The sequence below is a fragment of the Oryzias latipes genome, chromosome 20 (assembly GCF_002234675.1).
Source record: "Oryzias latipes chromosome 20, ASM223467v1".
In the NCBI taxonomy this organism is placed as follows: domain Eukaryota; kingdom Metazoa; phylum Chordata; class Actinopteri; order Beloniformes; family Adrianichthyidae; genus Oryzias; species Oryzias latipes.
Genome location: NC_019878.2, coordinates 21,211,774 through 21,787,201, shown reverse-complemented (window position 1 = coordinate 21,787,201; position 575,428 = coordinate 21,211,774). Strand labels below are relative to the sequence as shown.

The 575,428-nt window shown below is 41.7% G+C and overlaps 16 protein-coding genes and 2 long non-coding RNA genes across 68 annotated transcripts; 6 read left to right on the top strand and 12 right to left on the bottom strand.

Moving 5' to 3' along the window:
- Positions 1-48,786: 48,786 nt before the first annotated feature.
- Positions 48,787-91,173, bottom strand: tmx3 (thioredoxin related transmembrane protein 3). 2 transcript variants are annotated; one of them, XM_004081160.4, is made up of 16 exons: positions 91,066-91,173; positions 90,793-90,850; positions 90,452-90,491; positions 88,855-88,978; positions 88,464-88,509; positions 85,540-85,620; positions 85,076-85,175; positions 84,920-84,997; positions 84,654-84,720; positions 74,109-74,207; positions 67,716-67,773; positions 67,461-67,514; positions 62,542-62,598; positions 59,854-59,983; positions 57,835-57,903; positions 48,787-50,302 (listed from the first exon to the last, which is right to left on the bottom strand). In XM_004081160.4, the coding sequence occupies exons 1-16, from the start codon at positions 91,154-91,156 to the stop codon at positions 50,021-50,023; spliced, it is 1,434 nt and encodes a 477-aa protein (XP_004081208.2). In that variant the 5' UTR covers positions 91,157-91,173; the 3' UTR covers positions 48,787-50,020. The 2 variants fall into 2 exon arrangements, with proteins under 2 accessions (XP_004081208.2, XP_023805735.1); XM_023949967.1 differs by lacking the exon at positions 62,542-62,598.
- Positions 91,174-93,875: 2,702 nt separating this feature from the next.
- On the bottom strand, positions 93,876-107,191 carry pxdc1 (PX domain containing 1). The gene is made up of 5 exons (XM_004081159.4): positions 106,259-107,191; positions 98,226-98,317; positions 97,233-97,350; positions 97,043-97,154; positions 93,876-96,655 (listed from the first exon to the last, which is right to left on the bottom strand). Exons 1-5 carry the CDS (start codon positions 106,512-106,514, stop codon positions 96,529-96,531), a joined length of 705 nt encoding a protein of 234 aa, XP_004081207.1. The 5' UTR covers positions 106,515-107,191; the 3' UTR covers positions 93,876-96,528.
- Positions 107,192-117,371: 10,180 nt separating this feature from the next.
- prpf4b (pre-mRNA processing factor 4B) lies at positions 117,372-129,431 on the top strand. 3 transcript variants are annotated; one of them, XM_011489066.3, is made up of 16 exons: positions 117,372-117,496; positions 118,827-118,905; positions 120,562-121,676; positions 121,831-122,004; positions 122,081-122,242; positions 122,599-122,680; positions 122,779-122,980; positions 124,025-124,098; positions 124,182-124,272; positions 126,699-126,846; positions 126,926-127,063; positions 127,139-127,292; positions 127,373-127,487; positions 127,552-127,703; positions 127,775-127,861; positions 127,937-129,431. In XM_011489066.3, exons 1-16 carry the CDS (start codon positions 117,438-117,440, stop codon positions 128,138-128,140), a joined length of 3,036 nt encoding a protein of 1,011 aa, XP_011487368.1. In that variant the 5' UTR covers positions 117,372-117,437; the 3' UTR covers positions 128,141-129,431. The 3 variants fall into 3 exon arrangements, with proteins under 3 accessions (XP_011487368.1, XP_011487367.1, XP_020568135.1); XM_011489065.3 differs by having other exon boundaries at positions 121,828-122,004; XM_020712476.2 differs by lacking the exon at positions 117,372-117,496 and adding an exon at positions 118,335-118,354 and having other exon boundaries at positions 121,828-122,004.
- A 515-nt stretch (positions 129,432-129,946) lies between these two features.
- Positions 129,947-238,381, bottom strand: gli3 (GLI family zinc finger 3). Of its 3 annotated transcripts, none has more exons than XM_023950287.1 (15): positions 237,951-238,381; positions 220,324-220,497; positions 195,174-195,416; positions 176,563-176,668; positions 157,047-157,252; positions 154,092-154,247; positions 149,560-149,761; positions 145,706-145,925; positions 144,744-144,845; positions 143,992-144,132; positions 136,296-136,445; positions 136,054-136,218; positions 135,681-135,971; positions 133,975-134,356; positions 129,947-133,582 (listed from the first exon to the last, which is right to left on the bottom strand). In XM_023950287.1, the coding sequence occupies exons 2-15, from the start codon at positions 220,454-220,456 to the stop codon at positions 131,340-131,342; spliced, it is 4,740 nt and encodes a 1,579-aa protein (XP_023806055.1). In that variant the 5' UTR covers positions 220,457-220,497; positions 237,951-238,381; the 3' UTR covers positions 129,947-131,339. The 3 variants fall into 3 exon arrangements, with proteins under 3 accessions (XP_023806055.1, XP_023806057.1, XP_023806056.1); XM_023950289.1 differs by having other exon boundaries at positions 176,602-176,668; XM_023950288.1 differs by having other exon boundaries at positions 195,174-195,413.
- On the top strand, positions 209,426-210,859 carry LOC110017255. The gene is made up of 2 exons (XR_002292596.2): positions 209,426-209,525; positions 209,903-210,859. It is a non-coding gene; the product is annotated as an uncharacterized LOC110017255 (long non-coding RNA).
- A 15,795-nt stretch (positions 238,382-254,176) lies between the features above and the next one.
- Positions 254,177-256,796, bottom strand: LOC101166911 (C-C chemokine receptor type 9). The gene is made up of 3 exons (XM_011489064.3): positions 256,335-256,796; positions 256,176-256,231; positions 254,177-255,459 (listed from the first exon to the last, which is right to left on the bottom strand). The coding sequence occupies exons 2-3, from the start codon at positions 256,224-256,226 to the stop codon at positions 254,416-254,418; spliced, it is 1,095 nt and encodes a 364-aa protein (XP_011487366.1). The 5' UTR covers positions 256,227-256,231; positions 256,335-256,796; the 3' UTR covers positions 254,177-254,415.
- Positions 256,797-262,697: 5,901 nt separating this feature from the next.
- Positions 262,698-269,716, bottom strand: lztfl1 (leucine zipper transcription factor like 1). Of its 2 annotated transcripts, none has more exons than XM_004081158.4 (10): positions 269,460-269,716; positions 269,056-269,180; positions 268,394-268,588; positions 266,057-266,114; positions 265,846-265,917; positions 265,695-265,760; positions 265,543-265,620; positions 265,103-265,279; positions 263,516-263,619; positions 262,698-263,419 (listed from the first exon to the last, which is right to left on the bottom strand). In XM_004081158.4, the coding sequence occupies exons 1-10, from the start codon at positions 269,460-269,462 to the stop codon at positions 263,401-263,403; spliced, it is 897 nt and encodes a 298-aa protein (XP_004081206.1). In that variant the 5' UTR covers positions 269,463-269,716; the 3' UTR covers positions 262,698-263,400. The 2 variants fall into 2 exon arrangements, with proteins under 2 accessions (XP_004081206.1, XP_011487364.1); XM_011489062.1 differs by having other exon boundaries at positions 265,103-265,261; positions 269,460-269,695.
- A 1,476-nt stretch (positions 269,717-271,192) lies between these two features.
- On the top strand, positions 271,193-311,026 carry dnajc13 (DnaJ heat shock protein family (Hsp40) member C13). Of its 5 annotated transcripts, none has more exons than XM_020712540.1 (57): positions 271,193-271,233; positions 275,148-275,228; positions 282,334-282,409; positions 283,080-283,229; positions 284,460-284,501; positions 284,585-284,785; positions 284,880-285,086; positions 286,734-286,829; positions 286,944-287,035; positions 287,170-287,336; positions 289,801-289,880; positions 289,975-290,144; positions 290,252-290,284; positions 290,912-291,011; positions 291,106-291,213; positions 291,324-291,479; positions 291,564-291,620; positions 293,125-293,246; positions 294,805-294,880; positions 295,012-295,107; positions 295,196-295,336; positions 295,930-295,947; positions 297,073-297,155; positions 297,295-297,448; positions 297,542-297,645; positions 297,731-297,890; positions 297,971-298,033; positions 298,123-298,224; positions 298,402-298,506; positions 299,751-299,953; positions 300,029-300,113; positions 300,198-300,352; positions 300,426-300,471; positions 300,558-300,712; positions 300,830-301,031; positions 301,116-301,231; positions 301,318-301,396; positions 301,492-301,627; positions 301,700-301,884; positions 301,991-302,065; positions 302,158-302,277; positions 303,153-303,539; positions 303,616-303,729; positions 303,801-303,917; positions 304,917-305,094; positions 305,169-305,260; positions 305,331-305,430; positions 305,503-305,577; positions 305,665-305,777; positions 305,860-306,029; positions 306,102-306,144; positions 306,225-306,398; positions 306,485-306,664; positions 307,970-308,110; positions 308,189-308,332; positions 308,422-308,521; positions 310,028-311,026. In XM_020712540.1, exons 1-57 carry the CDS (start codon positions 271,208-271,210, stop codon positions 310,123-310,125), a joined length of 6,849 nt encoding a protein of 2,282 aa, XP_020568199.1. In that variant the 5' UTR covers positions 271,193-271,207; the 3' UTR covers positions 310,126-311,026. The 5 variants fall into 5 exon arrangements, with proteins under 5 accessions (XP_020568199.1, XP_023806145.1, XP_023806144.1 ...); XM_011489058.3 differs by lacking the exon at positions 271,193-271,233 and adding an exon at positions 272,100-272,256; XM_023950377.1 differs by lacking the exon at positions 290,252-290,284.
- Positions 311,027-311,640: 614 nt separating this feature from the next.
- On the top strand, positions 311,641-327,378 carry topbp1 (DNA topoisomerase II binding protein 1). 3 transcript variants are annotated; one of them, XM_023950380.1, is made up of 28 exons: positions 311,641-311,706; positions 312,556-312,649; positions 312,754-312,888; positions 312,965-313,108; positions 313,511-313,692; positions 314,215-314,408; positions 315,251-315,427; positions 315,524-315,681; positions 315,779-315,942; positions 316,859-317,097; positions 317,195-317,532; positions 317,621-317,793; positions 318,195-318,406; positions 318,481-318,785; positions 318,863-319,048; positions 319,611-319,729; positions 319,985-320,108; positions 320,342-320,491; positions 320,581-320,671; positions 320,755-320,947; positions 321,041-321,270; positions 322,162-322,310; positions 322,396-322,489; positions 322,683-322,846; positions 324,807-324,935; positions 325,023-325,112; positions 326,493-326,654; positions 327,146-327,378. In XM_023950380.1, the coding sequence occupies exons 2-28, from the start codon at positions 312,563-312,565 to the stop codon at positions 327,266-327,268; spliced, it is 4,512 nt and encodes a 1,503-aa protein (XP_023806148.1). In that variant the 5' UTR covers positions 311,641-311,706; positions 312,556-312,562; the 3' UTR covers positions 327,269-327,378. The 3 variants fall into 3 exon arrangements, with proteins under 3 accessions (XP_023806148.1, XP_023806149.1, XP_023806147.1); XM_023950381.1 differs by lacking the exon at positions 311,641-311,706 and adding an exon at positions 311,713-312,057 and having other exon boundaries at positions 319,614-319,729; XM_023950379.1 differs by lacking the exon at positions 311,641-311,706 and adding an exon at positions 311,713-312,057.
- Positions 327,379-328,702: 1,324 nt separating this feature from the next.
- Positions 328,703-374,427, top strand: tmem108 (transmembrane protein 108). 7 transcript variants are annotated; one of them, XM_020712438.2, is made up of 6 exons: positions 328,703-329,152; positions 357,578-357,661; positions 368,030-369,115; positions 371,173-371,324; positions 373,642-373,693; positions 374,174-374,259. In XM_020712438.2, exons 2-5 carry the CDS (start codon positions 357,622-357,624, stop codon positions 373,684-373,686), a joined length of 1,323 nt encoding a protein of 440 aa, XP_020568097.1. In that variant the 5' UTR covers positions 328,703-329,152; positions 357,578-357,621; the 3' UTR covers positions 373,687-373,693; positions 374,174-374,259. The 7 variants fall into 7 exon arrangements, with proteins under 7 accessions (XP_020568097.1, XP_020568093.1, XP_020568094.1 ...); XM_020712435.2 differs by lacking the exon at positions 373,642-373,693 and adding an exon at positions 353,177-353,296 and having other exon boundaries at positions 328,736-329,152; positions 374,174-374,427; XM_011489054.3 differs by lacking the exon at positions 373,642-373,693 and adding an exon at positions 329,281-329,354 and having other exon boundaries at positions 328,736-329,152; positions 374,174-374,427.
- A 4,758-nt stretch (positions 374,428-379,185) lies between these two features.
- Positions 379,186-386,713, top strand: cdv3 (CDV3 homolog). The gene is made up of 6 exons (XM_023950140.1): positions 379,186-379,251; positions 379,454-379,654; positions 380,285-380,361; positions 384,938-385,077; positions 385,152-385,317; positions 385,396-386,713. The coding sequence occupies exons 2-6, from the start codon at positions 379,481-379,483 to the stop codon at positions 385,520-385,522; spliced, it is 684 nt and encodes a 227-aa protein (XP_023805908.1). The 5' UTR covers positions 379,186-379,251; positions 379,454-379,480; the 3' UTR covers positions 385,523-386,713.
- LOC111946619 lies at positions 386,015-389,263 on the bottom strand. Its single transcript, XR_002872349.1, has 2 exons — positions 388,200-389,263; positions 386,015-387,295 (listed from the first exon to the last, which is right to left on the bottom strand). It is a non-coding gene; the product is annotated as an uncharacterized LOC111946619 (long non-coding RNA).
- A 2,083-nt stretch (positions 389,264-391,346) lies between these two features.
- Positions 391,347-471,313, bottom strand: scrib (scribbled planar cell polarity protein). 23 transcript variants are annotated; one of them, XM_023950146.1, is made up of 50 exons: positions 470,385-471,313; positions 447,638-447,755; positions 446,506-446,584; positions 445,334-445,423; positions 443,842-443,898; positions 443,562-443,625; positions 442,875-442,949; positions 442,644-442,788; positions 442,376-442,494; positions 442,103-442,302; positions 441,269-441,435; positions 440,923-441,077; positions 440,727-440,849; positions 440,456-440,629; positions 439,983-440,363; positions 437,794-437,856; positions 436,070-436,159; positions 435,922-435,999; positions 435,528-435,845; positions 434,854-434,934; positions 432,578-432,820; positions 432,181-432,291; positions 431,817-432,110; positions 431,525-431,713; positions 430,820-430,939; positions 430,659-430,715; positions 430,214-430,270; positions 429,077-429,157; positions 426,551-426,901; positions 426,214-426,285; positions 426,050-426,103; positions 424,239-424,286; positions 423,982-424,104; positions 423,492-423,602; positions 423,160-423,210; positions 422,849-422,980; positions 422,431-422,590; positions 422,138-422,360; positions 421,976-422,065; positions 421,240-421,422; positions 420,906-421,037; positions 420,281-420,420; positions 418,476-418,513; positions 418,100-418,174; positions 405,825-405,876; positions 403,221-405,361; positions 402,998-403,057; positions 392,615-392,674; positions 391,577-391,633; positions 391,347-391,458 (listed from the first exon to the last, which is right to left on the bottom strand). In XM_023950146.1, the coding sequence occupies exons 1-46, from the start codon at positions 470,541-470,543 to the stop codon at positions 405,225-405,227; spliced, it is 6,060 nt and encodes a 2,019-aa protein (XP_023805914.1). In that variant the 5' UTR covers positions 470,544-471,313; the 3' UTR covers positions 391,347-391,458; positions 391,577-391,633; positions 392,615-392,674; positions 402,998-403,057; positions 403,221-405,224. The 23 variants fall into 23 exon arrangements, with proteins under 23 accessions (XP_023805914.1, XP_023805913.1, XP_023805922.1 ...); XM_023950145.1 differs by having other exon boundaries at positions 391,352-391,458; positions 391,577-391,636; XM_023950154.1 differs by lacking the exons at positions 391,347-391,458; positions 391,577-391,633; positions 392,615-392,674 and adding exons at positions 400,853-401,196; positions 402,282-402,341; positions 405,726-405,752.
- Positions 471,314-472,274: 961 nt separating this feature from the next.
- On the bottom strand, positions 472,275-478,967 carry puf60 (poly(U) binding splicing factor 60). Of its 6 annotated transcripts, XM_023950245.1 has the most exons (12): positions 478,872-478,967; positions 478,249-478,352; positions 477,977-478,072; positions 477,655-477,744; positions 477,115-477,165; positions 475,892-476,053; positions 475,726-475,818; positions 474,799-475,012; positions 474,491-474,723; positions 473,930-474,044; positions 473,058-473,305; positions 472,275-472,983 (listed from the first exon to the last, which is right to left on the bottom strand). In XM_023950245.1, the coding sequence occupies exons 3-12, from the start codon at positions 478,052-478,054 to the stop codon at positions 472,684-472,686; spliced, it is 1,584 nt and encodes a 527-aa protein (XP_023806013.1). In that variant the 5' UTR covers positions 478,055-478,072; positions 478,249-478,352; positions 478,872-478,967; the 3' UTR covers positions 472,275-472,683. The 6 variants fall into 6 exon arrangements, with proteins under 6 accessions (XP_023806013.1, XP_023806016.1, XP_023806012.1 ...); XM_023950248.1 differs by lacking the exon at positions 477,115-477,165; XM_023950244.1 differs by lacking the exon at positions 478,249-478,352 and having other exon boundaries at positions 478,872-478,950.
- Positions 478,968-479,137: 170 nt separating this feature from the next.
- nrbp2 (nuclear receptor binding protein 2) lies at positions 479,138-519,971 on the bottom strand. 2 transcript variants are annotated; one of them, XM_011489046.3, is made up of 18 exons: positions 519,345-519,971; positions 490,966-491,088; positions 490,624-490,725; positions 490,450-490,539; positions 490,153-490,193; positions 489,965-490,059; positions 489,838-489,861; positions 489,429-489,515; positions 486,044-486,099; positions 485,875-485,970; positions 485,510-485,642; positions 484,623-484,725; positions 484,485-484,535; positions 484,282-484,417; positions 484,006-484,080; positions 483,852-483,915; positions 483,445-483,500; positions 479,138-481,795 (listed from the first exon to the last, which is right to left on the bottom strand). In XM_011489046.3, exons 1-18 carry the CDS (start codon positions 519,462-519,464, stop codon positions 481,709-481,711), a joined length of 1,539 nt encoding a protein of 512 aa, XP_011487348.1. In that variant the 5' UTR covers positions 519,465-519,971; the 3' UTR covers positions 479,138-481,708. The 2 variants fall into 2 exon arrangements, with proteins under 2 accessions (XP_011487348.1, XP_004081202.2); XM_004081154.4 differs by having other exon boundaries at positions 479,140-481,795; positions 484,027-484,080; positions 519,345-519,970.
- A 4,376-nt stretch (positions 519,972-524,347) lies between these two features.
- Positions 524,348-526,650, bottom strand: LOC101163284. The gene is made up of 4 exons (XM_004081152.4): positions 526,355-526,650; positions 525,720-525,824; positions 525,547-525,648; positions 524,348-525,076 (listed from the first exon to the last, which is right to left on the bottom strand). The coding sequence occupies exons 1-4, from the start codon at positions 526,544-526,546 to the stop codon at positions 524,990-524,992; spliced, it is 486 nt and encodes a 161-aa protein (XP_004081200.1). The 5' UTR covers positions 526,547-526,650; the 3' UTR covers positions 524,348-524,989.
- Positions 526,651-528,733: 2,083 nt separating this feature from the next.
- Positions 528,734-529,989, bottom strand: LOC101165676. The gene is made up of 4 exons (XM_011489045.3): positions 529,743-529,989; positions 529,563-529,667; positions 529,373-529,474; positions 528,734-529,261 (listed from the first exon to the last, which is right to left on the bottom strand). Exons 1-4 carry the CDS (start codon positions 529,932-529,934, stop codon positions 529,163-529,165), a joined length of 498 nt encoding a protein of 165 aa, XP_011487347.1. The 5' UTR covers positions 529,935-529,989; the 3' UTR covers positions 528,734-529,162.
- Positions 529,990-531,685: 1,696 nt separating this feature from the next.
- On the bottom strand, positions 531,686-575,223 carry LOC101165429 (anion exchange protein 2). 5 transcript variants are annotated; one of them, XM_023949975.1, is made up of 25 exons: positions 575,136-575,223; positions 574,900-575,047; positions 567,803-567,872; positions 562,339-562,492; positions 551,169-551,337; positions 550,865-551,088; positions 549,726-549,844; positions 548,987-549,207; positions 545,828-545,964; positions 543,720-543,900; positions 543,507-543,642; positions 542,300-542,501; positions 542,112-542,217; positions 541,847-542,031; positions 540,286-540,502; positions 540,006-540,212; positions 539,774-539,922; positions 539,489-539,683; positions 538,236-538,463; positions 537,620-537,709; positions 537,381-537,547; positions 537,051-537,304; positions 536,803-536,972; positions 536,550-536,723; positions 531,686-535,282 (listed from the first exon to the last, which is right to left on the bottom strand). In XM_023949975.1, the coding sequence occupies exons 4-25, from the start codon at positions 562,387-562,389 to the stop codon at positions 535,202-535,204; spliced, it is 3,663 nt and encodes a 1,220-aa protein (XP_023805743.1). In that variant the 5' UTR covers positions 562,390-562,492; positions 567,803-567,872; positions 574,900-575,047; positions 575,136-575,223; the 3' UTR covers positions 531,686-535,201. The 5 variants fall into 5 exon arrangements, with proteins under 5 accessions (XP_023805743.1, XP_023805745.1, XP_023805744.1 ...); XM_023949977.1 differs by lacking the exon at positions 567,803-567,872; XM_023949976.1 differs by lacking the exons at positions 574,900-575,047; positions 575,136-575,223 and adding an exon at positions 568,312-568,381.
- Positions 575,224-575,428: the final 205 nt, after the last annotated feature.

Genomic DNA, 575,428 nt, shown 5'->3' with positions numbered 1-575,428 from the left:
TTCTCATCCTCCCTCTTTTCTGTGCATATGTTTTCTGCTGAGCAGGCCTCAGACTTATCTTCACTTTAGCCTTGGAGCTTCTCTCCACCAGTAACCTGTGGGCGTGATTTTCACACGAGTTCCATCAGACAATCTTCTGAATATACAAATGCAGGGTTTTTATACCAACCCCATCCCTGAACTCGTTGGTTCGGACTTTGAATGCACCATGTTCATCTGTCTTCATCGTGTTTGTGCGAAGTAAAACCTCCACAAAAGATAAGTAACTGTCTCTGAGTCGTTATTCACTTATTTCTGTGTGCAAGAAACTGACGGGTACGAACCTAAAATTTAATACAGTCCTTTCTAGAGAATCCAGTTTCTTCACAGATTCAGTCTTAGATATAATGAAATCATACTTTTGTAACGCATGCTCATCCCGTACATGAGGTATGTTACGGTTTCAGTTTCTTTGCCTTTGTGTTATGGTTCTCTGTTTTAAATTTGTTTCCTGTTTTATTTTGAAAGTCTCCCTATTATGTTGTTGTTTCGAGTTTTACTTTTGGTCCCCATCTGCCCTCATTGTTTCCACCTGTGTCTCGTCTGTTCTGTATGTTTTTAAGTCCTGTCTTTCCCTTCCTCCTGTGCTGCTCCATAGGTTAATGTTCCCCTGTTTCCAGTGTGTTTAAGATTTTGAGTTTTGAGTTTGCATGCCTGATGCAGTGGTTTGGTTTTGTTTTGGACTTTTTGTTATCAAAGCCCCTGTTTCCCTGAAACCTTCTGCCTCCTCCTCCTCCACTCTGCGCCTGGGTGCTTCCCTCATTCCCTGTTCGTAACAAGGTATTTGCATGCAGTCTGAAAGAAGCCGGTACTCGCACCTTCCTAACGACTTGAGGGACACGTAAGGACATCGCACAACATCATCACAAGTGTGTGTTACTTCCATTAGCCATACAAATACTTTACGATACACCTGATGCGTTCCATTTTTATGACGTCCCTTGAGGAGGCTCATTTGGCCTCAAGGGAACTTCAAGACACACCCGTGCTCACTTTAAGGTGCAGCCGCTCCTCTCTACGACCCTACACGGACCAGGACAACACAAAAACCCACAGCACCGGTACAGATAAATTAAAACCTTCATGATAGTAAATGTTATGATAATTTGAAACCAAGTTATCAGCTTTATCGTCCCTATCATCTTCCAGCGATGTCATGGGCTTTTACCAATTCAACGTGACTTATCACCTTGTTCCATGATTATTCCTCATTCCAACTATTTTGTAAGTATACGACGGAACACTTAATATTGTTTAAATGGGGTTTAGACACCTCCTTACATGACAAACCAGAGTTCTCCAGCAAGGTAAGCAGCTGACATTTCCCATCCATTGATTCGCATCATTGCTTCAACCTTTTGGAGGGCTTTGGTCTGACCCACACAGGCTCCACGGGAAGGCATAGTGCCACTGAGACTCCTGCAAAGCGGCCCGCTATCGATCAGCTCAAGCCTAAAAATAAAAGTCAGGGCCCAGCAATGACAGAGCGTCAAGCGAAAGGCCTGTGTCTGCTGATCAATGCTGACCTGGAATTTTAAGACAGGAATCGATACATCTTGCTTTTCTCGCATGATCTAATGATCGTTTGAATGTCTGACACTCCTGAGAAGTGCGGAGACAAAATGTCAGGCGGGAAATTAGTGTCAATTCTTGTTATAGTTTTGTCACTTTTCTGGAGAACTTCTTCGTTTCTTCACCACTAAAACCAGGGGCCTAATGACGAATGTGGCCATAATAAGACCTGTAAAGGTTTAGAGAATTATTAAGTTAATTTTATGAACTTCATAGCATATTTGCAGTTCAATTTGACCTTTCTGAGTGAAGTGAACTTTAGCAAAGTTGAACTTGAAGGTAGCAGGTGTTGATTGCCCACTGGTCATTCTGTGACCCAGTCCCCCTGTGCCCGTCTTCAATAAATCTTTTCATATTCCTTCTAACTCATCTTTTGCAGTCACTCCCAATCTTTTTCTCCCTCCCTTTTCTCTCTATCTTGCAGCAGGAGTCCTGCTTGCTTTAGGCAAAGAGTTATCTTCCTGTATTTCTCTCTGCTGAATATTTCATCTGGCATTTCAAGTACTATTTTCATAGAAAAGGAGAGCATGTATGTGCTGGGGATTTGACAGCACTCTCTTCTTCATGAATTATCTGTGGTTTAACAAGACAACAACCCACATTAACCAGCCATATTATTAGGTACTGCTGTTTAGCTGCTTGTTTATAACAAGTCAGTCACAGGGCAGCAAATCGGTGGAAAGGTGGAAAAAGAGTTGCTAAAGTTGAATCTAGGCATCATATTGTAAAAAAAAAAAACATGTTTAGGTGACTTTGAAAAATATGGTTTGTAGTTTTAGAAACTGCTGATCTACTCAGTTTTTCACACACAGGTTTATGTGTATATCTGGAAAAGTAAGGAAATATCTGGTGAGAAGTAGGACAAAAATGTCTTGTTGATATAGGGGTCAAACGAGAATGGACAGACTGGTTTAAAATGATAGAATGACAACAGTAACTCACATTGTCAAGCTCCTTACTTTCTCCATCCAAGCCTCCCTTGAATGAACAGCTGGTTTTAGTAAAGGACACTAGGAAGAACTTGTTCAATGTACTTCAAATGTTTATCCATTTGAAAGGTACCTTGATAACCTTTGAAAAAGAAAAGAACATTTGCGATGTGTGATGTTAACAATTTGTAATCAAGATAAATACCAGTAGTCTCAAAAGTCTTTGTTTGAGCCAGAGTGTTTTTGCATCATGCCAAAATCACAGGTGTTCACAGCTCTTACCAAGGGGGGGTGTTTAACTGGGGTGTGACATCATCATTCTTTTTTTAACGCCACATCTCTCACTTTATCTCCTGGTTTGTGAAACCAAGAGGGTCTCATGTTACATCCATTGGTTGGTACACCATTGTTCTTCAACTGGTTGGCCCACAATGCCCCTGTGAAGATCTGTGGCAGGAATCCTTTTTGCACCCACCTATCACTTGGATTTGTTCTTCAAGATCAGGAAAGAATTGCAGGGAAATGTTTTGACAGTCACATCCCTGACAATCCCTTTCTGGTTGCTGTTTACTTTGACTACTCTGCCAAGTCTATATTGGCCTGTCAAACCATTTGAATCTGCTAGCCAGATAAAACCTCCGACAGACAGATTTTGTGTTTTTATTGCTCCCAATAAAAAAGTTTAGTGACAGAAATTTGGCTCAATTTTTTCTAGAACATTTTCATATCCGCTTGGAGGGGTTACAGTCCCTTGAATGGGTGGCCTGTGAAGTCATAACTGCACAAGTCACCTTTTAAACCAGCTCTTCCTAGTGGTAAGGAGTTTAGAGGGAAATACTTAGGTCATTTTTTTTAATCTTCATGTTAGTTCGAGCAACTAGTCTGTTTGGTGGGGGGCCTTCTAATGCAACCCTTTCTTGAGTACCATGGAGAACATCTCTGAGAGTATCTTCATAGTCTTCAACAATAAGGGTGAGTCTCTGAACTGCTTTTCCGTCTTTTCCCCCGCAAAGGGTCTTTGATTTGGCTTGTATTTATGTTTCTCCCTTTTTTTTTTTTCTACCTTTCATATCCATATCCATGCAATTGCTCAGGGTAATGGTTTTAAACTGCTGATTTTTGTCACATCAAACAGTTGCTTGACTGCCAAGCCGGCTGGAGGTTTTCAGACATGATCGGTGCCGACTTTGGGTTCACAAGAAGTCTCTCTGAGATTTTTTTATTAACCCCCAACCCCCCAAACCTAACTCCAATCCAGAACTATTTTTTTTAGACCAAAACAAGCAAAATACGATTTCTAAACACTAAACATGTCAAGCACTAAAACAAGTGGGATAAAAGTAAGACAAAAATAATCATTTTCAGCTAAACAATTGAAATACGTTGGCTGAGCTGACAAGTCTTGAGTTTATCTTCAACGTTTTGAATCATCAAGTTAGAGACTATACATAACATTCATCAGATTATTTTCTTATTACCTTTTTTCAAGTGGGTGAAATGGGAGTTCCAGCCAGAAGATTCAGGACTGAATGTGGGTAGCATTTGGAATAAAACCCGTTAAAAAAAACAGTTTGAAAGAAGCTACACAACCCAGAGAGCTACAGCCCCCTTTTGCTTTATCCCTTGTGCTATCCTAGGCACTATTGCATTGGGAGTTGGGTCATCTAGACCCACTAGACAGTGCTCTGAACCTTTTTTCTTCAATGATTTGTGATCTTCACTGGTGTCCATGGATTACATGAAATTTTTTCACCTTTATCCACCTTTGTCATTGTAGGAAGAAAACGTCAAAGTAAGGGTGGGGTCATCTAAGAGAGCACAAGGGTTATAGTGCTGGTAGTATAATTGTATGGGAATACTTTTTAACACATCTTTGGGTCCTTACTATAAACAAAGCAGCCCACTTCATTCTTGCAGCTGTCCATCACTTAGAACACAATGTACTTAAATTCTGACAATTACTTCTAATGCATGAAGCTGAATTCAAATCTGACCAAACAGGCTTCTTTAACATAAGAATTAATTTACTTAACTCAGTTCTCCCGAATACGAAATCTGATGACTGTGAACAGAACGGGAGATAGAACTAATGGATGGTGCGGCCAACAAATCAGTAGCAGCTGGCTGATGTTAAACATACATACATTTTACATGATTATTACGCAAATCGTATGCAATTGACTTTTGTGGGATGCATACGCAAATGTGTGCTCTTCCATGACCGTTCCACGTAGGTCTAACAGACTTTTCACGCATGTTCCACCGATGTATAACTTTTACATCACACATACAGTACGCATATGTTAAAATTACGTTATTAGAATTGCATATAAACAGCATAATAATCACTAATAATGATAATTCACATGTTCTTCTGGTGGTTTATTTGTACTTCTTCTGTGGTTTTAACATAGTTCATTTGTAATACCTCTGTGAAAATTTCACATAAAGACCACAACTTTTGTCACTCTTTCTCAAGTATGTACACATTTGAACAATTGTCATCCATGAATCCATGTGCTACATATACGTATTAGTCTTAAAGTAAGTTTACACCCATTCTGGTATAGATAAACCGTATAAAGCGCGCTGTGGGTCTTTGGAGAAAATCCCATTTTTATCAGAGGGGGCTTTTAAACGCATAAAGCCCAACTATGCTGGACTCAGTAAGGGAAAAACATGTGTATCTGTCTTTGTAGAGATGCAGACAAAATAAATACTTGTTAGGCTCTCTATTTTTTTGTTATTGTTGTTGTTGTTCCCTCCATTTTCCTCTGAGCATTTTGCCCCGAGTCGCAAAGTGAGTCAAGCTCCCAAAGATCATAAACCCCCAAGTCTTGACATTTGGGATCAGCATATCTCTGTTGTTTGCATTTGACCAATCTATATCCTCAGGCTGTTATTCCTGAATGCCTAGTGATAAAAGTCCAATTAATTTTCCTTAGATACTAAAGGGGGTAGCTATGGGATGGAGAAATATGTCTGTCAGTAAACAAAACTGAACAAAATCTCAAGAACCAATTCAGGTTATTGGTATAAATTGATTGAAAAGTTTTTTTTTCACGCTTTTTATTTATTGGTCATATTGTTAACAGAGTAGAGAAATAAATATAAATTGCTGTTGATTCTCAGCATTGTATTTGTAGTTTCTTTTCCCCACAAACTCAGGGTATTTGAACATATGTTAAAGATGAGAAAAGCAACTGCTAAACAATCCCAGAAACTGACTGATCTCAAGTGTTTACTGGGATCACATAAGGCAACTCAGACTGTACTGTAAAAGATTCTTGGTGTTACAGTTATCAGTCAGACTTGACCTCTAAAAAGACAAGAGGAAGAAACAAAAGGCTGTAACAGAAGCAGTTACCATTAATCTTTCAGCTTCCCCCACAAATGGATATTCAGCATTCTTGTAGAGTGGAAAGCCAAGACACTAGATCTGGGCCGGGATTCAACAGAGACAAAATCTGGGTTAGAAAGTGCTTTCAAAAATGCTGAAACCCCTGAAAATGGGCCTTTAATAGAATCAGGTGTTCAGCACTTACGGTTGGAAACTCAGATCCGCACACTGCCTTGAGATAAATTGAGGAGTCTGAAAATGAGACAAAAATATCATTTGTTTTCATTTATACGCTGCAGCAATGATGCTTCCTGGCTGAAAACGTCTGCATTCATTAATCTTTGTGTTTTGGTGCTGACTTCCCTATGGTTTGGTGCCCTAAATATGTTCGCAATAAACCGATGCGAAGTCTGTAAGAATATGTGGGGCTTCAGAGCTTCAAAGTCTTCATTACTACAATTAGTGTAGACACAGAAAAACAGTCCCTGATGATGCATGCCAAAAAACAGTCATTACTTTTCAAGAAGCAGTATTTTCTTGCCAAAAATTAAAATAAAAATGAAAGAAAGCCAAAAAAGATTTTCACCCCAAATAAGGGGAAAAAATGATCTAGAGCAGGCATGTCCAAAGTCCGGCCCATGAGGTAAATGTGGTCTGTACGGTGGCCGAGAGGTACAAGACACGCTTACATTTAGGATACAAAAACAAAAAATTCCAGTAAAAATACACAAATACTGAAACACAACAGCAAATTACAGAGTCCTAAAACGCAAAAGCACAGAATCACAAAAAAAACAACCCCTTTACAAATGACCAAATCCAGAAACACAACAACGAAAGCAGAGAAACGGCTTCTAACAGACAGGGACGCAATTTAAAACCAATCGTGTTGGATTTTTTAAAGTTATGTATTACTGTTTTGTTTATGTGGACATTATAAATGCATGAAACAATCCAAAAGCATGTTTTTATTGTATTTCTACAATAAAAATTATTAAGTATTAAGGTATTCCTTTTCCGTTAAGCAGCCGGCCGGCAAAACACGACAGCAGAAGATGGAGGAAAAATTAAAGGAAGCGAGCAGTTGCTAACAGAACAGGGAATTGTCAAATATTTTTTTCTAAGTTCATAAAGTCAATAATATGTGGCCCCTGGTACTTTCTACGATTTCTTGATTGTGATTGGCTAATTTATGTAAACCTGTGGCAACAACCTGTGGCTGCTTGACCATCAGAACCTTAAAGGTCAGATGAGAATTTTTTTTTTATTTCTGAGATCATAACCACTGAATTATTAGATCTGAATAAAATAACTATTTGTCGCTGTAAAATTTGGAATTTTACTGTGAACAATAGCATTTCATGTGAACCCAGAGTTGATGTTGACAAAAAGTTTTTTTTCCAAACAGAATTTTTCTTTTCATCGTTGTTATTTTTGGTCTTCAAATTTGAAATTATTAGTAATTCAGTTAAAAAATGCTGCAAATTTTTTACTAAATTACTTTGAATATGGTTGTAATTTACAGTCATTTAGTAAGAAATCCATAGTAATTTAGGTGAAGTTTAGTTAAAATTGTATTTAGATATAAATATTCTTTACATATTTCTTGGTAGCTATTCCGTATGAAGAAATTAAAAAAAATAATTTCAAACAAATTTCCATTAAATTGTTAATTTGCCAAAAGTTTGGAAGTCCTGATCCAGAGCTTTTGTTGAAATGTAAACATGTAAATGTAAACTTTGATTTATGAGGTTTAAACAGAAAATGTGAATCTGATGCTGAAAAAATTCACACTTGAAAATATATATATTAATTTAAAACAAAATTATCCAAGTTTGTTTATTTAGGGACCAAATAAAATAATTGTCTATGATCTTATCCTCATAAAAAGGCATTTTCATTGTGTTTTTACTGAAAACAATGTGCATTTTTTTGTCTTTTTTGTTTAATTCAATGTTGTTTTTTATCAGCTGAGTGTTAGGTCAGACAACAATGGCTGTTTTTGATATTTCTTCATTGTTTTAAATGTTTGTCTCTCCATTTGCAGATGTTGTTCAGGGTAACTTATGAAACATGAAACTATGGAGCTGCTTCCTTAAAGACTTTACCAGAACTTGCAAAAACTTGTTTTTATGCCAAACATTTTCACAACTTGTTGGGTATGGGGGCGCTATAGAGTAGAGGTGTTGCACTTTTACTCTGTCAAATCTAAACAGTTTATCAACATCATTATACACCTAAATTAAACTGTTTTTTTAATGCAATAACTCTGATTGAGTTTTTGAAAAATTATCGTTTTGAGCTAAAAAAAAACCTTCGGAGCAAAAAATTATTATTAGTTTGGCAAGTTTGATGATTTTCTGTGCAAACATTCCCAAACTAGCTGTCCTGCACCGAGGAGCAGACCTGCTGTCATGCTGTCAGCCCTCCTATTTAGTTTTGTTATGTGAATGGAAGTCTTCAGTCGCATCCAATCATGCAGTACATGATAACTGCTGACGCTGTGAAAACCATCAGGACACACAAAGATTACAGCTGATATCTGCTGAAACCTGCTGCTCGACTTGACACAAATCCAATCTGTGGACAGTTCTGTAACTGTGAGCACAACTGAAGTCAAGAAGCCAGCTGGCAGGCCGGCCGGCCCACGCCTGACGTTCCCTGTGCACAGCGCGGAACTGGAGTGACCACTGATGACAGATGGGCCGCCCAGATACCGGAGACCTGTGAGGCAGTCTCTCTCCCCCCACAGACAAAAATGAACCACCCACAAAGACTGGGGAGGACAAGAGTGTGGAAGAAGAATGATGAGTAGAAGATGCAGTGCCAGCCACCAGGCTCATGATTCACTCAGGAGTATCAATCACAGAAATCTCAGACAGAAGTGCTGGCGAGGACGGCAGAAACATGACGTGCATGACAAATGTTTGATTTGGTCTTCATCCATAATAATCAAGAGTAACCCCCTTCAGTTTCGGCAGAAACGATTTCCTCTGAAAACGTATGGTTGGAAACAACCAAATCATTAACAGATTCCAATGATGAATGCAGATGTTTTAATTTAAGTCTTAATTCTTTTCAAACGCAGAAAACATCCCATTTTTTAGAAAACCTCTGACATTTAGTGGGGATTTCTACTATAATGTGCAGCAAAAATCAGGTAAACAAGCTGTTGATTGCAGCAACTCTTCATCTAAAAACAATAAGCCATCAGTCTTTTAAATCTAAGAATGCTGTGGCATGAAATTACATTCTTTTCCTCCACGCATACATTTTTTGGATTTATTTATGTACATTTTGGGCAGACATTGACTGTTAACTGGGCCAGCTCATTAAATGATCCTGATTTGTATTGACCATACTTTTGTTGTGCACTGAAATAGGTGATTACAATGATGTAATTTTGTGTACAGTCAACATTTGTGGTAAAACCTTTTTAGAAATATGATTAGACAGACATCTGCATTGGTCATTTTTGAAAGACCAAATAAGGAAATTATCTTATTAGATCTAAATAAAAACAAATCAACATGTATCATGGTAATACTGTTGTTAGTCTGTAAGTGGGCAGCCAACCAACGACATAAGAACAGGAAAAAAAACCAATACTGTGTACACTTCTTGGGAGATTTGGGGTCAAATTGGTTTAATATAGTCACGGGTTTTAGGATTGTGTGTCCTGACGGTAAACATCTATGCAGACGATCGATTCTTGTTCAATTGTTCAAGAGCCAAGCAGAAAATGAACAGAAGTTTATGTTAGTTCTGTTTGTATCCATCCAATATTTTTTTTTGGTCTTTATTTCTCACCTGCCAACATTTACAATATAAATATAGCATATAAATCTGTGTTTTAAAGCATTAGTCTAGTTGTTTTGTTATATTTACAAGATGCGCTTTGGGCAACCTAACAAATCCTGTCAAGGTTTCTCCGTTTAACCCTTGTGCTATCCTAGGCCCTGTAACCCTTGTGCTATCTTAGATGACCTCACCCTTACATTGACGTGTTCTCCCTACCATGACAAAGGTGGATAAAGGTGGAAAGATTTCATGTAATCCATGGACACCAGTGAAGATCACAAATCATTGAAGAAAAAAGGTTCAGAGCACTGTCTAGTGGGTCTAGATGACCCAACTCCCAATGTTCAAATTCAACTTCAAATTCAACTTTATTTATATAGCGCTTTTCATGCTTCATAGCATCTCAAAGTGCTTACCAAAGGAAAAAATAAAAAATAAAATAAAATATAAAACAAATAAGATAAAAAAATATATATTTTAGTTAAAATAATAAACAAAGTAAAAAGAATGTAATAATAATAAAAATAAAAATAAATGCAAATAATAATAAAATAAATGAATTAATAAAAACACACAAAAACCCAACACATACACATCCCTCCTTTAAAATAAAAACAAATAAAATTAGCTGTTAAAATTTTATAAAATCAAATAAAAACATGTGGACAAGTAAAAACTATGTAAAAGCTTTACTAAAAAGATATGTCTTAAGTTTTTTCTTAAAAACCTCCACAGTGGCTGAAGCCCTCACGTCCTCAGGCAGGCTGTTCCACAGGCGAGGTCCACAGTGTTGAAAAGAGGCCTCGCCGTGGGTTTTAGTTCTGACCTTTGGGACCACTAGCAGACCTGCACCTGTGGACCTGAGGGCTCTGGGAGGGTCATAGACTAAAAGTAAATCTGATAAAAATGAGGTTCCAGTTCCATGTAAACTTTTATAAACTAATAAAAGAACCTTAAAATCGTTAAATGGTTAAAAGGCGTGCAGCTGAGTTTTGAACAAGCTGCAGCCGGTTTACAGTATTTCTCTTAGCACCAGAAAGAAGAGCATTACAATAGTCTATCCTAGATGTTATAAAAGCATGGATTAATATTTCAGCACTGGCTTGTGAGAGAAAGGGTCTCACTCGGGCAATATTTCTAAGATGATAAAATGCAGTCTTTGTAACTTGGTTTGCGTGTGCTTCAAAGTTAAGATCTGCATCTAAAATCACACCGAGGTTTTTTACTTTATTGCACACATTCAGATTAAAAGTTGATAAATAGGATTGGACCCTTTCTCTCTCAGCTTCAGGACCAACAATTAAAATGTCAGTTTTGTCTTGATTGAGCTTTAAGAAGTTCTCTCCCATCCATGTTTCAATATCTAAAACACAACTTAAAAGGTCATCAATGGGTCCCATGTCATCAGGAGACACAGCCACATATAACTGGGTGTCATCAGCATAACTATGAAAGTTTATGCCATGTCTCCTGATGACATCACCTAGCGGTAGCATGTAGAGGTTAAAAAGTGTGGGGCCAAGGACCGAACCTTGTGGCACACCACATGTCAGTCCGTGCCTCCCAGATGATGCATCATTTACACTGACAATAAAATCTCAGTGTCTAGGATAGCACAAGGGTTAATGTTAGGAGTTGGGTCATTTGGGTCATATTACCATAGTAGCTGATTCTCTTAGCTCCCATCAAACTAACCGTCAAATACAAAACTATCTTTAAATACAATGTTTTAAAAAAACTCCACTTAAAATGTTTTCAACGTTTTTTTTGTTGTTGTTTTTTTTCTTGTTTGTTTTGGGGATTCATGTCACGCCTCAAACCTTGCCTCTGTATTTCAAACACCGCACAACTGCCGGGAATACCACAGTACCCTGGAGTATTTTTCTATGTTAGGTATATGCAGTCTCACTAATTACTAGAAGGTATTTGCTCCTGCTTTGCATGCCTGAACGCTGAGTTTGTGCATAAAATTAACAGCAGCATGAAGGCCGCAGAAGTCCCTTTAATTCATCATTGTCTTTTCAACAGCTAGCTGCATCGTAGCCTGTAATGGCAGACGCATTGATCACAGTCAGACTCTGCATAACCTTAGAAAATGTCAACATTATTTACTTTAAATGTTAGCATTCTGCTAATGACTTGCGTCTGCGATAATCGTGAAGTTAAATAGTCAGAATTGCTCAATTGGGACGAGGAAACTCTTCCGACTTGACTAAAAAGGTCAGTATTTACAATTTCCTGTGTAATTCTACCCTGACAAATGGACAGAAAGAGAGGTCGAAGCATAAATCAGGTCAAACGTTTTATATTTGCTGCATCAAGCCACCAATCTGTATAATAAGTTAGCGATGATGCATTTTAATGACGATGATTGAACATCTTTCATAAATGTTGAATGCTTTTGCTGCAATATAATAAAAAATATATGTAAAAAGTTGTCAGGGTATGTATGAAAATGGAATTAAATATAAGTTAATAACAGCACACTGTGCAAAGGCATCCATAGATGCCTTTGGGGTTTAATGAAAGTGTCCACAGCCTCTGAAGAAATACACATTTAGATGAATGAGAGCGGGGAGAAAAGCTCAGTGCATCCTAACTCTGCTGTGGCAGCTTTCCCCGTTCCTGAGCGTCAGCATATTCGCGCCTCTAACTCTATCAGTGTGTTTTATTGCAATAAAAGCTGAAACAGATCTGTGATAGCTCATCATTACATCCTTTGAATGATTTCACAGACCGCAGGTTCATTTGGTTCAGTGAATAACGCTCTGGTTTTTGCAGTGTAATGCCAATAAAATTCCTGCTGAGGCGCACGGTGTGACATCAGCGGAGCAGACAAAGCAGAAACACAAGTCACAGCGATGCACCGCATCATCTCAGAGCTTGTAATCGTGTGGATGGGGGAGAAAAACCATAAGTGGGGGGAGTCGGGAGCGTCGTGGCTTGTAAAGAGTGCGGAAGTGTCATGGCATGATGAACCGTTATTCACATTAGGAGCCAACGCACAGCCTGATGATGGTGTGCAGCTGCAGATCCAAGACTCATGACTGAGCTGAACACTGCTTGTTAGCCAAGACAGAAACATTTCATTATTGCTGCTTCAGACCAGAGCTGAGGCGGCGTCTAAAATTCATGAGGCACGTTCCTCTGACACTGATGTTTGCTTTGAGGGCAGCAAACACCATTTTAATAATAGTTTGTCCATCCGTGTTTGCTCATAAGCCTAAAGCGTCCGTCCTTTAGCCTGCAAACAACCCAAAACGGTATGCCGACGGAAACAGGAAGAAAAGCTCCAAAGAACTGGATTTAACGGGGACTTTGGTGGTTCCTGTGGATGTTTTACTTTATGTCGATACAAAAAATGTTTCAATAAACACGAGAGTTTACCTGAATAGGAGGTTCAACTAGAAATCTATTAAAAAGACCATAGAAATAACCCAATCCAAACTCTTTTTAGATTTGATCTTCTCCAGTAATGGTCGGCTTCTTTTTGCAGGTGTGGACCAAACCGACAAACTCTGGTCTTCTCAGGTGGAAAGATTTCATGTAATCCATGGACACCAGTGAAGATCACAAATCATTGAAGATAAAAGGTTCAGAGCACTGTCTAGTGGGTCTAGATCAGTGTTTTTCAACCTTTTTTGAGCCACGGCACACTTTAACCTTGACAAAAATCCCGCGGCACACCAGCATCCAAAAAAATAAATAAATAAGCAGAAATTCATGGTCTCTATTGATCGACAGCCCCCCCCCCCCCCCCCCCGCAATCTCACGTGCATTTTGTGATAATTGTGGCCAAAAAAGCAGGAAGTTGCGGCTGTTTTTTCTAAGAGATGAAATAAAAGTTAAATTAGAAAATTTAGAAACTGTTTGTTTGTCCGTTGAGGTTTCTAGACATTTCACGCGTACTCATTGTGCGCTGGGACACTGGCCCTTTAAGCCAATGCATCATGGGAGATGTAGTGTGAAAACTGCCAAAAAAGGGCAGAAAGACTCGCGTCTGTGAGCTTCATTGTTTTGTTCACGGTCTGACACGGTCTGACACCGGACTCTGTGGAAAGCTACACCGCTAAAGACGAGCTTTAGCTGGTATTTTTGTTGGAACTGAGAGAATTTATGAGCAGAATTAAGAACAAGGAAGTGAAGACTTTAACCACTTCTGATTGGTCAGACTGATGACATGTGATTAAGCCTTCAACAATGATTGGCGGAGACAGGTAAAGGGGCGGGACTTTCCCGCAAACCGCTATAGCTGCAGGTAAATACCGTCATTCTTATAAAAATGTCTTTAATAGAATCAAATAAACACAAAGAAAAAGTAATTTTAAGATCTTTTATATTCCTCACTACCCAGTGTTTTATCAGGGCCTGTTTGGATGAACAAAGAGCTGATTTCCTGGAGATGGAAAATGTTTTTAGATCAGTGAATGATTAATGAGGGTAATTTCCCACAGCACACTTGACCATCTCCCACGGCACACTAGTGTGCCGCGGCACACTGGTTGAAAAACACTGGTCTAGATGACCCAACTCCCAATGTTAAAGTGCCTAGGATAGCACAAGGGTTACACATATCAGTGAAACTGTTTGCCATTTCTTTTCACATATTCATTTAATTTATTTTTTAGTCTGGCTGTGCCAGCACCTTTCTGTAGTCAGTCACTAGTTTTAATGCCTTTTACAAGCTAAGATCTTCAAAGACCATCTGGTGATATTTGAACATCCTGTTTCTCAGCAGCACATTTTGACTTTATGGTCAGAAAGTATCTGCAGCAGACTGGGTCACTCATTCTCATGCAGCATTACTGAGGGCTGAAATATGAAACATCTTTTCAGCTGCTCAGAGCCACACAGAGACATAAAGAGGATGTCAGAAAGCAAAATGCATTCCGTTCTCTGGTTCATGGAGGGTAAAACAGAAATAAAAGGACAGCAAATGTTCCATGTCATTAAAAGGCCAACATCATACTCTGTTTGTAAAGCCAGCCATGCACCCATCATTTCACAGTAAGCTGATTTTAGACGGGTTGAGTGGCTAAAAGTGTCTGAAAACGAGCAGGATCAAAGGACTTTCATTGTTTCAGAATGCAAAAAGACATAATGAAGAGAAACCACAAAAGAAGAACAACATCTGATGCTTAAAAAAAGATTTTTTTTCAGCCATACACACATACAAAAGTGTGGTTTACTTGTCAAAATTGCACCAGAGAATTAAAAACTCGTGTAACAATATATACAGTCGTTAAAGTTCCATGTTTAACCTTATACAATCATTCACATTGTATTTAGTAAATGTACTTCTGAGTCCCCTATCTCATTAGTATGAGCCAAAGTTCCTGAAAAACCCATTGGATAGAACTTGGTCCATGTTGTCTGCCCTGCGCTTCATCATCATTCCACTAGGGGCAGTAGAAGGGCTTTTCCTGCTTTTTTCAAAATGTCTGCTTCCATGTGTTGTTTCCCTTTCGGCTTTTCCCATCAGGGGTCGCCACAGCGAACGAGTCGCACGGTAAACTTGGCAATGTTTTACGCCGGATGCCCTTCCTGACGCAACCCTCTCAAAGCAACCGGGCTTGGGACCGGCACAGAAGTAGAGAAGGGAACAGGGAGCAGCCCGGAGTCGAACCCTGGTTTCACGGACGGAAGGCACCGCAAACCAGCACGAGCTAAACCGGCCCAAAATGTCTGCTTCCATGTAATCTCAAAAAATTGGCGGGATAAGTTTAGCTAGTTTTCAAAACCTTATGTTGAGAAAAACTCATCTATTGCTATTCTTTTTTTTTAATTACTATTTGATTTTTTTGAAGGAATGTAAAATTTTCTGAAGATAAATTAAATATATCAGTTACACCATGTTAAAAATGTGTGAATCAGATTTGAGACAGAGGGTGAATTAAGTGCTTTTATCCTGAACACTCGTAATTGTATAATGACATTATATTTATATAATAATCATTATATACATAAATATATATAAAATAATATTTTTGCATCCTAAAGTTACATCGTTGCGAGCAAAAACTTAACAAACTTATCATAACCAATACTATCTATATCTCTTTTTTTTTAATCATTATTTTTATGGATTTCATCAAAGGGTTTAACCTTTGTGCTATCCTAGGCACTTGGGTTTGGTCATCTAGACCCACTAGACCAGTGTTTTTCAACCAGTGTGCCGCGGCACACTAGTGTGCCGTGGGAGATGGTCAAGTGTGCCGTGGAAAATTGCCCTCATTCACTGATCTCAAAACAATTACCATCTCCAGGAAATCAGCTCTTTGTTCATCCAAACAGGTCCTGATAAAACACTGAGTAGTTAGGAATATAAAAGATCATAAAATACTTTTTTCTTTGTGTTTATTTGATTTTATTAAAGACATTTTGATAAGAATGACGGTAACGCGATTTAGCTGCAGCTATAACTGTTTTCTGAAAAGTCCCGCAGCTTTTACTGTCTCCACGACTCCACCAATCATTCATGAAGGCTTAATCACATGTCATCAGTCTGACCAATCAGAAGTGTTTGAAGTCTTCACTTCCTTGTTCCAATTTAGCTCATAACTCTCTCAGTTCCAACAAAAACACCAGCTAAAGCTCGTCTTTAGCGGTGTAGCTTTCCACAGAATCCGGTATCAGACCGTGGAACAAGTGAACAAAACCATGAAGCTCAGAGACGCTAGTCTTGCCGTTTTTTGGCAGTTTTCGCACTACATCTCCCATGATGCATTGGCTTGAAAGGGACAGCGCCTCAGCGTACAGTGAGTCGTCCTTGTTACACGTCTTGAAAACACAACGAACATACAGTTTGTATGTAACTTAACTTTTATTACATCTTTGCACCGCACTAGACAGTGCGCTGAACTTTTTTCTTCAATGATTTGTGATCTTCACTGGTGTCCATGGATTACATGAAATCCTCTCCACCTTTATTCACCTTTGTCATGGTAGGGAGAACACGTCATTGTAAGGGTGGGGTCATCTAAGATAGCACAAGGGGTAAAAACATCTTTATTCCCAAAAATTTGAAATATCTGTCAATTCATTGATGCAGTGGGCTTTGCTAGGTTAATTTACCTTAAATAAATGCTAAGTAGATTCATGAATCGGATGAATATTTTCTATTTTTAAAAACAAAAATCTGATCTCTGGAAAAAAAAGGTTTTGAATGGAAGCAAATCATTACTGTGGCTCAAGAACCATTGAAACTAGGAATGGGTGATTTATCTGTTCCAGGATAAGTATCGTCTGATATTTGCATAATTTGAGTTTATCAGTATCCGCCCCATAAAATATCTACCGATATTCTTTTGACTGTTTTCAGAAAATCTTTTATTTTTTAAATGTATACTTGTTTCTAATTAGATTGGGGAACTTATGTTTACAGTCATAGTGAGTATTTGATTGTTTTCAAGTGAATGTTATTTTTGAAAGGGATACATGTTGTTCCTAATAAATCAATGGGGAGCTTATGGTTTACAGTTATGTCCAATATTCAATAAATGGTCTGAATGCGTTCAGATATTTTTATTCGAAAGTTTTAAAGTGGAACTTGTTCCATTGAGATCCTTTGCTGTATGTTAAAAAGGTCAAGTACGATGTGATTGTCCAGTAAAAGAAAAGTTGTGCATTTGTAATTATGAAACAAAAGGAAAATCTAAACTTTGTGTTACTGTAGACACTTAAGTATCAGTATTGCAAATATCGGCTACCCGCCACAGATGTTATCGGTTATCGGTATTGTCAAAAAAATACATTAGCCAAAAAACGATCTGTGGTAAATATTTTATGTGTTGGTCTGTTTTGATTCTGAAGTCACAGGCGCCCATACGGGAGGGATGACCCTTACAAGTGTAGCAGGTCATCCAAAAGGTCATGGAAAGGAGTGAACATATATTAAGAGGAGCACAGATGTGTCCCTGAGTTCTCTTGAGGCTTTTACGGCCACCTCAAGAGACGTCATAAAAATGGAATGTACCATTGTCATACGTGTGGTAAGTGTATCATGAAGTATTTTTAAGGATAATGTAAGTTGTATGCACTTATAAAATAAGTCGTACGGTTGTTGTTAAGGTGCGAGTACTGGCCCCATACTGACCGCGTGCAAATGTGCAGACACAGGGTAGGCATGTGATATGAAAGGGTCACAGGACGGTAGGAGGTTCTCCACACCCTCTGATTGACGAAATTCTTAGTTATGTCTGGATCAGGTGTGTTTAGCCAATAATGAGCTTCAAAGGCAGGTTGGTTGGAAAACATGTTGGACACCGGCCCTCTAGGCCTGACTTCTGACAGCTCTGCTCTACAGGTTCACTGAGTGGTCTACGATCTTGATATTCCGTATGGGCCACCTACATGCCTGTACAGGTTTGCCCATTTTTCACCCACAGAGAGTCCACATCCACCTGTAAGGGTAGTTCTGACTAAGGCTTTATACCAGGGATGGGCAACTCCAGGCCCTTTTTGAGGGCCGCATTCCTGTATGTTTTCCAACATACCCTGCTCTGACATGTTCTAATTGGCTGGACACACCTGAATTAGATAATTAGTAAAGAGTAGGGCTTGGAGGCCTGGAGTTGCCCATCCCTGCTTTGGACTGAGAGAAGAACAGGGTCGGATCTTAAACAGGTGAAGTTTGTAATTAGTTCAATTGACGAAGCACCAATTCACAATCAGGGCTGGTTCAAAGAACTAAGAATGGGACAAACTACTAAAACCTGTAAAGAAAATATTTCATTGTAATCTCAATTTACAATTTCATCCAAGCTGTTTTCCATATTTCTATAAAATATATCCAGGCCTTTAAAAACACTTCAGGTCACATAGTGGTGCGTCCTTTCCAATCTGCAATAATGAAAAAAAAATGGCTTCTGGATGAAGGTTGTTGGGGATTTGGTGGTACAAAGGTCATTTTCTATGTGATGGATCTGTAGTTTGATCCCTGACTGCCTCACGTCACCCTATCTGCGGAGAAGATAATAAACCCCGCATAACCCCTCTAGTCTAATGACAGCATCACATCTTTGGCAAATTTGCAAAACCCATCATCTATGCAAGGATGAAGACTGGTCTCCTAGACAACCAACCAGGCGTGATCGTCTGACAGACTAAAATGAGCTCCTAAAACACTTCAGGGGAGGAAAACATCTGGACAAAATATGATTCTCCACCATATAATGAGGAGACATGAACCGAAACCATGGTGATTGTGAGCCCTTTTGAAATGCACCAGTAGGAACCACGTTCATTCTATAAGGGAGGCTGTGCATGCACACCACAGAGGTTGCATCCCTGCATCGTGCCACATCATAAACTCTAAAGGACATCCTATGTTTAAGGACCCACTCCAATGAAAATCATGTTTTCGTAGTACTTTTCTCACGATGGAAGACTTGGATAAAGAAAATTAAGCTTAAAATTGTATTTCTGGGTATTTCTTTATTTGAATAATTGTGAATCGGGAGCAGAAAAAATGCAGTTTGAAAAATCTTGTAGCTGTAACAAAAAACCTTCTATTGGAGGGCCACAAACTCCCTGCTCTGCTCCATTCTGATGCATCCACTGTCAGACATGAACGTCTTTGTTTTCCTCGTCTGAGCTGGATTCTGGTTCAAGACAGTACAGCTGTAAAGGTCTGATATTGCTCGCCATTTTGGTCGCACCACTGGTGTTAGGCCGGGGGTATCGGAGGCTGTAAGCTAGCGGGAGGGGATGATGGGAAGCGTTGGCAGGCTTACACCTCACCAATGATCCGGCCCACAACTCAAAGGTGAATTTCTGATGAACTACTGCAGCTCTGCAGAAACTATGTCCCAGAAAACGACACAGGTTGTTTGATTTAGGCTAAAAGCGGCATAATTATTATTAAAAGACCACTGGTAACATTTTAGAGCAGATGAATGATGATCGGAGTGGGATTTTAAAATAAAGCTGTTATATCTGATGCTCTGTGAATGAGAATGGGTAGATTTTTATCAGATTAGACTTCATTCCTTTACACTCTGTACCTTTAAAGCAAGGCCAGGCAAAACAATGATTCCAGGTACTTCCAATTACTATTTCCATTCATGTTTTGTCAAAAGGTTTTGATGCCACTTCGCCACAGTCCGAGTTGCATTAGCAAGGAATAAACAGGCGCTTCTGTCTGTCTAATTAGAAATAACTAAAACCGCTCTCACGTTGGAGGCTGACAACAACAAAGCGTGATAAGCAGGAAAGAAGTTGTTTCACACTTGCAAAAATCCTGTTAGGCTCTTTTTTTCTTTCTTTCCAGGCACCGTTTCCCACATCTCCATGCTCTGCTTACACATCATATTCTTCATTTATTTCGCGTGAATTAACACCACTGCTGCAGCTCGTTCTGCCTCAGTTCCTCTTTTGTTTGCAGCTTTTCAAGCACCAACCATTGTCCCCGTGGAAATAAACTGCATACTCGTCAGTACAGCATAATAGCGTACACTGTATTAATGTCTTTATGAATGTTTTATCATGTATAGCAGCTTTACACTTCAGTAAATGTCATAAAACATGCATGCTGAAGTGGCGTGTTTCTGAACTGGCCTGGCAACTGAAAACACGGCAACAATCCCATGTTTTGATGTCCGTCTCCTTCATATCAACGTGACCAGGACGTGACCGTCTTTGACGGACCGTCAGGTGAAACGGAGGCAGTCCTGTTCGTCACAACTTTGGCAGGTAGTATGCTCTACCCTGCAGCACTTCAGCAGAAGGGAAATGTGCTTACAGCACAAGCGGTTAGTTCCAGGTCATCAGTTCGAGCTTCTCGCCGGGTCTCAGCACCGCCTGCGTGGCCTCGGGTCCCGGGACTGAAGTTAACCGAGGATTATTCTAATGTGTTTCCCTCCACTCTACATGACAGCAGAAGCTGCCGGTCTTCAGGTTGCAGCTGTAATTTGATAACAGTTTATTCTCATGCAAAACGGCGCCGTCTCCGCTGCATGCTAATCAGCAAAGAAGCTCGATTAATTCTGATACCGCACAATGTTGACAAGAGCAAAAGACAGAAGGAGGAGAATAAATTAGGCGGACAGCGAGCAAGTTAGTGTGTGTTTGCACCTGCGACGTGAATCTGCAGCGACTTCACAATCCGTGTCAAGCTCTTTTGGAGAAACGAAGCAGACAAGGTTGACACTTGTGGCCGATAACAAGTATTAAGGAATATGAGCCTCTGCAGGACCGTATAGAGTAATTTGCCAAAAACAAATAAGAAGTCTCGCTTGCTCAGTTTGATTGCACCCCTGTGAGCACGGACATAAAGATGCTTTCTGATACCTGCACCGAGCATGAAAATGGACAATTTTGTTTATGCCAGCTCTGTTTTGGGAAGTCATAAATCACATTTATCGTTACACGTTTGGTGGCCGACTTCACTGCTCACCTTCGAGTACAATAGAAAAAAAACACACTAGATATTTAAGAAGGGATTATTGTGCTGAAAAAATCCGCTTTGACCACAAAAAAACCAGGATGAAAATGATTAGATGAAGAATTTAGACACTGTTGTTAAATATCACTTACACAGCATGTGATAGAACAGAAAACAATTGACTGTAATATAGTTTTTTAGTTTCCAATAAAAATATCAAAAAATAATGTAGAAAGTACAGTTTAAACAGCTAATGCAGCATGAACAAGTAATAAGTCATTAAGTAGCTTTTACATTATAACTAAATTTAATGTTTGTCCAGAAAGAAAGAGTGAAGAAAAGTGAAGTTTGAAGACAGACATAAAGCCCCAAAACTAGGATTGTGGACTTCAAAGCACAGTTCGTTCACACCACTAACTCAAAAAAGCTTGTAGCTTGTAGCTGAGATTGTGAAAAATGTTAAACCTTTGTCCCCACCCCCACAAATCCAAAGGAACCCATAAGTCCTGTTCATGCGATGAGAGCGCGTTCCTTGCTTGCAGCCTGACTGTTAGAAAATAGACAATCGGTGTAGCGGAAGGCCACCATAGGATAGCACTCACATGTCATGAGTTCCATCATCCATACAAATACGTCACAATACCTTTGCTACATGCACGACAATGGTACTTTCCATAATCATGACGTCCCTGATTGAGCCTCAATGGAACTGCAGGACAAATCTGTGCTCCCCTTATGATGCGGCGGCTCCCTTTTTACGACCCCCCACGAGCTCGGACAACCCCAAAACACCTGAGTGAAAGGCTTCACCAATGACACTCTGATCTAAACTGTTTGGAGTTGGACTAAACTCCTTTCTAAGAGCCGTGACACACAGCTGCTTTGTACATTTTGTGCATTTTCCATGGATGAAACTTTGGTCTTTCACGATACCTGCATGACATTCATAAATGTTTCTTGCGTTCGTCCAGATTTGTGATCTTCAAACTAATCTCAGCTCAGTTATTTGGCAATTATCGCTCCTAACAAGCCTTGCTACACAAAATATTGTTTTTAAAAATATTTTTTAGTAAAAGCAGCTTACAGATCTTCAAATCCCTCCGGCATAAGGGGCTTATTTTTATCAAAAATATCTCATTTTATGAATCATGAGACCCTTTTCTATGCAAATTTTGATTTTCCATGGGGAAATGAGTAACCTGTGCAGTGTGACCTTGCAGAAGAATTGAATTTATGGAAAGAAAGGAAAAAAAATGTTTAAACGAAATTCTGTCCTAAGAATTAAAAACATGAAAAATGCACAGAAAAAACTGCCTGATGATCTTCCTCTCCTTCTTCTCCTCTACAAGACTAATTGAAAGGTAAAAAACCAAACAGAATAAAACCTTTGAACTAAAATCTGGTTGAACATGTTTTATTAGTCTGTGCACGGATTCCTTAACAGTCTATGCTGGGATTAAAACTTTCGTCCTGAATGTGGAATGCCCCACTGCCGACACAAGTCGCCTTCAGCATCACGCTGCTTTTCAAATGTGCATCATGCTGCCTCCTCCTCCAAAGGTAAACATTTGCAAACACTAACGTGGAAAGGGATGAATCACTCTCCCGATTTTGTCAAAGGAAGCATCCGTCCCGCCGTTTTTTCGCGGCTGTATGGATGACATGCAGTTAAACATCTGCAGAAACAGCTACTGGTGCATCGATCATTCCTGCAGCTTCTGGAAGCAAATCGACAAAACGGTCTGTTTTTTTGAAACCCCCTCATCTCGCCTTCGCAGGTTGTCCCTCCTCAAATTTACCCTAATCCGTGCACTGCCTATTTGTCCGGCAGTCGAGCCGTCCACTTCCATTGATGCCTAATACATCCCCGGAAACCCAACATGCTTTGAACTCTCACTTCGCCGCACAGAAAACCCGATTCCTTCAGTGTGTCTTTAGCCAGACCTCCCTGCAGTTGCTCAGTGCCAAAAAGTAATATTAAGTAGTTCATGTACACAACTTCTTAAATCTGGAACACTCCTTGATAAATTATTCACACAGAGTGGATCTCGCTGGGTTTTAGCTTTGGCACAGAGTCACACGGGCTAGCTGAGGACATTTTGGAAAGGAGAAAGCAGCTGCTGTTTACTGTGCTTCATTTGAGAAATAACAGAATCTGATCTATACGTCACTGTTGTCATGGTAACCGCATCACTCTGGGTTGAGCTAGAGAGGAGTACTTGACCAGAGGAGGACCAACAAGATTGATGAGAGTTGCCCGTCCCAAGGTTTCAGCTTTTTTTGCTTTTAATCAAAAAGATGAATGACCTCATTGCAGCATTAAACTTAAAGACCCACTCTGACGAAAACTGTATTTTTAGTTTTTTATAACATGCTCTCGTGGTATTTTTCTGATTATGGAGAACATATATAAATACAAAAGTTAAGCTCAAAATTGCATTCTGGGAATTTCTTTATTCAAATTGACGTGAATCAGGAGCCGACGAATAAATGTCTTTGTATTTGTGACGTAGAAAATTCGCTGGGCGGGGCCACAAGCTCCCTGCTCCGCTCCATTCCAACACTTGCAGATCCATGTACATCATTGTTTTCCTCGTCTGAGCTGGAACTGTACGTCTGGATAGCTCCAATATTGCTCGCCGTTTTTGCTTCACCGCTAATGTCAGGTCGTGGGTGTAAGGGGGCTGTAAGCTAGTGGGAGAGGCATAAACAGATGGGGGTGGCGATAACGTTCACGCCCACAACTCGGATGCGCTCTGCAGAAACTATGTCCTAAAAAAAAAACAGACAACCTTTTTTGGGGGTCTAAAACCAACATAATCCTATTTAAAAGACCTCTGGGAAAGCTTTTCTAAAATAGATTAATAGATGATTGGAGTGGGATTTTAGTAGAAATTAGTTGAATGAAGGTAAACTGCTTATTCTGTGGGCAAAAGATGATTTAAGTTCCAAAACACCAAACCTGCTTGACTAACCCACTCCGAGGTTTGCAGCTCCGCAGTTCCACCCTCTGCTTTAGACTTTTATGTCTTTTTTTTGTAACGTGAATAAAATATCAGAATAAAGTGAAGATTTAAGAAACAAAGCAGTTATTACAGATGTCGAATCTAGCTTTTATTGCTCCATTAATATTCTGGTTTTAACTTTTCTCCAGTGAGCTGTAAAGTTAAGCTGCACTTTGAAAAACTTGTAATTGCTGCCCTCAAATTTTATTAGCTCATTAAGGAGCTCTTTGTGATTTAATAGCATCCATTTTTTTTTTAAATAAAATGATGATTTCTTCTTAAATATTTAAAGACATTTCGAGATGAAACTTCGCATGGCTGCGTTGTGGAAAGCAGGCAGCCGGTCTCAAGCCGTTTCCTTCATTTTTGCTGATGTCCCATGTTCTGACGGCACAGACAGCTGGCATCTGTTCTATTGGTTTTATGTCAATCTCACTGAAAGCTGACTGATACCAAAAGAAACCAATACAGTTGAAGCAGAAGAGGCTGCCAGTCGGCGCCGGCTGCCTGCTTCGTGTTCAGAGCTTGTGACAAACGTAGCCTCTGAGTGGCTGAGGCAGCCTGTGATCCTGCCGGATCCTTCATGTTGCGCGAGCGTTAAATTTCTTCATGAACTCCAGGTGCTCCGTTCCATCTTCTCTGGCTGCTCTGTCATCGTCAGCCAGAACGGACCACACCTCCTGCACTTTACGCTCTGTTTAAATCCGTCCCACACAGGCAGAAACATACGACAGACCGTCCCCTGCTGCGTGCAGCCCTACCACTGGCACATCCGAGCTGAAACCACACAGGAAAAACCCCAAACAGGGCCGAGGGCCAGCGCTGAATCCGCCTGTGGCTGTCCTTGAAGAACCTTCTCTGGGCTGAATTGTCCTGGGTGGTCTGAGCACCGTGGAGCGCTGAGGCGATTTATCTGGATGGTTGACAACTTCTGCATGACTTACCCGGCTGCTATTGGTTTGCTCTGTTTTGCAGCTTCTTCGAAACATCTTTTGATCTATTTTACCGAGCGTTCCCAGTGGACTCTAAATTATGAACAAAATTTAAAAAAACCTGCGTCATTTTCTAGGACCTAGTATCTCTGAGTTGTGGGCAGGACTGTTGGCAAACCTGCCCCCCTTCCCGTCACCCATCTGTTTACACGCTCTTCTGCCAGTTTACAGCCCCCTCACCCCCTTAACCTAACATTACCACTGCAACAAAAATGACGACCAATGTTGGAGCCGTTTTAAAGTCAACTCGGACGAGGAAAACTAAGACGTGTGTGGATCTAGTTGTCTACAACCAGAATGGAGCGAAGCAGTGTATTTTCGGTGTCACAAATACAACCTTTTCACAACTGCATTTTTTCGTCTGCTCCTAATTCACAATGACTTAAATAAAGAAATAGTCAAAAAATGCTATCTTAAATTTATTTATGTCTTCCATCATCAGAAAAATGCCACAAGAACACGTTAAAAACACCAAAATCACCATTTTCATCGGAGCGAGTCTTTAACTCAACAGTTTGTTCTCCAAACCATACAAGAATCTGCAGGAAATTCTGACCATGTGCTTCAGAAACTCGCGTTAAAGGTGGGAAAACAAGCCGTCCAAATAAAAAACAAAACGTTTCCGTAATATTCCTCATATGGTTTAGTTTTTATATGTTTTCAATCAAATTGATCAGGACTGGTGAAGAACACTGCAATTCCCTGCAGGGAAAGCTGCATCCATGCAGCCGTCAATGCAAACCAACTGGGGTTGCAAATCCTTCTGATTTGCAGTAAAGCAGCGTGCAGAAGAAGGCATCTGTTCAGTTCAATAATTACTGTCACGTGGAGTCTGTCACCAGCGAGGCAAACGCGCTGCCAGGCTCCTAAAGAGCCCACTGCAGCTCCAACATGGCATCCTGCAGCTGAGCCAATGTCCCCAACAGAGAAACGGTTTGAACTTTGTGCGCTCGGTGAAGCATCGCACAACGAGGCGCCTTTCCACGCTTTAGCGTGTCAATCTTTTGGCCCAGTCTCTCTATAACAAGCATCAAATTCAAAAGAGTCCTGCAGTTAAGGAAGGAAAATTGCAATACTTTAACTTTAAAATATGGGGATGTAAAGTCTCCATCTAAAGAGCATTGCAACCTCTGAGCGCTGCTTTGAGGAAAAAAGCCTCCTGGGGTTTTGCATTGACTAAATAATTAATGGATTGAGCAGCTGTGACGGCAGCCAGCGCTAAACAGCTGGTTTAAAGCCATGATTGCTTTTTTCTGCAACCTCCACTTTTACCTTCCGGAGCCATAATTGACTATATCTGGAGCTTATTGGACAAAAACATGTTTTTTACAGGTTTTATACCAAGTGGCTATTGGGAAATGTGTGGATATGTTCGTCAAAATAGATATTTTTAAGGGTATTTGCAGGAGTAATAGCAGGTAATTTTCCATCTGCATCAGACAAACTTATTTTATTTTGCACTGCCTTTGTGTGACACATTTTTATTGTTAATTACAATTTCAAATAAGTGACTTGAAAGTTGATTGATTCTTGTCTTAGAAACTTTTTTCTTAAATGTGTTAATTCTCAATGCCGAGTATGGAAGGTGCACAAATATGGTTTAGGGTAGAAATGTAAATCTTGTCCATCAATCTCTTCCACTGTAAAATTGGAACCATCTGGAGAGGAAAACGTAGCAGCAGCAATAGTCTCCTGATTCAAAGTTATGGATACTGTGGAGGTAAAGAAACCAAAAACTCAGTTCAAAAACATCAAAACACGGATGAAGATTAAACCCATTTCACAGGTTTGGTCAGATATGTACAAAGTTCTCATCAAAGGACCCACAAAACACGGAAACCTCCATCAAATATCTAAATCGTGGCTATAGCTATAGATATAAGTTATGCACTCAACAGGCATCATTACATAGGGGTCCATTGCACCGTTAGACCCTTTAGAGACAACTATCCCACAACTATTAGATAACAATAGATGTCTATTAATTATCTAATAGACATCCTGTGCCATCCTGGGTTATGGTTATTAGGAGCAGATGCTGCTCTTCATAATGACACAAATAAAACAACACAACTAAACTGTCAGACAGTTTATTGTTGACTACATGAGTAACGTGGAAGCCATTCTTTCAAGAGTGCACTTCAGCAGCCTTCAAACCCGGTAGGAGTCTCAGGGTTGTCTGTTTTATTCATCACCATTTGTCTACAAAAGTGTACCTAAGCCTGTGGGAAGCAGGTGAGAAGTTGTTTTATCTGACTAACCAAAGCCTGGTGCAGCAGCAAAGACATTTGAAAACTTTAAAAACAAGGAGAAGCAGAAAGGAAGCAGACAAACAAACTGGGAAAATTAAACTGCAAGGAAGGCAAAGATGAGGGGAAAGCAAAGGAAACCAGGCAGCCCATGAACAGAGAAGGAAGAGCAGAAATGAGGAAGGACGGATGTGTTCTGCCTCCACAATCAGTGGTTTTGATTCATGAGTTCACGCTTTCTATCAATTCATGATTTAACATGAATTTCAGCAACAAACTGTTACACAAAGTGTCATGAGTGCCATGAGACTTTAGTAACTTTCAAAATATTTTCTGCAATTTAAACTAGTCTGCATTATTGTGACCCCTTGTGCAATTCATTGTTGTTTCCTTTCTCTGTAAAATTTAATACATTTTTTTTTAACGGTACATACTTATCCTGCTTTATTATTTCCATCTGTAAAGGTGCAACATTGAAATTTACCCATTGAGCCACAAATAAAGGCTTTGTTTTATAGAGATCCAATATTTGTTTATTTTCCACCGAAAACACTATTTAAGAAAAACTGCTTTCACAGGAAAAGTCAACAAAATTAACATTTCATCAATGGTAGAAAGAATTCTTATGCTAAAACTTGCGGGGGGTTTTTTGTAGTAGCATAATACAAAAATACTACGTAGTTTTAGGGCCAGTTTACAAACTTTTCAATTTTTATTACAACTCTAAAGTCGTGATAAAGCCTTTTGGCGACTCAAGATCAGATTATTGTTAATTTAGCCGGCTTTCCAGGGTTCAGTGTTGGAGAAGCAGAGTTTCATAATAAGCTTTGAATCTCGTAGTTGTCCTTTTTTTTTTTTTGGCGGCCCTAAACTTCGTTATGTTTTGATTAATCTAAGTATTTTTTATGTGAGGCTCAATCATCAGTTGTTGTTTCTTTTTTAATTCCAACCACCAGAAAGCAAAAGTAAACACAGCATGGTTAAAAAAAACACACACTTTTGCTAATTTACTTTGAAACAACTGGAAAAGCCCCATTTTTGCTTTATTATGTTTCTTTGATCTCACATTTATGAAACTTTTGGTAAAAAGTAAAAGCATTTCTGAGAATTTTCCTTTTCTTGAGTTCTCACAACCCAGTCAGATGCAACAACAGTTGCATTCCTCTAATAAAAGTGTTTTTTTTTCCCCGCTCATGTGGAGCCATTTGTTATTAAAGACCTTACCTGCTCTCATGTAGGGGCAATAACTCAGCTGTGGCCCCCTGATGCCCTGAGGTGTCTGTTACTTGTTGGTCATTACAAACAGAAGCCTCATTATTGCCGCCTCTGTTTCTACAGGAATGTGTATTTTGGGGTATTTATTTGTAGCCCTGAAGTCATTTTTAACCAATAGCTGTGTACATTAATGTTCTCCTGATTATTCCATGATTGGATTATTAGTCTCTCTTGCCGTGCAGCAAACCCAACCGGTTCTGCGGGCTTTAACAGGACAGAGGCGAGCGTGTCACTGAAAGCAATTAGAAAGCCGTCACATAAAGCTGAAAGGGAAACATTTCCCATTACGTTGTAAAGTTTAGCCACTGTCCGGAGCCTAATGTGGCTGCAGGGCTCCGAGGCGTTATTAGTCTCTGCAGGTGTTGTGTTGTTATTCTTCCGAGGGGCTGGATGCTGGAGTTGACTGAGTAATAACCGCTAACTGCAACCGCCGCCGCTGCACGTAAGAAGGGGGGCTCACCTGGACTCAACTCGTCAATATTCACACAGTCTGATCGCGTTCTGGCAACTTCAAACCCCCTTTTAGTCAGCAAGTGTTGAACTGAACTGAATCTGGAGCAACGTCTGCTTTCTGTAAACTTCTTACTGATCAAACACCCAAACATTCTTCATTCCAGCATTTTCAGGTTTGTTTGCTTGACCACAGAGACTTTGCTAAAGTCTGATTCATTTTTTTTTCAACAAACTAAAGGAGAAATGGCTTCAAAATATGAAAACTTATTTTAAAAAAGGTTGGTACAAATAAATCCTCAAAGTGGAATAGTTGTCCAAAAATGTTTTACACTTCAACGTTGTTCTGCCTATGCTTAATTATAAATATTCAAAACAGGAAAAATGATTTTTTTTTTATATGTTTGGACAGAAATAAAGTCAGATTTCATATCTTCTGTTTTAATTTTAAATTATTCAGCATCAATGTCTGCATGTTTGCTAAACTAAAGCCTCTTTTCCGCTGAGCGATCGAGTCGGGTATTTTGAGCGTTTCCGTTAAGCCAGACTGAACCGTAATCATTTTTGGCCCCCAGTTGGTTGTAGGTCCGTGGAAAAATGGAACGGACCGGTTAAGGCGGAGCTACAGTTGAAACCCATTGATTGGCAGAAGGTCAGATTTCACTTGCCTTAATCCTGAAAAACGTGTCGATGATCTTAAAAAAAATCATCAAAGGAATCAAATCCCAGATAGTCCATATTGTGTAGTTTAGCCTTCTAGTAGCAGACATGTAGTATAATAAAGTCATGTATTATGTGGGCCAAATATTGAAACAGAAAACTGTCATCTAGTTAAAATCAGGACTTATCAGTGTAAATTTCAGACGTATAGAATTATAGGATTAATTGCATCCATACTTCCATTTTTCTTTGTCTTCCTTGGTTGGGATGAGAGAGATTTGAACTCGTCTGTTGCACAGGCCAGCCCCCTTTACTCCATTAACTGACCCAACAACGGGCAAACCCCGTTTTCACAGGCTGTCCTTTGAATATCACATTGGCTACGTTGCGGCCTAACTAAGGAGATTCATTTTTAACTGTAGTATACGTCATGTTTCCTTCTAAAGGTCTCGTGTTATTCTTCTCGCAGCGTGGAGGACATCTGAAATGTTTACCTTGTCTCCAAATTCCATCTCTCTGTGCTCTAGTAATATTCCCTGCGGATCCCGACCAATAACAAAAACTCCTCCAAGAACAAAGCCTTCTCCCAAGACGTTTCCCAGGAGGCTCTTACCATGTTTGCCGTCCAATGACGCCTCGACCTTTAACCCAGTGCATACGCAGTCGTATTTGTGAACTGGTCTATTTGAATTTGTGTCGTGATAAAGTACTAATTCCAAGCTAAGGTTGCATAAAGTTAGCCACCTTAACCCTTGTGCTATCCTAGGCACTGTAACATTTGGGAGTTGGGTCATCTAGACCCACTAGACAGTTAACAAAACAGGAAAGATCAAAGCAAACGAAAAGAAATCAAATTTTCATCATTCTGTTTAACCCAAAAGAAATTAAAATGAAAGAGAATTAGATGCAGATGCCTTTTGATGTTTCTTTATGTTAGAGTTTTTTAGAATGAAAATGTGTCAAAGTTTCTTTTTTTTTATTTAAAAAAATTGGATGAAACGGATGAAATCCTATAACACAGAGACAAAAAAGCTGCTAATAAACACAGATAGCTTGCAAATGTTGCAAAAAAAATGTGTGTTAGATATTTAGTAAATTATTAAAGCCCGATTAAATTTAAAATGAACGTCTAATAAATGATTCTAGCTCTATTTTTATTTACTGGAAATCTCCATTAATATTGCAGGCTTTTGTTTTATGTAAAGGCTAAATATTAGCTTTTGCAAACCGAGAGCGTCCTCCGCTCTTTGATCTGAAGGACATACTAAACAAAGCTTGGTGTTCTTGAAGGGATTTCATCAAACGAATGTGAGACGGCTTAAAATCTGTCAAAAGCTCTGAATGTTCCGGCTCTGCTCGTGACCAGATTACAGCGCCGAGGCGCTTCACTTTGAAAAAACAAACCCTCTTTCTCCTCCGAGTGCGGCTCTTGTGCCCCCTCCCTGCCTCCGTTTTCCATGCTCCTACACCCTCCCAGTTTGTTGGCTAAGCTGCCAAAAGTGGTTGCATCGCGTATGTGTGTTTATAAGTATTGTTGACCATCATTAACACCCGCCTGGCTGCAGTCCTGCTTGGAAATAAGCTCTGGAGCCAGCAGGCGTAGCATCCCTGAACGAGGTTGTCAAGAGGCTGAGGCTCAGATTAAACACTGGCCAAGTTGGCTTTAACAGTCGTCCTCACCTGCGTGATGACCAACCTGTTTTGTTCCATTACTGCAAAGGCTGATTTCAAAGCCCTTCCAAGGCTCCCAGGATAATCGGGACGGATAGGAGGGAAGAGGCCTTGGCCAGAGTTAAATATGGGCTCAGTCCACCTCCTCCAATCCCCGCTGGGGCTTGGGCATTGTGTGTCAGCCTGACTGCCCTGGGGGGACAGGTTCCCTCCGTAAATGATCACAACCTGGTAACATCATTAGGCCGCTGCTGTGTGGCAGCAGCTCCATGGTGGAGAGATGAGCAGAATTCCTCCACTGGGAAAATGCTCCTGTCTTTAAGGTGACAGGGACAACAGGGCCACACTCCTGGACTCCTGCAGACCTGGAGGTCAACGCCCAGATTTTTGGGGGGTTTTAAAGTATATTTTTGCAAGTAAATCATTTAGGTGTGATGAGGTAAATTAGAAAATATATTATTTGCTTAATTTACAGCTAGTTATTTTAACTAATAAACATAGTAAAAAAACAATAAAATTCTATTTGTTTAATTAATCTATGAGGGCCACCAGTCATTAAAAACAAGAATAATCCATACAGAGTTTTAAAATTGTAAAAAATAAATAAATGAATAACAATACAAGACAAATACTGACAAGGGAGTTTTAAAAACATTTTTCTTGTTTTATGCTCATGGAAAACAAACAGGAAAAACTTTAAACCTTTTGAAACTCTCAGAGTTTCACCTTGACCTATTTCTATGTTTATGTTATCAGTATTTAAGCGTTAATCAATTTTTGAGCCCTCATTTGCTATTTCTGCTCTTTTTTGTAACCCTTGCGCTATCCTAGGCACTTTAACATTGGGAGTTGGGTCATCTAGACCCACTAGACCAGTGTTTTTCAACCTTTTTTGAGCCACGGCACGCTTTAACCTTGACAAAAATCCCGCGGCACACCAGCATCCCAAAAAAAAAAAAAAAGCAGAAACTCATAGTCTGTTATGATCTACAGCCCCCCCCCCCCCCCCCCCCCGGCAATCTGACGTGCATTTTTGTGATAATTGTGGCAGAAAAAGCAGGAAGTTGCAGATGTTTTTCTAAAAGATGTAATAAAAGTTAAGTTACATACAAACTGTATGTTCGTTGTGTTTTCACGACGCTGTCCCTTTAAGCCAATGCATCATGGGAGATGTAGTGTGAAAACTGCGAGAAAACGGCAGAAAGACTCGCGTCTCTGAGCTTCATGGTTTTGTTCACTTGTTCCACGGTCTGATACCGGATTCTGTGGAAAGCTACACCGCTAAAGACGAGCTTTAGCTGGTGTTTTTGTCGGAACTGACTGAGTTATGAGCTAAATTGGAACAAGGAAGTGGAGACTTTTACCACTTCTGATTGGTCAGACTGATGACGTGTGATTAAGCCTTCAAGAATGATTGGTGGAGTCGTGGAGACAGTAAAAGCTGCGGGACTTTTCCTTACACAGTTATAGCTGCAGCTATTTCGCGTTACTGTCATTCTTATCAAAATGTCTTTAATAGAATCAAATAAACACAAAGAAAAAAGTATTTTATGATCGTTTATATTCCTAACTACTCAGTGTTTTATCAGGACCTGTTTGGATGAACAAAGAGCTGATTTCCTGGAGATGGGTCCTGGGAAATGCTTTTAGATCAGTTAATGAGGGCAATTTTCCACGGCACACTTGACCATCTCCCACGGCACACTAGTGTGCCGCGGCACACTGGTTGAAAAACACTGCACTAGACAGTGATCTGAACCTTTTTTCTTCAATGATTTGTGATCTTCACTGGTGTCCATGGATTACATGAAATCTTTCCACCTTTATCCACCTTTGTCATGGTAGGGAGAACACGTTAATGGAAGGGTGGGGTCATAGGATAACACAAGGGTTAATTAACAATTTATGTTCATGTATTGAGACTAAATCAAAAGCAAATTTCTGTTTAAAATGAATTCATCGCTTCAATAATTTGGTCTTTTCCGTTTAATTTTTTACGGATTTTTTACATTATTTAAATTATTTCATCTAAATTTTCATTTAAATTTTACTTTTTGTTCAGCTTATTGTACATCAAAGTGCTTTAAAGCAAACCAGACTTCCTTTTGAAACAAGTAAGTCAATAAATAAATGGAAAAAATAAAATTTCAAAACTAGCAAATAATTAAATACTACCATAAACATTTGTCTGTATTTAAGATCCTGGTTAAAATAGCTGTTGTTGCTCAGTTAGTATATTTTAGTATATCTTAACATTTTCTGGTTTATTATTGAAGGAAATGCAGTTTTCCTACTTTGATGTTCGAATGTCAGTTGGCTCCTTCATTGTTCTCATAGCTTTAATTTTACATGGAGATTGCTGCTATTTATCAATTCTTTTCAGAACACATGGTTGGAAACTCCCATCGTACCTGCTGGAATGTTCTAAGGTTCCACCGTAGAACCAATAAGGATGGAATAATAATCTGCTGTTCTCTCCTCTTTGGTTCTACGGTGGAGAATGGGACCAACCATTCAAATTCAAGAGGAAAAAAGAGCGTGCTGTGTGAGAAACAGACGAGGCCAGTCAGGACAGTGAAGATGAACACGATGATGACGATTTCTACAAGTAAAAACTCTGTTAAGCTCTAAAAAAGCTGTTCTTTATATCAGTTGGTTTTTCCAAAGGCAGCTCTATTTTATATATACCGTCTGTTTGTTTTTTTTATGGATTTTTTTTTAAGATCAGACCTTTAGTTGTTTACCTTTTTTCAGTTGGAAATAAAATACGTGTTGAATTTTTAATGCATTACATAATTTTGTTCCTATGGTGAGGCGGTATACGAATAAAAAAGTGTTCCTCCCTTTTTTTTTATATAGTAGAAAGAATCTGAAGATCTCTAAAAGTAGGTAAGAAGATTTGTCCTCAACAATCGATTTCCTGATGTTTGGGTGGATTTGTTTCTATCTTCTAATTTGACAGAAAAACGTCAAACTTCCTGAAGGATGAAACAAACGTGGGATTGGATGATGGACAGGAACCACAATCAAACCAGAAAACATTCTTGAAAGTTCGGGCTCAGTCACACTGAACTCTGGGAGTCGCGGCTAAAGCTGGTTTATGTGGGGGAGATGAAAGGGTCATCGTTCTCTGAAGCAACTCGTCATCAAAGTTGAGTGGAAGCATCGTGTTATATGGGAGCAAAAGTTGCATAAACTTCATCGGGGACCAACTTCAAAGACGTACCACCAGAAGGAAGCAGAGGAATTTTTTTCTCACATGTTGGACGACACAAAATACAAGACATTTCTGTGTTTCTTTTTCTTTTATTTAACTCAGGAAAGGCTTTTTTAGCAGCTGTTTGGAGAAAAAAGACAGAGAAAAATGAAGGGGTTGTCATTTATGCAGTTCAGAAACTGCTCATCAGATCAATGTTATTTCTTTTATATCAAAGAGTTAAGGTTCTCCTTTCCTGTTTGACTTCCTTGACAAAAATAAAGCATCCACAGTTTTTATCTACCGTACTTGTCATGCGGACCTCCATCTGATGAATTCTGAAACCCATCATCATTTTTGCCTCTGAGGTTTTTATGCTCAGAATTACTGCAGAAACATGGATGCTTCTTCCCTGATGAGTGATTTCCTTATCTTAGTCTCGTCACGAACACACAGATTAACCTCTGATTTGGAGATAAAAAATAATAATCCCAATTTTTTAAACCCCAATTTGATTTGCAGAAATCAAGTGTTTGTGAATAAAATTTAAACAGGTTCTGAGGCCACAAACGGAGCCCTAATCATTGTACCCCACCACCATGCTTGACTAAGAAGCTTACGTGTTTAGAGGAATTTACCCTGTTTTTTAACAAAAATCTTGCTTTTTATTTTGTTTTTTTTTTAACTTGTCCTGTCCAACAGCTGGGCAGGCAGATGAGAGCTGAGGGCCTCTTTAGTTGGACATATTTTACTTTAACAACAGGGGTTATGAATCTTCTGACAAACCAGAGGTATGTCTGATTAAACCCCTTTTGTAATCGAGGCCAAACTATATTCTTTTTAATTAAGTTTGAAAATCTCTTGTGTTGTGTTGGACCGGACGGAAAAGGAAAGGAGGGAAGAAGAGAGAGGGATGTTAGAGAGGGGGGGGGGGGGGTAGGAGGGTGATTATAGAAAGAGGGGGGTTAAAACCATGAAGCAGCAGAAAGCAACATGTTACTGGATGGTTATAATCGTTGTGGTCAGGTTCAGATGTAATAGAAGTCTATAAGGGCGGGGCCTGTCCACACACACCAATTGTTATAAACATACCTGTTGGCTCCAAATATGTCCACATGTCAACATGTATACAATACAAATAATGTTCACTCACTCCTTCAAACCAACTAGTGTGAAATATTTCATCAATCACGCAAACTATTAGTGCAAAGGTGAGCTAACACCTGTGCTCAAGTGAGTGTTTATGTTCTTCTAAAATGGATGGTGGAATGTGAAAAGAAGGAGGGAGAGTGTCCAGCCATCCCCACCCCAAGACCCCCACCACAGCAGCAGCAGCAGCAGCCAGAACCCTCCCAACACCCGCACGGCAGCAGATAGAGAACAACCGCCCCCCGGGCAATCGGATCCGCCAACCAGGCTAGGGCCAGCAGGACCGCCACAGGGGCCCCCAAAGCCAGAGAGCAGGGAGGCATAAGGGGGACAGAGAGTGCAAGCTCCAGTCCAGCCAGGACAGCAGCCCCCACCACCGTGCAGGGGGGGGGGGGACGCGGGACCCCGCCCCAGAATAGCGCCCACAGCCCCAGACGAGCACCTCATCACCACCCAGGAGTTCTGGGCACCCCCCCCACCCCAACTCCAAGTACGAGCCAGGACCCCCCCAAGGGAGACCCGCCCCTTCCTTTTTATGAATGAAAACAATTATTCAGAAAGTAGAGTGAACAAAAAGCCGGCGAAGCTGGAGCAACTTTTTTGGTGCTGTACTGTGTAACTTTGAATTAGTGCTTCCCAAATATGTGACTAAATTCATTTAAGGTTCACAATCTTAAATGTTCCATACGAAGTTGCAAACAAAGTTTGATTGCATTGTCAGATTATTGATCTCCAGTTGGGTCATCTTGACCCACTAGACAGTGCGCTAAACCGTTTTTCTGTCCAGATGACCCCACTCCCAATAAATCTGTGTGATTTGGCATTGTATTGTCTACAATTAATGATTGAAATAAACCAGATCAATCAATAAATCAATCGCTACAACATGTCGTCCTTAGCATGCCTGTAGAAAAACTATTAATTTATTTATTTAATTTTTTCCGAAATTTAGAAAAAATTAGGTACAGCCTGCAGGGAAGGGAAGGGACATTTTTCAATGTCTGGTCCACCTTTATTAATGATTTCGCAAAAAACAGTTATATTTTTTTAATTCTTTTTTTTCTTCCTCTTTTTCTTTCCACAAATTGTTCTTGTAATCTGTTATTGTTGTCTTTTTTGAAAATATGTTAAAAACACAATGAAAAGACATTTTTGAAAAAAAGAAAGGTGGAGGAGAACCTGTTCCGAAGCATGAAGACCCTCCGAATTTTCCTGAAAGATTGAACGATGTGGACATTTTTATAGAACCACACACTAGAATCAATCATTAAAACCTACGAAAACCTTTAAAAGGTTCGATTGATGTATTTTTAGCCGAATGGAACAGCGGTGAGCTCTTAAAAAGAGGCTTTCATGTGCTTCTGACATGTAGTGAAAACGTTAATATCACATATATCTGCTTAATTATAGGCTAAATGTCCTTTATTGTGCAAAATTTACCGGTGATCTTCTGATGACGAGTATTTTTATGGATCTGTTTTTGCATGTGAGTCTATAGATTGCTGCCTTGCATTTTAATCAGACGTGTAAGAGCAGAAAAACGTCTAAAACAAGACAATGACATTTGAGGACCCCCACCCCCACCCCCCCATCCCGCCACCACAACTGAAAAGATAACAGCGGCACACCAAGGATTATAGAGAGATGCTGATGACAGATTGGAGGTTTGAAAAATAGAAAAAGATTGTTGCCCGTTCCACGTCGAGCTGCATTCTGAGACACTTCATATTTTTCTAAACCCTTTTATCTGCGATTATAGTTTTGAGATCCGTAAAAGCCTCAACCATATCCGAAAATATCATCTTGGTCTTAGTGATAATATCTCCAATAACCCCAAACACATGAACTGCATCTGTAACAACCTTTCCCAGGAAACCGTGGTAGACGTCTGCAATATAAACTCCAATCGTTGCTGTTTGACTCTGTTATACTTCTGATAAGTATAAGGATTCCATGCTTAGAGGAAGTTCCTTTTGCTTGTTGCATTTCTGATTTTTTTGCGTTTGTGTGGCATGATGGGGCGGCCACATTGACTGGAGCTAACACCTTCATGATGTTTTACAAAAGGCTGATGGGCCGGGACAAAGTACAGTAGAAGTTTATTGGAGTTCACCCCTCTTTACCCCACCTTTACATATGAGGAGACTTGGAGACTCGCTAAGCCACTCCAGGACCTTGAAACACTTCTTACAAAGCCACTTCTTCGTCATCTGCTCAGTGTGTTTGGGATCGTTGTCATGCTGAAAGATCTAGCCACGTTTCATCTTCAATCATCTTGCTGATGGAAGGAGCTTTCCACTCAAAATCTGACCATACACGACGCCATTCATTCTTTCCTTTACACAGATCAGTCGTCCTGGTCCCTTTGAAAAAAAAACAGTCTTAAACCATGATGCTTCCACTCCCATGTTTTACAGTAGGTATGGTGTTCTTTGATACAACTCAGCATTCTCCAAACACGAAAGCTTTCGTAAAACTCATGGACACCTCGTTGGGCATTATCACTTACATATTTGGAGACAGTAGCCGTCCAGCCAGGCTCAAAATTAACAAAGCCTCAAACACTGTTGAGGCTCCAGAGTCTGAGAATTCTGAAGTTTTTTTGCTTCCATCTTGACTTTTTCTCTCTATGAGTTCCCAAGGTCTTTTGCACAACCCGTGAAAGTTACACCTTCCAACAAGCTCCCTCCTAATTGGTCAGAGTGGTTACCAAAGAAACGCTGATTCAAACCGACTCGGACCAATCACTGCTTACTGCTCCAACATAGCGGTGTCTGTATCATGAAAAATGTTGACTGAATTGACTTGATTTGATTGGAACAGGAAGTAAACCATTTTCTATTGGTGACATCAAACTAAATCGGTCCAGTTCTTACATGCAAACAATGGTCGGGGCTCTTCTTTTTCAAAGAAACTCGTAGTCAAAGCAGTGTTAGAAACAATTTTGCAATGAGCTTATGGTTAATCTTCAAATCTAACATGTAACTAACAAGATCAAAATTACTTGAGACAATCTTTTTAATATTTTAAATGAAACATAAAGTTACAACTGACTGACTAAAGTTCCTGAAACTCCACATTTCTCCAGCAGAATCCTTCTCCTGGCATCTTTTCTTCGCTTCATATGTGTTGTTTTTGGACAATTGTTCCACTTTTGCACCATTTCATTCATGAAATACATGTCACCAGCAGACACTCACTCATAGTTAAACGCCTCGGGGGCTGCAGTGGATGTCTTCAAATCAATTTATAGATGTCAAAAGAAAAGCCCCTTTTAGTTTATACAATTTGGTTTACAGTGTTTGTGTAGAAATATTCTTTTTTTTTGAGTGACACGTTGTTCTTTTTCCAACCCACAATTACTACCCACAGCCAGAAATGTGTCTGCTTGATGACTTCTGATGCAGAAGGTGATTTTCACAGCCATCTTTGCAACTTTGTCAAATTTTTATCACGGACAGGGCAGAAAAAAAAAAAAGTTTGCTGAAATGTTAGGCGGCTCAGAGGAAAACAGCAACTCCGTCAACTGACAGGCTGACAGCCAGCTATTATGTCGAGTTGAAGTACTGAGGTGAAGTCGCTTCACTAAAAATACTTGGACAGGGTTAGAAGAAATGGTTGATTATGCTGAAACAAACAAAAAAAATAGATATTTACCTAAAAATGGTTTGCCAGGTTCTCAACATTTTCTTGTGTATTTTTCCTGCTGTTGTGGCAAATAAATGCATTTCAGCAGATACAGTCGTCCATGAAGCATGACAAGAAAGCTCCACAATTACACAAAGAAGAGGTGGATGGTTTCCGCGGTGGACCCGAATTCCCCCAAATACAGAAGAAGTAACCATCTGTCCCCTAACCTTGATCCTGCTCGCCAAAATAAACACCGAAACATCTCCTACGGGACTTTGAAATGAGCTCATAACCACCTCCTCCTTAACTCGCCATTTCAGCCCAAGATAGATGTCAAAGTGAGCTGCGGAGAGTAATTGCCCTTGTCTGGTGCAAAGGACCGTTGGTATTCTAAAGAAAAGAGACAGCAGGCCCCTTTCATTTGCCTCAAGATGAAGCTCATTCTCTGAATATGTGGTGGGGTAATTGAGCGATGAATTACTTTTTGCATCAGCTCCACTCCATGACACTGATTCAGAGGTAGTAATATATTATCTCCCCCTTTGTGGCAATTGATCCCCAGAATGACACCCAGTAGAAAATAAACATTCTCCTGGTTTGAAGCAGCCAAAGTTTTGAAAAAGCAACACAACTCCTCATGTTTCTCTCAGGTTGAGTGAGTTGGGGGGGGGGGGGGGGGGACAGGCGACACTGTGGTTTTTCATTATGTTAAGTCACGTCTCTGAATTCCATTTGTAATTGCCGTCATTCCCTAAAGAAAAGGAATAAATGAGTTTTGAATCTAGCAATCCAATCGCCGGTGGTGGAACCGACTTCTCCAAAAATATGATTATATCCGCCATAATTGAGTGGACACCTCCACCTAGAATTACACCGGCAGGGAGACGCAACGTTGATGATAACTGAACTCTGATGGAGAAATGGATGTCCAAATGGAAGACAGCCAAGCAATTAACAAAACAAGGGAGACAGATCAGAGGATTCACACAATTACATTTGGTACAGTGGATTATTTAGTAATTATGGAGAAGTAGATTTCCTGACATCAATAGTGAATATAAATTATACTTGTGTATCATCTCTTTTTCTCTTTTGGCCACCTACTGTAATGGGGTCGCCACTGTCTGGTTTTTTTTCCCCCACAAGGATTAGACAGAGGGGGTTTTTATTTCATTTTTCGGAGCCGTAAAGATGGTCGTGAAGTTCTTGTCTTTTCTTTTTTTTTTTTTGAGAACATTTATTGGACAATCCACGGGGTTTTTTTTAATACTGTTTTTCAGTCAAATTCATCACAGAAAAGGTAAACAATGACTCACCTTCATACTGCGAGAAGTCTTGTTTTCTACACGTTTAACCCTTGTGCTAGCCTAGGCACTTTAACGTTGGGAGTTGGGTCATCTAGACCAGTGTTTTTCAACCAGTGTGCCGCGGCACACTAGTGTGCCATGGGAGATGGTCAAGTGCGCCGTGGGAAATTGCTCTCATTCACTGATCTAAAAACAATTCCCATCTCCAGGAAATCAGCTCTTTGTTCATCCAAACAGGTCCTGATAAAACACTGATTAGTTAGGAATATAAAAGATCTTAAAATTACTTTTTCTTTGTGTTTATTTAATTCTATTAAAGACATTTTGATAAGAATCACGGTACCGCGATTTAGCTGCAGCTATAACTGTGTAAGGAAAAGTCCCGCCCCTTCAACTGTCTCTGCCAATCATTCTTGAAGGCTTAATCACTGTCATCAGTCTGACCAATCAGAAGTGCTTAAAGTCTTCACTTCCTTGTTCTTAATTCTGCTGATAAAGTCGCTCAGTTCTAACATAAATACCAGCTAAAGCTCGTCTTTAACGGTGTAGCTTTCCACAGAGTCCGGTGTCAGACCGTGGAACAAGTGAACAACACAATGAAGCTCAGAGACGCTAGTCTTTCTGCCCTTTTTCGGCAGTTTTTACACTACATCTCCCATGTTGCATTGGCTTAAAGGGACAGCGCACAATGAGTCGTCCTTGTGAAACGTCTTGAAACCACAACAAACAAACAAACAGTTTCTAAATTTTTCTAATTTAGCTTTTATTTCATCTCTTAGAAAAAAACAGCCGCAACCTCCTGCTTTTTCTGCCACAATTATCACAAAAATCCACGTGAGATTGCGGGGGGGGGCTGTCGATCAATACAGACCATGAATTTCTGCTTTTTTTTTTTTTTGGATGCTGGTGTGCCGCGGGATTTTTGTCAAGGTTAAAGTGTGCCGTGGCTCAAAAAAGGTTGAAAAACACTGATCTAGACCCACTAGACAGTGCTCTGAACCTTTTTTCTTCAATGATTTGTGATCTTCACTGGTGTCCATGGATTACATGAAATCTTTCCACCTTCATCCACCTTTGTCATGGTAGAGAGAACACGTCAATGTAAGGGTGGGGTCATCTAAGATAGAAAGAGGCTCACACTTTCTTTAAAATTCTAGGAGTCCGATACCAATGTGAGAAGTTGCACGTGGACAGATGGGATGCCTAATATTGAATTTTTAAATACGTGTCCCATGTGCTGATTATTTTTTCAGACCAGCGTTTACCCAATAGTGATATTAGCACTACTTTATTAAAGAAAATATAACTTTTTGAGGAAAAAAAAATTCTACTTGGAGGTTCATCAAAGCAGTGTAACCCTTGTGCTATCCTAGGCACTTTACCATTGGGAGTTGGGTCATCTAGACCCACTAGACAGTGCTCTGAACCTTTTTTCTTCAATGATTTGTGATCTTCACTGGTGTCCATGGATTACATGAAATCTATCCACCTTTATCCACCTTCTTCATGGTAGGGAGAACACGTCAATGTAAGGGGGGGTCATCAACGATAGCACAAGGGTTGAAGAAATGCGAAGGTAGATTCAGTTCAAGTCAATCCCCCCAAATTAAAAAAAGCTGCTGTTGAGACAGTTTCTTTTTTTTTTTTTTTTGTACCCCAGCTTTCCATGTCTTGGTGCTCGGTAACTCTCGTTAAAAGTGGCTGTTATCTCTGTCAAATCCGTTTTTGTTTTTTTTGTCTTTTCAGTGCTAATCAGCAGGTGTTTTGGCTCATCATCTCCTGGCAGGCAGAACTGCAGAACACCAGGAGCTGTGATGAACGTCGGCGCCGTGGAGGTTCTATCTTAATGGCGCAAACGTCTGTCACAGGTTTGGCGATGCATTTATGGTCATGGTGGCCGCGTAAAGCAGAACTCTAGCAGCTACACTTAGCAGCAGCATCTAATTGGCCAATATACCAATATGGTGGCAATATTATCTAACAGAACCTTTACCTTTAGCTGAAGAGTTTGAGATTAATTAAAAAATATAATAAATTTGATTTAAAAAAAATCTAAATTCATAGAATTAATCACAACCCTTTCTTACGTTTATACTTCTGAAAAGCAAATCTGATGTTTGATTTTTAGAAAAATATATCTCCCTGATGAAGAACAAACATTTCAGTGAATAAAAATCCTTGAAAATCAAAAATATAATTAAAAAAAGGTGATTCAGAAAAATCAGAAAAAAAATCAGAAAGCCTTTATTGTCATTGTTACACAAGAAACTTGTGACAATGAAATTTCCGGTGCTCTCCAGCTGCTTAAACAATATAAATAAGTAATCTTCTAAAGAACGATAAAAAGAATTGTGTTTAACTGAAAAATATACATATGTATAAGCTACATAACTTTTTTATATTGCACTATATTGCACATGGGAATTGATAATATTGCACATTGGCTTCAAATATTGATTAAAACATAATACAAATAATACGCACTAACTTAAACAAGAAATTAGTTGTTATGGCAAAGTTTGGTTAAAAATATCTATTTTCCTGTCAAACTGATTAAGATTTTTCTTTGAACCACTAGCTTTTCTGTTTATCCTGATAGTAAACTAATTTTTTTTGTGTTTGAAAATAAAAGGAAATCAAATCAATTCAAACAATTCAGGGTTGGAATATGGCCTAACATTTTATTTCTAATTTTAATTTAAATTTTTCTCCCTTCCTTTCTCTTATTAGCAAAAAAAGAAGATAATGGTTTTCAGTAAATATAGTTGTGAGGAAGAATCATACATTTAGGTATACAGGTTGTTGTTTGTGTAGGTGAAGGTTTATATGAATGTGTTGCTGTGTTGTACTGTTTATTATTGGTGAAGGTGACAGGGGTTGGGTTTTGAGGTCCCAGTGGAAAGAATTCTGGACGGACAGGGAAAGTATACGAATGGTAAATCTGGTATGTCTGTAAACATGTGCATGTTTGTGTGTAGATCTTTGTGTGTAATGAAAGGCGTAGTGATGTAGATTATTCTGTGCAAATTTAAATGTTATTGTTAGGGATAGGATTAAAAAGGTTTTAACTTCTTCCTACTCCGTTTTGGTGATGTCATTTATTTTAATTTATAATCTATTTAAAATGTTCCTTTTTCTTTTGCTGTTTTCTATGTATAGTTCGAAATAAATGTACAAATTCTTCTTAAACGGCAAAATTGAAATATTTGATAAAACCTATTAATCGTCCAGCCCTAATTGAGACAACTGAAAATCTCATTTTTAACCCTTTTTTCTTCTTAAAAATAAAATTAAGTGGGATTTACCGCAGACCAAATGGACCACAGAACACATTTCCTATTTTATTCTGTTCCACTGATGTCACTGTGTTCTTATGGGTCTTTGATTCATTTGGGCGCCGTGGCTGAAGCACATCCACACATCCTCCCCGCCGCTATCATAAAGGTAAATCTGTTTTTGGCAGCTCTTCATTTTTTTTTTAGCATAACACCTAAGGAGGTTATTATTTCCTACAAATGAGTTCATTCACTTGATAATTTATCACCCCATTTTTCAAATTCCCCTCCATTTTTACTGCAACATTTATCAATTTCCCCGGGCTCTTTTATCGCCTCCATCTTCATCACTTGGTTTTTCACTCCTCATTGGGAAGGTGTTACCAAAAAAAAAAAAAAAAAAGGTCTCAGATGAACTCCGGCCAGGGCCGGCCCTGGTCTTCCGGGGGCCCTAAGCAAAATTTAATTTGTGGGCCCTCTAACTGATCAGCAGCACCAACAAACTGTAATGAGTTTTTTTCTCGGTAATGTTAGAGAGCAGATTGTCTTGATTTTTAATGCCCCAGCCGTAGAACGGCGTTGTGACGTTCCCCTCGCTGAGTGGAGGGTGAATTGTTACAAAGCAATGCACGGAACTGACGGTGGTTCATTTCCATCAGCCACCTGCTTAGAACGCTGCCCTGCTGGTAGAAACGTGTGTCGCAGGCTATGAATGTTGACATTTAATATTTATTCTACACATTCTTACAGCGTTGGAAAACGTTAAGAATGTTTGTGTCTTGTTTTTCCTCCTACATAAACCATATTAAAACAAAAAATATATTTCTCTCCCCCATCTTTTTACATTTTCAAACATTTTTGAAAATGCTCCAGGGAGCCACTAGGGCAGCGCTAAAGAGCCGCATGCGGTTCCTAAACCGCAGGTTGTCGACCCCCGCACTAACCCATTAGGGGACAGCGCATCATGTGTACCAGGGACGTCCATTTTCTATTAACACAATTTTTAGAGAACATTCTAAAAATCGTTTTTGTCTTCCAGTTATTTATGACACAAGTCTCCAACTTGAACAAAAATTTAAGAGCTTCAGGGAGGGGCTGCTAGGTCGTCCACACAGTCTGGGCCTCAGGGGTTCATCCTCTATTCTTTGTGTGAATTAAACAAAACCCTTGTTGGTTTGTGAGGAAACTAAAAATTGTTTCTCTTTTAATACAACTGTTTTTGCCTGTAATTTTCATATCCTTATAAATTCTTCTGTTTTTATTTTTACTTATGGTTCAGCAAACTTTGCATATTATGTACATACATCTCAAATAAAATTGGGAAAAAAAGGAGTTGTTTGGAATGTCATTTAATGCAAATACCAGCAAATAAAAAAACAAACTTTGAACGGAAGTAAAATTTAAGTGTTTTATTTGAGAACAACTGGATACTAAAATGTTTTTTAAACTGCTTTCAGTATGAAATATATACAGTTAACCTCCCAAAACTGTTTTGGAGTGTTTCATTATGATATTTGTGAGTAGAATAGCGAAAACAATTTACATTTTGACATGTAAAGCTGGTGTTGCTGCCTGAAATCCGTGCAAACCCTCAGAACTTTTCCAAGATGGGATATCTGTTTCCTTGGAATGCTGCTCGTGCATCCCAAATATACCATGACAGAAGGTAAATAAATAAGTATATATCCTGAATAATAGACAAAAACAATGCATTCATCCCTTAATGCTTATAAATATGCATCGAAAATAAATGTGCATTCTTTGGCTCCAAAATGACCCACATTTAGCATCAACATGAAAGCAAAAACATAAAGGGAGGTTTTTTTCGTGGCGTATCCTGCCTTTGCCCAAAAACAGCTGAGATAGGCTCCAGCAACTATGTGGCCCTGAAAAGGATTCAGTTGGTTCTGAAGATGGATAGACACTAAATTCATAAAAGCTTTCGACATTTTGTCATGCCTTAAATGTTTTGAAATTTTTACAAAGTAAGTTTATAAGGGCATTTTTATAGCTAAAGCAGAAATAAAGCATTAGAAGAATGTTCTGTGTAATGATGAAATCTCTTTGACTTTGTTTTATTTTAAGTGTGACGTTACAAACGGATAAAAGGATGTACCAGTAAGTTTAACAACTGTCATGTAGGAATAAATCCAAATTAGTTTAAAAACTGAAAAAGGACATTTTTTTGGACCTGAGTGGTGCTTTAAATAGTGCAGTGGGAGTGACTGGTTCAATTCCCGACTCGTTAACAAACCGTCGCTATAAAAGCTGACTCTGCGTGAAGATCCTTCATGGACCAGAATCCCTGTTCTGATGCAGATAGAGTAGTGTGGTGGCAGTGTCTCTGTGCTTCCAGTGAGAATGTGCTGGTTCAATTCCCAGTTAGAATAAGGGTCCTTAGGAAGTAGATGGCATAGTCTGTGTCTTTAAACCTGATTGTTGATTTTTGAAACATGTGGAGCGTGTTCAGCTCAAAGGAACAAAGCAAGACGGTTCTGCTGTAGACAGATTAGCCCAGTGGGAGTGTTTCTGTCCTTGAAGCAGAAGAGTGCAGGTTCAAGTCCTGGATCACAACTCATGCTTGGGGTGAGGAAGAGTCAGGGATGCTGAGAAGGGGGGTGGCTTCATCTTTAGTCTGGTAGGAGATCAACGACTTCTGTGCTATAAGATAGGTCATGAAGGTTGATATTAGAGCTACAGCTAACTGGTAGTGAGACAGGTAACTAGAAGACTAGAACTGACAGGTAGGGCTAAACCAACTAGACTAACTATTAACAGGAGGGGGGGGTGTAGCTTTATTCTAATGCAACTAGATCATGATAGTACCTTCATGGTACAAACACTAAATTATGGTACTATACTTACTAAATCTTGTCTTTCTAACTAAGTTAAAAGTTGATAATGTGGCATTATTAATAATTTGTAGAAATATACAAACCTAAAAATGTTGTTAATTAAATTAATAGTCTAAATTCCACCACCATGATCCCTCGCCTGCCCCCCACCTCCAGGTGTTGCTCTACCTGTATTGCATCTACGGTACACAGACCCTCCACACATCCAAGCTGCATTCTGCATGGATCTATCTAAATGCACATCTTCTTCTGGGATCCTCTTCTCCTGGTCCTCCTTCCTCATGGAGGGGGGGCAAAGATGGAGCCCCCTTTTCCCGACGTCCTGACTCCTCCTAGCCGCAGCTTGAATTGTGAAGCGACTGAACACCTCGATGTCCCTGACTGGGACTTGAACCTGCGCTCTCCCGCTTCAAGGACAGAAACACTCCCACTGTGCTAATCTGTCTACAGCAGGACTGTGTTGCTTTGTTCCTTTGAGCTGATGACTGTCAAGGAGCGGCAAAAACCGAAAACAACAAAACTGAGACGGGGAATTGAACCAGCGCTTCTCTGCTTTGGAGATCAAGTCAGTTCCATCGCACTATTCTGGACATCAGTCAGCACTTTGTCGATCACCATTTTTCCTCCATCTGGTGCTTTCTGGGATTTGAACCAGCACCTTCTTGCTCTACTGTCTCCTTTCATCTCCATCAGTGGAACCTTGAAGCTGAAGTTTGATTGACAGTTGACGACCTCACATCACCAGTTGCTGCTGCTTCACCGGAAGTGTTTTAATTATCAGCCACCGTTGTCATTATTTGCTTTTCTCTGCTCTCCTCCGTTTTGGAAGGTCATGTCTGACCTCATCTTGGAAACTTGGGTATCAGAATTATTTTCAAGTTTTCCATTGGTAATTACGACAAACGGGATAGTTTTGTGCAATCTTCACCTCGGATTGATTAGTATTTTACGTAAATCGCGCAGCTGCACAAAAAGGCAGGAGAAGAATACAACATCCTCCAAACTTACCTTGTGACTGATGTTTAAATTCTTCATCTTTTTTCAGCTCCTGATGGATAAAGTCTTTTTGGCATAAAGTTCTCTTGTTGTCGCGTTGATCAATGTGATTCGCTCGTTTTGTTTTTCTTTTTCCAGACTTTATTGAAACAAAATGCGTAAATGTACACTGTGCCAGGCTCAGATGAAATGATGTTGACCAATCGTTGCTAAGAGTGGCGTAACGTCATCATTTGGGTTGCCAGATTAGTTCAGGTGTGTTGAAGGGAGCGATCAGTAAAATGCAGCCAACTTTCTTTTGCACAACATTCAGAGCGCACGTTGGTACGGACGCGCTATGAAATGGGTTGCCAGATTTGGCTCTTTTTTATTTATTTCGCCACTTCGGGGCCCTGGTGGTGGCGGGGGCCCTACGCGGCTGCGTATTTCGCGTATAGGGAGGGCCGGCCATGGGTTAACCTCAAAAACCACCTTGAAACTGTGAAGAAGAAAACACAGCAACAAAAAACTACAATTTAGCTCAAATTCTTTCAATTTCTGCCATTTCAGATTTGATCATTAATAAAACTAGAGTTCTATTGAAAAAAGGTCTAACATTTTTAATTGCATATTACAAATTTGTCATGTTTTTTTTTACTGCATTTCTACAAAATAACTAATGTTAATATTTTTAAATTCATTTTGTGCTTTAGAAGAAATAAAAACGTAATTTAAGATTCTAAAAAGCTGATTAAACCACTTATGACTGGTTTTCATCCATAAACTTAACTTCATCTATAATAAAGCTGCTGGAGCCTATCCTGCCTTTTTACAACCTGAACAGATCACCTGTTCGCAGAAGGTTACTACACAAAGACAAACAAGGACATTTTAAAAGTCATGCAACTTAACAAATTACAAATTAAAATACAAACAAATCATTTATGGTTTATCATGGAAAAGCGTATGAAAAGAAAGACCTTAAAAGCTGGACAAACATTTCACTCAGAAGAAAATAATGAGATCACCAAAATAACGAAGACAGTCTTTATTTTCATGTTTTCAAACCTGTAACAATGATCTGATTAAAACCTAACGAGGAGCCGAGGGCGGAGCTACAAGGACCAAAAGGCGAGGCGAGGGTTAGCGACCTGCTAAAAACACCTGTGCTTCTCCTGAGGAGCCCAACTTTGTGGCGTTTCTGGATCTGAAGTACAAACTCCATAAGTTAAACCGTACTGTGCTTAGAACAGAGTGCCCTCCGGAGGGGGCGGTAAGAGAGTACAACATTCCAGGTTTTTGCTCCTTCGTGAGCTTTAGTCACATGGAAAAGCAGGACAGTGGTTTAAGCCAGTAGAGCTTTCAGTAGGAGCCTGTTTGAACAACAAGTCCTAATATTCTTTGCATCACATTCCTTCCTTCTACCTGCCAGGAGAATCCAATATGGCGACTGGTGATGGAAGACCGACTGAAACACGGACGATTCTGTCTGAAGAACGCCACCCCGTCAAACCCCCGTCACATCATGGCTCAAACTGCTTCTTAGCAGGTAGTATTTTGGATTTAAAAGAACGTTTCTGTACTCCAGAGTGATTCAAATCAGTTTCAGCTAACTTTATCCTCTTTTCGATGCCAATGGGAAAGTGGCTGACAGGAAAATGAGTCAAAATATACGACCGTTTCGGCACTTTGCAACCCCCCCCCTTAAAGAACAAGAGGAGGCGCTTTCAGGCAGTAAGAAAAAAGCACATTTCACTTTATGGCAGGCGTTCCTTTTGGGCACTTCCTGTAGCACTACGCAACAATATTTACAGTTTTTGGGGTAAAAAAAAAGCAATTTTCAATAGTAAAGGCAGAATGGAGTCGTTTTTCCCCCTTTTGTGGGACATAAAGAGAATAGGTTGCGATATGACAGGGGGAGATAAAGCAGGGGGGGTTCTACTTGGAAGTGGTTTCACAACGTTAATGTATCAGATGAGAGTGTAACATCACAGACAGCGTCTATATTGGAGTTGGTATCTGGGGGTTCGTAGCCATCCTTTTATCTGGTGGAAAGCCGTTTACACTCTTCCGTGGAAACGCTTTTTTAATTCAGACGAGCAGCCGACCTCGCAAACCCCCAAAACTCAAAGATGGAAGAACAGTCCGGGGGCTTACCAGGCAGTGAGAAGAAAAACAAAGAGGAGTACAACACAGAAATGTCTTTGAGTTTCATGTCACTGCATTTGACTAGGCCCATCATCTTCTATCCGGCAGGCACGCCTGTGTTAATCAGTTTTCTTCTCTTCGGGGTCTTTCTCTCCTTCTTCCTCCTCCTCCTCTTCTTCGTCTTCTTCTTCTTCTTCGGGGGCCTCCAGCTCAGCAGTGTCTTGCCTCTCCTCCTCCTCTTCCTCCTCCTCATCAGTGAGGCCCTCCCTTTTCAGCGCGTCTATGTCATCCGAACCGTCATCCGACTCGGCTGTGCAGATGCCGTAGCACATCAGGCTAATTACACCCAGCGGTAGGCCGAACAGGAAGCAGCCCAGCAGTGGAGAGCTGCGAAACACAGACTGACGGAGGATGGGAGATGAAAGGAAACAAAAAAAAAAGAGGAGGGGAGGAAAGGATTGAGGAAAATTGAGATAATAGAATGGATAAAGAATCGATTTTGTTCACTTGAAACTTTTTTCCAAAGGTTCTCTGTCAAAATCTATTATCAATACCCAAATGATCCCATAATAACGGTGCTTAGTGGATAGCATCCATCATCATCCACGTTTTAATAAATGTGTGTTCCTGTGCAACAACATCAACATCCACTTTTTAAATCTCTCAAAAATACAAAATCTACTTGTTTTGTTGCCGGAAATCCACTTTTTTTGGTGGCATTTATACCATGATTCCCTTTCTTATACACAACAGCATCTGTTCCAGTTTTTAGCCCAAACAAATAGAGGATAAACTGGACCCAAACACACCGATACATACCAACCCAGGGGCATCAGAAACATCAGACCCCTTCTATGCCAGGGCCTCCAACCGTCTGTGGATAATTCCTCGTTTTTGGTAGAGCCTCGCTACGTCATTGGCTGAAGACCACTGTCAATCAATCTACTGCATGCCAATTCTCTTTTACAAAATGCGATCAGCTTGACAAATCTTTGATCACAAACAGATCTTTATTTTCAATATTTTATATATATATCGTATCGTGATGTATATCGGGGTATTGTAGACTCTTGTGTACACAGCTCTATTATATGGTGCACTAAGTAGTGACTGAATTCAGACATGTCATCAAGTAGTGAGTTCCATTTAGTTTTATGTGGTGATGCAGGTGATGAACTTGTACAAATCATTAGGGATGGTTACTGAGCCCCGTATTGAACGAGCCCCGGGGCAACATTCTTCAAGACCGCAGTATCGTTAAGATCTGACCTCAACGGTTCTGCTATCGGTACTGGAGAAAACGCATTTTTTTGTGTCCCATGTTATCTGTCATATTTAACTCACCAAGTCAGTCAATTGTCCGTTAATGATGATATTCATTTCGCTATTCTCACTGAAGAGGAGAGGTCTGTCTGGTTATTTGTGTGCACATGGGGCGGGGTTATTGTTCCGACAGTACGTGGCGCGCGCGTAAAATTAATTAAATCTGCGCTAGAGCGCCCCGACTATCGTGTCAACCTGCTGCTATGATGACCGTATTTTGCACTCTCTGTATAGAATACAGTGGGGGGGGTCGCGAGAAAAAAACGACGTACTGCTGCAGAGGATGTGAACAGGTGAACAGGTAGAGAGGAAATGCAGGTAGAGAGGCAGGGGGAGGGGCTTTGGCTTTAAAGAGATGGAAACACGGGCGTCAGATTTAGACGCAGTTTTCACTGCGGGAGTTGAAGCAGAGACTTTCTCTGGGATGATCTTATGACCTCAAACATTTATTTAATTTGTTTTATATTTACATCATGACAGCAATATGTCAAAACATTGCTGTTTATTTTTCTTTAAATAACTTCTTTTTTCATGGATTTTACTTTTCCAGTTGGAAAAATGTATAAAGTAAAATGTTTTGTTAAAAAAACATTGTTGCATAATGAGGAAATAAACACTTTATGTTCTTAATTTGTTTTTTTTGTCCTCAAAAAGTATCGATAAGAGTATCGTTAAAATACCGGATCGATAAGCAGTATCAATAGGGGTAGTAGTACCGTTAAAACCTTAACGATACCCATCCCTATAAATTAATGTTCATTAACAGTTCAAAGAGTTTCCTTTTTGTGATGATTTGCCTTTTTACATACAGGAAGTGTTTTTTTTTTTGTGTACCTCTGCCTTCAAAACCTCCCAACTTTTTACTCAAATGGAGTTAAAGCAGCTTTATCCGGTTTTAATCCGTAGAAAGTCCACAGAAAACTCTCCGGAGACTGCTTAGGACAAAACTGCCAATGTGGACACAATGTCAGAGTGAATCAGGGGTAGAAAAACAGACCGTCATCTTTATGCGCTGATGCGTCTGCCACCATCATGGTGTGTGGGCTCCTGCGCCAAATATAACGGCGGCGCATGACGTGTGCATTCTCCATGATAGGTGGTTAATGCCCAGACACATCATTAAACACAGAGAGAAAATAAGGGTCAAAGGGGCCCCCCACTGTTCAGTTTTATCTCCTGGTGGGCCAATCCAATGCTGCCCTCCAGTCTCAACCCCTCACATAGAAAGATAAGCATAAGCAGCGATAATTTATCTGTTTAGTGTCGACATAGACTGAGTCACTGTTTAATAAAAACATGGCGTCTCGCTCAACAGCTAGTGTTTGCAGATCACAAATTTTAAAAAGCATAAGTGTTGAGATGACGATGCTTTTATTTTTTCAAGGTAAAGCACAAAATGTAATTTATTCATTTATTCCTTCATTTGCATGAATCGTGTCAATAAGCTTTGAGAGCCAGCAGACTGCACAGGCTTTAATATTTCAGCATTAATTGCACGTCTGTCATGTAATTTTATGATAATCGTACTACGTTATGCTATTTGTATCCTCTGCTGTGCTGTTTGTTTTGTTAAAACACTTAAGACTATAATGGGATTTTGCTCTTTAACAGGACTCCTTTGGGTCTGTGGTTTATTGCTTCGCAAACCGATCCGCGCTCAATAATTGAATTCATTTTCAGCTTCAAACGGTGAAAGTTGACCTCCGTGTGCTCATCTTTGGGAAGCCGCGCTGCACCCACACACATTTGTTAACGGCCCATTATGTCCTGACCACCCACGACCAGAATCTCCAAGAGGGCCGGCGACATGAATGAAAATGACTTCAAATCTACAGACCTGACAGTCTCGTCTATTGCTGAGACAAATCAGGAAATATGTTACAAACCAAGGATGACACAATCCTCAGTTTAAAAACACACCACTGAACCAAATTGGGGGGTAAGTAAATAGTTCCATCCTTTCCAGACCTGTGTATCGATATCGCAATATAATCTTGTGCAATACCTGCATGGTAAAAGACGTTGGTTTTGGCCACTATGTCTGTCTATTATTTGTCTATCATTTGTCTACCACTAAAGGTAGTCAAATATTCGATAACTTAACAATTTAGCGATTAAATTGTTGAACCATATATATTCCTAAGATCCAACCAAAACAATCTGTCTGAGGCAAGTTGTTAATCGAATCGACTTATACCAAAATAGAATCGATTCAAAATAAAATGAATTCATTTTATCGCTACCGAAAAATAATCGGATCGTTCAAAATGAACAACTATAAATCATATCAGAGACCACAAATTATGATATGAAGCGAATTGTTCAAATGAATCATTACAGCCCCACTTGCAGTGTATTTTATGTGGACTTTAATTAAAATACAACTGTTGTTGCTGTATATGTTGCTGAGCCGGTTTAGCTCGGAGCCGGTTTAGCTCGTGCTGGTTTGCGGCGCCTTCCGTCCGTGCAACCAGGGTTCGACTCCGGGCTGCTCCCTATTCCCTTCTCCACCTCCGTGCCGGTTCCAAGCCCGGTTTGAGAAGGTTGCGTCAGGAAGGGCATCCGGCGTAAAACATTGCCAAGTTTACCATGCGACTTGTTCGCTGTGGCGACCCCTGATGGGAGAAGCCGAAAGAGGAAGAATTAAAATACAACTGTTGCAGTGAAATGGAAGTGATGTATTAGTTTTTGTTTTGGTATGTTTCGCAAATCTTATTGTCATCGCAATATTGATCACCAATATCACACATCGCTAGTTTTCCTCATATCGTGGCGCCCTAATCTCCACTGCATACAGTGTGTTAACACTGAAAGTATTAAACATAAGTTTTGATAAATTTAAGGATTTATTATTTACACCAGGCATAGAAAGGGTCAAGGGTCAGAGAAAGTCATAGTATGAGCCAACTGAGAACTTTTTCTCTATCCTAATAGCAAATACAGTTTTTTTTGTCACAAATTGTATATATCGAACCAAAACAAAACCATGACCAAGAAATTAATGCATCTCTATTAGAAACATTTCCATAGGGTTTTTTTTCTGAGAGAACTTCTACTTTATTTTATTTTCTTTTACCATATTTTTTTGGTCAAATATTTTTTGTAAAATATTTGGCACATAGTCAAACTAATATCGATCTACAGCTCATAGATCACAGTACATGGAGGGACCTTCTAGCTGCTCTAGAGAGAGACTTACTCGTCTCTGATTGGGGCAGCTTTCCTTCCAGATTTATATTCCTCACTTTGATAGATTTTTCTAATATTTCCCACAGCACTCCAGTGAAATATCAAATCCCTCACCTCCTGTGGGAACAACAATGCACCCATCAACTGAAGAGGCAGGCTCTGGAAGCCCCTCTTTCAATGTGCGGGTGACAAATGCGTCATTGGGAGGTAATATACCAAGACACATCGGGCAAAAAGCAGAAGAGAGAGCGTTCATTCGTCAGCCGCTCAGCGCACCAGAAGAGAAATGGTCAGGTTCCCGTCAGTCATCTCCAACGGAGGAGGCCTGGTAATTGCTGATGCTGTGTGATGCTAGATGAGGTAAGGACAGGAACGCTACGCTAACACAGCTGGCTATGACTCATTGGGTCTAATGCCGCTGCTTCCTCATGCTGCTGTCTCTTCAGAGGACGGTTGCTGCCAGATTTCTACCATTTCCGCCAACTTGTACTTTGGTATAGGCAGTCGTTGGCGGGCCAACTTTAATTTCTTTCACAAGCCTAACTCAATCCCCTTCACACAAAGCTCCTGCACCACATACTCGCATATTATTTTTGAAAGTTCAGCTTTAAAGCGTAGAATCTGTGGTTTTCCTTAATCACCCACAGAGGAGCATCGCAGCGCGGCTGCATGTACATTCCTATCACGCCCCTTGGTCAAATAAACACCATTTCTCCCAAAAGAACCAACTACTTAGAGCAAAAAAATGGGAGACCAGACGAGTTCAGCCTACTGGACTTCCCCTCCCTCATCCACCCACTTCTACCAGCTCTGCTGCTCCTTTCCTTTTCCCCATGCTGTCATTACTCGCCTGCATTGCATATTCTCCACTCTGCAGCCAATCTCGTCCTCCAAGTGCGGTTTTTCTCAAAGAGGAAAGGGCCCCGGCACTTGGTTGTTTGTTTATCGTTCTAACAGGCGGAACTTCAGAGTATTAGCCCTGCTAACACAGATCCTCTCCAGGTGAAGCGTTATGTGCAGGAGTGTTTGTCTTTGTCTTTGTTGTCTTTGGGACAACAATCCTGCCTGCTTTAATTGTAGAGTTCAGGAGCAAAACTGGCTTAAAACTAATTAAAAATTATTATTTTTCAGTTAAATTGTAAATTTAGAATCTAAAATCTAGGCTGTAGCTGTTTCTCAAACAACAGTTCTCAAATTGATTAGATTTGGTTATTTTTTACATTTCTATAGGTCAGGTGTCTGCAACCTTCAGCACCTAAAGAGCCATTTGGGTCGATTTCTCACCACAAAATCTTTTTTTACTCCTTTAGAAAAATAAGACACTGATTTGTATTTATGATATAGTTAAAATTATGATAAATGTAAATGACTTTTTGCTCTCTGGAATTTAGAAAACAAAGTAAAAAAAATAGTTTTTGCATTTTTGAAATAGTTCATAACTTTTGGCAGAGGTTCAGATGACTTCTGTCCAGAATAAGAGACGCCGTGTCTTGAGGGATCATCGTTTTGTTGCAGAAAATTAGTAGCAGATAGTGAAATGTCAAGGATGCTAAGAAAAAAACATTTTCTGGGGAATCTTAGCCAGAAATTCTTAAACCTAACCAAATACGTTAAATCAGAGTTAATGAAGTGACCTCTGCTGTTCTTTGTTTATAAGGCAAACTTTAAATCCTAGACTATTTTGAAAAATAGCACCTTAAAAACCGATGAACCTTAAGTAAGAACTCTTCTTATGTTTAATGACCACCTTTGGTAAACTACAAAGGATTGATGGACTGTTGGAGCATTATGGGTAATGTAGTCAGGAACTTGTGGAGTGATGTGTACTGCCTTTTAACTGTTTGTGAGCGAGTTGAGTAAAGTTTAGAGAGTTATTTTACTTTACTTTTTTTTCTTTTTTAACTTTCCTGCTTGCTTGTTTTTTACTTTATAGTTATGTCACAATGGAGGGGTAATAGACCCACATGTGGCTCCAGCTATACGCATTCTAATTTACTTTTCAACAATAAGTCATTTAAATAATCTAAAGATACTATAGATTAGATAGATAAAGATCAAATTTGCTCAATTAAACCATGAATCTGTAAAAGAAAAACAAACAAGAGTCCTATTGTTTGAATTGTGCATGAACTTTGAGTGTGATCTGTAAAGTGCTCTGGTTCTTCAAAAAAATAATGTAAACTTCTTTCTAGCACTGATCATTTCCTCATTTTATACAGTTTTATATTTTGAAAGCTCAATGAAGCTGCTGTTGTCATGAGATCCAGCTGTCATTAGCAATCATATTGTCAGTGAGCAGAATTGTTGCAGCAAGGCTTCATTTCATTTGCAGGAAGAGGAAAAAACAGAAACTGTGAAACTGACAGACACTTAGATGCACCTGCGGTCATTTTTCTCCGCCTAAATGCTCAAAAGCTCCCAGGTGAGCAGCATGGCAGCATCTGCAATTACCTGGTTATTTCCCCTCTGTTCAGCGTGTGTGTGCCTATCAAAATAACGGTTAGATGGATAAATAAATGCAAAAAGAAAGTATATAAAGCAAATCTATCAGCTGCAGCCTGTTTATTCTAGATGTTGCCAAGCAACTGTAAAGTCAGGGAGTTTTAAAGCCATTTTTGCTTGCAGATCTGAACAAGTAATTAAAAAAAGAAGGTTCGATTTTTTTAAATTAAAAAATAAAGAAATGTACATGTAAACCATAGCATTGTATCAGCCATGCTGATGGACAGGGTGACAGCTTTCCTTCTGGTCACTACTATAAAATCATACTGATGATTATGCGATTTAGCAGATTATTATTACGTATTAAGGCCCTTTAGTGACAGTGGATCTCCCTCCTGTGGTAGTTTCCTGTTGGGCCAATTTTAACCAAACACTGACTTCTGATTCTGTGATCCCTTAAGGTCGAGGCATTAACTGTATCTGAGAACTGGACTGAGTGAGAGAGTGTGACGTCATCCATAGAAAATGGCCCTGGGCTGCATTTGTAGGCTGCTTACGTCACAGCGACGCGACAGAGTGCTGTCCAAATTCAACGACTCCTTCAAATGCGGCCGAGGAATAAAGACTGGTCTGCCGTGACCTTCTATGCTGTCCATATCCCAAGATAGAGTGTGGCCAAACTCAGAGATTTGCTGATAAAAATGGCGGACTGTGAAGCGGGTCCCGGAAATGGAAATAACTACACCTTTTTATAATTACACCTCCAAGATTAAAAGTTGTACCAAATAAGCCAGGAACATTTTGACTGTTTATTTCTCTATAGAAAGCTTCTTGGAGCCAGCGGGTACCTCCTGAGGGGCCACTCATTCCAGTTCTCTAATACAGTCAATGTCACCAGAAGGAGTTTCTTAAATGTACCCAACACCTCAGCTCTAGTTCTAGTCTGTGACGTCATGTAACGGATATTTCCCCAACTTACCATAATGGTGGACCTGGCATCAAACGCCACCCGTTTGATCCTCTGAATGAAGCCATCGCCTCCATAAGCCTGGAGGACCAAAAATCACAAGAATGGAGAATGAAACTCATACTCATTAGCTGTGCTCAAGATCTGAAACTGGTCTTTAGGAAAGCCCCTCACTCCTGGATTTAAACCTAATTCAGACACATGTTCCCAAAGTAAAACCTAATAAATATGAAGATTTTCAGAAGACAATTTATGGATTCACACTGTTATGATGAGTTAAAACGTGGATAACTTGTAAAAACATAAATGTAAATGCATTTTTTGCAGACTTTTGTGGTTTATGTTGTTGTGGACTTTAAGCCCCTCTAAGAAAATATTCACAGCAAAAAGGGTTTGAAGTGACAAAGCATTAAGAACTAATGCAATGTGATCTTGAGAGATCATTGATGCTTGGCTGGAATTATTCGACACCAAGATGGAAATTTATGGGAACAGAGCCATGAAAATAAAAAGCCCGAAGAAGAGTTTTCGGGATTTGCACCGCTTTGACTTTTCACATCAAGCTTTATCCCACTGGAGGTGGCCGACAAATGCTAGTAAACAGTAAATAAACAAAAGAAGAAGAATCCCACTCCCTGCCTGCTCCCTGCTTGTATGGTGTGAACACTACCGGCTGAATACGCGTCCACGAAACTGCGTATAGTGTGTTCTTGAACACGTGCCCGGTGTGAAGGTGGCATCTTAGTAGGGAGTAGCAAGGGAATCTGGAGGCAGCCTACGATACCAAGTCTTTAAATGGTTTTATCCAATCCAGTTCCATCAAACTGGTCTGTGGGGAATTTTGAATTAATCCCATCAAAGCTACTTTGAACATTGGGAGTTTTGCAACAATCTAGCAGAGATTATATGTAAAAACGTTCAGGTCAAAGTATCATCGGACTCCAAATGCTTCCAGTCTCTTGGGGTACGCGGTCATTGGTTCATTACTTTTATTGTAAATGATCTTTATCTGCTTCCGTGCACAAAATGACTAAATGTACTGGAGTCTAGTTTGTGCACGCTTCAGTGGCTCTGCTTCATCTGAGCTCATTTGCAGGCAAAAACCACCTGGGCAGCCAATGAGCGAGCTGTCCTGATGCTAATTCGTCAGGATGTCCAATTACCAAAGTCTGCCTGAAAGGGACGTCTGCTAACAAGGTGAGGGGGATCTGTCCGCGAGCAGCTGTTTCACACCGCGCATAAACATCCGGAGAGCTGCAGGAGAAGTCTCAAACTACCTTTTAAGACGTTATTTTTGCCTTCATTGAGAAGAAAGAGAATACGAAGGACCGGGAAAGGAAAGCTTGAAAGCATCTCAGCGTCTGCCTTCTTTAGACCGCCTCGTGCTTCACACATTTTCCTGCTCTCTTTGAAAAGCAAAGAGAGATTCGGGCTTATTTCATGTATGGAAAATAAAACCAAACTATTCTTGAATTCCACAGTAGCTTTCCTGTGTTTTGTCTGCAGCATTATTCAGCGTCCTGCTGCAGCCTTAAAGGTGCCGGTGCCAGACATTACCATCATGACGTGAAAAGGCTAAAACGGGCCGTGCTTTGGCGCCAAGCGGACAGCAGGAATGTGTGGGCTGCTGCAGTTTATTTAATGGGAGGTGGTTTGCTTTACTCGCAGAAAATAGACCAGACCTTTTCTGACTGTTTGCTTAGGGTTTTGCACATCCACTGACTTCAATGTAGAGCATAAAGACAAAAAAAGACAGAATAATAAGACACTAATATGCTAATCTGTGAGGATAAAAACAGGATTCCTGAAATTAATCTGTCCAAATGCAACGACCACAGCAAAAAACCCAAACATGCAGAAGGAGATTTAACAAAAAAGAAAAATCTTTTTGGTGTGAATATTCTCTTAAGAGGGGCTTAAAGTCCACGACAACACACTGATTAGAATGCTGTGATTGAACCAGAACAAACGGAAATGGAAATGTCCTGAAAGCATTACGAGGAAAAACAAGAAACGGATGGAGGCTCTGACCTGTGCAGAACCGTTCAAAACATCGCTGATGAACTGGACCAGCTGCTCCATGGTCTCAATCGGCTCACTGGACAGGAAGTACTGCTCGTTGGACGTGTTGAGGATGATTACGGAGGGCACTTTTACCTCACTGAAGAAAAAAAAAGAGAAAAAAAAAGCAGAAAACACGCCGTTTAATCTTCTTAACCTCCACGCCGTGAAGCGCCATTATCATCTGATGGGAACAAATTGTAGCTTCCTGAAGAACAAATTGCAAAACAGAAAATGTAATATCTGGATAAACAAACCCTTTCTACTGAGGATGAATAAATGTTTTTAATCCTTTACACTGTCTTTTCAAATAAGCAGAGCAATCTTGAATATTTTCTTCTGGTTTCTAAAACAGGAAGTTTTAATGGTCTGTGACGTGTTTATCAGTAAAAAACACGGAGAACTAAGGTGCACATAATCAGCTGCAGTACACAACTGTACACACGTGACCTCAAATCGTTCCACAAATTGGCAAAAGTATCATAAATCCCACTGAAATACAGAACAAGGTCATAAAAACAAACAGTCCCACTTCCACACGTCTTGCTGAGGTGAGCTACACCAGAGATGCACACAAACACAAACACAGCATGCCCACAAAACCCAGCAACACACACACAAACACACAAATCCATCAGTGTCCTAACCCACACGGCCGCAGAGCGCAGGACTGTAGAGTCATCAACGCCCGACTCCTCTGTCCAGCTGTGATCTGCGGTCACGTGAACACACACACAAACACACACCCACACATAATGAATGTGACTCCCAGCCCACTCCAACAGATGGCACCCATTTAAAGTGAATACGGATTATCCTTTATGCCTGTGGGGGGGGGCAGTGGAGGGTTCGCCTCCGGATTACGCCTCTGATGGAATCAAGAAACTCCCCTTCAACTGACAATTCATTTAGAGAGATTTTTCATTAGGTGATGTCATTAAGAAACATCCAGTTTGTTATTAAGCTTCAAGGTTCGGATCATTCTCTGTGTTCAGGTGGTTCTCTACGGTGGCCCTGAAGTGCCAATCCCATCAACAAATGACTCCAAAAACATATTCAAGACAATTAAGAAACAAAACAATTAATGAAACAACATTACATTTTGGAAGTCAAAGCAAAACTCCAAAAAAAAAAAAACTTTTCCCAAAACAAAGTTAATTTTATAAAAATGAAGAGTTAATTGAGCAATGACCAATCGTTTGCAGTGGGTGTGGCCAGAAGTTTAATCCCTTTTACCTAAGTGTTTACATTCTTTGTTTTACCGTAACTCTTCAACCGGGGACACAATTAACATAATTGCAGCCGATTCTGAAGCCTCGAGTGTAAATAAGAACTGGACTGAGTGACTCCTCCCCCCTGGCGTTCCAAACAGGAAGTGCCCAGTGTGAGTACAAACAGTGGTTTTGTTTCTTAATTGTCTTTCATATGTTTTTGCAGTCATTTGTTGATAGGATTGGCACTTCAGAAGCCAAAATCCCATAGACTTCTACTGAAAATAAACAGTTATTTGTCAGAATAACCATTCTACTACCTTTTCTAACAAGGCTCTTGCTAATCCTAATTATTATTTTTTTTGTTAACTGTAGTTCTTAACTCATTTAGGAGGCTCGCACTCATTTCAGATTGCAAAAAAAAGTTGTTTAAAGGATGTTAGTCGTGTGGTGAGAGCAGAGTTCAGCCCTTGAGCTGCCAGAACACTGTAATCATGCCAATGGCACAAAGATGGATGAAATGCCATCAGATTTATTTCCATGCTTTTCATTTTGGAGGGGATTAGGAGTCATCGACAGGCCAGACTTTGATTCCTCAAAAGAGGCCAATTAATCCAGCACTTCAATGGCCAAATTCGGCTCCATAAAAGCCCAGCAAAATACATACAGTACGTATAAAATTAGGAGTGCTAATCACCTCTTTTATCCTTTAATACATGCCGGCTGTGTCATTTCAAGCCCGTACCGGGACAGTCGTATTTCAAATCCGACTTCTGCTACGCTCGCTGACACAGTGACTTAATTACACAGGACTTGCGAGACTGTGTCTGCTATAATCTCTCTGGTACAAACAATAACATGCTCAAATTAAAATAGCATCACGCGGCGGAGCCATTACGCTCGCAGATTCTCACACGAAATTACACGCATAATGAGATGCTGTGGGTTTCTGCACACAAAAAACAGCCGCGGCCAGAGCTGCAGCCAGGCGGGCCCGCGCCACTAGTGAGCTCCTGTCTAATTAAAAGTGTCGGCTGGAAGGTCTCTCTGAGGCTCGACACAAAGTTGGCCTCAGAACGGGCACAAAGCGGCTGCGGCGGGGTTTTTACGGCATCATTAGCACGGCTCTGCGGCCGTCCACCGAAAAACAGAACCGCTAAAGGTCCATGCCCAGCCTCATCTGTAGATGTTCTTCCATCACATGCAGATTGGCAGGGGCCTCTGATTCTTTGGGGTTAAAGTTGCCAACAGCACTAAAAACAGAAATGACAGCCCAGTTGCTGTAATTGACTTCTACACAAGTGAGCCTCCCTTAATGGCAAAGGCTGGCTTGACAACGCAGCACAGACCTTGATAAGAGGCTGACGGGATGTAACATGAGGGAGGAGAAGAAGAAAAAAAGGCAGATGATGGCATGAGAGGAGGAGGCTGGATGTGAGGCACTCACCCCATAATGAGGCTGTTAATGTAGTCGCTGCCATCCATGTGGCCAAACTGGAAAACTCTGGGGGGGGGGGGGGGAAAGAAGAAACAAGGTGTTAGAAACAGTAGTTTGTCTCGTCTGTGTGGACTGTAAACCATTAGCATGAACTGGGATCATCTCAGTTCAATGAGCAGCAGCAGCACAAATATGAAACGCGTCAGCATTCGGTGTCTTCGCTGCTGAAAAGCCGAGATATCACTTTTGTTACTGCAGAGGAGGTAAATCTCCCCAGAGCCCGCCATGCGCCGGCTCCCGTTTCTCCTCCTTTTCCTCCACAGAAAGGTGATTTATCTAAACGATAAGAAAGGGGGAATTCAATTTTTATTTCATTGTACTGGACTGTACCTAAGCAGAGAGTATTGTGGGTAAAAAAATAAAAAAGGGGGGACAGGCAGCTGCACAAGTTGAAGGACTGATTACAAAAAGCCTGTGCATACAAATTATATTTATAACGTATCACAGCTAAATGTTGGACGTTTATCCCGAAAGCGCTGAACAATCCCGCCAGCGAACGACGCCATTATGAAGAGAACCGACTGCATCATAAATCCTGCGGATGCGATTTATTTAAAAATCTGTAAAGGTATAATCTTGTAGACTGGGAATACAGCTCATCACGGTGTGAGTGGAGATACGGATCAGAGCAGGTAGGAAAATAATCCACGGCTCCGAGATTGACAGGGGGGGGAGCGCGGGAATACGAGAGCGAGTCAAACATAATGTGAAGCTTTCCATTTTTACTTTGGCGTTCGCACTTTGCCTCGCTGTAACTTTAATATTTACAGATCTGTTCGTGTCCATCTTCACTCTGACACTTTCTGGCACGTCCAGTCAGAAAGCTCGCCAAAGGGTGGAGGAGGAGGAGGAGGAGGAGGAGGAGGTGGCATGCGGAAAAGATGAAGGCTATAAAGTGCAAGAAAGTTTTGTGGATAAGTGCTGGTCTATAAAAGACGGACTTTGTGTTTTTCTAAAACCGTTGGAGGCTTGATGTGGAAAACTTCACAGGCTTTATCTGTCATGTTGTGGTTCTCTGAAACAGAAAGCCACACAGCGGCCCAAATACATTTTAAACACGCCGTTTTAGAAGTATGCATCCGAGTTTGGCCGTGCCAAAACCACATAGCTGGGATTGAACAGGAACAGGCTACCTTTACTTTTATTTCAAGGTTAAACAAAAAAAAAAAAGTTTCTTTTTTGGTAACATCAGAATTCAGCTTTCATGCCGTCAGTGTGAGAAGCACAGTGGGTGGGGGCATCCTCGTTCCACCTCACAGAGTCAAATTGACAAATGTGTGAACAGGAGAGCCGGCATGGTGGAACACGCCACAACAGACAGAGATGCTGGCGTGTGACATGTCATGCTACTGATTCTGCCATGCTGTCAGACTGTCAGAGAGGACGAATCGGGATGGTTCTGCACCCGGAATGAGGTGAGGTGAACCTCCACTGCGTGGGGAAGGGGCCACGGGCCTTTTGCTTGGTGTCAAAGTGGTTTCAGTGTGAAAATGGCTTCAAGCTTCATATTGCCACTTTGAAAGCACACTGTATAAGACATCTGCATAAACAGACAACAAACATTATCTTGAAATGATTTATTGTATTTTTTTAGTGGTATAGGTCTGCATAGCTAGCCAGGGGTGCAATTTATATGCGATTTTTAAAAAGTATTTATTGGCTCGTAAATTCTTTATATTCCCACTAAAACCAGTAGAGGGCACTGTAGGTGTGAGTGTGAGTATTTGCTACTGATGGCAGCGTGAAAGGAGAAGCGCCGTCCAAAACCAACAAGGAGGACTTTACAACTTTATGATATATGGAACAGGGTCATCAAACTGGGTCACAGAGAGACGGAAGTACCGCTGAAAGCGTCCACCAGGCAAGAGATGCAAATTTGATGTGTGAATCGCATCTGTTGTGAACGCAACATTATGCTTCAAAGCATTGCACGTTCTCCCAAAAGTACATCTTATCCTCCAGTGTGACTTATATAGGATTATTTCTTCTTTATAATGCTTTATTTTCCTTTTTTTTTGGCTGCTGCGACTTATACGAAAAATACCGCAAGTATTAACACTGTAGCTCAATATTATACTCCGGACATCAGTACTGATGGTTAATCTTTACTCAAGTCTTTATTTTATTTTATTTTATTTTTTAACCTTAAAATAGAAAATTAAAGCCCAGCATCAGGGGTTGACATAGCCCAGAAATTTGCACTGGCCCACAGGGCCAGTAGTTTTTGAAAGTTACTGGCCCGACACCGCGCACAGCGAGACCCGCTGCTCCGCAGGTGCTTGTAACTTTAGGGGGGTCCGGGGGCATGCCCCCTGAAAATTTTAATATGGTGCAATTTGGTGCATTCTGGTGACATCTAACACTAATTTATACACTTTTCAATGACTGAAAATAAAGCATATCAAACTTAAATCTGCTCTAGTCTGTTTCAGATGTTTTGAAGAGAGCACTGGAGTGAAGTAGTTAACACTAGTTAAGAAGTTTTCATGCTGCTTCTAATCACTGCTATTTCACATTTGTTCCTAATCAATAGTTAAGAAGTTTTATTGACTTTTTTGCTCTGACTGCCTTAAGGTTCTGCTTTTTGTTACTGTTGCAAAGTTACATTTACTTTTTAGTTACTTTAGTTGCTTAATTAAATTAAATAATTGAAAAATTAAATAAAATTAAATTACTGAGATCATTCAGCTAACTAGAAATACTTATTGCTTACAGTGTTGTAAAGAAAACCAAAATGAAGTAGTTTGACATTATACTGCATTTGAGTCTGAGATTCAGGTATTTGGAGTTGCCTTTGATTCTTTAAAATTCAGCTTAAAGCTTAGTGCATACGGTTTCATCTTCAATGCATTCATTAAATATCTTGCTGTCCATACTACTAATTCCACCCATTACTCCATCTAACATATTCCTATCTATTCCTGCCATGTCTTCCACATCTCTGACATGCTTCAGTCTCTCTTCAGTGACGGTGTCGGATTTCTGATCATCGCGGTGAAAAACCACCAGGGGGCGCGCTGATATGTGTGTCAGTTTAAATATATCTGCATAAAATGTAATAATAACCCACTGGCTTGTTCCTTCGTTGTTGCTGTTTAACATTGTTTAGTATTGAATTGTTACATTCAATAAAGTTTGAAAAAAAAATTGATTGAGCACGTGCCGCGTGGTGCTCGGCAGTGACAGCCGCGCGCGCAGGCGGGAGAGGAGGAGAAGAGTGATAAAAGGTTTCCCATAGAAACCCTTGAAGTGTGAACACAGGACTAGCAGAAAAAGTGAATTATTAACACGAGGTAAATCTACACGTTTTCGCAAAATATACTTTATTGAAAAAGGTGAAAAATGTATTAATTGTTAGATATTTTAGTGGCCCGAGCGGACAAGTAAAAAATGAAGTCTTGTGGTCCGTACTGCTCGAAAAACAGGACCGGGCCAGCGGACAAATGGCTATGTCGAGCCCTGCAGCATGGAACTGGGGTTTCAGGTTATGGACTTTAACCTATAACAACCCAACCAAGACAGTCTTTGAAGAGGAGCCGTGACATCTGAACTTCAAATCTTTAATCCGTTTTGCCACTTACCCAATTGGTTTCATCACCTGAACAAATTAGAACCTTCAACAACGACCTAATGAAAAAAATGTAAAAAAAAATCTGAAATCTGAAACATTTACTTTTGGCTTAACTGCTATAAAAAACTGATCTCTGGAGTTCAAAAGTTCACTCAGATGAAACGCAAAGTTGAGTTTTTAAACTACAAACATGTAAAACCATGAGAAAACAATAAGAGAACCCAAAAGTTACAGTTTAGCTCAGACTAAAAAAAAAAAAAAAAATACTAAGAAACAGTAAATCAGGCGTTCCCGTCAGGGGTGTGCCCCCCTCTCCCCTCTGTACACATTCATGGTGGGAAAGCTGAGCACCACAACATCGATTACTGCATCAAACAGCATCAGCTCCTTCAAATGTCAGCCCTCTCCTGTGATCCGTCGACTCCGTGTGCTGCCCCCGCCCACCACCGGGGGCGACACTCCAGTTGGTGACTTGTAATTACAAGCTGTGTTTAGGTGTGCCAGAACGCTGCAGGCAACTCTGATCTCAGTGGGGATTTTGAACTCGGGAGTCTTAAAATAAACAGCGGCGGGTAGCGTGGCACACGGCGCTGTAACTGATGACAGGGATTCCTGTAACTCAATCAGCGCTAATGGGAATGCCTGGGGAGGCGGGAACACTTTGATTATGGGGGTCTGAGACGCGCCGCTTCATTCCCAAGCTGCCGTGACACCAACAGCCGTCTTCAGTCCGCGTGATAACCCAACGGTTCTCCTTCAAACAGCCACTGGTCAGGCTTTCACGAGCATTTGATCCATGTCAACTAAACCTCAAAGTCTCAGATTCACATTTTATAATATGGCCAGTTTCAGTTCTTTCCATTTAAATGAAGGCCCCTTTTGGTTTGAAGTGCAGGATCCAGCCTTCTCTCCGCTCTTTGGAGCAAAAAATAATAGCTGTGAGGAAACGGCGGTTCCCCCTGCCACACAGGAACAGGTGGAACAACACAATTTGTAACATAAATATCTCAACCCAGCAGTTACTGCACAATTGGAGCCGCAGAAAACAGAAAATGATGCATTAATACAAGCCGACTTGACTTGCTGATTGACAGCTGAAAAGAACACCTATATTTGGAGGCTGACATTTTGCATAATTACCTTTCTACTGAAGCGCTACAAAAGCCAGACGTGCCCTGACAAAGGCATAAACTTGCTTGTGAATAGACAGGCAGCGTTCCCCAGTGAGCGCACCATCCCAGAATAAATGCAGAAATTGGATTTTCATCTCTGGCCTCATTGTGTTTCCGTGCCTTACCTGTTAAAATGTTCTCTGTATTCCTTCGCCACCCTCTGCATCAAGGTCTTTAATCTAAAAGTAAATGAGAAGAGAGTGAAATGCCACATGATTCAGACTCTATGCTTTTTTTTAGCCTCTGGCTTCAGTTTATTGGGAGCTCCAAACAATAACAGCAATTCTCATCTTTATTTGAACGCTGCACACTTAAGCACAGCTTGTGTGACGAGCAATTTAAAAAGAGCCGGGCTTTTTTAATTTCAGTGTTGTTTGTACCTGCCGCTCTCCTCCGTGGCGTCCTTCTCATCGATGACTGCAATCGCCACGAGTTTTCCTAAGGTGGCGGAGATAGATTACAAGTCACAATGTGGCACGCACACACAATTGGAGGCTCTGCCAGAGATGCTTTACCCCCTTAAACAGGGGATGGAAAAGGCGGCGGCGCCGGCAGCATGGTGACTGTTTTACTCATTCGTTCTCTACCTCTAGTTTTCAGCTCGGTTGGACAAGGAAACAAGTGATCATTTCTGGTCGCAAAGCTATTTCAGAGCCCATTCAAGAGCCAAACTCATGACACGACAAAGAGGTCCACTTATGAAAACTGTTACACAACTTAAAAGGCTTCTCATTCAAACTGGGTTTGGTTTGAGGCTAAAAGTGTCCTGACATTTGGACGAGAGTGCCCCCTGCTGGTCATTAAGGCACAGAGGTTACAGTACTGGGAGAGAAAACGCTGCTTTTACATGGGAGCAGTGGCAGCCTTTGCATGTTTATCATATTCACCTCAACGTTTACCCAAAATAGCTTCACATGTAGGGGAACCTCAGGGCAAAAAGTTGTTAATTTATGGTTGACTTTGTTAGTACGTTTTTTTTCTACAGCAAGGCCTTGTGGGAGTTCCACCCTTGGGACAGAGAATAATGATCTTTGCACCGTCTTTGAGCACACACAGGCGGCACAGGATCGATGCTTTCAGCAGCTGTGGGAACATTTGCATAGAAAATTCATCTATAAAAGGAGATCCTGCAGTTTACAGGTAGCAGATGAGTCTTAACGTGTGGTTAGAAATGAAATGCACGCTGCACGTTCTCACTATCAATTACAGTGGGCTTTCAGGGCGTCGCCAGTCACTTGCATGATTTACTTGAGCTTCATCGATCGCTGAAAACAGTAGACGAGGCGTTTTAAGCCTTTTTTAATGCCTAATAATTTCAGTTAAAAATGTTATTTTCATTGAAAGTTGCAGCTCGAGTTAGTCGTTAAAAAAAAAAGAAAAAAAGAGTCGGAGGTGTTTTTCTTCACGGGAAATGTGACAGGAAGGCACAATTATGAATGAGAGTGTAAACGCCGCAGTAATTAGCAGAAGATTCTTCAGGTTAATTATGCCGTCAGGTGATGTGGAAGGAAGCAGGTGGCTCGTGAACGGCTTTTGGCTTAAAGCCGTGAAAAAGACGAGTGTCAAAACTGGTGACCGATACGTAAAGGATTCAATTTGTCTTTTTTTGGTTCATATAGTTTGCAGCGATGAGCCTTGTAACAAAAAAACAAAAAAAATCTTTAAATCGTGAAAGCTGTCCCAACACTGAACATAATCCTTGCAGCTTTTGTTCCTTTCACTTTAATTAAAAGGACTGGTTTGAGCTTCTTTTTGTTTCACTGGATAGACTTCCTCAAGTGTATCTCTGAAAAATCTCATTAAAAGGATCTTCGCTGGTTTTCTCAGCCCGCTACCCTCTGGCTTCGAGTCTCCCTCTGTGAAATTCAGTGTTATTTGTGACCCACAGATGAACCGCAGGAATGATAAAAACCAGCCTGTTGTTCGCCACACCGAGCAGCCGGCTCCAGTCCTTGGATTTCCGCGTCACCCTTCACGCTGCGGTTCAACTCCAGGTTTGCACTGTTGGATGTTTTATGTCCTACAGCTTTTCAGAATCTATGGTAGTTGTGCAGGAAATAATTCAGCCTTAATTAAAGAGGTGATTTCAAAGAGAATGGACCGAACCTGGTCTGTTTGGATTTTCTGTAATCTTTTCAAAAGTCAGTGCAAGTTGTGAGGCGAGTTTGTATCTCAGACAATAAAAAGTGGGAACCTTGTACAGTTAATCATCTCAGTAAAGATGCACTTTCAACTGAGTCAAATATGCCAACTAGCTACGCATTAAATAGCCAGAAATGCAACTTAGCTAAACAAACCGACTTCGTTTAGCAACACACACAGTTCCCCATCTTGTGTTTAAAGTTTCCGTACCGACTTATACTCAGGTGCAACTTAAATGTATTTATGTTCCTACTAGCAACCCCTAGAGGGCACTGAAGGTGTGTGTTTATCACTGTTTTCTACTGACAGCAACACAGAGGAAGAAGAAGAAGCGCCGGGGGAGTTGTTCAAAAGCAACAGAGGATAAAGTATTCAGTGGATTTTGTGATTTAACGTGATATAAGTGTTAAGTTGACTTATGAACATGTTCTTTATGCTATAGCTATATAAATATTTGTTTATATGTTGCACTAATTTGCTAGATTCCTCCTGTGTTTCATAGGAAGCGTATCACTTGTGAATAGATTTGCCGTTTGTTTCTGTTTTTTGTACACATATTTAATTCACACTTGACTGTCTTGAGGAAATAGAAGGAATGTGGAAAACTTTCCCTGCATTGATCAGTACCAGGTATTTATCTCTTTGGCTAAACACGTCCTGGATCAACCTTAGATCACTGAATCGGTTCAAATCTGATCTTTTGGACCGAAATCGAAAGTCAGTCGAATCTGCAACCACAAAAAAAAAAAAAAAAAATCAATGAATAAAAAACTAAGCATCCGTGTGTTACGGCAGTGAGGTGTGCATTAGGGCTGAAACGATTCCTCGAGTTACTCGAGTTACTCGATTAAAAAAATTCCTCGAGGCAAAAACTCTGCCTCGAAGCCTCGTTAAATTCCTATGACGCGCACTATACGCGCGGCGCAGGGATTTGATTGTGTCACACGGACCGTTTATTCACGCGGACGTTTTGAATTTAGTTGGCGCAATGGCAGAGAATAGATCTATAAATAAACGGCAGAAATTGTCTAAAGTGTGGGATCATTACACACTTAATAAAGAAGAGAACAAGGTGCAGTGTCTGTACTGCAAAATAGAGCTGGCATACCCGCGCGTGCCGCCGGCAGCGAGCGAGTGGCGGCGTCAGCCGCTCCGCGCCCTCTCCGCGGCGACCAGCGCGGGCCGCCTCGGCGGGCGGCGAGAGCCCCTAGCTGCGGTATTCAGGCGACCGGGCCTGCTTTGAACACTCTAATTTTTTCAAAGTAAACGCTTTGGACCCCGCGGGACACTCAGCTAAGAGCATCGAGGGGGCGCCGAGAGGCAGGGGCTGGGACAGGCGGTAGCTCGCCTTTCGGCGAACTGCGAGGCTTCTTAAGCATTGCAAAAATAACAAAAGCATTATTTTTACACGAAATATAAACAATGATAATGATCAAATATGTTTTTCTGATTCTTTTATTTTTAATGGCCTTCCATTTTGGTGTTGTGCCATCCTTTCAAAGTCTTCTGCCCCCCCCCCCCCCCCCCCCCATACAAAATGTTCTAGCTACGCCACTTCTCAAGACCAACTTAAAAACACCAAAAGTAACATTTGCATCAGAGCGGATCTTTAAAATCAAATGCTTGTTCATTTTACAACCACATCATTTTTGTTATGCATTATTTGTTTTGGTTGTTCAAAAACACACAAGTCGTTTTATCCGATTACTCGATTAATCGATCGATTAAGAGCTAGATTAATCGATTACAAAAAGAATCGATAGCTGCAGCCCTAGTGTGCATATATTCAGACTATAGTTGTTAACACGATTTTCCTTTCAAGAGGAAATTTCTCGTTGTTTTCCCGTGTTTTGCAAATTTCAATTTCTTCCAAAAGTGCGACTTATTTATGATGTTTTTTAATTTATTTTGCATTTTTTTGGCATCAGCAACTTACCCTCCGGAGAGACTTTCAGACCAAAACTAGAAAGGTTAAACGTCACTTCTTATTAGCCTCTAACATAAAGATAAATAATCAAAGCATATTGTGCAAAGCTAACATTGATACCAGTAGAATTAATTGAAATTTCTTAACTCTTTTCATCATCATCAGATTTAAGGGGGGGGAATAATCCAGAATTTCCATCATTCTGACGGATTCTTTCTAATAGATAGAAATACTGAAAATTGCATCTTAGTGCCAGGCTCAGTCTGAAACTGCTTTTTATATTTCTATAAACTTAAGGCCCGTACACACCGGGACGAATATTCGCCAGCGTTTTTCGCCACGTTTTTTGTGTTCACACCCAGGCGATTTTCGCTGACGGTGAGCCGAGCGAACATGCAATTTCATTCCCTGACATTAGATGGCGCTTAATGTAAACAGAAATACTCCCGTACACAAGGTGGCGCTGCGCAACTTTACGCTTCTTAAAGTCGCTTTTCACTCAGAAGAAGAGAGCAAGTATTTACGCACTTGTCAGAATAATACAAAGAAAACATGAATATTTCAAGCACCAGTAGCTCCAACTGGTACTTGGTAAGGGGATATTTAAGAATGTCCGTCATTATTTCTTTGCGGCAGTGTAGACGCTACTTGGCGTCTATCTTCTTCGCTGGTATGTGTGCTCAGCAAGGCAGTTTTGTGTTTGAGCGCCCCCAAGTTGTGTTTTACTGTAACTTCAGAAGCTCCAGACACGTGTGCAAAAGCGGCATTCTCATTAAAAAAAAACGAACCCGAGGCGTTTTTTTTTTTTTTGACGCTTTGGCGCGTGGCGTTTTTTCGCGTCGGTGTGCACACTCTCATTGGTGCCCTTTGTTTAGTCACGAGGCGTTAAACGTCGGCAAAAATCGCCGGCGAAATTCGTCCCGGTGTGAACAGGCCTTAAGGCAAAGGAGACTCATTTATTAAATGTTACCTTTCTCAACTAAAATCTTTGAGGTTCATCGTTTTTTACAGACTAGATTGAATCAGGACAGAGGCCGACAAATTCCTTTCTTTTAATTATGGTTTCTGTAGAATTGATCATATATGTCACCAAATATCAGAGCTTCTTATCTGTTCACAGAATTGTCCTTAGCAGCTCCAACATCATTAAATGTGTTTTTTTTTAACATCATGTTCATTCTGAGATCAAAACAAGTTCATTTCAGGTCAAATAAGAAGAACTTCTGGATCTATTTCCAAATATTCCAGCAACTCCAACCAAAGAAGAAGAGTTTGCTCGGTTTCAAAGAGATTCCAACACCTTTATGAGGTTTGGAGCTGCTCTGGGATCAGGTTGTCATTAGTGTGAGCTTTCATATCCCTTCAAAGCCTTCAGCGCACATCTGCTGACTGTTTGGCTAAATGCTTTACAGCGTACATTTTTCTGATCTGATTTTCTTCCTCTGCTGTATTCTCACTTCAAACAAAAACTATTTGCTTTCCTGCAGCAAAAGTAATCTCTGATAATACACCCGTCTGAGAACACACAGTGTACTTTCGGGGTTTTCATTAACTAATCCAGCTGACTTTCTAATCCACTGGTTTGGAGCCGTCGTGTTTACACAGCTGATATTTACCGTCGAGCCAAAATCCAGGATTATTAAAAGGCTTATTTGCCCTCCCTTTATACAGAAATATTTTTTTAAAAAGCAGAAAACAAAAACTAATGTGTAAAAATGAATGTTGGATGACTAAAAGTGTTGTATTTCATGCAGCCAATTCTGCGTTTATGCCGCTGAACTGGGCCGGCTCTGAATTACAGTTTTTTTGGGGGGGTTTTCATCGACTTTAGTTGTGTTGGCATTTCGGTCAGGTAGCAAATTTCATGTCAGTATGACTTATGATATACGGGCTTATGGGGGGCTGTGGGGTGGGGTATAAAAATGTCGTCTCAGCCGCTCCAACGAAGCCAAAGTGCGTGAAATCTGATCTTAGGTTGAAAGATTTTTACAGAGCTTTTTATCACACATCCTCATCAACCTGTAAAGTCTTCCCCCAGTCGAAGACTTTCACCTTTTTTTTTTTTTACAAGTCGGATTTCTAAGCAACTCCTGGTTGGGAAAAAACCGATGAGCGTCGCTGTGCAGAAACATCGCTCCTCTGTGTCTAATTTTAGACGGCTTTCTCAGCACAAAGCCTCAACTTGCTGCCGTTTAGACGGCAGTTTGTGTTTCACTCTGCCTTTTGAAGTGTGTTTGAACGAGATGAGCGGCGTAGGTCATTTCTGAAAGGTAAGGAGCCTCTTTCCAACAGGCATGGGTGAGGTTTTTAATCTCTACGGATAAGGAATATATATTTGAGGGTGGGGCTGCAAAACATCAGGGGCTTTGTTCCCTAAATATTCTGCTGATCTACTTGATGTATTGCTGGTACTTAGCAGACCATTTGAAAAATGCTTACAAGTAACTTTGGTTCATAAAGAGCACATTGTAGTTTGAATAATTTTTGCACATAAATCTGGGTTTTTAACTGTGAACATTTATATTTCTCCTTTTTTTTGTTTCTAGATACGTTGAGTAGGATTTTATGGAAAATCTTTCTCATTTTCAGACTGAAAGTGAATGAATTTTTTGAAAAATAAGGAACTCATGTTTGTATGCAGTTGATGGCACTCATAGTATTCATAGGGGCTGTGGAATTTATGTATGAAAAGTGCATACGCCACCTGTTTCTCCGAGTTCATACAACGTAAAGCCATCAATCTGGAGGTATCCTTGGAAGCGCTCCCTGTTCACCCACGATGACAGGCTGCCGTCCTCGTACTCTGCAACAAGGAGACAAAATCTTTCAGCAGCTCATCGGCAGTCAGGGCACAAAGCGTCTGCATCCAAACGCCAGGCAGAGCTCTCAGCTGATGGCGGCGTTGTCAAAGTATCACGGTTTGGCACAAGCAAGCGCTCCTGGAAGTGAAGTGCGGGGGGGGCACAGGCTCGGGGGTCAGATAAACAACCATCAGACATCGTTCAGGGAGAAGGGTGCCTCAGCCCGAATGCAATGCTCCCAGTCGGAGAGAGAAGATTGGGAATCAATGCAGACACAAACAAACATAAGTAACGGGTTCAAAGACGTGACGGGCTAGATGGTCCAGCCCTGCTTATTTCACTAAAGACCCACTGATTTATTTTAAGTGTTTTTGGTGTTTTGACATGTTTTTGTGGCATTTTTCTAATGATGGAGGACATATAGAAAACAAGTATTTGTTTATTCAAATTGCTGTGAATCAGGAACAGATGAAAAAAATGCTGTTGCGAAAAGGATTGTGTTTGTGGCGGGTCATAAGCTCCCTGCTCCACTCCATTCCGATGCATCCACTGTCAAACAGATCCATGTACGTCTTTGTTTGCCTCGTCTGAGCTGGAATCTGGATCTTAAAAAAAAAATAGCTCCCATAATGCTCACCATTTTTGTTGCAGCGCTAATGTTAGGTTGGCGGGTGTGAAGAGTGTAAATAAGGGGATGACGGGAAGAGGAGACGGGCTTACTCTGCGCCAACGGTTCCACCTACAACTCTGAAGCAAATTTGTAATCAAATCATGCTGCTCTGAAGAAACAATGTCTTAGAAAATATTTGGTTTTTTGACCCACATGAGTTGTACATAAGAAAAGCCTTGAAACAAACACAAAAGGAGGCTTGTTGCCGGGGTAACACCTGGAGGCGACATGCATACGGCTGCTGGAGGTTACACCGAACGTGGACCCAGGCTTCCTGAAACACAGCTGAGAGAGAAAGGCGCATAATTGATGTCAAGTGTAGTAAAGACCTTATTATGGCCCGTTAATAAGTTAACATGGCCTTTCCGCTTCTGTTATAAGTAATTACAAGAGCGCTGACGACTTTTAACATCGTTCCTCGAAGGAGCTGGGAGCAAAATACTGAACATGACAACTCAAAACCCGGAACGTGCTTCTAAAACCCACAAGGTCGTAGTGTGCAGCAGTGATACAATGTGTGAACGCTCAGGAGCCCGCTGAGTCAGTCAATCTGGCAGACATACCAAAGACTTCTTTCCACAGATGTTTGGGCTTTATAGACAGCAGGCTGCTGCTCAACTTCTCCCCCAAAAGCAGCAGAGAGAATTGCAAGGGGAGGGGGGGGACCCTGCTCTGAGATTCCTGATGGACTGAACCTGCTTCACCTTGAAACAAATTGGATGTGCTTTCTTTAGGAGCGGGAGCCTCACAAACTGGGAGCGGTCCTACAGGAGCCTGTCAGGCCCCCAGTCCTCTCAGCAGGAGACAAGGCAGAAAGATGAGAAACAGACAGGGGGGGTATCGAAACAGACGGTGGGTGGAGTGGCGTGATCCGGCGTCAAGAACTGGAAACAGAGGGAGGAGGAAGCTCCGACACATCTCGAGGATCAAGGTTAACGGCACAGAGGACCTCCAAGAATATGCAAATGGCGGAGGAAGAAGATGAACTAAAGGGAAAGGCGCCAAAGAGTGGGGAGGAGGGCCGAACCATCAGAGATAAATCTACTGGGAAAGATAAAGGAAGAAGCTGAGGATAAAAAGATCGATGACCATAAACGGAACAGAAGGCGGTATGATAATGAGGCAGCGAGGGGAAAAAAACACATTTCTGTGAACTCCTGACTGCAGTTGGTGGAAATCCATTTGTTTTAGGGAAAAGGTGACAAAAGAGAAGCTCTGGCCGAAGCCAAAAGTAGACTATGGTTTAAGAATTTACTTAGAAAATGCAGCAACTCAAAAACTTCTATGTGAAAAATATCTTGATGTTCTGATGGCCCCCCTTCAAATCTAAGCTGACCTCGTTCCTGGCAAGAGCTTCAAAAATTCACACTTCTTCAGACTGTTTTGAACTTTTACTAGCCAAGTGAAGCTTGCAGTGTCTGAGATGCAGCTCCTGAGGCTTCGGCAGCGTTTCAGAGAGGCACAGTGGAGCAGCGCTGCCTCGCCCTGGTTTCCCAACTATCGCTGCTCCTCCAACTCCTCAACGCCATGGCCAAAAACCTTTGCGAATGTTTTATTTTTCGTTTTGCACAACTGAATTCACACATCCACAACCCTCACACTATGATTCTGCATCAAAGCACAGTTTTTGTTTAATCATTTGGTAACCTCACCTGCTCTTTTAAGGCTGCATCTCCATTATTTCAAGGCCTGCCACATAAGAGAGTCCCATTTATTACATTTAGATCCAACAGTGGGCGTAACTTTTTCTACACACGGGTCTAAATTAGACGTGCCAGTTCGCAGAAACAACAATGATGTGATCTCATGGGCAGATGTAAATCTGGAGTCATTGTGTTGTTTTTCCAGAGCGCAGTGTGACCTGCGGCCAATCATCTGCATCGGAGGCTCGCTCGCCCACAACAACAAGCTTCATCAATGAGGAAATACAGCCGACGCCATCAACCAATAATGAAGCCCAAACTTTGAGAGCATCAAATCCTGTTTACTGTCAAAGTAACCCCCCATGGGTAAAGCCCCCAGAGAACTGTGCACACACACATCTGCCACCAAAGGAGACCTCGTCGTTTATGCCCCTCATTATGGAACGGCAAGTGCTTTAAAAGCACTTCTAGCAGTGACAAATTCCCAAATTCCATATTTGAATATAAAAATAATGATCTTTAATTCACCTTAAGAAAAGGTTTCAATGTTTATCACTTCAAAAGAAGTTATGTTAAGTTGAAAACAAAGCAGAAAAAACATCTAAAATAGATGTAGAAGTAAACAAGTTTAAACCAGCGGCCTGCAACCTTTCACAATAAAAGAGCCATTTGACCAAAACCCAACCAGAGCTGCAAAGTCTGACCTCATCATACAGAAAAATCCAACTCCGATCATCTTTTGATCTATTTTCAAAGCGTTTCCAGAGGTCGTTTGATAACAATCATGCAGTTTTTAGCCAAAGTAAAAGCATTCCTGTGTTGTTTTCCAGTTCATCAGAAATTCCCCTCTGATTGTGTGGGTGGAACGGTGGACGCAGAGAAAGACCGTTCTTCACTTCATGCATCTATACAGATGCTCTCATGCTAGCTAACAGCTCCTCACACCCCCCAACCACAGCGAGCAATGTTGGAGCCGTACAGTTTAGATCCAGATTCCAGCTCAAGGCCCGTACACACCGGGACGAATATTCGCCAGGCGTTATTCGCTAGCGTTTTTCGCCACGGTTTTTGTGTTCACACCCAGCCGATTTTCAAGCATCAGTAGCTCCAACTGGTGCTTGTTTCGGGGATATTTTAGAATGTCCGTCATTATTTCTTCGCGGCAGTGTAGATGCAACTCGGCGTCTATCTTCTTCGCTGGTATGTGTGCTCAGCAAGGCAGTTTTGTGTTTGAGCGCCCCCAAGTTGTGTTTTACTGTAACTTCAGACGCTCCAGACACGTGTGCAAAAGCGCAATTCTCATTGGTCAAATAGATTTCGACGCGAGGCGTCAAAAAAAAAAAACGAACCCGAGGCGTTTTTTTTTTTTGACGCTTTGACACATGGCGTTTTTTCGCGTCGGTGTGCACACTCTCATTGGTGCCCTTTGTTTAGTCACGAGGCGTTAAACGTCGGCGAAAATCTCGCCGGCGAAATTCGTCCCGATGTGAACGGGCCTTCAGACTAGGAAAACCAAGACCTGCATGGACCTTTTCGTAGCCCTTACGTCACCGCTAAAAGCTTTTTTCAAACTGCATTTTCACAACCTGATTCACAGCGAGTTGAATAAAGAAATACTCTTAAATGCAATTCTAAGCTTATGGGTAATTTTCTAAATACATCCTCAAAAAAACGCCTTAAAGGCCCGTACACATCGGGACGAATTTCGCGCGCGATTTTCGCCGGCGTTTAACGCCTCTCGACTAAACAAAGGGCACCAATGAGAGTGTGCACACCGACGCGAAAAAACGCCACGCGTCAAAAAAAAAAAACGCCTCGGTTTCGTTTGTTTTTTTGACGTGTCGCGTCGAAATCTATTCGACCAATGAGAATGGCGCTTTTGCACACGTGTCTGGAGCCTCTGAAGTTACAGTAAAACATAACTTGGGGGCGCTCAAACACAAAACTGCCTTGCTGAGCACATATACCAGCGAAGAAGATAGACGCCGAGTAGCGTCTACACTGCCGCGAAGAAATAATGACGGACATTCTAAAATATCCCCGAAACAAGCACCAGTTGGAGCTACTGGTGCTTGAAATATTCATGTTTTCTTTGTATGATTCTGACAAGCGCGTAAATACTTGCTCTCTTCTTCTGAGTGAAAAGCGACTTTAAGAAGCGTAAAGTTGCGCAGCGCCACCTTGTGTACAGGAGTATTTCTGTTTTACATTAAGCGCCATCTAATGTCAGGGAATGAAATTGCATGTTCGCTCGGCTCATCGTCAGCGAAAATCGCCTGGGTGTGAACACAAAAACCGTGGCGAAAAACGCTGGCGAATAACGCCTGGCGAATATTCGTCCCGGTGTGTACGGGCCTTTAGAAGAAGTTAAAAACACCATTTTCTTTAGAGTGTGACTTTATAGATATTTTTATAAATTTGACATACATGATAAAATGGCCTAGAGATTAGTGACACTGAGGCAGTAATCTGATTACCATTACTCTTATGTATTCGTTGAAATTCTACTTGATTTTAGAGGCAAATGTTTGGTGTCATTCAAACAACCACATGTTTCAGACTGTGGGAAGAGGTGACAAGGCGTGTGCAAAGCAGGTTTCCTGCATGACAACAGAGTGAAAGGTGTAGAAAGAAGACCGTGGTGAGAGCAGCCATGTTGTTGGCTTGGAGAGGCCGCCGCAGAGACGGGAAGCAGAGCTTGAGGCAGCAGAGATGAAGATGCCGAGGTTCTCTTAGTGAGTGACCAAGAATGAATCCATCAGAGGAACAGATCATGTTTTGGAGATAAATGCAGGGAAGCAGTTGGAGTTGGTTGAACATGTTGAGAGTGATGATGTTGATGTTGGTAAAATGATGCTGGGGTTGGAGCTACCAGGTAAGAAGAAAAGACCTGGATGTAGAGGGGGAGGACATGAGGAGGTGAACGGTATGGGAGAGAAAAGAGTTAGAAGGAGGCGGGTAATTCACATTGGCGCCCCCTGAAGGGAGCCGCAGTAAGGCGCAGAAGATGACATCACTCAAACGCCGTAATTCCAGGCTTGGTAAAACACGTTCAAGCAACCACTTCAATAAATAAATAAATATCAATGAAAACGCGTTCAAAAGTCTTGCATTCACACGTCACTACAAAGGTTTTTAAGACAATTTCTTAGGTTAAGAGAAGCACAGCCATTGAACGCGTGTCTGGAGTTAAATCACTTCAACTGGGGTGGCCGTGGTGCAGCGGTAGGGCGGTCGACCCATGATCGTAAGGTTGCAGGTCCGATTCCCGAGTCGAAGTGTCCTTGGGCAAGACACTGAACCCCACCTTGCCTCTGGTGGTAGGCGGACGCCTGTGTTTGGCAGCGGAGCGGCCACCAGTGTGTGAATGAGTGTGTGTGTGACTGGGTAAATAGGTCTGTGACTGTAAAGCACTTTGTCCTTGTAGGAAGAAAGGCGCTATACAAGTATACGCCATTTACCATCTTTGACCAATCGGGGACTCTGATTTGGTAGTGATGTATGGATGGCGTCCCTTTTAATTCACAGAAGTGCCAATCGTTTGAAAATTGCTCATGAAGGAGAAATGAATAATTGCTGTTCCTGCCCGACCAGAATTCTGTGACACCAAGTCACTTATAGTTCGCAATAGGCTCCGTGCACGAAAGTAAGGAGTTCTACTTCCGCCGCCTTGAGTGTGAGGCCGACCATTTCCGGCTTGCGACTTCTATAGCAGCGACACGGCAGATTTTGATTGCGAAAGATGGTATATTTCGCCCGTTTTCTACAAGGTCTCTCGAAAATCGACGTGAACGACATCTACAGGATTGTCGACCAGTGCGTGGTTACATGGGCAAAATATCGTGTCTAAAATATATAGTGTCGAAAATACCGAAAGGAAATGTGTTCCGTTGTAAACAAACCTGTGCTGTCACATATTATGCAGCAGCTCGGTAACATACGAGGCGATCTTCCAAACGTGCTTTTATTAATTTTATGAATATTATGAAGTGCCTGTTCGCTCATCATTTTATATTTAATCCTTGTGGTCAGTGCTTTTTTTGTGGAAGAAGAACAGAACTGAAGAACACCCCAGTGTTAGCCAGTGTTGTTAGCCTCTCCTAACAACATCAGCCTTTATTTGTCGGGGCACAATTAGAAACACAATTCCATGTGTCGTGATTTTTTGAACAGTTTCTAAGGACTGAGCGGCATTTCTGCTCTGAAAAGCTCACACACACTGTGTGCTCTGCTCTGTCCTCGCGAGTCCGGCAGCCGCTAACCCAGAGCGGCGGCTCGGCTCGCAGTTCGAATTCTCACACATAACAAAACGCACACGTAACAAAGCACCCTCCCCTCAAACACATTAATAAATCCGGCTGCTCTGCTCAGAGAGGTTCACTCGGTCCACTGGCACCGGAGCCCGAACGCAGAGCTCGGATGCCGGGTCCAGACGTCAGTGAGCACGCATCCCCCCCGCATCTCCCTCGTGAGGGGTGAAAGAGAGGGGAGACCCAGCGGGGCGAGAGCGGAGCGGGGCTTTACGCGGGGCGTCCGCAGAGCCGCTGATCGGTCCCGTATGAGCTCACAAGCTTTCTCTCAGCGAAACACCGTCTATGCATGACGTAACCCAGAGCAACAGTGACACACGATCGGAATGACCGTTTACATGCTCCACGATCGGATAAACGATCGGTATACCCAGCTATCTCGATCGGAAAGAAATTTTGATCCGAACGAGTCTGACCGGGGCAAAGTATTCTGATCGGCGTGTTTACATGACGCATTTTCTTTCCGATTGCTGCAAATACGAAACACGACTCGTCTTGCTTGGGGTAAAGTCCTCCCGCCGTGTTCACCATCCATTCGGCTCTCACCGACACATCTACTGGAAAGCTATGAAAGCTTATATTAGTACTGTTGTACTTTGACAAATTCGCACACGGGTATACACAACAATGTTGTGATGTCTTTGTCACGCGTTGAAACACCAAACGCCTTTCTTTTACCCGAAATCCGCTCCTATTTACTCAAAACTAGCAACTCAACAAAACTCCCCACAACAATAACACGACCAACAGGAAGTTGTCGGCCTCACACTCGAAACACGGAAGTTAACCGGAAGTTCTTTCGTGCACGTAGTCTATAGAGCTGTGAAAGTACGCCTGTACAATATATCGCATATTTATCGTTAGCGCGGTATCAAGCTGTGCAATACGAATTTCGTGAAATACGACGAAAATTGCTATATACGGTCACCTTAAATGTGCTAAAACAATCTTATGGCAGCTTGAAGTATTTGAAGGATCAAAAGAATCCATTTATGCATTTGACCAATCGGATGGAGCCTTTTTACCTTAGATGTTTACCTCCTTTGTGGACTAGGGTCATTTGGAGTATAATTGAATTTGCTATTTGTTCATGTATCGTCATCGAATTATTGATCAATTATTATCGCGTATTGCTCATACCGCGCAGTCCTATGAGAAAGTAAAGGTCTGGGCCAAGATGCTCTCTAGTATGTTCAGCATGTTCTTGAACTCGCATCACATGCCCGGTGTGCACGTCTGTGTATGAGAGTGATCTCAGGTAGTCATGTTTGCAGTGAAAACCTGCAGTTTTACAAACAATGGAGACACTGACCACTGAAGCAATGTAAGATCAACTTTGAAGTAGAGCCAAGTATGAAATGAGTTTATGTGTGAATTAAGCAGCAACAGGTGAATACTCAACAAATATTCCCGTTAAATGAGTCTGTTTTCATTTCTACACAAACATGACAGACACAGTCTTTATCTTCAAAACACACAGTGATCAAACCTGCTCAGCGCTTAAGGCACGACAACAGAGCGGACCTGCATGTGTCCCCGTACAGAACAGAAGATTAGGGTAATTAAATATGTATGAGCTGTTCTGCAGGACCACATTCTTATGCTTCACTTCAAAAGGGACGCCGCCGTTTGTGATGCGCACCACAGCTATCAAAGCCCAACAACAATATGTCGAATATAACTTTACACAAAGCAAGAGGTTGCGTTCGGGCGGAGTGGCTCTGCTCAGTGGGAGCTCTTCCTGAGAAACAAAAACAGAAGAGCAGCAGGAGTGCAGTTAATGTCTAATGACTATTTTGAATCTGCTTCTTCTCAAGCTACGTGACAAAAAAGAAAAAACTCAAATGCCAAGGGAAGAGCAGGATGAAAGACATTTGCATCTTCTGGGAAGTGTCACCCTTTTAAAGCCTGTAGATTAAAACAATACTCGCTCGCGAAAAATAGAATATGCAAGTCCTGCAATATAATATCCCAGCACGCACTGGGTGCCTATGCAAATATCTCTTTGGAGGTTTAGCCAAATAACATTTGATAAAAAGTTTGAGACAGATCATCATGCAAAGGGAGGGTAATAGAAAACCGCATCAGGTGGCCGCCACTCATTTATTTTCTTATCCAGCATTCAGCCGGAGCAATTTCAGGGAGGCCAGTGTGGAGAGAGATGTGCCGCTGCAGACAGAAAGGAGATGCTGGAGACTACAGGTGATTAAAAACAAGAGAAGGGACAGGAAACTGCATTTTTGGGATTCAGGGGGGAGGAGGGGGAGGAGCAGCCTGTCCCTGTAAGTAATGCTTTATGCTGAAAGAAATACAGTTTGTTTTGATCCACGTTCTCACTGCCTTGTTCTCTCTATGAAAGGAAAGCAGGACAGAATCCAGGTCGATGCGCCAACCATGGCGATGCACGGAATCCACAACACCCTCCAGATCAGGGTCATGGAGGAATCTGCGGCCAGCGGCGTTTTCGTCGTCAGCATCCTGTGCGGAGAGCCCCTGCTGCTGCATTTCTGGGTCAGGAAGCCCGCTTTCCGCAACGGCCAGGTGGAGCAGACGCACGTGACCCCGAAGACGGCAGCCGAGGTGACGTTTGTCTTACGGGTGACCCACCGCGCACCCAACCTTCCCAACTGCCACTACTGGAGCCCGTTCGTGCTGGCGCTGTGCCTGGACGCCCTGTACTACCGCTTTCGCCTGCCGGCTCACATTCAGTGCGTGCTCCACATCCAGGAGATCCTTCAGGCACGAGGAGAGCTCACACTGACGCGCTGAAGCCTGAGCAAGATGAGACAAGCGGCGTGTGACGCCTCTACCGTTTGCACGTTCTGCAACTCAAACAGCTTCCACACTTCCAGAAAGCTTTAGGACCGTTTCCGTGGAAATATGGACCTTTTGGATCTCTTTCCAGCACATCAGAAGGCATGGGGCTGGGAATTGAGGATGGGAAACTCCTTCATGCTTCTTTTTTGGCATTTTACAAGTCCTATTCACTAGGATTGTGTTTCTTTCCCTCTCACATGATGCTCATCTCAATATATGAGTTCATAATAAAACCATACGATACAGGCTATTTCTTTAACCTAAGCGGATACAATCTAGATCTATATTATTCATTTAGCATGTAAAACTATCAAATGACTTAACTAAGAAACTTTTTTATTGTTAACCAACCAACATAACAGCATAACAGCTTTAAACAGTAAAACCAGCATTATGGATCCGAGTGATTATTTTGATCTTTTAGTCTGCATGTTTTGTTTTTTGTGGCATATTAATTTATTCCACAATTAAGTTTAAAGTATCTACCGTGAGCCTTACTCTGCTTTGTGACTTCTCATCATAACACTTTGACTTTTCATTTTCCTTTCTTCTAACTTCCCATTTGTCCGTGAATTATCCGAAAAACAATACGCCTAAAACTGAAGAATTTTGTCTGGAAATGAACCTGGTGTGGCCACACGTTTGACTTTAACACCCGTTTGGTTTAGTTTTATTTGAGATTCACTAAGCTGTTGGCCTGCAAACATAACACAAACTCTGCACAAGTTTCTTTTTTTGAACTGTGGTCTCTCCCACTCAGGACGGCAGTCCGTGCACAGAGGCCCGCTATGTACGTACGCCCAGAGACAAGCGACCACAACATCACTGGCCTGACCACACACATATAATCGTGGCAGAACCCTGGGTGCTTCATGATGGGCCCGGCACACCGAGTCAAGTCAGTGCGGTGAGGAAGATGAAAGGAGGGAAGCGGGAACGGAAAACTAGAGGAACGCAGTTCAAGGTACCAGAGGACGAGGAGTTTAAGAAAAGTGGCAAAACACTCACCATCGTAGGTAAAATAATCTCCGTCCTTAAAGACCACAACCGCAGGAAGCTCCGGCATGGAGATGGACTGAAAAATAATAAAATAACAAAGGGCTTTGAGTAAAAATAATGAATGTCTTTAGATCTTATCAATAAATTATCAATTGAGATCTGAAAGAGAACACAATGTATACGAAATATCCCAAATTTCTGTTTACATTTGACAACATAAATCAGAATATGAGTTTAATTTATTTGTTATATTTAAAAATAATTGAAGTTTGTACCTCTGGCACGGCATCCTCTGAAGCCGAGAAGAAGTATGTATAGACGATGAGCTCAGAGGCTGCATCGTTGTATTTCTCCTGCAACACAGAAGCTCTCATCAGACCTTTTTCACCTGACGGACACACTTTTAAAGGGTCGACGCAAACAGCGCTTACTTTCAGGGGAGAGTCCCCGCCAACGTACACGAAGAGGACGTCGTGCCGTTTCATCATGTGCTCAAACATCTGCGTGCTGGGAAGCGCCCGCACGGCCGGTCTGCGGGAAACCAACAGAGATCAGCTCGTTGGATGCAGCCTCCAATCCAACACTTCCTGAGGTTTCCAGTCCGGTTTCTGAGGCAACAGCACCACCTGGTGGACAATCAAAACTCTGCAGCCCTGGATGAAACTCGGGGCCAAGCTTTTGATCAAGCCCACTGTCACGGATCAAGCCCGGTTCCCCCTCAAGGCAGGGAAGCTGTCGGGCTCAGGCGATACAGAGGTTTAAAGTGGAGCATTGAGCTAGGAAACAAACATGGCCTGGAATGATAAGCCCGCTTGGACAGCTCTCATTAGTGCAGCACTTTTTCCTTTGAAATAAGCGAAGTTGTGCTCCGTTTTGTTTGAAGCCTGCGACTTACCCTGCCACCCTGTTGGCAAACTCCACGATATCATCTTTCGTTCTTGGTCCTTTGTAATTGTATGCGAGATCTGCCTTTAGCCTAAAAACAAAAAGGCAAAGACAAAGCAGAAGTGAAAAGTGATCCATTGTTTCTGCTCTTCCGCTGACAAATAGATTTATGCTTAAATGCAAGAGCAACGTTTGTCTGTGTTTTTTATCTAAAAAACAAAAAAGGGTGAAACAATAAAACAGTTGCTGCATAACAGTGTTGAGTTTGATTTAGAGCCAATTTCAGGAGTGACATTTGTATTTGTTATCATGAAGCAAAGAGCAGGGCGTCTTAAGGTCAAAGAGGCTCTTGGTGAAAGTTAAAAAGGCCGAAACAACCAAAGTAATCCATCAGACGGAGCGCAGAAGGATTAGGAATGGGGGGAAAGAAAAAGAAAAAGCAATGCATGGGTTCAGAAACACTAAAAGAACAAACCATTGTGCTATTTTGTGGGGTCCAGATGACCCCACTCCCAACGTTAACGTGCCTCCGAGGCAAATGAAACTCCTAAACTGACTACATTCAAATGCCTGGATGACAACAGTCACAGAATCTTCAATGTGGCAGATAATCATTTTCCGCCAAACGTTTTCCAGGGGGAAGGTATGTCTTTACAAACAGATCAACCAATGAGGGGAACATTTGATCGGAGCAAAAAAAAAACCCTTCAGCCGAAAAGCAGAAAAGATAAGGAAGCGTTCTGTGAAAAGAAATAAAACCAAACCAACAACACTAAAGAGTCTCGTGACTCCACTTAAGCCTTGGTCATAACCGCCCATTCCGGGGAATCCTGCGGGCAAAAATGAAATGTACGCAGTTGAAATATCACGGTTGTAGACCAGTCGGTGAACCCGTAGAGCAAAGATATTCATGCTGCATGGGCATGCTGTGAGCAACAGGTCAAAGCAGACACTTATACAACACGTAAGGGTGAAATAGGTCAAATGCAGGAAAAATCGTTGTACAGATTTTTCCTATTATTTTTTTATAAACCACCCCCAAATCCAACGGAACTGCCAAGGAGCCCATTTAGTGCTGGTCATGTGATAAGTGTGCGCTCCTATCATGTAACCTGAATATAAGACACGGGGAGCGTAGACAGTGTGGTTTGTGCGGGCATCCCTACTAATGTTATCACGTGCACGGCCGTTAGGTACAATAAGGAGCCAGTACTCGCACCGTACTAACGACAGCATCGCCCAGAAGTGCTCAAATCCCCATACGGGTGCAATAAGGCTTTATGATTTTAAGTGAGATTAAATATCTGGAAAATACTTGTCTATTTAAATGTTGTATGATTTTAGATACAAAAATACCCCCAATGGGTCTATTATTCTTCTACTTTTGATGAATCTTTGTTGACTGAGTAGATGCCATATGGCAGCTATGAGAGGATTTTTTTTATATGTATATTTTTTAGACTACTTCTAAGAAAGAAAGAAAGAAAAACAGAAATTGCTGCTGTGTGATGCATTCTTGGGGAAATGGTTGTTATTCCAGCCACCTGACGAGCATAATGTGGCCAAAAGAGTGTTCTGATGAATCTGCAGCAATCCAAAGATGCTCTTTCCGCCGCAAAGGTCAACTTAATCTAAGTCACAGCATCTCTGATGGGGTAAAAAACACACACAAGAAACTCTTTTTCCAAGAGCTTTTTCTAATTAATCTTCCTGTGTCAAGGTGCTCCAACAAGCAGGGTGCATTAACGATTGCTAAGGTTACAGCAGCCCACAGAGTTTAATGAACTCAAGGGGAAACCAACTCTAAATCAAGTCGTCCTCTGTCATCAAGGGAGATGGCTCATGTTTCATCACACGCCGTGAACTTGTGGCAGTTTCCCAAATGAGCTTGATGAAACTGAACGGGGAGCCCATTACCGGGACCTGCTGATAAATGAATCCCTTTCAGATATGTGAAGAAACCTCTTCTCGTTTATCTCATGTCAACATGAGCTCGGCTATCAAGCAGCTGGTGTCTACCTAAAGTCATGCCTTGTGATGTGCTACGCCGGCCAAAAAAAAACAAAAAAAAACAAAAGCAGCAGGAAATGTCGCCTCTCTTGTTAAGCTGATCTCCAGAGGTGCAGTTAAAGATCTTTAAAAAAAAAGAATGATTATCCAGGCTAAACTGAGGAGCTACATTTACTACGACGTATCCCCAAAAGAAAAGCATTTTTAATAACCAAATGGAATCAAACCTGCGTTTAAAATGTGCGAAAGACATCAGTCACTTACCGACGCCTTGAGGGAAAACACGCAACAACACCTGATTCCCTCCAGACTCGAGTTTGTTCTCTAAAAGCGTCTCCACAACTAAACAGAGGCGACGGAGACGCAGCTAAGGTCAGGGGAAACGATCCGAGATACGAGAGGGACTCCTCCTGAAGCCATCTTTGTTTTTTAAAAGCAAACAATATAAATATCCTCTAACTGATATATCATCATACTTAGGAAATATGCTGTACAGGGAAACATAGGACAAGATAAAGAAATAAAAAAAAAATTAAAAACAAGAAATATCCAAAAGCCAGCAAGAAGAAGTAAAAGCCTTATTAAACCGAATTTATTAGCAAACCCAGTGCTCCTACCATCTATTATAATATAAATAAATATACATATAGAAACATCTGACACTCATTTGTCACGTATAAACACACATTCTCCGTGTGTAATCCATTTACCTTTTTCCCTGAGATTTTATTTTTCCTCTCTTTTGATGGATAACTTTTTGGCAATAATTTTGTTTCTGCTTTGAATGTTATTGTTAGTGAGATCAAAGTAACTTACTTATGAAATTGGATCAAATAAATACACTTAGGAATCAATACATCCAAACTAAAGGGTGAAAACAAACCATCCGTCTAACTGCTCGACTGTCAGAAAAGAGAGACTTACAGTTTTATGGTGGGGTAACCACGAACGCCGAACTCCGACGCCATTCCTATGACAAAAACGTTCAAAATGTAAAAACTCTTCTTATTTATTTACTGAAAAATGACTCTTTAAAGATGTAATATTGTGAAAAATTAACCAAGAGATGAGAATTTAGTATGAATATTTCCAAGTACCAATTAATAATCTGTTTATCATCTTAAATCCTTCAAATAATCTACAACAATTATTTAATCAAGCATAATAAAATCCAATTAACTTTTCCTTGAAATTATTTAAATATTTACTATTAAAATTAAAGCATTTTTCGCAGAACAAAAATAATAAAAAAATCACTTAAATACTTTTGAGTGAAACATCTGTGCACAGTTGTAAAATATGGTCATTTCCTCACCTGAGTAGGCAGTTGCATCCATCTTTCCGACACGCACTGGCGAGCCGGAGCTCCTAAGCTCCGCCCCCACTTCATCCCAGATGGGTTCTAGTTTTTTACAGTAACCGCACCATGGAGCATAAAACTGCAGGACAATGATAGAAAAACTTATCATTACAACTGAGAGCATCACGTCAAAAAAATCAATTTAATTTCATTTTATGTTCAATAAAACATATTTCAGATTATTCCCTGTAGGTTTACATGAATTAGATTTTTGTAAAGAAAAAATATTGAACTGTCAAATAATGTACTGATTCATTGTAAACCATTTTTCACTGCTTTAAGTGCATTTTTGTTTAGACCCTAAACCCCTAGGTTCCAGATTGGAGGTGATTTAAAAACGAAATATTAAAGCAGCAAAGTTCATAAAAGCCTCATTACTCAACCGAGTTAGTCACTCTGATTGGAATCATGATCAGTCAGTACAACAACTTGAGTGTCTTTTAACATCAGTAAAGCTTGTTAGTCCGCTATTTGTCCTTTTGAATAAAAACCAGAGTTTGGTGATGTCATATCCTGCTAAGATGACAACCACAGGGTTATAATAACTAACTTTATATCAATTAGAAAGAGTCCAAGAGGTCACATGACCACAACTTAAGTCCATCTATTTTATCAAACTAAAATAAAATTAATGTGAATGTGCATTAAAGTCCCACTCTGGTGATTTTATGATGTATTTCCAAAGCGTTCCCAGAGGTCTTTTACTTATGATTATGCAATTTTTAGCCGAAATTCAAGGGCACAGTTTCTGCAGGAGTTTGTTAGACATTTGCCTCCAAGTTGTGGGTGTGACAGTTGACAAGCAACCCCGCCCCCCTTCCCACTGCTTACAGGGAGCTTGTGACCCGCCACCCGCATTTTCTACATCACAGATAAGCTTTTTTTTTTTCATTTACTTTAAATTCAAAACGATTTGAATACTCAGAAATTCCAATTTAAGCCTAATTTTCTTCATATACGTCCTCCATCATCAGAAAAATGCCACATAAACATGTTAAAAATACAAAAGAACACTATTTTGATTGGAGTGGGTCTTTAAAACGATGATAAATATTATTAGAACCTTTTGAAAATTAGACATTTGAGGAGATTTATACATTAAAAGTACAATAAAAAGTCAACGAAATTTCTTTACCATGAACGAGGCTAATGCTGAATATATTTATCAATTGATTATGTATTTATTTTAATTAAAAAACTATTTTCTCTATGCCTGATGAAATGAATGTATACAAAATGCAAAAAATAGATATAACTGTAAAGGCAACAAGCCCCGCTAGTTCTTTAAGTCAAAATGTCCCAGCATTGACCACAAACTTGACCACAAAACGTCACCATTAAACAACACAGGCTTTCCAACATAAAGCCCCCAGCCTTTGCCCAGCATGCATGGTTTGTCTTTCACTAATCGCACAGACACAGAGGGAGGTGTGCCCCCCTCCCTGATCACATCTGACCGGTGCCATCACAGCGGGATGATGCTCCAGACAGCAGAGGACCAAACTAAACCACCGCTCAATGGGCCCAGATTAGTGTGTCATTTCAGACTCACATCAACCAGCCAGATGTCGTTCACTCTGGTGTCTTTAAACCTATTAAAAAAAAAAAAAGGGTCACATTTAAATAACTTTAAACAAAAAAAATCTTAACCAAAAATGCTTATTCAATTAAAAAAAAACACACTAGCAGGAAGAAAAAAAAGATACAAACAGAACTGTGACGTGAGGTTACGACAGTTGAATCGATTTACGGAACTTTCATTTCCCAAAGTCTTGTGTTGATTTCGAAACCCAATTTACATAAAGTTACAGATATTCAAATTCAAAGACTACCATTTGAACGAGAGACACAAACAAAAACAACAACAAAAAAACGAGGGAGTGGATTACTTACGTGCTATCTAGATCTTCAACAAAGCCGAGCACCGTGGTAATGCAAACGGCCGCTATCACTGCGGATGACAGGAAGAAGCAGCAGAAAGGAAAGGTCGCGTTTGTCAATCAGGGTCCTCCTCATGACTGAAGCATCCTCGGCTAAAGCTGCCGCTTCAGCTAACCGTGCCCGCTTGGCGCCCGAAATCAGCTTTTAAGGGCCGTTTGGAGCTGATTTTACGATGCATGCCCACAGTTGAATGTTAGGAGTGCGTGAAACAAAAAGCGAACGTACCTCTAAGGATCACAGAAGCTTTCTCTTGTGCCATTGCTTCGTGTGGGAAGAAGCAGGAAATACAGCCGCTGCACTTCTTCTCTCTGCGCATGCGCAGGTTGACGCAGCGTTCAGAAGACGTTCACGAGGACAAGAGCTAAATTTAAAAAAAATCTAAATACCATAAACGCTTTTTAATTCTTTTTTTTTTTTTTTAAATAGCTCAGATTCTTTTTAAATATTCCAAATATTTTTGTAATTGTTCATATGTGCTTGACAGGTTGCCTACTAAAACTTTGTAATTATCTATCTATTTTCTTTTTTTTTAAACAATTATAGAAAAATGTTTTTGAAAGGATACAGGTAAATCAGAAGACTGAACATTAAAACAGTTAAACTTAGAACAACATTTAAAAGAGTTTGCATGACGCAAACCTAGTAAAACCGTAGATTTGTGGATAAAAGCAATGTCCAAACATTTGTCAGTTTAAAAAATAAATACAAAATAATTATTTTTAATCTTTACTTAAAATCACTCAATAGATAATAGCTATGTGGTCAACGATTGTTGTTGGTATCTGAGCCAAATGATGATTGAAATGAATGCCTGGGTATTTATTCATTATTATTTATTATGATGTGATATGCTGACGACTGTCTAATCTTCATACGGATAATAATATTAACGAAATATTGTGTATTTTCTTTTTTTTTTCTTTTTTTTCTTTTTTTTTTTACTTGTCCTGTCCAACAGCTAGGCAGGCAGATGAGAGCTGAGGGCCTCTTGTGTTGGACATATTTTACTTTAACAAGAGGGGTTATTAATCTTCAGACAAACCAAAGGTATGACTGAATAAACCCCTTTTGTGATTGAGGCCAAACTTTATTAATTTCAACCATGATTGAAAATCTTTGGTGTTGGACCGGACGGAAAAGGAAAGAAGGGAAGAAGAGGGAGGGATGTTAGAGAGGGGGGGGGGTGATAGTGAGAGGGGGGGGGGGTAAGAACATGAAGCAGCATAGAGCAGACAGGTTTACTGGTTGTTTATCATTACGGTATGGTTCAAATGTAGTACAAAAAGGGCGGGGCCTGTTCACACACACTCAAATACTTTTAACACACTTGCTAGCTGCAAAAAATGTTCACATGTCAACATGTACACAAAACAGATAGTGTTCACGAACGCATACCTATGCCTTTAAACCAACTAGTGTGAAATCTTTCATTCATTCAATCATGCAAACTATAAGTACAAAGGTGAGCTAACACATATACACAATATTGTGTATTTTCGTTTTTTGTTAGTTTTTTGGTGACAAAGTTGAATGGACATTAAAGGAGTGGGTTTAAAGAAGCTACAGCTTCTGCCTATCTCATTTTCAAACATGCTTATATCTATATTGGTCTTAAGTTCTTAAGTTGAATGACTCAATGACTATTGTTGTCAGCGAGTGTATACATTTATCTATTGTTGTTTTTTTGTCAGAAGTCAGAGCTCTGTCTCGCCCTCTGGTCACCGGCGGGACAGAGCTCCAAAGTAATGAGTGCACTACATCTCCCAGCAACGCCAGCGCACACTTCCTGGATGCCACACTCCTGACTCGTTTGCAATCTCTCACAGTAGACTTAAGCATTTCACTGAGCCTCACTCAGTGTTTGTGCCACTCTGCCTGCATTACCAATGATTTCCTTCTGATTCTGCCTGTTCTTGTGACATTTTTATAAGACGTTTGAATTAAATAAATGGAAAAAACATTATGGATTGATGTTTGAGCATTGGTTTAATAGCATATTTACTTGTAAGCAAAGATTCAAAAACATATACAGACCTTAAAAAAAAAGGTCTAGTGTTTTTGTTTTTACATTGAAATGGAAAAATAGCAAAATCTTACTTTTACAAAACAGCATATATATTTTAGGATTCTATAAATGCATTTTCTCTCTAACATTATACCATAACACACGAACGCATTCATATGTCATTTTTTTATCATTTGTTATGGGTTTGCAGTACATTTAAATACTGTAGAGGTATATTTCATTTTTGAGGTTTCTTTGAAACATGTAAAAGAATTATAATTCACATTAATTTTGACATAAAGAAAAGCAAAAGCTGTGTACTGTCCATAAACAGTACATAGTAATATCATTAGATACATATCCAATAAATACTGTAAATTTGTCATTCTAGAATACATTTCTGACTTTTAGTTCTATCAATATTCTCCTTACAACATAACAAAATTCTTTTCAAAGTTCTTGAGTTTATAATCTAATCTAATTTCACATATAAAACATTTTCTGAACCTGCTTTTTCCCATTTGGTTTCAAGGGTTGCTGGAGCCTATCCAGTGAAAGTGGGGTGCACCCTTCACCCATCCATTAAAGGGTCCCACAGACAGTCTACCACACATTCACATTCAAACCTAAGAGACAACTGAGAGTCACAAATGAACCTATGAAGGATGTTTTTGGGGGAAGTCAGGGGACTTCCTCTCGTGTTAAACAACAATATTGACCACAAGGTGTCACTCTTAAACAAAACTCCACATCCAGCTTGGTAAACTGGTCCAAGTTACTACTGTAAATGTTTTACTCAACATAATCTGACTGGAATTAAATGTAGTTTTAGAAAAATCCTATTTAACTTTGCCAGAATATTAGTGAGAAGTGTGTAAAAAAATATTCCTCCAATAAAGTTCTAATATTCATACATATTATTATTAGATATATAATATATTCAACAGATTCCAACATTTGACCAAAGTCTCATATTTTTGTTCTGTTTTTCTGAAATTGTACATCTCTAGATAAAACATCTGAAACACACTTTTTATTGCAAAACAAATCGTTTATTTTATGAAGCATCACCTTGCATCAAACACTCCTTCATTTTTGCCATCAGCTAATCCTCACTTATACAAAGCAATAAACATTTTTAAAGACTTGACAGTTAAAATGACAAATAAAACGTTACTCAAATATTATTTTCTATTATGTCAGGCTTTCTGTGCTCTTGAGAGCCTCAAAGCGCTGCAGCTGGCACAATAGGGCATCTATTGATATGTACTATACATTTAACAACGAACTGGTTAAGTACCAGAATGAATATAATTTACAGACATGTAGTTAAATAAATCCAACAGTTCATAAAAGAGGTGTAAGACAGACAAGGGTCTACAAGATCCAACTGTTTCTTATGTTTTGTTTTTTAATAAAAATAAGGTTTATAAGCAGATTTACAATTAAATCATTGGTTTTAATTCTGAGGAGCTACTTTTCCACAAGATTTTGTGCTCAAAAGTCTTTTTTATTATTATAGTTTGCTGAATGACAGAATAAAATCTAGTTTTTTCTCATAATTCTTTATTCATTTTCACCAACAAAATATAAACAAAATACGTCTAACTGACCCAAAAAAAAAGAGTGAAAGAGCGGGACTTTCTCACGGTGTGCATAGTGATCATGACTGTGCTGCTAAATAGACCCATTTGGAGGCGCGCCGAAGGCTCACAGGCCAAGTTTGTGAAGCACTGAATGCCTTTTTATCCAGCGGAGTAGGGACCTGGACTCAAGCTGTTAGCCTACATTTGAAAGACCTTCTGAGAAGACAAAACTCACCCAACAACAACAGTCAGCCCTACACAAACATGTGTTTCAAACACTTGCATTGCATACATGCAGGCCTTCATTTCAAATCAAGCGTTTGCTTTTTTTCAGGCAATTTAGTAGTACAGCAAAGTCATTTGTCTTTTTCAGATAAAGAGGGGATTTGTTGCTCTGATCCCACTCATGACATCTTTTTGGACCAGAATGACCTCAGCACAAACATAAAACAGAGCTTTTCATTCCACATTTTGTCACTCCTCAGCTGGAAATGGTTTCAACCCTATTATTTATCAAGAGGGTTGTTACAGTTAGATTAGAATCAAATCTAACTTAACTTTAATCTATGGCATTAAGTTATAAAACTTAAAAGCATTGTTTCATTCATCTGGAAAAACAAGCGGTATATTTGTTCAAATAACCAAGTGAGGCAGAAAGACCATAAACGACATAAATAATACTCTAGTTAGCGTAAAAAACTACAGCTTATATATTAAATATAGGTTATTTTTTTACGTTTAAAGATGGTTTTGTTCACCACATGTGTTGTAAAAGTTCCCATTAGTTTCACAGCAAAAGTTCTCAATTATATTAAACAAAATTTCTAACTAATAATATGATTGCTTTGGAAGATTTTCTTTTTGCTAATTACAAATAAAAAGTTAAACTTAATGTTAAAAAAACACATATAACCCCAGTAAGATCCTTTCCATTATCTCATTGTGTCAAAAACAAATTTTTTGATTGTAAATCAGACACGTTTACTTGATAAAATGTGGTTTTTGTAGCATTTACATGCCAAATACAAAGAATTTAAACCCACTGTGTTTTTGGTGTTTTTAACAGGTTCCTGCAGCATTTTGCCAATGATGGAGGACATATATTAAGAAAAATAAGCGTAAATATGCATTTATGAGTATATTTTATTCAAATTGTTGAATGCCATTGAAAAAAGAGCTTAGTTGTGATGTAAAAAACATGCTAGGTGGGCCACAAGTTACTGATGCATCCATTGCAGATAAATAGATCCATGAATTTCTTCGCTTTCCTCATCTGAGCTGGAATCTGGCTCCATCTGTACGGATGGAAAGCGCTGATATTGCTCGCAATTTTTGTTGCACCACTAAAGTTAGGTTGGGGGTGTGAGGGGCTGTAAGATAGCAGGAAAGAGTGTAAACAAAGGGATGAAGGAAAATGAGACTTAAGACTCTGAGTTGTCCTGCCCACAACTCAGAGGTGAATTTCTAAAGAACTGCTGCCACTTTGAAGAAATTATGTCTTCGAAAACGACACAGGTTTTTGGATTTTTGCTAAAAACGGCATCATCATAAGTAAAAAACCACTAGAAACACTTTGAAAATAGATCAATAAATGGACAAAGTGGGACTTTAAGGCTGGTACACAGTCTGAAACTGAATGCTGGTATAAAGTGCACCACAAAGTCGGAAGACAAACACGTTTTTTTCTGCAGGGAGGGAAACAGTTCAGGATGTGGTCTGCAGAAGCAACTCAGCAAACACATCCGTAATCAGCCCAAAAAAAAAAAGAAACACTTGATCAAAAAAGGGTTAATCATGTGATGCTAAAGTGATGGTCCAATAACTGAAACTTGTCTCTAAAAGCGCAGCTGATGAGTCCTCCTTCCCTCGTCTGGAGCGATTCTCCTAACCACAGGTTCCCAAGGAATTCCTGGCAAACTCACCGAATAAAAAAGTCTTTGGTGAAAACACAGAGTAAATGAAGAGATGGTATTATTGCATTCCATTGTTGTTTTGGTGCACATAAAAAAAAAACCTTAGGAGGCTGCAAGAAAAAGCAGCAGCAGCATCGCATAGTTCCGTCCGTTCGAGCAGATTTCCTTAAGTCTTTTCCAGCTTTCACTCCAGGATGTCGGTCTCAAAGGGGACCAGGTGGTAGTAGGACAGGTTGGTGACATACGCTTCTGTGTCCTCATTGACCAATTCTTCTTCATCTAACGGCAAAAGCTCTGTGCCGTCTTCATACCTGAAAAAATAAATCAAGATTAACATCGATGCTAGACTGTAGAGCTGTGCTGACAAAAGCTGGAGTCCCATGAAAGGAATGTCAAATGTTTTCTGTCTGAAGGATCAGGAGGAAGGGGTTCCTCTTTTCCTTCCTACACACAGCAGAGGAAGGAAGAGGTCCACGGACATGCTTCCTGTGCTTTATGCTGGAAATGGAGGGTCTCACTTAAGGACCGTTTCACTTAGTAACTCTCCAGCTAAGAAGGAAATCCTCTGATTTCCAGAAGAAAGGCCCTAAACTTGCTTTGCTTGCAATTTACTTCCCAGTCTTATTTTCTGAGTTAAACAAGAACATGACAACCTTCATGACTGAGACCAGAGGCAGATCAAACTTCGTCATACGTACGTGTGTTCTACAGAGTCTGTGGATGACGGTCTTTCTTTCTCATCAGGGACGCTGTGATCAAATACTATCGTTTCGGTGTTGGCCAGACAAAAGCCGTTGGAGCGCATGATTTCTGCAAAGTGCACAGTCACGTTTTGGTAAAGTCATCGAGAACAGGAAGTCCATCTGTTTGCTACACAAGAACAAGTACCTGATATCTTGATGGGACTCTGAAAGCAGGGCTGGATTCTGTGGACTTTGTCATTCCTCAGCACCTGGTCCAGCGGCGATCGTTCAAAGAAAGTCAGCATCACCTCTGACCTGGAATACTGTAGTAGATAGAAAGGCTTTAGAGTACATATCACTACTTTTCTTCCACATGTGCCTGTAAACACAGATGCTGCTAAACGTTTACGACATGCAATCTAACCAGACTTTCTTCTGTTTTTTGTGCATTTTTGCTCTAAATAAAAGCCTTTAAAAAAAATGTTTGAAACGTGTTAATAATTGGAGAAAAATGTATAAAATGCAAACTTATTGATGATAACAATAATAACTACAACAACAATAAGAATAAAACAACAATACAAAACATGTTTGAAAAGGAGAAGGCAGAAGCTTAGTATATTACAACAACAACAACAAGGAAAATAACAATAATATTAAAAAAAAGAACAGTGATAATGATGAATAAAATAAATCAAGGTTGAGAGAAAAAACAGAAAGCTACGATTTTGTGATTTTACATTGATATGTAATAATAGTTATATTTATATTGAACAATGAAAATCATTATATATATAAATATATATATAGACGGACAGACAGACAGACAGACAGACAGACAGACAGACAGACAGACAGACAGACAGACAGACAGACAGACAGACAGACAGACAGACAGACAGACAGACAGACAGACAGACAGACAGACAGACAGACAGACAGACAGACAGACAGATAGATAGATAGATAGATAGATAGATAGATAGATAGATAGATAGATAGATAGATAGATAGATAGATAGATAGATAGATAGATAGATAGATAGATAGATAGATAGATACAGCATATATACATATATATATATATATATATATATATATATATATAGTTGGTCCATTAAAGAAGTTTTACATATACATGTATATTTATTTATGTGTATGTTCCTGCTGTGATGAAGTTTTGATTAAATCAAGTCACCTTGCACGGCATATTGATGGCGTTCTTCAGCAGTCTCTCCACCTCATTCAGCTTTTCCTCAATGTCGTGTGCTTCTTTGATTTTGACTAGCCCTGCAAATAAATCAAAAATATTTACACTTTGAAAAACTTAAGGTAAACAAGACAGGATTTTATCAAATCAACCAATTTTCCAACTCCTAATTGTTTTCGGAATCTTGTGACGGTCAAACTAGTTAACATTTAAGAGATATTTACATCAAGTCTTTTATCCAAAATGCATTTTGTGTTGTTTTAGCACAAATTTAACAACATTTGGTACTTATGACAAAGGAAATGTTTTTACCCACTTCGAAGTAAAAAAATAAGACGAGTATGTAACTGAGAGAACAGAGGATAACAAATCAGGGATTCTGGCATCAACGGGGTGGCTGGTGTTGCCAGCAGTTGGCTGCTTCTCAGGGGGGAGTTGCTGTAAACACATTGATTTAGAGCGAGGCAGGGCAGCATTTTTTCTGGGTGCTGTATTGTCTTCGCAAAAGTCATAATAATGTTCTTTTTTTAAACAATTGTTGTTTTGATGAATTAAACACAGTTTGCGGTGTAGATGTGGGGGTTGATACACATTCTTAGAAACACTTAGAGCTTTAAACAATAAAAATCGTGAGATTGGCTTCTCAAAAGAACTTCAACTTTTTGGTGTCATGTATGAAGTTGGATCACACATCCTCCTCAATTTCAAAACGTAATATTTAACATCTACGTACCTTTGAGGACTCAGAGGGTTTTTGGTTAAATGTGATTTTTCTCAAATTCTCCTTATATATTCATCATACACATGTCGTTGTAATGATCTAATGGTTCCTATAGTTACGCGGAATCAATGCACTTTTGCATCCCAAAGGCTAAAGTCACACATTCTGCTTCATAGGTAGACAAAGCTGCTGTAAGCTGGTCCTTGGTTAGTCCTAGGAGCTAAGGATGTACTCAGACTGGAAAAGTCTGTTGGTCCAATCCGATTCCGCTTAACTTGGTCCGGATCGAGCCATGAACCTACTTTTGTCTGTATTCAGACTGGCTTCAGCGGGACATTTCTGCTCTGAACCAAAGCTTGTAAACAAAACTGTGTGATTAAAGATCTCTTCCGCAATTGGCCAGGAATTGCAAGGGTGGGGCAAAGGAATGATAGAAAGAATAATGGAAGTCCTGAGCTTTGCAATCCTTGACGGGATAGTTCACTTACCGTATTCAAACTTTAAATTTCATTTGACCGTCTGTATAAACCTCAGGTACAACACTTTTTACTTTAGTACGGTGGACGCATCCTGCAAGGCGGTTACTGAGGAGACACTGATAAATGTTTGTAGCATATAGATTGTCGGGAAAACAGTGTGAGAAGCAATGTGTATCACGTTTAAAGTTTTTTTAATAAACGTGCATTCATCTGACCACATTTCAATGAGTTGCCGTATCTCATCGTCCCAGTTGCTTCTTTCCTTCTCTATTTACATTGTAATGCCTGGCTACGGTGGCCATTTTGGTCCAGTTGTTCCACTCCGAGCATGGAGTCTATTCAGAAGGAGGAATCTAAGCGCAAACTGGAGCTCAGTCCGATTGGAAAAAAAACTGAGACAACCTCAAAAGATGGGTCAGAGAGGGATTGGGTGTGTTCAGACTGAAAATTTGTTCTGGATTATTGGGGGAAACAAATACTGGTTCCCTTTAAGCAAACCTAATGTGATCAGTCTGAAAACCCCATAAATGTTTTATTAAGGCTCACACAAAACCTCCCAGAGCTGCATCTGTAGGTAGAGTCACCTGTCCAGTCTGCATCACTATGGACTACTGGACTGAGCTTCTCACTGTTGTTTCTCCTAAAACACAGTTGCAGTTCTTCTGAGATGTCTTAACCTCTGTTGAACCACAGGGCTTTTGCTGACTTACATAAATATTGTGATTATCTGGTTACCACAAAACTTAGGTCCGGTCGAGTACACGTCATCAGATAGATAAGGCTTCCTACAGCCTCTCCGTACATCTTTACATCTTTCATTTTAGCATCTTCTGTATAACCCAATTTCAGATCACACCGAGTGTACATTACAATTTTTAACTGTAATGTACAATGTATTTAGAGTAGATCATTGATTCAAACTAAGCCCCACAACCTTAACATCTCTAAGCAATTTGACTTGTAAGAGCAACAAGCCAACCCAAATAAAGAAAACACATGTGGACACATCAAGCAGAAAATAATAGGAATCAAACTATGAGTGCCTGCTAGCAGTTGCCACACACAATGTAACAGGTAAGACCTTGAACAGTTTTAAAACTATGGAAAAGTATTGAAATGTGCATTCTGTGCATGTTTCAGAGGACTTGTTAGCTTCGAGTGTTTCCCTCAGGGTGACAACTCCCTGGACAGTAAAGTTGGCGGAATTTTGACGTCACATGAGAGTACTGACTCAGTTAAAAGCTTTGGACAGGAAAAAAAGAAAAAGTAGAGGATGCTATCACTTCCTAAACAAAACCAAAAAACAGCACACTTTAATAAACCATAGTCATAACTGCCCTTACGGGTGAATACTTATAGGTCTGCAATCTAAAAAAAGGGCAAACTTGCACTGGGCATGCAGGTGGCCCGCATGCAATATTAAGGTCAAAGACTGTTCATTAAAAATGTTTCTGCAAATTTGTTTCTACGGATATTGTGACACTTACTTAAACATGAGGGTAAGTAAGAGTAAGATAGGTGAGGCACATGTGTCCAGATGTTTCCTCCCCCCAAACCCTGTCAACTGCGCAAGGAGCCTGTAAGTGTTGTTTGTGTGATAAGTAGGCACCTGTAGCCCTACAGGCGCCCTACAGGCACTTCTATAGCACTGTGCACAAATGCCACACCTCATTTGTGCTCGGTCAGTAAGGAGTCAGTACTCACACCGTACTATCGACTAGAGTGTGGTGTAAGATCAATGAACGACAACATCACCCGTGTGTCATAAGTGTGTGCAACTTCCATTTTTCTTAAGAACCCTTCATGATACACTTGCCACTCACGCAACAAAGGTACATTCCATTTTTCATGGCGTCCCTTAAGGTGGACTGCAAGACAAACCTGGACTCACTTTAAGATATGGCCACGCCAATCTACGACCCTCCACGGGCCCAGGCAACCCAAATACCCGCAGTACCAGTATGGGTCAACCCCCTTACTGGTGCACATGACTAAGGCTTAAGCATCCAGAAATCTTTTTATGACAATGCATCCATTTTCTTGTAAAAGTACATATCTGGAGTAGACGCATTTTTCTCCTGCCGTCATGTAGTATTGATCATGAAACACCCTTAAAGGTTTTTATGTTCGTTTTTGAGTGTGAACCAGTCTGTTTTAAAATACTTTTTCCTGTCCTCTTAACTATCTTCAAGAAAAAATTACACTCTGTCTAGGATTTAAACAGGAGAAGATTTTCCAATACAGATGATACCAACAAATTACCAATTACCATCGTGTCTCTGAGGTTCTCCATTACCTGACGAGTAAACAACGAGTTAAACGGGGCTCTGTGTTCCTCAAACTCCAAATCTAAAACAATGTTGCAAGAGCTACTTTTCACTGCCGTCTTCTGCATTAATCTGATAAGCTAAAGGCGGCCGCATGTCACGGAATCTCTCAACAACTGACACGCCGCAATTTTGGCTAATATGCATCTAAGCTGCTGTACATCTGCTGTGTCATCACCATAACCACCAAGTCATCGTAAAACTGCCTCTTTTTTGTCTATGAAAACAATTTGGGCCTCAAGTTATAGCTTTGGAAAATTGATCCTGTCCTACGCTGTCCAGATATGTGAACGACTGCAAATGATTCCTGTACAGATCCTGTCGCGCAACTGATATGGACATTGAGCTACAGTTATGCCAAATAGTTTTGTTTATCATGACACAAAACCTCCTAAAATCCGAAATCTACAACCTTAGTTGTGAACAGTAGCACAGATTCAACTATTTTCTCAACAGCTATATCCATCTCAAGGTCACGGGGTTACCAGAGCCTGTCCTGGCTACTGTTGGGCGAAGGCGGGGAACACCCTGGACAGGCCGCCAGTCGGTCACAGCATACATAGGTCACTTTAATGAACAGACAGGTCGTAGTTTCTATCTAAAAGGCTAAACTCCCAATAGACTGAACTTTTCCTGTTACATCCCAACACTCAGAGGTATATCAAATGAAAAGCTTATATAAAGAATAAGTTAATTGTAGTGCGTAGGTTGATGGGAAGAGGTCTGCCTGCATTCCTTGATGATATCGTGCTTACGTGAACAATTACAACCAGGCTGCATGTACTCTGGGATCACATGGAAGATGAGTGTTATGAGGCTTTCACAGACCAGTGAAGCTAAATATGGAAAGTCCACCCGCCTCCAAGTCACCCTCTGACTCTCTTTCTCATCATGACATCAGTCCTAAATGCCCCGTATGTCTTTGTTGTTGCCTAGGAGCAGCACAGCAACAGGAGATTGGAGTTAAGACACTGAAGCAAAAAACGCTAGAAGACTTTTTCCCGTCAGTATAAGGAACTATTATTAGTATGAATGCTTATGATCTGTCAGCTAAAAGGTTAAAGTGTCTGCAGGAGCTGTAAAGTCTGCTTCGCCCACTTTTCAGTACGCTTGCGCCGCTTACCCAGGCAGAATAAAGAAGTGAAAAGTCAGTCATGAGATCTGAAAAGTCTCTTCCCAGCGCACCACGCTGGCAGAGAGCTGTCAACAACTCTGACAGCTATTTCTGGGCCTACAGAGGAAGTAAAGCTTTCCAACCACCACAAAAGGGATGTCTCCATTTGTACAGACAAAAGGAAAGCAAGGAGGAAACTTTGGGACAAACTGGGAGCTCTTCCAAATCTTTGGATATGCCAAGACACAGAGAAACAAAGCTGTGAAAAACCCTCCTGTTCACTCGTCCTGATGTCACTAACCAACTATGTGACAAGATCCAAACACATGAGATCTGTAATGAACAGCTCTTTTAGGACATAACCTCCATTTAAACGGACAAGTGAGAAATAATTTGATCCTTAATAAGGCCCAATGGTCTCATGGGTTCCGGTTTGTATGACTGAAAATGACACTATAAAAAGTGTCTTGTGTTTAGACACTAAACAAATATTTATGTTTAGAAAAAAACACATGAATTTATGTTGTAGAAGCTTTTTTATACAATTATATTTGGATTTTTTAAAAACATATTTTTACTTTTCCTTGATGTATTTGATCTTTTTTATCAAACATTTGCTTATAAACCAACAAACACAGGTGATAACCCTGTGGTTTTGCTGGTTTAATGTAAATATTTACAGGAAACCTGTTATTTTTTTAAATACAAATCCATATTTGTTTGAGAAATACAACCTCACTTTCACATGCAAGCATCTTCAAAATCTCAAATACTTGTGTTCTCCTTTATACTGTATCTTTATTTGTTTCTTGAACTGGTTACCATTTAAATTTGCCCTTTAACACTGTCAACCTTTAGTTAACAAAAACATTCTTCTTGTTTAATTTGTAGTTTCTCAAACAAACAATGTAGATTTGAATTTGAGCTCAAAAAACTTGTCCTTTAACCAAGCAAAATCATATTTTTCCACTGTCAATATGATGTAAAAAATGGCATTTTACCTAATACTGGTGTAATTTCCTAAAAATCCCAGTTAAATAGATGACTTCAGTCCCATCGTCCTCATATCTATGAAAACCATCGACAATAATTTCAATGAGGAGATGATATCGTCAGTGCTCAAACACTTAGACCCCCTACAGTTTGCATATTCAAACCATAAAACAATTTTTTTTTTTTTGATAAAATATATAAAAATGAAGAAAAACTAAAATTATAAGCAAGACTTTTAATTGCAGATTTGCCCTTGGGGGACTGATAATGTCATTCTATGTATCCATTTAAAAATCTTATGAGAAACAAGAACATAATTTAATATTTACTAATAAAATTGCTATTTTAACCCTTAATTTTTAAATCCAACATTTAAAAAAATCCCACCATGTTTCTTTATTGCCAACATTTTCCAATGAAACCAATTCTGCATTTGGGTGAACTGTTCCTTTCAGCTGTTTCCCAGTGATTGTCATGCTTATCTGGAACACCTGGTTTCAGGTAATCACCTCAGCTGCTCCCAATTGACTCGTTTTCTTGGTCAGTATAAAATCAAGTGTTTTTTCAGTTTCTACTGATTCTGCCATGTCTCTCTGTTATTTTCTGTGGTTTGCAGCGTTTGATGGGATTAGGTTATTTGATGCTGCTCATGAACTCCTAATTTTATTTATTTTTAATTAAAGTATGTTTCTGTCCACCTGAATGCCACAAATGGATGATTCTACCTGCTGCTTTTTATTTATTTATTTAAAACCACTAATGACATGATCCCTCTAGGCCACTTTCAATAAATTATGTGACGTTAATGGAAAAGTGAGCAAATATCTAAGTTACAAGGAGAAAAAACATTTTACCAGATGTATTAAACCATGAATTTTCCCATCAAAAAATCTTTTACATTAAAACAATCTGGTCTCAAAGTGGTTTTCCATTTCTTGGTGATTTTCAAGAGAACTACTTTCCGTACATCTGGACTATGACCTCCTTAAGAAGTTTAAGGAAAGGGCAAACTAACATCCATTTGGTGAATGAATTGATGAAATGATTCATTGATTCATGAATGAATGAATGAATTGGAAAAGTATTGACAGTTGAACCATCATGTCATCGCCTCATGACCAGCAGATGTGCGACGGCCCTGCTGATGTGACATCCCAAAGGGCATTTTGTGAATTATTGACTTGTTTGAACAAACTGTGATCCAGAGTTCAGTCTCATTGATTTTGCTTATTTGTTTTCCCCATAAGATGTTTCCCTTGTTCTACTAGATTAAAAAAAAAATACAATAAAATCCTGAGTAAAAAATGAAGCAGTTCCTTTGAATGCAGCAATCGCATTTTTGTGTTTTTGTTTTATTTTGCTGGCGGAAAAATCTAAAATACTCGGGAATAAACTGCAACCACAGTTTTATAGGAGTTTTATTATTTTTTCTAAAAAATTTTCATTGTACTTTTTAAAAGTTTGGAAAGTTAAGTATAAAATGTGACAACAACATGGTTTTACTTTCCTCTCTTAAATATTCTGATATTAGCTTTCATTCACTAAAATTACCTAACATTAATCCAGGTATAGGCATTTTTAAATTGGTTGCTTTCAATGTGATGTATTTTTCATTTCATTTCATTTATTTATTTGTTCCTTTCATGAAAATTGATGTTCAAATGTTTACATATTTCTCTTAAATATTGAACATTTTCATGATCAGAAGGGAGCAGAATTGAAGAACACAATTCTTATAATTATCTGCTCCCTTTTAAACATATTAAATGTATGATTTAATATAATTGAGTTATCACAGCAAACATGTAAAGATGAACAGAATCCAAGTCAAACTCGCGCATATTGATTGTGCACATTAATGTATAGAAACTTTGGAGGGAGTTTGCAGACAGGCATCTGAAAATGTCGTTTCATTCTGACAGAAGCCACAAACCGCTGAATCAATGTTTCATCTTTTTTTTTTACTACATTTGATGCAACTTTTTATGATCAACATGCTTAAGTGTTTATGTATTTTTTTTTTTTTTTTTTTTTGCTCATTAGGTTACTGCTTTTACTGCTTTAACTACCATTATTGATTCGAGTACAGGCTATAGAACTATACTGTTATATAAAGTAAGTACTGATGCTGGTATCTCAGCCCCTCCCACACAGTTCTGCTGATTCCTCTTTTCAGTGGTCCATTTGTCCTGAATCCTTGTGCCATTGCAGTTTACTTTAAATTATAACAGAATATTTTTTGCATTACAAAGAAAATGTAATGTAATTTTAAAGTGGCCCTTTCATCCATGAGCGCAGCTACGACCCTGACAGATGGGAAAAGTCCCTCCAAAATATTGTTGGTGATCTGTGGAGTCATCTTTTCCTGTCAGAGTCACAAAACCGACCTTCTATCAGCGGGCTTCTGGACAGCTCCCCTCCGTCCTCGGGGAAGGACTCCAGCAGCCTCCGGAACAGCCGCCCCAGGTCAGCGTAACTGCGATGCAAGTATAGGATGTTCCTGTCCGACCACTCGGTCCTGATCTCGAAGAAGTCCTCTTCCTCCCCGCGCTGGCTGATGATGAGTCTGCGGATGCCGTTCACCCAGCAGTCCCGCACGAACATGTTGACCAGCGACGTGCCCTCAAACACCGCCGATGCCATTCCTCCGGCGTCGGCCGCGCATGCCGGGGTGGGCCGGCGGGGCTTCGCGGGGCACGGAGGCAGCCAAGGCCGCGGGAAACACGACTGACACAGAACAAGAGACAAGACACGGGAAAGTTTCGGAAGTTTGCAGTTTGGCCTGCTGTCAGGCTGACGGCTGCGGGGGACTGCGAGGAGGAGGAGGATGGCTGAGGTCAGCCCGTCACATGCGTAATCTCAAACGAACGTGGCATGAAAAAAAAAACTTTAAAGAGGAAAAAACGCCCCTTAAGAACAAAACAAAAAAATCTGACGGCATCAACACAATACTTGTTTGTTTACTAACAAACAAAAATGGTTACAGGAAAATAGAAATGTGTTCAGATTTGAAAGCGTAATCATGCTTCCTCCCTTTTGTCTGTTAACTTTACGCAGTCTGGATCTGCAGCCGCTCCTCTGTCAGCGCAGTTTCCTCCCCTTTCCTTCCTTCCTCCCTCCTTCACAACAATTATGCAAAGAATGCAGCTGGCTGCAACAAAGTCCAGGTCTTTATTTCATTCATATAAGGACAAACATCTTGTATCTTAAGCGGATAGACTTATAATAACAAAATTTAGCCAAACCTACAATGTATTTTCATTAAAATCTGTTTTCACTCAGATTTTATTATACTTTATTTGCAGTTACACTAAATTGAAACACCTACTCCAATGAAAATGATTAGTTATTTGTGCTTTAACATGTTCTTGTGGCATTTTTCTGATGATAGACACATAGAAAATTGTGTCTTCATTCAAATCATTGTGAATCAGGAGCAGACCAAAAAATGCAGCTTTGAAATAGTTAGTTGTGAGATTGAAAAAAAGGAACCTCCCTGCTCTGCTCCATTCCGATGCATCCACTTGCAGACAAATAGATCCATGTGCGTCTCAGATGGAATCTGGATATAAACTGTACAGCTGGATGTTATTAATACCAATACTATGATATTGCTCATCATTTTTGATGTACTGCTAATTTTACTTTTGGGGTCTGAGGAGCTGTAAGCTAGTGGGAGAGCATGATGGATGCTCAATGGACTCAATGTCAGCAGTTGTTTCAATGGACGAAGCCCATTGAGACGACTATTGTTGTGAATGGGCTATAAAGATAAAATTGAATTGAATTGATGGATGACAGGAAGTGAGAGCAGGCTTGCTCCACCCAAATAGTCCCAATTAAAACCTAGAGGTGATATACTTAAATGCTTTCGGTTACTTCTTTATTGTAAATAAGATACCTGGTTTGAAGGAATTATAAAATATATTTTGCCATTACATCATCAGCGTTTCCGTTGACTATAGCGATGTGATCGCTACGCCGGGCGGCTGTCTGGATGACAGATGGAGGCCACTGCGGGATGAGGAAGCATCCAGCTAGGACCGCCTAAATCTTATGATATTTCACGTGTTATCAATGAGACAATAATGAATAGATCCCCTAGTTTGATTCTTGGTTTTATTTTTCCCCTCTTGAATTAATGAGGGTCACAGAGACACGGAATTATCAGCTTTAGCGGCAGGACGGAGAGCATACCAGGATGTGAATGAACCCAGACATGGAGACGTGATTACCGATGCTTTTGAAGAGCTTTTAAAAATAAATAACTCCAATCTCGTGTCTTCAATGCATTGTAATGAGATATACACAGACAGAAATGTGAAGGTATCCGCCTTTAAATGCAAGCATTGCTCATATCCGTGTTTTTGAATGACTTATCACGTGAATTAATATTTCGTAGGAAAAACATTTTTTCTATCCATGTCAGGTCAGGGGCTCCGTAGACATCAGTATGTCGCTCTGCAGAAACTCTTAGACTACAACTTTTTTTTAGCCAATTAGCCAAGATAGGCTAAAAACTGAGTAATCCTAATAAAAAGACCATTGGGAACGCTTAGAGTGGGACTTTAACTCGCTCCAACAAATAGCCACTATAGATGTGCAGACGAATATTTATATCCAACGTAATAATACGCCCACATCATTTTGTGTAAATGCTGTTTACTTATATAACGCTTTTCTAGCTTCTTGAAGGCCAAAAGCGCTTTACAGTCACAGTCCCATTCATCTGTGCACACATGCATTCACATACTGGTGCCAACCTGTAACCAACAGGAGCAACATGAGGTTCAGTGCCTTGCCCAAAGGCATTTTGGCACATTGTTAGACAAGGCAGGAACCAAGCCTGTGATATTCCTGTCAATGGTTGACCACTCCACTGCAGTCGTTTGTTTGTTTTTTTTATCTTATTTCAGTGGTTTAAATCATTACAATCACCTGCTCAGTTTGCAAACTTGTCTAAACTTTTTAAAGAGGGGCCATGAATGCATCTAAAAGTGGAGACATTATAAATTCTGAGACATCATTAAAATGTTCAAAATGATCAACCTGCTCACACCGGGCAGTGTTTACAGTGACCACTGGGTCCGGTTTGGAAATCAGAGCAACAACAGCCGCTGTGCTGTGTCATTAAAGAGCTGAAATGACACGGCGGGAAAAACCGCCTCTAATAACAGCCTGGTACTGGATCACAAACAGATTTAGAGATGGGTTTGTTGCAAAAGAATCCCAAAAATAAAACATACTTTTGTTTTCTTTTTTTGTTTATTTTTCTCATATAAAATAATGCCAAATTTGACTTTAAAGCCGATAATGATCTCTGCTGATTTTTTTTTTTTATGATTTCAAAGTAAAACCAAAAAAATGATTAAATATTTCAAATGTCTTTGTGCAAAGATGCTGCAGTGAAATCATTCAGCTGCAGCATCTATGCTAGAACAGAATCAGTCTACCAGGCCTGTCTGTGGTTTCACCACATTTACAGAGTCAGCACTTTCTGCCCTGTACATTGCTGAAATCCATTTCCTCTGAGTTTTTTAGATGGAAAAATAAACTCTAGCCTTCCATTTTTTTGTCTCTTCTTACTTTTGGCTTCTCTAAATCATGTCAGTCTCTTAAGGGGGAATTTTGGCAAAAAAACGTTTTTCCAAATGTCCTCATGTGTGCTCAGCATTCTTCTTAATTTTGTGGAATTAGGAGTCAGGCTGGAGGGAAAATTCTGCTGACAGAAAAACACATCACAGAATCATAATGAGGGATTTCCTGCAGCTGAAGGTCTTTGTCTTCCTTCCCTCTCCTCACCATGGGGCAGGATGTTCCACAGATGTTTGGAATCCTTTTTAACTTCTTTACCCATTTCTCACCGTTTTTGGAGGATTGCTCATATATGCTTTGTTGATGGAACATTTTAAAGGGAAAACAGAGTTGTCCATGCTGCTCTTAATCAAACTAATCTTGGGTTTTAGTGCAGCTCTACGATTAAAACCCCGTTGATTCCTATTTACTTGCACAAATCTTAAATTTCATTTCCACGGTTGTTTACTCTGTCCCTTTTAGAGCACTTGGTGTCCCTCCTCTGCTAAGAAGAGGTCAGGGGTCATTTCCTGTCAAAAAACATGTGCAGCAGAAAGTTCTGGGGCCTCATTTATAAACGTTGCGTACGCACAAAAGAAGGCGTACGCCACTCTCTACGCAATAATTGAGATTTATAAAAAGCAAACTTGACGGGAAAATGTGCGGTCCTTCACGCAAGCTCTGACCCAGGCGTACGCACAAAAACGGGTGAAATGAGAAACGGCGACACCGTCGGCAGATGGTAGAAACACGTGAAAGTGAAAATGACAATACTGCCTCTCATAAATAACATGAAGACTTCACAAAGCAAGTCTTACAATTAACAGCCTACACCAACACCCGTTTGATCGATCAGCAGTGAAACAAACAAAAAAATCAAATGAAAATTATAACAGAAATTCAAATGAACACTTATGTGCAGAAATAATATGAAATATGTTCTGCAATATTGGCATATTGTGCAATTCATCCTCATAAATAATATAGTTAACAGAACGAAATAATGTACAAAACTGATATTCTCGTTAATGTGTCCGTCTGGCGGAGCAGATATAGGTGCAATTAGACAGACAGACAGACGGACATATTAATTGTCCACTGGGGAAAGTTGTTTTCATAGTAAAACATTTCTTCATAAGCTATGGAATTATGGTATCCATGCATATGCCTTTAGTATGTTTTATTTTTGATAAAACAATGTATGGCGTATGTCTCAACCATTCACAAAGCAACAAGAAATTACATTTGCGCTGAACAATTTCCCATTTCCACGTCGATTATTCCCGACATCTGTAGCTTGTCAGATGTAATTAAATGGAGGGAAATAAAATGCCCCATCACAATGCGTAATGACGCACAATGGCTGATCTTGCGCTCTTAGAAGATGTGGCAAATGGAAGAATTCGGAGTGAACGCATCTTTAGACAGCAAGAAGACTTGCTGGCAAACGAGGACGAGTGGCTTATGAGCCGGTTCCGACTTCCTCGAGCCGTCCTGTTGGACCTCTGCGGGGTTTTGGGGGGGTGTCACCCGGTGCATCTGGCGCGTCGGTGTCCCCCTGCGCCTCAGTCACCACTCCACTAAGGGATTACCCAATTATTGCCGCCAGTCTCTCATCAAGAGGGGTCAGCTCCGGTGTCCCCCCACCCGTGGCAGACACACTCTGGCGATGCAGCGCCAGACGTTTTTTCGCCTCGACTTTGATGTCGGACCATTTCTTTTTTATTTCGGCCACGCTCCAAGGTTGTGAGGCTACAGCATTTACGGCGTCTGCCACCGTTTGCCACTCACGTGCCTTTTTGGCATTAGTAATGCCCACACTGTGCCCTCCAAACAACACTTTTCTCCTCTATTCCACCTCGCCAACGATAACTTCTACTTCACATTGAGTGAAGTTACGTTTTTTTGATTTCCCCTCTGTGTTTGCCATGATTTCGCAATCAATGAATATTCATTTGTGGGCGTTTCACGGACTATTTATGGGCAACTATGGGCGTGTCATGAAGCCGCAAAAGCTGCGCTGCATTTAGAATCGGTTCTGATTTATTAAGGGAAAGATGCGTAGGATGTGCGTGCGCACGGTTTTATAAATCCCAATATTTCTGTGCGTACGCACGTCCTATGTTTCATCCGTACGCCACTTCTGACGCAAATCCTACGCAAAGTTTTATAAATGAGGCCCCTGGTCCTCACTTTTAAGTCCCTGGTATAGGTACAGCATCTTCTTACCTGATCAGTCTGCTTTTAAGATACTACCACCTAAAGTCCTAACGTTCCACTGACCAGCTTGTGTTAACGGTTCCCAGAACCAAACGTGACGTTCGGGGGGGGGCTGTGCGTTTGCTGTGGTGGCTCCTAAACTATGGAATCAGTTGCACCGGCAATTGGAGAGGCGACGCTCTTGCAGAGTTTTAAAAAGAATTGTTGCTCCATTTTAGCATCAGCCTAGCCCTGGTTTGAATCTATTGCTTTTATGCTTTTTATTTTTTGTATTTATGTCTCTACGATGCTAAATTTGGTTTTATGCTTTGAATTGTTTTAAGTTTTGTTCTCCATGTGTACAGAACTTTGGGCCTCCTTGGCTGGTGGTGGAAGGTGCTTTATAAATAAATAAATGATGATGAGGATGATGAAGATGAACGTTATTCCATAGGATTATAGTCAAACCTGCATAACCAGTGGATTCTTTATCAGAGGTGCCATCACTGTATTCAGGTTGTTTGGGGTCATCTCAGGTATGGGGAGTGTCCAACTTTGCTCCTTCAAAGATTCTTGATTTGTAGTTATCCCTGTACTGCCTCCAGCTGATCACCTGGATCAGGTATTTTCCACTGAGTGGACTTTAGGAGACGTTGCACAAACCAGCCTCAATGCCCACAGCACAGAGGTGGAGCAATGTCAGCAACTTCAAATTCCTCTGTGTACCTATCACTGAGGTTTTGTCGTAAAGAAAGCCCGACAAAGACTCTGCTTCCTGAAAAAGCTGAAGAGGTTCTGTATGAACACTGACATCATTAGGAACTTCTGCAGAAGCACCATCGAGGGCCTTCCAGCGAGCTGAATCACAACCAAAGAACCACAAAGGAATTATTCCAAGATCCAATTAGAAGAAGCTGGTGATTTATGAGCAGAGGTAAACAATCCTGCCCAAGCGAGGATGATGGTCTGCGGTGAAATGTGCAGGAATGAAGTTTGGTATTAAATTTGTATATTTGCTAAATAGACGATGAAGCTCAAAGCTGATGTTCTCTCAGTAAGTGGTTCCAGAATTTCAGAAGAAATGATCTGCTAGTGTGGGAAATGTCAACTTTAAACTTGGGCTGACGTTATTTATTACAATAAATTTATAGACAAAAAAATATTTAACCTTAAAAATATTACTTCATTACAGTTATTGGAAACACCCTAAGAAAGATCCAAATTCAAGTTTCTTTTTTTTGTTTTTGTTTATCAAAGTTCAGACCATAAGTTTAGGTTCTCCTCTCAAGCCAAGTTCTTCAGACTTATAAATTATTGCCTATAAATTAAATGGCAAGGAAAAGCTTCTGCAGAAACGAGCGGGGATGGACACATCTGTGACCGAACAGAGAACATCTGCGTTTGTGGAAGCAGGCGTTCCCGTTAAAAAGAAGTGACACAGCTTTACCAGGACGAAAGCCTTCTGAGCCATAACTCCATCATCATCCTCAGCAGCAGACAATACCCAGAGAAGGGTGTATGGACTGAGGTGAAAGGGGGTTAGCCAACTCTTTAAGAGGCTCCATAATGGACTGGAATTGTCTTTGGTGAGCATCTGTTGGACTCCATGTTTTATGGCCTTGTCCTTATTGTGTCTCCAGTCAAGCTTGGAAAATGGAGACCTGATGAGCCGAGGCAGACTGAAGGTCTGCGCCTCTCACTTTCTCTGAATGGAAACACAAATTTTCCGCAAAAGTTGTAAATTTTAAACAAAAACTTGCTGCATTTGGAGATTTCTGTTCCTGGCATTGGATCAAATGAAGAGTGTAAAAACTTCATGATGATTTTCTGTTGCAGCAATGAAACTCGTGACAATTTTAACACAAATAACTGCACTGCAAAAAAAGTCTTTTTTATTATTTTTATGAAAATGGATTATTAAAAATGTAAACTCCACATAAAAGTTCATTTTTAAAGTTAATCTTGGAGAAAATTTCAAAAACGAGCAAGGATTACATGTGTGAAATTGACATTTTCATCGTTTTTCTTACAATTTGTGAATGAAAATGACTGAACTCTGCAAACGTTTGTATCCCTGAACCTCTAACTGTAGAAGATCTCTAGTGATTTACCAAAAAAGAAGGAAATTGAGATGCAACAAAGTTTTTGAGTAGAAAATTAAAAATCCAATCATTTCAAAGTAACGGAAGTGTATTGCATTCAACTTAAGACAATCAGTTTTTAATGGGTGATCTTTGTTCAAATGTTTTCTGTGATTTTTGTTCAAATATTTTTTTTTACGAACATGACACACTTCCATAAAATTAAGTAAATCACATTAAAAATAATCTCAGTTGGGTCTGTTTCAATGTATTTTTAAAATATTTTTCATTTTAAGGCAAAAAACTTCAGGAAATTTGAGCACTTAAACTCAATATTTTCATATTTTATGCTTTTTGAGTTAGTTTTTTTAACTCACGTTCCAGTCTTGGTGAACGTAACTCATAAAATAATAATGAAGGACTCAACTACTTTGGTTTATGGGACTGACTTAGGCAATTACACCTTATGAGTACAACTTGAATTTTCACATTTTAATGACCAAAAATGCTTTTTCATCCCAAAGAAATTTATGTTATTTTTCTATAGTGCAGTGTTCCGCCTCCAAATTACAGAGGACCTATAGAGAAAAAGAATAATCCATTTATGGAAAGTAGGAAAATCGTCTATCAAACATTTTATGACTTAAAACTAATGTTCAAGAATCTCTGGATAAAGTTTCAGGTTAAATGCCCCAAACTGCATCAAGATTTTGCTTCTAGTGGTTTTTTTCACCAGTCATTTTCATATTGTGTCCTCCCATTATTTGCTTGCACACAGTGACGAACGTTTCATTTACTAAAAAGTGAGAGGCCTTCATCGGTTTGAAACCTGAGGCTCCATCAATCTGAGATTCTGTGAACGGCAGAGGGCCTAGCAGCCAGTTTCCGCTCAGCACAGTCAGAAAACGGGATTCGTTCCACACTTCCAACAAACACTGATAATGGAAACAAACTGTGGATCCATCTGCGGGCTTGTCTGCATTAATGCTGCTGCATCGTCACGCCTCTCAGCTTTCTTAGCTCTGTGCAAAGCAACAACAGGTGCTTCACAGTCACACATGCTTCCCATTAAACTGGCAAGAGAGGATAATAGCAGCTGCCGAACGATTTCTGGATCTGATGTCAATTCGACTGTACAGGGCTGACTAACTACATCAACATCATCATATTTTGAATTTTCATCTTCTTCGTTTGACATTTGAAAACATGTTTGCCTTTTCAGATGGGATTTCACATCAAGCAAGCGTGCTTGAACTGAGAGTTTATTTATCCGATCTGATAACTGTAAGAAGCCGCCGTCACGAGCGTTCAAGAAATGCTGCTTCATTTTTCTCATTTCAGAATAAAGTCTAAGATTTCCTTCAAAAAAAGTACAAATTTACTTAGACTACTTAAACTAAACCATGTTTGCTCATAAACAAGTGTTTGCTGGTCAACGATTCTGCAAGTTGGTCCACTTAAAGACCCGTTCTGATGAAAAATTGTGGTGTTTTTCAACAGTTTTTGTGGCAGTTTTTTCATATATAAAGATAATTAGGATTTAAATTTAGCTTCTGAGTACTTTTTCCCCACAAATTGTTGTGAATCAAGAGTAGACAAGCAAATGCGTTTCCTATCGCTCTAAGCAATAGGAAGGGGCGGGGTGTGAGGTGGGTCCGCCCACAGCCAATGAACACCTGTCGTCTCTGCAGAAACTATGTCATAGAAAACGACCAGGGTTAGGATGAAAAGTATTGAGGTGAACTTTTGTTATATTTTCTTCTCCAATATATACATCAATTCTTAAAAAAATAAAATCAAAAAATGTTGTTTCCTGGATTGTTCATACTATTTTTTTTCTTTTATTTTTTTTACCATTGCCTTTAAAACAACCTATACATTCATTAAGAAGTATTTTCATGGTTGCATAAAACTAAAAATGGCTAAATGAGAAGGAAGAAAGCTGTTTCTTTTGCTTTTAGCACCACAGTGATTCTTTAATGTTGAAAACTGAACTTTAACTGGTTATTTGTCCAACTCTCCTGCTGTACATACCAGCGGCTTGCACCAAGAAACCCAACCACAGGGTGCATGAGGGGCCTTCAGCAACCACACCATCCACTAATTGACCCTTAGGGCCATCCTGAGGTACCAGCAAACTCCATAACCTCTCTGTGTATGCCTTGTTTTGTTTTCGTAGCCTTGTGGGTTGTGTCCCAAAAGTTTCACCTTAAACTCCTGCAGTTTTTTCAGGGTCAGCCATGCTTGATGTTCACAGGAAGTTGAAGCCTTTTTTATTTTATTTTCTGAAGACTCCATGGATTTGTGCAGTAACTCATAAATGAGTGGCATCAGTTCAGCTAAATTCCTCACTAGTGTGGAGATGGATCGGTATATTTATTCTTTATCAACACATGGTGAAAGTCAAGATGACCAGAGGACATGAAATGAAAAACGTGGAGAAGATGAGGACGACGTGGATAACATAAGAATTGAATTCTCCAGAACGACTACGTACTTCTGTAACACACAGCTGCTCAATGAAGTAATGTTTGTACATCTAAAAAGATGTACAAACAAAAGACTTGGAGGTATTTGCAACAAAAAATACTTTTAAAAGGATTTTGATCATGCGTTGCTTTGTAATTTGTGTAAATTTTGTATAGTTTGGAGATTTTTGTAGCATTGGAGGATGTGTTGAATGAACTATTTATGGTCGTATATGAAGTGTTATCATCAAAGGAATAAAAATTAAAATCTCCATTGGTCCACATGGGGGATGGCTCACGTTTTGAGCTTACTTTGCAGTTGACGACACAACAAACTTCTGCAAAAACACAATCTTCTAACCTAACGAAGCTCAAAATGGTAAAAAATATAGGGGCAAATTTGTCTGGGGTGAATTTTCTCCAGTAGTGGGTCACATAAGGCAGAGTGTCTTTTGGAAAAAAGCTATTTCACCTTTTTGTTCCTTGTTGAAGAACTGTCTCCATCTTAGATCCAGGAAAGGTGCACCATTCCTAGTCTCAGGTCCTTACAAATATTTTGTAAAGTATATTTGCAAGCGTAGACCGGGAACCATGCCTGATTATTGGGCCGTTTATATGCAATTCACTACCAATTCATGTGTCAGTTACGTGATTTGAACGGGGTACAAGGCTATACATCTGTGGTACGTGCGTGAAAAGTCTGTTAAACATACGTGGAAAAGTTGTGGAAAGTCACAAATTTGTGCATGCATCTATAGCAAATATTACGGCGTTGGATTCATGTATTAATTACAAATAAACCCCACAAAATACACAGAAAACCGCATAATTATAAAGCGGACCAAAAATTAGAACAAAACCTCCTTCACATTGGCCAAAACCCTTTACAAACATCTGCATACATGATCGAGGAACACACAAAACACTCATGGATCACCAAAGACCGAATTTTCATATGTGAAAAATGCCCAAACTAGTATGTATTGGCTGTGTGACACTGTCTTTAATTTCCTAATTGTGTTTTATTGCATTTAGAAAATAAACAAAAAATGAGAGAAGTCTAAATTTAAATCTCTCAAGTCTAATTTGTAGAAAAAAAATCTAAAAAATAATTTTTAATTTAAAAAACGAAAGGAAAAAAAAAAATCACGATTTTATTTCCGCTGCAGTGCTTCGCCAGAACACCGGGGGGCGCGCTACAACATTCGCATCACCCATGAAGAAAAAACTCCTCAGTGAGGAAAATGGCTGACGTAGAGATGGACATAACGTCCAGAAGAATGAATAATGGAAATGAACACGTGTAAGTAATTCAATGGAATATGCTCCAACATGATCGCAGAACGGTGACAAAGCTCACCGGAACCGAATCCGGACCGGAACCAAATAGTCCGGCGAAACTGTTGGTTGTGAAAGCTCGGCCCAGCTAAATGACATGCTGACGTTCGGCTAACCGGCTAATACGCGTTAGCGGTGCTAACTTAAAAGTTTTTTTAAATACGGAGGACACAGAAGTAGATTTTAAATCGTATCCACGTTTTATCACAGTTAAAATATCCAGATTTTATATAATATAGTTGTGAGATTGTCGCTTTGTAAGTTCTTGCAGACGGTGTAGCTTGAAGGTTTGCTAACGACGGCTAGCATGTTTTTAGGTTAATATTTCCTAATGCCAAACAAGTAAAATGTACTTGGCGAGTAGTTTTCCTGTAGATATAAATTCTTCTTTGCAAACCCGAGTAATTATATTTCCCTATTTCATTTCGTGATTATTTTTTAACGTTACGTAATCGCTCTTTTAAACATTAAACTAGCAAGATGCTGCGATCAGGTGAAAAATAACCGAATTCCCGAAGAAGATCTGCGCGCTTCATAAACATACCGGAACCTCGCTTTTTAAAACGGATTGTACCAAATCAAATATGTTTCTCATTTAAGAAAGCATCGTGTGTTTTTACTTGGAGGTAAAAAGCAGCTGGAGCATCAGTTTGATACTAAAGAGCGGATCACCTCCACCATAGTTGTTATATTGGGCTTTGGACGCTGCGGGTCTTGTGTTGTGGCAACTGTTGCCAGGACCATCCGTCCCGGTTCAGGTTGATCTCAGTCTGTCTTCACGCTTTGGGTTGCTGTCAAAACCACTTCCATCCGCTTTAATGGGGTAAAAATCCATGAAAAAGGGCGGATTTCTGTGTTGGTTTTGTGACTAGTCGATCTGGCAAATTAGAATTGTTTGTTTTTTGGTATTCCTTGTTTTAGAGTTGGAATTGGATTTATTTGAAGGTAACTCTAATAAAACATCCTTATTCTTGTCAAATCCAAAGTATGATCTGCTGAGGCCACAATATAGTTGAGATGTTTAATTTGAGTTTTTATAAATCCCTTTACGTCTCAAATATAATGAATTTTTCTATTTAAGTTTTCTAATGTTTTGGTTACAGTTATAGTGAAATCGCAATGGGAATATAGGTATTCAAGATACTGACATACGTTTCTTTTTTAAAATGTAAATTTACAAATGTTTCAAAAATGAATTATTTTCCAAAGAATTTCATCCATTGAAACGAGTCAAACTAAACACGATTCCTTTTATTTTCTATGCACAAATTCTTACATTTTTCTTTATTAAACAGTAAACAAGACCTGGAGAGCCATGAAAGGAGCGGCAATGAAGACAGTGGAGACGTGTCTGAGGAAGAAGAGGAGGAAGAGGTTGGTTTATTATGCAAGACGGTAACATTTTAAATTGGATATTAGTTGGAAACCATAATGTTGTTTTTTCTGTGAAATGTCATTTAATATTTTCGAAAATGTCGAATTTTCTGTCCCATCTGGATTCATAACTGTTTTCTTTTAAATTCAAAAAAGGATCAATGTGACTAAAACATAAAGATATTTTCCTGTTCTAACATATTCCGTGTATTAAAGCCAAGCATTGTAAGATTGTTTATTTATTGTTTATTAAAAAACTGAAATTTTAGTTATTGGTCCTGAAGCCAAGAGGGAGAAACAGTTTCTGAAGCTACAGGAACTTTCCTTAAGTCATTCGGAAGCAGTCAGAAACCTGGGTGTTATTTTTGACTCTAAGCTAACTTTTATCCCCCATATAAAACAGGTGGTTAAAACTGGTTTTTATCATCTCAAAAATCTGGCTAGAGTCCGCCCCCTACTCTCTCTTGCTAATATGGAGATGCTAATGCATGCTTTTATCATGAGTAAAATTGATTACTGTAACGCCCTGCTTGCTGGTCTTCCAAAAACAAATATTAGGAACCTTCAGCTTCTCCAGAATTCTGCTGCACGAGTTCTTACAAAGACCAGGAGGCGGGCTCACATCACCCCAATTTTAAAATCCCTGCATTGGCTCCCCATATGCTTCAGGATTGATTTTAAGATACTTTTAACAGTTTTTAAATGTCTTAACGGTCTTGCGCCTTCTTATTTATCAGATCTTTTAGTAAGATATGAACCCTCGCGGAGCCTGAGATCCTCTGGCACTGGTCTGTTAACCATTCCAACTGTAAAAACTAAAACCTATGGAGAAGCTGCATTTCAGCACTATGGTCCCCGCTTATGGAACAGTCTGCCAGAGGGCCTGAGAGCCGCAGAGAGCATTGATACTTTTAAGAAAAGGCTCAAGACCCATCTTTTTAACCTGGCTTTTAGCTAATTTTTATTTATTATTTATTTATTTTACTACTTTTATTTATTTATTGTTATTTATCTATATGTATTTTCTATTTTTATTTTATTTCTTTATCCATTTTATCTTGTTTTATGAACTTGAACCTGATTTTTAACGTGTTATTTTAATTTACCTTATTTCAATGTTTTATCGTTTTTATCAATATGTTTACTTTTTGATTCTCAATTTTTATTCATTTTTATTTCCGGTGCTTCCTCAGCTGGAACCTCTCCCTCTTGGACGGCTGCTGTTCAGCCGCTGCGGCTCTGGGTGGGGACCTGCATCACCGCTTAGCTGTGGTGGAGCGGTCCCCGCCTGTGATGTTGCATTTGGCCGTCTATGCGGCTGTTCACAGGGGGGGAGGTTCCAATTATTAGCGTTTCCCGCATCATGTTTTTGTGCTCAGCATATGTTTTACAGCCTATTTTTCATTGTCATTTTCCATCAGTTAGAGAGTGGGAGGTGTGAAAGGCGTGGGGGGCTAGGTACGGGGAGGGGGGCCCTATTATTTATTTATTTATTTATTAATGCTTGCTTGTTTTTATATTTTGTTGTTTTAATGTAAAGCACTTTGTGTTATATTTTTATATGAAAAGTGCTTTATAAATAAAGTTTGATTTGATTTGATTTGTCTACAGCTTCAGTGAAATGTTAACAACCTGCTTTTGTGTTTGTAACGACAGGGAACAGCCGAAGCGAACGGCGAGAAGGCAGAGGGATCCAAACATCACAGCGGCAGCGGCAAACACAAGCGGAAGAAACACAAGCATCGCAGCAAGCATAAAAAGCACAAGCATGCGGCGAACGAGGACAAGGAGCGAAAACGCAAGCATCGCCACAAACACCGGAAACACAAGCGCAAAGAGGGCTCGCCTGCCCCAGGCCCCGCCCTCTTTGACCCCTCCAAGAAAGTGGAATCGTCTCCGTCCTCCGGGATTCCCAGTCTGGACGACAGAGCTTTGCTGGAGGACTTGGAGAAGCAGAGGGCCATGATCAAAGCCGAGCTGGACAGCCAGTTGATGGAGGGCAAGGTCCAGTCCGGGATGGGCCTGATCCTCCAGGGCTACAACTCTGGTTCTGAAGAGGATGGAGATGCAAGGATGAGGAACGGGGAGCAGCGTCCAAGGGGCAGCTCAGGGAAACCAATATCTCCCAGGGGCGGCAAAACTGGGAAATCTAGACGGGACTCGACCGAGGCCAGTAAATCCAACGCCAAGCGCCGCAGTCGGAGTAAGTCTGCAGAGAAGTCTGCCAGGGAGTCGAAACCGGACAAGGGGACCAAGAGCTCAAAGGAGGCAGTTGTTAGAGACAGAGGTCGCGGCAGGAGCCGGTCAAAAGACCGGAAGCGGTCAGACAGCAAGGACAGGAAAAAGTCCAACTCCCCCCCGAGCCTCCGAGGCGAGCAGAAGGCCAGTCGCACTGAAAAACGTCCGTCTCCACAGCGAGACGACAAAACCAACCAGGAAAGACCAAGCCGGCGGTCCAGGTCACCCGCACGAGAACGGCCGAGGCGCTCTGATGCCGATAGGGACAAACGGCCGGCCAAGTCCCCGTCCAAGGACACTTCCTTAGGTAAAGAGAACCGCTCGCCGCACAGGCGGGGGCCCCACAGTCCCACCAGGAAACGCAGCGCTTCTCCTCGCCACAGAGACGCCCATCACAAGTTGGCCGGTGCCCCGGAGAAGGCGGCGAAACAGAACCACTCTCCGACCAGAACACGGTCCCCCCCCAGGAGAGGACGCAGCCGCTCCGCGGACGTCAGGAGGAGGGAGGCTGACCGGCAGGAGTCCCCGCCAAGGTCAGTGCCCACTTTGACCTCTGCTCACATGAGCGGGGTGAAGACGATGCTCCTGAGTGGGTGTGGGGGTTCTAAAACGATATTTGATGATGAACGAATGAAACCTTGTGATGAGGATGATGATGAAGGCGGTTTGTCTTCTTCGCTCCAGCAGAAAGCGCTCTCGGGCAGACGTAGGACCAGCCAGGAACAGATCCCGGGACAAGAGTCCCAGGTCGGTCTCCCGACGCCGAGTGAGTCGCTCTCCTCTCAGGAGGAGGTCCCCATCGCCACGGCGACGCTCGCGCTCACCCCCCCGCAGGCGAAGCAGGTCTCCCCTGGGGCACAGGTGATGGCGTCTCGCATGTCGTCCCGCCTCCTTCACGGCGCGTCTCTGGTACTTAATGTCGGCGTGACCTTTGCAGGTCCGGGGAGCGGGACCGGTACGGCAGACTCCGGCAGTACCGACGCTCCACCTCCCGGGATCGGGACAGGAGGAGGAGGAGGCGCAGCAGAGATGAAGACAAGTTTAAAGGGAGCCTCTCGGAGGGGATGAAGCTGGACCAGGAATCCTCAGAGGATGAAGTGTGAGTGAAACAGGAAGAGATGCTTTCTTATCGCTAAGCTTCATATAAAACAGTGAAAAAAGGTAAACCTCATTGAAACTCCAGTTTATTCATGTTTATAAAACCGTTTCTGTAACCCTGTCCTCAGTGGGGGGGGGGGGCTCTGACCATATTGGTGGATAATTTGTTATTGAAATGAGTTCTTCCAAACAAAAACAGTTGTTTAAACAGTTTGGACTCATTTGCAGTCCAACAGCGTTGCTGTAGATTTACAAACGGAGAAATATGATCAACTACATTTGGATTAAAAAGCTCAAAGTGTCTGGAAGTGTTTTTCGTGATCTGGGTCTTAAACGGCAGGAATTTTGGTTTTGCAGGTTGGATGAGTTTGAAAGCGAGGAGATCGATGAAGAAGCTCTCATAGAACAGAGGCGCCAGCAGCGCTTGGCCATCGTCCAGGTCTGCTTACGTCTCGTTTTATTACGTTATCGTTTTATTTTGAAAATCTTTACCGGCATTTTACGTCCCTTAAACGTTTGCTACCTTCCATGAAACAGAAATACAAGGCGGTGAACGAAGAGAGCAACATGGTGTCGGAGCCCAGCAGCCCGCAGAGCAGCACGCGCAGCCGCTCGCCGTCACCCGACGACATTCTGGAGCGCGTGGCCGCCGACGTCAAGGAGTACGAGCGGGAGAATCTCAACACCTTTGAGGCCAACATCAAAGCCAAGCACAACTTGATCGCGCAGGAGAAAGACGGTAATTTCCCTTAAACGCTCCGGGATCTGTTGGTGTGACTGAATGAACCTCGTTACAGTTGGCGTTCCACCTGGATCACTGCCGGGGTCCAGCCGTCTTTACAACTCATTCTGATTCTATGCTTAAATGAGGTATTTCAGTTCAGATACACTTGGTTTGTTTTCTGAAACGATGGAGAAAACAAACTCCTGAAGGAATTTTTTCCATCTGAACAATACGAAACAAGAAAACTGAGATGACGAAACTGTTGCTAAGCAGCAATCCTAGAAAAACAAGTGTCACTCTGCAAGTTTTCTTTCATAGAAAACAACTAAAACTCTAGAAAACCAGAGGATTTTTAGTCTTCGACTTACAGTTTCTCGCAACGGAGCGTAAAATCAACTACAAAATCCCTCATTTCTTCTCATTTTTAAGTATTTTTTTCTTTTTTATTGCTGAGGAAATCAAAACACTTGTAGCTTCGAGTCTCTCAATGACTCTTTGTCTTAAAGAAAACAGCTAAATCTTCTTGTTCCATGCCAATATTTCTTGAAGCTCTTTCAAAATAAAACGTCTCCATTGAAAGAAACGGTTAGAATTTGTCATTTTGAGGACAAAATGAACCTAAATCCAAAAAGTAACGGAGGAAACAATGTTTTCCATCTGGTAGTTAGTTGGAGTCTTTTTAAAAAATAACAAATTATTTCTGTCACTCCTCTTTTGGTTTATGACTAAATAAAAAGGAAAGATGCAAATATGAAGGTGCAGGTCAGACTTTTGTCTCTGTCCTGCCTTCTATTTCCACTTGTAAACGTTGGTTCTGCAGAGGTCAGTTAGGTCAACATCTGTGTGAAATGCACTGAATTTTGTTTCTTTCTGTCATGTGTTCATTCAGTTGCTGGCTTGTAATCCAAAGCCTGGTTGTGTCTGCCCCCTGCAGCATGTTTTGATCTCTGCAGAGTATGTCAATCGAACGCATGTTCCAGATTTACCGCCGTACAGCGCTCCACGCCAGCCCAAGCACTCAGCCGGCGCCGCGGCCGGACCGTCTGCTTTCTGTTGCAGGAGCCAACCCAAAGAAGCCCTCCGCCCCGGACATGTTTACCGAGTCGGATGACCTGTTTGCCGCCGACTTTGATGTGAGTTTCCACTGAAGAGGCCGCCAAGCGTGACGCCGGAAAAATCAAGTCCCGTTTTAACATCTTTTGTGCCGCTTCTGCAGAGCGCCAGGATGAGAGCTGCAGGTCTGGGCAAGGACTTCAAGGAGAACCCCAACCTCAGAGACAATTGGACCGACGCCGAGGGTTACTACCGTGAGTTCTCGCTGCCCCAGAGCTCTGTGATTGAACTGATTGCAGGACACTCGTCCAAAAAGGAGTTCATACACCTGACACTCCTAATGCGGGTTCTAGCCTCACCGCCACGTGAAAGACATGGCTGATGTGGCGAGATCAGGCTTATTTCTTTTAAAGAGCTCCACAAAATAATTCATGACATCATCAGAGATCCTCTCAGTACGGTGAGCGTCACCATCGACCGAACGTCGGCGGCTTTTCAGCGCCACGCCGGTCTCTGTGACCCGGTTTGAAGACCTGCTGTCCTCAAGTTAGTCCGAAAAAGATTCAAATCAGAGGAACTTTTATTGTCTTCATACAAATAAGAACAATAAAAGAATCAATCGGATTGTTCAGGTGGCGAAACCTTTATCGACTTAACATTGAAACTGGGCGTTTCCAATCGTCTTCGCTGTGAACACAGATTGAGCAGCCTTCGCACGGACATGAAAAACCGGGAAACGTTTCTGCCAGGTCCTCGAAAGGTTTGTGGAAAACTAAATCTTCTGTCACACTTTGGAAAAGTCAACAAATGTTGTTACTTTGGAGCCAAAAACGAAAATATTCTAAAATGAGATTGGGATTTAAATTGTGGCAGACGTTCGTGGCATCGGTGATGGGAGTTTACGTTGCCGTAAAGCAGCTTGACTTTCACCGTGAAACACGACCAAATGCCAGGAAATGGCTTTTTGGAGTGGCTTTTCGAGGGGAGGTTGCAAGTGTGGCTACTGAAAGACCCTGAAACGCATTTTGCCCCAGAAACCTGCAAAAGGCAGACTTTGCTCCGAGTCCGTCTGCATCAGCAGCACGAGGGAAGCGGGGCTGGTGACAAACGCTGCAGAAACGCTGCACAAAGCGTTCGCTCAGGGAACCTTTTAATAAAGCAGGGAATGATGGCGTTACTCTGGAAACGCATTGCATTCAATTAAAAAAAAAAAAGGGTTATCCTCCTGAAAAACAAACACACACGGGTGATCTTTGCTCAAATCTTTTCCTGATTTTCGTTCTATTTTTACAAAAGCAAAGAACTGATTCCACCCATTGTTTTCCTGTTTCTCTTTCTTTATTCTAGTATCTTCACCATTTTTTGCTGCTTAACTCCAACAATTTTCATGCTATTTCAACCACTCAAATGTTTAGCTCTTTCAGCTTTTCCCAAATTTTCTTCAAATCCTTGAACTTTTCAAGATATTCCAGGATTTTTGCCTCCATGGAAAAAATCACAGGGAATCCTTGGTGCCTTTCTTTTGTTATTGTGCTGTTTTCACCTTATTTATGGTCAACTTTGATCATTTCTTTCTTTCTTTTATTTTATTTTTTGCCAATTATTACCCTTGAAGTTTCATTTTCATTCAGCAATATAGCATCAACCCTGGACGGATTGACTCGTAACTATGTTAGATCTACAGGAATTGTGAATCCTGGTGTTATGTTTTAGCCTAGACATTTCCCTTTTTAGGATATATTTTCCCACTAATATGACTAGTGAGTCGCTGTCCTCTGTTATTTCCCGTCTTTGACATTAGTTCATAATAGTCACCAGCATTGAAAAACATGCACAATGAATATCATGAAGGAAATGGAACAGATTCAGATCAGATCGCCGTTTGTCGGCGGCAGTGTCACGGTCTTGCTTCCTCCTGAGACCGAATGTTTGAAGGTTGCCGTTAATTAGGGCTGCACGATACGAGGAAAACTCGCGATATGCGATATTGGTGATTAATATTGCGATAACGATATAATTTGCGGTATGTAAACAAACAGCAAAACAACCAAAAACATAATTTCCATTTCACTGCAACAGTTTAAAAACTCTACTCCAAATGACCGTTGTCGACGTAGGAGGCAAACATCAAACATTAAAGGGCTCATCTGATTGATCAACAACGTAAACGGGTCCTTCTGATTGGTTAAATGCATAAAGGGATTTATTTCATTTGTTCAATATTTCAAGCTGCCATGAGATTGTTTTAGCACATTTAAGGTAACCATTTATTGCGATATTCGCCGTCTTTTGCGGTATGCATATTGCACAGCTTAATGTCGCGATAACGATAAATTTGCGGTATATTGTGCAGGCCTACTGTTAATAAAGTTTTTCAAATGGTGGATTCATGTTTATTATATGTAGAAAATTCCATTTTAGTGACTTTATTCATTTTAATTATCCGCCGCACCGTAAACGGTGAAGTTGGCGTCTGATTATTTTACTTCCACTGTGACAGAGATGAAGGGAATCCAGATCACATCTATTGTATAGATGAAGTTTAGACAGCTACAGGTATTTTACAGAGGAAGCAGATTAACTTCACGCTCAAAAGCTCCAAGAAACGGGAGGCAAAAACGTCCGGGCCGGTCCGTGAGCAGATCCGGTCCTAAAGGTTGTTGATCACCTCTCTGTTCAGGAGTGAACATCGGAGAGATTCTGGACAAGCGCTATGACGTGTACGGGTACACGGGTCAGGGCGTCTTCAGCAACGTGGTCAGAGCCCGGGACGCCGCCAGAGCCGGCCAGGACGTGGCGGTCAAGATCATCAGGAACAACGAGCTCATGTGAGTCGCCGCTCTGTTCTCTCTGTCCCCTCCATACGTGAAGATGTTCTGTCCAAACGCACCCGGTTCTGGTGTTCAGGCAGAAGACGGGCCTGAAGGAGTTGGAGTTCCTCAAGAAGCTGAACGACGCCGATCCGGACGACAAGTTCCACTGCCTCCGTCTGTTCCGGCACTTCTACCACAAGCAGCACCTGTGTCTGGTGTTTGAGCCTCTGAGGTAAAGACGCGCTCTCCAGCTGGCTCCGCCTCCTCCTCCGCCGTGTTCAGGTGCTGACCGCTCTCCTCCTTGCAGCATGAACCTTCGGGAGGTTCTGAAGAAGTACGGCAAAGACGTGGGGCTCCACATCAAAGCGGTGCGGTCCTACAGCCAGCAGCTGTTCCTGGCGCTCAAGCTGCTGAAGCGCTGCAACATCCTCCACGCTGACATCAAACCCGACAACATCCTGGTACCTTCAGAGCGCCGCCACAGTCAGAAATGTTCCCTCAGGGTTCCCGCTTTGCAGATTTTGTCTTTTGCCTTCCTCAGGTGAACGAGTCAAAAACCATCCTGAAGCTCTGTGATTTTGGCTCCGCCTCTCATGTGGCAGACAATGACATCACGCCGTACCTGGTCAGCAGGTTCTACAGAGCGCCTGAAATCAGTAAGTCCTCCTGTCTGCCACCGTTTGTGTTGATTTGCCGCTGTGCTGACGGCGTCCGCCTCAGTCATAGGAAAGCCTTACGACTACGGCATCGACATGTGGTCCGTGGGCTGCACGCTGTACGAGCTGTACACCGGCAAGATCCTGCTGCCGGGATCCTCCAACAACCACATGCTCAAGCTGGCCATGGACCTCAAGGGCAAAATGCCCAACAAGGTAAGGCTGCGTCCCGCCTGAGGCCTGGAGCACGCCGCCGCCGACAGCTGACGCCACTCTGTGGGTTTCAGATGATCCGGAAAGGCTTCTTCAAAGACCAGCACTTCGACCAGAACCTGAACTTCCTGTACATCGAGGTGGACAAAGTGACAGAAAGGGTGAGGCGTTGTTCCTTCCTCCCGTCTGACGGGAGCCTCTCCTGAAGGTCTAAAACGTTTCTGCTCCGCCCGCAGGAGAAAGTGACGGTGATGAGCACCATCAACCCCACCAAAGACCTGCTGGCAGACCTGATAGGCGGCCAGCGGCTGCCCGAGGACCAGAGGAAGAAGGTGATGCAGCTGAAGGACCTGCTGGAAGGCACGCTGATGCTGGACCCGGCCAAACGCGTCAGCATCAACCAGGCGCTCCAGCACCCCTTCATCCAGGAGAAGATCTGACCCCGAAGGCCAGGCGGGACGGGCGGAGGCCGCACGCCACCGCGTCCTCACCTTTAGTTCTTCCCCCGACTTTCTGTTCCAGGATGGTGTTTTATTGTAAATAGATCATTCAAACCGTAGCCATTCTCAAACATTTTTTGCGACTTCTCGTTGTAAATCTCCCACCGCCCCGCAGAACCAATATGAACTTTTTTTTTTTTAATTTAACTTTGGAGCAAAAAAAAAGAAAAACAATAGCTGTAAATATTTCCCGCCTGCTGCATTAACGATCCAGCGGCAGGCGGGCGGCTGGATACTTTTTCCAGGTTGCAGACGTCGTTTTTCTGGAACAACCTAACGGTGAGGCGATGCATGCTCTTGAATGTGCTGCAGGCGTGGGTCCGTTTCATCGTGTCACCCCTCCCCTCACTGTTGTCCCCTCAGGCCCACTTGAAGGAATTGATATTTTGCATTTATTTGGTCCATCTTTCTCTTTTTTTTCCAAAGCAAAAGTCTTTGTTTTATCTCTTTTAAAAGTCCGTTCCCTCCCTCCCTGCAGCGCTTCGGCCCGGTCCCGGCTCCGAAAGGCTCTCACATTCAAGTGCCTCCTGTTTGAGCCTCGTGTGAAACACCAAACCGAAGAAGCCTCCGCTGTAACCCCCCCTCACCCCGCCCCGAATGTTGTATATAGTCCGTAGTTCCTGTCCTTTTTATGTACGCTCATTTGGTTTCTTTTCATTACGTGGTTATCTTGTGATTTCAATAAAGAGTAGTCGTGGAAACGCTACTGAAAGAGCTGCTTCAGTACGACGGCTTGTTTTCTAGTAATAAAATGCTTCATGTACAAACTCCCACCGTACTTGATTCAAACGCTGGAACACGGCGTCCCTTCTGCCGCCACCGCCACATTCAGGGCCAGAAATGGTCTCTGAACTTTGCAGAGGACTGCTGATTTTCAAAGGACTCCTGCTTCTTTGACGCCACGGCACTTCTCTCAAAGCACCGAACAGACGCAGGAACTCGCCAAGAAAGCATCTAATGGGCTCTTCTGATTGAAGCTGCAGAAGGGCGTAGTGTGGGGGTTGTGATCCTAATGCACATCGACAATGATGGGGCTGCATTTGACATGAAGATGTGACCAAACAAATCAGTCATTCAAAGCACATTTGGCCTGCACTTCCTTTATGTGACCAGAAGAGGGCGGCAGATACCACACATTTTTAAGCAGCCGTTTAAAACTGGGTGGTTCTGAGAAAACTGCAAAATTCCCTTCATGTAATTTTCCTAAATAAAGAAATAAATAGAATTCTTACATGTAGATGTTTGACTTTTTTTTTTTAGTGCTCTATTAAAAATATGTTCCTGGACAAATGTTCGATCTATTTTAAATCGTGCCCAGTGGTCTTTTACTTAAGATTGTGCCGTTTTTACCCAAAGTTTAAAAACCTGTCGATTATTAGGGCATAGTTTCAGCAGAGCGGCAGTATTTATTCACCCTCCCCGCTGCCGAGAGCTCTCTGTTTACGGGATTTTTCGCTAACCTATCCTTCAGGTGAAGCAAAAACAACGAGCCATACTGGAGCGATCCGCTTCTGATCCAGATCCTGATCCAGAGGAGGAAAACCAAGACGGGCACTGAGAGCAGGAAACATGACCCCCGCCCAGCGTGGGTTTTTTTCCGTCACCAATACGGTCTTTTTCAAACGGCTGCTCCTGATTCACAGCGATTGGAAAAAAAGAAGTTCCTCCATCATGAGACCCCCCCCCCCCAAACATGTTAAAAAACACCTTTTTCATCAACCAAAAATAAAGAGAAGAGACTTCCAATATGATTTCATTTTTTTCTTTTTTTTTATTAAAACCATACAAACATTTGTCAGTTATAAAAGAGCGAGCAGCTCTTCTTGTGGGGCTGGGGGTGCAGCAGTGGGGGCTTGGAGCTCCCATCTGCCTGGCCTGCACCCCGGGCCTGGGAAACCCTGCTTTCAAAGTCCCAGGATACTTCCACATTTCCTTTCCTAAACCTACAGGAGGGAGTAAGTACTGTATTTACATTTTTATATATATATTTATATATAAAAGCACAATAAATGTGAAAAAAGTAGAATGCATTTCGCAAATCTTTTCTGATATTCCTTTTTCATATATAAATTTTCCGTTTTTATCTTTTTTTCGGGTTTCAGGTGACACTTTACACGGTTGGTTGTCTTTGTTATTCACAATGGAAGATTGGCAGTGATCATCTCTCTGTACCAACTGGCAGATATGTTCAAGGCACGAACCTTTGTTCAAAGGAAATGGTTTCTACTTCTTTGAAAAACAAAAAAACGTCACACGGCTACAAAAACGACAAAAGTACCAAAGAGCACAAAATGTTCTCCTGACGATGAAAAAACAAAACCAAAAAAATACAGGTAAACTACTCGGTGTTCTGTGTGCAGTCGCAGAAGACCGCAAGGCAATGCTAACACTGTCCACGACGTCGCTGCAATACTCCACGGCAGTACACATTCGCAATTTGAAGAGCTTTGAACAGGTGATTTCCTATCGAACACAACACAGACGCCGACGGCACTTCCGTGTGCCGCTCGCCTCCTGTGTTGTTGGTCATGGAGACGGATAAAAGTATCAAAAGCACCAGACGTCCGTCTACACGTCAGCTTCCGAAATCTAACGTCCCAACATCTGAGCACGAAGGACAGAAAAGCAGCTATACACAGTGGTGGTACCGTACCAGACTCAACGAAACCATTTAGATACCAAGCAGAGGACAGGAAACGGGGAGTGGGGCCCATTTTCATTGGGACGAAAACACCACGGAAACATTTACAGCTTCACAGAAGTGAACAGAATGACAGAAATGTATATATAAACCTACTGTTTTATATATACTTGTCTCCTCGGCCCCTCGGTCAGGAAAAGATTGTTGGCGTGAGTACATGCACGTTTACGGGTCAGAACAGCAACGATACACAGAATACTGTTTCACAGAGGGGTTGCTGCTTCACGTCACGTCGTTATCGTACAAAAAAGGAGTTATTCAACTGTACATGTTTCCCAAACGTCCTCAGTCTGCACAAAATACAAAGGCTGCGTTCGGCTAAACACTTTATCATAAAAAAATGTTGTTATTGTTTTAAATCTTCACATGCACCAAAGCTGGTTTCCTCCATTTTCCTTTTTGTTTCCTATTGGGCGGGGAGAAGCCAGAGGGGAGGAGCTACTGCATGACGGCCAGGAACTTGCTCTCCTCGGCGAGGCTGGTGAGGAGGGAACTCATGTCGCCGATGGCCATGTTTAGGCCGGGGGCCACACTGAGGAGGGGAGCCGACGCCCGAGGAGTGGTGAGGCGCGACGACGTCCTGGAGAGGCCTTGAAACATGGAGGGGCTCAGCACCCCCGAGACCAGACTGTTCTGGTCGTACCCGTCCTCCAGCATGGCCACCAGGTCCAGGTTTGCCCCCTCGTCTAAAGCGCTGAGAACATGGCCGTCCACGGTGCTGGTCACTTGGTCTGTTCCGGGTGAAGGAAGCGCCCCTGAGCTCTCCATGGCGCCACAAAATCCTCCAGACTCAGCAATGGAGTCCAGCAAGCTCTGCTCCTCCAGAACCGGGATTGGGGAGGCCTTGCAATCGGGGAGGCAGTCTGCAAAGTTCTCCTCCAGGTATCCGTGGTCTGAGTTCTCCAGTTTCAGCCCAGAAACCTGACACGCAAGAAAGCACTGGTCGGCGCCTCCCTGCACCTGAAGCTGGCTGAAGCCCGGCTGAATTTCGCCGGAACCGTCAGGACCGTGGTACTGCTGGGGCCTCCCCAAGTTTCTAGAACTATTGCCGGGTGGATGGGGGGCAAACGGCAGCCTGTTGTGACAAGAAGCGTTGCCTTGGGGGATGCTGTTCATGGGGGCCCTGCTGAGGATCAGGTTGTTTCCAACCTGCCAGGAGGTGTTGGCGTTCTGCTTCTGAGGCGGTTTCAGGACCTGGGGAGGAGGCCCGCCGGTGACCTGCAGGAAGCTGGACCTCCCAAAGGGGTTAGAAGTGTTGCCGGCAGCACCTCTCATCTCCATGCAGGGGCTGGGGGGCGTCTCCAGCTTGACTGCGGGGTTGATGCCGCAGGCGTCTGAAGGTCGATCCGCCTGGACGTAACTGTTCTGGAAACCCGCCAATCCCGGCTGCTGCACCACCATGTTCCCAAACCGGCCAAAGGGCGCAGAAGGGGATCCGTGCTCTGTACTGGGCCACCTTCCACACTGTGGGAGGGGGTTTCTCTCCCTCTGAGGCGATCGGTCAGCACTTCCTGAACTCACTTCATTCCACTGGATGGGGAGCTTCCCAGGGCTCTTCCTCTCAGTCGATCCTTGGAGGTTCTGAGATCCGGGGAAGGCCCCGCCCATCCCTGAGTGTTGGCCCGCCTCCCTGACCGCATGGTCTCCGTTGTGATTGTAGGAAACGTTGTCCATCTGAGCCTGGGAATGAAGATACTGCACCAGGTCGTCGGGCAGCATGTCTTCATCGTCCAGCAGGAGGCCCGCCCCCCCCTCGCCCTCCATGGCCAGAGCTTCCAAAGCGGCGTGCTCAGCGATGCTGGACGTGTAGTCCTGCAGGCCCAACTCAAAGAAAGCGTCTGAGCGCGTGTGCTTCTGCAGGCCGAAGTTACGAGGCTCAGAGTGGTGAGCCAGGGGGGGCAGGGGGTGGAGGTTGTTCAGGCTGTTGAAGCGTTGCACCGGGGGCAAACTGCACGCTTCAGGAGCCTGCGTCTTGACCGGGTCGCTGGCCCTCCGATTGCCGTTCAGGGGTCCCTCACCCGGGTACAGGACCCTCCTCCTGTAGCCGGCGTGACCCACGCAGCCGCTGTTGGTGCCATCCCCACAGGGGGGCAGCCTCACTGGAGGGGGCAAACAGCGGTTGTTGCCCCCTTCGTCCATCATAGCCATGCGAGACTTCAGACTCATGTGCTCCATGTTGGGCAGTGGGGTGGGAGGGGGGCCACCGGTGGCAGCTGCGTACTTGGCCTTTAGGTGGTAGTGCTGAGCGGGTGTCAAACTGAGCATCCCCCGCGACCCCCCTCCGACACCCACTCCCCCGAGGCAACTCCCACCTGAGAGGAGGCCCCCACCACCTCCCCCCGCCCCGCCTCCGTGCTGGCTGGCCTCGCTGGAGCGGCGGGAGGCGTCCGTGGAGATGGGGTCGTAGGAGTCGGTGGAGCTGAGGTTGTGGAGGCGGCGGTGGTGCGCGGCCGCCGCGTTGCCCTCGCTCTGGGACGCCTGGCTGGAACGGCGGCTGGAGAAGCACGGCGAGATGCCCGAGGAGCGGCGGCTGCTGCTCAGGTAGGCGGAGCTGGTGCCGCTGCCGCTGCTGTCGCGCCGGTCTCGGAGCAAACCCAGCACCGTCAGCTCCGTGCTCCCCAGGTCGGCGTGAGCGGAGGGCTGAGGAGCAGACACCCCCCACTGCCTGCCCAGACAGGATCCTGGAGAGAAAAACAGAACCTCTTTAAATGACCAGCAGAACCGAGGAGCTTTCCACGCCGCTCTGTGGTGGGTTTGACAAATTAAGTGATCTAAACAAAAACACAAATTCTTACATTAAAAATAAACCTAAAGCCGTTTTTTTTGTTTTGTTTTTTTGACAAAAAAAGGATCTTAAAGGCAAAATGATTTATGGATTTGGTGAAATATGATTAGTTTTTAAACCATTATAATTCACGAAACAATCCCCAAAGTAAATGATTTTGACGGGCGGCATACTGGCGCAGTGGTTCACACCCTCGCCAGGTGGTGTGGAGTGTCCATGCTGTCCTCCCACAGCCCAAAAACCCCAAAACATGCTTCATACTGATGGTTTTAGGAATGCTAAGCTTACCTTTTCCCAAGATGTTCAGCACTGCAGAACCCTTGGGGGGCGGCGTGGGGGACAGGGGCCCCAGTCTGGGCAGTGCTCCATTCACCTGCTTCAGCCTCTCCATCTTCATGTGTTCCATCCAGCGCAGCGGGCGGCCGATGCTCCGCCTGGCCTGCAGGGTCATCATGGCCGCAGTCGCTGTGGAGACCGTGGAGTCCATGATGGGGGCTGGCTCACCCTCCGCCTCCTCTTCGTTGCCCTCCGCCCGCTCGTCCTCCTCCAGCCCCTCCCCTGGCGAGCGTCCAGCGCTCACAGCAAGCTGGACTCCACCGCTGGGATCGGCGCTGACGGGGGACTGGTCACTGCTGCATGTAGACTGACTGCCAGGGCTTGGCTGAGACGTCTGGGCGGCAGACAAACACCGGTCAGGGTTGAAGCAAAGGGCGGGGCAGACGGCACAGACAATGAAACGATGACAACCAGAGGATCCAAACACATCTCCAACTCCCTGTAGTCCGTAAAGACCAACTCCATCAACATCTATTTTCAAAGCGTTCCCAGTTGTTTTTTAATTATGATTATTTTCAGCCAAAATCTAAAAATCTATCGTTTTCTAGGACATTTGTTTCTGCAGAGCGCCAGGATTTCATTAGAAATTCGCCTCTATGGGCAAAACCATTGGCGAGAAGCAATCCTGCCCCTTAACCCTTATTGCTGCTGAGAGCTTTCTGTCTACAAGCGCTCCCACTAGCTTAGTTTATCGGTGAATCAAAAATATTGGAGCTATCCAGCTGTACAATTTGGATCCAGATTCCGGTCATGGATCTATTTGTCTGCAAGGGAAAGCATCGGAATGGAGCAGAGCAGGGAGCGTGTGGCCCCGCCCCACTTATTTTCTACGTCACAAATACGATCTTTCTTTTTCTGCTCCTGGTTCACAACAATTTGAATAAAGGAATACTAAGGAATGCAATTTTAATCTGAATTTTCTTCATAAATGTCCTCCATCATGAGAAAAATGCAACAGGAGCATTTTATCCAGCGGATCCCTTTAGGAATAGGAACTGCATTGAAAATGTGGCCTAAATCCACCTTTTTTCTTTACTGGCTCCCTGATTATCAATGCACCTTTTAAGTTTCATTTTAAAGTTTTGCTTGTGTTAAAACTTCACTTTGTATGTACAGGTCAGTTGTAGTAATCCATAAATGGACTGGGTTTTTTTTTTGGCTTTTAGGGGAGAATAAAATGAGTAATTTGGTGCCAAATTTCTAAAATGGTTAAAACTTGGACTTCAGATAGCTTCAGATTGGAGAAAAGCATCATCTGTGGCATTCAATCCCCAGGAGATGACACGATAAGAAAGTCTTTTTTATGGAAACGGAGAATGAGAGACACAACAAGAACAGCGTGGTCGTGTTTAGGTGGGATGAGAAAGTCCAACGTGGCGTGAGGCGATGAGGACAAATTAGACATGAAGGGAATATTTAGCAAACATATATGGTTCCTATCTCACCTGATTACCCACTGTCCTTAGAAAGGGACGGAGAGAAATGCCGAAGCATCGGATAAAGGAGAAGATGAGCTCGTTAGAAGTGTTAAACGTGCAAGGAGACCATTTAAACGTGCATGCTTATTAGTCAGACAGTTCAGCAGTAAGAATGTCAGCAACGTTCAAAGAAAGCAGCAGAAGTGGAGTTAAAGCCCCGCCCCCCCGAATGAGTCTCACCATGGGCTTCTCTGTCTTTATGGACTTGACCTGCAGACATTCGTCCTGCTTGGAGGTAGCGTGGTTGTACTCCCTTTGGTCCGCGTACCCACCCAGGGGCAGCTGCCCCGGTGAGCGACCCTGGCTGTTGCCCCCAGGCTCCCTGGGCTGGGGTGGGGGGCGGGGGTAATCCCCACGCTGCTTCTTGGTGACGTGCGCCTCGGGTCCGTGCACCGTCTTCACGTGCTTGCGTAAGGAGCTGGGGTCCGTGTAGCGTTTGGTGCAGCCGGGGATCTTGCAGACGTACGGTTTCTGAAGGGGGAGGAGGGCAGAAGTCGGTTAAAAACCACAACGCCAGGCGCGCCCGGCTGAGCTGAAGGGGAGCTCGCTGTACCTCGTTGGAGTGTGTGCGGTTCTGGTGTTTTGCTCGGTCGGAGGCGTTGGAAAACGCCTTGTTGCAGCCCTCGTGTTCGCACACATACGGTTTCTCTCCAGTGTGGGAACGCAGGTGAGTTTTCAGGTTTTCCAGACGGGAGTAGGCCTTGGTGCAGCCTTCAAACTGCAGGAGGGAACGGAAAACTTCCATCACTGCATTCCAAAAGCCGAGTTTTGGTCCGAAAACCTGCAGATCCTCACCGTGCACTTGTGGGGCTTTTCCCCGGTGTGTCTACGCATGTGGACCACCAGCATGTACTGGGCCTTGAAGGGCTTCTGCTCTCGAGAGCATTCCTCCCAGCGACACACAAACTCTTTCTTCTCCCCGTGGATGTGGTCATTGTTGATGTGCTGAAACAGAGGAACACACTGATCAATTCACTGTCACGGTTTTAGGTTTTTCTGCTGTTCCAGTTGTTTTTTGTTCTGTGATGTTTTGAGTTTAACTTCCTGTTTAATTTTGTAGGGTTTCCTGTTTCGCTGTTGTAGTGAGTTTTACTTTGGTTAGCCTGCTTAGCAGTGGTTTTTGGTTTGTTATTAAAAGCCCTTGTTCCTGGAACTCCTGCCTCCTCTCCTCTCTGCGCCTGGGTGCTTCAATCTTCCCACGTAACATTCACAGGCTCAGGATAGAGGGTTCAACCCGGAAGTAACCTGCTGATTACTAAAATGCATTGAAGTGTCTGGATTGAAATCATTTCAACCAAAATGAATTATAAACATCTCTCCAAAATGAAAAATTGAAATAATTTTTTTCTGTAACCAGATATTTTTTTAACTGAATTTTACTCGTCTTCGTGCTGGAAGGTGAAGGTGTCCCGTCTCAAACAGGTTTTATTTCCTTCTGGTAGATTAAAGTCCGAATTCTTTTTTTTTCCCCTCAAGGGATACATATCATGCACCTGATTGGGTGACGGTGAAAGGCGGCTGATTGGTTGATTCATGGAAAAGGAAAAAAGAACTCATAACTTGGGTTTTGTCCTTGTAGATTAATGCTCGTCTGACGTTTCTAACAAGTACAAAATCTTTTTACAGACGGACAGTTTCCTTCCTACGGATACGAAACATTTTTTTACGAAAAGAACAAACAACAATTTTGCAACAAATCTAGCTTCATAGTGCTCCTCTGCTGAAAAAGCAGGAGAGAGAAAAAGAGGGGACAGAAATGAAGAGGATGGGGGTTTTCAGGCATTTTATCTGAGCTCCCGTCTTTTTCTCTACATGTTTATTTACTGAAAAACTTCCAAAAAATGGATGTTTCAGGGAAATGAAGAGAGCCTGGGGTGTAGAGTCAACATCATGGCATCTGAAATGCTCTTCGAGGGCAGTTTAAACCCAGAAAGATGCACAATATCCTGAGCGGGATCAAGCCGTCATTATGACTTTCCCCCGCAGCAGAACGGCCTTCGTGACCTCTGGGGTGACCACGGTGGGTCGGGTGGAGAAGGAGGAGATAAAGCCGGACTTGAACTCTCTTAGATTTTATGAGGAATGTGTTCTGTGTGAGCGGTTCTTCCCCACAGGGTGACTTCCCCCGGCAGGCGTGACCTTAACATCCAGCAGGCCTTAACCTCCCGTTCCAGCTGACAGATGAGTTGGGGAGGAACAGCGGTGTGAAAGTAAATTGACGTTAATCTATCAGCAAACAACCGCCACCAGTCTCGCGCGACATTTTTCGTATTTTAACGCGACAAAACTCATTCTGGGACCATGATTAGGGACCACAGACGGCCAGGAACTTCCTGGAGATCGATCTGCTCCGGAGCATCATCAAAGCCTCGGAAAGTGCGGCTCTTCCTTCCTCTCCCCTCTGTGAGGGAATCTCTGCCGCGAGCGATCCGTCTGCTGTGACCGGCGCTCAATAACTCCTGGCTGAGAGCGATGGGAGAGAGCCGCGGTGTTGGATCATGGTGGCAGCTGGCACAACACGCCGCTCGCACCCCCCCCCCCCCACCCCCACCCCCGTTTCTGCAAATGGAGGAGGCCATCGACGGCGGTGATGCATTAGCCGGTGAGCTGACAGAGAGGAGGACAGACAGCGCCGGGGAGAGGGGGCCGCCAAACCTTAATGGCATGATCTAATGGCAATTCTTATTGAATCAATAATCTCCATGCTGAGCAGACAGGTCCCGCTGGCCGGCTAAATCGACAAACAGGTGCTGATAGCGGCGGCGCGGCAGGTTATTCATCTTCCCTCTGCCAGCTTATCGGCCAACAACTGTAAAAACGCCACCAAGATGGATTTAGGAGGGAGCGCGGGGACACGGGCACAGGGGAGCGGGGCGCCGCCAGCTGCAGGAAGTGCCTCGCTGCTGTGGACCCCTGCCGCTGCGGCACAACAACCCCACCTGATTCTGCCTCAAAGACACACTTTTCTAGAAAACAATAGCGCACATTTTTTTTTGAGATTTTTCTGACAATGGAGAACATAGATTAGGAAAATTAAGCTGAAAATTGCAAATGAATTGTGAATCAGGAGCAGATGAAAAAATGCCGTTTGGAAAAGAAGATAAATGTGACGTAGAAAATACGCTGAGCCGGCCGCCACCCACTTATACGACTAGATTCATGTCTACAGGTCACTCCAAAGTTTAAGTCACAGACACCAAAAAATGCAAAATTACCAAAAAAATAGATGTACGTCACACTCTTGGAAGGCATTTATTAAACATTTATCCATCTTTTAATCTATGCAGTGCTTCCTCAATTTTCTTTATTGTTGTTGCTTTTAATCTAATGTGTCTTTTGACTTTTTATGGTTTTAACCAACATTTTTTTTGTTTTGTTTAGAACCTTATGCTTGACATGTCAATGAAAAACGTGCTTTATTGATAAAGCGATTGACTGATAATACGGGACCAAAAACAGTCATTTCACCTTCACCTTCACTTTCAAGAGAAATCTAGCGAATCAGTGCAGCAAAAGAACAATTATTCCGATAACTATAGCATAAAGAACCTGCTATCAGGTCATTTAAACTTTTATGTCACTTAAAATCACTAAATCGATGAGAAATTCTTTATCTTCTGTGTCACTTTTGGCAGCAAGTACTGATACACACACATATAGCGCCCTCTAGTGGTCATTGGCAGGAAAATAGCTAACACACAAGTCTATTTTTTTTAATCACGCAAGTCGCAACTGAGTATAAGTCCCGCCCCCCGCCAAACTATTCAAAAAAACTGCGACTTATATCCCGAAAAGTAGGGGGCGTCTTTGTTTTCCTTGTCTGAGCTGGAATCTGGCTCCTAACTGTACGGCTGGACAGCTCCAATGTGAGCTAGTGGGAGAGCCTGTGAACAGAGAGCTCTCAGCAACAATGAGGGGAAGGGGAGCCAACAGTCCCTTCCCGGAACTCAGTGGTAATTTTCCTGCCGCTTTGCAGAAACTATGTCCTGGAAAAACGGCACAGTTTTTGGGATTTTGGCTAAAAACAGCATCATCATAAATAAAAGACCACTGGGAACACTTTGATCAAAAGATGACTGGAGTGGGACTTTAATAAAAAACAAGTCTTTTCTTCACTTGTAGTGGGAATATGTTTGGCTTTTTCTGCCGCGTTCATATCCGCCTCCTTATCGAGCGCTCTCTGGGACGCAGCCTTCAGGCATTAGGATGCAAGAAAAGAGGCCCCTGTTTACAAGGCAATTTCACTAAGCGGTGGGACCCGCAACACCGTTTGGCTTTATCAAACACCGCCTAATAAATCATAGGCTCTTTTGTGATGTCAGCTGCTGAAGTGCTTTGTGCAAAAAAAAAAAAGAGGAAGAGAGGGCAGGGAAGGAGGGAGGAAGAGGGAAGATGGGAGAGAGAACGAGGATCAGGGGGCAGGGAGCTGGAAGTGGCATGTGTAATTCAGCTCACTCTTTTCATCTTAGAGTACGATACTCTGCACAGATAAGGAACCTAATCCTTCTCCTGATCAAAAAAAAAAAAAAAAAATCTGCATTTTACCAATTAAAGGCTACTGCCAGCAGCCAGAAAGGGAGTGGGGGGGGGTTTAAACTGCGCCGGCGTTTATCTAATTTTAACAGCGCCTCGTCACGGGAGGCTGTCTCCGTCTGACGACAGGAAACTCTGCAAGGTGGAGAAGATCTGCTGCGTGGGGAGGACACACACATGCAGACCACCGAGTCCTCCCCTTCTTCTTCTTCTTCTAAAATCACTCCGGCATTCCTGCTCCTCGTCCATGTCGTCAAAGGTTTTTGCCACTTTTTAACTGATCTTCCTCCACTATAGTGTGGCAGACGCTGCAGACAGTCCCTCTCAGTTTGCAGAAACAAGAAAAAACGGTGCAAAGGGCAGAATATTTGATTTTAGACGCCAAAACCAGCTCAAACTTTTCAATCTGTTTAAAAAAAAAAAACCAGCATAAATGATTTGAGCTTTTTAAGTGACAAACTAAGGATTTTCCAGACTCACAGCACTCAAACGAAAGGAGCTTAAGGACCAAGTCCTTCCAGAACCTTAGGCTCATCTGTCATTAAACGAGAAATCGCTTTTTTTGAGATTAAATCTAGATGCTGAAATTAGTTTCCTTTTTAGATCGGAGATATGTTTTTGATGCAGAGATTGCTCCATGTTCCATGAGGAACTTCCATTTTTACTTTGTCTTTGCCATTTTTAGCTATCGTCTTACCAGATCGGTTCGTTTTTGTTCTCGTCCTGTTTGGGAATCCCAGAACCGACATAAATCGAATAGGTTCTCCAATTTTTTTTAGCTGCTGAGAGCTTCTCCTGTCGATGCTTTTGTCTTTCAAGGTTTACTGTCAAAAAAAGCTAGAAACGACTATTATTATCTTTTTTTAAATTTTTCTTTTAGTAAAAATAACAATTTTGTGGGTTAATCAATAAAAAGAATGTTTTGACTGAATCTATTATGAATCTCATGGATTTTATAAAAGCAAAAGGAAAATATTTTCAGTTGGTTGCTATCAACAAATCTGACACTAGGTGTCGCTAAAACCCACAATCGGCTCCTTTTCGAGATTTCCTAAAGAAAGCTCACCAACAGACTGGCAGAGATTTTGTTTCAATTTATATATTTGATGTATTTTGAATGACATAAAAGTACTAAATGGTTTTGCAAAATGACAGAAAAATGTCCTTTTTTTTGGTCCCAAGGCTTCCTTGGAGATTTGTTTCAATAGTAAGACAAAAACCTACAATACAAATAAAATTGTTAAGCAAAGCCATATTAAGGACATATTAGAGTGTGGGGGTGGCTTCAGAAAAAAAAAAAAGCTCATTTCAAGAGAGACATTAAAGGAGCCACCATGCCTTATCTCAAAAGTCCCCCCTTCAAGGAGAAAGAGAGGAAGGAAAGGAGAAAAGGATGAAGGCCCAAAAAAAAGAAAGAAAGAAAAGAAAAGAGCTGAGAGACGGAGATGAAGAAGGAAGGAAAGCAAAATTGCAATAGATGAAATAAGAAAACAGCAAACTGGAATTGACACCCGCTTGGCTTTTGCTGACTGAGTGCGGCAGATAAGTGAGCCAAATTGTGTAGATCTGATGTTTATCTTATCGGCTGCACCGAGAGCGCTTAAGCATAGGCGATAACGGAGCGGCGCCGCGGTGAGAGCGTGTTGGAGGGGGGGAAAAATATGCATCAACAGCACGAGAAGAGCGCTTTTGAACAAGGTGGAAAGCAATGAGGGTGGTGTGAAAGGCTTGATTCCAAAATGAGGCCAACCACAAAGAAATAAAGTTTTTTGTTTTTAATCTCTTCTGATGCAAAAAACAAAAAAATGTTTTGAACAAATTCAACCAAAGAGAATTCTGGGTTTTTCTGTGGTCGTCTCCTCAAAGTCATTTCAGGAGACACTGGAAAAGGGCTCTCCATTGTCTGGTTCTGTGGACCCCCCCCCCTTGCCTGTGGTCCAAATACTGTACTTATCCTATTACTAGGGGGGGGAATGCGCAGATAAGAGCACTTTCCCATCCGCTCTGCTGAATTAGAGGAGCGGTCTCAGACTTTTAATGGCGTCTTTGCCACCAGGATTGAAACATCAGAAATAGGGGCGGAGTTTGCGGATGAAATACTTTGGACTGCTGGGTCGTGTGTTTGAAGTGCCCCTTTGATCATCTTCAGATCTTTTTTGAAAGCGTTCCCAGTTGTCTTTTAACTGTAATTTTGCTGTTTTTATGTCATTTTCGAGGACATAGTTCCTGCAGAGCAGCAGCCGTTTGTTTTTTTTAGAAATTCGCCTCTGAGATTAGGGTGAAATCATTTGAGTGACCCCGCTCCCTCTTCCCATCACCCATCTGTTTATATGCTCTCCTGAAAACGGATTTAAGAACATGTGTCGCGACGCGTGAAGCTGAGAGTCGTGACCGCCGAAGCACGGATCGCGTGTTTACTTAGGCTTTTCAGTAGAAGCGGTTGCTCGAATGCACGTTTCCAAACATAGCCTTACATTACAGGTGCAACAAAAATGGCGAGCCACATTGGAGTACCCAACCGTACAGTTTAGATCCAGATTCAAGCTCAAGAAAGACGAGCACGGATCTATTTGTCTGCATGTGGATGCATCAGAATGGGGCGGAGCGGGAAGCTTGTGGCCCCGCCCAGCGTACTTTCTACATCACTTAATCGATCTTTTTAAAGAAAAATGTTTTTTGTCTGCTCCTGATTTACAGCGATTCCCAAAAGAAATCCCCAGAAATGCAATTTTAATCTGAATTTTCTTTTTAAATGTCCCATCCCCAGGAAAACGCCACGAGAACTCCATTTTCATCGTCTTAAAAGAACTGACAAAACATTCCTGTTAGTGACATAAGCGATGAGGAGGGGGTGTGAGGAAGCTTTTTTTCTCCATTAAGAAGCTCCTCTCCCAACGCTTTAGCTCATCCCACCTCCTGAAACGGGCAAGAAGTTGTCAAGATTCTCCACCTCTGAGCTGAGCCCTTCAAACAGGGGAGGCAGCCCATTCCACGCTGAGGATATCAATTATAGATAGGGGATTGCCATGTCAAGGCGGCGAATAGACAGCTGTGGAGAGCGGAGGATCTTTCTATCAGATGTGTGTTTTTATTGTCAGCGTCCACACACACACACATGTGAACACTGCTGAGCGGCCTGCAGCCCAGCAGAAGAGCTGAAAGCATCTGTTGCCACGGCGGAGGCGACACGACGTTATTAGCGTTTAGCTTCGCGGCGGCGGATGATGACAGCGCTCCACCGCCAGGGTGCCGAGTGAGAGTTTTGATAACAGAAGAAGAGCTCTGGCGGGCTTAACCCGCCTCCGTCCAGCTGTGAGATGAGCTCTCCAGCTCCTGAGCCCATTACCGCCGTCCCCGGATCAGGACCGGTCAGCGCCTGCAGGCTGCCAGACGGAAGTTAGGAGGAGGCGTCCAGAAACCAGACCCGCAGTCCGTCTGAACGCCAACTGGATTCGTTTTGTGTGTATTTGTGTGTATGTGTGAGTTTTCAGCTCCTCTTGCAGAGCTGACAGTGTTAGCTGCTAGTGTGTCTGATTCTTTGAGGGTTTTCTTTTGTTTTTGTGCAAATCGGCTGTTTCTAGTGACATAGGAATGACGCAAACCCGCCGTTAGTTTCCTTTTTCACACGTAAGTCGTGTTTTTTTTTCTTCTCTTCAGCCCGGTACGGGGTCTTATGTTAGGTTTCTAAACCTTTGGTTATGTTCTTTCAATCGTCTTTTATTTAACAAATTATTAACAAAAAGTGGACTATTTGTTATGTGGTGCGGCGCCCCTTTGTCGGCTCAGCAATATGCATGCAGATGGTCACGATGAGTTAAATCAAGCATCAGTCTAGAGGGAAAGTTCACCTCTAACCGCTTGTTTTTGTCCAGATGATGAAGCTAAAGCTTGTTTTAAAGGAGCCGGCGCAGTGATATAGAACATTTCAGCTAGGTGACTAGGTTACTTGTTCACTCACTTGTACGAGCTGCTCCTGGGTATCGAACTCTCGACAGCAGTTCTCCCAGTGGCAGTTAGTCTCATAGACCACCTCGGGCTCCTGTTTGCCCTCGTCCTTGTCTCCTTCCTCCTTCACCAGAGTCATCCCCTCAGGATGGTCCTGAAAACACCAAACAGTCCAATCAAAGGTTGAGCGAGTCGTTTCCGGTTGTAGGTTTGACCTCATCTCACTGCTTTTTTTTATTTAGGATGTTTTATGAACTTCAGGAGAGTAGAAACCCATCTGCTGTGGTGCCAAATCAGGGCCAAAAGTTTACAAAACCCAAATACAAAAACTTGAAACTGAAAGCTGAAAAACTGGTGTTGAAACTCTAAAGAAGTAAAACCAAATGCCGACTAGAGACGGTTGATTCACTGTGGCGAGCCCAGAGAAGGGGTCGAATGACAACTGTTCTCTGTTTTAGTTTTTATTTAGAGTTTTTAACAAATTATACCGTACAAACTTAAGGTATATTGTTAGGGGTAGGATTAAAAAACTTCTTCATACTCCATTACAAACCATATATTGATGTATAATATTTTCCTTTGTTTTTTTCTATGTCTTGTTTGAAATAAACAAAATTCCAAAAAAAAATATATATATATATATATATATACGCATATTGAGGATGGTAAACTGGAAAAGCATTTATGTGAAATTCCCTCTGGGATTAAAGATGGAAGTTCTGAGAAAGAGCTGACTGATCCCCAGAGCCATGGCTGTCCGCTCACCGCGCCCGGGCTCGGCAGCTCCTCCTCGGGTTTCAGTTTGGACCTTTTGTGGTGCATGGGGTCGCCCGTGCTGCTCACGGCGGATTCACTGGTGGGTTTGGTCTGGAGAGAGAGGGAGAGAGAGAAACAGAGGCTTCTCATCATTTTGAGCTTGGACAGATTGTTTTAACCTTCGTGACACCATTAAATATGCATGTGGTGCTTGAGCCGCCGCTCCATCTTTGACCTAATCAACCAAACAAAACAATGCTTTAACTGACCTAATGACAAAATGTTTCCATTCAGTGTTTCCCATTAGCGACTCTAATCATTCCAATTAAAACAAACTCGTGAACCAATTCAACCAATGGATGACGGGGCTTTGGTCCTGGCTTTAATACATACATAAAACTTAGAAAAGTGGGAAAAGGAAATTAATTGAGTGGGTTTTTCTGGTTTGGAGAGTGTTTGAGATTTGCACCGCACTCATCCAACATGTCGCACATTTGCCGTTATCTCAAATTCATCTGCAGGCCCCAAAGCAATATTCTGTTTATTCGGGGGAAAGGGAAAAGGCAATTTTGCCATGCCCAATTAGAATGCGGCCTTCGTTGTGATAAGGTGAAATTCACAGCAACGTGAAGGATTGGCGAAAAAAGGCAAATTCTCTCCTCAGTGTGAGTCTGTTGGATTTGAGAGGGAAAAAGGCCCTTTGGATCCATCCATCCACGTCAATGCCCCCTCTCTATATCTTTGTTCTCGCTGTAGTGATTAATGGAGTCCGCGGTGGGATTCTATGCTAACAAGCCCCTGGTTGTTTGCTGCTGCGTGTTCAGAGCTGCGCTGAACGCCGGAGACACCGGCAGGAGGAAACTCCCCGGAGAGGAGCGTGCAGATGGGCCGTGGCTGCATTTCTGCGCACACGCGGCTGCGGCGTGCTGTCTGTTACACCTGATGATGAATCGCGGAGGCGCCGCTCTCACCTGTGCGGACTCGCTGGAGATGGCTGAGCGCTCGCTGGCGTTGAGCCCAGATGGGGGGATGCCTGGCACGGGTCGCTGGCTGGCAAAGGCCGGGGTGGGGTGCACCAGGGGGGGGCTGTGACCGAAGGCGGAGCTCACGATGCTCGGCTGCCGGCCAATTACGTGCTGATGCACATGCAAAGCCACCGGGGTGGGAGGGTAGGCGAAGTTCAGCGCCGGGCTAAATAGAACAGGAGATGTTAACATGGTGCTAAGATGACTCTAACACACAACTTCATTTAAAACTCATGCAGGCGTGTGAAACGATTGTGCGTAAATGGATTGTTCTGGATGGCTCCTCTTCCCCGAGGACAATCTGACAGTAGCTGGTGTGGTAATACTGGAAGCACAGGACTCAATGTTCAGCTTGTTAACAGTGTGTCCTTCCTCCACAGATAAATAACCACAGCTTTGTAAATAACGGCGGATTCCACCCACTAGGGCGGTTTCCTCTGCAGCTTCTTTGGGACTTAGTCACATGGACCCAAACAGGGGGTCGACCCGTACGGATGTTACAGGTTTTAGGCTTGTCCAGTGGACCCTCCACAGTTTTGCAGTTCCTTTGAGGCTCATACACCCACCTCACGGAAATGGAACGTACCATTGTTGTGCAAGTGTTTCGTGAAGTATTAATAACAGAGGTGTAACGATTAAACAATTTATATTACTTCAACCCAACCATAGCGATCCGTCTGAGACAAGTTGTTGATCCAAAATGAGTTATGTAGATTAAAAAGTATTGGAAAATACCATTTGGACTGAGGCACAGTAGGTTTATTTAACTATACAGTGTGCTAGAATGTTCTAATAATGTTCAATTTGGATTATTTGGATGTGGAAAAACAACAGTGGACTGAACTTTAGGAAACTAAAATGGAAATGTTTTGGACAATAATTCTTGTTTACTTGTTTGTTTGGACACATATCTCATTTACACTTTGAATATCTTGCAAGAAATCTGGAAAACTTCACCTGTTCAGTAGCAGGTATTTCTCTGAGTCACACTGGTTGAAGTTTTGGGCGAAAGATGTCCTGGATGGATCTTAACATTAGTGAATCGGATCGTTCAAAATGAACCGATATCGACTATGAATCGTATCAGCGACCACCAATGACGATACAAACCAAATCATTGATTAAATGAATTTTTACAAACCTAATTCATGAGGATAATGTAAATGCAATGCCTGCGACGTACAGGTGTTGCTGTCGTACGTCACACTCTAGTCGTTAGGAAGGTGCGAGGACAAATGGTGCACATAAGTCTTTGTAGGACACCCGTAGGATGTCCACACAAACTCGGCTCTGACTGTTTCATTTTAACAGTCAGGCCTACCTTTGGGTGCTGTATAAGTGTTCGCTATGACCTCTCACCTGCAGCATGGCCGTAGCAAAAAAAGAACACTTTCACTCTACGGGCTCATCAAATGAACTCGTTCCAATACCAGGTTTGCCCATTTTTTTGTCTCCAGACACATAGCCATCTATAAGGCCAGTTGTGACTAAGGCCTTACTCTGGATCTCCAAAATCCCAGAAATCTCCGGGTATTCGCTGGCGATCCGGCAGCCTCCCTCCATTCATCCTGACAGCATGCTTCCGCTGCGACCCATACGTCTGCTGATCTTATTACGAGTGGAAATCGATGGGCCGAGACGCATTTGGGGGCCCATCCGCCTGTCATATCACTCATCAGTCTGTTGGCTTTGGCTATTCGGGTCTTGTCACTTGGACAGCGGCGAAGTGTTCACCGTGATTGATCAAGCTCTTTCTTACAGATGGCTGATCAATGGCTGTGGGTGGGGCGATGGATCTTTCCCTTTTCTCCTCTCTTTGTTTTTTTTCCTTTTCCCCTTTGCTTGCATCAGGTACGGGAGCGTGTTCCACGCCGTTTCTACAGCCGATGACTGACACAACCCGCCAGGGAGGCCGGCAGAAAGGGAGATCCACGGCGTTTGACGTGGATAGACACACATGCACTCATCTGCGCCACACACCCGTCTTTTCCTGACTGCAACTCAATGATGCCGTCCCGAAGGAATCTCATTTTAAAGATCTGAAACTTGTTTGTCACAACAAAAAACAGAACTTTAGTTCCCATCCACCCCCTAAGATCAAGAGTCGTCTTAAATGGTATGAAATCATTTATCCTGCAATTCTCATTATGCTACAGGGCAACGGTTTTTTTGAGGCATTAAGAAAGACTCGCTCCGATGAAAATGGTGTTTTTGTAGCACTTATAAAGAAAATTATCAAAGTAAATTAGTCTTAAAACTGCACTTAATCAAATCAGTGTGAATCGGGAGCAGACATATTTGTTACGTAGACAACACGCTGGGCGGGCCACACGCTCCCTGCTTCTAGCTCTTAGCAGCAGGGAGGGGAAGGGGGGCGGGGTTGCTCTGAGCCAACAGTCCCGCCCACAACTCAAAGGTGAATTTCTTATAAACTACTGCCGCTCTGCAGAAACTATGTCCAAGAAAATGACATCGGTTTATAATTTTGTATAAAAACAACATAATCATACTTAAAATACCTCTGGGAACGCTTTGAAAATAGATCAAAAGATGATCGGAGTGGGACTTAAGCCAATTTAAAAAACATAAATGCAGGTGTAATTCAATAAGTAACCACATGGGGCTTGTCTATTCAGTCCCACCCTAACTCAGTAGGGGTGGGATTATATAAATTTGCTTCTTCCCGCTCCTTTCAAGCAATAAATCAAGCTTTACTTAACTTTAGTTAATGATCGCTGTATTTAATTAAGCGAATGTGATTTAAGTTAGTTTTTTGTTATGTTTTATTTCTTTTTAAACTATGCATTTAATCATTTCTGTAATGATAAATATGTGTAACGCTTGAAATAGATCAATAAATCAAGTCCTATGTATAATAAATAATAAAACAAACAGGGGGTGAGGAAAAGCTACTTTAAAAAATGAATCTCCAGTTGTGCAGCCTTCAGATTTGACAGAAAAGCATCAAAACGTCTTCTCTGTGACGACCAAGAGTCAGAGCTCTTATTTTAAGAGGTCTCCTATTCCAAGCCTCGAGGGCCCCCGCTGTCATCCTCGGTTTCGAAAAATCGCTGCCCCCAATATGCCGATCACCTGGATCGGGTGATCTCCACCAGTGATAAAGAGTAAAAGGTGGATGGAACACAAGAAGGACAAACCTGAAAACCAATACTTATTTTAGCAACAGGTAAGACTTGGACATGAGGTCCCAGAAACAAAGGAACCCGAAACATGGAAAAGCTTTTCAAAATAAAATCCTTTTAAAATCCCACTGAAGTATAACTTAATAATAATATAATTGTGGAAAATAAAATCAAACTATGTCTAAAACTTAAACTAAGTTTACTTAAAGTTACTGATAAAGGTACACATTTAGTTTTAAACTTAAACATTGTTTGGAATAAGATTAAACTCTGATAATTTAGGAATCAAACATCTGTTACTGATGATGTTGGAACCTACGCATAGTTTTGTTCCTCTTAAAAGCTAAACTCAAGTAAACATCACCACTGCAGATGTTTTGTTGAATTCAACGGTAAAGAACGTATAACGGCCTCCTGGCTAACAGAAATGCACATTTGTTGTTTGTGGAGGACATTTCTAAACCGGAATAGCTCACAAACACTACATACTACTGAATAAACTTCCTTTAGGACCCACAGAGCACATTTGGGCCTTTCAATGATGACCAAATGTAAAGAGGTGGAGCTCTGGGAATTGTAGTTTTTGGTGGGTTTTCACCAGCAAATGATTGTTTTCTGGTAGTCAGGAGGATATGGATAAATAGTCAATGATGCCACCTGATGGCTCCGGCAGACAGGTGACCGTAGGAGCCGCTGGTGGAGGAGCTGGAGCGGGAGTTGTTGAGCAGCGTGTTGACGATGGCGGTGGGGGAGTTGCGGATCATCTGCAGGTCAAAGCTGTGCTCGGAGAGCGGCGAGATGGGCAGGGGTCGCTTCCGGCTGGGTCGGCCGGTGAGCCTCGGACTGGAGAAGCGGGAATCTTGGGAATGAGGAGACAGAAGTTAGCGCACCACAGTCGGCTTTTGAAACTTAGGCACTCTTCATGTGTGTTTTAACCTAAAGTCACCCTAACAGATGACACTTTTGTCAATCATCAGACAAAAGGCTCATCTGAGTGAATGTTCAGCTGTCACTTGATGCACTGCTTACATTTCATCCGTGAGAAAACATGCCTTTTATGTTGGAGAAATGCTCTGCCTGTGTATGGTAATATTTAATCAAGTCCAATTTGACGATTCAAACGCAGTCAGTGTTGACTGGAAATACTGAAAAAAGGGGGTTTTGAAAAGGTAAAAGGCGGAAAACAGCGCAGCCATTCTTTCTGCGCACACAATGAGCCGCGGCGTGAGATTAAAACACGAGTTTTGTTTGTCTTTTCACATTGAGATGTCACAAACAAGAGAGGGAAACGTGGGGGGGTGGAGGGGGGGGAGAAGAAGGCACTGAGGGGATGTCGGGCTTTGTGCGTGAACTGACACAATGACTTTGTGACTCAAGACTTAGAAATAAAAATGTTTTTCAGTTGTTGTTTTTTTTCCCAAAAGGCAAACAAAACCAGCCCCGATAACCCCCCACCCTCTGTATCTTCGCCCCCCTCCCCCCTAATCCATCCATCTCACAAAAACGAAAATGCTCCGTCTCTCGTTTGACACATCCAGCGATTACGGAGCGCTCCATTCACATGGTAATCACTGTGTGTGTGCGTTTGTGTTGTGTGCCAAAAGGTGGCTGCTGTGATGTTCTGGCACATGAAGGCCTGAGCAGCAGGAAGCTGCAGAAAAAAGAGCAACGGCGTCGCTGCGCTTCTTCAGACCAAGAACGTTCCATCACACCTTTTCATTTTCCACGAAACCAACAGTTTAAAGTTCTTTCTTTGGTCTATCTTCTCAGCATTTCATGTTATAATTGTGCTGTCTGTAGCCAAAATCATAAAAATCAGGGTCATTTTGTAGGACGTAGTTTCTGAAGAGCGGCAGGAGTTCATTAGAAAGTCACCTCTGTTGGGTCACTCCACGCCAACAGTCCCGCCCACCTCCCCCCGATGCTGAGAGTTCAGAGCTTGTGGCGCATTTTTTGTGTCGCAAAACGTAATTTTTTCCGTCCGCTCCTGACTCGCAACGATTTGAATAAAGAAATACTCAGAAATGCAATTTTAAGCTTATTTTTTTATTTTTTCTGTCCCGAGAACATGTAAAAAAAAACACCATTTTCATTGGAGTGGGTCTTTTTCCAAAAGACAAATTTCAACCCTCCTGTGGCCTAAACGCAACGCTTCCGTCACCTTTAGCCGAGCTGCGTGACAGCCCCGCGGCACGACATCCGCCGTTGGAAGCGCCTGCTGGTTAGTGGCGGTTAGTCAGGGAGAAGGAAAGGGGCCTGTGTGGCACCGCTGCAAAGCCTCATGGGAGCGGTGTTTATTAATGCACCTCTCAAATGATAAATCGGCCGACCGGGGAGCCACGGAGAGGAGCGTCCAGGCTCGTAGCGGGACTGTCCCTCTAATTTCCTCTTGATTTATGGACAGGATGGCTGGTTGCCCGCCGTGTCATTAATTCTGAGGGCCGGGCAGGGCTCGGACCGACCAGACTGACGGCGGAGGGAATAAAAGTTGGTTCTGAAACGGAGGTCGAACTCTCAGCGACACACCTGAGGGGGCCACCTGAGAGGAACTCGGGATAAAAGACTATTTTCTCCTGATAGAATAGAATAGAAAAGAATAGATGCCTCTAATGTCTCTCTCCACATATTCAATGAGATAAAAAGCTATCATCATAAAAGAGAAAAAAACATAATGTAATATAAACATGAATTAAAAATAGTACATTTCAGATAAAAGAGTGATTAAGAAGCTCCACATTTCTTTAAAAAATTGAATTTCTAAATAAATCCTTCCCAGTTTGAGTTATTTTTTGTTTGTGCCCCTATAGATAAAAAACACATCCTTGTTGTAACACAAAGTGTCCTAAATCATCAAAGCATTGTGTTCACATTGTCAACACATACAATTAAACCCACACTTGTGTTTTATATCGATGTATTAAATGTTTATATTGCTTGAAAGTAAACAAAAGTGTAATAAGATGAACAAATACTGCTTTTAATTAGTTTAACGAAGCAGCGTGCGTGCTCCGGTTGGTTCACTGAAAGCAAACAACTGACTCTGGAGGAAAAAAATAGCTCTGAGATTAGCTAATAACGACGGCAGATAGACAATAGTTTAGAAGAGAATTTAGTTCCCGTGATCTTTGAGAGCTATGGTGCTAATTAGGCTGTACTAACGAAGACAATAGGCCATTAAAGCCCAAATAGGCAGGACAGGCCCATTGTTTCATTAGCAGAAGTCTGTCTGAATGTAATTACACAGATTTAAAAATAGCGTCAGTGACGCTCAGATTATCAGTGAACGCCTCTGGATAGCCTATTTTCCGTTTTTTATCCAAATCCTTGAAGGGTTCCTTTTTGTTTTTATCCTAATGGTGCAGGAACGTGTGTCATTAGAACCCAGTTATTGTCGCCAACGATCACAGGTGAATTTTTTTCTTTTTTTTAAGTGGGGCCCATCTCCCACTTAAATTTGCTCCTAATTGTTTTGTTTCAGTCTATTCATCTTTAAAAAAAAAAAAAGCAGCACAGAAGAAATGATTTCCTCAGTGATGAATGGCGGGACATTCCAATTCCCACTTAAGAGCAATTAATTTTCTGATACCAGCACAAGTTTGGCTAGTTTTAATTAGTTTGTTCTGAGGGACATGGGGGGTGGAGAGGGGGGGGGGTTCACCTCGGATTTCCATGATCGTCTGCTTGACTAAATACATTCTCATCAAAGGGAGAAGGGTGAGGCTGTCCGACCTCTAAGATTCAGCGTTCGTTTAATTTCCTATTTACACTTTAAAATAACTCATTAGCATAAGTCCTGAGCTGCACACATGACGATTGCAGCTCATTTAAATCATGTCAAAGCAAAGCTGCAGAAGCTGTGGCGGTGGCGTGGTCTCATCTATATATAGGAGGAGGTAGGTGCATTGTAAAGAGCACTTTCATGGGCTGGATTCCCACTGGGCCCACCCACAGCTTCCTGTGCAGGTTTCCCCTCAGTCACAACTGGGTGGATATGGGTTGTCTGCGGGTGAAAAACGTGGCCCGAACGAAACTTTAGGAATTATAGACCGCTCGGCAAGGCCGTAGAGGAAAAAAGTTCATTTAGTCCTACGGGCCTGCTGCTGCAACAGGTCATGGCAAACACTTCACGCGTAAGGGTGAAGGAGGCGAGTTTTCATTCTTTCAATCCCACTGAAACCTGCAGACTGATCAAAGAACCCATTATTGCTAGTCGCGTGTCGCACAGCCTGACAGCTTTGCTACGTTCACACCGGAAATGTGACGGACCTTCCAGAACGCGTCAAACGCATATTCTTGTACTTTCAGCATTCGGAGGCCGTCGCTACCCGATACTAGTGCAGCGCCGCAGCCTACGGCTGGAAGTAGTTTAGTGCAAAAATGTCAAAGCCGTGCAAATCTGGTGAATCTTTCTCCAGCTCTATTCCGATAGAAAAGCGGTCTCCTCCATTTTGAAACTGTTGGCACTTTTGCAACTTAAAAGGGACAATATCCATACGTCACTAGTCCCTGATTGGTCAAAGCTCCACCTGCTTTAACTTACAACGCATGTAGAACGGTGTTTTGTACCTAAATCCCCAAAATGCTCTTAAAAATGTATGCAGCGATGCGTGAGCGGAAGCCCGAAATGAGCATTTACATAGACTTATCATTAGAAGAGGTCACTTGAACCCAAAAACCACCATAAATGTTGCAGCAACAGAAAGATTCCCCGTTTAAGTCTTCCAAAGGATTTCTTGACGCTCATGTGGAGAATCATCCCCAATCATGGGGGATAATTTTGTCTTTTTTATGTTTAATTTTGTTTGTTTTTTTAGTTTGAAAAAAGAAAGTTTTGGTTTTTTTTGCAACTTCAGACGAGTTAGATCCCCGCAGATGTCCAGATCATCATCAAATCAGATGAAAGTATTAAAATAAAGACAACTTATAGAAAAAGTCAGAAAATTCTGAACTTTCACTTCAAAAGTGCAAATTATTGGAAAATGCAACGACCTTTTATCTTACAGCACCTTATTCCAGGTAAATTATGCTTAGTCCATGTTGTCATTCAACTCACAAATGTGCAGGAAACAAGGATCGGATCAAACAAAAATGTGTTTTTAAAGTTAAAAAAGGAGAAATTTATCCTAAAGCTACAAAATAAAAGCAAACATCTAGATGGTCGTTATCCTAAAATCTCTTTGCAGACTTACTTTCCATGGCCTGCAGATACTCCATGTGCAGGGCGCTGCTGGCCCCCGCGGTGGACGCCACAGACGGGAGGAGGTCACTGGTGTACGGGCTGCGGTGCCCCGCCAGCAGCGCCATCTGGTGGTAGTAGTCGGCCGTCGTCAGACCAGCGTGTGATGCTGCAGAAGGTGAGAAAGAGGGAAAATGGCACAAGCAGAGGGGCACCTGTTGAATTACCAGTTAAACAAATAAACACATGTATTAGGCACAGCGGGGGGCACCTGCGCTGCTCCGAACGCTCGCTCTCATCTACGTTAGATGACAATCAGCTCAGCGGAACAGTAATGAACGCATTAGCAACTCCATCAAGGAGCTGTACAGGGAGCGTCACCTGAAGTGGAGAGCCTCGCTGGGGATTACAGGATGCTTGCTCAGAGATTACAGCCAGTCAGCATCGGGGTTTGATCGATGCATTCATGTCAAGAGCAGCAGAACTGATCATCTTACAATACTCCCCTTAAACAGGCTTTCCTCTGATCTCACCGGGTCTTTGATCAGGGTGCACATATATGCGCGCACATGCGTGTGGTAAGAGTATGTGGGCTAATGCCTCTTTTTTTTTTGCCACAGATGGTGCCTGAGTGTTTCAAACACACACACACACACACACACCAGGCTGCAGTTTGCAGATATGCAACCTGCTCCTTTAAACTCTGCAGGAAAACAAAAGGAGCAAATCGGCCCAGATAAATGAGCGAGCACAAAAGACGCCGTTCTGCCTCCACTTCACTTTCTTTTTTCTCTTTTTCTTTCTTTCTGCATCTCTCTTCCAAATCATCCCTCACTCATAGAGTGCTGTAAGTCCTTGAACTGCAGCCTAAAATAAGCATCTGGTGGTGGGTTTCCATATGCAAATGTTATGAGAAAAGAGTATGGAATCAGCTCAGACTTCTGCAAACCCCCCCCCCAAAATAAAACCCAGGAGAAATGAGGAAGAAAATAAATAAAGAAACGCAGATTTCCTCTTAAGTCTGGCCTGTTTGCAGCAATATGCATCCATGATTGGTTGAATGAAAGCAAGAAAAATTGTAAATTAATTCGATCTGCCTTTTTATGTCTTCAGTGGAAGTGGGGAGGGGGGGTTTCTTAATTGTCCCCAGTGTTCCGCCTCAGCTTTGCTTCTGCATTCAAGCATAATGTGTCCCTTTCAGTATCCGTGCGCCGAAAAAGCGCTTTGCGTCGTTTCTAAATCAGAAATGTTGGCATGTGACTGCCTTCCTGGGGGCAAAAAAAAAAAGGGGGGGGTGGGGGGAGGCTACGAGTGTGGCACTCTGCGTGGAGAAGACGCCTCAGGCCTCGGCGAGCCACCGGGTGCTCCTTCAGCACAACAATGGGATCAGTGGAAAAGCTTACCTCTGAACCGGGGCAGAAATACAGGGAGGGGGGAGGAGAAGAAAAAAAAAAGTGAAACCAAATGTGTGGCAGCAAGAGGGTGGCACTAAATCCCACCCACTTTAAATCTCCATTAGATTCTGTTAATTAATTCATCATTATTCAAATGTACTTTTTACTGGAAAAAATCATTGCATATTGAAGGAGGCTCTCTGTTAGAGCAGCGATATACTAAGCACAAAAGCTGATGGGTTCATTAATCACCGCTTTGATTAAAGGAGTAATTAGGTGCCTCATTCGTGATTCACAGCATTAAGAAGTGAAATGGGATCATGTGGTGGGTTAGGGAAGCGGTTTGGATTTAGGCCGATCGGAGGCTGGTGGAAGAGCGCGCGCCGCGCAGCCACGTTGAGGCGAGGAAGAGGAGAACTTGGCTTTTAACGGACCCGGAGGAGGTGAAGAGGAGTGCACAGGTGTTGGGGAAATGACAGCGCTATCCGTCATTTCGGAGGGACACTCCAACGCCGCGCTGAGAGCTAAAGAGGAAGTCGGCGGGGAAAGAGCTGAGAGATGGAAGGCCCATAACGGGCTATTAGGCCGTTTCAAGGTGTGGATGTTTGTCAGATGGAGTCTTCAGGATTTATCAGAGTTGACCAAAAATTGAGCTTTTCCAAGAAACGTTATATGATTTTGGTCAAATTTGACACCAGCATTAAAATCTTTTTATTTTGACCTAAATTACATAAACACACAATAAAATCTGTAGCTCTAATTTGAGACGAGCAGGTAAAGAATCTCTAACAATAAAAAGCTTAATAATAAAAAACAAAAGTTGAATAAAAAGCATTATTTACTTTACATTTAATCTCCTTTTTCTTTTCTATTGCTCCTTGTGATGACGTTTTTTTTAAATTTAAACTACGAAATTGTAAAAAGCACAATAAAAGCTGAGGCTCACCTTGAAATGTTGACACAAATATTCATCTAAATAATAAAAATGTGTTTTTATTATTTTTTGTCAGCTGGTGTTGATATAAATGTTTCTATGGCAGCTGACATTGTTGCTTTAGTCTGGAATAATCTCCAGAACCTCATGCTGCTTCCAGGAGCCCCGGATCAGCAGGACCTCCGGTCCTCAGAACCCCTGAATCTGGATCTGGCCCCCCCTCGGGGCCGTCGGTGTAACTGTATGTAACCCTGCCGCTCAGCGATGCATCCTCAGAGGCCCCCGACATGACTCGCAGATCAAAAGGATTAGCCTTCCTCCAACCTGAGCCCCCACCCACCCACCCACTCACCCAGAAAGCAAAGCGCCGCACTCGTAATGCTCCCATCCGGCGGCCCCCTCGCTCAGATAACCGACCCCTGGGTCTTAATAGAGATGGATCTGGTTTCCTCTCACCTGACCTCCTCTGATCTCCAACAGGAATTAAACTGATACACTGAGCTGAGATTACTCTTAGCAGCAGCCTCACTGATCAATTTCAGCAATTATATTTAAAGGTCTATTGCTGACTGCTGGTGCTCCGCTGGGGTGGGGTGCGGACGAGTGCGTGTGTGTCGGGCTTGGGTGTAGGCGTACTCACCATCTGCAGGGCTGAGGGCTCGGGTGGCTGACAGAACAGAGATGGAGGGGCTGCTGTGGAGGGAGCGGATGTAGTCCATGTACGGGTGGATGTAGGGGTGTGGATGGTGGAAGGGCGACTCCGCCCCCACAGAGGGGTTCCGCTGGGGTGAGATCCGAATGAGGGGGATGTCGGAGAAAGTCGGACTCGGCCCCAACGTCGGACCCCTGCAAAAGCACGCAGAGGGGAGAACAGCTGTGACAGATGTGACTCCACCGCAGGAAAAACGTCGACTGGTGGGAAAGAAGGGACGGATTTGGAGGAAACCTTTTCTGATGCTTATAAAAACACTTTATTACTTAACGTAGTTTAGTAATTGTTGCTGTGAAACTCACGGTTTGAGCAGTTACAACAGAAATTTGACTCTTGCTTCATGAGTTCCACAATAGCAGAAGGTAAACTCTAAGGTTTGCAAAACTTTGACTTCCGAAGTGAAGCTGTTGTGGGGAAAAGATAAAGTCGCTTTTGTTTTCTCACATACATTTCTTCTGATCAAATTTGATCAGAACAGACCACTGAGTTGGTGCAGTAAAAGTGAACGGCACATGGTGCAATCCATCAAGCTTGGTGGATTATTACAATGATTCTGTTTAGCATGGGTCAAGCGTGGATTTGGACCGGCAACCTTTTAGGTTTCAGGGCAGACACTCTTCTACTAGGCCCAGAGTTAGTAAAAGTGACAGGCACAACGTGTAATTCATCAAGTAACCACTTGGTGGCTTCCTACAGTCATTCTGATTAGTATGAATCAACCTTGGATTTAAACCCACAACCTAAGGGCAGACACTCTACCACTAGACCACTTAGTAGATGTAGTAAAAGTGACTGGTGAAATTCATCAATGGACCTTTTGGTGGCTTTTCACAGAAAATCCAGTTCGTGTAAATTTAAACCCACAACCTTCCAATCTCTGGGTGGACACTCTACCACTAGGCCGCTTAGCTGATGTGACTGGCACAAAATGTAACTTGTCGAGAAACTACTCGGTGGCTTATTAAATGACATAACGATTCAATTTTAAAACAAGATTAACATAAATAAATTTAAAGGCAAATCCATTTTTTTAACCTCCTCTCCCTTTTTTACCCACATCTTTGTGCACAAAGATCAGAAGTGTTCTTTTGACGGCCTGTTTGCCAATTTTTAGATAGACCAGGAAGAAGTGATGTCATATCCTGCCGAGATGGCAACAAGAAGAGCTCAAAAACAGGACTATGTCCAAATTCCCTCACCACTCCCTAACACCTAAAGGACGAGATAGTGCGGGAACATCCATCGCTCTGGATCTTAACATCATTCAGGCGCATTGGTTTTTTCCTTAGCAACAAACATGACGTCGCTCATTCACCAAAGTAAAAACCTAATGAATATGAACATTATAAGAGTTGGAGGATTAATGGGGGAAAAAATACTTTTTTTTAAAAAAATCAGTCAGACATAATGCATTGTGGTCTATAATCTAGTGGGCATCGATTAATACTAAAATTTCTCAAAAAATTCTGGAAAAAATTTCTAGCGCAGTGGATTTTGAAATCGTAGATTTGGACACCCGACAAAATGGCGAGCGCCCTAAATGGTGCACTATGTAGTGAGGGAATTCGCTAGTTCAGCTGTAACCAGTGGATCACATGACCACCGCTTTTATCCATCATTTCAGTCCATCGCGAGGTAAAGCGCTAAGTTGTAAGAAAAATGTACATTTATTTCTATAAGTGTGCTGGAATATCCTAAATCCTGTTTGGACTGGAGATCAACGGATGAAACAGAAAATTTGATCAATTGATTGATTGATTTGGCTCATTTTAGGCAATTTAAACAATAAAAAAAAATAAAAAGGAAACACGAAATATACATAGATTTATCAAGATATCAATTCATAAATTGATTAGAAAATAAAGCAAAATTATATCTTTTTAAGATTAAGATTGCTCCTAATCATAAATAGACTTGTATGTCTTTGACACATTGAATCCATTAAATACAATGATTTTCAAGTAGGGTTTGATTATTTGCTCTAAAGGAAGTAGAAAGAGGAAAACTTGTAAGGTGTTTTACTTATTTAACTTATTATTTTTTTAATAGCTACCGTCTATTTAAAGTTATTAATACTATTTTCAGTCCAAAAAAGAAAATATGAATCAGACTGTTTTCACACTAGTTTCCCAAACTACTAACGGTTCATAAATGGATTAAATGTTTGGTAAAAGATGGAATTAAATGATATTGTGTGCTGGAATTGAATCAAAATTCCACTTGACAAGTTCATTACTTCTCTAGATAAATAAAAAGAGCATCTTTTTCCCCTCTTGAGTCAGCAGAGTTGTGCAAAAATAAACATGAATAATTCCGTTTTTCAACCAGTGAGAGAGCATGCTCATTTCATTAGGCCTGGACACGACCTAACTGCCGCGCAGGAGCTGCCGGTGGCAGGGCCGGAGAAACAGACACTTGCTCTCTCTGCGCTCCTTCAATCTGCGAGGCGGAGAGGAGAACGCTGCATTCCAACTGCTCCCCACGCAGACATTTCCTCAGATCAAAGGCAGCTTTCACCGCCGCGTCTTAATCAGAGGGAAACGTCGGACCGAGCTCACCGCCGGCCAGAGCCAGACAGGCGAGGCTGCACCGCAGCGCTCCGAGCTGCACACAGTGATCTAAAACCCATCTGCAAGCTTCACACAGGAATGAGCACTATCAGGCCGTCCTTTATCCAAAGGCTTATTTCTGAATTGTCCCCTTTCAAATGACGTGTGAAATAAAGTTGGGAACAATCAGGAGAACTTCTTAGAGCCAAGTTTTAGAAGAACTAATTTGTCTGCCTATTTATAATTGGTTAGGAGGGCCTGGAAACTCCATAATGATGGCCTTTACCACAAAGGCCTTCCCCAGAGGATGTGGAGAAATCCACATATCAGCCAGACATTAACGGGCTCAAAGATTAGACTGAATTAGCCCCTCGGTGGCTCCCCAGTGGACTGGTCTTCAGTGACAAAGGACCCCGGGAGAAGGAGAGGAGAGAGAGGAAAAGTGTGGGTTGAAGAGGGAAGGAGAGAAGGGGAAGGAGCGAAAGGCCTGGCCCCTCGGCTTGTCTCACACTGTGACCTTGAGCGAGGCCGGGGGGAGCGGAACAACCCAATTACAACCTCCGCCCTGTCCCCTGATTCCCCCAACCGGCCCTTTCGCTTCTCCATTTCCCGCCTAATGAAAGAGCTCAGGCCAGGGTCAGTAATGAGCACCGAGGAGTCAAAGCAACCGGCGCGGGATGAGATGTGAGCGCAGGCTCCCGCACAAACAAACTTTGTCCTGACGCTCCATAATTAGGCCAAAAGGGTCTAAAGAGCGATAGAAAAGCCGTTCAGGTGTGTGAGGCCGCCTCAGCCACGGTCTCGGGCTCATATCTCCCATTTTGACCCAACGTTCTTGGAAATTTCTTCACCTCCGCTTGATTGGTGTGTTTTTGCACGTCAGCTGTCAAAGAGCTCATGATGGATGTGATGTTTCCTTCACTACGAGCTGGGCAACTTCAAAACAGGTGTGTGTGTGTGTTCGTGTGTGTGTGGAAGACTACGTGTTAACAGTGGGTGAGTCATGTGCCCTCATCATACCGTTCATACACGCCTCATTAACACTGATCACAACACAGTTGTCACACACAGGGGAGGATGCAAACGAGAAAATAAACTCCAAAAACCTGCTTTGCCACGACTCCAGGGGAGCAAACGTGACAAAAGTTAGTCCCGTCCCTCAAACGGCGTCTTTATTGTGACGCACGAAGCCGAGACGAAGGCTTGTAAATATTTTGCTCCTGCTTGAGGGGAGCTGTATTCTGTTTACCGTTCTGGCTGTTGTAAAACGGATTGACCCTGTCACGCATTGAGTGCTTCTCCTCAGCCCAGTGCCTCTGTTTATCTGGCATTTCCACTTAACTTAAAAAGGAGTCCTCCTGGCAAAAAAAACCTAAATACTGAAGCAGGAAAAAGCAAGTTACAAATCACTGATGCAGATTTGAAGGGGAAGGGCGAAGCATGAAGATGCAACAAACAAACCCAGTTCAAAGGAAATAGTAAAACATCAGGTGGAAGAGGTCATGATGCCAGATGGAGGACGAAAAAACAAAGATAAAGAAGACTTGCGACAGAAAAAAGGGGTAAACGAAGGTGTCTTGAGGGTCTGAAGCCAGGCGGGAGGAGATTTCAGATGACGTCTCGTCTCTGGAAGAACGCAGCCGACTCCTTGGAGTTTGGATCTTCTCTGCACGATCACTTTAGCATCCGCACTAATAGGGTTTGTTACACCCAATTTGCCAGCTCAACTTAATTGTAATGTGCAAACATTACTCCACTGCATGTGTTTAAGATTCTTTTGTGTTCTGGTTGTCAATGGTGGTGTTGGTTTTGGTTGTTCACCATTGTGGTTGTGATGGTTGTGTAGTGGGTTCCTCGCAGAAGTGAGGTCGCACTGCCAATCTCCTTCATTTCTTCACAAATGCATTCTATGGACCTATGGTAACATCCACTGACTTCGCCATGGACCGAAGTCAGTGGATGACTGACTTTACAAATATAGTAGGGTTGTTTCTTGGTCATCATGTTCTAGCAATGCCAAAAAAAAATCACATTGCACCAACATATTTACATTTAGATTTTCTGTTTTTTGTGAAGTGTATTGCTCTATTAACACAATTGCTTTGGGTGGAAATACTTTGGATTTTCTTCCATGTATTTCCCAGGGGTGCGACTTATCATCATTATTTTCCCTTGGGTGGCTGTTTCAAACTAACAACCACTAGGGTGTGTATCAGTTATAGCTACTGACAGCACCGCAGAAGAAGAAGTCCCATCCAAAACAAACATGGAGCAGAACCATGATCAAATGGACCCAGACATGGTTTGTGAGATCATTAAACCCAGACATGGAGACGTGTTCACTGATGCTTTTGTAGAGCTCTTTAAAAGAAATAAACCCTGCCGATGTCATTCTGTGCATTGTAAATTAGATGTACAGCCAATGCACGCATGTAGCCATGAGGCTATTGACTTGACGGTAGCTCCTCCCTCACGTGACAGGAGTATCTAGTTTATGAAGACGTATTTAGACGTGCATTGAGCATTGAATTTGACATTCATTGAAAAAGAGGCAGCAGACGCGAATTAGACGCATGAATCTTAATTCCGTTCTTGGCGGCTTTGCTCAGAAAGATTGCACTTTTCTCCACACAGAGAAAACTTTACTCGTCTTCTCTTTCATTGGTCCATGAGCTCCATTAGCTCTCACAGAGTTAAAAAAAAAAAAGTTCCTGAGCTTTTTTACATATGGAAACCATTTCCCTTCACATGGCCTTGCTCAAACCAGCAAGCACCTCTTTTAAGGCACAGAGTGTTTACACTGTGGCGGTCAGTGGATTTTAAGCTGTCAGCTTATTTCATTGAAAGAATATACACTTGTCAAGCGTAAATGTGCCCCCAAAAGACTTGAGGTTTCACGGCGGGTTGTACTTTAGTGTAAACAGGCCTTGAACCTTTGTTTGGAGCAGAGTTGTCTCAACACTAATAATTTTTCGCTGCAAAAGGAAACACTGTTGCGGTGAAAGTTGTCGACTTCATTCAAGCGCAGGCGGTATCATTGTGGGACAGCAGTTAGACCTGTTGGTGTTGACACAGCGGTTTTGCTAAAAACAGGAGCTGCAGTTTTCGGAGAACCTCCAGCTCAAGCATAACACGGCTGGGCATGAAAAATATTTCCTGATAGGTGCTTTGCAGTGGGAGCAGCAAATAGGCTGGTCAAAATCCAATTGGCTAACAACCACAACCACAGAGCGATAGTCCTTCATTGAGAAAGAAAATGGGAGGTTTGAAACTGAGGGGAAGACTAGAAAAGACTATCAAGAGACAAGATCTCTAACAACTAAAACATGTCACACAAACTAAGTAAATGCATATTGGAACAATCATTGACTGTGAATGAGAACTGGAATGATTGAGTGTGATGTCACTCATAGAAAATGGTTTTACTTCTGGCTCCGACAAAGGAAGTCCATTTATGTGTGATACAGGCGCCGCCATGCTGTAACCAGACAACGTCAGTAAGTAGTAATTGGTCTGAGTTGGTTTGAGTCAACGTATCTATGGCAACCACTCTCATAAAATCAGAAGTGGGCTTGACGGAAGTATCTGATTGGCCATTTTATAATTGAATTAGTTTGCACCACAGAAAACATATAAAAAAGCACTAAGATTAACTATAATGTTTATTGTGAAAGATAGAATGACTGACTGAGTAACAGCTGTTTATTTCTCACTAGAGGTCTGCGAGATTTTGGCTTCATGGAGCCAGTGGTAACTTCCTGTTTGGAATGCCAGTGGGGAGGAGCCACTCAGTCCAGTACTCATTTACAGTCAATGAGAACAACCACGTTAAAACAAATATAATAATGGATATTCTCTAATGTCACCAATTGGATCCTTTAATGCTAATACCAAAAGCCTAAAGTGATAGCACCTCAACAAAGCTCCGAAAACAACAAAAAAAGTTTTTCTACTCATGGTTACACAAACCAGCAGCGCATAAAATCCTACGATGAGTGCAAACTTAATCTCTATTACATAGTAACTACTCAACTTCCTTTAAAATGTGTGTAAACAGTATAGAAACAATGAAAGTTTGAATTCTTAACAAGCAGCCAGGGAGAGTTTTCAAAACCAAACATTGGACTGTAGGCCTGCTCCAACCTGCTCCCAAACCCATCAAGGAGATCATCTTACATGTTGGTTGTTGGACAGCTGCTGCATTTTATGGTGGCAGACCAAACACCCACAGCTCAAATGAGCATAAACCAGTTAAAAACAAATCTCTAAAGAGTAATTGTTTGCTAAAATGTTGAAACATTTTGCCGTACACCACAGTGAAGACGTGGTGTGCATCTCAGCTGTGGCCTCCAGAGGCTGACTGGAATGGAGAATGGGCAGCTGTTTCAGCCATTTTTATCATTACTGAATGGAGTTGACATCAGTCCCAGTCCCCTGACCCAGGTGGAGAAAAGAAAAAAAATCCCACTGCTGTTTTTTCCCCAACTTCACCAACATCTCAGCAGCGGGTAAAGACCCGCACCCCCACATCCACTCCAAACAGCCTAACCCACAACACTGCTGCCACCGCTATGAAAGCCTAAACCAGAAAGGAGGAAAAGCGGGGCTCCTGACAGCGGAAACAGAGGCACTTTAAAGCTCCAAACCCTTTCACTGAGATCAAAGGGCCGCAGGAACAGAGCCAGCTGAGTCCCAAGGAGAGAGGAAAGGGAGCGGAGACAAGAGAAGACAGGCAGACTGAGACACACAAACCTAGGAAGGTGGATATTCTGTATTCCAGCTTCTCGGTTCAATGGAGAAGTCTTCATTACAACTAACGCACACAGCAGGTTCACCAATGAATTCACATTTCCCACCCATTTCTGGGTACAAGTGAGGAAAAAAAAGAGAAAAACTAACAATACTTTGTAAGTGTCACAGAAAACTGGGAAGTTTCCACAAAGACAGGTTCATATGCAAAAATTCCTGGATCTATTTAGTCAACTTTACAAGTTTATCTACAATTCAGTATTGATTAAATGTCGATTCAATTTTACATTTCAAAGCCAACCTTGTTTGGTTACAAAAAATGTTTTCATAGAGGTAGATTTAAACTGAACACTTAATAGTCTTTGCTAAGACTTGATTGTGGATTCAAACCCATTATTTTCCAGTCTCAGAGGGGGACACTCCACCACTTAGTCACCGAGTCATACCTGGAATACAGGTTTAAAACACATAAAAACAAAAAAAGCAAATGTAATTAAAAAAAATCACACACATCCAACACAAAACACAAATAAATAATCTGCATGTAGGGTTTGATGCCTCATACCAGTAGCGTGTGTCCGGCTGAAGGGCGCTTTCACATTAGGGCATTCTTGTAGATTCTGTTTCCCTAAAATTTCGTTTCTGGATGACCCATACGGGCATTGGTTTTTTTTTGGGTTGTCCGCAAACGGTTGTAGAGAAGAGCATCCTGAAGGAAGCACAGGTGTGTCTTGCGGTTCTCTTGAGGCTCGTACGACCACCTCAAGGAGCGTCATAAAAATGGAACGTACCATTGTGAGGTACCAGTGTGAGGTTAATGTATCGTAAAGTATCGGTTAGGCTAATAGAAGTTGGACCGACAGATGACGCACAGGTGATGCTGTGGTATGGTGTCCTGACGTCACACTCTAATCGTTAGTCGGTGCGAGTGCTGGCTAATTACCAACTGATTGTGCAAACACGTAGGATGTACACAAAACTACACTCTGATTGTCTAGTTTCCTAATTGTTAACAGTCAGGCTGCCCATAAGAAATCCACACTTATCACATGAACAGCACTAACTGTCTCCCTGTGCAGTGTGTACAACACGTCTGCGTCTCACCTGCTTCACCTACATGAAGTCGGTGTAAATGTGTGTAAATGCATGTTTCATGCTTCCGCGTTCAAACTCATGCAAGTCTAATTTCTAGCTCAATGTTTAAAATGCGCAGCAGCGTTAAACCGGGTGAGCTTTGACCAATCCGCCACTCGGATTCGGTAAGGACGTATAGGTAGTGTCCTTTTGAAAGCGTTTGAGAATTGATCATAGAGGACAAACTTATAATTGCGGTTTGTGCCCAGCCGGAATTATGTGACACCAAGTCTTTTATATATTGGAATAGATAAGAAAATGTCTTGAGGAAGAGTCACGAGATTTGCACTGCATCGACATTTCGCACCAACCCAAATCCAACTGTGAGTACATCGGCTAGTATTGGGTAGCGACAGTCCGGTGTGAACGCCAGATGCTAAAAGCACGTTCATGAACGCAACAGCTGCCCAGTGTGAACGTAGCTTAAGTGTGAAGTGTTTTAGCTATGACCTGTCTCCTACAGCATGCTCCTTGAATGAACATTTTCTCTCTGAGGGCTCTCCAAGCAGTTTACCAACATGACATTTGGTCTGGGCCATCCATCCAGTTTCCTTTTTGGGATTTCTTCATACTTATGTTTTGTGATGTTTTTCTCTGTACTTGTAATGAACGCTGCTCCTTTTGGTTCCCTTCTACTCTTTGGTTAAGTCTGTTGGCTGTCTTTATGTTACTAAACCTCACCAGGGTTCACTTGCAAGAAAACTGAAACCTTCATTTTTTAGACAAACCAGGTTCCGTTTGATTTCAAATCAAAACAAAGCACACTATTCAAGAAAACTAGAAGCCCAGCGTGAATACAGTCGCAAACAATCCACCTGAATTAATAAAACCCTAAAGTTTTTCTTAAGCACTATTTATATATTGGAGGTGGATAATTGAGTAGACTCGCAGCAGCCTCTGGCAGGTTATGAAGGGGTTGCCAGGCATTCAGAGTAACCATGCCCACCACTCCCAGAAGACTCCATGTGACCCTTTGACATCAAAGGTCTGGGTGGGTCCAGGGGGTGGGGAAGGCTTTCTATTCAGGGTCACACCAAGCAGGATTCCCTCTCGTTGGGATGCATCTGGAGACGTGCCAGACATTCCCGCACACTGCAGAGTCAGCCCTCACACACAAACACGCTACGTCCAGCTCAACGCCCCCCTCAGGTTCAGCCCCACTGTGACAGCAAACCACCAGCGTGTCCGCAGACTTCCTGCCTTCACCGCTTCCATACATCACCGCGGCGTCACTGGGCTGATAATATGTATTTATGAACAGGATTCAGGGAGTGTGACAGCTGAAGTCATAACAGAAGGGTGTCACATGCTCATCCTCAAAGTGGCGCCGCCTTGAACTCGGCAGAAACCTGCTCAGACGAGGTCACACGTGAAAAATGCTTCTTGTTTTAAATAAGGGCTGCGTGTCTACAAAGGAAAAGGATTACGCTTTATCAGAAAAGGCAGAATTACATCTTCTCACTTTCCCAAAACGTTGTTCCAGAAAAAAAACACCATGTTTGGCTTTGCCACGCAGCAGGGTTTTTTTTTTTTTCTTTTCTTGGCTGTTTTGGAAAACCATTTTTCCACACTGCAATTAAACATAATTTCAGCCATTGAGATAAGAATGTCTACCAAAACGAATCAAGCGAGTGTGCAGCAGGAAAACATGAAAGTGAAATTACACAAAATGAGCCGGCCCTTTTTTCCTGTAATTTCAAGAGGGGGGGGCTGGAGTTTTACAAGGAGAAGGGGGGAAATGTTCACATGTGATGGAAAAAAAAAAAAAAAGAAAGAAAAGTAAGGATTTTTGTGATTCTCTTCATGCTTGACTTTATTTTAGCTCACTAAAAACACTCTTTTCTGCCAAAGCAGGACAAGGTAGAATTAGCTCTCAGTGATTCCTCTGAGTTCCTCTGGCATGCCTCAGGCCAGAGAAGAAGACAGAAGGGGACTTCTGGGTGTTTGAGTGCTAAACAGAGAGGAAGCCCATCCATCTTTCTTTTTTTTTTTTTATTTCTCTCAAGCATCGCCTCGATGGCCTCTGTGCCTTTGCACAAACATTCAGTTGCCGCCTCCAGCCATACAGAGCTCAGGTTCCACACCCCATCGCCCTTGCAACCTGGTAATGAGCATGGGGTGGGACGGTGCAGCCAACAGGTGAGGAGGATGAGTGTGGCCCAGGACTGGGAGACAACCCTCCCAATTCTCCACGTCACACTGGGCTGCAGAAATGAGCAGCTGCACGGACGGGCCTGAGCAAATCACAAACAATGCACGGCGCTACAAGACAGCGGAGACGCGCTGCTGGAGACGGTTAATCCTTCAGACAGAGACGCAGCGGAAACCAAAAAAAAAAAATTGGGAGGAAAAGGAGGGGCGGGAACCTAGAGGGAGCGGAACAGGAGCATCAGGTACTAGACACCGAAATATATGTTCTGAAAATCTCCGTTTCAGTGTAAAATCCATCATGTTCTCCGAACACGTACTTCTTCTTCTTCTTCTACTTCTGGACAGAAGAAAGGCACTCGCTGGTGGGAAAGTGAACAGACACAGCCTACTTTATTCTGGCCATTTCATCCATCTTGTTGGGCTAATAAAACGTCAAATGTTGTTCCTTGATATTTAATCATGAAGGGGCTGAACGCGCGGCGGTGCCACGCTCTGGCTTGATGAAGCTTTGGGAGGCTTAAACACAGACCTGAAATGTTAGACGGAGGATGTTTCCCAAAGCTCCTTCGTAAGTGAAGACAAACTGAAATGGATGGGAGGGAATTCCTAATAAGGCCCTACTTTTGAGAAACATTCTTTTTTTTTTTCTCACTCTCAAAGCTGGGATCTTCTGTTTCTAGATCTGTAAAAATGAGAGGCCAGTGAAAAGGTCGCAGAGGTGACGGACACACAGAAGATGCTCACCCTGCGGCTGCGCACAGGTCTCTGCATATCTGACCCTTCAGAAGCTGACGTCCTCGAAGAGAATCATGGGAGACGAAAAAAGCAAGGGGACCCGTTTGCGACCTGCTCTTCAAACAGCATCATTAGACCCGACCAGTCCCTATCTGATGTAATGGACGCCACATCTGATAAGCGTGATAAGCGAGGGCTGAGAGGGAAAAAAAAATCGCTTTATGTGATATGAATGAATTTGCACTGGTGAGGAGGGGAGAAAGGAGTGAAATTTTTCCTGATGTGGAAGATAAACAAACAGAAGAAACAGAGGGGAGGGTGGGAAGAAGGGAAATAAACTCATTTCCTCTCACATTAGCACAGACTTAGCCTCGTTAAAAGCATCCCATAACAAACGCGCGGTGATTTGTCATGTTGTTCGGTGCCGGTCGCCTTCAATCAAAGCAGAAGCAAAAAGAAGGCAGGGGAGTGGATGGAAAAGTCGGAGAGGATTTATGACACGACTCCCTCGCTCTTGTTACTTTGCTATAACTGGCCCCCGGAGTGGGACGGCAAGATCTGGAGCCCGAGATCAGAGTAATGGAAATTCCACATTTCTGAGCGGCGACAGGGCACAGGTTGTATGAAAACAGCTGAAGGCGGACTGGCTCACACTGATCATTCTGCATTAGAGGAGAAGCAACCTCTCTATCTAGACTCCTCCATTCATCCTTTGGAGGAAAAGCCCATTTAAGCTGCTGCTGCTGCTGCTTCTACTGGGAGGCTCTTTTTGACACTGCAGCTCCAGGTGGAGGAGGCGACGTCTTTGACGCCTTCAGCTGCTTTCTAATAGGCCCTTACCGACGGAGGGGGAGGAGCTTTTCCAGGCCCAATTAGGGATCTAATAAAGCTGACAGTTCACCACCGCCACACAATAACTGGTAAATGATTTGATGGCTGTGTTAGCTGATTGGGTTGTGACGCTAACTTGAATGCATCCCTGGAATTGATCACACAAAATTTATTTAAAGTTTGATATTCTAGCTCCCTGTTAAATTAGCACTTACAGCACAGAAAATGTGATTTTGAAAATATCAGTTTAAAAAAAATATGTTTTTCTTCAATAATCTTTTATTTTGTTTTATTTAAACATTATACTTAAACATCCATTTTCTTGACACATATAGCCAGGACTCCCTTGAAAAAGAGATTCTTAATCTCAACGAGACAATTCCTGGGTAAATAAAGGTTAAATAAATAAAAAAAATGGTACTTAAACATATATTAACTGGAATTTTAATTGCATCTGTGGACATTATTTTATAGATTTTAAAATCAAAATTAACTGCAAATTTAAAATAAATATATTTTAATGTGAAGGCAAAACTAAAAATAGAATTAGTACATGAATGCACAAAAGAAAAAGCAAAAAAGTGGTGGTTTGAAATGGTTTGTACGCGGCTGCAGAGGCGCAGAGCTGTTGGCACCTGCCTGTTATCTCTTCCCCTCAGACCTGCTTCTCCATTGTGCTCCTTGGGAGAGCTACAAATTGAGATCTCAAACATGAAGAGGGGCCAAATGACTCGTGTATAGGAAATCAAATCCACTAATGGCCTACATGTGCGAAATCTCAGGACTCCCATTACAGATGAATGAGCTCGTCTTTTACCTTTTTTTTTTTAAATCTGAGCCTTAAATTAAATTCAAGCGAGTAGAAACACCAAAAAAGGAAATATTTGTTGTCAGGTGGTGGGGGAATTGATTAGCATAAAAACGAAAGAAAGATGAAAAAAGAAGGTATGAAAAATCCACATGAACCCGGGAGAAATCCAAGCACAGAGGCGGGAAATCCTATCCGGCTAAGTGGAGTTTTTGAACGTGCCTTAACAGATCCGCACTGGTAATGTCTCCACCTTAAAACCTTTATAGACCTTGTCCCATATCTGTTGTGCCACTCTTTCCCTTTAACCTGTTGGATCCATCATTTTCAAAACACAGAGCTGGCTCCAATTACCACGGTGCTGTGCACAGGCTGGAGGGGACAGACACTGCACTGCCTACTTAAGCTTCAGAAACTGGTGTATCACAAAAAAAAAAGAAAAAAGATATACTGTAACTTCAATCTGCCCGTATTTCTGCTTAGGCATTTATCTCCTTACTTTCTAAATCCTGAAATTGCCTCAGAAAAAAAAAGAAAAAATAGGGGGGGAGAGGATGGTTTCCCCTACAGAGTGCCGCACAACTTTCTTTCTTCCCTCTTTTTTTTCTCCCCTCCTGTGAAAATTGAAGAGGCTTTATGTCAAATGCGGCTAAAGTCAGCCTCTCCATATCAAACAACGCAGCGCGAAAATTACTGTGGCGATGATAAGGCTGCCAGATAGAGAGGGAGAGGGGGGCAAGGGGTTGAGAGGGAAAAAAAACTGAAAGGAAGTGACTTTACTCAATTATATTGCAAAATTGGTATGACTGAATATTTTTCATTCAGGTGACTGATAGTATCAGTGAAACTGCAATGCAGATAAATAAAGGAGCCTTCTGTCAAGAATAAACACCATTAATCATAAAGCGGCGACTGCGTGACCGCCTGTCCCCCTGACTTACTCCATAGAGAAAGTATTAAAGAGGGAGGGGGGAGAGGAAGGAGAGAGTGTGCTGGAGGGGTGACCTATGAAGTCACGAAGAATGGGTTTTGGACAGTCGGAGAGGAAGATGAAAAAGTGGCCTTCGCCTCTCTACCGCTGCCTTTTTGGTGACAGCAGGACAAAGATAATCAGATACGATGAAGGGGGGGGGAATCGTTAACTCTTTTGTAATTTATGGCTCCTTTAGTGTCGATAGTTGAGGATATTTTCTTTTATTAACCTTTAATCGCTAAAGACCCCCTCCAGTGAACGTTTTTAACAAGTCTTTGTGGCATTTTTCTGACGTTGAAGGACATATTTAAAGAAAATTTAGTATTTCTTCATTCCAATAGTTGGGAATCAGGAGCAGACGACAAAAAAGAGTTTGAGAGATCCTTATTTGTGACGTAGAAAATACGCTCCATTCTAATACATGTACTTGTAGACGACTAGATCCGCGTACGTCTTTGTTTTCCTCGCCTGAGCTGGAATCTGGATCAAAACTGTTTGTCTAGAAAGCTCCAATTATTACTCATCATTCTTTTTTGCACAGGTAATATTAAGTTGGGGATGTGAGGAGCTTTAAGCTAGCGGGAGAGCCTGTAAACAGAGATCTCTCAGCAAAAGGGATGGGAGTTGGTCCCGCCCACAACTTAGAGGTGAATTACTGATGAACTCCTGTTTCTATGTAAAAACTGTCCTAGAAAACAACATTTTTGAAGAAAAAAAAATTGTTGGCTAAAAAGACCACTGGGAACTAAGGGTTAGGTTTAAAACCGAACCGTATGTTACGCCGTAAAACCAAATTGTTGGGAAAAGGATTGTTGCATCCCTTCTGCATACAACGGTATGTTTTCATTGAAAGGGTCAAGCACGTGTGTTGTGCTAAATGTAAGAATAATTTATTATTTATCGTTTTATTCCGTTACACCAGGCTTAGAATAAGCCATCTGAAAAGGTTCTCTTCATTCTTATTATTCTGAATTTTTAGCTTTTTAATGTCGTTTTGTAAACATAAATCACAAATCGAACCCAAACAAAACCCAGAAATCCACGTTTGAGCCGAAAATCAATGCATATCTTTCGGGAACGCTTTGAAATTTGGGGACTTTAAAATAATTGTCATGGATGTTAATTAAAAAAAAGGTGACGGGAGGTGACGAACAGGCCAAAACCTGACAAATTAATTAGCAGATGAGGCCATGAACAAGCAAAGTCGACCATAAATAAGCAGTGATGAAACTGCGCCTTGAAAAAAATTCACCCTGCAGCTGCAATAAAAGCTAAACCAGCTCCTTTTGTCCTCCTATTGTTTTGCAGCATGCCCGTACTTGTGTGTGTGTGTGTGTGTGTGTGTGCTGCAATGCTCGACCTCGTCCCATCTGGAAGGAGCTGTGGAGATAACACAGTGTTCTTTATGCTAAGCATCACGCCGCTCAGGTTTTTGCAGAGCAACCGAAGAGGCCTGCGTGCATACTGAAACCTCTCAAGATTTATGCACCCAAACTGGGTGGAACGACGATGAACTCAGCTCAGAAAAAGAGTGAGAAAGTGATCAAGCATCCATTAATTCTGCGCCGAGGCCGCGATGCGATGACATGCAGCAGCTCTCCCATGGCACCTCGAGCATACTTTCCAGTCGGGCGGGCTTGCAGCTGAACAAACAAGCTCCTGAAGGAAATAACTGCAACATGGAAACACACCAACCTGTATTTAAGCTTTTACGAGTTTCTTTTTTTCTAAAAATGTTAAAAAAGTAACTTTGTTTTGGCTTCTAAGTCTGTATAAAAAAACTGAATAAAGTTTTGCAGCATCACAGACTCCTAAATGGACTCCTTGCCTTAACCCTTTTGTAAGTTCACATACGGTAAGTGATCAAAAGGTTGTGAGTCAATTGCTTATCCCATAAGAATGTTTTGTTGTCTCAGTGTTCCCATTGAAAGCACGAGGGCCCGGGTCTGCAGAGTACACTCGGCTGCTGATAATTGACTTGTGGCAAATGCCTCTGTTTGTTCGGAGCCGTCTCCGGGTGACCGGGAGTCAGGGCTGAGCGGCATGTGAGGGCTCGTTTTGTTTTGCTGTGTATCGCGGTCGGGCCATAAAGCCTCAATGAAAAGACCGGTCCTGACTCACCACCCCTCCCCAAAAAAACTCCCATTAAGCCATGGAGCACAATAGTGCTGGTGGAGGGGGACCAGAGCTCCCATGGAGAGCCTGCTCTTCTCTGATCAATGTTTTACTCCAGCAGGAAGTGTCTTCTTTTGGGCACTTTTTGTCTTTGATGGTGCTGAAGGTTGGGCTGTTTTCAGACCAAAGTCAAAGAGCCGCTCTGATGAAAATTGTGTTTTTAACAAGTTTTTGTGGCTTTTTTTCTGATGATAAGATTAAAACTGCATTTCTGAGTATTTTGTGGTGAATAAGAAGCAGATGAAAAATGCCGTTTGAAAAAGATCTGTATTTGTGACGTAGAAAATACGCTGGGCGGGGCCACAAGCTCCCTGCTCCGCTCCATTCTGATGCATCCACTTCCAGACAAACAAATCTATGAATGTCTTTGTTTTCCCCGCCTGAGCAGGAATCTAAACTGTACGACCAGATACCTACGATATTGCTCGCCACTTTTGTTGCACCGCTATTGTTAGGTTGGGGGTGTAAAGGATAAACAGATGAGAGATGGGAAGTGGGGGCGGTCTTGTCAGAGGTGTGAGGTAACCCGGCTGCAGACATCAACGGCCACAATTGGAAGTCTTTGACGGTAACCGGAAGCCTCCCAAATCATTAAAAAAACCTTATTTTTGACTAGCAGCCCTGAGAGTTATGTTTTTTCGTGTTTTTTTACAATTGGCAGGCTTTTGGGAAACGGTCAGTTTTATCATTTCCGCTTCCTGACGATGATTTCAGGCGCCATCTTGTCTGCAGCCAGGTTATGGGTGACGGGAAGTGGAGGTGTGGTTGCTTGGTGCTGACGGTCCAGGCAAATCTCTAATGAACAACTGCCGCTCTGCAGAAACTATGTCCAAGAAAACAACTTTTATCACTTTTTTACTTTTAATTTTTGCAAAAAACAACACAATCATAATTAAACGACCACTGGGAACACTGGTTTTGTGCGAGAGCGTCGCTTTTGGCTCCAGAAAAACTTGTCGTGGAGATAAACAACATCTGTTCAAACACAAAAACACAGGAACCCCCTCCCCCCTTCGTCGTCTGACCTCGAGGCTTTAATATAGAATGGCACATTGGTACCTTCTCCACAAGAATTCATAAACTAAACGATTAGCTTTTGTCTGTAATTGCGCTCTCCATGCCTAATAGGGTAGGTGAGGTGAAAGAAAAAAAAAAACAAAGGACAGTTAATTTGTGATTTCCTTTGCTCATTTGAAGGCAAATTAAGTGTCAAACAGCTAATACAGAGCATATTTCATTTTGCGAGCTCTTAATTTAATTCCACCGCCTCATATCGCCGGAGCCCGTTAGCTGTGCTGCTAACGGCGGCTCCTCGTCTGAGAACCGAGCCATAAATAAACATGTTTCAATTAGGCCCTTCGCGGTAATAGGATATGATTCTGTTCATTTGCCGCTTTGGGTCGGATGGTGGATGTGTCGTCATGGCGAGGAGGAAACAAGCCGCCGTGGTGCTCTTTCTTTTCTTTTCTTTCGGATGCCCGACGGTGGCTGGTTGGTGCGTGCGCGGGGGGGGGGGGGGGGGGGGGGCCGGCTGGATTGATGAAACTGCCGCAGGGCCAACCCAACTGTAATTACAGGCCGTAATGAGAGGTTGCATGGGGAAGTACTGCAATAATAGTCCCTGTGTACTTAGGCATATCTTTGCGAGGGCTAATAACGATTAATTCTGCACACAGAGGAGAACTTGTCCTAAAACAATTCAATATTTCTCCATAAGCCGGCTTCTGTCCCTTCCCCGAAGCGACAGCTATATGTTTCTGCCTCCATTTGCTGGGCTTGCCTACGATCAACAACGCCAAGCAGAATGCATCACTTAACTCCGGGCAGGGACCTCACTTCCTGGCCTCAGTTTTGCGCTCGCAAAGTTCAGCCGGAGCCAAAAGTTGCACGAAACCCGGGTGTGTCATTAATTCCAATTAGCTATCAGGTGGTTGCTGTTGTAGTTGTGCAATGAGAGGCTTGTTTTTTTTTTTTTTATTATCTCACAGAGGAATTTGGTGGTGCTTTTTAATCGAGCACGGGACGATGCTCCAAGGCTCAAAGGCACTCGGAGATGTTTGACAGTGAGCTCACAGAATTGATTTAAATACATACGACCGCTCAACAGCTGTCTTATAATCATGACAAATAGTTTCCCTGAACGCAGCATGTCATTTGAAACGGTGCGTTGCTTAATGGTTTGGATAAACAGGCCTTAAGTAGCAGAACATGGCCGTGACTCCTGTGACAGCAAACCAAGCGTGGAGATAACTTCTGTCTGGATGGAGTGACTGAAGACGCTGCTGACTTGTCCCTCCTTAATTTTATTCCCTGGCTCAGCGCTGCCCCCCCCCCCCCCTCCTCATTTTTCTCCTCCCCCCCCTTCCCTGACCCGTGCTCCACGTCGTACCCCGGCTCTCCTGACGGATAACAAGCCCGGCTGTTTGTTTGAGCCTGCGTGTTTGCCCCATTATCTGCGCATAAGCTAAATGCTAAATTATATTTGCCATTTTGTTTGCCGTGACAAGGAACATCAATCAACTCCCCTTTTCCCCTTTTTTATTTCCTCCCTTTCTTTTCCAGCGCTGCAGCCCCTGAGCTGGAGACGGGAGGTTGAGAGGTGGGGTGGGCCGGAGATGGAGGGTTGGGGACATAAAAAATTCATTACGCTTAGCGGCACATCAGCAAGGGAGAGATATGACTCCTGGAGGAGGAGAGGGGGGAAGTTGATAATGATGAAGAATATCAAACATAATATGGCCCAAGTAGCTGCCCCATCCAATTTGTCCTCGTCGCGCGTTGATCGCTTCCTCGGTGTCTGCCGGTAGGAAACAAGGACGATGGAGCGTCTTTGTGCATCTAGCAGCTCAATGCAAATAATACAAATGATGGAGGAGGAAGGAGAGTAAAAGAGGCTGAGCAAACAGGAGCTGAGGGATGCCAGTGCTTACAAGCTCTCTGTCATGGACCCTCTGGTGTGGTGAGAGTGACCCTGCCTTTACCGTCTGTCCGTCCATCAGAGATGAATGGATGTCAGCAAAAGCATTGCTTCCCTTCCCTGACAGGGCTTGATCACTGCTCTTATGAGAATTGTGCACTCCCAGGCTCCCGTTGCCCCGCTCTCATTTTCATGTCTCTGACACATGTTCATTTGCGTGTCTCTGACATGCGGATCATGTTGCGGCGCACATGGGGCTGCGGCCTTTGATCCTGAAAGGCAAAGAATGGCGCCCGCGAGGAGGATGCTCGACGCCCACGGGGAGGGCATGGAAGTTTCAGGCCTCCGTTTGTGACGGCAAACGCCGTTCTGATCAGCAACATTTCAGTCTGGAGTGCGTGCGACCAATTTGAGAGACTTACACGTGAAGAGGGGCCACGGGGGAGTGCTCGTAGACGTACCGTCCCTGGGTATGTCTGTCATCTATCGGCACAGGAGGATGGAAGGAAGGGAAGAACTGTGGCGGAGCTGTGAGAACAGAAACAGAGGCAAAAACCTTAGACATGCTTTTTTAAACCGTGTGAATTCACCCCCAACTCGGTTCAATCTCAATAGCAGTTACATGGAAAGGCAGTGGTTGATGGTTATCTTTCAGCAGACCCACCCAAATGAGACCTCATTAAATGCACTGAGCTAAGATCTGCATTGCTGTGCAATGTTTGCTGAGGAAGTCTGTGAAATATCTCAGAACTCAAAATAAACGGCGATAAACCAAAAGAAAAGCAGCCAAATGGCACATTTCTTACTGTGCCAAGCATAATGTGGTCCCTCACAGAGAATAACAGTTAAGTACAACCAATGGAATGAAAAAAAAAAAAACAGAACAAAAACATCCTTTTCCGTTTCACTGTTTTGTCACAAATGCCACAGAGAATCCAGAAGCTTATTTTTCCCCCTCCAGATAAAGCATCAAACCATTTGCATAATACTTGCTTGGAAGCTTTCGTCTATCTTTACCACAGAGGATGAAACTGTTGCTTCGCCTCAACAATAAATTTGTTCGAGTACGAACTCATCGTTTCACCTCAAATTTGGTTCAAACCAAACGGGAAGGCTACAATTTAATGTTGGAAAAGTTTAAAACAAGCAAACAATGAGTGTGGATTTCGCTGCGTGCCCACAATAAGAACCTAAAAGGAGAAAAATGGGAATTGCACACATTCACATGTCGCTGCTGGAACACGTGTCGGTTTATTGCAGATTTCTGAAGCCGCTGCCAAGTTGTGTCTCAGCACCCCGAGGGGAAGCATGTTTCAACATCTGCATAACTTCACGCAGCAAGGCCGCGGCTCCTCGCTATGTGTTTTTACTTTGGCTTGTAAACATTTGAGCCAGGAGGGCAGATGGTCACGCTGCGGAGCGCCAAACGGCTCCACAAGTGTCGGGCCGTGACAAATGCAGCTGCAGCACAGGGCGGCACAGCAGGTGTCAATGCAGGTCGGATTCTTACCTCATCCTGTATTTGTTCTTGGGGAACTCTGACAAAGACAGACATCTACAATTAAGAGGCGATCTCCTCATTTCTGGGCTTGATTGTCCAAAACGAGCTCTGCTATGAGACGGATCTGTGATACCGCAATCAACTCACATTTGATTCCAAATCATGCGGAAGCATGTGACTAAGGCTTAATTTGCTTCATTTTGGTTGGTTTTGCCTCCCCATGCAGCAGTCCAAGTAGACTTTTCACCAGGTGTCCAAACTGAGCTTTGTGTCATTCTGTTAAGACAGATCCATCGCCAGGAGTTCATTTCCATTAGCTGCAACCGGGATCTTTTTTGTTAGTGTATTGTTTTGCGATAGGAACATCTACCAATCAACCATACTAAAGCCCCATCCTTTTCCTTCACTTATGAATTAAACACTGAGATACCTGAGGGGCTCTTTACTCTGGACATTTTCACACAGTGAAATAAAAAGAACCACATCATCTGCAAAAAGCATGACGGGACTCTACGGCTTCCATAATCAAATCTCTCCTCCACTTGCATCATTAAGATATTTTGCCTAAAAGTTACCTACAGAATCAGAGACATTAAAAACAAGACTTATTTTTTTTCCAATAATGATGAAATAGCCCCAGCAGAGTGCTATGTAATTTACTTTTACAGTGGAATCAGTTTATGAAGTCAACAACTTTCTAAAAAAATTCCAACAACTTACAATTGACTATAAGCCATGTAAGGGTGCACAACATTTCGGATTGGTCTCAGTAACATATTAAATCAATGTGATATAAAATTGATCAGGTTTCTACTAATGTTGATGTTTTTGTGAAAATAGATGAATCAGAATAAAAACCCGTCTTTTATTATGAAGTCAATGGTAGCGGACACTCCTGATCATCCACTTTGTGTGATGCAACTCAAAGAAAAATTGCCTCTGTTAACATCTTGCCTTTCAACCCCCCCCCAATTTTGCATCTCCTAGCACTTAAATACACCTGGATGATGCAACCTTTGACGATATCTGAAAGTTGTACTGAGAATAACAGACAGAATTGAGGCAGCTACTGTTTTCTCAGAAGCTGGAGTAATCCCCTGGAGAGTCTTCATTTGGCTCTGACATGATAAATTGCTGGATTTTGGGGGGTATTATGTGACGCACAGCAAGACAACGCTTGTTGCTACCCTAGAAACAACTGACTGGCATTTTAAATATAACCCATAACACATTTGGAAAGTTCAGCAAGTGAAAGTCAAATTTGTAGAAAACATGCAAGAGTTTTTATCCTGAGCTCACAGTAACAGAGATAAGTGGTAAAAGCCTCCCCCATAAAGCTCTGGCAAGCATCTGACCACTCTGACTCTGTCTGTTTGATAGTTTTCTCCTGATGACTGTTTTTTTGGCTCGGCTTAAGCTGGCAGATTCCAGAGCTGCTGACGGAGGGAGGGATAAGGGGATGCTGGGACGGCGGAAGGGCTGGTGGTGGTAGGGAAACGGATCTGTCTACTCTCCACATCTCACTCCTGCACGAGTAAACGGCTCAGAGCTGTCAGACTTGGAAATGAACCGTCGGGTATACAAGAGCTGTAGGTGTTGTGCACCAAGAAAAGGCATCTTTTTTTTAAACCCACATACTTTTACACTAACCTCTGTTTTATTGAGGGATTAGGAACGACTACAGAAATTCCAAGTCTTGAAATCATCTCAAAGACAAAGTCATACACCATCCTTTCCACGTCAACCCTCTCCTCATTGAATTACCCAGATCCCCCTTTTGTTTATGTCTCTGGAGCTGCTCAGTCAGCGCGGGCCTGTGCACAGACTGGACCTTTTTTCTCACTCCATCATCACTCCCTGTTACCCATGACTTAGCTCCCTTCCAATGAAGTTTGTTTAACCCAATTAAAAGTTTACTTTACCACAGTCCTGTCTAAATAGAGCCGGCTGCCTCTTTCACACCGGCACGCTTCTCCACTAGCAAGGCAAACTGCCTCTTGCGACTACAGGGAGTACAGTCACAAACAGCACAGAGCAAAGGAAAGTGGAGGACAACCTCTGTGCAGCAATCCATCTCCCCTGTTTCCTGTATAGACTCTTACTGTTTACTCCCAAGGCTAAATCGCTGCCTCTACCCTTAATAATCGGCAGATCTTTGTCCTTTAGTGCAGAAAAATGCCGGAGTGCTTCCGGATTTGACAGCAGAAGCAGTGATGTGATCAAATTGGTTACTTTCAAACTGATTGGTATAAAAGAAATACAGACAAAATCAAGAATCAAACCAGGAAGTACAGTTCAACAATGTCCAACAATGGATATGAGTGCTTAAAGACTCTGATCATCTTTAGAGCAATTTTAAAAGCATTCTCAGTGGTGTTTTAATCATGATTACTGTATCTCGCACACTATAAGCGGCACTTAAAAGCCTTAATTTTTTCCAGAAAACGACAGTCCACCTTATAATTAATCTATTGTGTCTAATATGTGGATTAATTCAGGTCATGTTTACTGATGTCCAAGCAATTTTGAGAGCTAGAAGGCGCTCTTTCTGAAAGTCAGTCTGTTTTTCTTTTACGAGTTCCAAACAAGTTTGAGTATTATTGTAAATACGGTAACGCAGCTAGCGTGTAGCAGGGTTGGATTGTGTTTTTTTTTTTATTTACATGTTACTGACAAGGTTGGGAGTTAGCATGACACTTGTTTTGGCAGTGTCAGACTACTTTTTTACATTTTGCAAAGAAGGTCGGGGGCTACAGGTGTTGTGAAGAATGCTACATGTTAACCACATCTTTAACGTGGCTAACATGTAGCGTGTAACATGGAGCATGTTATAAAAAAGTTCTAGGGATACTGTTAATACAGTTAATAAAGTCAGACATATTTACCTACTTATTTTTCATTTTTTTTGTCTTGCTTAACAGACCTTATAGTTTGGTGCACCTTTTTTTTAAAAAAATTAAACACTTGTAACGTTTCCCTCTCCCTACCACTGAGAGCTCCCTGTTTACACTCTCTCCCACTAGATTACAGCCCCATCACACCCCCCAACTTAACATTACGGATGCAACAAAAAAGATGAGCTACATTGGAGCAATCCTGATGTACAGTTCTGATCCAGATTCCAGCTCAGACAAGGAAAACAAAGACCTTCGTGGATCTATTTGTCTGCAAGTGGATGCGTCAGAATGGAGCGGAGCAGAGAGCTTGTGGCCCCGCCCAGCGTATTTTCTACCTCATCAATACCATCCTTTTTCCAACTGAGTTTTTTTCGTCTGCTCCTGACTCACAACAATTTTAATAAATAACTACTGTGTTAAAAATGCCAAAAACACAATTTTCGTCAGAGGGAGTCTTTAAAAAACACATTTTATAGATTTTTTTTTCAGTCTGACAGCTTCAGAAAGTTGAAACATTTAACCAACCTCAGTTCAACGTGTTACAGCTTCAGTGTTGGGTCTTTTTTCGCTTTTGATCATTTAAGAAATGGCACGGAAGCAATTGAGACCTGATAACAAATGGGTCTTAATGAAAGGGCAATTAGAAGCAAACTTTGACCAAGCTCATTAATTCTGCTTCAACGCAAACTCTGTGAGCTCAGGTCCAAAAGCCAGCCTCCGCTTCGTTAAAACAGGATGGTAATTGCCTTGTCCTTTATTTGACGCTTGAGTCCTTTCCAAAGAAAGGGAGGGAAAAAAAACTCTAACGCACATCAACCGCTGTGTCCTTTCTGGTTAGTCTCTGCTCATAATACAAGTGATCCCATAAATGGTGTTTGCTCGGCTTTGGAAGGCATGCCATGTGATTTCTGCAGAAAATTTAAGATGTCACTCGCAATCCTGATTTGAGTTTCAATAATAAAAACAATTTCTCTTCTTTGTTTTTTGTTGTCAAGTCAGCACTGTGAGTCTATTGTCTTGATGGCTTAGAGCTGGATTCCTCCTCTCTTCTGGTGAGGGTTCGCTGCCTCCGCTCTAACCAAGTGTCGCATGCAGCCAAGGACGAAACTCCCCTCCATAAAGGCTGCACTTCCCATCCATGCACAAAGAGCCCCTGACAGACTGTCAAAAGTGACTAAGTCAGAGCGAGAAAAGGCCTGCTCCAGAGGTTTGTGAACTGCTAACGTGGAACATATGAAGCCCGTGCAGAAGCAGAGCATGCCAGATTGCGTTATGCCATCTTTTTCCTCGCTCATGATCTCACAGCTTAGGCATGCTCGTCTGCAGAGAGGCTGACGAATCACGCCGCTACTTTATAGCACTTTACATCTAAAATACACTTCATGCATTTGCATTTCTAAACAACGTGGAGCTCGTCGCTCCGTGCTAAACGCGAAGAGTTTTCCAACTTCATTATACAAAACTAAGACGATCCGATGAGAGAAACTTCTGTTCAGTGCTTGTCCCAGATTTGTCTTCAGCTCTAAGCTTTATTCCTGCATTTATTTTTCCTTTCAATTAAATTACATTTGTTTAAGAAAGAAGGGAATGTGGTTATACTGCAAAACACACAGAATAAAAGCCATTCTGGCCAAAGATCAGAGAAATATGGGACATGGTCTGCAGCTATAGTTGTGTATGCATGGATAATAAAATTGGAACATTTATGCATCTGTGTGTATAAGCACAAATGCTGCCTACACCTTACTCTATGCTTTTGTATCTGCACCTTTTATAGAAAAGGAAACACAACTGGATACTGGAACCAGGTCAAATAGCCAGGTGGCATTTTAGACAAGCAGTTTATTTCCTTTATTTTTGTATAACATACATATATATATATATATATATATATATACATATATATATATATATATATATATATATATATATATATATATATATATATATATATATATATATATATATATATATATATATATATATATATATATATATATATACACACATACATATATATATATATATATATATACATATATATATATATACATATATACATATATATATATATACATATATACATATATATATGCATTTTTACATCAAATAAAATGTAAAATTACATGTTTTCACGGAGACTGCAAAGCCTTTTTCAACATCTATGTTTCAAATATCAATGTTTTTGATGGAAATTTTTTAAAAACTTCATCCTTTTTCATAATCAAGTTTAAAAACGAGCACAAACAGGTTCTTTGTGAGGATTGAGAGCTTCAGTTGAGTTTTTCTGTTGTTCTTTGTTTTTGCTCTGTTTGCTGTTGTCAGTCACACCTGGTTTGGGTCTCCAATTACCCACAGCTGTCTTGATTTGTGTTAATGATCCTCAGTGTATTTAGGTGTCTGGTTGTCAGCTCCTTTGCTTTGTCATGTTTTTGTTGCACCCTTGGTTTCAAGTTTATTTGACAAATGTTTTAGTTTCTGCTAAGGAGCCCAGTCTCCTGCATTTTGTGTCCTTTATTGCTGTTTGATGACAGTATTTTGATTGACAGATTTGGTGTACAATAGACTGGTCCGATAATTTACATCAATAGAATGGAGTGAATGACGATAAAGTTAAAAATGTTGTAGAAAAATAAATCCAGTGTTAAAATAACAAAAACCTGATTGTGATGGGTTTTTCTTTTTTGTGAATTATGCAAACTGAACACATTTCAGTCATATTTGACTGTTATAAATCTCTTTAACATAAACCTTTACCTAAAATTTGAGGTGTAATTTAAAAAGAAAAGAGCCAATGTTTGCCACAACCACAAACGACTCCAGTTGTGCAGAAATAACTCTGGTCAAATGTCAAATGTACATGGCAAGCTCCTGAATCTAAGCTGGAATGATCAAATTCAAACTATATTTCTTTAAAAAAAATAAACTTTTCATACAGCTGTAACACAAAGAGTTTTACAGGTTTAAAAAGACCAAAAATAAATTTTAAAATGCACAGTATGCCCTACAACCCTCCCGACCACAGGAGGAGCACCAGACAAACTGAGACACATGAATGTAGCAGTTCCTAAAGTGACCACTAGAGGCTGGTTTTAGAAGAGTGATTCCAAATGTTAAAAAAAAACATTGTGAATCCCTGCCGAAGCGTTAGAGGTAGCCAGGGCCCCCCGACACCGGCATGGCATAGCAGATAGAGCGATCCGCCCGCCGGGCAATCCAGCCAGGCGCCCAGACCAGGAAGGTACAGGAGCACAGAGAGTGCAGGCCCCAGCCCTGCCAGGAAGATAGCCCTTTGCCCCGCCAGGGGGTCCAGCCCGGGACCACAGCCCCAGTCTCTCCAGCCCAGGGGCTCTTTCGTAATGTTTAACGTCTGGCACGCAGGACTGTGAGGCGTTGCTATGAACTGTATGACAACATCGCGCCATTGATCCTCGGATCACTGTCAGGCTGGCAGGACGGGAGCATGAAGAGGCTCTTAACAGACTATCACTTCAAGTAGTTTGGAGGCGGTCTCCTCTATGGCGGCTAAAGTTTCCCCCTGTGATCAATCCCCTTCCCCAAGCCGCCTTTCCCCGTGTTTACTTACGGTGAGACCTCAAGCTGTTTGAACATGTAAATAACACTTTCCGAGACTGTTTAGCTAAGCTCAATGGGAGTTGCTGTTGACTTTTGGAGTGCTTTGCTTAATTACAGGTCCCAGATTGTTTCAGGTCTAATGGCCTAATTACCGCTGTATAAATTAGCCCTAATGTTCATGCTGTGCAGGGCATTTTCTACTGCATTGCAACGCAGAAAGATTAAAGCGAAGCTTTTATTCAGCAAAGATGCAGTGGCGAGGAAAGCGAGAGGGGAGGTTAAATAACAGGAACATTGTCATGGATTCGCCCGCTGCTCAGGCTGCCATTCATCAAACGAGGCAGGCTGGCAGGTCCCACTCCGTCCTTTTCCTCTGTAAATCAATAGATTTCTTTCCGTTTTATCCCTTTCTTGCTCAGTTGCGCTCACGCCCTTTTAACGCATACGGCCTCTCGATGGGTAAAAGTAATTAACATGGAGCAAAAGAAAAGCAGGGCACCAAAGGGGAGACGAGGAGCGGTGGAAAGAGGAAGGATAACAGGCTTTCGCTCTCAAATGTACATTCCAACGCTACTCGCTGTCACGAGTAATTTGTTTGTCAGGGCTTAGCAAGACAGTCGGTGCCCCGTCTTTGTGGTTGTGCAAGTCTATACATATTTGCTGTGGGAGTTGTTGTTCACTCAGGTTATCTCCGCATGCCACTGCTGACAATTTTACCAACATGTTCGTTCACCGCAGAACACAGGATTTCGCCCGAAACTTATGAATGTCTCTTCAAAATGTTAAAGCCCGTTCATTCGGGAACCGGTGAGATTTGCCTCTGCAGGACAAGCAGATGCTTCACGGCGTTGAAGCATCTGCAAAACATTTACAGAGTCAGTCTTAACAAATTGCACACCAGCTTAAGGATTTCTTGCTTAAGAGGGGGAGCGAAGCACGCACAAGGTACTTCCAGGGGGCCTCCAGCTCAATCCAACCCCAAGCTATGCTCTGTTTTTCTTCTCTTTCCTTGTACCAGATGGATCAGGGAGTGAAGGTTATTTCAGAGGGCCTCCACGGAGTGCCAATCTATCTCCAACGTTTGCAGAATTTCCCCCAGATTGGGGTGAACTGGGGAGCAGAACAAAGAGCTATGGGCTGACCCTCTCCCTTCCCTCTAGTAGCTTCACTGCCCCCCACTTTACTTAAACCAGATGAGGAAACCGGCAGCAGTATAGCGGTTCTTTACTCCCTCCTTGCTCCCATCTTTGTTTTGCATCTATCTACTTTTAAGCAAAATATCATCTCTCCAGAGATTAATTGTCAGGTTGATACACGCCATTACATTTCTTCATCTGCTCCATTTGCTCCAGGAAAACGCTGATCCAAGAGTTTCTTTCATGTCTTTCTTTACATATTCATCTAAAAACTAACAGCTAAAATAAAAAGTCCAATTTTTTTCCACCGATTTATCCTTTGAACATGTTTTCTCCAACATCTGAAGCAGGTGAAACTGCTGAGCAACACTCATCGGCTCTGCAAAAGCACACAGCCTGGACAGAAGGTCACAGGCCCGCGATTTTGTATACTAAATTGCATTTCAACTTCCCCTTTGGTTTCTTCGTCTTTATTATAAGAACTAATCTGTCACACCGAGCATTTCGTCATCTGTACGTTTTTTTGTTTTGATGCTGCATTACTGCTCAAAATTGTGCTTGAAGACGCTTAGCACTCTTATTTTGCGTGTGTCGCAGGAAAACCTAGCATAAAAACAAGAGTTTAAAAAAAGCAGCATGATGCTTTTTAAAGCTACCTTCACAACGCCCTTGGTAAACTGCGTTCAAGAAACTACTTCCAATGACAAGTCGATGTAAATGTGTTATTTAAAATCATTCTCCAGTGGCTACATAGGTTTATGACCGTTTTCGGGCTCGTTCAAAATGCGCTGCCATTGAGCGCTAGATGAAAGTTAAACCAGTTGAACTTTGTCCAATCAGAGACTCGGATTCAGTAGTTATGTAAGGGTAGCATCCCTTTTCTTTCACAGAGGTGTCAACTATTCAAATATTGGTCGTGGAGAAGAAATTAATAACAGTTTTGTTGTTTTTTTGCCTGGACGGAATTATACACAAAGTCTTTCATATATCAGAATAGAGGTGTGAAAGAAAAAGCCTGGAGCAAGATTCATGAGATTTGCGCCGCTTCAACAATTCGCCCCAAGACTAGGACTCTTCCAACTGGTGGCAGACATGCGCTAGTAAACAGTAGAAAAAAGAAGAGACGTAGCCCCTCCCTGCTTGTCCAATGTGAACACAACGGGCTAAAAGCGGGTTCAAGAACCCGTGTTTAGCGCATTATTGCACACAAGTCACATGGCTGGTGTGCCATAATGACTTGCACCGTACGGTTGATCCGTTACTTGGGTTGTCCGGACCCAGAGAGGGTCGTAAAGTGGAGTGGTTGCATCTTAAGGGGCTCTCAGGTGTGTCTTGCAGTCCCTAGAGGCTCGTACGACCACTTCAAGGGACGTCATGATAATGGAATACACAATTGTCGTACACGTGGTAAGTGTATCGTAATATTTTCGCAAGGCTAATGTAAATTGTATGCACTTTGATACATTGATGATGCTGTCATGGTGTGTTCTTATGCCACACTCTAATCACTAGTGAAGTGCAAGTACTGGCTTCTTGCTGACCGCGAACGAATGCTGTATGCGCAAGGTGTGCCGGTTGATACCCAAGTGCCTGTAGGATTCTAGTAGGAAGTCTACACAAACTACTCTGATTGTCTAATTTTCTCATTTCTAACTGACAGGAGTGTGCACTTATCATGTTGGGGGCTTATAGAAAGAGAAAATCGATACAACACGCCTGTGTCTCACTTACTTTAGTTACCCTTATGTGTTGTTTACGTTCACTACGACCTGACACCTGCAGCATGCCAATTTGAATACTTTGTTGAAAGCTGTGAAAGCCTGTAGCTACAGGGTGGGAAATAAATCCTTAAGAAACTGTCTTGCATTTGTAATTTTCGTTTTAATGCTTCAAAACCGCCAGTGAAGTCTTTTTGTGTGTTTTACCACTGCCTCTATGTCTTTCCCCCTCTATTTTTTCCGTTTGCCTTGTTCCAGCGAGTCTGCTCAGACCTCAGGGGAAAAGTGGCCATTATTTGGGCTAACGGAGGAAACCATGTATCACAGAGTAAAGACCAGTGTCACAGCAATCAAACAAATGACTGCCGGCCTCTGCTGGACCAGATGCAGGGCTGATGCCCTTTGGACCAATTAAGATCTTTTGAGAGCCTCGACATCTGGAACTCTCTGATGCTCCCCTTTTTCCTCCTTACATTGACGTACGGAGCAAATACCCTCTATTTTACCCTCTTTCTCACTCTTGCACGGTCCTCCTAATTCTTTCGGTTAATCCTGCTCTATCTGCCTCTCCCTGCCGCTCTCATTATTCAAAGCCTGATCTCTCCCCTTTCCCTCCTCACAGAATTCCAAAACAAGGACAAAGTTGTAATCCATTTACTGCACCCCTGTCAACAAATTCCTCCCAAATAATCCTAAAAGACTTACAACCAAGCCTAGGTACTATCAAGGGAGGAGGACGAGGCAAAAAGAGGCGCATAAAGGCACAGAAGGATGGGGAAGAGTGTGAGGAGTGTAGCAAAGCAGGCGGATGGAACTTGTGTTACAGCAATTTGAGCCTTTGTCACGCAGGTGGTGCCCAGGGGTTCCCTCCGTCTGGGCAAAGAGACAAACTGAAGCCCATGTAAACTTTAAAGAGGATTAACCCCGCCGCAGAGCTTTAATGAGACCTGAAAGTGTCGGGCACCGGAGAGCCCCGGCAGACTCAGCCGCAATCCCGTCGAATCCCAACGGCCCGGCCCGGCGCTGCTGCGGCCCTAGAGCTTCCAGCTGCCCTGCTTGCAGCGAGCCACATCAAAGCGGCACGTCAGGGAGAGTCCTCCAGATTGGGAGGGGGGGAACATGTGAGAACTGAGGATGCAGGAGTCAGACAGAAAAGCATGCCTGGATGGTGGAATCCCTTATCTCCTCCTGAGAGGATGCTGCTCTGTGGTGCGAGATTGTCTGGAGCTGCCACCTGTCCCAGGCATCTTTGAAGGCAACACTAAAGCCTGTGATGGGCCTGACCTCCTTGAGTTACCATTCTTTTATGTCTTTATTCATTTTCTGCTTTGTTACGCCTCCCCTTCGTCTCTTTTGCTCTTCTAAGGCTCACCCCTCAGTCTGTGTAACACCCACAGCCACGGACCCAGTTCTCCTCCCTCCAGAGATATCTCCCTTTTTCGTCAGGCTGCTTGAAACATTTTAATTAGACTGTGTTCATCAGCCTCCTCTCTGTGTAGAACAATACGCACTTGTGACCCTCCCCTGACAAGAGCCAGATATAGGTTGTTGGCTGTAGACATGAGGTGTTTATCTTTACCACGATGTACAGTATGTGAGGGAAACGCTAATGCAGGAGGAGGGACGAGAAGGTTAAGATTCAAAGAAACAAACATGTAGCAAGGCATGGTGATTACCCTGCTACAGGGTGAGTAAAAGAAGGCAGAAAGAGCTGTAGATGTGGAGGTTTTACACCCCAATGGCGACGCAGAAGCTCCTACGAGCCTTCCTGTTTTGGTGCTTCATGTTCCTGCTGCCAGCAGGGTTTACTGCGGTTCTCCTTTTTGGAAGGACAAGACGCAACAAATCTTTGTCTCAAGCCTTTTCGCAACAACAAAGTGCCATTGTTCCGACTTGCTTCTGCGACTCGACTGATTAACCAATCACATTTGCAAAGAAGTTAAAGGCAGTGACAGATGTGGCCGCGTCGATAGTAAGAAACGCTGAGTATTCCTTCTGAGCGTCTTCAGATCTCCCCAAATTCTTCTTAATTCTTCTAAGCCCCTTCACATTTAATCTTGTCATTGTTAATGAGGACTGCCATTATGTCCAGATATTCAGTTCACACTGGTAAGCCTTGTGGTAATAGCAGCACATGACTTTAAGATGGTATGAAAGTGCATTCTTGAGGCACTTCAAACTCTGCTTAACCCTCTTAAATCATCGAGCACTACAAAGAGGGCACAAGCATGTGAGAATATTTTCTATCTTACAGCATGAGATGCCTCTAATAAGCTGAATAAAAGGGGATCATCTGATTATCCCTGGTGCGCTGGACCAAGGGGGCCGCAGCAGAGCGCCGGCCCGTGTCGTTCTTTCTTGATGAAAGGAGGTGGATGGAGGAGATCCCTCTCCATTGCCTGCAGTGTGCCCCAGGCTCCTCCATGCCGACGCACCGCTGGGGGACTCCGCCGAGCCACCGCGCTCAAAAAGCCAATATTGAAACAATCACAAAGACAACACTTACCCTTGAAAGCGGCACGCGTCCTCTCACCCCGGGCTTTGCTCTCAACTCCCCACTTTCAGGGGAGGGGGTGTTTTGAACCTGCTTTCCAGACAGTTGTCACATTTACACCAACAAGAGACCATCAAGTTTGTTCTTTGAATTCCAATTCAGCAACCCCCCCACACCACCACCGCCACCAAAAACCTCTGTCACTTCTCCTCCACTAACCAAAGAGTGCAGAATCTACCATTAAACTGCAGAAATAAAACATTTCACAAAGTATTTGTGTCCCGGTTCTACTCTTAATATTTTACTACCTCTGATTTAAGACAAAACCAACTTTCTACTGACTTTTTAGGAAGATGTAATAACAATAAATCTTGAATTTCTTGCTGAGTCGTTTGATTGTAACAAACGTTTTATTGTAATCTCTAATGAAAGAAGCTGTTTTTTTACTTTACATAATGTTTTAAAGCTTTATTTTTATGGCGAGCGTTGCTCGATTAATAAAAACTAGAAAGTTTTATTTGACTCCTAAAATGTGCAATTCTATGATTACGGCAGAAAAAAGGGAAAGTTGGACTGCTGTAGGGCTTAAAAAACGATATATATTTAGGCAAAAGGTGTATAGTGTCTTTTGTTTTTAAAGAAACATTTATTTTAATATTTCCAATTTAACGGTTAGCTTTTTTTTAGCCTATTTTTCCCTTTTTGAATGGTTGGTTGTAACTCCTTGTTTCTAGATTTTAATATCTCTAAATTTTTATTTTTTTTTTGCTACATGGACAGATTATTTTACTACTTTTAGTCTTTTCTTTTTTTAAGATGAACGTTCTTATCCTGTTTTTTAGGTTTGTTCAGCCAACTTTGACGGCTGCTTACTTTTCGGTGTGGCGCCTGAGATCATTCAAGGTCAGGAGGGCTTTAGTGTTAAAGCTTCAGCTGCTAAGATATGGGTTAGAGCTGTAACGGGGCTAAATGTGTACAGCCATGGCAAGTAACCCTCTAAACTTATTAGGAACAACTGTATGTCTTTTCCATTCTTCCCTTTTACTCCTCTTTGGTGTTCCAGTGTGGCTTTTAATCGCTATTGTCGGGAAAAAGCTTGGCAGGAAAAGATGCTTGGCGTGGAGATGCCAGAAAGTGGGCTCACCGTTACTGCAGGACCACTGACCACCGCACAATGCAAACACATGTCAGCACTGTGCCTCCCATTCACTCTTTTAAACAATTAAGGCGTTTTAAAAAAAAAGCCTTCTTCCTCATTAATCCTCAGCTCAATCCTTCCTTCTCATCCTCCAGCAAAGCCCCGTGTCTTAGAGTTTTGGTAAGGAGGATATGGACTCTTATCCAGTGTTTGCCCAAGAAAAGAAGCTAAGACGCTGGCATCGCCACGATTAGCAAGTCCTAACAATGGGGGTAATGTTTCTGTGGTGCCTCTTCTTTTCCGCGCTGAAGTGGGTGTAAAAAGCAGAGTAAACACAGTCTGAGGCCAAGGACGTAAGAGAAGAGGGAGATCACAAGTCTGGGAGAATAGCAGAGATTTACCCCGAGGATAAACACCCCCCCCCCCTTAGGGCCATTCTCATTTCTCAACTCCCACATCTATCCGGGATTCGAGCTAACGACCCGCGGGCCAGGTGTGGGGAGGCTGCAGGTGCCGTTGCATTTAGGCACATTAAACACTGACACCCAACGGTGCGAGGAGTAATCTGATTTACCTGGTTGTCTGCCGCGTGGCACGCCATTCTGTGCAAGCGCAGCACAAAGGCTTACTGCCCCCTCTCCATCACACACACGCACCTGGAATGAATTTAGATGGCGACAAAGGCCTCATAGAGAGCGGATAGCGGAGTCAAAGCTGTGTGTGTGTGTTTGTGTGTGTGCTCAATTGTGTACAGAACCAGAAATGACAACAGCAGCCACTGGCTTCTTCCACCTTGTGGTGCAGGGGTGGTGACAGATGCTACAGGCTTCTGGTTCAAAGCTGCTGAAGGACGCGGGGGGCTCAGGTTTAAGGGGACCCCCTTTCGTTCCGCTGACCCTTAGACGGCCAAAGCTCATGGGGGAATGAGCTCTGGTACTGGGTTCAATCAGACAGAATGGACACGTCGTCTTCGGGGACACCCCACATCCTCAACACCTGAGGCCAGAAGGAGGTGTTTTACGCTGCAGTGCTTTCATCATAGAAAGTCTCTCAGAGTGCCGGACGGATCACACAGACCACAGAGGAACATCTATAACCAAATTACATATTGGCAAGTTTTATTTTGTACAAATCAAAAAGTTTTTTGATTTAATTGGCCTCAAGGGTAATTGTTTTGGGTCCCCCAGACATTTTATGGCGAGAAAATGTTTGGATGTCACAATTTTTTTCCCTGAAACCTTAAAGAGTCCATTTAAGTCAATAGCTATTTGCGATAATAAAGTCGTATCATGGAAATATGACAATTTCGAAAAAATGTTTTTTCGCTTGGAGGGGGAGGTTTTTGAGGCGAATCGAAACTGTGTTATTTCACAAAAGTGCAATGAAAACCCTTTTTTCCCCAATTTAATAAGTCACATGACCAACAACCGGATGGCAATGCACTTCCTGGTAGGAACTGGCGGCCTCGGGCAATGCACAACGGGCGCCACAGGAAGTCCCACAGCGTCACACCGCTCATCAAAAGTTGAGCGTGTCATGGGGAAGTGTTGGATCCACAGCTCCTTATGGAAAATCACCAACCACCATGTCCCAAAATGGCTTCATCTGTGGCCGCTCCCACGTGGAAGGAGCTCGCCGCTCCTTGACCCAAACAAGACGCCGACGTCTCCTTTGATAAATGATGATGAGCGCTAGTGCCGTGGCAGAAATGTGAATGTATCTGCTGTCAATCATTATTTACATCCATCGCCATGTTTTTCAATGACTTATCGCATGAGTTGATTTGTGTTTATTTGCATGATTATGACTTGATCGAAACGGTGTACGAAAATTGCAAAATCGTGTTGTTGTTTTTTTTTCGACATTTCTAGAATTTCAATAGTTTTGCGCACGTGTGTGATGGAAACGCAGCTATTCCTAATTAAGTTTTGATAGATCATTTTTTGGTCTTTTTTTCAAAGTGTGGCCAGTTAGACTTCTATTCTTCCACCATCTTTGCGTCAATCTTCCAAGCTAGAGCTGGAGGACTGCAGGAAAAACCCACCAAATGACTTTCAAAATAAAAGTTTTCTAAAAGCCTGACTGTGCAGTAAAAGTCGCACTACAGTCTTTGGCGGAGGTTGCAGCATAGATGACGATAGGGTAATTCTTAAAGTGGAGGAATTGAAAATACTTTACAACATTTATTTTAAAAAGAGAAGTCACAAGGAAGAACTTTGGGTAGAAACAAAGCAGAGGACGCACCAACGCACCTGTCTGAATGCAGCTTTCATCTGACGCTTTCAAATAAAAGTGCGTTAAACAACCTGCTGCTATAATGACAAGAATCTATGAAAGTCTTCAGCAGAGTTTATATTTTATCTATTATTGCAAGCTGGAGATTTCCAAATGGTTGTGGAGACCACTTTTCAGAAATAATGACAACTAAATCACTGATTGTGAGAGAATATTAGCAGTTTCCAGGATTCAACAGGCGCTCCAAATCTGATCATAATGGATGAATTTACTACTATTTCTAGAGTTTTCATCTCTTTTTTACAGGAGAAATTGGATATTTAAAGGTGTCAAAATGAAACTGTTAAGATCCAAATCAAGAGCATTCATGGAAGGCCAATGGAAGCCGTTCTCAGAACGCCTATAAAGAAATAGTCAAAAAAGCCCTTTAGAGTCTAAAATCCAAGTATGAGATTACATTATTCAAAGTCTCTTTTCCCGTTGGCTTTTGGAAAATTGGAAATGAAAAAACATAAAGTTCACCAAATCATTTCCAAACAAACATTTTAGTAAATGAAGAAAGTTAAGCGGTCCTTCGTTTGTCGCAGAAGTTGCAAAAAAATAATCTGCAATAGATGAGACACCCAAAGTATTAATTTTTATTTTTCTTCGATTATTCTAGATGTTTTAAGGCTGTAAAACTCCTCACTACACCCTTTAAAAACATTTTATACACTTTTCTCTCTTGTTCAGACCCTAAAAGTTCAAATTTTAGTAGTCAGGATGCAAAACACCATTAAAAAAAAAAGGGTAAAAGGTTAACCGTGTAATAGCAAGGGACCACACTATTGGACCAATTCAGTGGCCTTGTGGCGGAGTGTGTGCCCTGAGACTGGAAGGTCATGAATTCAAAGCCATGGCCGAGTTATACCAAAGACTCTAAAAATGGGGCCCAGGGGTTGGATTTAGGGGTTAAACCCTCTGGTTCAGGATGAACCAGATGCAGATAACAACTTTCATACAACCAGGTGTGTGACAACTAAAGGGACTTGAACTTTAAACAAAGCATTTTGGTTTCTCCAGAATTTCTCAGATTCTTTTAATCAAAAAGGTTGAGTGCCAAACCCCAAAAAATCCAAAAAACTGATAACCATATTTTTCTGAATGAACAAACTACGTGTTGTAGATCTACAGCAGAAGTACGACTGCGTTGTGTGATTGCTGTTTCCAGCGTCCTGCGTCTCACACATGAAAAGGCCCCTCGGAGCCGACAGGCCTTTTGACTTTTCCTGCTGTTTCTGAACTCTCCATTTCAGGCTGTGACTTTTCCGCATGACCCCCAAGCCTCCCGGTGACCCCTGCCCCCCCTTCGCCACTGTTCCTGCCCCTCGGCTCCAGCGGTCTGGAACCGCCGGCCCTCCTTCACACACCCACTCGCACACACTGAAATGAAAAGTGGCAGTGTTGCTGAGCTGGGTCGGGATGTAATGGGCAGTAATGTTCTGGCCTCCGGGTTCCTGTCCACAGCAGCGTAGCCTGGTTTTAAGTAACCTTTTCCTTAAAGAGGCACCTTGGTTACTTTCAGGCACCGGGGAGAGCTGGGTAATGAAGTGGCTGAATAAATGGAGTTACGACACGAGGCCGGGCTCCACTGGAGTTTTCATTAGCGCCACTGCACTAAAACTCTCCTGTCCGACTCTGTCTGCCGCAATTCGGTGGCAATATAACCAAACTAAACAAGCCATCACATCAAATCCTTGTCTGGACACAAAGTCCGGGGTGGGGTGCCACCAAATTAACCTCCAATCAACCCCGATTTCTTTCACACCTTCCCTCTTTTTTTTTAAACTACTACTGTTTATCTCAGTTTGATTTCAAATGATTTTAAGTATCTCAACCACGCCACGGCTCTTTCCTCACCTCATTCTCCAGGGCTTTATCCCTGTTAGTCTCCTTCCCTTTCTCTCACACTGTCTCCAGGTCCCAGGGTGAGAGAGAGGGAGGCAGAGTAGGGGGCGGTGAGGTTTGACTTGGCGCTGCTTTTGGGGCTTTGAAGTGTGTGTTGATGAGAGAAAGTGGAGTGCTGCGTTCAGACAGGCCCCTAATGAGGGAATTAAGAAGCTGCGCTGGCCGTTCCCCATACTAAACTTCCCAGGCACAACACAAGACAGGCGAGTGTGCAGCGTTCTCAAGAGTGCGCACAGGCAAGTCTTAGAGAAGGGCTAATCTGTCAGACTTGATCAAGCCTCTGAAAACGCGCTTCTCACCTACAGTACAAGAAGCAAAGCTGGCCTCAGCATTTGGGCTGTTGCAAGCGTGTCCTTGAGCTTTCCAACTTCCCAACCCCTTTGAAACTTACGATAGTGCGAGTCTAAGTAGCCATTTCGGGGGTCCATGGCAAACAGCGGGCCTCTGTACAGCTGGGCATGGTCCGCCAGATGGGGCAGGGAGCTAGGGAGCTCCTTCTTGAGGAGGGACGGCCGCTCCTCCGTGGACGTGGAGGGTTCCTCGTTTACGCTCCTGTCGGTGGCGCCGGGCGTTTGGGAGCTGATGGCATTGCGCCTCTCACGGTGGTACGGTGCGCCTGAACTCTCCTCCTCTGCTGGGATACAAAAAAAAAGAGAGCATTTCACATCAAAGCTGCATCTATTTAAGAACGTATTGCTGAAAACCTTGGAGGAAATTGTATCACGCAGAGAAATAAGTTGAAGGAAGGAGCAGGAGTTCAGCTTTGCATGCTATGGGAACTATAAAAAAAAAAAGAACTACACAGGATTGCCTTTCTCTACACCAGATGTGGGAGTTCAGAGGCAAAGTGTGTTTAAGCAAATGGACACCATAAATAAAAAAAATCCCAACTTCTTAAATCCACACAGCTGAGGGAAGGCATGCTTTCAGATTCAGCTCTGTCCAGTCTTTTTAGAAATGGATTCCCATGGAAGAGGCAGGCTTTCAGCTCACATTCCAAGCTGCCCCCTTAACAAGCGTCACCCTCCTTCATTCTTCCTCGGCCCCCTCATCCCACTCCCCCAGTTCTCAAACTAAATCTTTTTCCCTGTCTCCCTCTCCTCCAAGGGGGGGAGGAGTGGGCCCTCTGGAGAGGGCTTCTTGGCGTGTTGTGTGTAAGGGGGATGAAGGTGGAGTCGGGTTCAAGGGCTGAGCTCCACAAGAAAGGAGCAACCTTTGACCCTTCGCATAGCCTCTGAACTGACATATATAGGGGTCAGGCAGCCTCATGACCCGGTATTAGTCTTTTCTGTAGTTTGATAGCATTGCGACTGACTGAGAGAGTGGCACAGCATGTCTGGTATTTCCTTCATATTCATATTCAAAGGATAACTAAGAGGAGGTCATCCTCTGCAGGCCATCTGTTTCCTGTTTCGTGTGACTTACCAAACTGCTAAGTTTATGTAAACTCTTTTAAAACCCAGTTGGTTTAAAAAAAAAAAAAAAGAGAATCACAAAAAAAAATGTTTCCCCGACTAAACCTTAAACCAAACAACGCAAAAAATTTACTAAAGCAAAAGCACAAAACAAACGCTGATTCTGGCCCAAGTTTGTATTTTGTTCTATGGTAACTATTTCTGTTATGAAGTTGTCCAAATCCAAAATTTGAACATAATGTTTATTTTCTATAAAGTCCCACTTCAATCATCTTTTGATCTATTTTCAAAGTGATGATGCCGCTTTGAGCCAAATTCAGAAAACCTGCGTCGTTTTCTAGGACATAGTTCCTGCAGAGCAACAGGAGTTTATTAGAATTTCACCTGAGTTGTGGGTGGGGCTGTTGTCGTGGAGCAACCCCGCCCCCCTTCCCCTACCTGTTGATGAGAGCTCAGAGCGTGTTTTCTACGTCAAAAATACGATATTTTTCTTACTGCATTTTTTCATCTGCTCCCGATTCCCAATGATTTAAATATAAAATACACAGAAATGCAGATTTAAGCCTAAATTATTTTATATTTGTCCTCCATCATGAGAAAAATGCCAAAAGAACATGTGAAAAATATCCATTTTAATCACCATTTTCATTGGAGCGGTTAACCACTGTTAAATAAAAAAGTAGTTTATGGTTTGGGTACAAAATAGATGCCAAAGAAAGCAGCACGCTAAGGATTCTAGTTTTGTGTCGTCCAGTAAATCTACGACACAAGCAAACCAGGTAATCCGTTAATGACCAGTTTTTTAGAGCAAATGTCACAAAAAAAACTACATCTGTTGATAAAAAGTACCTACAGGAAACATAAGCAAATGTGTTGAATGATGTTTTTGTTTCACTTTAGTGTCACAACTGACTGCAAAGAATATGAACAAAATTTGGGGCACTGATTTCTATAGGTAATCTGAAGACTTTTAACCCTTTCATGGCTGAATTTTTCTCCAATTCAAGAAAAGATATAAAGTTCTTCTGTGTTTTTTCCTTCAAGGTGATGCTTTACTGAGTGTCCGAGTTAAATGCTCCGCTGCAACTGAACATACAGCGTAGAAGAGTCAAATATGACGGCAACTTTGTCATTTACTTCATGACCCATTCATGTGCAAATTCAAGGTCAAGAAAACCTTTAAGAAATCAGAGCAGATCATATAAATAATAAAAACTAGAATAAAAACTCCAGCCACAAAGACAAAGTAGGTGTTTTGAACCAACTTGGAATGGGGTTCATTGTTATTCCGTCACCATGATTGGCCTTTCAAAATGAAATCTCAGTTCTTGTTCACGTATTTTGTTAAGTTTCTCCTAAAAGTTCAAATGATGTATAATTTGTTTTCTTCTTTATGCATTATTTGGCTGCTGCGACTTATACTCCAGTGCGACATATAGTCTAAATAATATGGCAGTTACTGTCAAAGCAGATGTTATTTTGTTGCCACCGACATCATAAAGTTAATTTATCTCGAATGATTTACCGCTGCACACAGCGATTCAATGATTAAATAAATGATGTAGGACAAAAGTAAACGTCTCACTTATAGAAGAAATGATGAACTAATGAAATCAAATCACCTTCAACTCGTTAGAAAAGTACAACTACAAGGATCCATGTTGCTTAATTCTAGGCATACAAAGTTAGAATTAAAACACAAAATTACTGGTTTATTCTAATCTGAATACTTTGTTGTAAAACACACACATACCCCATATGCTATATTGTAGAAGTGTATATATACATATATAAATGTTAAGATACAGTTTCTTTTTGATTTTTTTTATTACATCTATCTTATATCTGTTTAGGAATGTAAAGTATTTATATATAATAACTTGTGAAAGATCCCTCGTTTTTGTTATTTTGTGGGGAAGAAGATTAAATAAAAGTTGAAAAATGCGCCTTTTCTTGATACATAAATACATCATAAGGACCTTTTGTTGCCTTAGTTACATTTCTTCCACTGAGGCCTCCACCTTACCTCCAGCATTAAGGGCCTGATCCTCATGTTCAGCCGAGGACAATAATGTAAATATGACTCCACCGCCATGCTGGCCGTCAGTGCGCCTAAATGCTCTTTTTTGCATTTATGTCCCTGGCTGAAAACCTGGCAAACCGCCGCTAAGCTGGCGCCAGAGGTTCAGCAGCATTAGCAGGCTGGCAGTGCGAGCGCCTCCCCCCCACTCCTGCGACCCACCAGCATCCGACGGCCAATTACAAACAGAGCAGAGGGCCAGATTAAAGACCACTACCTTAAGCACAGAAGAGCGCCACCATAGCGCGTCGCCCCTTTTCAGAAGGATCAGAAATGAGGAGATTGAAGGAAGGAGCAGCTTGAGGGTCCCACTTTGATACCCCTCATTCTCCCACATCCATTACCTGCGTCCGGGGCCAGAAGTGCCGTGGCAAAAAAGACTCAAGGATTCCTAATGCGGAACTGACAGCGAGACGCAAGTCGTTCTCATCCGCAGGAAATGACACTCTCCGTTATGATATAAGTATTTAATCCTATACTGCACAGCCAGTGATCTTATTAAGGGAATAATGCAACTTATACGGGTAAAGCTGGATTAATAGGCCTGCACTTGCAAAGCTCAATATTAACATAAAGGGATTTCAGAATTGGGTTCATCGTCTGACATGGATTGAGGAAGTCATGACTGTAAACTATGCAGAGAGCAAGCTCTGCCATGGAGCTGCACAGAGAAGCCTCCTGCTGTGTACTGTCAGCTGTTACACATCCACAAAATGTAGCACTACAGCTAAGAAAGTAAACTGGGTACATATTTATGAGATTTCTTTTTTGTTCTTACACATACAGTTAATGTTTTATAAACTGTTTCATCACAGGGGATTTGAGGAAGTTAGTTTACAAAGAGAGAGTTTGTGCTTTAAAGAAGCATAACTTTGCTCTGGTGGCGTGGAACTTTCTGGCCCTTTCATACCTTTTTCTTGTGACCTCCTGCTGTTGCGTAGACCAAGACGATGTCCGAATTCCCTGCCTACTCCCTAACTACTAAAAAACTGTGTGGGACTATGTAATCCCTGGAGTTTAAAAGCAATTCAGACCCAAAGATCACCCTTTTTTTATTTTAAACGCCAAACATAAATACACTGTGCTCTGAAGAAGAAGAAAACTTGGATGGTTTATAAAAAAGTCCCACTCGATCATCTTTAGATCTATTTTCAACGCATTCTCAATGGGATTTTAATCATGATTAAGTTGTTTTTAGCCAAAATCATGTTTTTTTCTAGAGGTTTCTGTAGAACAGCAGTAGTTCTTCAGCGGGACTGTTGGTGCCTTCTCTAACTACCCATGATCCTTTTGTTTACACTCCCTCCCGTTAGCTTACAGCCCCTAACAACCCCTACCCTAAAGTTAATGCTTATGGATCTATGTGTCTGCAGGTGGATGCATGGGAATGAAGCAGAGCAGGGAGCTCGTATTCCGCTGACGGTAGCAGCTGCGTCACCGCTAAAGGCTTTTTTTTTCTCAGTCTGCTCCTGATTCACAACAATTTGAATTAAGAAATCCTCAGAAATACAGTTTTGATCTAAATTTTCTTAAAATTCGTCCTCCATCATGAGAAAAATGCCACTAAACACCAAAAACACATTTTCATTGATTCCTTAAATACACTTTTTTCACGTGAAAACTCATTAAAGCACAATGCATTGTGGTCTATAGTCACCAATCTAGTGAGCATGGATACACACTGCTTTTTTGCAGACTTGTAGCGCTACAAAATGGTGAACGCACAATATATTGCACTCAGCAGTAAGTAGTGAAGGAACTCGGACACAACTCATGTCTTTCTTCCACTGACATATACAGAGATGGACGAGGCGCCGGTGACATCACCCATAGAGAACTCCGTTCCTCATGTTCCAGCAAAAGGAAGTCAATGGAGTCGCCATGTTTCCGAAGTATGGACTTCGCTATTTTGGAACCAGATGACATTAGCGAGCAGCGATGGGTCCGTGTCGGTCTTACCGGTAGTCAAAATTTCGATGGCAACCACTCTCGTTAATCAGGAGTGCCCTTGTTGAAAAGACGCCACACCCTTTCCACGGAAAGCTGACTCGGGGGAATCTGTCGTTTGAGGAAAGCGGGCACAACATGATTTTACTGAGGCATGTTAAAAAGAGGTACCAAAAGCAAGAACGGTTCTTCTGACCATGGAATGACTGAGTTACAGCTGTTTATTTCTCTATAGAAGTCTATGGGATTCTGGCTTCTTGGAGCCAGCGGGTACTTCCTGTTTGGACCGCTGGGGGGGAGGGGACGATGTGTCCAGACAGTCTATGCTTTCTTCTAAGTGAGGTCAATCGACAAATGGTTCAATCACAATGACACAACCCCCCCTCGAGTACCTCCCCAGAGAAAGGGGCTTCATCGTTCTACCATAAACCAACTATGGGGCTTCATTCCTTCAGCTCGTGGGACTGGAAATGGTTAATCAAACCCCCCTCCAGAACAAGGGTCAATTGACTTCTTGGTGGAGCAAAGCTGCTCTCCAGAAGTTTTCTCTTTTGGCTGCTGGTGGAAACTTTCTGCGTCAGGATAACATGGAAGCATCTGTCAAAAAAAAAAAAAAAAAATGAAGCGAGGTAAACACATGAAACTTTGAAAAGTTCAACCCAACAACACTTTTCCTGACATCTAACCGTCTACCCAACAGACCTTCTCCCTTCTGCCCTTCCTCATCTTTCATTCTTCATCTATTTCCCACTCTTTTCCCATGGTTTCTGCATCCAGGCCTCTGCCAGTCTACAGGTCTACTCAGCCCACAACACAAAAGCAGCAAGCAGAGGTCCTCTGTGGACCTGAGGAAAGCAAAAAAAAAAAAAAGAACTATCCCGCTCTCTCTATGGTGATTGAATTTCTTAACATCTTTTCAAAAAGCGCTTAAATGCCTGGAGGCAAGAGGAAGAAACAAGCTAATGGTGGATGGGGAGCACTGAACAAATTTCAGAGCCCTTTCCTGCTCGCGTTTGAGGTTGAAAGCGAGCTCCTGCCTTTCAAGTTTCAAAGTCCTCCTTCCTCCCGCAGTGTCACTGAAGGATTTGAAAAGAAGGTAATTGTGCTCACTGCCGTCCTGATCAGAGCACACGCCCCAGCTCTAGTATTTCAGGAGCTTTCTCTGCCACTATAATGGTACCTAGTGCTCCATTCCGGCATTCTTCCTCTTCTTTTCGACCTCTCTACAAACACACTCTCTGCAGCTCTTCACTCACTTGCTTTCTATCCATCGTTCAACCCCGACAAGCCACTTATTAAATCCTAAAATCCAGGGTTTTCTTTTTTTTTCAGACCCTATTGTAAGGTTTGGGTTCAAATATCTTTTGACAAAATGCATCGCATGCATATGCAACATTGGGATTGAAGGAAAGTGCAGAAAATGTGGAAGAGATAATGAGATATGGAGTGGGGCCAATACCCCCAAAGAGTTGGGCTCTAGGGACAAGAGAGGGGGCTAAAGTTAAGGGTGCCCAGACCATTCAAAGGAACAGAAAGTGGAAAAAAACTCTTTACGACGCTGTTTTGAAGATATTTTCTAGAGGCTTGGGTTAAGAAGATGAATTGTTGTTCTCCCACTTAACTCAAGTATCCGGCTGATGAAGAGCGTGTTTCAGGCGGGAACGAGACTCAGGAGAGGTGTTGTTGTACTCCGAAGCTAAAGGCAGATATTTGCTGTGTTCCACCGCCTAAGTTTTGTGGCACAGACGGGTTTTGGCCGGGGTGTGCATTGAGAGGGGGGACAGAAAAAGAGTGGAGGATATACGGCGAAATCACAAAACACTTCTTCAAAGCTCCTCTCCTCCTGTGCAATAATCTCTTGCTCCTTTTTTTCTTTCTCTTGCAAATCGACTCCAGGGAAAGACTCAAGACTCCCCAATTAACAATGAGAGGGGGAAGAAAAATTCCAGCAGCTGGCTAGAGTTTAATAAGAGCACCTCTCCAAGCGGCTTAGGCTTATGTACCTGATTCACCGGCCCTGGCACCGACGCTAAAGACAGAGGGAATCGCTCATGATTAGCACCAGCTGAAATATGAAGGGCTCAAGCGAACCGAACAACAAGAGCACAGGGGATTAGCGCAATTGTGTGAGACATTCTCCCCATCAGGATGCCTTCACAAAAAGTTTATTGCTTTTCCAACAACAGAGTTCGGTATTGAATTATGCGGGGCTAACCTGGACTTAATGGGGAAAGTTGTTTTTTTTTTTTGGACCATCGACCAAATCGAATGCTAGTTTTGTCTTTACAGTCCATGATGGCCCATGAATAAACCATCAGAATGTGACTGGTATTTAGGCAAATCGAGAAAAAGTGGTCGTGACTTTGTGTCTCACATTAGCCGCATTTCCCCACGCGACACTCCCGAAACATCCTCCTCAATATTCATCCAGGCAAATCTCACCACTCCCACATCTCAATTTGGCACCTCACATCCCAATTCCCCCTCACTGGCAGCGAAATCCGCAGTCCCGGCCTGTTCTCTCTGCCGCCGGGGGTCTTTGGGGACACACCCTGAGTTCAGCATCTCGCGGTCCTAGCCACCAAGCCCCAGGGCAGGGGAGGAGCAAATCAAAGCCTCCTTGACTCCCTCCATCCTCCCTGTGCTCACCTCAAATCAGCCTCACAGCGGGGTTGTGTCGGGCCCGTGCCTCCGCCTGCTTCTCATTCACCCATCAGGGGCGAAGGCCCACCATGGAGCGGACCGAAACCCCGCGACCATTTCATCAGGGCCACATTGTGAGGGAGCAATGAGCATTGCAGAGAGAAGGCTGAAAGCTCTGACTCTATAATGCGCACTGATGTGTTTTTTAACCATGGATAGTTGCAGCTTTTAAGGGTTTTTCACTCAAAGGGCATCTCGGCCGCCATTCTTTGAAGAATCAAACGCTAAGAGATGCATTTGATCAAAGCTTCAAAGCCAAAGATGCCACTCAGCTCTCTGATTGGCTTATGGATTATATTAGCATTGCTTCAGATGGTCACAAGTCGGCTATCATCTACCATAACCTGCAAGTCATCCGTAATGACTACTGCAACAATGTCAAATGATGATGTGCGAGGGCACAGTTATGTCCATTTGGGATAGTGGCTCTTTCAGGGAAAATCTGGGAAGGCTGCCCTCCAGACCAAAGCCAGCCAGCCAGCCAGCTTCCTACTGCACTGGAATCCCACTTCTGACACCAGAGTGATCCGGACCGAGCCTGTGGCACTGAGATTAGGAAGGTCTCGCCAAGAGAGGCTGTCCGGCCAAAGCAGAAAGAGGACGGAGCCAAAGTTAGGAGGGAAACAAACGAACCCAGTTCTCTGAAGCACATGGACACGAGGAGCCAAAAGGAGAGAGAGGATCTGAATGTGTACTTTCTGCGCTCATCATTCCGCTTGGTTTTGTGCAACACATTAAGATTGGTTTGCCTCCACTAAGTGGGAGTCAGATAATTAGACACTTCAAAGGCACCTGCCCTCCCTCCCAGAGGAGGCAGGAATCACCGCCCCTCGCTCCGTTTAAAAGCATGTTAACTCATATCGGAGGCTAGCAGGCTAATTTAACTTTTGACATTTGATATCGGAGGAATGAGGGGGATCAGCCATTTAGCTGGAACAGGATTACTCTCCCGCGTATCCTCTCCTCCCCCCATCCCTTCCCTTCACAAACCAACCCCTCCTCATCTCTACCAGTCAGGCCGGATTCATTAATTTTCCTGCTGCTAAGCACTTTATCAATGACTGGTGAGCATCTCAGTCCGGAGTGGACGCTCTCCCTTTCTGATTAAGCCGGAGGATGTTTGGATCTGTCGGCATAATTTACTGCCGGCTTTGGTGCTGCTCATCATTTCTTCACCTGTTTGAGCAGCGCAGCGCTTGCAGGACAAGTCCAGTCATTCAAGCTGAACTCCCCTTAAATAGACATGTATTTATGTACAAAATACAACAAGAAAAGAGTGCAAAATATAGATAATATTGTTTAAAAAAAAAGCTCTAAAAGGGCACATAAATAGGGCGCTTTGGATGTAAAAACATCTGTAGCTATGCTACAATGTCGCCAAAAATATTCAAACAGGTACGCAAGAAACCTTTTTTTCAAGAAAATTCTTTTTTTAAAGAATTTTGATACTTCTGTTTGTTCATTGGACGTTTTTTGATAGCTTTCGATTTTGTCTCGTTGACAAGATAAAGTGCAGCTTATTTACATCATCTGGGTCCAGCTTAAGCCATATTGCTTTTAAAATATGTCATATAAAATCTACTTTACCATTTGAATGGATCCTAAAGTCACAAAAGAAACACATTAGACTAGAAGTGACTGAATAAAATAAGCTGAAAGAAACAATTAAATTTAAGACGCACCAATGAAAATGGGGTTTTTGGTGTTTTTAACACGTTCTTGGGCCTTCTTTAAATGACGGAGACCATTTATTAAGGAAATTAAGATAAAAAAAAAGCTTTTTTGACTACTTATTTATTCAAATTGTTGTGAATCAGAAGCAAACAAAAAACGCAGTTGTAAAAAGAGCATATTTTGTTAGGTATAAAATACACTGGGCGGGGCCACGAGCTCTCTGCTCTGCCCCATTCTGATGCCTCCACTTGCAGACAAATAGATTCAGGTCCGGCTTTGTTTTCTTCGTCTGAACTGGAATCTGGATCTAAACTGTTCGGCTGGATAGTTCCAACATTCCTCACCATTGTTGTAACACCGCTAAGGGCGTGAAGGGCTGTAAGCTAGCGGGAGAGAGTGTAAACAAAGGATAATGGGAAATGGGGGCAGGCTTACTCCTCACCAACAGTCCAGCCCACAACTCGGAGGCGAAATTCTAATGAACACCTGCCGCTCTACAGAAAGTATGTCTTAGAGAAGGACGGAGGTTTATTTGATTTTGGCTCGACATGGCAGACCAGACTTTGACAATAAACCAAAAGATGATCGGAGCGGGACTAGAACGCAAAATCTGAACCTACTTTAGCCGTTATACGATATTAATGTCAGTTAATCACTATTGAAGTATCACAAATAGATTGGTAACAGCTAACTAAATTCCAGAATTAGTCAGACTCCTTCTTTTCAGTTTCATTTTCCCCCCACATACATATAAATTAGAACGTAATAAAGATGGTTGCAATAAATGGCTCTTAATTGTAATTCAACATTAGGCTAAACCCTTAAAGTGAGCCAAACCCCCACGGGCTATTTGTACATTTTATTTGCAGGAACTTTGCTTCTCGTTGTAAATCAGTGTTCTTCCCTTTTTTTGTGCCAAACGCATTTAAATTTAGCCCGAGCTCTTTGACATCTCACAGGTAGAGAGGTGTTGGGAGTTAACTCACCTCCATAAATCTGCATTAGTCCCAGTCTAATGCCTTCTGCTGAATGTCTACATTACAGGTTGAATCGGGGGCTACACATGTGTGTGACGGATTTGGGTTAAATGAACAGCCTGCCTGGAGCTTTGATGCTGCAGCTGCTAATGATTACGGTTTCTAACCCGTCACATTTGGACATAAGGCCTTTTTACTAGAGAGCATGACAACCAGAATTCCAAACTACAAGCCAAATTCCATAAAAATAGCAAAACACAACGGACTCACTCACTCCGCTCCCACAGTGAGGGGCTGTTTGTGTAGATGTTGAGTCACACCAAGCGGAAAAAAATAACCTTAAAGTGCAGTTTTTTAACCTCAACAGCTTGACACATTAAATACAAACAATAACTTTGGCCCCTTGTTTTGATTTTACACCTTAAAGTGCCAGAAATCTCTTCAAAAACTATAAAAAATGTTCAAACTATTACACTGTGTGACATTAAAAATGTGTTATATTAGGGGGGGGAAAAGTAGCTGGCAGTGTGTGGAGCAGTTGGTTAAGGTTTTGCAGCAGGCAGGCAGGAAAATCTCTGCAGATGAGATGAACGGCTCTTTTGGCTAAACAGACGTAAGCACTGTTTGCCGGGGGGGGGGGGGCTGAGGCTTGGCGCAAAGACACGAGGACGCATGAGAGAAACGCCTCTGTGCACGTTTCAGGCCTGCACATTTTATAAAGCAGCGCCCCTTCAACCGGTTTGATGTCAGACATTCGTTTCATAGACGAGGCGACTGAAGTCGGCGACTGAATTGTGTTTTATTTTCCCAACCGACTTTGGAGGGGAACGTTTATCTATTTAAAATACCTGCAGCTGCTTTAAACTTTATTTGTACACTAGATTTTGTGTGTAACTGTGAGATCGTTTTTATGGGATATAGGTGACGTTTAGAGTGGAAGCTAAAAATTCAAACGCCAACTTCAGCCTCGTCCCATTTTTAAAGTGCAACGGAACTTTAAAATGGAATTTTTGAAAACTAGTATTTTTATACAACAACAGACATTTGAACAACTTTATCAGCAGCATCTTCATAACATTAGACAGCCGGTTGCTGAATATTCTGCACTATTACTATTATGGTCTGCAGGAACAACTGATACGACAAATCTATAAGAAATAAAGACTCCTAGTTTGTGTCTGTTAAATGCAGATTTCTCAAAAGCTCTTCTGCTGTTTCCTCTCTGCCTGTTTTCTACATCAGAAAAACTTCCCAAATACGTTTGTTAATTTTGCTAGCTCGGGGTTTCAATTTAAAAATAAATGGGACGTGGCTGAGAGAATCCAGTAGTTGCCAAAATAAAATGTGGAAATGCACTGGCCAGGTCACCAACTCGCTGCTGCGCCCTATTCTGAAGCATCCACTGGAAGACGACTAGATCCAAGGATACGTCTTTGTTTTCCTCGTCTGAGCTGGATAGCTCCAATGTTCGCTCGCCATTTTTGTTGCATCAGTAACGTTAGGTTAGGGCTGTAAGCTAGTGGGAGAGCATGTAAACGCAGAGCTCTCGGAAACCGGGGAGGAGAAGGGGTGGGGTTTCTCACAAACTACTTCTGCTCTGCAGAAACTGTGTCCCTAAATAACCGTTTTTGTTGTTGTTATTTTTCCGAAAAATATCATGATCAAAATTAAAAGACCACTGGGAACGCTTCAAAAATAGACCCAAAGATGACTAGAGTGAGACTTTAGGACAACCAGAAAAGGAGCAATTTGACTTTTGTTAAAGTAACTTTTTAAAGGTTTTTGATAAAAATTGGCCTATATATGCAGATTTATTCACTTTAGAAAGTACAGATATAAAAAAAGGAAGGAAGGTTGTATTTCTGTTCATAGAAAATGAAAAATGTTGTTAAAAAATGTACTAGCTATTCTTTAAAGTAGAAAAAGAAATCCCCCTTTTGTTGGCTAACAGAAATCAGTCGGATTTTATGTTTTTTCAGCCTGAACAAAGTATAATAAGAACGCTGAAACGCTCTGCAAATTAAAATGTGCCTAAAGTGGAACCCTAAAACGCGAAGCGAAGCAGTGAAGCTTCATCACAAACTGGGTTTTGGTTGTTTTTGGCATTTAATCTTTTCCAGTGTGAGTGTGGACTGATGCAACAGCTCTGCACAAATATTTAGCAGCACAGATCATTTCACGCCGAGCACATTTTCAGTGAAGCAAACAAGCTGTGCTTCTTCAGTCCCGCAGTAGGACTCGGTGAACGCTGCGAAGCAGAATGCACTCAATGCTCTGAGGTCAAATTTAAACATTTCAAAGTAAAAGCTTCAATGCAAACGCCTTGATGAAAGATGCATAGCTGATTTTTTTTTTTACTGTATTACCGAATTAGAGTGATTGGAGGAGGTTTGTAATGAAAGAAAAAAACTAAACATCTGAATTACTTTACATCACATGCACAAAATGTGCACAACCTCAGAAACTGTGCCCCCCCCTCCCCGTGCGATGAATTCCTCAGTTTGACCTCCTATAATACCGCTTTCTACCTAACGCTCTCTCTGGCTAACCTTTTCATCCCTCTCTTTCACTTAGCCAACCTCCTGCTTCAACACCCCCCTCCTGTTGCTGTCCCCTCTCAGTAACAAGCCCCCCCTCCTGTATGACCTCTGCTGTCACTCCGGCGGGTGGAATCTGCTTCCCCAGCGCCGCGCGCCTCCCCTTCTAATCTCTGCATTACTCTTTCATGAATCTTGCATTCAGCACCAGGATAGACGAGAGTTTCTTTAACAGTGCAAGCATTTTATTTTTTATTTTTATCTTTAGAATCATATCTGCCACATTTACTTCCACATACTTCCTTGCTGCTCTTTGTTGACGCCTTTCATGTTTTTATTTTGATTTTGATTATGTTGTTTTTTTTTGGCAAACTCAATAAACTCGTGACGTTTTCTTATGTTGGAGCGTCAGGAGCTCATTAGAAATTCAACTTTGTGTTGTGGGCGTGACCACTGACATAGAGTAAGCCTTGCCTCACTTCCCATCATCCGACGCTCCCTCAGCTGGCTAGGTGGAGCAGAGCGTGGAGCTTTTAGCCAACGCCACTGCAACAATCTTTCACTTTTGTTTCACAACAGTTTGAAAAGAAATGCTACTTTTAGCTAAATGTTCTTTCTTTATGAGAAAAATGCCACAAAAACATGTTAAAAACCCCATTTTAACTGGAGTGGCTCTATACTTTTTATTTTCTAGTCGTCATTTCTTTCCCAATCTCCTCTTTCCATCTCCCCTTATCCAGCTCCTTTACTGTCTCCATCAACTACCTCCCTAAATCCAACAGCGCTCCCTCCCCCTTGAGCCGCAGTGGGACTGTTGGACTCACGCAGCTCCATGCTGAGCCGCTCCAGAGCCAAGCCAGAACAAAGAGCCCATTGAGCCGAGCAGAGACATTATGTGGGCCCGCCTCTGACAGCGCTGGCGATGAAGTCATGAGGTCCCTAAACAATTAATAGCAAGGGCCCATCCTGCAGCTGCACAAAGTTTGAGAGCAATTTGCTGCTGTTAGGCAAAAGTGAGAAAAAATGAGCGCATTGGAACGCATGCATGCATGCATGACCGAGAGTCTACGGACTGTAGCGCGTGTGTGCATATCTTGGAGCATGTGGATGGATAAAAAAGCTTTTAAGAGCGTAATGAGATACTCCACGACACTCAAAAATGCGCTCAATCACTTTGTAATTACCGCAGAGGAAAAACAAAACCGTTTGGAGAATTGCACTTTTGGTTCTGGCTTCACTCCAGCTGTGATGAAGAACGCCCAGCCCACTCCACTGCCGCCCCCCCCCCCCCCTTTTTTTTCCTTATTGGAGTCTGTCTGGTTTAAAGTCTGACATGAGGCACGTCTCCCCGGGACTGGAGCTGTCGCTGCGAGGCCCACACTCCGAACATCATTAGACGCACAGCTCCAGGTGAGATCAGGTAGTGACGGCTGGAAGAGGCGGTTCAGACACCAGGAAGATTCAGTTAGGCGCTAATCTTTATGCCGCTGAGTGGCCGCAGCCCATTAAAATGCCTTTACGGGACCTCTGGCTAGTCAAGAGGCCTCAGGGAGGAACTCTGCTTGGGACAGGAGGAGTGGGGGGGGGGGACGGTGAAAGACAACTGTGCCATTGATTAACATTAGAAGGACTTGCTGAAGTTCGGCGTGCCACAGGCCCGACGCTGTAAGCAACAGACGCTCGTTTCCCGCGAGTAGAATGCAAACACATCTGAGTTCAATTCCCTGCATGCCCCCCCCCACTCTGAAAATCAATTCTTCCTCCTCTCCTCTGCTCTTTTCCTCCAGGTCTGTGCACAGACCAGGACGAGGGGATTACGCTGTCCCGCCCCAGATCCGAGCAAGACAACAAATGGTTCTTATCTCCTGACACCACCACCCCCACCCCCCCTCCACCCTGCCATCCAAAAGAAGGGGCAGGAAAGCGGGCCGGGCCGCTCTGGCACGGAGATGTTTTCTGCCAATCGCGGCAGCTCTTTTCACACTTGAAGCCGGAGCTACTTCCGAGAGCCCCGGGAGAAGACGCGCTCTGGATCAGCGGAGGGTGGGAAGAACGGACGGAGAGGGCGGCGGCTTCAACCTCTGCTTCCAATCAATCACCAGAAATCACTGCCACGGCTTCTGGCCTTTGATCTTAGCTCCTCTTTGGCGCTGCGAGGGGGAGCGCCGTGCAGCCAGAGGAGTGGGGGAGCATGGAGAAGGGTTGAAAAGGTCAGGCTCCGAAGATTAGGGGGGTGTAGGCCATGTTGCTCTCCCACATATGAAGGCATGTCCGTGGTTTTCCAAGATAGAAAACATATTTCAAATTCAGAAAAACCTGGACAATTGTGAGAGATTTTCAGCTTTAATGACACAAGCCTGTATCCGGTTGTAGATCAGTTTGCTGCATGTCAAGCTTAGAAACGTTTACCGTATAAAAACAAAGAATTGTACTCAAATGGAGAACAATAACCGTATATTTACTCTCTGATTTAGCCACCAAAACTACATCCTTTCAGCGTTCTACACAGACAGCTCTGTAGTTCAGATTAATGACAAACAGATTTCTGTGACGGATGCTTTTTCCCCCCGCCTTAAATTAGCTGGGTTAGGCTCCAGCAACCCCCGTGACCCTGAACAGGACCGTGCAGGGAAAGGAAAGTGGATGGATGGCAAAAAAACAGACTTTGTTCTTTTTTTTAAAAATTAAATTAAGTGAACAAAGCTTTAAAAACATGAATAAATACGGGTTCTTCCCTGCTTCTATGCTGTGCTTCAGTTTTACTTCCCATGCTCTTCCGTAAAAACCACCATGATGGATGAAGCTTTAATTGATTCAAGCAAATGATTTGATTGGAAAAATACATGACACGCCCCCAAATTCAAACCAAAAAAAACAAACAAACATGATGGATTTAACGAAGTATAACGAACGTATGTGCAGTTAAAGAAACGGTTGGTGACCAAAAGCAGAATTCTAAGGGTGATTCAGACCGGAAAAGTCGGTTGGTCCTGAAACATTTGGTCCGGATCAAGTCCTGAACCTTGGGTTTAGTCTGTATTCATACAGCCGTCTACCGGACATTTTTGTTACGAACCAAAGTAAGACCATGTAACTAAAAACCTCTTAAGTCAATCATTCAAGTTGCCGAAAATCAGAAGTCGCCAAAAAAAATGCAGTTTGAAGAAGGTCGTATTTGTGACGTCGAAAATACGCTGGGCGGGGCCACAAGCTCCCTGCTCTGCTCCATTCCGATGCATCCACTTGAAGACATACAGATCCACTGACGTCTCTGTTTTCCTGGTCTGAGCTGGAATCTGGATCTGAACTTTATGGCTGGATAGCTACAATACTGCTCAGTTATGGGTGACGGTAAGTGGGGGTGGGGTTACAATACGCAAGTTATTTTTATTTATTTATTTTTTTGCCAAAGGCAACATAATCATGACTAAATGACTGCTGGGAACCACATGAAAACAGATCAAAAGATGATTGGAGAGAGGCTCTTTTAGTCCTCGCATGTTTAATAATGGTAACTAGGGCTCCACGATATGAGGAAAATTCACGATTTGCAATATTAGTAATCAATGTTCCGATGGCCATTTACTTGCAGTACATGTACAAACAGCTAAACAACCAAAAAAATAATTTCCAGCAACAGTTTAATTTAAATAGGAATCAACATAACAAATGACACTCCAAATGACCCTAAAGGAGGCGAGCATCCAATGTAAAAGGGCTCCATCTGATTGGTCAACAACGTGAAGGGGTCCATCCAATTGGTCAAATGCATAAAGGGATTAATTTGATATGTTAAATACTTCAAGCTGCCATAAGATTGTTTAAGCACATCTAAGGTTACTATTTATTGCAATTGTCGCGTCTTTTGCGATACGCGTATTGCACAGCTTGATAAATAACGATAACGATGATTGTTTGCGATTCATTGTGCAGTTTTCAGGAAGAATTAAACAGTTGATTAAAATGTGATCACTTTAGGTCACATTAGTGTCTAAATCTTATTTTTCTCTACTCCTTTGCAAGGAGCTGTGTGTTTTAGGAGGGAATCCAACCCAACATTTGTAAAGTACACATGAAGCTAAGCTAGAAAGACAGAATGGTCTATAAATCATTCAGGCACTTTTATGGTGTTAGAACTGTGAATGTGGGAGAAGTGAAGAGATTTCAGCTTGTTTCTGGCTGATAGAGACTGAGGGAACTGAGGAGTTTTTCATCAAATAAGAAGAAGCACTTGTAAACTTAGCAAAGCTCTACAGGACTGGAGCAGAGTCCTTTTGAGGAGAGGAGTCATGCCGGGGTAACAGGCAGAAAAATTCAAGACTTTTAAACTCTGGCTGGTGGTGCAAAAGTGGAATTATGATGAGCTGAAGTTCCAGAGAGTTTTCATAAATAATCTAAACCCCTCATTTCTTTTAAAATGTTGTCATTCTGAGATGGAAATGCACGTTTTATTAGGGTTTTGAACCCCCAATTATGGTAAAAAAAAAAGGTAACAGAAGATTTTTCCCACCTCCTTTTCCTCTACCTCCTCCGTTTTCAATCTAAAATCAATAAGGATGCACATAATTTGGTTCTTGGTTGCTGCATCATCCTCTAAATGACAGCAGCGGTGAAGAGCAGAGGATGAATAGAAGAACACGCCACGATAAATCCTTCACGCAGGGTCAGAGTCTCCTGCTTTGTGCCTCCTGGCAGGAGGGAGGCCTCTGGTGACGGCCGACAAACAGACACAACGGCAGAATAATCCACTACTGTTTCTCTACTCTGTTGGTTTACGAGCTAACGGGCCGCCTCTGTGTTTGTAGGACCGAGATCCAGCAGATTAGAAGGCAGCGGAAGCTCCACAAGGACTTCTCCCAGGAAAAGAGGCTGGTCACTTGCTTCTAACCTCTGTCTCTCGGGCCTTTCTGGATCCCAGCATGTCAGTGATAAAAAAAAAAAAAAAAACCTCTTTGTTGAAACCAGTGTGATCTCTCAGCATATTGCATTTAAAATTTCCATGACTCAGAGGACAACTTTAGGTCAACAGACTCGAGAAAACAGCTGAAATCATTTTCAGCAGACCGTTGAGCTGCCATACTCGCTTGGAATGAACATCCAACGGTTTCGAGGCGGATTTCCTCATTCAAATGAACCTTTCTGCAGTTGTACATCCCACTTTTCGTGAGCACTAAGCGAAATGACTGACTTCACATGTGGTTTAAATAAGTTCACCTAACCACTGCTTCTTTAGAAACTTGTTCATGGACTGAGTTCGCTTTTCTTGCCAGGGCTGAGCTCATTAAGGCAGCATCTTTGCAATTTCAACCACAATAAAATTCGAAAAATCTCCTCATAAAAGCCCCTGCACTGTAATAAACGGGAGTTTGGATTCGTGAAGTTCCCTAAAGCTCGAACACGTGCTACAAGAAGGATGAGCCCCGCCAAAAAAGAAAAGGAGCAAAGATGTAATTTCGCTGCAGCTGAGCTCTGTCGGCATCTCTAGCGTCTGCAAAAGTCTTCAGGCTGTGGCTTAAGTGCCTCTTCCAGTGGTGAAGGAGCAGCAGGGCCCCGGCGGGCGGAAGTGTGCCAGACAAGAGAGGCTAGGAAGGGCTGGGGAGGGCCTGGGCAGCTGAGGTTACCCTCCACCCTGTGCAGCGGCGAGGCTGGGGTAATCCTTTGCTCCGGGCCAGTGTGAGGTGGCTCTGCCAAAGTCTGTCCTCCTGCTGCTGCAGGAAATTGCCTTCAGTGCAGAGGCCCGTGAAATGCCTACAGCTCAACAAACCTACAGTTAATTTAAGCAATCAAATTCTGTTCAAATTGGAATCCTCTTTTACAAATTCCTCCTTACATAATGCGTTTTTCTGCGTTTCTTTGTGTTATGCATGTGCCACATTACGCTCTTTTGACACTAAAAGCCAGTTTTCTTCTGTGAGGTTATGTGTCAGACTCCATAACGCCTCCTCCATTGTGCTGTTTGACCCACGGGCCAGCCGGAGCTCCCATAAGGTCCCTTATCCCTCCCCCCATCGCTCCTCTCTCATTAGCCCCTACAGGCAGAGTGGGGTAACACCGAGGGGCCCCTGCTTCCTTCTCTGCTCCCCATGAAATAAATACAGCAAAAAACCCAGATGACCTTTAGCAGCTGTGACCTACTATAACACCCCCCCCCCCCCAAAAAAAAACACTGTTTAAAGACCCACTCCAATGAAAATGGTGTTTTTATCTTCTTGTGATGGAGGACAAATTTAGAATAAGGCCGAATCCCAATTGTTTCCCTACCCCTCTGGCTCCTCCCCATTGCTCCAAATGTAGGGGCAGTTGGGGCTGTAGTGGTGTCCAAGAGTTTCTTTGTAGAGGAGGAACCTTAACCACTTAAGGCTGGCTATCTCTCTGCCAGTAAGATGATCTGTGTTATGCTTGTGGCGTGAAGGAGAAACATATCAATTCAGAAATCATTTAACTGTTGTTTTATTCAAGCTATAAAACCGATGTTATGTATTTTCCGAGCATTGCCAGCTACGCGCTAACGTAAATGACGTCATCAAGCGGTAGCAACGTCCAAATTTGAAGACACTTGTTTTTATCCATAACTCTCCCCTTGGAGGGATAAATGCAGGGGTAGAAAAGCAAAATGGAGATTCAGCCTAAAACAATATATCGTTGTAAATCAGGAGAGGATGAGAAAAATGCCTTTTGAAAAAGCCTGTAACTGTGACGTAGGTGCTACAAGTTCTCTGCTCCGCTCCATTCCGATGCATCCACTTGTAGACGACTGGATCCAGGTACGTTTTCGTTTTCCTAGTCCAAGCCGGTATCTGGGTTAAAACTGTACGGGTGGGTTAAGTTGAGATTGTGATGGCCTGTAAGGCAGCGAGAGAGAAAGAGCGTAAGCAAAGGGATGATGGGAAATGAGGGGAGGCTTACTCTGCACCAACAGTCCCGTCCACAACTCTGAGAGAAACTGTGTCCTTGGGCTAAAACCAGCATAATCCTATTTAAAAGACCACTGGGAACGCTTTAAAAAGTGATCAAAAGATGATCAGAGTGGGATTTTAAGAGAAAGAAATTGGTTCAGGTGTTCTTCATATGCAGCATTTTCTCCGTGATTACATTGTGGTTTTTCTTTTTAGGTATTTGTGCAGGCGGTTTGACAGAGAGGGCTGAAAAGTGGAAAGCAGATGTGGCAGCATGATGGGGGGGGGGGGGGGGGGGGGGGGATTGGGCAGGACACAGTGCAGAAACAGTTGATTATGAGTCCCATCAAGTGATCAATGATTTCATTAATAAGACGGATCGTGTGGCTGTCATAGCCGTGACACGGGCTGAGGGATGATCCGCTCCCATTGCCCCTCTCCCCTCCCTCCCGTCCCCACCGCCACCCTACCAAAAGCCCCCCCCCCCCCCCCCCCCGCCTACCTTCCTTCCTTCCTTGCTTCTCCCTCTCTGTGTCCTTCCAATATCGCCAACGACAAGGGAATGCCAAGGGAACAGAGAAACGAGAAACGGAGGGGGGGGGGGGGGGCAGTCAGGAGTTGGAGGGGAAAGGGGGTTAGTCATGAAAATGGAGTGGGGGGGGGAGAAAAGTGAAAATCCATTTTGAAACCCATTTTCAATTAGGGGTCCACAAGCTGTTATCACAGGTGTCCCAGAATGGGGGCCCGTAAGTGAAAATGTCTCCTATCCGTTTCTGAAATGAAACCTTATCTGGGAGGCACAAAGATGGCGGGGACAGCGTATCTGTAAATGACTTTCCATCCCCGCTGTAACTGGAACTTTATTTCTGTCGGATGACATTCCCCTCTATTTACTGTTGATCATTTAAATGGCTGCCTAAGAAGGTGGTGGTCTCCCTCCTTTGGCTCTACACCCACCCCCACCGCCTGCCCCTCTCGCATCCCTCTTCCTTCACCGCCCATCAGAAAGGCTTTTTTCAGGGTATTCAAGTCTTTTTTTTTCTCCTTTAAACACTTTAGTCATGCTTATCCCTTTGCTTACGGATTCATCTGGCAACCTCCCCTACAGACTACCATTCGTTGGCCTTTTAAGGCTTAACTTGTTTGCCTTTTTCAGCTTCAGAAAAGGTCCCAGTTTCCCAACTTCATAATTCACTTTACACAAGATATGTTGCTTGAGTTCAGATTCTTAGATCTAACTCCAAAAACTTTTCTTCACCACAAATAACCAACTCCTTTAGCCCCACCCTGCTGCTTGAAGACTGCTTTCGATTTTTTTTTATTAGCAAATCATCCCCGGATGACTTCTCCATCCTTTAGAGAATCTCATTTTAATGGCGGGACTCAAGAGGATTGTGGTCCGAATGCTAAGAATAAACATCTTCCCTGTTCAGCCCCAAACCTCCACCCATCACAGCACTGTTGTGGTCCAGTCCCCATAGAGGAGAGGCCACTGTTTAACTTCCTAACAAGGCTTCAGTTACTCACAAATATGGGGCTAGTTTCAGTTTTTCTAAGCCTTTAACACCGGATAACACACGCTCTCTGACCCACTTTGACCATTTGGCGATCGACATAAATCAGCCGATTCTGATGCGGAGAAAAATTGGGTTTGCCCTAAGTGTAAATCAGCTGATCTACGTGGTTTTCATTTTACTACTTTAAAGTGTTGCACATTAAATTTAATGTATTTTAAAATTTTCCCACTGATTATGACTGTCGCTTATAGCCAAAATCATTTTCTAGGACACAGAGGCATATTTTTGTTGCTCTGCAGAAACTAAGTTGTGGGTGGGGCCATAGGCGTAGAGCAGGCTGCCCAATCCTGGTCCTTCAGAGCCAAAACCCTGCCTGTCTTCCAGTCTTCCTTGCTGCTGGTTAGCTGACTCCAGTGATTCACTATCCGGATTGACTGAACACACCTGATTCAGATAGTCAGCATCAGGGAGTCCAGGGAGCGCTGGAAAACAGGCAGGGTTGTGGATCTTGAGGGCCAGGGTTGGCCTGCCCCGGTGTAGACCAACCCCTGACCCCCTTTCCCTCCACACTGCTGAGCTCTCTGTTTACATGCTCTTCCCACTAGCTTACAGCCCCTCACAACCCCAACCTTACATTATCGGTGCAACAAAAATGGTGAGAAATATTGGACATATCGAGCCGTGCAGTTTTAAACCATGTCCTCGGACAAGGAAAATGAAGATGTTCATGTCTACAAGTGGATGTATCAGAATTGAGTGAAGCAAGGAGCTTGTGGCCCGCCCAGAGTATTTGTCTACGACACAAATTTGGTTTCAAACGGAATTATTTTCGTTTGCTCCTGATTCACAACGATTTGAATAAATAAAAACTCAGAAACACATTTTTAAGCTTAAATTTCTGTCTGTGTGTCCACCATCATCAGAAAAATGCCACAGGAAGATGTTAAAAACCCCATTTTCATCAGAGTGGCTCTTTCCATGCACCTCTGATTCATTTCCCCTTTTCGTAGTTCCCCCCTAAAGGGTATTTTTTTGGTTTAGGGGTTGAAATCAAGGGGCCTGGGATGTATTCTGCCAGTCAAATGAGTTGCTGGGGATCCAGAGCTGCTTACAATTACCTTTTGTTTGGATAGATGCAGCAGGGCTTGGGCTCTGAGGGTTAAAGTTGAGGTAAGTGTAGGGTTTCACCTGATAAGAGGTTATGAGTTCTGGAGGCGAATTGGGAATGTGGTGTAATTATAACCACACAAAGAATGTGTAAGCAATCTTATAATTCCTAGACACAGATTAGCATCAAAAAGAGTCCTTTATACGTTGATACGTATCATCCTTCCCCTTGTCAAGTGCATTGTGGGACGACTGTAGTTTTGGACATTGTCTTCTGACATCTCTCTGAGTTGGCGTAATCTACCCCCCGGCAAGGTTTTCGCGACAAACAGCGAGCTCTTTCTGAGCCCTAATTACTGGGACATTACTAAGAAAAATCCACAATCACAGAGCCAAATTACATCCATGCTTTTTCCGCAACTAACTTTCCTTCCTGGCTGGCCCTTTAATGAATAAACCAGCGCTGGCCATCTGGGAATGAGTAAGAGCGAGAGCGTTCTCAAGATGCTTCAGGATCCATTACCTTACCCACTTCCCGTGATAACCCCCATATGGAGGCTGACACAAAGCAACTTATTTACCCTTTCTTTGACTTTTTTTTCCCCAGTGGAGGCTTGGAATAATTTTGTTTAACATCAGTAAAGTCAAGAAACGCTCCATCAAGCCGCCAGTTTCGTCTCCTACGGCCAAGTCTGGATATCCAAATCCTCCGACAGCTAATGAGCACAGCTGCAGTTTAGACTGTGCTGATCTCAACTCAGCTTTTGTTATGACTTTAGCTTTGTGCTCCAAGGCTTTCTGGTATAAAAATCTAATATTTCTCATTCCAGCAATAGAATTGAGAATGAAAGGCTGACTGATGACGAGCTTAATGAGCTGCAAGCTCGGCATCCCTTTTAGAAGCAGTCATGCTTAGAAAACTTGCCAAAGTTGAGGCCATTGAGTGTCGTTCGAGGGCCATGATGAACCAAGAGATCAGAGGAAAAAGATTTTGAGCATTTTATTAGGCACTCCGACCCGTCCAGGGTGTACCTGGCCTTTGTCCAACAGTGACTGGGATAGGCTCCAGCAACCCCATGTTCACGAAAGGGATTCAGCAGGTTTTGAAAATCCTGACCCTTTATTTATATAAAGTTGTCCCTCATTTATCGCAGGAGCTACGTTCTAAAATAACCCACACAATCGACTGTAAAATAGACCCCAAAAAAAATAAAAAATCTCCGAAACAGTGAAAGATGAACCGGGTTATAGTGAGGGACCATTGTATATAAATAGACACATCGCTGTTGATAAAAAACTGCCGGTGTTGTATTAAACAATATTTCATGTAATCATGAAACTCAAAGTATGAAACTAAAAGGCATCTCAACCTATTTCAAGTTGTATTTCCAGAACAAAAACAAAAGCAACTGATTGCATCTTTGTACTAAACCGACACCTTTAATTAGAGGCTCCATCAAATTACATTACAGTCCCACTCCGGTCATCTTTTGATTTGTTTTCAAACCCATTCCCAGTGGTCCTTTAATAAAGATGATGCCGTTTTAGCCAAAATCCAAACACGTTGTTTTTCTAAGACATAATTTCTGCAGAGCAGCAGGAGTTCATCAGAAAATTCCCCTCTGAGTTTTGGGTGGTACTGTTGGCGAGGAGTAAGCCTGCCCTAATTTCCCATCATCCCTTTGTATGGAGCAGAGCAGGGAACCTGTGGCCCAACAGTTGTAGTTTGTAACTAAAACCTTTTTTTAAATGGCTTTTTTTCCAGATTCCCAACAATTTGAATAAAGAAATACTCAGAAATGCAGTTTTAATCTTAATTTTCTTTATACATGTCTCCCATCCTGAGAAATATGCTGAAGGGAGATGTTTAAAACATAATTTTCATGGGAGTGGGTCTTTCACTAAATCATCCACTGCTTTTGTCTTTAGAAAGAAATCCTGCCTAACTGTGCCAGCTCTTCTGTAACTGTTAGGGCCATGTGTTTTAGACATATTCAGTGTCCAAGTCCTTTTTTTAAACAGACATTTTTATAATGAGTCTAAGCTCCATTGTTTTGGCAGATATGATGTGAAAAGATTATGAGCTGCATGAAAGGAGCAACATACCACACTATCGCAAGTAAGTTTAAGCAGATGTGAACCACAGGCAATCCAAAAGACCGGAATGGAAACTGGTCACAAAGGAGGTCTTACAGGCCGGCGAGGGCATGACAAGAACCAGTTACAACTCACAATGGTGCTTTTATCAGAAAAACATGATAATCAAACACTAGAAAGCTGCTCCAAAGGATGTGTAAACAACTGAGAACAATGGAAACCAGATAGGGTTTTATACATCCTAGAGAAGCAATCATAAGAACACAACCAGGTGTGGATGGTACAAACACAAGGCATCCATATAACATGAAACACGTGTGGAGGAATCGATTCACACAATGTATAGACATTACAATATGAACAATGTTTCCATTTTTGTCTTACCTGTTATTTTTACCAGCTGTAAAGCACTATTTCAACAACATTACTTATTATCTAACTATTAATTGAGTAAAAATAGTAAGACTAGCCTCAACAGGTGGGCTGACTCATGAGGCAAAGTTTCCAAAATGAAGTACAACCCATAATCTTCCTGTCTCGCTAATGACGGCCAACCACTGAGTTCCAGTCTGCAGTTGAGCCAACATTTACCGTTTGAGGTGGTGCTGGAGGCCACCGCCTTCTCGCTGATGTCACAGCGTGCTGATGAGCCCTTAGCAGCCACAATGGTCTCCACCCTCTTCTTCTTCTCAGCTGCTGAACTGGCCTGGGACTGGGTTTCCATGGCGATTGTTCATTCCTTAAGACCTCATGGAGATCGGATAACTGTCGGAGAGGAGTCAGATGATGAAAATTCATTAAAATATCACAACAGGAGTTCCTTAAGACTTGTATGAATTTGTGATGAATGAATGGAAAACATTTTTAATTGAAATCAGTTTTCACACCTACTTCTGTTGCAAACAGACAGTAACGAGGCAGGAATTGAAAAAAAAATTGGGGAAAAAAAGCTTTTTTCTGGCACCAACCCACCTGGAAACATCACGCAGTTACCACAACTACTCATTTGGAGGCAGTACAGACCATTGACTGTATATGAGAACTGGAGTGAGTGTGACGTCACCCATTGCCAATGGTTTACTTCCGGCTCCAACAAAATGAAGTCAAGTCAGTTGCCATTTTTTCCTGATAATAATTGTTCTGAATAGATCTGAGTCAACATTTCTATGGCAACCACCCTCGCCAATCAAGAGGGAACATGTTGGAAGTCCTCACCCCTACCACTTGAAAGCGGGCTCTGGAGAATCTGTCAGTCAAATGCTTCAAACGTTCCACGTGAGACCACATACTTTCTCAGGCATCTGATTCATTCATTTATTCATTCATCTTCTTCCGTTTGTCCCTTTCGGGGTCATGGGGCTGCTGGAGCCTATCCCGGCCACTTATGGACGAAGGCAGGGGACACCCTGGACATGTCGCCAGTCTGTCCCAGGCATCTGATTGGTCAATTTATAATTTTAATAACTGTACTCTATTGTGAAAGTGTTTCCTGTGGTCTTTGAATCATGTTTATGCCGTTTTTAGCCAAAATTAAAAACCTGTGTCATTTTCTAAGACAAAGTTTGTCCAGGAGTTCATTGGAAATTCACCTCCGAGTTGTAGGGGCGGAACTATTGGTGTCTAAGTAAGCCTCCGCCTATTTCGCGTCATGTTGTTTACACTCTCCCCCACTAGCTTACAGCCCCTTACATCCCCAAGTTAACATTATCAGTACATCAGAATTGGCCAGCAATATTGGAGCTATCCAGCCGTACAGTTTTGAGCCAGATGCCAGCTTGGATGAGGAAAACAAAGATGTTCATGGATCTGCGTGTCTGCAAATGGATCAGAATGGAGCAGAGCAGGGGGACTTTGGCCCGCCCATTTCAGTTGCTTCATGCTTTTTCAAATGATGTTTTTTCATCTTTTCTTGATTCAATTTGAATACCGGCTCAGAAATGCAGCTTTAATCATATATTCTATTATTATGTCCTCCATCATGAGAAAAATGCAACAAAAACATGTTAAAAACACCATTTTCAGTGGCGTGGGTCTTTAATGATTTGACTTGTTATTTCGTATGCATAGTTTTAGACTGCAAACATTGTAGTCGCACATGTGACCAAAGGTTCTCAAAGGTTTCAAATAACTATCTCAGGTAACACTAGTGCACCCAGCCCTTCGAGGTATACAAAAATATATATATCCAGGTCTCCCTGTGTTTTAACAAGACTCACATTGAGCCCCTATTGTGGTCTACACCAATCAGTTTGTAAAAGGCACAAGCCACCCTCTGATTGGCCAGGGTCCTGATGGTTCAGTCTCAAATGATGAGACCAAATTCAAAGAAAGGAAGGACGATGGCTGGTAACAATGCCTTTGTGACTGGTTCTTTTGAGTAGAAACATTGGAGCAGCTTGATGGATCTATCCACCCGTCCACTTTTTTTGACCCAGCTGATGAAACCCTTTTGGGGGTCACAGGGCTGCTGGAGCCTATCCCAGCTACTGTTGGTCGAAGGCAGGGCGAACCCATCTGACACATTTCATGTGATAAATTACCTGCCCCAATGTTTCCTCTGGTATGGGCCAACATTCACAAAACAAAGTGTGACCCCGACAAAGTGGTTGAGAATATGAACGCACCTACCAGTAATTAAAAAAAACAAAGTTAGACCCATCTGTGGGTTGATGGACTGCACCAAAATACCAGGACCCTCAGTTCAGGTGGACCAGGATTGTGTTCTTTGGTCCTAAACAGAGTTAAATTCCTCTTTTGGTCACACTTTTATTCAAATTTATTGAAATGTGTCTTTTCAGGAAGTACCTGTTGCCATTTTTCAACTATGATTTGTACCATATTGCACCACTATTAATGTTCATCAATATTTCTGCTTTTTTTCAGCAAAACACAAGCTTCATCTGTCAAGCTTGCTCATCAGTTCCGGGGCTGCTCCCATTTTTAAGCCGCAAATTCTTAAATAAACTTGACATCCCACTTCTGACAACGCAGGAATTTCTTTGAAAGCATGGAATATATTCTATTTTTTCAGTAATGGATCTCTTGACAAACTCAATATGAATTGGGCACTTTTTCTGCTCTGCGAAATTCCAAGAAAAACATCAGATCCAAGTCTCCCTTTCTCAGTCGGGACTATCTCACAGTGATTAATTTGAGCTCAAACCTGCACAGCTCTTAAATGCTTGTCTCAAACTTCCTCGCGCTTTAACAACCAAACCTCATTTTAACCAAAACTTTTGACTTCTTGTCAAAAAACAAAAAACAGCAGCTCAATAAAAGAGTAAAACGGGACACCCTGATAAAGTTTGATACCTCCGAATAGACGTGAAAGCAGCTTGTGGATGTACTGATAATCCTTCTCCAGCGGTCTTTCCAGAGAGAAAGCAGAAACCTTAAGGGGATCCCACAGAGAGAGAAACATTCACGGCCCTGAAAAAAACAAGGCTTGTTTGAAGGCCCTTTTGGGAGTATCATGGTGCCGGGCAATTTTTCTTTCAAAGAATAAAGGTGGTTCAAGTTAATACTGTCTGTGGGTTTAGAAGGGGTTCAGCCAACAGTCTGGCAGACACGCTGCTCAGTTCAGCACCTTAGAGGCCGTCTACAAGCTAAACTCTATCTAGGTCACGGAGGTCCTCTGATTATGGATGTTGATACACCAGAGCTACTCATTTATACAAAGTACAGGACAGCTTCTTCTGGTCCAATACAAAGCCTTTATTTCAGCCCCATAATTTATGGAAAACTCCTGGAAATATTTAGTCTGACAAACATTTTCTTTCCAGTAAAGAACAGCTAATTACCCAGATGTACTTTTTAATCGTCTTCCACGCCATAAACATGTTTGTATCCAAAGACAGCTAGGATGCAAAAAACGGTAGAGTTGCAGAGACTGGAAGAATAAGGGGGTGTGTTTTTTTTTTTTTTAACCAACTCCCCAAGGAAGGAAGGCAAGGGGGAAGTGTTGAGGGGTAAGCTTCAGACAAACACAGTGTGCTTTGTTTGTTTTTTCCCAACCCCCTGAAAAACCACAGTCTGTCATCTGTTCTGACCCGACAACAACATCTGTAAGTCATTTCTGGCTTACAAAAAAGAAAAAGCGAAAGAGCAAGGGGGGGGGGGGACAATGCAATTACACCCCTACCAATCAAAAGGGAATTAAACAAGAGCTTGTCCTCTAATCACTCCCACATGAATACAAGAGCAGGAGTCGTCTCCGACCAAAGGCACGGTCGTCCTGCTCCACAGATATCATCTGAATTCTCTTCAGCTTACGTTTGATGGACTTGCTGCGCAGCCTTTTGTTGAAGTAAAAAGAAAAAGTCTAGATGTTCCAGTTCCTCCATTCTAATGACCCAATCTGAAAAACTCCAGACGCTCGGCTTTCTATCAAGCCCAGGTAAGTGGGATCCCAGAGAGAAGAACACGGAGTCCCATAAATTTCAGGGGTTGGGACTATGAACGAAGGAGGGGGACGAGGAGAAAGCGGGGCATTCCACTATTCGGGGCAAACATTCACAAGTCCGAGCCACTGAAGCGTGTCTGACGCGCCTTTTGTGTTTGGTAAGGCAGGCCACAGTTCCAAAGCAGCAATTAAAAGCAGGACCTTTTCACCCATAATCCCCCTGACCTGGTCGCCCACACCCAGTCCTGCAGATGTTCCCGTCTCTGCTTTTGGCTGGGCTATTGCTCATTTTTGTCCCAAAAAAAAACAAAAAAAAAGTTCAAATCTTCCGCCACATGTGCGTTCATTGGGCCTGAGCTTTGCAGGACGGAGGATTCTGCTCCTCCCACTTTCAGGTGCATTTTCATTCGGCCCTTTGACCTGTTGCCATCGAGATCAAACGCCAGCCACGAGCCGTTGACTCGAGGCTGTGCGTCAAAGAGACCTGGAGTGGACCGCTCACGAGAAGCAGATTTTACCCCGAAATGAAAAAAAAAAAAAAAGAGTATTAGTCTGTCCTACACCCAATTAGAGGAGGGAGAAAGAGGGTGTATCTTTATTTGTGTTCAGCTGTAATCCTTCACACAGAAAAGGGGAGGCGATTAAACGGGTTTAAAACACCACAATTTCCTCTGAAAAAAAAAAGAAAAAAAAATTATAAGCACATTAACCAAATCAATTTTACATAAATTATACGCCTTGGTGACAAAGACGCTAAGTTGAAAGTCATCTACAAAATTGTACAGATCAAAGTGAAACACAAAATAAAACTTGTGCCTTTGATTGAACAAAAAAAAAAGCAGTTTTCCTTTTCTTTATGCCGGCTTCAACGAGCACTAATGGTATAAAACAAAATCACAGCTTCTAGTTGTTTGAAGACGCTTTTACCAGCTTCATTTGATGCCACACATCCACACGCGCACTGCAAAGTGGCGGACATTTATATATAAACTCTTGAAGTGTCTTCTTAGATTTGGCACCCCCCCCTCACAGACAGGGTACTGTATTTGTGTTCATTTCATTAGGCCGACTGTTCAGTGTCGAAGGCCCCCCGAGGGGGAGGCTGGCAGCACCGCAGCATTCATCATCATTACATCAGCGACCACCGAGATCTGCTATCTTAGGCTTATCAACGGCACACAAACGCACCGCGGCGCAGCGACGGCGAGGGGAGGGGAGAGATGGGAGATGCAGACGATGGAGCGAGATTGTGTGAGAAAAAAATAAAAGTAAGCGGGAGAAAATGAATGGAGGGAGGGAGGAGCGTGTTTGCACGTGTGTTTAGGTATGCGTGCACACACACACACACGCATGCACTCAGCCCCCTGCATGCCTGCACATGTTTTCTCATGTGTCCAATATGTGTTTTGCACATTTCGCAGCTCTGCCAACAATATTAAGGGGCTCCGTCCCAGCTGGAAAACTGAAGAGGAGGCAGGGCCCGAGCTCTTTAGCGACATTTGCTGAATGTGCATGCGACGCTTGGTTCTGGGTGAATCGACCCAGAGGGGAGGAGCCTCTTTCAGGAGACAGGGGAAGTGCTTAGAGGGCTTGGGTTCAAGCTCCCCACCCAGGAGGTGTTCCCAAACCCAAGAGCTCATTGAGGAAACCACACACACTTAGGTTTCCATGCTGTGTTCAACACTTATAGCTCGAAGGGCAAAGAGAAGGAGGGGGTATTGGATTTTGGTGGCTGTGGTTCCCATTCAACAACAAAACTTTGCCCAGATGGCGCTAAATTTGGGTTAGACCAGCCTCTTGTACATTTAAAGACCCTCTCCAATGAAAAATTGTGTTTTTAACATCTTCTTGTGGCTTTTTTCTCATGATGGTTTGAAGAAAAGTCTGCTTAAATTTGCATTTCTGAGTATTTTTTAATTCAAATTGTTGTAAATCAGGAACAGACAAAAAAATACGGTTGATAAATGTTTGTAACTGTTGTGTCCAAACTACAATCGGAAGGCCGCAAGCTCCCTGCTCTGCTCCATTCTGATGCATCCACTTGCAGACAGACGGATCCTTTCGGTTTCCTCGCTGAAGCTGGCCCCTGGCTCCAATGTGGTTTGCCATTTTTGTTGTGTGTTCGGTTCGGAGTGTGAGGGGCTGTAAGCTAGCGGGGGAGCATGTAAACAGATCGATAATTGGGAAGGGGGTGGGTCTACTCAACCACAGTCCCGCCCATAACCCAGAGGACAATGTCTTGTGAACTCCTGCCGCTCTGCAGAAACTATGTCCTAAACACGATAGTTTGGGGTTTTTTTCTTTCAAATTTGAATCATAATTTTAAAAAAAAAACAGTTGGAACACTTTGGAAAGAGATCAAAAGATGACCAAAGCTGGACTTGAAAGTTCATGAATCTGAGAACTATCTAATAAATTCTAGCATGAACCTTTAAGGGTTTTTTATTTCTATTTGGAGGGGTGAATAATCTTAATAGCCTCCCATTATTCAAAAATGCTATCCACAAACTCTGAAAGCCTGCTCCTATCAGGAGCGCTTTTTTTCTCCCAAGGACAAACAGTTCAACAACAGAGCCCATCACTGGCTTTCAGCGCCGCTAATAAGATTATCCTCGCATGCGTCCTGGTCCCTCAGACCCCTCCACTTCATATGGAGGGCTGGTGAGGGACCCTGAGCGCCGCTCAGCAGAATGAGCTGAGAGCATCTTACATTCCCACGTAACAAACCCACACGATGTAATCATAATGCTTACACGATGCCTCTTTGGCTCTCCCTACCCAGCAGACGGGGCAAATAAAGCCCGCGCCACAATGGAGGCCGGGCTCACAGCCCCCTTGCTTATTATCTTGTTTATTTATTTATTTCAAATTGAGCAACTTGTTTTATTGCAGCTGGGGCTGCGACGGCTGAGACGGTGGATAACGCCGGCAGCTTTGTGGCGCAGTGCTGGTTTTCCCCTGCTTCCACTTTTTTTTCCGTGTTTGATCAAACACTTTTCCTTTTTTTTTGTGTGTGTGTTTGTACAAAATAATCCTTCACGGTTGTAACAATTCATTTCATATCGTAATTTGCGATCGCTCAGCCGATTCGGTCGATTTTGGTTCTTTTTGGACCATCCGATTCACTGACCTAAACTGGATCCAGGACATCTTTAGCCAAAAATTCAACTAGAATTAAACTACCCGTTTTTTCCGGACTATAAGTCGCTCCGGAGTATAAGTGGCACCAGCCCAAAAATGCATTATAAAGTAGAAAAAACACAGATAAGTCGCATAAGTCGCTTTTTGACGGGAAATTTATTTGACAAAATCTGGGACCAAGAACTAATAACTTTCACAACCTCATATGACACAATCATAGCAGACTGTTTATCTCATAATTTCACAGTAATTCTTTCTCATACTTATTTATTTATTCTTTTCATGAAGCATCATTGGCCAACTAATACTCTGTTTTCATCCTGTATTTTTAGAAACAGTTGTCATTTTTATTGCATTTCTGAATCTATGAAATCATTGGAAAATAAAATATTATGTTGTTAGCCTTCAAGATTTTACTGTAAAAAAATGTTTGCTGATTCTCTGAGTCACTTAACATACTCTTAACACTTAACATACCTCATACATCACATTGACCCAGGAAGATCATCTCTGTTCCTCACAAATGAACATAACAGGAGGGTTAACAATGTATTTATTTCAATTTATTTCTAATATAAGTCGCTGCGGAGTATAAGTCGCACCCCTTGCCAAACTATGAAAAAAAGGGCGACTTATAGTCCGGAAAATACGGTAGAATGAATGGCAAATCCATTCACATTTTTAGTTTCCTAAAGTCCAGCCCACTGTGGCACATTCAAGGAACATTCTCCCACACAGTATGGTCGCCTCTTTGCTAGATTAATGGCTTGATCATTTCTGGCTTCCAAATAGTATTTTCCAACAGCAATATAGTCGATTTGATGCATTTGGAAATGATTTCATAATGTTATATATAGGACCATTTGATTCACAGCTTGCCTCAGACAGATTAATCTGGTTGGATTGCAAGAATATAAATCAATTCATCAATTAAGTTGATTAATCGTAACACGCCTACTTTTGTATCTTTAAAAGTTTACTTCGTAGAGTTTAAAGATGACAAAAAAAACGGTTGCATCCCTCAGCAACTACCTGACGTTTTGCTCAGGTCGCCCTTGCACATGGCAGATAACACAAAGCCAACAGGATCTGCATGCAGTCAGAGCTGCAGTGGGAAAAAAACACTCTTCACGCTAGTCTACAGAGAAACCTTCTCGACGCCACAAGCAGAGCACGACAACAACATCCTTCGCCGTGCTCCGGCACCAAAAGAGTACATGTTACACGGCGGGCTGCCACGCTTGAAAGCGTGACTCGTGTGTGTGTGTGTGTGGGAACGTGTGTGCATGAGCAGATGCAGCAGCTGCCGCTTTCCACATGCAAGTGCAACCCAAGGTAAATAAGGCAGGGGACCCGAGGGAGCGGATGAGTGCAGGGAAGACGCATTCCTGTAGTGATGAAAAACTCTTTCTCTGCCTCCTCTTCACACGCACAGAGGGACGCATTCTGCACTTTAGACAGGAGTATACAAGAAAGGCTGCACCGCTACAAGTTCTAGAGTGAAGCTGGCCCGCTAACTTTTCTGCTTTTTGTGAATGATCTCTCCTCCCTGCCTCCTGCAGTCTCCCTTTCCTCTGCTGCGGCGTGTCACTGGAATGAGGGCTGAAGCAGAATGAGTCAGTGCTGCTTTGTGATTAATGACGGGCTCCGGCGTCTCCGGGGCCGAACACTCAAAACAGCCAGGGGGCAGCGTGATAATGCACAATAATAAAGCCCGCAGACAATCAGCCAGGCAAAGCAAAGGCCTATTAGCTAGCCCCATCAGGACGGCTAAGTGAGAAATTAGCCCTTCCCGAGCTCCGCCACAATTCATCAAGTGCTGCCCCTGAATCCCCCTGCAAGAAGTCATAATGTTTACTTAAAGACTGGCCTTGATGCCCCAGCGGGGGGCTTTATTGGCTCTTATTAATTCCCGGCCCAGCCCTTGCAGCCATGTCATTTAAAGCGAATTAAAGGGTGAAAATTGGATGAGATGAAGTTGTCTCGGTGTCGGGCTCCCGCCTGGTAAAACCGGACCCGAACGACGGAAGACGTGGAAAAACGAGGGTGAACAAATCTGGATGTTGGAATGTTGAATGAAGCTGTCCTAAAATGAGCCTCAGTCGGTCCGAGGAATGCAGAGAGAAATAAAAGCTTGTGGGGGGGGTAGACAACTTTAACACTAGACTTCCTGTGTGGATGAGGACAGATTTGGAAAGGGCACCTCTGGGTCACACATTCCACGGAAAAGAAGGACTTTTATTTAGCATATATGATGACCTGAAACTTTCAGAAAAGCTGACCTGTCAACACTTTTATCAGTCAGTACCTGAACTAGCTTTGAACAAACTTGTCAAAATGGTAACAAAAAATCAATACATTTCGAAAAAGGGAATTGATTCCAAAGTTGTTATCTCCTTTCAAAAGCAGCCTCACATCAGAGCTCAATGGCCGGCCTGCGAGTGAACAAGGAAGGAGCCTGTGTTGCGGGATTGACAGCAGGTGAGTGTGCTCCATGGAGCAGTATGGAGTCTGCGGCGGCGCCGGAATGAGATCAAAGACAGCGAGAGCTCTGAGGGAGTCCCAGAGACTTCCATCTCCCTGACGGCTCTCCCCACGGCGGCGTGGGGAGACAACTCTCTCCCTTCACTTTCATATCAGCCGCAGAGCCCCCCCACCCCTCCGCTCGGGCTCGTAGGCTTTGCACACAGTCTCCGAGGACGAGGAAGTGCTGCCAAACCTGCATCCCACCTACAGCAACACTCCTACTCGTCGACGCACGCAGCATCGCTTATGAGAGACGGATGAATTTTTTCGGGTTTTTTTGAAGAGTTTGGGAGAAACTCCACACAAAAGCACTGCAATGAGACAGAACCTGACAGACCGAAACAAAAGTTCCCACAAACTCCAGAGTCATAAAATGGCCCCATAAAAATCCCTGGCGTGAATAACACTGTTATTAGACAGGCAGCCGCCCCAGGCGAGACGATGCGACTGCGAGGAAAACAAACATCTGGGTGCGTTCGGCTGTTAGCAGCACCGCCTCAACCGCATCTGGGAGCTGTCCGGCAAAGCAAACGCGTCCAAAGCATCGACTGTATCAGAGAACTGGACTGAGCGGGTCTGACGTCACCCGTTATAAAATGCTTTACTTGCAGCTACAAAAAAGGAAGTCAATTCAGGCGCCATGTTGGAGCTGGACAGTTAGCAGTGCTTCATCCGAGTCTGTCTGAATTTCCATGGCAACCACTCTCCAATCAGGAGTGAGCTTGTTGGACGTCCACACCCCTACCAAATAAAGCCAGGCTCTGCATTGGATGTGTGTAGTTCAATGGAACTGGTTCCGTTTTGGAACTCCAGACTCGGAGCAAACCACATGATGCAAAATCTGTCTGAAGGTGTTGATACCAAAAGTGGGAGAACCATGAATTAGCAAGCTAGCGGTAGCTCCCAAAACACCGGCCGCAATGGTTTACAAACATTTTTACCGCTTAAATTTAGATGCTCTTTGTGTTTAGGCCAACTTCCAAAGGACATGTTAGAATAAAACAGTTTTAGTGAAATATATTCTGTCATTTGGATTTATTGGTCAAGAAAGTAAAGGAAGGAAGAAAACTTTTGATTAAAATCGGAAATTGAATTTCATGTGAAAAACTCTGAGATACTTTTTTTTTTGGCCATGTCAACCAGTCCCAGTGAGACCGTCTGATATTACCAATCATCTGATTGGACAGTTAAAACTTCAATAAATGGCAACAAAAAACAATAAAATGGGGGGAAAAAAGAGGATTTAAATGCTATTTCTCCATGGAAGTCTACGGGATTTTGGCTTTTTGGAGCCAGCAGGTACTTCCTGTTTGGAACGTGGGGGGTGGGGGTCACTCAGTCCAGTTCTCCTATACAGTCAACGCATGCACGCTCACCTCTGCATGCCACCAAAGCCAAATGAACTCACAGGGAGGAGGAGAGGCCCATAATTGGAGCATCTGACGGGTGCCGGGGGTTAATTGGGAAGCAGCTGGTTTCGCGGTGGAGGTTCAGCCTTTCCAGCAGAGACAGTTAGTGATGATTCAGATCAGAGGAACGGTGTACTGTAATCATCCGCGCATCTCCCCTCCTCCACCTCGCACGGCTGACAAGCCGAGACAACCTGGCTTCCAGCAATGCAATCTGGCACCTATCAAACAGGACCGCCGGTCGCAGGGAGGGGGATCGGCCAGCTCATGCTTCACGGGCGCTTGACATCCTCCAACCCTGCTAATCACTCACAATAACTCCTACCTCTAGGATACGAAACCTAGTTCATCAGTTCTCTGGTGGAAGTATGTAAATCTGCCCAACAGAGTGTGCTCTAATGGCTTATTAGTGCACACAAACTGGTTTGCATTGATCCCAATGCCAGAGGAAGATGAGAAACTTTGTTTCTCGGTCGCTATAATCGCATTCCCGCTTGTTTCAATAAAAGACAAACATTAGCATCTAAAGCACACTATAACCTTCCTTCCGTGGAAGGAAAAAAGAAGGGAAAAAAACCTCCCCGGATTACAGGGTAATCAGAGCCAGATGGGACGGGCCGCGGCGCGACTTTGCACACCTCTCCGAACCGTATCTGTCCGCTCGGATACTGCCGGTCCAAATGGGAAAACCACTTTTCAAGAGGGACAAACTGTGCAGCCCGTTGATAGAGAAGAAAGTGAGTGTGGTGGCGGCAGAGGGTTTAGATGTAACCCCTTCCTGCAGGAAGGAGCATTTGAGGGCTGAGCGAAGCCCAGGTAGAGTCGTAGGCAGTAATGGGAGGAGACAGGGACTTAGGGCGCCACACAAAAGCCAGGCTTTATAAATAATTCCAAAAGCTAACAGGATCTGGTGTATGTGAGAATCTGTGAAATACATTCACACATGGATGCACACACACCCGCACAGCGCCACCAGAGGGAATCGTTTATTCGCAGCGCCCCCAGAGGGGCTGGCGCGGGTCTGACCTGCCCAGATTGGTAACATTGAGTGAAAAATCTTTCCGGCGTGGGTGATGTAAAGTGCAGAAAGGTCCGTTTTTGCAAGTGGCACATACACGTCTCTCCACCCTCGTAATGAAGGGGCTGCAGAGCACACCGAAGACCTGTCTTGTAAATCTCTTTGTGAAAGCAGCTTTGGGGGGGTAGACAGGGGCTTACACACTGAGCCCTGAGGTAGAGCTCCAGACTCCACTCCCTCTAAACCCCCTCCGCAGTCTTCCTCCCTCTCCCACACACATACTCCGCACCCTCCTCTTCACTTTTCTCTCGCTTTCCCCTTCCCTTTTTCTCGGCCTGCCCTCACCTTTTCATTGGCGCCCTCCCTCCCCTGTCCGGCCCGGGCTCCGGAGAGCGCCGGTCCTCAGCCCCTCGGGCTCCCGCCGAGTCGCGGTGACTAATGTCCTGCCTTCGCTCAGACAATGAGTTTAAGGCTGAGCCGAGAAAGTGTTGAGAAGGGGAAAAAGACTCTAGCACCTTTGACAAATGGAACCCTTCCAACTCCCGCGTCCACGGAGGGAGGCTTTACAACGCTGCGCTCCACGCTCCACGTCCTCCGAGGGACGGCTGCGGCCCACAAAGCCGCATCTGGGGGAATATAATGAATTCTTTAGGAAGTCTAACCCGCCTTTTCTTCATGAATAAGATATATTTCCAAAGCATGTCTACCACTCTTAATAAACACACCAGCCTGGCAGGAATAGCTAGAGCCGTTTTAGGCCCCCGTCTACACCTTAATATTTCTGTTTCTCTATAAATTTCCACAGGCCCACGCTTTTTTCCGGGACTGTCACGGCGAGGCCGGACCTGCATTTTTTTTTTCCCCGGGAAGCTAAAGGACCCCCACCCACACCCCAATGACAAACTGTCAACAGAAACGGGCCCGGGTCCCTCTCTTTCAAGAAACTCCTGGATGTTCCACCATCCGCTCCCTACCCCCCACCCAACCCTAAAAGGAACTGGGGCTTTGTGAAAGGAGCAAAGGGGAGAGGAATCCCCCCCCCCTCCCTCTCTCCTGCCCAAACCCCAGTACCTCACTCCCTGCAGAGTTTTGTTAAAGCGCAGCCCCCCTCTTCCTCCCCCCTCGTGGCCCGGGCTCTTAAAACAGCATGCTTTGCATGAGAAAAAACGATTAGTCTTCAAATGCTGCGCTGTCAAAGGAGGGTCCTCTCAGGTTGGGGCCGAAATTTGCTCAGATAGTGGAGTCGGGGGCTTTTGTTTTTCCAAGATGAGGCATTATTACTGTTAGCATTCATTACAGAGAAGCACACCATGGAGGGGGTTCATACGGGACACCGGGCCTCCCCCTCCAGGGTGCTCCAGGACCACAGAGGAAGGAGATGAGGAGCATCCCAAGCATGTTCAGGGGGCAGAGGACAGGTTTAGGCCAGTGGTATTCAGCACCTTATCGGCCGGGTTTTCAACATTTTCTTACGATAGAGGAAATATATTTAAAAAAAATTCAGCCAAAAAATAACATTTCTGAGCGTTTCAGTGCAAATCAGGAGCAGATAATCCCGGCTCTGCTCCATTCTGATGCACTGTACCACCGGATGGCTCCGATATTATTTACTGCTCATGTTCGCTTGGCGGGATAGTGTAAACAAAGGGATGATGGGAAATCAGGGGAGGATTCGCCCACAGAAACTCCTGTCTCTCTGCAGAAACTATGTCCTAGAAAACGACAGATTCTTTGCTAAAATCTGCATAATCGTAATAAAAAGACCACTGGAAAGGCTCTTTTCTTTTTTAAATAGATGGACGTGGGACTTGAAGGTGCAAAGAGTGGAGGTTATTATGAGAGCAGCACAGTACTTTTTCATTTGAGATCTTTTACAAAAAAGTATGTTTGCAGGCTTGACACCTCAGGGAGAAGAAGGACAGATCCTTGCTCACAGCGAGCGGCGGGTTCACGTGTCCTCACAGACCTCCTCACGGACGCCACAAAGCTGACGCATCTGCAGCCACGGACCCGGCAAACCGCTTCCCCGGCTTTACGCTCGGGCCTCAAAGCCAAAGCCCTTCGCCTCTCGCGGCTACACTTCACACCGCAGACCTAAAGACATTTTAACAGCAGCCAAAGCAAACAGAGAAGGGGATGAGTGGCGGCCACATGCAAGCGTGACTTGTCCTGTTTTCTCCTCAAGTGGCTGAGAAAAAGCAAACGCTTGCAGGCACTCTGCACGCTGGCACACAGGCGTACTTATTAGCATTAAAATTTACCATGACCTACAACGGCTCTTTATGCTAATCTGTCAAGCACACTTGTGATTTTAAACCACTTGCTTCATGCAAAGCGGTTTTGTTTGGGAAAACTTGATGATATTAAAAAAAATGTCATATTTTGAGCTCCTACTTTTGTATCTTTGTCCTTATTTTATGCTAACAGTTTCTACTAAATGAAGGTTAAAAAAAAGGAAACTTGTGCTTGAGTAACCGTTGATCTGCAGCAGGAAGTGCATGCATGCATCTCTGCTGTGATGAGACTGCAACGGCCAGCGTGCATACAGAGAAACTAAAGGAAAAACTCCTGCATGCAGCTAATATACATATCTAAAATTGCAGTTTGCTATCTGGAGTCTCATCCCGTTCTCATCCCTACTTTTCCCCTTATCCAAAGACATCACCCAGCTTGAAAGGTGCCTTTAGCAGGCTCCTTGAAACGGCGAGCGAGGGTCCCGCTCAGGGACAATGATGGTTGAGGTGGAGGGGAGCCGGGGGGAGGGGGAACACATAGCATATTAAATCTGCTGGCGGAGCTGGCTCATCGGCGAGGAGAGCCAGAGAGTCAGATCTGAGGGATGCCCTGAAGGGATGGCTGGGCCTGGGGATTAGGAGGCCAAGAAGAAGCCCCTCTCACGCCCAAAGACCCCGTCTTGTCTCTCCTCGCCACGCAAATGCGTCCAGACGTTTTGACGCTCCTCAGGTTTAGCCCAAGTTCTCACACACACACACATTCTCACCACTCTTGTGCACCCCCCCCCCCTCTCAATCACAACCTCTCTCTGACTTGTCCTCTTTCTTTCCCCACTGTGCCTGTTTCATTTGATGTCAACATATCAAAGTACCAAATCATCAAAGTGGGGGCCTTTCGGTTTTTTTGGGGGGCCATCAAACTCCACTATATGCCAGGGGACGGAACGGCTAATCACGCCAAACTTTCACCAGCCAAGCGTTTACGTCGCTATAAAACCACTAAACATTTGATGGTTTTTCTGTCGCCTTTAAACCAATAAGGTCCTTTTTTTTTTTCTCCGGCCTCATTATCTCAGGGATAATCAACTTCCCTCTCGTTAGCCTGGTTTTAACTTCTTTGACAGCCTCAGGTTGCGGCATTAGCACAACAACACAACTCATTAGTGTCTCCGGCATCCAAACCTGATAGCAGGTATTTCCTCTGGTAAAAGTGGAAGCTGTGAGAAAAAAACAAAAAAGAGGTCACAAGCCCTCAAAAAAGTAATAGCATGTCATCCCTCTGCATTAACTCCACAGCCCCTATTCTGCCAGGTCACTGGGTCACAGGTGTTTGTATTCATGCATTATACTGCAGGAATGAAGCGCTTAAAAGTTGAGATAAAACGGCGAGCTGCTGCTATCAGACGGATTGATTCCTGCGGAGGGAAACGCTATCCGCCCTCTCGCTCCTCACGTGTGAACTTGAAGTGGCGGAGCGGCAGTGATGCATCTCTCCTGGCTACAGCAGGTGAGGAAGTTGTGCATTTCATTCCAGTAGATTAGCATCTTATTGCATTTATTACTGCACTAAATAACGTTTTTCCTTTTTTTTTTTTTGGTCAGAAAGCACCGAAAGTGATGGATGGTTCCTTCAATTCTACCTTAAGTGCAGAATGTTATTATTATGGCATTTTTCATCGTCTTGTAAACTTTTTTTTTCTGCCAACATCAAACAAAAATTAAGATGCAAAGATCAATATTATAGTTTTCAATTAAAAAAAGTATTTTAATTTATACATTTTTATCACTTTAAAGCAAAAACACTAAATCAAAAGCATAAAGTGAGCAGAAAAATCACATTTTGTTGTCAAACCAAAAAAATGTTTTTATGATTTAATCATTTTTCTGCTGTGAACATATTATTATTAAGGCCTAATCATTTTTATATAATCAAAAAATGAATTATTACAACATTATTATCATTTTTGAATGATATCCTTTTTAAAAAAAATACAAATTTGACCAAGAATTAAAAAAAAATCTTCCTAAATAATACTAAGAGTTCCACCAATCTCATTTAATTGTAGAATTCACCACAGATTTCACCACACGCCAGTCACAACTTCATCATTCGCCGTGTGTAGAAAGTAAAGAAAAAAGGTGGATTTGAGCTGCAGCGCCTGACCGAGCCCCTCGGACCCTCGTCGTTTAGTATGAAACCCGAGAGCAGGCAAGCAGATAAAATGTGGAACAGCTGGCGAGGACAGGAGGGAAAGTTTTAAACAAATATCTGCACATGTGGAGGCTCGGGAGCACACAAACATTTTTATGTCCAACAACAGACTTCTGTTCACGCATTTGATCCTTTTTTTTTGCATCTATTTTTAAAAGCCCACATAAAGTTTAATTATTTCTGCATTTACTTCAAAATATTTTTGGTGTAACCTTTGAACGATCGCTTTATAAACAAAGAAATCAACTGTGAGGAAGTAAAATATGGCGGATTGACACATTTTTCTATTTTAGGTGGCCCCCATGAAAAGTCCCCCACATGGACCCCTGCAGGGACGCAGACCCCACAGTGGTGAGCTTGAATTTCTCTGAGCACACAAAAGCTCAAACGCTGTGATGCGTCCTCTTTAGCCTTTTTACCGGCTTGGTTTGAAAATACAAATTGTCAGCAGCATTACTGAGCATGCTGGGAAGTGACTTTTGGGGACAAAATCCTGTTAATTATAAAAAATAAAGCAATTAAAAAAAAGAGAGGATTCATTTTCAATGAAGTTTTTTTAATACTTTAGTGCCAAAAAGATTTAAATATTTTTGCAATAAAAATGTTTTTTATTTTTTCCATTTGAAAAATATATATTTTAACCTGTTATGTATTATTTTAAAAATCATATAAATGTAAAATGTAGGAGTTGCTATTGGATAATTTCAAAATAATGGTTCTTGAGCAAACATTTTAGTTTTTTTCCTCCAGCTTAGTGCTTCTATAAGTTTGCCCCCCTTTCTTTTTTTAACTCAAACTAATCAATACCAGGCGCTGAAATATGAACACACATGCGCATATGCGGGTCCCCACACCGCAGCACACCCACGCGTTTTTTTTTCTTCACTTCAATAAAGTTTTGATCCTGAACGCCCTACGGAGTTTTAGATAAACTGTTTGTTTGGTGACATAGTACACGCGGGGTGGGGGGTGGGGGGGGGGGCACACAACTAATTTACAAGTTACAGAAGTTTACAGAACTTTGAAGAAGTTCTAAAGTACACACGGCGCCGCTGGAAGCACGCGGGGCTATGAGCGGTGCGTTCACGGCGCATCCAGGACACTTTTTTTTCTAATCACCGCTTGGAAAGCGGAGTCGCTCTAAACTATTAGAAAAAACTTTAACTTCTACATAAAACACCGATATGTAGCTCATTTTGAATGTTTGACATAAAAGCGAAAAGGTTTTTAACTTTTTATCGCCATGTTTTAATCGCTTTTCTATCTAATTACTTACTTTTCTCCGCTTATGACTCCTTCAGTTGTTCTGTTCTTCCTTCTTCTTGTCTTCAAAGGGTAAAAACAGTAAGCCTTCTTTTCTTCTGAAGTTGCAGATGTGTCTCTGAAGTTTCTTGGGACTTTTTTTCTTTCTTTCTTTCTTTTTTCTCTCTCTCTGTTTTTTTACGCAGCCACTCCAACTCCAAAACGGCGCAGCCAGACTTTTCCCTCCTCTTGTCTGTCTTTCTCCTCCGTTTTCAGCCAAACTACCAGCATCAGCGCGCGGACAGAAGTGCCGAGAGCGGCGCGCAGATGTGCGTGAAACACAGAGAAACGCGTGGCCAGTCGTTATTACATTTAGTGCGTTTTTTCGAGAGGAGAGAGAAGCGAAGTGTGGGACTCCAGCTGCTCCTTCCCTCACTTGACTCCTCCCTTCGGATTGCTCCCTCCTTTACTATCAGCCTCCCTCTTTTTTTTTCTTTTTTTTTTGAATCACGCACCTCTTTCTTTCTTTCTTTCTTTCTTTCTTTCTTTCTTTTTGGTTAAAAAAAGTCAAACTAAACTGTTATTTTTTATGTATTTATCTCTTTTTTACTTTTGCGCAAAAAGCAAAAACTTCAATAACATTTTGGAAAAAAGTTATTATGGCTAAACTTATTTTTTTAAATAAAGTGTTTTAAAGACGGACTCCGATGAAAATGCAGTTTTTAACATTCTTGAGGCATTTTTTCAAGAATATTAAAATTGTTTATTCATTTCTCTGTTAATGTATTCAAAGTCTTGTGAATTAGAAGCAAAAAAAAGGGGGTAAAAAAATGCTGGGCGGGGCCACAAGCTCCCTGCTCTGCTCCATTCTGATGCATCCACTTGCAGACAAATAGTTCCATCAGCGTCTTTGTTTTCCTCGTCTGAGCTGGAAGCTGGATCTAAACTGTTTTTTGTTACGAATTGTTAGGTTGGCATTGTGAGGGGCTGTAAGCTAGTGGGAGGGATGATGGGCAACGAGGGCGGGCTAACTCTGCACCACAGCTCAGAGGAGTATTTCTAATCCACTCCTGCCGCTCTGCAGAAACTATGTCCTGAAAAAGGGACACAGCCATGGTGCAGAGGTAAAGAGGTCGCAGGTCTGATTACATTTGGTGTATAAAACTGAGACAACAAACAAACAATTGGCGTGCTATATTTGGGGAGACATTTCTTGGCATTCTCCATCATTTGGAATGTGAAAATACCCTGAAACACACAAACACATCTTTTACCTTAAACATAACTGCCCTTACAGGTGGATACGGGGTATCTGCGGGTGAAAAATTGGCAAACCTGTATAAGGCAAGTGGCTTATGCAAATCAACAGCTGCTTAACTGGGGGAGGGGGGGGCGCTGTGACACAAAGCCTGAAAAGAAAAAAAGCACAGATAACAACATTGGCCCTATCGCTACCCAGTCTGTCCCAGAAATCCGATTGGTACCCCACATGGGCAAATCATACGTCACTCCCTGTTGTTGCCAACATTGCGACAGTTAAGCAAATGGAATTAGACTAGCTCCCTGGAATATTCCCTGACAGGTTTGCCTAATGTATGGCTGTCCCAACAATTTAAGCAATGAATACCTTTGTGTTCACGCAAATGCGTATGCTTTACTCAACATCGGAGAGCTTCGGAGAGAGTGTTGCCTAAATGCAACACTGTATAACCATTTATGGTTGTCATTATAGACAATGACATTCTCTATAGTGTGTGATATCACGAAACCATACGGGATGGAGCCATTCTTCTCTGTGTTTGATTGTTTTTATTTTTATGGGAAAGTGGAGAACTGAGGGCAGTTTACTCTGAGGAGATGCCCCTGGGGCTATTGCATCCTTTTTTTTACTGCCAAATTAACTGTTAATAAAGTGTTAACTGAGTTAACAGTATGTCCGTTAAGTGATGGTATCATCGTACGTTGGGGATAAACTGCCGTTAAACGAAACAGAAGAAGAAGAAAACATTCCACATCCGCGGTATAGATTGGGTTGACCTAGCCTCGAGGTCCGACTTTGCACATGCGCAATAAGGATTGTCCCTAATTTTCAGACAGATCACACATTTCCTGTTTGACTCTTGTCAATTGCTGAGCAATAAACCATCTAGAGAAAAGAACTCTGATGTAGATCAATCAGTGTTGAAAGCATTTGCAGTAAAAAAAATCTATCGTCGTCAAAATTAAAATCCATCATTGATTGAGGCAGTTGTTCTCCTACTTTGCAAAATGTTGATTTCTGAAAGCTTAAATCATCTCCTGAGCTTTCTTTAAGGTGATACTAAATGCTGCTGTGAAGCACAGGGAGTGTGCTCTCTTAGCGCAAGGTGCAATCGATATACATAATCAATATACAGGGAAATTATGTGATAAGAGAGGTCTTTAGGGTACACTTTTAATCAATGAAGAGGTGTGAGTTTAGGAAGGAAAATCGCCAGTTAATCATTTAACTAGGATATTTAGCGTGTGCGTGTGGCCAAAAGGTCAAGTCCATCTAGATGCAGTTAGTCTATTTATCCTTGCAGTGACATATCACCCATCAGATGCATAGGAGACTGCATAAACTTGTGGGATTTATTGTAAAGGAGGCTTTGTACCTTATTTTTGAGGTACGTTACATTGATAAAGTCAACACCAGCTAATTATGACTTTAATCAATGAGAAACTGAGATTTTCCATCAACAACTTTACTGTCGTTAATTACGTCTGATGCGGAGTTCCTTGTGTTGTTGCGTTGGATTCCTGTTTGAGCCGGTTGACAAAACCATCACGGCTGCAAATAATTTTTAGTAGCCGAAGGAAATTAAAAATATTAGGGAAGGTCTATTTTCTGCATGAAATGCTTTTGTATTGAATTTCCGAAGGGACAAAGGCTTGTGTGATGATAGAACCGACATCAGTAAAGTGGAAGCGGTTGAGTTGAAGACTACAGGAAGTCAGGATGAGAGAAGGAGACAGACAGAGGTGTTCTGTAAGACTCAGCTAATACCCCTGTCAGTTTGTCAGGCAGAGCTCATCTGGCCCGGACTACACAGAGATAAAGTCCTTGTTATGAATCTCTCAAAGAGAATCCAAGGAACGTGGTATAGTGGAAGTGGAGGGGGGGGGGGGGGGGGGTGGAGAAGAACAAGAGGGTAAAGGAGGAGGGAGGAGGCGCACATGGACATCAGTAGGGTTAGCAGCTCCCGAAAGTATTTCATCAAAGAGGGCCAGGATCCTGGGGATTGAGATTCTGCCTGGAGGCAAGTAACCAATGGTCTCCCAAGAACATATTCCAAAGTAGGACTCACAGAGCCAAAGCACACATCAAAAGCACCTCTGCAGCCAAAGCGATTCTGGAGGAGAAAGAAAGGGGTTCAGGTCCCTTCTTGGCCCTCTTTAAGCCCCAGATCTCACCCCAATTAAGAAGGAACTACTGTTTGTTCCAGACCCTGGGATCTGCAGGCAGGGAGGTGCGCTCGCCGAAGTTGCACACAAACAAACACCAAAAAAAAAGCCTGAGCAGATCTCCATCGTGCCCACACTCTCTCACCAGAATCGAGCATCAGCAAACCCTTTGCTTTGTGTCAAATTTACATGCGGCGGCCAACTGACAGAGCGTGTTTCCAGTTTCAGATGATCTGACTGAAGCTGAATGCCGCGCCAGCTTCATCCACGGAGTAACAGTAAATCAAAACTTGGCAGAATGTTGTGTAGGCATTTTCCTTCAATTCTCGCCGTTGGACAGATGTCACAGCGAAATGGATACAACAGAAAGATCACATTATGTCTGGACAGATGTGACCCCCACAAATGCACTGACTGCAGAACCGAGCAACGGCCGGCTGTTGCAACATTCACAGATTTCTGAAGGATTGTCCGTCAATAAACACTAACATCCATTTTTTTGAATGTTGAGACAACATAAGAACATAAAAAGGTCTTGTTTTTTTGTTATTTTGTTTTTTGGTTGCATGAGCATTGCTCCTCTATTGGTAATAACAAAGTTCCCACAGCAAAACTACATCCAAAATCCGTTTTGGAACCATTGAGGTCTAGCGCACAACCTCACAACAACGATCATGTGAGGGTTTGTCAAGGAACATTTGATCTTTGATTACACTAAACTTACAGACCATGTGCAGTACAGAGCAAAAGTTTGGACACACCTTCCCATTCATTTGAATGAGAAGGTGTGTCCAAACTTTTGCTCTGTACTGTACGTCATGTATCATAGAGTACTCCCGTCTCTTGCTCCATTAAGCCGAGTAAGAGGGGTGATCTGTACGGGTGCCACAGGTTTGTGGGTTTTGTGGAGGGTCATAGAGAAGAGTGGCTGCTTCCTTAAGGCAACGCAGTTCCCTTTAGGTTCATGCGGCCACCTGGGACATGGGTCATGAGAATGAAATGTACCATTGTCATGTGGTCAGTGTGTCGCAAACGACTCATGAAGCCAATAGAAGTTGCATAAGAACAAATGTGAAACTGTCGTACAGTGTCTTTATGCCACACCTTATTAACCCCATGTGAAAACATCAGTGCTTGTCCCGTTGGACGCCCCATAGGATTACCACACAAATCACACTCTGATTGTGTAATTTCCCAATTTGTAACAGTCAAAGAGTGAACAATTATCACTCGAATTGCACAAGTGCAATATTTGGGGGTAGTTGAACAAATAAAAAATCTGTAGGACATCTCACCTTCACCCTTACTTACCCTCGTGTGTTGTGGGATGTCAACGACCTGTTGATCCCAATATGCTTGTAGACAAAAATGCGTTGCTCTACAGCTTCACGAAGGAGTATACAACCTTGATATTTTGTGTGGGCCTTTTTTTTTTACCCCCAGGCAGCCCGTATCCAACTGTAAGGGCGGTAACTATAACTAGTTCTTAAAGAAAAGTTCCCAACAAATTGTGTATCATCAAACCATAAAGTCAAATCCATCCACAATTTCACATAGTGTCTTGTCACATTGTGTCACGGTGTACGTTGTCATACTCTGTTGCATTGTATCGCATTAAACTGCATTTCTTTTCCCTGTAAAGATGAACAAATATGTGATCAAAGTAATTTGGTTAAAGTGTTTTCTCTAAAAGCGGTGTTAAATGACAGCTGGTGACTCGAAACATTACCAGTTTCCACGATACAAACCCTGTATATAATTTAGTTACACCATGTGACATGAAGAACACTAGTTTAAAGGGATTTATTGCACTTACTGTGTTTACATTTTTTCACCGTTGCAAAAAACCATTTGATCCAATGCTAACTAAATTGCTGCTAACTCCAGTGTTGCATGTGGAGCTGAACATATGGACATCCAGATTAAGTTTGGTTTTATTCCGATTATACTGCAACACAAAACCGCAGCAGCCTTGGAAATCATCTGCTTGAAACCGCCAGCTACAGTTAATTGCAGCTCAGCACAGGTTGTACATGCTGCTTGTCAAAGGGTGTTTTTACCCTTCCATGAACTGCATTTTCCATTTATTTCTCTTAAAATATAAAATAATAAAATGTGGCAAATATGGAATCGAAAAAAAGGAATTTTTTGTGAGTTTTTGCCTTTTTTTTCTCACCTTTATGTCTTATTTATGATTTCTGTCCGTGTTTTCTTTTTTTTATATAATAATAAACAGCATACTTAACAACTAAAAAAAGTAAAATCTTTCTTTCTTTTTACCAAGAACTTGCAAAGAAATGTAAAAAGAAAACTGAATTTATAGATGCATAAATACATCTAGAATAGAAAAGTAGTTTAGTTTATTTGTTTAATACATATGATAAAAACATCAACAATAAAATAAATCAATTCACTGACCAATAATCATTCAGTCATTCAATAGAATCTGAGAACAAAACAAAAAAAATAATAAATATATATATATATATATAATTCTAAGGATAATAAAACCTGAAATAAAGTGGATTATCTGAACCTTTAGGATTCAGTTGTTAGATGAGTTCCAGAATTTGGTTTATGTATAATAAAATATATTGAACAATAAAAATGTTACTTGACTTAATGTGTCATTTAGCCCGTGATGTGAATGTGGTGTCACTCAAAGAGATTAGCTTGCAGGTCTCCCCTCAGTGTTTGCTCTGCGTATCCTGAAAACCACCTCCAAAGGATTTAGCCAAAGTGTTTGCTTTCTCCTAATCTTATGGCTACAAATCTGTTGAACACACACGACTACAAGAGGCTGACATTTCAGCTTGTTTGCAAGGAGCGCAGGATTTAGAGGGCAAACAAACCTAGCATGAGGGCCAGCTTCTGAGGCCCTGTAATCGACTGTCGGGAGTGTGGTTTCCATCCCTAATAGTCTCCAAAAAATTTCCTCCCGCCGTGTCTGTCTCCTCACAGTATTATTGTTATTTCCTTGCCCTCACGTCCGCCTGAGCATGTGCGTTCAGGACCCTCACATCTTACCTTTTCCCCTGCCGGAGGTGGCGGGTGGCTTGAGTGGGCCATTAGTGTGAATGACTGATAAGACCTCTACCTCCCCCCCAACAACCAGGGGGGAGAAGAAGAAAAAAAAGCAACTTTTGCAGCTATTTTGAATCTGTCAGGAAAAATAAACGTAAAACTAAATCCACTTGGGCTACTTAAGCAATTTTCCTGTGATATTGTCCCGCAGGGAATTCATGTGGACTCCAAATGACGACATAATAAGACCCCGACGCCCGCGCCTTCTTATCAGACTGGATTAAAAGGGAATAATGAAACAGAGAGGGTTTAGAGCCTTGTGTGGTATGAATATGATTATTTAATGGACTCCAATGGAAAGGCATGTTAATTCGACTTTAATGCAAGACCTTTCGCAGAGGATCTGCTGCCCCTGGCTTCTCCCAAGACCCCTCCTTTCGCCCGTTTTTTTTTTGCCTCTTCCTTCAAGTTAAAATAATCACTCTGCCTTCTCCTCAGAAGTCATTATGCACGCCGTCTATCTGTGTGTGGACGTGAGCATGGGAGAGTGATAAATCCTCCCCTCGTTTTCCTCACTCTTTGTCTGATTGGAGCATGTTGGCCTCTTAACTTTCAGACAAAAGCACTCAAGGCCATTTATCACCATTCATTCCTTTTTTTTTTACCCCCTTCATTTCTACAGACACTAGTGTTGCAGAGGAAATGTGGGTCATGCCAACTTTCTCAGGGGCTCACTTTGCTTCGGATTTTCTGAATTTGAAATCGTGGTCACAACAAATCACAAATGAAGATTTTCTGTTGAAAAAGGCCGAAAAACCAAGTCCAAAAACTTCAAAATGCAATTAATAAAGTAAACAGTGTTGAAGCGGTTTTAGCTTGTTCTTCCAAGCAGAATAAAGATTTAAGCAGCTGCTGTCAGAATTCTTTCAAGATGGACTATATATATCGCTTTTGTGTGCTTTCTGGAATGGATTCTGACTGATTAAAAATAGTATTTCTTTTGATCAACAGCAAAAGTCCCTGACTAGCTCAGGGGGTCATCATTAGCTCAGTTAGGGCCGATAACTCTCCGTGAGCGGCGTTGTCCAGCCCATTCTTATCTGGCGAAGCACGAAGCAGCGTTGTGGATCCGCACACACATCCTGAGAGAAAACTGAGCTCCCGAAGGACTCAGTTAAAAAAAAAAAAGCATCAATATTTCATCAAACTACTCTCTTTCTGGTCCAGATCAAAGCCTCGACTCCCACAGTCCTACAGGTAGAGATGGCTCTTTTGTTTTTGCTCCTCAGGTAGAGCAGCAGTCAGACTGCTCGCTTTGGAAAGCCTCACAACGCTCAGCCCATCCATCTCTCGGCTCACAGCCTCGCTTTTGAGACGGGGAGGTAAAAGAGAAGGGTAGAGACTGAGAGGGTAAAAACATGATCCAGAGATGTCCACGGAGTGCACCTTTCGGCTTTGCAGTGCCGCCTCATTTCCTGTTTTTCCCCAAGTCGAAGAACAGCAAGAACAATGCCACAAACACTGTATTTGAAAGGTTCTGTAGCAGGATTTATGGGCTGCACAATGCTTTCAGCTTCAAGCAGGGGCCATGCGGCTGCTTTTCGTCTAACACAGTAATCAGGAATACAGTCATTTGCCACACTAATAGCAAAGTTTTTTTAAATGAAAAATTAAAAGGGAATCTCTCTAAAAAGAACGCTAAATAGTGACAATAACTCAAACTACCTTTTTTTCACACAATTTCAGTCTAATTTTCTGCCTTTACAGAAAAAGCTACACCCCTGTTTTCACAAAAACATGTAAAGATTGTGTATACTTTTGCAGCAGTCCTCCCCCCTTTAGTCGAAAACTTTTCATTTTGCCTCCTGCCTTCCCAATCTGCCCCCTTGTTGAGAAACCAGGTGCTCCTGCTGTACCACACAAACTCGGCCCATACCGCCGTATTGTTGTCCACAGTGCATTTTTTGGCGCATCATGCAATGTAAACTTTCATGCTGCTAAAAGACGTTTTGTTATTGCACCCCCACCACACTCTAGGTGACAGTACAGATCCTTTTTTCTGGTGTCGTAGTTGCAGAGCTGACCTTTCTTGTCTTTTCTTCTAAGATGCAACGATCCTATGACCTATAGCTAAATGCAAATTAAAAGCAAAAAAAAAAAGGATTTGTTCTGCCAAAAAGAAGTCTGCTCCCATTCACTTTAAGGAGCCACTATTTTTAACATGTTCTTGTGGCATTTTTCTGATGATGGAGAACCTTTATATGAAAATTTAAGCATAAAATTGCATTTCTGAGTATTTCTTCATTCAAATCGTGATCAAACAGAAACAAGTGTGACCAAGATGTTGTGGCCAAGAAAATATGCTGGGCGGAGCACAAGCTCCCTGCTCCGCTCCATTCCGATGCATCCACTTGCAGAAAAATAGATCCATGAACATCTTTGTTTTCCTCGTCTGAGCTGGAATCTGGATCACAACTGGACGACCGGATAGCTCTGATATTGCTCGTCATTTTTGTTGCACTGCTAATGTCAGATTAAGGAGTGTGAGGGGCTGTAAGCTAGTAGGAGAGTGTGTAGATAGAGGCGGGTTTACTCTGAGCGAACAATTTCTAATGAATACCTGCTGCTCTACAGAAACGGTGTCCTAGAAAAACAATGCATTTTTGGGGGGGGCTAAAAACTGAATAATCATTATCAAAAGACCATTAGAAACATTTTTAAAATAGATAATTTCTGTGGGCCTATAATGCAAAATTGTCCAACAGAATCGAAGGACTTTCTATGATATTTAAAAATGACATCAACTCATCAACATTCTCACAATACAGTTTAGTCTTTCATTGAATGTTGACTCTTGGTCTAGAATTGCTTTTTTGAGCGCATCAACATTAAAGAAAAAATCATCGTAATTGGGTTAGTTTGAACAAATGCTGCCCTTTTTACCCATGACTCCTTTGAGCAGGTGACTGAAACAGATCTGTTCATGTTCCTGTTCATGTCCAGGACAGCTGCAAACCGAAAACGGCACCAAGAGCCTCATAGCTCTTTAAAAATGATGCTGGAGATGCTGCAGCTGTGAGCCTGTGGAGTGAAAAACAATGAAAACAATGCTGTCAGGTAGAGAAAGGAGCGGTAGTTTTTTAATATTTCCAATGTGGTGACCTGTGGTTAGGCAGAAATTGGTCTATAAAGGCCTCTATATTGGAATGCAAACGCATAACAAAAAAAGGAGAGAATTTGGCTGTACCTTTTTCACTGTTGCTTAACACTAATAATCAACAATGCATTTATAATTCAGAAATATCATAATTATTGTTTTTATTTGTTGTAGCTTCAAAAATAAGTCTGTTTATTGATTTTTATACTCAAATAAGGCAAATATGATAAGAAAAGAAAAATTGTTACTCAACATTAAGTTATGAAAGAATGTTAAATATATGATAAGTAGAGGATCCATTATACGATAAACTGTTGAATTTGTGCAGTTTTTCTTAAAATATTTATTATTTTGTGTGGCAAAATTTGATTTAAGACATTAAACATTATAAAATTTACTCTGGTGGAAAATTTGCAAAAGAACATTTTTGGCTCATGAGCTCAATCTAAACATGATATCATATTAAAAATTCTGCTTTTTTTTAAAATAAACAGCAAACAAAAACAGGCCGCAGCCGTTCTGTGAAGCATTTCTGAGCTGAGAATCGTTTTCCTGAACACAGGAAGCCTCTCCTCATCCCTCTTCCTCCTCCTTTCATCATCAGCGTCAATCTGTGGCTGTCACTCGGCGCCGGACAGTGAAGAACGACGCCCGCAGTCAGTCAAACACTTATCACCGCACAGGTAACACACAGGCCTGGAAATGACTGACATGAAATGGAAACGTCTCTCATTCTGTGGGCCGGGGAGCTGAAGTGAAATATTAGTTGTGGGAGAGATGGCGGACGATAAGGAGCTGGAATTGTGGAGGTCCGAGCTCGGTTTCTCTTTCTGGAGAGGCGGACGTGGAGCATTTTATATGAGGGGGCGGGAGGGGGTCAGAAGAGTATGGACGGGTTGCAAACAGACCAATAGAAATGACAGCATCAAAAATACATACCAAAGTTTTATTTTTGCTTTAAGAAGCTTCCTAATGCTTGTCAAAAATGGTACTATTATTGAACAGGGCGGGCAGACACCCCCTGTCCCCCTGTAGCTCCGCCCCTGCTTGCATGGCGTTTTCATCTCCTCTGCGGTTTTACTCAAAGCGTGGCAACAATCAGCCCAAACTTGCAGTGTGACATTCATGTGACTTCCTGCTCAACTTCCCTAGAGTTCTTCCAAAGTGCGCGGGCGCTTGTCCCCGAGGCCTTTTATTGTCCAAAGGATCCGGGCCGGTCCAAACCAGACCGCAGCCTGCTCAGTGTCAGCGGGTCACACAGGCTCACTGGATCCCTCCCATTAGTCACTGCCTGTGCCGTCCCTCCCTGCACATTTCTTTCCCGCGTGAACACACACACAAACACACACACAGGTAATTCCCCCTGTGCAAAAAGATAAATGGGATGTTCCCAAACCACAGGTGCTGCTCCACTTGTCTTTTACATTCTTCCTTCACTACATAAACCAGACAGCTTCACTTTTTTTGTTACTTTTTGCTGATTTCCCCAGTGGTGATTACCTCCACACCCCGGGACCGTGGAGTAATGCACCGGACATTAGTAAAACTATCAATCTTTGGCACGGGTTTATTTTTACAGGAACAGAACTCCCAAACTTTCCCAAGGAGCCGCTCTCTGCCAGACTCCAGCCTGAAAGGCCACTAGATGGGGTCAGTGTCATTTCTCATTTGACTGAGACAAACGGGACCATAAAAGGGGAATTTCTGTTGTGCAGACTGTGCCATCTTGTGGTAGAAATCATGTTAAAACCATAGAAAACACCAAAAACCGTGGATTTACCTGTTTACAAATAAGTATTTTATAAACAATTTGTGTCTACATTCAGATTCCTGAAGATTATAATCTGTATTTCACCATTGACAGATGTAATTTATCACTTCTGGGGTAAAAATGGTATAATTTACAAATATAAGATTGTTAGTCTAAGAGTCAAATAAAACATTTATGGTTAGGAAATATAACACTGATATACTATTGTAAATATCACAAGTTGAGTGTATTTTTCTAAAAAATAACGTGGGAGTTTGTGGCTCTAGCTGGGTTTCAGTCCCTAAGAAACTGACCTAAATGGCTCTTTTAATGGTATAGGTTGCAGACCCCTGGACTAAACATAATCAAATAAATCATTGCAAAGCTATTTTACTCATTGTGTTTGTTTTAATTGCTTAGCAAGGTAAGATTATTTCTTTCTGGATCATAATTTAAATTTTAATATTTTTTATCTTCCTGTCATTAGTTGGTGAAGATCTTCCTTTATGCATGTTTTCCAGTGTCTTGAGGTTGAGTCATCTTCTTCGCTGAAACGTTTCGCTGCTCGTCCGTCCAGGTCATCAGCAAACATCGATAACGCTGATTTGTCTGTCTGCTTTGCTTTGTTAGACAGACTAAATCTCTGGATTGTTGCTTTGGTTAAACATTGACAGGTTTAACCAAACCATGTTACATCTCTAAAATACGCTGAATTGCCTAAATTGGGCGCCTCATACCAGGACATTTCAACAAAGTCACATTTAAAGCATAGATTTTGGATTTTGTGTAACTTTGTAGTTATATTTTGGCTGTTTGCAATATGCAAAAGCACTTAGTCGCATCAATTTTTCTTTTTTTTTTCATTTATTATGTAATTTTTTTAAATATCAATTAATTAAGTAATAGTTTTCCTGAGGGGGGTTAAGGGGATGACAAATAAAATGGAAACTTTTGTATTTCTAATGCAAATGTTTCAATGAGTTAGTTACTGATTACATTACTTTAATTTGATCATCCCACTCCAGGGAAGTTATACTTTTTCACATGACAGAACTATAACATCTTGAACTGTGATCGTTGGTTCTTTGGTTCAAATCTTTTTACCGTCTTGTAAATATGTTCAAACTCTACATGTCAACTACCCAACAAAGACAAAATCAATTTAAAAAAAACAAAAACGTTTTTTTCTGCTGCTTATTGTCTTGGTGGAGTAATACAATCAAAGCTATTTAAAAACTTGTTTTTTTACTATTTCATACGTTTGGTGCAGCAGGTAGTCGCAGAGTTAAAAAATATGGAACAAGCTCCGCCCACCATGCAGAAATAAATGTTTTTATCTTTTTTTTTTTACCTGTTCAATAAAAATGATCTAAAAATCCTGATTCTAGAATTGTGGAGGAAGTTCTGAACATCTAAAGGGAATTTTCTACTGTCATGTGCCAAGCGGACCACAGGGGGCGTTACAGAGCACAGCAGGGTTGGTTCAGTCTCCTAAATGTCTGCTCTGTTGTAAAACCACAACTTGGAAGTACAAAGATGATCAATAAATTCTTGGTTTTGGCTGCGACACATGGCATGGTTGTTCTTAAAAGATAATGACACCAGGCAGCAGTGGATGCAGTTTATTTAGCTGTTTGGACATCAAACTTTTCTTTTTTCTTTACTTGTTTCCCTCAAATGAATATCTACATCAGTTTTTTGGGTGGTTTGCGTGTAAAAGATCTGAGTATAAAAGTATACCAAACAATGTTGTAAATCTTTTATGGACCAGTCCACTCCAGAACAATTCCAGTGTGAAAGCAACCAGTAAGCTACGTGGCTTCCAGTTTGAGCTGAAAGGAAACTTACTTGGAGATAAATTCCTCTGACGCTTCAGTCACAACTGCTCTTACGGGTGGATGGAATTTTAGGATTGTAGACCGTTCGGTGAGCCTGTAAACAGAAAACTTTCACACACATCTTTTCCTCCGGTATGGTATGTTCCATGTCGCTTAAAGCCCCCCTCCGATGAAAGTCATGTTTTTTGAGTTTCTGACATGTACATGTGGCATTTTTCTTATGAAAGCGAACAAATGTCCTAAAAAATCCTTTCATTTTTCCATTTCTGAGTATTTCTCCTTTTAAATCGCTGTCAATCAAACTGTGGCAAAGAAACTGGGTTTGAATTAATGAGCTGTTATGATGTCACAATGGCCCAGGAGCGCATGCGCACACTAGGGAACCTCACTGACCTTCCCCATCCAGTGTGCACATCAGCTCAGGTGCGACAGAAGAGAAAATGGCACTTTGCTGTGTTGCCCGCACGTATTTTAAGTGCATCCAAGGCTGAATATTGTTGGACGAATGTATTTAAAATTAAACTTAAAGTTCCAAATGTCTTCCCTGCATTTGTGTTCTCTCTCTGACAGAGTTTGAAGGCTTTCTATTCAGTATTAACCAGGGAGGGTACAAATAAAAACAAGAAAAAAACAGAGGGACCTATTTTTATTATTTCCTTGATTAATAGAAGAAAAATAGCATAACGTTCAGTAGGCCCGAGCTGGCTGGCTCCCCATCCCGCAGCGGTTCTCTGTCTGGCCTCCAGCTCGCCTCCCGGCAGCCAGCATAGTAGTCGCCATCGCCGCTCCAGCTCCATTCGCCCTGCGACAGACTGTGCAGGGTGAACCAAATGGCCCAGCTGTAGCCGGGAAGAGGCCATTGGGTTCAGACAGTTACCAAATTGCACTGCGCTGCTGCATGACCTTTGCACCGCGCCCGCTCAAACCGCGCCGCAGGACCTCAGAGCGCATCTCTGAGGTGGACTTAACATAGACTCAACATTGAAACTGTCGCGAAAATCAGGTTTTCAGCTTAACACGGGCGGCCGTGGTGCAGGTTCAATTCCCGCCTTGCACGCCCATGAGTCGATGTGTGCTTGGGCAAGACACTGAACCCCACCTTGCCTCTGGTGGTAGGCAGGTGCCTGTGTTTGGCAGCGGAGCCGCCACCAGTGTGTGAATGTGTGTGTGACTGGGTCTGTGACTGTGTAGGACTTTGGGCCTTGTAGGTAGAAAAGTGCTATATAAGTATATGCCATTTAACCCTAAACTGTAATCCTAAACGTGACCCTTTAGGGTTAAGGGTCGTTCCACACATTGTTCAAAAAGTGTCGATTTGGAACCAAAAATGTCACTTTTCATCGTTTCTTTATTGTTAAAGATCGACTTTTGAGAATAGAGACCGTCAGTTGGTATCGTTTGTCCCCCCCCAAGAAAAAAAAACTTCCTGGTTGAATGAACGTCAAAATGAAAACGAACTTGACACAAGTTCATCTAGAAAGTCTCCACGAGGATTTATTTCATGGATCATTTTCATCATTTTTGTCTGTTGTATGTTGTTGACATCTCTGCTCGCTTCCTGTCGTGCGAATGAAGACATAATAGTCTGTGGTCTACCCTAAACTCGGCAGGTGGGGTCCAACCTCAGCAGCCACAAGAACACCTCACTTCTTTTTACTCTGCACATAACATGTACTTTTCTGTCTTTTTGCCTCTCACCTGTTTCCTCCTGATTTTTTTTTCTTCTTTTGATTGATTTTTATTCAAACTTGAATAAGGTTTACTGAAACGCTTAAGGGCTCACTTTGTTGTTTTGGTCATTGTACGATTGCTTACAACAACAACGGGAGCTCTCCTAGTGGTGCAAAAGTATAAATATGACTAAAATAAATCAACTTTAATTTATTTGACAATGAATCTTATATGTTTTATATAAATTTTATATTTATTTATAAGTTTTCTTAAAATCCCTATTTGTATGAAAAGTGGCTCAGGCAGTAGAGCAGGTCGTCCAGCAACTGAAGGGTTGGTGGTTCAATCCCTGCTAACTACTCCCCTAGGGGATGTGTCAAATGCGGAGAACAACTTCCCCATTGTGGGATAAATAAAGTGAACTTTCATTTTCTTTCATTTCATTTAAAAGAAAATGGAGTTTCTACCATGTTTTGTGGCATTTTTCTCACGATGAAGGATATAAATGAATAAGTTTAAGATTAAAATGTCTTCATTTAAAATGTTTTGAATCAGGAGCAAACAAAAAAGGGTGGTAGCAGTGATGTGGACGCTACAACTGGGGGCCACAAGCTCCCTGCTCCGCTCCATTCCGATGCCTCCACTTGCAGACAAATAGATCCATGACCGGCTTTGTTTTCGTTGTCTGAGCTGGAATCTGGATTCAAACCGTACGGCTGGATAGCTACGATATTGCTCACCATTTCTGGTGCACCGCTAATGTTAGCTAGAGGTTGTGAGGGGCTGTAAGCTAGCGGGAGAGCATGTAAACAAAGATGGGAAAACATTCTTCTGCACAAACAGTTTCTCCCACAACTCAGAGGTGAATTTCAAATAAACTACTGCTCTGCAGAAACTATGTCCTAGAAAAACAACACAGGTTTTTGGCTAAAAATCCTAACTTAAAAACCAGTGGGAACGCTTTGAAAATAAATCAAAAGACGATCGGAGTGCGTTTTCAATCAGGTGTAGTTGTGTGCGAAGTGGCATTAGAGGCCTGAATCTCCGCTTTTCGGAGCCGCAGACATTCGGAGGTCATCGTGCGGAGAACCTTTCTCTACGCCTTTCGAAATTTCCTCAGTCATCAGATTAAAGAATTGAGTGAGTCAGCACCAACCATGGCACAGACTGGTGACGGAGTGGATGTCTAGTCAGATCGAAAAAAAAGTTTGTGTACTCAACCGACCACAATCAAGCTGGTTTCCCACCACACCGAGTGAGTACAACTAGTGAAAGCAGACGGTTTCCTCCGTGTAAACGGTTGAGTTCACCTCCTGCAGTCATGCATGTTCTGCAGGATCTCCTTCCCTCTTGCTTTCTTCTGCTGCAGAGGGAGCAGAAGTACACAGACTGCAGCAGTTTTCTCTGTTTGTTTAATGCTCACTATGATGTACAGCAGCACACACAATGAAAAACTGGAAATACAAAACACGTAAAAAAAACATCATTTACAGGAATTTACAGTTTTTACAGAAGCGTCGGAATAAAAATGAAATAACTGTAAACTGGCGAGAAATCTTTGGTGTGATGATAACCTGCTGGTTTGGAGATGAAGATGATGAATAGGGCTGGACTCAACTCTGAAGTTGAGACTCTAAATGGAAAGAGCAGGAGTGGTATCGGTATCTGACATGCCAGAGGGCCGTGACTGGACTGCTGGCGTCTTGCTGATCCCACTTTTGCCCAAGCCGCCAACCCGCGCTCTAACCATCTTGAACAGGTCCTCCCTGAACCGAACGCCGATGAAGACGTAGAGAAACGGGTTGAGGCAGGCGTGGGTGAACGCCAGGCTCCTCGTCACCTGTCCAGCGATGTCGAAATGGGTGACAGTCGCGCAGTCTGTGATGTTGGGGTTAGCGGCCTGCACCGCCTCCATGATCAGCGTGGTGTTATAGGGCAGCTGGGAGAGGATGAACACAAACACCACAGCAAAGATGACGCGCAGGGCTTTGTGCTTCTCAAAGTTCCTGGCCTGCAGGAGGTTGCGGATGATGACGGAGTAGCAGGAGAACATGATCAGAAGGGGGAAACAAAAACCCATGCAAATCTGCATGGAGAGCACCAGGATCTTGGTGCGGTTGAACGCATTATCCCAGTAGACCAGTGCACAATTTGACAGGTTTCCATCCGTCTTCACCTGAGCAAAGATGAACTCGGGGAGGGCCAGCAGAGTGGAGAAAAGCCAGACGCCGATGCATGCAAGCTTGCTATAAAACAGCCTCTTCTTCTTCAGGTTCTGAGCTTTGGTGACCTGCACAATGGCGATGTATCGGTCTATACTAATGCAGGTGAGAAGGAGCATGCTGCTGAAGAAGTTGATCTTATAGACAGCAGAGACTATTTTACACAGAGGAAGGCCAAAGTGCCAGCCCTTTATAGCATCGACGGCCCAAAAGGGCAGCATGCAGAGGAAGAGGAGGTCGGCCACGGCCAGGTTCAGCAGGTACACGTCAGTCATTGTCTTCAGACGGTTGCGTACAGTCGTGTAAATCCAGACCACCATTATGTTACCCACTGCACCCAGGATGAAGATGATCCAGAACAGAGGGGGCTCGTAGTGGCCTCGAAAGTCCCTGACCCAGCTCTTCTGGCACATGCCCGTGTCTCCGGTGTAGTCGTAGTCACCAGGGGTGGTTTCCTGCAAACCGAGACACGCCGGTAATTGGAGTTATTAAACGCTGTTGCGTGCAACGTCTGTCGTTTGTTTCACACAGCTTTCATTTCCTGTCACACGTTGTTTTTTTTAACCCCTGATTTTGCTGCACAACATCAAAGGATGGATGGGGGGGGGGGGGGGTAGCGTAACTCTCTTCTTGTGGGAATACAGTGAATTTACATCAAACGCTGTCTGTGACGCGCGAGCTAACCAGAGCGAGCAGCCAGGTGCAGGTGTTATCTGAGTGCAGGAGAAACCACAGAACTGCACTGTTTCCTGCAGCTTTCCAAGCCTGGGGGGGGCAGACAATCCTGAGGGGCTCTAGAAGGGTTGTTGGGGGGGGGGGGGTGCATGGCACAACTCTGTACCCCTAAAACATGAGGTTTATATGTAGGGCAGAGATAAAATCAGCAAACAATGGAAAGTTCGACGGCAGCTGTGACGATTTCAAACCTGACTGATGTCTGCTGCGGATAAATTCCCTCACGCTCGTTCCTTCGTCCCTTTGAAGTGTCACTTTCAACGGTTGATTTAAAGGTTTAAATAACACAAACTGACACGTAACACGTGTTTACGAATGCTTGAAAATAATTGATCTCCCGCTCATCGTTTTTAATCTGTATTTGTGGATCCAAGCTAACAAAAGACAGAAAAAAAAACCGTTGGCATTGGACTGCAGTATTAAAGGCAATACTCACACTTTCATATGGATATTCCGATGTTGACATGAAGGTGGTTGACTCATCCATTTTGTCTAAAAAACAAGTAAAAGATGTGACTTATTAAAAGTTTTAAGGCTGAGTAAAAGCTTGAACGTAAAGGAACAATTTCGGGAGAAAATATTGTAAAATGTTTACCTTTTTTTCTGGTCTAGAGGTAAAGGAGCAACCTTGCAGTCACCAAGCTGTTTCTTTGGCTTGTCTGAGCCCCATCACCGACTTATACAGTTCCCCTTCAACCACAAAGTCACGTGTGGCCATCAAGCCCTTCTTCTGCATGTCAGGGGTGAATGTCATCATTCCTATCAGGCTTTTTTTTGCATCATTTATGTAGTCACTAAACGTTGAGTATTTAGCTCTGAACTGAAACCAAACTGCTTGAAACCTTTTTTGATTGTTTTCAAGGTACCGATTATCTTTTTACTGCCGAACCACAACCATCTGCGTGGAACCAAAGTGAGTTTCATCGAGCATTTTCTCGGCTCGAACGAGCTGAAAGCCACAGATGATTTTAAAAAATGTAGCTGAAAACCATAACTGTGATTAAAGCCCCCAAAATAGAGACAGAACACAGAGGTTGAGAGCTATTCAACAGATGCTTCCTGAACAGACTGATAATCATCGTGAGAAAAAGACGACAAAAGGATCATCGTTGGGTTTTATTGGGTCCTTCAAAAACACATTTCTTGCGTGATGCTGCTGAAGTAAACAGGCGGTCATGAGGCAGGTCTTGTGGGTAAAAACAAAAAAAAACTAAAAAAAAAAGGAAGTATCAGTAGACTATTTTGTAAATTTTGGGAAAAAAGGGAAATTCATAGCAAGAAAAAGTCCTATTGTTGACGACACGTAGAGACAGTCACACCAACTGAGACAAACAAAGATTGAAAACTCATCCTGTGGTGAGAAATTTTAATCAAGTATTGATATGAGTTTTCTGGCCTCGTCTCCTCATGAGCAGATGCTCCGCTGTGGCGGTTTTGGCCCCCCTCGAGGACCTCTCCGAATGGTGCGAGTGGGTTTGTTTTCTCACAGTTTCATTTCCCAGCGCCTCCCCCATCTCACTTTCTCAATCCTTGCGTGTTTTTTTGCCGGTGAGACGAAGCATCACCTTCTCAAAATCGAGTGGCCGGGTGCGGTTTTTTTTTTCTTTTCGGTTTTGATCTTCATCAGCATCATGGGAGCAAACGTTTGAAGGATTGTCATTTGCTGTTGACAAACTGCCAGTGACTGTTTGATGGCGTCCGTGGGAAAGTAAGACACCAGAGCATGAGCAGAAAAGTAGAAAATATATGTTGTCTTCATTGCGTTCTGATACATGGTGTAACAGCTGATCAGGGAGATCTGAAACCACAGAACTTTCCTGGACTACATCCTAAAATGTTGCTTTATTTGGATCACCAGGGAGAAGAAAAGTCACATTTCTAGATCCAGTTTCCCCTCTGGGATCAATAAAGCCTTTTTAAAGGGAAATGCTTTTGATGTTTTAGAGCATTGGTTCTCTTGGGGTTGTTGTTTCGCATCAAGGCCCTGTTTTCCTTTACCATGGAAGGAGTTGTACAAGCATGACACCGTCCTTGCAAAAAGAAAGGCCATCAGCACCCCCCACTCAGAGTCTGATGGCAGTCATGGTTCCAGATTCTCACAAAGCAGAGGAACCTTTGCTTTATGGTCTGTCTCCATCCACCTCGGTCAACGTCCAGTTTTTTTAGGCACCTCTGTTCCTCAGCAGAAGCCAGAGTCTTTGGGTTGTTCATCTGGAGCCTCCTAAGGGCGTCCTCTGACTCCATCAGTGAAAATCCTGTTTTCAGAAACCCTCATGACCCCTGAGGTCAGATTTAGGGCCTCCGCACAGGAGGGTCATCTGCTGGTTCCCGCCGTCAGACCAGGAGCACTGAGCCTGCCTGCAGAGGTCAGCCGCAGCAAAACGTCCTGGAGTCCAGAAACCACCATGAAACATGACAAAATGCCACATGATGTCAGTCATAGAACAACATATCACCATCACCTATGACCTATCGGTTTTCCATGTTGGCAAAACAGAGAAATCCAACTATTCAGAACACTTTCTATCATGATCTGATGCTACTTTTGTTTTTACAGTAACTTACATTTAACTCCAACCTTCTTGGCTAATTTAACATTTTTAATGTGACATTTTAGCAAAGATTTCAACTAATTCATGAATTTCTCTGTCTTCTTTCATGACTAATCATCCTAAGTTTGATATTTCTGTGTGTAGACAGCTTTTCTGTTGTTTGTTTTGATTGCTTCAAATGAACCAATTCCATTTACCATGGAAGTGAGCAGTGAACAGCTTCAGCTGTCCACGTTACCACAAGCTTTTTGCTGAAAACGTATTCTAGTAGCTGTAAAATGTAAAATTTTTCCAAACGTTCAGTGCATTATAAAAAGGAAAAGACTGAAACAAAATATAATGACCTATCTTGGTTTCTGAAATAAAAAGCAGATCCTGCGGTTTTTTAAAAATCCTGGCAAGTGTGACAAACGATCAGAAGTGACCCAAGGGTCAAGACCCAGGCCAAACTTAGGCTGTGGTATGTGTTTTACGGGCCACATTTGGCGCTGACACATGTCAGGGCAGGTGTGGTGACGGTCAGGTCCAGAGAAGAAGCAGCTATAGCCAACGTCTCCGTCTGAGTCAACAATCCGAGTCAACGTTGAATATTTGTTATAAAGCCTGCAGATGCGGTTCACACAAACCCTTTAACCACTTTTTACTGAATCACAGAATGCAGAAACCTCTGCAGCAGCAAACTGTGGAGTGGAGATCCTCCAGATGTACTGTTCACTGTCTGCAGAGGTTCAGTTTGACCTCAAAATTACCTTCCGTGTGTTTTGCAAAAGCGCGTTGAAAAATTATCAGATGGTGAGATTTCTCACAGTTACCAGGCTGAGCTAGTATTCTCTAAAGCACTTCCTGAAAAAACATCAGTTTGTGATTAAATAGGAGCTCTTAAACCGTATATATATGTTTAAATCTCATTTGCTTCAGTTCCACATCCACACTGACATCCTGGAGGGACAAAGGGGAAAGTTTCAAACAGGGATTTAGTCAAAAGAAATCAGATTTATCTTCATTTATCTCACAAACTGTGGAGATGTTTCAGTCACCAACCCCAGAGCTGTGTCTTTGGACTCCCCTTGAGAGTTTTGAAAACCTTTGTAGGCTGCTCACCCATTGATGTTTTAGGGGATAACCAAACTGTTTTTTGCATCACGTTAAAAACAAAAAGAGAAACACATGTGCAAGCAGAAACTATCAATTTAAATGAGTGTTGAGTCGTTTTTGACTTCTTGTTATTTCCTAGAAGAATAGAAAACGAAGCAGAAAAAAAGAATCATGACCTCAGCAATGATGGCTAGAACGAGCAGAAGGGATTTCCTAAAAACAATGAATCTTTTTCTCACTTAAAAAGGGGTTAATTTTAATAGATCTGGTAATGTCAGTCATTGAGAGAGGAAAAATGATACGTGAGGAGTTTTTAGGGCAACAAAAATGGAACCGACTGTAAGATAAATGAAATGTGGCTTTTAAATCTCCTCTCTGATCAGAAATATAATCATTTTTAACACTAAACAAAGGAGTCTAAGTTTGCACACAATCATGACCCTTTCACAGACAAAAGCATAAAGCAGTAACCCACCACCTTTTCTATTGTTTTTCTCCTTTTGTGTTTTCAAAAAATCCCCCAGGATATCACATCAGTTCTGAAACCAGTGAAATCTCACAAGCACACACGTGCATTGCAACTCCGTGGTGTAAAAAAAAAAAGAAAAAAAGAAACAGACACAGAAGGGCTTTGGTCTTGCAAGTGAAACCAAGAAAACCTCTTTGATGCCTCCTGGGTGAGCTAAAAGCTGTTGGCTCCACGGACATGGATTAACTGCTGGCCCGTGTTTGTGGGAAAGTACGGCTGCAGCTCTCAGCAGCGTCACAGATGGAGCACTGAAACGGTAGCCACCACTTCCTGTACCTCGCTGTGATTTATTTGCATTGAGACTCACACCTTGCATCTTTTCTGAAGAGTCTCTGCTCATCACACCTGAGATTTCTGCCTTCTCCAACTATGTTGTAGGTGTAGAATTACAATCACACCTGGTTACAACCTTTAACTAACCAAATAAAAAACAACAATTTAAGCACAGAATCATTGTGTTTTCTAAATTTTGCTCTACCGTTTTGGTCGAGCTGAAGGAGTAAAGGGTCTATCAAACTGTGGGAAACAATTGAGACAATTGTAAATCATGCAGGCAACTCCTCCACAATGTGCAAAAGAGAGTATGTGTGAGTCAGGGCATTGTGGCTTCAGAAGTTTCATTGAAAACAAGTCATTGGCGGTTAGCCGGGGACCCTCGTGTGTCAAACTCGGCCACCAAGATGTTTTTACAGGAGCACAATCAAAGGGTTAATGCACTCAATTCAAGCTTTAGGTCAAAAACGATGCTGTTGAGTTTCAAACCTTTTGAGCTTTTAGATTGTCTTAAACATGTACTAAACTTAAACTGTACTTAAATCAGCAACAGATAAACGGTTTGAATCTCATATTTACTTTGAAAATATCAATTACATGCAGTTTTACAGGTGTCTCTGTGCCCGTTTGTGATTTGCGGTAAATCTCAGGCATGTTCTGATTGGCTTTACCCTCTGACGTCATTAAGAAGCAAAACTGTGAATATTTAATAAACACACAAATATGAAGATTATAATCTGCTGAAATACTTTGATAATGATGCAACAAGTTCAGCTGGTTATGAGGTTTTTGTGGTCTGGTGGTGTAGCGCCATCTTGTGGAACCAAATAGATAAAATATGAAATACAACAACTAAGATTTTCCTTTTTTGGAACTTGTTTAAAGACAAACTCCAATGAAAATTGCGTTTTTAACATGTTCTTGAATTATTTTTCCGATGACGGAGAAAAATAAAAAGATTAGGCTTAAAACTGCATTTCTAAGTATTTCTTTATTTAAGTATTTGTGAATCAGGAGCAGAAGAAAAAAGTCGTACTTGTGATGTACAAAACACGCTGGGCAGGTCCTTAAGTTCCCCCTCCGCTTTATTCTGATGCATCCACTTGTAGAAATAGATCCTTGGGCGTCCTCATTTTCCTCATCCATTTGGTACCTGGCTCAAAACTGTACGGCTGAAAGCTCCAATATTTTTGTTAGGTCGGGGTTGTGAAGGACTATAAGCTAGCAGGAGAGCGTGTAAGCAGATGGATGATGGGAAGTGAGGGTAGGCTTGCTCCAACACCAACAGCCCCTGCCCAAAACTCAGAGGTGAATTTGTCATTTTTAATTAACTCTGCAGAAACTATGTCCTAGAAAACGACACAGGTTTTATAATTTTGGTTAAAAATGCCATGATCATAATTAAAAAACCACTGGGGTAGCTTTGAAAATGGATCAGAAGATAGTTTTGATTCTAACCCCTAACTACTAAAAAACGATTTAGTGGGGCACTAGGTAGTGCCCTGAATTTTAAAGGCAATTCGGACACCATGTCTTTATTTTTTTTTAACTATGAATATGATGTCATAAATTTCACAAAGTGAAAATCTAATCGAAATGAGCGTTTTGCAACAATTTTTTTTGAGTCCACTGTCTTCTAAAGATAAAAATGTTGATGGTTTAATCAAAAAAACATTTAAATACATTTTTTTGGCAAAAACCTTTCCGACACAATGCATTGTGCTCTATGTTCTAGTGAGCATCGATGCACACTGGTTTTTTTGCAGAGACTTCTGGGAAATTTCCAGGGCACTGGATTTTGTAATTGTAGATTCGGACAGCACTACAAATTGGCGAAAGCCCTATATAGTTCACTATGTAGTAAGTAGTGAAGGAATTGATTCCAAAACTAAAACATGACTAATTAAGATCAATCAAGCCAAATCATATTTTAAATACTATTGTAATAGTGAACAACATTTTTGGAGAAACAGAAAAAAAGGTTAAATATATATATATATATATATATATATATATATATATATATATATATATATATATATATAATATAATATATAAATAATATATAATATATATATATATATAATATATAAATAATATATATAAAAGAATTAAGTAAAAGTTTAGCCTGAAATACAAAAGGAGTTTATACAAATATACACCTCGTGTCAGAAGATTCACAGCCCCCTATTGTAACCGCAAAATATGTCCAATACAATACAGCTCTCATCTGTTTGCTCAGCTGTTGGACAGCATAAGACAAGATATAATACAAAAACTTACAACTTTTACGTTCCTGCTCTTCTCAGTTTCCACATTCAAAACGTTTAGTGTGTTTATCTGTAATCTTACACGAACGTTTTCCATCATATTGTGTTTCCAGCCTGGATTGTGACAAAATCACAGCCCAATTCTTGGTTTAACAATCCATTCTTCATAGTTTCGTAACACACAATCATTTCTTTATTCTATCTAAGCTGATTTTATTACATAAAATTAAAAGCACACATATTTTGTGATGTCTTTTATTACCCCGTTGGCTGCACAGTTTGGACAAATTCAGATTCTGGGTGGATGTTTCTCACTCTACAAGAGCATTTCTCCGTGAACATAATGTGCACACATGTTCGGACACTCCACCCACAGAGGTGTCCACTCAAAAACTTTCTGTTCCATCGGGAATTTAAGAGGACAACACGTATGGAGGAACAAAAACATGTAATAATGTTTTTGACATGATCTCAGAAAATGTGCTAGTTAGTGTTTATGTTGGTCAAGTAGGGTTCACTTTAAAGGGTTAAGAAGCTTTTGTAGAAGATAATTAGTCATTTGTACCAGATACATTTGGTTTAAAAGGGAAGCTGCTAAAATTAAAACATAAAGTGAGTTTTCCTACAGCTGTATGAGCGGAGTAAGACGTCTGAACAGTTCAGTGAGCGGACAAGGCCTCTTCAAATTCAAACGGGGACACTTCTGTGCTTTCGTAGCACCGATGGGGGGTCTGCTAGCCACTGTAAGTAAGCTCCAAAATAAGATAGAGAGGAAAAAAACAGCTGTGGTCATTTCTTTTTGGTGTCAGCCTGGCAGATTTTCCCTAACGCTGGCATGAACCGAAGATGTCAATAAACAACAGCTGTGTTCTGTCTCATTGTGTTGCAGAGGAACTAATGGTTTCCTGTCGTCACCACACTTTGACTTCTTTATTTCTCCCTTCATTCGTTTGGCTCATATCTGAAAAAGACACAAAAAAAAGAAACAATACCGTAATGCACAAGCCCCTGAAAAACATCTCCAGCGTTGCTGTGAAACTGTCTCTCCAAGGCCGACCTTTGCAATCGTTTTCTAATTTCTTTGATTTGTTCGTTCTTCTTGGTGAGAATCTCTTTCATGTTGCGGTAGGCTGCGGTTTGCTGGAACTTCTTCTCCAGTTCCTGAACAACAACACAGAAACAGTCAGAGGAGAAGGGGGAAAAAAGAGAATTGCAGATTGCTTTTGGAAACACATGAACAGCGTAGCTTGAGACGCTTTGATTTAGCAGAATCAGGCCTGAAAACGGTAAAAAACAAAGAACAGCTGGATGATGAAGAACACTTAGTACTCTGTCCTGCAGCAGTCCTGGACTGCAAGGACCAGAACCCCCACCACAAACTCAAAAGACTCACACCTAGCCCCCCGGTGAAAATGAACATTAGACATAGTGAACGATGACATCACAGCGGGAGAAACAGTCAGAAACACAAATGGGGCCATAATCTCTAATGGAACCCAAAGAAAAGGCAGAATCATCCAACAAAATCAAAACCTACGTGTCAGGGATGTCCAAAGGAAGTTTAAAAATTATTATGGGATGGCCAAGATTTACAACTTGGTGGCCATTTTGTGGCAAAGTGTAAAGTTTATATGCCACCAGGCTAAGACTACGACCACAACCGAAGCTTCATTGACCTTTGACCTCAAGAAGAGGCTGCCATCTTGAATTTCTTCACAAAGAAATACTCTTTAATACCTTCTACCCTCACCTCCCAACTCCTTGAGCATCATTGGGAGGCTACTTGGGAAAAAGAATAAGTTGGTTTTGATGTTTGGACGTGTTGAACACCATTTACGTGGCGAGCTGGGTTAACTGGTGTTCCCCTGTTGGTCACATATTTTTTGTGCAGGAATATTGTGAAATTGTAATACATGAAACGTTGGCTCAAGCTGAAGGAAACGATATTGCATACGGTATATTTCCTTGGTATGGCCAAGGAAAACCAAAAGTTTACTTTTGCAGATTATTCTAAAAATTACATAAAACTGTTAGTCACCCCCAAGAAACCAAAAAAACAAAATGGTTGCTATGGAGATAAAACCAACAGAAATCTTTTAGAGTGGGTGGAAGAGTTAAAGGGTGTAGCAGGTGCTCAGGCAGCGAGGGTGGGGGCAGGTAACACGCCACTTTGGCGCTCTTTGACACTTTGGATGCTTTCAACGAAATCTGTTGTTTGTCTGACTTTTATTTTGAAAATCCCTCCTTTGGAAACGCCAGTCTGTTGTGAGAACTAAAGTATGTCGGTTCCCGCTTCTTTGATAGATACAAATATGGATTTAATTTGAAGAGTTACAAATGATGAATGTTTTTTTTGTGTGAAAAGTAAAGTTTTGTCTTCTGTGTGATGCAGATGAGGACTTTTACAATAAAAAACTGCAGAAAAAAACCTTTGGTGAGGACAGTTTCTGTAAGAAAATAAATACATAAATAGAGAAATATTTTTTAGTTGCTACCACAGAGATTCTCCAAAAGGAAAATACATCAAATTCAAAACCAGAACAGTTTCAACGTTATCTACCAAGCCTCAAATGAACTCTGGGATTTAAAAAAACAAAAAAAAAAAGCTTTCTTCTGTCATACGAACCTTTGAACCGTGACTCACCTTCTCTGCTAACGCCAGCTGCTCCTGGACTCGGAGAAGCTCATGTTTAGAAGAGATCAGGTTCTCCTGCAAGTCCTTCTGGGAAGCAGCGTTAGCACTAAGGGACCTTTCGTAGTCGTCTTTCAGAGCGGCCACCGTGTCTTCCAGACTGCTGATTTCCTTGGATTGAGCAGCCACCTTATAGGAACAAAGATCCCACGTTGAGATTAGAGGAGAGGAAACTACACAATCTGTTTAGTGTCTACCTAACAGCAACACAAAGCCAACACTTACATACGAGGACAAAAACCCATTTAGGTCCGTGTTTGCAGGTAGAAGCAAATAAAAAGTGAGCGTTTACTGAGAAACATGTTGTAAAACATATAGAGATTGCGGTGAAAATGAAACAGAAACGGCGGCGGTGTGGGCGGAGTGACTGCGAAGCGGAGTTGGAGCCGTACCTGCTGCTCTCCTTGCATCTTCTGAAGGTCTTTCAGAGCTCTCTCTGCCTTGGTTTTCTCGTCTAGCGCACTCATGGCCTGCCAAACATTAGAAAAATGAAGAACACAGCTGCCGTGTGACCTTATGAGAAAGAGGAGGTCACTTTTGACACCTGAGATTCTAAAGCCCGGAGTCTGCTTTTCAGTTTGTCGTTCTCCTCCTGTAGTCTTGCTATCTCCTGGAAAAACAGAGACGTTTTGCTCTTGAATGTGGCAACACCACCAGAACTTTCCTTTCCATCGGTGGAAACATTTGAACTCAACCTTGTTGAGTAGTTCCGACACCCCAGCCTCATTCAGTGGAGCCAGCTTGGGTTTGCTGCTTTCCTGGTTTAACTGGAATTGAAATGAAGCAAAACGTAAAGTTCTCGCGCGTGCAATCGAACCCACAACCGGGCAGACTAGCAGATTATTGCATTACAATGTGGGTCAGAAGAAGATGTAGGAAGTGGAGCGAGAAGCGGGTTTCGCTCACCTTACTAGCAGTTTTAAAGTCAGTCTTCTCAAATTCAGCCACTTGTTCTAACATCTCCCTATAGGGGTGGGAAAAAAAAGAAAAGGACAAGTTATCAGCAGTAAAATGAGAAAGTGCTTCTGTTTGAAATCAGGCCTCAACTGTTGTGCAACCGCAATGTTGACATGGAGGTTTTCTAGCAATACAATGTGGCGCCCGTGAGTGTTCGGCGAGCACAGCTAACACCCTTTTTTCCCTGATGGCAGTTTGACACTTATGATAGAAGAAAGATGCCTGTGGTTCTGTGAGGAGCTCATGTGTGGTTTTTAAAAAGCAGCTGAAGGCACGTCGCCTGCGCCGCGGGGCGTATTCCCAGCTTGCCAGTCACGTAGAGTTGAGGCCTTCAAAAAGAAAAAGGAGGTCTATGGGTTGCATTTCCACCCACCGTGTGCGTGTTACAAAACAAAGAGCGTTCTCCAAAAACAGTCTTACAACCGGGTGAAAAGGTTGCAGAAGTCAAGAGTTCAATGAAGATCATCCCTAAAGGCAGAACACTAAGCTCTTCTCTGTTGGTTTTCTATAGTTAAGTAGACAAACGGGAGGATTTTTGGTGGTAAAAACTCACTAAACAGTCTTCTGCTGGCGTCACATGACTCTTTCCAATGTGAGGAACTTCCTAACATGTGGTTTTTGTGTAAAATAACAATTAACATCTGCAAAAGAACCCCAACAAAGCTCCAGCTCATGTTACACAATCCTTACAATTTTATTTCAATTTGTTCTCAAAATTCACAGATTTTTCTTCCAAAGTGACTCACCTAAAATAAGACTAAAACCAAACCTTTGTTGTGATTTATAAATCGTTTTTAAGCAGAATCCAGGTCTGGGGCAAACTGATGCGTGATGTTCCTGCGTTTTTGTAGCTTCCCAGCGGCGACCGGTTTACCTGACAAAGAAAACGTCCCCTGAAGATCTGAATCTAAATGATATTACAGTGAGGACGGGAGCTACAACATAAAACGGGAAGAGTTAGATGCTTTTGCTCTGCATTTTTTTCACAAATGGAAACTTTCAAACGATTGCAACCAGCATTCCTGAACATTTTGAGATTTTACTAAATGTCAAAAGAATGAAAAGAGAGTTTTCAATCACACAAATCCTTGTTTTTTTGTTGTTGTTTTTTTACCCACAGACTCAGATAGCACAAAAGTTTTGATTGGGAATTTTAAAATCTAAAAAACTTTATTGCAAAATATTAGCTAATTTAGAATTTCTTGTCAGTCTTAAAATAGCAACTCCTAGTTTGGTCATTGAGGTTATGAACTTTTTGGGGGTTTTGGTTTCATTCCTGCCTGATCTAGACTTCCTGCTTCTGCATTATGGTCAGTTTTGATGCATTTTCTTCCTGAAATTTGGCTTGAAAAAAGCTGTTCTTGAAAACTTTCATGTTAATCCTCCTCCCCCCCCCCCCCTCCATAGCATGAGAAACACTGTGAAGGTCCAACAAGAATTCGGACTCATGGGACTACAAAATGGGACACGTCTTTGGCATTTTGGGGCTGGGATTTCTGGAAGCATTTCTTGATCATTTGAGAATGTCAGAAGTCAGAACTCTGACACTACACCTCCCAGCAACCCCAGCGTGCACTTCCTGGATGCCGCACACCTGACTCTCGTTCACTCAATCAATCACAGCATACTTAAGCACAGCACTGAGCTCAGTGTTAAGTATTGTCTGTGCAATGCCGTCCGTCCGTCCGTCCGTCCGTCCGTCCGTCCGTCCGTCCGTCCGTCCGTCCGTCCGTCCGTCCGTCCGTCCGTCCGTCCGTCCGTCCGTCCGTCCGTCCGTCCCACGCGGTTTGCTTGCCCCAACTCTCGTCTGGATCCTGACTGCCCTGTCTCTCCTCTGATGATCTCATGCCTTTTATTGGCTCCTGCCTACCTGACCCAGATTTAACTTTGTGGACTCTTAGCTGGGCTCATAAACCTGCTGCATTTGGATCCAACCGTCTGCCTGTTCTTGTGACAGTTGCTGACACAAGCTTAAGTTTCTTTTGTCGTTTATTTGTTACCCCATCTGAATTATTTTAAACCTGTATTGGACATGATATTAAAATACATGTTCAGTGTAAAATTTCTCAGTTTAAAGGTTTTTCAATGGATCTTTGTGCTGTTGTGAGCAAAATACTAGTTTGTGGTTTGAATGTCTTATAGTTTTCATTCTATTTAAACACTCAAATGTAAAAAAAAAAAAAAAAAAAAAAAAACCTCCCAGATTTTCTGGAGTTGGAGTTGCAGTACATATTGAAGCATCCTTTAGATTTTAAAAAATGAGAGTACAGCTTCTGTGTAGCTCACCTATTTTCCAGCTCAGAAATGTCAGTCTGGAGTCGAAGGTAAAACTTCTCAGCCTGTGAGAAGAGCTGCCTCAGCAGCAGCACGTTGGTATGAGCGGAGTTGATGAGCTCCACCTCCACCTCCCCGCGCACCACCACCTGCAGCCCGTCCAGCATCTCCTTCACCTCGTCCACTGTGAAGGTTTCTTCTACCAGCCTTCAGGGGGACAGAAGCATTTACAGCTGTTGAGCTCTGCGGCTTTAGGAGGAAGCAACTTGTGTCATCAGGGTCAGAAACGTCATCAAAGAATCGATTTATCAACAATTCAGTGTCTTAAATCTGTCTGAGGCAAGTTATGAATCTAATCGACCGTACATGTGATCATACTGTTAGCGTGGTAGAATGCTCTAATGTGTAAAATATCAGGGGGCTGAACTTTATGAAACTAAAATATGAATAGAATTGTTAACTTGTTTGTTTGAACACCAATTTAATTTACACTTGATTGTCTTGGAAGAAATACAAGGAATCTAGAAAAAATCACCTGCGCTGTTCAATACCCAGGTATTTATCTCAAAAGGCTAGAGATGTCCTAGAACGATTTTAAGGTCATCGAATCGGACCGTTCAAACGCAGATCTGAATCAAATCATTGCTAAAATGGATCAGAAACACTTTAGTCACCTGCTTTCTTTGAGGTCCTCGAAACAAGAGTCGATAGTCTTCAGCCTCAGGACCCTCTTAGAACGAGCAAACCTCATGTAATTGATCATTTCATTCTGATGGTGCTCATTAAATCCCAAGTCAGCCTGGAAAGAAAATCACAATCAATCAAAGTAATAAATATACTCCAATAAAGACACATCCGAAGGCAACAGATGTCATAACATTCATAATTAGCTTATAAGCTAACAAGAAGCGGATTTTCTCCTGTATCAGGGCCTGAGTCTCCCTGCTAGCTCTTCATTGAGATGCATGCTAACAGACAGTCAGTAGCTTCCCACTAAACTCCACATGATCGCAGCTCTAACATCGAAAGACGTTTGAGATTCTGGGCTTGAAAACGCAAACAGGTGGTCAACACTTACCATGGTGGCTGCAGCTAATGCTAACGTCAATACTAATCTAAACGATGGGGAAATTTTGATCCGAATTTGAGCTACGATGAAATCAAAGTGAAGCCAGGCGGGATAGAAAATGCAGTTGTTGTTTTTCTGTGTATTTGTTTTGGAAACAAGCTAAACAAAAGTTATACAAGAAGAAAAGATTATCTTCTAGATCTGTTAGCTTAGCTTTCTAGCTACCAGTGTTTGCCTTAAGAATGCCTTGGTAACGGAATACAGCGTCATCACCTTGGTTACGACTGATGCATTCACGGACAGTATGTGCAGAAGAGAGAATCAGCAAAGCAGCTACAAATTCCATCCGACCATTTTCTAGTCTGGTACAGGGTCACGGAGATTCATTCAGTCATACCCCAGCTACTTCTGGGTTAAGGTAAGGTTTTCCCCGGACTGTAATTGGAAAGAGTGCCCGGGGAAAAAAACGCATACACAAAGAAGACGCAAACCCCAAACACAGAAAACACACAACGGGGATTTGAAACTACAAAATCCCCACATACTTTATGTAAAAACAGCACGAATTTCTTCTTCTTACTTTAATTACTAAAAGGGCGAAACATGTTCTTCCATTATTACCGCTGAATGTCATTTCTTTTGAGTTCCTTTTTTGTGAATTTTGGTTTGTCCGCCCGTCTTTGAATGCGTCATTTTCACCAGGGGTTGGCTTAGAAAGGCGGGTTTCCCCTTTCAAAAATGTTTTTTATTGTACTGTATTTTTAAATAAATTATTAAATAAAAAGACAGGACAAAAAACACATCTCAAAAATATATTTAAGACAAAATTATTTACATTTACTTTGCAAAGGAAAAGATCAATAAGAAAGGTACAATGAATGAAGAATAACACACAACATTGATAGAAGTGTGGTTTCTGTAAGTAGCCCTAAACATTTACAGATGTGTGTTTTTAACCTTTAGGCTTTTTCAACTGAAGATTTTTTCCAAATATTTCTGAAGTTCCATTTTAAGTAAGTGTTCAGTCTTTTTTGCTTTTGTAATATTAAATTTTGTCCAAAATAAAAACGTATAATATATAGTCAACATTTTTACGTTGTTATTTATAAATATTAAAAACACACAACAAAAAATAAAGATGACATGGTTTCAAATTGATTCATTCATGTGTGTGCTATACAACAGCAGATGGCAGTGTGGCCCAAGAAAAACAAATTGTTTAAAACATGTTAGTTTTTGAAAAGACATGTCCAGGATTCATACAGTTTAAGCATTAAGACATTGAGAAACATTGAGTAATTCTCCAATATTCGTCCCAGCACCGCTCTTCCATTAAAGTTCCATTCATCTTGTTGATTTAGGAAAATTCCGATTACTTATGGCAACACTTTTCTGCATTTTGGTCTAGATTTAAGGATGTTTATTACTCCAATTCTTGCTTTCTAAGTTGAATACCTATTGAGACTCATTGCAGATTTGTGGGTTGAACCACTTAACATCATGTGAGTCAAATCAAGTCTTAACAGAGAACCTGTGAGGCAGCCTTCTCATCCTCGGTCTCTGCAGCCCCGAATCCTTTACGTTCTGTCCAGTTAGTGGAGAGTTCAAGCAGGAAAAGAGGAGGAAACTCTTCTTTTCCTCATTTTTCTGCAGCTGTAATTAAATTAGACTAACGGGCAGCGCATGTCTTATAACGTGATCTTAGGGCTCTGCTCCTCAAGTTCAGAGAACAACTTCAGTGAGTACAAGAAGCCAAGATGTTTCCTCTTTACCTTCAGTCGAGGTGAGTCCTTCACAATTTCAAAGAAGGCGTTTAAAGCGTTGAAAATTATGGCCTAAATGGGGGACAATTGGTTTGAGGTGCTTTCCATTCAATTGGGAGACTTTTCGTCATCATATCAACAAAATAACTTCAACCTGCTGCACCAAACTGACAAAAACGTGTTCAAATTTTACTTTAGAAGAGGACTGGACACCGTTAGACATATGTGAAGGTGAAAAAACATTTCAGAGGTTTGACTGTTTTAAAGAAATGTTTGTAAGTCACTTTTGTTGAGGACAGTTTTGCTCCAATGTTTTTATCTGTATCAATTATTAATCTATCAAGATTGCAAATTGATAATTTAACAGGATTCCATAAATACTATTTATCCCTGTAAGTGAGATGTTTCTGCACTAATGGGTGCTGGTCTCTAGATGGCATTAGAGACACTGTTTAGCTATTTCTTTTTTTATGTCAGAATATTCATTGGATAATTAAAAAAATAAAAAAAGCCATAGACAGCACATAAATAAACAAAAATGTTTTAAAATATTTTTCTTAGTTGTAGTTGGTTTGTACTTATGTTGCTTAAAGGTGACCTTGCTGTCTAATTATTGTCTATTTTCTGTTTTATGTCTTTAAATAATCATATTTTCCCTCATAACTTTCTTTGTATCTGACTGTTTTCCTTCCATTTAGTATTAACAGAAGCTTTTATTTTAATTGGACGTCTACAGCTATTCTGAGATCGGCTTTAGCAGATAAAAAAAGGTGTAAACCCTTAAAAAACTGGTTCCAGAGCAGATATCTTCATAATTCCGCGTCCATACAAACCAATCAGCTGACAGCCGCATGACAGCCAAATCGGACGCATGCGCAGTACGACGCGCTCGGCATCGGAACATGGCAGCGTCCTGAGGCTTGTTGTCGGGGGGGGGGACGGCGCACCTTCAGCATCAAGAGTGGGGGAAAAACAGGAGCACTGGCCTCACTCACAGGAGGGTGTGGGGGGCCGATGATTGAAACGCATTACTGATTTGAAAGGTAAACGCGCCACTTCTGCCTTCTCCCTGTTTCCCCCCCGACAGAACTCCGCCGCTAACGCGGCTAGCTAGCTCCCCCCATAGAAACGTATCGATCTGTCAGTTAGCCGCTAGCGACTTTGTGGCCAAGGCTCGTTATTTTTCGATTAGCGCCGAATAGGCGCACAAACGGCGCTGACTAACGTGTTTGCGTGACGGTGGTGGGCCTGGTTAGATGGAGCGCTGAGGTCGACAAGCAAACGGAGTGTGATTTTGTGTTTGTCGTGTGTTTGTGCGCGTGTGGCTTTAGCTAGTCGCGAAGGCCTCCTGCCATGAAGCAGATTTGGGCCAGCTTCTCTAGAGCCAGGTAACGTTATGCTGCTTGTCATGGATTTGCCAGGCACTTTCAAAATAAGACGTAGGAAGTTGGACTTCAAGCTGACCACGTTTGCCGGAGTTTGCAAGTTATGAATGACATTTTTTTCCCTCCCCATTTATGTTGACAGTTGAAGTGGTTCCTCTGTCCACAAGGTTCCTTTTCTTAGTCAGAATATATTGCTTCATTGAATTGGCAAATAGTTGCTGCAACCTGTTCAGAAACAAGGAAACTCAAACTCATGTCTATTGATACTCTCTTGTTTTTTTTATTTGTCATCTATATAACATTGTTTCCATACTTATAAAGTATTTTTCTGTGCTTTTATATCCAGTTGGTGATTTTTCTTTTCTTTGTGTGCAGCAAAAACTCTTACAGCAATAAGTTGAGGTAGTGTCACATGACAGCGTGACCCTTGTCCTTAAGGTTTATGGTGGAGCGGCTCAAGGTGGTGTTTTTGGAATTCTTCCCCCCAAAAAAAGCACTGATTTTAAAGGAAAGAAACACAAAATCTTTTGCAGATGAGTAAAACTTCAGTTGTTGTGGATGTGCTTATAGTTGTCACGGTGTGGAGAAGAAGCTGCTTTACATTCTTTACGTTCTAAAGCCCAATATTCCAGCCACCATGCAGGATGACCTTTAAAGGCTTTTTGTGTTTTTTGCATACTTTCCTGTTAGTTTTTTCTAAAGACGTCCTTCTTCTCTGTTTTGGCAAAGAGGTAACGGTTAATCTGCATTCATGCTGGAGGAACTGGGAGGGGAAATCACATGACTGGTCTCACTTATTGGCTTTTAAAAACAAAAAAAAAACTCTTATCAGAGCAAAACTATTGCAGTAACACAATAAAAAGGGCACAACACTGTGCTAACTTTCAGCAGCATTTGCCGTCAGCTCCTGCCTTCTATCCGTTTATGCACTTCTGCATTTTAGAATAGACGCTCTCCATTTAAAATACCCAAATTATTTTTGGTAAATCTGTTCTGAAAATGTTAAACGTGTAGGCTTTTGAGGTTTCCTTTTTTTTTTTGTAAAAAGTGTGTTATTGGCTTATTACTGCTGCCTTTGCACACTTGGATGGAAAGGAAGGAAAACGCTGGTGGGATTCTTCCAGGATCCTGGCAGAGTGCTGACACAGGTTCCTCTTGTCAGGCTGTAGCTGTTTGCAAATCACTGTTCTGGACTGTGGGGACGGCACTTTTCTCCTCCTTCTGCTCTGTTTTCCACTGCTTTTGAAGGACCAACTATGTACTCATCTCAACGGTTGCTAACAGACCCGCTCCAATGAAAATTGGGTTTTTGAAAGGTTATCGTGGCGTTTTTCGGATGGAGGACAAATGTGAAGAAAATTGCATTTCTGACTCTTTCTTTATTCAAATTTTTGTGAATCAGGAAAAAATGCAGTATAAAAAAAGATATTTGTGACTTAGAAAATACACTGGGCGGGGCCACAAGCTCCCTGCTCCAGGCCAATCTGATGCATCCGCCTGCAGACAAATAGATCCATGAACGTCTTTGTTTACTGCTGCTCTGCAGAGACTATGTCCAAGAAAATGACTGGTTTTTGATTTCTGTATAACCAAAATGAAAAAGACCACTGGGAGCATTTTGAATAATGGGTCAAACGAAGGTGGCTGGCGGTTGGTGCTCTTGCAAGACGGCCCCTGGTTGGGGGGGACCTGAACCAGTACACCAATGGGGGGCCTTTCTGTGTGGAGTTTGCATGTTCTTCTGTTCATGCGTGGGTTCTCTCTGGCTTCCTCCCACCGTCCAAAACCATGCTTCATAGGTTCATTGGTTACTCTAAATTGCCCCCTAGGTGTGAATTTGAGAGTGCATGGGTGTGTGATTGTGGCCCTGCGGCAGACTGGCGACCTGTCCAGGGTGTCCCAAGCCCACAAGTGGCCCGGATAAGCTCCGGCAGCCCCGTGACCCCGAAAGGGAACAACGGTTTAGAAGATGAATGAATGAAAAAACGTCCAAAGTAGTTTGGAGTGGATTTAAGCAAAATACATTACTCAAAGCATTAGATTTCCCTAATTTTTACCATTTTATTTAATCTGACCAAACATCAAGACATCTTCTTACATCTTTATCTGCAGAGAATCACTTATAATGTCTGATGAACAATCACTGATTTGATCTTTGACACCGGATTGTTCTCAGCTTCGTCTCATTTTCCCTCAGCAGGTTTGTTCGTTTTTCCCCATAAATATGTCTACAAACTGCGACTCCATCGCTGCGATCTCTGTAGGTGAAATCAGCCGGTCCCAGAGTCCAGGTTCTCGCTGTAGTGGGACAATAATAGGTGTTTACATCGATCTGTGGTATCAGACTTCAGCCTCCCTCTGAGCAGAAGCATGTAGACCGACTGTGTGAAGCGTGTGTGGTAAATAAACATGATATAGTCGTCTTGTCATGTCATGTCACACCTGCTCTCAAGAAAGGCTTTAATTAAACTCTTAACTCTTCCTGTTTGCCAAAAAACATTTGTGCCGTTTTTCCACCTAATTGTGAGAACTCCTCTTTTGTCTTGTAGGTCCTGTGAAAAGATGAATGTCGTCAAAGAGAACAAAGACCTGGCCTGTTTCTACACAACAAAACACTCCTGGAGAGGAAAGTACGACAACTTTTTTTTGTTTTCACACCACAGTTGACCTTTTAAGGGAGATTTTTTTATCCTACATGTTTGATCTTGCATGAACTTAAACTTCATTTTAACATTTGGTTAGGAAGATTTGAGGAAAATCCTGAACCCCTGACTGAGTGTTATTGTGTCGACGTCTTTATCTTGACGATAGCAGTTGGACCCCTGTCAGCAGCTATGAGATCAGTTCATTTAAAGTCCCAGTCCAACCATGTTTTTTTTTTCTACTTTCAAAGCTTTCCCAGCTGTCTTCTCATTAGGATTATGGAGTTTTTAGCCAAAATCCAAAAACGTGTCGTTTTGAAGACAGATTTTCTGCAGAGGGGCAGGAGCTTCTTAGAAATTCCTTTCTGTTCAGACTGGACACATTTGGTCCTCTTAAAGTGAAGCATCGTTCGTTTCCCCCGATAATCCGGAACGTGGAAAATGCGCTGGGCGGGGCCACAAGCTTCCTGCTCCGCTCCATTCTGATGCATCCACTAACAGATACATAGATCCATGAACGTCTTTGTTTTCCTTGTCTAAGCTGGAATCTGGATCTAAACTGTACGTCTGCAAAGCTCCACAATTGAGAGCGGTTCCTCAGTCTGAATACACTTGGGTGTATTCAGACTGAGGAACCGCTCTCTGACCCACCTTTTGGAGGTGGTCTCGGTTCGTTACGGCTCCGAGGTTCCTCTGTCTTAATACAATCCGTCCTCGGAGCGGAGCGACTGAACCAAAACGGCCACCGTAGCCGAGGTAAACAGAGTAGGAATGTAGCAACATCTGAGCCGCGGACAAATGTAAAGCAACGTGTTATCAAACAGGATAAAGGCTCCAACTGTTTACTGGTTAGAACGTTTATTTTAACACCGCTGAAAACGCTTCTTATACGCTTTTCTGTGTCTGGTTATGCGGCACGCAGCGCTGTGACGTCATCCTAAAAGCTATCTTTTAGTTCCTCACTGGAATTCTCTTAAAAACAACGCCACAAGGATGAGACACAGGGACTCCCTGAAATGGGATTGGATGAATTCAAACTCATCCAAACAATTTTTAACGTGACCCACATTGCTTCTCACTCTGTTTTCCCGATAATCTATATGTCAAAAACCTGCCGTCTCCTCATCACTGTAGTTGCTAGCATCCTCTGAGTTTCAGCACACACGGCACGCCTTCCTGCCACTAACCGCCTCCGCTGAACTAAAGTAACAAGAAAAAAGTGTTGCTCCCGACTTTCAAAACTGCTAATCGACATATGAATTTTTAATAAGTTAACTGTTCTGATCAGGACTTTAAAGCGCAGCTCGTCCGTCTCTCTCTTATCCTGAACCGCCTCTGTAGTTTTTGGCCAATCCGGAACAAAGGGTTGTCCCAGTCTGAAAACGCCTTAAGTTGTGGACGGGACTGTTGGTGCAGAAGTTGGCCTTTGGTTTATTTCCCATCAACCTTTTGTTGACACGCTCTCCCTCTAGCTTACAGCCCCTTATACCCCCAAGCCAACATTAGTGGTGCAACAAAAATGATCAATTATGGAGCTTTGCAGACGTACAGTTTAGATCCAGATTCCAGCTCAGACGAGGAAAACAAAGACGTTCATGGATCTATGTGTCTGCTAACTAGTGGATGCATCAGAATGGAGCGGAGCAGGAAGCTTGTGGCCCCGCCCAGCGCATTTCCCACGTCACAAATACAATCTTTTTCAAATGACATGTCCTTCACACCTAGGGACAAACTCTCTAATGCAGTTTTAAACACGTTTTATAGCTTTTTCATCAGAAAAAATGCTATAAAGACATATTAAAAACAGCAAAGACACCGTTGTGATGCGAGCGGGTCTTTGGTTTGCTAATACTCACCTCCAAAGAGCAGCTCGCTCATGCCGCACAGGATTAGTCCTCTGTAGGATGATCTCAAGCATTTCATTAACTCTGTGTCATGTTGATAGTGCAGAGATTAGACAAAATGCAACACAAAGGAAGCTTGTATGAACAGAATACACTATAAAGTATCTTCTATGAATGCACAGATGCTGTTCAGAGTTTGTGCATGGCATCACATTACTACTTAGATGTCTTTGACCCATCAGGGCCTTCCATTGACCTGCTGAAATTCATCACCACTTCATCCACTTAATGTGCCGTGATGTGTCCGGCACAAATGCATAGTGCTTGTCAGAGGGTGGGGGTTCTTTGGTAGCTGTACATGCTTCTCTTTTGATCTGAGTTTTGTGGTTTTTGCGATGACCGGCTTTGGGGAATAGATGTTTCTACCACCCTTTTTAAAGCGTGGGGAAGCCTGAAACACCCCCAGATGACACAGAAGCTTCTGGAAAACATCCTTGTAGTCTGGCTGAGACCTGGAACTGCTGCCACAGCTTGAATCAGATAAATGTTGGTCATTTAGGTTTCAAGAAACCTGCATGAAGAAGCCAAACGCACGTTGACGGGCCGCTAAAATGACTTTGAGTAGCAGCCAGAAAACAAAGGATTGGAATTTCCTATTTTTGAACACAAGACAAATGCAGTCGATTAGCTTTGCTTGTCAATTGGAACAAAACACTGTCTTCTTTTGTTATTGTAGTTTTTTGTTATAACAGTTTATAACGACTTGATCCAATTTTCAGTGAGTCCTTAAGATTAGCTGTTCAGAAAGTGATCTGTGCCTGACGTCCTGATGATAAAAACAATATACATAGAAGTGTAGGTAAAAGTGTGAGCTGCACAGTGGTGTAGTGGTCAGCACTCTGGTCTCACAGCAAGAAGGCCCTGGTTTGAATCCCGGCTGGGTCCTTTCTATGTGGAACATGCATGTGGGCTTCCTCCCACAGTCCAAAAGCACGGGTTATAGGTTAACTGTTGTCCCTAAATGGTCCCTTAGGTGTGCATGTGTTTGGTCCTGCAACAGACTGGCGACCCGTTCAGGGTGTACAGTCGCTGGGTTGGCTCCAGCAGCCCCACGACCCCAAAGGGGATACAGCGAGTTCAGAAATGGATGAATGGAATAAAAATGGAATGGAATAAAAAAGTGGTTTCAATCACATCCCTCTCTACGTTTTTTTTTTTTTTAACAAAAAGACTTTGTTAAGGGAAAAAAATGATGAACCATAAGTCTTCCAGGGTTTCAGAGTGAGGGAGATAGTTGTTATATTTCTTTTATCAATTTTTTGGGTCTTAAAATACAGTAATGTAACATTAGCAATCTCCTTCTCTGTCTTTGGTTTATTAAATGTTAAAGTCCCGCTTCGACCGTCTTTTGAACTATTTTCAAAGCTTCCCATTGGGTTTTTTTAAATTATTATTGTGCCGTTTTTAGCCAAAATCAAAAAATCTGTGTTGTTTTCTAGGACTTGATTTCTGCAGAGCAGCAGCAGTTCATTCTGAGGGAGCATTGGTGCAGAGCAACGCTGCCCCCCTTCCCCTCGCCTTGTGGCCCACCCTGTGTATTTTTAAAAGCGTTATTTCCTCTGCTCCTGATTCACAATGATCTAAAAACACAGAAACACATTTTCAGCTCAATTTTCTTTTTGTCCCACGTCATGAGAAAATGGCAGAAGAACATGTTACAAATACCAAAAACGCCATTTCCATGGAAATGGGTTTCAATGTTGTCTGAATATCAGAACTCACCTGTAGGAAGATTCTTTTATATTTTGTAACATGTTGTACCTCCAACCGGTTTTTCCTTCCCAAAATAAGCTTTGTGGGGGCTCTTGTGCTAAATGCTTGGAAAAATCGTATTTGTCAGTGGCTCGGTGGTAAAGTAGTTAATCTTTGTTTTTGTTTTTAAAATGCAAATTTTCCTGCTTTGAATCCTCTTTGAGTGCCACATATGAGCAGAATCTGCTGCAGACAAGTTTAATTAAACTATTTATACTCATTTTGTACACTCTATTCATATCAGTCTTAGTTATCAAGTGTCAAATGTCTCACAGAGAATATTCCTTTTTGTCCGTATGATGCATTGATGCACTCAGAATGTGCAGCTCAGCGATCTTTGGTTGGGGAGGCGGCTGTGGGGATTCCTGTTCAGACGACAGGAAGTTGCTTAAAATCATGAATGATGAAACCTCCGGAGGACACAAGAGTTTTAAGCCACAGTGAGCTCTTCTATCAATGAAAAGTAACTGGAAACCAGTCTTTTACTGGAACTTGGAGGCTTTTCTGTGCGACCGCACATACAACGGGGCATTTGAAGTAGATAACGTTAGGTTATCTTGCAAAAAAAAGTTGTGTGTTTGGCGGCAAAACTCATTGCCGGTTTTCAACCTGCGTTTTGATGCCAGTTCATCTAATTCTCAGAGTTTTGCATTTTCCCTGAAACCCATGGTTTCTAAAGTATCAGCCGCACAATCTCTCCTGCAGGGGACGTTTTCATTACACCTGTGCTTTTAAAGGAATTAAACAAAGTCAGCTTTCAGTAAATGAATAATTAACCAAGTTTGTGCTGACACTCAATTTAAACCCTTGCACCAAGGTCAGGCCCTGTACACAGGCAGCACCCAGAGGATGGCAGTCATTATTAAATATTTCATAAGTTCAATCGTTTGGAGAGAGATGACGAGCGGAGCCCATGTGTGTGTTTTTCTGTGTTTCATTTATGTAAGAGTTGTGAGCTTGTAGTTTTGGACTGGCTCGAGGAATCTGTGCACACAAAAACCTGATTTCTGAAAGCCATACCTCCCAGTCGTTTGCTGTGCAAAGGAGCTGGTGCTGCATCCAGTTAGCTTTAAGTGAAGGGCGACAAGCGGAACAGGATAGGACATTGGAGCGAGGGTTACCAACATAAAAGTATGACTGAGAGCTCAGGCCGAGCGTCATAGTCCACTGCCGCCTCAGGCCGCTGTCCGTCTGTGTTCGTCATCTGTGTTGTACACAAGTCCAACTGCATTATTCCTCTATTCTGCTTCTATAAAGGAAATAAAGGGAGCATTTCTCCAAACGGGTTACCACCCGGGCCTCAGAACAGAAAGGAGCTGAGTCGGCATGCTCACTAGGCAGGAATGTACATACCGTGTGCAGGACTTTGAAAGGTTCAATTCAATTTTCTTTATTTCAAACACAAGAGTTTAAAACAGACAGATAAAACAAGACAGTGGGTTGAAGAGAAATCTTGTCTGAAGATCTGTGTATTTCTATTTACAATTTTGTTCATTACATTCTGCACAGCACCCATGCAGAAGTGACATTTTTGTTGTTATTTATCATTTCTAGCCTTGTAGTGTCCCATCAGTGACATCTTGTAGGTTTTTTTTGAATGCATGTAAACTTTTGGTTTGTTTAAAGCCTTCGTACGATCCGTTCCATAAATCCACACCACAAATCGATGAGCAGATTTTCTTTTTTGTGGTACGAATGCTCTGCTTCTGCTGCTTGATTTCTTCAATTGTAACCCCCATCTCTGTCCTTGAAGATTTGTTGTATGTTTATTGGTAGCAAGCTATTTCTGGCTTCAGTGTCACTAGTTCAGGTGAACAAACTTCCTGCAAACGTTATTCAAAACAAATCCTTGAAATGTTTTTAAGCATTCTTTGAAGAATGTTGAAACTCTTGCCAAACCCCAACCGACCACACATGGACAAACCTGTCTCACTGTTCCTTCCTTCCTGGAGTGTCAAAGCTCCAATCCGAAACCGAGAGAATAAAGCGGCTATTTGAAACGGCAGATAATGAAACACAGCGAGAAAGTGCTGCAAAAGTTTGTCTCAATGCCCTTATTAGGTCGTCTACCGGCGAAAAACAGGCAAACCAATATCAAGGTCGTCGACTGCTCGGTGAACCTCTACAGCCAAAATGTTCATACACATTGTTTTGTATTGGTAGTGAATACTTAAACAACATGCATGGGTACATTAGAGGTGTAGTAGGTAAGATCCAGGGGTGGCGTACAGATTTTTCTTACTCCTTCTTGCATGCTGCCTGACTGTGTGGAATGAGGAAATTGGGCTGTGTGGTCTGTGTGAGGATCTTATCACGTGCACACTCCCCCGTGCGCGCAGCGGTCAGTAAGGAGCGAGCACTTACGCCCCTCTAACAACTAGACTGTGGTGAGAGGGCACTGCAACAGCACCACCGTTCATCAGAAGTGCGTCCAACTTACATTAGCCCTGCGAAAACGTCCCCATACACCGACACGCACTGCAATGGTACGGTCCATTTTCACGACGCCCCTTGAAGTGGCCGTATGAGCCTCACGAAAACTGACCTTCCAAAAACCTGCAGCACCTATGCGGGTCAAAATGTGACGACGCCCTTTGACGAAAGATTGTTGAAACGCTGGGGGAAAAAACAAACAAACTTCCTGTTGAACAATACAACCACAAAAATATTAATTATAGAATGGCTGACGGCAAAGAGGTACACAAACTGACACAAGAAAAAGTGGAAACCTGCAGGAAAATGGTAATGGAATAAGATCATTTTAAATTAAAAGCAAATACTCGAGGCACAAAAAATTAATAAAATTAACAAAATACGAGGCCTGCACAATATATCGCAGATTTATCGTTTTGCAATACGCATATCGCAAAAGACGGCAAAAATTTCTATAAATGGTTACAATAAATGTGCCAAAACAATCAGATTAAAGTATTTAACCGATTGGATGGACCCCTTGACGTTGTTGACTAATCAGATGGAGCCGTTTTATGTTAAATGTTCGCCTCCTTTGTAGACGATGGTCATTTGGACTATCATTTTTAAACTGTTGAAGGTTATATTAATTTATACTGAAATTAGACAAATATTTTAGCATAATGCTAATTTAAAGGATCAATGTTAAATCAACTACAATAATAGCCAATAGATGTGTAAAATCTAAATTTGCTTAACAAAACTATTGGAATGTAAAATTAGGTTGAAAACCTACTATAATAATAGTAATAATAATTGAAAAGCATTTTTGTAAACAAGTGAATTTAAAACTGTCTGTGTCATGGTTACATGTGGTATCCATGTAATGGGAAGACCACCAACGCATCTCCGGGATGACGTCAGCTTGGAGTCTTCAGGCATTAATGATGTTTCCCACACGGACTGATGATGCGGTGGGTGTTACCGTCCTGTTCTGTGTCTGAATCGGCCCGTCTGTGTTGCAGATATAAGCGCGTCTTCTCGGTGGGGAGCCACGGCATCACCACGTACAACCCGACCACGCTAGAAGTGACCAATCAGGTTTGTGTGACCGACACAAACCTACTCTGTGCTGCTGGGTGGTTTGTGAAAATCAATTTAAAGCTTGTTTGCTGAAAGACAAAGTGGACTTTGAACATCTTAAGGTTCATCTCCTGAAAATGCTGCGAGGCGAAAAAAAGAGTTAAGACGAGATAAAAGACGAGATTTATCAATAAAAAAGGCGGATCATTACCCGTTATGTGGGGTCAAACCAGGATCAGCTTAAAGTGAATGAAAAGCCAGATTGTAAATTAAATCAAAAAGTATTTTCATTTAGTAACAGTTTTAGGCTTTTTTTCCCAAAAAGTTTATGTATTTATTTAAATTCAAAATGCATTTTTTTCTAAATGTCTTTGAAGTTTACAGTTTCCAATTCAAAACTATTTTTCACATTTTTTTTAATTCAAATTTACGATCTGTTTTTTTAATTCAGTTTAAGCTGACCTGATTTGACCCCATAACATTGACCTTTGAGGTGATCTCTGTATTATTTTTGATTTTTTTTTTTTTTTTTTGTGTTTGATTACATTTTTGTGGGTTGTTCTTTTAGTTGGACTAAAACAGATGCATGACAATATAAAAAAGTTCTGCCCTAATGTAGCTTCTAGTATTTCATTAATGCTTTATGACTGACAAATTATCCATGTTTTGCGTTTTCTTCTGCTGCTAGTGGCCTTACGGAGACATCTGCGGCATCGGTCCTGTAGGAAAAGGTCAGGGCACAGAGTTCAGCCTCACCTTCCGCAAAGGCAGCGGCAAGAAGTCCGAAACTTTGAAGTTCTCCACAGAGCATCGAACAGATCTCCTCACAGAAGCGCTGGTATGTAGGACTGACTCGCGGGTTCTCGTGGCGCCAGCGGGTCTTGATATGCAGAACATTTCCGAGAAGCTTTTTGATGTGGCTTTAGTAGTTTTTTTTTTTTGTTTTTTTTTTAAGCTTTCTCGTATTTAAAGGCCTCCTCCAGTCATCTTTTGAGTTATTTCAAAAACATGATTATGCTGTATTTTAACCAGAATGTAAAAACTTGTCGGTTTCTAGGACATAGTTTCTGTAGAGCAGCAGGAGTTCATTAGGAATTCAACTCTGAGTTGTGGGCAGAACTGGTGGTGTGAAGCAACCCCGCCCCCTTTCTAAACGCCTTTTTTTCTCTGCTCCTGATTCACAAAGATATGAATAAAGAAATGTTTACTTTTTGGGCCTGATGTACAACTTGGATGTAATTTAAAAGAAAAAGAAAGGCTCATATGTTTATTTTCCTACTAACAACCGCAGAAGAAGCAGCGCAGAAGTGACGAATTTAATGGTTTCAATGATTTCAAGTGATCTAATCAGTTTATTATTATTATTATTTGTTCATATGATGCACTAGGTTCCTCCTATGTTTCATGAAGGTCTGTACGGTTATGAACCGTCTAAATATTCAGTTTATTATTGTAATTATTGTCATCATTATTAAACATCTGTTTTGCTCTCGTATTTTGTTGAATACATTTCTCCCAAAAGTACAACTTTATATAATTCTTTTATTCTTTAATATGCATTTATTATTTATTATTCAGAAATTAAATTTTGAGCTGAACTTTCTTTATATATGTCTTCCACTGTCAGAAAAATGCCAGAAGAACATGTTAAAAACACAATTTAAATCTTTAAAAAAAAAAAACGGAAAAAAAAACAAGTTAATATATAGACCCAATCTTTAAAATAGTTTCTTGCATTTTTTGGCAAACATCTATGTTCAGTTAATTTATTATGTAAGAATTAAGAATTTTGTAAATTGGATTTCACTGCAGTTTGTGGGAAAAGTGGGTTTGTAGCCGAAAAAGTCATAATTTCCAGCCCTACCTGACTGTGCAGTGAGACGTCACTGCACACGGTTTTAGTGGCGTTAAATTCCGATTCAGCGTATTGATCGTGAAGAATTGATGTCAGTTAGGCAGTGGTTCATATTAGGAAGTAAACTCAGATTTTTTTTTTTGTTTTAGTTGTGTGAGTCAGCGGGCTGCTGTGTCCACTCACACACGTTTTTGTTCTCGTTTCTATTTGCAGAGATTCAGAACAGAGTTTTCAGAAGGGAAGATAACTGGCAGGGTAAGTAGTGACCGGAAAAAAGATTCCATCCTCCTAGATGAAGGAGCAGGCCTGTGTGCTGACTGAAAGACGCTTTTCCACAGCGGTACAACTGCTACAAGCACCACTGGAGCGACACAAGGAAACCTGTCAGCTTAGAGGTCACCCCCGGAGGCATCGACCAAATCGACCCCCACACCAACAGAGTGGTGTGCTCTTATGACTATAGAAATGTCGAGGGCTTTGTGGAGGTTTCCGACTACCAGGGAGGATTTTGCATCCTTTATGGGGGCTTCAGCAGGCTGGTATGTATTGGCAGTGGAAAACATGGCTTTTTCTTCAGAGAGTTTATTCTCAAGATTTGATTTGCTTTTTTCTATTTTTTTTCCCCCCCGTCAGCACCTCTTTGCCTCGGAGCAGCGAGATGACATCATCCGCAGTGCCATAGAACACGCCGCAAACTTTATCGGCATCATGCTGCGTCTACGGAAGGAGGCCCTGACTTTTGAAGGTTTCGTCACGGACCGGTTGGGGAAGTACAGCTCAGATGAGAGCATCACTTCTCTGGCTGAGTTTGTGGTACAAAAGATCTCCCCTCGACACCCGGTGAGGAGAGCTGGCTTTTTTATAAACACATGATAGTTCTCCGACAATAAATAATATTGAAGCTTTTTCTGTGACTTTAAGGTGTTCAAATAGTTTTGTTTTCTTCCTCGCCGCTGCATCGGAACGTAACAAACCCCCCAAGTTTGCTATTTGATCTTATAGTAGCCCTGCGACTGGATAAAGAATATCCCTACATAGATATGACATCACAAAACGCAGGAGAAACTGTTGTTGGACATCAGTAAGGCTCACTTGAGTATACATTTGATCAATAAAACTTAAGCTGTTCAAAATGATCGCCAGCAGAGACATGGAGGTGATAAAGGGGGTTTAAAACCACACTGCAGTATGTGAAGAAAGTCAAACAAAATTCAGTGTAATGTGTTCTGCGTCCTGATTGGCTGTCGAGCAATGCCAATCCATCTCCATGCTGTGTTTCCTTCAGAATGCATCCAGTTTGCTAAATTTACCCAAATGTTCTCTGGCGAGCAGATCTTTGGTTTATTCTAAATGCCAAACTTATTTTTCTACAAAGGTTTGAGCTTTAAGAGTTGAAATAAGAAAGAAAAGGGTCAAAAAATGTTCATGTCTGTCTAAGAAAAGTGTATAAAGTGTGTCCTGAGGAGCTTTAAAACATCTGTAATTATCCTAAAAACTAAGGAGTAATACATTGTGGATTTTAATTTATTACAGATTACTTTTGGAGTGTAAATTTTGAGGGAACACTGATTTATTTTTTCTGTTTATCAATAAGGGGACATTTTACAATGGAGACATTGTGTCATGAGTGGTTATTTGGTAAACTAATCCGTCTCCAGTTATTTTTGCCTGTAAACCTTTCACAAACAGAGAGTCTAAGTGTGGCCCCTCATTCATTTTTACACTTTCTTCTCGTAAAATTTGGTTTTACATCCTTGAAGCGTTTTTTAACTGCAATCCCCCCCCCCCCCCCTGTTTTTTTCATAATCAGGATTATCACCTTATTTATTTTTTTACCTTTGTACTTATGCAGAGTCCAAATCGATTCAGCACAACAACAGTTTTCAAAATCAAAGCCTGCTGGAGTTTCTACAGTTTTTTTAGTTTAAATCCTTTTTCTTTAGTTGAGCTTCTATAATAGGGGACTTCCTGAGACCAGTAAAAAAAAAACCTTCCTAGAAGTTAATAAGCAGCCATTAAATGCAAGCATAAGATAGATACTTCATATTTTATTGGTTGCAGTCACATTTAACTACTTTTAAAAAGTGCCCTTTGGTCAGTGTGTCATTCGTTCATTAAAGCAAGAATTTACAATAATAAAAGTGTTAAAGTTGTTTAAACAACAGTAGAAATCCCCCCAAAAAAACCTCTACTGACAAGTTTAACGCTAGAGAACCCACAGAGTGAAATTTGGCCGCTGTTTTTCTTTTTCTCTTATTTATATTATCAATTTTTTTATTTTTTGCATTTCTTTGGCGGTTGTTAATGACTACTACCAAAATGGATAAAGATAAATAGTCAAACTAACTTTAAAAGTCCAGAAGATAATTAAAACCATACCATACTGCATTCAATGTCTTTTTGTGATGTTTAATGTATTCATGCAGATGATTTTAATAAACGTATTCTTCTTAAACGATGTTCTTCATGAGGATTTTCCTCTTTCAGGAACCAGTGAAGCGCATCCTCGCCCTGACAGAGACGTGTCTGGTGGAGAGAGACCCAGCGTCATACAACATCGTCACCGTTAAACCCTTCGGGGAGGTGAGCGTCCTTCTGCGCCCTCGGCGCCAGCGGCACCGTTCTGAGCGTACAGCTCAAGAGCTCCTGATCCTGGAACCTCCTGCCATCATTCAGCTCTGTCTCATCTGATTTCAGGTGTTTGCACTCATCTGTGATGCAGACAACCCTCAAGTGTTTACAGCTGAATTCATCAGAGGTCAGATCAGGAAGTACTCCTCCACTGAAAGGTATGCAGATGTGATGTTGACACAGAATGCTGGTAATTCCCCCTTTTTATTAAGCTTTTCTGCAAAACCCCGGACAGGGTTTCGTAGAGTCGTCCTGCGTTCCTCACCACCCGTCTGTGTCTATCGTCTTGCAGAGATTCCTTGTTAGCCAGCCTGCTCGATGGAGTCAGAGCGTCGGGCAACAGGGATGTGTGCGTCAAGATGGCCCCCACGCAGAGAGGACAAAGATGGGGTCTGCTGAGCATGCCTGTGGATGAGGAGGTGGAGAGCTTGCATCTCCGATTCCTGGCAGCACCTCCGAGTGAGCCGTCCTCTGATCGTATTTCGCTTATTTAGACAAAGTCTGTGTGAGAGAAACAACAGAAAGTATCTGTTTGTGGGAACAGTTGACTGGAACAGCAAAGAATTGTCAGACAATGAAATCCACAGTAAAAGCTCAAATTAATATTAATTCTAAGAATACAATTAGAGGAAGTTTTTATTGTTGTCTCGATGCAAATAGGAAAAATATCAAGAAGTTCACTAGAAGAACAATGGGTTTTGGTTTTGGGCTCCATCTGTTGATCATGTCACTGAACGCATCATGGGCCAAACCTCCTGATTGGTTGACGCAACTCCTCTTCTTCACCAAAATTCAGATTGAACTCTGGACACGATGCTGCGCCCAAAATCGTGCCGCAATGCTGCCAGTCCGACACAACGCATCCAACTCGGACCTCAGATGGCGTCTGCACATCAGCTTAACATAAAAACCGGACGCCTCTGCTGCGTGATTCATGTTCGTTGTGATTGCAGCGTGACAGTTCGGGTTCACAGAAACCAGTTAGACTCTCCTAATCAACCTGTCACTACAATTGAAGACAACTGTTTGAACTAATCACCTGTAGAAAAGACACCTGTCCACAGAATCCGTCCACCGGATTCCAAACTCTCCAACATGGGAAAGACTAAAGAGCTTTCAGTGGTTTTAAGGGAGAAGATTGAAGACCTGCACAAGACCAGAATGGACTACAAAATACAAGAATGTGTCCATCAATCCACCTGTAGGTCTGGAGCTCCTAACACGATCTGACCTGGTGGGGTTTCCACAATCATGAGAACAGTGAGAATTTGGCCTAAAACAACAAGGCAGGAGTTGATCTCAAAAAAGCTGGAACCACAGTCACCAAGAAAACCATGGGGAATACTTGGCGGCGCAGTAGTTTAACATCTTGCTGCTTAAAGAGGCACTAGTGCAGGCCCGCCTGAAGCTTGTCACCTTCATGATTTAGAGAGTGATTGGTAGAAGGAGCTGTGGTCAGATGAGACCAACATGGTGCTGTTTGGCATCAAGTCAACCCATCGTGTTTGGAGGAAAGAAATGCTGCCAATGATCCAAAGAACACCATCCCCACTGTCAAGCATGGAAGTGGAAGCATTATGCTTCTTAAGGAACCACCAGGGGGCGTAAAACGGGTCTTGGATGGGTCTTCCAACAGGGTCACCACCCAAAATATAGAGCCAAGACAACCAAGGAGTAGCTGAAGAAGAAGCATATCAAGGTCATGGAGCGGTCCACCCGGTCTCTGGATGTGCAGAAACCTGCTCATCAACTGAAAGAAGCACCTGACCTCTGTGATTGATAAGGGTTTTACCACAAAGTAGGGGGTTCAAATACTTATTACCCTCAATTTAATGCAAGTACAGTTGCATAAAAGGGGTTTTTGTAGTTTTCTATTTCTCACTTTTAAAGGAATCTACCATAAGGATGAAAGATTTTTTATTTGAAGGGAGCAAACCAACAAAATCAGCGAGGGATCAAAAACGTATTTCCTCCACTGTAACTTCAGTGCCTCTGACTTTGCTTTCAGTGTCATTGGAAAAAGATTTCTAAAGCTGAAGTCCTAACATTATAAAGGCATCGGCTTTCAGATGGGTTCATGAGTAATCCCATTAGGATTGACCGCTGTGTTTCCAGCTCCACTTTCTTTCTTCCATGTCTGATTTTGTTCCAAACACAAAATTCTTTGCAAGGATTTTTTAAAATAAAAATGAACCTCTTTAGAATCTTATGCAGTACTTAGCTGCCTAAGTAAGACTGCGGCGGATGTGTCTCTCCACACTCATTAGTGCACAGGATGGTTGACATTTGCTGCCTTGTCCAGGTCACATGGCCTTATGTCAACATTCATGGCGGCTTCTTGGTGTCAGTGGAGTCACCTGCAAAAGTAGTCTGTCCTTCCAGTCAAAGCCGTGGAGTCGACTGGTTTGGTTGGAAACCCTGGTACCCCTCACATCTGGTGAACAGGCCTGCATATGTGCGGCGTTTGCTAAACCCCGTCTGAGTGCAGAGGTCCCTCGGTTCTGGTCATAGTAGTGGTCTGTCACTGCTGGGTCTGTCCAACTCTGCCAATAGTTCTGGGTCTTGATGTCAATTCTACTGATGACACTATGAGACTCACCAAGTTCACTGTCTCTGACTGTCTCCTACCAACCTGAAGGCCCTCTATGACTAGGTGGCGCTGCTCGTCTGTTCAGCCACGTCATGTGTTCATGGCTGTTTGAATGATGACCTTGGACTGAAATCAGCTTTTTATACCCACAGAATATTGAAGAAAATAAAATAAAAAAATTTGGGTCTGATTTTGTTCCAAACACAAAATTCTCTGCAAGGATTTTTTAAAATAAAAATGAACATCTTTAGAATCACCTCAAAAGATTTTCCAGCTGTTTGCTTTCAGCTAACCTTCCTTCTGATTGATTGTTACCTGTCTTGCTTTTCTCAGATGGGAACTTTGCGGACGCAGTGTTCAGATTCAACGCCAACATTTCCTACAGCGGCGTGCTGCATGCAGTCACCCAGGATGTGAGCGCGCTCCGTTTCTGCGGGATTACGTTTCCATCGACTCAAGCCCGACCCACTGTAAACTCATCGTACTTTTGTTTTTTTTCCTCTCCAGGGTCTGTTCTCTGAGAACAAAGAGAAGCTCATCAACAACGCCATTCTGGCTCTTCTGTCTCAGGAGGTGGAGCTGCCGACTCTCAACGCGGAGCTGGAAAGTCAATTTCAGGCCATCCGCCGCTTGGTGGCCTCCAAGGCTGGCTTCCAGGCTTTCACCCAGCTGCCTAAGTAAGACTGCGGCGGATGTGTCTCTCCACGCGCCTCCTTCTCTTACTTTTAATGAAAAACCCTTTTTTGCTGAGCTGCTTGTAACAGGCATGCTCTGTCATTCCAAGGTCTGGTCAAGGGTCTGGACTCACAGATGCAACGTAAATATGAATCCATACATCTCAGTCTGCCTTTCTCCCTGTGCTTGATCTCCTCCTTGATCCTCTGCGGCGTATTTCCCAGCCGTTTTATCTTTGCCCGCTTTCATCTGCAGCTTTAGGACAGGCACATCAGAAGAGAGGTCATGCCGCTCCATATTTTTCAGTTGAGCCGTCTCCTTTCATCCATCTTCTCCCGTCAGCATTTTATCTGTCCGTTCGTGTGTCGTCTTCTCATCTGCTGCTTTTGGCCCCCCTCCTTCTACTCTCCGCATTGATCTGGTTTATTCAGTCCCCTCCTCCTGGGTCACTGAGATGTATGCGAGGATCTTTATTTACCGCTTATTCCCCATTTGTTGTCAACTAAACGGGCCAAATTTGGTTTGCCTGCAAAGATTCATTGCATACGTCTCTTGCTGTTTCTCAAACAGTATCTTCAGTGCTGCGGATGCACAAAGACACCTTTGTTGTGTCATATTCCTCTGGTTGATAAGCAAAGGAAACAACAAGCCACTTGGAAGCAATGGACTCTTTATCTCTCCAACCCTCAGACCGTTACGTTTTTGTGTTTTTTATCGGATGCAGAGAACCGGTCTGCCAAATAAAGCTTTCCCTCTCCGTGTTTTGCAGGTTCAGAGAAAAGTTGGGCGTAAAGACGGTCAAAGCTTTAAAGAGGAACAACAACGGTGTGACTCACGCTGCTATAGACATGCTCTGTGCGCTCATGTGTGTAAGTGTCGCCCATAAAAAGTGGACATCAACCGAGAACGTATTGATTTTTTTTTTCTCCCATCTCTGAGACGTCTTCCTGTCTGTTTCCGTAGCCGATGCACGATGATTATGACCTGAGGCAGGAGCAGCTGAACAAGGCTTCACTGTTGTCCTCTAAGAAGTTTTTGGAAAACCTCCTTGAGAAATTCATCACCAATGTGGTAAATGTCTTTTTGTGATTGACAGGAAGCTTCAACTGTTGTTGGTTAGGAAATGCAGTACCTGACTGTACAGGAAAATAAAAGCAAGTGATTTCTGGTTGTTTCCTCAGGACCATGGGACCGGAGCTTTGGTCATCAGCTCCTTACTGGACTTCTTAACGTTTGCACTTTGCGCTCCGTACAGTGAAACCACAGAGGGGCAGCAGTTCGACATGCTACTTGAGATGGTTGCCACCAATGGAAGAACATTATTTAAACTCTTCCAGGTGCGCAATTTAATGTCGCCATAATGAGTTAAGTCTGAACCGATTTAGCTTCCAACGCTTTGATCTTTGTCGTCTTCTTCTCAGCATCCCTCCATGGCGATAGTGAAGGGAGCAGACTTGGTCATGAAAGCCATTATTGAGGTAACTTCCTCTGCAGACTTAATGCTTTTACACTACTCACATTAAGTTAGGGATACTGTTCTTTTCCTGAGTGCTTCTCCGTTTTGGTCAGAATTGTAATGATAGTTTTCTTTGGTATTACTAATTTTAATCAGTTTGATATTTATCACCACCAAAATTAAAACAATAATACGAAAGATAGCCCTCAAATAACAAACATTGACCGTCTCAACAGCAGGTGTTTCCACCATTTGCCGCCATGACAGTTTGAAAGCAATGTCTTCTGCCCCTCATCAGCCTCTTGATGTTGTTCTGAGGCCTTCCACTCTTCCACAAGTGCTACATGCTGTTCTGCCAGGTCACTTGGGGGTCTGATCATCCAGTCTCTGCTTGAGCTGGTCCTAGACATGCTCTATATGCTGGTCATACCATATGAGGCCACTCCCACTCCCTGAAGTCCAGCGGTGACATCTCTGGCACCATGCGGTGAAACATTTTCATCCATGAACAGAAAGTTGTGGGTGTTCTGGTGGAATTGGGAGATGTTGATAAAAGAACATCCAATAGCTGGGCTCATGTACAAAAACTAAGTTGGTTTTGTGCTGACTGGTGGTGCCTGCTTAGACTGTTGCACCTTCTTCACCAAAGCCAACCCTGGGGATCGTAGGTTGGCTTTGCCTTGACGTATCGCTGACCACGCCTACTCCAGCAACTCTGACGGCCATCAATTCTGTGCAAGGTGACCCGACAGTCATCAGTGCACAGGATGGTTGACCATTGCTGCATTGTCCAGGTCATATGGACTTATGTCAACATTCATGGCGGTTTCTTGGTGTCAGTGGAATCACCTGCAGCGGTCGTCTGTCATTCCAGTCAAAGCCGTGGACTGGTTTGGCTGGAAACCCTGGTACCCTTCACATCTGGTGAACGGGCCTGCATATGTGCGGCGTTTGCTAAACCCCGTCTGAGTGCAGAGGTCCTTCGGTTCTGATCATGGTAGTGGTCTGTCACTGCTGGGTCTGTCCAACTCTGCCAATAGTTCTGGGTCTTGATGTCAATTCTGCTGATGACACTATGAGACTCACCAAGTTCACCTGCAACATCTGACTGTTCCCTACCAACCTGAAGGCCCTCTATGACCAGGTGGCGCTGCTCGTCTGTTCAGCCACGTCATGTGTTCATGGCTGTTTGAATGATGACCTTGGAATGAAATCAGCTTTTTATACCCACAGAATATTGACAATGAAGAAAATTAAAAAAGAAATTTGGGTCTTGGCCCCAATAAGTAAGACACACTAAACACAATGAGACCATTATGTGGAAAACACATGTTTGTCACCTCAATACAAATACCTCCCGTCCTGAAAATCTGTGAAACTAACACTAAACAACATCCACTGAGTTTTTTACAACATCCCAAACTTAGTGTGAGTACTGTAAGTTCTGTGAATCTGTGAAGAACTCCATCATACTTTGCAGCGCAAGATCTCCGATAAATAATCAAGCTTTTCTTTCTTTTATTCAGGAGGGAGACAAGGAAATAGCCACTAAAATGCAAGAGCTGGCCTTGAGTGAAGGAGCCCTGCCGAGGCATCTGCACACGTCTTTGTTCACCATCAGCTCAGACCAACGGATGCTCACCAACAGGTCCACACTGACACTTAGTGTTCGCTCATATAGACAGGATAACACTGGAAATAGGATTAAAAACAGCTATTTGCCTCGGGTCCTCTTCTTCTTTTGGACCACTCCTGCCATGATTCAGATTCCAAAAGAAAGCCACGTTTGCCTGAAGGTTAGCTCCATGACAAAATCATGGGAAGCAACGACAGCGTGAAACAGCTGGACATAGTGAGAGGAACGGAGCTGGAGGCTGAAATCAGAAGTCTGGTGTTGTCAGGCCAGACTGAGCCTCTCCTAATGAGGATTCAAGGAGATTTATTGTCACATGCACAGACATTTTGTTCCAGTACAACCCGAACAAGATCAGACATACAACAGAAATACACACATACAGTTTAAAGTTGGCCGAGGCGCAGCCATGGCAGGCAGGCCCTGCTTAGCACAGGTGTAGATGGTTTACAATATGGGTGGAGGGGCAAAAAAGCTGTAGATACACTTGCCCCATGGATCATTGGTGTATCCAGCCGCATGGGTTGGATCTGAAACTTGGTCAATCACTCAAGCTAAGCATCTAAAAAAAAAAAAAAAGTCCAAGTCATAAGAGGTCTAAGGGTGCACTGGCGCCGCCAACAACAGACTCTGTTCTGGACCGGAAATGAGATCACCACAACTTTTAGCAATCATGTTCCGGTAGCCAATAGGCTCCGAGTCCCGCCCTCATGTCAAAGTCGGGTCAACTCCAACAACACAAAGTCTAAAAGCAAAATGGAAGACAAAAATACAAATGAAAATACAAAATAGCAGCTGTTACAAAAAATTTTTCTTTTTCATTTACAACAATTTTTGGTTTATAGTGTTTTGAGTTTTCAGTTTTTCATTTTACAATTTTTTGGTATCAAATGTATTTATTTTTCAAATGTACATTTCTTTTTCTACATTTCGTTTTTTTTCTAAATTTCATTTTTTATTTAATTCCTTTTTTCAATTTTCCTTTTACTATAATTTTCCCCCCAAATTTTCAGTATTTTGTTAAAGTTTACAAAGTGAACTTTCAAGTTAAAAACTTTTTTTAATTGACTTTTTTGTTTTCCTTTATTTTCTTCAAGATTTCCCGTTGTTCTTTCAAATGTACCAATTCTTTCCCCATTTTTCAATTTTTTTCATGTAATTCTTTTTCCCATGTTTACTTTTTTTATTAAAAAAGGAAAAATCTGTATTTCATTAAAGTTCTAAAAGTGAACTTTCAAGTTTAAAAAAATATATATTTTTTTTCATACTGACAAAAAAAATTTGTTTACTTTTTCAAATTTACCAATTTTCCCCCATTTTTCATTCTTTTAAAATCTAATTCTTTCTTCCCACTTTCACTTCTTTTTAATTAAATACTAAAACTCCTGTATTTCATTTAAGTTTACAAAGTGAACTTTCAAGCTTAACAAACAATTTTCAATTTTACAACCCAGTTGTTGATTCTCTTTAATTGGATTTGCTGGGACTCTGATCTTTTTAACATGATGCTGTTTAACATAACCGAGTGGAAGTTGTTGAAAAATCCGGTTGACATCAGCTTTTCGCCGTACAGACAGCTGAGCCGTCACCTGGTGGGACTGTGGACCGCAGAGAACCCTGTAGCCATGAACCTCCTCAAGAGGATCCTGGTAAGCTTCCGGATCAGCTGGGATGCGACTTTGAAGCTTCTCTGCTGCCGCCCAACAGCCGAAGCTCAAACGGAACCTGCTTTTGTTAGCCGTTAATGTGTCGTCTGTCTCACTTCGCTCTGTGTTTGCAGCCGACGGGTTTGTTGGCGTACCTGGACAGTAGCGACTCTGTCCCGGAGAAAGATGTGGACAGAATGCACATCCGTGATAACCTGAAACTCGCCACGGTATCAAACACGCATCGCAGCAGTTTCGCTTTAAGGAAAAAAACAGTAAATATTTAGTTTTTTTGTTGTTTTTTTTTGCTTTCCATAGGACCAGTTAAATCGTAACAAGGTGCCCGAGTGGCAGCGGATCGCCGGCAAAGCCGCCAAAGAGGTGGAGAAGTTTGCCAAAGAAAAGGCTGATGTGGTTCTGATGCACTGGAGAGACAAGATGGGCATTGCCCAGAAGGAGGTGAGCCTTTCTGTCTCCCATTTAGAGCGCTGGCTTGCATGGGACCTCCAGATGATGAGGCTGCCAATTACGGCTCAGGTGTCTGCAGGTGTTTAATTTACTCATTTAGTTATTTTTGCAGAAGCCAAACTTAACAAAACAGTTCAGTCAGTCGCACAAAGCGCATGTGTCCATGTAATCAAAGCTGCTTCTGCACATTCTCAGTTGGTTAAAATGGATTAAAAAATAAAGATTTTGTTGGAGACGAGGTTTGTTTGAAGGTGGGGTCGCTCTTCCCTCTGCTTTTGCACCTTTGCCACTCAGATCTGTTGCATGTTCAGGTTTTTTTCTCCAGTGCCCCTGCTGATGCTTTGCACAATAAGTCTGATCCTCTTACCTGTTAAGAAAAATCAGTTTTCCTTTTTTATGTCCTAATCTTTCAGCAAATGACGAGCTTTGGAAAAGCACAAGTGATGATAATCAAGTGTCTTTGTATTCGTAGTGCATCAAACTGTAACCCTTGTTCTGATTTTGATCTGAGAAACATTAACTTCTCTGTGTCTCCACCCCACCTCCTGTTGTCTTTTCTGATGTCTCTGCTGTCAAACATACAGCAGGACAGAAATAACCTGGTAAGTTGGACTAACGAATGGGACTTTTTTTTTTTTTTTTTTTTTTCCAATCATCCTTTCTCCTGACCGTTGATTCCCCATCTTCACGTCTCAGCCAGCTTTCCTACTTCCCATTCAGTCAGACTACAGACGATAACACCCGCTGAGGATTTCCACAAACCTTAACGAGAACATACAGAAATACTCCTCCTGCTTTCCTCAGAGGTTATTTCCAGGAAGAGGTGCATTCAGATGCTGCTGGAAGGCTTTCGGGTCATTAATAAATAATGACTGCATTCAATGTCTGACAGTAGCACAGTTACTTGAAGCAGGAAGATCTCTGCAGAGATGTCTGTTCTTTTGTTTGAAGCTCTGCTTTCAGTGTTTTCTCTACCCTTCTGGCTCTGAGGTTTGCCCTTTAACAGGCAGATTCAGTGCTTTTTCAGTTTGTGTTACCTTCAAAGTCTGTTTAAAACTCCACAACAGCAGCAACTCCTGTGTGTTAATCAACTCAGTATTACTGTCAAATCTAAGCTCTATTTTAGGCTTCACAAACACAATGAAACAGTTCAACAACATTTTGTCTTTTTTTCCCATTTTGGTTTAAAGATGATAATATTGGTGGTTTTCTATTTTTCTCACAATAACCATTTAGTGTCATGTTCTCTCGAAATGACATTTTAGTTTTCATCTGTTTTGTCTTTATTTATCCCAGACTTTGTCATTTTTCTTTTAAAGACCCACTCTGATGAAAATTGTGTCTTTACCATGTTCCTGTGGCATTAAAAAAAAAAAACATTAAGCTCAAAATTGCATTTCTGAGTATTTTTTGATTCAACTTGTTGTGAATCAGGAGCAGATGGAAAAATGTCGTTCAAAAAAAGATCTTAATTGTGACGTGGAAAATTCGCTGGGAGAGCTCTCAGCAGCAGGGAGGGGAAAGGGTTGCTGTTTTTTTATTTTTTATTTTGGCTAAAAACGTCATCATAATGAAATGAATACTGGGAAAGCTTTGAAAATAGTTCAAAAGATGCTCAGAGTGGGTCTTTAACTTCACGATTCAACCTAAGTCTGACTGAACGATTTGAAAGGACAAACTACGGACAAATGATGCGTTAAAGGACCTTCTTTTTCCCTGGATTTTAGAATCCAAACCAGAAGCCTGTGATCCTGAGGAAGAGAAGACAAAGAATCAAGATTGAAGCAAACTGGGAACTTTTCTACTACAGGTAAAAATGTTCTTCCTACTTAGATCTGATGTCAAACTGATGAAAAGACGTCCAAATATGATCCTATCAGTAGGACCTGTTTGTAACTCCTGCTAGAATGAGAGCATTTATCAAGTCTGCTTTTGCTTCCTGATGGAAGATTCCAGCTTGACCATGCACGCTCCAACCTCATCTGGAACCTCAAAACGAGGGAGGAGCTGAGGGACGCGCTGGAAGGTGAAATGCGTGCTTTCGGGGTGGACCGCGAGCTCGGCAACGCCACGGTCATCTCCTGGAACCATCAGGAGTTTGAGGTCAGTGCTCCTGCTGCACGGTCCTCGTTCTTTCTCCTGCAGGATCGCTGCTGTGAGAACGTACGCTCATTTGGAAGCATGCGTGGTTGACAGGTGAAGTACGAGTGCCTTTCCGACGAGATTAAAATCGGGGATTATTATCTGCGTCTGCTGCTGGAGGAGGACGAAAATGAAGAGTCGAATGCCATCAAGAGATCGTAAGATTTCAAAGCTGCCACAGTGTGGATTGGTCACAAATACGCAGTCCAGCAACCTGATTCCGTCCTCATCTTCTGCTGGTAGATACGAGTTCTTCAACGAGCTCTACCACCGCTTTCTGCTGACGCCCAAAGTTACGATGAAGTGCCTGTGCCTGCAGGCGCTCGCAATAGTCTATGGCAGGTGTTTTGAGGAGATCGGCCCCTTCGCAGACACAAAATACATCGTGGGAATGCTGGACCGGGTCAGTGCAACATAAAAATACTCACACTTGTCTGTGTCTGTCCATAAGGTCTCTGTTTTATGTCTTTTTTTTTTTTTCAGTGTACCGATAAATTGGAAAGGGACAGACTCATCCTATTCCTGAACAAGCTCATTCTTAATAAGGTAGGTCATACATCAAAGGAACTTTCATACCATCCTAAAAACACAAGTTTTTCACCTATTTTAATTATAATATTGAATTTGTTTTGTAGAAAAACGTGAAAGATGTGATGGATTCGAATGGAGTTCGCATCTTGGTGGATCTGCTTACTTTAGCCCATCTGCACACCAGCCGAGCCACTGTCCCTCTTCAGGTACAAACCCGACCCCCCCTCCAGGGATTTTAGGAATTTAATCAACATTAATCAGCCACCAGATGGTACAACTCTGCTGGAGCTCCAGGGAAAACAAATGAGCTCAACACTGACCTATATGTGAGCATCTTTAAGAGGCGAGTCTGCAGCGTCTAAAGGAAGTCCTCCTCTCCACAGAGCAACGTGCTGGAAGCGGCGCCCGACATGAAGAGGGAGAGCGAGAAGGAGTGGTATTTTGGAAATGCAGACAAAGAAAGGAGAGGACCTTTCAGCTTTGAAGAAGTACGTCAATATTCCCCAGAATGTTTGGAATTTGCTGTTTTTCTCAGAAGATGGAGATGAACATGTTTTCTATCAACACCGTACTAAAATGAAACACAATCTAAAGGGTAATAACTGTTTGAAATAGTTCAGCCACTTTAATGGAACTGAACTTCAGTTGACCTTTATTCAAACCAATTTAAAATGTTTTTTTTTAAGAGTTGATCATGAAAACACAAAATAATTGAAGATAAAATCCGAGTGGCATTACATGGCCGCGACGCTTTCTGCCCCCTCCTGACTCGCTGAGGGCTGTTACACACCCCTTACTTTGCCCCTCTGCCCCATGCCACCCTGTTTAGAACTGTACATAAAAATAAAAATAAATGTTTAAAATGGCTGCTTAAAGCGTTTGCTTTATCTCCATATTATTGTCTACAGGTTCATGTAATCTGTAGAAGAATCTGCGATTATTCGATTACTTTGGCAATGGAGGTTTTTTGTTTTTTGTTAACCACGCCCACATTTCTAATATGGTCATATCTTAGTTTAAACTTGTAGAAGGCACTAAGTGTTTTTTTGATTGATTTATTCAAGATGGCCTCCTGAGGGGAAAAGGTCAACAAAATGTCAGTTGTGTCATGGAGATTGTCGAAACAAAAAATGTTGGAAAATGTAAAATTTGCCAAATCTTACACTACGGTTGTGTCCGAATTCCTTCCCTACTCACCATATAGGGCATTCGCCGTTTTCTACTGCGGTCCAAATCTACAATTCCAAAATCGAGGGCCTTAGAAATTTCCCAGAAGTCTCTTCGGAAAACCATTGCTCACTAGATCGGCAAAAATAGACCACAATGCATTGCGTCAGAAAAATTTTTAACAAAGAAAATGTATTTAAATGTATTTTTTTTAATAAACCATCAACGTTTTTATCTTCAGAAGACAGTGGACTCATAAATAATCGTTGCAAAATGCTCCTATCAATTAGATTTTAACTTTGTGAAATCGATGAAGAAAAAAAAAAAAAGGGGGGGGGGGGGGAGTGAGCATGGTGTCCAAATTGCTGGGAGTTGTTATTGTTTACTATGCCCAAAATTGAGTATGTGGCAGGGGTGACATTTTTGCTGGTAGATGGTGTTGCGTACAAATAACATCTTATTTTAACTCATTTTTAGGTGTAATTTTTTTTGGACTCTTTTTTTTTTTTTTTTTTTTTTTTTTAATCACAACTTTCTTTTGCGTTTATTCCCTCCCTAAATCCAGATGCAGGAATTTTGGAACACAGGCATCCTTACCGCCAAAACTCGCTGCTGGGCTCAAGGGATGGACGGTTGGCGCCCCCTACAGGCCATTCCCCAGCTGAAGTGGTGCCTGCTGGCCACAGGGCAGGCTGTGATGAACGAGTCAGACCTGGCAACGCTGATCCTCAACATGCTCATCACCATGTGCTCCTACTACCCCAGCAGGTGGGGGACCCTGCTTTGGTTGCTCACATTCCTCTGGATTGTTTGGTGCAGATCTAACACACGTTTTGTTTCCAGGGACCAAGACAATGCCATCATCCGTCCTTTACCAAAGATCAAGAGGATGATCAGTGACAACGCTTGTCTCCCACACATCGTTCAAGTAACACTTAAGTTCTTCGTGGTTGTTTTTTTTTTTTTTGCTGATCTTCGCATTCTGATTCTTTTTTTTTTTTGTCTGTTCTAGCTGCTGTTGACGTTTGACCCCATCCTGGTGGAAAAGGTTGCAAACCTCCTGTACTTGGTGATGCAGGACAACCCCAACCTGCAGCGCCTTTACCTGACGGGGATCTTCTTCTTTATCATGATGTACACCGGCTCAAACGTTCTTCCCGTGGCGAGGTAAAACCTCTTTAGGCTTCCACCAACATCACAGCTTACCAGAATTGTAAAAGTTGTGTTTGGAATTCTTTAGGTTCCTGAAGTACACTCACTTGAAGCAGGCCTTCAAATCAGAGGAGGTAAAAGAGGATCTGGATCTTCTGCGAGGTCTTGACGACCCTGTGTTCTCCTCATAGTGGAAATGTTCTGCTGTGCTGCTCCACAGGCGAAGGGTCAGGACATTGTGCAGCGAAGCGTCCTGGGACCGGTCTTACCCGAGGCCATGGTCTGTTATCTGGAGAACTACGAACCTGAACGCTTCTCTGAGATATTCCTCGGGGAATTTGACACACCTGAAGCCATCTGGAGCAGTGAAATGAGGTTAAAAAAAGTGTCTTTTTTTTATTTTTTGGGATTATTTTCCAGTTTTGGTGGAATTTCAGCAATCAGAAAAGAAGCGGTTAAGCTTCCTGAGTTTACTTTTGATCTGTGTTTCAGGCGGATGATGATAGAGAAGATCGCCGCCCATATAGCTGACTTCAGCCCCAGACTGCAGAGTAACACAAGAGCCCTGTATCAGTACTGCCCGATTCCTGTGATCAGCTTCCCTCAGCTGGACAATGAGCTCTTCTGCAACATCTACTACCTCCGACATCTGTGCGACACCACCCGCTTCCCCAACTGGCCAATTCGAGATCCGGTATGAGCTTTTTGCTCCTCTTTCTGACCTTTTTTTTGGGATCTATCTGTAGATACTTCTAGATTTGCTGCTTTTAATTTACAGGTCAAGCTGCTGAAAGACACTCTTGAAGCCTGGAAGAGAGAAGTAGAGAAGAAGCCCCCTTCCATGTCCGTGGACGACGCCTATGAAGTCCTCAACCTCCCCAAAGGACAGGGCCAGTGAGTGCAAGAATTTCCCTTTTTGAGCTTTTTCTTTGAGCCCGAAAGTTTCACTGCAGGCAAATATTTTGTTTTTCTGTTTGCAGACATGAAGAAAGTAAAATCAGGAAAGCCTATTTCCGATTGGCACAGAAGTACCACCCTGACAAAAATCCAGAAGGAAGGGTGTGTACGACGGCTACGGCAGCTGAGACATGAGCCAGTTAAAGCTGAACCCATTTGTGGATTTGACTTCAGAAACTTGACCTTTATCTTTGCAGGACATGTTTGAGAAAGTGAACAAAGCCTACGAGTTTCTCTGCACCAAGTCTGCTCGAATCGTGGACGGCCCCGACCCAGAGAACATCATCCTCATCCTGAAAACTCAGAGCATTCTGTTCAATCTGCATAAAAAAGGTGAATAATAAGAGTTAATAAGAGTTTATGTGGGGATACTTTGCCTAAGCTGTCGCTCCCTCCCACCCACAGAACTGGAGCCGTACAAATATGCCGGTTACCCCATGCTCATCAAAACCATCACCATGGAGACGGAGGACGAGCAGCTTTTCTCTAAAACGTCGCCTCTCCTGCCGGCCTCCACTGAGCTGGCCTTCCACACTGTGAGCTGCTCGGCTCTGAACGCGGAAGAGCTGCGCCGCGAGAACGGCATCGAGGTATCGGCACCGCGACCTCCGCTTTCATCTCAGTGCCTTCAGATGACGACGCTCTTTCACCACGGGGAGCTAAATAAACGCTTGTATAATAACTGTGTGCACTCAGATCTTGTTGGAGGCGCTTTCCCGCTGTGTTGCTGTTCTGACCGCATCCAGCAAACCGGAAGACATGGCTGTGCAGGTAAAGCGGCGGCCTCACGCGAATCACCCGGAAAGGTGCATTTCCTCACAGAGATGGCGTGTTGTGGTAACTGCTAAGGTGTCTCGCCACAGGTGTGCGGGCATACCTGTAGGTGCTACAGCGTTGCAGCCCAGTTTGAAGAGTGCAGAGAAAAGATCATCGAACAGCCCAACATCATCCGTGACCTCTGTCACATCCTGTACTACGGAAAGGTAAGAGCGATGCCTTCGTGCATCTACAGGAAAAAGTCTTCATATTATGACTTAGACACTAGAGAAACCATCTTTAAAGAGGATGTTTTAGCTTTTTATAAACACTATTTTGCCAAAAATCATACTTTTATTGAAGATGTGAGGGTTACGTTTTAAAAATTAGTGAAATCTGTGAAGAATTATAGACGCCAAAAGGCTGTAAAACGAAACACTTCTTACTCTTTTCCCTGACAGACATGAATATTTTCACACTCTTATCTCTTGTTTACACACTCAAAGAATAACACTTTGCAGAAAAGCAAGTAAAGTTTTTTTTAAATGAAGACAAAAATCAGATATTTATGTAAATTTGTCAAACTGAGCGCATTCTGTCCAGGAGACATTATACAGATTGGCGAGGTCTACGGCCAATCCGAATGCAGAACACAGTGCGCTATAAAAAAAAAAAAATTAGAAGAACATGCAACATTGCACTGAAATCCCTGAGACGGCAAAACAGGAAGAGATGAAGTGCAAAGCAGCGAAGGAACACTTTACAAAGCTGGAGGTCTTATTGTTACAATATGATCATATAAAAATGTACAAACTAAAATAGAAACGTTAGAGGACATCAATAAAATAAGCCTTTCTTTATTACATTATTACTTTTGACCTTTAGGTTTTTGCCAAAGTTTTAACCTTTTTTCATTTTTTAGGTCAATAATATTTGAAATAATCTAATAATTTGATTAGATGAGTTCAAATAATTCTGTGTATTGAAACGGTGGCAGAGGGCTCTAATTTAATATTTTCCTTCTTTGAAGGTGCCAGATCTTCTATGAAGATGCTAAATGTTGTCCACTTAAAAGTCATTTCCTGTTCTTCTTCCCCCCCAGACTCTCCCAAAGACTGCAGCTCTGGCAGTTCAGTGCGTCAGCTCCTTTGCGGTGGATTTCTTCCTGCAAACCCATCTCTTCCACGCCGGCGTGCTCTGGCACCTTCTAGGCTACTTGTTCGGCTACGACTACACCCTGGAGGAGAGTGGCGTTCAGGCCAACCAGGACACAAACCAGCAGGAGGTGGCCAACAACTTAGCCAAGCTCAGCCTGGTAGCTCTCAGCCGTCTTGGAGGCTTCGCCCACACGCCAGACGGCAACAACCCAGTTGCAGAGACCAACGGCGTGGAGGGCGCCCCTCCCGAGAACCCCACCATCCGCAAGAGCTTAGCTGCCATGCTCACTCCGTACATCTCAAGGAAACTGGGAACGGGAACTCCCGCTGAGGTCATTTGAACAAGAAGACCGCAACCACTTCTGTAAAGAGAAAAACGGCTTTTAGCACTTATTTCTGTCTGTTCAGGTCTTGAAGCTGCTGAACAGCAACTCCGAAAACCCCCACCTGATCTGGAACAACGGAACTCGAGCCGAGCTGCTGGAGTTCCTGGAGGCACAACAGGAGGGGAACATCAAGAGGGTAAGACTCAATGCTCACACGGGCATTTACAGTCTCGGGTCGTCTTTTTCAGAAGTCCGTTTCCTTCACAGGGAGAAAATGATAAAAGCTTCGGTGCAGACTTTGTGTTCAGCGATCACAGCAAGGAGCTCATAGTGGGGGAGATCTTTGTGCGAGTCTACAACGAGCAGCCCACCTTCCCCCTGGAGGTAAGTCGGCTTCTGTTCATCTTTGGCTTTTGTCGTGGAATGATCAGAAAAACGCACACAGTGACATCAAAAATAACATTTTGGGTTCATCGAATATTATATTTTGGTTTACCTTTTTTTTTTTTACTAGAAGTAGCTCAGGAGTATAAGTCACTGGAGCAAAAATTGACGTAATAAAGAAGAAAAAAGTCATATATGAGTCGCACTGAAATATAAGTTGCACTTTTGGGAGAAAAATGAGATGCTTCTAAACAACACCGCCAAGCCCGGCATAATGCTGAATTCACACCAAGCATGATGTACGCAAGAAATTCACATCAGCTGCCTCTCTTTCGACGTGCGTCGAATTTTCTGCTCAACACTTCTCCATAAACATGTTCATAAACTAGACACTTGCGTTGTGTTTGTGTGTGTGTGTGTGTGTGGGAGGAGCTACCATCAAGCGTATTTCGCCTCACTGCTACATGGAAGGCTTGACATGATACGGATGATGTCCAGAGATTTCAGTTTTATTTAGAAAAGCGCCACAAAGGCATCGGTAAGGGGTGGATGAGATCATTCAGAGACTCTCCCAGCATGCTGAGGTTATGCAGCAGAAGCTGCGTCTGAATGACGGACGCTCTCAGCGGCACTTCCGTGTCTCTGTAACCGCGTTTAATGACTTTCCGAGGAAAGAAAAGATGAAAACAAGAATGAAAATGACTCGAAACAAGAATATAAAGTTCAGGAGGAGAATGATCAGATTCCTCTCATGTTTGATTTGGACGGCGCTTCTTCTTCTTCTGCATTGCTGTCAGTAGTGAACACTGATACACTGACCTGCAGTGCCCTCTACTGGTTGTTAGTATGAAAGTTGCAAAGATATGAGCCTATAAATTCCAACCTCACACCTCAGTATGAGTCACTCCCCTGGCTAAACTTTACTGAAAAATGTGACTTGTACTCTGGAAAACACGGTAATAGGCATGATGAATAATGTACATTTTGGTCTGTATTTAGTATCCCAAAGCGTTTGCTGCCAGTCTGCTGGACTACGTTGGCTCCCAGGCCCAGTACCTCCACACGCTGCTGGCCATGAGCCACAGCAACAAGGTGGAGTCCCAGCAGCACGCCGAGAGGCTTCGCTTCGCTGAGATGGCTTTAGAAGCTCTCCGCAACGTCATCAAGAACAATCCTGGTAGGGAAGACGACACCAGAGTGCGGTGGTCCACAGAGGAATCCTGACTCTCTGTCATCTCTTTCTACGCACAGGTTCAGAGACCGAGTGCATCGGCCATTTCAAGCTTCTCTTCTCTTTGCTGCGCGTCCATGGAGCTGGCAGAGTGCAGCAGCTGGTTCTGGAGGTGCGTTTTATGTCCTCTCGATGCGTCTGTGTATCCCAGCAGATTGTAACGGTTTTGGTGTCCCGTTAAGGTCGTCAGTACTGTGACGTCAAACCAGGAATGTGTGGGGAACATTGCAGAGTCCATGGTGTTGTCCAACTTGTTGCTGCTGCTGCATTCTCTCCCCTCCAGTAAGAAACTTCACGGTTTTATCGTCTTTTAGGGTTTATAGTTTAACTTACTGACTTTGTTGCATCCTTCAGGCAGGCAGTTGGTGTTGGAAACCCTTCACGCATTGACGTCAAACACAAAAATTGTGAAAGAGGCTATGGCCAAAGGTCATTGCAGACGTTATTCATGTCTTCTGAAATGTTTTGAGTCTGAATTTTTGCAAGGAGACTTATGCGAGTTCTCTGGTCCCGCAGGTGCTCTCATCTATTTACTGGACCTCTTCTGTAACTGCACACACCCTCAGGTTCGCACTCAAACTGCAGAACTCTTCTCCAAGATGACCTCGGACAAGCTGGTTGGACCAAAGGTCCGTCTGGACAAACGAAGCTCGTCGCTCTTGTAAAGATCTTCATCCCGCTCAACGTTTCCATCTTCCCGTTCCCTGCTAGGTGCGCCTGACACTAATGCGTTTCCTTCCGGGCGTTTTCATGGACGCCATGCGAGACAACGCAGAGGCAGCGGTTCACATATTTGAGGGAACCCACGAGAACCCGGAGCTCATCTGGAATGACAGCTCCAGGGAGAAAGTCTCCACCACTGTGCGGGAGATGATGCTGGAGTACGTCTGACTTTTGATTCTCTTTCATTTGCAGTTTGTCCCTGTCTAAGTGTAACTTGTGCTTTTTTTCAGTCACTTTAAACAGCAGAAGGATAATCCTGACGTGAACTGGAAAGTAAGGATTTGATTATTGTCTGGGCTGGTTTCAGTTTTTGCAGTAGATAGATAAACGTGCGTTCTTGTGTGCGTGTTCAGCTGCCAGATGATTTCACTGTGGCGTACGGCGCCGGACAGGGTGAGCTGGAGGTCGGCGGAGTGTTTCTGCGCATCTTTATCGCTCAGCCCGGCTGGGTGCTACGCAAGCCGCGAGAATTTCTGGTTTCTCTTCTTGAAACGTTGACCGAACTGTTGGAGAAAAACAACCCAAACGTGAGCTCCTTCACCGCACCGACTTGTCTTTTTGAGGGAAAATGCATCCAGAGATTTCTCACTGTCACGTCATGTCACCCTTCTAGGGTGAGGCCCTAGAGACGGTTACCACGGCAGCCGTCTGCCTGTTCAGCACGCAGAGCCAGCTGGCTGACCAGGTTCCACCCCTGGGTCACCTTCCTCGCATCATAGCAGCGCTCAACCACAAGAACAACGCCATCCCCAAGAGCTCCATCCGCGTCATCCACGTCTTATCGGATAACGAGGCGAGAAATGAGTCAAACGTCACGTGTTTACTTTTATCAACAAGTAATCTAGCTAATGACTTCAAAGGTAACACCATTTCTGTCATCACCACCGCCTTGGTGGCAGCAAATTCTAATGATCGACTGATGGAAGCAAACAGGGGAAAGCCACAAACACAGCATGAGCAAGTCCCCTTTCTACAAAGGTTTTTAATTTAGGACTTCAAAAATGACAAAACGGCAAGAATGGACATGTGAAAGATGCACTTTGTACAAAAATAACCCGTTTTATTCATGAAGTGGAAGTTTACAACCAGATTTTTCTTAAGGCGCAACACAAAAAGCAAATAACAACCAAACAAGATAGTTACGGATACAGATCATTCAAGGATAGAAAAAAATGGGTTTATGTATTACCCCTGAATGTGAATGATAGAATAATCTCAGTACATGACAGGATAAATAATACTCATTATTAAAAACAGTCACTTTTATCCACTTTACTCCTAATTTTTTATCCAAAATAATCTAAGCTAATTTTTTTTCATTTTGTCTGTCCATCAATAGTTTTTCTTCCTCCTGTGTTTATCAACAAAAAACATAAATCTTTTCCCAAAGCTTATTATTACGAAACCAGTTAACCGTTTAAATTTTGAGATCTTCAAATAAACGTTTGAATTTGAACATCGGTGTATCATCTGCTAAAAGGATGACTTTCAGTACAGCTGAAGCTGAAACATAGTTTGAAGTGAATTTGTACACAGCGAAAACTGAATCTTCAAGTTAAAAGACCCTTGTTGACCTTTGCAAGAAAAATAATCGTATCTAGAAACATTTTCAGTATGGAAATAATCTTAGTTTGAGAGAACATCTCTGACTAGAATGAAAATGAAAATTATTGTTAAGACCATTTTTCTTTCCCCATTGGCAGATTTTTTTGCCAATCTAAAGAACATTAAATTATATCTGCAAAAAAATACCAACTACTGTTATCTTTTATTCTTGTATTGTGTATAAAAGAGCCTGAAGGCTGTTCCTTCTGTTTCTTTTTTCTCCAACCTTTTAAGCATCCATTAGTTTGTTGACAACAAGTAGGAAGTAATAAAAACAACTTACAAAACTATCATTTTAAATTTGTTTCACTATGATTATTATGTTTGTCCAATATTTGCCCCTCTGAACCAAACTCCCCAAATGTGGCCTAAAGCAGTCGAGTATCTTCATGTAGACATGCAAAACTGAGATTCAAATATGTAGAATCAAGTGTCATTGGAGCATTCTTTTCTCCTGAAAATGCAATTAAAAGGGAACGCTTGCTTCCTGCAGCTCTGCGTGCGCTCCATGGCGTCTCTGGAGACAATCGGTCCTCTGATGGCTGCGATGAAAGTGCGGGCAGACATGGCGGGCGTGGCCTGTGAAGCTCTGAACCGCATGTTTCAAAAGGAGCAGACGGATCTGGTGGCTCAGGTATTCTTTCTTCTTCTCCCCCCCACTACTACGTTGACTTTTATTTTGAAAGCTTTCTAACAGAATTGATGTAAACAGGCTCTGAGGGTGGATTTAGTTCCGTACCTCCTGAAATTACTGGAAGGAGTTGGTCTGGAGACGATAGAAAACCCCTCAGCTACCAAGGCCCAGATAGTTAAAGCTCTCAAGTCTATGACTCGCAGTCTGCAGTACGGAGAGCAGGTATGACGAAATCTTTTAGACTAATATTTGTTGGCCTTCTTGGTTCCATGATTGTTCATGTAACTGTGAACCCTTTTCTAATTTTGCAGGTTAATGAAATTCTTTCCAAGTCCTCAGTGTGGAGTGCCTTCAAAGACCAGAAACACGATCTTTTCATCTCAGACTCTCAGACAGCCGGCTACCTTACAGGTGAAGGGATTTTTATTTTACTCTTTTTACATTTCTGATTTACAATTTAACCTGCAACTTCTCTAACGTGATCAATTTCCTAAAAAGGTAAGTAATATCTGTAGTCTGACCCCTTGATGCTCTGCTTTACCCCTTAATAAAAACCACCTGGCTAATTCCTGACTTTATGCTCAAACCCAGCGACCCTTTTTCTCTCCTGTGACTTCCTGGTTCTTCCCTTCCTGTCCTCTTTTTCTGCCACTTGCGTTTCCTTCTTAGGGGTTTCCACTCCTTCTCTCCTGGCTGCCAGCAGCCCACTGCGAGGTGGGCTCTAGACTCCAGAACTTGGCCCTCCTCTTGCTTGCTCTGATGCAGGTAGACTCCAACCTGGCTCCCAATCTGCATTCATTTCCTGTTCCCTGTCTATCCTTATTCATCTAACAACTCTGTCGCACTCTGAGTCGTTTTTCGCCCCTCCACCTTAGATCTGCTCTTTAGTGAATCCACCCGAACTGCGTCTCTACTGTCTAGTTTGACAAAGATTCTTAAAATCGGAAAATCCATGAGGCCGATTTGCGGCTTCTATGTTTGCTTTTTCCAGTAACTAATTGACATCAAGTCATTTTAATTCAAAATGTCCAAAACTTGAAAAGTGCAGTTATTAAGGTGATCTTAAATTAATAAATGTAAAAAATAATTAAAAAAAGATGGCATCACAATGGGAGAAACCATCAAAAAATGAATGGGGTCAAAAAAAATAAAAATAAAGGACGTGTCTGGGATGTCCAAAGGAAGTTTAAAAACTGTTATAGAATGGCCACAGGACTAACTGTTTGATTTGGAAAAATGTTGGTTTTAATGTTTGTAGATTTTGAACACGAGCATTCCCCTTTTACTCGCACAGTTTTTACCAGAATATTGTGAAAGTTTTATACATGGATTGTCGGTTCTGGCTGAACAAAATGATATTACATACAGAATAAGCATATTAGGAATGTGCTTGACAAAAAAAAAAAAAAAACCTCTGTTGCCAAGGAAATCTGAAAATTTACTTTTGCAGATTCTTTTAGAAATTACTTAAATCAGTTCGTCACCTCCAGGCAGCCAAAACATGAAATGGTTGCTATGGAGATAAACTAACAGAAAAGCCACCATTTTGAAAAAGTTTTTTTTCTTTGTTTTTTCATGAGTTTTTGGCACAGGGTGACGGGGGCAGAATGGGAGAGTAAGGGGTGTGTAGAAGCTGCTCAGCTAGCCAAGGCGGGTAAAATTGGGGGCAGGTATCGCCTGCAGCCCATACAACGCCAATATCGGCTTTAATCTTTTACTAGGGTCCGGAAAATTTCACAACTGACAGTGAAGATTTGCATTGTCTAATAAGCTTTATCCCAAAAAATTCTCTAAATCATCTAAAGCCAGTTAAATGTAGAGAAGCTTAAGAGGTTTTCTAATAACTCCTGTTAAAAAAAAAAAAAATGTAAAAAAAGAACTCCCATCCATCATTTCTCGTGTTACTTTTATCTGCAGGTCCAGGAGTGGCGGGTTACCTAACAGCAGGAACTGGCACCACAGTTTTATCCAGTGTCCCACCCCCTGTGGACAATGACGTTGGAGACCTAGGCTGAGGAAGCGGCGTGCAGTCACGCTCAGACACTCGGACTGCCCCGCAGCCTCACCAACGGACTGTCTGGTCAGCAGAAAAAGGTCGGGGAGAGGGAAAACAGAAGAGCGGGCCCTCACCTTTTGTCACAAAATCTTTCAGACATCAATCTCCCTTCTTTCAAAAGAGAAAAAAAAATTATGCACTCAAGTCTTCATAAACCTTTTGTTTTTTAGTGACCACATTTGTTTTGTTTCTATTAATTTTTTCTTGTTTCTTTCAACAACAGAAAAAGTTTACTTTTGTATGAATATATTTTTTACTCTAGATTTTTTTCTAGGCAAACCAAGGCTTGTTATTTAGGGAATGTTTTTCTTCCTCTGATGCGTTAAACTGAAATTATTCCGACGGGATTTATTTGCCTCCATGGTGTCTGGACCTTTTCACCTCTCACATGACATGTAATTCACAAAACTGTCTTTAAAAATACACCAGTAATGGGGAAAAAAATGACTTTTTCTGTTCGGTTTGCGCAAATGAACAACTCTAGATCAAACCTTCGACCTGCATACGTTTTTGGGATCATTACACGAATCTGCTCCCCTTTATTTTCCAGCCTTCGACTCTTCATCATTGATTCTGTTTTCTTTAGTTTAATCTTCTTCCATGACTCATTTTAAGTAATTCTCCTCCCAGAAAGCAAAAAGCACTAGAATATTTATAAATGGAAAAATAACCACCGGAATGAGCTTCTGCTGACCTGAGTGACTGATTAAGAATATTTGTGAAAGACTAGTGCAATTTGTGAAATGTTCCATGTAATATTGCGTATATAAAATTTCTACATGAATGTACATTTAAAAATAAAAAATCTGTCACACTTGTACATAAAATTTTAAGAATAAAAGGGAACCCACAGTGTTGTTCTTTGTATGTCTATTTCTGTTTGTCTAATAATCAAATCTAGTAATCATACTATTGTCAAATATATATTTTTAATTGCTTAACATTCAGTTAAGATTATCTATATTTTTTATGAAAAGGTATCAATATTTCCACTACCTACTGAGTCTAAGTCTTCTTTACAATTTTAGGGTAATTTGGGTATTTCTGTAACTGATTAAATAAACAATCTTTAATATTATTGTATATTTATTCTTACAGAAGACGTATTTGTAGTCTGAATGACAGTTGGCTTTGATACAGATTTTTACAACAAATGTTTTGATGAATTTCTGTCATATAGGGAAAATGATTGTGTGGGAATGTATGGCCCAAAATAATTATTTGGGGGGGGATAGTGAAAACCAAATTGTAGATAAATTACTATTGACGTCACATGCCGGGCATGACTTTGAAGTTGTACATGCAGACATGTAGCTTTTTTAATTTAATTTTAACCAAATACATTTAGGGTGATTAATGGTATATGTTTCAAACTACTATTTTACTAGGACAGTGAGTTACATATGGACACTCTGACGGATATATATTTTTAAAGTTTTATGCTAAATGCGTGCCGTCCCGGCCAAGAAGAAAGATCTCCGATTCCACTCGGACACATTACGGAGTAACACCGGAAGTTACGCCGAAAGGCGCGAACAATGTAAACAAATAACTGCATTTCATTTGGCTGAGCCTGAGGACTTTTTAAAATTACTATTATTAGAATAAACTTGTATTTTTATGTCAATTTATTTATTCATTTTGGCAAAATAGAATGTTGAACACCAACTTACTTTACTTAAGTATTCTTTCGTTTTTGACAATTTGAATGTTAGCTAACCCGATTGGACGTTTTCTGTAAGCTAGTAGTAGTTTTGATCTAAATGAAAGTATAAACGTAGCGACTCCTTGAATTAAAAAAAAAAAAAAAGCATTGTACGCATTACACCAGACTATTGATTACATGCTGTCTGTATTGCGGCCTAAAGGACTGGTCTAAACGGATTTATAGGTAAGTACTTTCCAGTTTAAATATATTCATGATGATGTACTCCTTCTTGAGTCGTTCCATGGTCTGTAACATTTAGTTATGATGACAAGTTGTATTCTTTTGGCACATTTTAAACGTCTTCCCAATTCGGCGTCTTTTTACAGAATAAAATTCGCTAAATAAAAAAAAAAACTTCAAGTTAAAAGTCTAGCTAGCGTTCAGTGCTAACATTGAATGTTAGCTGACTCTGCCGTCCCATCATGTCCAGCAGTTAAACCTATTTCAGCTGTTATGCTGCACCCAGATTTTAGCAGCTTCCAATCCAAACAAACTCAAATGCTCCCCGGCTGTGTTTATAATTTTAATGATTTTTTTTTAAATCCTTAAATTACTGCTCCATCAAATGTACTTTTTAAATTCATTTTGTTTGATTTTTATTGCATGCTGATATAAACATGGCATCAAAAGTTGGGCACGTAAAGAAGATGTTCTCTAACTTTTATTTTGACTCTTGTGTAGACTCAACATGTCCAAAGTGGAAAAGGAGCGCTTTATTGTGAAGTTTGTGGAGAGTAAAGGATCTAATGCTGAATATGCTGTTAAAGCGTATGAGGTAAACACAACTGCACAGTCCTTTCTGCAGACGTTTTTTTCTGGATGTTCATCGATGTATATTTATTTAGTATTTATTATATAATTTTCATCCTATTCTAACAGGCCATTTTGGAGCTGCAGTCTGAAAAATATTTAAAGAAGGTTAAAGAGGAAGAGGTTTTACAGATGGAAGAGAAGGACAAGTCTCTGTTTGTGTTCAGCAGTTTTACCTCTCCTGCCTTTCTGCACTGCAAGAAGGTTTGTCGCCTTAGTGAAAGCAAAATTCCTGGCAGGATTTTTAGGAATGAACGCTTCGTTGCTCTGTGTTGTGCAGCATGGCTGTAGAATCGTGAGCCCCTTGGTGGTTTTGTACTGCCTGCAGCAGCAACGCTGCGTCCCAAAAGCAGAGAAGCCGGTCTACAACATGGCCATGGCTGATGTCACTATTTCCTGCACCAGCCTGGAAAAAGCCGCACGGGTGAGTTCTGGTCTGTCTTTGAAAAATGCTGAGACTGTTGCACCATTTCATTGCAGTTGTGTTATTTGCATGTATTGCACTGATAATGTTTTGAAAACTAGTTAATTAAATCTGTGCATCATTTCGTTTAATGCAGATTCTTGCATTTTTAGGCACAAATATCTCTGCTGTTAGTTTTTGATATAGAGAATAAAAGAAACAGTTTTTTTTACATGAAACCAGAATAGAAACTTTATAATTAGTTGTTGTTTTTTTAGGTTAAATGAAAACCCAAATGTGACCTCATGAATTGACACTAAATCACTTTTATGCTTTCACGGGCCACATAAAGTGACATGGCGGGCCACATTTGGCCTTCGGGCCTTGAGTTTGTTCATGTTTATGTTTTGTCTCACTCTGCAGGTGGATGTGATGGATCTGGTGCAGCTCATGGGTGGACGTGCCTGCCTTGATCTTAATGTGTCCGTCACACATTTAATTGCTGGGGAGGTTGGAAGCAAAAAGTATCTGGTGGCTGCCAACTTGGGTAAACCCATCCTTCTACCCTCATGGGTCAAAGCCTGCTGGGAAAAATCTCAGAATAGGTATGAACTGATTATTTTTGTTTTACATATTTGCTCCTGGGTGGCGCAGTGGTTAGCGGTCTTGCCTCATGGCAAGAAGACCCCTGGTTCAAGTCCCGGCTGGGGGACCTGAAATGGAACATCAAAAGGGGGTCTTTCTGTGTGAAGTTTACATGTTCTCCCCCGTGCATACGTGGGTTTTCTCTGGGGACTCCGGCTTCCTCCCACCGCCCAAAAACATGAGAGTGAGAGTGAATGGGTGTGTGATTGTGGACAGTCTACCCTGTGACAGACTGGCCAGGGTGTCCTTCCCCCACAAGTGGCCGGGATATGCTCTGGCAGCCCCGTGACTCCGAAAGGGACAAAATGAAAGATGAATGAATGAATCAATGAATATTTGCTCCTTTGTGGTCTTTATTATAAGTGCTAATAGTGTATTGTTATTTTTACTCTTTACACTTCATCACCCTAGTTTCCATAGATTACCGCTGATTCATAAAACTAAGTTTCTGTAGAGTTATATATTTTTTATTCTCTCTTCAGCCTTTTTAGATACACAGACTTGCCTATGGATGAATATCTGTGCCCCGTGCTGCTCGGATGCACCGTTTGTGTGACAGGCCTGTCCAGCACAGAACGCAAAGAGGTGCAGCGCCTCTGTGAACAGCACGGCGCCAAGTACAGCGGCCAGCTTAAAATGAACGAGTGCACGCACCTCATTGTCAGTGAACCAGCAGGTGAGACACTAAAATATAGAACAAAACTGGACTATAATAGGAATACCCGATACGTCCTCATTTTCATGAACATTCACTAACACAGTTACGAACTGTTTCATATTGTAATGAGTTTCTCTTCTTTTGTGTCATATTTTACTGTTACTAATAAAGCTTTGATAAAAAATGTACATTTTTTTACTCTACCACCCATCACTGCTGCTTTACAAGCATATTAGTTTGTGTTTCCATAATATACTGTCATGATGAAAGACGTTTGCTCTCACTACAATCACCTGATAAGTCAAAGCAGATTTAGATTCAAACAAACTTATCAATATCATTTTCATGCAGCTGTCTGCCTGCAATCATGGTGTGCCTGATGCTGTTGTGTAATCCTTTAGGGATGCAACAATTCCCTTTGGTTGAGGCTTCAATTTTTGTGTCACCGTTTTGTTTTTGTTTGATATATGATTTGTGTATTACAAAACGTCAACAACAAAAACAACAAAAACAATATGGAGAATTATTTTTTAAATTTGCTTTTAAGCAAGTAGCAATTAGTGTAATGTAATAAAATAATGTTACATATATTAAGTTTAGCACAACGCATGTGTTTGATGCTTACGGTGTAAACGTATTCAAATGTATCCACTTTGTGTCACCCCTCTTAGAATGAACCTATTAGTTTGTTGTTTTCCTGTAAAACTCTTCCAAAAGTGTAAAAAATCTGGAATTGTAAAGGTGATTGTTTTTAGAAAAAGTTTCTCATTATCAAAAAAAAAAAACAACAACAGCGATTTAGTAATGAAGTTAACACAACTGGTGGTGTTTTTGTTCTGAAGGTTTATGTTTTGTTGCAGGTCAGAAGTACGAGTGTGCTCGCAAATGGAATGTGTATTGCGTATCTCTGCATTGGCTATTTGACAGCATAGAGAAAGGTTTCTGTCAGGATGAGAGCAGGTACGCCGTGGAGCGCCGCGCGTCAAATACCAGCCGACCTCACACCTCAACCCCCACAGGCAACGGCAGGAAGGAAGGCGAGGAACAAAAAGGCTCAGAATTCACCTTTTAGACCTTAAAAAACGAAACATCTTTAACGTGTTGTCTTGTGAAACAACATTTGCCTCCTTTAGATGGTCCTTCGCTTTTGGGCTTGAGCAACATTTCTGTGAGTGGCAGTATGGCGATCAACGACACGGCCCTCACCATCAGCCGCCTGGAAACGGCCGATCCCATAGATGGTTTGGATCTCACCGTTTGTCCTGCTGATGACTTACTGGATGGCTGTAAGGTAAATCACTGACAAATTCCATTTTACTGTCGATGCTTGTTTGAAAGTGAAGTGCAGGATTTGAAGGCAGGACTCTTCTGCGCTCGCTACTTCACAGCTGTATTTGTGCGGCCTTCCACTGAAGAAGCTGGAGAAGCTGCGGCGTCTTGTCAACAATGCAGGAGGTCTACGTTTCAACCAACCAAGCGAGGAACTCACACATGTGGTGATGGGAGAGCCGGACCAGGAACTCACAAAGTTTCTTTCCAAAGCAGCTTACAGGTTTGATAAAATCCCTGAAATTCTGTGTCTAAATATTTAATGTTTTTTTTCCCTTAAACTGACTCTAAGCTTGTGCCGCTTGGATTGAGTTAAACGTCAATTTAAGTATTTAAGTTCTGAGTTAATAATTTCTAATTTTTTGTGATCAAGCTGCATCCAAATATTTAAAGAAATTGCAGATAAACTTGAATTATTCGGATGTAAAATAAATAAATAAAGTAGGATTTTTTTTTTAGACATTTAAATGGAATTAATATTAAATTTAGTTTGCCATTTAAGTCACAAATTTTTACATTTCTCAGATTTTTGATGCCTTTTTTAGAAACTGTAGATGTGATGTCAATCATGTAAAATTAGGATCAAATTAAAAAAACAGAAAAAAGTGTAAATTGAGGAATGAAAGTAAAAAGGGAGAGAAAATAACAGCAGCTGTTATAAATAAACATTTTCTTTTCATTTGGTAACAATTTAAGGTTTATAGTTTTCAGTCCTTCCGATTTAAAATGAACATTGTTTAAATTTACAGTGTTTACTATCAAGTTTAAAAAACATTTGAATTTTCTTTTTTTTTAAATTTACAATCCAATTTTTTGATTAACTTTAAGCTGAACCTGATTGTAACCCTTTATTTTACAGAACTGTTTGAACAGACCGAAATTCATTTATGACCATTAAAAGGCTTCGATTTAACCACAACTGAAAGCAGAAAGCGATTGTCAATCACACAGAAAACTCTCTGTTTCATTTAAACATTTAAAGCAGATTAAGCATAAAATGTAAATGGATTTATGGATTGGCCATAACGTATCCAACATCATCTTTCTTGTAATATTTAGTAAGGATCAAGAAATAAGTGTGTTTTTGAATGTTGAGAGGCAGGAAGCAGTTTCGACGTTTGCTGTGGTCTTCCTCACAGGCCTCATGTAGTCACGGTGCAGTGGCTGCTGGACAGTTACTCCAGAGGCAGGCTCCTTCCAGAAGCTGAGTATTTGCACCCCGACTGCCTGCCTCCCGATTCTGCATCCGTGCCCGCCGGTCACGTGGTGAAGCCCCGCCTTTCGGCCGGTCCACCTGTTGCCAGCCCCAGCACCCCCAGACAAAACAGACTGGAGGAGGATCTGCTCTCTCAGTATATGGACGATGATCCCACAGTGGGTAAGAATCTGTTTGTTTGTTTTTAAGACTCTGGAAGAAATTGGTTCAAGTTCAGTGGATCTGAGAGCCAATGCTTCTCCCCGCGTTCATCCTCCAGTTGATATGCCACCACCAGCTGCAGAGAACAGCGGCAGAAGGTCGATCAGTGCGGCTGCAGAGCCTCAGTCGAAGCCCCAGGCTCCCAGCCTCACCAGGGGACCAGAGCAGGACTCCGCTTTGCAGGAATTCAGCGAGACGGGCCTGTTTTCTGGGAAGTCTTTTCTTTTCGTGGGCTTTGGTGTTGAGGCGGAGGCACAGCTCTCCACGCTGGTGATTGAACATGGAGGAAAGGTGCTGGCTGGCCGCTGTCGCGCGGTGGCAGACTATGCCGTGGTTCCTCTGCTGGGATGCTCGGTCGAGGCCACAGTTGACGAGGTGGTCACGGATACGTGGCTGGTAAGAACAAAACCCATCATTTTTGCCCGGATTTTCTGCAAATCCCGGCTTTCTCATATTTGTCTTTTCTTTGGCGTTTCCCTGCCAGGCCATGTGTGTGGAGAAGGAGTGTGTTCTCCTGCTGTCGTCCAACCCGCTGTTCACTCCTGTGGCTGTGAGGGAGGGCTGCTTCCCTCTGGAGGGCTGCGTTCTCTCAGTCAGCCAGTTCATCGGAGCAGAGAGGGAGTCTTTGATCCAGCTGGCCAAGCATGTCGGAGCCGAGTACGATGAGCTTCCGTGACCTTTTTTAGAACGGCTGCAGGGGTCTGAATATTCCATAAACTCCTGAAGACCCACTCCGATTAGTGGCATTTTTTATGATGACGGAGGACATATATAAACATAATTAAGCGTAAAGTTGCGTTTCTAATTATTTATTTGTTCTAGCCGTTGTGAATCAGGAGCAGACAAAAAATGCTGTTGCTCTGGAGAAACTATGTCATAGAAAAAGACACAGTTTTTTAAGTTTTGGCTAAAAATGGCATTATCCTAATTAAAGACCTCTGAAAACACTTTCAAAATAGATCAAAAGATGACTGGAGTGGGACTTTAGTGGTTTCTGTTCATTCTAAATATGATACCTGATTTAAGTTATCCTAATCCTCATCTTCTGCCTGCTGCAGTGTCCAGGATTACTTTGTGCGCTTTGCTATTAAGAAGAAGGGCATGGTGGCCAGCACTCATCTGGTTTTGCAGAGTCCAGACGGCACAAAGTTCCAGGCAGCAAAGAAGTGGGGCCTCCCTGCTGTGAGCATGCACTGGATTCTGGAGTCGGCTCGAACAGGACAGAAAGCAGCAGAGGAGATGTTCCTGGTTGATCTACCTCCTTCACCAGGTTAAAGTCCAGCATTTGCGCGTCTGTGGTGATTCATTGTTGGCATCATCTTTTAATGTTCTCCTCCTCTACAGAGAGGGACGATGAGAGCTTCGTCGGCGGCTCCCAGAAACCGGCTCAAGCTCGTAACTCTCCAGAAATCCCCCTGCTGGGCCCGCAGAGCGGTAAAGCTGTCACCCCTCTGGATTTAGGTCGCTTTCAAAGCAAAGTGTTTCACTCTGTTCTGGATGAGATGAAGCCCAAAGACGGCCTCAGCACTCCCAAACAAAACCCGGATGGCAGCAGAAGACACGCCCACAGGGAGGCGTCGCTGCAGCTGGACACTCCCTCCCGTTTCCTCAGCAGAGATCAGCTCTTCCGTCCGTCCTTCAACGTCAAGGTTGTGATTCACTGAAAGCAAAAGAGGGCAGACTTTTCCTTTATTGACCTGAAACCTTTGTGGGTTTTGCTCTCCAGGATGCTCTTGGAGCTTTGGAGACTCCAGGGGGAAGGTTGAAGCCAGGCGAGAAGGTGGAGACTCCACTTACTGATGTCATCAACAGGAATCTGAAAGTAGCTTTAGCCAATAGCTCGCGGAATAATGTCTCAGAAATGCAGGCGGCTTCTGGAAGCCCTGAACTGGGAAAATCCACTGAGAAGGAGGTAAAAATGAAAGAACTACACAACATCTCCTGTCTGCAGTTTTCACAAGTTTGTGGTTTAGTTCCTTATGTGTTTAAAGACTCACTTCAGTCATCCTTTGGTCCAGTTTTAAAGTCTTCTAGTGGTCTTTTAATTAGGACTATGATGAAGTAGTTTCTGCAGAACAGCAGTTGTTATCGGGACCGTCGGCACGGAGCAACCCCGCCCCCTCTCCCTGTCACCACTCTGTTTTAGGGATCTCCAGCTAGCTTACAGCCCCTCCCACCCCCGACCTAACATTAGCAGTGCGGCAATATTGGAGCCGTACAGTTTTGATGCAGATTCCAGCTCAGACGAGGAAAACAAAGACGTGCATGAATCTGTTTGCATCAGAATGGAGCGGAGCAGGGAGCTCCTGATCAGAACAAAGAAAAGACTCAGAAATGCAACTTCCAGTTTAGATTGTTATTTATATATGTTCTCCGTCATCAGAAAAATGCAGGAAGAGCATTTTAAAAACACCAAAATGCTATTTTTATTGGAGTGGGTCTTTAAAATGAAACTGTGTTTGTGTTTTGCACAGAAGGACCCGCAGAAAGAAGCCGGACCGCTGGCTGGAGTTGTGGTCTGTGTGGGAAAGAAGTTGAGCAAAATGCAGACTGAACTAAACGCCGTCGCTGCCTCACTGGGAGCAGACTTCAGGTTTTCCACTCTTCCTCACTCAAATCCGTTTGTACTTCTGTGTTCTGTCACTTTGCCTCTTCTTCCGCCTTCAGCACCAGGCTTTCATGGCCGGTAAACAAAGTGTTACGCCCCTTTTAACCCTCCATACAAAATATAACAAATAACTAAAAGTGAATCAAAAAGGCTTCAGGGAAGGCCGGTTGCAAAACAGCACCAATTGTGAAGAAATATTTTACATTGAATGAAAATGATGTCTCTTCTTCTCTTTTGCAGGTGGGCTTATGACGACACGGTGACACACTACATCTACCAGGGCCGGGTTGGGGACAACAGCCGTGAATACAAAGGAGTGAAGGAGAGGGGGGTGCATGTGGTCTCCCAGTACTGGCTGCAGGCCGTATGTTTCCCTCTAACTTTGATTTTAGCTTCATTTATGACAAAGTTGGGTTTTAGTCCCAAATGTGTTAGTTTTCTTTTTTAAATTTCATATAATGTTTTTACGTAAATACTTTTAAAATGAAATGTCGAGTTAATTTGGCCAAAAATGATATTAAATTGTAATGGTTGAACGACACTGAGAGGCTGGTCGTGTCCACAGTTTTTGTCTGAAACAAACCTCCTCTGGTTTAGTGCGCTGATGAGCAGAAACGGGTTCCAGAGTCCCTGTTTCCTTTCACCTACAACCCTAAGATGAGCCTCAACCTGAGCCAGGTGCCCAGCAGCTCCCAGAGATCTCCACCTTTGACACGGACACAGCGGAGAGACGCCGCTGCAGCCAAGGTGGGTGGAAACATGGCCGTCATTTATCACAAAGCCCTGGTTTTTAGAGCTTCTCATGTCGTCTTAAATGAGTTTTCTTTGTTGTTTAGCTCAGTTTTTCCGAAGAAGAAGCTCCAGCTCTGCGCCGTGCGAGTGATGGAAGCGCGGACCAGGAAGATCTTGATCACACAGAGAGAACAGGTGGGTTTTTTTTTCCTCCACAAGCCAGTCCTGGTTGGTAAGCGAAGAAAGAACATCGAAACTGACGTGGGTTTGATGATTAGATACTCTGGAAATGAGGGAGAACCTGCAGAAACAGCTGCAGGAGATCATGTCAGCCACCAAACTGACGACCGGCAGACGCACTTCAGTCAGGCTGGCAAAGATGGGGTCCGGTGGGGCCGACTCAGGCCCTCATACACCTGAAGGGAGCCGAATGGGACGGAGTGGAAGCAGAAGAACCCTGGAAGCTTTGAGGTAAACAAACAAAAGACCCTTCCCAGCTGGGATCAGGAGGAATTTGATGGTAAAAAGGTTGTTGGATGATTCCTCAAACGTCTGTGTCCCCAGAGTTTCCAGAGAAGCAGCGCTGGATGTGAACACGGAGCCCTCGCAGAGCGAACAGATCGTCTGGGACGACCCGACGGCAAGAGAGGAGAGGGCCAAGCTGGCCGATAACCTGCAGTGGCCCGGCAGCCCCTCGCAGCACTCAGACCCCATCGTGGCCGCTCCACCCCCCACAGCAGAACCAGCACCACAGATGAAGGACTCCATGACCGACTCCGAGCTGGTGGAGATGGGTTTGTGTCGTTTTCAAAACCTCTCAGCAAAAATGAGCGTCTGTGACCTCATTAAAGTCCCACTCCGATCATCTTTTGATCTATTTTCAAAGCGTTCCCGGTTAATTATAATTATGCCGTTTGTAGCCAATATCTAGGATATATTTTCTGCAGAGCTGCAACGGTTCATCAGAAATTCACCTCTGAGTTATTAGGCGGGACTGTTGGCGGGGAGCGACTCCGCCCCCTTTTCATCTGTTTACAATCTCACCTGCTAGCTTACAGCCACAACCAAACATTATCAGTGCAACACAAATATCCGAGCTATCCGGTCGTACAGTTCAGATCCTGATTCCAGCGTTTTTTTTCTTACCGTCACTAATACAATCTTTCTCAAACTGAATTTTTTCATCTGCTCCTGATTCACAACAATTTCAATTGAATTCTCAAATATGCATTTTTAAGCTAAATTTTCTCAACATATGTTCTTCTTCGTAAGAAAAATGCCCCAAGATGTTAAAAAGCGCATTTTTCATCGAAGTGGATCTTTAAGAATAAAATTTAGAATAAAAAGCAAAGAAAATTCTGTTAGTTAAAACCTTAAATCAAATACGTTTTAACTTCAACCTAATTTTTTGTGTCTTACTTAAAATGAAAAAATTATACAACAATATTATAAGTTTAAAAACACTTTTTAACACACCAATCCCCATAAAGCAGCTTTATTGTTTTGTAGAAGCTGTTTTCTGAACGTCTTTTCCTATAGTACATGACTGATAGTATATTGATGTATATGAAGTATTCTGTTGAAGCAGAGGTAGTAGGTTTATGGGAGGAAGTCGGATTTACTGGGATGACTCTGTAGATGGTTTGAAACTTCATGGCTGAAGTGCGTTTCCTGGTCTCCAACAGCTGCCTGTGACGTTATTGACCAGCACCTGGGGCAGAAGCTGATAACTCCCCCATCAGAGGAGGCAGAAGATGATATTCTCACGCCCAAAGCCCCCTGCATCGCTTTTCCTCTCACCAAACCCACAGCAGCCCCCGAGCCTCTGAGAGAGGTTCGCATTTAACCAGAAGAATAGGTTTTCCTAAAATAAAGGGGACTTTTTTCTTTTTAATATAATGTTCTTCTATTTCTCCCAGGAGGAGAAAAAAGAAAAACAGCCCCCCAGGTTTCAGATGTCCTCCCTCAGCCCTCAGGAGCGCATCGATTACAGCCACGTCATCGAGGATCTGGGTGAGTCTCATCGGGATTCAGAAACGGAAACTAAGAAGCTGAGATTTACTGACGGGAGCTGTGAATATTTTCTTTTCTTGAGCGTTTTTCTTCATTCTTTTTATTTTGTCAGAAATATTTGAACGAACATCTTCTTCCACGGACTGGAAAAGAACACGAAAACCACAAACGTGTGTGTTTCTGTCTGCTGTAGGGGGTGTCGTTTTGGAAAAGCAGTCGTTTGACCCGAGCTGCTCCCACATCATCGTTGGGAGTCCTCTGCGTAACGAGAAGTATCTGGCAGCGATGGCGGCCGGGAAGTGGATCTTGCACCGCTCCTACCTGGAGGTCTGTCGCGGCGTGGGCAGGTTCATTCAGGTGAGGAGCTTCTTACCCAGCCCACCATGTTTACATGTCTGTTCAGTGCATGATCCCGCTTATACCATGGTCACTTACAGAGGAAATAAAGATTCAATCAATTATTAGCACTTTATTCTTGTATATTTTAAAGTTTAAACCGTCTTCCAGAAGAAGCAAACCATTTGATTTGCGTTGTTGTGCCACAGAACCGCCCTCATGCCTCTGCTGCTGTAGGAGGGCTAACCAGCGGAGGAATGGGGTATATCGGTTAAATGTCATGTTAGGCGATACAAAGCATCATTTCAGAGGGAAGGTTCACCTCTTACTGCTTGTTTTTGACCAGATGATGAAGAAAAAGTTTGTTTCAAACAAATAAAGTCCACAAGCAGTTTTCAGATCAAAGATTTATCCACTCCGATCATTAAATATGGATCAACAAACAATTTCTTTCATCAATTAATAATACAATTACTTATAAACTTATGTTCCAAGTTTCTGTTGTTCCAGCTACCAACTGGTGTTTAGGCCAATCCAATACTATAGGACATTTGGGTTGAGTGACCAGAACTTATTGTTTAGGTGTCCACTATCACTTTTTCTGCAGCCAATCAGAAAAGAGGATTCTGATGATATAATTAATGATAATTTTCCTTGGTCATAGCGTTTTAGTTTGTTTTTCTTTTTTCTCACAAGTAATGATTACCCGATTATTGTTTAAGACCCACAAAATAGTATTTTTAAGAGGTTTTGTTTGATGATTAAGGACATACATAGACAAAATGAAGCTTAAAATTGTAAACAAGTATCCTTCAAGTCATCCAAACCAGAATTCCCATTAAAGGCTGCACACTTTCAGCTTTATGTCCTCCACGGTTTGTCTAAGCGAAGTAAAGAAATCCTCTCACCAAAGGTTGATTGTTCGGGTAAATCCAAGCTAAAGAGAGTTGAGTTGATCCTCCTCTGTCATTTAGCTGAAGCCTAATTGACATGCTGCCGTACGGGGGTCGACCCATACGGGTACTGCGGGTTTTTAACATGTTCGGTATTCTGAGTATTTCTTTATTCAGATTGTTGTGAATCAGGAGCGGAGGACAAAATGCCGTTCTTGTAATCTTGTAATATTTCTGAACTAACTTCAATCGGCGAGCTGCTCCGCTCCATTCTGATGCATCCTCTTGCAGACAAACAGATCCATGAACGTCTTAGTTTTCCTCGTCTGAGCAGGAATCTAAACTGTATGGCCTGACAGCTCCGATATTGCTCGCCGTTTTTGTTGCGCAGGTAATGTTAGGTTGGGAGTGTGAGGGGCTGTAAGCTAGCAGGAGAGCACGTAAACACAGAAGCAAGATGGGGGAGTCGCCAGCGGTCCCGCCCATAAGTCAGAGGGTGAATTTAGACTGAACTGCTGTCGCTCTTCAGAATCTATTTTTTTTTTATTTTGGCTAAAAACACATAATCATAATTAACCCTCGAATACTTTCACAATAAATAGTTACACCATTACTTTTGCCGGGTAATTTTTACCCAATATTACATTCCCAACAAAAAGTACTAATAAAAAATAGATCAAAACACGGCAACACATGATAGATTAGAGTAGTTTTCTTTTATTTTTCTACAAAATGAAAAAAACAGAGAAGAACATGCAAAAACATGCTGAAAAATTAGGAATTTGAGAAGAAAAAAATTCCTACAAAATAATCAAATTATACTAGAAACTTGGTCTTTTTGTCCACCCGTTCCTGGGACACGTGAGACGTCCCTGGTGGAAGCGCAGACTCTTTGACAAGCGAAATATTAAAATTCATGTCAATAGTTTTGCTCGGATGAAAATCACCCGGCGTTAGTACTCCAAGGCTAAAGACCACCGGAAACGGTTTGAAAATAGATCTAAAGACGATCCGTGTGGGTCTCTAAAAGTGTTTTTTCATCTTAAGGGTGAATGTTTGAGTGAGATGTGCCTGTTTTCTTGGGTCAGGAGGATGACTTTGAATGGGGCAGCAGCTGCATCCTGGACGCGCTGCCCTCCATCACTTTGCAGCAACGCAGGCTGGCAACCGCCGCTATGCGCTGGAGAAAAGCCCTGCAGGGAAGTAGAGAACGTGAGGTAGGAAGATGCTCACAATCCGTTCACATCCACTGTTCACTCGCTGTCATTCTTTTGTTGGTGACATGAACGTTTTGGGTTCTTTAGGGAGCCTTCAGCGGATGGACGGTCATGCTAAACATCGATCAGAGCAGAGAATCGGGCTTCAGACGGTTACTGCAGTCAGGCGGAGCGAAGGTCTCTCGCTTCTTTACTTCTGAAAGTTCTTTCTTTTCACTCGTCTTTTTTTATTGCAGCATGAAGTCATTGAGGTCCAACCTTATGAGTCAAAACATTGTCAATGTTTGTGTTTTTTGTGACATAATGATGAAAAATTAACCCTTCTTCATCAAACTTTATCAAACAAAAACTATTCATTTGTGGAACATCAGGGTGGATGATTTAAAATGACCAATGTCAGGAGGACACTTTTTGAAAAGTTTCATCTGCTGCATATTTTACGAAATGTTGTTTTCAGTTTTGTGTTGTGAAGTTCATATTCTTTAGTTTATTATCTCTAGGAAATCATGGTGGAAGGTTTGCAGGATGCTATTTTGCTTCTTCTATGCTAATTGGCAAATGTTTTGAATGGAAACGACAGGCTGGTTGAAGTGGTAACTTTTGATTAAACCTCTCCGCTTCTGTAAAGCCAGAGCTCCGCTCGCCGCTTCTGAAGTAAAGTGACTGCGGCGGCTCAAGCTGACGCTGGAAGTGAAATGTAAAGGTCAGCGGGTCAGGCTGAGCATGATTGTGGCAGTGGTGCGGGACCGATCTGCTACCGAGGAGCTCATCGGGATGCGACGTTGACCCGTTCCACCTCCTGCAGAGAAATCTAAAATTTGCCTTTTGAAGAAAAATGTGCTCAGTGAAGCGTTTCCCTCGTCTAAGGTCACATCTCCGGCGTGTTTCCTTTTTCCTACATGACCTTGATGGGGTTCAGCAGAAGACTGACATTTACAAAAAGAAGCAAGGTTATCCTGAGCTGGAAAATCTGTTAGAAAATATCACAAAAACATTCCAACTTTAATGTATTTCTAAGGTGTGAAGTTGACCTCTAAACTCATCCTGACAGGTTATTCATCATCTCGTTAATAATTTGCATTTTTTAATTGGAAATCTGCTTCCCTTGATCGTCACTGTTAGAGCTTTTTTATGTCACTTTGCAAGTCCTCAGTTCACATTTCCAGTGGCCATCCCATAATAATTTCAAAACTACCTTCGGATGCTTGCGTTTTGGTTTCGTTGGAGGCTTTTGAAATCATTTGCTGAGCCCCATAAGAGATTGTGGTCCCAGTTATTTTTGGACGGTTTCTCCATTTGTGATGTCATCTTTTTTTTCTTTTTAAGTCAAAAGTTAAATTTCACCGGCTATCAAGTGTTGATGGGGGTGACGTTTTTGCTTAGAGGTGCAGGAGGAAAGAAGAAATGTGGAAACAATATAATGAAGTATCAACTTAATAAAAGATTAACATAAAAATGTCAACAAACCAGTTTACTTCAAAACATTTGAACATTTTAAGGAAAGAGAATCAACATTTGACTAATTAGTTCGATGTTTAACTGGAGGTTTTCCTGCAGGTCCTTCCCGGTCCGTCACCTTCCTTGTACCGAGAGGCGACTCACCTGTTTGCAGATTTCAGTCGGCTAAAACCCGACGATTTCAAAGTGGACGTATCGCAGGCCAGGTCGCTCGGGGTGAAGTGTCTGAAGCCAGAGTACATCGCAGATTATCTCATGCAGGTGTGTTTTACACACATTTTTTTATTTTTAAATGTGCAACAACTATTTAACCCTTTTATTTTGAAAGGAAAAGATCTATGAGGGCAGAAGAATCTCATAATTCAGAAATGCCCACAGTCTGTGTCACAACTGTAATTTTATGCGTCACCGCAGGGATTTCTCTCACAAATGAGGGGGGGGGGTTGTAAATGCACATTCTGCAATTTGCATGATCTGTGAGTGTACCTAATAATCATTTTTGTGAAGCACCCATTGTGCATTTCTGAAACATTTATTGTGTTTTTGTGAAACACAGCGTGCACATTTGTGAGAAACACATATGTGTGAAACATTTCTAGAGCATTAGTCAAACACAACGTGTGCATTTCCAAAATTTATGTTGCACGTTAGCATAAAAGTACAGTTGTGAATTGGGGCGTGTGCATTTTTGAATTATGATACAGATCATCCATGACTCTTCTTAAACATGTGCACCTGTATTCTTCCCTAAGGTGCCAACCCCTCCTGTGGAGCTGTACTTCCTGCCTGCAGCTGAGGACGCTCCTGACACGCCGTCACGTAAACGTAAAGCAGAAGCGGACGTTTCCCGGCTGAAAAAGAGCCGCCTGACCTGAAAATATCCCGTCCTAATCCCCACATCAATATCATTTCAACTGCATAAAATTTAATGTAAATAAACGTTTTTTTAAAATGAACTAAAAGACAATAAAGTAAATGTAGCAGATGTTTTTGTTCTTGTGCATCTTCCACGAGAAACACTGCGGCTGAGCTGTGAGAGTGTGGATGTGATGGATTATTCCGTCAGTCTGCAGAAAGTGTTGAGTCACGGATAAGAGCTGATGCAGTGATGCGCATGCGCCTGTAGGGGGCAGTAGGGCGCCATCAGGCCTCCACAGGATGGCCACATCTATTTTCTTTATAAAAGAAAGGTGAACCTATTTTGACATTTAGGTCATACTTGAACTAAATTTCAACTAAAATTACTCAAATATTTGACTATAAAAATGAAAACTGACTTTATTATCTTTTATGTAAAAAGGGAAGATTTTTGCCATTTTTATGTTCTTCCTGCTGGATGTTTACTTCTCTCCAGCAACCTCAGAACTCGCTAATGCAAGGTAATAGACAGTTTAGCAATTAACTGTTCCCTTCCAGGGATTAGTGGTTTACCTTTCTCCTCTGACAGATGCAGCCGCTGACAGAACTAGGGCCGACCTGTTTCAGGATTACAGGAAGAAGAGCTGACCTGTCCAGGAGTTAAAGTAGACGTGACTCAGGGCTTCAGGTGCATGTGAGGGCCCCGCTCAGGCTGAGCCTATTAGCTTGGTTTGCCCTGAAATAACCTAGTGTCACTCTGATCATCTAATGATCTATTTTCAAAGCATCCCCAGTAGTCTTTTTTTTTTTTTATATGTATTGTTGTTAGCTAAAATTAAATAATCTGCGTTTCTTCCCATCATGTGCTCTCCTATGTTCACAGCTTTCATCAAGTGGGACTTTAAACTCCTATGTTTGTATATTTTGGAGTTTTTAATTTAGTTATTAAAAGTGGAAATCCTGTTGTCATGGATAATTTGATGCTAGTTTGACGTAAATTCCCATAAAAGTTGGGAATGTTTAGAAAAATCCCCAAAGTTCACAGCCTCGGTTAGCATTTTATGAATATTAAAAGTCCTTAATGGATGCAGCTGTTTTATTTGACATCTAAACTAATGGAACGAACGGTGCTAAACGTCAGTTTCAGCATGGTGGTGGTAGTGTGATGAGCGGGGCTTGTTTTGCAGCTATTTTCAGCCACATGGGATCCACATTTATCTGAAAATACCTCATTTGTGGATTTCTTCTGAGACCCTCAAAGGGCTGAGGACGTTCAGTAAATCCCTGAGATTGATTATGGCAAAAACCCAAACCAGTTACTTTAAAATTGGTTTAGCTGCACGCGCCTTAATTGACTTGAGTCCAAAGGGGGGCATCCCAATCATTTCTGATCAACAGGTGTCTTGTAGAGGAGGAGGAGGGGTCTCTTTGCGGACATGGCAACCCCCCCCCCCCCACCCCCCCACTGAGAGGATTGTTAGCCCGGGATTTCGTGGAGGAGGCTCATTAAAATTCCCCGTCCGTCCGCACGCGCGCTAAAGCCTCTCTTTTGGAGGGTGGCACCGGTGTCCTGCGCGCCTCCTCACTGCGCACCGAGCGCTCAGGACCGGATCGTCGTCGTTGCATCGGCAGGCGGCCGCGAGATCGCGCCGTCCCGGGAGTTGCTCTGTCATCTAAAGGTGGGCTCACATGCCCGGAGGTCCGGGGAGGGGTGGCGCCCCGCGCGTGATCCAGCCCTGCAGACACTAAGTGTTGCGGCTCGGCGGGGATCCTCCGCAGCGCAGCCGTGCGTGACATTTCTCCCGACATGTGCGCCGGCGTGGACCTGAAGTGACACAGCGGGTTTGGCTCGCGCTCCTCCGGGATTCGCCAAACACCTGACGTTGCGTTGTGTGACAAAGGTAAGCGCTCCGGATCTCCTGCAGATCCTCCGAGTGGGGGGGTTTCCAGTGAATTCTGGGGATCTGAGCAGCCTGTGCTGCAGAGAAGATCGCCAGCTGAGACCTTCACAGCCATTCTGTCCACGCAGAGGCAGAAAGCTGGACCCAAAGTTCAGGTGGAGCCAGGCCCGGATTCAACCAGCGCCACTGCGGGGTGCAGCAGGTAGAACAGCAGGAGTGTGCTGAGATTGTTCTGTGGCGTCACATCCCTCCTCCTAGTCCCTAAAATGCTTAGAAAACCATGCCATTAATTTATCTGTGCGTCCATCATCCTCTTTGATCTATTTGAAAAGTTTTGTGTGGAATGCTCTTCCTGACACTTTTGACGCATTTGCCGGGCTTTGGACAGGCACAAGTAGAAGACTGGTTTGGGTCCTGATGAGGCTTGTAAATTACCATCCTTCCGTTTTTTGTCTTTTATTTTATTTATTTTTAGTTTTTGTGTGTGTGTGGGGGGGGGGTCATTTTATTTATTTATTTATTTATTTAGGAATTTAAATCAATTCATCGATGAATCATTACCCCCTCTTTCAAAGGGTTCCTAAACTGACAGATATGGATTTTTTTTTTCAATCTCATAAATAAGTTACCAGATTTTCAAGGATAAAATGTTCATTTTTCTCCGATTACTGTCAGTATTTTGAGTTTTTCTTTCCAAATACTTTGAGCAGCCGGGGGGGTCCTGCACCTTTCCAATGCTTTACTGTCCAAACAACATGGCAGCTCCAGGAGCAGACAAAAGGACAACATGTTGCTTTCTTTTGGTTTGAAGGACTAATTGAACCTGCGTTGTGTCAGGAATGTCAGAAACCCCCCACTCCTTTGTTCTGGGAGGGGGGCACAATCCTCTAGTACTGGAGGACCCGGAGTGGGGTCATTCGGGGGGGGGGATTGACTGTAACTGACAGCTTCCTCAGCTTCCACGAGCTGTTGTGAAACCATGACTTGGTTGGGGAACATGTGATCGGGTTTACTCCTGAGTTTTTGTGCCATCGTTTAAGGAGGAATGTTCTTTTAAAAACACTTAAGGTGGAACTTTTAACAGAACGATGATGAAGATCCTGCATGGTGGTGGCTTGAACACCTCTCAGTCTGAACCCAACAGCTGCTCTCTTATCACCACGACCAGGAAAAGTCCACATAAACAATGGAAAAACACCCGGAAAATCTCAGTCACCCCCCACCCCCCATCCCAGCCTTATCTGGGAGTTTGCAGGAAAAGGGAAGCTGTGGTTTCTGACTCCTGCAGTCGCAGCTGATGGGACCACGTTTGGTGCTGTTCTAAGTAAGCGTCCCTTATGACTGGTGGAGAGTGGTACATGAAGACCTGGAATGTGGCCCCCGTGCCCCCCCCCACAGCTCCGCAGTGTGTGGACTTTGCACTTTTCTTCAGCCTGACCAAACAGTAGGTGGACAAAACAGGATTTTTACCCAAACTAAGGGAGAAAAACCAAATTCTGCCTCCTTTCATGGCCCCGTCCCTGATTTCTTTGAGTGCTGCACCCCCTCCACCCCCCAGCTGCTTTTTAAATTATTTGTACTTTGGCCTAAAGGGGGTTTATACATCGGGTGGGGGGGGTGAAAACTATTTTTTAACGAGAACAAAAAGCATGTTTCCAGTTTCAGCTTTATCAGAGTGAATTCAGACAAATGTAACTGTATAATGCTTTTATTTTGGAAAGCCCCTTTACATATTTATGTCAGAATACACAGGAAGTGTCATAGGAGATCAAGCAGAAGTAGCAGCATTTCCCTCCACCTGTAGGCGCCAATCAGAGGCATGTAGAGAAAGTCGGGAATGAACAACCAGCGGTTCAAATGAGTAAAGAGATTGACGCTGGAGATCGGTCGGAACATGAGGCGCGTTTAGAGGAATTTCTCACATTCCTCGGCTGCGGTCATGCCACTCCGATCTGCACCTCCACCCGCTGACGGTTGCCCTCCGTGCCCCGCGTGACCTGAGGGGCTGAAAGGGCAAACGGGGGTCTTTGCAGAAAGGTAACGCTAACGAATCATGTGAGGGGATTTCTCATTAAGTGAGCCTTCCAGTAGGACTGAATAGATCCCAGTAAAAAAGGACAAAAAGTTTGTAAATTCAAGAAAGATCATAGAGTTATGTCAATTCAGCAAAAAATGATCTTTTAGTGACAATTTTTACATTTAAAAACGGCCTCCCTTTTGAGGCCTTTTGAGTATTTGTAGCTACTTTTGGAGTGTTTTAGTTCAACAATCTATCAGAATGTGGTCATACACTCCACTTCCCTTTCACTTTAAACACATTTCCGACTGTAATGGTTAGTTTTAGATCTCTTTTGTTTCATGTCTAAATTGCATAGTTTGCTTTGGTTGGTAATTATTAGAGTTTGCCTGAACTCTGGTGCAAATTTAATACGTAGTTTGCTTGCAAGTGAATCTTGATGTGGTGTGGCAACAGTGTTGACTGCAGATGGACGATCTACCAAAGAGCAGACGCGTAAAGCCACTTTTCTGCATGTCAGAATCAGCTGATTCGTTGTGTAAACTTTTTATTTAGGTGTCACCGATGACACATCTGGTGTACAGTGCTCCTGCTCCTACACTAGGCCGTGGACCCTGCCTCTGGCTCGTGTCGAGCCCCCAGCCGTCCCCCAACTCCATCTGGATGAAGTTCATCTGCTGGACTATATAAACATGTAGTTGTAGAGTTAGATAAGCTAATTCTTCTCTAAGAGTTCTGGTACATCGCCTGTTGTTCCTGGGGGAGGATCCCTCCTTTCCATGGACACCCCTGAGGTCTCTTTTATTTATTTATTTATTTATTTATTTATTTATTTATTTATCCAGAATCCAAGTTTTTCCTTAGCAAGTAGAAATATCTAAGGGCAGGGATGCCCAGTTTATTTTAGTTTGGTTTTTAGCCACTACCTGTTGAATTCTATGACATCGTGTCCTTTATGATTTCATGTTTATTGTACAATTACCAGTATGAAGCCCATTGAGACGACTATTGTTGCAATATAGGGCTATATAAACAAAATTGAATTGAATTAAATGAAAGGTTAAAGGACTAAAAGGGCTTTTTCATTTTTATCAAAACTGTATTTCCTTTAAAAGAGTAGGCGTGAGAAGAAATTTGGTATTTTTTTATAACAATGAACTAATTTTTTTGAACAGATTTGCTGATTTCTTGATGTTTTATCTACCTGGTGAATTCAGATTTTCTTGTCGATCGCAGAATTCCAGGACAGAGTTCAGACGAGCGTTGTGGTTCTCCTCAGCTTCTGTCCTCTGGGCAGCGTTTCTGTTGTTAATGTAAAGAGATTATAGGAATTGCAGCGGGAGGAGGGGGGGGGGACAAAATCTTTGGGGGAGCCACACATCACCCCTGTGAGTGTGGTGGCCGGGTGGGGAGGAGGCGTCAGTCCAGTAATCGGAGGATCTGAGTCGGGGCTCATCTTTGAGGATTAGTCAGAGTCTGCGGTGGGTGTCGTCGGGCTCGGCCGACAAAGAGGTAAATCGCCCCCCCCCCCCCCCCCCCCCCCGAAAAGTTCAGTCCTGTCAGGCTTTTATAAGAGAAAGAAAGGAAGAGGCTCAGTGGTTTCCATGGCAACGTCTGTTGGAGTATTTGTCCTGTCATCAGCGCTTAGCCTCTGTCATCCGCCGAAAAGCAGAACGAGAGTGGAGACACGTGGAAGTGTTGCAGTTTGCAGACACACACACACAACACACACACACACTGCAGCTTATTATGGGCGACTTATGTCACCGTCAGCAGCTAATTACTCTGTTATATTGGGGTGAGAAGAGGCAGCAGCTCCCAGACTTTGTCTTTAAATGCTGACTCATCTTTCCTGGTTTCTCTACACTCACAGTTTAGATCCACAGCAGGAAGAGGAGACGGGAAAATCTGACCACGTCACCTTTGACCCGCGTCAACAGCTGCTGGACAAGTGGATGCTGTTTGGCAAAAAGAAGGGTGGACTCTTTAGGGAAAAAGAAAGGCACATTTTCAAAAGTCCCGTCTGTAAAAAAGGAATAGATTTGAGAAGAAGCTGTCGTCACAAATCACTCGACGCTAAAACATATGAAAGATCACAACGGCAATTAAAAAAGCAAAACAGTTGATCAAACAGCAACATTACATTTTAGAGAAAAAACATTGCAAAATTCCAGAAACCAAAACACAATTCCAAAAAAATTGGAAAAGTAAATTCCAGATTTCAAAATGAAAGGTTAAAATTCAAAACAACAAAAACCCAGAAAGTGTAAGTGCCATAGAAGATCACTGATTGGAGGATGATTTTAAGTACTTTAGCATGAAGCGCTTTTGGAAATCCTCCGTACTAATCGTTACTTTCAGTATTATGCAGACATTGAAGACGCATTTAAAAAAAAAACAACCTCAAATGTCACCCTTCTATCTCTGATGTCCCATAGTACCATTGACTGTATATGAGAATCGGACTGAGTGACCCCTCTCCCCTTTGCGTTCCAAACAGGAAGTACCTGCTGGCTCCAAGAGGCCCACATCCCATAGACTTCTATAGAAATAAATAAAAATAAAACAGCTGTTACTCAGTCATTCTAATGATCAGAATAATGTAATGTAATTTTTAACATGGGTATTCCTCAACTATGAGAGACAAAATGAGGAAAAAAAATCTAGAAATTCAATTTTTTTGGTAAATTATATTGGAAAAATAAATATTTGGTCAATAACAAAAGTTCAACTCCAAACTTTGATATATACCCTTTGTTGGCAATAACAGCAGTCAAATGTTTTCTGTAATTCTTCTCAAGGTTTTCACAAACTGTTGCTGGTATTTTGGCCCATTCCTCCATGCAGATCTCCTCTAGAGCAGTGATATTTTGTGGCTGTCGCTGGTCATTTCCATGTTGGCGGAGCAAGCTCTGGTCCACTTTCATTTTTGCCCACATCAGAGGATCTGTCCAGTGTATTTACATTTATGTTTTTGTTTTTTCCTGTTTTCTGAAAGTCCAGGCATCAATCATTCTGAAGGTTGAACGGAAGAAGAAAAAAATGATTCATGTTGGCTGACAATCACTGGTTTCAGTGTTTAGTGAGACTTTTTCTCAAATGTTTTTGTTTTTTTACGCTTTTAAAAACAAGAACGCATTGTGATGATCAGGTCAAACAGAAACTGAGCTCAAACGAGGCTTCAGATTTCCTAGAAACTCCTCAGCGGCAGCATTTATATTTAGATGTATTTCTGTTGGTTTTATTATATCAGTTGACATTTGATTGTAATTATTGCCAAACCCATAAATGGAGTCATGAGCTCTTTTCAGTCCCAATGAAAAAGCAGCATTCGATTTCCCCCCGTGGAGGTGGTGGTGGTGGGGGGGGGTCTGGGCTGTTTAGTGATCTTAGACAGCCGCATGCTTGAATTAATTTTTATACCCAGTGCAGCAGGAGAGGCGGAGGACCGGGAATGACACAGCGGGACACAGTTCTGCTGATTTTGTGTGTTGCTGGAAGTGGTTGCGGGGATTGGGGGGGGGGGGCAGCTGCATCGCCATGGAAACAAGTTGTAATACCCAATGACGTGAACAACGTGGTGCCAGGTTTGGCTGGAAATAAGGAGTAACGATGCAAAAATCAAATTCCTGATCTATAATCTTTACATCATTTCAAATATATGGATGAAAAAAATGATGTTTTCCTTCTCCTCCCTTCATAGAAAGGAGGTTTCTTCAGACATTGAGATCTTTTTTTTAAAAAAACATCTTTTTTTTGCGTTGTGGTGTATATTTTTGTGCTTTATGACTTTGTCTTTACTTGATAACAGAAGCTTTTGCACTAAAAGATGCTTCTGTTGCCTCCTCAGTTCACTAGTGCTGTTTACAACTTATTTGTTCAATGATTCACCTGAAAACGGTGGTTTTTAATCTTAAATAGCATTTTTTTTAACCTAAAAACTATGGCTTCTATTTTAACCTTAAAACAGCTGAATTTGATCTGGAAAAAGCATTTTTAATCTAGAAACTGTGTGTTTTTTTTCCTGTTTTTCCACCTGGAAAAAAATGTTTTACCCTGGAAATTGTGGTTTGTTTTCTGGAAACTGCAGTTTTTAACTTGGAAACAGATTTTTGATCTAGAAATGTTGGTTTTGACCCTTGAAAAATATTGTTTTTTAACTTCTAAATGGCCCTTTTTTGACCCTAAACAGCTGTTTTCACTTCGGCAATTACATTTTTATTCTGGAAACTGTGGTTTTTTAAGTCTGGAAACAGAGCTTTTTCATCTGAAAACTGTTTTTAACCTGGAAACGGAAGTTTTAACCTCACATTAGTGGTCTTTTTTCCCCTGATATAGAATTATCAGTTTTCTGTCTTCAATTAGTTTTAAGTGTTTAAAATTAGGTTGTAACTGATTTGTTTAATTAATATTTGAGGCCATTCGTTTTTAATTCTGTGTCATTTTGATAAGATTTAAAACTTATTTCATTTGTTGTTACTTAATGATCCAAATGAGCTAAAGTGGGACATAATGCATGAATTTTGTTGTATTTCCTTGCATGGTTCTGATTTGCGTTGTTGAACCTGCCTTTCATCAAACCCTGGTGCTTTGATGGCGCGTGTGTTCGTCTGCATGTGCGCTCCCACCCCACAATGCTGAGTCTGGATTGTTCCTTTACTTTTAATCCAGTAATTAATTCAACCATGAGTGAGGATCCAGAGCTGCTCCTCCCTCTGCAATCACACGTCTGTCGGGGGGGGGGGCATTTTTCTCCCGTGAGGCGTGTTGCCTGCAGACCTGAAAGCGTCCTGGCTGGCGTTGGTAATTACTGCGCCAGTGGCTGCACTGATTGCTTCATTATTTTTCTGAAAGCCATCTGTAAGAGATATTTGATGGATGTTGCGTTTGCGATGAATCCGTCCAAGAGCCGCTTCCTTACCTAACGCCAACATGAGCTGAGGTCTCTTCTCTACATCGTTTGCATCACACACATCACAACCATCCCCGCAGCTTCATTTCTCCAGGATTCTTTTCAAGATGTTAAAGAAGATCTGAGTCGTTCACAACTTTTTGTGCTGCGAGTCTCTTTTAAATGGAGAGCTATAAAAGTTCTGTTTTGTCCAAAAGAGCTGTTAAAAGTATCGTAAATGTAGCCAAAAGGAATTTCTGAAGATGGTAAATAAGTCTTTAGAGACTTATTTCTTTCTGAAGTTTCTTGTGTTAACTTGATAAATAAGTTTGACAATTTCTTGGTTTTTCTCTACATTTTTAAATGGTTTGATGTTCAATGATGTAACGTGGAGCTTTTATTACACATAAAAAAGTCAAATAACTTTCTAATTTGCAAAGAAACATAAAAGCCGACAATTTGGAATCACCTAATTTAAGTTTAGTCTAAAATCTTCTGCTTTTCTTTTCGGCTTTTTCTTTTTTACGGTTCGCTGCAGCAACTCGGCATTATAGGACTGGTTGGCATATTTGCTTTCATGCCGGATGCCCTTCCTGACAAAACCCTCTGTATTTATTCGGGCTTGGGACCGGCGCAGTGATGCCGCGGCTTTGGCCCCTCGTGGCTACATTTAAGTTTTGTCTATAATATTGACACTAAATTAACTGCTGAAAGAACATTTGCCAAAAGCGTCGGCATTTACTGGTTGAAGTCTCACTCTGATCATCTGTTGATCTATTTTCAGTGGTCTTTTATTTTTGATGATGCCGTTTTTTTTAGCCAAAATAAACTAAAAAAAAAAACCCTGTGTAGCTTCTGCAGAGCGGCAGTAGTTAATTAGAAATTCACCTCTGCGTTGGTGCAGAGTAACTCCGCCTCCATTTCCCAATATTCATCTGTTCACAAGCTCTCCTACTAGCTTACAGCCCCTCACATCCCCAACCTAATGATGTGAGCAGTATCAGAGCTATCCAGTTGTACGGTTTGGAGCCAGATTCCCGCTCAGACGAAGAAAACAAAGAGGATCTAGTCGTCTGCAGGAGGATGCATTGGAAAAACGGAGCTTGTGGTTTGCCGTTGCAGCTTGTACATCACACCTACAAGCTTTTCCATCTGCTCCAGAGTCAAAACGATTTGAATAAATACTGAGAAATGCAAATGTAATCCCAGTTTTCTTTATATATATCCTCCATCTTCTGAAAAATGCCACAAGAACGTGTTAAAAACGCGATTTTCAACAAAGTGGGTCTTAAAGCAAACACAGTTAGGTCGATTTTTCTCATTAGGAACCGTGTGTACATGTTCTTGACCGCCACTCATCTCTGCGGTTACTTCCTAGAGTCCCATCGGACCGGACTCGCTTCTAAATGTCAGCGCCGTCGTGTCCCCCACGCCCTCATATCTCCTGTCATCTCCAGATAAACATGAGAGAAACTCATTACAGCCTGGGCTGCTGGGACGGCCTTTTAATTAAAGTCAAAACATGAAATCGATGATTTTCTCTGGGGTTGGTTAAAGCTCCATCAGGGAGACACATCATCACCTTTTTTGCTCCACTGTTTTGGTGGAATTTCCATCCGCTTATATTTAGGGACGTTTCTGTTTTTTTCTGTTGTCTCTTCAGTCCACCTGATTAACCAGGGAAAGGCTGACTCGTCGAGTAAAACAGCGACCAGACGCAGTCAGAACGGGCGTCTTTTAATCCGTCTCGGGGGGGTGATGGCGGGAGGGGGGTCAGGGGGGCTGGCACAATGCAGCGTCTTTGCCTCATTTGCTCGTCGGGACTCCTGGGAATCACCTGGCGGGAAATCCTGGAAATTCAGCGCTTCTCTTTCACTCGTGTTTGCTGGCTCCCAGAAGCCCCTGCTGCTCTGCTTAAGGAAAACAAGGTACATTACACCCCCCGGGCCCCCCCTGCCTCTGACCAACATATTTCCACTGTCTTTTGTTCCTGCCATTGTGACCAGACAAGAGGCCGCGTCAGGAGGTTAGTGGAGGATGTGTGTAGAGTAAGAAGCAGGTTCGAGGGTTTCGGTGTTTTTGCAGGCCAGAAACTGAGGCAGGAAGTGTTGTGACACAAAGAAAAACAATATGCGTTTTCCTCCTTTGCTTTGCAAATACTTTGGTAGAGCACGGGCGTGCTGCGTCCGCCTCACGGATGTTTCTGGACGTGACAAAGGGCCGCGTTTCCGGCCGCGGTGTAGCCTCAGAGTGTGTTACAGAAAGGAAGGATGGAAGGAATTCCAGAGCCGACAGCCAAATATTTGTTCAATTACATCTTTAAATTCCATAATTGTGGCATTGGTTCAGATCCGCAGGGAGAGCTTCAAACTTTTCCCTATTGTCTTGTAAGAACAACCATGACAGTTACTATTGTTTTGTCATTGTGAATCATTGACTGTGTATGAGAACTGGACTGAGTGACCCCTCCCCCCTGGTGTTGCAAACAGGAAATACCTGCAGGTACCAAGGAGCCAAAATTCCATAGAAATCTATAGAGAAAAAAACAGCTGTTACTCAGTCGTTCTATAACCGTTCTTGCTCTGAAACCATTTTTTGGAAAAAAAAATCACGAGCTCATTCCTGATTGAAGAGAAGTGGATGCTAAGGCTGCACAATATGAGGAAAAACTCGCGATTTGCGATATTAGTGATCAATATTGCGATGGCCTTATAACTTACGATACATGAACAAATAGCAAAACAACCTAAAACATAATTTCCATTTCACTGCAACAGTTGAATTTAAATAAGCGTCAAGACGATTTAAATTATAGACCAAAGGACCCTCGTCTACAAAAGGGACGAGCATATTACCTAAATGGGGTCCATCCGATTGGTCAAATGCACACAATTTATTTGATCCCCTAAATATTACAAGCTATATAAGAATGTTTTGGCACATTTAAGGTAACAATTCATAGCAGTTTACTGCGTCTTTTGCGATCTGTGAATTGCACAGCTTGATGTCGCGATAGCAATAAATTTGCAATTTACTGTGCCCAATGGTTGCCATAGAAACAAGGATTCAGACCATTGACTGTATCTGAGAACTGGAGCGAGCGACTGTGACATCATCCAGAGAAAATAGTTTACTTTAGGCTCCAACCAAATAAAGTCAATTCAGTGGCTATTTTGGTTTTGATACTGCCGCCGCCATGTCAGAGCTAGGCGTCTTTAGTAAGCTATGATAGGTCAGTCCGATTCGTCAATTCTATGGCAACTGCCTATCAGAACTGAGTCCACACCCCTACCACTTCACAAAACATTCACGAAATCTGTTGGTCAAATGTTTCAGATTTGACCGACAGCAGGCGCCACCTTCTTTTATTAAGGCTTCTAATTGGTCAGTTTATAAACTGAATAACTTGCACAACAGGAAAAAAAGAGGATGATTAAACATTAGAACATGATTAAAAAAGGTATCAGAGCAAGAATGGTTATTCCAACCAATGTAATTTTTTGTTTATTACTCTATAGAAGTCTATGGGATTTGGGCTTCTTGGAGTCAGCGGGAACTTCCTGTTTGGGAGGGGGAGGGGCCACCCATTCCAGTTCTCATATACAGTCATTGAGTCAGACTGGCTTGGATCAATCACTGCTTACTGGCAACGTCTGGTTCCAACATGGTGGCGTCCTAATTGCAAAGAAATGGCGACTGAATGGACTTGGAAGCCGGAACGAAACCATTTTCCATGGATGACGTCACACTCCCTCACTCCAGTCCTCAAATACAGTCAATGTTGTTCACTGAACTGTCCCTTAAATATTTCATGGCTTCAGATGTGTTTATGACCAATTTGTTGGAAGAGAAGATCAAATGACGCCAGGCTGTTGTTTCTTCAGAACTACTTTTATTTTGTTAAATTTCTAAGGAAATCCCAGAGCAAAAGAAAAACACGATTTTTTTTTTTTACTTTAAACAAAGGACATTTTTTTTTGTTTATTTGCATTTATTAAGCCCTTGAAGTGCACAGACTCGATCTCCTAATGCAATCAAAGCATTATTTATTGAAACAATGCAGCAGTCCTAGAATGAACTTTTGATGTTCGTTCAGCTCCTTCTGTCAGTTACCTGCACTTGGAAGTATTTCCGCACTTTAAAGTTGGCGCCGCAGACGTGCTTTTATTTCCATCACGCCAAAGGTTTGCATCGTTGTGCTTCTTTAAAGATTTACCTGCTCGGAGCGAGCGGCCTTGCAGTCACCCAGGTGCCTGCTGGGAAGCCGGTATTGCTGTGCAGCAGCTCAGCTTTTTTCTGTTCTGCTGTTTGCTTCTCTGCTTGAAGTCTCTGGTGGAAAATCTGCTTTTGCTAAATCACAATTAAAGCACTTTTTTAATTTAGCAATGAAAAGAGAAAAACAGAGCAAACGATGATGTTGGAGAAAATGTGAAAATAAATTGTTTTGGCTTTTTTCTTGTTTGTGCCGAAATTATATGCTTAGAAAATGCGGTAAACATGTTTTTCACAAAGTGTTTTCTTTCTTTTGATATTTGAACGTGGGTGTACAATCAAGCATAAAGGTCTGTGCATAAATTCATATTAATGCCCCGCTCAGATGCTCCTCTAAAATGTAGCAAATTGAGTATTCAATCCTTTGTGAGCCAAAAAAAAACACGACAAACACAAAAAAACATGACTTGACTCACGTTGAGAATTCTGATTAAGCACTCAAACTCCTGCTGAGTCATTCTACTTCTGCAGGTGGAACTCCCTGAAAGGCATTTAGGCCACCAGCATGTCTGCCAGCACCTCCACGGACAAACACCGAGGTGTAATAGCTTTTCAAATGTCTCCTGATATGCTGCCATACCAGAAAGAAAAAAAAACACAACACCCCTTTTATCGGTATCTCAGAGGACGTCCACGTCTTTCCTGAATTCTGCTTCTGTTTTATTGTATTCACTCTCTTCAAATACCAAACATGGCTCCAAATTGCTTCAGTGTCAAAAGGAACTGAATGTCAAAAGAACTTGGCAAACATTTTGTTCTTGAGTCAGTTCTAACAAACACTCCAGGGATTCTGGATCTCTATGTTTTTTGTTGGTACAGCTGTCGGGTCTCGGTGGTCTGAAGTCCTCACTGGAATCTCTCCTGATAAGATGAACCTCTGATGAGCTGAAATGAAAAGTGGAGGAAATGAAACAATTTATAGTCAGGCATGGTAGTGGCAGCATCATGCTGTGGGAACAAAAAAAAGCATTTTAATTAAGAGCTGCGAGCGGCGTTGTATGGCCCAAAGGCGCTATCCGCCCTTTACGTCCCCTTTTGACCCTGCTACGCACTCCTCACTCCACCCTTCTGCCCCCGATACCCTGTTCAGACCATGTTCATTAAAAGAAAAAAACAAGACTTCTTTCAACATGGCAGTATTTCTGATGGTTTTATCTCCATAGCAACCATTCTATTTGTTGTTCGCCTTGGGGTGACGAACAGGTGTACGCCATTTTTAAAAGGATCGGCCAAAGGACCGTTTGGAATCTTCTTGGCAACGAGGGTTTTTTGTTATTATTGTTATTGTTATTCATATTGAATGCCATATCATTTCGTTTAGCTTGAGGCAGGGAATCGTGTATTACATTTTTAAAATTTTCTGGTAAAAAACAAACAAAACAGAAACAGCAACAGAAGAACGCCCCTTTTGTGAGCACGCCACAGTAAGGTCGTTCTAAATCCACATCTTCTCATTCCAACAATTGTCTTTCCAAAAAGCTTCCCAACGAGGCTTGAGGAGTTAGAAGGCGAGAGATTGAAATTCCTAGGAGTTATACTTTGTTTGTTTATAACTTTATCAGACAGAATTAAGAATCCTTAAGTATCAATAAATCACATGACAAAGATGAAGTACTTGAATTATTATGTAAAAATTAGACATAACTATTTTAGAAATCACCATGGAAAATGCAGGTCAGTTATCTAAATTATATGCAGATTATGTTAATTACAAAAATCATGTATATGATTAAAAGTAATACTGTATCAGTAAAATAGACATAACACTGTTTCAAAAATGTTCCTAGCATAAATTGATCAAGTATCAAATGTTAAAAATATGTGCAAATTGTGTTTCATTAGGAAAAATCATGAATCCATTTTTGGAGCAAGTGAAGTAATATAATTACAAATCAATCAATTTAACCATCATCTATAATTGATTAAGCATTTTTTATTATAATAAGGTTTTTATTTTTATTATAATAATTTCAAAACCTTCCTGCCAAAAGTGTTTTTGATTTTTATGTTTATTTTTTATTCTCATTAGAAATTTTGGCCCCATTCTTTAAAAAAAAAAAAAAGATTTCTTATGGTGTCAATTCGACGCCTAAAGTATTGCGCATCAAAACCCCAAATTTGCGAATCAAAATGCACACTGTATGTCAGGGACGTTCCGACTGCCCTCCCCTTGATTGGCGTTTTGCTGATTTGACAGGTTTTAGAATCGGCAAAAAATAAAAGCGCAACTCAAAAAGACGATTTCATAAAGGCGAGGAAAGAAATTGGCACCCGAGAAATATGATCTTGCTTTGGTTGCAAATTTTTGGTTTTGGTTCTCAACTTATGCGTTTTGATTTGCGCATTTGCAGTGTTTTGATTAAGCCCACAATTCCTTTTCACCGGGTACTAAGTGTGTCCAAATGTAGTGAGTCTTGGGAATGTGGCGGCTCTCAAAGGTTTTGCGCAGCAAGAAAGGAGAATAGTGAAAAGTCCTTAGAGTCCAGGACTGCTGCGGGATGCAAATATCTGCTTTGTTTGAAGCGTGTGGACTAAATTCAAATGATTTTACAGTAAAGGAGTGATGAATTACTTTTTATTTGCAGCCGCCCTGTGCCACACTGGCTTGTCTTTCGGACGTCCCACTTCCAGAAAATCAGCCTTGCATTTATGCAAAGTTTGCCTTCAATCTGAGGATCCCTCTGAAAGTCATGCTTCACACACATTCAGTCATTTTTATCTAACCCTAGTGGTGTCTTAGGGGTCCGCACTGTCTTGTGGGGTCCAGATGACCCCACTCCTGACTTTAACGTGCCTCCGAGGCACGTTAAAGTCAGGAGTGGGGTCATCTGGACCCCACAAGACAGCAGAAGGGTTAAAAGAGGCAAAATTCAGTGTTTCCATTATATTTAAGTCAGAGAGGAAGTAAAACAGGACTTGATTGATGAGGTCACAGAGGTCATCAGAAGTCTCCCCAGCCATTTTTCCCAGTGTAAATGTAGATCTTTGACACCCATTAGGTGGAGGATTATGTGCTGGTTATTCCTTCCTGTGGCCTCATCGAGCTGCTCCAGTGAAATAATCAATGTGGCAAAGCGGGAAAAACCGACTCTACATATCAATCTGACAGCCGGCCTCAGAGGGAGATGAGTCGTCGTTCAGATGATTTCCTTTTTCCCCAAACTTCAGGAGAAAAAAACCCTTTTATTGTTTACCCTGTTCGACAATATGTCAAATATGTTCATGCTTTGAGTAATCCAACCAGCTGTGTAGATGAGGTCATATTGTTGCTCTTCATCCTCACTGAGCTGCTCAGAGAGACGCCAGGGGATGAAAGCAAAGATGGAGGGATGGGATATTTACGGCTTGGACAGGGCGAGGGTGGGCTTCATCCCCATTTCGGCTCCGTCGTCGCCCGGCTCAATAACTCTCAGGAGATGATTTTGAGACATGTGGCGACAAAAATGTGCTGAACATTTTAGATTTTTTTTTGAAGGTTATGGGTTTTTTTTTTTAAAGTAAACATTTGAACCGGTTATAATCTTTAAAAAAGAAAAAATGCGGAAAAGAATGTCAGAGCTGTGAATATATTGATGGATAATCTATGTTGTTTCATAAGATTCTAAAGAGTAAAAATAAATGATGTAGTGAGATCGTAACAAAAGAAAATACAGTAATAAATATTAAAAATATTTTTGACTGGTTTATTTTTATTGTAAATCTGGAATTTTTCACATGGAAATCGCTCCCTTTTCTAATAAGCCTCTAGTGGTGATTTGAGGAACTGCAGCATTTCGTAGTTTTTCTTTAAGAAAGCAGAAGAGCTGAACACAAACAAAAGTTTCAGACAAGGTCAACAATTTCATCTTTTTCACTTAAACCCTCTCATAAAATTATTAGAATAAAGAAAGCTTTTCTATTTTGAGATTTAGAAGACAAATGTGTGTAACATCAAAGAAAACAGCCATTGACTCTGCTGAATTCAGTCATCTCTCTTTTTAAACCCTAGAGAACCCAAAAGCAATTTTACACTGGGTTTCTAAAAGTTAATTAGAAACTTCTTCTTTTTTTTCATTTTGGGCAGCAGCAATTAACAGCATCCAAAAAAAAAAGTGACAAAATACTTGAAATTTGAAGAACTTGAAAAAGAAAAAACAAAAATCAAATCATTTGGCCCTGTCGGTTCTGTTATAGTGTTTTATATCCCAATAATACGTTGGTTCTTTTTGGTGGTTCTAAGCAAATTGTTATATATTATGAGTTTTTATTAACCTAATTGAATTTTATTTTTATTACAAAAAAAACTAGTAAAATAAAAGAAAATGACTCATTTTAGAAGAACGTGAACAAATTGAGATTCCCATCTTAGTCTTAGTTGGTCCATCTTAATAAATCCTCATAAAATCTCAAACTAGCATTTATTCTTAAGCCATAAATCTACATTTCTGCATGTCTAACTTGTCAACATTAAATTAACTTTAAAATAATCCCTTAACCAAACATTACAGTAAAATTTGACTTTGAGTCTTAAACCTAGTTTCTCTATTGCCAAGAATTTGGAACAAAAGGATTTTGACTCATTTTAAGAATCATTTCCTTACTTCTAGATCCTAGCTCCTAATGATTCAAAAAATTCTTTAGATTTTGAGAAAAGCTTGGAAAGTTGTAGAGATAAATTAAAATAACTTAAAACTTGTTGTTGAAGCTAAATCCAGTCTAATTTATAGATTAATTTACAATATTATGACAATATTTGATCATGAAATAGATCATTTGTATATTGTATAATTACTTAGACTGGATTTGGACTTGTTTCACGACTCCTCCCTCCCAATCAGGGCTCTTAGTTTTGGTGAAACTGCAAAGTGTAGTTTCTATTTTTTAGTTAAATTTTTTATTTTATTTTAGGCGGTTGACTCTGTTGGCTGGCGTAGGGCTGGCGTGTGGGAAACCAGGGTTTGATTTACAGGGGACGCAATGAGCTTCATCCAGTGCGAGTCCTTGGGCAAAACCCTTCACTCTACTGCATAACTATGTAGCCACAGCCCACGTCTGGGTCTCCCCGTGGCCGTCCCCAGCCCGGATAACATACAGTGTTGTGTCAGAAAACTCTGGGTGAATCAGTGAAAGCTGATTCGCTGTGGCGACCCCTGAAGGGATGTGATAAAAGGTGACCAACATTTTGACAAAGAAGTCAAGTTGTTTTTTTACTGACCCACAAGGGCAATTGTGTCGACAACGCCTGGTCAGGTATCTGATTTTGTCAGACTTGACCGTAACTCCAGCTGGGATGCAGTGGCGGTTCTACCCTGAATTACTCCCCGGGCGAGACCCTCCTCTGCCCCCCCCCCCCCCCCCCCCCCCCAATAGAGTCACTTTGTCCATTTATTGTAACTGAAAATACAGTGGGAAATATTTTATCAAACACAAATAAATAATCTAAAATAAATATTATAAACTACAAATCACACTAATAACACACTAGAATAAATGTAACTGAGGCACTAAGAACAGAAAACACTAACTAAACCTAACCTTTGTGGCCTTCCTGATGCAAGCTTGTCAATAACGTCATCATATGAAATCTGCTCCCCCCCTGAATGATTGATGCTAACAACAGCAGGTTAGTGAGTTGCTCCTGAGACATTGGTGATCTCAGGTATGACTTGATCAACTGGAGTTTTGAAAAGCTAACAGCAGCAGCAGCAGCAGCAGCAGCAGCAGCAGCAGCATGCTACCATCACAGCTTATTTAACATTATGAACTAATATACAACAATAAAACACAACACAAACTTTGTGTTACAGCAGAGCAGACAGACACACGAATCATAACTAATGTTACAAGTTAAGGCAGAGCAAACATTTAAGAATAAATATCTTAAAAATGACGTTATTTGCAATATTTGGGCCTACTTCAGTTTTGGTCATGATAGACCAAACAAGAGATTTTTCTTCTGCAACGTTGTTGTTGTTGTTGGAGGGCAGGTAGCATTCGAATTTAGAAAACGTGCATCTAGCTATGCGATAATACCCTTTTCTTTGTCTCTTTTCTCCTCTTCTTCTCTTTTCTTTCTAAATTGGGAACCAATTTTGACCTTTTTTGTCCATATTTCAGATGTTTTTGCATTTAGCATAAATGTCCTGACATAGGTATCAAGTCTGTCGACTAAACCAACTGTCATCTAAGTGAAGAATTTTTTTTGTTTTTCCATTTTTTATTTGGGCATTTCACACCAAAATAACCAAAAAAGCATGATTTTTTTATACCTTTTTATACCCGCAGCGCCCCCCCCCCCCCCCCCCCCCCCCCCGTTCGTCAAACATTTCCAGAAGGAGCGCGTGCAGCTGCACCCAGGGGCGCCAATTCGCTACATGGCGGCGCAATTTTTATTTTTTCATCAAGCACTGAGCCGCGGCCCGCGACCGTTGCCCCCCTGGAAGAAGATCCAGTCAGGTTTGCGCATTGTTTTGCGCTCCGTGCTCACCTCTCAGCCTGCAACCTTCACCCCGCGCCCCCTCCCTTCTCCTTCTTCACCCCGCGCCCCCTCCCTTCTCCTTCTCACACACATTTGCGTCTACTTCTCAAAGACAGGAGGGAGCGCAGCTGCGGGGCGGGGGCTCCGCCAGGTTTCAGGCTGTTACAAACTCTGTGATATAAGTAAACCAATAGTGGTGCATAAAGTATTTTACAAGAGCTGAGCCGCTGGCGCCGCCCCTCCGTCATTTTTCCGCCCCGGGCGATCGCCCGTATGGCCCGTGCCTAAAACCGCTACTGCTGGGATGTGAGAGTTGTGTCTTGTAACCTTTTCCAACGTGGGACATTTCAGTGTCCAGCATGATGGGCTGCAGTTTGAAGACTCCAGTCATTTGATCTTGTTTGGGATGAATGTTTGCGCACAGCTGATCCCCAAACCATCAAGCTTAATACTCAACTGGATCCTGACTGATGTAAGACTGGATTTACCCGACTCCCTGCAGACTTGAAATTCCTCTTTGCTTTTGTTCTGGGCCGCCTGGACTCCTTAAGGACTTCGGTGCCGCCGTTTGACGGAGAGTTTCTAGATTTTCACGAAGCTCTGAGGTCCTCAGGAGGCTGGTGCTGCTAAATGGACTGCAGGGCATCTGTGCTCCTACCATTTATTTCTTTGTGTGTCATTCACACACCTACCCATAGCCCACACTTCCTCCCATGAACTGCCTCAGCCACTAACGTGTGTGATGAGTAATGAAGAGGTTTGGCTTTGTCCACGGCTGCCCTGAGCTCAGGTGGGAGTTGTTCATGCTGCATGTGAAGTGAGGCTCAGATTCTGCTTCGGCGGCCACTAAGGTGAACACACAAAACAAAAAACAACCCTGCAGGGACTAACCCACACTGCGGCTCATATGCTGTGATGCCTTCTCCATTAACGACTATTGGCAAGTGCATCATCTTTAATTCTGCCCTGTCCTAGTTTTCCCAAACTGACATGTACGATATGTTAACATAAGGAGGAAGAGCCGAGACGTGGATGTGATGTGACAGCTCGCTCAGTGAGTACACACATCGATCTGTAGGACGTTGTAATCTCAGACGGACAACCACAACTCCGTAGGCTTTGCTGTTGTTGGGATTCCTTCATCTGTGAAGAGGACGGAGCCAAACATCAATTCAATTCCACAAAAAGGGTTTCCAATGTCCCCTTTCAGCCCAAGAAGTTTGAAGGTGTTGTTCACCAAATCAGCGATGCTAGATCGAATCCTAATCTCATTTACCTTCACAGCGGCATAAGTCTTTACGTTTTCTAAAAACAGTCATATTTATCGTTCTCTGTGGTCTTATCTAGTCTTCCTAGGTCTTTAGAAAGACACCAGGTCTCATTTGATTGGTCAATTTCTTAAAGTCCCACTAAAAGTGGTCTTTTAATTCTGATTATGAAGTTTTTAGACTAAATAAAAAAAATCTGTCATTTTCCCTTGCCGAGAGCTCTCTGTTCACACACTCGCTCTCGCCCACAAAACATTCATTCATCTTCTAATCCGTTTTTTTATTAAAAGTTAAACATTTAATAAAGAAACTTAAACAGGACAATTACCACAGAGAGACAAAACGGTGACAAAGCAGATGACCTGACCATGAAGAACTGAAAACCAGACGCTTATATACACTGTAGGTAATTCACCGAATGAAGACAGCTGTGGATCCATTGACTGTATATGGTGAACTGGACTGAGCAAGCGAGACGTCACCCATAGAAAAATGAAGTCAATGAAGTCGTCATTTTTCCACGATATGTCCGTCGCCATGTTGGAACCAGACATCCTAAGTCAGCCGTGATTGGTCCGTGTCCAACGAGTCTACATTTCTATGGCAACCACTCTTTCCAATCAGCAGCGAGCATGTCAGAAGGCCACACCCCTTCCACTGAAAGTGGGCTCAGGAGAATCGGTCAAACGCTTCAAACGTTCGACCCAAGATCACCTGCTTTTATTGAGCCATCTCATTGGTCAGTTTTATAGCTGGAATACCTTGACATACAGGAAAAATATCATGAAATCAAATTGGGATTATCAAGGAGATGTTCAAGAAAGGTGTCAGTGGTTATTCTGACCAGAATGACAGAGTAATAGTGGTCTATTTGTGTATAGAATTCTATGGGATTTTGACTTTTTGGAACCACGGGTACTTCCTATGTGAAACGCCAGTCCAGTTCTCATTCATGGGATGAACAACTGGAACCTGGTGAGGCTAACAGAAAAACCAGAACCTGACAAAAACCGAAAACATCAGAGCAGAATCCTCACAAATAGGAAGCTTTATTTACAGAAATGTCTTTCTGGAATCAGTCCCTCATAAATGTAGAAGGACTGTTCTGCGTTCACGCGCAGTTTGACACCAATCTGCACAGGAACTGACAAATTCAACCTTAATATAGAAGGGATTTGAAAGGCAATGTTTGGCATTTACAACCAAAGTATCGTTTATTGCTGCCTCTGTAAAAAAAATAAAAAGGATTTTTTTCTTATTTTTTTATGATTTCAGATGTTTCATAGCATTGCATCAGATTTGTAACAGTCACAAATATTTACATACAGTCTTTTTTTTTTTTTACATTTTTCCGCACAGTGAGAATCTATTCTGCAGTCCCATTAACAGCAAGCCGGAAGCTTAATGTTCTTTTAATGGCTGTTGTGTTGTTGTGTCGCAAGCAGGGCCAGAGGGTAGGTGAGAGTGATGAATGACAAGTTGCACAACCTTTGCCAGCCGCTGTCACACGGCAGCAGAGACTTGTCCAAACCCTGGCCTGACTGTCGTGGGATGGAGGAGGAGATACCAGGAAGCCTTCTTCTAGAACTTCCTGATCCCATTTCAGTTGTTCTCCAGTGTTGCATCCAATCAATACTTGTAGTTGCTGTGTGTATCCAGGTTGGATAATTAAGTTGTCGAAGCCCCAAAGGTCAGCCCCGCTGGTGCTTGAATTGCTGTTATTGGCTTTTCGGTTTTCTGCAGGACAGAAGCCTTTTTCATAACAGGGTTCTTAGATTCTACAAAGTGGCAATTTTACAAAACAAAATTTGGATGTTGGCTTATTTCTTTTGTATTTCTTCAACAGTAAAAAAGCAAAAGTGCCGAGTAAACAAGTATCCTTCAAGTCATCCAAACCAGAATTCCCCTTAAAGGCTGCACACTTTCAGTTTTATGTCCTCCATAAACGGAAATCCAAGCGAAATAAAGAAATCCTCTCACCAAAGGTTGATTGTTCGGGTAAATCCGAACTAAAGTCCAAACTGGTGTTAAATCCAAACCAAAGACAGTTGAGTTGATCCTCTGTAATTTAGTAAATGACATGCTGCCATACGGGGATTGACCCGTACGGGTACTGCGGGTTTTTGGGTTGTCCGGGCCCCAGGGAGGGTCATAGAGAGGAGTGGCTGCATCTTGAAGACCCTCTCTGGTGAAAATGGAGATTTTTACATGTTCATGTTCTCATGATGGAGCACATATGTAAAGAAAATTAAGATTAAGATGTGTTTCTGAGTGTATATTCAAATCGTTGTGAATCAGGAGCAGATGAAAAAAATGCTGTTGAAAAAAATCTTGTAATATTTATGAACAAACTACAATCGACGAGCTCCCTGCTCCGCTCTATTCCGATGCATCCACTTGAAGACAAATAGATCCATGAACGTCTGTTTTTTTCCTCGTCTGAGCTGGAATCTGGATCTAAACTGTACGGCCTGGTAGCTCCAATATTGTTCGCCATTTTTGCTGTACCACTAATGTTAGGTTGGGAGTGTGAGGTGCTGTAAGCTAGAAGGAAAGAGCATGTAGACAAGTGGATGATGGGAAGTGGGGGAAGGCTTGCTCCGTGCCATCCCGTCCACAACACATTCTCACATTTCAAATGATTTCCTGCCACTCTGCAGTACCTATGTCTTAGAAAACGACACAGATTTTTCTATTTTGGCTAAAAACCACATCATGATAATTAAAAGACCACTGGGAAAGCTTTGAAAATAAATCAAAAGATGACGATGAAAATGGAATGTATCATTGTTGTGTTGCTTGGTAAGTGTATCATGAAGTATTCATAAGACTGATGTAAGTTGTACGCTTTAAGACATAAAACTGCCCCTGCGCTACACTATAGTTATTAATAAGAGTAGGGTGAGTCCTTACTGATCGCACATGAACACGCACATACGGGATGTGCTTGTGCCCACACGATTTCCTTATTTCTAACAGTCAGACTGCACATAAGGAGCGTGCACTTATCCCATGAACAGCACTAATGGGCTCCTTGCACAGTCTGCAGGATTTGGGAGCATTAAAAAGAATTTAAAAATCTGTACGACACCTCCTTCACCCTCACTTACCCTTGCCTGATGTAAAAGTGTTCACTACTCACACCATCCCTGTAGGAAAAATGTTTTTCGCTCTACGGGCTCATTGAGGCGTCTACGATCTTGATGTTTGGGCCATCTGCACGCTGTATTTTTGCCCCACGGGCAGCCCGTATCCACCCATAAGGGCAGTTGGGACTGAGGCTTAAGGCTTTAGCAAACTCCCGTGATAGCCCTTAACCCTTGTGCTATCCTAGGCACTTTACCATTGGGAGTTGGGTCATCTAGACCCACTAGACAGTGCGCTGAACCTTTTTTCTTCAATGATTTGTGATCTTCACTGGTGTCCATAGATTACATGAAATCTTTCCACCTTTATCCACCTTTGTCATGGTAGGGAGAACATGTCAATGGAAGGGTGGGGTCATAGGGTAGCACAAGGGCTAACTAGCACCGGTCACTGGTCCCATTTGTCCAGTTATTCCCTCGTTAAGCGGGTCACCTGACCTCGTGCTAGAGCAGGTGTTAAAGCCAGACTTATATCATATACATACGGTGACACGTGACCCTCATGAGTCCGTGGGACCGTACAATTCAATTCAATTCAATTTTATTTGTATAGCCCAAAATCACAACAGCAGTCGTCTCGATGGGCTTCGAAGTAAAACATGACCTCAAAAGGATCATGAATACAAAGAGTTCAATAGGAAAATACTAAAATGAACTAACAAACTGACTAAGCTATACTGACATCCCTGCCCTTAGGGAAGAAAAAAACTCCTAAAAAAACGGATTCCAGAAAAAACGAAGAAACCTCAGGGGTGCCCACATGAAGGAGGGATCCTCCCCCAGGACGGACAGGCGATTTACCAGAACTCAAAGAGAAGAATTAACTTATCTAACTCTACAACTACATATATAAAGTCCAGCAGACGAGCTTCATGCAGCCGTGGTTGGGGGGACAGTCAACGGCGCGAGTCGAGCCTGAGACAGGAACCACAGCCAGGTGTAGGAACAGAGCAGAGACGAGCCAGAGGCAGAATCCACAGCCAGGTGTAGGAGCGGGAGCAAAGGCGAGGTAAACGGTCAGGTACAGGGGCACGGATGAGCCAACTGGAGTCTGATACACAACAGGAAAACATGCGAGAACATACCAGCTGATTTCACAATCCCAAAGATTCAGCAGTCTCCTGTGTGTCGATGCTACAAATGATTTGCGTCAACGTCTACAGGAATCGGCTTCTCCGCTGCAAAGGAAGCTTCAGCGTTTGGGTATTCGAGCCATACGACTACAAAAGGTCACCATCCAGCCATCAGCAGCCTCGCATGTTTACTTAGATTGAGCAGAACTGCAGCTCCACTGCTATCAGGGAATGTTTGCTGATTTTGATCAAAGACTAAAAGAACATCAGTGGAAACATGGACGCCCTTTTGAGAGAGCGTCCCCCGAGTAAAGATGGAAGGCATGGCGAAGGGAAACTTGCTTTTGGATTACTTGAAATGGAGCTAAACTTTCTGAGATCACATCAAGGCGGAGCTTTGATGCCGTTTTTTTGGACACTGAGGAGCTGCTGAAAGTGCTTCACCCCACAGAAAGTCTTTCTTTTGATCTTTATTCCTATGTGCTCCTTGCTTTGCCGCCTCTTCAGGCTCAAGCTGCTCACGGATTTTTTCCATTCCGCGGCGACGGCTGAGGCGTGAGAGCGCCGCTCTCCAGCTGGAACCAGAAGGAATCGCCGGATTTGAGGCGTTGTTGCCAGAGCGCCGGTTATCAGTCCACGGCGAGAGAACAACACCGCTGTCGTCGACTCCCACACTCCCCTTCCCCCCCACACCCCCCTCCTCTTGGAAAAGCTCTCAGGCTGCAGCATTTGTGGGCAAGCAGCCAGACCCCCCCCCCCCCCCCACACACACACACACACACGTCCCCCGATGCATTATAACAGAATGGAAGGAAGTCCAAAATTAAAAGCATTGTTGTCCCTGCGGCTGGTGGCCGCAGAGCAATCAAATCGAAGGCTTATTTTATTCTGCCTCCTCAGGTGACCTTGGCTTTGCCCCCCCAAATTCACTATTCAGAGGTACAGTCCAGGAGGGACGGGGCCATAAATCCTACACACAGTCCCACAGACAGTGTAACAGTTTTTCGTCTTCAGTCTTCGGTGAGTGAGAATTTCTTCCCCCCATAGTATTTCAGCCCCCAAAACTGTCCTTGTGAATGAATTAGAATTTACTCTAATGTTCCATTGAAGTTGCTATGGTGATGGCTGCCATCTGTGTGCATGTCCGTTGCCATGCAACTTTTTTTTTTTCCTTCTCTCGTTGAAACCAAGGGAACCAACAAAATGCCAGCGTGCATCAAATCAAACCAGGTTCCACCTGTTTTCTTTTGCTTTTTAGTGTCGCTCTTTTCTTTTTTTTTTATGTCTCATGCAGCCTTTTTTCTCTCCTATTTTGACGTCAAAGACACGTTATTTTCTTTCGACTTCAGCCTGGAAGTGAGTAATCGGTCTGTGGGTAGATATAATGATCAGAAGTGAATTTTTCCTTAACCCACGTGGATCTGGATGTACTCTGACCCAGCTCCTCTTTATCGGCCACTTTTACACCTCAGATGAACCAAACCGGCGTTGGATCGTGCCATAGACTTCCCGCTTACACTGGAAAAAACGCCAAAATATAGAATATTAGATGTTTTTCCCTTTAAGTGATGAAATCTTGGTAAGATTTCTTAAAATAAATTGTGAGGTTCCTGCTTTTATAGGACAAAATAACTATAAACTTAATATGAGTAAGTATTGCTCCAAAGAAGAGTTTAATATCTTAAATTAGGTATGTTTATTCACGCCTTTTGCCCCAATGTATCCTATTTCATGCGTTTCAACAGTCCTTAAGTTCTTGACAATAATCATCGCAAAGTAAACGGAAAACTATTTGATCCTTGTAAAGCAGGGGTTCTCAAAGTGCGACCCGGGGGCCGATGGCGGCCCGTGGGAAGATTAATTAGGATTAATAAATCCTAATTGATCGTTATTAAACCAGCTTCATCAAAATTGGCCCCCAGTCTAATTTGGCCCTCCGCTACAAAATCTTTGAGAACCCCCTGTTGTAAAGATTGAAAACCGTGTTTTTGGACATTCAAGATATTTGACCAGGTTTGAAGTTATTTACTTTTCTTTGCTCTACACCTTTCTAAGTTTTTTTCACTGCGTAATTCTAGATCCATCAAAAATTTTGAACATCTCAAAACCAAATTCACATAAAGATTGCATTGATCCAGCCGTCGCTCATCAGACATTTTGGCACATCGACGAACGCAAGAAACACTCATGACTTACGAATATCACGCAGGAATCGCGAAAAAACGAAATTTAATTTGTGGAAAATGCGCAAAATGTATGTAGTAGCTGATAATTTTACTTTTTTTTAGTGATTACCTTAAAAGTTGTGTTCTCTTTCTAGTGGGACTAGAATTACACATTTTAAGATAAATTTATCCTTACAGTCACACATATGCGTTCTGTCAAAATTCATTCCTGTTGTTAAATACTTTTATTCTGGTATGAGTAAAAAAAACAATTTCAGTTTCTCTAAATCAAGTAAATCTGTTTCTTAAACAAGAGCACCCACCATTAAAAATAAAACTTCTGCTTAAAATATTATGTAAAGTTTAAAAAAGAAATCTTGTTTTATTAGAAATTACAAGTTTTCAAGATCAAATAACTCAACAAGATATTTATGATTTATTATCCTAAAACGTCTTCCTGAAAAGTTGTTTAGTTTTGACTTAAATCAAGTCAAATATTTAAACCAGACAAAATACATGTTAGATATTTTCAGTTGGTTGCGGTCTCAAATTTCACGGTTTAATGTCAATAAATTCCACCCACGGCTCCCTGAGGGTCTTGAGATGAGTGACAGATCTTGGCTTGTGGAGCGTTTCTTCATAAGTCATAATACTGCAGCAGCTGTTGACAGATGTTGCCACGGCGGTAAACAGCTGTGTTAGAGGGAAAAAAAATATTCTTTTCACTTTTATTTGGCAAACTCACAGCAGCTTCAGTTTTAACCGAGCTTGCCTTTTCTTTTTTTGGTTTCCAACATTTTTTGGGTGTTTTTTTCTCAACAAAACAAACTCATCTGTAGACGCGACCTCCCACCGTTAAGGAAAGATCTGAACTGGAATGTTGTTTACCTGAACCAAAGATTCGGTTTAAAAAAAACAACAACCCTTTTCTCACTGATAATAAATGAATCCCTCGTCTCCATTCACCTCCCCCCCTTGTGTGTTCTCCTCATGAAGGTGTGGGGGCTCTGATAACCACCACAGACAGAATCAGCTGCTCTCTTTTCTTCCCGTATTCAATTCATGAAGCGTCAAACCACAGCAAGGATGCCCTCCATCCCTGCAGATCCACGCGGTGGAACTGTGGAGGTCTCGGATGGTTTCCGCTGCTCTGGAAAAAGCCATTTTCTGCTACTGCAGTGAGATGGCAACCTCATCTGTTTTATTTTTACAGAACTAACTGCACGTTAAATCCATGTTTTGTTCATTTATAGTAACAATAATACTACATTTTATCTAGAAGGAGTCAATTTTGACACCAAGATTTACCACTGGTGAAGAGAGCAGAAGTTGTGACCAGAATCCAGAATGCTTTTGATGGAGGACGTTTTGATCTGGTTAGGTGTTGCTGTTGAATTGGAGTGAGTTTTTCAGCCATCTATGCCTCTATCTCTTCTGGACAGACTTGGAGGGCAGAAAAAGTTAGGGTGACACTGGGGTCCATTTTTACATAAGACTGTGTGTCATCGGCGTAGCAATGGAATGAAATGTTGTGTTTTTACAGATGTTTATGTTGGTTTTGCTCAATAAAAAGTTTCAAACTGACTCACAGACCCTGATTTTTAAATGTCAGGGCTTTCCTTGTTGGTTCAAAAATAATAATTTAACCTAAAAGGGCAAAGTTACCCCCAAAAAAAGTCATAATTGGTACCAAAATAAAGCTATTTTCGAACCTGAACCTAAAAAAATACATTTAGTTATGTAAAATAGAGCGCAGAAAGTCCACAAACTGAAACATAAGAACTGCTGTATGTGTGCCTTCAACAAGAATAACAAACATTTCATGTTTTTATTCAATAAATTATTTAATTAGTGCATTTTAATGAATATGTTTAGATGTGTAGTTACTTTGCTCAAATGGAAAACTAGACTCAATGTCCCCAAAAAGGGTTTTATTTATTTATTTATTTATTTTAATTTTCTAAAGGAATTCTGGGAAAAGTGACCCCAACACTGCAAATATAGAAAATTATGTTAGTTTTTATGCAACTTTCAACACATCCCCTTTTGGAAAAAAACAACCCACACATTTAATAGTAAATAAATTATTTTTCTGGTGTAATTAAACAAGAAAATACCCTTTTTCCATTACAAAATAGTTTATAATTCTCACAGAGGTCCACATGACTTCCTTTCAAAATAAAAGACACCCTTTATCACATAGGACCATCCCAATGTAGCAAATGTAGTAGTACTACAAAGTCATGCAGAAATGAATAAAAAAAAAAAAAAAAACAGTTTTTTAACCGTTTTTAAACCATCTCAGCCAGAAAATGTATTAGCCAAAGTAATAAATATCACACCTGAGCTAATTCAGTGACCCTTACTGTATTCTTGAACAAGACTCACTCAAACATGTCAAAATATTCTCGGCTTGTGATTTATACACTGTCCTTCAACTGAATGAGTTAAATAAAGTTTGAGTTAGTTAACCTTTTTTTTTTACTTAACTACTTATTTACCTTTGACTTTACTTACTTTTTTAAATGAAAACCTTTTTCAATCAACTATAAAGCCTGTAAAACACTTTGTGTTACTGTTGCATGAAAAGTGCTTTATAAATTACTTTTAATTTGAGTAAAAAGTCTTTTAAAATGTTCAAAACAGGAAAGCATTGACATGTATTAATTTTTGCAAACAACAAACAATGTAATTTACTTTGAAGGGGCAGATTTGAATGGACCGACTCACGTAGAGTAAAAACCAAATAGATTTAGTTTTATAGAATTTCTTTTGTTGAAGATAAAAGTGGCCAGAAATGATTGAGTTGGACGCTCAGTGATGTACATGCGGCAGCTTTCCATGCTCAGAGATGATCCATGATTAGCTTAACCGTCAACCTTCCGGTCTGCAGGATGACGGCCTATTGTGAAACGTGTGTTTTATGTCATTCTCATTATCTGCTGCGAGGCGCGGCCGTCGTAACCGGGATTAAACTGTCAAGGTTAAGCAGGACCGTTTGAAATCCCTTCGTCCTTCTCTGTGTCAGCTCGGCTGAAACTTGACGGCCGGGCGTGATCACAGCCCACCGCGGCGGCGCCTGACCCTGAGCGGGGCGAGCTTTTAAGTTTCACCTTTTCCTTCCTTCTCTGTGCAGAGAACCATGAGCCCTGGAGAAGAGGAGCCGGATCACATGATACCATGAAGACAAGCCTGCAGGTTCTGCGCTGCCAGCTGCTGAGTGAGTGGGGGTAATGAGTTGGCAGGGGTGGGTGTGGCGGGGTGTCCGGCACCTCCTAATTGTTGGTAGATGCATGCTGGGGGGCAGCTTTTTTTTAAATAAAAAAAAAAACAAAATAAACCGTCCGTCAATAACGTAAACTTGGTGCCACCATCACAGCAAGGAACCAGATTGTCTTCCTTTGAACCAGTTACCATGGTGACAAGTCCAACCCCGGGTGATGAGGATGCCGCGGCCTCTGTGGAAAGGTCACACATACTTCGGAGGTTTTGGGGTCAATTTTAAGTGTTGCATTCAGTCTCTAGAACAATCCTGGAGTCTCCAGATCAAAGCTCCTTCCTTTATGAGACTTTAAAAACATGAATTAATCAGGAACAGGACACGATTCCTACACAGAACCGTCTGAAGCTCAGAGAAATGACTAACATGCACCGAACACCATCTGAAGGCACCTATTTGGAATAAACCAAAAGGTTAAAAAAAACTAATTTTATCCCGAATGAACTCCGAAGGCAATTTAAAACTCTTCTTAAAGCATCGTGACAGTTTAGCAACCAAGAAAAAGGCTTATAAGTGTTTTAATGTCAAATAAAATGACCTGGACTAGAAAGATCAGCTTGTTTTGCAATTCCACAAGCTTCTATGTGTTTGTCTAATTCAAAATAATCCACAAAGATCTTAAAATTATTTGATTTTCAGCATTCTGCAGCTGTATCTCCTCATGTCTTCTCGGATGTTTGCAGTTCTTAGTTTCCAACCACACAGCTGGGGCAGGCGACCAGTGGAGAACGCCACATGAATGTGGAATATAGGGGGGGACTTTATGACAGTTCAAAAAGCGCCTGACAAATCCACCTTAGTCCCTCAAAAGCGATAACCTGGACTTCTGCGTGGCTGAGCTGCAGCAGAGGTGGAGGGAGGTCACGCTGCTGCAGCAGTTACATCAAAAAACACGCTCCGGTTGAGGCTGTGTGGACTCTTTCCAGCCATAATAGAGTCTCATTTTCTTTTTATTGTGGCCGCTTTGCTTCGCCGCACGCAGTTGGTATTCCAGCTGAGGTTTGAGCGGAGAACAGCTGAGACTGTTGAAGGCGTTCAAGCAAAAATGTTGGGCTCCTTTCACGCGCGTGTACACATCATGATTAAAAAGAATAGACCAAAAACCAAATAGTCACTTCTTTTAACTGTTGTTTATTTTATTTTTTTTATTGTTCATAAGTTCCCAATCCAATGAAAATGGTGTTTAAGAGAGAACTCTCAGCAACAAGAAAGGGAGGGGGGGGCGGCCACAACTCCGCTGTGAATGTCCAATGAACTCCTGCCGCTCTACAGAAGCTATGTCCTAGAAAACGTTTGCCTATAAACGGCATTATGATTTAAAGACCACTGGGAATAAAAAATATCTCCAAATAAAAAGTAATAAACGGAAGGAGTCTGACAGAAGAAAGTGATCCTATTTTATACCGGCTGACTTCTCAATTCTGATTTGCTACAAATTGAAATGACTGGAAATGAACCGTCTGAGGCTTCTGCGTCGTCCAATAATTTCTGATTATGCACATCCCATCGGGCATTATCCCTTACATATTTAAATGCCCAAATTTATTAATTTAATTCTTCCAAGAAGAAATGGGAAGGACGAAGAGCAGGTTAGGGTGATTAAAGATAGGGATGGTGACGTATTGACGGGTGTCAGTTCTGTAATGGAAAGATGGAAAGAATGAAGAAAATCAGAGAGAAGGAAGAATAGGATAGGTGACTATGGTGGAGCAGGAAGTAACAAGATGAAGGATGAAGAGTGGAAAGGCACTTGGTCCTGATGATGTATCTGTGGAAGTGTCTAGGAGAGATGGCAGGGCAGGTGAGGTCTGACGGTGCCCATTTGTTTTGGAATAAGGGAGAGTTGTGGCAACTACAGACAATGGAGTTATGGGACAGAGTCGTTGAAGCTAGACTAAGAGTAGAAGGGAACATATGTGAGCAGCAGTACGGTTTCATGCCAATAAAAAGTACTACAGAGGCTAATTCACTTAGGAGGAGAGGATGCAGAGGACAGGGTTAGATGGAGGAAGCTGATTTGCTGTAGCGACCCCTAAAGGGAAAAGAAGAATAAAAATTCTTATATTCTTATTAAAATATTGTTTTGTGATTTTATAAAAGCTGAGAGTGGCCCAAAGGCTTTGCCAATCCTTAAATCTTTTCCTGGAAATGTTCCTGTAAGTACAGGAATATATCTTTGATTGTGGCGCGTGCTTCGGTTTTTTCCCCCCAGATTCCAGACATCTTCCTGTTTAATGTCTCTCCTTCCTGTGGAGTCCATTGCTGCTGTCCCAGCAGCTAAATCATCACCTAAGTAAACAGCAGAAAACGCCTTTGTTCTGCTTGTTTTCCCTTCATTCTCCCTCCGTCTGATTCCCAGATTAGCACGTTCAAAGCTGCTGGAACCTGACAAACAGTTTTCGGAGCCTTCAAACAGGAAGCTATTATGCTGTTCCGAAAGCTTTGCCTCTTATCGCTGCTCTTACATCTGTGAGGTCCTCTCGGCTCCGCCTCTCCACCGCCGCGCCCATCCAGGCCTCCACCAGGACTCCACAGGATGGGCCCTATCTGTCTGGGTCTCCCCGTGGGACAGACGCTCTGCCCAAAGTGGCAGACAAACACACCCAGGAGCCAAACCAAAGGAATTTGTCTGTTTGTGCTTTTGGGGAGATGATGCTCCACAATTGTCTTCCTAGAAGCTTCTATGCGGATAAACTGGTTGGTGGTTGAAGTGTTGCTGGATGCAGCAGCTCGGTGGCCTTTTGGTTGTCAGACAAACAAGTCAGTGGATTGTTTGTTTGCTAAAAATAGTGCCACAGATGAGGCGTCTCATCCCCCAAATTAAAATCTTTGCTGCTCCTCCCTCCCTCTGTCATAAAGTTATTTCTGTGAAGAAATAAAGTTGACTCTCTTTGGCTAAACCTTTATGTTACTTGGTGGGATTTTCCATTTTGAGCCAGTCTCAAAAAATACATTTGCAAATTTTCTGACTTCAGGAGTTCAGAACTTCCTTTATAGATAATATGTTAATTAGAATGTCATTTACTAGGGGTGGTGGGACAAACCTACCCAGAAACAATTGGAATTTTGACTATTTGACATTGAGTGTTGTAAACAAATAAGGCTATTACAGAAAATTTAGCTAAACGGTTCGAAAAAGATCCTGAAAAGTGCATCAGATTTGAAAAAGTATAAAGAAACAATAACAGGAAAATCAGCTCAGAATATTTTAAATCTTATCCTCTATCCCCCTATATGCAGGAGGGAAAACGCCCGACGAGGTGCACAACGCATTTAGACCATTTCACGTCAGAGGAATACCAGACCTTCCTGAAGGTTATTTAAAATGAATCCAGGAATGAATATTTCTATATTTCAGGGCACCAAAGTGCTTTACAATCTAAAAAAGGCAAAAATTAAAAAATAAAAGGATTAAGTACTGGTAAGTACATAAAAGAATGCAATAAAACAAGTTAAAGAAAATAAAATGCCACCAACTAGTGAGTAGTATTATTTAAACTTTGGCAGGTGTGTTAGTATTAGGTTTTGAGTCTTCGGTGATCATCTTCTGCCAACTGCATTCAAACTGTTTTTCTAGCTTTAAAATATACAATTCTTCCTCATTTTCAGTAATTTATTCAGAAATGATCTCTTCCAAAATAAATACTTTGTGGATCATAGACCATGAAACTCAATGCCTGTTTCTGGACTTTTGAGTAGATGGTAAATAAAAAATATAATTAGATAAAATGATTTCAGGTGTAGCGTGACGCTTTTAATTCTCATAAATTCCTCGTGATTTCCTACAGATTTGCTGTGCAGAGGCACAGTTCAGGTGTAAACTGACACAACGTCTCTAATGGATGGACGGTTGTGTGACTGGCAGAGGCTTTAGGGCAAACGGCGCCACAGCCAGCTGTTCGCATGATGATGCAGCACCAGCGGCCAGAACTCGCCTCATAAGCAGGTTGTCTCTGCACACAAGAGCTGCATGTAGCATGAGGTGACCCCTGGTGTGATAAATGCCCCAGCCTCCTGAGCACACAGCCCCCCCTCAAGAATAACCAACAACAGCCTGGACGCTGCACGCCTAACCCTTAAGCATGATTGATTCGGCTCCCGGAGTCAGGAAACGAGTCTTTGCATGTCAGCGTGAGCAAAAAGTGAGTAAGACGTGTCGTCTGCCACTCTGCTGAAGGGGGGGGGGGGCTGAGATGGAGTGACCGCCACTCTGGCCCCTGACATAGAGCCTAAAAGTGAAGGATTGGTTGAGACAAAGCCTGCTTTGGATCAGCACACAGGATCCTGCTTTGCAGCATGATTTATTGATGTCTGCGATGGCATCAGTGTTGGACTTCCACAAATGTCACTGCATCCCGTGCATTCAGAACAGCCTCGTTCCGCAGCTTTCCCCGCATCCACTCCCTCCCTAATAAATTCCACGTTGGCATATTGCGAAGCACATTAGTCACATGAACGAGGGCATCATCTCATGCTAATTTTTTCATCGTTGATTTTGGCCGCGATTTTATTAGCTTGTGCTATTCTGAGACGATCGTCTGGGTGGTGCAGATAGGAGGCCAGCGGGACGGGGATAACAGCTGTGTGTCCCATAAATTACACGGCCAAATGAAAAAGAAATCTGGCCTTGAATTTTATCATTTGAGTGTAGGACAGATGCCAACATCAAATGCAGGACAAGACGGCTTCCATATCTGCCCCCAGAAGTCCAAGATCTTGAAGATCAACTCTGCCAGCACAGAGCTAGTGAAGCTCCAGAGCAACAACCTGGAAAATAATGGAGACCTACACGTGTTTAGGCAGTGTGGTGACACAACAGGGAGGAATAGATATGGACGTAAAAACTTGCTTTAGAAAGGCAAGACAAAGTCGTCTTCAGCCTAGAGAACATCTGGAGATCCGCACCAAGACTTGCCTGTTCAACTCAAACAAAAAAACAAAACAAAAAAACTCAATTAAGAGATTATAGACCATTATCTACTCCTGCACGTGATGTCACAGCACCTGCATAACAATTAGGGGCCACCATTTTGGGAGTCAAATTATGGGAGTCCAACAGAGAGCGTCGCTGGTGTTGATCTGTTGTCGCGTCCCCTCTGCTGTCTGCGTTTGATCGGTTCCCTCTGTGTTGTCGGCAAGACAAAATAAAGGGCTGCAAGGTTTGCCAATGTTTAGAACCGACGTTTGTTGTTCCTTCACATGACCATCTCCTCTAACTCCTCTGGATCATCCAAATGGTCATTGGCAAACATTAGACCTGTGCTGGTTTAAGCAGGGGAACCTTCCATGATTTCATACCATGACATCTTAGTGTGTTACCTCGGAAACGGTGGTCCCAGCTCTTTTCCGGGTATTGACCTGCTCCTGTGGAGTGCTGGGGTGAGTCCTCACCTTTCTTAGGATCATTGACACCCCACAAGGTGAGATCTCGCAGTCCGAGGAAAATAGACAGTCATGTCTATCTTCCTTCTATGTTTGCTCTAATATAGACAAAAAATATGATCTGTGTGTACTTTAAAAAAAAATTTCCTTTTCTGATTTTTTTTCTTTTCTTTTCAAAGGACATACCATAATACTGTACATAGTTTTTTTCTATTTTATTTTACCAGAAAATTCCATTGAGACTACATCTCTTTTTCAAGGGAGACCTGGGCCAAAGGGCATCAATACAAAATAAAGTACGGTTAAAACAACTGAATAAAAATACATTACAAAATACAAATGCAAAAAAAATTGAAATGAACAGTAGGACAATGACTAATAAGTTAATTAAAAGTGGTACAGATAGGTCAAGGGTGACATGTGCATGTTTCTTTTAAGAGCTCAGAAAGTTTTGCTTTAAAACAATTCAAGGGAATAAGGTCACTTAAATGCAGAGAGTTTTGAATAGTATTCCAGGAAAGCGGAGCAGCAAAGGAAAAGGCTGTTTTTCCTAATTCACTGAGGAATCTAGGGACATAAAGAAGCAATTTGAGTGAGGAACGAGAGTTATATATATTGTTAACAGGAGAAAGAATTCATTAGTTATTTTTTATCTTTAGATCTTGCCAGATTTAAAGATAGGAAATTGAACCTTGACATTTTATGGGAAAAAAATGTTTTTTTTGTTGCATTTGTGATTCTTTATTTACGTCTACTGCTGAAAACACAAAACTTTAACTGATTTAAAAAGAGCCGTGTTCTTTAATTCTCACAGAAACACGGGAAACTGTGTCAACTTTAGAAGACAAAGGGCCTTCAAATATCTCTTTAGAAAATGAGCATCTCCCCTTTAATATCTCAGATATGATCTTTAATAAGAAATTATTTAAGTAAACTGAGAAGTTCCAAGTGAATATCGCTCTCCGCGTTGGCAGCAGATCAGAGGGAAAGTGGATGATTTATGCAGATCTTCCATCACTTGAAAGCCGGGACACGTGTGCCAAAGCGTTTAGCTCCAACCCCGTCTGGATGATGCATTTGCAGCCCCGACGTTCCACTCTTCAGGTTGTAACGACCAACATTGGCTAATGATAGAATAACACAAGCACCTTTTAACATTCGTGACAGTGATTACAGCTTTTCCCTTTGCGGCTGCAAAGCTCAGACGTTTCTGTTCTGCAGAAACCGTCTTGTCCCAACAGTCTGCTCTTCCTTTTGGATTCAACGCCTTTACTTGAAAAGGTTGAGTCGAATGCCTCTGTGCCTCGGTCTAAAGGATAATAACAGACAAGAACAGTCATAAATCAACAATGACTGTGTTTGCTGCCTCCTCACATAAGGGGCCGGCGTGGGCTCAACAGATTACAGGTTTGACACATTTGGTTAATGGAGGACACGCATCGGACCCTCTGTCCTGCAGCTGTGCGCCTCTGAGTAAAAAAGATCCTGATTAACGACTATGAAGGGCGATTGTTTTTTGGTTTGTTTTTTTTTTCAGCTGAGACGTTCTTCAAGTCTATTTCTGTTGGATTTTTTGCTGCTTTTGTTTCAAAAAACGGATTCATCCGCTCACTCTTATTTCCCATTCCGCTTTGCTCTTTGTGGAAATGCCAACGTGGTTGCCATGGTTACTGGTAAAGTCCGTAAACACCTGTTGAGTCGTTTATTTCTCTCTGTTATTTTTTTATTTTTATTTGTAGAGCAGTGAATGAATTAACTGCATCATATCATTACGAACCTAGTGATAACGCGTTTCTGGAACCCTCCACGTTTTCTCAGTAAATTGCTTTATTCAAATGAATAGAAAGTAAACAGCTAATGTAATTCTGTTAAACATCTATTTTGTCTCAAAATCAATTGAAATTAAATTCGTCTTTCTTCCCTAACAATTCTTTTTTCTAAGATCTGTTTTGTTTGAATCTGATAACAGTGACGAGTATTTAAAATCTGATAAAATGCATAAAAATGTATACATTTTTTCATATGAGTATATAAAGTACTTTAGTCATTATACATTATAACTATTTAAGCATTTCATTTAGTTCTAGGTTTTGATGTTTCACATGCGACCAATGAAGTGAATAGATCTAGAAGTAAAGGATTGTTCTGTAACCTCACTCGTCCACTAGGGTCCCTCTCTTTCACACTCGTTCATTCCTCTCCGTCTCAGGGCAAACCTCTACCTCTCTAGCTTCTCCTCCACCTGTTTCCTGCGCTCACGACAAATCACAATATCATCTGCAAACATCATAGTCTGTGGAGATTCCTGTCTAACCTCATTTGTCAGCCCGTCCATCATCATTGCAAACAGGAAGGGGCTCAGAGCTGATCCCTGGTGTAATGCCACCTCCACCTTGAACTCTTCTGTCACCCCTACAACACGCCTCACCACTGTCTTACAGCCCTCATACATGTCCTGCACTGCTCTAACATACGTCATACAATACCAGTTCCTTTCTCCAGATCTTCAAAGACACTGTTTAGCTCTCTCGGACCTTTCCGTACTTCTCTATCAACATACTCGAACCAAATCAGTAGTGCTCTGTCTTGGCATGAAACCCTACTGCTGCTCACAAATGTTTGCTTCTGTTCTTAGTCTAGCTTCAACTACCCTTTACCATCACTTCATTTTATGGCTCCTCAACTTTATTCCTTTGTAGTTGCCACAACTCTCCCTTATTCCAAAACAAATGGGCCCCATCACACTCCTCCTCCATTCCTCAGGCATCTTCTCACCACCTAAGATCGTGTTGAATGATCCAGTCAAAAACTCCACGGCCATCTCTCCTGGACACTTCCAAACCTCCATGAGTGTGGAGGTGATTTTAATATTATGTTTAATAGAAAAGAAATGTTTTGAGTTCATTAGGATTTTAAAAAGTCTTATCTATACATGCTTAGTATGTGTCCTTAGGATGTTGTCAGAGAAATACAAAAGAATTGCTGCAGTGGGGGGGTACCTTACTAATTTGTTACATGACAGCGTCAATAAGGATGGAGTAGGGGGAGCATATAAATGAAAATGAATAAGCCCGTCCATACATCTCCCTCCTGTGGCTTGATGTTTGAGTTACACAGCAGAAGCAATATTCTCCACAGGAGCCGGATAATGGATTGTCATTACACTGTCTCTTTATGGCATTGATCTTGGGGACGCAAATCTGTGGCACGGTTGCCGCATGTTAAGCGGGTCCTTTGACGATGAGACTGGCATGGAGCTTAAAGTTCATCCTTAAATGACCTTTTACACTACTCACAATAAGTTCAGGATATTGTGAAAGACTCAGTGCATGTCATTTACAGTATTTGTTTCACTACACAGATTTTAGGGATGGGGAGGGGGTTGTATTGTTTTGACTGTGTTCAGTGTGTCAGACTTATGGGGGCCAAAACCAAAAAATTCTAAAAGAAAACCCTTTTCAATGTGGCATCAACGTCAACATTCTGTTGGACAAAAAGCTGATTTAGCCAGTAAGTCAGTCCAAGTTCATCATTCAAACAGCCATGAACATACGACGTCACCGACCTCACCTTGGGGTTGGTTGTCTCAAAGTATCATCAGCAGACTTGCCTCAGGACCCAAAACTACTGGCTGAGTTTGTGACGAACTGCAACCATGACGAGAACCTAAGGACCCCTGCACTCAGACGTGGTTTAGCAAACGGATCACATCTGCAGGCCCGTCAACCAGATGTGAGGGGTACCGGGGCTTCCAAACAAAGCAGTCTACTCCACCGCTTTGACTGGAATGACAGACGATCGTTGCCGGTGACTCCACTGACACCAAGGCTGTGAACATTTGCAGTTGACACAAGACCATGTGACCTGGACAATGCAGCAATGGTCAACCATCCTGTACACTAACAAGGGTCGGGTCATTTTGCACAGAAATGATGGTCGTACACATTTGCTAGAGAAGGTGAAGTGAGCAATATGTCGAGGTCGGCATGGTCCCCAGGGTTGGCTTTGGAGGAGGTGCAACAGTCTGAGCAGGCATCACCATCTTACCACAGAGACATCATAGAACCATCAACATTCCCCATGGATGATAATGCTCCACCACATGGTGCCAGGATTGGCACAGCTGGACTTCAGGAAGTGAGAGCGCCCATATAGTATGACCAGCGATGACCTCTGACCCGAACGCCATAGAGCATGTCTAGGATTGCAGCAAATGGTGGAAATACTCGGTATTGACATGGTCAATATTTATTTGGGGCTATTTTTCCTGTCTTAATTTTAAGGTAATAAGTATCAAACCAAATAAAAACAGTATTTTTTTTGTCAGTCTTCTCATTATAAGTAATATCAATGGGGACTTTCATTAAGTTTCAGACCAAACTGGAAAAGCACTCATAAATAACTATATCCCTAACTTATTGTGACTAGCTGGAAAACATTCTAACTTTTGTCTAAAAAAAAAAAAAAAAAAAAAAAAAAAAAAAAGGTTGAGTTTTTCCTTCTAAAACGTATAAACATTAATAAGTTAATTGGCCACGACACGCTAAATAAATACAAAGGTTTTCCAGTTAGCAGGGATATCCACAGCACAAACAGATGCACCATCTTGGTTGGGTTTTTACTTTAAAAATACAGAGCTCCTCTTATTTCCTGCCACCACTTCATGCATGCACTGGCTCACATAATGAAGCCAGTGAATAATGCAGTTAATAAACTAATCTGATTAAAGTAGGCGGGTGACACAGCAGTTCAGTTAATTTTAGGCTGAGCAGCATGATGGAAGACAAGGCTTTGCGTCTCTTTTTAGCACCGTAGAGGTCAGTTTTTGTCTGCTGAGATGCACTTTTTTAGATTTTAGCTTAAAAAATGGAAATATGACATTTAAAAGAAAAAAATGATACATTTTCCGATTTTTCTTTTCTGCAGGTGTCCTAGCAATCCTATCACTGCCAGTAGGACTGGTGTCACCACAGGAGCTGTCCTTTATCCCGACGTCTCTGGACTCCATGGCAGTCGACCACGGCAAGCCTTCTTGGCACCAGGATGCCTCCAGCAGCGGGGAATGGTCGTCCAAAGTCGGGCGGCCGTCAGACATCTCCCATCCTGCTGCTGCAGCTGAACCTCACAATCATGACACAAAAGCTGTCACGGTGAGCTCCGGCAGCCGTGGAAGTCCACCCCAGGTGCCAGACCTTGAGACCGCCTACCAAGGCTCTAATCGCAGACTAGTCAGGGTTCACCACCCAGTTACTGTCGGCACAAGCCAGGCCAACAGCAGCCCTGAATTCCCCAGCACAGCTTTTCCAAGTATGAAAGCAGATTCTCCTGCTGAAAGAGCTCCAAGCTCCGGAGCACTTGTGCTGGGATCTGACAGACACAAACTGAGCCCTGAACCCCTCTTGTACCCTTCCTCCCTCACAGTCCTCCCCTCTGCCCCCAATGCTGCAAAAGACCTGAAACTCAGGGAGCATCCTGTAGAATCCACGGAGCTGCTCGCACACCACACCATCACTCTGCGGGAGGCCCCCGCTGTCAATGAGCCCCCCACCGCTGAGACGGGGATAAGTCCAGCCCCGGGGTCTGCGACCCTCAATGAGAATCTGACCTCCGCCAACCTGTCCACACCTGTCCCCAGCGGCAACTCACAGAGCTCGACTGTCCTCGCCGTCAGCCACGCCGCATCAACCACGGAGGAGGGGCCGCTGGCGGCCGGGAACGGCACAGACAGCCCGCCGGCAGCCCCCCGGCTGGGAAATGCCACCGCTCATGCGGGGCTGCTCTCCAACAGCAGCTACGTCCAGTACGCGCCAGATCAGGCCAACAATTCTGAGCCTCTTTCCACGTTTAGCAGGAACTTCCTCAACAGGCAGGAGCCAGCCGCAACTGATGAGCCCTGGGCGCCCGGCAACAGCTCGGACCCCACCGTCAGATCCCCGTCGTCGGAAATCTGCCTGAGCAGGATGGATATCGTGTGGATGGTGTTGGCCATCAGCGTCCCAGTGTCCTCCTGTTGTAAGTAAAACAGTCATAGGATCATGCACATGCTGCCAGGTTGAGTCTACAACCACAACCACAGTTTATTCTTCTTATAGGGGATTAATCAAAACATAGGAAAGAAATTGATGTGAGGGTGTGTGACAGAAACCTGTCTTTTTTTTTTTACATGTTACACATCAGTATAAATTTACAGAAAGAAAAAGATTAAAGTAGATCAAAAACACAAAAGTAAAAATTACGACTAATTAGCTATGACGTTGAGTTTATATCATGAAAAATCTGTTTTTTGAGTGTATTATAATTTTCAATATCCAGCCCCCCCAATCCATAAAAACGTGTGGGTCCTCTCATTGTGATGTCACAAAGTGAGGGCCCGCCCCTTCCAAGAAGAGTATGCGCCGCCAGAACCACCCCCAGGCTAGCAGACACACCCACTTTCTCAGCGGAGCTAGCAGTGATCGGCAAAAACGCTTTTCCTTTTCTATGCACAATCTGAACATCCATCTTTGCAAAAGTTCAGATGTTGTTTGTTTTCGTGGGCGAAACGCAGACACACTGCCCAGGCCGACGTCACGAAATGGGCAGCGCCCACAAGGAAACAAAGGCGGAGCCTCACAGATTGAGTCATTTTACTTCTGGGTAGAAAAATAAACAGTGCACACAACTCACATTTCATTAAAAAATGTGTTCTTCAGTGTGCCAAAGATATATAAATCATCATATATATGGATATAGTTTACTCGGAATTGCTTAAGAAAAGGTAAGGTCATTTTGGAGCCAAAGTGGTTTAATTAAACAACACAATTTCATTGGTAGAACTATACCAGAATACTAGAAGTTTCACTTTTATTATTATAATAATGATAATATAATATTATAAATTAATTATTATAATTACAACCTGCCCAAAATGGAGCTGCCAGAGTGGCTCTTGGTTGCTCTTATAGGACCAGTGTGAATGAGATGCTCACCACTTTAGGTTGGTTGACGGTGAAAAAAATTACAACTCAGCCTTCTATGCTTAATGCATAACACCATTTGTAAAAAAATCCCCACAATTTTTGCTAAATAAATTATTATACAGTGGTTATTGTCATCAATATCGAACTCGCCAGCTCAGCTCTGGTGACTTGATTTTTCCTCTTTTAAGATCAAGTTGGATGAGAAGAACAGTGCTATTTAGATCATCTGTTGCATGGAATAAACTTTCTGGGAGGACGAGGCTTATTAGTGACGGATATCATTTAGAAAAGATTTTAAAACTAAGATATATGAACCACTTACAATAACCAACGATTTGTATAATTTGTTGTTATGAAATGTATTTGTTGTTGATACGCTGGGATGGGTTTTTGGTATGAAGGTACAAAAATGAATTTCTTTTTAACTTATTTTAAAATGTGAAGCTTTTAGGGTAAATATGATGAATTAGTTTGTGAATTTTGTGAAATCATTTTAGGTTTTTTGTGAAATTTGTCAAATCTATGTACGTACTTTATGCCTCTGGACCCCAGGAAGACTAGGGACCACTTTGTGGAAGCTTTCAAATAAATTAATTAAATTATTACACTTAAATTATTATTATTATGTAAGCAGGCAGCTGAGGAAAAGTGTATAATTTATTGCCTTTTTTTAAGTAACTAATTACTTTTAAGATGCCGTAACTGAGTTACTAACTCATTCACTTTTTAGGCAATGTAACTACTAACTGTTTTTAAAGTAAGATTACCAAATCTGTCCATCATAGGCATCAAGGGCTTAATGAAATTATGTTGAAAACTGAGTTTTTATCATGACAAAACAGCGCATATTTTTGTAATAAATCCTTCAAATTTGTTATTTAGTGAAATTTGTAATTGTCTACATTTACTCCAACTGCATGAAGCCCAACCCTTCAAATGACTTAGAGTCAAAACACATATCTGGGATTTTTTAATTAGCAGCTAAAAGCTTTTCCAGCATCATGCATCTCGCAAATATCGTATATTTAGGGTGAAATTGTTCCTAATCAGTCACGCTAACCTAAACACGCTGGCGTAAAATGTCTTTCTGCCTTTCTGCCCTGACTCCAGCCGTGCTGCTGACGGTCTGCTGCATGCGGAGGAAGAAGAAGTCTGCCAGTCAGGAGAACAACCTGAGTTACTGGAACAACGCCATCACCATGGACTACTTCAGCCGCCACGCCGTGGAGCTGCCCAGGGAGATACACACTCTGGAGAGCGAGGTACCTCCAACAAATCCACTCAATCTGGATTTACGAAGCACTTTCATACCTGGCAACACAAAGTGCTGTACACCTGAATAAACAAAGCAAGGAAATGCATTTAGAAACTAGAGATGCATCTTCGTAAGTTTTAGTTTTTACTGTCGGAATGGTTAATAGATTAGATCCTATATTACAAAAAAAAAGCTGAAAAAAAGAAGAAGTAGAATAATCGATTCTACTGAAGATGAAAGAGCGCATCAGCAAGGGAGAGAAGTGGGCGGAGCCTAGCCACATTTCTGAGATGATCAAAAACAGTTTTAATCACCTGCTGAAGATCAGGGATGAATGTCAATGTTTCTGGATAACTTCCTGAAAATTCTGTCCGTTTCGAACACTGTGTGTAGCGTTTACTCCACGTTCAAGTCCTGAAGCTCACCAACACAGTTATGGAGCAATAATGTGGAAAATGCATTCTTAGTCGCTATTAGAAGTAAAGGTTAGACAAAATCTATTTTAATCTGGTTATTTAGTGGGATTATTTCCTACCTGACCCGTGACTGTTAAAATTGTAAATTTCTTTAGAGTACAGAAACAACATTTTTGATTTCACCAGCAAAAACAGTTGTTAAAATTAAAAAGGCCAACAAAAGATATATATAAAGAATTTTTCTTTTCCGTTAACCTCCAAAAACGTAAAACTATTTAGTAATAAATGGATGAAGCTGTAGTTTTTGGGCAACATTACTAACACGTTTAGTCAGACAGATTTTACAAAATAAATCTAATTATTAGGCTTTTCATAAGTTGAAGTTTTTAGGACTTACCTGTTTAAAAATTCATGTTTGGGCCTTTTTAAAAAAATATTTCTTTAATAAATGAATTTCTTGCTTATATGTCACTCAAACAGATAAGAAAAACCTGTTTTTATCATCTGAGGATTTTGGGAAAAATTTAAAGTATTTTATCTCGATCTGCCGAGGTAAACAAACATTCATGCTTTAATTTCTTCACATTTAGATGACTGCAATTCTTTTTTTTAAGCGGTTTTAGCAAACGCTCCCTTAAATCGTCTTTAGTTTGTCCAAAACTCTGCAGCAAGGCTTTTAACCAGTAAACGGACTCACTTACATTGGTTGTTAAATTAATAATTGATTAAAAAAATGTTTTAGCCTTTTATGGTCCTGACGTATGTCACTGACTTTTTAACCCCATTCTGTTTGGCCCGATCCTTTGAGGTCTTCAAACCAAGCCTTCAAAAAAACCTGCTTTAAGACTAGAGATCGCTCCCCTTAAGCTGTCGCTCGTCGCCCTTCTGTGTCAGATTGACTACGTCGAGTGTTTAAATCCCAGGTCAAGTCGTTATATTGAGAAAAGCTTTTAATTGATTTTTACTCCTTGCTTTATTGTGTATTTTTTATTTTTGTTTTGACTTGTCGCAGGCCGTGTTACTATTGGATTTTACTGCCTCTTTTGGTTTTACAATGTCTTTTTGTTGAGCACTTTGTGATTCTTTCTGTGACAAGTGCTATAGTCCAATATTTTCTTTAAATTATCTGTAGAAGTTACAATTGTTTGACTGTAAAATTGTGTTTGTTTATAACAAATTTCATAAGCCTTCTTTTGATAATTTATAATGAGTTCTTTATAAAAAGTCAGTCTGATTAAAACAATTTAAATGTATTACTAGAAGGAGCTGCATTTCCAGAAGAAAATGCAGGGTTGATGCTATACTGCTGAATGAAAATGAAACTTAAAGGGTCATAATAACTGGCAAAAAAATGAAATAAAGAAATTATCAAAGTTGACAATAAATAAAGTGAAAACAGCGCAACAACAAATATGATAATTTTGTGAAAATTGCTAGCGCCGGGTATCGAACCAGCGAGCTTCTGCACCAAGGATTCCACGTGTATTTCAATGGAGGCAAAAAATCCAGGAATATCTTGAAAATTCAAGGATTTGAAGGACCAAAAGTCATAGCTGGAAAAAGATGAAAGATCTGAATATTTGAATAGTTGAACGGTTAGAATAGATGAAAAATTGAGGAGTTAAGCGACAAAAATGTACTATAATAAAGAAAGAGAAACAGGAGAACAACATTAAAAAGCTTCAGTTCTACTAAGTTACCTGACTCAGCCAGTTTCTAGTGTTTTGATGCATTATGGCGCCATCTGTTGGCGGTGGAGACACAGAACAGCATTGTCAGAGTAGCATTCCATAACCTCCACCCTGCGTCTGTCATTTATGCTTCATCTGCATGAGCCGGACCGTTTCATGTTGTCTGTCCTTTCTTTTACATCTCTGCCTTTGTTCGCTTTCCATCGCCGCCTGTCAGGACAGAGAGGCTGGGGTCGGATCATGCGTGGGATGCCCTTGGTGACATCCAGGTGTTGCCCCCTCTCCCCACCCTCCACCTTTGATTTAGCAGTCTGTAGAGCCTCATCCCGTAGCCTTGATGCATTAAGTAATTGACAGGCCGCTCTCGGAGCTGATCATAAACCCAAACGAGGGCTCTGATTTGATTGGAGCTGGCCAAACGGGCTCTTTCCCGCTGTAAAAACAAATCGTTTTTGTTTTTCACGCCTCCCTCCTTCATTACCGCTGACTCACCGTTTCCCCCCTCCCTGGCTGAAGCCCCTCTGCTGCTGAGTCATCCTTTTTTTTCCTCCCTTTTCACCATTTTTTTGGTTTCCTCTATCTTGCGCTTAACCTCTCCTTGAAATAAAAAAATAAGAAACCCTTTCCCGCTCTGTCCCGCGATAAATGCCTAGAACCAGTAGACTGCAGCGTATCTCCTTCTGCTGAGCCCTGAGGGGCTGTGCAGCAACTCTGCTCATCTTTTCCTGCATGTTTGTGCTGGTTTGCAGGAGCACGACACCTGTCTGCCCCCCAATGGAGACTACAGCGGCAGCAGCGTGGTCCTGGTGAACCCTTTCTGCCAGGAGACCCTGTTTCTCAACAGAGAGAAAGCCTCTGCCATATAAGGACATGCTGATCCCTGTCATTTATACATATATATATAAATATAGATATAGATATACTTATGGGGTAAATACTCAGAGACTTTATACTGTATATTAGAAACACGAAGAGCAACCTGAGGAAAAGTCACTGAAAAAAAGACACAAACACTATTTACTATAAGGATGCACCTGCATATTTTTATGATGTACATTTTCTACAAAAAGGCTTCGTTGTGATAAAGGTTTCTATGGTCTTTCTATAACACAAGAGTTGTTTATGTGGTTTTGCTGCATTACAGTGGATTGACAGTGAGTCACTGCACCTACATGAAGTCCACTTTAGAGAGAAGAATCTACGGTGGCCCCGAAGGACAAATCACATCAACAGTCTGAAACATGTTAAAGCTTACAATGATGATTAAAAAAGCCAAAACCATTTCCAGAAATCAAAATGAAATGTTAAAAAATAAGAAACCCCGGAAATGATGGATGTATTATGGGATGTCACTGATTGGATGATGGCGTTTGAATTTTGAGGAAGAGCGAAAGATGTTTTGCGCTAATTGTGGAAAAGAGTTGGTTAAAAGAAATCCTCCAGCTTAAAGAAATTTTGATGTTTTCACATTTTCTTGTGACATTTTTCAAATTATGGTGGACATTTATAAGAAAATTAAACTAAAAATCGCTTTTTTTCATTCAAATTGTTGTGAAGCAGACCAAACACCCTGCTCTGCTCTATTCTGATGCATCCACTTGTAAAACTTAGGGTTGAATTTCTGATGAACTTCTGCCGCCCTGCAGAAAGTATGTCCAAGAAAACAACACAGGTGTTTTGATTTTGGCTACAAACGGCAAAATCCACTGAAAGAAATGAAAAAAAGATTGGCGTAGAACTTCAGAGAAATATCTTATGTTGGACGATATTGTCATGCCAAATACGTCCATCGGTGATGTCACACAATACCTACCTTTTCCTGTTTCTCATTTTGTTTCATTTTTCTAACATTTCAGATGGATTTCTGGAAATTACTTTTGTTTTCCAAAACATTTCATTGTTATTTTGTTTCATTTTTTCTAAAATTGTGTTTTGTTATTTTAGTATTAAGCTATTTTTGAGCTTTTTTAATTGTCGTTGTGATCTTTATTGTGATTTGTTGATGGGATTTGCCCTTCATGGCTACTATAAGAATGAGCTATAAAACTCAATCTGGGCTTTGTCATTTTATTTTCATTTATAATTTTAAATCAATCCCAAACTACTTAAAGCCTGTTAAACTTGAATAAAGCACCTATTTATGGAGGGGACACCTGTAAATATGTGCAGGAAACCCTGGCTTGTGTTTATCAAACCTCTTGGAAATGTTTAAGAGTGAAGACTGTTAAATAGAAATAAAACTAAAATGCAGATTTATCAAAAATCTGTTCTGTTTATTGAACATATTGGTGTCAATTTTTACGTTTGGGTGGCTTAATAACGTTTTTTTTTAATAAATCAAAAGTAAAAGATGACAAATTTAATTTCCTGAATACTTAAAAATGCTCAAATAAATGTTACAAAATGTGCTTTCAATCAAATATAAGATGATAAAACTGCATTCTGTAAAATTACAGAAAATTACTTCTAAATGTCTTTACTGGTTCAAAGAAAGATGTCACGTTTGTGCAGATAAAACAAAAACAAAAAATCTTTAAGACTCAACGATGATGTTCAGGAAGTTTGATAAATAGACGCCAGGATTTCTTGGATCAATTTGATCGGATCATTTAAGAGTTGTGTACTAAAATGGATTTCCCCTCACGAGACACCAGGACCTCGTAGATGTCTTCATGTCAGACGTTGGCCCTTTATGCATCAGCGGATGCTTCCATGCGACTGTGGTGGGTCTGTGGACAGACTGGACGGTTGGAAGTCTGAATTTGCCTGTTGTTGTGGAGCTGCTGCTGGTTATGTGGATGACGAGGACGCCAACCTCTCCTGCTGTAAATGTCTCCCCGTGTTTGTCCGTGTTTCCTCCAGCGTTGAACGACTGTGACAAGGAGATGTTTTGATTTGACCCCAGCAGAGAGCTTGAGCAGTTTGTGCTCCTTCTGTCTTTGCATTGCTGCTGTTTTCTTCAAAAGCTGCCTGTCTCTGCTGTCGCTAAGGATTTTGGTTTTCAGCATTGTCATAATCACAATGGTGATGACGAAACGACGCCTATAAACGCTGTATTTGCTGCACTGGGCTTGTTGTTTTGCACGCTCAAAACATTCAGTGACACGACAGAGCAGTGTTCAACACAGTGTATTTTTTGTACTGTAGTACTCTGTACTTTTTACTGCTGAGCAATAAAAACATGAAATTCTTCCGTTGGCCTGATTCTTTCTCTTAAACAGATGGGATTTACGGCGTAACAAACCTATTCATGCTGTTTTGCAGACTGCAGCATTGGTTTTGTGTGCAGCTGTGAGCTCCGCCTCATTGTTTCTGACTCCAGCTGATCGTGGGTGAAGCAGACCCGCTCCACCCACACCTGAAGGCTTCATCAGCAGATTTTAGGATTCAACACATCAACACAGGAAAGATTGTTTGTTTTGAGCAAACTGTAGTTTGGGGTTTAATTCGTGAATGCGTTTTTTTTTATTTTAATGAGTTTATGTTAAACCCTGGAGAACGCAAGAACCATTTTCTTCTGGCTTTTTAAGGTTCACTTTTTGTCTGTTTGTTCATTTTGGTCAGCAGCAATTAACTACAGCCACGCTAAAAAAAAAAACAAGAAACAAATGAAAATAGAAATAAATTAAAAAAATGTAAAAATAAAGAAAGAAATTAACTGTGGCAACATTTGACCAGAGTTAACCTTCCTCTGAAGACAATCTCTATAAACTACAGTTTTACATTTTTTTATTAAATACTTTGACAATACTGAATCATAAGAAGCATAATATTTTAGCTTTCTTATACCAAGGTATTGCAACATTTTATCTTGTAGTTTTTACAACGGTTTAAAAATTGTTTAAAAATGTGTTTTGTTTGATTTTTGCACCAGAATTATTCATCTGAGACTATATTGACTTTGGAAGAAGTTGGAAAAACTGTTGTTGAGTTTCACTTTCTTGACCTAAAATGATCGACGCTCTTGGAAACAACATTTCTACTTTTCTCTAAAGTGAATTTGTGTGACTTTACATGAGCTGAATGACCGAAAGATCCTCTCTGATCCTGAAGAGCCTTCCTGTGGACCCTCTGCGGGAACATTTGATCTACAGATTCCACTCCTCAGCTGAATGAACCCTTTGGAAAATCCACGTTATTCTGCAGAAGTTCTTCAGTTTTCCTAGCTGAGATGGACTTAAAAAAACAGGAATGACCACATTTCCATCCTGTTTCATGAAGTTACAGAACATTTCTTGTTACTGAAGAGCCTGACTGTTCATGTTCTGTGTCTGATTCTACAGGCAGTGACACTTTTTTTATTGAACGAGGCTTTTCAATGCTTTTTGAAGATGTGTCATGTCTATAATCTTTCAAAATGTTGACCTACTGGAGAAGGTTTTGCTCTGAGATCTCTTCCAGTTCCAGCTAAGTCCAAATGAACAGATCCAACATTCACAGAACACCTTAGGTTTGACCAGAAGTCTCTTGGTATGTTTGTTAAAAAATTAAATAGAACAAAAAAATTGGAAATAATATCTTTATTAAGACAGCCATGGACCCATGTACATCATGGAGAAAAAAAAAACATAAAGAGATCAAACTATCAAAGAAGAGTTTGATTTGGCATTTTGACTCATTTTCAACTCATTTTCATTCATTTATTTCAAGTATAAATGAATGAATCATAAACAGCAACTTCTGTTTAATTTGTGCATTCTTTCAGTAGCATCAGTGCTCTCTGTATTTACTCTTTTATTTATTTTACAAAAATGTGAAATGTAAGTGTTTTTTCCCTCACATTACACAATAAAGGTTGTATTCGAAAAATTAATATCTTTATGCATTTTTGCAATATGGCACACTCTTTCAGTTTGTGTCAGGATGTATTTATAAAAAGTGAAAAAATACAAAACGGTAGCCGTTTTCAGAACAGATTATAAAGCTGCTAACTTTGGAGAGTTTTTTTTAAACTGTTTCTAACTGTAAATTGAAATTTTAAAGTGGTTAAAAGTTAAAAGAAGTTGTGAATTCAATGTGTTCCTTTAATGACAGAATATATACTGTATGTTACACTTTAAATAAGCAAAAACCAAAGACAAATATGTCATGTGACTGTTTCTTTTGGCAATAATCCTACAGAATGTCTTTGATTAATTCAAACAATTGTTGTGACAAGATATTTAAAAAATATATAAAATTCCCTTAAATTTGTTCAGGCTGGATTAGTAGCTAAAAGGTGATTTTAAAACTGTATTAATCAAGTAAAAATAAAAGTTAGTTATTTAAATTATAGACATTTGGAAGTAAAAAGAAAAGTGAAAAAGAAAACTTGTTTAGTGCTGATGAACAGTAGAAACCTAATGCATGCTTTGTTGTTTGAAACAAAAACATTATGGAAATTCCTGTATAGATTCCTGTAAGATTGATATAATTCAATGACAAAATAAAATATAAATCGCAAATATTTAAACACCTCTGAATATATTTTACCCCTAAAAATCTAAGTTTACTTGGTTTAGACTAGGTAAGGCTATATTTAAAATGCCTACATATTAAAAAACATAAATATAATTTTTAAAAATAAGTTTAAAAAATTATAATTCTCAAAATATAAGTGAATGTAGTTTTGTTATTTTTATGTTGTCATAAAAATGTATATTTATTTTTAGACGGTGTCAAGTTGATGCAACTTTAACTGTACAAATATATTCATACACAGAGCCTTGTTTTATATTTATTAATATTTTAATTTGTATCTTTTGTTTTTCCTGAAACCACCACCCCCCTCTTACCAACCAGAAACATATCCGGTTCAAACCAGAACTACTTCCGGAAGACGGTGCAGGTTTGTCAAATTTCCCGTGCATGGCGTGGTTCTCAGACTATCCAACATTTCAGACCGAAAACTAGGGCGTAATTTTTTATCAGATCGTTTCTAAAAGTAGCTAAACGGACAGATTTGGTTGTAACTTTTTGTCTCCCGGTATTTCCGGCGGCTGTCTTCGCTCCTCGTCGGCGGATTTTGTCGCTTGTCATCGCTCGGTTAGCTCGCCAGCAGCCGCGGCTCTGTGAAAATGGCGGATGTACCAGCAGAGAAGAGCCTGGACGATTTCTTCGCCAAGCGGGATAAAAAGAAGAAGAAAGGGAAGGAGCCGGTCGTTGTGCCCGCGTCCGCAGCGGCGAAGAAGACTAAGAAAGAGAAGGAGAAATCTGCTAAAAACGAGAACCAAGACGCTCAAGTGGAAAAGGTAACTTTTCGGACTCCTCGGCGCTGCTAAGAACGGTGTCGCAGTTTAACTCCGTGCTCGTGACGGTGAAGCTTTTCTTGCTAGCCCGTGTGTTTGTGACGTGGGTAAATCTTGTCACGGGTGGGCTTGGTGACGCGCCGCTGTCGACGGGAACGGCCGCTCCCCGGCATATGGCAGCCGGCGTGGCGAGGTCAGACCTTGGCCCGGGTGTGGAAGCTTTAGTTCGGGGCCTAGCTCACACGGGCGGCCGCAGAAATCCTCCCGCTTTTTGATGCTACAAGTTCAAATCCGTGTTTGTTCCTCCTGAAGGGATCCATCTGTTCGATCTATTGTTCATGAATCGACTAGAAGTGGATTTATTTATTTTTTTTTAATCTAAACTGTTGATATGAACAGCAGGGATTTTTCATGACCATTAACCCCCAAATCTGCTTAAAAATAACAGAAAGTTAAAATAAATTGATTGATTGGATGAATCTATTCCAATTTAATCTCTGCTTTGTTCTAGTTTTAAAAGTATTTGGTTGTAATTGTACGAATAATGTAACTGGAGTTCTGATAAATGGGTATTTACCCATTTTATTGCAATATTTTGTGTTATTGTCATCATTTTTGTGTTGTTTTTTGTAGGACGATGAGGAGTGGAAAGAGTTTGAGCTGAAGGAGGTGGACTACACTGGGCTTCGCCTCCAGGCTTTACAGATGAGGTGAGGGATTGAAAATGATCGTCCTGAACTCGTCTGCAGCTGTGCCAGATTTAAAACTTTGAACAGATTCTGCACTTTTTAAAGTCCACAGACTTATTATATTGAATTCATTTGATATCTTTTATTTGTCCAAAATCCGACCAGCGAGCCCAAAAAAATGTATTTAGATATTTCTGTTCTCTAAGTATTTAATTGCACACATAAAGCAGGCCGGCTGGTCCTCTTTGTAAAAATTTTGGACACCTCTGCTGTAGAAACGGTCCAGGGTGGCGTCCAGAATGGCGTCTGGTCTTGAGATGTTGTTTTTTTTAACTATAACATTACGTTTGTACAACTACTTTGGTAGAACTTGACCTAAACACCAAGCAATCAAGAAAGTACAAAGTAAACAGAAATTCCCCCTGGAAGAGAAGTCGCAGAGGTGGATTCTGGAGACCTGCAACCTCCGGTTTAGGAGGTTTTCATACCATACAAGTGTTTCCTCTCAAAGTGGGACCGTGACGGTGCATGTGGGTATACAATGATTGTGTAGCTTTGCATCATAGCAGTGCAACTACAGCAAAAGCAAAGCGAAGCGCTTGTTTTTTTTTGCTGGACTTTTGGTACATCGTATCTACAAATGATTCCATGTTTGACAGAAGATCGCGGGCGGCAAAGAGGAACACGGCCAAAAAGAGGAAACAACGTTTGGATCTTGAGTTGGGACCAAAAAACAAAAAGTTGAATGTGTGGAAACGGCGTTTTCTTTTGTCGGTTTCATTTTTCTATGGACCTACAAACAATGGTGACACAAAATTGCTATGCTTAAATGGGTTTATTTCATAATGGAAATGCTTAAAACACCAGACTGGACCGGACCGGACCGCTCAGTGAAAACCAGGCGCTAAAGAGCTTTTCTGATCCATTTCTCTCTGACCACAAAGAAGGAGCCACAAAGTCTCTCTTAAAATAAGACTTTAAGGATCAATATAAAAAAAACCTATAGGTATTCTGTATAAATAAATCGAAATAATTCAACTATACACACTTTAATTTATGGTTACTGCATCTTATGGACTCGAGTAGAATAATTAAAAATAAAAGTCAGAACCAGAAATGCTTTTTCATTTTCTAAATGAAAAAGCATTTTTTTGACTCACAATTAAAATGAAAAAACAATACTTCAAAATGATTTTTCTTTTATTTTGTCACCTAATTAAAATGATAATGAAAATGATATTTGACATTTCATATTTAAAATTTTCTCTGGTAAATGTGTAGCAAAATTCATTTAGAAATGTCTAATTTGACAATTAAAATGGATTAACAGAAATGCTTTTTCATTTTCACAATGTAGCTGCATCAAATGACTCAAATGAAAAATCAATACTTTAAAATGCTTTTTCATTTCTACTTAAAAACCGCTTCTGTGTCATAATAAAAAATGTGTCTCCCTCGAACTAGCTTTGTCTTCGGGCGGAGCTAAACCCGGCCCGCTAGCCCGGAGAGAAAGCTAGTCTGTGGAAGCTTTGAAGCGCAGGAAGAAGAAATGCTGCTCAAAGACCTGAGAAACTCTCAACCATCATATGAATTTGTGTTTCCAGTGGTGTCCAGAACAAAATAAAGGCTGATGTTATTCCCACATATTTACATCCAAGTTTCTCTTTGCTGGATTGACCACCTGGAGTTCTGTTCCTCCCCAGCTAATGTTTTTAGCACACATTAGCCTAATGCTAGCCCTTCTTTCGGGTCCTTGCAGCCAAGAAAAAAGCACCGACCGCACAGCTTAAAAAAATTATGAGCCAGCAGGCCCTTAATAATAATCATAACGGTAAAAAAAGCACATTTAGAAGATAGTCTCTTGCAGCTAAGTGCTGGTTTTGCTGTTCGAGGACAGCTGGAGCCCCATCAACAGCTATAGCAGATTTTTCCATGCTAAACGTTTGCTGGTTGACCAACACGGATCTTCTAAATGTCCTTTGACTACTGTATTACTAGCTTGGATGCTCCTGGTGTTAGCAGCCGGACACACGGAGAAAACACAGACGTCATCGCCCCGCCTCCCCTCTGGAAATCCTAAGTCGAATTGAAATATACGACACTATTTCAATTTGTGAAAATGAAAATGTAATCCTCTTTGCATTTTCGTTTTAATTATGGCGCAGAATAAGCGGTTTTTAAGTAGAAATGAAAAACCATTTTGAAGGATTGATTTTTATTTTTAATTATGCTACACAATCGCTTCCATAGCATCTCAGCTAGAAATTTGTAAATCTAGTGAAATCAGAACTAATGAAAGGACTTTTGCCGAATTTTTTAAACCATCAGATACGCAGAAACTCCTTGAATTTTGTTCAAAAATAGAAAGTCTGTTGCACCTCAAGTCTGTATTCTTGTGTTTAATGACTTCAAATGGAGTTTTTGCGGTACACAAAAATCTGTCAAGATGTTCGACTTTAAACTACGAAGGTTTATTGATCGCTGGAGCATCATGGGTAGTGTAGTCAGGAGCCTGGCAGAGCCTGTTCTCAACCGTTTGTAAATGAGTTGAATCAAGTTTCGACATTAAACTGTTTTGTTTTTTTTTTTTGCTCCATGCGCCATACAGTTTAAAAAAATGTTACCTTTTGAAATTAAAACCATTTCATCTGATTCCTTAACCAGAGGGTCACAGAGGAGGCCCTGGAGCCACATGTGGCCTCAAGAGGATTTAAAGACATGGTTCTTACCAACATGAAATGGTTGAATCCAAATCAATTAGCAGCGTTTTCTCAGCTACATTTAAAAGGTATCCTCTTCCGTGGTGCTTTTCTGCCGTCTTAAGATCTAAAGGGCTTTACTAATCAACAAAACGGCAAATTCACATACCTATACGGCACTAACCAAGCCAGCGGGACGTCGGTGTGCTGGTGGGACAGAAGAGGAGACATTGATCGTGGATGGAAGCACGTTTATCATTGAATTTGAAGACACTGAAACTAAGTTTATATTTTATTGCTTTAACTGTTTTGCCTGTTTGTCTTTATGATTGTCTGTCTCTCCGTCAACCAACAGTCTTCTTCACTCGAGTAGAAGAGGGTCTTTCTCAAATTAAACTGAAATTCAGAAAACGTTTGTACAGACCTCAACCCCACTGGGAGTTGTGTAAAAGTCGGTTCAGCCCGTTGTCACTACAGGAAAAAATACACAATTATCCAAACCAGCAGTTTGGCTTTTTATGGCCAGACACGTGTGCAGGTTTTCAGAACGCACTGCAACAATGAAATGACACAAAAACCTTGTGTATCGCTGCTAATCAGAATAAATCTACACAATCCAGGAGGAGCTGCTTGGGTGGGTGTTTACAGCTGGGGTGAGCAACCTGGGTCACACAAATGTATGACGCCAATAGGCACTTTCTCCGTGTTCTGCTGTATTTTTCAGAGTAAAAGAAAATGGGGTTGGAGTGATCATCTCTTCTCACAATGATCTTTTTTTCCCTCTCCTATGGCGTCATAAGGAAAGGGTCCGTTCACGCAGCGCCGCGACTGAATTATGACGCTGTCCAATTGCCTTTCCTACCCATGCACATGCGTCACGTTCCATCCACAAACACTCAGTGCCCCCATTTCCCATCATCCCTTTTTTGTTTTACACGCTTACGCTAGCTTACAGCTCCTCACGCCTCCAGCCTAACATTAACGGTGCAACAAAAATGGCACCAATATTCTAGCTATCCAGGTGTACAGTTCTGATCCAGATTCCAGTTCAGACGAGGAAAACAGACCTTTTTTTCTGACAGTGGATGCTTCAGATGGAGTGGAGGAGGAAGTTTGTGGCCCCGCCCACTGTCGTTAGTTTGTAACAAGTGTATAAACTGCATTTTTGTCGTCTGTTCCTGGTTCACAACGCAGAAAGACATGATCACAAATACAATTTTAATCTTAATTTTCTTCATATGTCCTCCATTATCAGAAGATTTTCATTGGAATGGGTCTTTAAAACCTCCAAATCCATTTATAGTTCTCATTACAAAACGGATGCTGATGTGGAGACAAGTTGTTAATCAGAATTTTAGATTTCATTGGTTTGTCATGGAAGTTAATTTCTAAAATCTGCAAAGGACTTTTTTTTTTTTTTTTTTACAATGAGTTGAAATGTTTTTAAGGCTGTAAAACTTCATGAAACACCTTTCTCAGAACATTTTTCCACTTTTCTCTCTTATGGAAACTCCCAGATGTCACAACTGTAGAAAGGATTCGTGTTGACTTGTCCACCTGAACACTTTCTGCACTGGAGACAAAACACGGAGGAGATTGAGTGACAGTAGGCAACAGCCAATCGAGACGGAGAAAACTGTGCACTAAAAAAATGATGCTAAAAACATCTGCAGGAAAACAGTAAAAGATATTTTAATGTTTTGTTAAGCAGCTAATGTTACCTCGATGCTTTTATTTTGTCAAACAGCATTTTTCCACGCTTATATTTTCCAAACTTCCATGCCATCTCAATTCAATGTTTTTGAGGCGAGTCGACGGTAAATTCTGGATGTTCCTCCACGTTTTGTGTTATTTTTGTCGCACACTAACCATCTTGTTGCTGACATTTTTTTCTTCAGTGATGAACGAGAGGAAGAGGAGTATGAGAAGGAGGAGGTGGGAGAGGATGGAGAGATCATTCTGGTTAGTGGGGACAAAGTGTCCGGCCCCTGGAACAAGTCTGGGGCTCCTCCCCCTGCCGCCGCTGCTGCTCCTGATGGTGAGCAGTGAAGGGATCTGTTTTTGAACGCCGTCCTCCCCAAAAGCGCCGCTAACCTCCTTTTTTTGTGCTAGTTGAAGAAGTGGAGGCGCCTGAAGCCAAGCCTTCCGGCGTGTACCGACCTCCTGGAGCCAGGCTGACCACCAACAAACGGGGCCCCACCCAGGGCCCCCCAGAGATCTTCAGCGACACGCAGTTCCCCTCGCTGTCGGCCTCGGCGAAGCACGTGGAGACGCGCAAGTGGGTTTGAAGCTTGAGCCGCCGGCATCGGAGCGACGAAGAGCTGTGCGTCACGCATGTGCTTCCTGTTTGTTGCAGAGACAAAGAAATGGAGAAGACGTTCGAGGTGGTGAAGCACCGGAACCGCGGCCGGGAGGAGACCACGGGCGCCTCCGTGCAGCACCTGCAGCTCGACAACCAGTACGCCATCCTGGGGGACAAGTAGAAGCTCCGCCCTCCCGCTCAGCCCACGGGAGGAAGCTGACTCCGGCTGTCTGGGCTGCAGTCCTGACAGAGATGCTGCACCCCCCCCTCCCCCTCCCCGGTCACCACACCAAACAAAAGTACACAATGCCACGGCAGCGACACGCTTCACACACGTCACACACACCCGGTCAGCAGAACTGAGGGGCTGCAGCGGAAGGGGCAGGAAAAGGGGGGGGTCTTCATAACATACCCCAACATCCGACACTGCAGCGAGTGTCGTCGCCCCCTGTGGGCGGTGATCAGAGCGGCGGTTGTGTGGCGCAGCTTCTGCCCGGACTTCAACGCGCTTTGACGCTTCCTCAGAGGACGGAAGACTTTAGACGACCCGACGGACTCTCCGTGAAAACTACGCTTTGTGTTTTCTTTTTGTGTTTTTGGCCAAGCGCGCACGCTTCCTCTGAGGTGCGGTCCCGGGACGCGGTGATGCTTCTCCAGCGGCGTTTGTTTTGGATTTTTTTTTTTCTCTCTCCCTGGGGGGCGGGGGCGAACCCCGGCCGTCCACCCGGCTGTTTCAAACTGGGTTTTCACGCATGCTGACGACACTCTGGAGGTGGCGGCCATCCTCACAATCTCTTTATCAAGTGACCTTACTGACGAAGAGTCGCGGAGGCCTCTTCATCTCTCACCACTTTGCAAAGAGAGGAAACGTCTCCAATGGTTCTGGTCCAGATTGTAGTTCTGTTGTAGATTGCCTGATGATTACAGCGATTTACTGTCATCCGTGTCCACTGGTGGATCTTGCTCCTCTTTACCTTCAAAACATGAAAGAAATTGAATAAATAAAGCTTGTTTCTAATCTGAGACGGTCCTGTCGGCGGCGTTTCACAAGAAAAGCAACAGCTGGGATGCATTTATTTTGAAAATATCCAAAGCAAAGAGGACAATCCGTAAAATGTGAAACCATAAGAGTCCTCGGTTTTCTGGAAATGAGGCAAACCTCGGCGTCGATCGGCTCGCCCTCGTCTTTGAGGAAGGGTTTGTCGTGACGGTCCATGGTTCCTCTGGTCCGGCTCTGAAGCTCCAGGTCTTCATTCCCACCTTCACCCTCAGCGTTGATCTAGATTTACTGCTACTAGGAATAAAGGAGCGTACCAAGCCGTCTGAAAGACTCAATGATCAGTTTTTCAAAATAAAAGTACTTTTGAAAAAAGTGACTTCTGAGTTATTTAAAAAAAAAGAGAGAGAAAACATTTGTTAAACTTTTATTCATTTGAATGAAATTCAGACCTCCTGAATTGTATTTTTTAATTAATTTTGTCTCCGAATGAAAATTTACAAAATTTAAGTTTATAAATTACAAAAAAGGTCATGTTATTCAAATAAAAATGAAGAAATGTACTTCCATTTTTAACCAAGTTCTAGTCTAAACTTAGCCTGACTTTGAATATGTTAAAGAAAAATCTGCCTCCTTTTTTTAGATTTCCTAATGATAAATTAAATCAGTTTTTTTCTTTCATTTTGTATAATAAAAAACCTATTTAGACTATTTGAACTTTAGTCAGCAAAGAAAATCTAGATTCCAGTTAACTGAGTTTAACTTTAACCCATGGCTCCCTATACACGAAATACGCAGCCGCGTAGGGCCCCCGCCACCACCAGGGCCCCGAAGTGGCGAAAAAAATAAGAGCCAAATCTGGCAACCCATTTCACAGCGCGTCCGTACCAACGTGCGCTCTGAATGTTGTGCAAAAGAAAGTTGGCTGCACTTTAATGATCGCCCCCTTCCACACACCTGTACGGAGCCCGAGTCCTGACATTAACATATACAAAAACATATCTTGTTTCCACAGATTATTATCTCGTTCGTACGAAATACTTTTCCGTTCCCACAAGATACTATTGCGTTCCCTCAAAATACTATTCCGTTCCCTCGAAATGATTAACTCGTGCGAACGCAATAATTATGTCGTTCGAACGCAATAATTAATCCGTTCGAACGCAATAATTATTCACGTCATAAATCTTTCACGCGGATATGCTCTCTGTACGCCGGCAAAAGCCGCTTTCAGCGGTAACTTCCGTTTCTCTGTGACCCATATTCGTTCAAAAAAGGAACATGAAAAACAAAATGATCACTTTATTACCGTCTCAATGAATGTAAGAAAAATATCAAAAGAACTAGGCTGCTTTGTCATGCGATAGCTCCTGCTAGGCTACTACTAGCGCCGCCGCAGAGCTCTTTGATGTATGCCGGCATTTGGGCAACTAGCTGGTCGGTTGACAGACAGACAGCTGTCTTTATTTTTCTTACATTCATTGAGACAGTAATAAAGTGATCATTTTTGTTTTTCATGTTCCTTTTTTGAACGAATATGGGTCACAGAGACACGAAAGTTACCGCTGAAAGCGGCTTTTGCCGGCGTACAGAGAGCATATCCGCCTGAAAGATTTATGACGTGAATAATTACTGCGTTCGAATGGATTAATTATTGCGTTCGAACGACATAATTATTGCGTTCGCACGAGTTAATCATTTCGAGGGAACGGAATAGTATTTTGAGGAAACGCAATAGTATCTTGTGGGAACGGAATAGTATTTCGAGGGAACGACATAATAACCTGTGGGAACAAGATATTAATCTGTGGGAACAAGATATATTTTTATATCTTAATGTCAGGACACGGGCTCAGTACACCTGAACCAATCTGGCAACCCAAATGATGACGTTACGCCACTCTTAGCAACGATTGGTCAACATCATTTCATCTACGCCTGGCACAGTGTACATTTACGCATTTTGTTTCAATAACGTCTGGAAAAAGAAAAAAAAACGAGCGCATTTTGTCACGTTGATCAACGCGACAACAAGAGAACTTTATGCCAAAGAGACTTTATCCATCAGGAGCTGAAAACAGATGAAGAATTGAAACATCAGTCACAAGGGAAGTTTGGAGGATGTTGTATTCTTCTCCTGCCTTTCTGCGCGATTTACGTAAAATACTAATCAATCCGAGGTGAAGATTGCACAAAACTATCCCGTTTGTCGTAATTTCCAATGGAAAACTAGAAAATAATTCTGATACCCAAGTTTCCAAGATGAGGTCAGACATAACCTTCCAAAACGGAGGAGAGCAGAGAAAAGCAAATAATGACAACGGTGGCTGATAATTAAAACACTTCCGGTGAAGCAGCAGCAACTGGTGATGTGAGGTCGTCAACTGTCAATCAAACTTCAGCTTCAAGGTTCCACTGATGGAGATGAAAGGAGACAGTAGAGCAAGAAGGTGCTGGTTCAAATCCCAGAAAGCACCAGATGGAGGAAAAATGGTGATCGACAAAGTGCTGACTGATGTACAGAATAGTGCAATGGAACTGACTTGATCTCCAAAGCAGAGAAGCGCTGGTTCAATTCCCCGTCTCAGTTTTGTTGTTTTCGGTTTTTGCCGCTCCTTGACAGTCATCGGCTCAAAGGAACAAAGCAACACAGTTCTGCTGTAGACAGATTAGCACAGTGGGAGTGTTTCTGTCCTTGAAGCAGGAGAGCGCAGGTTCAAGTCCCAGTCAGGGACATCGAGGTGTTCAGTCGCTTCACAATTCAAGCTGCGGCTAGGAGGAGTCAGGACGTCCGGAAAGGGGGGCTTCATCTTTGCCCCCCCCTCCCTGAGGAAGGAGGACCAGGAGAAGAGGATCCCAGAAGAAGATGTGCATTTAGATAGATCCATGCAGAATGCAGCTTGGATGTGTGGAGGGTCTGCACACTGTAGATGTAATACAGGTAGAGAAATACCTGGAGGTGGAGGGCAGGTGAGGGATGTGTGGAGTAAGTAAAACTTTTATTTACAAGAACTTTTATTTATCAACTCGTAACTTAATTAACATTTTTAGCTTTATATATTTCTACATAATAATTAATAATGCTACAAACACCAACTTTTCGAGTTTGAAAGACAAGATTTATGTAAGTGTAGTACCATAATGTAGTTTGTACTGTGAAGGTACTATCATGATCTAGTTGCATTAGAATAAAGCTACACCCCCCCCGCCCTCCTGTTAATAGTTAGTCTAGTTGGTTTAGCCCTCCTGTTGGTTGCTAGTCTTCTAGGTACCTGTCTCACTACCAGTTAGCTGTAGCTCTAATATCAACCTTCATCACCTATCTTATAGCACAGAAGTTGTTGATCTCCTACCAGACTAAAGATGAAGCCACCCCCCCTTCCCAGCATCCCTGACTCTTCCTCACCCAAAGCATGAGTTGTGATCCAGGACTTGAACCTGCACTCTTCTGCTTCAAGGACAGAAACACTCCCACTGGGCTAATCTGTCTACAGCAGGACTGTGTTGCTTTGTTCCTTTGAGCTGAACACGCTCCACATGTTTCAAAAATCAACAATCAGGTTTAAAGACACAGACTATGACATCTACTTCCTAAGGACCCTTATTCTAACTGGGAATTGAACCAGCACATTCTCACTGGAAGCACAGAGACACTGCCACCACACTACTCTATCTGCATCAGAGCAGGGATTCTGGGCCATGAAGGATCTTCACGCAGAGTCAGCTTTTATAGCGACGGTTTGTTAACGAGTCGGGAATTGAACCAGTCACTCCCACTGCAATATTTAAAGCACCACACAGGTCCCAAAAAAATGTCCTTTTTCAGTTTTTAAACTAATTTGGATTTACACGACAGTTGTTTAACTTACTGGTACATCCTTTTATCCGTTTGTAACGTCACACTTAAAATAAAACAAAGTCAAAGAGATTTCATCATTACACAGAACATTCTTCTAATGCTTTATTTCTGCTTTAGCTATAAAAAATGCCCTTGTAAACTTACTTTGTAAAAATTTCAAAACATTTAAGGCATGACAAAATGTTGAAAGCTTTTATCAATTTAGTGTCTATCCATCTTCAGAACCAACTGAATCCTTTTCAGGGCCACATAGTTGCTGGAGCCTATCTCAGCTGTTTTTGGGCAAAGGCAGGATACGCCACGAAAAAAACTCCCTTTTATGTTTTTGCTTTCATGTTGATGCTAAATGTGGGTAATTTTGGAGCCAAAGAATGCGCATTTATTTTCGATGCATATTTATATGCATTAAGGGATGAATGCATTGTTTTTGTCTATTATTCAGGATATATACTTATTTATTTACCTTCTGTCATGGTATATTTGGGATGCACGAGCAGCATTCCAAGGAAACAGATATCCAATCTTGGAAACGTTCTGAGGGTTTGCACGGATTTCAGGCAGCAACACCAGCTTTACATGTCAGAATGTAAATTGTTTTCGCTATTCTACTCACAAATATCATAATGAAACACTCCAAAACAGTTTTGGGAGGTTAACTGTATATATTTCATACTGAAAGCAGTTTAAAAAACATTTTAGTATCCAGTTGTTCTCAAATAAAACACTTAAATTTTACTTCCGTTCAAAGTTTGTTTTTTCACTTGCTGGTATTTGCATTAAATGACATTCCAAACAACTCCTTTTTTTCCAATTTTATTTGAGATGTATGTACATAATATGCAAAGTTTGCTGAACAATAAGTTGGCATTGCTTTGTAACAATTCACCCTCCACTCAGTAGGGGAACGTCACAACGCCGTTCTACGGCTGGGGCATTAAATATCAAGACAATCTGCTCTCTAACATTACCGAGAAAAAAACTCATTACAGTTTGTTGGTGCTGCTGATCAGTTAGAGGGCCCACAAATTAAATTTCGCTTAGGGCCCCCGGAAGACCAGGGCCGGCCCTGCACAAGGGTTAATAGATAACTGATGATTTGTATGTAGATTTTGGGGGGAAAATAACTTGTAAATAAAGAAAGACAAAGACTTTTGCACGAGATCAGAATTATCTTTATTTAAAGGCTGAAACAGCAGCAGCTTCCGTCTTTCAAAGTTTTCTCCGTCTGCTGAGCTTCTCCGGACCGACTTCACTTTTTCTTCTGTTTGGGTAGAAACGAAAACAGCAAATCAATGTTTTTCTCTGTCCGCCCGCTGAAACATTAAACCCTTTCTAATGTCCTGTTGGCTTTATTTTGAAAATCTCACACCGAGCTTCACCTGGTCCTCCTTTGGTGGTGGGGGCGGGAAACCCACCCCACTGTCAAGGTAGACCAACTGCTGGAGGAAATGAGTCAGGATTAGATTAGAAGACAAATAATCTCTGAGATTATCACCAATCATGACTGAATATGGAAATTATTTCTGTAACCCTTGTTCTATCCTAGTCACTTTAACATTGGGAGTTGGGTCATCTAGACCCACTAAACAGTGCTCTGAACCTTTTTTCTTCAATGATTTGTGATCTTCACTGGTGTCCATGGATTACATGAAATCTTTCCACCTTTATCCACCTTTGTCATGGTATGAGTAACACGTCAAAGTAAGGGGGGGGGGGGTCATCTAAGATAGCACAAGGGCTAAAATGTTGAAATAATACCGCATGGCTGCGTTCTAATTAATTGAAATTTCGTTTTTGGTAAAGTATTTCCTTCAGGGAACAGAAAAAATTCTTTGAATGTTTTATTCCGGCAGGAGAAATCCATTTTTACTCTAATCTGATCTTCTCAGCAGTTTAATTTATCCTAAAAATGGTTTAATTATATCAGATTTAAATTATTAAACCTTTTAATAAACCAAACTGCACTAAATATAAAAACATTTGCAATTCAAAAATAGAAACCTTTAGTTTGACATGAAAAAAGGTAAAGTAATGTATTTTTTTTACACTTTTGTTAAATTTTGTGTCTAAAACATGTTTATAGAGCTAAAACTTTAACTGAAAACATTTTTAATGTGAATAAAATTGAAGGAACTGTTCAGTTCAAAACGACATCAGAAAACTTTCATTTTAATTGAAATAAACAGAAAACGTCACTTCGGGGAGAAAAATATGAATAATGTAAAACAAAAGAAAAAAGACCATAAATTTGACCAGCTGTTGTATTTTATTATTCTAATCTTTAAATTTGTTTTATGCTAAACCTTTAATTACTTTCATCTCATTTACTCATTTAATTTACCAACTAAATCAATATTTTCATGTAAAAGTATATTCTTGTAGCTTTTCTTACAGCAGAAACATAAACATTTACTTACATTTTTGTCCACTTTTGTTTCTGGTGTTGATGTGATGTTAGGCGTATTTTCAGTTAAAACCTGCAAACAAAAAATACATTTTAAACAGTTTCACTGAAGACTGAGTGAATTTTTCCTAAAGGTTAATAACATCATGAAGGTGTTTTGTAGAATCTCTTTGCTGTTTGTTTGTGATTTGATTTTATTATAAGTTGTATTGCACTGTTATATGAAGTTGGCTATCACGCTAATAACGCGAGAGTTCCTGTGAACTCGCGGGATTTGATATTGGGCTGAGGAGTTTATTCTCACATCATAATAGATCCATGCAAAAAGCAGCTTGGAAAAGGAGTATACCAGCTGTGAACGGTTGTTCACAGACTGGTAATTCCACAAAGACCTCCGAAGTGACAGGCAGCCACGAGGTAGTTAACTTGTTAGGTATTTTTTGGTATAATTGTAAATGTATATTGTAAATGTAAATTCTGTTCTGTAGTTTTCACGGCGTGACATGGAGTGAAGACATTGAAACACGCCTGTTCTCGAGAATACCGTGTCCAGCATTGCCATTGAGGAGGAACAGTGAAGAAAACTCTACAGTGAAAACTCTTCCAGCCAAGCGCCGCGGGGGAGAAGCTCGAGAGACGGACGGCACAGCAGCTGCAGTTGGTCGATAACCGACGTTCACCACAAGAGGGCGCCGTTACACCAGCTCAACGTTCCCCAGCAACAGTGCTTCGTTGATTGAGGACAGTTTCATAAAGTAAAGTAGCAAATAAGAAAATAATTTTCCTCTAAGGAAATAAAGGTGGTTTACAAGAAGTTAAACTTAACAAAGTTATTTCAGCACATTAAGCCAAAGCTACATATTGTCTACTAAACTTTATGGTAATTTGTTTGTTTTAATAACTGAAGTCAGTACATTTGTCTAAAGTTAAAACCATATTCAACCTAAATTGAAGGAATATAAGTGAATTTATACCATGGTCCGGGTGAATACTCGATTCTGATTGGCTGCTGGGTGTACATTAAGTAAGGGTTAATGGCCGATGAAGGCCCGCTTATACCATGGTCAGTTACAAAAGAAATACATACTAACCAGGTTTTAGTCATTAATTCTTGTTTTTCTTTTTTCACCGTGCGGTTATCAGGTTTTAATGCATACCCAGCAGCCAATCAGAATCGAGTATTCAACCGGACCATGGTATGAAGAGTGATATACCACAGTATAACGCCACGGTGAAAAAAGAATTTCCGGTCACCTAGCTTAAATGTTTTGTATCACTGCGCCAGCTTCTTTAAAACAACCTTTTGCTTCATAATTTGGACAAAAACAAGCCGTAACAGGTGAACTTTCTCTTTGAACTGATGCTTTATTCAACCCATCGGAAAGATCAGCATATATATATATCGCTTATATTGCCAAATCTCCACTGCAGCGGTGGTGCGGCGCGACGTAACAAATAGTCTGCTTTTTGTGAGAAAAGCGATCTGACTTGGAAAAAAACAGGAATGAAGGACTAAAAACATGTTAATATGTATTGCTTTTGTAAGTGAGTATGGTATAGGCGGATTAATGGCCTTCGAAGTATGCATTATCACTTTTTAATGCACTTCGAGGACACAACCGTCCGACGCGAAGGCTTCCACGGCATGCGTTAAAAAGTGATAATGCACACTTCATCGGCCATTTACCCTTACGTATCCTATTTATGTTAAAGAGTTAAGTGACTAATTTTATTTACTAAGAAATAACAATTTGAAGGTAATATTTGAGTCATTTGTCATCAGAAGTAAGATTACTGTATACATGCTTAAGTTTGGTTGAAATAACTTTAGGATGGTAAAGACTGTGGCTCGTACCGACCCATCTCTCTCCTTAACTGTGATGCAAAGATCTTAGCTAAAGCCCTCTCTCTTCGTTTAGAATCCACAATACAGGATGTGATCTCTGATGATCAAACTGGTTTTATGCCGGGGCGCCACTTATTCAAAAATGTACGCCGACTTTTTAACATAATTTACTCTCCTGCCTCTGAAGCAGAGGCAGAAGTGGTAATTGCACTTGATGCAGAGAAAGCCTTTGATAGGGTGAAGTGGAGATATCTATTTGCATGTTTAAAGAAATTTGGTTATGGTCCCAACTTCATCTCCTGGATCAAGCTTTTGTATAAATCACCCAAAGCCTCCATAATTAGTAATAGCAAGCGGTCACAATATTTTCAGTTGTCACGGGGTTCTCGCCAGGGTTGTCCTCTCAGCCCACTACTATTCGCTTTAGCTATAGAGCCCTTATCTATCACACTTAAAACTTTACCATCAATCAGTGGAATTCACAGGGGCGGTAAGGAACATAGAGTATCTTTGTATGCAGATGATTTATTGTTATATTTGTCAGACCCCATTCTAAACGTCCCTCACATAATTTATGCTTTGAGGAAATTTGGGGCTTTCTCTGGGTACAAATTGAACTTAAGTAAAAGTAAATGTTATCCTGTTAATGATCTGGCTCTCCAAATACAAAATGGTGCCTTGCCATTTCAAATGTCCACAAATGGCTTTAAGTACTTGGGTATCACTATTACAAGAGATATGCAACATCTCCATCAAAAAAACTTCTGTCATTTATTAGAAAAGACCAAATTAGACCTAAAGAAGTGGAGGACTCTTCAACTATCCCTGGCAGGAAAGGTTAATTGTGTTAAAATGACTGTACTCCCCAAATTTCTTTACCTTTTTCAGTGCATCCCCCTCTACATCCCCAAAATATTTTTTGAATCTCTTGATAAGATTTTTGTCTCATTTCTGTGGGATGGAAGGAAACCTAGGATACGGCTTGAATTGCTACAGAGATCTAAAAATCAAGGTGGTTTAGCCTTTCCCAACTTTCAGTACTATTACTGGGCTTCAAATGTAAAGAATATCTTACACTGGCTCCACAGTCCGAGTGTGGACTGGTGCCGTCTTGAAGCTGCATCATGCATCTCAACTTCCCTCCGTGCTCTGGTCACCTCTGACTTGTCTCTCTCTGCCCTTAAATATACCGATAACCCAGTCGTCATAAATACTCTTAAAATATGGTTTCAGTTCAGACGGAACTTTGACTGTGGGGATCTCCTGCATTTGAGTCCCATAAATATGACTCACTTGTTTCCCCATGCTAGACTGGATTCTGGTTTCATTCTCTGGAAACAGCAAGGTATTCATTTGTTCAAAGACATGTACATAAACTCTGTTTTTGCCTGTTTTGATGATCTTTCAATTAAGTTTAATCTCCCCCGGTCTAGCCTATTCCGTTACTTCCAAAATCGCTACTTCCTTCAGCGTCATACCCCAGACTTTCCATATTTGCCATTATGCTCAGGTATAGAAGCACTTCTAGAAACTCCAGTACATCTTAGAAGATTTATCTCAAGGATATATGATCAGATAACTTCCTTAAAAAACACAAATCTTGTAAAACTCAGGACAGATTGGGTGAATGAGTTGGGGGAGGAACTGGCTTTGGAGGACGACATATGGAATGATGCTTTACTGAAAGTAAATGGCAGCTCCTCCTGTGCAAAATTAAACTTAATACAATTTAAAGTTGTACATCGCATCCACTATTCCAAAGCTAAACTAGCAAAGATCTATCCTAATGTAGAAGCCAGCTGTGATAGATGTCACCATACCCCTGCTGACTTAACACATATGTTCTGGCTGTGTCCATCTCTGACGTCCTACTGGTCTGTCATTTTTAAAACATTGTCACAAGCTCTCAAAATTGATCTTGAACCTAACGCAGCCATGGCTATATTCGGCATCACAGGTGGAAAACAAGCTATTCTAAGTAAACAAAATAAACATATCATTGCTTTTACAACACTACTTGCACGTAGAAGGATTTTACTTCATTGGAAGTCAAATAAACCACCCAAAGTGTCTCTATGGTTTAGTGACTTGTTACAATTTATGGAGATAGAAAAGATTAAATACACACTAAGGGGGTCCAGAGACAAATTTCTATCTGTGTGGGGGCCGATACTATCCTACTTTAATAAGCTCAAAACTGTCCCCGAGTAGCAGCTTCCGACAACTTTCCTGTTGGCTTGTGTTGTCACACTGAGCCTTAGTGGTGCACACCTGCTTATATCTCTTGACGTAATCACACTTTAAATATAATTTTTATTTTCTATCATCATATTTTTCATATTTATATATATATATATTTTATTTTTTAAATTATTATCTTTATTTTTCTGACGTCTTTCATGTTCTGTGGGATGGGGTGGGAGTGGGGTTCAGCTATGTGTTTGTCTTGTTTACAAAAAAAAAAAAGAGAGCATTGTTTGAATAGTGCCTGACATGTGACCTTGTTTTTGTACATGTTCTGTACTTTTGTTGCTCAATAAAAAAAATAAATAAATAACTTTAGGACTCGACTCAAAAGATGACTGACATATCTAAGGATCCAGATACTCAAACAAATATTTGCAAAAGTATAAGAACAAGAACATTAACTGAAAAGGGAAGGAGCTTCAAGAAGCAAATCTCTGCAACGGAAATTCAAAATTTCTTATGAAAAATGGAGACATGAGGCAATAGTAACCCTTGTGCTATCCTAGGCACTTTAACATTGGGAGTGGGGTCATCTAGACCCACTAGACAGTGCTCTGAACCTTTTTTCTTCAGTGATTTGTGAACCTCACTGGTGTCCATGGATTACATGAAATCTTTCCACCTTTATCCACCTTTGTAATGGTAGGGAGAACACGTCAATGTAAGGGTGGGGTCATCTAAGATAGCACAAGGGTTAAGCAAGGTAATATTGACTGACACAGCCACTGAGAAGGAGTTGTCAGAGTTGATGAACAACATAATATTAACTTGCCAAAATGTTCAAGCTATTTACAATGAGATTCGGCAAATACATGCTCCGGATCCAGACATGAGGTGCAAGGAAGATGCAAGAGCAACCCTTTCAGATTTCATTGTTATAAGAGCTGAAAGGTGGCTAGAAAGAAATGCTGAAGAGGACCAAGAGCCATGGCCAGATGTTGGATCATGTTTGGCTTCAGAAAGATCTAATTCCAGGTCAAAAACACAAAAGTCAAATAGCTCATTGCTGTCATGCCCACAGTCAATCAAAAAGTGGCAGCCGCTGCAGCAGCATCTTAAGAAATCTTAACTGTCATAGAGGAACGAGACAAGCAAACGAGCAAATTACAAAAACTTGAAGTTGAAACATTAATGAGACAACAAGATAGTACGTTTGGAAGAGATTAAAAAGCTTAATGCTCCCAAAGCCAGAGTGAAAGTCTAAAATGAGGCGGAAAACAGCTATGATAGTTACAGTTCCACAAGCAGCAACAAACTGGCAGTTGAACGTCATGAAATTCCCGTCGCACCACTTACACTCTTTCAAGCTTCAAATACAGCACAACTTCTACATGCAACAAGCCCTGAATTTGTTCCACTTGCTAACACAGTTGTCACAAGTCAAATAATTCAAGAATCAAGCCCGCCATTTGTTCCTACAGAAATACCAGCCCCCCCACAGCTGCCACACAAATCAGCATAACTCTGATTTAGTGAGCATCTTGGCAGAAGCCACATGTGCCAATCGGCTTCCAACTCCAGAACCTGTAGTGTTTACTGGAGACCCTCTAAAGTTTAAAGACTGGAAAAAATATCCCCAAAAAATAAAAGGTTGTACCTCAGAAAGTACGCTGGTGGACCTGCAAAAAAGGCAGTTGAAGGATTTCTCCTAATAGGCATCGAGGAAGCATACGACTCAGCTCGACATTTGTTGGAAAAATGATTTGGAGATCCATTCACCACAGGAAAATGTTTTCGAGACAAGCGAAAAGTTGGCCAAAAATAAACTCTAAGGATGGAAGTGAATTACGGGAATTTGCAAACTTCCTTAAAAGTTGTAAAGCGGCAATGCCACATATCAAGACTCTGGAAGTCCTTAACGATTGTATGGAGAACCAAAAGATACTGTTAAAACTATCAGATTTGCTTGTGTCAAATGAGATGAGACTCATCAGTGGCGATTATCCAACGTTCCAGATGTTTGTGGAATTCATGTCAGCTGAGGCAGACTTGGCCTGCGACCCCATAACTTCAATACAAGCACTCAAAGCTTTGGAATCAGAAAACCCCAAACACAGAAAAACTCAAGTCATTCAAGCCAAAACTCTAACAACAAACCTAAGTAACTTAAGTTCCAATCTCACAACATGCATATTTAGCAAAAGGTCTGGTCACTCTCTCAACAAGTGTCACAAATTTATAGAGCAAACCGTACAAGATCGTGTCAAGTTTGTACAAACAGAGAAGCTTTGTTTCAGATGTTTAATGACAGGGCATCACTCCAAGAAGTGTGACAAGAGAAGCACATGAAATAAAAAGTTCATATAGTTATTGATCATTTCTGTCATTTATGTTTATTATGTTTTTATCAATCTGGACTATGATAAAACATTAAACACAAATTTAAGCAGACATAAACTTTTTAATGGAAACATTTTATAATAACTGTTTAGTTATTACAAGTTTTACAAGTAAAACTCATTATTTTTTTAAATTGACTAGTCTTTAAAAAATGCAGTTTGTAAAAATTGACACATTAGGAAATTTGAATTTAATTTTTTTCCCTTGTTTTGTTGTTTTTGTTTTGTAGAAGTCATGTTTCGTCAACTAATTCAGATTTATTTTTTGCAATTTCTGTAAAAGAAATCTGAAGTAAGAAAATCACATTAGCAGATCTAAATCGAAATTTTAGCAGAACAAAGTCATGCTTGAACAAACGTGACCCTTGACCCCTTGAGGACACGCAGTAGATATACAAGCACCGATACCTTTTTATTTGGATTTTAGTTCATATTTGAAGAAGTGTGACGGATCAGAAACACAGAGAAAACTCAGTGAGGAGAAGTTCTGTCTTCATTTTACCTCTGAGGAGTTGAAGAAAGTCCCGTAACGGTTCTGCACCATGTTTGATGTGACATTTTTTCTATTGCTAATAAATAAAATATCAAACAATTTATAACAAGTGGCTCAAAATGTCTAGAAGCAAATATTCTGACGTTAACATTTTGCAAATGACGACATTTGTGTCATTTCTTTACCCCAGATAGAATGACTGCAGCTCCAGCTGCTGTCAGAACGCATCCAAACAGACAGAACAATGTTAGTCCTCTCATCCTGATTCTGTTCTATCCTCTGGTTTAACCTTTTGTTACGTTTAGTTTTTGTTTTCCACTCAGCAGCAAAGTCCAATTTCCAAAAAGCTTTTATTGATTTGTTGAAGGCAAACACCGCTGATCTTTACACGTCCAAACTCCATCAGAGCAAATCGTTTGCAATTTAGGATTTATTTCACAAAATAGATTTAGATTAACCCTTGTGCTATCTTAGTCATTTTAACATTGGGAGTTGGGTCATCTAGACCCATAGTAGGTTCTCCCTACCATGACAAAGGTGGATAAAGGTGGAAAGATTTCATGTAATCCATGGACACCAGTGAAGATCACAAATCATTGAAGAAAAAAGGTTCAGCGCACTGTCTAGTGGGTCTAGATGACCCAACTCCCAACGTTAAAGTGCCTAGGATAGCACAAGGGTTACACTTAGTCTGACTTTGAAGATGTTAAAAAATCTGCCTCCTTTATTAGATTTCCTAATGATAAATGAAATCAAAGTTTTTTCTTTCACTTTTCAAGAATGTATATTGAAAAACGTATTTAGACTTTTTGAACTGTAGAAAATCCATATTCCAGTTAACTGAGTAAAATAACTTTAAATATTTATTCAGATTTCATTTGATGTTTTATCAGACAAAATAAAAAGTCAGGATTAGATTTGATAACAAATAATCTCAGAGATTATGACCAATCATGAGCGTCTGTCAGGAATCAGGAATCTTTATGGTCCGTTAGCCGTTTACAGTGAGAAGACACGAATAAGTAAATATCAATATGACAAAGTATGATTCCTATTGAGTATTGCACAGTGGAGAATATATTACAGTATTGCACAGTCCTCTGATTTTGCACTTGAGATTTAGCAAGTTGTCCCTGGGGGGTGGGGGTGGGGGGATACAGTGATCAAAAATGCCGCCCAAACAGAATAATATAGGAGAATTATTTCTGTAAAATGTTGAAATAATGATAAATAAATAAATCTTTGAATGTTTTATTCTGGCAGGACTGTTGGGTTCAAACAACATGAGAATAACAACATAAGGAAAGAAAGACAGCAGACCAAAGGTACCTTTACGAGGAGAGCGAACAGAGATCACACCCAGCAACCATCTCTCTCCACTTCTGTCGCCTCCCCTTTTATTAAGTTTGTTGGGTTTTTCCCTAATTTACATTTGCGCTGAGCTCTAAGGAGGGGAAACAGAACGCAGCTGCAGGGCTGTCAGAGAACATTAATTGTGATTGTCTTCTCACTGTCCTCCCACATCATCTTTGGACCTGAACAGCCTTTTCTCACGGATGACCAACACAGAGCGTCCTGCTATTCAGGTCTAGACTCAGCTAACGCCAGTTCCCAGGCTGGGAAGACGCAACGTCAGTCGGTTTCCCCCCGAGGGTTTCATCTCCACCTTCCTGTGAAACAGAGTTGGACACACACTTCATGATTATATCACCTCTATAGCTAGGTAATGCATAAAAGCAAATATGAGATGATTAATGTACATTATTCCAACAAGGAGAAATCCATTTTTACTCTAATCTGATCTTCTCAGCAGTTTAATTTATCCTAAAATGGTTTAATTATATCAGATTTAAATTATAAAACCTTTTAATAAACACAACTGAAATAAATATAAAAACATATGCAAAGCAAAAATAAAAACCTTTAGTTTGACATGAAAAAAGGTAAAGTAATGTATTTTTTTAAAACTTTTGTTAAATTTTGTGTCTTAAACATGTTTACAGAGCTAAAACTTTAACTGAAAACATTTTTAATGTGAATAAAATTGAAGGAACTGTTCAGTTCATAACGACATCAGAAACTTTCATTTTAATTGAAATAAACATAAAACGTTACTTAGTAGAGAAAAATATGAATAATGCAAAACAAAAGAACAAAGAACAGAAATTTGACCAGCTGGTGTATTTTATTATTATAATCTTTAAATGTGTTTTATATGGAAGCGATTCTGTAGCATAAATAAAAAGTAAAGTCAAAACCAGAAATGCTTTTTCACTTTCAAAATGAAGCTGCATTTTTTGACTCAAAAATAAAATTAAAAAGCAATACTTCAAAATGCTTTTTCATTTCCTTCCTCAATCCAGCTTATTCTGTCACTTAATTAAAATGATAAAGAAAATGGTATTTGACATTTCATTTTCAAAAAGTTCCCTGGTAAATGTGTAGCATAATTCATTTAGAAATGTCTAATTTGACAATTAAAATGGATTAATAAAAATGCTTTTTAATTTTCAAAATGTAACTGCATCAAATGCCTCAAAATTAAAATGAAAAAGCAATCCACCAAAATGCTTTTTCATTTCCTTCCTCAACACAGCTTATTCTGTCACTTAATTAAAATAAAATGAAAATGGCATTTGACATTTCATTTTCAAGACGTTCTCTGGTAAATGTGAAGCATAATTCATTTAGAAATGTCTAATTTGACATTTAAAATGGACACATTCCACATTTATGATCTTTATTATTTACTTACATTTTTGTCCACTTTTGTTTCTGGTGTTGATGTGATGTTAGACGTATTTTCAGTTAAAACCTGCAAACAAAAAATACATTTTAAACAGTTTCACTGAAGACTGAGTGAATTTTTCCTAAAGTTTAACATCATGAAGGTGTTTTGTAGAATCTCTTTGCTCTTTGTTTGTGACTAACAGATAAAAAAACGGAAAAATAATCCAAACATTTAAATGCTTATATATTCATTATCATCTGTTTTTCCATTTTAGTTCAAATGTCAACAAAATCCTAAAACTAACAGAAAAATCTAAATCCTGGATCTAATCAAAGTAGATTTGATCTCTTTTAAGAACCCAGAAAAACCAAATTAGCCCAAAAAAAAGTGTTTTTATGACAAAGAAATGATATTTAGAGATGAATTAATGTTTCACAGACATTTATTCCATCGTCTCTGCATCGTCTGAACGACAAAAGTTATTTTAGAATAAATTGTTTCGTCAACTAATTCAGATTTGTCATGTCTGTGAAAACATGTATTTAAAAAAACAGAACTAAACCAAGATTTTTGCAGAACAAAGTCATGACTGAACAAACGTGACTTTGACCCTTGATGACAAGCAGTAGATTTACAAGCGTCGATACCTTTTCATTTGGAATTTAGTTCATATTTGAAGAAGTGTGACGGATCAGAAACACAGAGAAAACTCAGTAAAGAGCAGTTCTGTCTTCATTTACCTCTGAGGAGTTGAAGGAAGGTTCGTTGTAACCCTCCAGTGCGGCAAAACATCCCGGACACTAAACGTTTAAATTAGGAAGAATCGGAAGTCAGAAACGGTTCTGCACCATGTTTGATGTGACATTTTTTCTATTGCTAAAAAATAAAATACCAAACAATTATATAACAAGTGGCTCAAATATTCTGACGTTAAAATATTGTAAAGTTGTTGTATTTCTTTACCGCAGATATCGGGATTTCAGCTGCTGCAGTCAGAACGCATCCAAACAAACAGAATAATGTTAGTCCTCTCATTCTGATTCTCTTCTATCCTCTGGATCTGGTTTAACTTTTAGTTACGTTTAGTTTTTGTTTTCCACTCAGCAGCAAAGTCCAAACCTTAGAGACATTTCCAAAACGCTTTTATTGATTTGTTGAAGGCAAACACCGCTGATCTTTACACGTCCAAACTCCATCAGAGCAAATCGTTTCCAAATTAGGATTTATTTCACAAAATAGATTGGGATTAAACGGTAAAAGAAATCTCTATTCTAAAGTAGGTTGATTCTATTTGACTGTTTACTCATGTTTGTTAGATTGTATAATGTGTTTTTACAACAAATATCACAGTAATTTACTTAAAAATACAGTTTACAATTTCTTATTAAGTAAAATCTTTATATTAATTGACTTTTAACCACTTGAAGCACTTTGAACCAATAAAAAATCAGGGGGGAAAATCTTGGGATAAAAATATGTTTTAAGTGATCAGATAATAATCATTCAGACTACAAATATTTGAGGATTTGGTTCACTTGAAGGGAATAAAACCTTGCCTAATTTAAAAGTCCTTCTGCGTATTTTCTTTCCTAATTTTTAACTTTGGGGACGTTTTGTTCAAACCCGACAAAAGACACGACTCAGAGATTCAGCCTCTTAAATGAAAAGTAAATTTTATTATTCCTGAACCACAAAATAGACTTCTTTGGTTGTACAAATTCACTAGTTACAGTCTTGTGTGAGCTATAACCTCTGACCCTAGAACTCTGAACCTCTCAGTTTGCTTGACATGAAACCAAACACAGCATGGATCGTGTAGTGAAACCCATCGGAAGAGATTTACCAACTCAAAGTAAAAAATAAAACAAAAAACGAAACTGAATTTCAGTCAGTGAGAGCGACATTAAAAGCTAAGATAAGAAAACCCTACATTAAATTAAAACGCTAGCATATTCCCAACAGAAACGCCATCTGATGGGAAGTGGGGGTGGAGGTGAGCCAGAGCGATTCCTGACGAGTTCTCCCATAACCAACCCAAGCGCCCGCCCCCAGCGGCGGGCGTTTGTGTCGACATTGGCTCAGATTCAAACTCATCTTTTTTCCTTTCGGCATTTGTACATTATTCACAAAAACAATTATTTTATTCAGTGGCATCAGATTTAAATTAACCGATAAAATAAAAACACCCGCTACCTTCACATCCCTGTGGCGCCTCGTGAAACAGCTGATTCACATTGATTAGAATAGAAAAAACCAGGTCAACGTACCATTAACCAAAAAATTAAAAAAAAGGTAAAATTCCCCCTAAAGGAATTTGAACTTGTGTACGTTTGCTGCTCTCTACAGGGGAATGTAGCTGATGTCTGTGTAAATGATGGAAATCCTGTTCAAATTGTTTAAATGAGAGGAAAACTTCATTAGGATTTGCCTAAAAATGGGTTAAAACTTTCAAAATAAAAGCCTTTTCATTTAAAAACAATAAATTAGACAAAAAATGTTTCAAAATGCTGATCAGTGGCAGTGCAAAAATGATATGTATTTTTTATTTAAAAAAAAAAAAGCTCTCCACACTCTGATGATGAAGGTAGCAAGCTGTTCCCTCTTCAGTTAGAGATCAAATATTCAAATATACAGCCCCCGTCTGTCACATCCAAAGCCGCGGAAAGTTAGTAAAGACCCATTTCTTTTCCAGTTTCTAGGTTGTTAAAAAAAAAAACTAAAAACAGATGCAAAAGTAAAATCCACTAAAAATGTGATCACCCAAGTTAAAACAGACCAGACTATCAGGCAAACCAAAGAAAATCCAGTAGCAGTCCTAGCTAACCCTACTAGCTCCTCCCTCCCTGCCCGCCAGGGACCGTTGAGCTCCAGCGCCTCCGTGAGCTGTAAAGGCAAGGCCGGCCCCCCCGCAGAGCAGAGCGGCGGCGTCTGTGCAGTGGTTTTACATAGAAGAGTGACGGCTGAGCGTTATGTGGGAACGGCGGTCTCCAGGCTGCGGCGGCCCTGCCTCAGTTTACGTTTGCTGCTGTACAGCGCCATCTCCTCCAGGGCCGAGGTGGCAGGCAGTGGGGGCGGGGCCTCGACTTCAGGGTTGGCATTGTTCCCTGAAAACAAACAAACGGTGAGTCACGTTAACAGATCGTCTAAAAGAGGAGAGAAGAGGCCTGAGAAAATGAAACGGCGAGGAGCAGAAAACCAAAGCTCATCGAGGGACGAACAACACCTCCCCCCCCAATCACACACACACACACAGTGTGAGCCAACATGAGTCAGTTTCTATGGCAACCACTCTCGCCTATCAGGAGTGAGCGTGTTGGAAGGCCACACCCCCACCACTTTCTCGGGAGAATCTGACACCCAAAGGTCCAAAAGGACCTTTAAGACCGGAACCCAAAGCCAGCAGGTTAGAGACGCATGCAGACCGCTGCACATCCAGCCCCACACACACCCGACACACACAAGTCCTACCACGAGCGGCGGCCTAGTCCTGGTCACCTGGACGAGAAGGACGGGCTGATGAAAAGCTGTTGTGCAGAGTGAAAGCAGAGCAGAAGCTGCCGTTCTTACCTGGGCTGCTGGAGCTGTCGATGTATTGAATGTTTTCGGTCATTTCGGGAGACTGGAAGAAAAAGGAGAGGGGGGGGGGGGGGGGGGGTCAGTGAGAGCGAGACGCCGTCTGACAGGTAGCCTTCACCAGGTGAGTCGGAGGAGAAGATCCAGGTGGGTCAGCAGGTGTAACTGCCCCAGTGTCAGAAAGGAAAGCCCCAAAAGCCCCTCTGCCTTCAATCTGCAGCTCTGTACAGTCTTATGGTAAACGCTGGATTACATTTTCTAAATGAACTTAAAAGGATGAAAATCTGCTCAGTTTTAATTTCAATAAAGTCTATTTGCCAAAGTTTGAATCGATTATAAACCCTGTAGATGAAAACGACACATTTGTCACGTTTTGGATATTTAAGCATTAAAGATGAAACAGAGGTCTAGTGTGGATTCATTATAAATGAAATTAAAGGTTTTTTTGCATCAGTTTATAGAAACTTTAAACAAAACTACATTTTATGTGAATAATAAAGAAAAATAGAAGTAAATAATATACTTTTTAAATAAAAACTAATTAAATTAGATCATTTTTTAGTTTGAGATTTCGTCTGGACGCCAATATTCAAATGACTAACAATATTCAGCTTTGTGTGTTCTTTTCTGGGTTTCCAGGTAGAAACCTGGACTAAAGGTGACAAAGAAAAAAAAAGAATCCAGCATTACATAAATAAGTGTGGCAATTAAAAAATTAATTAATATTTCTTAAAAACACACACATGTAATTATTTTACAGTCTTGTGTTGCAGCGTTTCAGGAGTAAATCTCATCTGTCAAACTCCCCTGTCATAGTGAAGTGGGCGGAGCTTACTCAAATTGACATGAAGGCAGGAGCGATGGCGGACCTTTGAGAGCTTTAAGGTGACCCGGTTCTGAGCTCTGACCCAGAGCGCGTCGTGTGGACGTTAGATCGATTCAAGTCATCGGAACAATTTCCAAACATTCAGACGCAGACATTAACCCAACGGTGACGGCGAATTTAGAAGAAATGCTCCACCGCTTCTCTGGCCCAAACGCAGGACACGACCAAAACTGGGGCTGGAATTGATCTGCCTTGTTTGACGGACAGGGTAACAACTAAGGTGCTAGGCCCCGCCCACTTGACTTTGACAGAAAGAAATTCAAGAAATGCTGCAACACCAGACCATGAAATAAATCCAAAGTGAAATATGGATATATATGGATATATCAATATATGTTAAGTATTTATTTATTTAGTTATTAATTTAACTTCTCACCTTTGACCTTCCATAGAAACAGTTTTCTTTATCGTAAATGTTGAGGTAAAATCTATGGAAGCGATTATGTAGCATAAATAAAAAGCAAAGTCAAAACCAGAAATGCTTTTTCATTTTCAAAATGAAGCTGCATTTTTTGACTCAAAAATATAATGAAAAAGCAATACACCAAAATGCTTTTTCATTTCCTTCCTCAACACAGCTTATTCTGTCACTTAATTAAAATTAAAATGAAAATGGTATTTGACATTTCATTTTCAAGACGTTCCATGGTAAATGTGTAGCATAATTCATTTAGAAATGTCTAATTTGACCATTAAAATGGATTAATAGAAATGCTTTTTAATTTTCAAAATGAAGCTGCATTTTTTGACTCAAAATTAAAAAGAAAAAGCAATACTTCAAAATGCTTTTTCATTTCCTTCCTCAATACAGCTTATTCTGTCACTTAATTAAAATGATAAATAAAATGGTATTTGACATTTCATTTTCAAAAATGTCCATGGTAAATGTGTAGCATAATTCATTTAGAAATGTCTAATTTGACAATTAAAATGGATTAACAGAAATGCTTTTTAATTTTCAAAATGTAGCTGCATCAAATGACTCAAAATTCAAAAGAAAAAGCAATATTTCAAAATGCTTTTTCATTTTATACCTAAAACCGCTTATTCTGTGTCATAATTAAAACGAAAATGCAAAGAGGGGATTGCATTTGCTTTTAACATCCACCCCGCGCAGCTCGTCACAATACTCATTTCGAAAAAGCAATAGCAGAGGGGAGGCGGGGCGATGACGTCACTGCTTTCTATGGAATTACGTTTCTCCCATTAACTGAAAGGGCGTAAAGACAACTAAGCAGGCGTATTTAGGAACTGAGTGAGTGAACCTTAAAACCGCGCAGGCGCAATTCTAACTGAGAAGTGATCTTGTGCGGTCAATTCCTTTTTGCGCGCTCATGTGGATTTACGCTCAGTGTTAAGGGGCGTTTTTGTCACTTTTGGGGCAGGAACCTTTCTGTTTGATCTGATTGGCTGAAATTTGCATGGCCTATCGGCGAGGCAGAGGGGCGGGACCTTCATTTTTCAGTGCGGGGGGTGGGTTAACAGGCGGCTCTTGAGCTGCGTGCAGCTCTCTGCCTTTTATCATATTTTCTATATTCAGTACTTTCACAACCATAAGGCCGTGAAAGAAGACCCCCCCCCCCATAGTACAAAGGAGCAGATATGTGAATAATGCAGAACAACTTCGTTTGGAAACCCTTGAAATGCAAAGAGACACGATTATGAGGCACAGTTTAAACTGCAGCTATCAGCTACGCGGAGGAACACGGGAATAGAGCAGCTGTGGTTTGGTTAAATTAGATCTTCACAGATTCGGACTTCCTGCTTCAATAACTCTTCTGATAAACGTTCAAATGTGTCAGCAAGTATCTCACTCATTTTGTATTAACACAGAGAGTGAACTACAAAAGCATTTTTAAATAAAAAGTTCGTTTTTATTGCCTTTTAATCAGAATTGTTCGTTTCAAGCTGTGAATGCAAACAGAGCAGCGGGCCGACTGCTAAGGGACCGTCAAAAAAGTGCAACCTCTGTGAAACAGCATTCTGTAAAAATCAGTGAACTTTTAAAAAGCGAATAAATGTTTATATTTATATGAACTGGTAATGAAGACTCGTCAGCATAGTCATGCTACATTATTATTTATTATACTAAATTTTGTTAGAAAGTCAACCTCTATTTTATTGCTTATAGTTTTTAAAATTTAATAGAGATATGAATCATAACATAAATGCTCAATAGCTCTGAAGATACTAAAGCTTCTGTCACCAAACCTCCTGTACTGAGTAATCATGACCTCATTGTCCTACTGCAATAAAGATTATGTCATAATTCACGTTGTTTATTGTTAGGAATTTTTCATATTAAAATGTTGATCAGATTTGGTCAAAAATGCTCAATGGTTTTGAAGATGCTGTAGTTACTGACACAAAACTTCCTGTACTGACTAATCATGACCTTATTTTATTTTATTATATTATATTTTCCTACTAAAATAAAGATTATGCAAAAAAAATTTTTTTGGCATCTTCAGAGCTATTGAGGATTTTTGACCAAATCTGATCCATTTGTAAATATGAAAAATTTCTATAAATAAACAAAGTGAACTATTGACATTTATTTTAGTATGACAATAATGTCATGTCAAGTTACTGATAACTTTAGTCATGATTCATATCTATTAAAATTTGAAAAAGTATATGCAACAAGATAAAATGAAGATGGACTTCCCTACAAAATATGTATTGTAACAATAATATGCTTTATGATCATTTTATGATTTTTTTGTAAGATTATTGATTTTTACACAGTGATGTTTCACAGTTCACAGAGGTTGCACTTTGTTGACGGTCCCTTGGCAGCCGGCTGCGGCATGTCTGCATTCACAGCTTAAAGCGAACAATTCTGATTAAAAGGCAAAAAACGATCTTTTTTCTTTAGAACTGCATTTGTGGTTCACTCTCTGTGTTAATACAAAAGGATTGAGATACTTGCTGACACATTTGAACGTTTATCAGAAGAGTTATTGGAAGAAGCAAGAAGTCCGAACCTTTAGATCTTTACGACGCTGAAGTTGGCTTCCGATTCACAGCTTCCGATTCGCAAGGGCACTAAAGGAACATTCCGCTGTATTTTTTGCACTAAGATCACCTAAAACCGGGTCCTGTTCAAAAACCGCTGGACCTGGACTGCTCAAACCTGGATTATATTATGCATTAGATAGTAAAGAACACATTAAACACAGATTCTGATTTGTGAAACCTTCCTCTGATTTGTGAAAATGTGAAATAGTGAGAAAAAGGCGATAAAAAAAACCTGAGTCCACTTCAGACCAGGTCCTGTGCAAAAACAGCTGGACCTGGACTGCTCAAACCTGGATTAAATTATATTTTAGATAGTAAAGAACACATTAAACACAGTTTCGGATTTGTGAAACCTTCCTCTGGTTTGTGAAAATGTGAAATAGGTTCATTTTTATTGCCTTTTTCTCACTGAGTCCACTTCAGACCAGGTCCTGTGCAAAAACAGCTGGACCTGGACTGCTCAAACCTGGATTAAATTATAATTTAGATAGTAAAGAACACATTAAACACAGTTTCGGATTTGTGAAACCTTCCTCTGATTTGTGAAAATATGAAATAGGTTGATTTTTATCGCATTTTACGCACTGAGTCCACCTTAGACCAGGTCCTGTGCAAAAACCGCTGTACCTGGACTGCTCAAACCTGGATTAAATTATAATTTCGATAGTAAAGAACACATTAAACACAGTTTCGGATTTGTGAAACCTTCCTCTGATTTGTGAAAATGTGAAATAGGTTGATTTTTATTGCATTTTACGCACTGAGTCCACCTTAGACCAGGTCCTGTGCAAAAACCGCTGTACCTGGACTGCTCAAACCTGGATGAAATTATGCATTAGATAGTAAAGAACACATTAAACACAGTTTCTGATTTGTGAAACCTTCTTCTGATTTGTGAAAATGTGAAATAGGTTGATTTTTATTGCATTTTACGCACTGAGTCCACCTTAGACCAGGTCCTGTGCAAAAACCGCTGTACCTGGACTGCTCAAACCTGGATTAAATTATAATTTCGATAGTAAAGAACACATTAAACACAGTTTCGGATTTGTGAAACCTTCCTCTGATTTGTGAAAATGTGAAATAGGTTCATTTTATCGCATTTTACGCACTGAGTCCACCTTAGACCAGGTCCTGTGCAAAAACCGCTGGACCTGGACTGCTCAAACCTGGATTAAATTATGCATTAGATACTACAGAACACATTAAACACAGTTTCTGATTTGTGAAACCTTCCTCTGATTTGTGAAAATGTGAAATAGAAGGATTTTTTTCATCACATTTTATGCACTGAGTCCACCTTAGACCACGTCCTGTTCAAAAACCACTGGACCTGGACTGCTCAAACCTGGATTAAATTATAATTTAGATAGAAAAGAACACATTAAACACAGATTCTGATTTGTGAAACCTTCCTCTGATTTGTGAAAATGTAAAATAGTGAGAAAAAGGCGATAAAAATAAACCTGAGTCCACTTCAGACCAGGTCCTGTTCAAAAACCGCTGGACCTGGACTGCTCAAACCTGGATTAAATTATAATTTAGATAGTAAAGAACACATTAAACACAGTTTCTGATTTGTGAAACCTTCTTCTGATTTGTGAAAATGTGAAATAGGTTGATTTTTATTGCATTTTACGCACTGAGTCCACCTTAGACCAGGTCCTGTTCAAAAACTGCTGTGTGAAATAATATATTTTTATCGCATTTTATGCACTTTAAGGACAATAGGGACAAGGGAAGGACAACTTACATCAAAACACCAAAACAGGAACTTTAAAGTAAATCAGAAAACAAACCAAGAAATATTGAACAAAAAAACTAAACTTATGTCAGAGATACATGCTAACCGTGACCATAACTATGTATCCAATCTGACATCTGTTTCTCAGTTTATTTTGTATTTTGAGATTTTGATGTCGCCTCGTCTAGCCTTCTTGGATTCCTAAAGTCCATCGTAAAAGTGCCAGCTTTTGTCTGGGCAAAGTATGTGGAATGCAACAAAGTGATTTTGCACACCCAGGTTAGGGCCACCGGCTCGTACCTGTGTGAACACATACAATAGTAAAATCCAGTATAAAAAATAAAAATGTTAAGGAATAAAAAAATACAATTCCACCCAAATTACATGAACAGGACCTGGTCAGAGGTGGACTCAGTGCGTAAAATGCGATAAAAATCAACCTATTTCACGAATCAGAGGAAGGTTTCACAAATCCGAAACTGTGTTTAATGTGTTCTTTACTATCTAAATTATAATTTAATCCAGGTTTGAGCAGTCCAGGTCCAGCTGTTTTTGCACAGGACCTGGTCTGAAGTGGACTCAGGTTTTTTTTATCGCCTTTTTCTCACTATTTCACATTTTCACAAATCAGAGGAAGGTTTCACAAATCAGAATCTGTGTTTAATGTGTTCTTTTCTATCTAATGCATAATTTCATCCAGGTTTGAGCAGTCCAGGTCCAGTGGTTTTTGAACAGGACGTGGTCTAAGGTGGACTCAGTGCATAAAATGTGATGAAAAAAATCCTTCTATTTCACATTTTCACAAATCAGAGGAAGGTTTCACAAATCAGAAACTGTGTTTAATGTGTTCTGTAGTATCTAATGCATAATTTAATCCAGGTTTGAGCAGTCCAGGTCCAGCGGTTTTTGCACAGGACCCGGTCTAAGGTGGACTCAGTGCGTAAAATGCGATAAAATGAACCTATTTCACATTTTCACAAATCAGAGGAAGGTTTCACAAATCCGAAACTGTGTTTAATGTGTTCTTTACTATCTAAATTATAATTTAATCCAGGTTTGAGCAGTCCAGGTCCAGCTGTTTTTGCACAGGACCTGGTCTGAAGTGGACTCAGGTTTTTTTTATCGCCTTTTTCTCACTATTTCACATTTTCACAAATCAGAGGAAGGTTTCACAAATCAGAATCTGTGTTTAATGTGTTCTTTTCTATCTAATGCATAATTTCATCCAGGTTTGAGCAGTCCAGGTCCAGTGGTTTTTGAACAGGACGTGGTCTAAGGTGGACTCAGTGCATAAAATGTGATGAAAAAAATCCTTCTATTTCACATTTTCACAAATCAGAGGAAGGTTTCACAAATCAGAAACTGTGTTTAATGTGTTCTGTAGTATCTAATGCATAATTTAATCCAGGTTTGAGCAGTCCAGGTCCAGCGGTTTTTGCACAGGACCCGGTCTAAGGTGGACTCAGTGCGTAAAATGCGATAAAATGAACCTATTTCACATTTTCACAAATCAGAGGAAGGTTTCACAAATCCGAAACTGTGTTTAATGTGTTCTTTACTATCTAAATTATAATTTAATCCAGGTTTGAGCAGTCCAGGTCCAGCTGTTTTTGCACAGGACCTGGTCTGAAGTGGACTCAGGTTTTTTTTATCGCCTTTTTCTCACTATTTCACATTTTCACAAATCAGAGGAAGGTTTCACAAATCAGAATCTGTGTTTAATGTGTTCTTTTCTATCTAATGCATAATTTCATCCAGGTTTGAGCAGTCCAGGTCCAGTGGTTTTTGAACAGGACGTGGTCTAAGGTGGACTCAGTGCATAAAATGTGATGAAAAAAATCCTTCTATTTCACATTTTCACAAATCAGAGGAAGGTTTCACAAATCAGAAACTGTGTTTAATGTGTTCTGTAGTATCTAATGCATAATTTAATCCAGGTTTGAGCAGTCCAGGTCCAGCGGTTTTTGCACAGGACCCGGTCTAAGGTGGACTCAGTGCGTAAAATGCGATAAAATGAACCTATTTCACATTTTCACAAATCAGAGGAAGGTTTCACAAATCCGAAACTGTGTTTAATGTGTTCTTTACTATCGAAATTATAATTTAATCCAGGTTTGAGCAGTCCAGGTACAGCGGTTTTTGCACAGGACCTGGTCTAAGGTGGACTCAGTGCGTAAAATGCAATAAAAATCAACCTATTTTACATTTTCACAAATCAGAAGAAGGTTTCACAAATCAGAAACTGTGTTTAATGTGTTCTTTACTATCTAATGCATAATTTCATCCAGGTTTGAGCAGTCCAGGTACAGCGGTTTTTGCACAGGACCCGGTCTAAGGTGGACTCAGTGCGTAAAATGCGATAAAATGAACCTATTTCACATTTTCACAAATCAGAGGAAGGTTTCACAAATCCGAAACTGTGTTTAATGTGTTCTTTACTATCGAAATTATAATTTAATCCAGGTTTGAGCAGTTCAGGTACAGCGGTTTTTGCACAGGACCTGGTCTGAAGTGGACTCAGGTTTTTTTTATCGCCTTTTTCTCACTATTTCACATTTTCACAAATCAGAATCTGTGTTTAATGTGTTCTTTACTATCTAATGCATAATATAATCCAGGTTTGAGCAGTCCAGGTCCAGCGGTTTTTGAACAGGACCCGGTTTTAGGTGATCTTACTCTTAGTGCAAAAAATACAGCGGAATGTTCTTTTAGTGCCCTTGCGAATCGGAAGCTGTGAATCGGAAGCCAACTTCAGCGTCGTTAGATCTTTCTAACTTATCGAACCTCAGCTCCAAGAGAATTTAAAATAATGAAACCATGGTTCACAAGTGAGAACGCTGGAAAACCAACTCCGACAAGACAAGAAGACGCAGCAGCAGTTGAGTTTCCGCGAAAAAGGAAAGGCCTGTGTTGGAAGATCGACTCGAGGCTCAGCGCTGCAACTTCCAGCAGATGACCGTGAAAAGAGCCATCCTCCCCCCCTTACCGGGACGCAGCGCCGGCAAGTTACTTTGGGACTGCAGGACTTAAACTTGGCCTGAGGTGTCTGCTTTCACTGTTCTTTGGAGCCGCACGGCAAAGAGACGGACTCTGATGATGAGGAAAGGGAAGCCGGCGTGTTTGATAGAGATGTAGTCCAGCTGTTTCAGATGCAGAAGATGAGGACTTTGATGGATTAGAAATGCTGATTGAAGACTGAAAAAATAAATCACAACCAACTCAGTTTTGCGCTCGCTGCCTTTTTTAAACACACACCAGCGTGCACGTTTCACCGGTATATGTGTGTTAACGTTAAATACAGAAAAAACACTAAACTGAAACGGCGCCGTTGTAATGAGAGGAGGGGGTTATGGCACATAACATGGCTTTAATTGTGTGTGTGACTGGCAGATCAGTGTGTGGTGTGGCTCTTTGACTTTCACAGTTAGAAATGTCAGCTCTTTGTGTCAAACTTGTTTGTCCCCCCCCCCCCCCCCCTGTTAGAGGCAATCATAGGAAAAAACGCGGATGTAACGTGGATTAAAACATTAACCAACGACCCAAAACTAAGGTAAGAAAGTGCAGCGGGTTTTTCTGTGCTGTATGTTTTTCTCATGTGAAATTCACTGCATTTGTTACAGTTTTAATGCTTTTAATCCACGTTACAGCCGCCGTTCGATTTCTATTAAAGCCCCAAAATTAAAGTCCCGCCCAGCTGCTTGACATGCAAATTTCAGCCAATCAGATCAACCAGAAAGGTTCCTGCCCCCAAGTGACAAAAACGCCCCCTTAACACTGAGCGTAAATCCAGGTGAGGGCGCAAAGGAGAACTGACCGAGCAGGATCCCTGCTCAGTTGGGATTTCAGCCGTTCAGTTGTAAAATACGGGGTCGCTTAGTTAGAATTGCACCAGCACGGTTGTAAGGTTCACTCAATCAGTTTCTAAATACGCCCCCTTAGTTGTCTTTACGCCCTTTCAATTTTTGGCATTTATGTAATTCGATAGCTTTCTCTGTGTGTCCGGCCGCTGACTGACGCACACACGCGCACCAGGAGCAGACTGTGTTAGCGGCAGAGACGAGGGTTTTGTGATGGTTGTGAACTTCTGATGAGTTTCCACAGCTTCTCATGACTACATAGCAGCATGTCCGCCTTCTGCGGTCCTCCTCCGGACGCACCGCGGACAAGCTTTGTTCTGCGGACCGCCAGCTGCCTTCGCATAGCGGAGCGCGAAGCTCCCGATGATCGCTGAAGGCGGAAATGCTGATGCGATCTGAGAGACCATATGAATTTGTGTTTCCAGTGGTGTCCAGAACAAAATAAAGACTGATGTAATTCACAGATATTTACACCTTGATCTGCAGCTTCGCGGTGAATTTGCTGTTTGATGACAGCTGGAGCCCCATCATCAGACAGTAGATCTCTCGATGCTAAACGTTGCTGGTTGGACCAAAAACACTCACTCAGCGCGAAGCTGCAGGAGACTATCTTCATAATGTGCTTTTATTACAGTTATGCTAATATTTTACGGCCTTCTCTGCTCGATCATATGTTTTTAAATCCGTGCGGTCAGACGACGCTAAAGTTGGCTTACGTTGGCTTCACAGCTTCTGATTCGCGAGGGAGCTAAAGGAACATTCTGCTGCATTTTTCACATTACGTAAAACCGGGTCCTGTTCAAAAACCGCTGGACCTGGCCTGCTCAAACCTGGATTCCTGGATCTTAATAAATCAAACAGCAAATTCACCGCAAAGCTGTAGATAAATGTGTAAATATCTGGGAATTACATCAGTCTTTATTTTGTTCTGGACACCACTGGAAACACAAATTCATGTGATGGTTTCTCAGATCGTAGCAGCATTTCCGCCTTCAGCGATCATCGGGAGCTTCGCGCTCCGCTATGCGAAGGGAGCTGGCGGTCCGAAGAACAAAAGCTTGTCCGCGGTGCGTCCGGAGGAGGACCGCAGAAGGCGGACATGCAGCTACTTAGTCCTGAGAAGCTGTGGAAACTCATCAGAAGTTCACAACCATCACAAAGCCGTCTTCTCTGCCGCTAACACAGTCTGCTCCTGGTGTGTGTGTGTGCGTCAGTCAGCAGCCGGACACACAGAGAAAGCAGTGACGTCATCGCCCCGCCTCCCCTCTGCTAATGCTTTTTCGAAATGATTATTGTGACAACGTGCGCGGGGTGGATGTTAAAATGCAAATGCAATCCCCTCTTTGCATTTTCGTTTTAATTATGACACAGAATAAGCGGTTTTAAGTAAAATGAAAAAGCATTTTGAAATATTGCTTTTTCTTTTGAATTTTGAGTCATAAAATGCAGCTACATTTTGAAAATTAAAAAGCATTTATGTTAATCCATTTTAATTGTCAAATTAGACATTTCTAAATGAATTATGCTACACATTTACCAGGGACCTTTTTGAAAATGAAATGTCAAATACCATTTTATTTATCATTTAAATTAAGTGACAGAAAAAGCTGGGTTGAGGAAGGAAATGAAAAAGCATTTTGAAGTATTGCTTTTTCTTTTTAATTTTGAGTCAAAAAATGCAGCTTCATTTTGAGAATTAAAAAGCATTTCTATTAATCCATTTTAATTGTCAAATTAGACATTTCTAAAAGAATTATGCTACACATTTACCAGAGAACGTCTTGAAAATGAAATGTCAAATACCATTTTCATTTTAATTTTAATTAAGTGACAGAATAAGCTGTGTTGAGGAAGGAAATGAAAAAGCATTTTGGTGGATTGCTTTTTCATTATATTTTGAGTCAAAAAATGCAGCTTCATTTTGAAAATGAAAAAGCATTTCTGGTTTTGACTTTGCTTTTTATTTATGCTACATAATCGCTTCCATAAAAATCTGACTGAGGTCTACAAGTTTCCTTTTTGTCGTTGGGAGGCAGACTGACCACCAGGTGGCAGTAATGCCCAAACGCCCAAACCTTCACCTTCATGACTCCAAACTTCTCTGCAGATCAAGGTTTTCCTTTAGATGAAGATTCATGATCAAATAAAGTAATAAAACTCAATTTCATACTAGCAAAAAAACAAACTTCCAGATTGCAGGAAAGTTCAAACGTGCACCAAAACACTGAGGACAGACACATGAGGAACACGCCCACACCAACGCAGCAGCTCGCTCACGACTCCAGGATTGTCGCTTCTTCTACAAGAACCAAAGGGAAGCTGTTTTAGAGCGGGGGGTGGGGGGATGGGGGCGCACTTGAGCGACTGAAGGAGGAGATCTGGTGAGTTCAGGATGACATGCGTGGATGGAGGTGAGCATGAGAGGAAGCGGCCGTTCAGCCTCTGGTTAGTGGATTTACAGTGATATGGTAGAGTCTGATGTGTTAGAGAAGAGTAGGGGGATCCGAACGGTTAAAGATGGTCTTTGATTGGTAAGTCGTGGTGAGAGGCGGAGCCAAGTTTACATTCCTGAGAGGAAAAAAATTGTCTTCAGTTCCCCGGTTAGTTAGCCACACCGCCGACAAGGAGCTTCGCCGAACCACAACTGAGACTGCAATCACACCGATGCATCCGGAGGGACAGACACTGGGCGGGGGGAGAGGCGGGGGGGACGTGGGGGGCTGGGGGCCCCCCCCCCAGATCGTCATGCAGCCAATAATACCTGGATGTCGTAAACGGGTTTGGAAGAAGGAATGGCGGCAAACTGTCGGTAGTCAAACTTCTTGATTGGCGCGGACTGGAAGGATAGCAGAGAGGAATGAGCGGAGGAGGAGACGAGAGGATGGAGGCGAAGGAAACGGGGGGAGAGATGATGGAGGAGGGGGATGGAAAAAGGAGAGGGTCATGATTTTAACCAGCCCGCTGTGGAATTCGATGCGTGCGCTCAAAAGAGCCCGTCTTCATGCTTCCCATTATTGTAAAATCAAGACTGAATATTTGGCTCTCCAACATTTAAACGACGACGTCTCGACTTTAAGGAAAGAAGAACTAAGTCCTGTTAGTCCGACGTGGAAACGTAGAAAGGAAAGGGTTCTTACCAGTCTGCCCGGTGAGGTGAACCCTCGAGGTTTGAGATCTGTCCAAAGAAAAAAGAAAAGATTTATGTCTATGTCTAAGTTAAGACCCGTACACACCGGGACGAATTTCGCGCGCGATATTCGCCGACGTTTAACGCCTCGTGACTAAACAAAGGGCACCAATGTGAGTGTGCACACCAACGCGAAAAACGCCCCGCGTAAAAGCGTCACTTTTTAAAAAACGCCTCGGGTTCGTTTTTTTGGTTTGACGCGCCGCGTCAAAAACTATACGACCAATGAGAACGGCGCTTTTGCACACGTGTCTGGAGCCTCTGAAGTTACAGTAAAACACAACTTGGGGGCGCTCAAACACAAAACTGCATTTCTGAGCACACATACCAGCGAAGAAGATAGACGCCAAGTAGCGTCTACACTGCCGTGAAGAAATAATGACCACCGCGAACCAAGCACCAGTTGGAGCAACTGGTGCTTGAAATATTCATGCTTGAAATATTCATGTTTTCTTTGTATGATTCTGACAAGCGCGTAAATACTTGCTCTCTTCTTCTGAGTGAAAAGCGACTTTAAGAAGCGTAAAGTTGCGCAGCGCCACCTTGTGTACAGGAGTATTTCTGTTTTACATTAATCGCCATCTAATGTCAGCGAATGAAATTGCATGTTCGCTCGGCTCATCGTCAGCGAAAATCGCCTGGGTGTGAACACAAAAAACGTGGCGAAAAACGCTGGCGAATAACGCCTGGCGAATATTCGCCCCGGTGTGTACGGGCCTTTAGGAACAGAAAATTCACACCAACCACTTTCAATGAACGCTAAACCAGATTAACTTCCACCAATCGGAGCCTCAGATCCGGTGGTGGCGTGTGGATGGCGTCCCTCCTTAATTCACAGAAATACCAACCGATTGAAAATTGATCATGAAGGGGAAATCAGTTCCCGGCTGGAATTCTATGACACCAAACCTTACATATATCGGAAAAGAGCTGTGAAAGTAAAAAAGCGATTCAGGATTCGTGAAATTTTCGCCGCTTTGACCACTGTGAGAGCATGCGGCTGTATCGGCAAGTGACTGTATGGCGATTCGTGGATGCCAGTAATTGAACTAGCGTACAGATAAACTGAGCGAGTGTATTCAGGCGCAATGCTGACCGAGCGACCCCACATTTTACAACTGCATGGTTGCAGTCCTAACTGTCACTTGGGGGCGGTAACCTTTCTGGCAGCAGGGCGGGACTTTGATTTTTTTAGAGGTTTTAATTGAAAAGAAACAGAGGATGGAACGTGAATTAAAATGTTTACCACCGACCCACGAGCAAGGAAAGACAGTGCAGCGGGTTTTTTTGTGCTGTCATTTTTCTCAAGTGAAAATCACTGAATCCGTGCATTCGTTAACGTTTTAATCCATCCGCCATTTTACTTCTATTAAAGCCTCTAAAAAAAAAATGAAAGTCCCGCCCCCTGCCTCGCCAATCAGATCAACCAGAAAGGTTACCGCCCCCAAGTGACAAACACACCCCCTGACAAACCCAGCGGGCCCGCAGGAGCGGCGCTCAGTTAGGATTGCAACAGTGCAGAAATGTTGCAACAGTGCAAAATGCCAGGTTGCTCGGTTAGCATTGCACTTGCGTGGTTGTACGGTTCACTCATTCGGTTCCTGAAAACACTCGCTCAGTTGTTTTTGCGCTCGTTCAATTAATGGCAGCCACGAAACGCCATACGACGGCCCGGTGTGAACACCGTACGGCAAAAGAACGCGGGTTCTGGAATAGGCGACACACGCAGCATAGGTTTTAACAGACGTGCATTACCTTCCATAGGTGTGGGGGAGGGCGTCGGGGCAGGGGAGGGGGACTCGGTCAGCTGGTCTAGCGCCCCCCGCTTCTTGCTGTCCCTCGACTTGGCGATGACCATCTGAGCCTTCAGCGCGTCCTGCTCCAAAGACTTCATTCTGTTCAGGAAAACGCCCAGTCAGGGTTTTTTTTTTTTCATAGAAACGGCGCCCCCTCATGGGGGGGGTGGTCTGTGCATCAGTCACGGCTAACTTTGGGTGCTCCTTGTCCTGGTTTGCTGGGGCAAATAATGTTATCATTTAGTTAAAGATTTAAAAGGGTGGGGGGGCATTCCAGGAGAAGGACTACCTCCTGCTCGTAGGTTTACCTTCAGCAGGTAAACAGCCGTTCTGCAGGTTAGTGCGGAGATGAGAGAACAGCGAGGCTCAAAAAAAAACAAAGGAGGTAAGGGGGGGAGGGGGCAGAGACACGGGGGGGGGGGGGGGGGGGGGGGGCTAAAGGAGTCGGGAGCAAAGTCGTGCAGAAGCGAAGCCCACATGAAAGGTGTTGCTTGAAGGAACTTTCTGGCAAAATAACCCAAAACGGAAGCACCCTGCACACCCCCATGATGCAGTGCCCTGGCGGGAGGGGCTGAGGAGCAGACCTGAGCTGGGGAGGAGCTTCAGAGGAGGAAGTGGGGGGCTGAGGGGTCGCGCCCTGGGCGGCTCTCACTCGGGCCTGATAGAGCCTTTTAGCCAGGTCCTGCTCATACTGTCTAACATCCTCCTCTAGGGGCCTGTGCCCCCACAGGCCACAGGGGGGCGACAGAGGGGAAATCAGGATGGAGGAGGGACACAGAGAGGAGGAAGGAAAGCACACCCACATAAAAAAGAAGGGAGCGGAAGAACTGACAGTTAGGAGACCCAGGAATACGAAAAATGAGAAAGAAACACCAAAGGATTTCAGGTGAGACTAAAACGATTCGTTTTTGTTTTTACCGTGCCGCCCGCCACATGGCCCTCTTCTCCGCCTCCAGAGCCCGTTTCTCTGCGGGGGACAGGTCCTTGTCGGGGGCCACGGCCAGCTCGGGGCTCTGCATGCGGAGCCTCTCGTTGTGCCGCCGTTCTGCCTTTGCCGTGCGGACGGGAGCCGCCGACTCTCCGGGGTAAACTGGGATGAGACTGGCCAAACAAGTCGGGGTTATTTTTATGAAGACGTAAAGAGGCACGTGCTGCGTTCACGCCATTCGCACGTCAAACTCGCGTTGGATGCCTCCGTTTAGACGTGCATCGTCCTAAAACGTGTTGATAAACTCTACATGTAGCTCGTTCAGAACGCCTTTTTTGTTGCTCTTTTTTACTATTTACTAGCGTTTTTCTGCCACCAATAGTGGGAAGAGGCTTGAAATGTAGAAGCGGTGCAAATCTGGCAAATGGCACATTTATTTAGTTTCGCAGCTCTATTCCGATCAATGAAAGACTGGAAAAGCACGATTATTATTTTTCTCCTTCCGTGATCCTGTTTGCAAAGGTTGGCACTTCCATGTTTGGAAAAGGACGTGACCTACACGCCTCTGCCAGATCGGACTCCCTCATGGATCACGGTTCTGTGTTGTCGCGTTTTAGCAGCCAGTTTTAGTGGCGTTTCTATAGACCTTTCACTGAAAGTGGTCGCTGAAACGCAGGTAGACGCGTTTGGTGTGAACGCAGCTTTAAGCTTCTCTCGTCTGTTTACCCCGCCATAGAGTTGGGCCTCTGTTCCAGCCTGAAGCCGTCCACCGGCGAGTTCCTCTCCGGCTCTGCCTTAGCGTCGAACGAGGAAAACCTGCGCGCAGACAGAAGCTGTGGGTCAGCAGGAGATGGACTTAACTCTGCAGATGAAGAAGACGCCTCTCACCCTGAGCCGCTGAGGTGGCTTGGCGGGGTAAAGCTGTAGTTTGGTGCCGGGGAGGCGTGCTGAGGTGGCGAGGAAACGGGCTCGACCTTGTATTCCACTCCATCCAGTAACACCTTCCCCGTGGCTTTCATCTGCGCCACCTGCTTGGCCAGGTCCTCCTCCTCATCGTCTTCGTCCTCGTCGTCCATCAGGTATTCTCTTGCTCTCTGCTCAAATCTTCTCTCTGGTGAACAAATCAAAGACGATTGTAGAAAACAGACGATGCTGGAATGAAGACGGCGTCTGCAGCTGACCTTCTTCTTCTCTCATTTTCTTGAGGTCGTCCTCTCCGACGAGGGAAACTCTGGGTTTGGGTTTGTCGGGAGTCTGCTGATTCACGTCGATCTCAAAGTATTTCTGCCTGTCCCGGAAAGAGCGCTGCTCTGGGCTGTTTTTGTTGCCGGGCGAAGGACTCTAAAGGGGGGGGAGGGCAAACACACAAACCAGGCCGGGTCGGTGAAACCGAGATTTGACACGGCAGGATGAATCGCAGCAGCCAGAAGAAAAAGGGCCCAGATCCAGAAGACATGTCCAAAGGCCACCTTTGTGCCGATTTAAATCCAGAGAAGGTCTGAAAAAAAAGCAGCGAGGACCCCCTCCCCCGGAGCTGTAACACCCACCACCTTTAAAGCCAAGCACACCACAGCCGAGCCGCAGAGGCGGGACTGATACCTGCCGGTTCTGGGTCAGCCTGGAGAGGCGGGGCACCGCTGCCAGGTTCAAATACTCCTCAGAAGACAGGGAGGGCCGGGGGGGGCTGCCCCCCTGACCATCCAAGTCGTCATCAAACACCTCGTTGTGGGGCTGTGGCGGAAAAGGGCCACACGTCAGGAGACGGCTCTCTCATTGGAGCCGGCACCTCCACGTCTCCTCCGGGACGTTACGCTCGCTCATGACTACAAACAGCTTCTCAAAGCTCCACAGGGAGCAGACGTTTGGACCTTCTGGTCCAGTGGGACGTTCCGCTCTGCGACCTCACTCACCTCTGGAGAGGGCTGCTTCGGGTGGAGGTTGTTCCTCACGCCGTTCGGGTCCTGTGGGCGGAGCAGGATACGGTGTGAGTGAATCAAAGGTTCGGAGCGGACCTCGGAACAAATGTGAGCGTAAGTGCATGAGCCACGCATGGATGGACCAGCGGAGACGACACCAGATGGAGCGAAAGCATTCCACAATTCACAGCACAGGCCCCCCCTGACAAGACGCAGGCGTGATTAAGGACTGGCATGTGATTGGGGGTGGGGTGGGGGGGTGGCGGGGCGAGACCAACCAGTCAGAACAGCATGCTTGGGTTATAGTCCGGGGCAGCGCGGCCTACCTGCGGCGGCTCCAGCACTGCCAGCGAGCGCGGCACGGCGGCAAACGCCTTGTATGCCTGCTTGACATTCATTGGAAACTCATCGGGCGAAGTGGGGGAGGGGGCGCGAGGCTGCAGGGGTGGGTGGAGGAGTTATGGAAGGTTGGGAGAGATCGGGATGTGTAGGAGAGGAGGTGAAGACGGACAGACACGGAGGAGAGGGAATGAGAAAAACCAGCAGGACAGGAAGAAAACAGGTGAGCAGGATGGCTGCTGGTTTCTGCAGGGGGGGGGACAGGTGTGGCACGTTTTTGTGTCTGAGCACATCTAAGCAGCTATCAGACCGGCCTCCAATGTTTCATCTGCCTACATTCTGTTTTCTGCAGGTGTGCCGCAGGTACGACGAACACCTGAACGGACCGGGCGCCTCGTTTCTGTGAGTGTCATCTGACCGCGGCCCCCTTCGGTGTTGGGGGGCCGGGCCGCTCTATGAGGAGGTGAGGGGTCTTACAGAGGTCTGGGAGTTGAAGGGGGAGGGGTCATGCTGGAATGGGTTCGGGCTGTGTCCGTCTGGCGTGGACGGGGAGGCGCCTGGCCGCACGCGCCCCACTGGCTGGATGGCGCCGGGTCGAGTCTGGAAGCAGAGGAGGAGACTTTGGTTAGCGGGAGTGAAGGTGGGGGCGAGTCTGGACTGGAACGGCGGCTCGGGCGTGAAAGAGGTCGATCGAAACAAATCCTCTTTGACGTTTCTGCTCTGACGAGACTCACTGATGACGGGGGGCTGTCCTTGGCGTTGGGGGAGAAATTAATGTTTGCCTGCAAAGAAAGTGTAAACCTGTGACAAACGCTCGGATCTCAACTCTCAGAACTTTGTTAGGAGGAGCCAACATAAAGACTAAAGAAAAGGATCACAGCAGGAGAATAGAACTGCAGTTCCTTTAACCATTGTGCTATCTTATGGGGTCCAGATGACCCCACCCTTACATGGACGTGTTATCCCTACCTGGATAAAGGTGGAGAGGATTTCATGTAATCCATGGACACCAATGAAGATCACAATCCATTGAAGAAAAAAGGTTCTTGTGGGGTCATCTGGACCCCACAAGACAGCACAAGGGTTAAAGAAATTCTGTTTAAAATGCTGAAAGCAGTGCTTTTAATAATCATTCAAAAGCTGCTGCCACCAGACTGCTGTATAAGGAGCAGGACATAAAACAGATTTTTTATTTCAGATACGATCAAGATAGAATAAAATCCTCTAAGTCACCACCAGGTGGTGCTAGAGAGCTAGATTTGATGTTTAATGTTTTACAACTGTGGCCCCCAATGTCTGGACAGTTGGTCCCTGGAGGAAAAGAAAAAACACCACCTACATAGCTTACATTTTATTTCTAATCTGATTCTACCGGATGTCTTATTTTGGGAAAGCGACTGGATTCTCTCCACTACATCAGACTCATTCTTGACGCATGTCACGTCTCGGTCAAAAATCCATCCGCTACGCTGTAAAGCGGCTGTGTTTTTTTTGGTATTTATCCTCACTTAAATAATCGGAAGAGGCTGAAGTTGGCGTCTGACTTTTTAGCCCCCCCTAAATGGAAAAATCTATATCACACTTGAATATGGTTCCTACACAAAATTTAAATTATAAATGGTTTAAATCCGCTGCAGGGAAAAATACAGTTTGACACTAAAAGGTTGGAGACCCCCGCTTTACAAGTCCACTTCTGTCTATATTTCTGTTTATTATAGTTCCTATAAATGTCTAAATAAACACTGTGGTCTAAAATGAGGTTGGGTTGATCTGTTGAGGATTTGTTGCATAAAAAAAGTTGACAACTTCTCTTCTAAATTGCTTTACCCTATTTTTCAACCCCTTTTGCACTAGAGCTTTAGCTCCAGAGTTGACTTTCTTTTAAGTAATGTAAGTCTTCAACCGTTTACGCAATTAACATAACCGCTTTGCGTAAGTAGCACTAGCTTCCACTAGCACTAGCTACATCACATCAGTAATGTGCTGCATATGGGCGTTACGGTACATCAGAGTGTTTGTTATTTAGGAGTCACCGGCGACATCTAAGACATAAAAAAAGGGTTAAAGTATGTGGAATAGGAAGCCACAAGAGAAATGTACAAATCCCAAATGGCGGATAATCTTGTAAAACGGAAGTGGGTGGTCTTAAAAACTTTCTCTGGCATCCAAGAAAATCTGAGGTGAAAAGAATCTTGTGTCTACGACTTTAGACGTTTTGTGTCATAACTGACCACATGGGGGCGTAATAGAGGCAGATATTGCTCATTCATTAATTTTCTATGACGAGAAAGTTGCACGAAAAAAGTTCCCATTAGATAAACAATAAGTCCAAATGCCACCAAAAGTAGTTAGAGCTGCCTATTCCTCCTGGAGATCTAAGAACTACAGGGGAAATCATTTAGAAAACTGTTGAAGAAGCAGAGTTTTGAAAAACACCTCCACTCTGTAACGGAAGCGCATCCACGGCAAAGCAGCGCATGCTTTTCAGCTGCTCAGCCATTTCAACTCCAGGCCAGAGCAGAGGGGGCTGCGAGCCCCCACTTACAAAGCGGGTCTCCCTGCCTGCACACAGGGAGCTGCTGGAGGAGTGGTGGCTGGGCTGAGAGCGGGAGGAGAGTCGACAGGTCAGCTGCCGGAGAGAGCCGGATGGGACTCGCGGAAAAGGATGGAAAAGGTGGAAGGGAGAAAAGCGGAGGGGGCGGGGCTCACCGGCTGGAAGCTGGGCGAGTACGGCGCCTCCCTGACGGGGCTGTCCGTTCGGGTGTAATCGGAGGAGGGCGCCTGGAAAAAAAGCAGAAGTGAAAACATGAAAAGAAAAGAAGAAAACGAGTAACGAGTTAGTTCCCCTCCGTTAAAACACTACTCGTGGTGCACATGCTGCAGGGGGGGGGGTTATTTGGTCCAGCTGGGGCGCCTCAGAAAGTCTGTGCTCACAGCAAAACCATGCAGCCTTTGATGAAAAGTGAAGTCCTGGTTTCAACCTCGGGGGTAACGTCTGGTGAACGCGACATGCAGCCTCCACGCCAAACGCAGGCAGAGGGCTTGCCTTGTTGAACAGCCAGGGCTGCAGCTGGCCCTGCCGGCCGTAGCCCACAGGAGGCCCCGACAGGATCTGCTCTCCGGGAGGAAGAGCCTTTCCCCTGCGATTAGCCACTAAGAAGGGGTTTTCTTTGAAGCACATGGGCTGCGAGTCCACCAAGCATTCCTCCTCCTCCTCTTCCTCCTCCTGGTCCAGACAGACTGTTGAATCAAAAGCTGACGTGGAGCTGCCGCTGTCACTGGTAGCTACCTGGGGTCCATGGGGATAACTGCTGCCGGGCCGCAGGCCACAGCTCGGGGGGTTTAAGGGGACTCTGCTCTCAGCCTGCAGCGGCGCCTCCATGACAGAATGAGAGAACTAAGCAGGAGCAGAGGAGAGATGGAGGAGAAGCTACAACCAGAACCACAAAAAAGGAGCTGAAACGATGGGAAACAGACGGAAAAAGGTTGCTTTGTCCTTTTAAAATGGCAAACTGCAGGCCTCGAGGGCCAACGTCCTACTGGTTTTTGTAAGAACCCCGCCCCTCCTGCTGCGGGTTACCTGGATCAGGCGTGTTCTGCCAGTAAGAAGCTTCAGTGGAAGGTTAGTTGGAAAACATGTGGGACTCCGGCCCGAATCCTTGAGTTTGACACCCCTGAGTTTATGGTTTGGAATAAAATGCTGTCTGATTTCACATAAATCTGTGAACATGTAACCATGGCAACATGGATGAATTTACACCGCTATGTCTGATGGTGTGATCAAGCAAAAATAATTCAAGTTTCAAAACAAATCCAAGGACAAAGGAGAAAAGACACAGACTGTATCTGAGAACTGGACTGAGTGGCTCCTCCCCCCTGGCGTTCCAAACAGGAAGTGGCTCCAAAAGCCGAAGTCCCAAAGACTTCTATAGAGGAACAGCTGTTACTCAGTCACTCTGTTGGTCAGAATCAACATTCTTGCTCTGCTATCTTTTTAACATGTTCTTGCTAATCCCGTTTTATTTAAACATTTTTTATTCAAGTTATTCAGTTTAAAAACCGGCCAATCAGATGCCTCAATGAATGTGGGTGGGGCCTGCTGGCCCCCCACGTCCAACATTCAAAACGTTTCATTTAAGGTTTCTCCAGGCCCCGCTTTCAAGTAGTAGGGGGAGAGGACTTCCAACAAGCTCACTCCTCCTTAATGAGAGGGGTTGCCATAGAAACGTAGACTCCGACTGAACCAGAACGATCACTCCTTACTGACGACGTCTGGCACCAACACGGCGGTGTCTCTATCCCCCCAAAAAAGGGCGACTGAATTGACTTCATTTGGTTGGAGCCAGAAGAAAGACATTTTTTAATGGATGACGTCACACTCAGTCCAGTTCTCATTTACAGTCGATGGAAAGACAGGAAGAAATGAATAAAAAAAAACCTGATATTGATAAAGTTTAGCTGGTAAATCTCACACAAACTATAAATATAAATGAAAAAACTCCTGTTTGGAAAAAGATGGGCGTCTTTGCTATGAATAACCTTTATCAGCCCTCCTTCACAAACACCACCTTCCACAGAGGTGACCCAAATGCAGGACGAACGCCATTTAGACAAAGCAGCTCTGCTCCGCACGCTGACGATGAGGACTGGTGGTGTGATGAAGGTCAGGGGTTAAAATGCAGACTCTGAGGGACAGCTGGGCAACGTGGACCGAGCTGCTCAACCAAACACTTTACTGACCCAAACGATTCCCATCCAAGGCATTCAGTTTTGAGCTCAGCCCGACGCAAGGTTAGAAAGCGGGACTGAACTTTCGGGAGAACAGCCGGACAAAGCCAGAGAGGCACATCGGGATGACGTTTTTAGTGTCTCGCTGTAAGTCACAGAGCTCTGAACAGAAACACAGCAAACCTGCAGGGATTTCTACCTCCTCAGAGTCCCACATTTCACCGTAGCTGGAAGGCTATTCTGGTCTGTCAGACACAAGCATGAACAGCTGCACACGACACAAACGGTGAAGTTCTAACCCTGAAGCCACACATGAGCACTAAGACCTTTAAAATAGCCTTTTGAATAAAAGTACAGAACAGGAAAGTTTTACACCAGAAGAACGATGGAGGAAACTCACTGCTTTAGATCCACCAAACGGCTCCACGCGGGACGCTGAGAGCTTCAACTGAACCCCCCACCTCAGCTGATGGCCCTCCCACACGGGGGGGTCTGTCCAACTCCGAGCCAGATGCCAGTTTAAAATATCCCCGACAGCTCCATGGCGGGCAGCTGTCCCCCACCCCTTGACCCTCACAGACCTTCACTGATTTATATTTTTATTAAATGAAATCATTTCCCTTCATTATTTGTTCTTGGTTATTTTCTTGCTTAGTTTTTCTTTTTTTCTTTAAAATAAATTCTCCCCGTTCCTCCACTTCACCGGTCCCACGATCTGAATCTATTTTGAGCTCGGAGGCCCCCCAGCTCGGGTCACGTTAGCAGCCCGATAAGAGTCTTTCTTTTGAAACGCAGAACACCCCCCCCCCGTGGACGTGGGGAAGAAAGCTGGAGTCAGGCTCACCCTGTTGACTTTCTGCAGGCTGGTGGTGGGCAGGGCAGCCAGCGTTTTGTAGTCCAGCTTCAAAGGTCCGCTGCTGATATTCTGTTGGACAATGAACAGACAAGAAGTCAGAAAAGGCATCATCGTTTCAGATCATTAAAAGAAGTTGTGTCAGCGGGGAGAAAAAAACAGGCATTTTTAGCGTTGGAGGGCATCAGGATAGGAGCTGCAGGTTCATTTATGACTAATATATAAAGGGTGATTGTTTTAAATCAAGCCTTTACTGTGTTTCATAGTCAGCCTTCAATTGTTAAACCTCTAGAAAAGGCGACAATTTTAACCTTTTAACTCCCTTTTTGAGTCCTCAGTATGCCCACTTTTATGTCTGTCATAGTCCCTTCAGGTTTTTCTATTTCTTCTGAATTCGATCTGAGGAGATTTATTTTGAGTCTATGTTGAATATCTTAGAGCTAAAGAGAGTCCAGATGCAAAAAAAATAAACCTCTAAACTGAAGAAAAATATGATAAATATTTACAGATCTCAGAGCGTCTAGAGCCTCAAAGACCCACTCTGTTAAAAATTGTGGTTTTTTTTTTATTTTTTCTGACGTTGGAGGACATTTATAAAGAAAATTAAGATTAAAAGTGCATTTCCAGCATCTCTTTATAGAATTAGTCATCAATCAGGAGCAGACGAGAAAATGCATTTGTGACGTTTAAAATACGCTGGGTGGGCCACGAACTCCCTGCTCCGCTCCATTTTCCTCGTCTGACCTGACGTCAGGGGGTGCGTCAGGGGCTGTAAGCTAGTGGGAGGGCATGTAAACACAGAGCTCTGAGCAACAGCGAGGGCGGTGGGATTGCTTCACGCCAGTGGTCCCGCCCACAACTCGGACGCGGAACGAACTCCTGCTGCTGCAGAAACTATGTCCTAGAAAACTACTTTTTATTTTTTTTTATTTTGGCCTAAAACGGCATGAAGACACTTGAAGACACTTTTAAAACAGATCAAAGATGATCAGAGTGGGTTTTAGGGTGTTTTTCTACGACAGATCTTTGTTTAAAATGATGATTGGATCGCTGCCTTCTCTTTTGTCAGTGACTAAAACGCAGCACAGACTAGTCGGATCTGGCCGTCTCCCGGCACGAGTGTCTCACCTCCGTCTCCTCCTCGAGCAGGCGTGTCGCCTCCTCGCGCTCCAAGCGCATTCGCTCCTTCACAATGACAGGAAAGGGGCAGCACAGAAAGGAAGACAGCCGACCACACAAGACGGTGGAAAAAGAAACAAAAGACAGGATTCAGAGCAGAGGAACGCGTACGGAGGATGAGGAGCAGCGGCGAGGAAGACGGAGGAGCAGACAACGAAGAGAGAAAGGATAGAACCCGCACACATTAAACAGAAGTCCGCTCATTTTACTGTTGAAGCAAAAAAGGCATGCAAGCTGGAACTGATCTTTCAAACCATACGTGCAGAGGAGGAGCTTCATTCATGCGCTCATAGACTGATTGAGACCGCTTGACTTTATTTTCTATTTCAAATCAACTTTCCCTCATTTTTTTAATCCTACTGTCGCGATGGGGACGTGTTTTAAGTCTACTCACCACTTTCTCCATCTCTTCTCGCTCCCACTGTGACGTCTCTCTCACCATCTCAGATTCCTGCAGGAAAAGGCTGGTCAACAACAGCATGTTGGCCCCGCCCATCCCAGAGGAACCGCACAGCTAAAGCCAAAGTCTTTGTAAAAAAAATAAACTTGCATCACCTTCTGTAAAATGTCCATCTCCTCTGGGCTCAGCTCCCGGTCGATGGAGGAGATGCTCTCGATGCTGTTCTTGCGTACGATTCCTGTGGCAAACGGGTTTGCGATGATCCCAGGAGACGCCTGCAACAAACCGCAATTTCCTTTAAAACTGACGATAATTCAAATTTTACATCATCACAAATCAATATTAAGCTTAAAATCAGTAAACACTGAACACAACAAAACTAAAGGTTTGTGGCTTTGGAAGAACATCAGTTTTTTTCATTTTTTATTCACAATGCTTTAACTTTTTCGAGAAGCTTTGATCAGAGAGAAGCTGTCCTGCAGCGGCTGCTCGTTTGGGTTTTTCCTCGTTTTCAGGTCAACTTCAAAATTATTTTCATTGACAGAATAAAAAGATGTTTACCAAGTCATGAAACTGTCATGAAAACTCAATGACTGATTCACAAGAACAGGATAAAAGTTTTAATTAAACTTTAATAAAAACTCAACAGAAAAGCTGTTTTGTTACCTAAAGATATCTAAGAAATTGATATAAATGAGCATTTATACATAGATATTTTGGGGTTTTTAAGCCCTTTAAGACTCTCGTGTTGAATCCACGGCCCAAGGAGGAGCTAATCTTCATCTAATTTGTCAAAAATGAGAGTACATTCTCAGAATCGTTGCTTTACTCAAATATCTTTCCGCAGAAGCCTGTCTCACCTCCACAGCAGCCACCTTGCGTGGGTCGAAGCCGTCACACACCAGCACAACCAAAGAGTCCCCGACCGCCCGGAGGACCCGCACCGCCTCCGTGTGGGTCATTCCCAGGAGGCTGTGGTTGTTCACCTCCAGGATCCGCATCCCGACCTGCAGTCTTCCGTCTCTGGCTGCAGCTCCTGTCGAGCTGACCTGAGGAGTACGGCCACAGCACGCTCACACTTCTCCATAATCCAGTAATCTACGCTCAAGAGTCAGATGAGCAGAGATCTGATGCTTTAGACGGTGGAAGAACCTTGGAAATAAAGATGCCCTCATCTGTGGGGTCGAAGGGGTTTCCGGCGTGCCCCTTGGCTCCCCCCCGAATGCTGATGCCGAGCTTCTCTCCTGGCTGCTTCTGGATGAAGATTTCCTCCATCCCAGGGGGCGAGGGGTCCCTCCGCACCAGCATCCGAATCTCCTGCTTGTTGGCCAGCAGGGCGCGCACGGCCTCCTGGTGTGTGGCGTGCCGCAGGTCGGTGGAGTTCACCTCCAATATCCTGTCGCCAACGCGCAGTCCGCTCTGACACGCCAGACCGTGAGGAATGACCTGAGGACGAGAAGCGGGACGAGTGAGACGCCGTCAAACGAGCCGACGAGGCGCGTGTTCGCAGCGGTACCTTTGAGATGAAGACCCCGGGCTCGTTTATGCCGAAAGGATGGCTGGCGTGATCGCTGCCGCCGACGATGCTCAGGCCCAGAGGGCCTCCCGACTTCACCAGGGTCACTTCCTGTTTGGATCAGACACTTGTGTTGGCAAATGTTTCAAGACCCAAAACGGCACACGTAAGACATCTGTCTAGTTTTTCAGGAACACAAACATGTGTCTCCAGACAACAACCTAAAGGATGTTCACCACACCAAGCCTTCATACCATGCACCATCTTCTCTGGAGCTGGACAGCATGAAGAATAAGCCATGAGTCACATGAGGTCAAACTGAGGATTCTGATCAGGTTCACACAGCTCTGTCCACACAGTGTAAAAAAAAACAGTTCAGCGGTCCTCCTGATCTCACCTCGATGGGGTACTCGTCCTCCATCCGGCCCGAATGGTTCCCCTGGAAGCCGTCTTCCTCCTGGTCCGGAGAATCTGACGGCTCTGGAGGCGGAGGTGAGTGGGAGCGCGCCCGATTCTGACCTGGAGAGCCCGCTGGTGCATTCGGGTCTCGCTCCACCAGTAGTGTAATGGTGGGGGAGGTGCCGGTAAGCAGAGCTACTGCCTGGTCATGCCTGGCCTCTGTCATGTCTACACCATTGATCTGGATCAACAGCAGAACCAACCAGGAAGACTCAAGAGATGCAAACACCAGCCTGTCCACTTAATGCACGTCGTCAACTCAAGGTTTCAGATTTTGTGAAAGCGACACGGCGAGCACGGTTAGTTGAGGAAACATCTAGAGCACCTTTGGGGAGAAAGACAGAGGGCTGCTGCAGGAGGTTCACTTTAGGAGGAAAGAGCAAGCAAGCAGGAATCTATATTTAAAAACACTCCTAAAAACCTCAATATTTATATTTTTTATTATTTATTTATTTATTATTACTTTTTCCAGCCTTTCCTGCATTTGTTTACATAAAACCACCAATGGAAGTGATTGGCTCCTAAATAAGCTTGATGATAACCAAGACTTATAAATGCCAAACATTAGAACTTGTTGTGTGGTCTGCAGGCGCTACTCGCTGCCCCCTTGTGGCCTGTCTGCACTGGCAGAATTGCTGCCTCACTTTGCCCATCTGCCCCTCCCACCCTGGCTGCAGGTGACAAATTCATATAAAAAACTTTTCCTTAAATGCCGGCTGGCTGATCTACGTTATTTTTACAAGAATTGGCAAAAGTTCACTTTTGGGTTTCCTTGCCAACAGAGTTTTTTTGTTAACCACACCCACATTTTTAATATGTGTGTCATATCATTTGGTTAAGCTTGAGCCAAAGACTCATGTAGTAAAATTTCACAATAGTCTGATAAAAATAGAGAGAATTTCAATTGATGCTATGGCAGAGAAACTGATTTGTTATCGTAGCTCCAAAAACTAAAATAAACAACAGTAACATGGGCCACTTTTTTGAGCTCATAGTTTAAAATCTACAAAACTCCAATGTTTGTTTTTTTTATGCTTGAGGAGTTCTGAGGTGATTTTATATTAATTCAGGATGGGGGGAAGTCAAAGGTCAACAAACTTTGGTTGTTGCAGACTTAACCTGGTGGAGTGTGTGTGAAATTTTGTGAAAATCGCTACAATAAAAGTATTTTCTCATATTGTGCTAAAATGTAAAAATCGCCAAGCCATCCCTGTGGCCATACCATAGTAAATCCAAAACTTCCTGTGGATATCCCCAACACATGAGTGTTGGCTTTGTTAGTGGATTTTGAACTATTGTTTTTGAGATTTTGACGGTTTCTCCTGCTGTGATGTCATCTCTGTTTGGGGGGGTTGTTGGTCACTGTGCTCAAATTCATTTTCACCGGGTGCTAGCTGTGTGTAAACTCTGGTACGTTTTTGTTTTTTGCTCAGAGTAAGAATTGCAGAATCAGTCTGGTTCTTTTCCAGACCAGGACTGCGGCAGGAAAGAATAAAACCTGGAGTTTAAGGATCTGTAGTTTTATCTCTAACCACATATAAAAGCAGGCCTACAAATAAAGTGATACAAGGCTTTTTGTTGCATTCTGAAATGTGAAACCACATTTATGCACATAAAGCTGGATACTTCTCTACTGCAAGAGTAAATAACCAGTAAAAAAAAAAGAACCTTTAGTGTATTTGGACTCATAAAAGAGCTCCCAGACATGCACCTCCTTCAAACCGTGTGACAGAAAGTCAGCTCTGACCCGACAGTAGCAGCTCTTACCGCGGGGTCCGGCGTGCTGCTGCGGGTGTGGTCACGAACGCCGGCCACATCTGCAGCAGCGCGCTCAGCCCACACCACCCAACACCAAACCCACCACCGAGCAGGCAAAGGGAGACGCGTGATGCATTAGTGGGCATGCAGGAGTAGAGATAGAACAGAAGCTCTGCCGGAGACGCAACGCTAGCATAAAAAGAACTCGTTTACTGGAATTTATAAATGTATCGAGCTGCAGGGTGAGATTATATAGGGAGGGGGCAGGAAGACACTAAGAAGGACAGGAGAAATCCAGAGACTGACAAAAGAAAGAGTTATTAAAATGAAAAGGACGATAACAGTTTTCTTGTTAGTAAAACATGAGCTTTTGTGTTCACTCCTGGGTCAGAACATGAAGAAAACTTTATTGAAAACACACTAAACGTAACAGAAATGTGGAGTGGAAATACTCACGGAGATCACCCTGTCGCCCACTCGCAGTGTGCTGTCCCTGTGTGCCGCTCCACCCTCGGCTATCCGGGAGATGTAGATTCCCTACAACAAAACACCGGGTTACAGACGTCCCGTTTGCTTGACGGGGATGTTAAAGACGTTCTCCTCATGTAACGTCTCTGAAAAACACAGAACGCTCTTTGCTTGATGCATATCTTTGCGGAAACAATGAGTTTAACTCGTTCAGGAGGTAAAATCCTGCAGGAAATTTCCTATAATCTACTCCTCACACGTTCATTGAGTGTCACCTTTGCTCAGATAAATGGTGCATGCAGTCTGTCAGCATCTGCTGCAGAGCGGGCCGCACTCGCAGGCAGACCTGCCTGGATCCAGAGTTTAGGAGTCTCAGCTTTCGAGCTGCACACGATGCAGCGCTGGACTTTTCTAAAGCGTACACCTCCACCCTGACCATTTACAGCGGTCCTCTCGGGTTTCAAGGCTGGCTATTCATATCTCTGTCGCCGTGGTAATGACGGTAACCGCTGCGGCCTGAATGGACGTCGCTCTGTGACGGGAACAGTGGAAACTTTACCTCCCGACATCCGGTCCCCGACTCTTCTCCTATATTATTCCTGTTTTTTAACCCACTGCTTTCAGGGTTAGACTCATGAGAAACCTGTTGGCCGGCATCTCACCATGTCTCCCGTGCGGTATGGCGTGGAGCCCTTCCCCCCGGCGATGCTGAACCCCAGACCCTTGTCGTTGCGGATCAGACAGGTGGAGAAGCACTGCCGCTGTCCAGGTGGACTGGCGTCCACGCTGAAGCCCAGCCCGCTGCTCCGTCTCTCCCGTGGGAAGTAGTCATCCTCGGGTCTCAGCGGCGTGGTGGTGATGGCGTTCTCCGGTTCCACCATCCGCTCCCGCAGGACTGTCATGGAGACGGTGGCGCCGGAGCTCCGCAGAGCCTCCACGGCAGTGTGGTGCTCTGCTTCATGCAGGTCTACGCCGTTTACCTGAGAAACAGACTATGATAAGCCCACAAACATTTTCAGACAAAAAAAACACACGACAAACGTTTTAGATCTTCACCTCCAGGAGTTTGTCTCCCACTTTCACCCCCGCCCTCGCCGCAGGACCCTCCTCAGACACTCTGGAGATGAAGATTCCCTGAAAGTCCAAAAGAGGAGGATGAGGCTGAAGCTCAAAGCTTCTACCGTGGAGCCGGAACTCATCTGACCTCATCATCTCCTTTGTAAGGCGTGGATCCTTTTCCTCCAGCGATGCTGATGCCGAGGCCGCCCGTCTGCCGCACGATGGTCAGAGTGTGCTGCAATTCCGGTCAAAGATACAGACAGTGAACACCCAAGAAAAGCCCCGGAGGCAAATGCAGAACCAAACGCATTTGGCAAAAACATCGGCGTCTTTTAAAAACCTCACTTAAAGTAAAAGGTGCGGTTTGTGTCTGCAGGTGTTTGTGTTAAATGCTAACAAAACGCACACCAGGTGTGTAGTCTGTGCACTTGCAGAGCCATGAAAAAACATGGGGAAGGAGACAAACCAGGAAGAGGTGGAGGGGGAAAGAGAAGATTCAGACACAAACATGCAGAGATCAGCATCCGACCTTCACTGTGCTGCAAATTCAGACCTATTTATCTAGAAGAAAAAAACGTCCCATTTAACAAGACTTTTCCAAATAGTTGGAGAAAATTATGCCCAACAGAAGGAACAAAAGCCAATATATGTTTTCCTGTAGGTATGCACTTTCAGAATTTACTTTTTTTGTTGTTGAAATCAGATTTTTTGATGCAGTTCTGACTAGAGTGAGCTGCAAAATCACAGAGCAAACAGTCACATGAAAGCAGCACAGGCAGAACGACGAAGAGCAGGAAAGCAGCAGAGGTGCAATGTGCCAGAACCTGGTGCTGGGATTGGGTGTGATGGTTTTTATGAGAGGAAAAAGTGCAAAGAAACAAACTTTCCAGCTCCGTTACTGTCCCCCCTTTTTATTAAATCAAAGTTTAAAACTTCAGTCAATTTCTAAAGAATGTCCTTCTGTTTATTCAGCAGGGAAATAAACAGCAAACAGTAAACAATTAACCTCAGAAGACATTTCTTTATCATTCTAAATTAAGGCCAATAAAACATATTTACACTTTAGTTTGTTAACTTGGCCAAAAATCATAAAACTTAAGGTAACACCTGTTGCTACAAAAAGATAAGAGCTGTAAACGTTTTATTATTATTATTATTATTGATTTAAAGGAGTTATACGCTTTAACACAGCGCAGTATTTATATCTGTCTTTTTTGGCCTCAACAGGAGCTGGTACGGTTTGAGCGATCGCCTTGTGCAGAAAGAATTTATCTTTGTTTTTCTTAGGATTTGAAAAGGCTTTGCTTTGTCTTTTTTTTTTTTAAAGTTGTGTAGATGTTATCAAACACACAAAAACCTAAAGAACTACACTTGTGATATTTGCTTTTTAAAAACAGGTCAAAACGTTCTAATTTACCAGTAAACTGAAATTAAATTTTTTAAAATGACGTTTTCTTGTCTTTTTAGCGTTTAAATTTACGTAAAAATACTTTAAAATGTTTGGAATTGATCATTTTTGTAACAATGTTTCTGTAAAAGAACAATTTGTGACTGAAGCTTTGTGGAAGTTGCACAAATTAATTTGGTGCACAACTTAAAAACAAACAAACATATGAAATAAAAATCAATTTCTGCCGAAAATTCCAACAAAACGGAACTAATTTGAATAAGAACCAAATGAGTAAAGTATATAAATGAGTGAAGTAACAATAGGGATTTTTTGTTTGTAAAGGTTCTGCCACAGAGAGCTGTATGTCATCAAAAGCATTTGGATGAACAGTGAATTTCTGTTCGATTGCTGTGTAGAGGCGGTTGACAGGGTGAGGGAAGTTCTAGTAGACAGATCGGATGGGAAAAGAAGGTACAGACCTCTTCCTCCTCAATTCGAGCAGGTTCAATCAGCAGATTATTGACTTGATCAAATGACACCCCCTGTTAGGACAGGAACCAGCGAGAAGCATGCAGATTAGTCAGGCCACAGTTCCAACACGCGCTCGCACACACAGGACAGAAAATCCACATTAACTCTGCGCACACAAACATCTGATGACAGCTTGTGGGACCCTGCTCCCCCCATGAAGCAGAGGAGACGTCACACCCACCCCCCCACCCACCCAGCCACCAGAAGCAAATACAGGCAGAGGTGGGAAGACCAGGAGCTGGACCACACAACGACAGAGCGACAGCGTAAGATCCTGACAGAATCCTGCTGCTGGAATCAGAAACCACTCAGGAAGTCCAGAGGAAGTCCAGACGCAGGAACACAAGGTGGCGCTACAATAATAATGTTCATTAGAGAGGATTTTTTGGGACTTGAAAGTAAAACGCAGAAGAAAGATTTTGACAGTGAACATCTGTGTTGTGAATTCCAGCTCTGCCTGTAGATGTTCTGACCGATCTGGCATTTGACTGTACATTGGAACTAGATTAAGAGACCCCGCCCCCCTCGCAGGAAGTACCCGCTGGCTCCACGAAGCCAAAAATCTTCTATAGAGAAACAAACGGCTATTCAGTCATTGTTACGCCGATGCTTTTTCCTTTCCTAATTTTGTTTTTCATTCTATTTTTCTACAGTGCAAGTTATACAAGTTTTAGCCCATGGTCCGGGTAAATACTAGATCCTGATTGGCTGCAGGGTGTGATACTTAAAGAAGTAGTTTTGGTCACGTAGCCTGAATGTTCCATGTTATTGCGCTGGAATAACACTTGGAACAGAGGTGGACAGATGTTATTCCATAGCTTATCACAACAACAAGACAGTCGAAAAAAGATCTCTGTCCTTCAAAGTGAGGTCGGTGCAGGTTTCGTAGCTGTTACCATGACAACTAGTTGCGCAGCGTTTCAAGTAGTCCACTTCTTGTGGGAAAACAATTTAAACATTAAAATTGACACGGTTAAAGTACTGTCTTTCTTTCATTTGTGACTGTTGCATAAACAGAATAATGCCAGACAAGCTGTTCATTGTGTATAGACGAGGTGTCCATTATGCAACAGGTAACGCCCAATGCGGTGTCCATTAATGTAAAGGATAATGTAAGACGAGGTGTCCATTATCAGAATGTATGGACTTGGCAAAAATAACTGTCCTTCGCTTCACGTTGGACAGTTCACGCCTATCTGGTAATGAAAACCCCGTCGGGCATCATCCCTTAGATAAACTGGTCAATCAGACACCTTCTGCCCCCCCCCCCCCCCCCCCCCCCCCCACGTCAAATGTTTGACAGTTTTCGTGTGGCCAGAATGGTTGCCATAGAAATGCCGACTCAGACCAATCCCTGCTTACTGACGTGGATTGACTCAAACATGCCGGTCTCTGAATTGACTTGAAGTAAACCACATTCTATGAGTGATGTCACACTAACACGGTCCAGTTCTCGTATACAGTCAATGGTTCAGGCACACAAACAGCTTCAGTGGAGCACACAAACACCAGAAGGCTTGGAGTGATGATCTTTGCGTAAAGAGGAATCCCAGTAATCAATAAAACCCACAAAGATAAAACCCACAAAGTCTACCCAAACACAGAAAAGATCAGCAGGAAGCCATCAGCTGGTCCCCCGTAATTTTCTCTCTCACACACACACAGACACACACACACTGTTATAAAAGCTGAGCGTGAACACATCATTACTGATCTCAATTAGCAGGTGGATGGCAAAGATGACAGGTTAAGTGCTGAATTTTCAATTATTGAGCAAGAAGAGCCACCGATGTGATGTAATGGTTTCTGTTTGTGTGCAGGACTGTGTGAGTGTGTGTGTGTGTGTAGGAGGAACGGTGGCAGGTCAGAGCTCAACTGCAGCTTCTGCCTTTAAACCATCAACTGGCAACAAAAAATAATAAAAACGTGGGATTTATGGCACGAGAAGAGGTGCACAGGTCTCCACGAGGACCACCTCCGTCATGAATACTCAGGAAAAACGTGCGAGTGTGTAGGAGTGTAGCGCACGTGTGTGTTTGGTGTGTGTGTGGGGGGGGATCTAAGGCTTTGTGAGCTTTAAAATGTGTTTCCTGCTTTCATCTTCCCTGACGTCTCACCACGTCCGGCTCTCTTTTACCTTCACTTGACTAGAGTTGATGTGATGTCGGCTGTCCTCCATGTCCTCCGCTCTCCGCCGAGGCTGAGGAGTGCCGAAGCTCTCCTCCTCCTCCTCCTCATCCTCGTCCTCTTCATCCTCCAGGGCTGGCTGTGGTGGGGGGTGGAGGCTGTCGGGGTTGAACCCCTGCAGCAGTGCAGCCACAGCCTCGGGTTTGGGCAGCTTGGTGATTTTGAAGTGCTTCTTGTAGTGTGGCGTGTCCTTTCTGATCAGCCGCTGCTTCTCCGCGACGTACACCGGCCGCTCGTCTTCTTCGTCACTCCTCTCGCCGTTCTCTCCTTCGTCTTCGTCGTCCTCCTCCCCACCTCGGATGATGGGCTCTTCTGCAAAGTGCACAGTTGGCTGCAGAGGAAAGCGGATCTGGCATTAGTTTTTCATTTTTATAAAACAGACTTGATGTGTTTGATGGAGGAGATGCTGCCCCCACTGTTTACCTCGATGTACTCCACCTCCATCTCATCCAGCTCTTCCTCGTCCTCCTGAGCGGCGTGTCCATCCACCACGTCGCCCCTCTGCGGTGCGGCATTGCGTCTGTCCTCGTGGGAGGTGGCCGACAGCGTGCTGTGAGAGTCGTGGCTCTGGTTGGAAAGGTCACTGAGGCGTTTCTCCTGGAGGCCGAGAGGATCCGCCGCATAACGCAAGATCAGTCTAGAGTGTCAGCGTCACACGAGGTTGTTCTTTAAAACTCGGATCCTTCTTTAGTACCTGAGGGTCGAGCGATTCCTCTTCATCAGTTTTAGGTGTGTAGGCTTCGTTCCTCCTGTCCTCCATACCCTTCTTCATCACCTTCAGCTGACTCGGGTGCGGCGTTGCTCTGCGCAGAAGGCCCTGGAGGATAAAATCAGACGAGGTTACCCCAAATCTGGTGGTGGTTGTGGGGGGGCGGGGGGTGGGTAATCACAGAAGAGATGTCAGATCTGCTGACTCTGCGCTCTGCTGCAGCCTCCTCGTCCTCCTCTTCCTCAGCCTTGGTCTCTTCCTGGAACTGAATGACTGACACCCGGTTCAGGTTGCTGTCTGTCCAACTGTCATCCACGCTGTTCTGCTGCAGGTTCTCTGAAGAAGGAAACGCATTCCATAAGCTTAAAGGAAACGCGTTTGTCCAAATTTTCCAGAAGCTTAGACTTAGACTTTAGATCATGGCAGAGAGGCCTGCCAAAGGTCTAGATATTCAAATTAATATTCAAACAACAAAATAATGCTTGAATTTTCAAGTGATGTTTATGAATGGATGAGTGATAACTCACCAAGGCTGGATGATGGCTGCTGGGGCAATAAATAGCAGGTCAGCACCTTCTCTCCGGTCCGCTCGTCGTCCTCCGTCTGGAACTTGAGCATGGGCTGGGACTGGTTCTCTGCGAGCCACATGGCCTTCAGATTGAGGTTTGTCAGAGCAAAAGGCAAATTTTGCAACCTGGGCGGAATAAAAAAAAAAAAAAAAAAGACACTCAATGAATGTTTTGGGTGACACTATAAAACTAAAAAGCATTTAAAACTAGAAGGACCTGCATTTACAGAAGAAAATGCAGGGTTGAATGCTATGTTGCTGAATAAAAATGAAACTTTTATCATTGTCCAAAAAAGAAAAGAAAAGAAATTATCAGAGTTGACCATAAATAAAGTAAAAACAGCACAAGAACAACAACAAAAAAAATTGTGAAAAGAGCCGGCCGGGTCTTGAATGGGCGACCTTCTGCACCAAGGATTCCCCATGTATTTCAATGGAGCCAAAAATCCTGGAGTATCTTGAAAAGTTCAAGGATTTGAAGGACCAAACGTCATAACTGGAAAAAGCCGAAAGAGCTGAACATTTGAATAGTTGAATGGTTAAAATAGCAGAAAAATTACAGGAGTTAAGTGCCACAAAAATGGCGGAAAATACTACAGTAAAGAAAGAGAAACAGGAAAACAATGGGTTGGATGCTTTATTGCATTCAACCAACTAAAAGGAAACACCTGAAGCATCCAGGTTAAAAAAATCTTTGCTAAAAAGGAAAATGTTGATCACAGAGAAGCAGACTTATCGTTTTCTGATGGCGGTGTAACATAACAGGCTCATTTTTGCGGTCTTTTGCAGGTACCTGTTTCCAGCCACATCCAGCACGTGCAGCTCAGTGGCATCTGCAAGCTCGGCAGGCAGTCTGTCCAGGCGGTTGTCCCTCAAAGAGAGCACGTTGAGGCTGGCACAGCCGCCCAGCTCGGCAGGCACACTGCCCAGCCGGTTTCGGTCTACATTCAGATTGGTCAGCTTCTTCAGCTTTCCCAGAGAGCTCGGAAGAGACTGCGAGAGAGACAGCAGATTTCCTGAAAGGATCCGTTTCTAAAGGAGCAGAGAAGTAGACACAAGGCTGTACCTGTAAAAAGTTCTCGGTGAGAACGAGTTCTGTGAGGTTTTCGCACTCTCCGACCGAGTCGGTCAGGTGGGTCAGCCTGTTCTGGTCCACTTTGAGGATAGAAAGCTGTTTCAGAGAACCTGTGGACAAAACTGTACTTTAATCTGGGACACCATTTCTCCAGCAGAGGGCAGTGTTGCTCCATTAAAGAAAAGCCTTTGAAACAAGTCTTTTTGTGTCTGTGACATTTATTTTGAAATGCGTTGATGCTAGGTGAGGTATTCCTCACCTATGCTGTCGGGGAGGGCTTCCAGCATGTTCTGTGTGAGCAGCAGGTCGGTCAGAGCCAGGAGGCCACTGACTTCTGAGGGAAGCTCCTCCAGACGATTCTCCGACACATCCAGACACACGAGCCGCCGGAGGTTTCCCAGCTCCTGCACGCAGAAGCACCAGGGTGAGCGACAGCTTCCTGAGCGCAAAAGATCCTTTTCATTTAAAAAAATAGAAAGTATGGACTTACTGGAGGCAAGGAGGACAACTGATTTCGATCTAACCACAGCTCCCGCAGGTTGGGGAGAGCGCCAAGGGTGTCGGGCTGAAAACATGGGATCAGGACAGAAAAAGGTCAAAGTAAAAAACATAGAAGTCCACACAGGTAAAAGTTCATTATATTTAGGTTTGTAAGTCATCATGTCAACCTGCTCCATCCCAAGAGGATTTCTATATAATCATATTTTTTTAGGATAGTTACTTCCAAAAAGCCATTTCAGGAGATCGATCATCTAAAGTCTCCAGAAATTGGTTCCAAATCAAGTTCAAAGAAGAAATAACTAAATAAAAAAGTAGAGGACACAACAGTTGAACTTGTGACAGACATGTTGACAGTTTTCATCCTGATGTTTGCGCAGCGGCCGCCCTTGTCGGGTCATGCGGCGCTGTTTACTCTGTCCCGTTGAGACAGCTGGGCGTTCCCAGGCTAAAAGCAGCTCTCAGTCTGGGCTTCACTCCTGACAAACCGCCTCTGCTTTGTTTGGGGAGGCAAACATGTGGTTCGGATCATAATTGCGGTGCTGGGGAGGTGAGCGGGGATTCTGGTGATACGTGTCAATCTGACAGGCTAATCCGGCCTCATTTGATTATTTTTTTCTTCAGGGTGACACAAAGACTTATCTGCTGGAGGACAGAAGAGAATTAGATGCTGACGAACCAAAACTTCCAGTTCATTGTTGCCGAGGTCCAGCTGTTCCAGTTTCACAAGAAATGAGAGAGATCTGCGGCAAACACAGAGCAGGACTGACATTTGTAGCCTGTAATAAGAAAATCTTTCCAAACCAGAAATATTTATAGACATCATTTAGAGTTGCTGTGCTAAAAATAGCCAAAGAATTGTGATTTTTTTTGACAGTAAAGTGGAGAAATAAACATGTTTTTTTTTCTCAGGGGACAAAGAAACGGTCAGTCCTGCACATTTGCAGTATGACACTTACGTGGGTAGAGACTTCAGAAGGTTCTCCCTGAGCTCCAGCGTCACCAGATTGGCCAGACTAGAAAAGGAGGAGACAGAGGAGCAGCAGTTGGCAGGAGAAAGGAGAGGACAGGAGGACGGGTTAGTGAGAGCCGCCTGGCGTGGAGAGGGGCATCTCCGTCTGTCCAATGACGCCAGTGGCCCTCAGCCCAGTGGGCAACAACAAAACAGTCCTTCAAGCCGACAACCGTTTCTCAGCGAAACAGGATCTTCATTCTGACGTTGTGACCGCCTTAGATTGCAGCAAAAAGTACCGTAATCAAATCGTCTCTGATCGTCTTATGGATGTTTAAAATAAGGGTTAAAGGCCAGCAAAGACAGAAATTATACCATGGTATGGGTGAATACCCAATTCTGATTGGCTGCTGCATTAAGTAAGGGTTAATGGCCGACTAAGTGTGCATTATCACTTTTTAACCGTGGAAGCCTGAACCGTCTGACGCGAAGTGCGTTAAAAAGTGATAATGCATACTTCGAAGGCCATTAACCCGCTTATACCATGGTCACCTACAAAAGAAATAAATATTAACCAGATTTTAGTCCTTAATTCTTGTTTTTTTCCGATTTGGATCGCTTTTTCCCCGAAAAGTGGACTATTTGTTACGTGGTGCGGCGCCTTGTCACGATAACATGACAAGGCGGCGCACCACTGCAGTCAAGATTCAGCGATATATATATGCTGATGGTCAGGGTGTGTTAAATAAAGCATCAGTTCAAAGAGAAAGCTCCCACTTTACCGCTTGTTTTTGTCTAGATGATGAAGCTAAAGATTGTTTTAGAGAAGCCAACGCAGTGATATAGAACATTTATGCTATGTAACCGGAACTTCTTTTTTAGGCGTGGTATATCACTGTGGTTTATCACTTTTTAATCCACACCAAGCAGCCAATCAGAATAGAGATTTCACACGGACCATGGTATAAAAAGTGATAACGCACGGTGATAACCGCACGACCAAAAAAGAAGTTCCTGTCACATGGCTTAAATGTTTTGTATCACTGCGTTGGCTTCTCTAAAACAATCTTTAGCTTCATCATCTGGACAAAAACAAGCGGTAAGAGGTGAACTTTCTCTCTGAACTGATGCTTTATTTAACACACCGTGACCATCAGCATAGCTATCGCTTTCCTTTTCCGCTGCAATCGAGATCGGAGGCCACACCACGCAACAGTCCGCTTTTTGTGAAAAATGCAAACCAAACCGAAAAAATAACAAGAATAAAGTACTAAACGCTGGTTGAATATGTATTTCTTTTGTAAGTGACCATGGTATAAGTGGGTTAATGGCCTTCGAAGTGTGCATTATGAGAATTAATGCACCACACGGAAGCAACCGTCCGACGCAAATGCACACTTCGTCGGCCATTAACCCTTACTTAACGTACGCTGTGGAAGCCTGAAGTTCATTAATGCTGATCATTTCTTTCTATATTTAGATTATAAATGTGTACATACTTCCCAATATCGCTGGGCAACGTCTGTAAAGACACATCGTTGAGCGTCAAGTGAGCCAGAGCTCGCAGCTGAGTGAAACCATCCGGCAGTCTGAGGCAGAGGAAGAGGAGGGAGAACGTTACACCTTTGTTCTTTAGAGCTAAATTACTGGAAAACGTTTAAATTTCATTTTACGTTAGATTATTTGTTTTAAAACATTGGCAACAACACCCCAGGAAGGTTTCCAAGTGTTAAGTCACTGAGCATCACGAGGTTAAATCTATGGAAGACCAGAACGGCCTTTAAAACAGAAATTCATCTTTCTGATGAGCAAAAATCGTTTGTACAGATGACGAAATTCAGTTTCTATTTCAGCAATAGATTTAAAAATGATTTATGCTTAATAATTCCTCACTAAATTAACATTTTAAAAGAGATTTTATTTATTATTTAAAAAAAATGGGATTAAAAAACTTTTTGGGAATATCTTAGACAAAATAAATGTCATAATTCACAATTTAATTAAAAACGTATATATTTTACGTCTACAAACATTTTGCTCCTTTTTGTAGTCAATTTCTATCTTAACCCTGGAGAATCCATCAAATTTGGTTTGTTAATTCATTCATTTCTGCTAAAATAAGAATAGTCAAATTAACTTTTGAAAGCTCTTCGATTCTTGAACTTGTTTTAAATAAATTTAAGAATTCTTGCATTTCCAAACAAATCATTGAATTACTAAATTTGTTAATATATAATAACACTAATGTAACTTTTGCTTTACAATTATATTTTAATGCTTAATTACAAAACACACATAAGATATATATATATTTTTAAGTTCATTGTTCAGCTAAAAATCACACACTGATCATAAAAACTATATTTAAAAGAAACTTTTGGTCCTCCATACAAAGGAAGCACTTGAGTTTTTTTTTTTTTAGACTCAAAGCAACAACTTAAAACAATTTCTAGACATAAAAAAGGTTTCAAAATCAACAGGGTTTCAAATCAACAGGGTTTCAAATCAACCGGGTTTCAAAATCAACAGGTGAACATAAAAACGCTGGTTTTTGCATCTGGGACAGATTTCTACAACGCTAAACTTTAAATGTGTTTTTTTTGCTTTCTAGCTTGCTTAATGACCAAACATTGTTAAAGTGATCATATGTGCTGAAGCGTTGTCTCCATACCTGGACAGATGGTTCCCACTGAAGTCTGCGATCTCCAGGGCCCGGCAAAACTTAATGCTCTCCGGGATCTCGGAAATCTCTGCAGAGAAAAGCGAGATGTTTTGAGGAAGCGGTCACACATCGAGACCCACGCAGATGCAAAATGATGTGTGTGGGGGAGTCTTTTATCAGTTTAAGAGATTACATTCACAGCTAAACACAGACAGGAAGATCATTTTCCACCTTTGGCGTGATCCTTTATGGTCGCATTTAAACCATTGGGATCACTGTACTCATAAAACCATTGATATACAATAAAACTTTCAAGTAAAGATGTTTCTAGACGATGTTAAGGCGTCATAAACGAGGGCTAACTCTAATCACGCCTGTTAAAAGTCTTGGACTAGATAGGATGAGGTATCTGGGCGCTCCATGCTGGCATAGCAAAGGCAGTCCATCACTCCTGTCCAGGTCGGAGCAGCACTGCAGCAAACATGCAGGCAGAAGGGAAAGCCTCTCACAGGCCACTGCACACTGCTGCCACAGCACACCATGCAGAATGAAGCAGTGCAGATGTCTCCAATCTGACACACGGAGCCTTCACTCAGCGCGTTTGCAGCATGCAAGGACAAAGAGATGCACGTCTTTGTGCAAAATCATGAAAAGATCAAAGCCTTCAGGCACCTTAACTATTGAAGATGCATTCAAATACAGAAAGATTTCCTATTGGGCCTGGACAATACATCGCAAAGATGGCCAAAATTGCGATAAATGGTTACTTTAAATGTGCCAAAACAATCTTATGGCAGCTTGAATTATTTAACGAATCAAATAAATCCCTTTATGCTTTTGGCCAATCAGATAATGAGATGGACCCCTTCACGTTGTTGACCTCCTCTTTAGACGAGGGTCATTTGGAGTTTAATTTATGTTGACTATTTAAATTAAACTGTTGCAGTGAAATGGAAATTATGTTTTGGGTTGTTTTGCTATTTATCTATGTATCGCAATTTGTGCCGTCACCGCAATATTGATCACTAGTATAGCAAATCTGGAGATTTCCTCAAATTGTGCAGCCCTTTTTTTTCCTTGTAATTCAAAGGAGACTAAAAATAAAATCTGCTTTCCACACTTCCACAACCGATTGCCGTACCATTTCTGGAGATGTCCAGTTCCACCAGCTGCATGAAGTTGGACACATCAGGAGGGAGTTTCTGGAGCAAATTGTCGCTCAGGCCAAGTCTGCGGAGATTCAGTAGTCTGAAGAAAGGCTGTGAAAATATGAGAATATGTTCAGAAGTTTTTTGAGGCACATTTTATTTCCCTAAAACATTACTTTAATCAGTCCCTTACACAACAAGAAGCCTCAGCTTCTGCACATGTTAGGCCTTTTTGCGACACCTAAACTAAATCTTTTTTGCAATCAACTATAGCAATTTAAAGGCAAGGGGAAAAATATAATTCGTGTTCTAAACCCGTTTTTAGAAAAATATCAATTCTTTGTCAAATAGCTCAGTAAACACAAAACCAATGAACAGAACAGGACGGGCTTGTTTCAAACTCCACAGTCCCAGAATGACCAGAAAAGATGATAATGATGCTCCGCCCAGTCCTGTTAAGCTGGAACGCTTTTGTCAGAAAAAGTCAGGAAAATAAAAAAAACATAGTTTTACCACACTTGTTAAATTTAAACTAATTTTAATATGTAACAAGGATTCAAACACTTTTATTTACAGCAAATATTCCATTTAAAACAGCTTCATAAATTTAAATGGATAAATCCTTTGTAAGAATAATAATGAAATTAAGTGTTTGGGGGTTTTTTTTGGGGGGGGGGGGGGGGGGGGGGGGTAATTGAAGAAATTATATGAAGGAAGACCTATTTTGGTGAAGCACAGGCTTAACGTGCACATCCATTTCAATAGGGGTAAACACTGAGAGGATCACACCAAATAAAACTTTATTTATAAGAAAACGCTTTTCATGCTATGAGCACAGCTTAAATTCAGTTCAGTTCAATGTTATTTATGTAGCCCAATATTTACAACAACAGTCGTGGGCTTCATACCAGTAATTGTGTAATAAACATGAATCATAACAAACACAAAGTTGCAGAATTCAACAGCTGATTACTAAACTAAACTAAACTAAACAGACTAAACCCTGCCCTTAGACCCTCCCTCACATGGCAGTTAAAGTGCTTTACAATTAAAAAGCCTTTTTCTCCCCAAGAACAGGAACTGAATTGCTGTTGTTTTCCTTGACTTTCACAATAAAAGCTTCAACAACAGTAAGAAAATTGCTTCAAACCAAATGTCTGTCTGTTTGTGCGGACCAAACGGCCGACTTTCTCTGTAAATACACAAAACGGCGTGTGCATTCAGCCGAGGGTCTTCTCCTGAGCCGGCAGTCAAAAAATTCCTTCCTTATATTCCCACACAGAATTAAAAAAAATGTGTTTAAAAAAATCCTCATCACCATGGCAACGCCAACAAAACAGCCAAACGAACGTGAGGAGAGCCGAGGAGAGGGCTGTGGCTCTGCCAAGTGCTTTTCACAAGAGCGGGGTTGTTGGACAGGCCGCCATTGAAAAAAACGGCAGCACTGCGTGCCGCTCCGATTGGCAGACAAGACAGGGTGGCGAGGAACGGCAGGACGAGGAGCGGGCCAAAGCTATGCAGTTAACCCTTCCGTCAGCCACAGCGGAGCTCAAATGCTTCACCTCAGAACCAGAACAAATCCATTGTTCCTGCAGGTTAGGGTCTGATACCATCAAAGCCCATCTTACTAGAAATAAACATCCAGTTACACTCCTCTAGTGAAATTGCTGTGCACACACGATGAAAATCAGATAGCTAAGAAAGCTCTTTGGTGTGTAAGTAAATAGACTATCTGGTATAAGAACACTTCATCTTTAGAACTGTGCTGCTGGTGCTCAGTTTCCGGCAGTTCCTCGATGACAGACGCTTCCTGAATGAAAAGGATAAAAAACTTCAGCTTTTAGTAGAATTTACACATATTCAAAACCTTCCAACACACTGTAGGAGCCACTTAAACGGGACAAATAACGTTTGCAGCAGGTGCTGACGGAGCTTCCTGCAAAATGCCACAAAATTGGGACTGGAGGCATGAACTACTGCAACTGGATGTTCAAAAACCTCCCCGCCCAAACCTCTGCGTTCGCACATTCCTCTCCACTCCCATCGGTAATGAGCAGAAAAGTGGACGGTAATGCAGTCATGCTGCAGAACAAAAGCTGCACTGAGAGGCTCATGTGAAGGACGTTCAATGAGTTAGTTTGCAGTTTAAGACCACAGTTACTCCAGTATTTGAATAATTATTTGAATGAAAAGCTCAAATTAAAACGAAAAACGTAGATTTATTTACACCCCCCACCCCCCAGCGTTGATTTTTTTGCTAACAAAAATGAAGACAGTTTCCATCTTCCTCCCTGCCATGAACTTGGGTTTTCACAGATCAAATGTTTGACAATCAGCAGAGTGTAGAAGGGGGTCAGCAGGTCAATGGGAGGCGAGGGATGCGGTGCTCCGCTGCGGTCTGCGTTGTTGCTCGGCGGCTCTGGCAGCCTTCCAGAAGGCAGCCTGTTCACTTGTGGAGTCGTTTCAAACAAGAGCTCGAATTTTAATGTAAAAATAACCAACTGAGGCGTTTTAATAACCTCCTCCCTTCCAAGAGCTGTTTGCATATGGAGCACGCTGGAACGGACGATAGAGGTTGACGATGAGTCAGCAGTACGAGGACTTACTGCCATTTTAGAAGACAGAGAAGCCAGCCAGCCCCCCCCCCCCATAAGGTTTGCGTATGTATAGAGACGGACTGTTTAATGTTTAGGAGCATGGTGGTGAAACTTTGTTCAGGTCAGGAGTCAGGACGGAGGGTTCAAACCAATCCTTCATGCATACTTTTTCTGCGGGGGCATGCAGAGAACCTCCACCAGGAAGAGGCCATGCTAACCACTCCTCCACAGCCCCGCCTTCCTTCATCTGAACGCATGTTCCTTTTCAAACTGCTTCCAATTCCAGCGGAAGAAAATGGGTCGATTATATTAAAGGTGGTTGGAAAAGTTATGACGGCGCACGCAGCTGCACATGCCCAGTAGGGCTTCGTGATGGGGGGTGGGGGGCTTTAGACTCCAGCTGGTGTGAACTGGATTTCCTCTACATGCTGTGATGGTGAATGAATCCCACTCATCCGCAATGGATCACGCTCTCAGCTGCTCTGTTATCTGCCAGGATGTACTCGTATCCGTGCCGGTGCGGCCCGTGAAGTTAATCTGGTTTGCCAATCTGGAATAAATGATATTGATAATCCATGTTACTGTTTAATTGTTCCTGTAATTCTAGTGTTTCCCCATAGAAGGCCCACTACAAATACATTGACCGTAGAAAGTTATTCTTAATTCATGTGGGGTTGGAAGATTTCATTGACATATTGACGTTCAAATGAGTCCGATAGTCGTTTTTCCCCATTGTCCCAACATCACCCGAACGCAGCATTTCTCTAAATTTGCGTTTGTCCCTGAGGGACATCAACCCATCGATGCAAATGGCCCTAAAATAAGAACAAAAGCCACAGTTTTGGAATGTATATAAATATACATATTAATTTTCATCCAGATTCCATGTTATTTCTTTCTCTTATGAGGTGGATTACCAAAACACTCCATGCATCTGCTCCTGGTCCGGCCTTTCTGCAAATTCTAGAGCCCTCAAACAGTTTGCCCACCCCTGCTTTTGAGGCTCCTGGACTGCGGTTCCATCAGTCATTTTTCCTTGAAGTAAAAGCTGCCAAAAACTCCGCTTACAGTAGCCGGACTGGAAATGTTGATGCCTGAGGATAGAGCCGTGTGTTAGCTGGAGTTTTCAATCGTAGTAGCAGCAGCTGGTGTTTGTTTAACAGCCATTATCAGAGTGTTTATGTGTGCTGGAATAGTCTTTAACTGGCTGGAATGCTAATGTTTGTGGACTTCACTGCTGCAGAAATAAAACACGGCGGCGCGCACGTGAGAGGTGAAGCGTGTGCGCATGCATACGGGGCCGTGGCGCAGGACGGACCTGCGCTTTCCGCCGTCGGAGCAGTGAGCATAAAGCTGGATGCTCACAGAGGCTTCACTGTTCCGCTCAAGTGATTCCACTTAGCTCTAATTCACTTCCAATCACGCCAAATATGAGCGCGCAAGGTTTTCTACCCTCATCTTTGAACATCTTCCTCCATCGTTGACATCAACGACCTCATGTTCTGATGAATATTTTCTGAGAAAAAGGAATTTTCTGTATTTTTGCTCAAATTAACAAAATCTAAAACTGATTTGTAGAAGAATCGCATGCTAGGACTTCTCATTTCTTACTTCAACACGCAAATTAAATTTCCATTCACACATTCCTGAGCCTCCTAATCTTATTCCAAATCTGCCCCCTTTGGCCTTCTGCTTAAAGCCCCTCCTTTTGCAATTCCTAAACTACACACGCCATTGTGAGCACACCCTCAAAACGGGGGGGGGGGGGGGGTGTTGCTTTTTGAATGTCTGGGGCTCCAAAATAAAAGCGGAGATCTGGTTGACCGAGTAACGTGTTGAAAACAGCTCATTAAGGCTGTTTCTATAGCAGAAGGCGTCGTGCTTTCAACCGAGAACACGAGTGACTTCAGATCCAAGAACGTGGGAGGACGTCGGGAGTTTCTGTTCACGCCGTCACTCCTCAGTGGAATTATGTGAGGCTAAGGATGCCGTCATTTCAGGGCAAACTGAGTGATGTTTCTGGCATAAAGTGCAAAGAAACGTCTGCAGATGAACAACACCAGAGCGGATCCTCCTTCCCCCTGTTCCACCTCCCGCTTTTCTTGGCAGAGGGACAAAAGGCCGGGCAGCCAGTCAGCAACAGGGCCGTCAGTCCAGCCACAGATCCTCCCCCTTTCCTGCACCCCCAGCTAGGGGATTTCTCCATTGTCTGGAAGGGCACCACAGAGAGGAGGCTCCAAAACAGGAGGATGAAGAACTGGAAAAGGAAGGAGGCAAAGAGATAACAAAGGAACTAATGAATGAGAAGAGTAGAGGAGGCGTGCGAGGAAAACAGCGCAGAGAAGAAAAGAACGTTTGTGTGCAGAGCAGAGAAAAGAAAGAGCTAGAAGACTGCAGGGAAAACAATGGCTTCCCACTGAGCTTCGGCCCATAATGGGGGGACAGAGACTTCAGCCGCTGACCGAGACATCATTTCAACAGACTTTACGCTCAGAGTCTGCCGCTGACAAATGAACGGTGGCGTTTATGAGGCAGTGGAGTCTGACGCATGGAGGCCCTCGTGCAGCCACCAGCAAACCCGACATCAGTCTTTCACAGAACGTGAAGGTGCTCAGCAAACAGCTTTAAGGCCAAATATGTTTTCATCCAGAAAACATGTCCATCATACCATGGACTGGTTAAACGTCAGACAAACTCCTAAAAGTAAAGTTATTCATCTTCCTCTGTAAAACATCTGCAGCAGGTTAAGTTTTATTTACACTCCAGTACGCCTGCACAATTAATCACTAATTTATCGTTGTCGCGATTTCAAGCTGTGCAATATCCATATCGCAATAGTCGGCAAAAATCGCAATAAATGGTAAACCTTAAATGTGCTAAAACAATCTTACGGCAACTTGAGCTATTTAATGAATTAAATAAATCCCTTTATGCATTTGACCAATCAGATGGAGCTTTCATGTTAGATGTTGCCTTCCTAATTAGAAGAGGGTCATTTGGAGAATAATTTAAGGTATTTTGACCGTTATTTAATTTAAACTTTTGCCATGAAATGAAAATGTTTTTGTTGTTTTTACTATTTGTTCATTAATCGCAATATTGATCACTAATATCGCATATCGCGAGTTTTCCTCATATCGTGCAGCCCTATACTCTAGATTTCATTTAGGCATTGCCTTCCCCCCATTTTTGAGTCAATATTAGTACCATTATAGACAAAGATTAAAAAAAAAAATCATCAATGCTGCTTCTTTAAGCGTTCCAAAAAATAGCAGAAGAGCAATATTTTTTAAATGAATTAAAAACAACAATAGTAACTAGAAAATGAAACTTAAAGGGTAATAATCGGCACAAAAAAATAACAAAATAAACTGAAAGAGCTGAACATTTTAATATTTTAATAGTTAAAATAGCTGAAAGATTGTCTGAGTTAAGCGGCAAAAAATGACGGAAGATACTAGAATAAAGAAAGAAATAAAGAGATACAGGAAAACAATGGGTTGACTGCTTTATAGCAGTCAACCAATAAAACTGTCATTTGTAATGGCCTTCCGCTCTGGTGCTTTGCCGCCGATCTCTGGTAAGAGCCAATAAAATGTGATAAATACACGATTTCCTTCAACTACATTTGTCAAAGCGGACGCTAAAAATGAGCTGTTAAACTACAATCTGGTGCAAACGTCTTTGCTTTTTAAGCCTAATGTATTTGTACGCTTTTCCAATAACTTAATAATAAACAAACAAACAAAAAAAAATCAAACAGCAACTTCAGCCGTGTCCAAATTTTAAGGTGTAGAAGATAAATACAAAAAAAAAAAAAGAAGAAGAGTCAATAAATCTAGTATTTTGACAAACATAATAAGTCTGAATCCACCGTTGGAGCAACTTTATTAGCATCATCCTTGTAATAAATCCACATTTGGAGTAAAGACTCCTGGTTTTTGTCTGTTAAATGCAGATTTCTTTTATTTTGAAGTTGAAGGCTCTTCTGTTTCCTCGCTGGATTTTTTTCTGCCAAAAACAACACAAAACGTTGCTTTCCTTTGGTAGCTTGAGCGTTTTTAATGTACTGGTTAACGCAGCCGGTAGTGATTGTATTTTCAACACATGTCAGAGTAACTTGGCATTCATCAAGAATGAGCCGGATGTGGTGGAGAGAATCCAGTAGATTTCCAAAATAAAACTTCAGAATCAGATTAGAAATAAAGGTCATGTTTTTCTGTGCGACCAAGTTCCAACTGGGTCAAATCCCGACAGTCAAAAGTGTTGTTCGAACCAATTCAAAAGTATTCGTCTTGTTTACTTCACTTTTCCGTGATCCTTTACTTTCCGAGGCTGGAGGGGGCCACACAGGGAGACGGGCGTGGCCCAGCAGTTGTGAGTGGCAGCCTAAACACCCCCCGCCCCACCCTCACTGCTTACACCTGTTCCGGTTGACTTTGATCCGTGGGGGCAAGTCTGAGCAGAGGAAATGTAGTCGATCAAACAGTTTTAGAGCCCGGAACCGAAGACGCAACGACAAAAAAAGATCAAATGCTCGTTTCATTCAATGATTAGCATCACAACTCTTGTGTTTAGGTAAGAAATTTGAAATTTTGTTATGCTTTGAAAATTCTGTAAAAGAAGCAAAGCTCCTAATACTCTTTAAGGAGTTCTATACTGAATAAAAACTAGGCTCCATAATCTAAATATAAAGTGCAGTGGGAACCACATGCAGGTGAATTGAAATTGAAAAAAACACAAACTGTTAAAGTACAGAAAAGCTCAGCGGAGCCACTAAAGCGACGGTCTGATCTTTGTCAGCGAGTTCAATGGGTTTTCCAATGTCAGCATGGTGGATAAAGAAACTCTTTTCCCTCTTTTCCTCTGGAGAAAACTCATGCAGTCTTCTCCTCTTTCGTTCTACTGGACAGCAACGTCTGCTTAGCAATAAACATAAAAAACAAACTGAAAGATTTTAAATTCTCCTTTGATAGGATTGACAAGAAGCAGGCGGAAGTGACAAACAAATGTATGTGGTTGAACAGTAATGTTTTAATAATGGATATTTAAACTACAGCTTTTCTTTATCTCCTTGCTTTACATAAATCAGGAAAGATTTTAGAATATTTTGATTTATCTGATGTTTATGCAAAGGTAAGTGACCACAACGTTTAGATGCTTGGCTTGGTAAAAATGTGACAACAGGAGGAAAACCTGTACTGCCGGTTCCAGGACACCATGACGACACCTTGATGAACCTGGGCTCACAAAGTCGAGTACGCAAAGAGCTGCAGTGATTTGCAATTCAAACTCCATTCAAATCCACAACAAGAACAGAAAAGGCCGAGCTCCCGGCTGCAGTTCACCTCCAATTCACGTTCCATCTAAATAAAACGTTCCAAAGCATTAATGCAACCAAATCAATTCCCTCACAGGCAACAAACAGCTTTACCCATCAGATAAGCAGGAAACATTAAAGCTAATGAAAAAAAGGATCAGGAAGCAAACTCTAGAAGGAAGAGAGAGGCCTTGGACAAAGAGGTGGAGGACGAAATGAAAGAATACCTGGGACTTATTAGTTTTTGGCCCGGAATACCAGGATACCAAAGCTTGTGGTCACCAACCTGTTTGAGTCACCAACCAATTAAAATGCAAGGAAACATTTTCACTGTACAACTTTGTGGTTCCAGTTTCTGAAAAAATAAATAAAAAACTTTTCAAATTAAACAGATCATCTTATAATCTATTTTCAAACATTTCCCAGTGATCTTTTATTTATGATGATGCCGTTTTAAACCCAAATCTAAGAACCTGTGTTGTTCTCTAGGACAAACTTTGTCCAGTGTGGGAGGAGTTCTTTAGAAATTTGCCTCTGAGTTGTGGGCAGGACTGCTGGCGCAGAAGTCAGCCTCCACTGATATCCCATCATTCCTATGTTTACACGCTAGCTTATAACCCATCATAACCCTAATCTAACATTAACAGTGCAACAGAAACGGCGAGCAATATTGGAGCCATCCAGCCGTACAGTCAAGAGCCAGATGCCAGTTCAGACGACGGTGAAGGATCCATTTGTCTGCATGTGAAGGATTCAGAATGGATCACAGCAGGGAGACTTGCTGGGTCACAAAAGAGAACTTTTAATATTTATTTTTTATCTTTTTTATTTATCTTTTTAGTCTGCTTATGATTCATTCAGATATGAATAAAAACATTCTAAAATGCAGTTTTAATCTTGTAAAAAACTGCTACAAGAACATGTCAAAAACACCAAAAACTATTTTTTTATTGGAGGGGGTCTTTAAGAAGTCAGTTTAAAAATGTCTAGAAATTAACTGAAAGGCAAAAAGACTGTTTGTTGTTTTTTTTTACACTGAACATTTAGCACTAAGACAACTTCATTAGGCACAGATTGTCCTTCAGGGCAAAAAGATTTATCATCTTGTCTGATTGTGTTTTTTTTTTTTTTTGGCCACCATCCATAACTGTTTATCAACTCATTTGATTTAGAGTATTTGCTGATACAGATTCTATAATGCAAAACTCCTTAAAAAGTAAAATAAACAGATCCAGGTTTTCCCATATTTTTCTTTCCTTTTTTCATTTTTGAAAGAGTTTTTTTTTCTTTACACAAGTGAAAGTTAAGTGTTAACTTGTAAAAAATAGTGCAGATTTAGACAAAAATTTGAATATAAACCAAAACACCAGCTCAACCTTTAATACCCAGCAGGCATATAAAAATAAATGAGCTAATAAAAGTGCAACAGTGTCATAAAGTAAGGCCGGTAATGTGCTTTTAAGAACTCTCTCAATTCTTACTTGCCTTTTCTGGTGTAAAGTATAAAATGCATGTTTTTTTGATGAAAATCACCTGTAAAATATCTGCAGTCCTTCTAAACTTCCTTTGTACATTAGATGTTATGTAGGACCCATTAAAATGCGATAGAAATGTCCCTAATTCTACCTTTTACTGTCAAAGCAGAAGCTAAGAACTGGACATCAACTCCAGGCTAGTGCAACTTTGAAGGACTGGAGAAATAAAACTGGTGTTTTCAAAATAAAAATATTAAGTTGTGACTCAGCCGTATTTGCAACTTTATTAGCAGAACCCTTGTAACATTAGAGAATTGCTCGCTGCATATTATGTTTAGCGGTTTTGGTGTAGATGAACAACTGTCTCAATAAATCCATATTTTGAGGAGATCTCCTGGTTTCGTCTTAAAATAAATGTAGAGCTTTTTGCTCCTTGTTTCCTCTCTGACGATTTCTGCACAAATAAACTTTCCAAAGAAGTGTGTTATTTTTGTTAACGTTCCTAGCTTGGGGGGTTTCTAGTTAGCGCTCTCAAAAGATACTTTAACACAGTGGTGAATTTATTCAGACATGTAACCGAGGAGAATGTCTTGACCTGAAAATACAGTCGTTTACTTCCTTCTGAATAATATATGAAAAGGAAATGGCGTTTGAAGTGACCCAAAGGCCGGTACTGGTCTGTGGCCTAGGGGTTTGGGAACATTAGCCTGAAATTTAAGAAGAATGTAAAGCATTCCAATAAACACTTAATTCAAGATGTGATTAAAAACACTTAGTTAAAACTAGAGGTGTAACAATTAATTTTAACAAAGATTTGATTCGTATCAAAATTTGTGGTCACTAACACTGTTCAAAGTTAATCGACTTTTTTTTTTCAAGAAATCAATAAAAATCAATAGAAAATCAATGATCAATCAATTAATCATTGCACGCCTAGTAGCAACACTCACTGACGCTTCACACCCAAATGTGCTGCAGTCCTGCTGCTTCTGCATTTCATCCTTCAGCGGCGCCGTCATCCAGCAGGAATGAACGCTCACAAGATAAACTAAAGGAGGCCTCGGCGCCTTTTCCTTACTTCATCACATGATTTCTTTCTGCTCGTGAACTCCCACAATCTGGACACAAAAGCATTGTTTACAGTCCCCAGAGCTCCTTCCTGGAAGGGCCGGAGCCCGTGTGAGGCGCTTTTGCCCCGTTACAGAGGAGCCGTGCTGCTGGAGGACCACCATGGTAACATCAGCTCTGCATGAACCAGTCAGTCATGAATACGAGTGACTTTCCAGCCAGTCCATCTATTGTCAACCAAAAAACAGCAAAGAGACTAAAAAGTACAGAAACAGACATCAGAACTGGACAAAAAAAAGAAAGACAAAACATTAAAAAAGGTTTTGGTATAAAGTCACCCAAAAGTTAGTGGAAATAAGGTGAGCTGTTTTTATAAAAGACCTTCAAAACCTGAAATAAAACAGATAATTGACTATTTTTTTCTTTTTCTAACTAGTACCAATAAGCAAGAACAGCTGGAGCACAATCACCTCCATCACAGGTTCATGCGGCTCTCCAACTGGCTCTCCGATTGTACTCAACCTTAAACTGTCTCTTTTTGTCCACTGCCACAACAAAAAAAAAAAACTTAAATCATTCATTCAGAATCCACAGGAGTATTAATTTCTAGTTTCCATGATATACTTTGTCAGGATTTCAAACGACCTTTGTGAGTTAATCCAGTCTGAACAGGGAAACATTCAACATCAAATGCAAAACTCTGAACTTAAACAAACTGACGTCTTATTGAGGATTACAAAGAACAAGGGAAGCTGGAAGAAGGCCCTGCTGACCTTGAGCCTTAGTCACAACTGCCCTTACGGGTGGATATGGATGAAATCTGGGCCTTGGTCGAGCGGGTAGGCCGGACCCTGAGTCCCGAACAGAGAGGAGTAGTGAACCAGGCACGGAGCTCAAAATCTTTATTTGATCCAAATTTTGAACTTGGAGGTGTAATTATAAATAGGTGTAAGAAATTCCAACTCCGGGTCCCGCTTCACAGTCTGCCATTGTTATCAGAAAATCTCAGGGTTCGGCCGCAATGCATCTTGGGATACGGACAGCGTAGAAGAATACACCAGACCGCAGGAAGAACACATCCCTCAAATTTGGACACAACCTATATGACAGCATCACCCACACATCTTGAGTGCGTGAAACTTACATTATCCTTACAAACCCTCTAGGACAGTGGTCCGCAACCTTTTTAACGCCGTGGACCGGTATGACTTCATACAAAGTCTTCACGGACCGATCTTTAAGATGTAGTGGACGATTAATGTAGCAACGCTACGATGAAGGAGGAACAGAGACATGACGAGACGAACTCTGAGCTTTTATTTTGAAAGGCATGTCATTGTACATCGCACACGTGTGATCATCCTCTCCTCTTCCCACACTCATGGTGCAAAATAGACGTACTGTCTATTAAATGCAGCTTTTTTTTTGGAAGAGGAAGGTTCCTCTTCTGGGCGTTTTCCCCTTGGCAAAGAAACTCATTTTGCTAGCTCCTGGGTTTTATTTTATTTTGACCCTATTTTATTTTATCACGTGACCGAGAAGAGCGCCTTGGCCTGCTTCAAGAACAACTGACGGATGCAACAGAGAATCGGGCAATTTTTCAAAATAAAACATCTTTCAGATTCCGGACTTAATAAAACGGAAGTAATCTTTAAATCTTTTTCTTAAATGGCATGTCATTTCTATACATTCAAATACATCACAATGTATTTGAAAACATGGGAAAGGGTCGGTTTTGCGATACAAAAGCTTAATTAGAAGAAAAAATCTGAAAGGTTTTCCAAAAATCTGCTGTGAGATGAACCATAAAACAGAGTTTCTGGTAACAGCACAGTCACCAGTCTCCAGCATCTCACCCCTAAATGCTCTACTTTCCGCTGCTGCAGTCTCTCTGTCTTGCTGCTGGAGCTTTATTTTAATACCCAAGGACAAAGTGAGACGAGCTGCAGTCCCTCCGTGCTTCCCTGTGACAGCTTTGGCTCGAGCTGAAACCAAGGTTGCACTGCTGATCTGGAACACTAATGTCCTCTGGGCTCACGCAGCAAAATCGGGTCGGCAGTGACGGCCAAGGCCCGGCCCACCCGGTGTCTCTCCTTGACAAGTCAGGATGAACTTGCCCCCGCATTAGGTGAGGCGCAGGCCCTGGGAGATCCATCACCTTGGAGACCAGCGTCCGTTCAGCCAGGATCCAGGGAAACGAAGAAGCAGAAACGCCTCCGGTGACGCCTGACTGACGACAAAATGAAAACACTGGATTGAGACGCATCCAGCGGTGCCTGAAGATCTGCAGTGCACCATCACTGCTGGAAATCTGGTGTTGCCTCACGTTTCAGCTGCAACATTAGCCCTTTGCATTGCAGCACATCTACTTATCTTCAAGACAATGAAGTTGGTACACGGGTTCAGAAGCAAAGCCCTGTACATATGTTACCGAGACAGTATAATTAGAGATGTCTGCACTCCCCTCCCACTCGACTCCAGAGGGGATCAGTGCCGGCATCGACCAAAACATCAGGCCTCAGCGGGCAAGCACACGCTGATCCCCAGCGGCGGCATGGAACGCGCCGAGCCCACGAAAGCCACCAAAGAACCACAACCTGAAAGGCAGATGGGGAGGAGCTCATTTCATACTTCTGAAGTATCACGCTACAACTGAAAAGGTCTGCTTATCACCAGCCACTTGGCTGACAAAAGACACAGCTATCGGGACGCAGACTGACATGATGTTCGCCTGGAGGGAAAACGTTTCTGAGAACTAAGTTCCAACGAATCTTGCTGCCTCCCTTCAGGGAGGTTGCTCCAATCCCAAAGATCTGCTATATTCCTGATCAGTTTTGGTGTTAAGTTTAGTTTGCTCTGTTTCTAAAATAAAGTTCAATTCAATAAAAAAAAAGAATTTAAAAACTCAGAAGTTCCTTCGGCGACAGACTCGGTCACCCACAGTGTGGGAGTGAGTGTTACCACAGGCAGACAACCAGGACGTCCAAATCTGCACAAGTATTTATCTGCCAAATATTTATCCACCTGTTTGTTTGAACCAATATTTGGTGAGTTGTAATTGTACTATCATTTATTTTTTGTTTTTTTCCGACAAGTGACTTTCTCCCTTTTGACATTAAATAAAGTTCAATTTAATTTAGTAAAATAAAGTAAAAATAGCTAAGAAGTGTATTTAATTTATTTAAGCTGTAGAAGAACTTTTTAAAGTGCCAAAAAACGTAAACATTTTCCGAAACATTCATGCAGGAAATCTGAAGAATCGTTTAAGAATGACAACTTTCTAAAAGTAGTTAAAAGCCATTGTTTTGTCGTGTTCTTGCTGCACCTCCTGCTAGTGTGCTAAACAAATAAATTGTAAATAAAATCAATGCAACTTATCTGTAACAGGTTGACAACAAGCTTTATCTCAGTCAAGACGGTTAGAGCGTCTCTGATCTTAAACGACCATTATGTCTTCAAATCAATAATAGATTGCTTCCGCTCGCAAAACCAACAGATACAGGAATCTGAAGCTTTCTTTCAGCGGAGCTGCTGCACTTTTTCCCAGCTGTACTTCAAGCCCCACCAGACCAAACACTGTGTTAATTAAGGCACTGCTAGATTAAGAAGAGCCTGTAGTTAATAAGAAGCTCAGCAATGTGCAGATTTCGTTTGAGCGGAGCGCGGATGAGGCAAGCTTCGCGCGCTTATCATCTGTATGCAAAGGTTTGAAACGAGGAGGTCTGAGCGAGAAGAAAGCTCAGCTAGCAGAGGGAAGGGCACGCTCCTGGAGATTCCAGACATGCCGGAGTTTCTCCGGCCATCACGTGGTGCAGAGCAAACACAGCAGCACCAGTTCTTGAGATCACCGTGCTCATACATTTTTCCCTACAGCAGACGAAACTCAAAGATTTGCAAAAGAGGCCAGAAATGTCCTAGTATGATGAAAAATCTAGTATATGTCCATGCTTTTACTTTGAAACATTGTATTTTATTATACAAGTCACCAATTGACTATTATATCTTTTACTGTTTTGAATGATCCGTGCCTCCACATTTACATGGGGTCTTCATAAAGAGGGTCTTTTCCTTTAAGGCTGAAAATGTCAACACGAAATCTAAAAAAGAAAAGCAACGTTTGGAAACCCCAACACCAAAATAAAGTGGGTTTTCCTGCTTGAAACTTTGCCTCTGGGGCCACAACTGTGGCCGTCCGCTGCTCTTTCAAGCCGTCACTGCTCTGTTTGTTTTTCATTTCACTGGAATGAGCAGAGCATGAACACATTTTTCTCTTTTGCATCCAGTAAGTCGCTTAAGTGCTTCAAACTGCAGCTTGTTTTTTCTTCCATGCACACAAACATTCAGTCATCAGCCCGACTGTAAAGACGCCTGAACCGGTCCTGCGGCGCAGCCCACAGATTCGGTTCGTCCCACTTTGTGTTTGTTCAGAAACAGCCCCCCCACCCCCCCACCCCCCACCACCACCACCACCACCACCACCACACACAACACCGGCTCAAGTCTGAATCTCCCCAGAAAAGTTTCTTACAATATAAAATAAAAGCCTAAACCCACATTTGTCAGGTTACAAAGTTATTTATTGAAAGCTGATCTGTTATCCATTAAACCTGAAGTTCCCTATTTAAGGCTTGAAGTTGTTCAACCAGCTGCTTCTATTTTATGTCCTGTGAAACAACACCAACACACAACCCAGAACCCAGGATTGCAAACACAAAGGATTGTTTCAAAAGTTTTTTATTTGTATCTAAAGTATTGAAATGGTACGTCTTTTTATGTCTATTTACCAGTTTTGGGTACTTAAGGCAGATTTTGTTGTTGAAGTTTTTAGGGGTTACTAAACAGAAATCCTATTATTGTGGTTTCATTGGAAGAAAATGACAGAGCTAAAATATTCTGTTGAAAGATCTTTGGAGTTTCAGGCTCAACATTGTATTTGTGTGCAAATGGGTGATCTGACACGTGGAGTTATAAAAGATTGACTAGATTTACATGTGATTTAGGGAGAGGCGACAGAAAAGTTTCACTCGTTTTTATTTCATTTTATTTATGCCATGAATGTAACTGTGTTTTATGATTGTTTTGTACCTGTAAGGAATAACCTTGGGTGTCCAGAAAGGCGCCGTATGAATACAATTTATTATTATTATTGCTGGTTTTCACAAAACTGCAATTTTATTCACCAGGAAAAGACTTAGGCAATAAATCACAATTTTTCAATAATTTTAGTAATTTTAACATGTTCTTGTAGCATTTTCTCATAATATAGGGCATAGATATAAAATAATTTAAGATTAAAAGAGTGTTTCAGAGTATTTCTTTATTCCAATCGGGATGGATGATGTTTGTGACGCAGCAGCTGCCCTGGACGGGCCACTGTCTTCCTTCTCCACTTGAAGACAAACAGATCCGTGCACGTCTTAGTTTTACTCGTCTGGGATCTGGATCTAAACTGTACGGCTGCATAGTTCCTATATTGCTCGCTGCTATGTTAATGTTAGTGGCTAATGAAAAGCTCATTTGATTGTAAACAAAGGCATGCTGGGATATCAACATGAGGCTACTTCTGTGCCAACAGTCCCACCCACAACCCAGAGGCAAATTTCTACTGAGCTCCTGCTATGCGGAACAAAATATGTCTTAAAAATGTTTGCTAAAAAACTGTATAATTCAATTTTACATTAAACATATATATATATATATATAAAATTGGAGTGGGACTTTAGGGAAAGATGCTCAAAATTTAGCTTCAGAACTTTTGCTAACACATTTATTTCATTGCCGTTATGTAACATGGGTAAAAACAAAAAAAGAGGAGTTTATTAGTCAACCATTTAGGCAGAAGCTGCAGTTGGAGCAGCAGCAACATAAAAGAATCCTCACATGAGCACACAGCACATAAAAACCAATTGCTTCCATTTTATTGAGTGATGAGGGGAGATAATAGCAAACTGAATCCATTTCCAGATCGATAGAGAACATACGCACACAAAACGCAAATTAACAGAAGTTTTGCAGCCGATGACCTCCTTTATGGTCAGATAACCAAAACCCCGAGCTCAGCACTGCTGAAGAGCGTCATTCACAACTGTATTTATTAATCATCTGGCAAATATTTCACATGTGAAGAAACATTTCTTGACAAATGCTGCTGTGTGCGAAGGATTTATGCATCGCCACACGGGCAGAGGTCAAACCTTCAGGCTCACATGCTTCACCTTTTTGTTTCAGCTGCATTTATAGCAGTTTTCAATGTTTGGGGTGCGCTACAAACATTTAGATTTTACCTCAAAAAAGGAGTTTTAAAAATCAGGACAACAAATCAAAACCAAAATATCTCTCATCCCGGCTTCTAAATCCCCACAAAGGTGCTGCCGCAGCATGACGGATTACACGGAAACAAGGTGATTTACATGACTGACCAGAATGCATCAGTGTGTTCATCGGAGTATGACAAAAATAGGAGGTGGAGGGAGAGGCAGACAAGGAAAAGAGAAAAAAACAGGCAGTTCTGTAGGGAGGAGCTCTCATGCACACAATAAGCTGATTTTAGTCAAATGTCCTCAAATGCAGCACCAAACCAAGTCCAGACTGGAGGTGGTCTCAGAAAAACATCCTGGTCTGAGATTATTCCTGCTTCCTGCTCCCAGAGACACTCCCAAACAAAGAGGAATCAACAAGAAAAAGGCGAACATCAATGCTCTGGAAATGTAGGTGCTGACAAGCCCCGCCCCACAGAAAATACACAAGATCCTTCAACCATAAAAGCCTGGTTAGAATAAACCTAAGGAAAAAAATTTAAATGGACAGAAAAAAAAAGAAATCAAGGAAAGGGAAGATGATCAAAGGACAACCATTTGGAAAAGTGGGGTGAAAATGTGAAGGCCATCAGGTTGCAGCGATAAAGCCTTTAATTATCACATGTGGCTCACTGATAAAGGGCAGCATTTGTTTGTGGTGGCTCTAAAAGCTGCTGTCCTGGATGACCTCTTCCTCCGCGGGGACAGCAGCGCCCTGACAGATTCAAAAGGCCATCCCAAGCATAGATCCTGAACTCCTTCACCATCAAAAGCTCCAGACACAGTTAGCTGTACCACAGAAATGTCACGGCTGAATTTAACCACGACAAGCCTCTAGTATTTAGCAGCAGCAGTTATGGACTGAGTTACAAAACAATAAAAACACAGATTTGTAAAAGATAACCACACTTGTAGATCTAAGAGGAACCTATCAAAAAAAGATAAATTTCTGCTGTAATTTTGGGAATTTACAAAAAAAAAAAAACACATGGTCTGAAGATTTAAATCCTAATATCTTGGTTTGTGGATTGGACATTGAAACCTTCAGATGTCATGAAATCAATACCATGATGAGCCAAGCATGAACGGTAGTTCAGCCTTCAGTGGTTGTCTGTCAGTCCACCAAGTGTAAATCATAAGTGCATCTGCTGTCCTGTTTATTATCATGATGCTAAAGAAAAGGTATTCCTGGTTGTGAAAAACGTTTCCCTTTCCGAAGGGTTTTCAACCCTTTAACAGGGCTTTAGCTTCAGGATTTACGTTCTTCGAATTACTTTTAGTTTTCAATAGTTTACGCAGTTAACATAATCCCAATGGGTTCTAGAGCCGAGAAAAACCTTACAGTCGTGACGTGTTTTCAACACCAACATAAACCAGCTGATCGGATCCATTGGAATCACATTAATTGCATAAATGTACACAGTAGTTCAAAAACCATGTGTTCTAAGGTGAAATCTCTATCGTGTCATTTTATACCAAAATTGGGGAACTAAAAACTTGTTGCTCAGTGCAGCCCTAATTACAAAGAGCTCTGATTACAAGTTAAAGAAATAAAAAAGTACAGCATTTTTCTGATATCTTGTCATAAGGAGTAAATGATGACAACAGCAGAAAGATGCAACCCTGTCCCAGTGCACCCACAAGCTCACCCCCTCTGCAAACAGCTGCAGCCACCAGCTCAGTCATCAATAATTCACCACAGCTTTGTCTATTTACCTTTCACGTCTGTGACTTGGGCCAGAGACCAAGAGGGACATCTCACCGGAGCATCCAGAACCCACAGGAGCAAAATTTTTTTTTTAAAGAGTTTCATGAACTTTTAAGGCGGATTTTCTCCCAAAGTGTATATTTAGTGTGAATATTTTGACTTTACTTCTGAAAGTTGGCCATATAATCACCAAAAATGATGGAATTACTATGAAAAAAGTGATCAATTGGATTCTAGAGGAACAATCAGCTTTTAAGTTACCAAAAAAAAAAACATTACACTATGTTTTGTACTGAGTCAGATATGACTTCAGAAAGAAACTGAATGATTACACTCATGAACATTTTCTGAAGACTCTTCAAAAAGGGCCAAAAACGTCCATAATTGCCATCTGTCCACCTGGCACCAGAGCTCCATATTGGATGGAGAAGCTCCGCCCTCTGACCACTTTCCTCGTATACAGGAAACAGACGTCCCACTACATCTCCAGAAGGGGGGGGGGACTTTTCCTCCTTACCCTTCATCGGGTCTAAATACCTCCTCTCTTCAGCCCACACAGATCTCCCATCAACACCTCCTCACCAGCAGCTCGGAGGCGGAGGCAGATAACCAGCTGGTCATCAGTTGGAACTGAGAAACCTGCTGAATGCGCTCTTGCATCCAACAGGAGCAAACTTCTCCCTCCTAATCTGGATCTCCTTCTCTTTTGGTTTCAGCTGATGGGAGGAGGAGCAACCTTCCCGTTTTTCCGTCCCGATGAACTCCCAACAAGCTAGCAAACACTGACGCGGAAATTCACACTTCAAATTCAAGTTCTATCTCAAATAAAAAAAAGAGAAATAAAGTCAGAGGAGCATGGAGAAAGATATGAGAGGAGATGAAGTTTATCTTCAGCATCAGCCAAGATCAGCAAGTCTCTGGGGACAGAGGAGAGCTCCGCGTTCGTCCTGAATTACAGCACCAAATGTCCTGTACTGAACACAAGCTTATAGCTGCAAGTCCAAGTTCATCTGAGGATAAGATAAACGGCAGAAGAGAGCTTCATCAGCAGGTTGGATTTTTATCAGGGACTTTAAATGTTAGAAAAAGAGGCAGCAGATCCATGAGGAAGTGTCCTTCACAGGGAACAAAAGCAGAGGTCCAAACTGTGTTTTTTAATGGGCGGGTGAAGCCTTATCTGCCCTGTAGTTACTCATCTATGGAGGAGCACAGCAAGGAGGCCCCAACAGCTGAGAACTGGTCTGATTACAGACCTCCTTCCTATTTCAACGTCATCCTCTTCATTCGGAAACCAACAGATTTTTTGTTGTTAGATAAAATCGTAAAGGATCTTCAAACTGTTGACTGTTTACAACTGAACAGCTATTAGGTAATGACCCTAAGAAAACGAGCACAAACCCGTTTTGCAAAGTTCCACGTAGACACGCCCTTCAGGGATTTGGTGCAGGTTCTGCAAGAGCAGAGCCCGTGTTTTAGAGCTTGAGCTGCACCTGCGGCCCACCTGACTCTCTCAAACAAAGGCCGCCTCCTCTGTGCTTCAGCTGTTGCAAAGGGACGAGTGTAAATGAAAAGGAATGATCGTTGGAGCGCGGCGGAGGCTGCAGCAGGAAACGCAGAGAGCTCTGACACTGGATATTGGCGATGGGGAGGGAGGGGATTCGGTGCTGAATGCACTTCTTTGTAACTTGTCATGGGACTTTAGAACAGCTAAAAAAGATCATTCCCTCCTGCTCAACATGATCTGGGAAGCAGAACTAGTTGGGAAAAGCACACTGAGTGAATTCACATCGGCTGTCAGAAGCTGGAAAAACAGGAAAATACATAAAGATTTGGTTTAGAACAACTTGAGGTGTGGCAGTTATATCTTTGATTTGTTCAGAGAATGGTACAAAAATATCTATTTGGGGGAGAAAGATTCAACAATTTCTATCCAGTGCTTCAAAATTGACCATGACTGATTTTTAACTTAAAATACAAACTGTCAAGAATGAAATATTGATTTCCCGCATTCAATAAATTCTAAGTATGCTGGATAGTTTTATACAGAGCCCGTGGCCTGACACTAAAAAACTAAAATATATCTCGTTCCCACAAATTGATATCTTGTTCCTACAAATGAATATCTCGTTCCCACAAGACAATATTTCGTTCCCTCGAAAATAATTAATTCGTGTGAACGAAATAATTTTTCACGTCATAAGTCATTCATAAACACGGATATGCTCTCCGTCTGGCCGCAAAAGCCGCTTTCAGCGGTAACTTCCGTGTCTCTGTGACCAACATTTGTTCAAGAAAGGAAAGGTGAAGGTATCTGTAAATCTATGACGTGAATAACAAGATAAATGATTAGCTAGTTAGCATGTAGCCTATTAGCCTTCGAATGTAAAGCGACTGCTGAAGAGCATGTTAATAAAAGACAAGTCCTGAATATTATTATTCCTATTCGACCCTAAACTACAATATCAGCTGGCTGTCTGTCTACCTACCGGCCAGCCGTAGTTTTAGAAGTTAACTGAAACATTAAAAGCTAAGGTGAATTGGATTTTATTCCTAAAAGCGCTTGATGTAAATCTGGAGGAGGAAATTCAATTCCCTATGGATTAAATGAATGGCAGAAATGTGACAAATGCATTAAAGGGCTTGTAATTGAATAAGCTGAAAGTGCTGTGCTTTCTGGCTTTTTCTTTGAACCATAAAATAATCGGAGTCAGCAGATGAGAACAATCTGGAGGTGGCGTTAAAACGGCTCGCCATTGTCCTGCTGACGCGGCCTCCATCGCTTAACAACGCATCCTCTAGCCCTGAATGCATGGAACACACCTGAAGATCGACGGCACAGAGACTTCACGACTCAGCTGTGTGGAAATACCACAACGACAGAGCCGTTAAGGCCGTTCAAGATTAGTTTTTGTGCAATCAGAAAGCAGCTGAGACGCAGCATTAACAGCTGAGGATTTATGCTCATGTGGGGAATTCCAGACCAGCTGTCAACCTAAAGGGTTGTCTGGACCAATTCCACACACATACGTCACACTTTGTGCTGTTGCTATTAATGTAGTACGATCACAGCCTGGATGAGGAGAAGAGTTAGATCTGAAGGTGGGTCCATCGCTTTTATTTTAAACAAAAGACCCATACCGGGAAATCTAAAGACTAAAGTCTGTAAACTTGAGAAACGACCAGGATGTCTAAATCTCCATCTGTCCACAGTGTTAAATCCCTGCCAGCACAATCTTGACCCTCAAAACTAACTAAAACCAGCTTGCCTCAATTGGTCAGCCCCACTGCTAAAAAGCTCCCTAAGCGGCGAAAGTCTTCGAGCCGATGAGTGGGGTTTTTGGTGAAACGGCGCCACGTTACTCACGCTCCTTCACAGGTAGGTGAGCGCCAAAGCGAGCGGGAAGTTTGACTGACAGGGGAGGGCCCGTCTGATGGGTAAATCCAGACTTATCCCTGACTGGAATACTTTGTGACAGGAGCAGCGGCGCAGGAGCGTTCAGGCGATTAGCCGTGAGCTCATAACGGTAATGCCATTCATGGTACAGTCAGCGCTCCTGCTCCAAACTCAAAGCGTGGGTCTGACCTCTCAGACCGCTTCCTCGCTGAAGCCCCACAGTCTCCGACCACCGAGAGCTTTTCTGGCATCCTGTCACTTCGCGTTTACGTCTGCTGGCTGAATCCTTCTCCAGATAAACAGATAAAGGCTGGTTAGTGTTGGGAGTCCCACGACACTTCCGTCTGTAGTGACCTCAGAACTGTCAAAACTCCAGATCTCAATCACTGTTTTCATGGAAGCCAACAATAACCTAAAATATTTTGTTCTGTAGAAGCGGAAAGCCACCAAAAGCGGTTCTCCTCCATCCAAAACAAACCCCAGAAAGTTTCTGTCATGGTTTGAATGGCGGGTGGGGACGGCTTTGCAGGTCATTCCATGCATGCCTTCCTACACTGCCTCCAGACTTTTTAACCGCTGTTGCTGCTGCCACAGGCGGCCTGTTGTGTCCCTGGATGCCATAGCGTTGCAATCCCTTTGTTGTTTTTTTTCAAGTAACAAACTCCTGAAGACACAAAGTTATAACAAGGTTGTGCACGAACCATGAAAACAAAACATCAGATTCTTTCTACAAGCCAACAGTCAGGACTTTTACTGTGGAAGGAGGGAGTCACCTGATAAGGTCAACAGGTAGGATGAGTGCTTACATCACCTGCAAAGTGACCCCTGCTCGGCAGGTGTGCAAAAACCACCAGGCATTTCCGCATCATGACCCGCTCCTACCTTTGGTAGATCTTTGAGTTGGTTGAAATCGAGCTGGAGCTCCTCCAAACTCCGGCTGTAGCGGAAGATTTCATCGGGGACCGTCTGCAGGTTGCAATGCCGCTTGTCAATCGACTCGACGTGGCGGTTGCAGCGCCACAGGGGGATACACTTCAGCATGTCCGGCAGCCGTGGGGGGTGGAGGGGGGGGGGGGGTCAGGTCGCCGGCGCTACTGAGATCCCCACATCGGAGGGTGACGCAGCGGGGAGGTCGCTGGGAGAAGACGGCGGCTAACTCCCGATCCGGAGGCCAAAAAATCCACTTAAAAATAATAATAATCCCTTCAACCAGCGGGTGATGCTCGGGCTCCCTCTCAGATGTGACCGTCAGAGCTGTCGTGTCATCCGGCTCCGAGGCACCAGCAGCGCCGAGAACTCCCACTCGACCCGACCGTTTCCTCACTTTCGAGCGCTCGCGGCTTCGGACGAGGACGTTAGCTTGATGCAGACAGCCTCGCGGCGCCAAAAAAACACCTTTTTTATGTCACGAGTGGAGACAAAAACATATAAATGTCCACAGTCACGCAGCGATCACGGCGCGGCTTACACGGAGCGAGTGAGCACAGATTAACCCAAGGGCGGCAGCGCGAGGATGTTCCAGTCCTCATCGGCGGTGTTGTTAGCATGCTAGTTACGTTTAGCCCGCATCTGCTAGCTGCGTCTCTGCGCCAAGATGCCGCTAACAAAAACCGCTACAAATGAAATATTCCACACACGGAGTGTTAAAGTCTAAAAGCACCATCCCAAAATATGCAAAAAACGTATTTTAAAACCGTTTTTTTGATTAAATCCGAAGCGGGTTGAGTGTCAGAGAAGAGCAGGGCGCTTCAGCGAAAGCCGCGCTTACCTCCCCTGTTGAGCCGAGGCTGGCCGGTTGTGGCGTGTTGGGGGCTGGGCTAAGCTGGAGGTGAACCAGACCTCCGCTGCTATCCGCCTCTGGAGCATAGCCGACATCATAGCGCCATCTTGCGGCGAGGACACTGCACCTAAAACCAACCTTAAGGAAAAAATAAAATTACATATATCTATATATATATTCCATATTATATATATTATATTTAATATTATAATGATATAATATTTTAATATTACAATATATTATAATATGTAATATATTATAATTTAATATAACATAATATTATATTTAATAAATTATAAAATATATTATATTTTATATGTGATTTAAATAAAAGTAAATATTTATTGACACCAAAATTTGTGACAAGTATTCTTTATGGACTGCATTATTATTTAGGGCAGAAGTGCTTCTCTTTGAGGGGAATTCAAGACTTATACCAAGAATATGAAGGTAACTTGATAATAAATAATCTATACACTATCGGTCCTATGTTTTGAAACATTTCTCCTTTAAAATAATAAGGAATGTCACATTCTTATATGGCAATGTATATATGTTACAACAGGAACAACACATAACATTTATGCACTTAAATACACAACTCAAAAATTTATTTGATCACAACTGAACCCTGTTCAGTATATAAATAATTTTGACTTTGGGGTTTCCTGTTCATATTCTGCACAAGTTTTTGTATATTATTCCATTCCATTCACTGAACACACTGTCAATTGGGGCCTTGAGCTTGATGCATCCATTCATCTTGGACTTTTAAAGACATGCCATAAAGTCAATTTAAGGCATTTTTCCGTTTTATATACATTTAAAGTCACTGTGTGATACTTTTTAATGACAGGTATACTTATTATTTAGCTGCAAATTTATTTGCTATATCTCATGTGTAATGGAAATTTTTTTTGGTTCTAAGTTTTTTCCCCTCCAGTTAATTATTGTTTCAATGAATGAAAAATGCAGAGAGCAAGTAGAACTTCTTTCACTTTCCAATGAATCACATCTTCCATTTATTTTTTTTCATCAAAAAGTCAACACTTTGTGGACCAAACAATACGCTTTAATTGTAGAAAGAAATTTGTTTGCATGTCCAGTAAGTTTCATAACAGAAAACAAAAGAACTAAAGCAACAACAAAACAACAAAAAAAAGACATTTTATAAGTTTGGTGTAAAAAAAAAAAAAAAAAATTTTGCACAAAAAGGTTTTTCATAGATCACAGAAAAAAAAAGACAATGAACGACTCCGTGTGGAGCTTTAACCAACAAGGGCATTTTTTTTGTTTGTTTTTACATTTTTTCTAAAAGAGAAAATAAAACCATAATTACAAGTGTTGGAGGAAATGAGCGGGCAAATGGATGGGGTTTGAGCTGTTAAAGCATTTCAAACATTACGCAGAGAGATCGCTGCTGTTAAAACGGTCTTGGTCATAGACTTCAGCGACGACCTTACGACCCCCAAACCAGCGGTCGTTGAGAGCCTGGATAGCTTTGTTCATCTCTGAGGCGGCGGAGAACTCCACGAAGATCTTGACGATGATATCGGCGTCCTCCTCCTCGCCTTGCTTCTCCTGGTAGATGATCACCCGGTTAACGGTGCCAAACTTCCCGCACTCCTCCGTCACTTCTCCTTCCAGGTCGTCGTCGATGTCTTCCGGACCGACCATGTTCCGGAGCACCATCACCGTGGACTGAGGAGGAGAGTTAAAGCCGTGAGTGAAAATGCTCTCGTCAAGAAAACGTTAGGAACACAATCGAGCGTCACCTCCGACTTTCTCAGCAGCTTCTGCATCACCATATGCCTGGCGCTGCTGCCCGAGATGCTCATGTGCTCTTGGTCGCTCAGCATCTCCTGCCCTGTGCCGTCCTGGAGGGCCTCCTCCTTCTCCTCTTTCTTCTCCTGCTGGCTGGAGCTGGCGGCTTGGTTAGAAAGGACCGGCGGCGATGCCAGAACGGGGTTCACCAAGCCAACTTGTGGTATCACCGGTATGGCAGGACGCACCGGCGTCACACCTTGTCATTGAAAACAAGACGGGATGTTAGCACACAAACACCCCTTTCAGCCCAAAAGGCAGAGCCGGCGTCTGGCTTGTGAGGTCTCTCTAAGCTTTGACTTTTGACCTATACAAACAGGAAGAAGATTAAAAAATAAAAAAACTTCTTAAAGTCCCACTCTGATCATCTTTGGATCTATTTTCAAAAGCATTCCCAGTGGTCTTTTCAGTATGATGAAGAAAAAACTTTGTCTTTTTCGAGGAGTTTCTGCAGAGAAGCAGTAATTGATTCAAAATTCACCTTAGTTGTGGGAGGGAGCAATGGCGCAGAGCAAGCCCGCCCCCTCTTCCCCTCCCTGTTGCTGAGAGCTTGTAGCTTGCCCTGCGTATTTCTATTTTCCAAGTCACAGATGAACTTATTCAAACGTTTATTCATCTGCTCCTGATTTATTTGAAGAAATGGCATTTTAAGCCTCATTTACCAAATACATGGCCTCCATCTTCAGAAAAACACCACAAGAACATGTTAAAAAAAACAGCAAATTTCATCGAAGTGGGTCTTTAAAGAGTAAAAAAAAGGAGAAAGAAAAGGGTAAATTAAAACTACAATAAGCAAAGACGCATTTCCCGTCGTCTCGTCTACCTGTAATGACTCCTGGAGCCTGGGCAGCCATGACAGCTTGAGGTATTCCTATTTGCTGACCGAGAAGTTGGGGCGCAGCCAACGCCCCCAAGACTGACGCACCAGCTACAGCCTCCTTAAGAGAGGGGGTGCCCAACACATTAGGTAAGGGAAACACACAGAACACAACAAAAGGCAGCACAGTCAACCATCACATAGCAGGACAAAGAGGGAACTCAACCTTGCTGTTCTGTGAGAATCAAGGTTACAGTGAGACAATCATTGACTTTGTCTATGACTAAAAGGAAACATACTTTACCACAAAACACTCGAACAGACTGGGGCTCTTAAGAGAAGCTAATTCTGTTAGCATTAAAAAAAAAAAAAAGATTCATCTCATGTGATTATTGTGTTTAAAAGTTCAGGGAAATTTGATCTAATAAAGAATGTTTGATTTTCTACATTACAATAAATGGCACTCCCAGGAAAACCTGTTTTTGCTTTTTCTTAAAGTGGCGTTCTCCCAGTCACGCGATCAATCTATGCTGGTGTCATATCTAGCTACATCTGGGTCATATTTACCTGGAAGGCCATTAAATCCCTTTGGAAGGGATTCATACTTGCCTGGGCCGTTATCTTAGCAGTGGCTGCCGCCGCAGCCACGGCTGCAGCAGGTGGAAGCCCACCTGGGGTTGTGGGAGTGAGTAGGGGCATAGGCGGAGTCACGGCTTTGCCAACACGCAGGTACTGACCCCCCAGGTCGAATAGATTCATTGAAGAAACGGCATCGACGGCCGATTGAGGCTTTTCGTACTCTGGGGGAATAGAGGAAGCTCGTTGGGAGCGCAACGTCGGCAGCACATGCAGAAGAAGAGCCAAGTCGGTCTTACCAATGAAACCGAAGCCTCTGTGTCGCCCTGAAGTAGGGTCTCTGGCTAACATACAAGACTTGATCCTTCCAAAGGCTTCAAAGACACTCTTGATGTCATCATCTGACAGATCAGGGTGAACGGACGCGACGTAGATTCGGTTATAGGCGCGCGCCTCTTCTGCGAGTTGGTCAATGATGGGTTGCGCTTGACCGATGTTACTTGGCCGCCCAACCTATAGCACAGAATACACCAGCAGGGCGACTAAATGAGGGTGTCTACGGACGTTATCGTGAACGCATCTCAATAAGCTCTATCCACTACCCAGTGTCACCTCCAGACACCAACTGAGCTCAGTCTAAGCTAGCTGACCCTCCATCCAGCAACCTGACCGCTCCAGGCCTAACTACATCCAGCTACCTTGATGAAAAACTAATAAAAAATAAAGGCTAAATGCTATGACACTAAAAACTAACTACACTCTGGAATATGCTTTAAAAAAATAAAAATAAAAATACATAAAAAACTAAAATAGGCGAGAACGGGACTGGGTTCTGTGCTACAGATGAGGCGGCCAAGTAACACCGACCAGGCGCAGCCCATCATTAGCACACTCTGGTGACAGTGCAGCACCGCTTGCTGCTGCTGCTGGGCATCCCGCTGGAAATCGCCGCTTACAAGCCGTGATGATGTCATGGAAGAAAAGCACACACACACAAACACACACACAGACACACAACTCATACAGCACGTACCTGCAAACCAGAACGACAGATTGATTTCAATATTTTTAAAACACATTTATTACAAAATATTAGTAAAAGTTCATATCGATTTGACTCCGAATCCCACCTTGTACATCAAACTACAGCAAATCTGACACGCGTTTGGAAGTATTTGTTGCTTTTTAAAAAAAACTTTAAACGCATGAGACAAACAAAACCTCACCTTTATGTTTCGCCCCCCCAACATGACTGAGTTCATCTGCTCCAGAGCCAGCTGAGCAGCTTCTGGCACGTCGTACTCGACAAAGGCAAACCCCTGTGAAGCCAGATGACTGTCAAAACCAGCCCAGCACGCAGGCGGTCTCAACATCCACCCCCACAAGTCCAACCTTGTGCTTCATGGTGACCGAATCCCAGGACATGTCGATGCTCTTGATCGGGCCGAAGGGGGCGAAGGCCTGCCGGATGGTGTCCTCTCCAAGCTCGTAGTAAATGGAGCCCACGTAAACCCGACACATGATTGCCAGTGCACGCTGCCTCTGAGCTGCCACCTGTCCATCAGGGAAAACAACACATAAGCATTAGAGTAAAAAAATAAATAAAAACAAGTAGACACACTCACACACACATACTAAAAATGCCCTTTTTTGTTTTTTTTACTGTACTCATTTTCCCCCAAAAAACTGTAAGAGGCCAATTCCAAGCTTCAAGGTCTGGACATGTGAATGGGGAGTTTATACTGTACTTTAACTGAAAAATACTACTATAAATGTGCAATAAGCTATGAAGTCTCAGGAAGTAACTACAATGTGGCCTCTGCTGTTACAACTGAACAGACATATGGAGGAAAACACACTGAAGTAAGTGACATGCACAGCCCTCACAAATATTTGGCTTCAGTAACTGACCTGTAATCCCAGGATGCAAGTAAGGTAACAAAAGTAATCGTGGAGTTCAAACAAAATCCATACAAAATCTTGATGACAGTATTTAAACTTTCTTCTTAAGGGGGCGGGGGTTTAGTCACCAAAAGTTCCTGCGTCTCTCAGACGCCTTAAATCTGCCTGAGCCTCATCGGTTTTTGCTTTACCTACAAAAGCTACATCGTCCTCATCTACAGCACAGTGAGAAGATGACTTCTTTGAAAGAAAAAGGGAAAAAAAAGGTTTTGAGATGGCAAATAAAAAAATAAAAGAAAAGATCCCTGTCCACTCTCATTTTGGTCCATAAAAGGGATTGCTATCCCTCTTTTGTCCCATGCCAGAACGAACAAGTAAATGCATATTTTTCCAAAGAGACCTGAGTTTCGTTCGATTTGCTGCCTTCCTGAGAAACCGGTAATAAAAACGTTTTCACCAAAAGACGCCGTATAGAAAAGCAAATAGTCCCCTGACAACTTAAGAAAGCAGAGACGTATTTCAGCGGTTCATCGGTGATTTAACCCAAGGATTTGCGTCGCTACAAGAGCATTCGTCGTGTTTTCTGATTAAATATGCATTCTTAAGTGAGGTAAAAAGGCAGGGATCGTTGCCAACGCAACCAGTAAAAGAAGGGTAACAGTCCTTTTCCATTGGGAATGCCACAGGAAAAAAAAACTTAATGATCTATTGACCGATTGTAAAGGTGAGAGAGGATCTCCAAAGCCCATTGTCACTGCTGCCATCTGAAAGACAGTAAAGATGAAAAAAGTGCTGAAAAGTAGGTTAGATATCCCTTAGCTTTGATTTTTTTTTTTATTGCTTTGATAGACGAAAGCGGTACAGCTAACACTGTATTCAGACCCTCCCTCTAAACAGCATACATTGTGAGGATTTACCTCCCGTCACTAAATTACAAATCACCAAAACAGCAATCTGCATTAACAATTCCCCTCTTAAAAGAGTAAAAGCATTCAACATGAAAACCAAAGCCTTCAGGATGATGATCTCCATCTGAAAAAGAGCAAAGGCACATGGTCTGGACATGTGATCTTTTCACAGGATGTGGGAGAAAAAGGCACCAACACCTACACGAGAACTAAACCAACTTCAGATAGTTGAAAGAGTTACTAATGCAAAGAAGGCAAAGATACTCTGTCTAAAATCAAGACAGTGACGACACCCTGAATTGCAAACTTGGTCTGGAGGAGCACCTAAAATTTTACACATCTCACCTGCAGGTTGGTGAGCTGCTGCTGCTGATGGGCTATGGTCTGCTTCACCAACACACTCTTAATGCTTTGTTCCATAGCATACTTCTTTGCCTGGAAAAGAAGATGCATCATAAAAAATATTATTTACCAAAAAGACAAAAACACTTCACTTCAAGTTAAAACCAAAAATCACCTGTACTTATAAGTGGCGGTTATCCAGCAATTGCATTACTATGTATACTGAATGCTTTGGGACAGACTTATTCATTCTACTCCTGAATAATTTCACTGAAACTAAACTTGATCCCTCTTTTTTGTGTATAGTTTTTTGTGACTTCTTTACCCTCTGCAGAGCCTCCTGCTGCTCTGGAGTGAGAGGCGGCAGGCCAAGCTTGGAGCCTGTGCCTTGTCCATTCTCCATCTTCAGAGCTTCACCTCCCTGCAATGCAGAAAAGCCAAATAGAACAATCTTGAAAATTTATATCTAAATCCCACAGTTTTAACTTTGATTACCAGACGCTTATTCCAAAAAAGCTAACATCGCGTTACACATTACATTTTCTAGTTAATAATAATTCCGTATTTAAAGCAGGCGGGACCAGATAAAGGTCTTACCTATTCAACACACTAATGGCTGGGTCCACCAGACTGAAGCAGGAAAACCCCCAAGAGGAGGAGGAACACTGACTGACCGGCCAGGTTTAGCAACTCAACAAATTCTAGGGAGAATGAAAAATGCCTTAAGGCTAAAAACCAATGGGCAGAGATAGCTAGCAATACGTATGCAGTAATGCACGGTTTATAAGTATTTATTTAGCTGCAGAGATGTGAACAAAATGACGGTTTCCTCTCCAACACGTTTAGCTAGCTGTACGGTCGGATAGCATGCTAGGAGTTAGCTAAAAAATAAAAGCGAATTTAAATAAATCACGGAGTCATCTAAACTCAGATTTAATTGGTAATCAAATCTAGAATCATTTTGAGTTTAATAAACAATAATTTGATTTCTAGAGTCTAATTTATTTCCCTACATGCATCACGTTACCTTTGTTGGTAGCTAAAAGCTAGCTAACATTAGCTCACGCGAGGCAATCATTACAATGAATAGTGCGGGAAATCTGTATTTTTACAGCGAACGCACGCAAATATATCTGCAAAATTATTATTGAGTAGAAATGCGCTTCTTTTAAGCGACAGCTAACGCAACAACGGCATGTTAGATAAAGAAGTTGAATTACCGCAGTCTCCGTGACCGCCATAAAGCACACCTTCGAGAAAGGGCCACTCACCAAAAACTCTCGCGATATTACATAATATTTATATTAGGTATCGCGAGAAGAGAAACGATCATGGTGGCGGTTTTATCCGTGACACTTTGCATATTTTATTATTTAAAAACCAACAACAAGTTACAAATATTCTTTACTAAATACTTATTTGTATTTGTTTTTCCCTAATTCGGGACGTGAATAAAAAGAAGACGCAAATATAAAGCTCACATTTCTTCTATTGGAAAGCCTTTTATCAATGAGTGTTTACAACAGGCATACAAAATCTGACCAGAAACCTTTAAAAGTCAGGAAAAGAAGACAAAAAACACAATATTAAGCAAAATAGATAATACGAGTCAGATTTTGAGCTTAAAGCAAAAATTCGAACAGATGCATGAAAGCCTGCTGTACTTTATTCTTCATAAATTACATAGTAAGGGCAAATAATTCAATGGTTTTGGTCTAATGTTTCGATTTACAAACCAGTAGAATTCTATGACTGTGAGCATCAACAGTTTCACCAATTATAGACAATATGGTAAAAATACATAACAAAGTTTGAGTTTTCAATTTACACAATTGGATTTTTTAACCCTGAAATGCTTGCAAACATATCTAATCTGTAATTATAACTCCAAATGATCAGATTTTTATTAAGGTAACGGTAAAAGCAAAGAACGCATCAACTAGGATAAGAAATTTATCGTATATTTAGGTTTAGACAATTCTTTTTATTCACATCTCAAATACAGTTAAACGGCAGCTTTCAGAGGATTGCAGAAAAATGTAGATCATGCTTTCTATGACAATGCAAACACTTTCCAGCCATAACCAGCATGTCACACATTCGATTTATCCTATTTTGTTTCCAGGTGCTACAATAGTTAACAAAGGTTTAAGAAGAAGACACCAAAAGGCAGGTTTTAAAGTTCAACACGGTCAAAAAGTAATACCCACATAAAATAAGACTGATATGCAATCATGTGTGCACAGTCTCAACATTCAATTTTCTGTTCCCATCTGGAACTCAACTGTTATTGACAAAGGCAAAATGCAGAGTTTGGATGGTTGCAAGTTATTAAGACATGCAGCTTACACGATCAAATGAGAGCAACAGTGGCACTGCATTGCATTGTAGGTTTGTCCAACATAAAATCCATCTGATAGCCACAAACTAATATATATACCACAATCCCAGTGTGTGGGAGAATTCAGAGCAGTCGCTTTTGAAGACACCGGTAAATAAGCTCAATAAAGCAGAATAGAGCAAAGACTGTAAGCAATGACTGTACAGCAGCTTTGTTGTGATGAAGCTGCAACTTTACATATCTAGAAAGCAAAAGAAGTAGAGCAAAATGAGCCGGAGAGGAAGCAAAAAGTGTGGAACATTGGTTACACAACCTTTAGTGTGTTTTCTTTTGACTGCTTTTAAGGCAAAATAACCCAAATCTAATTTTACCTGTTCAAAACCAACTTCTAAAAAGAAAATATTGAAAAAAAAAAATCAGAAAATCTTGTTTTTGCATTAGTGCTGGCTACAACACAGTTATAAATGACACTATGAAAAAAAAATCTAATTGAATTCTGGAAATTAAATGCTTATTTCAACTGCCTACATTCTTGTTATTGACGCTAATATTTTGATAAAAATAATAGAAAATGTAAATATCTTGGAGTAACTTTCGCCTGTTTTGCCTTTCAAATATCTCCCTCAATATTTACACTTTATTTAAAATAAATTAAGCTATTATATTTACCAACCATATGTCCCTGTCACTATTGATTGCAGCAGAGACCTGTTATCTATGCGTTCAATGTAGCTTTAACAAGCCTTCCAAATGTTCTCAAACAGAAAATAAGGAAATTGTAAGAATGTGGAAAGCTTTAAAAAATAAATCTATATATATAATTTAAATATTAAATGGGAAAGTTGGGCATGGTGCCTTAATTCTTATTGAAATATTTTGTCCAAAATGCACTGCCATTTCAGGCACTTTGCAAGTCTTTGGCTTTCAGAACGCGTTCACAAGGAAAACCCTTAAGAGCACTGCAGGATGGAAGCGAGGCATCGTCTCTTTGCTCACTGTTGCATTTAATCATGGGTTTTTAAGCTGCTCCAAGAAGGAACTTCTACCCAGGAATGTAGTGGAGATGAGGGTTGTTCTGCAGGTCAAAAACACAGAGGGACGGGGGGAAAAAAGGAAGAACCAAGCTTGTGCAATGCTTCTATTGTTCACAGTTACATATAAAAAAATAAATAAGTCCACTGAATGTGTTACAAGTGCATGAAGGACGGAATATTAAATTCCTAAAACGGCGATGAGCTGAACTGAAGGCTTGCAGGAAGTTTACACTTCAATGAAAAAGTAGGTGTTGGAGTGCAAACGAGGCTTGGAATAATATTAATAATAATAATTCAAGGTCCTTCTGAAAAAGAATAACTGAAACTGTAAGAAAAAACATGTGTTTTCATTAGTGGCGTTAATTAATTAATTAAAATCTAAAGATATATTAAGGCATGGTAGCCCTTTTAGGCAGACACTTGGTTGATCTTCCACTTCTGGGTGGGGTTGCTGGACTCAGCAATTGTGTCTCCAACGATGGCCGAGGTTGATTTCTCACTTCTCTTTCCGAGATAATTCACTGACTGAAGGCTCAGAATCTGTCATTGTTTGCCCCCTTTCACCCCCCAGCTGGGTGCTCCGCTCCATGCTCTGTGGCTGTGACCCCGTCCTTTCTCCACCCGTGTGGTCAACGCCCCCCGGACCTCCTGACTCGGCGAGCCGCTGCTCGGGAACCCCTCCTCATTGTGTGCTCCCAGTGGCGAGCGCCCGGACTCGGTGTCGGCTGATGGCGTCCTCCAGGAACCCCGCCACCTTCTCAACGTCCTCCTGCCCGACAGCACAAAGCACATGCTTGAAAACCCAAGCTTTAGGTTTTTACATACAACACTTTATTTTCTTTAAAGTCCCACTCTAATCATCTTTGATCTATTTTCAAAACGTTCCCAGTGGTCTTTTAATTATATTTATGCTGTGTTTAGCCAATATAAAACCAAACTAGTGTCGTTTTATAGGTCATAGTTTCTGCAGAATCGATCAGAAATTTCACTCAGAGTTGTGGGCAGGACTGTCGGTGAGGTTGGTAAGCCACCCTCACTTCCCATCATCCCTTTAGATTACAGCCCCTCACACTAGTCCAACAAAAATGGCGAGCAACATTGAAGCTCTCCATCTGTACAGTTTTGACCTAGATGTCAGCTCAGACACGGAATAAAAAGACGACTGGAAACATGTATCCTTTGTAGGTCCTATGAGCTTTTTCAAACAGTATTTATTCGCCGGCTTCTGACTCCTAACAATTTGAATAAAGACATACTCAGAAATGCAATTTTAAGCTTAGTTTTCTTTACATATATCATTAAAAAAATGCCACAAGAAAATGTTAAAAATACAAATTTCATCGGAGTGGGTCTTTAATCAAGTCACACAATTTTAGAGTTTTAGATTCTTGACATAGACAAAGGAAGGTGAAAATGAACGTCATTCTGGAGCAGCCATAACCTCAGGTGATCTACTGTTGGAACAAAACAAACACCAGGGCTTGGAATCCAATGCCAACTCCTTTGTTAACATTCATAACAAAGCTGCCACGTGCATTTAGGGTCCTTTAGACAGATAATATTGCAAATAAAATTTTTAAAATGGACTTAGTTAGACCCTAAAGCACACTGCAGTACTGTCGTACATCTCTGGTACGCATTTGACTTTTTTTTCCATTTAGATCACAACCAAAAAGTGAAAAAAAATTGAAAACAAAGCAATTAAAATCCCAACTGGCATAAAAATTCAATTTTTTTAATGACCTACTTCAATTAAAATGGCATATTTGGTGTTTTTAACATGTTCTTCTGGCATTTATCTGATAATGGAGGGCCAATATAAAGAAAATTAAGTCTAAAAGGCCTCATGATGTAGGTCTTTTAAACTGCATTTCTGAATATGTCTTTACTCAAATTCTTGGGAGCAGATGAAATTATCGTATTTGTGATGTAGAAAATAAGACGGGAGGGTCACAAGCTTCCTGCTCCTCTCCATTCTGATGCATCCACTTGCAGAAAAAATACATCCACATTCGTCTTTGTTTTCCTCGTGTGAGCTGGAATCTGGATCAAACATGTACGGCTGTATAGCGCTAATAACGCTCGCCATTTTTGTTACACGGGGAAGGGAGGCAGGGTTAATCCATGCCAATGGTCCCGCCCACAACTCGGAGGTGAATTTCTAACAAACTGCTGCTGCTCTGCAGAAACTATGACTTAGAAAATGACAGGTTTTCAGATTTTGCCTAAAAACGGCACGATCATAATTAAAAGACAACTGGGAACTGGGAATGATCTGAGTGGGACAATAAAAGGGTTTGTCTGTTTTTTTTGGCATTTCTTTATTAAATATGTTTTGAAGAGTCATTTTTTTTAATCATTTATTTTTTTAATAACATTTTTTAGGAATTTGGACATAAAAAGAGGAAATGAACATACCTCGTTTATGAAGGCGTAGTGAACAAGTTCACAGGCAAGGTCTTTCGGGGAATCAGCTGAAAGTTTCACATGAAATATGTCAGTTTGGAAAAAATATTGACCTAAAAACTTTTTTTTTAATGTTTTATCTTTTAAAAAACCTGAAAAAATTAAATAATTACAAAAAGCTTCAGCTTAGTTAAATACATTTACCAGATATATATTTATATTTTTATTGACTGTCTCACATAACATCCTCATGGTGTTAAAAAAGACAAAAAATCCTCAAATCTGCAGCAAAAAAATGACCTAAAATGAGCTGTATTGTAAAGTAGCATGATCATATCAACAAAGTTTTAACAATAAGTGTGTGGAAATCTGGATTATAGATTTATAGATAACAAGAAAAACTTTCATTTAAGACTCACTTGGAAGAATGTCACAACTAAGCTGTCTATGAAGTTTATCGTCCATCTTCAGAAATAAAGAGAGCTGGGGAGACATCATGGGATCAATATTTAAATCAGGTTTAAATCAAAGAAATGGCAGGGCTAAAGTGATTCAGCTGAAACGGGGAAGTACCTGCAGTACTGAGTGACTCACATGAGTTTTGGTCCCTTCTTCGTTGGACTCCAAGTTACAGTGCATCTGAACAACCTGCAGCAGCACAAACGGGGAGAGACAAATGTTTACATAACTAAAGGACGTGGATGCTTTTGCTCATAGCGAATTTCCTTTGTGCATCTAGTATATTGAATTTTTGCTAACATGTTTGCCAAATTTCACTTCAAACCCCCCAAAAAAATCTGGAATATTGAATTCCCGCAACACAATGTCAGAGCTGTCCAAAGGCCTAACCTTCCTTGTCTCGGTCTCTTGGGGTTCAGGGGTGGGCGTCTTCACCGTCTCCACCTGCTCCTGAGACAAGGAGAGCGCTCGGGGAACAGGGTGAGGTCGAGCACAAGCGAAGTTCATCAGCGGGTAAATGCCGTTCCTGCGGAGAGGACGGGACGTCACCACGGCTCAGACACAAAACAGATCACGACTGCATCTCCTCTTACTTGACGTCCTCCAGGAACTTGTCAAGCTCCAAAGGGGAGACGTGGGAATACCTGAAAGAGGAGCAGATGTGAGTGTTATGCGTGTCGTGTTTCATATTCACAAAGAGCTAAAAATACAAGGTGATGATTTGAAGTTACTTGAGCTGAACTCCCGGCCGATCGTCGTGTTTAATCTCCGCCATGACGGCGTTGGGGTCAAACGACTTTGTTTTCTCCTCCACACAGTTTTCTGGAAGCAAGTCTGCACCGGTAAAGGAGCACAGATGAGACACAATTAATACAGCTTTAGTCAGAACTGTCCTTACGGGTGGATCCGGACTGTCTTGCGGGCTAAATATGCGCAGACCGTTCTGTGGGCTCGTAGAGAAGAAACGCTCATGCAGGTTTTTTCTCCGGGCATGCTGTGAGCGACAGGTGAACACTTGCAGTCTGACTGTTAACAAGGAGGAATTTTTTTACATTCAGAGTGTGGTTTGTGTGCTCATCCTATAGGCATCCCTGCGCGTGCTCCATTTCTGTGCAGACACTACGAGCCTTTACTCGCACCTAGAGTGTGGGGTACGGTCATCGTGCGACCGCATCGCCCGGACGTCATAAGTCTCATTAGCCCCCTACGAGTACTTCACGATAAACTTACCGTACACAACAATGGTACATTCAATTGTTATGATGTTGGCCAGGATCAAACAGTCCGTGAATTAAAAAGGATGTCATCCATACCCCACTACCAAATCCGAGTCCCTGATTGGTCAAAGTTTAACTTTCAGCGTGCATTTGGTGCTGTACGTTTTTTACGTGGATCCCAAAAATGGTCGTAGAAACTTTCGTAGTCACACGAAAACGCGCAGCAGCCTGAAACGCACATCCACATGAACCTTTTCATTGGTCCCTTGAACCTGTGTTGGCACTGGCTGCGTAGCTTCAGGATTTAACCCGGAGGTGACATAACGGGGACGGGTGTTTCAGGACGGTTTGTCGGGAATTGAAGGATTTGGCGGCTCAGCAGGAGGAGGCGAGAAACTCACACTGGTTGTTGATGAGGCAGTGGGCGGCGAGCAGTTTGAGGGAGTGGACTTCAAACAGGACCCGGTGGAACAGAAGGTCGTGGGCGGTCGGACGGTGCTTGGGATCCTGACGTAAACAAGACTGCGTGAACTCCTGTTGACAGAAAAGAGACATTCATGATTTAAGGAGCATCAGTGGAAACCTGGGTGTCTTGTTTTTTAACTGAGTTTTACAAAGATGCACATTCAGGATCTGGACAAACTCCCCGCGCGCTTTTGGAAACAGTCCTAGAGTGTGTAGGTGGGTGCAAACACAGTATTTTAGGACGGATTGTCCTTTTCTTTCTCTGCTGCAAAGCAAATTTGGGATATGAACCCTGACTCACCCTCATGAGAGGGTCTTCCAGAGATTGGCCTGCATTCACTATGGCCTCCTTAGACACAGCAGCATCTCCATTGGCCTGAATCTCCAGAACTGCCATCTAGGAGTTGCAGATCGGTTACAACACAGCCGCACACAGACAAATGGAAAGCTCTCCAATCTGCTTCTCTCACCTCTAGAGCACAGATTCCGAAGGAGAAAATGTCTATGGAGTAATCATCTTCACTCGCTGGAGATGAGACAGGAGACAGGAAATGAGGGGAAATGAGGCGCAATCACAGAGAATCTGCTCCAAATATGGAAATACAGCTCAGGGGTTAAAACACTTCAAATGTTCTGTGATAAAAGGAGCAAAAACATCCATCCATTTTCTTAACACGGCTTATCCCTTTCAGAGATACAGGGTTGCCATGGCAGCAACACAGCTCTAATTTGTACTTATAGCCTATTCAAGAAAATATTTCAATGGGATTTGGTTCGTTTGGTGTCTCGACAATTTTTTGTTTTTGTTTGTAGAGTAGAGTATTAGAGCCTCCATAAAAATAAAAAAATTAAGAATTTATGAGAGTAGAGTCATAAAATTATGAGAAAAAGGTTGTAATTTTACGAGAACAAAGTAAACATTTACGGGAGTAAACTTATAGATATACGATTTTTAAAAAGTCAATATTTTTCAAGAATAAAGTTACATTTTCATAAGTTATAACAGGGGTCGGGAACCTTTTTGGCCAAGAGAGCCATAAATGCCACATATTTTGAAATGTAATTTCGAAAGAGCCATACAATTATGTAGTGTCCCTTTCCCACACTGAGGCACGGAGACTTAACCTCTTTTAAAGTTCTTTATTCCGATTACTGCAGACCGCAACAAACGCCGTTCAATTAATTCAGCAACCCCTGAATCTCTCCCGCCGACACGAGAGCGCTTCTCCCAACTTTATATTCCCCTGCTCCCGCTGCAGCCCTCCCATTACCCTTATTCGGCCCATAGCTGAACCCCATTGGTCCAAACTACCTAACAACAGGCTGAGCGACAGAACTGAGGGCCAATCAGATCTCTGCTTGATCGATGCGTTCAATGAACTCCAGAACTTTTAACGCGGCCCAACAGCCATCCAACTCAGTCCGCGACAATTTGTTTAAAACTAAATATACAAATGAATGTGTGCATTTGATTTAATTTCAACATTTTTAAAGTACAATAAGTCTGTGGATTCTTTTTTAATAACATTGTTATTCTGTTGCTAATAAATGATGAGTATTTCTCGTGGTAGTTTTGCTGATGGTCTAGTCCGGTTGATACGTGGTGAGTTTCTGCTTCACGCAGGCGTTGAGACTTTAACGTGATCTTAGGTCTGAATGTTCTGTAAATGTGACAAAGACTGCTCACATGCAGACGGGGAGCCAAACACACACTCACACGCCACAGTGAGTGTCAGGCAGTGGGTTTTACGTTTTTACAATCCCTGCGCGGTTCACCTGCTGCCGGTCCCCACAACACCTCAGCCCCACCCTCTGCTTTCTCCCTCACACATCCCGTCCCCGCATCTGCGCGCTCTTTCTCAGAGACGGGAGCGCGTAGTTTTAGGCGCGTCAATTCACAGGTTTCCAGGTGGTACAAACTCTGTGAAATAATAGTAACTGATAGCGCTGGCGCAGATTTCTCTCTCTAAGCACTGCTACTACTACGCGCCTCTGACATCGCATCGCGCCCGAGAAGGACTGGTCTAATGAAAAAAAAAACTATAATTAAAGATTTGTCTGCGAGCCACATGTGACCATCAAAAGAGCCATATATGGCTCGCGAGCCATAGGTTCCCGACCCCTGCGTTATAAGATATTGAGACTTTACTATGTTAAAGTAATGAAACGTGTGTGGCAAATATTTGTTTTCTAATAAAGATAGAAACAACAACAGTTTTAGTTTTTCAATTGGAGCGACATAGTAGGCAGTTACTTCAGCACCGGTTTCACATATAAGGAAATAATAGTGAGTCGACACTGACTTACTGTGAGGAAAAGCATTTACAAGCTGCATTAATCGGCAGTTGGTGGCTCACATCACCAACTTTATGGACTTTTTTCTCATAAGTGTATGCATTTATACTAAGAAAATGTCTTCTTTCCTATAATTTTACAAATTTATTCTATTAAAGTTATAAATTTTTAACTCATAGTGTATGACTTAATTTTTGTAAAATTACCACTTTTTTCTCATAATTGTACAACTTCATTCTCATGAAATTATGCCTTTTTTTCATAATTTTACAAGAATATAGTTGCAAAATTACACAATTTTTCTCATTATTTCACAACTTTATTTAACAATTTAATTGCATTTCTTTCTTTATTGGTGGACCTAATACTGCATCGAAGGTAGTAGCAATTAACACCAGCAAAGAAAAAATATAATCCAAATTTGATCTTGCGGAATCCACAGGGTTAAGATGATAAAGAAAATTATTTTAAAACAGATTTGTTTATTAAAATCTTGTCATTTGTCATTGCTTTTTATACGCTAAGAACTTTGAACAACAAAATAAGTAGAATTACATTTTGACAAAAAAAGGAATAAAATATCCTTTCAGGTGAGTTTTTTTGTTTGTCTAAACTCGCCAAACATGCTTTCTCTTACTTCTATTCAAAAGAACTTGCAAGTTTCCACCATGTTTTTAAAAGATTGTTTTTTTGTGGTAAAAACGCTTTTTTGACATTTATTTGCTCCTGAAACCAACTGGGTCCTATAAATAAGGGCCTAAGAAGAGACTCAAAATTGCTCATACTTATGCAATTTTCAATAATGTGGAGTTTAAGTATCCATATTTATTCTAACATGGATTGCTTCAAAATATATATTTTTTAAATCCAATCCTGAATAGATTACTGAAGAACACAACAAAAGGAACATCGTTTTTTTATATATTTTTCTGGCTAACAAGGGAAATTTTAATTTTTTAAACAATCTTCAATTTTCTTTTAGGATTTGAGCCTGTTTTTACTAGAATTTTCATAAAATTGAGAAAATAAAGGAAATCCACATCAGTAGCCCCATACTACTCCTGTAAACAAATGCTTTCAGTGTTTATCACGGGGGATACAATCCATAAACAACTCGTGACAGGTAAAATCTGCAAAACGTTGTAAGGCTGTAAAACTCCTCACTACACTTTGAAACACTTTTCTCAGACACACATGAAAATTTTTTGATGTTTCTCTGTTGTTTAAACTCTCAAAATTCAAACTTTCATTGAAAAATAAGTCCAAGAAAGTATAAGCATAAAGATCTGATTCCGATTTAGACACACAGCATGGAAGAGACTGATTGAGAAGATCAACAGCTATTCATGATGGAGAACGCAGCGCGCTTTACATTAAATAAAAAAAACAAGCCTGCAAAGGTGTGCAGAAAAAGTCAGATAAATATAGCGAGGGAACACTACTTTGTTTAAAGTTTTAAAACACAGTGAGCAATGACGGTAATGATTTGACTTTAAGAAAAAAATTGATCAGATTGACGTGAAACCGCATAACTATCACAAAAACGCATAAAACACTCACTTCCATATTCCGGAGCAAAAAAATGAAGATTTCTCTGCTCGTCGCGATGCTGCCTCCCTTTGCTGTGAACGCTGGTGTCCGGAAACACTGGAGTTACAAAGAAAGCCACATCTTAGTAAAAAATAGTACACTCGAAGTTTATTTGAAGTATACTTGAGCATAAGTATGGCAAGTACACCATAGACCATGTAGTGTAGGAAGTATATTAACTGAATACTTTTTCAGATCAAAATTGGAACATTTTAAGTTTACAATAAATAGTTAGTATATAAAAAGTAAAATTTAGGTATAATGGTAGTTACACTATAGTTGTAGTACACTTGAATCCACTACTTTTTGCTATGGGACATTTAGGCCAAAAACTTACACAAAACAATAACATCAAAAGAAAACATGCAAATTTTCTTACCGTTAACAAAAAGTCTATGCCACACTGTAAAAAGAAAATTCAAAACTTTATTTGTTGGGGTTTTCCTTTTGGATGAAAACAGCACTACAATCATGGTAGTATCCGAAATGATCTGTAGGGGGCAGACCTGAGCCAATCTTGATGAGGCCGTTGTGCTGGATGAAGATGGTGTCACAGGTCAGGTTGCCATGGATTATTGGTGGGTCACAGGAGTGCAAGTAGCTGAACGTAAACAAAATAACGTCTTGTTGTTGTCGTGGCCGTAACAAGAGCGAATCTGTCGAACTCAGGAGAAAGGAATCAAACAGTCGGTACCTGAGTGCAGACAGGATCTGGGTGCACCATCGCTTCCAGGCCTAAAGGGAAATGTAACCATCAGGAGAGGAAAAGGTGTCTAAACATCATCTATAGGTGGCTGTTCTTTGATTTATAGGTGCAAAAGTCAAAAACAGACTTCCTTATGTGTGCTTAAAATCCTGGATGAATGCTAAATTCACGCTGAAAGGATGCGGCGTTAGTCTGAGCCATCAGAGTGTTGCATAATGCTTAATTCTGCTGGAAATATGGAGCTGCACCGTGACTACAGTACCGCCTGCCGGTCAGCAAACTGACCTTCACGTTCATGGTCTTGTGGTTCTTCTTGGTCTTTTTCAGGAACTGCTTCAGGCTGCCCGATGACATGTATTCAGTAATAAATATGACCTGTGGGAGGAGGATTAGATTATAGAGTTATGTCCTCATATATGCACAAAAACAGACGAAGGGAGGAGGAGGAGGAGGAGTCACCCGGGCTTGGCTCTCCTTCATGTCCAGCCAATACTTGTGGAACTTGACGATGTTGGGATGCTCCACCTGCATCAAGTTCTCAAACATCTCCTTGATTTTCTCCTAGAAACAAAACACACATTTACCATAAATTCATGGTCTTTAGGTGAAGGTTTCACAATAAAACCAAACATTTACACCAAATGCAGACTATAACATTATAAAAAGTTAAATAAAATAAAAAAACAGAAGGTAGTTTGCCCCAAAATGCCCCCATGATTGGGGAACAAACCAATTTCTGCTGCAACAAATGGATCAGCTGTTATCAGACGCAGAAACTACAGGAAAGACTTGGTCCAGTACCTCCTGAGCTTTGAAGACCTTCTTATCGGAGAAGAGCACCTCGTTCCACACCACCTCCACGCCCTCCTCCGTGTCCATGGCCAGAGACGCACTCTCCACACCGGGGACATTACCTTGGCTGACCTGCAGGGGCAGATAATAGCAGAAGGTCCATGTAATTCCTGCCTCCAACGATAATCCACATTGTTTATTTGCCAGGCTTTCATTATTTTTCTTACTTTTTGAGAGAGTTATATCACTTAAAAATTAATAATAATTGTTGCAGAAAGCTTTTATATTTCCAAAAGCCCGCAGGCTCGTTTGATAAAATCAATAACATATGGGCCCCAGCACTTACTAAAAACTGTGTTTACAATTTGTTGATTGTGATTGGCTTAATTAGGTTTTCATGAAGAGGCACTACCAGATGAGACACGCCATCTACGACAAGCTAACTGGTCGGGAACGGTGCAAAAGAATGGAAAAATTGGTTAAAATAAAACAGTATTCAGAGGCAATTGTTTTCTATGTGAAGACATAAAAAAGTATACCATTGCAATAGTATATTTCATGTTATTAAAATGGTTCAAAGAACGTCACAGTAAATGGTTGGTTCTCAAACATTTCCATCTCACCAAAACTGGCCCTCTTTACAAAATGTTTGGCCATCCCGGCACAAACAGCTTCGGGATAGTCAAATATTTGACTTTGCAGCTAAGCAGACATACTAAGCTAAAAAATATCCACATTATCAAACTAAATTTTCACAGCTACGATGGCTGTTAGAGTGTTCATTGAGCTAGAAAATGTCCCTAAGGTGGATTTTGTCAGGACAGAAAATGTGTCCCGGCTCATCTGCTGAAAGCTCTTTGCTGAACTCCACTGATAAAACGAGGTTTGTGTACGACTCAAACTCCACGGTAAACTTTTCATTACAGCCTGAAAGGACGTGACTGAGGACAGATGAGAGTTATCAAATGTGATGAGGATGAGGAGCAGCTCCCATAAAGAGTCGCAGGAGACAGCCATTGTGGATTGTGGATGAGGGATTAAGGGAGATGGAGGAAGCAGCGCCGAAAACTGCAGAGGAACAAAGCGGCTTTCATCATCTGGCAGAGGGCTTCATCCCATCCACAGGATATTGCGGTCTCAGCTCGAGCGTCTTCCTCAACACTGCTGCAGCGCTCCAGGTTGGACCCAGATCAGAGTCCGCCGTAATGACCATAAAGCGCAGAGCCCCCCCCCTAATTTAAATGTAGCGCATCGCTTCCATCATTTATCTGTTGGGGCTTTGAAACCTTAAACAATAAACACGCCGCACACACTCCTGCTGGCCAGACACGGCGCTCTACTGACCCCCTGAGGCATGACCTCAGGCTCTTCCAGCAGGTGATGTTTCCATGCCGCTTTACTACCTGACTTCCCCCAGATTTCCTCCCAGAGTTTCTTATGCTCCTTGCAGCCATCAGTTAGTAAACATGAGTTTTTAAAATGTCTTTACAGGACAATTTTATGTTTTTTCTCATAATTGCCCCTGATAATCTCTTTCTATTAATTATCTTATTTCTATCTTTTATTGCATTTTATCTCTGTTGTCTGCAGCTTTTTCATGTTGTTGTGACAGACAGACAGACAGCGATCCATGGACAGACGGACAGACAGACAGATAGATAGTTAGAGTTTGTCTGAGTTTAAAAAATGTATTGCAATTAGAATAAATTATGTTGTGTATCTGTTTGTTTTTTCCTTGATGTCAGACGTACAATAAAACAGCAGCCGGAGGGCAATATTAAAAACCAGGAAGACAGGATGTGTTTGCGTGTTAAAATGATGTGTTTTTTTTATTGCTTTCTGAACCACGTTTCTGTATCACAAACGCTTCTGTTGGATGTCAGTGATTTTTGACAAACTTCCACAATGTTATTGATCCTATTTTTGTCGTGTACAATCAGGTCGCCAAACCCAACAAAGGAAAATATTAAAAGGGTAAAGGACCAAAAAAGGACCGATTAAACATAAGGTTTGACCACAACCAAGGAGGCCACCCGTCTTAGCTGCTGTGTTCTTGTTTAGCATCATTTCACTGTGGATTCTGTGGTTACTCTGGATTCTTATAGCTTTCATCAACAAACAACAATTTCTTCCACTTCCTGCTGTTGTGTTTAATTTAACTGGTCATTTTTGCAGTTTGAATCGCTTGACCCATCATTCTGCTTCCCCCTTAAACCCTTGTGCTATCCTAGGCACTTTAACATTGGGAGTTGGGTCATCTAGACCCACTAGACAGTGCGCTGAACCTTTTTTCTTCAATGATTTGTGATCTTCACTGGTGTCCATGGATTACATGGAATCTTTCCACCTTTATCCACCTTTGTCATGGTAGGGAGAACACGTCAATGGAAGGGTGGGGTCATCTAAGATAGCACAAGGGTTAAACCAGCCCTCCTGAGCAGACGTGAGCTGACGCTGATGAAGAAGCTGCTCCTCCACACGTGTCATTTTTCCTTAACCTGTTATTACTCCTAAATGTGAGCCTCTAACCCCCAGAGGGATGGCTGGAGTTAAACTGTGAAAACGCTGATGTCTGTTTTTCGGTGCCACTTCAGCATTCTCAGCAGGCCACATAAGCTGGATTTCAGAGGTGTGATATATGTATATATATAATCTTACTACAATCCCTCAGTGAAGCCTGATCATCTGATCTCTGATATCACAGAGCACGAGCAGCGACTTGTTGACAGAACACAGAAATCCTGTGCCTCGAAAGCCGTCCACAAGTTTCCCTGTGGTTCATTTCCTCAATACAACATTCAGTCCCCCGTCCCAGAATCCAGGTCCCAGTGGGTTTAGCCAGGTCTGCTGCTGCGTCATGGCGGAGTGGAACTTATAAACAGCACAGCAGATGCTGAGCTCCGATTGGTTACTTTGGGAGGTGGGTTTTGGGCGCAGAGGGAGATTTTGGACTCGTGCATTGATGTCAGACATTCGTAGAATCCACACCTGATTTGGGTAAAACCGGATCCAACAGGGCGGCATTTGAGCCTTTCATCAAATCACAACACTGTTCCAGCTTGTGCGCCCCCCCAACACTAAAGCATGATTTAACACGCCTGCTTCACCACAAAAATACCACTGTTGTGACAGTGCAAGTTGTGGAAACATGTACTATAACACAAGCAACAGAAAATAAAGCGCCGACCATCAGAAAACAGTACATTTCAGAGATGTTCTGTCTCACGCTCAGATGCATTACATCAATGCAAAGAATATGTGGTTTGTACTTAAATGCGATTTCTATTCAGAGAATTTGAGGAATTGAAGTTTGATAAAGAAATGGTGAGCAAATTAGATGTTTTCTGCAAAACTTTACAACGAGCCACTTTTGTCCATGAAACTACTGACATCACAACCAATGAGTATAACATTGTAATGTGCATTAATGATTACTGAAAGGCTGTAATTACAATCAATAAGCTATCGATTTTGTTTACTTGATCTGCAATGTGTAGCAATAATTACTGGTTTAATGTGATCATGTGTTCTAATGATAAACAATGATTATTACATATCAGTACCGTTACTGTTTACTGAAATCATGAATTAATGTTTCTGAAGATAATCAATCATTAATAGGCACTGGAATTTTTTACTTGAAAAGAATTTATCTGATCAGAACCGGATAACAAAAACTATGTAAAACTATAAAATTAATGAACTCGTTAGGGTTGGGATCATATAAATTTGCTTCTTCCGACTTCTTTTCAAGCAATAAATCAAGCTCTACTTGACTTTAGTTAATGATCGATTTAATTAAGCAAATGTGATTTAAGTGACTTTTTTGTTTAGTTTTATTTTCTGTCTTTATATCAATGCATTTAATCATTTCTGTAATGAGTTTGATAAATATGTGTAAATTCTTTATTGCTTTGACTACAATGCTCGAAATAAATCAATCAAATCAAATCAAAATCAATTAAGTCTGGAAAATCGAGTTCAGTTAAAGACTTTAGGGTTTCTGAACCTTATAGCTGACACTTTCATTCGGTTTGGTCTGCTTTCACACTGTAGAACATGTTGCTCAAAATAAGATTGACTGTAAAAAAAAAAAAATTTTAAAGAGAGAAAAAGAGCAAAAAGGTGGAAACACTTTAACTTCCTGTTTGAAGCATGACGGGATAGCAAAATAACTGGAGCCAGATGGCTCCCCCCACTAGAAGCGAGTTTTTAAAATACCAAGTCAGACCCAGTTGTTGGGAATTCAAATGTTGACACAACAAATATAATAATAATAATAATAATGGATTGGATTTATCCGCGCTTTTCAAGACACCCAAAGCGCTTACATTGTGTCCATTATTCATTCACTCCTCATTCATACTTGGTGATGGTAAGCTATGGTTGTAGCCACAGCTGCCCTGGGGCAGACTGACAGAGGCGTGGCTGCCAGTTCGCGCCTACGGCCCCTCTGACCATCACCGGGATCATTCATGCACATTCACACACCAGTGGAGCCACACTGGAGGCAAGGAGGGTGAAGTGTCTTGCCCAAGGACACAATGACATTTTGGCTGGTGGGAGCGGGGATTGAACCACCAACCCTTCGATCATTGGATGACCCGCTCAACCACCTGAGCCACTGTCGCCCCAAATATACTTATACTCTATATACTCTAAAAATGTTTTCCACTCAATTTGTTTTTGTTAAAACTACAATTCCCAGTGCCTCATCCCCTTTTTATACTTGGTGTCACTGAAAAGGCCTAAGTGTCTTCTGTAGATCCCAAAGGAATTAATTCAGTAGTATGCCGTGGTTGGGAGATATTCAGGTTTAGAAATGCCCTTAGAACTTCTTCGATGCAATTTTAAGCTGAGAACACAATTCAGAAATTCTGTCTAGACTTTAGACGGCTTGTTGGCAGAGAAATCTGTTTGTGAAGAAGGAAAGCTGACATTTATTTTAGCAAAAAAACATAATTAATGAGAAAAATACTGTTCTGTTAAAACTGAATTTAAGCTGGTATTGGAAAGTGATTACTGATTCACTTTCAAACAAATGTTGAAGAACAGAAAACAAGATCCAGAGATGAAAGAAGATGCCGAATAACATAAATGTACAGACAGACATAAGACTTTTTGTTAGTTTGAGGTGTTTAGCTTTAATTGGTTTGTTGTTTCTAGTTTCCTCTCAGGCACAGAGGTTTAGCCTTCGATCCCACGGTCAGCTGTCAAACAGGAATCTGTCAAAACCTGTCTTTTCTTGTCTCACCTAAATGCATTTTTTCAGAATAAAAGAAAAAGTTTCAAAGTAAAAGGAAAGAAAAGATGGTGCTTTCATTTTCTAGTTTTGACATATTTTTATAATCATTAGGGAGTAAAATGCAGGTAAACAATGACAAAGACATAATTAATGAGGTTTGCTGTGCTCTGCTTTCACACACCAACATAAATTAACGTTTAATGTGAATATTTTTGTGCTTTTTACATAAATAACTCTGTTAGAATGCGACTCAGATGGTATTTCCAGTGGAACAGCTGCTCCACACACACACCAGATAATCGGACTTTTGCTGGCCTGCAGTTCAGGGCGTGCCTCTCAAGTCCCAGTTCTTGTGCAATCTTTTAACTGCTTGTTAAGATTGATGTCAGGCGCTGATTCCTACAGTCGGAGGTCCAAACTATAGTACCACAGCTTCAGTGCGACTCCTCCTGCAGAGATGTCTGATGTGAAAGATCGCCTTTGTGCGATTCTGCATGGCTTCAGCCCTAACAACCACAAAGAGCATTGTCTTCCACACGAGCTCTCTTCCCACACCTCATACCTCCGTGGGCTCTGCATTAATATTTAACAGCTACATCTGTAGGAATGGCGGCTACGCCCAAATTATACCGCCGCTCTGGAGGCCTTCCCCAGCCGGCGTATGGAAATCAGCCTCGGCTGCGTTCCCTGTTGCTTAGCGCCCGCGCTTGCAGTGATTTTTCTGGGACATCAAAGGCGATCAAAGTGTTGGACCGAAACGCTTTGGAAAACGCTGAAGGCCCAGACTCTGCATGTGGATCAGGACTGAGAAAAGGCACGCCTCAAAATAGAAATAAAGATTGTTGTCATTCAAGTACATTTACTCTACATGCAGCAATATGAATACAATTTTAGGGCATTTCTTTTCAGGATACAACAACATTTGACATTTACAGGATAGAACAGTTTGGCAATAACAAAGACAGAATGTCAAGATTTTAATAATGTTTTTAGTCTAAAACACACACATACATTAATGTATAAAAGATGAACCTCATTCGAACACTAGATATAAACTGAAGACCTAGGTGATCTTAAGATTAAATTAATAATAATTTTATTTGTTTGGCGCTTGTCTTGGAACCTTGTAAAAAAGATAAAAAAACAAACAAAAAAGCTGCAGTAAAACATCCAGTACTAATATACACTTAAAATAGTTAAAAACAACTCTAAAGGAATTAAGTTATTATAGGAAGTATGCAAGTTGGAATGGATGGGTTTAATGGAAACTTTGCACATAAAATCCAACATTTTTGACTAAAAAATTACCTTTTTCAACTTTAGAACATGTCATGTCTTTAAGTCAAGCCATTGAATTGCTCTATTTGAATTAAAAATGACCTGCTTTTCTCTTTAACTCCATGTGGGGTTGTTTTTGGCTTATTAACAGGATGTACTTGGCAGGAGCTTGGTGTGGTTTGGGTTTGGAGAAGAAAGTTTGTAGAAAGTGTTTTTTTAGGCAAACGATGATGCATTTTGTTGATAATACCTGAAGTAAATCAATTAACGTTAATTAAAAGTCATCTTTTTTTTTGCGCTAACCCCAAAACATGCCTGTTTTCCTAATAAGTGATTTTCTTTTACAATTTATCACGATTTCATTGTTTATATAATCTGTTTACTAAAGACATTCCTGGCAGAATATGGTCAGATAAAAATAATTGAAAAGTAGCAGGTTTTAAAAACAAATAAAAATTCTTTACATAAGCCTGTTTGCTAATAAATGTCACAAACAATAAAATGTCCATCCAATAAATGGGTGATAATGCCCAAAGAGGTGTTAATTAATGGATGAAGCAGAGAAGGGAAAGGTTTTTTTTAATGGAAGCCCTGCAGCCAATCAGAATCCACTATTAACCTAAAACCACCCAAAAAAATATACAGCCGTTTATCTTTAGTAGCAAAACAAACTAGACTTTATGGTGCCAACATCATCCGCATTATCAAAACGTTTGATGCATTTCACTCCTCTCCTCTAGTCATTGTCAAGACCGAGCGGCTGACCGTCTGCTGACCTTTCCAACCAAACACACCGTCTCCACATATCCGCCTCTGCAGGCCCAGAATGTCAAACGCTAACGCACTCAGAGCCTCAGACGCTCCACGTCTTTCCATTCGGCACAACAACCTCGCGTGACCAACAAAGCCACAGGAAATCACACGATCAGTCAAATAGGAGTAAGAAGTTTTAATTAGATCACAAACAAATTAAAAGAGGTTAGCAGCAAGCTGGACCTTTTAGAGCACTGAAAGCGTCCTTTGTGACCCACAGGGTCAGTCTGAGGAGAAAGCAGACGGCCCGGCCTTCGTCACGTCTCGTCACGTCTCACTTTTTCATTTTCTCATGTAGCAGAAGAGGCTGCTTTCAAGGAGGAATGCCTGCATATGGATGCAGAGTTTTGTGCAGCTTTGTGCCTCAAAGTATGACCCACTTCCGCCTAAAAAAGGTCTGGATGAAATCGTATTAGTGCATCTGAAAAAAGGAGTCAGCGCTTTTACAAAAGCTTAACATGTCAGGTTTCCGCGAGTGCACGGGGATCGGATCAGGAAATCATCTGTGCGGTTTTACAGGCTGCAGCAGGGATTGAGGATTACAGCAGCGAGCGTTGCGCTCGCTGTGACAAAACACAGGTTTATGAGAGCGGCAGAAGGCAAATGCCAGACGCCTGCATCAGTCAAGACGTAAGAAACTCTCAGTGAAAAATGGGACGGAAACAAGGATAGAAGCACATTTGACATTGTTACCTGCAGTTTTTGTCTGTGGATTTCAAAATCTACCGTCTATATGTTATGAAGCTGTTGTAGATTTGGGCTTTTTTAAATGCTGTAACTCTTTAACGAGGTTTTCCATAAGGTCAACTCTGTTGCTCTGACACAAACATCTTTTTTATTTCAGTAATTCAGTTTAAATCTCTGAAGGTGTTAATGTAAAGCCCCCAATCGTCTCCAAATTCAACAGGAGTTGAAAAGAATGTCACAAATTTTATTTTTTCACTAAAAAAAAACGACAACAACAAACAACAACATGGTTGAAATGAATCACTTTTTAAAGGTCCTCGTGAATGCTCCCCTTTCTATAATACCTGGATTTTTGAATCAGGATCATCTTAAAGTGAATCAAAAACCAGATTGTTAATTTGAAAAATAGATACAGTAAAAATAAAAATAGAATAAATACACTTTTAATAAACTCTTTTAAACCTGGAGGAACTAATAGTATGTTAGAAGGCAAATAATGAAATTAGTAAAGTAAAATTGTAAATATGCAAAAAATAGATTTTATCTTTGAAAGAAATATTGAAAAAAAAAACATCAATTTGAAACTTGAATAGAAGAACTCTAAAACTACCAAACATAAAAAAAAAAATTATTTGTAACAGCCGTTGTTTTGTTTATTTGTTTCTCTCCCATTTTTACTTTCAGAATTCAAATTGTTACTTGAGAACTAAAAGTGAAGGCGAACAAAAAAACAACAATTGAGAATCCAAACAGCATCTGTTACTGATAAACATTGTTTCAAGAGCCTATATCATGCTTTTCTTAAGCCTTTCAGACTAAACTATATCCATATATATGATCACATATTACCTTTGGAACACTAAAGAATGATTTTTAATGAAATACTAGCTTTTTTTTCGCAGTTCATTTTCCTCCTCAAAAGTAAGACGACTTGATCTCTCAGGCTCCGCCTTTCGCTCCGTGAGGGTGCCGCCTATTTTTATGACGTCATCCTCGGCAGTGCGTCTGCGTTTCGCCCACGAAAACAAGAAAAACATCCGAATTTATGCAAAGATTTTGATTATATTTCCTTCAAATTTTCAGTGTAAACTAAAAAAAAACAATTTTCAGATTTTCTTTTTGGTTCCCTCAAAAGTAAAAATCAGTTTTTTCATGTACATTAAACTGATCCTGATTTGACCCTTTACTGCATCTGCTACCTAAACGATCACCATCTTGTTAGAAAGAACTGAAATCTTCTAATGTCATAAGAAAGAACCAGGGTTCTCTGTTTTAGAGCTTCATTAAAGCTCCTGCAGCTCATTCCCTCCAACTCATGAGCTAAAGCCCCAAAAAACCCTCCTGTTATAGCAGCAAACCTAATATAAGACAACCTGCATGGCTGCTGCCTTTTCAGCTTCTCCGGATGAAATCGAGTCGATTTCAAGTAGTCAAAAAGTCTGTTTACAAAACAGAAATCCAGATTCATGCAGGCATGAGATCCACATCTTGTTTTTTTCCTCAGTTCAGGAAGAATATGGAGAATCTGAAAAGCGTTATTCTTCCTCACCTGCTTGCCTGGGCTCTGCAGCCAGAGGTTAAAGCTGCATGACGTACAATGATAAGTCTGTGGTATCAACACGCCGTCCTCTGTCCCGGCACTGTTGACAGAGGAACTTATTGCAGTCATATTTCAAATCAGCTAATCTGGTTTCCAGCGCTGCAGACATCTCGTAATTGAGTTCAGTCATGTTGTGCTTTTGCCAATAAATGTGTTTATCTCTGCGAGCCCTTCACGGACCCCGCAGGACGACCTCCTGCAGCGGTTCAGACGAAGCGCACCTCCTTTCTGCTCCACAGGACTCCTCAGGACCATCCTCCCTCCGCCTCCTGAGCCAGAACCCATTGAAGCTTCATTCACTTTGAGTTGAAATTTCGAATTTCAAACCCTTTTGACTTCCAGAATGAAGCTCATTTGAAAATCCAAGTAACTGAAGGACATTGGTTTCTCTTATTTGGTTGAAATACTTATGAAAACTAGTTAAAGTGTAGGACCAAAACAGCTAATTCTTGTATTAAACATTACAATTTTTCAAAAATTACTTGCAGTTTACACAAGAAGGTCACTTTTAAAATGAAATTAGAAAATTTAAATTTAAATTTGGGTTCATTGCATTTTTTTAAAATAGTAAATGAGAACAAAAGGTTTTTCCTAAATTTAATAGTAATTTTGTTTTGTTTTTTGTTGCATTTCTTGCAACATTGACTTCTGATTATCCTTCAAACTCCTAAATGCAAACTGAAGAAACCTCTATTCCTCTCTGGACCCATTCCTGCTCATGAGAACTGTTTGTGTAACAAAGCAGAGCAGGAGGCTCAGGAAGAGGGCTGAACCTCCTCCAACAGTCAGTTGGTACGAGCTGAGAGTCAAGTTTTTTCTTTTAGGGTTTAGCGGAACAGCATGTGCTCTCGGGTCTTTTAGGAGCACATCTGCTAAATCAAACTGCAATAATCACAAAACTTCATTCTGCATGCTTGTGATGAGCAATGCCTGTAGACATAAGGAATCTATTACATTGTGCAGCAAAAAGCTGGAAGTAAATAAAACTAATGACATGATCACAATCCAGACCTTTGAGTTTTTTCAGATTAAATGATAAAAAATACGAGTGTGAATATCATTTCAGTTTAGATTTGAGCAGATTTTCTGCAGTAGGAGTTAAATATTTGACAAAACTATGATGTATTTGCCTTAGGGAGAACATTTTTGTCTCTGAAGGAAGTTCAATTAGTTAATTTTGCTATTTTAACTTTATATGCTTCAACGCCACACATGACGTTCTCACGCATAGAAACCGCCTCGGGTCCTAAAAGGTTAATAAAGCAAACGGAGAGTGAAATAAAGGCAGGCAAATCCTGCAGGCACTGGCTCTGCAGACACCACACGTTTATTCGCATCAGAGCTGCTAAAGAGAAGTCCGACAACATGTTTTTGCAACTTCAATTTAATGCCACAGTAATGAAAAGTCTGGCCCCCTGAAAGAGCTAAAAAGCTGATCCTCTTCCTGTTTCCCCCCTGCAGAGATATAGATTCATGCTGAGTCATAAGAGTGGAGAACACAGCAGCAGCTCCTCTCATTTCTCCCAGGTTTCGACTTATTGCCAATAAATCTACTTTCACCTCTCACATTTCACACTGGATTCTCGCAGGAAATGAAGTCTTTCAATAAAAAGTCAGATTCCAATCTGTCCAGGCGTTATTGGTTTTCTCAGCAGGATGCCATTTATGGTGCGTGTCCAGTCTGTCCAAGCAGACTCTCCTGGGCTTTCCAGTGCTCCAAATAACGGCAAAAGTTCACTTGACGGCTGCTAATAGATACTTTATGCTACCCTATTTAACTTTGGTTCCATACATTTGCAGATTTGTGATCATTTCACGTTCCTATCATTACGCAGGAATTGTAGAAATATTTAACAATTTATTGATGTGTGAAAACTCTGAAAATGTTGTTAAGGAACATTTTCCTCCCACCGCTCTTCATGACCCTCACAATAAATGTAAAAGTGGCTGAAAGGGCCTGTTCCTCAGCGGGACTGTGCAAACATCGATGCTGTAATCAGTGGGTCTATGTGAAGCTCTGCAGACACAGCTGACAATCTCTGGAGCAAGACGCACATTGTTCCCTGCAAATCTAAAACTCTTAGGTTGATAAGATTATATTCACATATTTACATGTGCAGCAGCCATAAAAATATTACTGTTTCACTCATTCCCGTTTAAAATCCCACTCCGATCATCTTTAGATCTATTTTTAAAACGTTCCCAGTTCTCTTTTCATTGTGATGATGACGTTTTTAGACGAAATTGTGTCGTCTTCTAGAACATAGCTTCTACAGAGTGGCAGTAGTTGAGTAGAAATCCCCCTCTTGAGATGTGGGAGGGACTGTTCCTGCAAAGGCAACGCCGCATCCCCTTCCCCTTACCCTGTTGCAGAGAGCTGCTCTTTTTCATCAGATCCTGATTCACAATAATTTGAATAAAGACATACTCAGTAATGCAATTTTGGGCTGAAAATGTCTTTTTGCATGTCCTCTATCATCAGACAAACAGCACAAGAGCATGTTAACAACACCGTTTTTCATCAGAGCGAGTCTTTAAGTGTTTTAAAAAACATCCAACTGAAGAGGGAGAGGAGATTATGGTGGAAAACCCTTTCTCCAACTGCAATAAAGTTCAATATTTTTTAAAAAGAAACCTTCAATTTGCAATGTGCATAGTAAATTTGTAATTTAATAAAAAAACAGACATAATTTAGCTATAAAAGTAGTCAGATCCATCTCCAGATCACAGACAAACCCATCTGACAACCATTTTTAAGCTTTTATTTTTAAAGGCAGTATGATATTTGGAGAAAAAAATAATGTGATAATGCAGGAGTTTAGATGGTTCAGCTCCGCTTTTGCCTCAAATCGACTTAGACTTCGCCCTTCAGCTTTACGTAAACGTCTTCCACCAGACTAAAAAAAACAAAGAAACGCAGCTTCCACTTGAAACATGCAGCAGAAAAAAGACTTATCACAACTGGTTTTAAAAAAAATCTGCTTTAATATTGTATTTTTGTACAGATTTTTTCCTCCTATATTTAAAATATTATTTTAACCAAAACCAAAAGACATCTTTAGACTTTTCTGACTTCAACCACAATAAAAGTAAACATAAAAACAAAAATAGACTATAATAAGAGTACTCAAAATTGAATAAAGTTCTTCACATGAACATTTTGTTTTGTATTTTTTGTTGTTGTATTGAACCTTGTAGTTTTCTGAGCCACAGTACCGGTAAATCCTTTGTTGTTTTTTGCATTCAGGAATTTAGGCTTTAGAGGGCTTTAAAGCCACATTAAGACCAGGCTGGACACTCCCTGACACCATTATGGGCAGGAAAAGCTTAACGAAGTCAAGGTGTCACCTATGCATCAACACAAAAACGTCCAGTTGTGTGTGAGTTTTGGTGTTCTGCTGCCTGTGAGGAGAAGATGAACAGGCTCCAGCAGAGATTATCAGAGTATTTAATCTGTCCATAAAAAGGCTAATTTCTGTCCAGCGGATTACTCCATTTATGCTGCTAAAATCCTCAAACACTCCATGAAGGAGCAACATGCCATTGGTTTAAGGGACCACTCCTTCCTGCTTTGCATCAGAGGTTACTACAGTACAGAGAAGGGAAGTGGCTGAAAACATTGCACAGGCTTGCAGAGCCTCAGTCTCCAGGCAAAAGCAGCAAAAAGTTCAGTTTAAGAACTGAAGCAGTGGAAAACCAAAGCTGCATCATCTAAGGGAAAGGTAGAAGTTTATCCTCCTTTCTTCAGCTACCATAACTTTCAGACCTCAGCGAGCAAGTCCCAAGTGTGGAAACGGAGACGGCTGATGCAGGAGATGTGAGTGAGCAGAGTGAGCTCATCATGTGGCGTTTATCTTCCAGCGGGATTAAACTGTAAAAGTGAGAGTCAACCTGAGCTGGATCTCGGCGTGTGTTTAAACAAAAGGTTGTTTTGCAGATATGCATGTAGACGCTGAAAGGCTCTTCGCTTTGCTTCTTGCAGGAGAGTCCTTTGAGGCGACTGTTTACCCAAACGGCCTCTGACTGTTCACGCTCACTGCACAAGAAACAAACTACTACACATGCACCAAGAGACGATTGACTGAGGTAAAGCTCTGTCCGCTGATGTTCAGGAAGCTAATAAACCATCAGAAATGTCAAATTTTCAAAATAAAAAATAAAAGCACAGTTCATTTAGCGACACTCATGGTAAGTTTCTGCAGATAAAAGCTCTGAAATGAAGAAGATAAGAGGGGGGGAGAGAGGCGTCGTCATGGTGCCTCCGGGAGTCCTCTCCTCCCCCCTCCCTTCTCTGCTTCTATTCCAGATTGGACCCAGCTGTTAGAATTTACCTCATCACCCGTTCCTGTATTTAAGATGGCTGCAGTCCGGTATTCATCGCCAGTTCGTTGTCTTTTATGGTGCATACACGGTCGGACTTAATCTCAAGTCTTGCACGTTTTTTGCTCTTGACTAATTCAAGCTCTCAATCTGTCTACAGAAAACTTTAATCCACAAGTGCCGACCTGGGTCCAGTAACAAGATCCTCATCCTCAAGATCATCTCCCTGCTCCAAGTTACTACCATGCTCTGACTTCATCCTCCAACCACGTCAAGCCCGTTCTTCCTACACCAAGCTCCGCTTATCTTCGCCTCGCTTCACAAACGTTACCGTCGAAGAAACTTACCTTCTTCTCAACGTCTCACGATGCCATCTTCGGTGACGTCTCCGCTTCCCGCCGACTAACCACCAAATACTTTGAACAAATCCTTTCTCGCCATCCCCTGTGTTTGTCATTCTGGGTTTCAGCGCTTGGGTCTGTTCTCGTCCTAGCCGAGCATGACAGGCGTTTTATGTATTTATTTCAATATATATAGATATATTGGTAAGTATTATAGGTAAACCTTTTGGAATTTGTCACCTCAAAAGTAGCGTGCACAGCCAAAAAAGTGTGGACACCCCTGATCTACAGCAAAAAAAAAAAAAAAAAAAAAAAATTAACAAATTAAAAACTTCTGACAGAGAACAATTTTTTACAAAAACAAAATAAATGTCTTTAAAACATTTAGTTGCTGGAAAGCATCTATTACTTATAAACTGATGGGCTGAACATGTTTAAGTCCGATTTGACTATTCTGACATCACAAACACCACAGTGGAATTATGGGTGATTATATCCTTGAGACATGCTGTTAGCACAAGAGGTGTAAAAAAAACAAAAAAAAAGAGTGAAAATGTAGCTTTTGTGCGATTTTGATCAAAGCACTAAGTTATTTACGTTTTTTTTACCTTTAACTGTCCAGCTAAGACCCACTGCAGCTGCTTTGTTGAAGGAAAAGGACATTAAAATGTGGTGTAAATCCGTAAGGGAATAAAACTGCAGGGTGGAATAGGAAACAGCTCGGTCCACGCTTAGATGACACGTCGCTCTCAATTCAGCCTACTGCTAAACTGATGGCGCGAGGTTCGTCCCTGAGAATTAATTCTAGCCCATCATCAGGAGATGAACTTCATGTCCCAATAGAGCCGAGCATGAGGGAGATTACTTCATCCGCTGCGTAATTAATTCAGATATCTCAATGATTGATGGGAGACACGTCAAATTCAGCTGCAGTTCTTGTGTCAGAAAAATTATTCAAAGATTTCTAAAAATTTCACATTCAAATATTGAAATTTTTTACATTTGAACTGGAGCCCTGGTGCGTCACATCCAGGCAAAGGCGGACTTTGTCAGACCAGAAGTGTGATCATTTTAGGGATACTTTTCTATGGAAAAAGGACCATCGTCAGGTAAAGAGTTGGATTTTAGATTTATTTGACATTACAGCCCCATAAGCTGATAAATGTGCATCCCAGAAAAGGCTACAGAAAGAAAAGAAACTTTAATGATCAAATAAATATTTTTTTTAAAATGGAGATCAAATCACCTACAACCCCATGTTTTATGTTTTTTGTTCCTTCAAACTTCAACAAACTAAAATGAGAAGGATTTGAGAAGAACTCAGTCACTAAAAGTCTGTCATTTCGGAGATTCTCTGAATGCCTTCGCCAGCTGCTGTCACCTCGTTCAGATCGTTAAATCCTTACATTTTACTGACTTTCACAAATGCTCCACGTTTTACAACTGCTGTTCTTCCACCAGACTAAAGGTCCTCTTGATCTTCAGTGAGACTCAAACACGGAGATAACCCCGAGGTTCAAAGGTCAAGACTGTAGCTCTGTAAGGGAGCAAACACTAGAACACAAAACACCCAGAAACCCTCCAAAGGAGCACTCCTGCTAGTCTTTATGCCCTTTTCCTGCTGCCTTAAAAGCTGGCATTTGTATGAACATAGTCCGATTTTTTTTATTTTCAACCTTATATCAGCTCCCTGCTTTCAAAACGCTTCGAAATTATTTGATTAAAGCCACAAACCGGAGGGAAAACAAGCTGCACATTAATGCAGCAACTATTTCATAATCAATAAATTGGTTTATACCAGTTTTAGGTCTGTTTTTGCAAATGCATATAATGTTTGAATCCTTATTCCGAATTCTGCATATATCTTTTCTGAGCAAAGATAAGCAGCAAAACATTAAGAAAACAAGGGATTTAATCCTTTAAAAGCAGGAAATTAGAGGTTTCATGACAAAGGAACCACTTAATCTCATTGTAGGATCATAGTACAAACACATTAGAAGAGTATTGTACTGTATTATGGACATTTTATGACCAATTTTATCGTATTTGGCCACATTTATGGTATAATCCTCAACCTGAATTTATCCCCTTTTCTAAAAATCAGCTTTAAAATGTTCATATTTTTGGAAATGCTACTTTAATCTCTAATTTCAAACTGAATTTTTTACAATCCAGAGATCAAAGAGTCATGCATTTAAACTTTTTTTCGTTGACATGCGATCAATCAAGTGTTTGTCTAGGCCAAATTATTTTGAAACAGGAAACCAGCAATAACAACTCACTAAAAAATATTTCTAGTGAACCTTCTTTCCAGGAAAAAGGTTGTTTTCGAGGTTGCATACCCTGAGGGCTGTCTGTGAGGCAAAGTGTCACTCACAGCACCAACAATGAACATCCTTCAAAATAAAAGCAGGTTTTAGTAATGCTTTTTTTTTTAATGTGTCCTTCAGACCGCAGGCTCAGATTTGACAGACAAACAGGTGAAAGATACTGTTTCATTTGTTAGACTGCCTTTCCCTAAAACAAGACTCTTTAATATAAGAACAGGTCTGCTGGAAAACCCGAGAAGTTTCCTTACTTTTACTGGTTTCATAAAGTTTACTGAAACTCTTTGGAATGCAACCGATCAAGTTTTCACACTAACAAAAAAGGAGGAAGTACTTACTAAGGTTGTCAACATGTTTTACACTTTGTGTGAGATATATATTTTTATTTCTACAATATACAAACTCATCGACAAGCTTTTATTTTGACACAGCCAAAAGAGCGGATGTTTTTGATTTGAAAGCGAGCTAAAATGTCATGGAGAACATGTGCTTTACTGAGATTGTTACTGAGAAATTGTGTATAGCAGAGTGCAACGCTAACAACTCAAAGTCAAAAAAGGTAGCCAGGTAAACAAAAAGGTTGATTTGACTGTTAAACTTCTTACTTTGGTTAATGGTGACGCCAAAAGATTTCTCGGAAACAAACCAGTTTAGACCACCAGTGAAGACTTTGGTGTTTTAAAGCTGCATGTTTCAGCTGGGTTTCCAAATGTGTTTAAACATAAAAGTAACTGGAGCACGGTAGGTTCATCAGAAGCCACCAATCACTCTAAGGGGAAACAGCCCAATTTACACAGCAGAAATAATCCCACCCATAATCTCCGTCATAACGGTAAATCACATGGTTTTAAACCTTTTATGTGCAGGGATTACGTTTGATTTTCTGATGCTCGTATGCTGGATTCAAAGGTAAATATTTTATTTTAACTACAAGACAAGTCTCAAGTTTTCACCACTAAAGCCTTTTTAAAATAAAAAAAAATAAACAATGAAACAACATCATTCTGTATTTCACTCAGTTTTAAGAAAAATACTAAAAGAAAATATAAAATACATACCTAAAGTTCAAACTAAATGGCTTTTTGGTTTTGATTTATGGAAAAAATGATTACCATAAACGTTTTTGATGATCAGAAAATCTTAATGAGAAGAAAAATTACATTCCTTACAAAGCAACAGTTGAATTGGACTTTTCTTTTCAAAATAAAAGCCCAACTCTCTACATGAAGCTTCTATTCTTCCTTAACCCTTAATAGTCTGGGGCCTTTTTGAGCATTTTTAAATTACAATTTGCTCCCAAAGATTTATCTTTAAAACAGTTTTTGTAACAATGCTTCATATCCATCTTTTTAGTACATTTGCAGCTTCTTTTTTTCAGATATTTTTTTCAGCATTTGACAATTTAATTCCAAAATAACCCTGAAACTGTAAAAAAAATTAAATTTCGAGTAAATTTAGTTTTTTTCCCTTGGAAAAAAAAAAAAAAATCACAAAAATTTAGATCAAAACTGTTTTTAAAACAAAGATTAAAAGTATAATAGACATAATAAAAATGTGCAAGTCCAAAATAAATATGAAAAATGGCTTAAAAGAGAGGTAAAAAACTCCCGTAAACCATTTAAATACTTCAGCTAATCGCAAATAACCTTTCGGAAACTTTTATGTTAATATTTGAGAGATAATTATATTATTGGCAGGTCTGCGTCATTCCTACGTCTTTGTAAACATCCAATGTGATTGACAAACTCACCGGTAAGGGCATAGACTAGTAAGGCTTAACTTACATTTAACAAGTCCAAAATTGTTCCTAATGATTTTTTTTATGTATGCAGTACATACTTTTTTTCCAGAGATACTGAATCTCTACAGTTACATAAGTAAAAACCTACAAAATAAAAGCATGACATCTTTAGTTTTGGGCTAATCTGCATTTGAAAACGTGCAACAGCAGCTTTTCCGTCCAAGAAAACAAGGTAAAAGAATCAAATGGAATCAGACTGCGGCTGTTCCTAAATATGCAAACGCACAAAACGAAGAGGATGTGCCGCTTAACTTCAACAAACTTCTGCTTTAGTGTGATCCTCCTCCATTTATAATCCAAGTATGCAAGAGACAACAAAACAACAATAATGCAAAAGCTACACATTTAATTGTCTTGTTACTGTTGTTATGGCACTGGTTTCCAACCTTTTTCAGGCCACGGACCGGCCTGTACGAGGCTGAAGTGTGCATCCAATGTTCTTCTAACTCCTAGTTTTCCTTAACTTTTAAAGGTAAAGTTTATCTTCATCCTCTGTAAAATATCTGCAGCCATTTGTACACTAGATTTCTGGTAGGAACCATTAAAATGTGATCAAGAATTTAGTGTTTGTCAACCAGTTCGCACCCGACCATCTCTCATGTGTGCTGCGGGAAATTCCTACTCTTCACTGATCTAAAAACATTAAGTATCACCAGAATATCAGCTCTGTGTTCATCAAACATGGCTCAGGTTTCACACTGAGCTCTTTAAAATAAATACACCAGAACTCTCAGCATCTTCTGGGTCTTTCATAAGGAGGGCGATGAAAACATTTGACGGTAGCTCCGCCCACGCGCGGCGGGAGCGTCAGGTTTCCAAACACACTTTTGGTGTGTGCAGAACCGGGGCTACTAATCCATACGGATCATCCATGCACCCATAGTAGCGTCCTGCCAGGTCCGGCAGTCAAATCATGAAGCTCCGTCATCAGCATCGCTGCTTTTCACTACAATACCCATGATGCACTGCGTTAATGTGAATACTTTTCTCCCTGCTGTTAAGTTTCGTGAAGATTCCAGCGTTTTTGGTCCAAGTCATTTTTTTAAAAGAAACAGCCGGTTTCTAATAATGCCTGAACTGAGGAAAAAAATTAATTTTAGACTTTATTCAATTTTGAAAAACTTGAAGTTAAGTTTAAATGTAAGTAATAATGAATCAAAGAAACAGGATTTTGGTTAAATTGCCAACAGACTTAATTAATCTAAACTGAAAACAATTTAATCACCAAAAAACTAAATGAATAAAACATTTTTCTTTTTTGACTAAGACAAAAGACAAACTATTAAAACTTCAGCGTGTTCATATCCTTGTGTGTAGTGACAACGCAACATATAAACATGAGTGTAATGTTGGTAATGTTTTTATCTAAAATGTATCAAACATGCTGTGATTATATTTCTCTCCAAACATTGCTTTTGCACAAACATTTGAAAAACATGTAAAAACTAAATTACCATTTAGAAAGAATGTCATTTTATTTGTTTTTTGTGAGGTTTACATGAAACTGCATTTTACTAAACTGGAGGCAAAAACAACTACCTGGGCGAGTTTTCAACCAATGTAGTTGAATATTAGTATTGAAAACCATAGCAACTTTTAAGAAAAGACAGTTAGAACTTTACTTTTTTTGTCCTTCAATTATGACAAAAAATGCACGTGAGATCGAGGAAAGAGAGTATCAATACAGACTAGTTTGTTGCTGGTGTGCTACAGGCTTTTTGTCAAGTAAAAAGGCTACCTTGGCTCAAAAAAGGTTGAAAAACACTGGTCTAGATTTTCTCTTAACCCATGAAGTGGAAGCTAAAAAAAGAAAATCGGATGCCAACTTCCGCCGCGTCCAATTTTTAAGCTGCAACGGACAAAAACAGTGGTGCTTTCCGAATATAAACATAAACATGAATCCAACAACTTTATTGGCAGCATCCTTGTAACATAAGACAGCCAGTTGTTGAATATCATTCATTATTATTACGATCTGTTTAAACAACTGACTAAATAAATCCATATTTGGAGTAAAAACTCCTGTTTTTTGTCTGTTAAATGCAGATTTCTTTTATTTTGAAGTCAAGGGATTTTTTTCTGCCAAAACAAACTTTCCCACTACGTTTGTTTTTTGTTACCTTTGCTAGCTTTGGGCTTTCAGTTTAGCGGTTGCTGCAGATAGATATATCAAACGTGACTGAGCAACTAGTCACGCATGCGTCAACAAAAAAAAGTTGGAGTTTTTCAAAATAAAACTTCATTTAGAACCAGATTTGAAAGGAAAACAGAAAAAATGTAGGTAGTGTTTTTTTCCTTTCTCAGTCCTGTTGAGGACCACTGGTTTATGCAACTCCCTCGAGGAGGTTTGTCACGTTTGGTCCTCAAAACGATGAAAAGTTCAGACAGGACTCCCTAAAAGTGACCAAATGAAATCTTTCCTCCAAGACTGAGTTTACGTCAAACAGGCTGGAAACCCAGATGGCTTTTTTTTCCACACAGCTGGAGTGGAAAGTGCTGACATCTATCTCTATGAAAGATCTCGTGACCTCCCAGAGACCTCCCAGCCTCACATTTTGCCGCCGGGTAACAAGGGCAGGTCACATGACCATCATGAGCTGTAAATTAAAAAATAAAAAAAACGCTGAAAGTGAATGTACTGAAGATTGACCACCATCTGGCATCACTCACAGGGAAGGAGCTCAATGTTCTACAGTGAACCAGCAGGAAGAAGGACACCCCCCCCCCATTATAAAATCCATGAAGCTCCATTCATGTCAAAAAGGATTCAGTTTGGCGGCAGCAGCATCATTTCTGAGGGTCATTTTGGAACAAATGTATGATCAAATTCCATAATATAACACTATGTGTGTTTGTTGTGCACTAATCTGGATTATATAGTTTTAAACTTTTTTTTTGCATCATGCAAAATTAATCCCAAACGGCATCTAATAACTTAAAATGATCCTAAACTCTGGATTTTAGTCATAACTTCAATAAAACCCCTTTTTATGCACAGTTTTAAACTTTTTAAACTTAATAACTAAAGCTCTTTCAAATTTTAACTTAAGTATGTTATTAATTTATCTTATTTTATTAACCCTTGTGCTATCCTATTGGGACCAGATGACCCGATCCTTGCATTGATGAATTCTACCTGCCATGACAAAGGTGGATAAAGGTTTTCATGTAATCCATGGACACCAGTGAGGTCCACAAATCATTGAAAAAAAAAAGGTTCAGCGCACTGTCTAGTGCGTCTAGATCAGTGTTTTTCAACCTTTTCTGAGCCACGGCACACTTTAACCTTAAAAAAATCCTGCGGCACACCAGCATCCAAGAATAAAAAAAAAAAAAGGAGAAACTCATAGTCTGTATTTATCTACAGCCCCTCCACAATCTCACGTGCATTTTTGAGATAATTGTGTCAGAAAAAGCTGGAAATTGCAGCTGTTTTTTTCTTAAAGATGCAATAAAAGTTAAGTTAGAAGATTTAAAAACAGTTTGATGTGTGTTCGTTGGTTTCAAGACGTTTAACAACAGATCTCCTTGTGCGCTGTCACTCTCACAACCCAATGCATCATGGGAGAGGTAGTGCATAAAACGGCCGAAGATCGCTTTTCGGAGCTTCACTGTTTTGTTCACTTGTTCCACTGTCTGATACCGGATTCTGTGGAAAGCTACACCGCTAAAGACGAGCTTTAGCTGGTGTTTTTGTTAGAACTGAGTGACTTTACGAGCTAAATCGGGACAAGGAAGTGAAGACTTTAACCACTTCTGATTGGTCAGACTGATGACATGTGATTAAGCTTTCAAGAATGATTGGTGGAGACAGTTAAAGGGACGGGACTTTTCCAAAATACAGCCGAAGCTGCAGCTGAATCGCGGTACCGTCATTCTTATCAAAATGTCTTTAATAAAATAAAATAAACGCAAAGAAAAGGTATTTTATGATCTTTGATATTCCTAACTCCTCAGTGTTTTATCAGGGCCTGTTTGGATGAACAAAGAGCTGAAATCCTGGAGATGGGAAATGTTTTTAGATCAGTTAATGAGGGCAATTTTCCACGGCACACTTGACCATCTCTCACGGCACACTAGTGTGCCGCGGCACACTGGTTGAAAAACACTGGTCTAGATGACCCAACACCCAATGTTAAAGTGCCTAGGATAGCATAAGGGTTAACGTTTATTTATTCAACCAGGAAAAGTCAAATACACCAATCTCTTTTTCAAGGGAGTCCCGGTCCAGACATCGGGACCGATCAATTAAAAGCATTACAGAAACAACAATGCAATTCAGAGACTTTTCTAAAACATTTACAAGTTACAGATCCAATGCCTAAGCCTGTGAGCAAACGTTTAAACTTGCTTCATCTGAGTTTTCCATTTCCGGCCCTTTTGTAAATCGTTTCAGGTAGTGAGGGTAGACTACTTAATCCTCACCGTCTTATTAATTTTTTTCTGTCGTTACAAACAAAATAGAATCACTTTTTGTCCAAAATGTGTGGTGTGGGCCAAACGAGTGGCCTGGAAACCAGGACTTTGGTTAGCTTGCAAGTGAACCCTGTCGTGGTTCACCACAGTGTGAATGCAAATGGACTACCTGATGGATAAAACTATGTAAGTGAAGCATTAAAAGAAAAAAACAGCTAATTGGCAAACAAGGCTGTGCTTTTTTTGTTTCCTGGCAGGTTCATCCGATTAAATTCTTGGTTTCTGTCAACCAAACGTGGGAATAAAAACAAAACAAAATGACCATTTAAGCTGCCAGGTAGAACCGAAACCAAGAAATCATCGTCGTGTAAAAATTAAAATGTAAATAAAGTTACTAACTGCAGCAGAGACACTTTTCCCGTTTTCTCATTTGTATTAGGTCAATACGATGCATTTTATGCTAAAAAGTTTTTTGAACGCTATCTGAACCGATTCCTAATTTTCTCAAGCTCCATTTTTAGCCGCACACTTTAAGAAATGCAACAGTTAGGAGCAAAATAATCCAATTTATGCTTTGATCTCACTTGTATTATTAATATACAACGTTAATAAAAAGCACATTGGGGTAAAATGTAACTGCTTTAGGTTGAACGAGCAAACAGAGTCCTGCTAAACGTACTGACACTACAGTGCATAACTAAAAATGAATGAGCTTTTAGGCACAAGTTCTTAGATTTGTGCTCCAAGTCGGTCTGTTAGCCTCCCTGCATGCTTCACCGCTCAGAAAACTTGAGCGAGCGCCGGTTCTGAAAACACAGGCCGCTGCTGCTGCCGCCGAGTTATTATAGTTATTAGGAGGAGCCTCTGCTAAGGTGGAACATGATGGAGCTCCTTAACGAGGAGGAAAAGTTGATGGGAGGGTTCAAATGCTCCGCTTAAGGGCTTGAAAATACCAGACTGAGGAGCTTATGCATGGTTTTCATGGTTGAAACTTGGAAAGCATGTCGTTTCATGTAAAATGACATCACCGTGGGAGAGCTTCTCACAGTTCTCGATGCAGTTTCAGATTTCAGAGTGTCTGTCAAACTCACACCTGAAATGACACAAGAGCTGTGTGACCCCGAAATCCTTTCATCTCCCTGTGAACAGATGGAGACAGATGCGAGCTGTGGAGCTCAGCTGGGTGTGGGTCCGCTTCAGGAGACCCACGCTGCCGTTCTCCAACCGAGATGTCAGAGCGATAATCTTCTGTTCAGGCTGGGCGGGAACGAAATTAGTAAGAAGGGAGATTTACCTTCCTATACATTATAGATGTATCAGATAATCCCAATGAAGGAAAAAGATTCTGTAGGATCTTAAACCAAAACGGTGTTTTTAACATGTTCTTGTGGCATTTTTCTCATGACAAAAACTAAGCTCAAAAATGAATTTCTGAGTATTTCTTCACTCAAATTGTTGCAAATCAGGAATCTTGTTTGAAAAATATCGTATTTGTGACGTAGAAAATATGCTGGGTGGGGCCACAAGATACCTGCTCCTCGGCTTGGCAGCAGAAAAGGGAAGAGGGGCGGGGTTGCTCCGCACCAAAGGTTCCTCCTTCAACTTAAATGCAAATTTCTAATGACCTGCCTGCCGCTCTGCAGAAACTACGACCTAGAAAATGACTGTTTCTTTATTATTTTGGCTAAAAAAACGGCATAATCACGATTAAAAGACCACTAGGAACGCTTTAAAGATGGATCAGAAGTTGATTGGAGTGGATCTGATTGATCAGCTTCAGTCACCTGATTATCCCTAACAGTGAAAAACCAGAAAACTTTAGGCGCATTACTTGATAGACAGAGAATCCACAAACTGAAAATCAAGGAGTTGGAGTAAAGTAAGAGTTGAAAAAAAATAATCATTGAGTAACAAATCTAAAATCTTTTGAAATCACTCAAAAAATGAAACTAATGTGCAACTTCTGATGTTTTCAAGTAAAAAAGGAACATCTTTCTGTTTACAGTTTTTCTGGTGTCACAGCTTCAGACACGATGAGTCGTAATATTTCCCCACAAAAGTACATGACCCACTTTCTTCCACAGCAGTTTTGGCCACAAATTGAAGGTTTGGAGAAAAATGTTTTGTCTTCTTCAAGTTTCAACATTTTGAGTTTCACACTCATGGAGTCACGCATGTAAATCCTGCAGATTGAAGCAGTTCTGACGAAGACTGCAGCTGCAGAACAACATGATTAGGACAGATTAGACTCAATTGAAGCACCAACAGCAGCTGAATGAGGTTTGTAAGGAGATAATTCAGGAAACAGCTCAGTCTCAAACCTGCTTCTGTGTTTTTGGGTTTAACATCTGTGCTTCCCAGTCAAAACAAGGTGGTGCAGTCCCTCAGGACACGAAGATGTAACTGCCTTTAATAACAACCCAAAAAATTCCCAAAATTGAAAAAAGGGTAAAAAAAAAAAGTCTATTTTTTTCTTTAAATATAAAGCCATCTCTATTTTTATGCAAACTGCACACTCTGAATGCATGTTGTTGCAGCTTCGTGACATTTTTCTGTTTTTAAGGTTGTTATGGACTTCTTGTCTAGAGGGGGAAGGCATAAGACATTAAAAAAGAAAGAAAGAAAAATCCAAATCATTCAGCCATCACAGCACTAACAATACGCTGCTAAGACAATTAACTTAATTAAAAATTAGAGTTTATGGTCCTGGCATCTGTATTTTTGGTGGTTTGAAGGCTGGTGCAGACAAGAGGTGCAAAACAGGATAGGGGGCTTGTAACAGTAAAATCCGAGCCCCCAATTTATATTACACCCCTTGCAGGGGATTGTAAAAAAAGTAACATAAAGGAAAACAAAAGAAATGCTCTATTGAGTTAAAAACTCTCACAAAGACCCCAAATGTAAAGACAATGTTTGTCAAAGCAAGCCACCCTGATAGGAGACGTAAATAACAACAAATTGAGGTTAGTAAGAGTGTATTAAATATTGCAAACTGAGTTTTCCTGCTGAAAAGACTCGCAGTTTCTTACAAAAAAACATCTGAACCTGATGTCAATTAGATCAACCGGGAGAGAATCAGAAATCCCTTTAAAACATTTTTTGATAGACTCATCAATTATGAAGCCCATAAAGCATTAAAAAAAACAGTGATAACTGAACTCTCTGCGAGACTCGGAATGAAACAGTGTGGCAGCAGGAGCAGCTCTCGGATGGTTAATCAATGAGTGGAAAGTCATCAGGGAGGGGGGTTTGTGTTTGCTCGGGTTTGTTTCAACATGCAGAATGTTCAGCCGGTGCAGAAAATGCAGCTTCGGCGTCCTCTCTGTGTGCGTACCACAGATAGCCCACAACTTAAATTCTCCGCCTTATCAGACGTGGCAAGTGAAGGAAACACCCACAGCTTCACCTGAAAACAACAGTTATTTTCCCTGATAATGAACATCCAGAGATCATTCAAATGAGAAACTTTAGCTATAATTTAAGATAAAATAATGTAAAAGTAGTCAAAAAAGAGGACCAAAAAAGTTTTTTTTTACTCAAACATCCAATGTTCTGTTTAAAACCTTTTATTCAACATTTGGCTACAAACTCAAATTTCCTGAAGTTTTTAAATTTTTCTTTAGGTTATTTGTAACCATTTAATTATAAATATTCTCCAAATATTAGACAGTATCTCCCCCTAAAACGGTTGACATGTTACTTATACATGTTTGTTTTTTGTTTTTTTCAATAAATAAACACGCAAAAACATCAGATTATGATGTTTATTTCATTTTATGACTTAAGAAATCAAATTTGATGAGATTGTTTGGTGTCTACTGTTCATCAATCCCACATTTTGTTAAATAAATGCAGAATTCACTTAATTTTATCTTTCATAGTAATAGGTTTGAAGGTTGTCATCTGGAATCTACCTGGATGAATGAGAGTCTTCATAGACATACTTAATTTTGTCTTGTAAAAATAGATTTAGAGTGACACAGTTTAGAGAAAAGCTCTGCATGGAACCTGAAACGCTGTAAAAGTAAACACTTCAAGTAAATACTTTGGACTGTACCAAGGTTCAAAGACAGTTTTTACAGTTTCTGTCCAAATGGCAACTTAAAAGCTTTTTCAAAAGTCAAATTTTCCTAAACTAAAAAAAGCTCATTTTAAAAAACAAACAAACAAATAAACAGAGAATTCCTAATGTATGGATGAGCAAAACCTCCTTGGAAACTGACTTCACCCCCCCAAGAAAATCCAGAGTTACCGAAGATTCATAATATAATGCAGGTGAGAAAGTCTCCAAACATGTCTCAGTGGTGGCAGAAACCATCACTGGAAGCAGTTACAGCTCAAATGTTTGCAGAGGGTCACTTTAACTTTTTGGTTTCCTGAAAGCTTTTTTTCATTTTAAGACCCCCCCATTTTTATTTATTTTTAACAAGCTCTTGTGGTATTTTAGAAAAAAAAAATGCTGTATTGTATTTGTGAGATAGAAAATACGTTGCACGGGCCAGAAGCTCCCTGCTCTGCTCCATTCTGATGCATCCGCTTGCAGAAAAATAGATCCTTGAACATCTTTTGTTTTCCTCGTCTGAGCTGGAATCTGGATCTAAACCGTACAATAATGTTCACCATTTGTGTTGCACCACTAATGTTAGGTTGGAGGGTGTGAGGGGCTGTAAATTAGATAAAGAGCGTGTAAACAAGGGACAGTTATGGGTGACAGGGAGTGGGGTGGGACATGCCAGCAGTTAAGGAACTCTGCAAAAACTACGTCATAGACAACAACACAGGTTTATGATTTTGTTTAACCCTTGTGCTCTCCTAGGCACTTTAACATTGGGAGTTGGGTCATCTAGACCCACTAGACAGAGCTCTGAACCTTTTTTCTTAAATGATTTGTGATCTTCACTGGTGTCCATGGATTACATGAAAACATTTATCCACCTTTGGTCATCTAAGCTTGCACAAGGGTTAAAAATGGCATCATCATAATTTCAAGAAGACTGGGAACACTTTGAAAACTGATCTAAACATGATCGGAGTGGGACTTAAAGTTTGTCAATCAAACAACTTGAGTAATCTATTAGATTCAGAACTAGATTTTTTAGGATCTACAGCCTCTGTCTTAGTGAAAACCAAGCGCAGAGAGGGTCCAAAAATGGAAAAGAATGTTAGATTTAGATGGAAACCATGCCGTCTACAATAATAAGATGGGAAAAAAAACTTCACATTGTTTGCTTTGTTGTGAGTCAATGAATGACTTCTTCTCGCCTCTAAAGCAGCAGAAGCATCTCCAGTTTAGCGGCATGAACTCATTTGACCTCCAATGATGACCACAGACTCGCTGCGTATGTTTGTGTTCAGGTCAACGCGCGGCACAGCCTGCGCGCTGGAATGGGCTCCATGTGGGCTTCAGTGATCCCCGCATTCACCACAGTGTGCGATTTACGGTGCAGAAAATCTCGGCCTGGCTCGAGCGTTGCGCAACCGCTCGGGATCAGCGGCGCCCAGCCCGATTGATCTATTGATTGATCGGGAATCCGTCCAGCGGACGGAAAAACACACCAACCTGCTCCTTGCGCTTCTGCCAGCGGCCGCACGGGCTCTCCTCCAGGATCTCGCTCTCATCCTCGCTTTCTTCCTCCTTCCCCTCCGATCCCGATTTCCTCTCTGGGACAGACATCGTCATTTTACCAGCGCGTGCGTCCAGATCTTCACCTCCTCCTTTCGTTCTGGGTTTTGCTGTGGCGGAGGAGGAGGAGGAGGGGAGAGGCGGTAGCGCAGAGTCCGCCGCTTGTCTGGAGGAGGAGATCCACCCCCCACAGACGGCAGGAGTCGCTCCGACAGCCCTCCTTGGCGCGCGAACTCCCCTGCAGATCAATCAGCGCCGTTTGAACGAGACACTCGGGAACAGCTGATGCGCCCTTTGGGTTCAAAGTGCAAGTGCGCGCACGGAATAACTTAACAGAGTGGAAAAATACATCCCAGACCGCACGCGCCCTGCGAGCACGAGAAGGCAGGGTTGCGAAACGGCTCTCTGCTTATAATTCGTCCATTCACGCCGAGGCGGCGCACGCGGAAAGCGCCGGCGCGCGGATCCCTCCGGAGCGCGTGTCGTCAGATGGAGGAGACTTTATCCTCCGACCATCTTCCTCTTGCGTCTCCGTGTTGCAGAAGCAGGAGGGCGGGAGGGGTGGGGGGTGCCAACAGGCACGGTGCGCAGAGGGACTGAGCCAAGTACCGTAAACCCTGGATAGCGTGCGCACGGCGCGTTCACGTTCATCGGAGATTGGGATGCCATTCCGAGGCGGATTAAATTTAATCTACCCAAAGTATAAAAATATGAGCCGTTTTAGAGGAATTACCGAATCTTGCTTATGAAAAATAATTGTTGCCTTTTCTATCTGAATTTTACTCAAATAAATGCGCTTTCTTTCTGCTTTATTTTTATTTTTTTCTGTCTTAATTGCATATTTTTTAGATTTCTTGCTGTTTATGCACTTTTGCAAAGTACTAACATAACATCATGATTTCATCTGATTAAACTACAACAATTATTTTTATTCCCTTTTTGGGTTTGTAGTCGGTGGATAAAACAGTTTTCCATGGAATAAAAGGACTTTTAGAAAAGGCTTGGTGCAATGTTTTTGATTGCAGCTGAAGACTGAAAATTGTAAAAATTTACCTCCTAACGGAGAAAAATCCTCATGAAGTTTTTTATTTTTTATCCTTATATATATTTATTTCTAAATGTCTGTTTCAGTGATGAGTTCTACATTTTTTATTGGGTTTTCTGCGTTTCTAAAGCAGCTGAAAAATCATTGAAGCCTCCATTACTGTGAACTGATTGTTAAATGACTAAGTGCTGTCAGTCAAACCTTTTTCTCACCTGTGAGGTTCTTCCTTCAACACAACAGGATTCAGAATCAGCCTAAGAGAGAGTCGACCCCACAAATCTGAAACCAGTTCCAGGAGAGCCCGGATCTGTTTTAAGAGAAAGAGCTCTTTGTGCGTTACAAAGAAGGGAGGGAGGGAGGGGGGTCAAAGAACAGAGCAGCAAAATCCAGGGCAAAGGTAGCTGGGGTCAGAAATGTCAGGAGGTCATCCGCTCGTTTGTCTGGATCCCTTCCGTGGGATCAAGTCCCACCATTACCTCAGGGGCTCTGAGGTAAAAACAGACATGCTCAGCAGAAAAACAAGCATCTGGAGTTCAGAAAAACAGTTTTTCCACGCACATGTTTTATGTTTAATGTGCATTTTGTTGACAAAAACGTTCAGTTTGGTGGGAAATTGGGAAACCGGGTTGTAAAAACTGAGATACTTATTTCATCCAACGACATTTGTAAACTGTGAAGTTAGTGACGTTAGAAAACATTTTGAGTTCAAAATGGGCGAAATTAAGTCCAGGAAGTCCATCCATCCATTTTCCAAACCTGCTTAATCCTTGTTGGCATCAAAGGGAAGTCCAGAAGGTGATCATTGAATAAAAAGAGATTTATTTTTATACGAAAAAAAGGTAATTCATTTAAATATGAGGTGAGTTGCAAACTACAAGCTGCAGAAAATTCCTTTCACAAAAGCTGACAGTCGAGGATGCTGGTGCCCACCTCACAGAGTGCATTATGGGAACTATCCTCCCACTTGACTTGAGCCTGAAATGAAGATTATTAAGGGAAAAAACAATAAAAACAATATTTTCTATTTTAAACACATGTTAAAATCAGAAATAATCAGGAATAGAGTCACAATTTTGACAAACTTTGCATGTTTTGACCAACAGTTTATTAAGATGTTGACACTTTCATGTAATTCTGCTTCCTGCTGTGCTCAGGTGATGGATGTGCAGCAAAGCTCTTTGATCCTGCAGGTTAAAGGTGCGTTCAGAGCTAAAATCCACAACCGAACCTGAAAACAACAACCTGCCGCAGAGCTGCACCTTCAAAGCTTCTTTCTCTTTGAGCCCAATTAGAAAGAGTGCCGCCCTCAGTCTGTGTTTACTTCAGCTTTGAATATAATCCCAGTTTGCCATCTGGTGGTTCTGCTAAAAAACAGACTATGACTGAACTTTTTATGTCCCAAAACCTGCATGTCTTCTCCTCATTTAGCTGGAAAATGAACTTCCTTCTTTGCTTCTTTTGAAAAGCTGGGAGGGAATGAAAGGGCACAGGTCATGAGTTCAGATGTAATCATAGATCTAGTTTATAGTAATCACCTTGTTTCTCTATATTTAGCGCCGGCTGCTCACAGTGAGCCCCAGTTCTACCAATCTGTTAATGAGATTTACTTTTGGCACAAGGAGGCGCGCAGAGCCGAGCAGACAATGGACGCGTCTAGACGTCCAGCTCCGAGGATGACGAGGAGCAGAGGGAGCGCCAACAGGAGAACAACAACCGCCAGAAATCACATGCGACACAGAAACATGTTGGTTTGGAGTAAATCACCTTCATACAGGAAATGCACCACTTCATGGAGGTTTTTTCTTTAAAAAAAAGTGAAAGGATGAAAAACAAAGAGATTCATTTTCTGTCAAAAGTGCAACAGAATAACCTTTAATTTAATTTACATTTCTTAAACCGAATTGTCAGTTTAATCCAGATTCACCAGCTTCTTAAATGATGAATATGGAGGCTTTTGCTCAGAGAATATAACACAAAAAAACTGGAAGTTGTTTCAGAAAACTGGGTTTTCTTAAAATAAACCTGCAAGAAGTCAAACCAGGCCTGAAACAAAGGACTAGTTCAAAGCAGGAAGAACCATTTAACCAAAACTAAATCAGATTAATTAAAGAAATTAGTTAATTACTTAGTTAATTGAAGAAATGCCACCTGGAGTGAGGCAACTATGCGAGGAGACTGACCTCTAGAGGTAAATTTCTGCAATTACATTTTCAATTTAACCCTTGTTCTATCCTAGGCACTTTACCATTGGGAGTTGGGTCATCTAGACCCACTAGACAGTGCGCTGAACCTTTTTTCTTCAATGATTTGTGATCTTCACTGGTGTCCATGGATTACATGAAATATTTCCACCTTTATCCACATTTGTCATGGTAGGGAGAACACGTCAAAGTAAGGGTGGGGTCATCTAAGATAGCACAAGGGTTAAGCATATTCTTGAAGTAAAGTAAGTTAAATGAATTAAGGCAAATGATAAATAAAAAAATATTTATAAATTGGATTTGTGGACGTTTATTCTAAACCTTTATCCATCTGACCAAGAAAAAAATCTGTGAAACATTATTTTTAAAAATTCCCACAAGAAATTGTTTCAAAAACATGTTTTCAAACTGTTTTGTTTTTACCTTTAGTTTGAGAATTCAGTTAAAGAGCTAAAAGCTTGTTTTGTAGAAACGCTTAGATAATCATTCAATTCTAATTAACTTTCTGGGTTCTAATTTTTTTTAATAATAAATAAATAAAATAAAGTTATAACCACATTAAAACCATGGAAGAAGTACAAAAGTACAAAAAAAATAGTCAGAGATGTGTCTGAAGACCCCAGATGATGATGTCATCATCATGCGGGTGATGTCCGCATATCTGAACCAACGTGGCGCCAACGCCCTCTCTCTGGTTGAGCCTCCTCTGACTATACAGCCATCAGGTGCTGCTCAGGATTTTGGCTCACACCTGCCAGGTGAGCAGAAAATCAGGCAAAGGCAGAAAGCAGAAAGACGTACGTAATTTATGGCCGAAATGGCAGAAAAATTCATATTTTATCACTCAAAGGCAGAATATAACATAAGGATTTTAAAAGTTAGAAGCCCATTAAGTAATGGAAATTATTATGAGGGAAAACATTTATTGTTCAGTTCAATCCTAAAAAAGGTTTTGAAATCAATAAAATCTCTTGGATTAGAAGAGAAAAGCTTTCAACCACCAGACCCCAACATTAAATAAATGAAAAATTCTCACCTACCACTGCTTTTCAAGCAATAAATCAAGGTCAGCATGTCTTTAGTTGTGATGTAAATGTTTTTTTGTTTTCTGTTTTTTTATTTATGCATTTCATCATTTCTGTTATGAGTTTAATGAATCTGTGTGAATTTTTTTATTGCTTTGACTACAATCCTTGAAATCAATCAATCACAAAAATTCAGAGAAAAGTTCAAATGTTCCTTTCTGAAAATGATGAATACAGTTTGTGTTGGAACACGTTCATACTATTAATTCTTTGCACCTTGTAATCAAACTAAGAATTCTCCTAAATGCAGACTAAAGTACAAAATAATGTTCCTTAAATAAAATACACACTAAAATGTGGATTCACACAAAAAAACGTACGGAATTTTCTGTAACTTAAATACACTTAAACATTTCACAAAATTTAATCAACTTCCATTAAATACTATATGTCATTATTATCTTATAGAAATTGTTATTATAGTTTTAAGTGACAGTTAAAGCTGCAAACTAAACTACAAGATGAAAATGATCTCAAAATCAAAGATTAGATTAAATGATGTGTAAATGTAGGTAAAACTTACCTTTAATGTAAATTTTCCAAATGTGCATTTAAAAGCATCACTGCAGAATGAAGATGCATGTCTAACATATACTCTGACACGGTTGGTGCTTTTATTTGGTGTTTATTGGCTGAAGAATTATATGGTTTCAGGTTTTTTTTTTATATAAAATTGGAGTAACAGAACTTTACATAAGAAAGCAAAAAACAGTAATTCAGAAGATGAACCCAAGAGGGCAGCAGAGTGCAAGAAATTCAGCTCGGCTTTTACTTTGGAGACAAAAATCAGGCAAAATAGAAACAATCTTTGCTGCTGTCATTACAACTCATTTCAGTTTATTTCAAGTTTTAATTTAGATTTCCTGAAGGACTGGCAAAATGATCTAATGAATCATTTGTCTGCCTCTGGTGAAAGTGTGAACCACTGGAAAATCGTTAAATTCTCACTCGTTCCCCTAAAATGAATCATAACTCAGGCTGAAATGGAGATTTTCAAGCCTTTAATTTTTTTTAAATAATTTACTGTGTAGATTTTTTTTAAATAAAGCAAAAACATTGTATTTTTCTTCTCTTTTGATAAATTTTGTCCAAAATGTGGCGAATTTCAAAAGCAGATCAAATGTTTAAAAAAGCAGAGAAAAGCCGACTTCCTATCATTTTTAATGAATTTACCAAAAGTAGACACAGAATAAAATGTGAGTAATAAAGACATACTGTTGCTACACAGAAGCATTTGTCCTCAGCTGCTTTTTAACCAGTTGACAAAGCCAGGATGGTGGGAGCTCCGGGATTGTAGCTTATTTTTTTGCATTCTGCCAACCGGGTCGCTTTCATTTCCTTAAAAAAATAAGAGGAACAAAACACAATGTCAGTTTCGCGGTTTTTAATAATAGCATTTTTGAAAAAGGAATGCTACCACTTTCGTTTTACACACATTTAGACAGTGATCGTGAGAAGAAAACAGGTTTTATTCCCTCTAATAGTAATCAGATTACACACACACACACACACACACACACACACAGAGTAAAATATCTTGAATCTTGAAAAATAAAATTTGAAATAAACTAATAATTCTGTCCACTCAAGTTTTGATTTCTGTTTAAATTTAGTTAATTTGTGTTGTTTCAGTGCAAAAAGAAAAAATCGTTGCATTTATCCACAGAATCATAAGAGTGCAGATGGTTATTAAGGGGATTGTTACAAAAAATCCACAAAACAGAAATCTGCGCTCTTATTTTGAAGATTTTTTTTTTTTCCCTATTCACAGTATTTATGATCCAGCAAACAAAAACCGATTAGAATACCTGGGTGATCCTGGGTTTCTGCATGCAGTGGACGTAAGGTCTGGGGTTTGAATCCATCCGTCCAGAGATGGTTTTGTAGCAGATTAAACAATCCATGAGCGGCTGAGGAGAAGAAAAGCAGACATCAGAGGGAAGAAGGTGAAGCCATCTCTCCTTTTTGGACATGCACTTACCCTGTCATTCCTGTAGGGGCAGTGTTGCTCCTTTGAAGCCCCTTTGGCACATTTGGTGGGTTTCAGGTAGAAGTGATGGTTGAGGTATTTCACCCCAAAACTCCCCTGAAAAGAAGAAAACAAGAGGAGATGAAGAAGGATCTTTGAAATGTTTCCACATTTAAAAAAACAAAAACAAATAAATGGTTTTGAGAGGATGGAAGGATAAAAAACTCCCCTCATCCTTTTGCAATTAGTGGTTTTCCTCTGGTTTTAGAGAATTCCAGATCTTTGTTTCCACAAGTTTCCGATTAAATTAATCTGAGACTAATCTTCTCTTTTAACCCTTTATTGTACAAAATGTACAATCAAAAAAGTTTCTTTGATCAGAAACATAAATTTTCAAACCACTTCTTAAATTTAGAAGACACAAACATGATTAAAAAAAAGAGTTCTAAACATATCTTAAAAAAAGCATGCAATGGTGAATTTCTCAAAAATCAACTCCCAAGTGGATTTTTATTTATTTATTTTTTTTTACAGATCATTTCTGCTTTGTAGCCCAAAAAAAGAATAGTTCAAACATTAATTTAGAGTTTCTTTTTCCTGTTAAACAAGGTTTCAGGGAATAGTGTCACAGAAGCTCAGATCTTTACCTCGATCTCCATCTTCTCCAGACTCCTCAGGAAGACGAAATGGTGTTGCACGCTGGCATGCGAGCTGAGCTGCTCCAACACCAGATCCACTCCAGGCCTGTAGGCATCTGGCAGCTCGTCGTAGGGGCTGCGAGCGCCGGCGGGACGCAGCACAGCTGCAGCACAGAGCAGAAGCAGCAGTCCTGCAGACATCTTCCTCAAACTGAAGACAGAACTGCAGGCTGAGGAGCTGCAACCCTGACCCCAGGAACAAGTCCTAATATGGTGGAGGAGCAAACAACTGAAAGCAGACTGTTTACTTTGATGTCTCCGGTTTCATTTCTCCTTTCACTGCAGCTGCTGGGATTAAGATCAGCATGTGGTGAAGTGTTTGGCTGCAGCCGTGATCAGAGTAAAGTTTCACAAAGTCTCCTGGGGCTGAATTTACTGGAAGGAGGCCGCTTACAAGAAGGGAGCTGAAAGCTGTTTTCTCATCAGTTCTTCATCCTCTTTTTCCACTGTTTTGATGCTCGTCGTCTCCTTTCTGGCCTCTTGTTCAGTGGGAAACTTCCTTCACCTTCATGCGGCTCAAAATGATCAGATAAAGGGAAAAAAATACAAAAAAAGTTGTTTTTTCTTGGTTTATAGGCACCATCAACATGCCAAAATAAAATGATAAAAGGACTTTTTGAGCCCCTTTAAAACTATTAGTTATAAATAAAAACAGTACGAGTTTCATTATTGACTCTAGAAAGATCTAGAACTATTTGGTCCAGTTTCTTACCCAACGAGAGCAAACTCGCCGTTTAGAAAAAAAGACTTTGTTTATTTTTGCTGCCTTCAAACCTTTCATTTATGGATTTTTGGGATTTATATTACAATATTTTATATTTCTGTTGCTTTTGCCAACAGGACATGCAAGTTTCTTTCAAAATAAAATGCGTCAACAATCCGTCTGCAACAGACATTCGTGAATTAAAAATGCAAAAAAAATAAAAATCAAACACGGTATTTTCTATTATTATGGATCCTTTTGGATGGAGGGACAATAGATTAAACCTTTCACCATCATTAAGCTCAGTCATCTGAAATGTTAACAGAAATGACAAAACTTAATCAGAACTAAAAAACCCTGTTTTATTCAAATCCTGTGCCAAAAGAGCCACAATGGAAGGGATGGTTTTTACTGGCTTTTGTTGTGCGCTGATAAAACTACAAACACTAATGAAATATTCTTAGGGTAAAGAGTCTCTAAATTTTTCATTTAAATGGTTTTGACGAACTGTATGACATTTGTCATTATAATGGTTTTATTTTTTATTATAATGGTTTATATCATTTCAACAACAGCTTGGTAAAAAATAAGGTCTTCAATTTAGAAATTCTTGATTGTCTGTTTATTCTGGGTTAGCTGAAGTCCAGATTTAAAAAAGCAAACCCAAAACATTTAGTGTTTTTTATTTCAAGTCATTCCATTCACTGAAAAAATAAAATAAAATAAAAAATCAATTCTATGGATCAAAACCAATTAATCGATTAACTTTCATTGTTACTCCTTGACAAGAAAATGTGAATTTTCCAACATAAATAAAACACTCAAAGCAAAAACTGTTGGTGGCTTTTTTTTAACCATTGATGAAATTCACAGAAAGGTTTTGTAATATATATTTTTTTATGAGAAATAGAATAAATTATGATCAGTTGGATGATTTGATACATTTTGGCTAACAACATTGTTAGTTTATGATGGAAAAATATTGCCATCGGAAAAAGCTCCTCATTTACCCACTGTCTCATATCTGATCAACACATTTTTAACATGGTGAAGGTGTATTGTAAAGATTTAAATATCAACAAATGTTGCAATATTTCAAAACAGCAAGACTTCATTTAAAATAATGACTGACGAGATGAGTTATTCTCACCATAAAGGTTTGAAGATCGTGCAAAAAGTGAGATTTCATGGAAGCAGCCACTTTGAAATGACAAGGAAAAGCCTTTCTACTGCCCCTAGTGGCGTGATGATGAACTACAGGACAGAAAGCAAGGAGTTCCTTCCAACGAGTTTTTAAAGAAAAGTTTGAATCTTGCTAATGAGTTAGAAATGCACGAATCAAATGATACCAATGGTTAAAGAATTTACGTGAATATTTCTTTTAAAATCTTTTTTTTTCCTTTTATGCATACAGAGAAATAGTGATTTAAATGTGAATATAAAAATACCAAAATGTGAGTGTGGTTTGATCTTTTTAAAAACTTCAGCAGGTTTTTTCTGATGTGCGTTTGTTTTTAGACAGAAGTTCAGTAGAAGCATGACCCGATTATTAAACTACCACCACCGTGTTTCACTGTAGCTTTGACGCCCTCGTCAGTTTTTAACCAAAACCTTAAAATGCTGCATATTTATTATACTATTTATTATTGGACAAAAAGAACGAATAACATTACATAACATCCACAATTTGTGGTTTTAAATTCATTTCAGCAGATAAAAATCATAGCATCAGCGTGGAACTTGCTTCATAAGACCTTTGTTGCATAACAAACTAAAAAAACGTTTTGTCAGAAATAGGATGAATATGACAAAAAGGCATTTATTACATCAAAAACATATAGACTCAATGAAGAGTGAACCCCGATAATTGCAGGTACATACCTTGTAAATAAAGGTGCAGAGATACAAAAATGTTTAAAATAAACTGACGTTTTCTACAACAAAGATAAACTTTCTAGAAATATGTGATTTTACAGAAAAGGTTCCCCTTACTTTATTATTGAATTCTTTTATATTGCCTTTTTTTTTATAACTAGTAGCTTCCTCTATAGTCTTTAATTTCTTTTTTGGGGATCTACAACTCCCAGAAGAGTTGCAGATCCTCTCCTGTATTCCATTCGGCTGCATTGCTCCGCTCTGATCCTTCTCATCTCCTGCCACCCAAAAAGAAAACAAAGCGGATTAAAACTCAAGACGTCAAAAGTTTGCATTTATGTAGAACGTAGAACATGCTGGGGTAGAAGCAGAAAGAGGGACAGACTGACCTCCGTCAGCTTTGGCTTGTGGATGCAGTGAAGGTAGGGAGTGGGAGGATTCTCGATCTCTCCCTCAAAGGTCTTGTAACACACCAAGCAGTCGATCAGCGGCTGCATGAACACACACAAACAAAAAAGATGGGCGGCGAGTCGGAGCAGGCCCCTCGCCCACGCATTCCACAGTTCAGACTAAACTCACTCTGTCGTTTCTGAACTGACACTCTGAGGTGTCGTTCACTCCTCTCTGGCAATCGGTGGCTTTCAGGTTAAAATGGTGAGAGATGTATCTCAAATTGAAGCCAAGCTAGAAGAAAAGAAGAAAAAAAAACGTCATTTTAATAAATGTAAACAAACTCTTTAAATGTTCTTTTTTTTTTACCTCCTCCTTCATCTGTGAGACGCTGTTGAAGAAGAGAAAATGCTGCTGGATGGAGGAGTGATTGTTGACGTTCGTCAAAGCCAGATCCACTCCTATCCTGAGGATTTCTGGGAGGTCGTCGTAAGCCTCCTGCGCATCAGAACCCAAAAACAGAACTCCAACTCCGAGGAGCCACAGCATTAAAGCAGCCATCTTTCTGCGTCTGCCTGCAGCCGCCGTGCTGATGAAGATGGCAAAGTGCCACCCACTCCGTGATCTTTTCCTCCACAGATCCAGCCTCCCCCCCCTCCCCTTTCTCTCCTCGTGACCTGACAAGGAAAAAGGCAAAGGGTCTCCTACTCAAATGTGTTTACATTAAATGCAGGGATCAGATAAGCACCTTTTCGGAATGTTTACAGCTGCTTGAACTTTTCATGGGAAAAGGCTGAAGAATGAAGGACTTTCAGGATCTTTCTCAACATAAAAAAACAAACAAAAACAGTTTCTGGAAAACCCATAATTCTGCACTTTTAAACGGTTTATGTGGAAAGCAGACGTGGGTTTTGTTTGGATGAAATCTGAGTAGGTTCTGAACCAGAATCATCAGAGATGTTCTCCAGTAACCTTTTGTTTTACGTGTCCTGTCCAACAGCTGACACACAAGGTGTGTATTTGTGTAAACCCCTTTTGTAGTTTAGGCTAAACCGGATTTAAATTGATTCCATTTCTGTCCTTTTTTGTTGTTGTTGGACCGGACAGAAACCAAGAAGAGGAAAAAAGGGAGGGATGTTGGAGAGAGGGGGAGTTAAGGAAATCTGGATGATGTTTACAGAGGTGGTGGTGGTGGGGAGGGGGTACAATCATCAAGCAACAAGATGCTGGAGGATTATCATCATTACTGTCTGGTGTAAATGGTAGTCAAAAGGGGCGGGGCCTGTCTACACACACACACACACACGTTCTCAAGGGCTCCAAAAATCTTAACACAGTCATGTCAACATGTACTCAACACAACTACAGTTCACGCACGCACACACACGAACCAACACGTGTAAAGCATTTCATCCCGTCATACATACCATTGTGCAAAGGTGAGCTTATACCTGTGCCCAGGTGGGTTTTATGTCCTGCTGAGGTGGAGGATGGAATGCAAAAAAAGGGAGAGTGCCCGGCCGTCCCCACACCAAGACCCCCGCCGCAGCCGCATCCGCATCCGCAGCCGCAGCCGCAGCCGCATCCAGGCTTACTGCTGCATCAACCTTTCAACGCAGGAGCTTTAGCGCTGTTGTCTTTATTTGTTGTGTTTTTGGAATGCATAATTCTATAAAGATGTTCAATTTAATAAACCCCCCAGCAAAGTCCCATCACCCACAGAGTTGTCATACGTTCAAAATATGCTAATGAACATCGACAAATGTCCTTCTTCCATTAAAGTTTGAGTCTAAACGACAGTGGCTCAGGTGGTTGAGCGGGTCGTCCAATGATCGAAGGGTTGGCGGTTTGATCCCCGCTCCCACCAGCCAAAAATGTCGTTGTGTCCTTGGGCAAGACACTTCACCCTCCTTGCCTCCAGTGTGGCTCCACTGGTGTGTGAATGTGTATGAATGTCCCGGTGATGGTCAGAGGGGCCGTAGGCGCAAACTGGCAGCCACGCCTCTGTCAGTCTGCCCCAGGGCAGCTGTGGCTACAACCGTAGCTTACCATCACCAAGTATGAATGAGGAGTGAATGAATAATGGACATAATGTAAGCGCTTTGGGTGTCTTGAAAAGCGCAGATAAATCCAATCCATTATTATTATTATTATAAACCGCTGGAGTCAACAGGAAATAGCTCCCTTCCCAGCCCACCCTCTAGTGGTCATTTGAGGAGCTGCAGCACTTTAAATTTATGAATAGTGTGTATGGAGGGGGGCAAAGGGGTTTACAGATTTATTGAGAGAGGGAAAAAAAAACAAGTACTGAATAAATAGAAAATATTTTTATCTGTCATTTGAACAAGTATCATACAGGAAAACATCGACAACAGCTTGCTGTACTTTGTATTGCTTTCAAAATGAATATCAGCACTAATGTCATATTGAAGGTCCATGATTACAAGATATCACAAACACAACTGCATCACATTTAAACCGGTTCTTACCAGAGTAATGTGGCAAAAGTGCCAATGACTGTAACAAAGCACAGCTGATCATGGTCCAACAGGCACTTCAGATTTTCTGTAACTCTGACCGGAATCACAACTTCAGCTCGGGCGGGCAGGCAGCAGTCCGACAAACGCGCCAGTAACAGAACAGAAATGTTCAAATATGTCACACTGGTAACAGGTGGAAACATGAAACTAAAATCCACTTTGGGAAGCTTTTTCTCTGTGAAATCTACAGCTTGGTTTACAAATAAAAGGCTGTACGATAATAGCAAAGCCGGTTAGTTTGATGTTTCAGACAAATCATTTGTGGCACAAGCACCAATTTTGCCGTGGATGAACCTCAGGATCCCCTTTTTGAGAAAAGCACAAGTCGCCACCCGCTCGGTACTGGAAACCTGATCTTATTCTGAATTAGATTCGCTCCAGGTAACAGTTTTGTCTCCTTTACGACTGTCTGAGCCATTTAAACTATTATCTTCGTGTTCACGCAGATTTATGTTTCCGACAACAACGGGGAGCTTTACAGCGACGTAAAATGAGAATTATAGCGCCTAAATGCAACACAGTATTTTGTTGTCATTACAGACGATGAAAATCTCAACGACGTGCGATATAAAAAAACAGTACCACTCAGAGCAACCCTTCTCTCGCTTTGCTCATTTTAATTTAATTTATTAAAAGTCACTGCTCACTTTTCAGGCTTTAAACTCACACTCATGCGTCACTACGCAGGTTTTTAAGTCAATTTTCGGGCTCCAGGTACACAACTATCGTAGGTAGAGTCCTTTTCGAAATACAGAAGAAAAAAATGTAATCATGAAGGAAGAATTAAAAATGGCAGATTGTGCCTGACTGGAACCAGATTCGCACAAGGCCTCTTCCAAATGTAGGTACATGCGCTAGTGTCGAGTAGAGACGGACCGTGTGCTAAAATGCCTGTTTGGTGTGTTCCTGAGAGCACAGCATAAACAATTGTGTTAACTGAGTTAATATAATCGAGTATCCTCGTACAATGGGGAGTAAACTGCCACTAAACGGAACAGCAGCAGAAGAAAAAGGTTTGCACATACACAGTACAGATTGCGTAGGCCCAGCCGTGTGATCGTGAAGATCCGTATCTTTTGGATTCCGTTCACCACAACCGTCACATGGCTTTAAACAGCTGCTCGGACCGCCAAGTTAGTAGCCTAAAGCTGAAAAAGCAGAAACACCAATTTGGAAAGTTTCTTTGGGGAGAAAAGAGCTGGGGAGGAAACTTAAAAGAAACGTAAAGCTGCCGTTTACCGACAAACCCAGGAGTTTTCCTTGATAAACGGATTTACTGAGACTGTTGTAAAGATGCAAAAACTGTGGATTCATGTTTAGTATTATATTTGGCTTTATTTTTCCATTAAACCTTAAAAGTCAGCAAAAGTTAGAGTGCTATTGTTAGCATCCACTTTGACGTCTTCATCTTCATCACAAAGTCTAAGTTTAAACCAGCCGCAAACATTTCACAGATAAATATAAATAAAGTCCTGCTGAAGATGTTTCTGATCTGAGGAAACTTGTAAAAGGGAGCAGAGAGCTAAGAAACGTCAACACAAAAAAATAATGCTCCTCCGTCGTAGAAAAAACACGATGAATCAGGATTTATGTAAAAACAAATCAGAAAAATCTTTTTGCACTGAAAGATGATCTGAGATTTGGTAGAGTTATGAATGTTTTATGGTATTTTATGGAGAAAAAACCCCATAATGTCGCTTTTATCTAATCTTAAATCAGAAGCCACTTCTACAAATCAATAACTTACTTTGTCTAAATTCTCATATGCAAAAAAAAACAACAAATTGTATTTTTAAAGGCACATTTCTCTTTACATTTTAACGTGAAAAATCAGTTTTTACAGAAACTGGAACGTTGCCCCCGTTTGGACCGGTCCTTGAAAATACTGTTTGACATTAAACTGGTTCACGGCCTGCAAAAGGATGGAGACCGCTGTTCTAACCGTTAAGTGGCATAAAACTGCTTAAAGCGGACGTAGACACATGCTGGGTAATGATCAGGTAGCCAGTAAAGATTGAGTTTGCCGGAAGAAAAATCCAAAAAGGCGGCGTTTAGCAAAGATGGCTGCCATACACTCAGTAACAAAAATATTTGACTTATACTCTTAATACACAAAATGCAGCCTTTTACTACTACTTTTTTGAAGTTATTTTGGCATAATCAGCTACAATTATGCCAAATTTGGTGCTTGTATCACAAAATGTCTGATTTTTTTGATAACCGGTTCCACCATAAAGTGTGTCTGACGCTTTTTGGAAAGCAGCAGAGAAAAGGAGAAAAACCGGGTTGTTGTTCTGACCTCTTACACACATCTACATTGGATTTGGCACTGACGACACAATTGACGGACCACCGGTGTGGGTACGCCACACCGTATTTCCCCCCCAAAAAAACCCAACCACAAACGAGGAGACGTCACATAACGGCGCCTAAACTTTTTTGTGCATTTAGAATATACTTATGTGTCATTTCCTACACAAAAATTAAAAAAACAACCCCCAAAACAAAAACGTATGAGGCGAAGAGCGATTTTTTTTTTTAATGGCGTTGGTGTAAAAATAAATCTGATGTCTGGATCCCTCTGCTGGTGATCTGACGTCACTGCGATTCTTTAAAATGCTGCATATGGGCACAAACTGAGCACGGACAAGGCAAAATAAAAATAAAAATCATTTAAAAAGGCCAACAAGGAGGTTTACAAAGCAGCTAAAAACAATTACATATCATACAGTCATTGATCTGATTTGTTTTTCTGTTTTTTTTTTAAAGTGCTACAAGATTAGCGTTTAAAGTGATCAGCTGTCTACAAAAAGACAGGGTGTCAAATAAAACCACAGCTCTGCATATAGATTTGTTTCCTTCATAAGGCGCTTGGTGAGCATTAAACAAAGCGACAAACCTAACAAGCACTAACTTAGCGTTAATTTAAAGGAATGTATCGTATAGGTCTTCCACATATTCAATGTGAATCATAGCAACTTTCAGGGCTAAAACTATGAGTCAGTTCTGCAAATCTATTCCCCGTTCCAGCATTCAACTATGAGATTGCATCATGTGATTTGGAATCGCTTGTACCCTGAAATAAACATTCTTCATGAGTGAAACCATGCTGCTCCCCTCACTTCAACTTTTAAAGCTACACGTTGCTGTTAACCAGCTAAAAAAAACAAAATACACTTTCAGAGTAAAATATCTGACCAGGGATCCAGTGGTTCAATATCTCTGTCAAACTACTTTGACCAAGGTGTTTTTGGGGGTTGGCTCACAGAGGTGTGAGGCTGCAGCCAGCTACACGGGCATCTGCATCTCGGAGTATTCATCCATGCACTCGCGCTCGTCCAGCTTCGGCTCCGCATCTTCAGAATCCAGCTGGAAGACAGACGGGGACGTCGAGGTTAACACCTCAAAAGGCAAATATGTAAGCTGAGCTTTTTCTGTGGCAACACTGAACTCTGCATTAAAAGTTCTGTATACTTTTGGGTGTTTTTTTATTGAAAGTGGATGGTTTTTGCTTCTTTCTCAACTGTTGCTTTGCTGCAATTTCATGTATTAAAATGAACATTTACTACCATCTGAATAAAGTTTAGGGAGGACCTGTAGGTCAGAATGCATCTTTTGAGGGATTTTTTGGAAATAATTTTGAAACATTTGGTTTGTAAATGATGATCAATGAACAAACATTGCTGGTACTGTGGAGCCATAGGAGGATAACTTATAGCATTTGGGTCCAAATAGAAATTCTAGATTAAAAAATCTAAAAGATGGATCTATAAATGTTGATGAACATCTAAAAGTGATGGTGGTAAGATGGTAAAGACCAGGACAAAGAAACTGAAGAAACTGTTTTTTTTGTCTGTGCCTGTAATTATGAAATAATTACTGATTAGTTATTTAAAAAAACATGATTCAGATCTTTTTTTATTCTCATTTAGAGTCCCCTTCTGTTTACATCATCTTCAACATTAGTATGGACATAATAGTTACAAAAAACTCACCAAATGCAGTAATTACAGGGTAAATGCAGGCTATATTCTAAAGCATTGGCTAAAACTACTCAGGATGTCTCAGTGGAAGTTTATTTTTTAATTTTTTTTTTTAAATAATGTGAAAATCACCACCAGAGAGAAGCAGCACAACTGATTAAAAATGTTATAAACCACTAAAACTGTCTCTGTGAAACTTTAAATGTTGGTTTAGACATTTTTATCTAAATAAATGTTTTGATGGAAGTTTTTGAGTAGAGGTGTTGGGGGGAGAAGAAAAAAATTAATCGATTCAGCGATATGTTGCGATATTTTATTTGGCATCGATTTAAAAAGCTGTCAAGACGATATTTGTTTATTTCCGCGTCTGACTCTTGTTTTCCACTTAAACCCCCAATCACGGATTGTGGTGCTTTGTAGTGGTTCTCCAGAGGCTTCACTCCTGACACTTGAGATGTATCACGATACACATCGTATCGTGGGACTTGTATCGCGATACCTACTGTATGCACACCCCTATTTTCTGAGTATGCAGCACTGAAAGGTGCAGTTAGAAAGAAGAATTGTGAAAACAATCTGGTCCTTGCAGTCCATAACCGCTGCTGGACAGAAGCACAAACAGGATTACTTTCAGCAAGTTTGTGTGAACTCACGCATGCCATCTCTCTGGCGCTGAAGATGCGAGGCAGCAGGAACATCTTGACGGGAATGGTGAGAATGAGGACGAAGGGGAACGCCAGGGACGCCTGAGTGGACTTGACCACCCAGAGGGAAGCCAGAAACACCAACTGGATGCAGGTGAAGAGGTGCATGCGCAGAGTCCGAACCTGGAGGACGGGGATGGTTTGAGACGTGTTTTTCACCCGAATGCGCCTCCTGTCCTCAACCAAGCGGCGTGCTTCTTACCTTGCGCACATAGGTGTGGTCAGGGTGATATTTTGGCGGCATGAGGAGGAGCATCATCCGCTCTGTTAGCTGAATACCATTGAGGGACATCACACCCATGTAGAGGAAGATGCCGAACAGCACAGCCAAGGGGATCTGCCGCAGAAGCTCTCCAATCACGATGGACATTCCTGGAGAGCAGCAGAACCGGATGTGAAGGTGCGGTTGGACCGGAGTGAGCGGCGCTGGCTCACGCGTCAGACACTCACCAACCATCACAGCGACCAGCAGCCCCGTCACCCTCTGCTCCTTCACCTCCTGGATGCGAGGCTTGTCTCCGGGGGCGACGGCCTTACTCATGACGGTGAGGGCGTTGACGTGGGTCACCGAGCGGACAGTGGCGCCGGCCAGCCACGGCAGGCCAAAAATCGCTAAGGTGCCACCCAGGACCACGATCAGGAGCAGATCGAGATGGAAACCTGAACCTTTGACCAGCATGCGTTCCTTTTTACTGACGATGAGGCTGCACAGTCCCACAAAAACGATGACTTTAGTCAAAGATTTACTGAACCTGGCGACGTTGGTGCAGCAGGACTCACGTTGTGATCTGAGTCTCCATGAAGATGAGGATGAACACCAGCAGAGCCGGCAAGCAGCAGGCAAACATCATCCAGATGGGAAACTGGCCGTTGGAGCCCAGAGGGTTGATGATCCAGCCCCGTTTTTCGGGACTCGTCACGGAAAATCCTTTGGGAACGCTGAGTTTCTGCACAAAACGCAAACGAGGCGCTACAACGGACTGTTGTTTACATGCCTGACGTGATCCACGTGGACTCACCTGGGTGTACGTGTCTTCTACGCTGTAATCTACCAGAACCATGATGAGGATGGCAATAGGTACTCCAAAGTCTCCAATAATTCTGCGGAGCTGACAAAAAAAAAAAAAAGTAAAAAAAGTAAAGCAGCAAAAACCTTTTGAAATTAATGATATTAAGCTTCATCCTGTTGTTGTTGTTGATCTTATAAGAGACCAAGTTAAAGACCCACTTTGATGAAAATGTTGTTTTTGCACTTTTAATGTTAACTTAGGCTTCTGAGGGGATAATGGGAAATGACAGCAGGCTAACTCTGCACCAACAGTCCTGCCTACAAACCGCTCTGCAGACACCACGTCCCAGAAAATAAGACAGTTGTAGTTTTTGTTTTTATTTTGGCTAAAAAGGCATCATCATAATTAAAAGCCCACTGAGAACGCATGGAAAACAGATCAAAAGACGATCAGAGTTGGACTTTAAGATGCAAATATATGTTAAGGGGGAAATATTGTGGTACACTTAGGAGCTCTCACAGATCTAAAACTTCCTGTAATATTATTTGTCTTACAAAATGTTGAATTTCAAACTATGCCATGACATAAAAGCGTAAATAAATCTCTTTGAGGGGCAGACGCTCACCTTTCCAGGGAAGAAGGCGCTGTTCTTGAACTTCCGCAGGTAGAAAGCGATGAAAAACGTCCCGGCCATGAGAACCAGGGAGAGCAGAGCGGTGTTGGGCTCCCCGCTGACCGACACTTTTCCAGCCAGGGTGCCGTTGCTTAGCAAGAAAGACCCATTTTCAACGGAGGAGATTTCATCGCTATTGTTGCTGAGCGAGCAGCGCTTCAGCGGGTGATCCCGGAAAATCTGCACACATGGACATTTCAGGTTGATGTTCACAGTAGCAAGAAACTTTAATTTGACCTGAAAGACAATTGAATTAGCCCCAAAATAAAGCATTTCGAGCCTGGAAACTCTTCTGATAAAAGCCTAAATGTTCACTTATTTTCTTATCGTTTCCTCTCACCTCTGCAACCCGAGATTCTGCATGCATCTCTTTTATTACTCCACAGATGTCGACAATTTCAATACATACTTTCAACACGTCAGATACCTGAACAAGTTGATGGTAAAATTTGGTTTGTTTTAAGAATTGTTTCAAATATGTTTTTATCTTCTGCTGCACAACAATGTCTAGTTGCTGTTCAGAGGCTAAATTCTATGGAGAACCCAAGAATAGTTTTCTTTTGGGCTTTTAAAGTTAAACATTTTTTTTTGCGTGGATAGCAGCAATTAACAAGGGCAAAAAAATAATGAAAATAACAAAAAATAAACACCCAAATAGACGCCAAATAAGGCTTTGCGGGATCTCCAGAGTTGAAGTTTAGACAAGAATTGCATTTACATTAGCAGATGAAAAAAAAGAAAAGTTCGATTCTAAACCAGTGTTGTCATATTTATAATCCATAGTAAAAGGAAAAAAAGAACGATGGACCAAAGTCCTACTGACAATAAAAATGTCATGTGTGACTTTGTTGACCTTTTAATCTAAGTAAATCTGCTGCAGCAGGAGGATCTGATTTAACACGAAATGGATTTTATTTTGAAAGGAACCTGTATGCGCACCTGTCAAAAGCAATTGTTTTAAATAGACTATAATATAATTCAATTATTGTAAATATTTCAAGCTACATTTTATAAATGAATGATGTAATATCCACAAAAGCATAACTAACATGTATTTTTCTAAACTTTCTGGCTCTTGTTGGGTTTTGGTCAGAGAGGAACTGGACCATTTCCCTCTCTTAACCTCATTTCCACTGATGCTAAAGCACTGACATAAAGGTGCCTCTTTGTGGTTCTTCAACTGATCAGTGGAGCCTCGTTTGTACCATGACAAGCTTGAAGAAGGTCTCGTAGATGAAGATGAACGAGATGATGAAGGAGAAGATTTCCTGGGTGAAGCGGGAGACGAAGCGCACGAGGAAGCTGCCCTCTAAGGCCACGATGACGACCACGATGATGATGAGCCAAAACCCGATCCAGGTGCGGCCCGTCAGGTACTCGATGTCGTTTCCTTTGCAGAACTGAGGAGGCGGCATCAAAAACATTAAAGACTTTTTCAAAACAAGCTGTTTTCAAGTGTCACTCTTCAATGACACAACTGAGGAACTTGCATTGAAAAAGGCTTCTTCAAAAACCAGCAGCGGTCCGGAGAAGCCCACAACCAGCAGAGGCTGAGCTCCAAGCAGGCTGAAGAAGATGCCCTGCACTGCCGTGGACACGATGAGCTCGGAGACGCCGATCAGCCCCTCCGTCTTTTCTCCTGAAAGACAAAAAAAAAAAAAAAAAGTGGTTCAGAGACTCCAGAGCAGGAGCAGAGGTCCCATCGTGTCCTCGTAAACTCACCCAGAAGACCTCCGAACGTGATGGCAGGAGACAGAGCAGCAAAGTAGATGAAGATCACAGCGGCCATGCACTGGCTGTCCAGGGCGTCTTTGAAGTCGCTGAGGTATTTGGGGTAACGCCGCCGCACGTCTCGAATTAGCCCGCCAAAGGGGCGCCCGGTACGCTCTAAGGGGTCGCTTGATTTCTTTGAAGGTGCGAGGAGGGCCTCTGGGAGACCAGAAGATCGAGCAGGTGAGCATCTTTATGAAGTGAAAAAAAAAATTCCTTTTGTGCAGCTCACCTTTTTCCTCAAGGCTTTTCGGCTCTTTGGCCATCAGATTGGTCACTTGCTCCTCCCTCTTGCGCAGCATCTCCCTCTGGAAGCGAGCGACAGAGCGCAGGAGCTCGTCGTCTCCCATCTCTGAGGGGGGCAGGACGATGCTGCAGTCCAAGAAGCTGTTGATGGCGTTCAGCAAGTCCTGTCTGCCATCCGCCAGATAAGCTGCCTCGTGAAATTGCTGCGTAGAGAAACAGGAGCAGGAAGAGTTGAAGTCGAAAACGGCCGCCCGCTTTTTGATCTGCCCTCACTGGCGAGGCGACAGCTACTCGCCCCTCACTTTCTCCCTCTGCCCTTGCAACCCTGCTCAGAGCTGGACGTGGCAAATTTATTTTAAAAAAAAAGAAGCACTTGTTTTCATTTTTGTTGGTTTTATCTCCACAGAACCATTTTAATTTTTGGTCACCTGGTGGTGACACACTGTGTGTAATTTTCAGAAGAATCGATTTCCTTGGCAACAGAGGTTACTGTCAGCCACAACCACATTCCTAATATGTTGATATCGTAATCTAATATCGCGTGCTCCGCTTGAAACAGAGATTCATGTGGTAAATTTACAATATACCCCTTGTGCTATCCTGTGACCCCACCCTTACATTGACGTGTTCTCTCTACCATGACAAAGGTGGATAAAGATGAAGAGGATTTCATGTAATCCATTAACACCAGTGAAGATCACAAATCATTGAAGAAAAAAGGTTCAGAGCACTGTCTAGTGGGTCTAGATGACCCAACTCCCAATGGTAAAGTGCCTAGGATAGCACAAGAGTTACAGGGGAACGTCAACTTTACGAGTTCGCCACACTAAAGCCATTTCAAAATCTGCAAACTTCATTGGAAGATGCTCGAGGAGTCAGGAGACATCCGTCCATCTATCCATCCATTTTCTTAACCCTTGGAGTAATCAATTAACCTATCAAGCGTGTCTTTAGACTGTTGGAGGAAGTCGGAGTGCCAGGAAGGTCCCAGCTGGGATTCGAGCTGTGAGACGGGAGCGCCGACCACTGCACCACCGTGCAGAGTTAGGAGTCAGCAGATCGAAATCCCTAAGAGTGCTTTGTATTTGTAGAAGTGAAATAACAGCTTTTTTTAAAAAAAATCAGGTAGTGACCTCTTTCTGAGGTCAAAAGTCAACAAAACTTCATTTGTAGACTTAACCTGGCAACATGTGTGTGAAATTTCGTGCAGATCCCTAAAACATAGTGAGCGAAAATGTGAAAATGTTCACTTTGACTCAACATGGCTGCCAAGCCTTAGGTCCTCAGGCCATCCCATGATAATTGTACAACTTCGACACGTATGTTTTGGTTCTTTTGGGATATTTTGAATTTTTTTTTGAGTCCCATAAGATATTTTGGCCTCATTAATTTCCTTGACCGCTGTGATAAAGTTCTTCTTGCCCTTGGTGCCTGCAAATTCTGGTAAAGCAGCATTTATTCTCCTAATTTTAATTGTTTTGAACACATCCCTTTGAGTTAAACTCACAAATCTTGGTCTGAAACATTTTACTTTCTGCCTTACTCACTTTGTCTGACATCAGGGTGGAGATGGAGCGTCCGATCTGGTGGTAGTCCATGCTGGTGGTTGGGGGCCCCAGCAGAACAAACAGAAACCTAACAGGGACCGGCACCTCCAGGACAGAATCCAGCTCCACCGCTTCCTGCAGCCTCACAAACGCCATGGTGGGCTGCTCCAGGAAGTCAACGCAACCTGAAAGCCCAGAGCGGTACATATTTAACGAGGACTCGGTCCGGCAGGAGCAGATTTATGGCAAACAGAGATAAACCGACCCACGAGGACCACCGTGGCCTCTGCGTTTTCAGGGATCTTTTCCAGCAGCTTCAGCTCATGTTTGGACTTGGACTTGTGCATGCCTGACACAAACAACGACTCCTTCTGCTCCAAACGACAAGGAACAAAAGATTCAGAGATGACATGGAGGTCAGCCTCTCGCTAAGTCTTTCAGAACCGAGTTTACTTGTAAGTCGTTCTTGTCCATGTCGATGCGAGAGTCCGAATCCCCTGTGGAGTTAAGGTTGCCCATGAGGGGATCGGTCACCGACGGTTCCTGCTGGTTGATGTGGTTGGAGCTGTGGTGGTGCGTTAGCAGGCTGGTGAGGCTGACGGAGGAGATATTCCTGGGGAAATGGCTAGCGTGCTCCTTCTCATCGCTCGGGTGACTTAGGGAGGCAGGGAGAGGCAGAGCGAGAGTGAGCAGGAGGAGGAGCGGCAGTGACCACGCATAAAACCATCTAACAAGCAGAAGGCGTCAGGGAGTGATAAAAAAAACAGAGTTTAAAAGTGACCAAATCTCTTGGTATCATCTAAAAGCACAAATCTGTCCCGTTTCTAAGTGACTTTGCAACAGTTTCCTACACTCTGTAAATTACCTGATTTTAGTTTTAAGTTTCTACAGAACTTTTGATGTCACAAAATCTCAGCCTGCATTAATGCAAACAAGCCACACGGAGGCAGTAAAGCACACAGAACAGAACTTCACAAGCGTCTCCATTGTTGTAAAGGAGGGTTAAGGCCACAACTTCCTAGATTTATCATGATTTTAGAGGTTGGCAGATTCTTTTTGCTCTGCATGTTAACAGATCAAAATGTGGCTTTTAAAATATTATTTTCCTTAAATACAACTAAAGTTATTTAAAAGATTAATAATTCAGAAATAAAGCAGCAGACTTTGTGTCTCATTGCTAAAATAGTTTACCATTTGAGCAGAAAGACAGATTTTTAGTTAAAAGACAAAAAAAAGCAATGATCTCCGTATATCTCCATAAGGCAATTCAAACATTAAGGCACAGTGGAAGCAGTTTCATAATTAGTCCTTTTTTCCCTCAGATTACTCTTAAAATGCTTTGGAATACCTTAAACAGCTTTAAAGGAGAAAATATAATCAAATCCATTAACATAAACACATAAAGGGGTAGCAGTAATAGTTTATGTTTATACTATAAAAGCAAAAGGATCAATTAAAGAAACACCAATTAAAATGTTTTGGAACCCTCCAAGCACGATGAACTTGACCAGCACTGATTGGGGGGAGTCAAACTATTTTGTCACCATGTTTTGAGGCTGATATTTAACAGAACCATTGGTATTTACAGGTTCAAATGAGTCTGCAGTGAAGGAGTGAGAAGCATCTAGAATGTTTGCAGCAGTCAGGCACTTCCTGTCACCTGTGTTTAAGCAGCAGGGCTCTCAGGACGTTGGCTCGGTCCTCAGCTTTGATCTGGTCAGAAATGATCATCTGCTCCACCACCTGGTGGGCAATACCAGGCAGGGTCTTCTGGTCCAGGTCCAGCAGCACCGCCCCTGCAAGCAAACAGGGAGCTCAGTCGGGACAAATCCTGTCACAAGTGCACTTGGTTTTTCTCTTTTCCCGTAAATACCGTGCGAGATGGTCCTTCTGAGCTCCAACAAACTGCGAAACGAAAGCGAGGCAACATGAGGTTTGCCCCAACGATCCGTTTCCTCCTCCACGTCCTCCTCAAACTTGATCCAGCGAGCCGTCTCCTTCCACTGCATCTCCTGGTTCTTGTCTATAGTGAGCTCATTCAGCTCCACAAACACCTGAGAGAAAGGTCAATTAGCTGTCGCTCAGGCAGGTCACCAATCAGACCTGAAGACCAGCAGCATGCATGAACACAAAGTGCTGACAGAATCAAACCAGGGGTAAAACTCCTCGTTTTGATCTTTGAAGAAATCCAAACTTGGATTGGATTGCACGTTTTAGTGAACTTCAAACAACAAAATGACTTTTCATGATCAAACTGATCCCATCCAAAGCTGATGACTGAATGCACCTGAAACATGCAACACCCTGTCCTCACTTTGCATCACCCATCAGCAGTGAGAAAGCTTCTGCAGTTAGTGGACAGCTTTTGCTCTGCTGGAGGCAAAAATGTTGTTGTCACGGCACAGAAGTGACTCTAAACCACTTCATCCGAGTGTTCAACTCTGCTCCACGGGGTCTGTTAGGAGGGAAGTCCACTGAACACCATGCTGATAAGTCACAGAGTGGTGTGCAGTAATGACCACGTTTCTACTAACATGAATCTTCTGCATGCCTGAGAAATCACTCTCACACAGGTCAAAGGCCACTCCGGCTGGTCACCCAGCCTCACCTTCTGGTACCGAGCCATTTGACAGGGGCCCAGGCTCAGCAGGAGGCCCCCTGGGCGTGAGGAGGAGCGGTACAGAACCACCGGTAACGACTGAAGGAGCAAAAACGGTGCAGGAGAGCTCTCAAAGACAGCATGAAAGGCCGGGATGCGGACTTTTACATGCCAACAGGTGACGCCTCGTCTCACTGCTGGGCGCCCAGACTATATGAGAGCGCGTTAATAAAACATTGAGCTCTCCTTTGTCTCAGGCTCCCAGTATTTGGTTACTTCAGCTCGCCGCATTTCTCCTTTTTAGTGTGCGAGGGAAAAGATCTCATTCATTCATTTTTAAAAGGTCTTTCTTCCCTCCATGTCCCGTTAACACGAGAGGAAACAGGAGGAAAAAAAGGAGAACCAAGAACGCACACTATTGATTATTGTTTTATTTTTATTTTAAAAATATATTTTTATTTTATTTATATGTGGGCCGATGTCTCCTGAACACGTCTCTCCTAAAAAACAGATTTTATCCAGAGGGACTAAAAGTAATGGTTAAAAAACATGAAAATAGTAAATTAAAGAAAAGGAAAAATAAGAAAAAATGTCCAGATTTGAATTTGAACGAAAGATTGGTTCTTTTTTTATGTTTTTATGATCTTGTTATTTGGACCTTGAGTCTGTAATAAATTATTCAGTTCATTAAAACAAAAAAATTTAAAAAAAAAACAATCCAACAGAAAATCATTTAAAGTTGTTTTTTTAATATTTTCGACTGTTCCTTAATCTTGTAATTTTTCGGTGCACAACTTGACTCTCCAACTTATTTGGAATAAGTTAAAGTATAATTTTAGTCATTCCAAAACTATTTTAACAAAAGAAAATATATCATTACATGAACTACAAAAAGAATTTGTTATATTAAAGAGTATATCATAAGTACATACATTTTTATATACATGAATTTATCATAATAATATAATCTTAACTTAAAAGTACAGTGAGTAATTGAAAATATTAAAATATATATATTTTTTAATTTTAAAGATTTCTATTTAATTCACGCTTCTTAACTCTGCTTCATGGATTATATTTATCTTCACATTTAGCATCTTTATTATGTATTTAAAAACTTATTTAAAAATACTCTGTTTTGTTTGACAAACACTAACATGATGTATTTATTTAAAATGGAATAAATTACACACGTCCTTGTTCTAAATCCGATGCAATAACAAATAAAACAGTTGGAACCGTGCTTGGTTGAGTTTTTGGCCCTAAAGCCGTTCATAAAATGAAATTAGAGAGTAAAACGTTGAAACAACAAAGCCTCTGAGGCGCTGATGCTTAAACAAACAGGCGGGGGACAGGTGGGGGTTCTGGCCGTCATCTCTCACCTCGTGTGGGGTGCGGTCCTGCTTTCGACTGCGGGTCGCGGACTCCTTGTGATCTTTCCCAATGTGCACCACTTGCCCCTTGGTGCTCTTTCTGACGAGGTGCCTCCGCACTCCGGGTACATCTTCAAACCGATGACCTGCAGACGAGAAATCCTCATCAAAAAACCTTCCCTTATCCGAATACAGGATGTGGTCAAATCAAAATCTAAGCTGGAAACTCGGTCCAAATCTCTGCACACCAAGTCAGAGGCCCCTTCGGCCTTTTGTGTCGACGGCCCCATAGCGGGGAGTAAAGTTACTCATGCTGGCAGAAGACCAGGCGCAGGAAAGGAAAAGGTGGAGAAAGACAACGATAGTGGGAAGCTTTTCTGTGGGGAGTTCAAAGATCAGCAGATCTGCAACAACAAGAATGCTGACACATTTAACTTGTATCAATCAATGAAGCCAAAGATGGTCTGAAACATCAGAGAGGAGCTTTGTGCAGACCTGCAGCAGCTTCAAGGGGAAAAAAGAAAGTTTTACCACTTTCAGATAAGACTGACCTTCTTCCTCTATGGTTCATGGAAACCTCCTCAGTCCTTCTGAGACATTTTGTTCACAAATTTTGCTCTTTTGCAGCAAGTAGGAGCAGAAACCTTTTTATTTTTTTAAGAGAAAAGTGATCTTGTGAAGGAGTCTCTGGGGTGGGAGTCGGGTTAGAGCTGGCACCACCACCTACCCGACCCTAAATGTTTTAGAACTGGAAAAAAGACGCCATGACTTGACCGGCGCCTGGTCCCACATCACTTGTTTGGCTGGAGCAAGAGCGATCTCATAACTTCCCCAGGTACAGGTATGCGCAGAGCACCTGCCTGTATTCAAGTCAGCTTCATTCCTTCCCACGTCCCCACTCCAAATGAAAGACGAAGGTTTTCGATCCGTTGAGCGGCTGCAGCTGGCAGCAGGAATTCAACTGCAGACCTGCCGCACCTTGACGTTAATCTCCTCGGCCCATGAACAAGAGCCCACGCTGGGCCGGGGGCGGGTGCAGGACAATGGGGTGCAGATTGTAACAAGGCCTAAAAAGCTCATGGAGGACTTTAAAAAAAAAAACATTTTAGAAAAAAAATAAAAATACTGTCAGTTGTTTTGGTTTTTTTAGGGCTGGACTGGTCAAGCCGCTTTTTATGGAGTCAATTCAGGATCAGCTTAAAGAGAATGACCGTAAAATTAATAAAAAGAGAAAGTTTTGAAGAAAAAAATAGATAAATATAAAGAAATACTGAAAACCTGAACAAAAAAAAGCATAAACCTAAACCATGCTCTTCGTAAGTTTGGCACATCAGAGGAGGGATGACAAAAGGGCGTCACCTGATGTCAATCATGTCCCAGTAGCCAATGGGCTCCAAGCTCCACCCCCACTTAAAAATTAAGGTCAATACTTAAGGTCAACACTTCTGTCTCATATTTAAAAATAAGTCAATACCAGAAATGCTTCTGTAGACTGAAAGCAAAGAGGGAGAGAAATGATAAAACAAAAGTTGAAATTACAGAAGCTATTGCTAATTTTTCACTTGCTAAGAGTTTTAGGTTTATAGTTTTTTATTCAATTATCAAATTTCAAATATTTTTACAAATATTTTATTATTTCTGTCAAGTTTACAATGTGTTCTTTAGAGTTTTATTGGTATTTTTTTCATTCACTTTGAGCTTTTTTGACCTCCATAGTTTTATAGTCAAGAAAAAAAAGGCGGAGGGGGCAAAAAAATGTAAGACATCTGCTGTTAATGCACTATTATTTATTAATTTACAATCAAATTTTTTGTTTTTTACTTTAAAATCCAGCCTCGCTTGATAAAAAGAATCATAAATGGTTCATTTGAAACTGATCGTTCGGTTCCGCGAAACTAACCAATAGGTACTAAGCCAGGGGGCGGGAAAACCTTTGGCCAAGAGAGCCATAAACACCACATATTTTTAAATGTAATTTCTTGAGAGCCATACAATATGTTTAAAACTATAAATACAAGTGAATGTGTGCATTTTAGTACAATAAGTCTGTTGATTCTTTTTAATAACAAAGTTATTGTAGCGGACTGAGTTGGACTGTGTTCTAAGTTCTGGAGTTCATTGAACGCACCAAGCAGAGATGCTGATTGGCTCTCAGTTCTGTCGCCCACTGCCCCTCCCCTTTTCAAAGACGGGAACGCGCATCTGCCGGGACGGCAAGTCACAGGTTTCGGGCCGTCACAGATTTGGGGTTTTGATGCGCGGTTTTACGGTTTGGATGCGCAATACATCAGGCGCTGAATTGACACCATACGTTACAAACTGGCATCGCGCCCGAGAAGGACAGGTCTAAAGAAATCTTTTATTTATTTTTTTTAAGCCAAAATCAAAAATTAACTTCAGTTAGATACTCTTAATTAAGAGTAAAAGAATACATTTTTAAGAAAGAAAATCACGCCGATATGCACAAACTGTGCATATCTTAAATCGGCACGATGGTATATAGCATATGAGATGCAGTAAATGCTGAAAGTGTTGTGCTGCCTTTACAGAATCATTATTTAGACATCTTAGTGTCACACAACCGTGAGATGTCCACAACAGCATTACTTTGACCACGGTTAATTTTTGGGGTCTGCTTGCTATACGTCTCTATCAAAAACAGTCGTTAAGAATGACTCCAACTATCTTTAGATCCATTTGCAAATTATGATTCTGTAATATACTTGCTAAAACCCAAAAACCTGTGTCGTTTTCTAGAAGATCGTTTCTGCGGCACAAGTTCATTAGAAGTTACGTTGACAAGGCGAAAGCCCAGCTCCACTTCCCGTCACCCATCTGTTTACATGCTCTCCTGCTAGCCTCACACCCCAAACCTAACATAGCGGTGAAGATGGACATATTTGACCACAAATGGATTGCATCATAAAGGAGCGAGACAGGGAGCTTGAGGCCAGCCCAGCGCACACATAATTTATTTCAAACAACATTTATGACGTAACTTCTCAGTTTTTAGTTAAAATCTTTACAAACGTCCTCTATCATGACAACATGCTACACAATTTTCCTCAAAGTGAGTCTTTAATCAAAGCAGGAAAATGTTCATCTGTCCTGAATTGATCTATAGCTCTTCATTCTCTTCTTCAGCAGGTCGCTGGCGGCGCCACTTACTTTTGATGCCGTCCAGATGAGCAGACGCCAGCGTCTGGGCCTCGCTCTCGTCCGTCGGAATGCGCTGGTACTTGGCCTGCTCGGTGCCCGTCATGTTGCCGGTGCGGCGGCGCTCCTGCAGGTCGTAGCTGCGGCTGGCAGAGGAGACCCGGGCCAGTGGCAGGTGGTCGAGTGGCGCTGGCTGAGCGGGTGAGCTGGAGAGGATGGGCGAGGCCGGTTTACTGGAAACACGATAAATCAGTGATAGTGGGTTTTATTTCTCCCAGCTGAATGAACTCAAAAGACAAAACAGGAACGTGTGCAGCATCTTCACAGGCATTATAAAAATGTTTCATCAAGACTCTAAAATCAGCTCACCGGTTAAAATTCAATATCTTACTTTTGTATTTCTTCACCACAACAAGCTGTAAACCCCCCAGCAGGTTCAGAGCTCCCCAGTCAACTACAACAAAAGCCACAGATGTTCTGAAGCTACACATTAGTACCTTAATAAGTGGAGAACTAAATGTCAGGGGGCGGAGCTTAAGTGGCTGAGGTAAGCAGCGTTGTCTGTGGCAACAGGAGACGTGTCTGTACAGCGAGGATTCATCAGATAATGCCCAGCAGGCACCCTGGATGCCTGAGACGGGACTTGGTAACGCACAGTGTGTCCCAAACCCAAACACATTCACACCTGCACTGTCAGACTGTGGTATCGATCCAAACATCGCAGGCACTGCTGCCTTTTAGGAGCATTCACCTGGTGGACGATGCATCTTCAGAATCTGCTGCCGACTGTGGTGCCGGGCCGAGCTCCCGACTGGAGTGCACGCTCTCTTTGTCCTGTCTGCCCGCTTGGTCGTCATCCGACAGAAAGAACTGAGGATAAAAGCCAGGAGACATCAGATCAGCCCTAAGTCAAAGCAAACATCGGATTCTGCTTATTCATGGGTTATCTTCATGGGAGGATTTCTCAGAAACCTTTCCTCTTTTTGATTGTTGGTCGTAGAAGACAAACTTCTCAAGGCTTGAAAATGTGTTATCTTTTAAGAACTTGACGGAAGATCAAAAATCTGACATAAAACGAGGCAGTGTGTTCTTGTGGCATGTTTTCTGATGATGGAGGACACATACAAAGAAAATTAAGCTCAAAATGGCATTTTAGAGTATTTATTTGATCAAATCGTTGTAATTAAACAGCAGACCAAACAATGCTGTTTAAAAAAGAGATGGAAATACACTGGGCGGGGCCACAAGCCTTCTGCTCCACTCCAGTCTGATAGATCCACTTTGTTTTCCTCGTATGAGCTGGAATCTGTCTCAAAACTTTAAGGACAGATAGCTCATATACTGCTCGCCATTTTTGTTGCAGCGCTAATGTTAGGTTGGAGGTCTGAGGGGCTGCAAGCTAGACGGAGAGCGTGTAAACAGAGAAGTGGAGTCGGGCTTACGCCACGCCAACAGCTCCGCCCACAATTCCAAAGGAAATTTCTAATGAACTGCTGCCGCTCTGCAGAAACTGTGTCCTAGGAAACAAAAACAGGTTTTTCTTGGGAGTTTGGCTAAAAACTGCATAAACGTAATTAGAAGACCAAAAAATAAAAAAAATAGATCTAAGGATGATCAGACTGTAACAAATATGTAAATACTGCTCAGCATCATAACTGCATCTAAACATTGAAATTACTAATAAATGATTTAAATTTGCTGAAACATGACAAAAAAAGCTTATAGACATGTCAAGATATAAATTGTTCCATATATATATATATATATATATATATGGCTTTTGTTGTGATATATGGAAGGTACTGATTATGATAGCAATGTCCGTTGATAAATGATCAATAAACTTTGCAGCACTTTACTGAGCAAACAGTCAAAGTGGAAACTTCTTACCTCCACATTGACTTTTTCTGATTCTGACTGAGCAGAGGGCACCTCCATGGACTCTTCCTCCTCTTCCTCCTCATCTTCTCCTTCCTCTATGGCAGCGTTGGATGGAACCTGGCTGCTCTTGAGGTCTTTTTCCTTCCTCTTTTTCTTGCTGCTTTTCTTCCGTCGCGACTCTGAGGGCAGCTTGGACAGAGGTCGATGGGTGTGGCGGGAGGAGTGGCGGTGGTCTACAGAAACCGAACGAACGCGACAGCTTCATCAGCTTCTAACGCGTGCGCGGAAAAACGAGCAGCGTGGCGGTGCTCACAGTGGATGTCCTCCTCGTGGTAGGTGTGGTGCTGCTCATCGGGCACGGCGGCCGCAGGATGCAGGATCTGCTGGAAGCGATGGACGCCCAAAGCCTTGTTCAGGTCACTGTCATCTTCCTCTTCTGGGTGTGACGTCCTGTGTAGCGATGAGGGGGGCGGGGCCTCTGACTGCAAAAATGGCACAAAAATGTAAAAAAACAAACCAGAGGAAAACAATGTTTTTGAAATTAGCTGGAAATTTGAAATGAAAACCAAATGGAGAAACTCGTGATAATAAGAGACAAATATTAACAGAAACTTTTGTTTTTCATCTCCAGCTCTGTATTGTAAACACTAATTTAAAAACCCAATTTAAGTCTCAACTCAACTTTGTAGCTTTTTCTCAAATATTCAATAAATAAACAGCTGCCTGGCAGGAGGGCAAGAGGACGGCCAAAGAGGAGATACATGGATGTCTTAACAGAGGACATGAAGTTGGCTAATGTTAGGGTAGAAGATGTCCATGATAGAGTGAGGTGGAAAAGGATGATTCGCTGTGGCGACCCCTGATGGGAAAAGCCGAAAGAGAAAGATTCAATAAATAAACACTAGAGGGCGGCCTGGTTCTGTGAGAGCATCAGCGCCCAGACATCATGTGACCGCTCCTCACATGCACGCATTCCTAAATACGCTTTAAACTACAAACAATAGCCATGTGTATCGATCCGTTACCCCCTTTCCTCCACAGAGCGCTGTGACCGGGGTCATGTGGGCGATACCTGATCTGTTTTCCCACAGGACCCTGTGGCGCCCTTCGCCGCCGGGGGGATGTTGTGATAAGGATGGGCCTGCTTTTGCAGACAGGACCGAGAACTGGCAGCGGAGTCAATGTTGCCATGACTACTGTGCAGATGTGCACGGCTCCTGCAGTGGCCCTGCCTGCAGAGGACCAAAGGGGGGTGACAAGTCCTCCGTTGGCTGTTGGATGGTTCTCATAACACACAGCATGCGAGGCATGTATTTGATTTTCCCCTGAACTGCTGGAAGCAACAGCAAGCACGTCATTTCATGCTCTCTACCTGGGTCACACACGCAGGCACGTGCACACACACACACACACACACACACACACACACACACACACACAGGTTTAGACATCTCCGTGCATCCAAACAGCAGTATGCTAGACCATCTTGTTTGGAGCTGGAAATATACAAGAACCGTCAAAAGTTTGGAAAGAGCCCAATTATTCCAAGATTTTTTGAACAGGCATTGTCTTCGGATAACAATTAAAAATCAAACATTTGTTTAAAACTTTTGTCACGACAGAGAATTTAATGGCTAATCAGTCAACATTTTCTTATAAGTTCTTCTCAAGTGTGTTTCAGATGAAGGTGTTGGTCACTTTCACTCGTTTCTCTAAACAAGGAGTTCTGTCTCGACCTAATGAAGGGATGAAACTCAACAAACAGCAGAACGTAGAGCTGATTAGACCAGAACTGCAGGACTTTTAAATATAGAAAATGCGTCTTTGTGAAGAAATAAATCGGTATCTAAAATACCGCTACTGAAATTTTTTGTTCATGTTTTCTTTCTCAATAAAGCTTCATTTTTTTATCAGAAAAGCTAAACTATAAAGCTGACTTCATTAAAAATGGTACATTATAGGATTTTTGACTGAAGCTTGGCATTAGTTAGGAGGCTAACTCACACATAAAATCAGAAAATGTGAGCTTTTTGTGTTTTTGCGTCTTTTAACCGAAACATACCAAAGGGATGTGTGTGAAGTTGTGAGATGGGCTCCAAGAATTTGACACATTCATGACGTTTTTCATATTTAAATTGATGATTGTACATTTACTAAGAAAACCTAACAGAAAATTTGTCATCAGGAAGCAGAACGTGTTCTGAAATATGCATTTATGGATATAAAATGACTTTTTTTTTCTCTCTGACTCACCTATAAAGTAGCTAACAATTTGTCGAGCTCCCATCACATTAATCAGGGGTGTTTGTGTGTTGCACATTTCGAATCGGTCCGGGCTCAAGAGAAACTCATCCAGCATCCAAACGGGCAGGACGGTGTGAAAAGGAGATTCCCACGACCTGTGGTTGCATGCCACATGCCGATGTCAAGAGCAGAAACGCCTGCTCCATTTCTGAAATTTATACATTCAGGAGCTCATAGTGTGTTGACCCAAGGCTCTACACAGCAGAGGAAACAAAGTTTACATTCACTTCAGAGAACAATATCTCTCATTCATTTGTGTTTGTATCAGCAGATTCAAAAATGCCGCCTGAAGCGTTATGGTGAATCTCTGCAGCTCAGATGGATATGTGAAAGACTCTGGGAGAGGTGGGAGAATTTTCCACGCTTGTTACTATTTTTTGAAAAACAAAACAAAAAAAGCAAAAGCAACCAGACAGAAAACCCCAAAACCCTTAAAGCGGGCATTCTTCATTCCCTCTGGAACTCCATTTTTCAGCAACCTACAGCAAACCAAACCCCCATCATGGCTTTGATGGCAAACGCCTCAAAAAAGGACAAATCCTGTTTTAAAACCTCTTATTTCAAACCTAAACATTGACTAGAGGGTCCTTCAGCCGAAGTACCTTGAAGAAAAAACTGATGTGCTGAAAGTTCAAACTTAATGGGATTAAGTTAAATTACTTTTTGAAACTGCAGAATAGATAATACATGTTTTAAGCTTAAATAAAATAAAAAGAAGCTACCGTCTCATTGTGATAATCTTATTAATAAAATCACGTCTTTTCTAGTGATGAAGCACAATTTATATTTATTTTCACATTTGATTATTTGCAATCAAGGAGGTTAATTTAATGCAATTTAAACGTCAATCAAAACAGAATTTATTAGCTGTATGTTTTCATTTTCAATTTATACAACTTAAGTTTGATAAAAACTTTAAAAATAAAAGAATTTCTGCAGCTTTCAGTGAAAATAAGTTCCTTTAATTCTAGTTTTTTAATGCCTTAAGTCAGTTTATTTCAAATAAAATAAAGGCAAATACATTGCACAGAACCAATAAATGCACTTTTAACAAAAGTGTAAAACAAATTACCTGCACAAAATAATCTAACCATTGATCTATGGGTTGGCAGGATTTGGTTTCAGCAAATGCCTGAATGTTTGCAGAAGCTCTGCATTCATTTTCTTTAATTTTCTAACAGGAGCTCCTGTAACTTTCCTTTTTTTCAACACCTTATTGTGGAATTTTATTTTAAAACAGTATTACATTTTTTATCGTCGAAATCATTTATTATCTTATCTGTCTGATAATTCAGTCCTGACTGGCAAAAGAAATGGTTCTGCACAGAGAGTTCTCGACGTTTACGCTCCAGTAGAAACCAGGAATAATTTTGTCTCGTCTTGTTTTATATAATTTTGTCCTATTTTGTCTTATTTTGTTATTTTTTGTAAGAATTTGAATGAACAGGTTTTTAAAAAATTATCAGCGTATATCTAAAGATCTTCATGCTTTTTTTTTAACACGCAGCAGAAACTTATTTAAACAAAAAACAGAGCAAGTACTGCAGCAGCCGGTGTTAGTTACAGTATAATGACATAAATGTTTAACAACATTTTAATTTGGAGTTTCAAAATGCTGACATTTGTCAGTTCACGTAAAACTAAATGTTAATGAGCATTTCCATTTATCAAGTTACTGATCAACCGATACTCATGGCTGGAAGGTTTTCCTGACGCTAATGGAAGCGATTCTGTGAATTTGCACATTTGCGAGTAAATCAGCAACACAACCAAAAAGGCACATCTTCAGGTTAAACTCCAAATTAAAAGCCTGCGTTTATCCTTTAGATTTAGGGACTCATTTTGACCCATTCGGGTCCTGTAATCTGTGCTCAGAGGCTGCGATGAAGTGTGCTGCAGTTTCAAATCCCACACAGTCATCACTAACAGGCGGATAGACTGCATATGTTCCAGCGAGTGTGTCATGTGACTGATGTGTCATTGCATTCCTGCATGCGTAAACATGACTCTGCAAGGAAAACCCTCATCCTAAATATGCAAGCACACCAGTTGCAACCCAGTTTCTACAAGACACAAATACACAAATCTGTGTGAGGAAAACACAGATTATTTTACTTTCTCCAACTCCAACGTCACAAAACAGTTGGGATAATAAAACCGAGTACTTATTTTAGTTCAATCAACCATCATATGAATTGGAGCTACAAGATAGAAACTTCAGGACTAAACAGCTTTCACAAGCTGCCTGCTTTGGTTTCAGTTCTTCAGTAACATTCGAAGTAACTCCAATTTTATATCACAGATACTAATTTGAACTATTGACACTGCTAAGCTAATTCCGTTCATTCATATTCTATTCCGTTTATTCCCTTTTCTGGGTCACGGGGCTACCAGAGCCGATCCCGGCCACATGCGAGCGAAGGCAGGGGACACCCTGGACAGATTGCTAACTGTCGCAGAGCCAATTTCACACATATTTGCACTCTCACATTCACAACTAGGGGCAATTTAGAATGACCACTGCGCCACCGTGCAGCCAAGATAATTCCTGTTTTCTTAAGTGTTCCTCTTTGCTTTGATTCTTCTCTATAATCATGTTTGCTGCTGGACTGCAGGCTGAACTCTCCTTAAAGACTTATTCCAATAGTGTTTTGTGGTGTTTTTCCTAAATAATAGAGGATATATATAAAGAAAATTAAGCCTAAATCTGCATTTCTTTGTGCTCTATATTCAAATAGATGTGAATCAGGAGCAGATGAAAAAAATACCGTTTGAAAAAGAGCTTATTTGTGACAGAAAATAAGTAGTAGGTTTAGGGGATGTCATCTGGACTTGGTTTTAAAGTTGGAAGACGTTTCACCTGTTATCCAAGAGGCTTTGTCAATTCTGGAATAGCTGGTCTAAGAGCTGGTATATATGCGCTCATGGGGGAGGAGTCAGACCTGAAACTGGAGGTGTTGTCCACTTAGCCTATGTGGTTTCGGGTCGTTAATAGTCCTTTGTCCTCAGCTGGGGGTTGGGGAGTCAGTGACTCGCTCTCCACATTGGTCCTCTCTTTCAGCGGTTAACGACTCAGGTAAACGTCTTCCAACTTTAAAACCAAGTCCAGATGACATCCCCTAAACCTACTACAATGGAACCAACCTGGATGAATGAGAGTCTTCATAGACATGACAGAAAATAAGCTTAGGCCCCACTTTTTTCTCTATATTTATCAATGACCTGTCCAAAGCAGGTGGCATCTCTCAGGTCTATCTTTTTGCTGATGACACCATATCATCCCGAGTTAACCCCTCTCCACAATCTACAGTGTCCACACTTCAACTTAGCCTCATCTCACTTGAAGTCACTTTATAGTCACCAACTTTGCCATAACACAGCAAAACAAAGAGCATTATTTTCAGTTCTGATGTCATCCCCTCCCCAATAGTCACTTGCGATGATGGTACAATCCAGAAATGTGCAAATTCCTGCAAACATCTGGGCATCTCATTGGATTCATCTCTGTCTTCCATCAGCTGCACCTTAAAGCTAAAATCAAAGCTAAAATAGCCTTCCTCTTCTGTAATAAAGCCTCCCGCCCGTAAAAACCAGACGCACCTATTCTTGACTGTAGTGACATCATCTATTAAATGGCACCAAGCACAGCCCTCAAAAACGTAGACATTTTTATCGCTGTGCCTTTCGCTTTGTCCTTACTGCTCCTTTACACACCCATCACCGTGAGCTCGGTAAACTCTCTCCACACATGGATGCATGATTGGCTTCTTTTCATCTTCAAATCGATCCCAAATAAGACTCCTCCTAAGTCTTTGTTCCTAAAACCTTCACCGTCTTCAGCAGTAATGCTTTCTGCTATTCTGCTGCAAATGACTAGAACACATTTGAAACCCTATTCAGACTTTCATCATTAACGTCTATCTCTTTGTTCAGACAGAGACTTCACCAGGCCATTGCTGATACTTGACCCTCCCACACAAGCTAACTGTGATGTTCACTCTGTTTTATGATATTGATATCTGTTCGAGCTCTTGGCCAGGTCACGTTTGTAAAAAAGAACTCGTTCCTGACATTTTTACCTGGGTAGATAAAAGTACCACTACTTACAGAAATATTTTGTTATTATTCTTCTGCAATTGCAGACTTCAATCAATTGCAAACAGTTGCTTGTGTCCTGTTTATATTTCAGATATTACTGTCGGTGAACGGAAACACTTGCATGAAAAGTGCGTAACTTGGGACACCATTAGCGGGTGATTTCTCCTCCACCTTTAGCATTAAAAATTCAGGGAAATAATCACTGGCTAATAGCACGCTAATGCGTCAGGAGCTAGAATCTCTTGACGCAGGTGCGTGTTCTTACATGTATTAGGAAGTCATTACAGGAAGTAAATATTTCCTTGAATTTTTAATGCCCAAGGAGGAGAAAGAGGCCCCATTCTGCTGACGTTAAAGTCTTAACGCGCAACAGCTAGACTGAACATTAACCAGCGCAGAAGTTCACGAAGAGGTTAAATTTACCTGGACGGCCAGAGTTGGCTCATGTAAAGGCTCAGAAAGTCTGTATTTGCACAATTTGAAAAAGACAGATAGTAAATAGAATGACGCCCTCCCACGTGAACATCCCTTCCATCCAACCTGAGTTCTCAAAGAAGTCAATCTCACCTTAAATTCATACAGGAAGTCCATGAGATTAGCAGGTGTGTCACAGAAGCCAATCAGAACAAATAAAGTATCACAATGTTCGTGTTTGTTCTTCCTCTGTTTGAGTAAAACGCTGAAAGCTCTGTGCGGTCTCGGACTCCTCTCAGTCCCCGTCACGTGACCAAGGTCGGGCCTCTCGGTAGGAAGACATTATTGGAATGGTCAACAGCTTCTCAACACCCTGAAGGATTATGTGAACACTCCCTGGCTGCACATGCACCCGGCAGCGTGTTGAAAAGACAATCATTAACTTGGTGGAGTTTGAGCCAAAGATGAAAGCCAATAACTGCTAACTCATCTTTTCACCGCGCAAACAGTTTTACCTGCACGTTCTTCATATTAGGGCTCATAAATCATTGTTAGCTTTAGATGTATTTGATCTGTCCTTTCAAAAGCAAAAGGCAGCAAAGAATTGATCCACTATGTATAAAAACACAAAGGTTGTGGAAAAGCCTCAGAAAAAGAAAATTAAAATCCTTGGAAAAGACGATGTTTAAGTGCAATTCTGATTACAATAAACATGCGTCTTCACATGAAAGTTTATCGCTCTATGAAAAGCCTCCAGATGATCCATTATTTTTAATATGGAGCCTGAACCTGCAAGGCAAAGTCACACCACTGGCTAAGGTGACCCTGAACCATCCTTCTAGCTTGGGTCCTGGCTGTTTTGGATCTGATTTACAGTGGTACGTAACCAGTCAGCCACCAATTGTGCAAGTTTTCCCACTTAAAAAGATAAGAGAGGGCTAATATTTTCAACATAGTTATACTTCAACTATGAGAGACAAAATGAGAAAAGAAATCTAGAAAAATCTCATTGCCTGATTTTTTAAGAATTTATTTGTAATTTATTTGGTGGAAAATAAGTGTTTGGTCAATAACAAAAGGTCAACTACATACTTTGTTATATACTCTTTGTTGGAAATGACAGCAGTCAAACGTTTATAAGTCTTCACAAGGTTTTCACAAATGGTTGCTGGTATTTTGGCCCATTTAGTCCTATTATACACGCAATTGGGTTAAGATTAGGATTCAATTACACTTAAAGCAATAAAATCAATGAAAATAGATATTTTCTACAGCAGTTTTTATTTGTCAAACCACAAAAATGCCAATTATGTGTATTTGTCCACTCTGATCATGTTTTGATCTATCGTTAAAGCTTTCACAGCTGTTTTACGATTATGATTATGCTGTTCTTGGCTAAAATAAAAAAATACTTTCGTATTCTAGAACATAGTTTTTGCAGAGCGGCAGGAGAGTTGTGGGCGGCACCGCTGGAGGAGAGTATGCCAGGGCTCATTTTTCCATTATCCCTTTGTTTTCACCCTCCGCAGCTAGTTTACAGCACCTCACAACCTCAATTGGCGAGCAATATCAGACCTATCCACCGTTACAGTCTTGAGACAGATGCCAGCTCAGACAAGACAAACAAAAACGTACATCTACAGCAAGTGGATGCATCAAAATGGAAGCTTGTGGCCTGCCGACTGATTCGTACATAAGAACTACAAACTTTTCAAACTGCCTTTTCTGTCTGCTCCTCATTCTCTACATTTTTTATAAATAAATAAAATATACTAAAACTCAGTTTTAATCTTAGCTTTCTTTATATATGTCGTCCATCATGGAAAAATGGTACAAGAACATGTTAGAAACGCAAAAAACAAAATGTTGGGTATTTAATGTGTGCAAATTGGAAGCTTCCTTTTATTGGAGTTTATATTATCAACATCTCTTCTTAAGGCCTTAGGCACATGCACCCGTATGGGGTTTGACCCGCTGTGGGTGCTGCAGGATTTTGGGTTGTTCGGGGTCGTACAGGGGAGCGGACGTCATGAAAAGGGATCCTACTGTTGTCTTGCTTGTGGCAAGCGTATCCTGTAGTATTTCAAAGACAAATGAAAGTTGCACGCACTTTTAATGCTGTCGTATGGTGCGCTTACGCTACATGCTAACTGTTTGTGGGGTGCAAGGAATAGCGTTTTAACCCCCGCATTCGAGTGCTGCACGCACAGGGCTGTGCAGGTGATACCAATGAGTTCTATCGCTAGAGGAGACGTCACGTGGTTCCTCATGGGAGGAGAGCACCGCCATCTTGGTGAGGTCAAGTCACTGCTGCAGTGCATGCATGTGAACACATTTTTTGCAAAATGCCAGTTCATTGTGCGAGTTTCAAATGCCAAAATCGGAGAAATTAGTCCACGAAGGAGGAAGGCATATCATTTCACAGGTAAGTACTATAATTTTTTTCTTTTAATGCTGCAGGGGCTTCATTAATAGAACACATGTTGACATGCATGATGCTGCAGGGCTATTATCAACATGCTGCATGATGATGTACGTAATATTTGCTGTTGACATAAATGTAAACTTTATTTTGTTAAACCTATATACAGTATACTAGGACTAGGCTATTATAGTAATATAGATTTATACATTTCTGACTCAGTGACTGAACTTTTCTTGCAGTTTTCCAATGGATTCAGGAAAAAATGGGCCTTAGCTGTCAAAAGAGCTAACCCAGATGGATCACTGTGGTACCAACTAGCAGTACAGTCTGGCTGTGTTCAAAACATTTTGTGGAAACAGATTTGATAAGAGGCCAGACTGTTCGCTTGAAACCCGACACCATCCCATCTGTGTTACACAAAGTGATCACTCACATGAATTAGTATAAATCTATTGTTTTTCTTTGGGGTTTTTTAGGTAAATCTATTGTTAACTGTTGGACTTTTTGTTGACATGTTATTTATTTATTTACTTATTACATTATTATTATTTATGGACTTATTATTTATTTGTTGTTATTTATTATTTTTATTGACTTACTATTGATTTATTATTATTATCTATTATAATTATTGACTTATTGTTGGCCTTTTCTCAATAATTTAAATGAAATATCAAAGAGGTCCAAAACTTCTAAATGTTTAGAAATTATTTTTAAAAATTATTTGTAATAATTTTTTTATTTGTAAGAAGTCCTGCAACTATGCATTTTTTATTAAAGTTTGAGCTTTTTCTCTTATTTAACAACAACAAATTATGTATCTATATATATTATATCTATATATTTATAAATATAAATATCTATAAATATATATATTTATATTTATAAATATAAATATATAGATATGTATTTTAAAATAGCTACTTAGATGCCACTAAAGGCTATAGAAAGCATTGTCATGTGGGCGCCGATGACCTCACCAAGATGGCGTCGCCACCAGTGGCCGGCTTCTCAAGCAGCCGTGTCTCCTCTAGCGATATAACTCATTGGGCGATACGTAGGACGCCGTAGGATGCCCAAAACACAAATAAATGATTGGACTGATAAAATCCATTCTTAGATTTATCTATGCTTGTTTGTTAGCGTATCTTAACACAAACACACCAGTACAGATTTGTCAACACCTAAAATAATCCTAAATTTGAGACCTTTTGTTGTATAACTCAAAACTAAAATGTTTACACTTTGCGTTGTACAACAACAACAACAAATCTGCTTTTACTGGTTCAAGAGTAGATGATGCAATGATTTTCACCTGAGTAACAATGGACGCCGTGGATGCATAACTAAACTTCCTCACACCTTCTCATCATGCACATGAAATTGCTTTTACTTCCATTGAATGAAAAAAAAAAAACATTTCTGACACAGAAGAATGTGCAGGTTGTCAGCGTGATCACATAGTTGTGCAATATTTGGGAGGAAGCAGGACAAAACTGCAATGCTAAGTGAAAGCAGTCGTTTCCTAAACTGCTGTTGAGTAGATAAGAGAGCAGCTGAAGTGAACATTGGGAGCATCAATGATTTGTGGGGGGGGGGGACAAAACTGTTTTCCCACAGGAACTGACCCACGGATAACCCTTAACGTGCATAAAAGAGCGTAAGAACTGCAGAAAAACCCGGTTGAATGTAAACTTGTGCTGGTATTAGTTTAGGAATGCAGTCAAGCGCAAGTGGTCCTGGGAATCTCCAGCCATTTAAGGTGGATTTTTCTCCCCCTTGGGTTTTTTATGCAACTGTTACCTTGTCTTAATCATTGGATGAATTTGAGAACCTCTCAAGTTGAAGGGTATTGCTTTTTTTGACCGCTCTGATGCTCTCATGGCTTTAACGGTCACAGTTATCATCTCCATCGCTCTGCCAGAAAATAGAATTCACTTTTTAATACATATTTCTCAATTTCCAACAGAGAAGTTTAGGAGAATAGGAAGAAAATAGTTTACCATCCATTACATTGAAAGAAGCAGCAGCAGTTTTAGCAATTTACTAATTTAATTGCATGTCTGGAGTAAATTGGCTGAGATTAGATTTGATGCTTTTCAAAATAAAACACCTTCATGTCAGGGAGCAGAGAGGAAGCTGGTGCAGAGAATATTCTGCACAGAGAAAATGGAAAACAAAACTTCAGACCCGCATTCTGGTGCTCTGCAACATCATTAACTGCTGATTAAGCAGGACTTACGCTCTGAACGGAGGATGCCACTGCGCTCGTGGTTCTGCTGGGGTTGCTCATGGCTCCACAGTGGAGGTCCGGGGAGATGAAGCTGGTTCTGACTGGTGCGGCTTTAGCCTTTCTCTTGCTCGCTGGGACTCAGACAGCTTTTGGGCAGCATAACCTACAGACCAAAACAGATCAAAGAGCACAAGTGTGTGATGTGGGAAACTGCAGAATGTAAATTGAAGTCCTGAAGGACAGAAATGCTAAAACATTCCAAAGTTTATGTTGTTTTTTTGTTTTTTTTTGGTTGGTTGGTTTAGTCCACTTTTCCTCTTTCTGGGTGTCTTTTCTGCAACAAAACAGCAGCTACAGAAGCTAAATTCCCACAGGGACTATGGCGTCTGATCAGAAGAAAAACATTTAATCCTGGTCAAAGCTTTTCTTTCAGTAATGCAACGTACAGTTGTTGGTTTAGCCTAATACGTACAAGACGTGTTTGCAAGCTAGTCAAGAATGAAAACAATGTTAAGTCCTTCAAGGAAAATGGTGAAACTCCTGGGATTGGAATATTAGATCGTATTTACCATTGAAATACATTAAATCTCTATTGCAAACATTTTTTTATTGATCCGTATGAAAGCGCTTTGACCGTATAAATGATTTAAGTTGGTCTACAAATAACACGCTATATGATATTAAACGGAGGAGTTTGTCGATTAAAATCAGGTTATTTATAAAGCATAAACATTTAAATTTTCAAGTTTAAAACCAAGCCGTATGTTACAGCATTGAACCGAATCATGGGGAAAGTGAATTGTTGCATCCCTACTGCATACGTTGACATGTGTGTTGTGCTAAATTCCATATGGCTAATTTTGTTTAATCACATAGTAAAACCCAAACCAAAGTTTTTTTTATTCCTGTCACTTTCTTATTAGCAAATAAAACATGTTTATTTTCTGAATTTTTTGTTTTTTTGCAGTTATATAAAACACAAATCCCACGTCAAACCGAAACAAAACTGTGACGCAGAAATCGAGCTTTGAAATGGATAATAGAGAAAGTGAATCATTGTATCCCTAAAGGATTTTCTATTCTTTTTAAGTACAAAGTTCAACCTCTCACACACACACAAAAAAACTCTGACAAACTACTCAGTATTTTCCATCCTGTTTAGAAGTGCTGCGTAACTATTATAAAACCAGGTTTTCATACGTTAAATACATTGAAGACCCACTACGATTATCTTTTAATTTAATGTCAAAGCATTCCCAAAGTCCTCTTTAATTACGATGATGCTGTTTTTAGGCTAAATCAAAAACCTGTGCCGTTTTCTAGGACATAGTTTCTGCAGAGCGACAGAAGTTATTTGGAAATTCGCCTTTGAGTTGTGGGTGGGACTGTCAGGGTGGAGCAACCCCGCCCTCATTCCCTTTACTGTTGCCGAAAGCTCTCGGTTTACATGCTCCCCAGCTAGTTTACAGCCCCTCACATCCCTAATCCCAATACTAATAATTCTGATCCAGATTCCAGCTCAGAGGAGGAAAACAAAGACCTTCCTGGATCTGTTTGTCTGTAAGTGGATGCATCAGAATGGAGCAGAGCAGGGAGCTTACTGCTCACCCAGCCGATTTTCAATGTCACAAATATATTTTTAAAATGTAATTTTGTTGTAAATAAATTTGAATAAAGAAATACTCAGAAATCCAATTTGAAGCTTAATTGCCTTAATATTTGTCTTCCATCATCAGAAAATGTTAAAAATGTTAAAAACACCAAAAAACATGTTTTTTATTGGAGTGGGTCTTTAAATACAAGTTTCAAACTAACACAAATAAAACATTTGAATTCCTGAAAATTCCTCCAAATCTTCCATACTATGCACGGTTGGAATTCTAAAACCAGGTGTTTGTGCGTTAAATATGTTAAATGTACAAATCTTAAATATTAGAAACGTATGAATTCACAGTATATTGATTTGAAACGTCTCAAATTTATAAATTAAGGTTTTTGTCAAATCTCTTTGCTCTTTTCTATAGAAACTAAACTAAACAGTACAGATAACTTAAACGGTAAACCAGTATGGGTTAACCCCTTCACCCTGTGTGCCGCTAATTTGGAGCTTTCCATTTAATCCAGCACTCCGCTTAATTTAGCATTACCTTGAACGGAAAGAAAAACATGTAAACAATTAGGAGAATAAACAATTTATCATTTTAAGGTTTATTTGGACAGGTTCATTTATGCAAAATATAGGTTTAAAGGTAAAAAGAGGAGGGAAGTCATTCTCTATTATGCACTCATGTCATTTTTATTTTAATTCTACATTGTAAAGTAAATGTATAGTTAGATTTCCCATAATAATTATCTTTTTTTGACTATACCTTTTTATAAATAAACAAACTTTTATAATCTTTGTAAATCTGACTGCATATTTACCCACAACTGAATTTATTTAAACAGAAAATAAGGATTAGGTTAAAAAAATGGAGATGACCATTTTTCCCCTTAATTACTTTCTGGCTTTATTAGCTTTATAAGATTTGTTCTTATCATAAAGCAAACAAATGAGTGGATTTGATCTTAATTGAGGAAGAAAGAGTTTTATTAGAGGTTTATTAGTTATACTAGTTTTGTTTTTCAAGCTTGCCGCTCTTCATAAACACCTAACGATCACAAAAAAACCATTGAGTTTGATAAGAAGAAGATAGCGGAGCTCCTGTGCAGCAGAATGATCTGATAAGCCATGGAGCGAGCCTCAGCCAAGTGCTGCTGATCCTCCGAGGGTTCGGTTTTACGAGCAACAAGTGTCACAAATGTTTCTGTTTGGTCAAAGAGCAGAACGATTATGCGTTTTTTGGTCAAACTCCATCAAATCATTGACATCCTTCAAAGCAAAGAAGCAATCTTATCTAGCCTTTGAACACATTTTTTAAAGGATCCAAGTAATGAAAGTATTATAAAAACAGATTATTCTAAAAGGATTTAGACTTCTGCTAGTAATATATGTATAAATTTAAATATTTCCGCACCAAAATGACATGAACTCCAGTTCATAAAGTGTTTTTATCAAAACAAAAGAGCTGGTAATCTTCAAAAACTCTCAGTAAACCAAGAACCTGAAGCCTTGGAAGAGGCAGGCTGGCTCCACAGGGATAAAGTTTCAGATCCCCAGGATCCCAGGTGAGAACCATGGGAACCTGCTCATCCACCTTGGGGCATGTCCGTAATAAAACCGCAAGAATAACAATAACCCTAAAAAAATAAAATAAATAAATCAACGTAAATCTGTTTTTGAGCACGCTGGGAGTGAAATAAAAGTTATTTGTGGATGAAAAGTAATATTTTTCTGCACTATCTGGAGCAAAATCTTCTGACGGGGAGCTGAAAATAAAGGGAACTAGCCGTTCCTTGTGTAACATCTGAAAGACCACAAGGACAGGGATGAATGCTGACGGTGCAAAGGGAAGTGAGGAGCAGGAACGCTTGAAAAAAAATCACCCGCTGCTTAAATGAAACTTTAAAAAGACAAGAACGTCAAAAGAAACAAATGTTTTTTCCATTTTTGTGGTGGAAAAGGAGAAACCTGTAAAGACTGGAGCTGCTCTGGGCTGTTCCTCCAAACTGCAGGGATCCAAAGTTTAAGTCTAGAAGCTTTTATGAGTCTGAATAAGCAGATTTTATTGAAGATTAAATGCACCCCTGAGATGCTTAGATTCAATTCACATGAATTTAAAGCTGACAGTTTCTTGTTCTGCTGCAAAAGGTCCGTTCTGAGAATCCTTAACCTGCTGAACACACTGAAAACATGTGTCAGAGGGCGGCGTTAGGTTAACAGTTCAGTTCCTGTTTCCTAAGTGCCTTAAATGTATTTCTAACTTTTCCTCAAGAAGCTAATATATTAGATATTTAGCAGCAACACTGGAGTGATTTTTAGGAAGTGTTTGCCTGCTGGTTAACTGCTTACATTTATTGGAAAATCTCTTTTTTTTTAATTTACATACCTTTACAGGAAAAAAAAACAGTTTTAAAAAGGAGGTTTATTTTAACTTAACACAGGAATTGATATTGATGTTGTTGTTTGTGCAAAACTCTCCATATTATTGTTTAACATCAGTTTATGCCAGCAGACATGAATGACAAAGCCTGAATGTGAAGCTTTACCTCCGGATGAAATTGCAAATGTGGGATTTAGAGGGAAATGCGCAGAATGATGAGCTGCAGAAATAGAAACATCTAACTTAACAACCAACCCCCCCATAAAAAAATGTGTTTTTGGCGTTTTTAATGTGTTCTTGTGGCATTTTTCTGATAATTGAGGACATTTATAAAAAAGTTTTAAAAAAAAAAGGTTAAAATTGCATTTCTCAGTATTTCTTTATTCATATCGTTGTGAAGTCGTTTGAAAAAGATCTCATTTGTGACATAGAAGATACGAACAAGCTCGTTGCTTTCAAGCTCTCAGCAACAGAGAGGGGAAGGGGGGCGGGCTTGCTCTGCGTCAACAGTCCCCCCCACGACTCAGAGGTGAATTTCTAATGAATTACTGGCGCTCTGCAGACGCTATGTTCTAGAAAACGTCCAAGAGATCAACCCTTTCTTCCCTAAAAGAGGAAGAAAGGAGAAATCAAAGTTTCATATTTCTGACGTTTTCATCCAACAATACAGGAGTTTTGAGGGTTTCAGGTGATCAATAAGATTTTCCAGCAACATTTAACGTCATCCTATGACTTTGAGATATAGATAAGGGGCAGTCGGACGGCTGGACTTGAACTCACGACACCCTTGAAGTAACCCGGGCTGGGCATCAGCCTGCACCACAAAACTGCACGCTCATCTTCCAAAGAGACGGCATAATTAAAGAACAGTTGTTTGTGCAAATAAAAAGCCAGAAAAGACAGAATTAGAAACTTGACTGCGACGTCCAGACCTCGTAAAATCGAAGGCTGGTTTTGTTTTAAAAGCAGGATAAACCCATTTAAGGCAGTGATTTGGACTAAAAAAATGATTTTTTTTGTGAATTTGTTAATATTTTCTCTGCTGAAGTCAATTATCATCCGTTTGGGACCTGCAGCAGGGAAATGTAAAAAATAAAATAAATACTTTCAGGAAACTTTTAAGGAGATCCAAGTTTTTCAGGTACATGACTAATTTCACATGGATTTGTCTGCCATGGCTTTCCCTCTTGTGGCGGGGAGAGCGTGCTGTGCTGCTAAAACCCAGCGGCTGGTCTCAAATATTTAACCTGCAGATCATGTCAGCGTTTGCCAACAGGTGTTTATTTGTGGTTCGATTCCGACAGTCCTCACCAAAAACCTTAGAGAACACAAAAAGGCGGCAAGAAACATTCAGAACAATTCGTCCTAACCGTTCCCTGCTGCTCGGATCAACTCAAAGAGACAAATAATTACACAAACGTCTGACCCATGAAATGGGTTGACACCTTAGAAAGCAAATCAGATGGAAGAGATTTGTGGTTTTACTGTACCTTAGTGTGCTTACTGCAGAAAAGCCAGCGCAGACATTGTAGTGCAATTCTGAACTCTGCAGTGAAGGGGCTGGTCAGAGTGCAGGGCAAAAAACAAACACAGAAGACGGATAGACACACAAAAAGAAATGACAGTTAGCAATGTGGATAGTGTCCGGTGTTCAAATGCTGCTCTGCGTCCCCGTCCAGCCGAGCGCTCCCTCAGACCAGCGTGAACGGACTGATAAGAGCGGCCTTCCTCCTCGGGATTATGTTTCCTCCTCCAGCCTGCTGACAAGTAGCCATGTGACTCCGACAGCCCATTTAACAGTGAGTCAGAGGCTGCTGGTCAGACGGAGCGTGTCTGATCCCCGTCACTCGCACACACACACAGGCTAAAAGTGGACGTCCAAACATGAGGATGTTCAAACATCTGTACTTCCAGCTTCCTTCTCTGCTTCCAGAGTCTGACCTTACTTTAAAAATCACATTGACATGCTTCAAACCAGAATAAAACATCAGGTGGTTACCATTCTCATGCGAGTACGTTAAATCTGCAGGGTGGACTCGAAAATGCTGATCCGACCACATTCCGCTTTAAAAGACTGCCTGTGCATCAGGTGAGAGAGCGAGTGGACTAGAGAGACTCTTTTCTGGTAAATAATTAAACATGCTTGTAACTAATTCACCGCTGTCATAACATCCATATGAAAAAAACAAAAAAAAGGGTAAAATAAAGGTAAACCAAGTAATGGAAAACTGATCAGTTTATTTATTTTTTATAAAGACCCACTCGGATGAAAATTGTGTTTTTGGTGGTTTTTAACATGTTCTTGTGGTAATTATCTGATGATATAAAGAAATGTATGTATTTATTATTCTTCATTCAAGTCATTGTGAATCAGGAGCAGACAAAAACAAACGTTTAAAAAAAATCTTATTTGTGGCGTAGAAAATACGCAATAGACGGGCCACAAGCTCCCTGCTCTGCTCCATTCTGATGCATCCGACTAGATCCATCTACGTCTTTGTTTTCCTCGTCTGAGCTGGACTCATTTTTTGAATCGTTAACATAAAAAAACAAAACTAATGGATTACATGGGATCTAACCGCCGACCACTGGCCAACCTGCTCAACCACTGCCGCCAGATAGGTTAGGGTAGGTTGCTAGGGCGGGGTTGTGATGGTAAGCTAGCAGGTGATGGCGTAAACAAATGGATGATGGGAAATGGGGGAGGCTTGCTCCACGCCAATAGTCCTGTGAATTTCTTTTTTTCCTGTCCAACAACTGAGCAAACTGATTAGAGCTGAAGGCCTTTTTTGCGTTAGACTGGTTTTACCAAAGTGTAAATTTGTATAAACCCCTTTTTGTTTTTTTATTGTTTTTTATTTAGTCCTGTGTATTTCTAATGAACTCCTGCTGCTCTGCAGAAATCATTTCCAAGAAATTTGATATTTTTATTGATTGAAATCTGATGCATTTATTGATTTATTATTTGGTTTTCTGTGATTTGTATTGTTACTTGTTTTTTCTTCTGAGCTGCCATTACAGGTTAATTTCTCCCCTGTGAGATAAATAAAGTTTTACTTAAATTCTTAATTTCAATTTGTTTTTTTTTCTGTTTAAACATTTGTGCAATTAAAAAAAAAGCATTTTATCGACCTATCTAGGTATAAAGTATTTTTAAATCCAAACGAAGTAGCATTTTTTACCATTTACAAGTTATCAACTAGTTTTTGGTGAAACACAAACAATTTTTTTTCCCTTTTTCCTTATTTGGGTTTAAATGAGTAGAAAAAAAAATCCAAGTCGACTTTGTGACCCTGCATGTCACAACACGGAGGCTGGTTCAGCAATGAACAAACATTACAAGGAGGGGCTCTGTGCTAATGACACAATCCATCATACCCAAAGGCGAAAAAAAAAGGCGACTAGATCTGAACTGAAGCGTAGGAGATCTATACGCTGCTTTTCTATTTGCCAATAATAAAGTGGTGCATTCCACATGAGCTTAAAGACCATAGAAACAGCCGGCGTGTGCCACATCCCTGGGGTTCTGCAGAGTCACATGCATGTCTCGAGGGGAAAATAAATGCATTTAAAGCAGCTAAAAGCCTAAGCCCCCTTCTAAGTGTGGGGGCTTTCCTCCGTATGCTGATAATAGCTTTATCCGCAGTGGTCGGCTATATAAAGAAGTGTGACTATACGTGCAGGAATGACTGACAGATTCTTCAGCAGATGACACATTTCGTTCCAGCACTGGGGTTAAACAGGAAGTTTGCTCATTTATTGCATGATTTCAACTTGGTGAAATAACTTCCAACGCCGGCCTTCCCATTAAAAGACATGAACATTTATAAATAACCTTTTAACGTCCCATTTATGTCCCACCCTCAGCTGTCTTGGCTTTTATTCTGAAGTGGCGACACGTTTTGGAGGTTCTCCCTGCAGCTTCCTGTTATTCTTCTGTCCATTCAAACCTAAAACAAGCAAACTGGACCTTTCACATGTAAAAGTAAGAATGGTTCCGCCCAGGACCAGAACAATGGCACCACAAAAGCCACACAAATGAGAAAAACTCACAGAAAAGTTAGAAACCTGTTTGGGTTTTCCACAGCTTTGGGTTGATGTTTGCGATTTCCTCTGAGTGCCGTTTGCTGGAGCACCTTCCAACCCTCTCAGTACGCAGATCCCCCCCCCCCATCCACTTTATCTTCACCCACAGTCAACAGCTGGAACCCTCGCCCATCTTTATCTCACCGTCTGTCCAATCAGATCTTCCGGGCGCCAACGGTAACGCACGTGGCTCAGACCACACCTGGGATCCAGGAGGCCGCTGAGCCGTCACTCCCTCACATAACGCATGGATGGAAAAGCAGTTTCCACACCTAAAGCAGGCTGAGGGAAAACCAATCAACTTTGATTATGACTCCAGAGAAGGTTTTCTGTGTAAAGACTCCTAGAAGAATGACTAACCGCTGCTAGAAGAGAGTTCCCATGGGAACCAGTGGCATCAGATAATGACCTGAACATAACCTGGAGGTTCTGAATGAGCAGGTTCCTCGATCAATGGCGGAATTGTTTTTCCTCCAGGATCCATCAAGCTCAAATTGCAAAAGGGTTGTTTGAGCATGAGACAAGGTTTTCACACGTCCATCCTGCTGAGAACATTTGGGACGTGCAGAGTCCAGCCAGAAGTCCAACATTGCATCGTCTCAGACATAAATCTGTGTCGTCGAGCTTTAGATCCTCGTTTCAGGGTTTTAGGTTTGATTTTAGTGTCACATAAATGATAATAAAAGCTTTCATTCCACCTGTTGCCTCTTTTTTTTCAGTTGCTACTCAGGATGGAAAACCATTAAAGTGAATCTACCACAGGACTCACTCCTCACACGAAGTGAATGAAATCTTAACGCAGCCAAGTCGCTGCTCGTATTTGCATGCGGAAAAGTTCAAATATCCCTCGCAGTGTCAACCGAAAAGCCATCCGCTGAGGTTGTAACGAAAGCCGTGTCAGCAGCACAACGGCGACTTGTTTCAGGACAATCCTTCAATTGTTCCGGCGGGCTTTCTTCTGCCGTCTGTGCAGAGAACAGAGCGTACAGCGGGAGGGAAACGCACGTCTTCTGGGACCGTGTGACGCCGCGTCGCATAATGACATTTGTGAAGCCGTTTGAGGCTTTCTCCTGGGTTTTTTTTTTGTTTTTCCTCCAACCAGAGTGATCATCTCATTGAGAAGATGATCAGCTCTGGTGCTCTGACTGAAGGACCACACAAGACCTTTACGTTTTTAAAAGAGAATGCTTAGCCTTTCTAGGAAAATCTGACCTTTCACTGCACTTTTGTGGGACGAGCCCCGTCAGACCAAAGCCCAAACCAGTACCCACACCTCAGCAGAAGCAAAACAACTATGCAGCTTTGACATCATGAATAGTCATATTTAAGCTCCGTAGACTTAAGAAATAATCAGGAATAATGCATCCATAAGCTCCAAGGGCAAAGGCATCGCTTCTCCTCGGTCCCTCAAAGAAAAGCAGTTCTTCATTTCCTAAAAAAAAAAAAAAACTTTCTGGCTTGCAGGAAAAAACAGAAGTTGCATTTAAACTATGGAGGAGAAACCAGGAAGAACTTAAGAATGTAAACAAGGTTCAAATAATAGTGTTTAGCTGGAGACTAATAGTAAGTTCTGTTCATTTGCAAGAGGTAAAATAAACAAAAGGGAGCAGAAAAAACATAACTGGGCACTTTTTATTCTCTTCTGCCTGACAAAGCAATTCTGGAAAGGAATGTGGTGACACGCTGATCTACCGTTTTGGCTTGAACGTTTTTTTTTTCTTCATTTTGGCCCCTGAAGCAAAATGTTGTTCACTAAATATTTGACATAGTTTAGCAAGAAAGAAAGAAAAAAGAGCTTTAGAAAGCCTTTACAGCTGTGAATGAACGGGATGATGCTCAGTTTTTAGCCACAATTGGAAATGAACAGCTTGTTTTGCCGCCTTGCATCACGGTAAAGCACCTTTAAATAACCCGGAGCGTGGCTGGAGAAGACATTGGAGTGTCAGCAGGAAAAAAGAAAACATCCTTCCTTTGTCCTGCTGAAGGGGTAATTATCAGACATGTTGAGTAGGGTCCTTAAAAAGGGCAGAACCTGAATAAATCCTAAAGGATTGAATGGTCATCAATGTTCAAAAACACGTAGCGGAGCTGTTTCGTTTGAATTTAACTGTAGTTTTACCTTCAGTTTTAAAAAATAGTTGATAAAGTAAATAAAAACCTGAATGTTTGGATAAAATCTGACCCCAAACTAGATGTTCTTTGTAAGTTTGTGACTTTGGTCCGGATTGCTGGGGCTTTAAACACAAATTAATCACTCCACAGGTCATTTATTTATAATTATGCCGTTTTTGGCCCAAATCGAAAACCTCTGTCATTAGGACATAGTCTCTGCAGAGCGGCACCAGTTCATCAGAAAATTTGCCTCCGAGTTGTGGCCGTTGGCACAAAGCAACCCCTGCCCCAGTCCCCGTCACCCATAACTGTGGGCTCTCTACACTCTCTCGCTTAGAGCCCCTCAAAACCCCAACCAAACATTACCGTTGGAACAAGAATGGCGAGCAAGATTGGGAGTTTGTGGCCCGCTGAGTGTATTTTCCAAGACACAAATACAATCTTTTTTTAAGTTGCATTTTCTGCTCCTGATTACCAGTGATTTGAATAAAGACTCAAAAATGCAATTTTAAGATGAATTTTCTTTACATTTGTCCTCCGTTGTCAGAAAAAAGCTACAAGAACACGTTAAAAACATTATTTTCATTTCATTTAAGTTTGTGCACTTTAATTCCCTAAAATCTGCTCCTTAACAGACCTTTTTTATAGGTGAGAACTCTGGAGCGCATTAGATGTTAAACAGATGATAAAAGGGAGGGCAGCTAAGAGATTGCTAACAAATATGGGATAAATCAATCATTTTTACTGAATTTATTAGTAAATTAGCTACAAAATCAGCAAAGTTGCAGCGCTAAACCAGAACCAAAAGCATACCGGCGCACGTATTTGGTTTATGCATGACAATCTACATTTACTGATATTATTAAGAGATATTTCCTACAAAAGAGAACAGTCTTTGTCTTTGTTAAGAATAATCTTGGCTTTTCAATAAACTCACACTTAAGAAAAATAAGAAATGACTTTCATTTTTACTTTACCTAATAGCAGATAAAAATTACTTTCAGTACAAAAAAAACAAACTAAACTAATATTTTTATTTGTTTTTAATTCACTAAATCTTACTTTTTTATGTATTAATTTGAATTGCTTTTTACTTTTACACTGAGAAGAACTTTGTGATTTTATCTGTAAAAAGTGCTTTGTAAAGTCTTCATTGTCTTCAAATAGAGAAACCCTCTCAAATTTTCAAATTAAAAGCCCATCAGATCCTACTTTTCCATGATATTGTCTTTCTCTGAGAACTTGTTGAATAAAGTCAAAATAAAATCAGTCTCAAGAAAGCCGGACATTTCCAAATTTTTTTAGATTTCAAAATAAAATTAGCACAAAAGAGGAAAGCATTTTGCATTTGGTGGGATAAAACAAGAGCCTAAGGCAACAAGAGAATTAGTTTGAAAAGCAAATAAACAAATGACACTTTAAAAATAATTTTCCTGACAGCTATTTTGTTAGGTTTATTTCAAAAAAACAAAACAAACTATTTTGCAAATACAAACCTAACTTTTCTTGGCAAAATAGTGTGACTTTCACAAAGATTGTACGCATCTAAAAGAAAAATAGTGATAAATTCAACTTTTATTGTTTGTTATCATAAAGGGACCTTTATTTAAGGCTTTACACTCAAAAAAAGGAGCGGAAAAGCTTTAAAAATAATTGAGTTTAACAGAAACGGAGGCAAAGTCCTAAAAACAGACACGGTTCTGTGGTGGAAATAACTGCACAGGTTGGGTTTGTTGCTGCACAACAACAAGCAGGAGTTAAGTCATCATGCAAAGAGGAGCCACACACAAACACGCCAGCAGCTTCTCCTAGAAAGGATCCCGTTGAAGACATTTTCACCTGCCAGAAACATATGGGTCCTGCAGGCTTCAGTCTTTTGAAAACAATGGAAACACCGATAAGCATGCTGGCAAAACCAGGGTTTTTATTAAACGCTGGTTTGTTGTTTATGGTTCTGGGTCATTGCAAAAGCCACTGGGGGGGGGGGGGGGGGGGGGGGGGGGGGAAACAAACGTGTATATTTAGATGTTTTCAGAAAAATAGAAAGAAAATACCAAAGCTCTCCAGAGACAGAGCTGTGTAAACTATGACACCCAGTGACCTGAGAAACAAAAGACTCAATGGAGCTCCTGTTACAACTGAGCACTGAATGAATGAGTAAGAGCCTCCGGAAGCTCTTCAGACTTACTCTCACTTCAGGATATGAGGCAGAAATTTAGCTTTTTTTTTTTTAGTTTAAAGTCAGAAAAAATGTCATGATTAAATTAGGGGGGGTGTCTCTAGTATCTAGCTAACTTTAATAACAAATGCTGATAACGTCTTCCAAGTCCGTTAGGTGAAAATTAAAGAGAAGACGCACAATTTGAGCACGTTTTCCCTCAAATGTTACCTGTTTAACAAGCCCGGAAACAATGCCAAGTCATCCAACGGTGACAGTCAGGAGGAGACACTTGTGTGCATGTGTGGCAGTAAACTAGTTGTCAATGGTGAGCCTATTCACACAGAGGACGGCGTCCGCGGCGACAGGGACTAAAAGGCTTCAAAACACAAAGCGGGATTAAGGTTAACATGTTCATGATGCTAAACCCCTTGGAGAATCACTAAGACGTTTACTTATTTACTCACCGGTGCCTGGTACTCCCGTTAAACTCGGAATAATGTCTTCACTGTCCGTCAGGCACAGCTAACACTACTTGCTGTTAGCCCTTCAAATTAAAAAAAGAATATTGACATGACAAACCGCTCGGCTCCCATTAACTATTCTTGTCTTGTTTCGAAAATATTTGGAATAAAAAGAAATTTTTTCTTCAAATACAATAAGGTGAAATTCTATTCGTAATAATTTACAAATGAACAGTTCTGCTTTTAATTTGAAGGTTAACCAAGAAACTTCCGCTTTGCTTCAGGTTCTGTCTGGA

Excerpts from the sequence above, each read along its gene's own strand:
- tmx3 (XM_004081160.4), bottom strand. The coding sequence starts at position 91,156 with ATGCGCAGAGAGAAGAAGTGCAGCGGCTGTATTTCCTGCTTCTTCCCA. Across the intron at positions 85,176-85,539 it reads TTTGCCAACAGGGTGGCAGG|ACCGGCCGTGCGGGCGCTTC; the intron begins GTAAGTCGCAGG and ends GGTTTCCCGCAG. Across the intron at positions 62,599-67,460 it reads TACAGAGAACATTTTAACAG|AGTTTTCCAGTTTGGCCACA; the intron begins GTAAGGCACGGA and ends CCCCCCCCCCAG.
- pxdc1 (XM_004081159.4), bottom strand. The coding sequence starts at position 106,514 with ATGGCATCGGCGGTGTTTGAGGGCACGTCGCTGGTCAACATGTTCGTG. Across the intron at positions 97,155-97,232 it reads GAGTCCCATCAAGATATCAG|AAATCATGCGCTCCAACGGC; the intron begins GTACTTGTTCTT and ends TGCACTTTGCAG. Across the intron at positions 96,656-97,042 it reads ACAGACTCTGTAGAACACAC|GTATGAAGACGGCACAGAGC; the intron begins GTACGTATGACG and ends TTATTTTTTCAG.
- prpf4b (XM_011489065.3), top strand. The coding sequence starts at position 117,438 with ATGGCTGACGTAGAGATGGACATAACGTCCAGAAGAATGAATAATGGA. Across the intron at positions 117,497-118,826 it reads AATAATGGAAATGAACACGT|TAAACAAGACCTGGAGAGCC; the intron begins GTAAGTAATTCA and ends TTTATTAAACAG. Across the intron at positions 122,981-124,024 it reads GATCGCGCAGGAGAAAGACG|GAGCCAACCCAAAGAAGCCC; the intron begins GTAATTTCCCTT and ends TTTCTGTTGCAG.
- gli3 (XM_023950287.1), bottom strand. The coding sequence starts at position 220,456 with ATGGAAACCCAGTCCCAGGCCAGTTCAGCAGCTGAGAAGAAGAAGAGG. Across the intron at positions 176,669-195,173 it reads CTACTTAGACTCGCACTATC|CTCCGCCACAGTTCTTCCCT; the intron begins GTAAGTTTCAAA and ends CTGTTCTCACAG. Across the intron at positions 136,446-143,991 it reads CCCAGGAGCAGCTCGTACAA|CACATCAACAATGACCACAT; the intron begins GTGAGTGAACAA and ends CCTCTGTTTCAG.
- LOC101166911 (XM_011489064.3), bottom strand. The coding sequence starts at position 256,226 with ATGGATGAGTCAACCACCTTCATGTCAACATCGGAATATCCATATGAA. Across the intron at positions 255,460-256,175 it reads CGGAATATCCATATGAAAGT|GAAACCACCCCTGGTGACTA; the intron begins GTGAGTATTGCC and ends CTCGGTTTGCAG.
- lztfl1 (XM_004081158.4), bottom strand. Across the intron at positions 265,761-265,845 it reads TGTCGGAACTACTCAACAAG|GAGATAGCAAGACTACAGGA; the intron begins GTTGAGTTCAAA and ends CTGTTTTTCCAG. Across the intron at positions 265,280-265,542 it reads AGATGCAAGGAGAGCAGCAG|GTGGCTGCTCAATCCAAGGA; the intron begins GTACGGCTCCAA and ends TGTTCCTATAAG.
- dnajc13 (XM_020712540.1), top strand. The coding sequence starts at position 271,208 with ATGTTTCCTCTTTACCTTCAGTCGAG. Across the intron at positions 285,087-286,733 it reads AGATCTCCCCTCGACACCCG|GAACCAGTGAAGCGCATCCT; the intron begins GTGAGGAGAGCT and ends TTCCTCTTTCAG. Across the intron at positions 306,030-306,101 it reads GTGCGGGAGATGATGCTGGA|TCACTTTAAACAGCAGAAGG; the intron begins GTACGTCTGACT and ends GCTTTTTTTCAG.
- topbp1 (XM_023950380.1), top strand. The coding sequence starts at position 312,563 with ATGTCCAAAGTGGAAAAGGAGCGCTTTATTGTGAAGTTTGTGGAGAGT. Across the intron at positions 313,693-314,214 it reads TGGGAAAAATCTCAGAATAG|CCTTTTTAGATACACAGACT; the intron begins GTATGAACTGAT and ends TTCTCTCTTCAG. Across the intron at positions 318,786-318,862 it reads GTCCGTCCTTCAACGTCAAG|GATGCTCTTGGAGCTTTGGA; the intron begins GTTGTGATTCAC and ends TTTGCTCTCCAG.
- tmem108 (XM_020712434.2), top strand. The coding sequence starts at position 357,622 with ATGAAGACAAGCCTGCAGGTTCTGCGCTGCCAGCTGCTGA. Across the intron at positions 357,662-368,029 it reads TCTGCGCTGCCAGCTGCTGA|GTGTCCTAGCAATCCTATCA; the intron begins GTGAGTGGGGGT and ends TCTTTTCTGCAG. Across the intron at positions 369,116-371,172 it reads CGTCCCAGTGTCCTCCTGTT|CCGTGCTGCTGACGGTCTGC; the intron begins GTAAGTAAAACA and ends CCCTGACTCCAG.
- cdv3 (XM_023950140.1), top strand. The coding sequence starts at position 379,481 with ATGGCGGATGTACCAGCAGAGAAGAGCCTGGACGATTTCTTCGCCAAG. Across the intron at positions 385,078-385,151 it reads CGCCGCTGCTGCTCCTGATG|TTGAAGAAGTGGAGGCGCCT; the intron begins GTGAGCAGTGAA and ends TTTTTGTGCTAG. Across the intron at positions 385,318-385,395 it reads AAGCACGTGGAGACGCGCAA|AGACAAAGAAATGGAGAAGA; the intron begins GTGGGTTTGAAG and ends TGTTTGTTGCAG.
- scrib (XM_023950146.1), bottom strand. The coding sequence starts at position 470,543 with ATGCTGAAGTGTATCCCCCTGTGGCGCTGCAACCGCCACGTCGAGTCG. Across the intron at positions 424,287-426,049 it reads CAGGCAGGGAGACCCGCTTT|GCAAACATTAATTTCTCCCC; the intron begins GTAAGTGGGGGC and ends CTTTCTTTGCAG. Across the intron at positions 422,361-422,430 it reads GAAAATGAGAGAAGAAGAAG|AGAGAAGATTTGAGCAGAGA; the intron begins GTCAGCTGCAGA and ends TTTGTTCACCAG.
- puf60 (XM_023950244.1), bottom strand. The coding sequence starts at position 478,892 with ATGGCGGTCACGGAGACTGCG. Across the intron at positions 474,045-474,490 it reads GGGATTTAATGGCCTTCCAG|GAGGCTGTAGCTGGTGCGTC; the intron begins GTAAATATGACC and ends CCCTCTCTTAAG. Across the intron at positions 472,984-473,057 it reads AGCTGCTGAGAAAGTCGGAG|TCCACGGTGATGGTGCTCCG; the intron begins GTGACGCTCGAT and ends TCTCCTCCTCAG.
- nrbp2 (XM_011489046.3), bottom strand. The coding sequence starts at position 519,464 with ATGACGATGTCTGTCCCAGAGAGGAAATCGGGATCGGAGGGGAAGGAG. Across the intron at positions 491,089-519,344 it reads GGCAGAAGCGCAAGGAGCAG|GTCAGCCAAGGTAATGTCCC; the intron begins GTTGGTGTGTTT and ends CTGCCCCTGCAG. Across the intron at positions 484,418-484,484 it reads AAGTTCCTGGAGGACGTCAA|GAACGGCATTTACCCGCTGA; the intron begins GTAAGAGGAGAT and ends TCCTCTCCGCAG.
- LOC101163284 (XM_004081152.4), bottom strand. The coding sequence starts at position 526,546 with ATGTCTGCAGGACTGCTGCTTCTGCTCTGTGCTGCAGCTGTGCTGCGT. Across the intron at positions 525,649-525,719 it reads GCCCCTACAGGAATGACAGG|CCGCTCATGGATTGTTTAAT; the intron begins GTAAGTGCATGT and ends TCTTCTCCTCAG. Across the intron at positions 525,077-525,546 it reads AGAAACCCAGGATCACCCAG|GAAATGAAAGCGACCCGGTT; the intron begins GTATTCTAATCG and ends TATTTTTTTAAG.
- LOC101165676 (XM_011489045.3), bottom strand. The coding sequence starts at position 529,934 with ATGGCTGCTTTAATGCTGTGGCTCCTCGGAGTTGGAGTTCTGTTTTTG. Across the intron at positions 529,668-529,742 it reads TCTCACAGATGAAGGAGGAG|CTTGGCTTCAATTTGAGATA; the intron begins GTAAAAAAAAAA and ends CTTTTCTTCTAG. Across the intron at positions 529,262-529,372 it reads ACAAGCCAAAGCTGACGGAG|GAGATGAGAAGGATCAGAGC; the intron begins GTCAGTCTGTCC and ends TTTGGGTGGCAG.
- LOC101165429 (XM_023949975.1), bottom strand. The coding sequence starts at position 562,389 with ATGAGCAACCCCAGCAGAACCACGAGCGCAGTGGCATCCTCCGTTCAG. Across the intron at positions 551,338-562,338 it reads TGGCATCCTCCGTTCAGAGC|TCAGAGGCCCCGCCCCCCTC; the intron begins GTAAGTCCTGCT and ends CCATTTTTGCAG. Across the intron at positions 537,548-537,619 it reads TAGAAGACACGTACACCCAG|AAACTCAGCGTTCCCAAAGG; the intron begins GTGAGTCCACGT and ends CGTTTTGTGCAG.